At 36.4% G+C, this 576,716-nt stretch overlaps 3 protein-coding genes across 18 annotated transcripts in view; 2 read left to right on the top strand and 1 right to left on the bottom strand.

Annotated features, from left to right (window-relative positions):
• The window catches only part of Mctp1 (multiple C2 and transmembrane domain containing 1), a 539,183-nt gene extending 434,478 nt beyond the window's left edge, over window positions 1–104,705 (top strand). For 7 of the 11 annotated variants that reach the window (XM_063245354.1, XM_063245355.1, XM_063245356.1 and 4 more), the window contains 6 exons: window positions 21,543–21,662; window positions 39,080–39,133; window positions 95,509–95,618; window positions 99,289–99,398; window positions 101,608–101,705; window positions 102,735–104,705. In XM_063245354.1, coding sequence (XP_063101424.1) covers window positions 21,543–21,662; window positions 39,080–39,133; window positions 95,509–95,618; window positions 99,289–99,398; window positions 101,608–101,705; window positions 102,735–102,806 — 564 coding nt within the window. In that variant the 3' untranslated portion in view covers window positions 102,807–104,705. Of the gene's footprint in view, window positions 1–21,542; window positions 21,663–39,079; window positions 39,134–40,079; window positions 52,524–95,508; window positions 95,619–99,288; window positions 99,399–101,607; window positions 101,706–102,734 lie in introns of those variants that run through there. The other 4 variants (XM_063245361.1, XM_063245358.1, XM_063245362.1 and 1 more) reach the window with 2 other exon arrangements.
• A 9,451-nt stretch (window positions 104,706–114,156) lies between these two features.
• Window positions 114,157–181,494, bottom strand: Slf1 (SMC5-SMC6 complex localization factor 1). 4 transcript variants are annotated; one of them, XM_063245352.1, is made up of 22 exons: window positions 181,339–181,494; window positions 176,562–176,722; window positions 171,633–171,746; window positions 171,403–171,478; window positions 170,320–170,560; window positions 164,358–164,520; window positions 157,894–158,037; window positions 155,952–156,098; window positions 154,895–155,038; window positions 153,597–153,719; window positions 152,033–152,086; window positions 150,902–151,060; window positions 149,980–150,143; window positions 147,467–147,595; window positions 147,038–147,203; window positions 128,896–129,043; window positions 122,477–122,610; window positions 121,050–121,213; window positions 120,156–120,286; window positions 118,152–118,244; window positions 117,547–117,729; window positions 114,157–115,143 (listed from the first exon to the last, which is right to left on the bottom strand). In XM_063245352.1, exons 3-22 carry the CDS (start codon window positions 171,744–171,746, stop codon window positions 114,635–114,637), a joined length of 3,186 nt encoding a protein of 1,061 aa, XP_063101422.1. In that variant the 5' UTR covers window positions 176,562–176,722; window positions 181,339–181,494; the 3' UTR covers window positions 114,157–114,634. The 4 variants fall into 4 exon arrangements, with proteins under 4 accessions (XP_063101422.1, XP_003479502.2, XP_063101423.1 ...); XM_003479454.5 differs by lacking the exon at window positions 176,562–176,722; XM_063245353.1 differs by lacking the exons at window positions 176,562–176,722; window positions 181,339–181,494 and adding an exon at window positions 176,342–176,505.
• On the top strand, window positions 181,491–565,277 carry Kiaa0825 (KIAA0825 ortholog). Of its 3 annotated transcripts, XM_063245350.1 has the most exons (21): window positions 181,507–181,616; window positions 186,356–186,462; window positions 222,791–222,922; window positions 231,956–232,124; window positions 235,141–235,810; window positions 272,419–272,580; window positions 281,035–281,129; window positions 283,938–284,165; window positions 285,278–285,543; window positions 286,900–287,050; window positions 291,707–291,897; window positions 294,567–294,749; window positions 303,855–303,965; window positions 318,564–318,703; window positions 339,185–339,364; window positions 349,536–349,754; window positions 357,056–357,461; window positions 361,484–361,643; window positions 365,449–365,607; window positions 367,314–367,408; window positions 562,204–565,277. In XM_063245350.1, the coding sequence occupies exons 3-21, from the start codon at window positions 222,792–222,794 to the stop codon at window positions 562,319–562,321; spliced, it is 3,834 nt and encodes a 1,277-aa protein (XP_063101420.1). In that variant the 5' UTR covers window positions 181,507–181,616; window positions 186,356–186,462; window position 222,791; the 3' UTR covers window positions 562,322–565,277. The 3 variants fall into 3 exon arrangements, with proteins under 3 accessions (XP_023417174.2, XP_063101421.1, XP_063101420.1); XM_023561406.2 differs by lacking the exon at window positions 186,356–186,462 and having other exon boundaries at window positions 181,491–181,616; XM_063245351.1 differs by lacking the exons at window positions 186,356–186,462; window positions 349,536–349,754; window positions 357,056–357,461; ... (2 more) ...; window positions 367,314–367,408; window positions 562,204–565,277 and adding an exon at window positions 324,134–324,217 and having other exon boundaries at window positions 181,491–181,616; window positions 339,185–339,314.
• Window positions 565,278–576,716: the final 11,439 nt, after the last annotated feature.

The raw sequence follows: 576,716 nt of genomic DNA, 5'->3' as shown, positions 1-576,716 counted from the left end.
TTAATATTGAAAAATAAACATTCAATTCAAAAGTAAAAGCAAGGAAGTTGTTTCCGAATGCAGCAGGGGTTACTTTAAAAGTTTTGAGGCAGCTAGTTATAAACTGGACGTTGAAAGGTAACGTCCTCTGATGTGTACAAGCCCATGTAAATAGCTGTGTTTCCAGAGTGGTTTTCTTGACATGCACCTTCTCTGTCCCCATCATGGAAAGACCCTCAAAGGCTATGTTATCTTCTACTAATGTCAGGAAGGCGAAGAGTTGTGTTTTAAAATGCATTTGTTCGAATGCCCCGTTGATGTTTGTTTATGTCTATGGATGCTAGTAGGTTTATTTGGGATTTTAGAAAAGCAAGCTTTTCTGAGAAATGCATATGTATTTGGTAAGTGTTGTGATGACTGTGGCCTGTCCCACTAAGGGGTATGACACTCAGGTATTTGCATTGCGATTGGCAACACGGAGGAACAGACGCATGCAAAGGAGGGATTGGTTCAGGCCAGGAGATTTCTAAAAGCTGACGGTAAAGAGTTGGCATTGGGTTGGGGATAATACTGAGACCCGAAACTTTTTAAAGGTCATTTTAAAAAGGTTATTCTAGCCAATTGATGCGTGTGAGGCAGAGCGGGGACCCATCTCAATTCTGTCCCTTTTCTTTGCCATTATTTTTCATATATTTTGCCTCCCTAATTTGTCTTTCACCGATTTTTGCTTGTTTCCTTTCTTCATTTTCAACTTCTCTTTCCCATTTTACTTTTTTTCCTCAGCCAGATTTCCTTTTATTCTCACCCTACCATGTCCGTCTGTTCCCCCAACTGATCCTGATGTGAAGTTGAAGAGATCCATTCACAGAGTTCCAAGTTCTGGTTCTGGAATCAACCAGAAATCTGGCTCGGCTATACAGCAGACCTTTCCTAGCCTCTCTGAACACTGCTTTCTTCATCTATAAAATGGGGCTAGTATGGCCTAATTCTAATAACTATAATCCATAATATATATATATATATATATATATATATATCCATAGCCATTAGGTATACTTCTTCAAGCACGTTAAATGCTTACTAAGTATAGGCTTCTTATTGGATATCTGTGTTGGAAAAAACCATGAAAGTAATGAAAATGGACTGCAAAATTACAGGCAGTATGGCAAGTAAGTGAGTAAAGGGATCACACATTTAGAGAGTGGACTGGTAAATAAGATAATTGCAGTGGTAAAATGGAGCATACAATGCATAGCTTAAGCACTAGAAGAGGGTCAAAATGTGTGGTCTGGGTTTCCCAGAAAGCGAATGAGGGGAAACCCTCCCCATGACATGATTCACAATCTTCCTAATGTTTTTATATTAAGCCTGGGAGTTGCTCAGTATAAACCCAACTATTCCAATGCTGAGACTTAAGAAACTGGTGTTCGAGAGCCTCCATAAATTGACGCTGTATAATGCGCACAAGCTCTCCCGAGTTAAATGCAGTGCTGTGTTTCATAGCAGTATTTCTCCCGATTTTCCTCAGTAGAGGCTGCTGCTGCCGCACCAAAATACAGCTCAGTAAAAACAGAAGCTCTAACTCTTTACCCAGGGCATGGACTTTGGAGCCAGACAGACTTCCCTGTGAATTATGTAGAATGCCACTGGCTTGCAGAGTGGCCGGGGGCAAGTGATTTGATGATCCCAGGAGTGTTTCCTGATCTGGAAAACAGAGATATTAACTCCTTACCTTGCATGGTCCTTTCAAAGATTATTGCTAATGTGTGAAAAGCACCTCCGTCTGTGGGTACTAGGTGTGCGGCCACAAATAACCATTATTTTGAGAGGACATAGCCATGGGCTTAAGTATGTTGCTCTCAAATGGTTTGGCTAACTCTGAAAATAAAATTTAGATGCTTTAAAAAGGAATGTATGTCCTTCAGGCAACCTTCCATAAATACGATTTCTCTCGACTGATTTTTGATAGGCGCTGGGCAGCAAGCATTCAGCGTTATCCTCTTTTGACAAGTACTTGGAGTGCAAATATTCTGTTGCCAATTAGGGACAGACCATGCTTTCAGCCTCAGCTGAGATGGGAATATAGTTGACAACTCTTTTAAAAGTTGAGAAGCCTAACCAAAACATAAGTCTGCAAAATGCCACCTCGCCTCCACATGGACATGGGCTGAGAATGGGACCAAGATTCTTTTCTCACAAACCTCAAGATTCTATGCCAAAGAGCATGACTGTGATTATTTTAGCCTGCAAAAATGTTAACGAGGGTGTTATGAAACTCATACCAGCGTCGGCATGGAGAAAGGCCCCTGCGGGGCACCTTCGAACAGCTAACTTAAGTCTCCTGCAAGTTCCCCACCACAAAGTGCTGCCTAGAGGATGCCGTCCTGTTTGGAGAGGTGAGCTGTCAGCAAACTGGGCATTGCAGAGCATCTGCCGAAAGTAATTATTTGGGAATTTTTATTAATCATAAGATGATGTTTGATAAGTTTGAACTTATTTTGGGACAATATTCCTTGACACTACTACATTAGGAAATGGTGTGTTTGTCCGCCTTTTGCTCTGCACCTAGCTCAGTCAAAAGTGACAAGAAGTCATCAAGGTGTAAATCCAAAAGCAGAAAGTGTGCAATGTCATGAGGGAGGGAAGAACACATCTGTTTTCATCTCAGTGGGCAGTCTTGTCCGTGTAGACAACTGTCCCACACAACCCAATTATGGATGCCACACAGGGACGGGTTCTGTGGGACCAATAACCAGAAGACCTCATGCCACTTGTGTGTCATAAATTCTTGTCCATTATGAAAAGCCCCTAAATGAACTATCTTACTCCGTATTTTTAGTGGCTGTTTCTCTAAGCAGTGCGGCCATCAGTGGTAAAATGCTATTCCTGCAATCTATTTGCTCCTTATATAAAATTTTGGCAGGAAAAAGTTGACTTTTAGTGCAAGTTAGCTGAGAATATCTAATGGTGTGCAAAGGTCAATGATTTTAAGAAATAAACCACCTCCTCTTTTGGATGGGATGGCCACACTGGACTTACCTGCTCTTAGAATTGATGCAGTGACCACATCTAGAGGCCTTCAGTAAATCCAAAGGCAAGAAATCTTGCCTGAAGGTTTTGGTTTATTGCAACATTTCTAAACAACTGTACCTGTCAAAGAGAGCTCCTAGAAGCCAACCAGGAACACGGCAGTGTGAATTTGGAGTCGTTTTCCTTGCTTTATAAAAACAGGAAAAGAGGGGGCTGGGGATTTAGCTCAGCAGCATAAGCACCTGCCTTGCAAGCAGGCGGTCGTGAGTTCGATCCCCAGTACCGAAAAAAATGAAAAAAAACAAACAGGAAAAGAAACCCACCCAATCAAGATCTGAAAATCTGCATCTTCCCTTTGTTTACTAAATTTTAGGAACCTATGTCCCGATAATAATCCCTTGCCCTAAGACCTGAGCTCTATCAGACAAACCCAATTCCTTTCGGGTAAGGTACCTGAATTTTCAAACACAATGAAAGAAATTCTACTTGGGAAGCTCTCAGGTGTTCTCTCCCTCATTGAATTTGATCAGCTCATTTTGTACTGACCAATCCTAAGCAAACAGGTGCCAGGAAGGTAAACCCCAAACTTTCCAGAACATGGATGCGGTGAGAGGCAGTTTTAATTTACCTGGAGGTTATTGAGAAGCAAGAGGGAAAAAAGCCCTCTTTTCATAAAAGTTTCTCCCACGTCCTTGCAATATCTTCAGTCATGACCTGTGGAGAGAGAGGTGGTGCCATGGCAACCACAGGAAGGACCACACCATGGCCCTCTGCCTACTTGATTCATGTTCTGTTCTCTGAGAAGCCTCCAGGGAGCCTGGGAACCATGCCCGGCCTGTGGATGTTACAAGAGTGAGATCCTTAGGGGAATGCTCATGATCATCCCCGAAATTAGCTGGTCCCGAGAAGCTGAGGGGATCACTGAGAACAGAAGGTGAGGGGATCACTTCCAGGGCCCCACTGCCAGAGGTTCTAATTAAATAAGTCTAGTGCCAGGACTGGCAGGTGAATTCTGTATTTTTCAAAAGCTATAAAAATTACATTGAAATGCTAAAACTGTCTTTTTAAAAACTCTCTTTTGGATGCATATTTTGGAAGGACAAATGGTATTTTCAGAAACGTCTGCCTGCAGAGGATCCTCTGATTTAGTCTGAACTCAGGTTCTTGCCACTTGTCGGCTTGGTTTTCCTCTGTATTAGTATTGATCTTAGGCAAAAATGTCCCCTCTGAGAATCTCCCTTGCAAATTTACTTTCTTTTAGCTTTTGGTCAGAAAAGAGGAGATTCTCTTTTTCGCTATAGTAACATGAAAGAAGCATAGATGGTTGTCATTTTGTCTGATTGGCCCATCCTTGACCCAATTATTATTACAAGCAGTGGTAATTGATGCTTTTATTAACCAGGCCTACGTCCAGTCCAGTGGACAGAGGCCAGAAATGGAAACAGCTCTACCAGAAACCATCAGCTGAGAGACAGGAGGAATTCCCCTAAGCAAAGTGAGAGTGCTGAGTAAAGAAATGAGAGATGTCAACCAGAGCTTGATGGGAAATGGGCCAACAGTGCTTACTGAAGCCAGTAGTATTGTGTATTTCATCCAGCCATTAGATTAGGAAAGGCAATGCCATATATAAATAGTAAGTTGATTAATGGTTTTGATGGGGCATGAGGCTCCCCAGTACCATTAACTATCCTGTATTGGAGATCAAATTAGACTAGCAGTAACCTAGAACTGAAGTGTAAGACTAACAAAAGAAACAGTGAAAGCGGTAACCAAATATCCCTCCAGAACCAGTATCGTACCTTTTGGGGTACCCAGTGTGAGGAGAGTGAAAACTCTTACAACTGTCAAAAAGAGGATGGAGTTGAAATGTTATAATGTAGCAAGTTTCAGGTACTTCTGTGTAGTAGGCAGACATGTTTTGCTGTGCCAACCCAGTGTCTTGAAGGTGTGAGGAGAGGTTTTCAGTAAGGTATAAAATTTCTTTCTTATAGGTTTTCAATACTAGTTATAAAGAACATTTCTTATCTTTAAACTTTTATCTTTAACATAGATTTCAAAACTGGGAAGGAGAAATTTAGAGCAGATTGATGTGTCAGAGCCCTTAGCTCCTATCAAAAGAGAATCTTTTGCATTTAATAATCTTTAAAAATACTTTTCATATGATCAGGAAGAGAGACTACAAAAATTATTCCAAGTCCCATCAAAGCTTACCACCTTGGTTTTGGAATTAAGATGCTGAAGTAGAGATTTTAAATTGTTTCTACTGCAACATGTTGGAAAATGTTTGCTTTATGCTAAACTCAGTTTTCCTATCTGTAATGTAGGAATAAAAATATAATTAAAAAATAAAGGAGAATCAACTTAAGTTGCCACCATGGCATAAAAATACTTATTTATTATTACTTCTCCATGGTAGTCATTTTAATTAAGTTGATTTCAGTTCATCTTTATATTCAATCCTGTTAGTCTGCAAAATAATAAATATGTAATAATAAATTCCTTCAATATGTTAACAATACTATATTAATTTCACATAAAACTGTCTCCTTAGAAGTGAAGCAAGCTGTATGCTTAAGAACATTTAATAAATTTCACATTATAATTGAGTTGGTACATTCAAGAAAGAGGGGTCCATAAATAACAATGTTTCTAGACATATACCTCCTGTGAACTAAGTAAGTGAAAGTACAGGTAGATGTGGATATAGAAATGTATGTACACGTACCGCATGGATGTTATATCCAGGTGTACCCTTGGTAAATATACATACATTTTACCCTGAACGCTAACATGTTTCAGCTAATTTTGGCTCTCAGTATGGATGAAGTTTCTCTAAAGAAAACAAAATAAAACCAGCTTTCTGTTTTCACAAAGAAAGATTTAAAAGTATCATTCAGTCCCATTTATTTTACCTTTTGGTTACGTCCTTTTTTAAGCTTTCTCTCTCTCCATCTCTGTGCCACGTACCCTATTTGGCATAGACTGAACATAATCCGTTTGCTTCTGCTGTCACTTCCAAGATCCAGATCAAGGGAGTCTTTTCCCCTTAGTACATGTCTGCAGTATGCAATGGTTGTATCTGTTGTGCAGCATTGGTCCATGTACATAATACATCTTAATTATTTTTTCACCCCTTCCCCTCTCAGCTGCCTCTCTCTGTTTCTTGGTCCCCTTTCCTTTTTGCAAAAGATCTATCTGTCTGTTTCTTATTACCTATCTTTTGTTTTGCTCTTTACTTATGCTTTGTGTTTCCCTTATAAGAGAGACTGCGTGATATTTAAGCTTGTGTGTCTGACTGATTTTCACATTAACAGGATGGTCTTGGGCCAGTGTTCTTTGCTGGTATTTAAAAGCCATACACCTCTCAGTGCCTCCACAAGACAGAACTAAAGCTGGGAGGGAAGGAACGTATTGCTTCCCCTGTATTGCCCTGGTAAACATTGGCTCTGGAGCAGCTGCCGAGCTGATGTCTTTATTAGAGGGAGAAGCGTGATGAACACTTTGGACAGCAGGGTGGTCAAACATGTCTGGAAGCAAAGACAATGAAATAACCGCAGTGTGGCCCTGACAGTGAGCCGGGAAAGGAGCTAGCTTCTGCCCAGCACCATGAGCTTAGAGGACAAAGCCACACCTGTCTCCTTGGGACATAGAATGGCTCCGAGGAAGCTGACTGCAGCACAGGGAGCCAGTTTAGATTGCCGCTATTGATAGATAGCAAACATGGCTGCAAAGACAGCGGGAAGTCTGCCAGGGCTCACCTGCTTTTCCATGCTTGATATAATGTAGTTAACTTACAAGCACATGTATTAGGCTTTAACGTAAAAAACAAACAAACAATAAATGAAAGGAACTTTCATGGCCATTATAGGAAGATACAGGATTATCCCAGAGTTTTAGAAGTGCTCACATAAAAACAGTTGGAAGTGGTTTTCAGATTTATTTCATTCTCCCTGCTGTGTTCAACAGTTTTCATTTCTATTTTCTTGATGCAGCATCTGAGAAAAACAAACCCAACCAACTAAAGGGAGTTGCTGACTGTTGCTGGCCAGAAAAATAAAGTAAATCCCTCTGTAACCTGTTTTCCTGCTATCTTTGGGAGCCAGGAGTTTCATTTCTCGATAGGTGGTACCATTGGTAACTTGGTAATAGAGATCCCTGAGGAATGAGCATGGAATCCTTAAAGCTAGCCCAAATTAAAAGGTCCCCTGCACTCATCCCAATTGTCAAGTAAAACAAGTCATCATATTCATCAGGTAGTGATTTCTTTTTGGCAAGGATGATGATGGCTTTGTGTATTCTATTCCCTTCTCTTGTGCAAACATAGGCTTTCATTTTGGTTTATTTAACCTGTTTTCTCTCAGCATGTTGGTAAGATATCCTTTTACCCTTTCCCATTTCTTTCCATATCTCAAACTCTGTTTTCTTTAGTATTTTTTTCTTAACTTCTCAGCGATTTCTTATTCAAAGGGTGAGAATATTTCAAAGTTGGTCATATTTTATGGGAACTGAGAACTAATTTCGTAACCCTCTCACTCGAGGGTTATGCCTCTTTCCCTCGTCTGACTCTAGGACCTGGCTTTTCTGATTGTGATGAGCAGTGACTGCTGCAGGTATTTGCTTCGGTTACTTCTCTGTAGCTTTTGTGGACCTTCTCTGAACTCAGAAAGGAGCAGTTATCTGAAGACTTACCAGATGGAGGGTGTCGCCACCAGCGTCTTGCGGACTCTGCCAGCTGACATGGTCCCCTCACCAGCCAGGGCCTTCTCCTTGCTTCACTTTACTCTCAGCCAGTTGCTTTGAAATTTGACTCCACAAAAGCTTGCTACTTTTTCTTTTTCTTTTGACATATGACCTCCTTTCTTTTTTCTTTATTTGTCCATGTTTTTTGTACATAATATTTGCATTCTTTGTTTGGAGCTGGTCCCTGCATGTAACACAACTTAATTCCTTTTTTCATCCCCTTTCTCTGCCCTCCCTGCCCACCCCATTCATCACTTGATCCCCTTCCCCTTTGAGAAAGATCCCCCTAATTCCTAAACAGTTATACAGAAGTATAATTCCTATGTCATAAAATCCAGCTTACGTGTGTAGTTCACTGGCCTTTAGTAAAGTTACTGAGCTGTACAACTCTCATCTCAAAGAGTTACTCTTATCACAGTCACTCTTTGGTCCCACCCAGCCCCTGGAAATCACCAGTCTTTTCTATTGCTAGTGATTTGTCTTTTCTGCAAATTTTACATAAATGGAATCATACAATATGTCCTTTGCATGTGACTTCATTCACTCAGCATCAGTAGTTTGAGTCCATGTCAGAAAATATGTCAGTAGTGTCTTCTTTATGCTGATCCACATTATATTCCACCACATAGATGTTGATTATCCATTCACCAGTTGATAAATACTTGTGTTGTTTCCATTTGGAGAGTATCCATGAAAAATACTGCAGTAGACATTTGTATGGCTCAGCTTTCCTGTTGCTGGGACCACATACCTGAGCCCCACAATTTAAATGAAGAGGGGTTTATTTGGCTCATCATTTCAGAACTTTCTCATTGGCTGACTTTAAGGCAGGAACATCAAGGCAAACTGGTGTGGTGGAGCAGAACCACTTGGTTCATGGCTAGTGGGAAACAGAGCTGAGGGACAACACCAGAGAAAAAGGAGTTAGGAACCAGGCATGGCACCCACGGCCATGCCCACATTGCCCACCGAAATACACCCAGAAGTGGGCTTTACTGATCTCCCAGGTGGCTCTGAAACCAATCAAGTCAAAAACCAGCTTAACTGCCACAGAACTCCTGTGCAAGTCTTCATGGGGGCCTGTTTCATTTCCCTGGGCTGGATACTGAGGAATGCAATCGTGAGTTCATGTGGCAAGCTTACTCTATCTTTTAAGAAAGTACCAGAATGTTTTCCAGAGTGGCTGAGCTGTTTTCCTTCTGTACCAACAATGTCTGAGGGTTCTCATATCTTCATATCTTTATCAACATTTAGTCCTTTTATCTTCATGTATCCACTTAGTGGATAGCAGGTGGTGGTATCTCTTTGCAGGTTAGTTCACGTTTTTCTAGTGATGAAAAATGATGTCGAACATCTCGTGTGTGTTACTTATTCATATTTTTTTTTTGGTAAAATGTCTAAGTATTTTTGCCTTCTTTCACTTGCAAAAGCTTTTTTTTTAATGACATGGGCTTCTTTTAGAACTCTGGAATCCAGATAGACTTGGGTTTTCATCTTTATGTTATTAAGTTTTGAGTGTTCTTTATATACTCTAAGTACCAGACCTTCATCAGATATATAATTTGCAATTACTTTCTCCCAATATGTTTTATCTTTTCACTTTCTTAGTGGTGTTTTATGGAACACAAAAGTTTTTATCTTTAATGAAATCAACTCAAATATATATATATATATATATATATATATATATATATATATCGTGTGGGGAGAATGATATCAGTCTTATATCTAAGAATTCTTTGCCTACTCCAAGTTCAGACATATTTTTTCTACAGCTGTTATGGTTTTAGCTCTGAGTTCTATTTTGCATTAACTTTTGCATACAGTAATTTTATTACTTTTAAAGATAAATTAATTTATACTATACTGCTCATCCTAAGTGAATCTTTGAGACATCTAAGACATATAGAAAGGGATAACATTTTGGTTTACATAACCTAATCTCAAATTTTGCCACCTTTTGGCTAATATTTAAATTTTCTTTTTAAAATAACCGCCTATCATAGGCCACATTTTTCCTGGAGAAGACATTAAATTCCACAGGGATATAAAGCCCTCCTTTTGAATAATTTAAAAAATTGAGCAAAGTGATGTTTTGAGTCACTGTCCTGAGAATGACTATTCAAGCAGATCATCAACAATAAACTGACAATCACTGTGGGATAATAACATCAAAGACATTCCATCTGGATATTTGATAATATCCAGAGCATAATGTACTCTTTTGTTTAAATAAAATGCAATATATAGTTATTGATCATAGTAACACACTGATGGAAAAATCTGGAAATTTTTTTTTAAAAAATTAAACAAGCATAAATGTTTGTTAAGAATCACACAGAAGCACCACGTACATAGCTCCACAAAATATGTCCATCCCTGACAGTTCGTTTTTAGAAATGAGATGTTACAGGGAATCAAATACAACAAAAATGCCTAAAAGATAACACATCTGAGCATGCCCATGTCCATGAAGCGAAAGTTTTTTTGAAAATGACATGGCCTTCTTTTAGAACCCTGGAATCCTAAACTACAAGACACTTCAGGAACTATTTTGGCTGCAAATGATATGAGAGATTTTTCCTTTTCGTAATTTTTATTACAGTGGAAATGGTTTTTGTATTTCTAACAGTTTGACAAGAGCTAATTACAATGTGCTCATCTGTTTTGCGGACTAATTTGAGCCATCGGGCATCAACACCATAGACACGCAGCAGCATTGCAAATGATACGCATGCTTCCCTTGCTCCAAGAATTTGTACTTGCTATAAAAGAAAACAGATTTGGACAGCCCTGAAAAAGTTGGGTTTGGTTTGGTTTGAAGAAAACATTTCAGAATTACATTAGAGCTGGCCTACAAGGGAACTAAAAATACCTGCTCATCTCAGCGGTCTTGGCCGTGGGCCTTTCCTTTACTGTAAAAGTCAGGCTGTTTGAACAGTTGGAGTTCGGCTTGCTTGCTGTCTAAACTAGTGTTCTCTGATAACTTCTGTTACCACTGAAACACAAGCACTGTTGCATTTAAGAGAATGTTTAGAGGTGTGGAAAATAGCCAAGAGAAATGTATACTTAGTGTTCAAACCTTTAGGCTTCCCATGCAGTAACGAGACCGCTCAGATCTGTTAAGAAAGAGAAGAAAGACATTCATCAGTAAACATTACGCAGCAAGGGGAAAAGATGGGATGGAGTAAAGAAGGCTGTTAAAATCAGCCTAAGATGATTATTTGAATTGCAAAGAGAAATGTTCAGACATAGCTAGAGATGCTAAACATAACTCTTGAAGTTTTTCCAGAACAGAGGGATTGGGGGAATGAGACCAGTGAAGGAGAAAATTAGAAAATTATAAGAGAGAAAGGGAGACGAAGTTTCAGAAGCCGGGAAGATAGCTTAAATATATGATATTATTAGGTCTTAAATCTCTTTCGGAAGGCAAATTTTAACAACACGCTTTCTGACTTTGGCTCTGTGGTTTTAAGATTGAGATGAAGATGTTAAATCTGGACAAAAAATGATCAACACGACTGCAAGGTTATAACATGGAGGATTAAAAAGAAAGATCAGAAATCAGTAGGCCAGGAAAGAGATTCATGGTAAGCTGGATAAGTCTGAGTGCAATAATTTTAGTAGAATGATACAAGCATCTCAAAACTTGGCAATGTAACCGTCTGCATATCAGCTACTGTGCGAAAAAGAATCACCATAATTGATCATCTGCTTTTTAATAGGCATTGTTGTTCAGCAAATTAGAATTGAGAGTATAAAGACTGCAGGTCTATTTTTTAAAGTAACTTGAATCACAGACTTCAGTAACATGTGTTTGGCTTGTTAGCTGGGTCTCCTATTTTCTGGCACAGTTTACAGAACAGAGGGAGTTTCCCCCCATGAGCAACTGAACTACCAGCTGTTGCCCTAAATATTGTACCTGTGCAGGATGGAGATAGCTTTAAAGCCAACTTAGGGAAAATTTCACATTTTGTACATCAGCAGACATTGGTGTAAAAAGTTGTGTGTCTTGATGTAGCATTTACATAAACAAGAAGGGGAACTGACCAAGAACCTATTTCAAAACTAGTAATAGATTCATTTCTTTGAAAATTTAAAATGTGGCTATGTAGATCAAATCTTATAAATCATTATAGCACTCTAAAGCCCTAGAAAATATATAGAAATGCTACTTTTGTATGAAAATATCCCCAAACAAATGTTACATTTAATAGAATGTACAATACTTTGCTTGCTAATGGCCTTAAGAACTTGAAGATGGTAAGGATTATAAGAAACTTATTTAGAATATTTTGTGCATTACTTATTTCTAAGGAAGACAAATATTTATTTTAGTGTTGCTTTTCAATTTTAGGTTTTAGAACGGTTGTTACTTGGTATCAGCCATTTCCTCATGGGTCACTTAAAACAAATTTCTTTTCACTGTCCATGTTTGGTCATTTAAAAGCATACATTTATGATGACCAAGGATCTAAAAAAATGCCTGTGTATACAGCCTAATTTTGAATGATCTGAACTTCTGTGAATAAAGCTATTGAAATTAAAACATCATCTGTGTCTGATACAAGGATAGGCATCACACATCACTAAGGCTTAATTTCTAAGGGAACTCAGAGAATCAACAGTCTCTCAGTTCCGTTCTACACCCAAATTTTTACTAGCATTAAACTCCCAGCATTGCAGGGGTCTCTTATCAGTGATTCATGTGCGTTGCTTCAAGTTGGACATACTCTGGGCTTTCCATTTTGGAATTATCAGTGTTCTCAAAGCAAAGCCAGAGCCTTTCAGCTCTGACTTTGATAAATATGTTACAGTGTCAGTACAACTTGTAAGCTGAAGAGGAAAAAAAGATCTAAATAAATAAATAACTCAGCCCTCTGGCTGGCAGTTTCTATTGACATAATATCTCCATCAGGAAAAGCAGTACATGTAGTACATATTATGTTACAATTAGTTGATAGCAGAATCTCCATAGTGACTTTGGTCCAGTTCGTTGTGAGGATTCAGTCCTCTGTTCATGCTTGCATGGGTCATAGGTAACCCATCTTCAAATGAGTCCTATCTCGTTGTCACACTTGTTTCTTAATAGATGGAGTCAAGCTACGCTTTTCAAATAAGCATGGTGTCCTAAGGTTGTGGATTTTGAGTTTCATGTAGCAACTTTTAAAACCCAGTCTTCAATTTCACAAAATAAACAATTTGAATTTTTCAGTGTGCCTATGTATGTAATCTAAGTAAATTTGAACAAGCAATATTTTCCACACCACCAGTAAATAAATGAACCCAGCTAAAGTACATGGATTTCATTTAGAGTTTGTCAGTAAATCAACCAGTGTCTCTCTCTCTCTTCTCTCCCTATTTCCCCTCTCTTTTTTCCTCACAGTCATATGCCTCATTCCACCGGAATGGAGATAGATGGCTCTCCTGACATACTTTACCTATTAAATATTAGGAACCATTTGTAGATAATACACTTAGATTTTCCCCTCTAAACACATGAACACATACACATTCCAAAACACAACAGAGGTCTGGTTAGTTTGTTATCTGGTTGACGTTAGTCCAAAAAAAAAAAAAAAAAAAAAAAAAAGCAGTTCTCATTCTAATTAAGAGAAGCTACTCTTCAGATGTTTTTTTCAAGCTTGCAAAGGCCCCTTGTGTCATTGTGGTAAGGTCACAGGAAAAAAACCACAAGGTGGAGAGATCCAGCGGGTAGATCTAAGGTAGTCACTTATTCCCTGCTTCTGGTTATGGTACAGCACTGAACAAAACAAGGCGTGTTCTTCAATAGAACAACATAGCCCATTTTACATCCACCTTGGAAAGGCTATGGGGAATGCTAGGAATTACCCAGGCTCACTTCGCCATTCTTCTCCCCCTGGTAAATGAAGGTGGCGTAAGAAGCTTTAGTGGAACCCACCAGAAGTAAAGACCATAGAACAAATGGGACTCTATCAGCTATTTAAATGAAGGTGAAACCACCCCCTTCCCAGAAGGGGGTTTTAAAGACTCTGATGCTGGCTTCTTACTATACTCTTCCATCAAATTTTTAATCCAAGAATCTGGCCTCCCCAACAACTCTCATGATGACTTTAAAAAAAAAAGTTAAAAAATTGAGGTCTCTCTTTACATTGATTGCCTAGCGTTTTTGTTCAAGGCGCACCTTATTAGTAGAGGTAAAATAGTTTTTTTTTTTTTTAAGGTTTTATACTATAACCAGTTTTTATTCATTATTAAGCATCTGAAAGGTTTTATTTTTTAATCAGTGTCTAGTTACTTACAAGGCATATCCTGTGTGTTTATTATCTTTCTAATTTGAGGTCTTAGGAAATATTCTCATTCCAAATAATCCTCTCTATTAGGACCAGAAAAATCCTTCAGGTTTTATTCTTGTAGTGAATATGAACTTTTGACATTTCTGCTGCCCCTTTTTTAAAAAACCTCAAATAGTTTTTTTTTTTAATGAAACAAACAAAGCTACGAGGGGTGTAAAAATGGGTTAATGTTATGAAGGCCTGACTATAAATGTGTTAAGTTTCAGGAAAAAAATTGAAATTAGGAAGGAAAAGGACTTTCGAAAAGGACTGTGAAATAATTAATTGTTTTGTAAGAGATGGCCTTTCCGTGTAGGCAGAGATTTTTTTTTCTTCACTTCTTTCTGAAGAGACAGTCAAATAGAGAATCTCATCTCTTAATTAGAAAGAAAAATACTCATCAAATGCATCTCATCACTGGAGAGCTAATGATCCACAGCTGTTAGTCTGAAAGGGCAGGCTTTTTTCCTGAACAGTAGGAAGTGTTAATCATTTTGGATGAGATTTCTTTTTAAAATATACTGTAGTTTGCAAAAGAATAGGATATTCAATATCCCAACTTAAATGATTTTTTGAAGTGGGCTCCCCTAGGGATTCTGTCGTGTGTGGCACTGAATGATCATTGAATGCTGGCACCTTCCACCACACTTCAATGAAAGCATCAATTGAGAGGATGATGTGCATGGCCCCGTCCTGTGTGGAACTCTGAAACCCCTGGGCTCAAAGAAATATAAAATCGTGCATGTCTTAAAAAATGGGGTTGGAATACATTCTTAATATTTGAAATCATTCATTTGACTTTATGCAATTTGCCTTGTTTCATGTGAGTGGAAACTTTATCCCACCTTCTCTTAGCTTCTTAAGTAGAATAGTTTTTTGTTTGTTTAATCTTCATGTGAAAAAAGTAGGACCTTTTCTGTCTGTACAAATGTAATTAGTCCATTCAATTTCCAATCTCTGCCTTTATAACCACCTTACTAACCTTTTCTAAACATTTTGGATGGAAGAAAACCTTACTTAATGGAAACCTCGTGAATAGCCAACTTTTGATTATTTAGAGCCATGTGAGAGAGAGGGAAAAAAAGAAGCATGAATTTGGCTCCACGAACCTCATCTCCACCATTAGTTTCTGATCCCTTTGCCACACCAGACCTTTGCAGAACTCCGGGAAATGTCAATCCCTTATTTTGTACTGATGCAAAAGTGGTTATCTTGGACCAAAGGAAAGAAGAAATTAATACTCTGTAAATAATTGATACCTTCAAAGCATCAGAATTCAACAGAAAGTCCTTCATTTTAGAGTTGGTGTTGCTTTGAGGGAAAAGCACACTGGATGAGGAATCAGAAAACCTGGTTCTGTCTCTTTGCTTTTTTAAAATTTTTATTTAAAGGGGGTAAAATTAAACACAACAAAACAGTACAATATAGGACATAAGAAAGCAAGGTAAGAGATATATATTTCCAAGCTAGAGGACCTGAGATCTTCACTATCATATTGTCTCTTGTTTTCTTCCAAATAGTTGTCCATGTCTTTGCATACAGAGAATTCATACAAAACAACATAGCATAAAACTGATCCGAACAGAATGAGGAAGGCATTTTAGGTCTTCAAAACCAGACAATAGGGAAGTCACCAGGTTCTTTCTCTTTGAAGAGGGAGGTTCTTAAGCAACTCTCAAATTCCTGAGCTTTATTCTTCTCATTGTAAAATGAAATCTTCTAATGTTTAGTCTTTCCATTCATGACTTTGTCCCTGAAGTTCATTCTATGCGATGTGATAGAGGATACTTGTTAAGACAAATTATTTCCTTTCAGTAAGTTAAAAAAAATTAAAAAGCCCATTCTGAATAGTTATGATTACAATTTAGAGTGTCTTTAAAACCTGACTCAAGTAGATACTTACTTGTGCATTGTGACACTGATGCTAATCTAATACTATAGGCAAGGTAATAGTGATATAGATAAAAGCTGTTTGAATTTTAATATGACCAAGAATTATGGACAGGAATTTGTATTCACAAAACAACTAGTTAAGAACAAGCTTCTCTTTTATATCTAGGGTGTGAGGTTGTTAAAGTTGGTTTATACTTTGAAAACTAATTGCTTTAACTACCAAATTCATAAAATCTGCAGTGTACACTAAAGCCATTTACTAACAATGACTTTATGTAAAGATCTGGGTTTTTCTTGTTTTGATTATGAGTAAAAAATGTAACCACAACCCCTGTGTTTAACACAACTTCCTTGCAGCAAAAACATTTCTCTCCACTACAGATATCACATCTGACTTCTAGAACTGCTCAAAGAATTATTATCATATAACTTGCCTTAGAGCATTAGTTTATCTAAAGTCTGTGTAATTTTCTGAAAATAAACTTAAACAGGAAAATATTAAATTGATAATATTTGGACCAATGCAATAATTTGTGGTAAAGCATTCGCATACTTCATTTGCTCCTACAGCCACCTTATAATGTAATCCAATGTTATCTGTGCTGTACATAATAGATAATAAAATAAATAATTGACTTACCCAAGTCCTGTGTTAATCACATATTAGAAATAGACCAAAAACCAATTCTTGAGGTTGTTGATGCAGAATGTGTTTTGTCATACTACAGTGTTTCTGGGGAGAGAAGATAATATGTATCAGTTAGCTTTTGCTGTATAACAAACTGCTCCAGAGTCCATAGCTTGAAACACTTGGCATTTATATAGTGATGATTCTGTGGGTCAAATCTGGACCAGATTCACCTGGGCATTTCTTCTGTATCAGCCTGGTCCTGCTCATGCCAATACTTCTTCAGTTAGCATCTGATCAGTGTGTAGCTTTGCTTCTGATTGCTCCCCGGTATTCAGCTGAAGTGACAGAGGTAACTGTGTCACATGTTTTTATCATTTTTGCTACTCTTCTTTCCCAAAATCCCAGTGTCAGGGTAGAAGGGTATTACAAAAAGATTGAATACAAGGAGACATGAACCAATTAGAGCCATTACTGGACACATTTACCACACACTAAATATGTGCAGTGTGATCAAAATATATGGTGATGTTTAAATTTTCCATCCATTTTGCCAAACAGTGATAGTGGGATCTCATAGATACATAGTAGTCCAAAGCCAGGTGAAAAAATTTTTTTAACTTCTAGATAACAGATAAAACATTCAGTATCCCTTTCTCATAATGAAAGTTGTGTGTATTTAATACCATTTGACTAATGTTCCATGATGATTTTCTGCTATACCACTCTAATTGTAAATCATAACAGTCATCTAGTGATGTTTTGAAAAGAAAATCACCAAATGCTTGCATAGTGTAAGTCTCTAATATGCAGAGAAAACTAATATCGGACTTGTCTGGAAGGAAGGCTTGAATTCTATGATGGTAAAGTAGAGATAAGCCAAGCCTCCTTTTTACAAAGTGGGCTGTGGACACTGGGCAGTGGGAATATGGATGCAGGGAGAGAAGGGGAGAAGTGAGGAGACTGTGGTCAGCAGGAGGAAGGTTGATGGAGAAACAAAGAGGAGATGCAATGATTGTAAAGTTGAATGAAATTAAATACTGTATGAATCTGCAAGAGTTTTTATCACCTGGTGGAATATTGAAAACTTCTGGAAAATGTTTGGAAAATGGTCCTCTGTCCATGTTACAAACAGGAAAACAAAACAAAAACAAAAACAAAAACAAAAACAAAAGGTCAAGGAGGAGTATGGGTGAAGACACGTGCTACACATATTTTATGGTTTGTGTTTGTATTCTTTGAAAGTATTGATTCTTTTTTATTATTCTTTAACTTCTTTCTTCATCCCATTTTAGCCCATTCACTCTTTTCTCCCAAAGCTATGAAGAAGTCTAGTCAGGACCAAGGACAGATCCCGGGTCAGCTTGGGTTTTCTCCTCTGCTTTTATTCTCCTCTACCCTAATAAGACACTGAAGGCCTAATCTTTTGAATTATTTCAATTTCTTTTTTAGCAAAAGAGAGAAGATCAATGTTGGTACATGTAGGTCCCAAGGGGCGGGAAGAGGCTTCAGTGTAGAGAGCTCTTTGTATTAGAGGACTCTTAACAGCTAACAAGAATTGGAATTATCATTAATATTATATAGTGAATGATTGCTTTTTGTTTTCCTAGTGACTCCTAACAATGCAAATCCAGTCACTCACTATTGCATAGTACACTGCAAATGTTCCATAAGTGCATTTTAATTATTAATCTGTATTCATGTTGGTTTTTAATCTTTCATAAAATTAAATGATTTTGTATTTAGAATTTATTGAAAGCTCTCTTTATTTAAAAGATATTTTCAACAGTAGGAGCTCCTTCTTCAATTACTAAAATTCTTAAGGAACACACAGTAGAAAAGGCGACAATGTTCCATTGTCACAATACCTAAAACTAAGGTAATTTTTGTCTTCTATGTCTTCCCCCAACACATGTTCCAGTATTCATGAGGGTAGGACATGTGAACATACCACAGGCACTCATAGGCAGTGTTGTGTCACTTCTAAGTGCTGTACTTTAAGAAACCTATTGATATATTTATTTGGCTATGAGAAGATATCTACAACAGGAAAGTAGAAAGAAATGTATCTTCTTCCTAATTCCCTTTATAGCTGATGATGTTGAGCCAACAGGAGAAAAAAGGCATAATTGATGCTGTGGTTACTTGCAGGATTACCACCTAGAAAGGGCTTTCTATGTAATGTCAGGCCAATAACCAATACTACTTTATGGGCATTAATAAAATTGACTCCGTATAACACTAGGACTCTCACACTATGAGTAGAGACCAGAGGAGATAATTCATCTGTTCAACAGGTTAAAAATGACTTCATATGATCATATTAAGCAATAAAATAACCTTAGTCCCATCTATGAGGCCAGAACTTGCTGAATGGAGTGAATACCCTCAGAAAAGGCAAATATTTAAGAAGATCCATGAGGCAAGACTGTAATCAGAACCAAGATGCAAAATACTTTATGTAGCACAGACAGAATGGAAAGAGTCTTGTCTGGAAGAAGTGCTCAGGCAGACTTATCTGTGGAAGGCAGATGTTTGCTAGTAGCATGCCAGTTTGTAATTCTGAATGCATTTTTCTGAAATTAGTTGGCTCTATATAGCTGTTCTGCACTTTTACTAATACCAACAGTTAAATAGATGTCTTTTGAATGATTCAGGAACCCAGTACCCATTTCCTCTTTAATTCAGTAAAACTGAATATTTATTGTACCCTAAGCACTCTTTTAAGATCCCAAATGTAAAACAGTGAATAAAAAGAAAAGAATTCCCTACTCTTAAGGAGCTTACATCCTAGTGACTACCTAAACATTAAAAATAAATGTGAAAACCTTAATATGGACTCTAACCAAAACTAATTTTTCAATCTGGGAGTCTAGTTCAGTGTTAGAGTGCTTGCATAACACGTACAAGGTTCTAGGTTTCATCTTCTAGCACCAAAGCAAAACAAAACAAAACCAAAAAATGAAGAGGAATGAGAAATAAGTAACAAGAAAAAAAATAATTTTCCCTTTTACAAATGGTGTTAATGTCTATTAAGTGCACCTTAATTAATTTCCTGAAAAATAATTATCTTCATAAAATATATAACAACACCTGTCAATTATAGCTTTTATCATTTTATTTTTTTCAAAAATTAAATAGAGATATGTTTTTCTAGAAGACTTTCTACTTTTCTGGTGAAAGAAAACATAGAGCTAATGTTTCATGCATTGCAATATTTAGAATTTTGGTTATACAAGAACTTGTTCAATATGCAGAGAAATTACTTTAAGAATGTATTATCATCACATAATACTCTCCCAGATTCATTTGTTAGGTTACTGAGCCACCGTTTTGTTTTTTTGTTTTGTGTGTGTGTGTCCATTTGAGTTATGAATATCAAAGAATTCCATATTTAACATGAATAACCCCAGTGGTACAGTAATGTCAAAGGTCATTTGAAATTTGGAGAGGTGTTCCAGAAGCCGTCAGGTTTACTGATGTCTGTTTAGATGTGGAAACACGGAGGCAAATTGATATTCTAAGGCCCAGATCTTGAGTTCTCTGGCCTTCTGGCTAGGGGTCTCACTCACATTCTGTAGTTCAGTTATCTTTGCCATTTGAGTGGGCTGTGGCCTTGACTGAAGTTCTTTCAGGTGTTCCATGCTGTGCCTGACAGGAGTGTCCGTGGGGTGTCACCCCCAAGTCCCCTTACCTGCCAAACATCTGGAGCTGACAATACCCAAGCATCTGACTGAAATTCCTAGTTATACTACCATTCAGCTAACTCTTAGCTGGCAGATGGCTTTAGAATTTGACGACTCAGTTCATAATTAGTTAACTTTCTGAGTACCGATACCATTTACACTACAGTAGTTTTTATGTTTGTTTTTGTCAACTTACTGGATACCAAACAGGGCATCAAACCCTTAACACATTTTAACTGTTTAATTCCTAGAACTGTGAAGCAATACTTCCTTGGTTCCTTCTTCACAGAGGAAATAAACTAGACAGAGGAACGCATCAGTTGCTAAAGGTTATTCAGAGAGTTAGCATCAGTGTCAGGTGTGGAGTACAGATCTTGTATCCCACCTGATTTAACATTAACGTCAGTTGACAGGGAGAACCACATACCCTAAGAATTTAAAAATATGTTTAACTGTCCAAGAGTCTGGGCCCGGGATATAGAGAGTGAGCCATGCTTTCTATTCGAAGTCCTGTTAGTTTACAGTTCAAATGCTCTTAGAATGGCTCCATCTGTCACCCTGAGTTCCTAATCTAACATTTGTCTTACAACAAAAAATAGTTTATATGCATAGAGTTATAGGTGTTAAAAACTAATACAAATAAGTATATTAGAATTTCGTTTGATGGAATTATTCTTTATTTTCATGTAGTAGTCATTTGATTTCTGTAGTGATACTGAACACTAAGGCAAACTTTTTTACACTTGTTGGTAGTGGGGATTTTTTGTTTTTTGTTTTTCATAACATGAAACTTTCGCAGCTCTCTGTGTAGGCTCAGTATTTTCATCTGCTTGTTATACTGGTTATATTGTGTTATCCAAGTGAGATTTTAAAAGTCCCTGATGTTTAATAGTGACTCAGCTTTTGAAATTAAGACAGCTGGACTGGATTATTCTGACAATGTACTGAAGCTCGTTTTGCTGCCTTTAAAAAAATTATTTTGTCTAACCTTACTAGAGGAGAAAAATTAACATTGCCTCTTTGATAATGTAATGATATTAGTGTTTCCTTCTTAGAAATGAAACACAGTAAAAATCTTAACCTTGACTTTGCAGAAGTCAGTTGTACTTTTAGAAAAATACTCATCTTTGCACAGCTTGTTTTCAAGATAAATCTTGCCATCCTGAAGTGTTCAGTTTTTTTGGTTTCTAAAGTAGAGTATGAATAAGAGAGTCCCTCTAATGAAATTCAGAATTGACTCATCTTTTTCCTCTCTTCTCTTTCCTCCAGCTCTTTCTCTTTGTAGTGTGGAATTTTGAGCTCTACATGATACCCCTGGTTTTGTTGTTACTATTGACATGGAACTACTTCTTGATAATATCAGGGAAAGATAACAGGCAACGTGATACAGTAAGTCTCTACTTTCTTACTCGTGTTTTTGTTCTCAGTCTTAGCTCCACCGACAAGATCAGCATTGGATTTGGTTTTACAAACCAGAATTTCTTTCTATGAAGTACTCAAGTTTTGAAGAAAGTTTTATCAGATGAAAACTAACTCTTTGGTCCTAACTCAATAGAAAGTATTCATCTATTTCTAGTGTTACTCATCTTGATAGAAACTGAAGTAGGCAATGCACCACAGAATGGCTATGATTTTTAGTCATAAACGGTAGTTACTGGAAATTATTGTACCTTCTCCGTTTTTCTGTCTTGACGAATCCTGAATTACCAAATTATGTCACAAAATTCTTAATGATCAGATCAAATGAATATGCTTTACTTAAAACAGTTCTCTGTGCAGTCATTGAAAGGGAAGAAGGATTTATATTTGTTGGCTTGGAAAAGTGTGTTAAAGTACCTGAAGTCAATGGTATTCACTGCACAATAGCAAGTACCTTTCTTTCTGTGACAAGTCTATTTAAGTACCAGCTCAAAAATGAAGAACTTTCAAATCATTTAAAGAAAGTGGAACTAAATATATTTGCCATCTTTGACACTTTGGAAAGTCTTTAGAATATATGTGACAACCTTTGTGCTCTCTTGCACTCTGTCTCTTACCTTTCCTCCCTCCCTCTCTTTCTTTTAGACTAAGAAGCAGAAGCTAGTGATTTTGTTCTCCTAACAAGTTTTTAGTCCTGTAGAGTATTTCACTACTCTACAAATTTATTTGCAATATCTTTCCTGCATATAAATAAACAAGGAGGAAGGTCTCCAAATAGGACATTTGTAATTGGACAACTTGATAGATGGCCATGAAGAAATTAAAGGATTGTCAAACACAGGAATTGACTTGATAACTGCGTATTCATCAGCTGTGCAGTTTTTCATGTGGTTTATACACAGGAATTTTTGTCAACTATTGTAATGATGTATAGTGACATAGTACTAGTGAAAAAATGTTGCAGACTGCTTTATTGTAATAATAAGCATCAGAGCAGTTAAAAAGACATAACTGTGACACGAAAGTTCCTTTGAAGCAATGTATACTTCAAAGGGTAACATAAGTAAAATCTTATTTCTTCAACATAATTCCTCCTCATCAAAATACAATCAAATTTTGATTACACAGAACCACAAAGTATATGGTAAAGTTGCCAATAACACACCAGATTTATTTCCCTGTCGTTTTTCTGTATCCCTTACCAGAGGGTGTGTTTGAAGGAAGATACTTTTTATCTCTGTGTTTGCCACTGTCTCCGGCAAGTCTACAAATTAAAAGTGTCCAAAATAGTTTTTGTAAATAATGTCAAATGAAATTTGAAGATTGCTGATAGAGATTTTAATGGTTAGGCAGCATCAATAGACAAAAAGTTATTACTATCGGCAAGGATTTTTATAGATATATATTTGAATTGCACACTGAGAGGTAAGTCCCAGATGTTATAAAAGTTGGTGTCAGGGGGCCTAATAAGTACTTTGGTCAATTAATCCAGGATATTTTCTTTAAGAAAATAGGACTCTTTCAGACAATTGCTTTTTTGTCCTATTTATTTCAGAGAGATTGTCAAGAGAGAAAAATCTCTTATTTTTCATTCAGTTGCCTTGAGACGAATTTGCAAATAAGATTACTTGCAAATAGGAAAAAGTGGTAATTTAGTTTTAGTTTCTTAATCCTATGAGGGAGCTTATCTTCAATATTTAGTCATCGGTTTGAGAATTCTTAATAAAAAATTCTGAAACTGTAAACCGGTTGTTATCTTTTCCAGAACATACCTGTCTTGGCTGGAAAAGTCCATTTTACCAGGGGAAAATAATATATAATGTATCCTTGGAACTTAAAATTTTCTGACTTTTTATAAATGTGTAGAAAAATTACATAATACGGAATTAACATTGCATAACATGCCATTTTTCAACTGCCCTTTACGTTTTTACAAAATACAATTCCAAAATAGGCCTCTCCAGATCTTTCCCTCTTAGGCACACGTCTTCTAACAGACTTCCCCTTTTATCCCTGGCCCACACTGTGTCCCCCCAGCACAACCCACTGTGAAGCATTCTATAGTCTAACTCTTCAGAATGCCAACTGCATGCCATAACTCCCAGTAATTGCCTTTTATTTGCCCAAAACACACATATCCACATATTCTGTTCTTCCCAGGCACCAGAGCAGCAATCACAACGTTTCATTCAGCTTCTTATTCACTGGCTCAGTTGAGACCTTACGTAACTCTTAAATCCAATTTGTCTAATTATGTGTTTTCTGGCATACCCAGCTGTGCATTTGAACTGGTTGCTCCTTTTGAAAAGAGACCTGGATTATACTTTGCTGGTTGCAGATTATATATGTGTGTATGCAAATTAAGGGAAAGTGCTTGTAGGGGTTACTATGCTGTGGCTAAGTGACTTCTGCACAGTATATAGCCCTGGAGGAATAGTGTTTTGCCCAGTGCCCTTGATGCTATCTCCGAAACATTGCAGGATTTTTCAACATGTGTAAAAACTATTGGATCTTTGATGTGCATTAATCACATGGTTGCCTAATCCAAAAATCAGGAAATTTTCCATATTGGAAAGAGAAAGGCAGAGAGAGACAGACAGACAGACAGACAGACACAAGGACACACAGACACACAGAGACAGAGACAGAGACAGAGACAGAGACAGAGACAGAGAGACAGAGAGAGAGGGAGAGACAGAGAGAGAGATTTCTGTCATGAAAATGAAACTATACATTCAACTAAGAAAATTTAATTGCGATGAAACTATAAATGAAGAACAAATCAAAATGACCCTCAGCTTTACATAGAAAAAGAAAAGGAAATACTAGTTCCATGGCATAAGAAGTTGAATGAGAAAAAAAAAACAAACACTGTGAGACATGAACAAGGCATGAATGAGTGAAAATTCACCATATTGATGGACTGTTGGGATAAATACTGGGATAGCAAAGAGTGAATATTATTTATTAAGGGAAGGTTTTCCTGTTGTAGAACCTTAAGATTGCAGTAACTAAAATCTCCACCCTTCTCCTTCTATAGTGCCTGTTCTAGTTTAATTAGAAAAGTGAGATACAATCCTTGCTGAATAAGTTTTGCTACACTTAATGAGCTGAACTGTTAAGGACAGGCAAAGCAGGCAGCCATTCCCAAGGTTGGAGGTGTAATCTCAGAGGGTAACCACAGGAAAGGCATACTTAGAAATGGTATTTCACCTCACATTGTTTCCCAGTCCATCTTGTTAAAAATAAGCTATCCTAGGTCTGAATCTACCTAGACTGGGATCATGACATTAAAATTTCTAGCATGAGAACTGTTCGGCTTTTCCAGAGAAAACTGCTTAATACATGCTTCATTCAGAAATCTCCGTGGCATGAAAGGAATATAAAGATAAAAATGTCATCCTCCTCTTGATTTGAGCTGTCACTTCAAAAGCTGGAGAAAATTTCCCCTGCACTACCTATTAGGCTTGTACCAACCCACTAATTTATAAATACTGCACACAGAATTTTTGAAAGGGAAAAATAGTTGCCAGGAAATAGTCTTTACTTTTAGCTTAAAAATTACTGAACCCTCTTGGGTACCAAGTGAAGCACACTTTATTCACTGTGTCAATTAGTCCTGTCTGGAGAGAGAAGCCAAATTGTGCCAGCCTAGCCAATGGGTTGGTCCTCCTATAATAGGTGATGCCCCAGTCTCTTCATTTGAAGCGATGAATGTGAAGCAGTTGTGGCTATTTGTACTCCTTAAAAAGGGACTCTAATCTCAAGATGATGAAGGAAATGGGTTGCTCAAGAAACCAAGGGTCTCTCACACATCCCACAGGTATCATTTTTACTTTCTGTCCCAGGAAATCAGACAAGAGAGATTAAATAACTTTTGCACAGGCATATTCATCTCAGGATTTTGCTACTAACCTCCAATCAATTCTGTTTCCTCTTGGAATTATACTTTGGTATATCCCATGTCTCCCTGGTCAAGTGTCCCTCAAGAGTTACAGAAAAAACAAACAAACAAACAAAAAAAAAACCCAGTAGCACTAATTCTGCCTTCAAGCAGACATATTGATTGAAAACAATTCCCTAGCCCTTTATCTTTCTTACTGTTCATTCAGGCGAATGGAGTAAATGCTTATTAAGTAATTTCTACACATCAGATATCCCGCTAAGCCTTTTAGAGATGTCACATCTTTTTATTCTTTGCAATAACTACATCAAGTAAATGATTTTTAGTGGTGTTATCCCCACTTAACAAATGAGAACATTCAAAATGAAAGGCTAAATAATGAACTCCACAGAGTAAATGTGATGGAAACCCAGCTCTGTCCTTTTCCAGAACCTCTGGATATTTTTCTAGTAAAAACTTGGATACATCTTTCCCAAAGGGCCACTTTTTAAGTGTCCAGGGCTTTGCATAGCATCACAGAAGTCCCTGGATTCTTCCCTATAAGGTACCCAGGGACTTCTCAAGAAATGATGTTGGATGTCTGTCCTGGCCCATTCAATTCAAAGGCACCCACAACCAGAAAAACAACCTCCCCTTCACCCAGGTGAGCTTGGGAGGGTAAACTGATGCTCAGAATCCTTCTTGTAAGCTAGGAAAGTCTTCGAATTTTTTTTTTGACATACAGAAATTCTCTGTGCAGGTTTTTTAATTACACTTTAAAAGAACATTCATTCTTACTGTCATGATAAGCCTCCCACACAACAATCTCAGTTGCCTAATCAATGATGGCATTAAAAGACTGAGGAGTGGGACAGATCAATGAAATCATTCTGACTCATGATATGACTGTGACACAAATTGAGACAAAGCCTGCCTTGCTCAAATACTTTAGTAAATACTGAAATGTTTCACTAACTTCCCCGAAATGGTAACTCATTCACTTCTTTTCCCCTTAAGAATAATACTTCATCTTGTTTCTTGTTGGATCTGATTCAATTAGTTTCAAAGGAGCTACCTAGAAAAAACAGGTTTTATAAAGAAAAAAAAAATACTTTTGCTACCATAAATGCTGTTGGAAAAACTGGGCAGGTTCACCAAAGAAACATCTGGTGTTTGACCTGAATCTCTGTCAATAAAACACATTTATCATTTTTCAGCCAATGTTCTGAGTTCCAAAACAGTCCACAGTGGGATATTTAAATATGTGAGACAGTGAATAAGTGAATTATTCCTAACAGGATCTAAAGAGCTTGCAAAATCAAGCTGAGAGAGAAGAGGAATCCATAAGCAAAAGCATTCTGAATGCACAGTTAGAACCTCTCTGCTTCAGTGAGGATTTTGTCATTCACTGAAAGCAGCACAGACAAGTCTCCTGTGTTTGCATTTCAGTACCAAAAAAGACCACACGCTCATTGCTCTTCACAGAAGCGGCCCTGAGTCATACAGCCTGTAAATACATCTAAAAATAGATGATCACTCTTTTCTTTCTCGTGCTTATTTCAACAGAAATTTTCTCAGTTTTTTTCAGAAGGTCACCAGCTTGCAAAACTCTGGGAGGATCAAAGCCTTTGGTTCCCCCAACACAATCACTACATGAAGGAGCCAAACAACAGCCAATTAGGTGTCCGTTGAAAAGTTTATACCCCACGACCCCTCTCAAAGCTATTCTTAGCCTGCTTAGCCTGCTGACTGGCCACTCACCCTACAGAGAGTGTCCCCCACACTGGTGAGCATCACTCACCAGGGTCTGGACATGGACCGACTGGATTTCCAAATGTTCTCTACTCATTTCAAACCCTCCTCCAACCATCGCATGCTCTCATCTCCTCCTCCTTAGACGGTGACCAGATGACCTTCGATTTTGTAGATTTTTCTTACGCCCCAATGCTGAAACCCAATGATTTCATCCTAACTTAGGACTTCCAGATGTAACAAATAACAACACAGCTGACTAATTAAATTGGAGTTTCAGATAATGGGAGTGTCTTACATTAAGTAATACTTGCTATGTATTTGAAATTATGAATTAACCAGATGCCCTGTATTTATTTGTCAGCTTTATCCCAGTACCTCACAGTCTTACCTAGACCTGCAGGAAAGTGATCGATCCAGAATAAAATCCTACTTTCACAATTGTGGTGCTCGGATGGCTCTCTGATCTCAAGCATATCCGAGAAACCCCTTCATGAGCAGGTTCCATCATTAAACCACTACATGAGCTTAATCTCCTCTTTATTCCACAAAGATTGTTTGTGTGGTTTTTGTTTTTGGCTTTTGCATTTGTCTGTTTTTGTTTGTTTGAAAATGTATAACATTTTTTGGACAAAAGGTAGGAGTATGAGGCCAGAGCAGGGAGCCTCACAAATGACAAACCAGAACACACCCATAGTGCTTTGTGTATCTAATCCCAATGCAGAGCAAGAGATCTCGAAAACATCAGTTTTATTTTTTAAAATATTTGCGTGAGTAAATATTTTAGTTTGATCTTTCTTTCCAAATCCCAAAACTGTCTACTTTCTGTCAAGAAAATAATTTCCAGTCAAGAAAATAATCATTGAGTATTTTTAGGAATTAACAGTGCTGTTATTTAAGACAGTGATGAGACCTGAGGGAGAAACTAAATCAAATACCTGAATATAGTGAGTTCAGGGATAAAGGTCTGTATATGATATGCAGAACGTGCATGAAAAGATAAGTCTGGATATGTGTGTGCTGCACATACAAAGCCAAATATCTGTTGTTATAATGCCCACTTGCTCTTCTCCCTGTCCTCTTTCACTCAGTAACTTCCTGTTTACCTTTAATTCTTCTTGAATTTACAGGCTGTCCTTTTACCTTATTCTCAAACTGCAGCTACACTTAAAACAGGAATGATAAAACTGTAGGATGGTCGAAGATGAGCGTCACCTGTATGTGACATGTTGGTTCACATATAAAAAGATGTAAGAAAAATGCTTATATTTTTAAAAATCAACTTTCTGAAGATCAGTTCACTAGAAGGAACAATTTTTGCTTCAGATCTATTAAGACTTAAAAGACAGACTTAAAGTTCAAGGTAGTTGCCTCAGAAGATATTTATGGTTCCTGCTCTGTCTTAGCTGCCTACCATCAGACAGAAATCTTCCCACCTTTTTTGGGTTCTCCAGAGATTTCTGGGAGAATATAATGAGGAAACGAGGTTCCACTAGTTCATAGAGCGTTTCTTTCCTGAAATCCAACTCCTTTTCAACCAACGGAATCATTTTGACAACTTCTAAGGAAAGCTGGAGTTGTTCCCATAAACGACTGATTTTCTCTTAAGCTTCTATTAGCCCCTGGAACCACTGTCAGTGGAACACCAACTCCCCAAAACCTCCTCAAAGTGTCTCATGGATTCAGTGACTTCCCATCAGAATGATTCTCCTGGGTATCCAACTCAAGCCTCTAGCTGGCTATCTGCCAAGTGTCGTATCATCTTTGTTTTAAAAGTTCTGAACACTCCCACCCTGATTTTGTCATTACCATAATTGAGGAGTGATACTTAGGAGAAGAGAACAAAGGAGTGGTCACAAATTCAGTCTCGGGAAAGATGTGTTTTCCTATCTATTTCTAATGGCCTCGTGTTTGTTCATTTCTGAATGATGTTCATGTAGCTTCTGGTAGATAGTCAAACTGCTGCAAAAATTGTGGTGATGCAGTAGGATGAAGAACCAAAGATAACACAAGCTACAGCACCTGATAACTCATGGCCCAGGACTACTTTGTATTGTTAATCTTTATCACTGGGTGCTGAATGCTCTTGGCAGAGGTTTATGTTTTTGTAGAGACTTAATGTCTCTGGTTCAGAAACGTGCCAAAACATTGCAAGAGCCCTGTCTCAGTGACTAGAAATAGACTAAGACAGATTTGGGCAGAATGTCATGGTTTACATCTGGAGTCTCCCCCCCCACCAATCCCTCCTGTAGTCATAGGCAGGACCTTTGAACAATGATTGGATTACAGGGCCTTACAGCTGACTTGCTGTTAGAAGATGAGCCTGCTCAGAAGAGGTGGACCCTGTGGATGTGGCCAGGAAGGTTATATCTCCCTTTCTGCTCCTTCTTCACTCTTTGCTTTCTATGCCAATGCTACAGCAGCCTTCCTCTGCCCCACACCTCAACCATGCTGTCCTGCATTGAAGGCAACTGACAACAGACTGACTGTGAGCTAAAGTAGACATTTCCTTTAATTTGTGGGTACTAGGTCTTATCCACATTTGCAAACTGAAAATAGAAACCAAATGATATGAGCTGTAATTGAAAACTATAGAGAAGGTTTAAATGTTTTAAGTCATTACATTTTTTTAAAAACCACATTTCTATTAATCCCCTTTAATATACTCTCCCTTGCTTATCCCCTGTCCTTGCCGCTTTCTGAAGCAGTTCTGGAAGTCCTCTCTTGTGAGTGTCTTTAGTTGCACTGTGATGGTTGCTTTGATGTCCTGAGTGGATTCAAAATATTTAAGACAAATTTCTGTAACATAGAAATATTACAGTGTGCCTTAATTCATGGTTTTAACCAAATGTGGTACCATGAGACTTCTGGGTCTCCCTCAAAATAAAAATGACCATGAAAGGTAAATGTTTGAACTGATTTTGGAAATGGAAGCAGCAATGACAGTCAGTTAAAGACACGTATGAGAGAGGGTGTCCAAAGCTGCTTGAAGAAATGACCAGAAGTGTGCTTGGAGCAGGAAAGATTAATGGCCATGTATCTTTTACTATAATTTTTAAAATTTAAGCATTTGTTGTATTTTTCAGTAACACCTTGTATATCTTTATCTGCTTATAGAAAATGTTTACAAATCAGAACTATTATTGGGACTCCCATAGACGTAAAAAATTTATATATATTTTTTGTAAGCATTGCATGAGATACATTTATCAAGAGCACAGACTACAAGTCCCTTCTATTATCTTGTATGTAGAATTGGAACAGTACATTTCAAGGGGCAAACAAGAGATACTTTTGAGAGCATTACATGTCATTTGCTACTGAATTTATTTCATGATATGAGAAAAAATTGTTAATACACACCACCATTTAATTAAAAATATTTGGTTGTTCAGGTAGTGTTGTTTAAATAAGAGACATTCAATTCACCTATGCAAAATTCTCAATTGAGTTATATTTTCATGTTTTTGTTCCAGCAGAACAAAACAAAAACAAAGCAAAACTCCTTAAAAACAGATGTTACAATTGCATCTTTGCAGATAATAAACATTACGACCCCAAATGTTGAAATGCAAAAGACATGGCATTAAATTCCAAACCTCCTACTTGCTATCTACACAGATTTATTCATTTCCCTGAGCCTCAGTTTCCTCACCAACCCAATGGGAATAATAGTATTATTGCCATGGTAGGAATTCCTGTATCCATAATTCTTTTCAGTGTATATAGAAGGCCTACAAAAAATGTAAACCCACATTTTTATCTATAAACAAAGGCATATGAAGAAATGTGAATTAAAGCAATTGTCAACAGATTAAAGATTCTTAGAAACTAAATTTCATAGAAATACCATAAGTGTATGCCATTGTGCTGATTATATTCATAGATGGGTGAAAGAAACTTTTTTTCTGGGTTATTGTGAACACATCTGCACCAGGAAAGATGCTTGGAGACAAAGGCAGGCAGTACCACTAGCAAAGAACAGGGCATTTCACTAAGCCATTATCAAGCTTAGAAGCAAAAGTATTCTTTCCTGACTCCTCACTGTGTCGGGCAAGAAAAAGGGAAAGGTAAACCCACAGTAGCATACTAGGCCTGGAGACAGGGACTCATTTTAATAAATCAGAATGGAACATGAAAATGTCAACTTAATCAAGCATTTAAATTTTATTAATCAAGCCTAATTTTTATGAGTGCAAATAATCACTGAAGCTGGACAAATTTGTTCTCAATTGCATCAGAAACATAATTTTAATATTTAATGGACTGATGAATTTAAATGGAGAATTATCTTTATGAAACATGCTCTTCATAATTTGCCATTAAATGAGAAATAAAAAAAATCAACATAAATCTTACATAAAGGTTATTTAACTAAATGTTGGTACTATAAATATTATAAATGCATTATGTTCTAATTTAGTGATCATACAGTACACTACATAAAGCAGAAATGATAAGTGGACCAGGCAGGCTTTTGTGAGACTATTGAGAGAACTCTGTTATACTGCGGGCAACTCAGGATATAACCACTACGGGGGTTTGTGGGGTTCTGAACATCCTTTTTATCCAGGCTTTTCTGCCACAATTCACCATTCACCTCAGACATTCTTTCCAGTCCAAATGTAGGTCCAAGCTCTCTAGGGCTTTCTTTTGTGAAGAAAAAAAGATTAAAAAATGAATTTTTTTTCATGGCATATAGAAAAAGATATACGCAAAGAACTCAAGTACTGTGATTTTTTTATATACATACATTTCAAACAAGCTCCGTGTTTCAAGCTAAATTTTACGATGTAATGTTTTCAGGCCTCAAAATATTCTTAGAGGGAAAAGAAAAGAAAAAAACTCGAATTAAGGCAAATCACATCCATTCTATTCACCCTTTATTGACCTTAACATACTACTTAACATAGTGAGTTATTGTGGATTTTCATAGAAAGTGAATTAGACCTAACAGGTTAATATGGTCTTTTAAAAGCCTGCTAATACTAATCCCCATGAAAAAAATATTTGTTTTGTTTTCATATTCTTTGAAGACTTCTCATATTCCAACCATGTAGTATTTACTTATAATATGTATGCTAAACTATACATTTACTTGGGGGGAAAAAACACTTCTGACCCACTGCAGCTTTGAGCTCCTGGAGGCATCCTATGGGTCACAGTAAGGGACATTTCTGAGAGCTGGCTTGACCCTTCAAAGGCACACTCTTCCAAAGCAGCACAACTGCCTATTCCTGTGTTGCAGAAAATGTTAAATAATGCAGACCTTTCATTAGACTGCTTAAAGAGCAGTAGTTCCTGAGGTGTTTTCCAGAGTTTGAAACATTTCAACTTGTGCATTTTTTAGTTACAAAATTGCGATTCTGTAATGGAAATGTGTCTTTAAATATAGACGCTCAGGAAAATAATTTTCTTCTTGAATTTAACTCTGTTTACTAATGAACAAAAATACCTTGCTTTGAAAACATTAATTTTTGCAAGATACTTTAGTGATGAGACAATGTTACCTGCAAAACACATTAAACAAACTCAAAATTTTTACCTTTTGCATATTTCTTACCAACAGATAATATACGTTTAAGAAAGCATTATTTCGAAAGTGGGCTATAGGTTAATCGTTGAGAAGTGTTTTCCTGTTAACCTAATCAATATGAAATATCCTAAAGACATGAAGCTTAGAATTTTCCAGCAAGAAAAAAAATATATAAAAATATATATATACAATACATTGTAACGCCTTTAGATGGAGACATAGTTCAAATATACACTAGAATTCCATTCACAGTGCTTTGTGTAAGTATGAGAACATTTAAGAATACTGAGAAGGAAATATGAAAAGAAATTCATTTAAGACGCTTGTGCTGATTATAGAATTTGTTTGTTATTATTTAGCATTTCCTTAATGGAGGGGTTTTTCCTGTATATTAAGCTGGCACTTGTGGAAATCAAAGGTTATATACTCTTGGCCAGTAAACTAAATTTACTGTCCTGGCACCTTATAGCAAAGCATATTATACTACAAATAAGAATGCTGTTGATGATGCAGAATGCAGGCTGTAATCAGTGGCATGAATCAAAAGTCATCTGATACCCACATTAAAGCCACATTTCCTATTAAGAATCAGACTAAATTACAACATGGCACTTCCCAGAATGAGCAAGGAAATGCATTCTGCAAGAAGAAATAATTGTATTTGAGTGTCTCTGTAAAAATCAGGAAGTCTTTTAGCAATAAGTACTAATGCTTTTCTTTTTAGTCTGCCTTCTTTTGTATTGCAATATATTCAGCCTCACTGGCAAGCCTATCACACTAATTATTATTACATCTAGTGGTTCCGTTATCTTGATGATTACTGTAGCTGAAATACTTCAAGGTCAAATCCTTAATAGCGTGAATCGAACTAAGCAGCCATCATACACGCAGTTGCTTTTGAGTTATCCTAGATGAAACAGTATATTTCAGATCAATTTATGAGTCTTATTATTCTTACAAATGTAAATTAAATGTGCAGTTTCATTGTGCTGTTCATTTCACAAAAGTTTCCTTTCACAAATCCTATGAGAAGCAGGTGTTTTGTAAAAATGTCTGCACATGCACACCTATAATCTTATGACCACAACAGTCTTCAGCCCCAACTCCACCTCTAAGCAATCCAAAGTCATTTATGTGGCTATCGGCATCATCCCTCTCCATAGACATCCCACTTCATAATTTTATATTGTACTTATATGTATAATAAATCCACACTCAAAATTACATGCTCTTCTGGTTCAAGTAGACAGAGAGTACAAATGAGCTCCAGACCATGTCGAAAAATACCATTCCTCCCTAATTCTTTTATATCTCTAGGGTGGAAGTAGGCAGTTAGTTTGTAATGTGTAAAAACATAAGCATCTGTACACATTTGGATGTTCTATAAATATGAAATGAAATATGAGATTTCTTTTGTGACAGTTTTTTTTTCTTTAATATTTTAACATTGCCATTGCACATCTGGACAGTGATTTCTTCTTTAATTTCAACGTGCTGATTTTTTATAGACCGTGTTTGAGTAAAGCAATTTGAATTGTGCAACTGTTCATTCCAAGCAGAGCAAAACATCCATTTAATTCAAAGATTATTTTCAAGGAAAAAAGTAAATATACCAAAGAAATCACTTTCTGTCAGCCTTGGCTTCCCATTACTCAATACTTAACAAGGTTAATGTAACCGGGATTCTTCTGTTTCTTTCTTTTTTCTTAAAGAGATTTAAGTGAGTGGATGACATTACTCTCAGGAAAATCAGAATATGTCATGTTTTAAGAATTATTTGACTACCTCTTAACTCCCTCTCGTCATGTGAAGTTTAAATATGCACGTGATTCAGTATGAAAAAGCAACAATTAATATCCACTGTAGCATGATTATATTTAATAATGTTGTTTCCCTGAATCCACTCATTTTTCCACTATGTTGGCCTCCCTGTTATTGCATCTTTCTGGTCATCTCCCTTATGCATCTTTGTCTGCTAGAATAATTTCAAATATGCTATCATATTTTTATTTAGATGACTGTCATGGTTAATATTTTATATCTTTACAAATCATAAAGTGTTCTGTTGTGCTGAGTTACAATTAAAAGCATGCTAATATTAAAAGGACCCTCCTAAAACTATATAAGATAGTACTATGGGTGTAATTTGGCCTTATTTTGAAAATGTTTTTTTTTAATGTGTAACCATCTATAATGTTTTATATGTTAATGACAATGTTCAGCAAATATTGAATATGAAAAAAGAAATATTATGCTTTTAAAATAATGTTAACAGCTTATTCTTTGGCTGTAATATAGCTGGCACACACTGCATTTGGGGCTGTCTCTGTGTGTTTTTTAAAATGTCATCTTTATTAGTATTACATTCAAGGAATAGTACCACGAATCAGTTTCTTTCAAGACCTTCCTCCAGTGTGTGGCATATAAGTCTGTGACGAGCGACATTACAGAAGGTCATGTCACTTTTAACTGCTTGCATTACATCTTTCTGATTTCCCTGGTGCCCTTCCTTTGTTTGATTAATACTACTTGGTTTCAAGCAAGGTATCAGAAAGCATAATTTGGAAAGAGAATTCCAGAGCCAAGCTGAGATATTCCCCCTTAAGAAAAAAACAGAAGGAAAACCCCCCAACTTTGTAAATGTGTCCATTCTAACACATACAGTTTTTTCGTTACTCTTTTCATTTTTTCCATCCTGGAGGAAATCCTACGTGTGTGTATTATTAAATTATTGCTGACAAACGTTTGGGCAACCGGACTTTGAATCTTTAAAAAACAAAACTATGTAATGGTTGTTTGGCTTTATTTGAAGAGGAAAGATCTGGAATTTAAGAGTAGGACTCCTGTGTTTTATTTATTTTCCTTGGTTAAGTGTTAAACTCCAGCACTCTTTTTTACATAGCAGGTGTTACTCTGGGAAGGGTTGCAATTTTGTGTATTCATTAAAGGCACTTCGGTTGTATATACAGTTTGTTTTCAAAAGCAAGTTTGCAGTTTCTATATTCGTTGCATTTGGCTAAAGCTTACATCTTAAATTGAAGCTCAGCTTCTGAGATATTCTTGCCCCCTCAGCCAACCATTTCGCCGGACCATAAAGCAAAATGCTAGGGTGAGAGCATTGTTTCAATTTGGAATCTTTATCCACACCTCTATCTGCATCCCTGTAGATGTTGTTTAGTGTTGGCAAAAACATGAATCAAGTTTTATGGCATTAAGAACAAAGGGTATGGTGCCCAGAACGAAAAATAGACTTTAATTTCCAAGAATTAATGGCAAAAATATTGCATTGATTTTTTTAATTAATAACGAATGGTTTTGGAAAATTGTTTTGAAGCAGGAACTGTACTGGGTTCTTTACATACATAATTTCATTGGGTCCTTAACCAGCCCTGTGGGACAGGGGCTATTATCATCTTCATTTTTCCAAAGCACCTTAAGCTTCACCTGAACAAAATGTAATAAGGGGACACGTCCTGAAATGGCTTAAAGGCATCAATAGGAAACCATCTGTAGTATAAATCCTCACTTATGGATGTTTATGATATAGCATTAAAAAGACACTGAAGGAGAAAAAAGCTCTCACTAGAGCACTAACACACAACACAAAGGCCCCTCGCTAACACAACGCTTTTCTGCCAAATGGAAAAGCAAATGACTGTACTGGGTGGTTCTGGCTGCACATTTGTGGAGCAATTGTGCGTAGCCAATTACTCACTTGTGCAGGGTAAGAACAGTTTGAGTTTTGCAAATGAAGAGCCTAATTCTGTAGACTTCTTTGAGTCATACTTGAGTTTGAGAGTCATAGCTGATTTGAAAAATGTGTAAACTAAGCTAGTGGCTTTGAATTTTTAAAAATTAATTTGAAAGCTAGTGGAGAACCCCAAGTCTTCAAATAAAGTGTTCAAATATTTCCAGGCAAATATTTGGAAGCATTTGTAATATTTGACTTTGCTAATCCATATCACTGATTAGGTATATGTCTCTCCCAGTGAGTTAAGTCAAGCCTATAAGACAAAGGATAGATATTTTATCAATGAGTGTTTCAAAAATATGAAGGATTGAGTGTTCATGCATCTATGCACTCAGTGAAAAGTATTTCTTGAACATCTCTGATGTTCCTTCCAATCTAGATACAATTCTATACCATTCGTCCTCAGCGAACCAAAAGTGTAACTACTGCAGAGAGGAGGCATCTGATACATTTTTCATAACTAACCACAATATTGGAGTTTATTCACAGAGAGTAAAAGTAGAGTGTTCATTTCATTTTCCCAAAAATATCTGATAGGACCATACATGGGTAATTTTATCAAAATAAAATTTTTACTTCATTCAAATTTAAATTTTTAAAGATAAGTCTATTATAGATACAAAATAATTGATCTAAACATTATGAAGTTTAGGTGAGTTCTTTTGATGCAATCTAATGTGTTGAAATGTTGTGGCTGGCTCTTCCTTTGCATACTTCCATCAGCAAATTGCCCAATTTGGAAGAGCCTGTATATGTCACCTGAATTAAACATGGTCACTATTGTCTGCATACTTGTGATGTGAATACTGCAAATGCAAGAAAATTAAAAGTCAACACAAAGGCTTATCTGATAGTCCCTATTTATATCTATGTGTTATTTATCCTTGTATTCCCATATTACCTAGTTCTGTGTGCCTTGGACAAGGTGGTCAATAATAAATGCTTATGGGGTAGTTGAATATAGTTAGAGAGAATATCAAGAGTTCATCTTTCTCGTTGAGGTTGAATTACTTTGTATGTTTCCAAATTAGTGCGAGCTCTCAGCATGCATTAGAAAGAACATGTTGTACTACTGTGATTCTTTCAAAGTGCTTAATGTCCAAGTGAAAGACCACAGAGTCTTAGACTTTAATAGAATATGTAAATTAATTGTACATTAAGTTGAGAACAGTTTCATAGATTTTCAGGTGGTTTGCGTTACATTTTGGTTGATAAGATTTCAGATCATCTTTCAAATCACTTAATCCTTTTAAAATATTCAAGAAATGTATTGGAAACAACTAAGATGTATTGCCTCAGTTTATACAATTTCTTGCATAATACAGCCCTGGTTATTGAAGTTTCCACTCAGGCTATTCCTGTGGGTTAGGGTTAATCACATGAAAGAAGGCTTGGTGTCTCTAGCTTCTAAAATTATGAGATTTGAGAGAGAGGTTTTAAAGTATCTAATAACTATGATTCTAGTTATATTCAGACTGCATTAGAAAAAAGCACCATAAGAATTTAGAAATTAAGAAATATGCTGTGAACATAATAAATTTGGATTTCCTGAATAACAACCCCATATCACAGAAATTTTATACTTTTGTTTTTCTTGGAATGGTTGTATGTTTGTTTATGTGTGTGAAACTATTCAAAAATCCTCCTGAAATCAAGTCCAGTTCTTAATGCCTGCACTTCTACATTCATTGAGACACAGGGAAATTATTTGGCAAGTCAAAAATGAGTGTTCCATTGTACTGAGGTGGGTGAACTAGGAGACATTAAAAAAATACACATATAAATATCTACCTACATGAGTTATTCCTACATTTTATGCACATTTGTTATAGATTTTGTTTTAATGTCATGCTGATAATATAATCCTTGAATAAAATTATAGAGAATTAAAACAAGAGTTTTAGGCAACCCTCAAAATCAAGAAGTCATTCAGATAGTTGAATTGACTCCATAGATAAAAATTAAAATTTGAGCCACATTAAAAATTGTTAGTTTTATGCCATAGACCAGCAGCACGAATCAGTTATCAAGGGTTGTTTGTTTGTTTGTTTTTTAATCTTACAGTTTGGTGAAAAGTAAATTAGAAATAGCGGAGCTGATTTATGCCTAGTTATCTAGCTCTAAATTTAAAGGGCCTGATTAACACAGACAGCAGAATAGGTAGAAAGGAGGTTTCTTGATATAAAGCATCCCCCAAATCAATGTTAGTTTACCTTATGCATACTTCAAATTCTTTGTCACAAAACATTTCACATGAACAGGATTCCCCCATTTGGCTTCCGTCCCCTGCTTTTAATCAATTAAAGGCAGAGCGTTTTCCTAATCTCCGTCTCTAGATCAAATATTCCCTCACAGTGCATATGTTTCAAATGTTAATAAAGTTTTCATTTCCAAAAGGTTCAAAATGACAGAACACAATTCTCTCCTTTAAAGAGCACAAAAACGACTTCTGTTTCTGTCTGCAGGTAGTGGAGGACATGCTAGAGGACGAGGAAGAAGAAGATGACAAAGATGACAAGGTAATTATCTTTCCCAGCACTTGGTACCTGGGGATGGGAATGTAGACATGACACTGTTTTCACCGACAGTTAAAAAAGGAGTTGAAGTGTTTGAGTCCAGAAAATTGGACAGTGCTGTTTATCATCCTAACAATGCCACTGCATGTTGCAAAGAAGGAGAGAGGGCTATAAATCCTCTCCGCTTTTGTCCAGAGCTGGGTCAAATATTTTTCTGCCAAGAACAAAAAAAATAATAATAATAATTCAGCTTGTCTGGAACTTGATAGCTCTCGTGAAGATAATGGCAGTGACAACTGCTTTTGAAGGGCAAAAATTTGTCCTATCTGGAGTATTACAAATCAGTCTATGCTTTGAGGGGAGAAGGCAGTGAAAAAATAGCAGCCTGCATGAGTTGAACATGGATATTGTCACCTGCAATTTTTAAAGAATTTCTCAGCTACAGAAAGCACAAGTATGCAGAGCACAAGAGGACATTTAAACAGCCCTGGCACTCGCTGCCTTGGCCTAGGTTTGGAAGGACTCCGAAAGTCCACTCAGAGACACTCATTATTTCGGTTGCTGACCACAGTAAATAATAACAGCTTGTTTCTAGGATCATTTGGATTGGTTGTCTCTGAGGAGAGGGGACATCTAGAGGGAAGAATTAGGGCACTTTACTGCCACTGCCACAAATGACTGGATTTGGAGAAAAGCTTGCTATGCCAAGGAGGATGGCGATTCTGTTACATGTAGTCTCTGGGTTCTTTTAGACCTTAAACCTAAAAAAGTCCTAAGGTGAAGAGGAGACTGGGAAGACCACATCATTATTTGCACATTGTTTGGCATATGAAACCAGAGTTTGACTTTCACCAGAATCTGTCTGACTTCTGTTATAGTAAAGCAATGAAATTTTTGAAGAAAGGAGAAAATTGGTATTTTAATTTATGCCCTTGACCTTTGATTCCAGGAGAGATGTACAGATACATCCCGGTGTTGTGTTGGAAACAAGCATTAGAAATGTCAAAAAAATTCACAGTGATGAAGTAACCTCGCAAATGATTTTTCCCCGTGATATTCAGTGCTTGAAGAGAAGTGGAAACACACACTTTCTCTCCCTTCTAATACTATTTTGAACATTTTTGAATTGATGGAAATTCTAAGTGAAATTTTTCTTTTGTGTATCACTTAGTTATTAGTGACATCATCAAAGGACCAACAAAATTTCCTTCCTGCAAAAAGCACATATGTGCTTGTTTTTTAATGTTAAATAACATGAACACACACTTCTGGCAATAAATGATGTGATTGATTGTTAAGGTCAGTCGTAGAGCTGTAGAGAGCTTGTATTTTAACTCCACATGCCAGCTCTGAATCATCATTTCTCTGCGAATAAACACTGAGCAGCCATCCATTTATGGCCATTTTCCCTTGCTTGTTGCTGCTTTATTATTAAAGCCACCATAAAGATCCATTCTGGTAGCAGGCGTTTCCCCAGAAATGTTAATAAATGGAAGTCCTCAGCAAAGTCTAGTACTTCAATGTCTCTGCTTGAAGTCAGCCTGTGTTTTTTTTTTTTAACCAGTTTGTGAATATTCTATACCACTGGTCTCTCCTTTTAATGATCATGTTTTAATGGAGAAATTTTGGGCATGAGACACAAATAGACACACCTGGTTAAGTGACTCACCAAAACAGAGATGTCAAGTGGAACGTGCCAGAGTAAAAACAACACCAAATCTCTGGAGTAGCATCTATTGTAATCTAGTGTTTGGTTGCCTGAAACTGACACTCTGGTTCTAACACATTTTCAGATCTGGTTACCAAAGCTGATTGAAAGTGAGCACTTAAATTGCTGTGTGAATGCAACCATATTCTTCTGTACGAGATGCCGACAAACATGTAAAAAGATTATAAGCTGATTTTTTCATGACTCTAAACCTTTTATTTGAATTATATGTAAGATTTTTCTTTTTTTATTTACTCTTAATGCAATCGATAGCCTAAAAGTGATATTCAAATAATTAGTCTCCAAGGCAGTAATTTATGACAGACTTTTAAATTCTTGAGTAATAGAAGAGAGAATCTTAGAGTACAGTGGACATCTTGAAATGTGAAGTTTTTAGTATAAGACTTGGGACTCTGAAAGGATCCTGCGAGCTTCCATTTACCAGCTTGCATCTCAACTGGCTCTTACCGCAACGAATGCAGTAAGTTTTGGCTATCAGTGCGTCCAAATGGGAGAAGGGTAATTTCCTACTTGAAAAAATTCATCGGTTCCTCTATTTAAAGTTTGTGTATAGAGTTATGCGTAATGGAATTTCATGAGAAAACAAATGTGTTTTTGGCCATACGAGCAGGTACTGACCTCTAGCTCTCATTATTCCTCTGTTTGCTCATATGGTATAATTGTGGGGTCAGGTCAGTGGGTCCTCTTATAGGATAAAAGTAAAAAAGATTAATAAATGTGCCAAAGCCTCACTTTAATTGAACCTGAAGCATGTGTTGCAAGTATGTGAAATATGTCCCAGATGTTTCACCAGGGCTAGTGTCTTGGTTTTCCCTGATTACCACCAGGCAGCTATTAGTCCTGTAACCTTTGGACTTGAGGGTAAATGGGGTATTACATGGCACAGAATGAGAGCACCTGTTTTCCATTCAGCAAAGACCCCTGGCAGGCTTTGCCTAAGCCCATCCATGTGTTTTCACTTAGCAGATTGTTGGGCGATTATGAAAAGTGTCTTTCTTTAGAGCCAGCACTGATACTAGTCACTCACAATGAAAGGGCGAGTCATTGGCTACTTGACAAGGTCCGTGTGGACATGAACTGCAGTCCTTTATTTCGTTTGAGCTTGGAGTGTTTTTCCTCAGCACAATTATGTACATGGCGAAGACACAGGTAGAAGAAGTGGAAGCAGACGAGGATGATAATTACTCACATAATAACTTCGTAGAGCTTTTCTTCAGAGCTGGCTCTCACAACTTGGAAGACTTTGGTTAATGTTGGTTAAAGCTAAGTCATGATTTACCTGGAGCTCCTGATTTTCAAGCTTTTCTAGATTATAGCCTTTTAAGTTTTCCTTGAATTCTTTCTTCTTATTAAAGTAGTTCATCATTATTCAGGTGAGGTTTTGTGGCCAGTCTTATCCTTTATTCTAAAATATATTGTCTGCATTTGCTTAAATGCAAAATTAGTTGGTATTGCTCTTAATCTAATTCCATGGTTTGCACAGAGGCAGAAAGTATGAGTTTTAAATAGTGAGTTTTGATTATGAATCACTGAGTTGTTAATGTTTTCACTTATCTGCATTATGTAGTAGTGCTATGTTAAGCTATGCTGGAGATGACTTTTCTTCCTGAATTAAATGTTAGAAAGATATCATGTCATATTTCCAGTTCCCTTTGTAACAGAGCATTCTCTCAACTATCAACCACAAAATCACAATATGATCTGATTTTTGACCGGCCACCAAACCCTGCCTTTGTGGCTGACAGAATATCAAAGCAAATAAGGCTTAACTAAAGCAGCTAGGTAGATTCTCGACAAGCCATATAAGAGTGTTTTTGCCATGCTGTATATAATAATACAGTGGTTGATCTGCATAATCTCACCATCTAATTAATGAAGATCAGCCTTCCGTCTGCAGCTTAGAAAGTTTAGGCTTGCTTCCCATGGTGCACCCTACCCTTGTAATCAAATCCAGCTGCAATGTCAGGAAGCAGAAGGCAGAATGCAGGTTTCCCTAAGGAAAAGCATGAATTCAAATGCGTGGCATTCTAGTAATGTTTATTGATAAAAGATATTAAAATGCTTGGGCATTTATGCTTACATTGCTTCTCCTTTTTCTTCAACCATTATGTCAAGGTTACTGTATTTCAATATAACTAGATGCAGTGAATGAAACATATCTGGGTTACTTCAAAATATACAGATCATTTGCTTCAATTTTTGAAGTCTGTGTTTCCTGTTTGGTTCTCCACCCCAAACATGTATTTCTATAATGTATCTAAAATTCATAAACCTCTACATCTTAAATCAACTGTATGTGGTGGGTAGGATTGGGGTAAAGTGGCTAATTCCATGATAGGAGAGATTTCAACCTGACAAAATTACATTTTTCCAGTTACCTTCAATAACGGCATGGTGACAAAATAGCTTGAGGCTTTGAAAAAGGCAGGAAATGATAAGGAAGATTTTGTTTTTAGAAAATCCTTAATCACATTTAATTGGAATGTCATTGTGTTAGTGTGTTCATTTTCTATTGTGGCATAACAGATTACTATAAAGTTAGAAGTGTAAAACAACATTGATTTCTTTATAAGCCTTCAGTTCAGTAGGTCAGAAGTACAGACCAGCCAACTGGGTTCTCTAGTGAGGGTCTCATCCTTACAATTTCAGTTAGGCTGAGTTCTTATCTGGAAGCTGCAGAAAAAAAATCCATTTCCAAGCTCAGTCAAGTTATTAGTAGGGTGCAGCTTGTTGTAGGTAGAGGACCATTGTCCTTACATTTTTGTTGGCTTCCTGTTCCTAGTGACCACCTTCCTTGGGACCCTCCATCTTTAAACTCATCCGTGCAGAATCTCTCTTGGGTTGAAACTTCCATACTTCAAACCTCCTTTTTTCAAGAACAACCTAGCCATCTTTAAGAGCTCACTTGATTAGGCCAGAACCACCAAAGATAATCTCCCCCACTTAAAGGCAACTTTCCAGGAAAACATTAACCTAATTGTAGGAATGATCATATTCTTAAACCCATTGCCAAAGGGATGCTACATGATATATAGATTAAGAAGGGGAAGTCTTGATCCCTGTGTTCCACTTTTCATCACTGTGACAGAGTACTTGAAATAAATGACTTATTTATCTGAACATTATAGCTTTGGGGACCAAGGCTTCAATCCATGAACCTTTCAAGGACATTAAGAATTCAAACCCTAATACCATCTTTGAATTCTGCCTACCACAAGCATGTAGTCCTGGCCATGATCCAAAGTGAAAAATTAAACAATCTTTGTGTTCCTTGGGTGTATCTATTACTAAGTTGTGCCCTAACCATCCTACAAAAAAAGACAATATCTGCCTAAACTCCTGTTAAGGTTCACAGGAACACCACGTAGAAGAAATACACATTATATACTGTATTTTTTAAAGAAAAACAGCCATGGTAAAATATACCTCGCTTGTTATCTCATTCTGATCTGGATCAAAGGATGATTAGGCAGGCAGAGGGCCTGATGGACCATTTCTTTACTCTTGTTTTCTCCTTCTGGAGAAGAGCAAATAAGAATTAAAGTAGTAAAGAGTGGGGAAATATCCATTCCTCTCTGGGGGACCATTAGATGCTAAAACATACTGGGATGATGGCGCCTGACCTCAAATGCATAACACTTTTTACTTAATCTAGAACCATAGTGACATTAAAACTGGAAGATACCCAAGAAATAACCTAATTAAACCGCCTTGTTTTAAAATGAAGGAACAAGAGGCTGAGTGTGTAGCTCAGTGATGGGGAGCTTGGCTGGAACGTGCAGGGCCCTGGTTTCCCTCACCTGCATTGCAAAAATAAGAAATCGCCTCAGCATAGTCTTTAAGTATCTAAATAGTACAAGGAGAAAATATACTTTCCTTTCCAGATAAGAGCTGTTTGTTTTAGATATCCACTTCTTACTTTTCTGCATACCCAGCTTTTTCCCCACTTATACTATTTAAAGGGTTGCATGTGGTAGGTGGAATAAAATCAAACCTTCATCTTCTAATCCCTGGAACTCATGAATATGTCCCTCTCATGGCAAAGAGGAATTAAGATAGCAAATAGGATAAAGATTGTTAATCAGCTGACCTTCAAACAGAAAGATTATTCTGGATGATTTGCTTGGGCCCCATGTAATCACTAGTGTACTTAAAAATAGCAGAGGTCACCAGAGCGACCAACAGCTGGCAAACACTTGTACAGCCATAGCCAAGATTAGGGCTCAGGACCTTTGCAGCAAGCAGGAAGAGCTTCTGGAACAGCTGGACCACCTGAAGATGGAACTCTCCCAGCTGCATGTTGCCCATGAGACAGGTGGCATGGGATCTAAATCCTCCAACAGGCAAGCTGTCCACAATCCATTGCCTTTGTTCTGTCATTAACCAGCCTTGGAGAACCTCTGAATGTTTCACAAAGGCACGAAGTGTAAGCCCCTGGTCTGCAGCCAAAGAAAGCACATGCCGGCCTCACAGGCTGGGCAAGCACAAGGAGCTCAGGATATCAAGCGATAGCTGTGGAAGGAGCGGCTCTTCTCCACTGGGAAGGAGAGTGTTGAGGTCTGAGCACTGCAGCATCAATAAAGCATAAGTGGGCAGAGGGGTAGGAGGTAGCCACTGCCTTGCCTGGCTCTGAAGATGAAAAGAGGGATCTGTAACCCAAGAAAGCGTGGGCAGTCTCTAGAAGGCAAAAAGGCCAAGGAAAGGGATTCTTCTCTGGACTCCCTGGAAAGAAATCAGCGCATCCACATCTGGATTTTAGCCCAGTGACACTCATTTTGGACTTCTGAGCTACAGAACTTCAAGATGATAAATTTGTGCTAAGCTACTAAGTTTATGATACTTCACTACAGCAGCAGTAGTAAACTACTACAGCTACTTTCCAACTGCCTTTCCTATACTTCTCTGAAAATACTACCTTTCGAAGAACTAGATGTTGACTTCATGTTACCCTTCGACATAAATATAGTTATACAGTTCCTTGTTCAAATGGAAACTTAAAAACAGTATCCAAGAAAGCAAATACTTTCAGTCAAATTGCCTTAGTTTTTATTTTAGAAAAGCTCATCGGGAAATGAGGACGGAGTATTGGACATCTCAAGACAGCTACATACTTTCCTGTTTAGGAGCCTGTTTTATGAACTGCTGAATGGACCAACAAGCAATGGTTAATTTTATTTTCTCCAGCATCCAACATGTTCAATTCCTTAACATGTTTCACCCCACAACACTCCAGAGCAATTGAGTATAAACCATATCTAGATAACAAATCCCTCCAGAGTCTCAAAGGTATATACTTTCTCCCCAGAAGAACATATACAACCATAGACTTGCATGTCATTTTTTGGTTTTGGTTCCCAGAATTGAATTCAGGACCTGGAATTTGCCAGACAGGCGCCATGCTGCTGAGCTATAACCCTGGCCCCCAGCAAATCATTTTTTTGCATGCCATTATTTTTTTTTTGCCATGGAAAAGGGATTATAGGTACTCTAAGGTATCTTTATAAATCAGATTTCTATTAATAAACCACTTTTCTTGACATTAATGCCTATTTCCTCAAGCACTTGAGAGAAATGCAAGTTTTTCAAGTAAAAAATAATATTAAATTACATTTAAAAGTAAATTTCTACAAAAAAAAGTTGGTGTTTGCTTTTGGTAGCATGGGGGGACTTTTGATACCACAGTAGGGTTATTTTGACATCCTTATGGCTTTTCTGGTCTATGCCAATAAAAGCTAGAAACATTGACTTGGCAAAAGAAAATAAAAACAGGGCCTTCCTGGAAACTGTGAGGTCCTGAGTTCAATTCTTGATACCCGAGAGAGAGAGAGAGAGAGAGAGAGAGAGAGAGAGAGAGAGAGAAGAAAAAGAAAGAAAGAAAAGTAAAACAAAATAGGAGATGCTGTGGTTTTATTAGATACTTAGAAAAAATCAGAATTCCTGTAATTCTCCAAAATCTTTGTTTGACTTATTTGTCTCAATGGGATACTTTTTGTAAAGTTTGCATCATTACTGCATCATCATTTTTAAGAAACATTAAATATTTATGGTTCCTGTTAAGGTCACTGGAGGCAGATTTAACTTTTGAAGACTTAACCTTATGAATCCAATTATAGGTGGGTTTCTACCTGTTTAAAAAAAACAAACAAATCTACAGCCTTGCTATTCCTTGTTCAGCTTTGTAATACTTGTCCAGCCTTGAAATATCTAGGTATGTGAGCCAGGGATTTAGCTCAGCACCCTAAGCACCTGGCTGGCAAGCACAAGGTCGTGAGTTCGATCCCCAGTACACACACACAAAAAGAAATATCTAGGTATGTATCTGTTCCTTTTCAGAATGGTGGGTGGGCTAAGGGAATTGAAATTAGAAGATATGCCTGCATAACCTGTAGCTATACTTACAGAATATCCATCAATAAACCGAACTATGAATGGAACTCTTTCCAGTTGGGTTCTTCTCATAGTTGGATTTCCTTTGCTTAAAAAAAAAAAAAAAAAGTAAAACTTTCACTGGAAGGCCAGTCAAATGTTTTAAGACAAGTCCTCTGGAAAGCTAGTTAACTTCTGTAGTGCAGCAGTGAACTTCCTCTTTTACTTCCAATTCTTGACAAAAAAACTCTCGAAATAGCATTATGTCAGCCCTGGCTCTCAGGAGGTTGACAATGTACAGAGAAATAGACACGATTTTTTCAGGGTAGTTGGCAGAGCCGTTGACACCGGCTGACACCACTGCATGTTGAGATGAGATGACTGTTTCTTCACCAAAGCGGCAGAACCAGATGTGTTTCCAAGCATCACAGATGCTCCATCTGAGTCCAGAGTGCCAAGATTTTTATTCTGCCTGAAAGTTTATTTGGCAAAGAAATTCTTCACCATGTTAAAGATATTGACTCTGCAGATTCTGAGTTCTTGCTTGATTATAAGAACTCTTTAATAGGAGTTAGCTATGCAAATAGAAGTATCTATTTCTTTAAGTTACAGAGGAAGGGAAATATAAATAAATGTCATAGATGCTGTAGCATAGACAACATTTAATGAGGGCAAGACTTCAAAAAGTGTGTGGAATCAATACCTTTCCAGTGGTAGGTGGTTTTTGTGCTTTTAGTAGATGATAGGATTGACACATAAGAAAAGTTTCTGTGCAAGTCTTTGTTTGGGGAAAATCCAAGGCCAGGTAAACATTTAGTTTTTAAAAATCAGGATACTTGTTTATAAAGGTAAAGATTCAAATTTCTGATTTGCATAGTAGGTAGCCTAAGGTTCCCCTCAGTTAATTAACTTTATTAACCAGAATTCTGCTACACAAGAAATCAACAATTTTTATACTTTATCACACTCCATAATTAATATAAAACCAGTAGATATGGCAACTTCATGGTACTTTTTTTATTAGTATATGTTTGTAATACATATTAACCACACTCATTGAGGGGTTTGTACACACACATATTGCATCGTGGTTGTTTAATTTCTTTTTGTTTGAAAGTTTTGATTTACGCTAGACTCAAAGTAAACAAAGATATATGGCTTGTAATATGTGATGTATTTTAAAAATTTTCACCAAGAAACTTTTTGAGAAGTCCTAGTGTGGTAGTGATGAGGTTACCCATCTTCTTATCTCTAGTAGCAGCTGTGGACGATTGCATTGGGTTTAAAATGTAATTTCCTTCATAGAGATGTGCAGCATGGCCATGTGGCTACTTTGACACAAGCCACCTCCAAGCAGAAGGTTTAAGAGCCATTGTTGGCTCTACTCTCTCTCTTCTCCATTTGCAATGATCCCGGGACTATCCACATAGAGGCTATTTCTTTGATCTAAATTCTAGAATAAAAATGAGAGGAAGTCAGCCCTGTGGACACATAGTGCACGCAAAAAATAACAATTGATTTTCTAAGCTTCTGAAATTTTGAAACTTTGTTCCTGCAACTTGACTTAGTCTGGACTGATAGATCCAGCACCATAGCCCATACCAGGCTGTGAATCAGTGACTTTCTTTTATGATTTGACATGGAGTGTGGATTTTTTTCCAAGAATAATCAAGGCTACAGAAAAGAAGTTAGGAAATATTTTTCTTCCTTAGTTTACAGAGAGTTAACCTTCTCTCCCTAATCTTTGAAGCAATCTCAGATAAACATTGAACTATTTTTGCTATTGAGTTGAAATCTCATTGAAAAATGATACTTTCGTTCACTGTTACATATTGAGGGAATAGTCCTAAGGCAAACAAAGGTAATATGACATGCTACTAACCTTTCCTACTAGGTAATGAGGGGTCTTTTAGCTGATGGGGCCCTCAGTTATATAAAGTCATAATTATAATGAAGAAAATTTATAATAAAGTTATGAGCAATTTTGGTGAAAAATAGGGTTATCACTTTCTCAGAACTGTCAAAAAATATTCTACAAAGCAAGTGGCATTTAGATGGGTCTTGAAGTTTCAGTAAGAATGTACCAGGAAGTGTGATATACAAAATCCAGGACTGTATGCTATAATAGGAACATATGGTTCAGGAGGGAAAATGATGCTGGAAATGAAAATTTAAGATTATAAAGCTTTAGCCATACTTTAAGGAGTTTAAATTATATTCTCCCATACAAGTAATATCTGTCCAAAAAAACCTCATTATTTGAAAAGAGAACGTTTGGCATTAATGCAAACAAAATGAGAAGTAAATGAGAATTAAGTAGGATATTGCTGGGAGATAAAAAAAATAGTTCTAAAAAGAAATAAAGTCATCTTTTAACTTAAGCATTAATAGTGATAATAGAAAGAAACAACCCCAAAAGATGTTTTAATACCTGGTATAATAAGATTACTGAAAGCAAATTATGTTGAAGAGAGTAAAGCAAATTTTAGGATACAGATAATAGAAACATCTAGCTGATATATATTTGTTATACCTGTTTCATATTTCAAAGTACTTTCTCTTATTGCCTTTTAAAATATCCACAGTAACTCGGTATATTGGCAGTCTTTCCCATGCTGCAATATCAGGAAGGGTAATTTGGCTAGCAGGAAACTAGCTAAGACTAGAAACCAGCTACCAGGGATGATTTGTCTAACAGAGAAGCTAAGACTACGATTAGGTAGCTTCTTTGGTAGTGAAGAAATGGAGATCAGAAAACAAGTCATCTAAAATTTTCCTTCCAAGGCCTGTTGTGGTAGAGTCAGTCAACCCACCTAGAAGTGACCGCTGGGCCACTTGGTTGTCCATCCTGCTTAGCGCAGTGGGAGGAAGCAGCCTTCACACTTACCTTGCCCGTTGTGTCTAAGCATTGGGTCTTTACAGCACGTGGGAAAATGAAGGCAGCCAGTCCGTGCCCAGGGTGTTTTACCCGGTTAGCTCCAAGCTTCCACAAGGAAGCACAGGTCCAAGGCAGAAACAAGAAGAATAGATAAATGTTTCCTTGCCCCAAAAGTGGATTCAGAGGGAAAGATACATAGTAATCATGCTTATTTTGGCTTTGAGCTAGTTGTCATAAGGACAAAAGCAACTGGCAGAACGTAGGTCATTTGAGAAGCAGTTAATGCTGTCACTATTTTATAGACCAAGAGACTGAAAGCTCTGAAAGAGAAATCCCTCAGTAAAAGTCTTAAAAGGAGTGATACCATCTGCCATCACTTCTTTGGCACGACAAAACCTCAAAACTTATCAAAGTAATAATTACCTTCTCTTTTATTATGTACTGGGTTGTCTGGGCTCCTCTGGGTAGTTGTTGCCAAACTTCTTGTGGTTCTCATCTGATGCTAGGGGCTGCAGCCATCTGAAGGCTCAACTAGGCTTGACCAACGAGGTGGCTCAGCCTGTGGAATGGCAGTAGTTCTGGCTTCTCCTATCATGGCTGCTTGTTGCAGAGAGCGGGGATCCAAAGATGAGTATTTCAAGGGACTCAAGTGGAAGCTGCAGAGTGCCTTAGAATCTAGCTTTGAAAGTTGAAGAATGTCCCTTCTGTCACAGTCCATTAGCCAAGCAAAACACTAAGACTAGATTTAGGAACATGGAAATTCAATTCAGTTCTACTTCTTGAAAGGGAACACCAAGGTCATACTGCGTAAGAACCTCGGGAATGAGGGATATGGTATACCATCTTTGGAAAATAAAACTATCAGGCAAGAACAAACCAAACAAGGCAACTTCATATTAGATAGACAGATAGATAGATAGATAGATGTATATATGTATAAAATTGGTGTCTACTTCTCCCCTAAATTACAAAAGGACTACATAATTCTTTTTGTCTTTTTTTATACTTAAGAATTACGACTAAAAATTTCACTTTCTGTCTAAGCCCTCCTGCCATTTGTTGAGAATTAGGAAGAGATTACAAAGAATCCCTTCAAATAATTCCTGTGCAAATTTCCATGTGCTTTCATTGTCCTCCACTGACAAAAGAGGACAAACTGCCAGCCAGCTGCATTCTCACAGCCAGGTTTTGCCTACTGGCACTGGCTGCCAAAGGTAAAGAGCCTCAGGAGGAAAGGAGGTGCTAGATGCTTCTTGTTATAAAACATAGTAGTGGGGCTGGGGATTTGGCTCAGCGGCATAAGCGCTTGCCTTGCAAGCAGGCAGTCGTGAGTTCAATCCCTGGTACCGATAAAAAATGAAAAAGACCACAAAAATAAGTAAATAAATAAGACATACTAGTTTCTACTTTTTTAGAAAATATAATTTGAAATTGGCAATAGTTCATATCACTAATTTGTTCAAGGATGTTTCCTGTAGGATTTATTTATTTAGGTACTGGGGATCAAACTCATAACCTCGTACTTGCCAGGAAGGTGCTTATATCTCTCAGCTAAATCCCCAGCCCAAAAGTCAGGTGAATTTTTTTATGATTTTTTTCTTGGTACAGGGGATTCAACTCATGACTTTGAGCTTGCTAAGCAGGTACTTACACCATGGAGCTAATCGCTTGGCCCCTCCTATAGGATTTAAAAGATCACTGATATCTCTGAACATTTTGTTGTAGGATCTATAGTAGTTTAATCAAGACCCTTTTCCATTATTGCTGAAGCTGTTTCTCTGACATGGTGAGACAGTATTATGCGGATGTTAAAACCAATCTTCCACATGTTATGGGCATAAATGTTGCCTCTTGTTTCTGATATGTCAGCCAAGTATTCTGATCAGCAGTGATGTGAGAATGAGGACATCATCTGTATTCTCTTTGTGATTTCATACTTGAATATTTTGGGGACATCCAAGGTGATATGATAAGCGAATATACAGCTGGGGTAGTCTGATAATGTAAGATTTTATTGATTATCCAACAGAGTAACTACCCTGAGTATTACGTTTGCTGATCACAACCTTCAGTTCCTGTGATAGTTGAACAAGTTCTTTTTTTTTTCCATTGAGCAAACCTCAAAGTCACATGGTTTCTGAATCAAGGTCCTCAGATTTCATACTTTGGCAATTTCTTTCCCTTCTAATAGGATATATTAGAGAAAATGTGTCACCTTTTGCACCATGTAATACCAAATCAGATCAGAATTCATGCACAATTTTGTCAGTGAAAATCTAATAGTAAAACCTGGCTTATCTCTAGATAACACATGGAAAAATAAACTTCCACAACTGACAGATTTACTTGATTTTTTTCAGATAAGTTATTTGTAAGCAATTGAGCTAAAGAATGTAACTGGATTATTTTTCATACCACACACACACACACACACACACGCACACGCGCACACACACACACACATACACACACACACACACACACGCACACGCGCACACACACACACACATACACACACACACACACACACACACACACACACCTCAACAGTAAAATGGTTGCTAAGTATTCAATCTTTGTCATGCTGATTTTTTTCTTTTTCTCTTTGAAAAAGTTCTTTGATAATGAATGCAAGGAAAGAACAAAAATAAAAGACATTTTACATTAACTATATTTATTAGAACTAATGACTTCAGGAAAACAAAATTTACTTTAAAACACATGAAAATAACATTCGTTGATAGTTAATGGCAGTTAAGTAACACAGGTTATGTGGTAGCTTACCTGGGAATGATACTAGTCTGCCTAAAAAGCATTCATCTGTGTTTCTATTTTGTAATCAGGAAAAGTCAAAGCCCATCACTAATCTGAAATCTTCCTGAAACCTATTAAAATAATTTAAGATAAGTTGTACTGCAAATGTGCTTTTTAAGTGTTTTAGACTTAGGATGTCTTAGGGATGTTGTAACCCCTTTTAATGTTACTATTTATATATAACTACCATGTGTATAGTATTACACCTTTAATGCACTGTATTAGCTGTCACTTGAAATTAAGTGCAGGCATGTTCTTTTCTGGCCTTCAATTTCTCCTACATTAAACGTTTAAATAATGACACCAGTAGTAAAAGGGTCGGGAGCATTCCCAGTGGGAACCAGCTTCTGCATATGGTGGGGTTCTGTTCGCATTTCTGTGTGGAAGATATCATAAGATCAGAATCTCTGTGTTTACACACCTGGTATCCAGAACTCTATCTGATGTCTTTGCTTAGGGAATTAGTACAATCAAAGCTTATGGTAGGCATGTGTGATAGATAGGCCTTGTCTGTAGAGATCTGGCGATAATTCCATCAAAATTTGTCCCTCGTTGATCATATATCTATGCATTTTTATATCTTTGTGGTTTTTTTCAACAACCCTCTGCTTGCATCAGTGCCTTCATTAAAAGGTCAGATTTTGTGGATTTAAGAATTCACCTTGAAAATGTGCTATAAGTTGAACATATCAAACCTGGCTTTCCTGACTCATTACGAACTTCATAGCACTAAGAATAGGCAGATCCACAGCTAAAATATTTTATTGGCATCTATTTTAATTTATATGAGGAAAAGTGGATGCTTATTGATTTTAGGGTTTTTCCCTGGTTCTACCAGTCACGTTTGATTTTCATGATCTAATGATATTGTACAGACTTCTCTCCATGATGAATCATGCAAACATGCATCATTGAAATATTCAAAGCAATTAGTTTTAATGAAAGAAACTATATAGGTGAGAGTCATTTGGAGTAAAATCATTGTTGTGAAAACTAAAATCGTTTCATGAACAAAGAGCCACCTTCCTACAATCCAAATCATAGTGATATAACTTTCTGTGTGGTGCTGTGATTTTTTTCCTAACATCAGGTGGAAGAAATTATTCTGTTAGAGAACAGATTTTATTTTACAGTTGATCCATTATCACTGGCAAGTACTTTTATATTTAATTACATACCCACACAGAAACGAAAGTAGAAATATTCTAATTAAAAAGAAAGAATTTCTATTTTATAATTAACTAAAATTTCATTTCTTATCCTTAAATTAATAAATTCCTAATTTTCAATTAACCTTCTAATTATGCAGAAAGAAGATCTAGTATTTCTTTCAAAATGTAAGACATGTTCATTTCTTTATGTATTCATACATGTGTACACTTTATGTGTGCATAAATATTTGAGTGTCTGTGATAGATGTCACTTCTGTGTGTAATATACTGATACATTTTTAGAAAAGAATGTAGTAAGTTTTCTTCTTTACTCGTCATCAATCTCATACATCTATCACCTCCCTTGACTTGCTCTTTTCTCCCATCTCAACCTTTTGTTTTGTGGTTTCCATCTATTCCCCAAGTTCACTCACTGCAGACAGGAGGAGGTTGCCTTAGTCCTCCTGTTCCGTGCATGTATCCCAGTGTCTCTTTACTAGCCCCCTCTCTCTCCCTGTGCACTCGTGGCTTTTACAAAAATACTTTAACACTTCAATTTTCTGCCTTTGTCTCCACTGCCTGGATATCATTAAATTTTGTTCTTCCTTTTAATTTCTTTGTTTTAGTGAAAATGACATCATCTTCACAGAGAGAAGATAACATCAGCGTCTTGGTATTTATTCAGTTGCTGATAGGGGTGTGCACTTGCAAGTTGATGCTTCATGCTATTTGGGATATAAGGAGAAATGAGACCTCTTTATTTCCAGGGGATTAAAAATCTTTTGTTTTGTCTTTCATCCTAAATCTGTTATTTCTTTCCACCTCTTGGACAACAAAAATTGTTCCATCACAAGTTCAGAGTCAGTGTATTGCGACCTGAACTTGTGTTCTTTCGCTAACACTAGTTTCATTTCTGCTTTGCTCTATCAAAGTCTTCTGCACGCATCCTTTAAGATCCAGCTGAAATCCAGCCTCCATTACCCAAGCAAACTCACTAGCTGGTAAGGAGCTCCCCTTCAGAACACATAGTAAAACATTTATTCTACCTAGTTGGCATTCATCTTTTTCTCCACTTTCATTTTATGTGTGTGTATCTGTGTGTGTGTGTGTGTGTGTGTGTGTGTGTGTGTGTGTGTGTGTGTTTAATTATGTACAGGGCATTGTGATGAGCCCTTCACAAGTACTTTCTCACTTTCTTCTTCTTGACAACTCTATTAGGTAGGTCCTATCATTGACATTTTACAAATGAAAGCAAAGTAATTTGTCCAAAGTCACAAAGACTGAAATTCAAACCAAGTCCTATCTAGACTTCAAAGCCCATACTTTAAACCACTATGCCACATTGCTTTATGATTTTATGTATTATTTATTAACTTGTGAGCTTGTTTGGCTTTTATATCTCATAAATACAGGTAACCAGAGCTGAGTATCATAAATATATATATTATGCACAAGAATACACAAAAAGTAAGCATTTGGTTGACTAGTCAATGAATGAAAGTGTATGGATGAATGGAAAATAGCAATCAGACATCAGAACTGTCATTCAAATTAGCCATGTTGTACGCTGGCTATTACTTAGCAAAAGCAAATTGGCTGTCAAATGATCTCCATTTTGCCAATATCGTTCCATTCTCCGTGTGATATTTACACCTCCCATAAGTGTAATTGCATCTACCATTGCCAGTATGATAGAAAAAGAAATGTCTTATTCCTGCACAGATAATTCGTTCCTGTCTCTGCTCTCTAGTCTGAGCCCCAGGCCCAAGTGGTGCACCCATGACAGAGTCCTTGTGAAGCCCCATCGTCTGCTGTCAGTCTCTCTCCTTCTCATTCCCATAGCTATCACCCAATTTCAAATCACTCTGACCTCCAGTTAGCTAACCTCTCAGCCACTCTCAGCTACAACACACCTTCATTTTCATTTAATCATTCATTTATTTAATTTATTTTGATGGTACCTGAGATTGAACCCAGGTTCTTCATGCTGAGTTACAGCCCTAACCCTTTTTTAATTTTTATTTTTAATTTTTATTTTGAAATAGGGTCCTGCTAAGTAAATGCCCTGTACATAATTAAACACACACACACAGATACTTACTGGAACTTGAAATCCTCCTACCTCAGTCCTCTGTGCTAGGCATGGATGTGCACAACCATGCTTGCTAAATGCATCTTTCAAATGCTGCCAGTAATCACTAAAGATTTCTTGAAGCAACATAGCATGATAGTGAAGGTCAGTGGCTTTGGAACCAGGCTGTGGGTGATACTGAGCAAGAAACTTCACCTGTATCCCTGGGTTTCTAGTATGGTTTTTGTTTTGGTTTGGTTTTTGTTTGTGTTTGATTTTGTTTTGTCTTTTTGAGACAGGGTTTCACTCTGCAGTTCAGGCTGGCCTTGAACTCACTGTGTAGCACACGGTGGCCTCAAACTCACAGCGATCCTCTTGGCTCGCCCTCCTGAGTGCTATGATTATAGGTGTGCACCACAATGCCAGCCCTCCTCATCTGTAAACTGGGTTACTAGTAGTTCCTACCCCATAGGGTTATTATAAAAGTTCAATATATGTAACGAAGTCTGGCATGTAGTGAGAATTTCACAAGCATAATAATAGTAGTATCATTATTGTTGGAGTCATTATCATCCGCGGCATTATCAGCCATGGGAGTCCAGGGGCCTGTCATGTTATTAAATAGAATAAAACTTCTGAGTAGGAATAGATTGGAGGGAGGAAGAAAGTGAATTCTACTTCTAATTTTGAAATGTCATCACAGTATCACACTGGGCATTTTAGCAGGTGTTAGAATTAGAAATCTAGAGCTCAAAGAAGAGCTTATAGGTAGAGACTTAAGTGTGAGAATGAGCCATTAGAGAGAAGCTGTAGTTACAGAGGGAGAGGGTGTTGGGAGTGAAAGGAAGAAGGCAAGGAACAGTTCTGTGGAGAATGTTTCTCCACCGGGGATAAAGGGAGGACAAGGACAGAGCATGTGGCTGAAGAGGAATCCTCAGAGTGACAGAGGAGGATCCGTGTCACAGAAACCAGGCCTTCTGAGAAACACAGCCCTAGAGTTAAATATGGCACATGGTCCTGGAAGGCAGGCTGAGAGAGATCTAGCAATGTTGACTGTCAGATAGTGTTGGCTGTGGTGCTTCCATTCCCTGGAGCAGTGGAGAAGAAAGCAAAGGCACATCCAAGGGGGCTGCTAGGATATGTCTGTCCCGGTGACTTGACTCTGATGGCAACTAAAGGAGTTGGCAAGGCCTTGCGGTTTGGTTTACTCAGAGAGAGCCGAAACCATTTTAGAAGGAGCCACCGGGGAAGGAGGAATCCGGAGCTGGAAGAGTGGAGGGTGAAGGTCTCAGGAGCTGTGGAGCTGTAGAAGGAGGGATACGAGGTCCTGTCTCTGCAGGGACCCGCTGGGTGCAGAATGTGATGCTGAGGAAGCCCACGCAGCCTGAGCTACATCCGGAGAGACAAGTGGCCTCTGCTGTGGGTGTGTAGGTGGGGGTGTGCCAGTCTGGAGAGGAAGGAGACCCAGGGAGATGAGTGGTAACCACGCAGCACATGGTGAGTGAGCAAATCATCAAGTAACCTTGAAGGCCCAGTTGGGGCTGAGGGACAGAACTGGAGAGGCCAGCACCCCAAACAGCCATTTATGCAGCACAACATTGCAGAGTAATTCGTGTTGAAACAGGGTAATACAGAGAAATCAAGGACATGTACAGAAAAAAAACCTGCAGGTTGCAAGAGAAGGAGACAGAACATTCTATAAATGTCTATTAAGTCTATCTGGTTCGCAGCAGTTTATATCAATATTTCTCCATTGATCTTGTCCAGCTGATCTGTCCCGTGTTAAGGGTAGGTGCCGAATTCCCCAATTATTATTGTACTGGCATCTGTTTTGGCCTTTGCATTTTATATTGCCTTCTATACTTGGGTCCTCTGACATTGAGTACATATGTTTTATTTTTATAGGCTCCTGCCAAATCAATTCTGTTATCATCACATAAAGCTTTCCTTTGTCTCTTTTTACAGATTTTGACTAAAAGTCTACTTTATCTGATACAAATATAGCTCTTCCTGCACTCTTTTGGTTTCCATTTGCATGGAATGTTTTTTTTTTTTTTCCTTTGCCTCCGGTCTGTGTGTGTCCTTGGAGGTAAAGTGAGTCTCTTGTATATAGTTACTTATAATTCAAGCATGTAGTTGACCTGATGCCAAAATTGAGTGAATGAGCCTGGAGAATGGTGAGTTGTTGGACACAGGGAACCTCAAAATCTGTGTGATAGGATGCCTTCCCATCAAATGAAGATGTACATAGCAGAACAAGATAATTAGGCTGCTATGGACTTTTTAAATTCTGTGTATCTGTCTGTTTTTCTGTCCTTTCTTGTGAGGTTAGAGTATAAAATTCTGCCTGGATAATAAAAAGCTCTAGTCTTAGAGTTAATTGTACTCCGGCATGTCTGAAAGCATCAATCAAACTAGGAAGGAAAGCTGAATTTTGTCTCTCCATCTTCTTTTAACTTTTCACCTATGGCTTTAGATGAAGTCTGCTTTAAAAGAAAATGAGGGAGAAAAAGATGTCAAAGAGAGTTGCAAATTGCAAAATGACATCTGCCATGTGGTTTCTCTGTCACTCTCGCTAATATTGCTTAGCATTCTGAGTCTTAAAAATAACACTGTTATTGAGATTTAAAACTCTGTGGATGCAGAATACGTTTTTGAAAATAAGACTTTTTACTATGCATAGCCAATTATAGTCCACTGAGAAAATGATGTATTTTTTCAATACATTTTTATTATGTCCTTAACCGACGGACCTTCCCCGCTTCTTCATGAACATTCTACCCCCATCAGCTACTGTACATAATATGCTTTTTAGGAATCTACTTAAATTTGTATTTACCTGTGAGGCTGGATTGGCTCCAGAGAACACAGACCTTTTTTCCTTGAGTAAATTACACATATTTTAGAAAACTATCTAAAAATGTATTTATCTCATATGAAATTCTGGTCCCCAGGGTAATTAAGATCAGTTTTTAAAAGCATGACCAATACAGTTTAACTCTCACAGGTAAATAAGATATATTTTATAAATCATCCCAAAAAGGATTTCTTTCTTCAATTCCTCTCTTTCCCTTCTCCTGTAGCCATCACCAGGTCTCTTTTCTTGCACATTTAGTAATTATTTCAGTGTTTCCTGAGATATTGCTAATTTTTTCTGAAGGTTTGCACACCAATTACTGTACTATTTCATTTACAAACAACAAAACACAGAAGAGACATAGTTAACCCTACACATAATTTCTAGAAAAGAATTTATCTTATAACGATCCAGATACTTCTGCATATACATTCCATTGATCTTTCCATTTCGAGAAGGCAATTCTAATGCTGAGGATTTTGCAGAAATGAGAACAGAATTTTATTTGCTAAGGATATTTAATTGAGTGAACACTATATTTTGGAATTGTTCTAAAAATGTAAACAATACCTGAAAGTAGATATACAATAGCATCACTGTAATTATGTGCAAATGTAAAAAAATATCCCATTAAAACAGCAAAAAAGGCTGTTTCCTCAAAACAGAAGCTTTCTCTCTATTTTACACTTGTAAAACACCCTTTATACCCTGGTTTCTTTGCATACACTGAATAATGAAAGTGCACAATCTAGGCTTCCTTTGCTCTACTAGGATACTGCAGTATTTCCTCAGCAAGAAAGCAACAGAAAACTGCATGATGATAATTGTTAGTGGTTTGTGCACACTGCAGGAGGCTAGAACTAAAACTTGAGAAAAGGTGTTTCCTAGAAACTGGAAGATGAGTGTAGGGAATAGAATAATGCCTGGTTGGTTTCCCCTCACCTGTGCTTCTGAGGACCAATCCTTTACATTTCCTGAGAAGACTACCGCAAGTGCTGTGGATAATGTCTCTGCTGTGTGTTCTCTTCTAGTGCGAGGTCAAGGTTCCTACTGGTCGCCTCCCAGTCGGATGTAATTGGAACTGAGAGTTCATTCTGCTCTGCCCAAGATACAGCAAGCCTCTGAACCCAGTCCTCTGATTCAGGACTCATAAAACCCTTCCCATTAAAATATGTATAATGATTACTAAGCATTAAGACTGGAATGAGGCCTTTCTATTGGGTTAGAAATTTAATACTAGTCAGCGTTCCTGCCCATATTAGTGGTACATTCAGGTGACCAAATCCTGCTTTAAAGAGCAGAGTGCTAGTTTCTGCTTATATTTCCATTATAATCATTAATAATGCCCCACTGCACTCTCTGAAGTGTTGCAGTTTTTATGGCAAATGATATGACTTCTCTGCTCATATGAAGTCATTGGACTTAGTATATTTTGGGGGGACAGAGGGTTGGTTTGCTCTTTTATGTTTATGAAGAGGTATGTTTTAGGTTAAGATTGAGAAATTAAAAGCAAAAACTCTAGTTTTCAAAAATAATCTAGAAAAGATGTTTAAATGGAGATTCTTTATCTTATTCCTTCAGATTCTGTTTCAGGAAGGATGGCGTAAGACCCAGGAATTGTTATAACTGGCTGTGTTTCTGCAAATACAGCCTAGTGTCTGACCCTTAGCCTGAGAAGCCAGGTAGCTGTAAGGAGTGTGCATTCCGGGGTTCTCTGCTCAGCTGATGAGCTACAGTCCAGCAGGCTTGCACAGCTGCCTTCTCCCCGGTTAGCACAAAGTGCTCACCCTCTCTAACTGGTCATGGCTGGAGCTTGGGTGATCACCTGTGATGATCTTCAGTATCAGAAAAATTATCCACCAGCTCTCCTGCCACATAAACAGATCCTGCTTTAGCCAAGTGACTTCCTGGACTGATCTAAAGAAGCTATTTTGAATATTTTGCAAGAGGAGTTGTGAGTATAGATTGAAAAGTGATTATTTTATCTGGAAAGTTGACCCTAGTACAACAGCAACAAAAAGTCATTAAGAGATTCGCTCTCCTTGCTCTGCTCTGCCCTTAGCTTTGTGCACAGCCAAGGACATACACAGTTCAGCTGCAGCTCCGCGTTGCTGACACGCTCACAGTCGTCCTTTCACAGCTGTCAGTGCTCCGCGCACTTTGTGTGCGTTCCTTCAAGGCACTTGATCCTCGCAGGCCACCAGGCAGGAGAAGCAGGAATGAAAGGAAGCAAGGACTCTTGCCCCCATGAAGTTCAGGGCTATAGCCTTGCATGCGTTAGTGAACCATCATTTACATTCTCCAGGTCACTTCTATTTGTCTGTCAAGGGCACCTACCTGCCTTTGAGACATCTGAAATTACTTTCCCCCAGGTTTGTCCTCATTCCTGCCACCCCATCGCAACCCTTCTTCCGTATATGATCTTGCACGCCTGGACTCTATAGAAGGAAATTAAACTCTGATTTGGTACGCTAAATTACCTGAACTAAAAACTGTAATTTGCAATATTATTAAGTCATCACTGTCATGGATTTCAATTTCTTTCTGTTTAAACCCCTAACTCATAGCATCACTTCTGTTTGATTATTACTAAAAGGAGAAAAAGGAGAAGGAAAAGCCCTTGATTGCTCTACTGACTTATGATCCTATCTGTCAAGAAGCTAAAACATTATGTCTCTGAGTGGTGACTTCAGCTTGGCCAAAATGATTAAAAACTCTCTGTTGTTTGAAGATGCACACGCTCGTGTCTAAAGAGCACGAGAGAAGGATATAGGGATTCTGGGGTTCTCTGAATAGCTTGGGTCAGTTGCAAGAACCTGAAATTCCACTTTCTATTTCTAGAGAAAGTCTAACCAGGTTTCAGTCTTGGAGGCTGAAGTCTTCTTTCTGTGCTATTTCTGGGCTTCTTGGAAACATGCAGCCATTTGCTTTTAGCTCCTGTTTTCTGCCATATTTTCCATGGTTTTATTTTGAGTTAGGTATAACACCTTCTGTAAAAACAGTCCGGTTAAAATAGGTTAGGTCAGAATAGGTTAGGTTTTGCTGCAGTAATATTTCTAAAGTCTTAGAGGCTTAAAGCCACAGTACTTTTTTTTTAAACCACATGCTCATCAAAGGTACACAGGGGACTTTCTTCCATCTCTTCATGGACACTTGTCCTAGGCCCAAATAGTCTGCTATTTGGAATATTACCCATCATCAAGTCAGAAGGAGAAGTCATACTCCTAAAGCTGCCTCCTGGAAGAAACAAAGACCGCCTTTGCTGGCCTGTCATTAGCTGAAGCAGACCACTGTGAGGGCGTGGCAAACTGTGGTTTGCTCAGACCCAAAAAGATCACCAGAATATTTGTGCTTGTCCTCTATGATGACTAGTAGTTTGATGAGTCAAAAATGAGAAAGGGAGAGAGTAAGAATAAAGCTAAAGTTTCATTTTTCCAAAAATAAGTCATTCAAGCCACTATGATAATTCAGGGCTTCCTCCTGTACTCCAGTCACATTATACAAGCGAGGGGCATGCTCTGAAGAACAGCAGTGATGAGATCTGAGCATGGCTTCTTCAGCTGGTACCACTGTCTGTGGCAGCATAGGCGTGGACAGTAGCACCAAGTGGGAAATCCTCTGAAATATAGCAACAGTGGATGAGGAATATGCTGTTTCCTCTCTGTCTCTATTTCATTCAGCAATTCTCCCCTGAAGGATACAGATTTTTACCAAGTGGTTGTACAAATTAAGGTAATGGCTCATTCAGGCTCTGCAGTTAGGCTTCAGTTCAGACCCCAGCTCCATCTTTTACTGGCTAAATGGCCTTAGGTAAATGGTTTAATCTCTTTAGAGTCTTGGTTTCCTTAGCAGCACAATGGATCCAGTAACAATACTTAGCTCACGGTGTTGAAGAAATGAACTTGAAGCTCTTGACCCAAGGCTCCTTAGATATTATCCCTAGCAAGATATCACTGTCAATTTTTTTCATTTTAATACCAATACATGAAATACTTCTTAGATTTTTATTAGTAGTACGTGCTTGCAGTGCACAATGATTACATTTATTGTGAGGAATTGGTACATATACATAACACATCTCAATTCTTTCTTTATTTGTTAAATTTAAAGAAACTAGCTCTTATTCTAGCACTGGTATCAGTAGTTTAAATATGTTTCCATACTTTAGCAGAAAATTTCATGGCACAGTGCTGCATATATTGTTAAAGCCAGGAGGTTAGCACTGCAAATAAGACTTCTGTATACTCAGAGAAACTATTTTTTTCCTTTAGTCTCCTTGATGATCCATTAGACTAGCAAAAATTATATACAGTAGTTAAGAACGCTGAACTTCTTTCAAGGTTGATCTACATATTTAAATATAATAAAGACATGGAAAGTCAGAATCAAAACATGACCCGAGTCAAAATGTAAGTCAAGGACAGAAATGCTCGAGAGTCACAATTACAGTGAAGCATGGAAGATAACTCCTTCTTGACCTTCTAGAGTCAGCTCGTCTTGCAGCCTTCTCATCATGTTAGCACTAACGTGCAGGGTGACCAGTCTTGTGTGGTGTGTGCACGGTGTACTGTCAAGGTAACAAGATCTTGTCTTTACCCATGAGAGGAAAATAGATGTGCCTCTCTTATTTTCTGCTCAGTTTCAAGACCCAACAGAGAGCCAGAAGTGCAGCGTTATAGTACTTCTCACTCAAGAGGTTCTTCTCGAAGCGGGAGTCCTGAGGCAATTGGAGAGAAACTTACAGGGCTGATAACAGTGCTCAAGAAGTAAATGTGCAAGGGGTCGCTGACTATATTTTCTGTGACATTCCAGAGCTATTTGTAGAAGGAACGAATCTCATAGAATATCAGCTTTTCCCCACACATTTAGTTCTGTTTAAGATTTAAATTAATAATGCAGAGCTAGGTTTTTTATTTTTTTACAGGATGGAGCTAAGGTAGTCAAGGTGTCATGGAACACAAAATATAGACTATCTAACCATGTCAGAATGCACCCTGGTTAATGGGAAGCTATGCTAGAAATTTGGCAGGGAGCCATATGCATCCAGAAACATCCACACACCTCTGCCCTAAGAGTCCGCCAGTGGCTCCACAAGCACCAGACCCTCCACTCTTCAGTAATCACCAAGTCCTAATCCTATGTGCAGTGGTGATATGTGTCCTGTCTGCTCTGAGAAATGCTTTATCTGACAGATAAATATGGGAGCTAAATTTAAAAGTTCATTTTCAGATCCAGAAAATAGAATCAAATCTATGTCAAATTTTATAAATCGAATCATGTTGTTCAAAATGGTGTTTGTCAAGGGCATTAGATTGGCCTTATCATTTCAAAATCTTAATTATTACAGACAAATTATCCCAATTATATCTGTAATTAAGGGACATAAACAATCACCTATGTTCTAAATCTGACTCTGTTGAATTTCAGAGCAAGTGGCTTAACCTGTGTTAGCTGATTATCTAAAATGGGCAATGAACCAAACTCAGCCAGCTACACATTTTGTAAATAAAACATTGTTTGAATAAGTAAAGTTTCACTTTTTATCTATGACTGCTTTCAGTGGTGAAGTTCAATGGTTTCAACAAAACCTATACAGCCTATGAGGCCTAAAACATCTAGTTCCTAGCTCTGGACAGAAAAAGAAATTACTAACTCTTGAGTTAGAAGTTAAAAGTTACTAACCCTTAATTAGAAATCAGTGTTTCCTCATCTGCAAAATAGAAATAAAAATAACGCTTCGGTAGGTGTGATGATACACACACTTGTAATCCCAGCCCTCTGGAAGGCTGAAGCAGGAGGATCACAAGTACATGCCCAGCCTGGGGAACTTAGCAAGTTAGTGAGACACAAAATACAATTGTATAAAGTTCTGGGGACATAGCCCACTGTGAAGACCATGGGTACAATCCCCCATATCACAAATTATTATTATTGAATAATAATCTCAGAAGATTATAAGAATCAGATGATAGTTCTAAATTCTTACATTATGTTAGCCAATATATAATTATAAAACTGTTATTTAAATAATGAATTTAGTCACTATTAGAACTCAAGCAATCAGTTTCCCATTACAGAGGAATCTTGGTGCTTTGAAACTCGTCAGATTTGGTACTTGATGCATTTTGCCCTGAATATTTTGTCCTAGTACTTGTCTTTTGTTTGATACATGAGACACAAATTAAAACTTGTGAATATCAATGGCTTCATGACTCTCTACCTTTCCAGCCACTACAGTGCAATACTGTTATTTTGGTGACTATCACTCCTCCAACAATCAATTAACAACCAGTACTGGGGTACCACTGGAATTGGTGGCTTTGCTGGGAAGAAAAGATGACAGGTTCATAGTGTGACTTTTCTTCAACAAAAGGAGTAATAATACACAATATCTGCAGAAGCTATGCCAAAAGCAAAACCATATTTTCTGCCTAAAGGACCTGGCAACTCCAATGCCTAATTATCAACCTGATCCTTGAGCCAGGCTTTGAAAGCTGAGTCAGTCAGATAAACCAAGTGAAGAATTGAAGGGATTCAAATAGAGAGCAATACCCAAAAAGCACTGAAGTTCAGTGAGTGGAATTTGACCAGAGGAAAAATCTGGATCAAGAGTTGTGCATAACGAAGTTAGAGGTTGGTTGGAATCAAGTTGTGGAGTTTCGACCATGGCAAGTTTCTTGTGTGTATTGAGATCCACTAAATTTTTCTGCACCTGAAAGAATTAGTATTTCTAGAATAATTTATCTATTTTTATGCTACAGGATGCATTAGAGGACCAAGAAACAGGGAATTAACTTCATTTTATAGAGATGGATTTCAGTTTTGTCTGCAGTGTTACGGTTATAGCACCGTTGGGTGTATGTTGTTTATATTTACTTGTATTCTCCTTCCTGAAACTTTACTTAAGTTTACTTTACCCAGTGTGTTTAAAATGAATTAATAGCTAATGCATAAATTTAAAAATAGCTCATGGGACTTTTTTCTATAATTACTTAAAAAGCATCATTTTATATGCACTCTAAAATTTCTATAATTTCAAAATGTTCAACAATACTTATTGGATACCTACAGTGTGAAAAAAGGTAAAGGAAATATTCAAATATGATTTCTGTTTTCATCCTAGGAGAGAAAGTAGGTGACAGATGAGTTAATATGAGGCTCAGAGTAATCTGAGGATCCTAAATGAATGAAAGGCAGAAAGGACTTCAGATACATGTGTGATGCTGTTAATCGTCTAACCGGTGTCAGTGTGTTCTTTCTTGGGAGCACTGATTTTGTGTGCCTAAATATTCAGTGTGAGCACTGATTCTGGCATAAATGTTCATTTTCAAAGGTTTCATTGAGTCTGTGGATTACCATTGAATATAGTTCTGACCAAAAACTAGAAGAAATGTTTCAGAGGCTTCTAGGGAAGATTTTTACCCTCTAAAAGGGAAGAGATATTGCTGGCTCCATTCTTGCTCCTTGGACTTGCCCTGGTATGTGGATGTAATGCCCACAGCATGCGCAGCCATTTTGCCACCATCAGGCAGTAAACAATAGGATGATCAAGTGGAAAGGCAGAAGTAGCTTGAGGTCCAAATGACAGTATCAGTAATCTTCAACTTCTAAACTGCCTATTATATGCAGAACTATTACCTAAGCTACTGGCAGAGGAATGTGTTTATGTGCAACTAACCATTAAGATACAGTGACTAACATTGATCCTGTATTAATTCACCTCTAAAATAAACATTTAATTCTTCAACAACTATTTATTTCTTCAATATATTTATTTCTTCGGCAAGTATCTATTAACTACCTGCTATGTGCCAGGCATTGTGCTAAATTCTGGCAGTACAAATATAATGCTCTACCCTAATTTCTTTCTGCAAGAACACTTGATGCTTTTTAAATTAATTTTAAAATCTTAATTAATACATAATAATTGTAGTAGTTATGGGACATGGTGTGATATTTGAATACATGTATATAATATGTAATTATTGGATCAGAAGAGTTGTCTTATCCATTACCTCAAACACAGACCATTTCTTTTCTGAAAATCCTCTCTATTCTGAAACATATGATTATGGTGGACCTAACGTGGGAAGTAAGAATGGTGATGACTGTACCGAAAATATTCAGATGGACAACAACAGAATGACTTGTTCTCCCCTTTACATCTTTCACATCATCCCCTCTTCCTTCTATCCCCACATCCCTGCTCCCTAAGAAGACACCAGAGCAGGAACTCTGTGTGTATGTGTGTGTGTGTTCCTCATGCCTCATCCTCATTTCCTTAGAAGAGACATAAAGTGGCCAGTTTATCAGAGATCAAGAACGTCTGTGCAGCTCTTGGATTCCTCGTCATATCCTGTACCAAAGAGCACTGTCTGGGTTTGGCGTAGGTGTCACTCCCTGCCTAGGACATTATCCCACACCCGTCTGAGAAAAGGCTACTCAGTGTGTGTGTGTGCTTCTTACAACCAAAGGATGTGAGCAAGCCTCACATCCAACTCCCCATCCTGCTTTGGGACCTCACTATCCTTGGGCTGATGTAGTAAGCTAACTGTGGTGAGGAGGTGAGACAGAATGTTTTATGGGGTGTGGTCGAAGCACATCACAGGGGTGCTCCGGGGTCTTCCCTGTCTTTACTGTTCCTTGCCACATCAAAGATTGATTATCTAACAAGAAATAGCCTGTTCAACCTCTGCCTTTGGTAGTATGTTTTGGAAAGTGATCTAAACACAAATCAAGTGTTGCTATAAAATTTTTGGATGTATCAGATCAAGAATTACCTCTTGGAAAATCCCTGTGGTTACACAAAATACCAGTGGGCTAACACGCAGCAGGGAGGTGGCTGTTAGCAAATCCATGTGTGCCATTTGCACAGACTGTACTGGATAAAGTCAGCTCATTCTTTCACCAACACATGTGCAATTCGTCTCACCTTCCTTGTTTCTAATAATGCCATGATAAGTACCTGTCAATCTGAGTTGACAATTCAAAGCCCTGAGTCCTGGACTGAAGAGACAGAGTACTTACTTCACATGTGTGCAGCCTTCGGCCCAATCCTCAGTGCTACACACGAACACACACTTTGACACTCACACTCACAAACCTGGTTCTGCCAGTGGCCTGTGTTGCTTCTTTCCTCCTAATAGCTACTGATGCCACTTCTTGACTCGTCTTGTCTTAATCATTCTTACTACCACTGCCTGAAATCAGACACTCACTGCCTCTTGCTAGAGACCAGCGATGCTTACCAATTAATCTCTTCAATCTACTTCTCAACATCTCTGGCATATAAATTCCATGGGGGCAGTGACCTTGTTTGTCTGCCTGCATCCCCAAGACCAAATACAATGTTCCCTCTATCACCAGCTCTCAGTAAATATTCGTTAGATGAATGCATCAAAAAGAATGGCCCTTCCTTGCTGTTGTTGCTGTTCCTTGCTGGAACTTCCCGGCTTAAAAAAAGCCATTGTCTTCTCATTTCCCACGATATAAAGTCCAACCCCTCCTAGGCTGGCACTCAGGCAAGTTGAGAGCTTGGGTCACAGTCTGAAATTCTGATATTCAACCCTAATATGCTCTTTTATCTGCTGTCTGTTCCAGCCAAACAAAACTCTTTATTGTTCAAAACAGTGTCTTCTGTCTGTGCCTTTGCTCTTGTTCTGGAAAATTCTGAAAAACCCTACAGACCATCTGTGCAAAATCCTGCCTATGCCTGATGAAGCTTCCTCCTTGATTCATGAAGATTTTTCTAAAGATTATGAATGATAGAACTGTGGGGGGACCAGCGGCGGCTGAAAAGATAAGAAGTATGAAATATAAATGACCTTTATTTTGAGAATGTGGGGAGAGACACCCCCGACCCCCTGGGGCATGGCATCTCCACCCCACCCCGGGGTCGGCGATCTCTCTGTGGAACACGTGAAGTGGGGGCCTATAATGTAGCTTAGGTTAGGGGTGGTGCCTGAGGGGGCATTAAGGATGCACAGGTAGCCCATTGACACTAGTTTGGTGCCAGAGGTAGATTCCTAGGGGTGAGGGAGATAGAGCTCCTTGGCTTTACCCACCATAGTGGCCTGTCTGGGCCCAAACCCTTTCAATGAACACTTTAGTTGGGTGAGCTCAGTACTTACTAACTCATGTTTTCTCCTCACAAAAGACAGATCTATTTATCCCAGCTCAAAGATTATAAAACCAAAACCCCAGAGCCAGTCTGATGGTTTGGCTGAGTTGGCATGGCACAGGCAGAGCAGGGTTTGAACACGGTGCTCAAGTCCTTGTCTCTAACCTTGACCTCTATGATTCCATTTTCCACCAAAATTGCTCCTCAAAAATTTTGAAAATATAGAGAGGCTGTACACTGATAGCCAAGAAATTGAATTTAGCTCTGGATAGGATTTTAAAGTGATTTTCCAAAATCAGGAGACCTGAGCATGGTTTGAAAAATAGCAGAGTCTGGGTTTGCCCAAAGCCACGATGGGAGAAGTGAGTTTTGGAAGCCACCTCTCCTGGGAGCCTCTGTTCTCACCCAGCCTGGTCTGGATGTTTGTGCTTGTGCCCCTCAGAGCTCTTTGCTGGCAGCCTGTCATAAAGCATGCGTCACCTTGTCCTCTATCTCATCTCTCCGTCCTGGGCCCACAACCCTCTTCCTTCTGTATTTCTGTCCTCACTAACAGTGCTTCCTCTCTCCCTAGCATGAGATTGGTGCTGGATATTTTAGATTCACCATTACATTTTTATCGAATTGACTATAAGTAGGTTTCCAGCTTTGCTAGTTCATTCAACCCTTAGGACTTCTCCAAAGACAGCATTAGGATTAATAATTGTATGGCCAATTCCTAATTACTTCCATTTGTAGAAAAACAGGAGTGTCAAGCTAGTGAATTAATCTCTTAAATATTCTTTTGACATTGGCTGGTATTAATGTTTTCACTGTGTTTACAGTTGAGGCTTCTTGTTTGGTTTTGTTAGATGTGAAAAACTATTTCACTTTTCTTGTGAAGTCATCTTGCTTCTGCCATCTATTTGTCCTGCCTGGACAGTGTCGTGAGGAAGTGCTTACTGTCCTGGCCCCCTGTGAGTATTACTAACCTTTGTGCCTCTCCATTTGCTTTATGGATTTTAGATATTCAGAATGGTTTCAATGATTGAATCATTGCCTGAGGTAGATACACAATAAATAAAAAGTTGATCTCTATTATCATTACTTTTTGTCTGCCATGAAGGAACACTACTTTCTCAAGTTATAGTTTAATGTATTGTATGTTTCTCTTCAGTCAAAAACTTCATGTTAAACTATTAAACAGCAAAGAGATATTTGGCTGCCAACTTCCTGGCAAACCCCAGAGGCTTCAGAAGTTAACAGGCAGTAATTGGATTCATTAGCTCAGGACTCCCTTTTCTACTGGCTTCTCAGGGAAGTGTTAAAATCCCATAGGCTCACGAGTTTGAGCTAAGAGCGTTCAGCATCACAGTTCCTGGCTCAGCTGACTACTTGATCAAAACAAATGACAATCCTTGCACTCCATTCGCTTAATGTCACCAAGCCCAAAACAGAAAAATCAGTAAGAACCTTAAAAATGATAGGAAACCATACCTTCTATAGGATTTTTTTGCTGTTCGCTAACAGAAGTATTAGTGTTTTCTCCCTATAGCCTTCCACTTTCTAGAAGTTTCATCCTAATATTTTGTTGCCTTCGTGATAACGTAAGGTTTCATCTTAAATCTCACCGCTTATGCAATGTCATTTAAACATTCCAGAAGCAAGGGTTCACATTTATGAAGTGTCACAGTGCCCAAGCACAGTGATAGCGCTACAACTGATCCTACGGTGACCCTGAGACCCGTATATCACTATTAAGCTTGATCTTACAGAGGGGAAATTGGGGTTTAGAGAGGTTAAAGAATTCATGGAAAAGTCACAGCCAGGAAACTGCAGAGTGCAATTCGAATTGAAGACATGCAAGCAGCAGTCCCTTCTGCTATTTCAAAATTATGCTGTTATGGGTGGCTTCACAGAAATTCTCTGTCCAAACCTGCTAATGACTTTTGTAGAGGAGGTTCCCAATGAGTGCCCTGAGCCGCTATGATTTAGTTATCAGTAAAGCATCTGAGAGAAAGCAGCTAGACACAAGTTACATCCACTTGTGAGTAATTCACTGAGCAGCATTGGCGGAGCCTCCCAACTCTCAGGAGTGAGTCCTCAAGCAATTGAGTCTTTTTTGCCATCCGGAGTTGGTTTTGTTTTAGACTCCACCTTGAATTTAATACTGTGATTATGCATATAATAACAGAAGCACTGTTTTATTTATTTATAGCAACGGTAATTGAATGCTGGAACATAAAGTTAATGTTTTCTCCCACACTTTAGTCTAAGAAGGGCTGTGCAGCTAGGGATACATCTAACACTGTTCCACTGTCACTCATCTATTGTGATGGAGCTATCATCCATCTACCCAAATATCCATCTGTCTACCATCTACCCATCCATCCATCCATCACCCAGCCAGCCAGCCAGCCACCCAGCTAGCTGTCTGTCTTGTAGTGCTGGCAATTGAACCCTGGGCCTCACACACACTGAGCACCCACTCTACAGCACTGAGCTACACCTCCAGCCCCATCATTTCCTTTTTACCCTGAGATTTTTATGGATGAGGGTCACTGTGTGAATGTCTGGAGAAGTCAAGCATTGTCTGTGAAATATGTGTTTTGAGAACAGTGTTGTAAATAGGACTCTAATTAATGTACCCTTTAAGGTTCTCTCCTATTATACACAGCCCAAAGTCGAACAGTGACCATTTCACATTCCAGGGAAGAAGAAGATGGTGTTGTGCGGCCAAAGAGGCACCCTCAGTTGGCCCTGAAGGCTCTCGACAGCTTTCCCACCAGTTTCCTATCGCCTGGCTCCTTCTTGATATGCATTCTTGTGTTTCAGCCAGCACTTTGATTTCTCTTCTCACCCTCGTACAGTGATCTGTGTGTTCTGCACCCCCCTATCCTCTCAAGGGAGTCTTCATTGATTAATTCCCACCTCCTTTTGATGAAGGTGGGAAAAATCCCCTACAAATTAATAGAATTGTTAAGTATTGGAAGATGTGCTCATTGCATGGTTCATTTGACACCTCAAGGGCACAAAAGTGAAACATCTCATCGAAACCTCAGTCTCTACACTGCACACAGTGGATGCTCAAAAGCTTAGAAGGTGTGGGGTGACTGGCCGCGTAAACAGAGGCGGGTGTCTTGTACAGTGAGGCCCTGCGTGCCTTGCATAAAAATTGCTACAGTATCAGGAATAATGTGCCCATTCATTTTAAGAGTATGAAATCCAACAAACAGAATTTTTACCACTTACCATCACACCAGATTTATTCACACGGGGCTGCTTGTTCAGTGGGAAAACCTGACTCAGCAGGATTAAATTATTCCTTTAAGCCACTTAACTTGTAAATTTCCTTATTCAGTGGCTTAAACTTGACTTTAATATTGCATGCTCTCAAAACATTTGCATTTAATTGCGGCAGTAGTGTGTCTTCCTGTTGGCATCTGAAACATATTCATTATCAGTGTCAGGCTTATATTGAGAAGGTTTGGTTATTTATAGCTAAAAAATCAAATTTCGACAAAGATAACTGAAGGCATGTAAGTAGATTTTTCTACTTTTTTATTGTACGAACGCACTGCCTGTAGACACACAAATTCAAATACTTGGCAAATCATATTTTCAATGACTGTTTGTCTAGAGATAAATGGATATGTGTAGAGAAAGTTATTTTAAGATTGAGAAGTCAACATGAATTTTATTTTTGAAATATATATACATATATTTTGAATGTGTGTATGATTTAAGAAAATATTGTGTCTGGCAAAGTAATTGCTGTAGCATTTCCTGTGATGAAAATATTTGAGCTTCATAACAATTTTATTTAAAACTATTTAAACCACACTCCAAATTAATGAACATTAACATCTCATCTTATGTTTATATCAGAGGGGTTAAAGTTGAGGTTGGAGCTACCAATCAGCTGAGTGTGCATTCTTCGGATTATCCATTTCATTAAGATCAGCGAGTCTTCCTGTTAGAATGCCATGTCATCAGGGACACATGTGGAGAAGGAAGTTCGATACCTTTTGCTATGCCAGGGCATATTTAAATTAATTTAAGGATAAAGTATATTCCCTTAAAATTCTTGCAGTAGTTTTAATCAGAACTAGAAGCTTGCTGGCTGTTGCTGAATAAATGTTGATTTCATGAGTCCTGCTGATCAAATCACATTTTTGTCTCATGCATTTGCAAAACAGTAAAATTCTCTCTTCAAAGGTGGAAGTTTGCCTACTTGGGACTGATGTATTTTGAGGACTGATGTATTTTGGATAGTGACCTTTGAAAGGTATTCATTAATCACAACCACCCTGCAAATATGAAGTTAAATGAATAAATGAGGCAAGTCCTTGCCAAATTTTAACCTTAATTTCCACCTAAAATATATAATCAAAGAAGAACAGTCTTCTAGCCTGGATTACTGGGGAACATTACTCTAATTTTCTTCCTCACTGATTATGCAGATATTCCAGCATCCAACTACTACTGGTGTTGAAAAGATCACATGTGTTTCAGTGAGCAAAGGATGACAAGGTGATCAGAAGCCACACCTGTGAGACATCTGCGATTTACTAAAGATGGAAATAATGAAATGCTAGTAAGGATTGATGAGCGCAACCCACGAGTATATCTTGAGCTTTGTGTGCTTCCCTAAGCTGGGGGCAGTGAGCACAGAACAATCTCCATCCTCAAGAGCTCTCCCACAATTAGGAATCTCTTTCTCACCAGAGAACCCATCTACTAGTCTGTAGGTACATACCAGACACTAAGAAGAGAGCAGCAAGGTGAATCGGGTCAGTGTTAAGCTACAGTCAGCATCTTCAGAACCCTGAACAAGGGGAGAGAGATCAGCAGCAGCAGTCCAGGCAGACTTCTTTAAGCAATGGGCTCTAAGACTTGAAGAGTGGGTGGGACTCCCCCAGGTGGAGGAGAGGCGGGAAGGTGGAGTGCCTGCCTTGAGGACAGACAACTTGGGAAGTATGATGTGACCTGGGAATGGCCACGCTTGTTGAGCAAGGTTGAGTCAAGCACTTTGCATTGGGCCCTGGTGCTCCTACTAGATGTGTTGCAAGGAGATTTATTTTACATTTCTAAAGTATGGGATTGACATACATTGCAGCGTCTTCGAGGTGGTGGAAAATCCAGTCAGCAACACCAGGAGAGGATGGCAGTGATCTGATGTAAATAGAAGCGCAATAGGAACTGAAAAGGGAATTAAAAGTATTTATCCTGATAAAACCAGGGGCTAAAACTTCATCAATTGTCTACTAAATGAGTTAACTTTGAACACCCCCCCACCCCCCTCCCCACCCCCGTTCTCCATAAATTAAATCAGTAGGATTGACATGCAGGGTACCTGCAGTTTGCCACAGGTACCACTAGGTGGTGAACGTGCTTTGTTTGTGGTTTGAGATTAGCTGTGGCTTCCTTTCCAATGAATGGAATTTTAGTAATTTTGAGAATTCAGGTTCTAATTAAATTAAATTAGATTTTCTATTAGTGAAATAGAACTTTATAACTCACGTGACTGCTTATTAACATAGGTCACTGAGCTATTACTCAATGGTAGTTATTTCAAATGTAGAATTTGGGTACACAATTGGAGCCAGCTAAAAAAACAACTCCTATGGGACTTTCAATTTTATTACTTCCTATTCAGTGTTCACTCCGGAATGCTCTTATTTAGAATTCAGATAGAGATAAATATCTTTAGTAACAAATGACCAAACTATTTTTGCATTATAGATTATAGCTCTACTTATTAGTTGTTTTCCTCAATAGATTAGATAATTAGATACTACACTTACCTGAGTGCATCTACACCAGGAAACCCCGTGGCAGGATGTTATTTACATGATCGCCTTCAAAACGAATTTTACCTGACTATAAGCATCATGATGGCAGCGTCCATATCTTTTAGGCTTAGCCCTCTGTCCGGGTTCTTGCTGTGGCATAGAGCACAGGGCACAGAGCAGAGCCTGAGTCAGTTATTGAGTTTCCTCTGCCAGCCAAAAAATAACTGTGTCTTTTCCATGTGATCTCAGGAAATCAGGTGTGACTGTGCATTTTTACCAGTCAGGCAATCAGAGTTAACCTGGCTACTTTCTGAAACTGACTGAAATGTTTGTGCAAAGATTTGTTCTTCGTTGTCTTTCATTTAAAATATGTGTGATGGGGGACAGGATAGGAGGAGCCCTGGTACTTCAGTATTAATCATTCTAGATTAATTGAACAAGCTTATGATCTGAGTTATGCTAAATTCTGGGTTAGCCTATATTTCCATTGCTTACGTTTGTCTACATAAATATAGGCTGTATTTTATAATCAGATATTTGAACGTGAGACTGTGCTCCCATGGTGACAACATATTAGCAAATGTTAGTAGGAGTCAATGTAGTAGTAGTCATGGTAATTCATTGGGAATTTATTATATGTGACTTAATCTGTACAATAACTAAGTTTTGTAAATCATAAGCTGCTGAATATCAGGGTTGGAGGTTTAACCCTGGGATACAGTGGTTGCCTAGTGTTGGGTTCAATCCCTAGTACCCAAAGACAAAAAAGCCAAAGCTTAGATGTGGTAATTATGGTAGATAAAGGCACATAGTTAACAAGCTCCAAATCCAAAGGCAGTGAATTGAAACCAAAGACCAAACTATGTGCCTGCATAACCTGTGGGTGTCAGTAGAATGGGATGGGCCAGAACCCCCATGAAGCCAGATCAGACATTCTGCCGTGAGAAAGAAGCTTTACTGGGCGAAGGGTGGACTGCCTTGCCCCCGTTTGACTTGGGGAAAGGGGTTTTAAGGGTTGTTGGTGGGGGGCTCAGGTGCGAGCAACAGAGTGTGACACGGTCAGGCGTCATCAGGTACTCTCCTAGGCAGGGTTGACTTGTGGTTGGGACATTTCTGGGAAGTTTCTTTTCTTGCAGCCCAAGCGTGAACAGGTCTGGGGGCAGGCTGACCCTTTAGAGTACAATCCTGCTTGTTCTGCTGCTAAAGAGTGTTCAAAAAGATGTGAATGTCTGCATTTTAAAATTATAGTAAAAGGCACTTTGCCACTAATCTGTCTCAGAATAGCCCCGCTCACTTCGAATGCATATATCCCACCATTGTTTCGGAAGCAGCTCTGGAAGTTCTCGTCTGTGAGTGTCTTTACAAGGTGTGATGAAAACTACAGGGAATGCTGCTGCCAAGTGCCATCCAACGGAAAGGCAGGCTCCTCAAAACATCCTGGTGTCCTCATCCTTTAGGTCTGGCACCACGTGACTTGTGGCCCTTCCCCAAAGTTAAAATGACCATGAAAGATAGACATTTTGAATCGATTCAGAACATTGAAGCAGCCACAAGAATTCAGCTGAAGACATGAGAAAGGACTTTCAAAACTATTTCAAAAAGTGGCAAGAATGAAGCACAGAGGAATATTTCGACAGAGATTAATGGCACTGTGTCCTTTACTGTAATACATCTTTAAAAAAGATTTAAACATTTCTTCCCTGCTTGAAATTCCACTTGAATCAGTAAAATGAAAACATTTATTCAAGCATACATTGGGGTACAAAATAACATCAAAAATCGCTTTCAGTGTACCAGTTTGAGTGGAAATTGCCACTGAAACAAGAAAAATTCTACCTAGTCTACCAATAGTTTGGAAATTATTCATGATGTACCAACACTGAAATATTCAATGATTAGGCCATCTCTGCAGCCATAGTAAAACTACTCTCTTGCCTAATGTATATGATGCATTTAATTCTGTGAATTAAAATAAATGTGATTCAAAACAGTGTGAAAAGAAAATTGACCCTTTGGAGCTCCCCCCAGAAACTTGTTTGAGTCTCCAAATATTCTTGAAAATCCACGGAAGAGAGGAGGCACGCCTGTGACACAGCCTGGCAAAGAAATAGATACCTCCTTGTCTTCCCAGTGGGAGGGGAAACTGTACAATCTCTTTTGGAAGGCGCTTTGGCAGTAGATACCAAAATTACAAGAACACAAATCCTCTGGCCAAACAACTCCATTTCCAGAAGTTTATCCTACAGACACACGAACACATGTGTGAACTGTCACATCCACACAGTATTCTTCGCTGCTACTATTTGTAACAACAAAAATATTTATCAAACCTACACATTCATTAAGGGAAAACTGGTTAAATAAATCATAGTACATTCATAGCATGGACTATTACACAGCTATAAGAATGAGCGAGCTTTGAACTACTGATATAAACTAATTTCCAAGATACATAATTAACTAGGAAAATGGAGACGACGGCAGCGTTATAACATACTACTCTTTGTGTCCCCCAAAAAGAAAATAACACATATACACCATACTCATATGCAGCTCTATTTGCTTGGATATGCACAGAATAATCTCTAGAAAAATATATAAGAAACAGGTGACATTGGTTGTGTTTGAAGAGGAGAATAAATTGGCTTGGAACCAAGGAGTAAAAAGGAGGCTTTTCTGTCTCAGTCTAAATGTGCATTATTTGACTTTTAAAACCTTACTTTACTTTACTTTTAAAAAATTTTTAAAATGTGCACCATTCCATCCTGCATTTCAAATTCTGAGACTTTGGCTTGAGTATATTACAAAAGATACACCAAAAGCTTCTGTGCCAAGGTGGTCATAGCATTGTTACTTTAAAACGATGATGTGAGAGTTAGGAAGTCAAAAGCAACAAGTATGTATTTGTGCATATAGACTACACATCTCCCTTGTAAACACAGGCAATTTCTATGTTCGTGTCAGGGGATCTAAAGAAAATCTCACGTGTGTGTTGACTCTAGGGCATCTCTCCCTGTGCTTGACATGTAATTATAAGATTAATGATACAGAAAGATTAATAAACAGAAAGGTGGCACGAAGGATGTGTCCTAACTATTAACAAATATTAAGATTGCCAGAGATTGTAGCTTCTGTGTTTTTTAAGATTTCCTCAGTTTCCCACATTTTATGATTGGAATGAAAGCAAATTATTATTAAAAATAAGTTGTATCTTTCGTGCTACATCTGTAGAGGTAGGGACATATTTTAATGAGTTCCAGTGAGTGTTTCCATTTGAATCAGCAGTGCTCACAGAAATCCTGGAAAGGATGGCGCTGGTATGTAAGTGGCAGCTGGTACATTTAGTGAGCATTGGAGGTACATGAGGAGTAATTTGAATGTTGATTACAAAATCACACTACACTTAGGAGAAATCACAGAACTAGAATTACAGTTGTTTGAGTGAACAGAATCGTATAACAGTGAGATCTTTCTGGAACATTAGACCTGGTTTTTTTGTTTGTTTGTTTTCCAAAGTTTTTGACTACAGGTCTATGTAGGTTCTTTCTGGTTCTCGCTTAGCCCTGTACACATTTAGAGACCTTTTGAAGGTTCTGTTTCTCCATCTATGAAAGGTGGTTAATTGTACGACCTTTGCAAAGTTGCCCGTAGACATGCATTCCTAACCCAACTGGAGAGTCATGTAACGTATCTGGCTGAGAATATAGACGGCTCTCAGGATAGCTTTGTGAGTTTTCTGCTTCTCCCGTATCTATCATTGAAGAAAGAACTAAAAGTTGGCTTTAAAATGAGAAAAGTGCTTATTTTCTACTTGAACATTTTACTCAACCCTATTAATACTCTCCTAGGGTCTTTACTGATGTAGGAAGCATTGCTTGATGAACTATAACTATCTTAACCCACAGATGATTAAGATCTATACTATACTGTTATAAAACACATACACATCCGCTGGGTGGCCTGTAGAATTTTCTTCTAAACAAAGAAAATAAAAACACTCTGTATGTCATGTAACTATGATCAGGGACACTGGAGAATCTCTCCCTTCAGTATGGTTCTGGAAGTTTTCCTAAAACCAAATCTTTTGATGTCTATTTTCCTGCCCAGAAATTTCTAATCATTCATAATTCCTGGAAATAAGATAAAGCAGGACTTCCAATAGAAAATAGAAAATTTTTCATTCTACCTTGCTCTCTGACTTCAACTGGTTTTTTTAACTACTAATAACACAAAGTGATTTTTCAATGCATTCCGAATAACTTTGAACACCATTTAACACAACTAGCTTACTTAAATAGTGAAGTACATGAGAATGATCAAATTCATTACATTTGAAATAGATAGCATTGCTCAGTAAGTAACTATGTGAAATACATGTTTAAATATTATATGTGTAAAATTTGAACATATGAAACATTTTTGTAAGCCATACCTAGGAGATTTCACTCATTTTTTAAATGTTTTAATGTGTTTGGGGCTTCTACAACAGAATAACAGAAATTGATTTCTCATGGTTCTGGAGACTGGGAAGTCCAAAATCAAGGTGGCAGCAGGGTCAAGTGTCTCGTGAGGGCCATTTCTTGGTGCATAGATGGTTCTTTTTGCTGTGTTCACACATAGTGGAATGGGATGGCTGAGCTCTCTCTTTCGAACACTAATCCTATTCACGAGGGCTCCACTTTCATGACCTAATCTCTAACCAAAGACCCTACTTCCTGATCTCATCATGTTGCAAGTTCGATTCAATGTATATATATATATTGCTTTTCGTGAGATGGGGAAGTACCAACATTTAGTCTGTAGCATCATATTGGGATGATTTATTTTTTCCTGTTTTCTTCTTAGAAATGCTTTAAATTATCTTTATTCCTATTGGTACACATTTACAGTACCTAATGATTTAATTAATTTTTAAAACAACTTCTGTTAAATATCATAAGCCAACAGAGTACTAAGGAGAAATACACAAACCTTTAAATCAATGAGCTCTTTTATCCTGGCAGAATAAATCACTGCAATCAGAGATATTAAAGGACACGGTTTGCTGTCAAAGTTCTTCTTTTCTGTAATAATACCATCTTTTAGTATTTCTTACAAATCATATTCAAGTGTGACTGCTGTACCATACTAATGAAACTTACAGGGATATTTGCCACTGGGTGGTCCTTCTACAAAATGGTCTTAACAGGATTGATATTACCTAGTATCACTGCTTTTACACTAATGCCCCATCATTTCTGCTAAGTTAAAAGAATAAGTGTCAGTTTACTAAAGGATGCTCAAAGTAAGAAGAAATAAAAGTTATGATTTGGAAGGACAATTTTGACATTTGGACTAAGAAAATGAATAATAAAAATTTTAACATTAATTTATAACACTTTTTTCCCCCAGCTATCTGTCTGTCTGGAGAATGCTATGTCTATTTATATCTCTGCATAGCAGCAGTTTGGCTCAGATAAAATATCTAATTCATAATACTGGTAGATGTGCCAAAAAGTCACACAAACCAGAAGGTTCAAAATAATTTCTATCAACTCTGCACAGTGTGTTTGAGGAAGAGCAGATTGTTGTAACTTTCATGCTTACAATTAAGGAGCATTCATAAACAGAGGCATTTCAATGTTTGTGTATATCTGATAACATAGACACATCAAAAATCACATAGGAAAAGTCCATCTTTGTTGCAATTTCACCCTCCAGCACTTGATGATAATTACAGCAAAAGTAACAGTAATAACAACAAAATGATAATAAGTAAGATTTTTGGAAATTATGGTAAACCAGGCAATGGGCTAAGCATTTTACTAATTTGTGATGAATCTACCATATTAGATTCAAAACATTACTAAATTGCTCCAAGTATATAGTGGTCTATTTAGCACCACAAGAAAGTACTCTGCAAATATTTTTCTTTGTTTCCTGGAATATACACTCGAAAGAACTGTAAGATCACCCTTCTTGCAAAGATACTATTTTCCAGTGCTTCTGTGTGAAGACTTTCTCCTTAGACTTTTAACACAGGTACTTGATTTTGTTGGTCACATTCTGCAATTTGTGTTTGCTTCTTCGGCTAGAATTGCTAACGTTAGCTGTGAATTGGAAGTCAAACTAATTGTGATTTTTTTTTAATTGGTACCAGGGATTGAACTCATGACCACATGCTTGCAAGGCAGGCGCTTGTGTCACTGAGCTAAATCCCCAGCCCCTAGTTGTGATTTTTTTATTTTTATTTTTATTTTTATTTTATTTTATTTTTTTGTCTTTTTTGTTTTTATCGGTACCAGGGATCGAACTCATGACTGCCTGTTTGCAAGGCAGGCGCTTATGCAGCTGAGCTAAATCCCCAGCCCCTATTTTTTAAATCAGTGTTCCCAAATAGTGACCTATTTCAAATTTCCTACTGAAATATTTGGGAGTAAGGATTATCAGGGAAGGCGGGTTTCGCAAGTTACAGAGAACTGCTGGGGACCCTTTGTGAGATGGCTAGTGAGCTGTACCATCTAGAAGGCAGGGTTTGGGTCACCCTCTTACATACCTATCACTTGCACTATCCCCACCATTTTCTAACAGCACGAAAAACCACCGTCCTTATTTAATGCTAGTCTCCCACACGAACAAGACTGGCACAGAAGTTCTAATCAGTATAGTACTTGAAGGATGTTTGTTTATTTGAAGGGTCACGACAAGGACATGCTTTATTAAACACAGTGCAGTCAGTGTTGGGACCACAGCAACTTTTTTTCCACTTTATGACCAACTGGATAAAAGTGATTCCAGAAGTGAACAAAGAGTACAGCAAATACATTCCCAGATAGACAGTACAACAAATCATCAGTGACCTGTCCAGGTAGATGATTTATCCAGTTACTGAGCCACCCACTGTCTTTATTCTTCTTGGAAATCAGCAGAGCCAAAAATAAGAAGTAGACACTGGTGAGATAGGGCGGGGGAGCCTTAGTGAAGTAGATAAGCTTCATCCAAGATAAGGGTTTTTCATTTGTTTTTGTTTTTGTTTCCATATAGGAGCAAATTAATGGCTACTGAACACAACAGTTAGATTTTTTTAATGATACAGTGTGTGAAATCCCTTTAGCCTTATCAAAAGGGCTAAAGACTGGGTAGAACAGCTGGATGAAACTTACTTTTATTAAAGCAGTGGAAGAGACAGGCATACAAAGTCAACCAGAAACAGAGCAGAACAGTCCTAGCTTGACTTTTGGTGACCCTTCCTTTAGAACAGCCCTGCACAAACTTTACCATGCATATGAATCACCTCAGAATTTTGCTAAAGATCATGGAATTATAAACTTCTAGTATTGTCTGAAAATGAAACCACCTGAAGTCCACACATATGATCCAGCTTTCTCCCCATTTTTAGCAAGCCTTCACAGCAAAACTTTTTCAGAGGTTTCTACGGTGTGGCCAGGTTCAACCATGCTTCCTGCTCACCTCTCAAAGCTTCCATCACACCACTGAATGGAAGTGCTCTGGCCCTGGTCACAGTAAGCCATTTGCCACGTCTATGGGCACTCTGCTATTCTCTTCCCCGAATTCCCTGAAGAGTTTCAGAGGTTCCGCTGCCCTCCTTTTTGAAAAGCACCTTTCTTTGAGTTTGGTGGTGCCTCCTAATTTTGATTCTACCTAAGTCTTTTTTAGTCTCCTTCACTGGTTCCCACCATTCTTCTCAATAACGACCCCTTTTCTTGTCCCAAATACAACTCCTCCTCTTCCCCTTTACCCAAGAGTACTCATAAGACTTCTACACTTTCTCAACTCAGTCAGATCACGCTTGTTTACCTAGTTTCTCAAGCCGGAAATAGGGGTAATTCCTAGATTTGACATTTTCCCACCTTCTGGGCCCAGTCTAATAACATAATATTTACATTCAGAAGGTCCACCCTGGTCTAAGCTACCATCCCTTTGCAACTACTGTGATTGTCTCCTATTTTCCCTCTATAATACATTTGCTTAGGTGGTCTTTGAAAAATGCAAATTAGATCTCAGATTGTGTTATTCCCCTGGCTAAAATACTCCAGTGGGTTCCCATCAACCTCAGATGAATATCCTCCGGTGTCTTCCGGTTTACCAGGCTGACTTCCAGGATAACCTCCCGTGCCGCGCTCCCCTTCACCTGACTGCTCTGCTCAGCCGTCTGGCTTCCTCCAGCAAGTGGAGTGTGTCTGCCTTAGCACGGGTGTGTTACAGAACTGCATCCTCTGATCTCCTGGCTAATCCCTCTGGAAATTTGGGTCTTGTGTTGCTTACTGCCTGTTTGCGCCAAGTTGATCACCCTCACAACCCATCTTTCTCCTGCAAATCACATTTCTTTGGGGGATTTGGTCAGTGAGAGATAGTGGAAGAGTAGGAAGAGATGGAAGCAGAGAAGAACGTAAAAACAGGTCTACCCTCCCCTACATCTTTTCTTGCTTTTGGCAGGCATTTTCCAGCAGTAAGTGGGTACCTGGGTCTCCCTCTCTGTTTCAGCTCTCACCACACAGGTCTCTGTAATTTGCAATGCTGTCAAGCCCTGTGTGGCTCAGTGGTGGGTTCTGATGGTCCACCGTCTCCGCTGGCATCACCTCCTTCTGGCATTGGTTCCCTGTATTGCCAAAGTCTGCTACACTTGTTCCGGCACATACATCCATATCCAATCTTTTCATTGCACCTTTCATTTCTGATGTTTTCTTAGGGCTTGCAGTGGTTTTGTGATTAATATTGAATAACTGTTCATTGCATCAATTAATAAAAGATTTGGCTAAACCATACACTGATCAAAAGGAAAGGTGATGTGAATTAAGCAAATGATAACCAGGGTTCTAAACACAAGTTTCAGGAAAAAGACAGAGAAAAATTAGAAAAAGAAACGTGTTACTCTTTGGGAAGAAAAACAATCAGCTGATGGGAGAAACTAATATTTCCTAATATGCTAATTGCTTTATACACATGATTTAATTATTAACACTATGAAGTACACATTATCTTAATCTTATTACGGGGAAACAGAGTCTATGCAAGGTTACGGAATTCACCCTAGTCACATAGTTGACAAAATGAGGACAGGATTCAAGCTTAGGGCAGCCATGTCCATGATCAGTACAAGCCCATCCAAGTACATGCCCACCTCAATCCATGTTTATCCTACTTTTGTTCTAGATACAGAGGATTGTAAAGCAGGTACATAAACTATGAGTGATAAAGGACTTACTTGATCCTGTTCAATATCAATCAGCATTCACAGTGTGAGAATTTAAGCTACTTCTTCAAACCGATTCCCACCTTTGTCTTGTACCTTTTGCACTTTCTTTCTGGTCACTCCAGTACTAATTGAAGGACAGACCATCAGGGATGTACCTGAGTGAAGGAAACTGGGTCTTTGGTGTCTCCCTCCATGTTGACTCAGAATGCATCTGTGTTAGTGATTTAGTCCGCAGCAAGGAAAGAGTTTAGGGCACAGGCCTGCCCCATATATCAGCAGCGTCCCATAGAGCACTCAGTTGCTTGTTAGGTATGTGCCACATATGGCATCAATAGAGGAGGACAGCCTCGTTCCCTGCAGACTTATCACACACGGTATTTGTGTGGCCCTTGCTTCTGCTTTGTCCAGTTTCACTGAAGGACTCTGTTTTCCTCTTGTGCAGGACAACTGAGTTCTCAATCCTGTTCCTGATTTTCCATACTATGGTAAAGCCTGAAACTGGTGGGTGATTTTATGATGTTGCTGTTTATAGGGAAATGAGAGAGAAAAGCTCAGAAGGGTGGAGCAAATCATTTTTCCCTAATGTTAATCTCCCACATTTGGCAGATTCAAGTCAGACCATAAACAGGACTTCAACATTGCTTTTTCCCCAAATTGTTCTTAAGACTCCCCCCCAGCAAATATCATGTTCTCAGAATTCTGAAAACTTACAGCAAACAAACAAATCATGGAAATTAAAGAGCAATAAAACTGTTGTTGGCTTCACATAAAAAAAATTATACAGTATTTAAATGGCGATTATTTCCAGAAACTTGGCAATTGTAACCATACAGATGATGAAAGTGATTCCAGTGACAGTCCATCTTTGTGTAGAAAGGAAATACCAGTAAGTGTTTGAAAAATGGATTATTAAGGACCTGGGTTTGCTGAAGGTGGCTCATATGTTCTGTTTGCTAACACAGCATCTTGTTGGGGAGGGGAGGGTAATAAGTGCAGCTTTTTCCCTACCCAAGATTATTTTCACTGCAGATCTTGAGGGCAGGAAATAAAAAACAGCTAATGGTTCATGGGGCATGTGGAATTAGTTTAAGCAAAGCTGAACCCCGGTCCTGCTGACTGCCTCCTCTTTCCTGTGCTGTTTTGTCTGTGCCGGCCTGAGAATATGTCAACAAATCTCTTTTAAGCTCAGATGGGAGAAGGAATGGGATTCTCTCTCTTTCTGTAAGGGAATAATTTGCAACAGATGTGTTTTCTTAAGAAAGGTACAAGTTTGTCTTGTAAAGTATTTGTAAAGAAAAATAGCCCCCACATTTCATAAAGTAATTCTTCCTCAGTTTTGGAGATGCCACAGAAAATGTTGTTTTTATAATACTAATAGGATTGTTTTCTCTCTCACACAATTTAATTATAACTCAAGATTAGTTTGGGGAAAGAGTTAAGCTTAAATATCAAGCCACGTACTGAAAAAACACATCTGACATGACAGCGTTTTGACAGTGACTTGAAAGACGCCCAATTTGAATCTAAGACATTGGTTATAGGACCAGGGACTCCTTTTTAACCAGTAATGGCATTTTAGCTTCACTGAGCCTCAGTTTCCCTATTTATAACATGGGGAAACCACTTGCTCCTTCCATTTCAAGGGAAAATATAAACTAAAATGCTATATAAATCATAAATACTAGTAAGGTAAATAACTTCCCAGATTTCAGGAAAAAAATGTTGAGAGCCCCACACACCACGGATATGTCTTTTCTTTTTTCATATTAGAAAGAATATTTCTTTGATTGAACACTGTACTAATGAGCCAAGGATATAGCTCACTGGTCCAGTACCTGCTCGGCACACACAAGCCCCCGAGTTCAATCCCATGCACCACAGATAAACAAAAGCTACACCAGAGAGTAGATTGGCAACAGAGCCTACGCAGTGGAAGGTTAAACATCTCTGGCCCTGTTCCAGCCACGAGGCTGTTGCAGACCAAGTCACTGCCTGTGATGGGACCTTTTCCTTGCATAAGCACTGACAGATGCAGTCACATGATCCGTATGCATGCTAAACGGTGTGTGTGTGTTACATGAGTGTGACCAGCAGCCTGTGGAGGACACGGAACTCTCAGTAGGGGAGGAATATTGTGAACGGATGAACTTTCTACTCGGATGCATTTTTCAAAGCTGTTCCTCAGGTGAGAGCAAGTGCAGCTGGAGGTGTTAAAGCCGAGCTTAGAGAAGTGTGAAGTAGGGTTTCTGGCAAGGGGTCTTGGGTTTGCTCAAGTAGGAAATGAGATAAATTCCTGTCACCCTATTTGTAAGGATAAAATGATACATACATACGACAAGACACAGGCATAAAATAACCTTCCCAAATCTTATCATCTCTAAGAGAAAATTTTGTCATCTATTGAAATTTAGTAAAGATTAACATTTGAAAGTTTCACAGTATTTACTCTTTGCTTGTCGTAATATTTCCTTTTTAGCCTCTTTGTGTACCATTACCATCAACGGCTAAAAGTCACTGAGTTCTGTCTTTGTCATAGATGTTTGGGGAGACAGCTTTCAACAGGTTAAATTAATTTAAGTTTATAGCCCTAAAAAGAAACATTCTGTTATTCCCATTTTACAGATGAAGAAGTCAGATTGCTCAAAAAAGCTACCAAAATGACAGAGGTAACATTTAAACTATGCTTAACAACACAGAGCAATTCAGAAATCTAATCATCTTTAACCAAGACACTGTTCATCTAGAATATAAAGTACTGGAAGGGATCACGAGCGGCGGGAAGACAGAGGGAAGGGGGCTGTGTCGTGTGTGTGTGTGCCTACTTCCCATAAAGGCTGTAATCATTGCATGCGGCAAACACGGGCGAATAATTTTTAAAATAGAATTCTAAAATACCCGCAGCCTTTTTCAGCTCTAATTGCCCTCCTAGCTCTGCCTGTGAATTTCAGCCGTATGTAAATGTACGTATAAAAATGAAACAAACTGGAAGTGGTGGCACACCTGTCATCTCAGCACTGTGGCAGCCAAAGCAGGACAATCACGGTGAGCTCCTGGTCAGACTGGGCTACCTGTAGAGTTCAAGGCCAGCCTGGACTGCGTAGTGAGACCCTGTCTCAAAAAAACAAAGCAAACAAAACAGAAAATGAAACAAACTATTTCAAAGAGGTTTTGAAAAAATGCAAATGCCCAGGGACAGTGGCAGACTTACAGTCCCCAACTAGGGAGGCTAAAGCAGAAGGGTTCAAGTTCAAATCCCCTGTGCATGACTTAATAAGACCCTAATTTTCAAAAGGGCTGATGTTGTTCAGTGGGATCCAGCTCAGTAGTAGCCCTCCCCCACCCATTTACATAGTTTTCACTAGAAATTGAGATAAGGAAAACCTAGCCCAGCATTTCCTATTTGGATTCAAAAACAATCCCGATGTTCCTGTGACTAAAATCACAGAAAGAGAACAGCAGTTCCCACCACAGCAGTGTCCGCAAATGAGCTTCCAAAGACTCAGGGACAGAAGCTCCTGCTCCCCGCTTGCCGCCTTCTCAGTGAAATGTGGGAGCCAAGGGGATTTCAGGGCACACCTTAGTTAACTTTTCTTTTCCAGTTCGGTCCAAAGACTGGCAAGGACTTGGTCCAGGCCACTGTCCTCCCTGTGTTTTCACATTTTCGAAACCTTTCCCTCCTCTGTTCATTCAGACTTTTCAGAAAAACCTACAGAAGACACAGATTCTTATCTCAGCCCTCCTGGGAGAAAGTGGCCATGTTATTTTTCTCCCTGGTTATTTGGGAACAGCAGCCTCACGGTCGTGTTTGGCTTCTGTCCAGGGTGGCCCTGAGCAAGGCCTCCTGGGAGGGGGTGAAAGGCAGGATTTGTGGGGACAAGAGCTCCAGGCAGTAATCTCCAAGGTCCCTCTCTAGAAGGTGTACTTCCAGCTGGCTGGCAAAGACAGGAATCAAAGTCCTCACCTTTTAAGAACTTTCATGTATTTGGAGGGTGTTTAGAAGGGAGTTCGTACATCATCAGGACTAGGGGGATTTGTGATCCCTTAGGGCTGACGAGAGTAGGAAGCTGCGTTCCAGGGCGCCTCACCCGTTAGGTACGCACATCCCGGCCACCTCCGGTAAGGCCTTCCCAGGTACCAGAACATACTTTATGTACAGCCTTTCTTTCACAAATGGTAATTTTTGTTTAACTAGAGGTCAACATAGTTATGAAGCTTCATTTTTGCCTTGACATTTGTCATTTGGTTTCTGATCCAAGACTCTTCCTTTTTTCTCGTATTTGCCCCAATATTTGCTTTTCTTTCCTCCGTCCCTTTCTTGCTTTCCTTCCTCTGTCCCTTCCTTTCTTTTCCTCTCCCTCCTCTCTCTGTCTGTCTCTCTATCACTGTCACTGTCTCTGTCTCCTTCCCGCCCTCCATGTCTTAACTCTGTCTTTCATTATAATCATCCTGCATTCCAGCACCCCAGAGAGCTGACTGCCTTGCTTGCTTCTTTTTCTTTTCTTTCTTCTCTTTCTTTTTTCCCTTCCCTTCCTCTCAATACTGAGATGGAACCAGAACCTTCACCCTGAGCTACATTCCCAGCCCTTTGCTTGTTTGTTTTTTATTTTATTTTGAAACAGCACCTAACTAGGTCACCAAGTGGCCTAGGCTGGGCTCCAACTTGTAATCTTCCTGCCCAGCCTCCCAGAGTGCTAGGGTTACAGACATGCTCTGCCACAGTGGCTTTAGCTGATAATTTTTAACACTTGTTTTTGTAGTGTCTGACCTAGGAGATATTTCTGTCCAAATTCTTACTACTTTCCAGTCATCGTCAAAGTAACCCACAAATGTGTAACAATGCTTTTATAATCTGCATTGTAGAAAGTGAGCGCTGAAAAGTGTGGGGCAGTCTTGGAACAGAGGAGGTAAAAATGTTAAGACCAGGCAAATGTTCATGCTAGAGAAAAAGTAAACTCAAAACCTCTGCCATGTTAGATATCTCTGTAATATTGAATTTTTTTTTTTGTTTTGTTTTTTCCTTTTTATTGGTACCGGGGATCAAACTCAGGACTGCCTGCTTGCAAGGCAGGCACTTATGCCACTGAGCTAAATCCCCAGCCCCATCTCTGTAACATTGTAAAGATACTGCCGTCACTGACTAAAACAGTATCAGACAGGTTAACACCAAGTTGTCTGGAGCAAAGCTAACTATGAATTAAAGGTTTCACAGAGTTGAGAATCCCCTCTAAGGGTTCAAGTTTTTGTTTTTAATATGAGCTACAATGAATGAAATAATTTGAATCCTTTTATACTAGAGAGTTGTATTCATAATTTTACCACTACTGCTGCTGCTGTTACTAGTACACTACTACTACTACGAGACTTCTACTACTTACAAAAATGCCTAGTTCTGCCAGACATTGCAGTAGGTGCTTTGTGTATGTACGGTCTTCAAGCCATGCATTCCAGCTGAGGAGGCTAGGCAGTTGAGGCAGGAGAATTGCACATTTGAACTTAGCTTGTACAACTTGGTGAATTAGCGAGACACTGTCTCAGAATTAAAACCCAAAATGGACTTGGGGTTACAGTCAGAGTGAAGGCCCTGGGCTCACTCCCCAGTGTTAAAAAAGAGAAAAGGTATGTATTATCACGTTTAATGTGATTCTTCTTATAATCCCGACATATAGATATTTTAAGAATATGAGAAAAACAGACTTTTTTTACATGGTGTCCATGTATCCTTGTAACCGTAACTATCTCTCCAAATACTTCCCTGTCTCAGTGGAGGAATCCTGTTTTTAAGGCTAGTATCAGGAAAAGAGCCAGGCACCAAGTCAACTGGCTAAGATTTGATAGAGTAAGAACTAAGACACTTAGATGAGATTCAGTAGCCAAGGGATTCTGCGAGCTGCCAAGTTGCTCTCTGTGAGAATCTCAGTATTCTAGATTTCAAGCTGAAATGTAGTTTGCTATATCTGAAAAAGATTGACTGCCGGCTTCTCTTCTCTATGTGTCTATATCCACTCTGTCACATAGGTTAGAAGTACAGGAGTCACACTTTACCGAAAGGACTAAAAAAACTGACAGACCCAAACCACCTTTAGCATAAAAGAATCATAGTGATATAAACATATTCCAAGTACAGCTGTAGATTTCATTCTGTTTGAAGCTAAATGTGTCCACAGAATATAAATCCTAATTTGTCTAATTGTGCCTCCACAAATATCAAGTTTATCGATGAACTTTAGCCAGAAATTATACAGCGAGACTTTCACAGGACAAACAAAGTTATGATCAAGCCTAGCTCTTTGAGGTAGAAGGTATCTCAATGCTGGCTACTTCCTCCAGGGGGAAAAATGAGACCATATGTCCTGGTTTATTAGCACAGTTCCATTTAATCTTTGTTATCTGGGCATAAGATTTAGCAGCTCCTCCCTTTTGTTCTGAAGGTATTCTTTCAAACCTAGAGGGGAAAGAATTTTTAATAGTAATATTGGAGCTAACCTGTTGTATAAACCTGCTGACTGTGATCCCATAGAGCACAGGTGTTCAACAGATCTGCGTTCTGTGTCAGCAGGATTGACAGTGACCACTTTGGCAGGCTCCCTAAATGCACTAATGACTGAGGCAAGATGCAGCCCAGCATGAGTAACCAGCCCCAGAATACACATCCCTGGTGCCCACCACTTTGGCTCCTTGCTCCATTCAGAACAGAGTCAATGAAAAGGGGCATCTGTCATTTTGGCCCAGAAGGTAATGAACAGGATTCTTCAACTATGTGAGGTACTTCCATTGATGCGGTAGGTCTTCTGATTCTCCTAAATATCTCAGTGCTAGGAAGTAGTTGCTTCTTTGGAAGAATCTAGTTAACTACGTGCTATGATAGGTGGTATTAAAATAGCCAAGTATTAGAGAACCACTGTAATTTAAGGTTTGTAGTTACTGATACTTTTCAGACTATGTAAAATCTAGTGTTTTTTAAAAACTGCACAGAATCATTACAGATAGTTGTGTGATACAAGTCAGATGTTCTCAGATTTATAGCAATAGCTGTTTTTATGAGGAATGTTTTTACATCTTCAAAAGAAATCTTAATAATGCATTTTTAAGAAAACCAGTGTCACTACCAAACCTTTGGATGATTAACTGCCCTATGGTATTTCTTTCATACAAGCTGGTTTATAAAGGAAAGCAAATATGACAATAAAAGAAATGTACCAATTTATTCTTTACTAATAAAGTATTGAACATTAGGGGGAAAGTATGAAATATTGGAATGCAACACAGAGCAATTCCATTACCCATTGCAGTTTTGGGTCATATACTGTATATAAGAAGTAATTGCTTCATTGGTTGGAGACCACAGTGGAGGAATACAGCAGCTGATGAAAGAGATTTTAAAATAAAAATTTTACCCCAAAGCCTCTACTTTCTAAAACTTCGTCAACATTCTAGACAGACCACCTTATTTTATCCTCTGGATCAGGGATAAGGGAGTGACAGCGGGCTAGGAATGCAAGAGAAACAAAGACAATTTAAAGTAAGCTTGATTTTTACAGAATATTAACCAATTATCATTTATGAACCCTGATATTTTTAAGTACTTACTAAAAATTACCTGCGTAGATTTCTTAAATGACATTCTGTGAATGAAGTTCCCATATTTAATATTTATGTACCACACTGTTGACCTTAAAGCTGGTTGTTTACATTGTGTCCTTTTACCTTCAAATCAAGGATTTCATTTTTTACTGAAGATGTCAGCTGCATGATGAGCCTCAAGGTTAGCTAGAGCTGTCTACAAGTTCACAAATACTTTCAAATCTTTTTTTGTTCTTTATGCCACTGAGATTTTGGGGAAGATCTGAAACTTTCCTGGATCGAATTGAAAGAACAGATTATCATGGAGAGAACAGACTCAGAAGTTGGCCAGTTACATTCCCAGTCCAAGGTCTGTCAGTTTTTCCAAGCCTCAGTTTCTCCTCTTGTGTAGGGGAGAAAAAATTATAGGATGATCATGAGGATAAGATGGGCTATGTGAAAAGCACTTCATTTTTATTTCTATTTTACTTCTTTCTAAAACTTAAGATAGCTTATTAAAATGCACACAAGTGCTGGGTGTGGTGGTACGCACCTGTAAATCTGGCTCTCAGGAGGCTGAGGTACAAGGATTGCCATGAGTTCAAGGCGAGCCTGGGTTATATGGTGAGTTCAAGGTCAGCCCATCTTATCTCAAAGAAACTAAGCACATCTTATCACAAAAGAATTTAAATACATTAAGAAAAAATAGATTAAAAGTGCAACCATCATCAATAAGTTTTAACACACATTTCTTTTGTCCATCTTCCTTTAATAATAGGGGAAATTCCCCATATGACGAAAATATTTCTGACATATTAATTGCTGATATATTAATTGTTGATGTATTAATTCTGATATACTAATTCTAGAATATTACTTGGCATCTTACTGGATGGTGTGAAGAAGAACTTCCATTATCTGGATATTTTGATATATTCCTTTTTTTTTGTCAGTCTGGCCACTTAAAATGTTAGAATTATATTATATATCACATTTACTTTCCACTCTTTATCCCTATGGTTCATCAATACTTTTGTTGTCATTGCTCTCTAAATATTTTCTGATTTCATAATTGATCCAATTTAAGCATGTTAATATTTTATTATTATGAGAAAAACAGCAATGGAAGTTTTTCAGATGTTTATTGACTATAATTGGAATATTATCTCATTTGTCCTATTTGTGCAATCTTTTCCCCTTTATAAATTTTTTTCTGGTGTGGATTGAAGCCTGTGGGTCACACATGCTATACTCCCAGCCCCGGTCTTTAAAGTTGATGATGATGTTTGACAGAAAGTTTTTAATTTTATAACTATTGCTATCAAGCATTTCTTTTGTGATTTACTGCTTGAAAGTTTAGCAAGTTCTCTTTTGTCCAAGATTAGTAAATATCTTACCTTTATTGTCCTGTTATAATTTCTTTCTTTTTTCTTTTTCTTTCTTTCTTTCTTTCTTTCTCTTTCTTTCTTTCTCTCTCTCTCTCTCTCTCTCTCTCTCTCTCTCTCTCTCTCTCTCTCTCTCTTTCTTTCCTTTTTCTTTAGCTTTAAAAATTAACTTAGAATGAACAGGGCCTGAGCCATCATGATGATGTATCCTTTAGATAACTGCTTCTCGGTGCCTGCATCTCACTTTAGCAAAGTACCTGGCCCACCAAATGTCTTCTCAATGTTTCTTTCACAAAAATGTCTTGGACTGACTGAGAACGCAGCTCAGTGGTAGAGCACTTGCCTAGCATGACGGGCGTCTCAGCTTCAACTCCCAGCACTGAAAATAATACATTTATAAAAAATAACTTTGGTAGTAATTACTCATTTAATTTTTTCAGACAAATTATAGAAACACTTTATCAAATTCTCCCCATTTCAGTACACTAAGAATATTAAAATCTGATTGCATTATATTTGACCAAAAAATTTTTTAATAGTCAATACTGTGATATGTAAAAATGATCTCTATATTTTTATATAGATTGTTACACATTTCTTGTTAGGGTTATGCCTAAGTATTTTATATTCTGTTTTAGGGAAAGAAATATTTTCACATAATTTTGACCTAGGAAGATCTTATTGTTACTGGACTTGCACTGTATGACTAACATGCTTTGATGTAGTTCTTTTTCTTTTTCTCTTTGTGGTGCTGGGGTTTGAACCCCATGCCTGCCTCTGCTGAGCATATGCTTTACTACTGATCTACATCCTGAGCCTCCAGTTTGTTTTGTCATATACATATAAGTCATTTATAAGAATATTTCACCTCATAGTTGTAAATGAACTTAAGTGGTGCTTGACATGAGAATTAGAAGGGCCGTCAGACCCACTTGGTACTTACAAAAGGAAGTGGCTGGAGCCACTAGATATTCCTTTTTATTTCAAAGTGCAGAACTGCATAGGTGCAATTAAAACATTTTGTTTTATTAAATGGAGAAGAAAAGAAATTGATGCATGCGGGTCCACCAAGGCGAGGGTGACTTTGGAAGGTAGTTGGGAATGCTGTCTCCCACACTGTTATATATGTCTTCTGGACCTTATTGTCTGACAATCTGTTTTGGCGTAAGCAGGATGAATACCACATTTGATCTTAGCCAAAAGGCCGAGAAGTAATAAGCAAGATGAATAATGTAGACAGTGTCTCTTACGGGAATTAAATTTAAAATGGAAGTGTAAGTAACTGGTATCTACACTAAAGATCAAGTTATGAAATTGGCCTTCGTGCTCATGGTCCCTGTGTACCGTGTTGTCCTTGGAGGACGCACGCACACCTGTGATTCTCTTACCCTCTGTTTCCGTGTGGCAGGGTGCCAGCCCTGGCCAAGTGTTCCTGGTGTAAAGTGCTTTCAACTCTTCTGAAATGAAAGTCAGTATGTAAATGTGCAACATGACATTATTATTCTAGCTTCCTGGCTGCTTTCAGCAAGCACCGACTGCCACATGAGGTCTCAAGTGTTCTGGCATAATATGCAAGTGTTCAAAAGAAGTTAAAAGTAATGAAATTGGATCTACATTTCCATAATATTCAAGCTGGCATAGAGGAATAGAGTCATGGAATGAGGGTTGGATGGTCTCCACCAAACAGCCTAGATTTGTGCCTGTGATGCCAGGCTACTAAGCAGAATTTTCAATCGTGAAAGGCCACCACTATTTCTTTCCTCTGGATCTAAAATTACAAAATATGCACATTTGCCCTAGGCTCACACCACCCTGAGAGAGAGATTTATGCTCAATCCCTACCCATCCACCCACCCATTCCCTGGAGCACAGTATCTTGCTAGAATTCTGCATAAGATGCATTAAGTAAGAGAAGGGGGTCTTAGTTAGTGCCATGACTGATTGCATATGCTACTTTATAACATGGAAGAGTATTATTTTTAAGTGTGGGGGATCAAGCTTAGTGTGTGATCTAAAAAGTGTCCCCATAATTAATTTCAGTTGCCTTTGTCATTTTTTGCCATTTTCATTGCTCTCATGTCTTGTTGTTTGCACCTAAGCATTTTCTGCTGATGACATGGAGCCACCATCAGACTTAGGTCTGCGGGTGGTCAAGAAACGGTGTGCTAAATAGTCCTGGTAGGTCCTGGGTCAGATCCTTTCGCTCTCTCAAACCCAGCACCCCCACTCACAGTTTCTGGTCATCAGGGCTGAAGCAATAGAATTTGAGGCTGCTGCACTGCAGCCATTTTTATAAGTCACATAGTTCCATGATGCTGGATTTCTGCCCTCCTCAACCCATACTACCAGCTCTGTGTATAGGTACACAAGATAAGTGATTATTTGAAGCTGAAAATACAAAGGAGGACTAACCCAAAGAATTCAGGCACTAAAGAACATCTTTTACTCATACAGAATTTCCTCTTGTTGTTGCATTTCAGGACAGTGAAAAGAAGGGATTTATCAATAAAATCTATGCCATCCAGGAGGTATGTGTCAGTGTCCAGAACATCCTAGATGAAGTGGCTTCCTTTGGCGAAAGGATAAAGAAGTGAGTGACGGTGGCACGTGGGACCAGGCCTTCTGTGGGGCAGGGTGTCCATTTGTTTCTCAGAGGTGAAACGCCACATTCCGTCTGGCAGGGCAGAGTCTCTCTGGGTGATCTATTGCTCAGCCTCATCATTATTTACTTGGTTTCTGCCAGTCTTTGGTGTTATGAAAGTTCTGTCAATTTCTTCCCTGAAATTCAGAACATATTGGTTGGAAAGAAGTCATACTTGTAGCTTTGAAGAAATAACACCGTCCTAAATTTTAGCACATTTTTTTATAGTGAAAGACTTTGTTCTTAAATGGAATATGAAATCATAGAAAAAATTGAATCCAAACTACATGAAGATTTCAGGTAATCAAGACACCTGCGTTGTGTTATTGGACTCTTTATAATTCTCATGCAGTGGTTCTAAACATTTAAAAAAATTCTATTATGCAATAACATGCTACAAAAACTGTTTATGTTCTTTCAAATTCAATAGTTGATATCGTAGTTACCAATAATGTTTTGTAATTTAGAAACTCATAGATTATAATAAAGAAATTGAATCCCTTTTATACTTAACTTTTAAATAAACATAGCTTCAGTGAGACTTAATGTAAAATCAAGAAACTGACATTTCCATACTGTTTTATTTTGAATAATTGAGTTTACTAATGTATTTTCAAAACTATTTTATATGTATAAAAACAATGAGGTAGACTTACAGAAATTATGAGTTACAGACCTGTCCGATCCCATACTACTATATGATACTTGTCTTTTAAGCAACCGTTAATGATCTAGTCAAGAAAGGCTGCTGTGTCTCTGGATGAGATGTATTTTCCTAGTTTCATATATCTACTCACTGTTTATTATTCATAGCCAAAAGTGCTCTGCAAATTTAGATTCTTGGACATATATAGAATTTGAAAGGAGTAAATTATTTAAACGAAAGGTGTGAGTCATTCATCCGGTGCCTTTCATGTAGCAAGGGATAATGCATTTTATTTCGTATAATTTTTTGTTTAATATATTTCACATACAGATAGGTGCTGAGTTTTCACTTTTCTTGTATTAGACAGAATGGCCTCCCTCTCACACTTGAATGCCCCCAAGCAGCATTCAGTCTCAAGACTTCTAAAGACTCATACCCAAATCTTTTCTCTTTCCTTCTTCCTGTTACTTCTACCTCTGAGGATGTTCTCTTGTCCTGTATACCCTGTCAACTGGAGGCACAGTGTGAAGCCCTAAGTTTGGAGCATTTCCCTACATAGCATTGTCCTTTCTCTGGGGCTCACTGTGTGCTGATAGGTGACAAAAATCTCTCACTTATAGTGGAAGAATCAGGCCAGGCTAGTGAGTGTTTGAGGGAAGAGGCTTCTCTGTGATTCAGGTAGTGGGAGGTCTTCAAACAGATCTGCTGCAGAATATGATGGCCAAGGAAGAATATGACCAGATCACGGAGACGGACCGGCCTTGTTTCTACACAATCGTTGCAGAACTTTCTTGAATTGCAGCTCTTTTCAGAGAAGAGCATAGCTAGATTTAGATTCCAGAATGCAAAGTGTGGAATAGAAAAGGTAAGCTTTTCCTCCTAACATTAGCTCCACAGGAGAGGATTCTTTGCCATTTCTCCTTCCAATAGGAGTAAGCAGGACACAGGGAGCCCTTCAGCGGGGCTGCCCGGAGGAGGAAGGTTTTCCGAGTGCATTGCCAGTGCCCGCACACACCGAGTGCTGTGATGGATGGCTCTGAGTTGAGCCACAGGAGAGCAAGCAGACCCTCAACCTTCTGTTCACTCCACAAGCAGGCAGAGCAAGGGAAGCACAGGTGTCCACCTAGCAAGGGAAGCATGGTCTCCCACCTGCTGACAGTCACAGGGTGCTCACTGCCTGACCAGAGAGGAAAGAAACAAAAACACAAGGACGAAAAGCCAGACTCCGAGGGCTACTGAAAACAGGACAGATTGATCCAAGTTTGGATTGCTTACTAGAAAAATCAGTTTTAGGAAACAAGACACAAAAAGCAAGCTGCATGCCACAAAACTAAGGAACAATGCTAAAGCATTGTGCTAAAGTACTGTATAAGAAAAATACTTAGCCGTTGTACTTTATTGGATCAAAATTGCCCTGGGCAAACCCAGCTCCAAATAATTATAATGCCCATTAATCAGGAGAAATAAAGACACTAACATTTATCTATATCATGCATAATTTCATAGGTTTCTGAACTACCTTTGGAGCCCTTCTGATTGCCTGTACTTGACACTGCTGGGCTTCGTTAGCTCTAATAATAACGCCTTAATTCACACAAATACATTTATCATCATGAGTCTTCCTTCCTTGATACAATAAAAGCTATCCTTATATGAAAAGCAGAAAGTGGAGGGCTGGTGAGATTGACTCACCTATAATCCCATAACAGAATCAAATTAGACTGATTAATCTGACATCACATAACAGAGTCCAGGCTTTGAATGTGCATCTGCCAACTTCTTGACTCTTTTCATTCAAGGGTTATACTAAAAGGCCAGTCAACACTGTATATTAATTCTGCTTTGGTAGCTGAACATTGGGGACATTTCAGAGGATGCCCGTGGATGGTGGTGTATCAAACCCCAGAGGCTCCAGGCAATGTTTTAATTTACTACGCACTTTTTTCCCCCGTAAAAACTTCAGATTCATCACATGTCTTCAACACACAAAGCTTAAAAATGACTGTGCCTTCTGTTTTCCACCTCCCTATAGTGTCTTTTAAAAGTAGCGTACATGATTATTTGGCCTTTTTTTCTTCATTCTTTTTCCCCTTTGTCCCACAAAAATCCCTTCCCATTTCCATATTATCTTTTTTGACTTCCCCTCCTTCTGCCCATGGACCCTGTTTTTGTACTTGTGATTGTGCTGTGTCACTGTCAATGCTGCCTGGCCTCTCTGACCCAGTCCTTCCTATTCTGTCATCAGCAGGCTAGCAATCCTGTAGAGCCGCGTCACAGCTTTCTAGCTCACAGTCCCTTGCTAAGGTTTACCGCACAGCCCCAGTGCCTTCCATGTTCCCCCGTGCTAAGGGGCGGGGAGTAAAATATTGCTGACTCTCTCCATTGCACATGTGTTTTCGTGAAGAAGAGCAATGGTAACAGGTGAAGTTTTCCAGGGCTGTTTTCTTGATTTCCATTTAAAACGTATCTGGGTGGGAAGGGAGAGTTTCTGTACAGAATTCTAAAATTCAGGGCATTTACATAATTGTCAAAGAATTACATCTACAGACAATTAATGGAAGTGTTTTATTTCCATTGTGGGGAATACTGAGAGATGATAGCAGGAGGTTAGCCCCAGGTGCATTTTACTCTGTAAAGATTTAAAGAAAACAAGGCTCAGTAATAGTTTTTGCGTAGAAAAGTAAAAACTTTTTTACTATGTGGGTATTCACTGCTCCGGCAGTGGCATGGTTTTAAACTCTGACCTCAAGGGGGACAATTGGTGGGATTGGTAGCAATACTCTTTCCTGGGCCTTGTGTTCCTGGAGTTGAGATTATACTAACCTATGTCCTCTGATGGTCTCCAGCGACTTCTACTCGGGAAAGCAGAGCGACTGACTGGGTTCCAAGCTAGTCAGAATCACGCTGATTTTAATCTTCGCTTGAAAGGGGTGTGAAATGCTCAGATTGCTGATGTGTTAATTTTCCATTCAGTACTTTCAACTGGACTGTCCCGTTCCTAAGCTGGCTGGCCATTGTGGCCCTCTGTGTGTTCACAGTCATCCTATACTTCATTCCACTGAGATACATTGTCCTTGTCTGGGGTAAGTAAAGCCTTTTTTTTTTTTTTTAAACTGTCTTAGCTGCTAAGAATAAACTGTTTTTAAGGGATGAGTTATATTGTCAGTAGTTCCCTATATTTATGATCATATAGCCTCTGCATGATGAAAGGAGACAGGTCAGTTAAAAATCTCAACAATATAAAGATTTAGGTCTAGCCCCCAAATGCATTTTTCTTATCTGGCACCATAGGTTCCATCATACTATAAACATGTAGTTGTGCAGATTCTTCATATATCAAACTGTAGCTTTGTCTAGATATCGTTCTGATTTATTTACACCACTTATACGCCAACAGAGGCATTTCAACCCATATGGTGCATTTAGAACAATATGCTTTTTTTTGCTGTGGTACTTTATCTTGTGGAAGTGTATGTAAACATGATATTGCACGTGGTCGCCTATTTAAGAGGTCACCTTTAAGATTCAGGTTCGCTGGCACTTACAGGCTCCTCAGAAATCAAAAATCTTGCTTTGTGTGTACAGAGCAAGAATACTCCTACAAAAGTCTACCTAAAGGTGGTTTTTCAGCCCTAATTTGTAATACAATTTTTCTTCTTGCCAATAATTCCTATACACCCAGATGCTATTTAAAAAGTAATCCTTTTCAGCACGCTTTGCTTTTCTAGGTGACATTTTTGGTTTGGAAAGCCTCATTTTATCTTAAACATCTACTAACATATAAATATATAATACAAATCATAAACAAGACTGGGGAGAGGAATTTTCCACTTGTCTCTCCCCTGCAAACACATGCACCTAAGATGGCTAAACCTACACAAAATGCAAGCAACTGAAATGGGCCTTAACTTCAGAAAATACATTTGCACTGAAAGCAGAAAGATTAAAGAAAGTTATTTTAAATCTGTTTTTCCCCCAAGACTTTTTAAAAATATACAGGAATGAAGTGAGTGAAGTTCTTGTGTTTTTAAGCCCTCCAGGTTTAAGATTCCTATTTCCCCTCCTTCTTGGCCCATCTTGTCATCTTGAGTAGGTCCTCGTAGCTTTCATCATCACTTTCATTACCTTTAAGACCCCCAATGCAAAGGGACAAGTGATTTTTTCCCTTAACTAATTTCTATAATTTATAGAAGTTTAATTGACAGTACTTCCCCCATACAAAGGATGAAGCATTTGCCTCATATTCTTGCCTCTTCTGTGATATTTGAAGCAGATGCTGTTTTGCTGAAGGACGTAGGGGAGGGTATCACACAGGTGGATTATTAACTCGCACCTGTCCAGAGTCAACTTGCCTATCCAACACCATGCCATGGACGGCACCCCGCCCCCCAGTTTAGTTCCTCAGCTTCTTAGAGACTGGAGCCGTGGCAGACATCTGGCTACATAACCTGTGGTGGCCTCACTGTCTCTCTGTCTTAAAAGTAATTTTAGAGAATGTGTTTGGGCCTCTTATTCATCAAATGAAATAAAACAGGAACAGTATTGCTTTAGTGGCAGGTGATTGCTGAAATATTATCCTGAAATCTAAGACATAGGTCATACATGGGGAGAGAGAGACCAAAATCAAGATTCCAGAAGTTCATTCTTCGTGAACTCCATGAAGAAAAACCAAGATGCTCTAGTCAAGTTTGGGTAGGGCTCAGTTTTTAACAGTGCGCAATTGATTTTGTGTAATCTTTATTTTTCAAAAGGCTGGTGGCATTTCCGCCCCTTTCAGGTTTGAAAAAAGTCAAGGTCATGTGTCTTCTTAACATTTAGCTTGCTTAAGAGTGTCTTTTGAGGAAGAGGAAACCACTCAATCAGACTCCTTGCTTTGCCAATCTCAATCCTGAAATGTAGGAAGACAAGTTACATCACATTTAGAACACAGAAGCAACGCTTCTAAATACTTTTAACTCTAAGGGGGTCTGGGTAGGGGCAAGATGTTCTTCCTTCCTTTTGGGAAGCCTATTTTGTTTCCCAAATGAAAAGCCTTTCCTGCTGGAAGAGGTTAATAAAATGCCAAGAGAAAATATAAGGCAGCACCTGATCTGGGAGGAGGGAGTTAATGAAGAAATTGCAGTGGGGATGGGGGTGCTATATACCTGGGAGTATTGGCTCATTTAGTCAAGGTTGGGGCAGGGAGCAGACAAACCAGAGCTTCACATCACGCTAACACTTTTGCCAGGGATTTGTTTTCTATAACTTGAAATTTATGGAGATTTCAATAATGTTGACCCGTCACTTTTTTAGGCATCAATAAATTTACAAAAAAGCTTCGGAGTCCGTATGCAATTGATAACAATGAACTACTTGACTTCCTTTCCAGAGTTCCTTCAGATGTACAAGTGGTATGTAGATTTTTTATTATTATCATTGTTGTTAGTATATTATTGTTGGGATGTGCTGTGATGATGCTTTTAACTTTTGTTTCCACTTAATGTCAAATGTTTTGGAAGAGCCTAGTAAAGTTAGTAAAACCTGTGGCAGATTTTACCAGTCAAGAATGTAGCCAATTTGAGGTATTCCCCCAAGAAAATGCTTCCAAAAGAATTAAAGAGTGAATATAGGTTGTACAGAGCAGGGAGAGTCCTGCTCTAAGGTGAGCTAGAGCTTTGAGGGGACCTCATCATGATTTGAAGGGAGAAAATAAAGAATATTAGATGAAATCAAAATGTTTCAGTGGACATGTAAAGAGAAGAAAACTTCCCAGAAGATGCAAATGAGTTTTAAAACTTCAGATTTTAGAGCTGAAGGAAGAGGAAGAAGCTAACTACTTCTTTAAATCCTAAGCCCATCTCAAAAGTTCTTTGAAATCTTTGCAATTAAAGCCTTATTAAAGGCCGGTGATATAGCTCAATGGCATAAGCAACTGCCTGGCAAGCTCGAGGTTCTGAGATTGATTCCAGGTATACACACACACACACACACACACACACACGCCTATTTACCAATAATTTTAAAAGCTCCAAGGTGAGTTGTAACAGTACCTTTTTCCTTCATTTCAATTGAGCTTTTCATTTGATATAGGCATGAGCAGGATGGATGGAGGCTAAGATTGTATTCAATAAATAAACTACAAAGAAACATTAGCCAATCCTTCCAAACAGATTGAGGTGGTTCTTCTTATAATGTACTGTATGACAGTCAGTGAAGATCCCAGGCCAAAGTTCACATCAGGGTACCCTGAAGTTTCTGGCAAGGTTTCCCTTCTAACTGGCGCTCTGTCATTCCATTGTTTTCGGCATCCCAGCTGCAGATCCCAAATAGCCCCTAGAGCGACCACTTTCCCCCCTAGCACTGTCTCATTCCTCTGCTTTTCCTTCCCTTGCCAGAAAGTGGTCACTTGACCAGTCTTTCTCTGAACTCTGTTTAAACAGGTGCAATACCAAGAACTGAAACCAGATCCTTCTCACAGCCCATATAAAAGGAAGAAAAACAATCTTGGCTAGACAGCTCCCAGCACTGAGGAGACCAGCATCTGTTTGAGAAGATAAAAGAAAAAGACTTCAGCCTCCGCAGCATTTCCTTTCTTTTTGCTTTTTATTTATTTTGCCTTTTTATCATGATCGAGAGAATTTGTAAATAGTGTACAAAGGCATATGTCTTTGAAATATTCTTCTATTGTACAGACTCAACTTGATAAAGGTTTAGCTACTGCCGTGTGAAAGATCTGTTAGTGTGGAGAATCATATAACACTGAAAGAACAAATGTTAAGGGTTGTAGAGCTGGAGGACACACTTCTCTAATTGCAAGCGGAAGAACCAGAATATTAGATTAAATGTTCAAATGTGTTCTGATTAAATCTACATAAAAATGTAAATGTCAGTTTGATTTTAAAGTTTTTTTTAAATGTGACTATTTTTTATCTGAAAAGTGATCCATTACAGTTTTCTATGTTTTATACATTTCAAAAAGGAAAAAACAACACAAAACCTGAATAATGGAAAGGATGCATTTCCATTTAACATACATCCTGAAATTCACTCCTGTGCAAATTAATTAGGTATGATAGGCTGCCTTGAAGTACATTCATTCCTTCAAGAGAACCTGACATCTTGTATGGAAAGCTTACAAACCTTCTATCATTCCATCCAAAACCATAAAATCTCTGCAGGACTACACAACGTAAATGCTGCCAGGTTTATAAATTATTGCCTATCTGAATTTTTATATCTACCATGACTTTAATTTATACTGAATTAGAAAATTAGCAACCCAATTCAGTTACCAAAAATACTAGTAAAAGAAACACATTGCTTCTGATGTCAAATTATACCTTTGTGCATCTAAAAATATTTCATACTGAAGCGTTCTCACAGGAAAAAATCCTCTGCTTTCTCATTAGGTTACTGAAGTGCTTTTACACTTCACATACCATGATGTTTGTCATTAGTGTGAATTTTATGTAGAGGAGAATGCGGTGTGCTAAGTGATATGCCAGTGTTTTATTACATTCATTTATGAAAAAAAACTTGATAACATGAATGCATGAAAACCTGTTTTGTAAAATAAATCGTATATGGGGGTTGCCTTTACAAATGTTTCACTATTATAGAATCTGTACTTAAAAACTGCATTCCCATGACTCTTACAGCAGCTTTTGTACCGAAGCCCTTGGTATACTGAGGGGACGTACCTCTGATTTGGTCAGTGAGGATATCTTAATTCTGACTTGGTAGCGGGCTAACATGGGGGAAACTGTTGCAGACAATATTTTTTGCACTACTTTACAAATAAAATACTTGAGATGGGTAAGGGTGGGGATTATGCTGGAAAACACAGAGAAGATGAAAGCAAGAAATATATATTTCACTCTAAAGGAAGATTATTTAATCTCATCAAAGCTGATTTTTAAAGTATTTTTATTTTCAAGATATGTTGTTAAATACTATTTCTTATACTAGAACTATTTTGATCTGTTTATATACTATGCTTGAAAGAATGTCAATTAAATTCCCTTTCTACAGAAAGGCTTTGACCTCAATATACTCTGTTCAGTGCACCATGTTTAAGATGACAGGCTTATATCTGCATACCATCACTGTTTGTTGCTAAAACATATTACTTCATGAAGTTGATATTACTAGAGTTTACTGATGAGATAATTTGTTTGAAGTAACTTTCGATTATGCCTTGTGTGAGATTTATGTTCTGTGCCAACAATGCCTACTCAGATGTCTATAAGCTGATATTCTACAATCTCAGATGTATCTAGTGGGTAGTAACCATTATCAGATGACTACTTCTGTTTGCTTCATTGTACCGCTTCGGATGTTTCGTTAACGGTAATGTTGACTATACCTTCACTACATTAAATACAGAAGAAAATAACCTTTTCTACGTATAAGCAGTGCTACTTTTCTCCTTTGTTTTAGTTGCTAGGGTTGACAGACAAGTGATGAGGGACTGTGTGCATATTCTTATAAAGGACATTTCAAAACTCACATGTAAACAAACAGGGCTTTTCGTGAAATGTCGACTATTATATAAAACTTGATACCTTTGGAGTGGGTGGGTATCCAGTGAAGCTGAAAGACTAGTAAGATGTAGCTTGGGGCAAAAAAAGAATATGCAGGCTAATCATCATTGCTTTTGGAAAATACTATATTCACAGGCTGAAAAGTCTGTGTCTAGTAGACTTTATTTTTAAAAACTATTTCTTTCCTTTTCTCCCACAGATGTACTTTTGTCTTAGTAAGAGCAACCTAATTTGTCTTGGTTTTACAAACATTTTTGATGCTATCTCAAGATATCTTAAGAGACTGAATGCCAAACTAAAATCTATCTAGATTGCTAAATAGATACCGTGAACTACTGTTTTCTTATTTCTTAGTAAGTAAATTCATTGAAAGTCATTACCTATATTTACACTTCCAATTATTTACGTGTGGTAATTATTATTTTTGGTGGTTCTGGGGATTGAACCTTATGCATGCTAGTAGGCAAGCACTGTACCGTTGAGTTATGTGCCCAACTCTTTTTATGTATGTTTGGTTTGTTTGAGATAGGATCTTCTTAAATTGTCCATGCTGGCCTCAAACTTTCCGTCTTCCTGCCTCAGTCTCCTAAATTCCTGGAATTACAGGCACGTGCTGCTGCACCTAGCTAATTGTGATAATTCATAAGAAATACATTAGCTGTTTATATTTTCTTGCCCCCACCTTAAAAAAATAGCACTACTTGCTAATTTGAACATAGCGTTACTCAAATTGATAGACTCTAAAGGAATTCTAAATTATTTTTCAGCCTTTCTGTATACTACGAGGCGAGCTGGAATTCACAAGTGACTTTGCTCTGTGATATATTTATTACATACCTACTGTCAGACCCTATCACAGGCAATGTTCCTCCAATGATACTATGCTAAAGACAAAACTGCAGTTGTAGTGAAAGCCAAAGTTAACTGATACATTCTCAAAAGCAACTTACATGGGATCAAATTTGCATGTAAATGCAAAGAAACTATTTGTGGTGAGCTCTTTATCTGGGGATTCTAGAGGTTTCTCTTTCTCCCCACTTTCACCTCAATATCCAAAGATCTCCAATGCTGAAAGTTGTCTCCCTTTGTATTAACAAGTCTTAGAGGCTATAATTTCAGTTTGCACACTTGTTAGATGAGCCTAAATGTCTGTAATGCTTTTTAGAGTTTTGTTTCTGCTTAGCATTAAATAAATAAATAAAATAAAGTAGTGATGCTCCAGAACTAGAAGAGAGGCCACCAAGTGCACTTCTGGAAAAAGCTTCAGGTATTATTAAAGGGTGGCTAAGTCCTGGGGTTTTAAATGTCTAATGTGTAAAAAGGTCTGCTTACTGATTTCATTAGCTTTCCTAGCTTTCAGGCTTTTTTCTTTTAAACCACTCTGTTAAACATTAACTTAAAAAATTACATACTGGGTACTTAGTTAATAGTGTCATTCCTTTCACTTGTAAATCTTTCCCTCAAGATGATTGGTGTGTTTCATTGGAAGGGAACAAGTCCTTTTTTGTCAAAAGCATTGCCTCAGTTTCCACATTAATACAGTGGCAATTTGTATAGCAGTGGTCTTATCAGAAGACTTAGGCTAGCTCAATCTCTAAAGTTTGCAAAACATAAGGAAAAATAGGATCTCATTTTATAAGAACACTATGCAAATAAAAAACATTATGTGCCCAAACTAATCATCAAATGTGGAAATTAATGCAACAGACAGTTTGCTGGAATTTAATGGTTTTATCTGTGCTTTTCCAAGGGCATCTCGGTTAAGAACCAAACTTTAAAAGCACACAAAACTAAACAACCAAATAAGTAACTGGTTTCTACTTACTGACATCTTTCACATTCTAAACTTAAAGAAAAAAAAAAAAACAAAAGCATTGCATTGCATGCATAGTGTATAACATTTATATGATGGTTCTTTATGTCTGTAAATGTCACTAAAAAAGTTATGGTATTTTTAGTAACGTAACATACTGGCACTGGTGCTTTGCTCTAGTCAATTAATTGAGGTATTAGAGACCTTCACTTGTTTTTAGGAAAATAGAAATGCTTTAGGTAAGTAGCTATGCCAAAGTTTTATTCATATTTAGCAAAATTAAAATTGTATCATAAGCCTTCCTTACTGCAGATTCCTCTCCAGGTTACTGTCAAAAAGAGAGTGACCAACCTGAGTCACCAGGTGAACCTGAGAACCACCTTGTATTTCTGGAAGACTGGATCTGAGGCAATCCTGAGACCTGGCTGAGGCAAGCATTTAGAATCAGCTCAATATGGCCTGAATCAAGCTGAATAATTCTGCCAGGGATCACATGTTGACAGGTTCAGAGGAAATGCTAAACTCGTACAGAAAAAAAGCACACCTGCCCCAACCACGCTTAACAGCCTCTCACACTAGTGGAAATACTGTGACAACAGTCCAACATTGTTATAAGACAGCTGGATCAGAAAAGAAGGAAATGCCAGTATCTGTCCCCAGTTCAGAGATCCTCTGTAAAGCTATAAGGGAGCTGGATGCCATAAAATTACCTTCTTCATAAACTAGTCTTCCTTAAACAGTGGTGGTTATAACAAGTCAAAATCTGCAGGTATGAAGGGGCTGTGTTTGTGATTTGGTATCTTTGTTTAATAATAGCAGAGTCAGCTAACACTAATTTCTGTCCAAACCTATATAATGGTCCAATCAGTGGTCTACCTACCTCTTACCTTTGTCCTGAACTCTTAGTAATTTTAGTTTCTGTTAACAAATCTCACAAACCATAGCAGGGTCTCTGCAGCACCTGGAAACACACAAAAAAGTCAAGTGCTATCTGCACTTGAAGCAGATTTAAGTAGACCAATGAAGTGTCCATTTTATTTGCTTGGAATTCCTGTATACTTAATCCTCTAGAGTATACATGGAAAAAATGCAATTTCAGTAATAAACTTTTTATGGCAGGGAAGAAGTCATGAAATGTCTGACAGGAACTTAACCTGAAGGAAACACACGTCACCTGTGGGGTAGCTGGGTATATACTGCTCATTCTTATGCACAATGATGCTCATGAAAGAATGCACAAGTACTTGTCTTCCTGAAAAGCAGGTGAGAATCTTCGTTTCCAAAACAGAATGATACTCTCTGGTATACTATAGTTGTAACTCAGGTAGGCTGTGCGTGTAGAAATACAATTTTTAAAATATTGTGTTTTGAGTCACCGTCCTTAAAAGCATGACCTAGCCTAGGCCAGGAGGTACTGGCCTGTCATCCCAGCACTCTTGGGAAGCCCAGGCAGGGGGAGGACAGGTTTGAGTATAACCTAGGTAACTTAGCCATTTGAGAACCTGTGTCAAATGAAAAAAAGGGCTAGCGAAGCAGCTCAGTTAAAGGCCCTGGGTTCAATCCCCTGGCAACTCCAAATGAAAACATTGCTGAACGCAAGAGGCCCCTTTTCTGGTGTTCACACTAGAGGTGCAAATCGTATGCTGTGGAGAGCAGTGGCGAGACACTCAGAATTCTCACAACAGACGGCTGACAGTTTGGATCTGCATTCACGCTGTAAGTAAGTTACAAAGAGGATTTTGTTTCATATCAATGATAGAAGAAAAAACTCTTAGTAGAAAAAAAAATTCTTAGTAACACAGTAGTGAATGCCTTTAAGGCATTTAAGGTCCACATTTAATAAGTGTAGTTACACTTAAGCTTCCCAGTGTCTCCCTTCTTTTCTGTGTTCAGTCTGAAAAGATTCATTGGAGAACAAGGAATACTTCAGGTTCCATGAAAACTTCTTCAAATTAGAAAGTAAAAACGCTGCATCCTGACTCCGCGTGAAAGGTTTACTCTTTAACAAACACTAAGGAGTCACAATGGGGCTGCAAATGACTATGGAAACCCTGCAGGTTCACTCGGAAAGCAGGAGGCACAGGACAGGAAGGGTATGGTGGGATGGTGCCAACTGTATTTTTCATTATATCCAACTTTACCAAAAGTGGTGTATTTTCAAGCTGTACCGTCTTTTAAAAGTACAGTACAGGTTAGTTTAAGTAAGATAACTCTAGAAACATTTCAAGACTGATTCTTACTTAGATCAGGAGCATTACTTTTGAAATACATAGGTTCCTGGCCTTACAAAGATAAATCACATAAAACACACACACACACACACACACACACACACACACAAACACAAAAAAAACAAAACTTGGAGAAGTAAAAAACTCAAAAAATTTTGTCACAAATACAACCACTCTTAGCAATATATTAAAAAATTTCCCTATGTGATGTAGAGAAAATATATTTAATCACAATTTGTGTTTTTAACAAAGAACCAAAATTATCAAAAATGGGAACTTGTAATAAATTGCTTTCAGCCTTCAAGTCTCTTTCTTCCAATAACATGTCTGAGTATGGACTTAATATTTTGGGAGTTTGAAAGAACTAAAGTGATTGGAAACTAAGAAGGGATATCTAGATTTACATAACCCCAAGGAACTAAACAGTACACAGCAAAAAGCTTGTTTCTGATTTCTCCTATCACTCCTACAGGTATCAGTGACCTCCAATCTCAGCCTCCTGTGTGCTGTGATTTCAGGTGTGTGCCACTGTACAAGTTGTATTTCAATTGAATTTCAACAAAAAGGACATTCTACAAAATAATTATCCATACCCTGAACACTGTTCAAATTTTCAGAGACTTAGTTCATTTCTGATATTAGATGTCTGTTTTCTGATTTTGTGCTTTCATTAACTTCAATCAATCAATATATATATATTAAGTAATACCTAGAAATTTTTACTTTTTGGATTCCTTTAATCCAAACAATTCCTAACCATTTTTTCCTTAATTCCCTTGTCCAGATTTCATCTTTATAATTTTGTTTTCATAGAAACTCCTTTAAAATACTTTTTAAAATTTTATTGGATTCTACTTACTGTTCTGGAACTACATCTCTACAATGAAAGAGAAACAATGCAAAGTTAAAAATACATCATTAGGGCAAAATCAGATACCCAAGATGATTCTTTAAAAGAAAAACCTATTAGAAAAATTTATCAAGAGTCGTGACATAAAACACTGCTGACCTAACCCTGAAGTGGAGAAGTCACTGACAATAAACCAAGTTCTTTTATCTGTCACCACTGTAAGATTCATGATTTTTTTTTCAGCATGACTATTTCACTTGGGGACAGAAGAATGGAGAAGTAATGGCAATTTTTGTTCATCTACTATCAAGACAAATGGTAGTTTGATAGGTGTAAATTCAAAGCTGGATTCCAGATCTTTAGTTGTGTGCAACTTATCTTCTGGAAGTACTAAACATTTTCTTTAAAACCTTTGTTAGAAACTAAATCATATGTTCTAAAGTACTGACCCATTCTCAGTCATTACACATGTCATTACTCAGTCACTTAACTTAGATACTTCGAAGAAAGATTGATTAGACATATCAAATTTGGGTTTAATATTGTAAACAGATGCAGGGGTGAGAACATGAAAATAAATTTAAAGAAAATGTTTCAATTCTAATTGGGGATGACTATAGATGCTTGAGTAAGAATCTTTTTTAGGATTATGGTATGGGCAAGATATATCACGATATTTATAAACTATGTACTAATCATGTATTTCTTCTGTTAGGATTATTGTTTTTATAGCTGATTACTAGTCACTCTGCTGACTTAGTATAACAGTTGAATTTTAATTCAGCAATAGTTTTAAGTTCAGAAAAGAGTTCACTGTACTTGTTCTTAAAGGGAGGGAGGGGGGAATAAAGAAGGAAGCTAAGCCCCTGCCTGTGAGCCAGCCACATTGGGCCAGGAAGGAATCGTATTGTTTGTTTGACTTAGCAAACCTAAAACCGAGCAACTATTTAGAGGACAACAATATGCAACATAGTAACTATTGTGGATTTAAAAAAATAAATAAATGAAAGAGATAGAGGGGGTATATGTATCTTTAATACTAAAACGATAGTCTAAAAATTCACTCGTGTCTAGTGCTATTTCAAGCTTTTAAAAAATGTATTTACAAATCAAAACACTACACCAATACTAACAAACCTACAGTAATAAATTTAAACATAAAAAATATTGACAAGTTTGTAACATAAAAATACTCCCAAACAGCAGATGCTTCTGTGAAAAAAAGCTAATCATTTAGATGTGTTTGGTAAACCTAAACAAGTCTTTTTCAAACAACTTAACAGAATATTCCCCTCCAACAATTCACATAAATCTATGTGTCTTAAGAAACAAACACAGGCACAGGTCTACACTGCTTTGTGTTACCATAAACTGGGAAGTATGCATTAAATGTATTTCAAATTTTGTGTAAGACAGAAGTTTAAGAGGGCAAACTTAAAAACAAATATAATGCTCAATGATGTCAAAAATATGTTATGAAAAATATTTACTTCCTCTGAAAAGGTCTTTAAGTAAGATTTACAGTCCCTTGAAAGAAGAATACTTAAAACACAAGTAAAGCAGCCGGGCGTGGTGGCTCATGCCTGTAATCCCAGCACTCAGGAGGCTGAGGTCAGAGGATCCTAGGGAGTTCAAGACAGGCCTGGGCTACAAAGTGAGCTCAAGGCCAACCTGAACTGCACAGCAAGACCCCATCTCAAAAAAAGACAAAACAAACAAACAAACAAAAAACACATAAAGCAACATTACAATCCTTATTTTCTAGCCTAAAAACTTCTAATCTGTTATCAAAGCAAGTAATCAACAAAATATACCCTCTCCTCCAATTCATCTTAACATATAAGGTGGAGGTTTTGCTAATGTAATTTGATTTACCAGGAGCAACCCATGGTTCCATGTGTCCAGTTTTGACACCAGCAGGCCAGCCACGATTCCCAGGACACTATCACTGGCCTTTGTAACACAAGCTACATTTTCTATGAAAACAATTCTCATTCTGAATTTTAGAAGCTCCACCTCAGCACAAGATGCCACCAGCAATAGAAGTTCTGTGATTAATGCCTGAGGGGAAGAATGCCTCTTGTCACTCAAAGATGACCCTGTCCTCCTAAGGAGAAACAGTGACAGGTTCTCATCACTTACTGGAAAGGCACATAAAAGCATGAGGACCGCACTTTCCACCAATAATTTTTTTCTCATGTGAAGCTATTCATGTACTCTTTTTCAAAAGGGATGTTTTCTGGAGTTTATATGAAGTATCCAAGTATTAACGCATTTGTATTTGCCTAAGAAATGGTTCACTGTGTTGCAAAGCACATCCCAAATTTAATCTACAGGAAAATAACATTGCTAATATATCTATCAAGAGATTAAACTACTAGATTCTTGAATATTCACATTTAAAAACAAAAGCACACTGAGAATTTTAGAAACACACAAAACTGAAGTTTTTGAAAACAGCGCATAAAGAAGACAAGAACCATGCGCAATATCTGAGCTTGGTTTACCTCCCTGGACCTATGACCTTTCTTTGTAGGACGAGGCCCTGTCCAGTGTACTATCTGGGACAATGTCGATGTTCGAGAAACGTTAACTTCAAAACTGGTTAATTTCACATTTGACTTACATGAGAATAAATGTTTTTCTGCTCATTTTGGAGTTTGTGAAAGAAAAGAGACATGTTCTATATTGTAACATTAAGAACCCAAGAATCTCTAGTTATTAAACCCTAATCTCCTAAGGAACTGCCAATAAATTTGGAGTAATATATGAGTCTTAAAAGCTCAGACATCTCCGTCCAGGTTTTATTTATATTATTTGGATATTGTGATCAGGACTGCTAGGCTTTTTAAAACATTCCCACGGTACTACGATATCAAATCCTGCAGAGTAAAAAAAGAATAGCATGAGAAGTCTCTAACTGAAAAGCTAGGACCCAGAAAGACCTAGGATTTCTTTTTCCTCTACTTCTAAGGTAGATTTAAGGCAATTACTATATTTCCTTAAGAGTATACATAAAAAATAAAATTAGAATGTTGGAGTGTTTCTTTGCAGGCCTAAATGAATATGCATATATCTGAGGAAGAATTAAGCCACAAAACCTAGTAACCTGTTGGCCACGTTGGACTTTTAAAGGGGAAACTGCGATGCCTTTGTACAGGCAGAAACCCAAAGGGTGTCTGTGTGTTTCACAGTATACATCAGCACGACCTGTAGAGGTTGTCAGGTAGAATGGGTATAAAATATTAATGATAACTGCAACCAAAGTGTAGTGAACACCTAATTTAGATTACTTTTTCTTAATGATACAAAAGCTTAACTCATGAGGTTATTACTTAATTACCTGAGGACTATTACCAACTTAAGCAATTACCATCTTATATTTCATTTTAATGATGCATTATAACCAAACTAGGAACTATGAATGACTAAGGAATATTTTTAAGTGCCATATAGTGATAGGCTAAGTTAATCCCCTGATAACAAGAATACCTGGTCCTATTTCCATGACATGTTAGAAAAACCAAAACCGAAAGAATTTTCCTTGTATTTTACTTATACTAAGGCAGACAAAAATCTAAAAATGTGCCTGATGTCAAAGTCTATGTTCCTAAGATTATATTAATTTACCAAGCAAACAGTATCCCCAGGGCCTTCATGAAGTAAAAGAGCTACTTCTGGGAATAAAAATATTCTTATTCATTATCTCTTTGAACACTTTAAAGTCTCCCTGACACACAGGGTTTCTTTAAAACTTTGGCAGATTAATAAAAAGACTGGCATGATGTCATATTTGAAGGTTAAACAGAAACTAATATTCTTTATAGTGTAAGTTAAAAACTATTTTAAAATATAGGAAAACTTGATTTTTAAAATCAGAACTGATATGCTAGAATAGCAGTTTTCAATTTAGATTATAACCCCTATAATAAGATAGTGAGCACTTGTATCTCATTAAAGGATCTATTTCCAAGATAAAACTAATATATGTGCCTTTAGCAGATTAATTGCTATGAGATCATCACTTAGTTACATAAAAGCTAAATGGAAGTTTTAATGTTTCTTTTCCAGCTGTATCACTTATTCCCACTAGTGAAGCACCCCGATTTCAAAAGTGGCTATTATCCATGCCCTGTCTTTTTGTTTTACTATAAGTTGCTATTAGGAAAAAACTACCAATTGGAACATTTTCACTCTGAAAATCCATATTGCACATTCCGAGTTTTAGATAACCTGGCTTCTATTACTTAGATTCCATTTTTAATGTTAATATTTAATAAAACATTAGGCAGCAAAATGTTTTCACTTAATATTTGTTGCATGAAGTAATAATAAGTTTGGTACATGAACTGCTAAAGTAAAACAGATCGAGGGACTAAAATGTTAGACTTTGTATATTAACTGCATTAAAATACCAAAAGAATATTTATTATTTTAAATTTTAGAAATGTTTATTTTAGAAACACACAAAATTAAAACCATATTTTAGCTCATTAGCCTATATAGAGAAGAAACAGGGTATTACAGGTGTATAGATACACATTTTCTGAGTGTCTTTACCAGGATGTTAAGACCCAGGACACCTAGAAGTTTTTTACGTTTTGACTTTAAAAAACATTTAAATTAACTTTTTACATTACAATATAAATAAATAATGTCATTTCAAGGAAGAAAAGTAATAAAAGTGGTTTGTTAATAAAAGATTAATAAAATCAAATAAAACTATTTTTTAAAAAAACTTCTTAATCAAATTTTGTATCCTGGAAATAGAAGCTTATCCTTTATTTTGCAGAAATCTGGCAAGGGTCTTTAAAATTTAGCAAATCTGAATAGTCAGGTAATAAATAAATCAAATTAGTATTTGTCGGTAAACTCTGAAGTCTATACTTCAATCGGAACACATTTAGAAACTTGACTCATACTTTTTGGCACCATCGTGAAAATTCTGTGACCGACACATCACTTCCAAAGTCACCAGTAAGGCCTCAGTGTGCACTCCAGGACACAATTTCAAATTCTCAGGCAGTTCCTTCAAAACATTTGGGAGCTCCTGCAATGTCTTTATATTTCTATTATAAAGATCCAATAGCCAGTCAGTGCGATTACTGGTGGTTTCTTTATAACTTTTATAAGCCATAAATGGCTCCTTTGGATGAGTTAACCCTTTGAAAGCTAAGATGAACTCTGAAGACAAATCAAAAATTGAACAAAAATTTAGCAACATCCTACTAAGTAAAAATGAACCAAATTCAAGTCGCTGGTGGTAATAATGTTTCTCTGTTTGTGCATGAAAGTTCTCCACTGTATCTTCTATTTTTGTAATAGCAAACAGCTCCTCCTTGATTTGAGGTGACAACACGTAATCCAAGGGCAATTCCCCTTTAGAATTTCTCTGCTGTAAAAGCACTGGGCCTGAGAAACAGAAAAGGTACCATGTTAGGGGTACAACATTTTATTTTGGCAGTTTAACAGCTGTTTCCTTTCTCTTTTTCCCCAAAGAACTCAAGGCTCTGTTTATCAAAATGTATTAATTCATGTTGACATAATAATTAATGGTCAAACATATTTATTACCTAATTAAGGTACACTTAAACAAATTCTAGTCAATTCTCTTATAAAGCTTACCTAAAAGTGCACACTTCAAATAAACAATATAGAAAGTGTTTGTGAAGCTTTATGAACTATGGGGTCCCAGAAGAAACTAACTAAATACATTTATCTTCAAATCTGTATAATAGTTAGGGCTATCTTGTAGTACTACCAGGAGAAGAAGGTACTGTCCCCTTCCACTGCTGATAAGCAAGTCTGGCAGTATTGCAAGATTACAAACTTTGTACAGAAATAGAATATATTCTCTATTTCTCCTTTGTGTAATGTTTGATTTTAGTATTGGTAACTAATTCATAAAAAATGGTGAATTCTGGATCAAACACAGATCTTATCCAAGTTGAACCCATCTAACCACCTACTTAGTTCTGAATGCAAAGTCATCCTAGAGAGTACCCTAGGGAGTAGGTGTGAGAGGAACAAAAAGATGACACAGTATTCGGTCACACAGGAAAATACGGAAGTACTTTGTACCTCTGTCAAACAAATCTTGTAATTAGTCACGTACTCAGTCATAAAAATGTTACAAGGGATAAAAAGGTTTTAGTACTTGTGGACAATCAGAAAATCCTACCATGACACCATATTGTCAGAAAGACTACAAGGTAACTGCTAGAACACCTGTAAGGACGCTGATCATATGTGTAATGAACATGAGATTATGATTTATGGGAACAAGATTTTTAAGTCAACATTAGATTATTTTCCATGAATTTATATCCTTAAAAAGCTCAAAGTCATTACTGTTAAAAAATATACAGATATCTAAAATGATTTTAGCAGCATATACTCCTGATTATTACTCTCCAAGATGAGTGCCTGACAATAAATAGATAATTGTTATCACAATGATGTCTAATCACGTGACTGGTCCTCACCCAGAAAAGGGAAAACAAGTCTGCATGACTGCCAGAGGACCTTGATAATGCAACAGCACGTAGATTTGCTCCCCTAGGGCAAGGAACGCATCCATTTACTACTCTTCACTAGTAAAATCATGTTCATTGGTATAACTGTAAACTCTATTAAAGAGCTAGACTTAACACAAATCATGGCTTTCTATCACTTACACTATTTGAAGCAAAATCAAATCTTGGCTTAAGCCAACATCAGATATACAATTCAATAGAAGATACAGGAGTAGAAAAATAAAACATTTAGGTGGCAGAATATTATGTTAAAAAGGCAGAAGAACTGAAAAATATATTGATTATTATGAAGTGGTCCTAGTAAAACCAACAGGCCTTTAGGGGGCAGGAGAAGACTATAAATAACCCAACGGATTCTTAAGCTATCTTTACTATACAACCTTTCTTAGGTACAGATTCATATGTACAGCACAAACAACATCTAGTGAAAATATGCTTCTTATTTTTATGCAGAACTAGTTTAATTATAGGATAAAATCAAGTTAAATTCTGCAGAAATTAAAACAAAAGCGATAAGAAATTTACACAAATCTTTGTATTATAAGCCAGTCATGAGCTTTCCTTTGTTTTTCTTTTTAAAACACAAATCGGCTAGAAGATTTTGGTGTAAAATTTATAGTATTCAAGATACAAGAATGTCACTAAGAGGTAGGGGCTTGCTAAAAGCAAAGATCAAAACTCAATAGAAAAAGCAGATGAATATTCAGCTTAAGTTACCTTCTTTGCAGAATCCCTACATAAGCTGTTATCATTTTAGTTTTCCTATTCTACCTTAATTGACTGCAAAATACGAATGAAGAAAAATATTCTAATCTATCTTTTCCATAATCTGAAGAAATATCTCATAAAAATAATATTGAGTAAGCAGTTATATGTAGGAATTAAAGAATAAACAAAATCTAAATAATCACACTGAACATTTATATTCCTCTATGAATAAGCTTTCAGAAATGACTAGTTCAAAAAGATACTACATACATTAAGTAAAATGATTAATATTTAAAACAAAAGCATTCAATTAAAAACATACACTCAAACATGAACCTGACTAGGCTGAATAATATATACATGTGTGCAGACATACATATTATGAAAGGGCTTTATCACTACTAGTAAAGGGTGGTTACATTCTAGGAGACATTTTTCCATTACTTTTCATTATTACAAAATAAAAGCATCTTTCCTAACAGATTTTAAATATAAAATGCTATCTGTTTCTGACAGATTCATCAAAATCCTTGCTAATTTCTTGAGACTCGTTTAGCATAAATGCACTTACCCCCGTGCTGCAGCAGCAGCTTGCCAATTTCCACATGTCCGTTGGACAGTGCGTCATGCAAAGGAGTCACCCCGTCCACTTGAGTGAGCAGATCTACCTCTGGACAACGTTGCAAAATTTCCTGGACACACACTGTGTTGCCATAGTTACAGGCTTCATGCAAAGGCGTCCAGCCAGCATTGTCTAAATTAGAAATCAAGGCAAGTTTTAAAAGAGCAGAAGTAGGACTTTAGGTCACAAAGTACTGATATTCTCCTCCTCTCAACAGGATGACTTTGTAGGTACTTCATATTAAAAAAAAAAAAAAAAAATTTGATAAAATGCTCAAGGTACAATCACATCCTTATATTTAAGAAAAATACACTAAAATAATTAAAACCAATTTTAAAGTGATAATGCTGGGATATGACCAAACATAAGCAACAAAACATTTTTGTATCATTATCTATAAATCATTAGCACACTGATTTCTTGGTTTCTTTAATGGCAGTATTTTAGAAATAACCCAAGTAAATTTATTTAAACTATTTTTCTTCACATGACATAAAACTATTACACCACAAATATTAAGACACTGGATGAAGACAAAAAGATTTAGAACTTACCTTTAACATTGATGTCTATTCCTGGCACAGATAGAAGTAAAATCAATTTGTCCACTTTGTTGCTTATGCAAGCCCTGTGCAGGGCTGTTTCTCCTGCCATAAAAAATTGATAGGTTATTCCAGAGAAGACAAGATATCAACTAAGGAAAATAATCAAAGGGCATGAACTTGGAGATCTGGACTCAGGCCAGAAAATTATTTACTAAGTTTTCCTCTGGCTGGTTTGAACATTTCTTCCATTGAAAGGGGTGGGGGAAGAAGCAGCCCACCAATCCATAGAGCTTCTGTTCCATCGGCAACTCAGCAATGAGATTCCATAGCAAAAGGTTTAACACCGGCATTGTCTCACCCTAGTTCAAGGGTTAAAGCTTCAATCCTGCTATAAAATCCCCAAATGATCAGAGAACACCAAAAACACTGGGTTTTGCAGCAATAAAAGTTTAGAGTGCAATTGCCCTCTCTTAAATTTATTCATGAACCTGCGTTAAATATATGGCTCTTTTTTATACAGCATTTATAGCTTAATTCAAATGCATGTTTCTGGCTAAGCATGAGTGCCTCTACACACTCAAGTATAATTCAGAACTTCAAATCCATTAACAGATGGTTTGCTGCTTCTCAATAGGCTGTCTGGCTTGGCTACAGCAGCACAGAGAGGGAGAAATGGAGGCATCTTAATATAAACACCACACACACACACACACACACACACACACACACACGCGCGCGCGCGCACACACACACACAAACCCCTAGTACCATTTAAAGCTGAACAAGAGTAACAAATAGAATGGCAAAGTTTTTTGTAGGAAAGATGCAATTAGTAGCTACTGGCCAAAATTATCTATATCCATCTCTGTTATAACCAAGATCAGTCAAATATAAGTGATAATTTGATACAAGGGAAAAAAATTTAAAAACCTAAAAGTGACTGCTTGGGAAACAAAGTGAAATAGTGAATCATATTTATTCTTGCTATAAAATACTAAGCAGCTCATTTTTACAGTGTTCAGTTTTTATAGATTATCTCTGTAACTTCTACTAAAACATTTCTTTTTATATGCATAGAAAAGCTTTTCACGCCTTTCTCTATTTCACAGTCCCTTTCCTTTCTCCCAGTTCCTTCTACTGTTCAGCCTAAAGTCATTCATATTCATCTGACTTTCTGAAACAATAAAATAAAGAAAAAGGACACTGATTTGTGGTTAATATCTGAGTTCTCATCTAATATATTTATCATATTTTGAACCACATATGCAGTTATTGAGTTTGTGATAAACAATTTACGAACTTATGTAGAAACACTGTAAGAGGTTTAACTCCTTAATTCTATGGGTATCATGTTAATGTGTATATTAAAAACATTATAAACAAGAGACTCAGCCAAATATAGACTCTCTGAAAACAATCTATACTTGTGCATTAGGAGGCATCTAGGTAAAAGAGTTCCCAGAGTGAATTATTACGTTATTCTTGTTATTCCACCCTTTAGGTACTTAGGTTCCAGTACAGTTAGAACCAAAAGCCAAACACATTTCATAGTCTGGGCTCAGTGCCTAGAAGAAAAGAGCCCATATGCTTAACACAGCTATGTAACATAGCCTTCTCCTCACTCTTTGTTCACAAAATGTCTAGTACTGAAAGAAATGAAGACTGAATTATACTTTCAAATCAGAAGACACTGATCTTAACAGCACAGGTTGAGGTGGAATAGACAAGTAAGGCGGGCAAGTCTGGAATGAGCTCAGTAAGTGGAGCACACCGGATTTAGAATCTGCAAGGGCAGGGGGAGAAGGAGAGGGATGCTCTGTTACACTGGCTATTAAGTGATCACTTTCTTTGTATAAATGACAGTTGAAGAAAACAATACTCTTATCTAGGAAGGTATTTCTGGACTTAATCCAATATTTAAGTGCAAGCATTCATCAGGACAAGTGTGTGAAATTTGCAAGTACTGACTACAACCATGAAGAGTTCTTAGAGTAATTTAGATATTTGGAATACCTTTTAGGTTAGTTTTGTGAATATTCATCTTTTTAAGATTGGGGTAATTCTCCTTGGAGCATGGTGATTCTCCTTCTGACTTCTTTTTTAATCTTTTTAATGATGGAGAACATTTAGCAAGATTCAGCTCTCTGAAAGGCAAGAAAGATATAACGAAAGCTTGTTTTTCAGCAAGGCACGCCAGCATATATTAGTTCTTCTTTTTTTTTTAAAATCTAGTCTTGTTTTAATTTAAACTCTCTTACTCATTCAATCTTTATTTTTCCTAAATTTTAAAGTATATTTCAACTACAAGGAAAATATTTTCATGCATTATCTTTCATTTTAATAGCCTAATCCCCCATCTCCCCACTGAGAATCAGTTTATGAATATAAAATGATACGTAAAAAGGTGAACAAACACATCATACAGAGAAAAATAAAGCAAAGACTAAGTTTAGAATGGAGGCTTCTGTCTCCCATTCTTGTTTTCATATAGTGATCCTACTCTCTTCTCCCTCTCAAGAACATTTCAGGCTTTCTGAATCTTCTACAGCTCGCACGTAGGGGAAGATTCCTCACGTGGGGGAAGCTGGAATGAAGATTTAGACTATACTGCATGATCATGCATTCTGAAATCTCATTTTATTATAGAAAAGTACTAACTCAAATCCAAGACAAAACTTGTATAACCTAAGAATTTAATGAATAATTTTTTCAGAGAAGTGGTTATCAAGTATGTTCCTTGAGTTACAGAAAGAAAAGAATGTGGGTCATGTACTCTGACAGGTTTAAAACCGAGTTTTCCTCTAATCAACACAACTGAGACAGCTCCACAGGGAACCTAGAGCTTTGATGGGTGTCAGCAAGGGTGGTTCTGCAAACACAGCTCGGCCAGGTGGGGGCATCACTTACGGTAACCTGGGCGGCCCTTCCGCCTGCTTTTGCTTCGCACCATTCAGCATCAGTAAGGCTCTCTGACACTCCAGGCTAGATCGCTGTCCTGTTTTCTTTGGTAAATGTGCCTTCTCAGCTCTGTGCACAGTGGTTTTCCCCAAAGCTGGCAAGTAGCAATTTACCTGTTGCAAAATAGTGTTATATTGCTTTTTTAACTACGAAGACAGCAATCAAAAGAAATCACTTCATTCATTTAACCATTAAATTTGCTTGAATTTTTTTTTTCAAATTTCTCCACCGTGGTTGCCACCCAATATTGTTTGAACATGATAAAATACGATGAAAATTGCTATTCCTTGGCAGTAAAACGGTATCATGTACACAAGAAAAATACCTTCTCAAAACTAATTATTTCTTCTGAACTCAATAAGAAAGCTGTTTTTGTTTTGTTGTTTCGTTTTTCTAGCACTGGAGACTGAATCCAAGGCCTTCGCATTGAACTACATTTCTCAGGCCTTTTCATTTTTATTTTTGCCTAAGTTACACAGGCTTAGTACCAACTTGTGATGCTCCTGCCTCAAGCCCCCAGAGTGCTCCAAGTTTTCTATTTTTGATTTTGTGTAATTTTGACATTTGTCATTTCTATTTTCATAAATAATAATCTTAACAGAAAATAAATCTGGGATAAATAGAATAAAGAGCAAAAATGTCCTTAAAGGTAATAACTATTGCAAACACAATTTGCCTAATCTCACCAGTAAATTCTTTTCTTTCCTTTTCTCTCTCCCTCCATTTTTTCCTTTTTCAATACTGGGAATACAATTCAGGGCCTTCACTGTGAGCTGCCTTGTGGCCCTTTTTATATTTATAATTTTGAGACAGGGTTTTGCTAATCCACCAAGTTGCTTGGACTGGGTCTAAACTTGTGGTATGCCTGCCTCAGCCTCTCAGAGTGCTGAGACTTGCAGGCATGTGCCAGCATGCTGGATTAAACTTTTTCTCATTTGGTGGGGGAACTGCTGGAGATATCAGATCTTAATAGTACCAAAAAATGGCCGAGACAAAACTGGAAAACCATAGATCAAATGTAACTTCATGTATATATACCCAAGTCATACCACGTACATGTTTCCCTATTTAATCACCATTAAACAGCACACAGAATTCTTTTGGATCTAGTTTAAAATAATAATCTTTTATATTATGTCAAGTGATTAGAAAATAAAGATTCTTATGTCATTTTTGTTACCAACAGTTAATCTAAAAAACAACTAAAATGTCTATTCATTAATGTATTTTTGAGACAGAAAAATACCAGGTCTTTTATGGGTAGTTTTATGAATTATGCGCTACCTACTTATTAGAAATAACTAGGAATATTCTAAAACTGAATTCATGAACTCATATTTCAGAAATGCAAAGTGCTATTAGAGAGCAATGCTTACCATTTTCTGAAGAGAAAGCAGTTCGGAAGAAGTACTGAAGAAATACTTTTTAAAGACTGCTTCCGCAACAAACATTTGAAGCCAGGAGGAAGAAAAGGAGCAAATGAAAACCTCTAGTTCTTGTGAAGAAAAGTCTGCAGGAAAGCAAGAGAAGTAAATATGGTTATTGCTGCATCCTATACAATTTTTTTCTATAGACTATTTCCCAGTGGATTTCATTCCATTAACTGAGGATTCCTATATCCATATAATTTTAAACCACAAGAACATATGTGATTTTCCTATATCTTTTGAGAGACAAGTTTTTATGGAACATGTTCTTACATTTGAAAACAAATAATTACTTATTATTCCTTCAAATGAAGGTCTTAAAATTACATGTACATGGAGTAGGTAGACAATTATGAGTATCTCAAGAAACATGGGATTTTATCACTACACTTTATAATTGACATTAAGGGTCTGTTCTCACGATAGGCTTGCTCTTTTGGAAAATCAGTTTTTAAGTTTTTAAACACATGTTGTAAATACAAATGTACTCAATTCACAATAATGTGTCTTGAGCTGACGGGAGAGGACTTAGACCACTTCCTCTGATGAGACTCATGAACCATGTCATTCAAAAGAGAGGCACAAAGCAAAGAAGGCGGACATAAGACAAGATGATGTATAAGGATTTCATACGAAGTTCGTACTCACTAATACTCTGGAGTAATTTTTAATGATGACACTACCAAGATACTCAAATGTCTTCTGCCCCCAAACCACAAGTGCTCCAGTAAGATGGAAATGGATTAATATGCACAGGAATGGAAAGTGATAAAGTACTAGAGTGATTGTTTCTCAGGTAATCTCTTTAATGTTATGAATTCTCTATATAAGCAACACAATGGATAATACAATGGAATTGTAATTAAAGAATAAGACCAATTAATAAGATACTGAAAGAATTAAAAATAGTATATTATAAAGTTGTGGTATTATTTGATGAGATGGGCTAACTATAAACAGAACAAATAAGTCAAAATTAGCAAAATAAACATGATAAACAGCAGATGAAAAGAATTAAAATGACAAGCATTAAGTCACTATATTTTAAAAATGAGACTGAATGCTAATAAAGCTGATTGCGAGAATAAAATTTGACCTTTCTCCTCAGGAATGGAGTTCCTTTGGATGGAAGAGACTGCAGAGACCCAGTGCACGCCCTGCTTACACACTTGCACAAAAAGCTGACGCTCTGGTGGCCTTGTAGGCCTTGATCCATGACTGTGAGTTCTCAAGGAAGAGGGGAGGCTTTTGCTCCCAGGGAATGCCTGGTTGTCACACTGAAGTAGGGAATGCTATTAGGATTAGTTGACATCCCACAGTGTGCAGCACAGCTCCCAACAACAAATAGGTAGCCAGCCAAAATCTAATCAGTGTCTAGGCTGCGAAACTTTGCCTTAACTAAAGACACCTGCGGCTGGTGTCAGCCGAGGACTGCTGTGTGGGAGTCTTTAAACCTTTGACAAATGGCTCCAGGCAGAAGTTAACCAGATTCCTTGGACCCAAACAGAGGGCTGCTGACCTCACAATCCCTTTCCAAAGAGCCCCTTCAGAGGTACAGTTTTTAAGAGCTGGAAATGAGAAAGAGGTCATTTACAACCTATCACTACCCACTAAACCCTATCATCACAGTTTAATGAATTGACTTTTGTTTTAATTTTTGGTACCAGAGACTGAACTCACGACCTTGCACTTATCAGGCAAGCACTTGAGCCGCTGAGCTAAATCCCCAACCCATGAATTGACTTTTTAACATAGGCAGAAGCAAAGCAGAGATGGCATGTACTGCAGAATTTGCAGGAGATAATCGCACAATGGAACTTATCATAGATTACTCACCTAAGAAAAGGCCTAGAAATGCATACCAAAAATGGATCTACACATTACCAGGTAATGATAAATAAAAGATGGACACAAGAACATGCAACATTTGACCCTTCTGTAAGACTTTCAAGAACAGAGTCATTTTTCTAGCCCTCAGAAAATGTATGCCACTACAGAAAATACATTTAGTACTTGACAGATGAATGAATGAGTGGCAGATATCAGTAAGTCATTATAGAAAGCCAATCCAGGACAATCTTTTAGAAAGCTGCCAAGAGGCCCCACAGAAACCCGCTTCTTCCTTCCTTCCTTGCTTCTTTCTTTCCTTTCTTTCTTCCTTCTTTCCTCCTTCCTTTCTTCCTTTGAGCTTTGGTCCATGTCTTGTGACTGGAATACTGTCCCATGACTCTGCCAAACTTCTGCTTGCCCTGCATCCCATAACCACTCACTAGAAAGTCAGTTTCTAATCTCAGCACCTAGTTTTCTTGTGCAGAGTACTATGCTTCAAAGATGCATAATGATACATTAACTTAATTATAGACTGCCTCTCTCACTGAAAGTTCCAAAGGAGCAAACACTACGTTTCATGTTCTAACTTTACTACATATATGACGTATCTAAGCTGATGCGTAGAATGCCAGTATCAATTTGTTGGATGAATAATAAGAATACAAAGATTTTTACTGAGACAATCAGTAAAAATACAAAGATGTATATTTATGGAAGACATCTGAAGGATGGAAAGAGATTAAAATAGATGAAAAAGCAAAATTGAATAAAAGTTTAGAAAAAGTATCTGAGAAAGATAATGATATTATCTTAGGCCAAAGGAGTTTTATTAATGTTCTCAAGTTATAAAAAATGTAATAAATTTTAATGGTATGTTTTCTTTCCCACTGAAACAGCAGAAAAAATTAGTTGCCAAGGATTAGTAAACTACAGCTTGCTGCTTGTATGAACAAAGTTTTCCTGGCTCCCAGCCACGCTCATTTGTTTATGTACCACGCACGGCTGCTTTCTTATCACAACTGCAGAGGAGCTGGGAAAGCGAACACAGGGCTTCAGAGCCAGAAATGCTATCGATCTTGTACTTTACATTAAAAAAAAGTTGCTAACTAATAGTTTAAGACAATAATCAGGATTTCAATTAGGCATTAAAATAAATTTCAGACTGTATGGCTTTAAAGAAGCTTTTTCTGTCTCAAGTGTTTAGAAAGAAAAGAGCGTGGTGTCCATATGGAACTGGTGGATATAAGACTGGATGGAAAGAAGGAAGCATTTTGGTCAGGTGTAGAGGTGCAGCCTGTGATCCCAGCATCAAAAGGATTGCAAGTTCAAGCCCAAGCTGGGCAACTGAGCAACTTACTGAGATATTGTACCAAATGAAAAACAAAAGGGACTGGGGATATACCTCAGTGGTACTGCACCCCTGGGTTTGACCCCCATTATCACCCCTCTGAAAACAAAACAAAACAATGCAACACAACACATAACAAAAAGAAAAAACAAAAGGGCTTTAGTTGCCTTGTGAAATATACCTCACTTTTCAGAAAGCATTAGATTTAAATATGGATTTAAATATGAGCAGAGATCAGTACCTTCAACTGCAGGTAGAAAGAACAGAACAGCTAGACCACAAGACCTCTCCTAATGAATTAGAGAGAGCTCAGATAGCTAAAGAACTGTGCAGACACATGTTAAAAAGTGAAAAGAAAACCACATGTGGGAATATCCAGAGAAAAGAAAACAGATGTCATTAACGGTGGCTTTTCAATTTCTGTATAGGAATATAAATAAAAGGTCATTATTAGAAAAACTAGTTCATTTGCAGAGTAAGTATGGTATTCAACTAGAATAAACAAATTGCTTTTTTATTGTGCTTATCAGCTAGAAAAAAGGCACTGCTTTCTTAAGGTTAAAGTACTCACTTGACTTCTGTCTTTTGACCAGGTTAAACCAAGCTTTATTAATAGCAAAAAAACTAGTAAAATATTAATTTGAACCAGTTTTAAAATACTTGTTAGAAATTTTTAGATAGCCCAGCTATGGCTAATATGAAACCTAAGAACCAAATATGCATGTGTGTTTTGAGAAGAGTAAGGAAAGCCTTAAAACTATTCGAATAAGCTCAGCTCCAGTTTTAAATTAATACTTAAATAAGTATTAGTTATTAATACTTAAATTGGTGTGATCAAACCAGAGCCTTGCCATTGTGTTGACAGGATTGCAACGGTACCATTAAAGGTACGTTTTAGCTCAAAAGAATCAAAGGTTCACACTTCTGGGACTTACATTTTTCATGTGAAGCTGTGTATCGTGGCACATGCCTATCTATAATCCCAGCACCCTGGGAGGCTGAGGCAGGAGGATAATGGACCAAACTCAACACGGGCAGCTCACTGATATCCTTTCCCAGAATGACAATAATAATAATAATAATAATAATAATAATAATAATAGTAACAACAATAATAATAGGCTAGGGACGTAGCTCAGTGCAAAAGACACAGGGTTCAATCCCCAGTGGCACTAAAAACAAAATAAAATCAAAGTTGGCGTGTGAAAACTAAGCACAAAACTGATCACGGGGTCACAATGTCCTGCTTCAGAATAAAGGGAACTTCAGAACATGAGTACAGAAAGCACTGAGGCTGAGGCACAGTACACAGAACTCATCAGTAAGGCTCATTACTTCACGCCTATGGCTAATCTAGAAAGTAAATTACGTTTCTTTGAAGAACTGAAACTACACAATGGAAACAACCTATCACCTAATCCTGTCCTGGGTCCCCAAACTCAATGAGGTTCCATTATAAAATGAAAACAAGGAATTCTGCGAGCCAAATAAGTAATTCTTATTGTAGCAAACAATGACAGAATCTGGAGTTTGTGAAGAGGAGAAAAAAAAAAAAAGGAAAGAAAGAAAACCTGGTAGGAATGGTGGGAGAGAAATGATAAAGGTTCTAAAGGAAGATTGAATTTGAGCTAGGAAATGTTAAAAAGTCACTCAACAAAAGACAGCCAGGCCACAAAAGCAACAGCAATCACCTCCTCAGCTCAATGAACGAGAAAAAAGAAGAAAGGAGATAAAAATGCTTTAGATAAGAATCTCCCAACTTTGGTAGTATAAAACAGACCTCGCTTTGCAGAGGGCACCATCAAATAAATCCCAAAGCCAGTTACAACCTGGATTCCTATTCTGAAATCTGTCTTCAATGTATTCTTGTGATTGACAGCAAATTCAAGAATTTTTCTTTATCCAAAATGTACTGAAACACATGTGCAGGAAGACTGAATATCCTTCCACTTGGTAGTCTAAAATATTCACAATACATATAAACCTTCTTCTATATAGAAGGCCACAAAAAGCTTATCTGGTTTAAACATGTTCCTTTTAAGAATTGGGGGTTACAAAAACAAACAAACCAAAATATAAATAAAAAAGAAAGAGAGAAAGGAGACAGGAAGTCAACAGCTTCTAAAAGAGGAAATGTACTTAGGCTTATGGAAGCCTCTCTCAGTCAGGAGATGCGAAAGAACCAGGCAGGAGTTTTCATAAGGCTGAGGGCTGTAAAAGAGAGCTGTGTCATCACACAGCTTAAACAATAATCCTCTCAAGTTAGAAAATTTCAGAAATTAAAGTAGATGGAAGAGGAGAAAGAGTGAGACACTTAGGCATAAAAATTATTTCTGCTTGCTTGGTCCATGCACATTTGTTAGAGCCCCAGAATTTAGAAAAAACGAAAAATAGCAGGTTTTGTTTTTTATACTAACAAAAGTTATTCAGCAACAGGTACAGGAATGTCTGAGAGGTTTTAACAACAAATATGATTCAGTGAATTTTATTTCTTAATACCATTAAGTGTTCAAAAAAGGAAAAGATCTAGGAATTGTTCATACAGCACAAATAAGTCAGACAGATAATGCTTTCTACTCAATTTGAATGATACAAAGACAAGTACTGAAAATAGTCTTTAACATTTATGACTCTAAAAACCATACACACACAAAAAAATGAATCTATATCTCTTAAAAAATGAATCTACAGAATGGGAATAACTGATTTAAAATCTGTCTACTGTATAGGATAATTAGTTGTAATTTTTAGTTATAAGATTAAAACATTAATATTATATGCAACTATATAATAATTTGTTTCTAGGTAGTATTTTCCATACTACTATTTGATTTTCATAAAACCATCAAAATATTTTTGGAGAATGTATAATATATAAGGGAGGTAGACTTCTGTAATGAGTTCAGGAAAATAATACAAAACTGCATATATATAATATGAGCTCAACTACATGAAAATGCTTAGTGTTCACAAGTGAAATAACATTAGAAGTTAACAGTAGTGGGCATGTTATTGTTAATTTTTATTTTCCTTTATTATTGTCCATGAATGTGTATGTTTTTGTGTATGTATCTATATTATTTTAGGAAAAGCTTCTTATGGATATATGGTAAAGATTAGAGACTATTTTATGGAAACTTAAAACTAATTTCTTGAATGGGTCTAAAAAAACCATAACAGACACACTTACCGTCACATGAAAGGGAAATGTAACTTCCCAAGTCATCGGACAAGTGTCGCATCACGTTTCTACCCATCTTAAGACCAAGGAAGATCCAATAATCTACCGCTGCTCCAAGAATTCCAGTCAGTAAGTAAGCCAGTTCATGTTTGAAGACCTAACATTAAGATGGAAAAATATTGCTAAAATACATCAGAATATAGAATTTTTGTCTTTATTTTTTTTTTAATTTTTTTTTTTTGTCTTTTTCGTTTTTTATCGGTACCAGGGATCGAACTCACGACTGCCTGCTTGCAATGTCTTTATTTTTAACTCTGTTTTGAGAGACCATCCTTGGCTACTTACAAACACAGGGTATGCAAACGCTGAGATATTCTTAAGAATCCTACCAAATTAACTCCCTCCTTAACTCTATTAGGTCTATCCACCCATCCTTTCTCTCTCTCTCTCTCTCTCTCTCTCTCTCTCTCTCTCTCTCTCACTTCTTTCTACTCCCTCCCTCTTTTTCTTAGCCCTCTAGATATACATATATACATACACATACATATACTTATTCTCTACATATGCATATATATGTATGTATATATATGTGTGTATATTTGTGCACACACACATATATTATACATATATTAGAGATACACATTTATTTTGAGTATTCTTTATCTGCAAAGATTGGGATGAGAAGTTTCAGATTGCAGACTTTGTAATTACATAAATCCATACATGGATATGTATAGATACATCTACTATATAAAGTAGGTACATCAGGGATAGGGCCCAAGTTCAAACACAGAATTCATTTCTTGCTCCATATTTATGTTACACACATATCCTGAAGATAATTTTATATAATATTTTTAGTGTGCCTACCGTTTGACTGACCCATCATGTGATCAGATGTGGAATCTCCTAAAGTGGCATCATGTTAATAAATAAAATGTTTTGGATTTCATAGTATTTCAGATTACAGATATTCAACTCAGATACGACAAAGTAGTTAATGAAACAAAACTTCTAGGGACATATATGAACAGCTTACAACAAACTGGTAAAGTAATTTTATCCAACGCTGTCAAGTAATTTAGTTAAGTGATAATTCCATTAAAACAATGAGAAAATATCCAGCTTCTGTGATTTCTCTTAATAGGAATATGTAAGACTATGAAAGCAGACATTTGCTGGTTTTACCATTCAAGTACCGAATTTCCTCTTACGTTTCTCTCAAAGACATTTTCCAAAAAAGACTTGAAAAATATGATGAATAAAAGCATTAGCAAATTTACATAAAGAAACAGACTGATTCAAATTGTAATTATCAAATTATATTTTACACAATACATAACTGGGAGACGTGCAGAGGTCAGTTTGTGTGTGTGTGTACGTGTGCATGTGCGTATGGTAAGCCCTATGGCCATTTATTTTCTATTTCATATTAGTTGCATGGGCTAATAGGCTTCTATTTGATATATTCATATGTATATAAGATACATGGATGATTTCATCTTCCCATAATCCCCCAGGCATTTAGCCCCCTCCCCAATTTTCTTCTTCTCAAGTAGTACTAATCAGATTTTAAAGTATGATACTATTTTATATTATCATTTTTATAATAAATACTTAATTTCTATAAAATATAGCAAAGTTAAAAACTTTATTTCTAGTGTGTTTCACCCTATGTTTAAAAAGTATTTTTCTAAGTCACAAAATTCAGTATAAACTATGACATGTGAAACAAAAAGCCTACACATATTGAATTTTAAACATAAACACTGTTTCAAAATGTAGTTATAAACTAGTTGAAATTTCTATATTCTTAGTAATTTCTGTCTAGGTGTGCTGTACACATTTAAAAAAAATCATCCAACAGTTGGGTAGAGGTCACGTGAAAAGGTTTTCAGAGGTATCCATGTAGAGTTCTACCATGATACTACAGTATTCCTAATGTGGGATTAGCAGCACAGAAATTCCTAGTGTTCAAGAATCCTCAGTGAGTAATGGGTTTGTTTCTCCTGCCCTTCACAAAACAGTTTCTCACAGGTCCATTCAGTATCTTATTATGACATCATTTCTTCAGGAACAATTACACAAATGATTTCAATGGCAAGTGCTCTATTTCTGGTTTGTTGTGTGAACACAGGCAAACAGTTGAGCAGCACGTACATCAGCCTTGCTGAATAGTGTTTTTGGAAGGAAAACCTCAAGTGAGGCTCAGTAGAACGGGTGCAGGTCCTCTGGTGCCCTATTACACTATGAGGCAGCACACTACATTCCAGCAGGGCATACTAATCTCGAGGAAAGATTCTGAAGCGCAGGGCTGAGGGGATTCTAAACTTCATGCTTAACCTGTAAAGAAGCAAAGTCTTTTTTCTCTTCTGGTCTGGGGCCACAGCACAGAGCCTGATGCTACCTGGTCAGAATTGTGGGTGGGTGACAGCACCACTCCCTTCCTGCTGGGAGCCTGTGTAAGCACTCCTCGAGGACTAGGATGACAGGCATGTATCACGGTGCCTGGCATGCCTATATCTTCTTTACCATCCTAGTGAAGATCCTAACGAAGTTATGCTTATTTAAGTGTCACTAACCAAACATGCATATTACTGAATATCCGTAATAGTAAATTTCTATGTGAAAAGACTCTTTCAAATTGAGCTTTACATGGACTTAACATGGACTCACTATGACCCCAGGGCCAAGACACTATGCCCTCCCTGGATTGTTCACTGCACGTACACACTGGTAAAAGATTGCAGTATGGTGGATACATATGCTCATAAGTGGATTATAGGAAAAGCACAAATAAATTACCAAAGAAAAATGACTTTCTTGGAATACTGAAATGTTTGCTAAAGCTGAAAGAACATGAATATTCTAAAACTTAACAAAGAAATAAAGATAAAAATGATTTGCATATATGACATACATTTCCCTGAGAACTCCTTTTAATGCGTCAAACTCTACTACCAGACACTCTGTAGACATAGTTCACCATTATCTGTCAGTAATTTCCAGTTAATAAACTTGGAGCTCTTCCTAAAACAGTACTCTGCAATGCAGAACAAACAGCAACTCGTCCCTCTGACTCGCAGGTTAGGGATTTCCATAAAATGTCCACCACCGTACATGACAAACTATCCTGTTGGAAAGACGCACGCATAACTCACGCACTACGCTGTGTCTCTTCCTGTTTTAAACACTGGCATTCAGAACATGAGAAAGTGTGCTACTGCAAACACTTGGCCTCTAGTCAAGCCTGTACTTTTAACAAGCTGTGACACCTTGAATAAGTTACTTAAACTCTTCAGCCTCAATTTTCTTATCTTTAAATATAAACTACCTTCCATTCCTACCTATAATTGTAGGGTTATGCTTAAACAGCACTTAAAGACATCTCAAAGAAATGTGGGACTAACACCAAACGCTTACTAAAATTTGCACCTCCTCCATAACCTTGACACAGCCCACCTCTGCTCTTTGCCAAGGAAAGCCCAAAGCTTTCTCAGATTAATGACAATGAAATTCACTGCCATTGTGTCACTCTGTAATACTTGCTGATTGACATTATGACAAAACAATATTAGCATAAACTGAGGACTTCTGTTTAGCTAATGACTTAAATTGAATGCTTCAACTCAGCAAATCAAGAAACAAATGCTTTACAGTACGGAAAATGATGTCTGTGAACATGCATGGAATTCTTTAAACTGGAAACTGCCAAAAAAAGATTTAATTAAGTACAAGAATGAATTCTAACAGAAAGGTAATACAAAAAAAAAGCACTTTAAGTGAATTTAAGCAATTCAAATGTTAAATAAAATATTAATTTGCAAAATTTAAAACCAGTTTTCATATTACAACTGAGGCTACAATTTATTGCAGATTGCTTCTCAAATATGTTGCTCTTATCTATAAATTTGAACAAAAATTTTCAAGTTAAATATGTATAAATGTTACTATTATCAGTGTTTCTGCGGTTATCCTTTGATGATTCAGTAAAATTGTGAAAAAGTCAATTTTTTCATTATTTTTAGCTATAAGTGAGCAATTTCATTTATGAAATCATATGATGAAAAAGAAATACTCTATAATGAAGAAATATTTTCTACCTTAAATGATTCTATTGTATAAAAAGTAAGTAAGAAGCAGATGGTAATTTATAAAACTTCAGATGAGAAGTACTATACCCAAGTTGCAATGATATAGTTCTAGTTCAGATGAGTATTTCTATTTCTATACATTTGCACCATCATATTTCTTTTAAAATCAGGCACATGCAAAGGAAAGTGTCTACTCACCTGGGTAGTCACATAATAGGAGCACTTAATCATAAAGCAGTCTAACTATATCTAGGTGCAACCTCTGACATTTCTTAATGATAATTTTTAAAAACCAACAATAAATGATTCTGAACAGAAGGCTCGGGCATTCTGGTAATTTTTAGAAAACCAACATTATTGGATAAAATGTAAAAAATACTTGCCAAAAAAGAGACAAATGACTAGCAATTATGAGACCAAAGCTTAAGGAAGGTAAACGCCAAGGCAAGGTTGACAAAGCTAGAGGACTTTACCCTCAGGACTTTCTTCAAGTCAATAAAGACAGCTGAGAGAGATTACAAACACGCATTCATAAAAATAAACCAAGAAGCTGAGATATACAAGTGTGATTTGTGGAACTAGAAAAAAAAAAGCTTTTTTGTTTTGTTTTTAAAGTCATAGCTTAAGCAGTGGTGGCAAATCTAAGGCACATATGCCGCAGTGGATGTCTGTATCACTGGAAGCTGTAAAAGGTTTGCCATCATTGGCCAGTGGACCTACGTCTCCATAAGCCAAGAAGCTGAAAGGCTTCACCCTAAGAGTAAGAGTGACTCAAAGCGAAACCCTATTCTCTGTAGCCTCTGGCTTCCCTTGGACTATTTGGACCCCTCAGACACAGTGACTGGGCTATGTCAGTCCTTGACTGGTAGTGTACACAGGCATCCAGGGGAAGTAGACAGAAATTCTAACTAGAAGAGGACTCTTAGGTCCCTGCTACAGTTTCTACAAATAATCTTTCCAATGCAGTTTATAGACACAGCAAGTGGTAATGAGCCCAAAAGAAAACAAAAGATGTAAGATAAAATAGGAAACACAAGAGAAGGAAATACGAGGAACAACAATAGAAACAGACCTACCAAAACTTCAGACACTGAAATAACCAGATATAGACTGTAAAATAACAGTTACTGCCACTTTCAAAAACAAAGAAAATCCTGGTACTAGAAAATAAAAACAGGTCATAGCGGAACTATGAAAAATATGAAAGTTACAAATAAAGCTATCATGTTTTAACAACATATAGGCACAACTAAAGAGAGCCAATAAGTTAAAATAATAAAAAGACCTATCTAGAATACTGCAAGTACACACACACACACACACACACACACACACCAAACAAACAAAAAACCCAATCAAAATCAAACATATACACAACCAACAAAGGATATGAAGTGAAAATGTAATGTAAGTTTAATCTGAATTTAAATAGTAGATGAGAAACAATGATTTCAGGAAATATCTCTAACTTTTTTTGTTTGTTTGCTTGGTACCAAGGATCAAACTCATGACTTTGCACTTGCAAGGCAGGTGCTTATGCCACTGAGCTAAACCTCCAGCCCCTATTTCAGGAAACATCTGAAGACAAGCTACCTAAGAACTTATACAGAAGAGACTTCACAAATGTTCAACACCAGAACCCTCCACCCTAATTACTACATTTACTATCTTTAAATACTGTAAAATATTACTTAACTAACCGTTAGGACGATGAATCAAACATGAAAGAGAAGACAGCATTACTATGTATAAATCAGAAACTAAAAAAAATGAAGATATCCACAAACCAAATTAGGAGTTGATTAGTAGATGACAGAAAACATTGCAGATCACAGAGAAAACAGCTTTTGTTGCCGCATCATGCCAAAAAGAAACATTGTGTAAGTTCCTGAAAGAAGAATCACACAAAGCATATTAACTATGATTTATTAGAAAATGGAAAGGTATTTCTTGCTCTTGGATAGGAAAATTGTTATATACCCAAAACTGTTATACAGATTTGAAGCAATTCTAATCAAAATACTATTGGAATATCTCACAAAACTTAAGAAAACATTCCTAAAATTGATTTGGAAACAGGAGAAACCTAGAGTAGTAAAAGAAATTCTGGGTAACAAAGGCAAGGCAAGGAGCTTCATAATCCCTGATGTGAAATTATACTACAAAGCTACCATAGTAAAGTCAGCATGGCAGTAGAAAAACAAAAACAACAACAAAAAGACCTGAGGATTGGGAGCTGGGGGTTTAGCTCAGCGGCATAAGCACCTGCCTTGCAAGCAGAAGGTCGTGAGTTCGATCCCCGGTACTGATAAAAATGAAAAGGACAAAAAAAAAAAAAAAAAAGGCCTGAGGATCAGTGGAACAGATCTGAAGATACAGACACAACCACAAACACACTCAACTACCTTGTCTCTGACAAAGGGGCCAAACATTCACTAGAAAAAAACTGCTCTTTCATAAATGCTGCTGGAAAAACTGGCTCTCTGCATGCCAAAGACAGAACTGTGTCTATCACAATGTACTAAACTAAAGTCAAAATGGATCTATGACCTAACTAAATATTAAAACAGAAACACTAAATCTATTAGAACAGAAAGTAGGTAGAAATCTTGGAAGACATAGTGTAGGCAGTGTTCATGAACAAAACCCAGACTACCCAGGAAATAATTCAAATAATCAACAACTGCTTCTCATCTTATTGAAAACTTTTTGCACATCAAAAAAAATCACCAACAAAGTGAAAAGATAAACCAAATAGTGCAAAAAAATTTTAGCCAGTTGCCCCGAGATAAAAGACTTCTATCTAGAACAATAAAGTGGAAAAAATCAGCACCCCAAATTCAAAGATGCAATTCACAAATGGGCATCTGTGATGAATATGTACTTCTCGGATAAAAAAACACAAACGGCAAACAAGTATATGAAAAATGTTCAACGACATAGGTCATTCAAGAAATGCAAATTAAAACAACACTGAGATTCCATCTCACCCCAGAAACAGTGGCTATCATCAAGAAATCAACCAATAATAAGTCCTGGAGGGGATGTGGGGAAAAAGGAACCCTTCTCCACTGTTGGTGGGAATGCTGACTCACGCAACCACTGTGGAAATCAGTACGGAGATTCCTAAGAAAGCTAGAATTAGAGGTCCCATTCAACTGAGCTATTTCCCTTCTGGGTATCTTCCCAGAAGAATCAAAAACATCATACCACTGCAAGGTATGTGCAGCCATGTTTATAGCAGCACAACTTGTAATAGTTAAATTTGGAAACAACCCAAATACCTATCAACTGAGGAATTGTTAAAAAAGATGTGGTATTTGTATACAATGGAGTACTACTGAGACATAGAGGATCAACTTGAGACTTTTATAAGTAAATGGATGCAACTTGAGCCCATATTCATAAGTGAAATAAATCAGACTTTCATGTGTAAACATTGTACTGTCTCCCTGGTGTGAGAAACTGAAAGAGTGAGTAAGGTCTAAAATGTACAACAGATATTGTGAGACAGGAAGAAATTGTTCAAAGAGAAAGTGGATACTAGAACAGGGAAAGGATGGAAGGGAAAAGGGGGGAAAAGCGAGTCAGTTATATTATTAGTGTTTCTTAGTTCATTGGAAGAGAAAGTTTATGCTAATATCGATTGGAGAAAATTTTAATGCCCATATCTTGTACTCTAAATAACTACTTTAAAGATAACAATATGCAATATATTAACTTTTGTTATTCCCCTATTGTTATGTTATGAAATTGTGTCTTATTTTTTCTCCATAAAATTTTAGAAAAGTAACAAAGAAAAGCATAGCCAAACAAACAAAATTGACTCATAGTGACAAAAATCCATTCCACAATCTAAAAACATCCTTTTAAGATCTCTATTGGGTTAAACAGAAATTAAAATTTTCAGCAAAAAATACTTTAAAAAATAAGTGTACCCTCTAAGTACCAAATTTGTAGCATATTAGGTATCAGATAAAAGATAAAGTAAAAAAACTACACCATAAATTGGTATCATCCAAAAAAGTACTCCATAAAGCCTCAAAAGTGTATCATTTCAAAAAGAAAAAGGTGACAAATATTATTATGCACCCAAAACATGTCATAATGTGTTGCTATGTACTTGTAAATGTTTTCCTTCTTTATTTATTCATGTTTCTAGTGGTTTACTATAGAAAATATTCTGAAAATTTTTTTTCTTTTAGTTAATGGTATGTAATGGACATCATTCCTTGTCAATCTATCTGGACAGAATCCATCCTTTCATATCATAAAATACTCTTTGTATAGAATATCAGAGACCTGTAGATAATAATTTCTCTGTTAACTACAACTTAGGAAATTATGTTGTTACCATTTCGTATCATTAGGTACATGATACAGTACGTTCTTATACAATCATCTACACATGTACAAGTACAGGTATTACAACACATGCTGAGTATTAAATTTTGATAGTCTCTCCTATAGATCAGATTAAATTACTTTCCTTGCCCCCTAATCAACACTGCATGCTACAAATTACTTAAAGTTTTATAAGACCAGGCCCAAGAGGAGAAAAAGCCAATTTACCCTTGCAGTGAGTTGGCAGAAGCCATGCTGGGCCTTGGATGAGAACTGAGAAGCCAATTCACTGTTTCTGTGAGCCAGTGCAAGCAATGCTGGGCCCAAGAGGAAAAACAAGTCAATTGGCCTTCCCCATGTGTCAGCAGAAGCCATGCTGGGCCTGAGAAGAGAAATAAGCCAATCCCTTCTTCTTGTGAGTCAACCAATGATTAGGCTGGGAGATGAGAACACCAATCAATCATTCCTCACCTCCTCCATCCACCCTGTGAGCAACCAGCTGATTCAAAAACTGGCTGCATTGATAGCAACTGAGGTACAAAAACAACTCAATGCTAGTATTATATGATTGACTTTGCAACCTAAGGCTGGTAGTCAGAACATCTATTAAGAGGATAACAATATGCAATACAGCAAATATGGGGGGGGGGGTTCTTTCTGTCTTGTTTTTTAAGTCCAATATTGTTCTGTTTTGTTTTGTTCCATTTTATTGTTTTGTCTTATTCAATATTTTGTTTTGTTAGATTTTATTGTGTCTAATGGTATAGGCAGCAATTTTGAAGATAACAAGAGGCATTACGGTAGCCACTGTTTTCTATTGTCCTGTTTTGAAGTCCTGTATCACTTTCACTGTTTTGTTTTGATTAGCTTTATTCTGTATGGTTTTATTCTCTTTAAAAATATTTTTAATAATTCATTTAATGACACAGATGATGTCATAAAGCTCAGATCACAATGCCTCATTATGAGGTTTAAAAGATCTAATTTCTTTGCAAATTCGCAAAATGTATTTAACCTTGCTGATTTTTAGTTTTTTCTACCCGCAAAATAAAAGGTCAATAATGCTAACTCATAGAATATTGTAAAGAATAAGTGGGAAAACATAAAAAAGTATTTGAGAATAGCTAGGATACTAAATGCGTTCTCTCCTCTCTCTCTCTCTAAATATACGTTATAGATGTTTTAAAATTTCATATTCTCCAATTATGATTGCACATTTGGATCTCTTACTTATGAACAGCCTGCTAACAACCTGTGTTCTAAAAGGAAATTTTATAGTTGTGAATGCCTACAACCAAAAATTAGAGCCATCTCAAATAACTAAGGATGTGTCTCAAGGTCTTAGAACAACAAAACAAAAGAAAAAAGGAACCAAATTCAAAAGAAAAAATAAAAAAGATCGAAGTTAAAATGAATGAAAAAGACTAAAAAAAATACAAAGAATCAATGAAACAAAGAATTAGTTCTTTGAAAAGATAAACAAGATTGATAAACTCTATGCTAAACTAACCAAAGGAAAAAGAAGATTCAAGTCAATATAATTAGAGATTAAAAGGAAAATATTTATTTATTTATTTTTGGTACTGGGGATCGAACCCACGACCTTGCACTTGCCAGGCAGGGGCTTACACCACTAAGCTAAATCCCCGGCCTAAAAGGGAGATAATTAAAGGACATCACTAAAATCCAGAAGATTATAAGGGATTACTTTGAAAACCTTTCTTTCAATAAATTGGAGATCAACAAGAAATGCATGCAACTCACCAAAAGTGAACCTTTTAGACGCAAAATATCTAAAAGAATAAGTAATGACATTGAAATATTTAACAAAAAGTCTTCTAACAATGAAAAGCCCAGGATGAAACAGAAGTATTCACTGTTTAATTTTACTAGACCTTTAAGGAAGAACTAACACCAATGTTCTTGCTCTTTAATCTATTTCATGAAATAGATAAGGAAAGAAAAATTCTAAAACTATCCTATGAGATCAAGTCACCCTGACGCCAAAATCAGATTAAAAAACTCGGTTTCTCTCTCTCTCTCTCTCTCAAATATCCTTGAGAAATACAGACATAAAGCACAAAAATCCTTATTAAAATACTTGCAAATAGAATTCAGCAACACAGTAAAAAGGTCATATACCACAATCAAGGCAATTTCATTCCAGGGATATAAAAATGACTCATAATGCAAATCTCTCACTCACATGCAAATCAATAAACAAAAAATCCCACATAAATAGAATTATACAAATCACATGATCATTTCAAATGACAAAAGGTCTTAAAATCCAATAATGTGATCCATATATGTTTGTTTTCTCCTGATGAATGTATTTCTGTAAATCACCATACATTAATAAAAAAATTGAAAGAAGCAAAAACTTCAGTACCTTTTCATGACAAAGCCTTGAAGAAAGTAAAGGTTTATAACCGAAGATAATGAATGCCATGCCCTTCAAAAACAAAACAAAATGAAACAACTTCACAGCAAGTGAAAACTTCTGTGATAAGACTAAAGAAATCTTAAGTACCAAGTAAACAATCAGAAAATATTTAGAACAGTATCTTTGGAGTTCTTGGTTTGTTTTGTTTTTTAAGACAAAGCCTCATTGTGTAGTTTGGGCTGCCTTTGAACTCACTATGAAGCTAGGATAGCCTCCCAGTAGCAATGTTCCTCCTACCTTAGCCTCCTGAGTGCTGGGATTACAGGGCTATGTCACTGTGCACCACAAGAATGTCAACACAGAGATGATAAGAACAAGAACCACAAGGCAAGGGAAAGAATAAACATAACCTTGAGTCACTTGTATGAAAATGGATGCACCTTGAGATCGTATTAGTGGAATAAATCACATACACAAGCTTAAATATCACATGGTTTCTCTTACATGAGAAACCCAGATTATAAATAAAGAGCAAAATAAAAACAGATAATAGGAAGTAGAGACACAGATCTTACTCAAATGGGAAGGGATTCAACGGATGGAGGGATAGGGAAAGAAAGTGGATGAAAGAAGGAATAAAAATGTGTGCAACAATTCCACACAAGGAGTGTAGGTATTATGTGCTGTAAACATGGGCTAACAAAAATGTTTTTAAAAAATTAAAGAATAAACCTCACTGAGAAACAAAACAAATAAACAGAAGTGAACAAAAACTGGAAAAACGACAAATTGACAGGAATTAGTACATACTTCTCAACAGCATAAAAGGTCTTAACTTGCCAATAAAAGCTATAGATTGGAAGACTAGATCAAAATATAACACCCACCTATATGCTGTCTGCAAGCATCATGTCTTCTGCAAAAACACAGACTGAAAAGGAAAGGATGAAAAATGATACTCCAAGCAACCAGAGACTAATAGTAAGTGTGCAGGCCTAGCTACATTTACACTCAGCAAAGCTGAGTCAGAAGAGACAAAGGAAGTCACTCAGTAAAGGGTATAATTCGTCAAGAGTTAACAAATATATACGCACCCAAATTCATAAAACAAACACTATAAGATATAAAGGATGGACAGACACCAAGACAATTACAGTTGGGACTTACGTATCCCGTCTCACAATGGATCAAGCAGAAAAAAAAAAAAAAAAAACAAAGAACATCAGAGTTTTACTACACTACAGATCAAATAGATTTAACAGATATTTAGTGTTTCATCCAACAACAGAACACACACTACAGCAGCCAATGGAACTGTCACCAGAACAGGCTATGTTGAAAGACAAAAGCAAGTCTCAACAAATATAAAATAACTGAAATAAAGTCATGTATCTTATTAGATCACAATGGAATTAAACTAGAAATCAACAACACAAATCACAGATACTATTCAAGCAGAAGGAAGATCGAACAATAATGGTCAGGGAAGAAATCAGGAAAGAAATTTAAAAATTTGGATAATGAAATGATAATGGAAATACAACATATCAGAATCTGTGAGGCACAATGAAGCAATTCCAAATAAATAACACAGTGACACACCTTAAGTTTCTAGAAAAACAAGAACAAAACCCAAAAGCAATAGAAGAAAAGAAGTAATTCAGATCAGTGGAAATCAATGAAATTGAGATGAGAGAAATAATACAAGATCAATAAATCAAAGACAATCAAGATTGATAAACCCGTAGCCAAGCTCACCAAAACAAAGAGGGAAGGCCTACCTTAGTAAAATAAGAAGTGAAAAAGACACCATTGAAATCTAAAAGATTATCGGAAATTATTTTGAAAAATATTTTCCAATAAATTGGGAAATTCCACAATGAATTAATCCTAACATATGTGACCTATGAAAACTGAACCAGGAAGATATATAAAAAAAAAAAAACCTAAACAGGCCACTAATAAGCAATGAATTTGATACAGTAAAAAAACTCTACCAGCCAAGAAAAGTCCAGGACCCAAAGAATTTACTACTGATTTTACAGACTCACATCAGTGCTTCTTACACTTTTCTTGTAATTGAAAGAAAATAAGTGGTTCTAAATTCATTCTATGAACTAGCATTACCTTAATAACAAATCAAGATACTCAATGAAAAAAACTATAGACAAATATCCTTGATAAACATAAATGCAAATATCCTCCATGACATCCTTGCAAATAGGATACAACAACATATTGAAAAGATCATTCATCTTGTGCTAGTTGGTTTTAACCCAGGGATGCAAGGATGGTTCAACAGATTAATTATATTAATAAATGTAGTATACTACATACACAGAATCGAGCATGAAAATCACATGACTACCTCAAATGATGCAGGAAAAGCTGAATCCCAAATTCCCTCATAATAAAAACCCTAATGAAAATAGGCACAGAAAGACCTTACCTCCAACTAATAAAAATGATACATGACAAAAACACAGTAAATATCATACTGAATGGGAAAAATAACAACAAGACAAGGGTATCCACTCTGACCACTCCTGCCTGTACGATGTAATGCTTGTAAGTTTAGTCACAGCAATTAGGCAAGAGAAAGAAGTAAAACTGATTCAAGCAAGAAAGAATTTAAGTTACAGTTATTTTCAGAAAATGTGATTCTTTACATACAAGACACAAAAAACTCCATCAGAAAACTTTGATGAAGTTCAGCAAGTCTGCAAGACACAAAACCAGCATGTGAAGCAACAGTATTCCTGTACATCAATTGAGTCCACAGAGAAAGAAATCAGGAAAGCAAATGCATTTATAATAGCTTCAAAAAATTTAAATATCTAATCAACTAAGCTAAAGAAGAAAGACTTTTATAATGAAAATTACTACACACTGTAGAAATGGAAGACATTAAAAAATGAAAGGCGGGGCTGGGGATTTAGCTCAGCAGCATAAGCACCTGCCTTGCAAGTGCACAGTCATGAGTTCAATCCCTGGTACCGATTAAAAAAAAAATAAACAAGAAAGGCCTCCAATGGATTGGCAGAACTAATATTGTCAAGATGGTCATCATACCAAAAGTTATCTATATATGCAAGGCAATTTCTATTAAAGTACCAACAGTACTCTTCACTAACCAAGAACAAAGATCCTAAAATTCATATGGAATCCTAAAATAGCCAAAGCAACTCTGAACAAAAGGCATCACTGGAGGCATCACAATACTGAATTTCAAGTTAAACTACAAAGCCATAGTACTAAAAATAGCATAGTACTGTCACAAAAATAGACATGTAGACCAATGGAATACAAGACACAGAAACCAACCCATGTGTCTACAGATAACTGATTTTTGACAAACATATTTTGGAGAAAAAACTTCTTTAACAAACGGTGCTAGAAAACCAGCTATCCATCCATTTGCATAAAACAGAACTTAAATCCCCATTATTCTTTAGTAAATAAAAGCAAATCAAAATAGATCAAAGACCTAGATATAAAACGGAAATACCGAAAATATTAGAAGGTAACATGGGAAATATTTGGAGCTATATGGACAGGTCAAGACTTCCTGAGAAGAAATCGTGAGCATCAAAAAGACTATCAAGAAAACAAATGAGTCTATATCCAAACTGAAAAGCTGCTCATCGGCAAAGGAAATAATGAGACTAAAGAGACTACCTACAGAATGGGGTGAAACATCTTTTCCACCTAACTTCTCACAGAAATTAATGACTAAAATAAAGAACTCAAAACAAAATCAATCAAAACTGGGTAACAAAACTATTGTAGTTATTTCTCAAAAGAAAAAGTTCCAGGAGTTAAAAAAAACAAAAACAAAAACAAAAATAAAAAATGTTGTCTTTAGCCATGAGGAAAATGCAAATCAAAACTTGACTGAAATTCCATCACACCCAAGCTGGAAGTCTCATCAAAAACGAAAACAACAAATGCTGATGAGGATGCAGGGAAAAGGAAACTCCTACACTGCTGGTGGGAATGTACACTACAACAATAGCTGGAAATCAGTGCAGAGGGGCCTCAAAAAGCTAAGAGCAGAGGCTGGGGATTTAGCTCAGTGGCGTTATGTGCCTGCCCTGCAAGCACGAGGTCGAGTTCGATCCCCAGTACCAAAAAAAGAGAAAAGCTAAAAGCAGAAATACCATGTAAACAGCTACACCACTACTTAGTATTAAAAACAGTATATTATAGCAATAATGCATAACAATATTTACACGGTGCATCTCACAATATGTATGCTGTGAAAACCATACAAATGCCTGTCAAGTGGCACATGGGAAGAAAATGTGGCCTGTATGTACAAGGGGATACTACTCAGCCATAAAGAATGAAACCATGCCATTTGGAGGAAAAAGGGTGGGGAACAGACCATTGTGGTTAAGTGGAATGCACAGATTCACAAGTCCAATATGCTTGTTTTGTCTTGTATAAGGAAGCAAATAGAAAAAGAAAGCCAGGAAAATAAAAGGCAGACTCTAAGAGATAGAGAGCAGGATGTTTGGGTGAGGGGAGCACAGTATAGAGACTGAAAATGATCAAGATATGTTATATACAATTCCTGATTCCACAAAATAAACACATGTTCACTAAAAGAAAAAAGAATCAACAGCTTTTTTTTGTATGCCAACACAAGGTGAGAAAAAAAATCACAAAAACAAATCCATTTGCCACAACTTCAAAAACAGCAAAATCAAAAACCTCTACAATGGAAATTACAGTACAGAGGAGAAAGAAATTAAAGAGAACCCTAAAAGTTGAAAAAGACCAGCTTGTGCATGAAATGACAGAAACCATGTTTTAAAAGGACATACAACTGAAAGCAATCCAGATTCATTGCAATCTCCATCAAAATACCTGTGGCATTCTTTACAGAATCACAAAATACAATCCTAAAGAATTTTATGCATCATAAAAACCCAGAATAGCCTATGTTAATGCGAGCAAAAATATCAATGCTGGAGTAATATCAGCTATACCCAATTTCAAAATATCCCACAAAGCTATAGTAATACAAAAAACATGGTACTTGCAGACAAAGAGACATGCTAGTTAATGGAACAGACACACTAAGAAAAAATGCATGCAACTATAGCCAGTTGAGTTTTAACAAAGAAGCCAAAAACATAAAGAAAAGACAACCCCTTTAACAAAAGATGCTGGGGAAACTGGATATTCAAATGTAAAAGATTCAAAGTAGATCACTTTTTCTCACCCTATACATTGATCAATTCAAAATGGATCAAAGACCCAGATATAAGACTTGAAAAGTTGAAACCGTTAGAAAAAAATACAGAGGGAACACCTAAAGTGACAGGCACAGAGAGATTTGCAAAATAGGACGACAATAGGATAGGAAACAATAGCAGGAATCAACAAATGTGACTATATCAAATAAAAAAATTCTTGCACAGCAAAGGAATCAAGCATAAAGACAGTCCACAGAACTGGAGAACCTCTTTCTAGCTATTATTATAATAGAAAATTAATATCTAGAATATATAAAGAACTCAAAAATAAAAAAAAATAACCCAATCAACAAATGGGCACATTAAATACACATTTAATAAAAGTACAAACAGCAAGTAAGTCTATGCAAAAGTGTTCAATATATTTAGTCATTAAGGAAATGTAAATCACAAGTACACTGAGTCGTCTCAGAACTATTATCTTCAAGAATACAGAAAACAGTAAATGATAGCAAGGATACAGGGGAAAGCAAGTAAAGCCACTGTGAACCAACATGGCAGTCCTTAAAACACTAACAACAGAACCACCGTAGGATCCAAGCAATACCACTCTGTGGTATACGCCCAAAGGTGAGTTAAAGTCAGCACACTACAGGATACACTCTTGCATACCAGTGTTTCCTGTGACACAGTTCACAATAGCCAAGAGATGGCACCAGCCTAGGGGCCCATCAATGGATGAACAGGTACAGAAAACCTGGTATAATATATATACACAACAGTGTTACCTAACCGTAAAGAAAATGTGTTTTCAGCAAAGTAGACAGAACTAGAAATCATCATGTAAGCAAAATTAAGTTAAGCTCAGAAAAATAACTATCATTTGTTTTTGCTAATACGTGGAATCTAAAAAGATTAAAACTAAAGATGACATAAAATAGAAGAGACACTATTATTAGATAAAGGTACAAGGGGAGAGACAAAGGGTATAGGGGAGAAAAGCTGGGGTAATTATTATCAAAATATATGCATGTATAAAAGCAAAAGTATGTTAAAAAAAAACCCTAACCCATGTTCACTTTCCATTCGGTTTACTGTCTCATTTATGAGTAATATTTATGCACTATGAATATTAACCCTCGGTGTCTCACCTGTCACAATGTGTTTTCAGAGTCTACTTTTGTGGTTTGATGCAACTGTAAGACTGTACCATCTATCATGAACTCTTGGTTGCCTATTTGCTCTAGAGTATGTTTCTTCACATTCCTCGAGTTTATATAAAAATTCATTTACATTTAACTTGGAAACCCAGCTTAGCACCTTACATATTTTACTACATTCAAGTGTGATTATAATTATTATGTATTATAAAAACAAACCAATAAAAATATGTAATTTTTTTCAAATTATACTACAGATACACAAATATAAGCACTGTGTTAATTTTCTAATGATAGGCAAATCTCCTTATAGAGAACTATTTCAGGAAGTAACATGCAGAAACATAGTTGCTTTTTTAAATCCTAGTTCCTTGTAAGTTGAAATGTATATAAGTAAAACATTTAGAATGGTACTTAACTATAGATTTCATAGCAGTAACGATCAGGTAAGTGTTCTTAGGTGCTATCACCAAATGAGAGAAGAAACTGCCCTCTAAAGACTTTTCATTTTAAAACTAGATAAATTAAATAAAAAAACCAACGATACCTTTGGCTCCATTCTAACTTTTAAAGTGATACAAACAACAAAGTAAGAGGAAAAATTACAGTAATTCAAAGTCATCCCTTTGTACAGAGGACTGGTTTTGGGTGCCATTTCAAATACCAAAATTTACACATATCCAAACCTATGGATGCTCAAGCCTCTGACATAAAATGGCTTAGTACCGAAGATAAATTACATGCATCCTCTCTGGACTACTTGAAACACCTAAGATAATCTAAATGCTACATAAACAGTTGTGATACTGTATTTAGGGACCACAAACAAGAAAAAGAAGTCTGTTTACATGCAATACTGATATAACTACTACTGGTTAAATTCATGGATTTGGAACCTACAGATAAAGATTACTATCTGTAATTTTTCAAAGACTTACTCATTTGTAAATGAATTCCACTTACATCATTGGATTTGCATTTTTCCTTGTAAGAATATATAGTCCATTCCAAAAGCATATTTATTGGTTTGGTCAAAAGCTCAGAAATTTCATTTCCTGACCAAAAGATTTCAAGAACAATTGCCTTTCCTGTGGTTTTCAGACTCTGAGACTCTGAACAGTCATACAACCTAGTGAAAATATGAACAATAAACAAACAGTAAATCCATATATCTCATTAAAAAAAAACTAAACAAGCAATTTTTGAATCGAGGTCAAAATAATAAGATTATAAAAAAGGACAAAATATGAAAATTTACCTTAAAAATCAATAATGCACACAGTAATCTATGCAAGTTTAAAGCATAAGCAAATCTTATGACTTTTAAAAATATATATAAAAAGGATTATAATAGAAAGATAGGTATGTATGTTCCTTGCAATTAAAGCTTACTTTTGACTCAAATGCTGTACTTCACTTTCAACCAAATTGAAGAAAAATTTGAGGAGTGTAAGGTAGAGCACCTTGGAGTCGATGTTTTGTGAAATTTCATGACAAAAATTTTCATTGAAAAGACAGGACCTGCAAAATATGAAACCAACAAACTATAACACACAAGAAAAATCACTAGGTGATTTGTAAACAAAAAGTTCTTTTTTAAAAAATATTGTTAATGAGCTTTTCAACAAAATAGAAAGCAAGTTCAATAATAATCTTGCCCTTCTTTAAAGATTAAACCATGTTGATTATATAACAACAAAATTCTTAATAATACATGTGTAATTTCTCTATTTTTCCATGATATTTAAGAACAATCGGCATTATACTTTTGTATCTTTTATTATACCAATAAGAACCAAGACTTAGAAATTTTATCGTTTTGATCCAAATGACTAGTTGTGCCCTCAGTCTGCTAAAATCTGCTAAAAATATCTGCTAAAATCTTCTTTGTTCTTTACCATGATTTCTTTTCTTTACATTATTTAGTAAGGTAAAGTTATACAGGGCTCCAATTTTAGAGTTTTAAGAATTTGGTATTTTTTCTATCTTCTATCATAAACCTGTCCAACAGAAGTTTCTCTGATGATAAGTACATTTTGGTAGACACTTGAAATGTATTTTTTGTACGTGAGGACCTATATTTTAATTACTTCATCTTCATTAAATTTAAATAGTTATATGTCATTAGTGGCTACTAGGTTGGGTAACAACTCTATAGCACATTTTAAAATAGAACTTGATACTAATGAACTCTAAGACTTAGGGAGAGAATGGAAGTGACAATATGTATTATCATCTCCCAGCTTTCTCATGAACACATCAATAATGCATCTGTGCTTGTTTCTGAATGCCACACTCTCAGGGCAGTCTTCAGTAACTATTCAGCGTAACAATTTTCTTAATCCTTGAATTGGAATCCATAACGTCTCCTTCCTCACAGTTATCTAGGCATTTGACTATCACCAGAGATGGGTAACAGTTTCTTTCTCTTCTTTTTATAAGTGATGTACTGTGGAATATTTCAAATATACACAGTAGGAGAAAGATTAGTATCACTCACTTCATTTAGAGTCACTTCTTTCAGTGCCCTCTTATTTGCCACCCTCCAATAAACACAGAACTTGAAAATAAAACCTGGATATTTTTACTAACAAAAGCTGTCCAAATTTATCTTCTGCAGCATCAGTTAATTTACTCAAATCTTTACTAGACATGTACTATGTTCCAGGTATCATATGAGACACTGAGAACAGAGATGTGAAAAACTGCTCATCTGCTTTTAAGATAATAGCTACCAAATAGTTTATATGAGGACTAATAGGGGCTTTCAAATAAAGGCAACAGCAGTGAAGAAAGGAGAGGATCTGGAAATTCAGAATACATGAACTGTGTTTCTCTCATCCTCTAGCTAAATTGGGCTAATATGGCAGTATCATCTTTAAAGAGCAGAAACTAGTTTTATTTATATTTTTAACCCTAAAGTGAGATACAGTGCTTGGTTCCCCTTATGAGCTCACTAAACATTTGTTGAAGGAATAAATTCATGCTAGGTCACTGATTAGCCCACTTCAAATACATTCTAATGAAGCCAGTAGGTGAATTCTTGTTGATCTCCAAGAGCCAGCCCAGGATCTAACCTTTGCCTGCCAATCAAGCACACTATCTGTGTTATTACTCTGGACCTCTTAAAACTGAACACTTAGATGTAAACGAAGATCTTACCAGGCCAAAAAAAGTTAACAAATACATGACTGGAAAGGGGAATCAAATCAGAGTAGAAATGGGAAAATAATCAATTCTAATTAGGAGAATATGAGAGAATAAAGAGAACAGGAACGAATTTTAGTGACAATAACGTTTGGAAAACAAAGGCAGATTACATCCTGTGGAGAGGCTTGAAGTAAATGCTTACTTAGGAAACACTAAGTTCTGTTTCAGAATTCAAATTTATAGCTCAAAAAATATAGCAAAAACCCTGAAATAGAAATTGTATGTGATGACAAATATTTACATTTTGAACGACCAAAAAATTGATGATATGCATATTTGAAATTTTTCATTTTTTAAAAAAATGTAAATTTTAACTTTTTTTACAAATTGAAATGTGGCTAATGAGTCTACTTCTTATATTAGCTATAAGAAATAGACTGACAAACACAGTAAATGTAGACTTGTCCTTTTTAAAGGAGCTTTGCGGTAAATACAACATACAAGTATACTGCACACATCATTTTTCTAAAACAAGAAAAACACTTTTTTCATTAGGATCTAAAAAGGTAAACAGGAGAGCCAACTGTGTTAGTACACAGGTGTAGTTCCAGGTGTTCAGGAAGCTGACACAAGAGGATCATTCAAGTTCACAAGTTTGAGATGGGCCTGGGCCGCATAGTGAGTCCTTCTCAAACATAACAGAAACACAGTTTAACAAGACAAAAGTTAGCACCTTCACATGTGAAATCCCTTACCTGACAAGTGCTTCGAATAGAGACCAGGCTCCTTTCATACAAGTTGGACACTGAAACAACTCTAGGTAATATCTTGACATGGCTGGGGATTTCCAAGAAGGATGCAGACGAAGAAGAGCTGACAATATATCAAAGTACCGACCAGAAAATGTATCTATGTTATCCTATTATTTGGAAATAAACAAATAAAACTATTGCTAAAAGTAGTATCACCACCTAACTCAGTGTGTAAGTAGAATAACTCTCACTTAACTTTTTTGGCAAATACGTAAATTTGGACAAAGGCGATCAGATGATAATGTCATAATTAGCTAATAAAACAATAAAACTGAAAGAGAGGCACACTGTAAATATGGACCGCATTAAGTAGTGGTACTATTAGGACTAACTTAAGATGAAATGTTTTTCTTTTCATGATTATAGTTTCAAATGTCAACATAAAAAGGAAGGTAAAGTGAGAACTTCTCACCCAACACTCTTACTTAACTCCATTAGTTTACATAGTTTATGTCTGTCATTTTTTCAAATCAGCACTTGATGAAGAACACAAATACAAAGCTGCCTTTTAATAGCTGCTGCTAACATTTTATTAGGAAGTTCATAATCTCTCAATGTCACAAATAAAAATGATTACCATCAATGTACTAAAGGAGTTCGGGATCACTTTAATCTGATTTTTATGTTAGACATGTTACTGCCATGGGAGCAATCAATAATTACCTTTTTCTTCCCCAAGAGAAAATTATCTTGGAAATTCTCAGAGTAGTACAAAGATTTAGTTAAAAAAAAAAAGTGATAGCAAATGGATGCTACATTTCTTAATAAAAGGGGAAAAGAGAAAATAAACTATAAACACACAAAAAAGAAAATAGTAACCTTCTGGCACTCTGAAAGAGACTGCCAGACCTAAGTTTGCTCTCACCTGTAGAACGCTGTCTAGAAAAGCATGAAGAAGGCACACGGGAGGAATATAATATGCTTGCAATGAGGAAAGTTCTTCCATTGCTTCTTTAAAAAACTGTCCTTCTATAAGGCTTTCAATTAAATTTAATATACCTCTGGGAAATTCAGCACTTTTAACCTAAGGAAAAAAGATTGTTACTCAAAAGGTGAAATTTAGGGATCAAATCTTGAAGACAATTCTGGCCTTTATTCTCTGATAATGTTTTGTGGTTCAAAGAGGAAGATGTATATGGCTGTGTTGCACAACTAGAAGGCAAGGCAAAAATGTAAATTGTTGCATTTATTTTCTGTTGCTTTAAAAAGTAAGGGGATATACTACCCATAAAAGAGAATCTTTAAAAGGAATACCCAATGTTTGGCTGATCAATGAAACTTCACAGTTATAGCTACATTTCCTTCAAGTGCAAACTTAGATACTAAGATATCAAGCAGAGTCTTTGCAGAAATGATTGCTTTTAGAGAATCAGAAGGTCATTTTAAGGATATGCATCAAGAGAACTCTAATTGTTTTGCAAGATACAGTCCTTGTTTGGTCAAATATCTTACAAGGAACTACTTCAAGTAAGTTGAGAGTGAAAAATACTGAGGCAGACTACATGGAACCAATTTTAAGGAATGAATACAGATGCAAAGAAAATAATGTACTCTGGAAATATGTTACAGATTTAATCTGAAGCTGGATGTGGTGAAGCGCGCTGTACTGCAGGTACAGAGGAGGCGGAGGAAGGAGGATCGCTTGAGCCATGAGTTTGTGGACAGCCTGACCAATATAGGGACCCTCGTGCGCGTGCTCTCTCTTCTCTTTCTTCCTCTCTCTCTCTCCCTCTCTCTCACCACCACCATACAATACATATTTCATCAGTCATAAGTACAAGGTCAGCTTTCAATCCTAAAGATAACTTTTTACAACTGTATGAGAAAAATGTTTTTGAGCTTTGACAAAACAGTGTTTTTCTTCTTCATTTCAGATTAGAAAAACTACATTTGAAATCTGATGGCAGCTTTGCTTTGTAGGTAAAACAGTGCCTTAAAAATAAAAGTAACAAAAGACAAAACTCCCCGCTCCCATCACTTTGCTTGAAGCCCTTACCTCAACGTTGTACACTGGTTGTTTCTCTATTCTAATGCAGTTGTATCTGACAGCCTAAGAAACAGCAACCATACAATTAGAATTTCACATTTTAGGTTGAAAAACGCATTTCAGATTACAAAGGAGAAAATACTGGTCAAATATTCAATACCGGTTCAGGAACATACTGATATCTGTAATTCATTGATACACACATTTGCTCAAGTTAGCAACTGTCATAATAGCACTCTCGGGAGTACAAATGTTTCTCTACTTTCTCCCACTAGATTAAAAATGACCTAAACTAGGTATGATGGCACATACCTATAATCCTAATATTTGGGAGACTGAGGCAGGAGGATCACCACAAATTCAAGGCCAGCCTAAGCTATAAAGTGAGTTCAGGCCAATCTGGACTCTTACAGAGTGAGACTTGTCTCCCCTCTGCCCCCAAAATACCTTACAAGGTCCTCACTCTTTTTTTTTTTTGGTGCGCCAAGCAGGGACTAATGCCACAGAGCTAAAGCCCAGCCCTACTTGTTTTTTTTTTAAGGTCTTCACTCTTAAGAGGTCTATTATCTTAAGTGTTTTAAAAAGTAAAAGTAGAGGTGAAAGAATTTTTTTAATATAAAGGTTCATATGAAAAAAGCAGTCAGTCAGGCTTTCTGTAAATCACATATAAAATCTTCCTCCAGTGCTTTAAAATTCCCATAACTACATTTTAAAAAAAGATTACAAAGGAAAAAAGCTTTAAGAATTATAATACAGAGATAATATCTTGGTTCTAAAAAATTCTAGAAACACATAAAATAAACAATGCAATGGAAAAATGGGAAAATATGAATAGAAACTGGCAGAGGAAGAAATATACAAATAGCAAATGATCCGGGTATGGTGGCATCGGCCTGTAATCAATCCTGGCACTCAGGAGACTGAGGTAGGAGGATCCCTGTAAGTCTGATGTCAGCCTGGGCTCCATAGTGAGTTCAAGGCCAGGCTGAACCACACACTAAGACTCTTGTCTAAAAAAACCCAAAACACAAAGAGAAAAAAAAGGGGCAGGCAGGTGAAGGTATCAAATGTGCTCAAACTTGCTACTAACAGACCAATCAAAAATTAAAACAATGACAAATCTTTGAATTTTCTTCAGTGTTCAAAACTGGAAAGAGAAGTGTTCCCACTTTAATAGTAAGAAACAGCTGGATAACCAACTAAACCATAATATTGCTTAAACTTGTAAATGATCTAAAATCATAACATAACTAACTGGACCAATATATAAAGCTATCAGTCTACCAAGCATACAGTAAAGTTATGGTCGTATCTATACACAATAATTGACATCATTCAATGATGAAGCATGGCAGAGAATTCAACATATTTACTAAATGTCCAAAATATATTACTGTTCAAATTGTAATAGATTACTGAAGGAAATTATTCTGAAACATTTAGCATACTAATGAATCTATATATATAGATATTTATAGATATATATCATGTATCTATGTCTACATATATAAAATTATATTTCAATTACTAGAAAAAGATACAATATTGAAACTTTTAGCATGCCGCATTTTACCTGAGCTCTATATATGTGCTTCCTCAAGATATTTTTTATTTCAGTGACATCCATATCTGTCTTGATATCCTTGGGTTTTGATTCTTTGGCATAATCAGTGAAAACAGAATGGTTTGTTTCTTTCTGCATACAGGCAAAAGCACTTTAGACAATGCACTAAACACAGTATCAACACAAATGATATTACATAAGGCAGCATGAGAATACATTCATATGTTAACTCAGCAACGGTTTTCACAATTATATATCAAGACTATATAACTAAGGATTAAATTTAAAAGCAAATATCTCAATTTTGGAAAGTTTTATCTGATCCTGACACATGTGAATTCTTTAAGTACTGTACTTCTCATTGTAACCAGTTCTAAGTCTTTCCTGAAACCTCTCTGGTTTTCTTTGTTGTAATGTTCACATAAAATGCATTTGCCTATATGTAGACTTAGAATACCTAGGTATTTTATTTGTTTCAGATTTTGAAATATCCTATACAGACACAATGAGTTATTTTGGGGATACAATCTAAATCTAATAAAAAATTTACTTATGTTTTATATATATATATATATATTATATATATATTATATATATATTATATATATATATGAAGTATATATATGTAGATAGTTTTATACAATATTTTTACTATATTTTAAAATTTCATACAATATTTTGAAACACATGGCATGTGTTTTGATCGAACCCTCTCATACAAGGTCAAGTGTGGAATTTTCCACTGTGGCATCATGCCATACTTTACACAGCAGCGGTGAAGCTACAGTACATGTGCCATGGTAGGATATCTGTTATCACTGAAAGCTCTCAAAGGTTTGCCACCATTGCTACAGAGAATTAGGTCTTAAGAGCATCTCAGAGGTTGGATTTTTGGATTAGGAATGTCCAACCTATATAAATATGCTATAAATTGGAATGTAAAATACAGTTATACTCTAGATAATTTATCCAAGGAAAATCTATTTAAAAGACAAGTCATCTTATTTTAAGATTTTAAGATTTTAGCTCTTATTTTAGACTGTACCAGTCTAGGGAAGAGCAAGACAAATAACAAAAGGCACATTAGAATGTATTACCAGAACTACACGTATACATTTTTAAGGTGGTTTTCATCAAACTTCTTAGAGTATTTAAGTAAAAATACTTTCACCATGGACCTAATACACTAGATCAACTAAAGTAGTTTTTTTCGTAAGGCATACAGGTAATATTTAATAAAGCAAACCATTATGAAATCATATTGAGTAAAAAAACTTAAAATTTTACATCAGTTTACAAAGTTTTACCTGATCTGTGTAATACACACGCTTCCTTAAGGTACTTTTAATTTTATCACGTTTGATGTCTTTCCTGCAATCCATTTCTTTTTTGCGTTTTTTCCTCACAGCATAACTCCTTTGAATATCTTCGTAGTTGTTCTTAGTTTCCCTCTATATTTAGACCACAATTAAATATCAATATGAATTATATGTTACAAAATCCAAATAAACTCAAGAAGAACCACATTACAATATAGCTCTACATAACAGAAACATCTCATCTATTGTTATTGAAGTATGTATTCAGAAATCATCTGGGAAAACAGTGGGGAATCACTTCATAGCATTAGGCATGCAGTTCCTAGGACTCAGCAGTCCTATCCCCAGGAATGGACACTATACTAAAGAAAGTTCTAAACAGAGATTCACACAAGATAATGTTCACACGCTTTCACAGAAGTGTTCATAATCTGAAAATCAACCAATCAATTAACCATCTCACCCAACAAAAACAAACCTAAATGTTTATCAATAGTAAAATAAAGAATACTTCTGTGACGTATTCTAATAGTGAAACAAGTATCTACCAGCATGTCTATACAGAGCATAACTAAAATGCTCATTAATGGGTAAAACTAAACAAATGTGTTATTTGGGATTCTCCCAACTCTTAAAACTACAGTGAAGAGCCAATTTTGAAATATAGGATACTTCTAAGCAAAAGAAAGGAGGAGAAATGACACAGCAGGGGCTTAAAAAGTTGGTAATATACTTCTGTACCTAGTTGGTGGGTAATAAGTATTCATTTTCATATTCTTTTAAAAACTGTAGAGAGGGGGCTGGGGATTTAGCTCAGCAGCATAAGTGCCTGCCTTGCAAGCAGGCAGCTGTGAGTTCGATCCTTGGTACCGATAAAAAGGAAAAAGACAAAAAAAAAAAAAAAAAAAACACCTGTAGAGAAATGTTTTACAAACACTCCTGTAAAGATGTTTCAGAAGAAATTCCATGAATGATATCATATTTGGGAAATTCAGAGAGGAATCATAAAGTATAAATAAATTATGTTTTATTTGCAAAGTTTTACCTGATTTCCATACGAATGATTTCCTAAAGAGGTTCTCATTTTAATAAATTTCAAATCTTCACTAGTTTCCCTGAATTTTTCTCTTTTGTGATGCTCATTCACAATGGAACTAACAATAACATCTTCATTATGATGCTGCATTTCTTTCTGTGTGTTTATAGAATTACTTTAGTTAAAATCAGGACACAACCAATGCAAGTAACAACAGAAAAACTAAGGAAGGTAGATTCTGTAGAACATATATATAACAATATATAAAAAAAAGATTTCTATGAACTATGTCTTAGATAGAGCATAGATGTTTCAGTTCACTAAGTTTTATAGTACGTTTACACTTAGCTTATCTGCATGTTTAAATCAGCAAAAGTATTACAAACCATTTTGTTTGTCCATTATGCTAATAATTTTTTTAGAAATGAGAAAAATTTGTGTACATTTTCCTAGATATATTTTAATAATTTCCATATTTTTATAAAACTGTTTATTCTTTCTTCTCATATTTCCTCAAAACTAAATTTAAGAACTACAACATTTTCTGTTCCTTTTTCTATGTAAAAATCTTTTGTGCTGTGATTTTTTTTTTTTTTTTTTTTTTTTGTCTTTTTCCTTTTTATCAGTACCGGGTATCGAACTCACGACTGCCTGCTTGCAAGGCAGGCGCTTATGCTGCTGAGCTAAATCTCCAGCCCCTGTGCTGTGATTTATAGTGCACTTTTCAAAAGGCATCAACTCAAAAAGCCTCATAAGTCACTTTGAAGCACCCAAAAAAAAGCAAAAGCAAAAGTATTTTAAACTTGGAAAGATTTGGCTAATCTTGTCTGCAATAAAGAAGCTATGCAATTTAAAAAGTTCTATTTAGCCCTAAAATTTAAAAAAAAAAAAAAACAACATTTTTTGACAGGTACTGTGAACACTGAATTTATTTATTCATTTATTTAGAATTTCTTTCTAGTTACACAACATGCATTTGAGTATATCTAGTGATCATCACTGTTACAGTTGGGATCTAGAATGTCATACATTCAGAGCAGGGCTTGTGCAAGGCAATCGCATCCAGGGCTCAGGGCCCAAGGTGCGGACAGAAGTGAGGTCTATGAAGAAGCAGATCAATGGGGTGCAGCAGGAAGGGGACATTAGGGTTCTGGACTCTTCTGCTTCTGCTTCCTGACTGAGTTGGGATGAACAGCTTCCCTCCATGAGGTCATTTCTGCCTCAGGGCCAATCAACCTTGGGCTGAGTCCTCTGAGGAATGTCAACCAAAGTAAACCTTCCCCTTTAACCAGGGAAGTAAGGTGTTTGCCCCAGTGATGGGAAAATGACTAACACAATTACTAAGTTAACGAGAGAATTCAATAAATTAACCAGATAGTTTTATAAAACACGATATGAAACAAGATAATTGAGTTAGCTAGCACTTCTAGGATAAAACTAATAATGCCATTGTTTTCACTGTGAATGTCTAAAAAGTTATACTCAAGAGTCAGTTCAAAGTCCTATTTTTTGTTTTGTTTTGCATGTTAAACAAAATCTACTTGTTTTAAAAAATTACACCCAAATGCAGCTAAACGCTTGAATAGAGATGAATTATAAATATCTATAGTGCTAATAGGGAAGAAAAATGCTTCAGAAGACATACCAGTTACATTAAATAGAGAAGTTATAAGTAATTACCACATATGAAAACATACTACCAATTAGAAATCTTTTGCCTATATGCATTGTTTCAGCAGGAGTTCCAACTCTCTATGAACATAGAGAAATTCTCTAATATGTTCAAGTCATGGACTGAAAATCACAAAGTTCAAATACCGTCTTCAGATTCCAAGATTCATGATTATATCTGCCACATGCTCTCAACAATGGTATATGTACATGCATATAACATACATGCATGCACACACACAGAAGAAAAAGATAGATATTGTAGCCTAAGAAATTTTACCTGGGTCCTACATACAGTCTCTCTTAAGGCACTTTTTATTTCAAAATATCCCATATCTTTTCTGAAATCATTGTTTTTTTCTTGATTGCTTGGTTTACTTCCAATAGAACTGATCTGGGGATCTTCATCATTCTGAATTTCTTTCTACATGTACATAAAAATGGTTTAGGCAGTTAAGTAGTATAGTTTCAAACATTATATACTTATACACTCTATAAAAACAAAGGCTTGAAACACTGATAAAATCTTTCAAGAACAAAACAATTCGAGCAAAGGTTCTGAATATTAAGTGACTTCTTTATGTCTCATGAAAAGCTACCTTTTTTGGTCTAGGAACAATCAATTATCATTTTCATGAATCATCAATAACAAAATATTTTATCTAATCCTTCTCTAAAGTGAAAGTTGCAGTCTAGATTTAAAAATTGCCAGGATATGGATAGATAGTTTCTTGGACTTTTAGGTTTTTTTTTTTTTTTTTTTCTGGTAAGACTTCTTTCTGACAAGTATAAAAGAGACTGGCAAGACACACAGACAGACAGACACAGACAAAGTAATAGCTGAATCTACAGCTCTTATTTTACCAAAATAGCAATAAACAACAGTTACCTTCATCTAGCTGTATCTCAAATAAACTGTTCTTGCAAAAAAAAATTGAAAAGGAATGCACAAACTGCCTATTAATTATTTTAAAAATATACATGCACCTATACATATAGTTCTAGAAGTTTAGTGAGATAAAGAGTTGACCGTTAAGGTGAATTCAGACAGTTCCAAAATGTATTTCTGCAAGGGTATCCGGAGATTCGCTACAGTTAAGTACTCCAGAAAGAATGGAGAATCAAAGTCCTCCTGGAGTGCAACTGCCATAAAAGCTGAAATGAGGCAAGGTCAACAGTGTGACCTTTGGCTCCCTCTCACTTCTACTGGACTTCCTGTTTGGATACACGGGTCTTTACCAGGCTAATGTCATGCAACCACAGAATAATCTGAGGGCAGATGATTGAATTTCTTCTTTATCAATTCAGAAAAGTGAATGTGAAAGCTAAAAACAAGCACTTTTCCTCGCAAAGAAGAGTTACTCTGTACAAATAACCACTATTGTTCAAGACAATTAATGATGTGCAAAAAAAGTTTTGGGGTTTTAATTTTATGTGGTTGACAATAGGAGGAAAAATACAGGGCTAATAAACCTCCATAGATTTCAGCTACACATAATAAGAAAGAATAAACCATTATCATCAGTGACATTTATCAGTGATATTTATCCTTTGAACATGTTGTATTTTCACCTGTAAATTAGGATGTATGATACCAGTATCCTATCTAACTATTTTAATATCATAACCCAATATATACACTATGAAATCTGAAAAAAGATTTTAATAAAATTATTTTTATGCAACAATAAAGGGCTAATATGTATTTTTTTCTAAATCATCCATATTCTCTTCAATTGGCTACTCTTAGGAAGTGTGGAATCACTATAGTAATTATAAATATTTATTTTTTAAGACACCAAATAGCCAGCCTTTCTGGTAAACCATGTAAGCAGCATGGGTTCTAGGAAGAGAAAAGTTAGATAGCACTTCCCATGTGCATAACAGTGCGTGGGCTGAGAATCAATCCCCCTCCCGCCATAAAGCAAGTCGCGGGTTCGGAGGACAGGCTGAGTTGGTAGCAGCTAAGATACATAAAGCAACTGAAAGCCTGTATTTTTTGGTTGATTATGCAGGCCTGGAGTCAGCGGTCTGAGCATCTCTTGGGAGGATAAATATGCAATATAGCAAATATGGGGGATTCCCTTCCACCTTGTCTTTGAAACCCAATATTGTTCTTGCTGTTTTGCTTTGTTCTAATTGTTTTGCCTTATTCAATATTATGCTTTGATTGGTTTTATTTTGTTTTTAGTTTGATTTTACACAACCTGATGGAATGGACAATTTCTGTCAAGATAACAAGATACACTACAGTAGCTATTGCGGTTTTCCTAGTATCCTGCTTTGAGGTTCTGTACCAATTTTGCTGCTTTGTTTTGATTGGCTTTATTCTGTTTTGTTTTGTTGGATTTTACTATAAAAAATTTTTAAAATATAATAATATACTAAAACTAGATTGACAGATTAGTATATTAGAATATGCAACAATTTATTATACTAATGGATATGAAACTAAATAAGAGTAAGTGTAATCTGTCCTATTGATTACCATGTCAAGATAAGCTATAAGGCACCATCAAGGGCAGCTGTGTCTCTAAAATTGGTGTTATGTCCATATCTAGGTGTAAGTGAGATTTCGAGGCCAACAATATATGTTTCCCAACAGTAATGATTTTTTTCATGATGATGACAGGCACTGTATCTGGCATTTCTGAGGGAACTGTGAAAAAGCAGAGTCTGGGAAAAATACTGGCCTCGATTTTTCTGTGAGAGTTTGTTGCATCTCTTTTATCACTGCAGAGTGCGGCCAACGGGGCCCAGTCACGTTCCCACCATGAGGCAGAGAAATCTTCCTTGTTCTTAGGCTCCATTCAGCACCTGCCCAAGCCCAAGAAGGCTCCATTTCAGGCCCAGTTTTCTGTATAAATGCTACACAGAATGCTTCTGTGTAAATGATTTCACAGGGGTGGGAGGCCAAAAGAGGTTAAATGAAATGAATGTAACACAGTTTCCATGAGATTAGGTAACATGGCAACCTTGACCACTGAGGGAAAGTGACAGGGACCAAAGCCTGATTGTGTTAAAGAGTCAGCAGGATAGGAAGTGGGAAGGGCAGAAGAGAAGAGATTAACCAACACCATCTCCAAGTCTACCCTTCTCGTCCTGACAGTTATCCTTCCTCCACTGAAGATACTGCAAACTGGGAAAATGGATGCATTTTAAGCTTTCAAAGCATTGATAAATATACAAAAGATTACAGAGAATAAGATAGCTTAGGCCCACAATCATATCGTTAACCTTGTTTTTCTTTCAATTTGAATTCTCATTTTAAAAAAGAGTTATAGTTTAGTAAGTTCTACAGATCAGGATGTGGCTTGAAAAATACACAATTAATCTATAAAGCGTATCCTACAAAGAGGTAAGTTAACACTGCACTTTTGTGCAGTGTTCTTGAAAAGTGTACCAGTGTAGGATATTAAGGATATTTAAACAGAAATTTTCCTTTTATGAGATCTTTAAACTATAGCTACTGATAGGCACGTTAGGAGTTGATATCCTCAAGAAATATCCCCAAAGAAGATCATTTTTTCTTTTATATTTAAATATTTTTCCCCAAATCTTTTTCCCTCTTATTCACCTTCATGGCTCATATGACTATGAGGTTTAGCACAATTTATTTATAAAGAAACATTAAACAAATCTTTTCACAGGAAAATTGTTTTTATATTATTGGCTAAATGTAGACTGCAATCAAGGCAACACATTTTACATGATATGAGTTTTTTTTCCCTATCACTGGTACAATGGGGGAAAACATATATATATATATATTTTACTCTCATATACTTATGTGTAAAAAAATAAAATAAAAATTAAGAAACCAAAATTTAATAGGCTGTGAAATGCAATGTATTTACTCATCTCTCACAATAGCAACAAAACAAATTCTTTTCTTTCTCAGTCATTTCGGCACACTGGAAAAATGACAGTCATTTCCACAGAAAATGAAATACTTCCCATTAAAAAAGAGCTTATGGAAGACTTTTCTCCCCCTAGATTGGTGAAGACCTATGCTAACTATGTTGTAGAGGCGACTGTCCTAACCTGGGGGTGGAGCCTATGAAGCTTAAAGTGCCCAGTCTGAGTTTCCTTCCTATTCCCCTGAAACAGAATGGGTGCACATTCACCCCACCATGTATGTAGGCATGCACATCTCCCCTAAATTCCTTTTGTTTACTCTTCTCCTACTCTGGATTTTCTCTGATATTTATTTGAATGATTTGTATTAAATTCAAATGTATTTGATCATGAAGTACAACTTGTAAGATTTTATCTTATAATTTATAGATTACATAATTACATATTGTTAATACAAAGAACTACAAGTATAATGCCTGATACCAATATACGAAATGTGTAAAACAGTGAATCCATAAAGACAGAAAGTTGATTAAAGGTTTTCTGTGGCTACAGAAAGCAGTTTATTTTGAGGGTAATGACATTGTTCTGAACTTTACTGTGGTAATGGCTGAGAAACTGAATGAACTGAGAGCCACTAGATCACCTGTCTCTGGGAGGTGAATTGTGGGGTGTGTGAATTCTATCTCAATAAATTTGTTTTAAAAGCCAAAAAATTTTTTATTCATCATTTTAGATATTTCTCCGGTACCAACTATGTATGAAGAATTGCATTAGGTGTCTGTCTATATAAATGACACAGGAAAAAAGTACCATTCCGTTATATTTTTATACACTGCAGTGCCATTTATCTAAATACGGTTAAAAGCCTGCTTATTCAGCAACTTATCCTATTCGTGCTATTATCTATGAGTAGGCAGTGCCACTGTGGTAATGAGAATTAGCTTGACTTCTGCTTCAGATGTTTAAGTTATTTTCTTATCTTGGACCATGTTTAGAGATATGTGTCTGTCTCCAAGTCTTACCCCAATATCTAGTCCCAAGGCATCTGTCACACAATGTGAATAAAGTCATGAGACTGGATTAAGGGATAATAAGAACATGAAAAGCCAAAGATGTCAAGTAAAGAGCGAGGTTATCTCAGTGCTGCTTAGTTCTTAATTTGTACTTATACCCTGATTTTTTTTCTTTTAAACTGGAAATTGAACTTGGGACGTTGCACTTGCCAGGCAGGCACCATGCCACTGAGCTACAGTGCCCGCCCCATACCTTGATTTTTAAATTGTTTTTCAAAGTTTGATGATGAGCTATTTACTTGTGGTACTGTTCAAAGCATTATGAATTTTTTAACTACCTAAAAAAGAATGAATGAATATCAAGAAAACCTAAAAAGGATCAAAATAGGGAGAAAATGGATTAGGAAAGGGAAATCTGAAGAAAGAAGACTTAAAACTTAATGCTAGGCCTTAAAATTTCTGCTCATACTCACATAGTATATACAAAACGTACATAGGTTATATGCAAATATGACAGTTGTGGAATCTTGAGCAAGTTATTTAAGGTCAGTCTAAAATCACCACCATAAATGGAACCACAGTATCACATTAGAACGTTAGCCAATAATATTAAGAATATAAAACACATAGCACATGCTATTTCTTTATTTTGCATAGTTTTACTAATGCACAACTCACACTAACTTGAAATGAACAGTCCAATACATTTTTTCTCCATCACTACCCAGTGAGACATGTCAGAGTCTGATCTGTGGTCTCATTCATTCATTCACATATCTCCAGTGCACTGCATGCTGTACCAAACTGCCATGAGTCCTGGTACAGCAACAGTCTCCAAAAACACCTATTGGTAAGCTGAATGAAAATGGAGACTGTTTTGTTATAGTTTAGTGAGCAGAGAAAAGTAGACCAGGAAACAGGTTAAAAAATTGTCTTGTAAGAAATGGGAAGCCATGGTAGAGATTTAGGAAGCTAGGGCAACAGGAAGCCACTGATAGGTTTTAACATGGAAAGTGATAGGGACCGAAGTGTTTCATTAAGTGTGTTCTTAATGAATATTTTGGCCGTCCTTTTAATGAACTAGAATATAGTAGAAAAGGAGAAAGAGTAATTAGGAAATTAGTAAGAAGAAAACAGGAAGAGTAATTAGGAGTCTGTTCTAAGAGCACAAAAAAGATGATAAACTCAGTATGATGTTAGTACAGAGGAGAGAAATGGTTTGACTCAAGAAATAATTTGAGATGAGATCAGCAGAACTTAGCAGCTGATGGGATGAGTAAAGCAATATTTCACAGATAATTCCTAGGTCTCAGACACCAAGTATTAAAGTAGCAAAAGATGATGGCATTTATTAAGATGAGAAATACTGGAGATTTTTCCTAGATCAAGTTTGCTTTGGGACATACTGATGCTTCTCTTTTACCCTCAGTATCACTGTAAGGACTTCTAGTTACATATTTTCAAAGTTTAGAACACAATTTTCATATTAACAGTTAGCCCTCCACTGATTCAACCAATTCCAGTTACAAAACATAGGTAGGTCCAGGACATACGCATTCGTACACAACATGGACAGGCTTTTCTCTTTGTCTTTATTCCCTAAAGAATACCATAACCCCTATATACACATTTACATCCTGTTAGGTACTATAAATAGTCAGGATATGATTATGCAAAAATGTATGTTATCTGCAAATAGTATGCCATTTTCCAGAAGGGATCTGAGATCTAAGCATTTTGAATTTTGGTATCCAATAGAGGTCCTGCAACCAAGCTCCTGGGGCTATCAAATAATAATTGATTGTATTTCACTGTATTGGTTCTTTATACAATAAAGATTTTTTAAATGTCTACAATTTATTTTACTTACCTCTAAAAGAAAATCCCCTAGATACTGAATTGGGTAAAATGGAGCCTTAAAGTTATATTTTCCTTTTTCAGCATTGATTCTTGCATTACTGGCAATTATATGAGTTACTCCAGTTGGTGAACTTTTTGGTAAAATAACATTTGCCTTTCCAGCCTCCAAAACTCTAAATGAAAATGCATATGACAGAAAATATATTAGAAAAACTGAGTACATTCAGCCAAATTATTTACAATTACTTTCTAGGAGTGAGAGTGAAACTTTCTTAAAAGAACTAATACCTTTGGGCCACCAAGGATCACAGAGAGTAAATATTAACATAATTTTTTAGAATATAAGTCATTCTTGGCATATATTTTAGAAATCATACTACTCTTTCTACCTATCCATCTCTAGATATGGCAAAGGTTTTCACAAACCCAAAATATTACAGAGAGAGTCATAGCAATAAGTCAAAAGAACAGCAAAGGAAGTTTAAGGGAACATCTAGCAAGGAAGCCAATATAGACCCAAGAAAAATATTCTAGACCACGGCAACCGTTTGCCTTTCTGTCTCTAAAAAGTTAGCATTTTAAACTTGTTAGCTTTGATCTATATTAACAAGTCTACATTTAGACTCAGAAAACACAGACACACAGACATTCACGCTTCATGAAGCTCTGCTTCTGCTTAGCATTTAGAAAGCTATGTCACTGCTATCACCTAAGAGTTCAATTATCTACAAAATTTCTAACTTTCCTTGAGCCCATCAGAGAACTATGGTAGCAGACCAATCAAGTGAAAACTGATTCCAAAGAGGAATTAATTTCTTTGTGAAAAACACTAGATACCAAACTATTTTCTGTTAGGCAGGACAAAGGAAAGAAGCAGTTGTCAAAAAGTGCATTAAGAATGAGGTAAAATTTTACGAAATCTCAGGGCAGAGTATGTGACAGCTCAAGTTATGGGAGTCATGACACAGGAAAAGCCTGTCCTTACTTGCAAGCTCTCTGCCACAGGCCCCATTACATGGTCATGAAAAAGATAGGGGCAGCTCTGGGGAACTACCTGGCTGCCTAGCCCAGGAAAGGACTCACTGTTTTCAAATGACAAAAAGAAGTCATTGCCCTGGAGAAGGGACAAAAATGCCAGCTGGGCTTAAGGTCTTTCATCAATACATAGCAGAGCTCGACTACATGGAGACAGGACAGAAAGTCAGTCCTATCCCAAACCCAGCCCACAGATACAAGGCAGATCTGAGCTTCCAGGAGGGAGAAGGGCTGCAATGCAAATGCTGAGAAAACTCGATTCAGTAATAGAGCAGGTGAGACTGCTTGAGACTGAAGCCTCTGACAGAACTGAGGACACACCCCTCTTCCACATCCCACTCACATCCTTTTAAATCAAAAATTATTAAAAAAAAAAAAAAGCAAAGAAGGTCATTATATAATTCATCAAGAAAATATAGTAATTGTAAACATGTATGCACCCAACGTTACCAAAGGATCTAAAGGGACAGATTATAACATGCATTGGGCAGGAAATCCACATAGAAAGTTAAATAGAAAATACTGGACTTCACCTGTATTTTAGACCACATGGATCAAACAGACATGTGCAGAACATTCTCTCTGAGAATCACAAAATACTTACTTCAAGTGTACACAGACTATTCTCTACAACAGATCACATTAGATTACAACACAGATCTGAACGAATGTAAGGGGACTAAAGTCCTACCAACCATTTTTAGAAAATTAGACCAGTAATAAGAAAAAATCTTTAAAAATTCACAAATCAATAGAAATCAAGTAACACAGTCATGAACTACTAGTGGATCAAAGAAGAAATCAAAACGGAAATTAAAAAGAAGTCTTGAGGCAGGGCCAGGCATGCAATTCAATGACGGAAGATTGTGGGCATGTGTGAGGCCCTGGGGTTAATACCCAGCATTGCAAAAAACAAAACAAGTAATAATAGAAATACAATACACCAAAACTTATGAAATATAGTTTAAAAGGGGGGATTTTACAGCAATAAATGCCTCTGTCAAAAGCAAAAAGAAAAGCTTCAAATAAAATACTTAATGCTACATTTCAAGTTAGGAGAATAAAGGGAACAAATAGCAGAGCAAAAATAAAATGGGTACTAGAAAAAAAATTACTGAAACCATAAAACGGTTTTCTGAAAAGGTAATTAACAAATCATAAGAAAAAAACCAAATCAACTCAGAGATGAGAAAAAGATACTACAATTGATGCCTGATACCACAGATATACAGTAGATCTAATGAGACTATTATGAACAATTACACACCAGCAAGTTACCCACAGCAACTAGGAAAGAAACAAACAGCATGGGAATTTGAAATTTGTTCATGTTTGCAGATAACATGACCTTATATGGAAAACCCTATGGACTCCATCAAAAAGCTATTCAAATTATTTTAAAAACCCAGTGAAGCCAAAGAATACAACATTACAAGGTCAACATGAAAATCAGTAGTGTTTCTATATGCTAATAGCAAATAAGCTGAAAAAAGAAATTAAGAAAACAATCTCACTGACAAGAGGTATAAAAAATAAAATAAATGTAAACAAGGAGATTAGGGGTAGGGTGTCCATACTATTGCAAACTAAAATATTGATGAAAGCAATTAAAGAGGGTACAATGGATAGAAAGATGGCCTGTATTTCTAATTGGAAGAATACTGTTATAATGTCTATACTACCCAAATCAATATACAGATTAAATGAAATTCCGATCACAAAACCAATGAATAACAATCTTCATAGAATTAGAAAAAAAATTCTTCAATCTGTACAGAACCACAAAAAGATCACAGCCAAAATTATCTTGAGTAAAAACCATGAAAACACATACAGAGCAATGGAACACAACAGACAGCCCAGAAACAAGCAATGCATTTCTAGTCAATTCATTTTTGACAAAAGTGGAACAACAGGTCATCTTGATTGTCAATTTGACTGGTTCCAGACTCCTAGGACATTGGTTAAGGACAGTCCTGGGTGTGTCTGGTAGGTCACGAGGGTGTGACCATGGAGACTATCTCTGCTCCCTGGCCTCTTTCTCTCAGGCTCTATCTTTGTCCTCTGCTTTCCAAGAATTATGAAGTGAGTGGCTTTGCTATACCACGCGGTTCTGCATGATGCTTCTGCCTGAGAGCCAATTAACCATGATCCGGATAGTCCTTCACCTTTTAATTGTGGGTAACAGTTATTTTGATCCTGCAACAGAAAAGCTGACTAGTACAAGTGCCAAGAATAAATAGGAAGTGGGTAATTTCTTTAATAGTTGGTGTTGGAGAAACTGGCTATCTGCACACAGAAAAGTGAAATTAAACCCTCATTTCACACCAAATATAAAACTTAATTCAAAACCAATAAAAAAAAAACAATAAAAAAACTTTAAAAATTTTGAACTGAATCTATGAAAACTAGTAGAGGAAAACAGAAGAATGCTTCAAAATACTGATCTAGCCAACAGTTCTTTTGAGTATAACTTTGAAAGAGTAAGAAATGAAGGCAAAAATAGACACAAGATTCCATAAACTTAAAAAATCAACAAAATGAACAGGCAAGGAACAGAAGGTAAGGAAGCATCTGTGAAGAATACATGTAGTACACAGTATCTACATTTACAAGGAGATCAAACATCCTGCAGTGAAAAAACAAACGTTCCTATTTAAAAATGGACCAAGGAGCTGAACAGACATTTCTTTTTCTTTTCTCTTTTTGGAGTACTAGGGATCAAACCTAGGGTAGTATACATGCTACATAACCACTCTACCAATGATCTATGTTTCCAACCCCTGATACTTCTTAGCATGTGTACAAGTGGCTAACAGCTGTTCTAAAAAATTTCAACATCACAAAGCATCAGAGGAATGCAAATCAAAATCACCAGACATCACCTAACACCTGTCAGTAAAAGTAAATCCTGTATGTGAAAAGGAAGCTCTTGTACCACTAGAGTAAATATAGAGAACCTTCAAAATATTAAAAATAGATCTACTACGTGACCCAGCAATCTCATCACTAAGTATACATCTACAGACTATGAAATCATTATATTTAAAAGTTATTCGGTACTCCCATATTTATTACAGCACTATTACAGCACCAAGATACTGATGAATGGGGTAAAGAAAATGTGATAAATATTGTACACAATGGATACCAATCAGTCATACAAACAAATGAAATTCTGTCATTTGTAACAACATGGATAAAACTGGAGCATAAGTCTGGAACAGACAAATATTGTATGATCTCAGTTATATGCAGAATATAAAAGAATTGAGCTCCTAAGTAAAGTGTAATGGTGGCTGTCAGAAATTTGTGGGGTTAGGGAGATGCAGGGTGAAGAGTGGTGTGCAGATGTTAGTCAGATAATACATGATGACGGTTAGATTGTAAGAATAGTGTTTAGAGTGTCCCAAAGACAACGATGTAGAGATAGAAAGGGAGTAAACAAGCACCAGGCCAGGGTGATGGCAGACTACTGAGGTAAGGAATGTAGTAAAGAATAAATGACTACTAGTGGTGATGGAGTTTCTCTTTTATGTGTTGCCAATGCTTTAATATTAATTACGTTGATGGTTGCACAACTCTGTGATGATACTAAGAACTACTGCATTTTAAGCTTTTAATAGGTAAACTGCCTATATGAATTATATTTCAATAAAGCTTATTTTTAAAAATTAGGGATAGGAATCAATAAAATGACAAAAAAATTAATGAAATGAAAATAAGTAATATTTAAATTCTAACTGCTCTTTGGCAATATAAAAGAATACCATTAATTTTATATGGTGACCTATTATCTTGTGATCTTGCTAAATTTACTAATTTTATTGTTTTATTTTACTCTGTTTTATTTCATTTTGTGCTTACTGCACTGGCCAGTATATCCAGCAAAGTGCTGAACAGAAATGGTCTGAGTGAACACCCCTGCTAGGTATTTCCTAAGAGAAATGAAAGCATGACTATGAATACTATACCCCCACTCGGATGTTTAAAGCAACTTTGTTCACAGAAGCAAACAAACAAACAAACACAAAAGCTTTCCAATGCTCATAGTTAAATAAACAAACTGGGATATACCCAGCTAGTAGACTATTAAAGAGCAACAGAAAAGAATGATGACACATGCAATGATATAGAAGCCTCTCACAAATATGGTTATAGGGAAAATGAAGCTACATTACAGGAGTATATAATATGAAGCTCTAAAAATGACAGATTTAATCGATAAGGACAAGAGGGAAATCCGTAGTTGCCTGACATTGATGGTCCAGAATTAAAATGTACAGGACAGAAGTAAATATTACAATATTACAAGATGATGTGAATGTTATAGATCTGATACAGTTAGGTAACACAGTTACATAAATATTGCCAAATTCACTCAGATGTACACTTAAAATAGGTATACATTATTATCAGCAAAATTACAGTTCAACAAAGGAGACAGTTACACCTACTCCACCAAAAACACGGTGGCCACCTTAGGATACAGTTTACCTAGTAGGAAGGCTTTAAAAACATAAAGATAAATTACAGTGGAAATGAGAAATTCTAAAGACAGTAATAATATAAACCCAAATAAAGCCTCCTTGATAATGTAATACTGAATCAGCAAAAATCTAAAAGCACTTCCAAAATGAAAACATAAATCTCCCAGTTATTGTTTTCTTTTTATTTTACCTGAGTTGCCAAAAGAAAGAAAATGGAAACTACAACAGAGAACATGAGAATAACCTAAAACAGAGCGTCATGTAACAGACTGTTCTGAGACACAAACATTTACAGGTGCAGAATGGCTTACCCTGGAGATCGAAGAATAAATCACCTCAGTTCATTTTGACTAAACTTACAAATGCAAGTAAACACAAAAAGGTATTCATGCAAACCGAAATTGTTTTCTCATTAATGGGTTTATCTTTTACGAGATTTCATCCTACCTTACAAGAGAGTCACTTCGTTTATCAGCTCTAACAAGAAGGACAACTTTCCATCTGTGGAATGCTCCTGGAGCACCAGAGCGTTTCAGCTCCTCACGCCATCTTTTAGGTGCAGATTGCATTTGAGGTGAATAATGGGAGTCTTTTTCAATTTTATATCCCCATTCATAAGTTGTTTCATCAAGCCATCTGCCACTGTTGGCACTATGAATTATGTAGTCCTTAGTTAGTACCCATTTTCCTAGAAAGCAAATGAACTATCTGTCACAAAAGAATTTTGGCTCCTGTAATGATAATAAAGCAAATACCAAAAAAAGTAGATCTTTTCAACATGAGATTCTTACAGTACACACTGAATTGTGTTTGTTTTTCTAAAATTTTGAGAGGCCTATAAATAGCAATGAATACTATATAGATAGAACCCTTTCCATACAAATCATTAGAATTCTAAATGTAACTAAATGAAACAAATCTAAAGCTTTAAAATCCAAAACAAAAGGTATTACCTGAATTGTTATGACTAACATAAACATTCCTTCATCTATACTAAAAAGTTTTGCAATAATGTTTACACAACTTGATACACTTTGATACCCTTTTTTCTTTTTTTTGTTTTTAAATCAGTACCCGGGATCAAACTCACGACCATGTGCTTGCAAGGCAGATCCCCAGCCCCGATACACTTTTATTGAGGTTAGTTTTCAGGGCATATGATGACATTCTGTAGTTTTTTATCTGGGGGTCAATATTCATTTAACACCGAGAACAGGGTATGCTTTAATCTGTAGAGTTAAAAACTTACCAGTTTTTCCTTAAAAAAAAAAAAAAAACTTTAAAAAGTGTTTTTGGTAATCAGTAGACTAATGATATACCAAGACAAAAATAACTGAGAAAGTTACAGGAGTATTAATGGTGATGAAGTGAGAAAGGGAAAGACTAAATCTTAATTTGTGCTTACAGAATTTACCTCAGAATAAAGGAAAAGTATATCAAATGCTTTCAGAAAAGTATCAGGAAAAACACATTTATATTGAGACTAAGAAACACTGACACAAAAAGGTTCGAAAAAGGCAGTTTACTTACCTGCTGCACAAGCTGCTAAAAATTTTTCACTTTTACATAGGCGTTCAGCTATAAGATGTGTACAGTTTTTATATTTCTAGAAGGCAAAAGTCACATGAAAAACGTTACAAAACGTTTTCTTAATAATATAACTTTTTATTCTTACAATATCAAGAGCATTTTATCAATCTTGTTAGCATTTTAATCTTTTCAATTATACCTTGAACACTTTAATAAGTTTTTATACTTACTTCACTCTTAATAAATGTACAATCTAGCTTTAAAAGCAATTTGCCCAGAGCTTCCTTTTCTTCCATCTTAAATCCTGTCATCTGGATGACGTGCTTTGGGGCATTATCATTCATCTAAGATACACAGAGAAAACAATGTGTTAAACATACTATTCACAGGATTGACTCGTATTCCTCAACTACGAGTGCTAAAATAAAAACTAAAGCTACTGAACATATACTGAAATATATATGTAAGATTTACCTGTAAATACCAATGCAAAATTTACTTCCATACAATACAAACTCACTTTAAAAGTTATCTTTTCACATGATGACTTTAAACACAGTGACGTTTTTTCTGGTTTGAACACTGGAAGTTTGTATTACTATATTATTTGTTACTAAAACACATTGATGAATGAATACAATTCTTCAGAAAATGATAGACACCTGTATAAATATTAGCACAATATTATCTTCTCTTTTAACTGTTTTTTGCTTAACGCTTTTGAAATGAATATTTGTGCACAATGAAAACATCAAATTTTTCACTGATTTTTGAAGTTTATGGACAGATATTAATATGTACAAATTACTGGTGGAGTTCGTACAACCCATGATTCTATAACATCTATATCAAATAATTTGGTGCACACGGTGATCCCGGATTCTAGTCTCAATCTACATTTCTTAACTTTGCTATGTATTCTTTTTTCTTGAGACAGGAACTCACTATGTAGTTCAGTCTAGCCCTGAACTCAGTAATCCTTATGCCTCAGCCTCCTGAATGCTGGGATTATAGGCATGTTATCATCATGCCAGATAATAAATTTGCTTTGTTATAAATTCATATATGTTAAATTCATTACTTACAAAGAAGTCTAAGAGAGCACATGGTTTTTATTTAAGTTTATTTTCTTCTCTCTTTTTTTTTTATGCTATCAGGGCTCAAACTCACAACCTCACGCTTGCCAGGCAGGCGCTTATGCCACTGAGCTAAATACCCAGCTATTTCATAGGGATCTTAATCCATGTTTAAATGTAGTTTTTACAGTGGTACTTAACGTACAACATTTCTAATTATAATATAATTTTTTGTTTTTTTACCTGAAGCTCAAAACCTCTACATAGTGTGTTAAGAGAAGCTCTTGTTTCTCCTTACAGACAAGGAAGACAGGAATAAAAGAAGTCACAGTAATTTCCATTTCTTTTGCAGTTTCGTGCAATACCTGTAGATCTGCATTTAACTAATAACATAGGTAGAGGAACTGCCATTACTATTTTCAACATTCAAAGAAACATGGATTTCTTCCAAGACAATTAAGGGTAAACGTCAAGGGTTTGGTGTATAATACAGCGACAGGATTTCCTTAGTATCTCCAGCACCAAAAAATAAAATAAAAGCAAAGTAACTTTAGAAAGTCTATTTAAGCTCTCAGAACGAATGGCTTACAATGGGTAATGTGAAGAATGTATTTTCAAAGACATTAAAATCCACAGGTAGTGGCCCATCATGTCCACTGGTTCCATCTCTGTACCTTCAACCATGTATGAATGATATTGGCGGGGAGGGGGGGTGTGAAAACTGCATTTGTACTGAACTTTTTTCTTTCACACATCTACAATCCCAACACTCAGAGAGGCTGGAGGATCCCAAGTTTGAGCCCTGCTTGGGCAACTTAGTGACTTAGTGAGATCCTGTCTCAAAATAATAAATAAAAATAGGCCTGAGGGTACAGCCCTGGATTCAGTCCTTGATATTGGAAAACACAAACAAAAAAACTACATACCATTTATGCTGTGTTTAGTATTTTAAAACATTTAAAAATAGTTCAAAGTACACAGGAAGATGTAAGATAGGCTATACGCAATGCTGCATTTTAAATAAAGAACTTGAGCATCCACAGATTTTAAGACCCAAGGGGAACGTGGAACCAAATCGTACAGACACTGGTAGATGAGTGTAGGTACTTACATTAAAACACATGTGCACACATGCACATGCTTAAAGGCTAGAATTTTAGGGCAAAAGTTGAAAGAAAGTTTCACCATCGGTCTTTTAAACCACAACTCTGGGCAAGAAGGAAATCTGCATTCCTACGAGGAACTTGGAGATGAAGCACGCTTGGTTTCCCTCAAATTAACACCCTTTTTTATAGCGGAATTAAGGTGTATCCACCCTGTACTACCTGGATTGAGCCAGAGACTACAACAGAGAAGACACCTAAGCTACTCCTCAAAGTCATCTTCAAATCAACTTTTATTTGGTAAAAAGGCTGGTATTTTGGTCTCAATATGTGATTTTTCTCAACTGGTTCCAAAAGGGAAAAAAATAGTTACTAACCCTTTAAAATCTTTAAATTCAAATATAGAACATAAAAAAATCTTTAAGGATAGGACTTTCCCATGAAATAAATGTTTTTTCAAAAGCTTGCAGGTTTAGGTGCTGAAGATACAGCTCAGTGGCACAAGCAACTGTCTGGCAAGCGCAAGGTCATGAGTGACTCCAGGTACCCTTCCCCCCACACACAAAAAAAAGAAAATAAAAAGAAAGCTTGCAGGATTTGGTTGATTTGGTACAAAAAGCACTCAGTAGGCTTGGTGCTTTATGAAAGAATGAATCACAAACGTGAAATACTACTAGTAGATACAAGCAGCTTTGTGCATAAAGAACTTTTTTACATTAGCTAACCAATATTTTTAATCATTTACATCTTATGTAATAAGTCAGGTGAAAATACTCATTATTTTAGCCTAGCAATACATAAAAACTTGACAAAGAATTTACTCTACTGAAAGAAATAATAATACATCTGATTCAGAACACACAAACACAATAAAGTCACAGGGATTACACAGCATGTTCCTAACAAGGAGGAAATGCTGCTTTCATTAATTCTACAGAATTAGTTAAGTAAAACCTTTGGGAAATTTTCTTTAAAAATGGTAAGTCCTTTCAAAAACACTAGACAAGTGAAATTCTATGTATCTGTGAACACCATCTTGATATTATGCAGTAACTGTTTCTCTATTTCTCAAAGGCCATTGTTATCAAAGGAAACAAGAATTTCAAACCTGATATATACTTTCCTGCTCCTTGTATTTTATTTATGTAGGTGATAGTTCACAAAGTAATTTAGCAGGTTGTTTCAGGAAATGCTGCCAAAGAAGGACGTCTGAGTGGCTTTAAAAACCTGAAATTTTCCCTGTCTGGCTAAAGTATTGATGCAGTAACACTACTGTTAGACAATCAAAATATAAAGAAAGCAATAAAAAAAAAACCCTGCTGTGTCATTATCAACCTAAACTTTACTTAAACTTTGTCCCTTAAATTATTATGCTTCCTGAGAATCAACTATTATACAGAAATACAAGGAAAAAAATCTATCATATTGTATTCTTTTCAAATCATGTTAACAATAGCTATTTTAGGATTTGAATGCTTACTATTAACAAAGTAACATTTTAACATGTTTTCTGAGACAGCTTCTTGATGTGTTTTACAGGCTGGATTTGAACTCACTAGATTCTCTTGCCTCAGCCTCCTGAGTGCTGGAATTACACGGGGTGCCACCACGCCCAGTAATATATTTTGATTTGACATATAAATTATCAAATTATCAGTATAAGAAGCAGTTTTCAATTTAAACCATATTGTCTTTATAGTGAAAGTTATCATGGAAATAATCCCCTCTGTAATTGCTGTCAGCATAAGACCTCACAATAAAATGGAAAACAGAACCAACCTTATACAAAAAGGAGAAATCAGGAAGCCTTTTTAAAGCAGTTTCTTTTCTTTGGTAATGTTTAAATATGAAACTGAAACTAATGCAGAGGAAAGGGAAGTAAGAAACACAACTCAGAAAAACAAGCCAGCCTCATCCAAATTTAATACAAATATGGGTAAGTTTTAAAACAGATCAGAATACAGGATATTTATTCACAGTTCATCAGGAAAACAATGGGCTATTACTTAACCTTTCACAGAACTGTGTATCCTGCTGTTGGCACAAAACAGCTGTTTTTTAAAAAACATTCTATTAAACTAATCGAACAGGCATTCTATAATAAAATTACCTACTTGAAGCAACAGAGTTTATATTGCAAGTAGGAACATTGAATATCACATCATATGATAAACCAATGACTCAGATCACAAATCCAATCCATATAGTTACATGAGGGAAGTGATAATTCTGTGTAGAAAAAGACACAGACAGTACATGGAAAGGTTTATTTATATTTATAAAATTACTGGTTTGACAGTTGTTCCTGACTCTGCAAGTTAAGGGCATAATAAACGACAGCTTGACATGCCAATGAACTCACACACAACACTGTAAACATCTCCTTACCACACATCAATAAGCTGGCTAATCAAAAATCCTTAAAAGCTGCATGTAGGTTCTAGGGTATGCAGGATGCAGAGCAAACTTCTAGAAAGTTTTTTTAATAGAAAAAGGAAGGTAAATATACCAGAATATAATTGTACCGGTGGGAGACTAAAACTTTCTAGATCTTATTTGGGGACAGAGGATCTTTGAAGCAGCCACACAGACATTATTAACCTAACACCAAAAAAAGGGGAATGAAAAGGGAAAGCATCTGTTTTTGACTGTTAAATGCTTTTATCATTTGTCAAAAAATTTATTGTATGCAGCATTCCTAGAATGCTCTATTACATTAATATTTTTAAACTTTACAATAATTTTTTAAAATGTACTTACCTTAGACTACATAACACACATAGCTAAGGAGATAGTGACTGTGACCAGAACTGGCCTTTATGCAGAACAAGCAGCTGTCTCTGTGGTGTGGACTTTCCCAAAATAATCTCCACATGGACCTACCCCGATGCCTGAAATTCTTTGGCAGTTGGTGCCAGCCAGAAATGCAAAGAAACCTAGAGCGCACACTATCATAATTATGAACATTTTTATTACTTACTTCTTTTCAAGGTCTTTGAATTCTTTATAATACATAGTTGGGGGCATGTCTGAAGACTACTGTGATATCAGAGCATGCTGAAAAGGAACTCAGGGCCAAACAGAGGAAGGAACACAGACAAGGACGTAAAAGTCTTGCACAGGAAGCAGGAAGAGCAGAGCCTAGGGTGAAAAGAGGGAAGTGCTGCAGAAAGAGAGGCAGGGATGCCTACAGACGTTTCTGTAGGAAAGTATGGATGACTCTTTCCTATTTGGCATTCTTTTATTACCAAATATATAAAAAGAACTCTGAAGCTAGGTGTGGTAGGGTACATACCTGTAACTCAGCATACCTGTAACCCCAGAGGCAGGAGGATTGCAAGTTAAGGGCTAACATGGACTACAGAGCAAGCCTGCCTCAAAAAACAAACAAACAAGGGAACTTTAAAAACATAAAGCTTCTTATTTTGTCTTTTAATTTCCTTCCTTCCTCCTTCCTCTATTCCTCTTTTTGGGGGGAAACAGTACTGGGGATTGACCCAGGGCACTTTAGACTAAGCTACACTTCTAGTGCCTTTTTATTTTATTTTTGACACAAGATCTTGCTAAATTGTTGCACTGACTGCACTGGGTGTGGCAGGCCCACCAGAGGATTGTTGCTAACAGCATAAAAAAAAAAAACTGGAAGGAAAGATAGTGCCTGATGATCCTCCTGGAGAAGTCTGTCATGCTAATTTTGCTCATATTAACTCAGACTGTTCTCATAATCGGAGGAGCTTGGGTTCTCCTTGTCACTGAGGATGGCTGCAGTTCTCTTCACATGAGCTCTCATCCTTATCCTGAGTGTCACTTCCTGCTCCAGTGCAGCCTGCTGGCACAGATCCTTTATCCTGCTGGCAAAGACTTTCTGGCTTCCACCCCTGACCTTTGGGCCTTCCCTGTGCAGATCCTTGATAAAGACTTGCATGAGGATTTGTTGCCGGCTCTAGGCTCCCAGTTGCAGTTGTAGAGCACACTGCCATGGGCTCTAGGTTTCAGCAGGACTTGCACATTTCCATGGGACCCAGGCCTTTGGCTGGATTTTTTGGGGGGTCTCTAGTCTGTAGACACATCTCCCGCATTCTTCTGCATTTGACTTCTTGGGTGAATATTATAAAATAATCCTATAAACTATGTGTCCTGTGTTAAATCTATTCCCTTGCAAAAACCCTGACTACAACAATCATCAAGTTTTACATACAACAGAATTTACATAAAGTTATAACTGTTATGGAAAATTATACTATGAGCATGTTCCCATGCCACTCAATGGTTATTCATGGTTTACAGCAACATGATGAAAACTGAGGTGGTCTCTTGTTTTTCATTGTTTTGGAGGGAGAGCTTTTTTGAGTCAGAGTCTTACTATGTAGTTCAGAGTGGCCTTGTACTCACTATGTAGCTCAGAAAGGTCTCTAACTCACATCAATCCTCTTGCCTCAGCCTACCCAGTGCAGGGATTATAGGTGTAAGCCACTACTTCAATTTGCACTATTATAGTACAGTTTTGATTTTTAAACCTGCTCCAGCAATAAAAGAAGATCACTTGAAACTTCCCTCTTCTGTAAAAGTATATACCAAGTCTTGAATGCAATCAACATTGTTGCTTTGAATTCAAGAGCTTGATAATTATTTTCACAGTTCACCCAAATTTAACTGGAAAAGTAAAATACCCGCTAAAATTGAAAAACAGTGTTAGAACTGTTTTAACCAGTACAGTACTGCAAAAGGTAGAAACGTGTCATAGAGCTCCCACTGGTTGAGTAGTTTGATTCTGAATGCTATACCTGCAGCTAGATTTTAGGAATTCTGGCGCCTCTTGGCCTAGGAGTCAAATCAGTCCTTGATTTAATTTCACTCAGGTGGTCTTTGAGATGCTTAAAAAAAGATGTGGTGTCTACTTCTTGCTCCATTCTTTAAAGATACCAAATAAATGCATAAATTATTTGATAGAGTTCTCCAGCAATGAGACTTGAGAGATTGTCTCACCTCAAGACCATTAAGAGCCAGGAGCAGCCATCAGTCCTTTCGTGGCAAATTCAGGAAGAAAATGGAGGACTGGCAGCAAATGGACTGTAGTAGGGAAGAAATGAGGGATTCAGGGAACATAAGGGGATAGCCTGGCCATCTGACACTGTATGGGGAACAGGCTGAGCTGAGTGGGAAGACATTTTTTTTTTCCTTTCTTTTTTTTGGGGGGGGGGTGGGGTTTGTGGGGGGGGAGACAGAATCTTGCTTTATAGTTCAGTCTAGACTTGAACTTGCATCGATCCTCCTGCCTCAGCCTCCTAACTGCTGAGATTATAGGTGAATATCACCATGCCCAGCTGAAAAGCTTAAAGGAAGCAACTGCATAGGAAATAACAGCTTCTGGGGAAAGAGTGGCTGAAAACCAGATATTATATTAGTCACTAAATCTTTTTTGGTACCCTAGGGACTTTGGACCACCTAACAGAAACAGCACAAATCTAAGGCTTATTAAATTCTTAGAAGCTGGGTTTAATTTTGATTGATGAGCTACTGTAGTCTACACATTTCGCATACTGTAATATATCAGTGCATTGCCCTCTTCACAATGTAAGTGCTATTTATTCTAACACAGATGCCAACACCGAGAAATACGAAGAATAAAAAAACTAACTAATGGATACATATTGTAACTAGCAAAACAGTGAAACCAAAATTCAAAGATAAGCCTGTTTCTGCAAAAATGATGCACCTTTTCTACAATACCAACCTGACTTAAATTTCAGGATTTAGTCTAATATGCCTAGCCATACTGTAACTGTCAAAGCATTCTACTTCCAGCTAGTAGAAGAAGGTACACTGCACCCAAGGGAATCCACTACAAAAGTGAAAACACGTTTAGATCAGCAAAATTTAAAAAACACTTTAAACAATATAAATTATTTTCAAACAGCTATCAGTGTCTAAATTTTCAATACATTTCTAAGAACAATCTAAAAGGGATCATATTATTTTTCTCATGGAAAACAAAGACTACTAATATTTTCCTCTCAAAACAGATTTCAGATCAATTAATTATTGGAGTAAAGCATATAGCTTTTTTTCTTCCATATGAAAAAATATGAAAATAGAATGTTTTTAATTTCACAGTAATTTTGCTAGAAAGTAAAAGCTAAAAATTCCAGGGGTGTTTTGCCTTAAGCAGTGCTATGTTCCTATAAGGTGTGAAACAGCACCTAAGACATTTACAAGTGTATTTTCCATGAGCATAAAGAGTCAATTAGAAGAGTTACAGTATAAATAATGTGACACTTTGGTTTACTTTTTGTGAAAGAGGTTTCATTCAGTTTCCACAGAATTTATTTTATTTAAAACAATTTAAAGTGAAACGATTCTCTTGGACTATAATCAAGATACATATAATAAAGAAAATGTTGTATAATTAATAAAGACATACAATTGCTTTACTAAGAAAGTGTTTGGGGCATCGGAGAAACCTATGGATACCTGGAATAAAATCTTCAGCGTTCTTAAGTATGATTATGAAAAGTAGCTATATTTTGACTCCCTCTTTAAAGACTCACATTCTCTATGCTTTCTGCTTTAGGGCAGCAAGAAAATTTTAAGTTATATAACTGAACTTTACTGAAGTCATAATGCATTAAGAAAATATTTACTTAGGAAACAAATCTAATGAAAGTTTGTACCTTACTGAAGGCTGTCTGTACAGTACAATGTACAAGTTACTGAATTGGCTCAATAAAACTAATACCTTACTTACAAATAATCAAATTTCCTCCTCCTATACAAACTACGGATCGAACACCTGTAATATAGATTAGACAAACTTTCCAGGAACATGAACATCTTGCACATCAGCATATTTCCAGGAACTCAGGCCCAACAGATTAATATTAACCAAAACGTCTACAAGGTGCAACGTCAGTCATATATACACCCAGGTTAAATTTTCGTTCCCAATGTGTCAAGAGAAAAATTTTTGAAGGGGACTGTCAATCATATGTCAAAAAACAAGAGAAAGAAAAATAAAGAAACAAAGAGAAAAAAGAAAGCGAGGTTGGAGCGTACAAAAGGAAGCAGCCTAAACTTCAGGGTCAAATACCGAGAGAGAAAGCGTATTAAGGAAAATCAGTTTTTTATCAATATTTTGTCAGAGGCTTTGAAAGTGAAAGAAATCTCCAAATAAGCACTCAACCCTGTCCTCCTAGCCTTCAGGCAGCAGAGATCTAATCTCCAGGGACACAGTCTCTGCCTTCAGGGAACATTTATGCATGCAAGTTTGTATTTAAAGAAAGGCCTCTAGTGGCTCTAGAGATATGCTCATTGCCATTTTTTTTTAACCAAAAAATTTACTGGAGCAAAACAGAACGATATGATGTTCTTCGTCCCAGGAAGGCAGGCACGGGGGATCCCCAACGCCTTCCCTGACGCTCACTCCAGGACAGCGGCAGGAACACAGGGAGGAGGGCAAGGCGTCCAAGCCGCTTCCATGGAAACCAGGGACGCTGGCTGCCCGGCGCCCTCCTGGTGGGCCCGGGCTGTGGCACCGCTGGTTGGAAGCGGGGAGGAGGCTCGGCGCCAGCTCTGCGATCACATCCCACCAGCGCACAGCGAGCCAGGAAGGTGGGAAGGGAGGCGGCTGGAGAAAGCGCGACAACCAGGTGTCCCCGCCGTCCGCCCCAGTCCCTTCCAATTCGGGGAGGACAGAAACTCGGTGGCCCAGCCTGGGGAAAAAAGATCCCCATATGGTCGTCCGAGCTGAGGTTCTTTACCTTCCCGGCCAAAGATCTGTGTTGCTTCCCTAGGGTGGCAGCAGCGGCTGCGACGGGAGCGACGACTGTCGCAGCAACCCTCGCCGATTCCCTAATCCGGGCTCTGGGAAATAATTTCCCGCCGCGCGCTCGACAGTCCCGGAAGCAGTTGAACCACTTCCGGGTGGTTGTCAGTGACGCTCTGAGGCTGTCGCCAGGGTGTCCTGAAAAGGCGCCGGGCTTGACCCTGGCCCGGCAGGTCTGGCTCCTGCTGGACCTGCGCCGGAGGTGGGAGACGGGTAAGTGGTTTTCCTGGGTTGACTCCAGGGTCCTGTATTTCCGGCCAGATGAGGTCCGGTGCCGCGAGAACTGAGCCGGCAAGGGTTGAACCAGTTGTCCCCACTCAGGCCCGTGACTCTTGACCCTTCTTGTGGCTCTGGAAGGCTCTCGGATTTCGACTCACCGGCTTCTCCACTGGCAGTATGTGCTAACTTGAAACTCGATCTTGGGTACCAGGGCGAGGTCGAAGACACGACGTACTGTCACTGGGTTTGTGCCAAGTCTGCCAATGATCAAAGAGCCTTCCATTAGCGAGGTTTGGTCACCTTCTAGTCTCAAGAGCTGCTTTCCCATCCTTTTTCCGAGCTCTGTTTGCGTAGTTTTGGAGGGCCATGCTGGGCGGCAGCTGTCTGCTGAAGAGGACTTTCACCAACATTGGGTAGGGTGTAGGGAGGTCCTTCCTCGGCTGGAATTAATTAAACGTTTCCTCTGCAGTCTAAATTAAGTGAGACGAGTGGGTCTTTTTTTTCGTGGCTGCGATGAACTAATGAGGTATGATAACCTTGTAACTTCATGCTTAGGATTGAGATGCACGTTTTACCATCTGCAAGTACTTTCACGAAGGAAGAGTGCACTTTGGTCCAGGTTTCTCAGTAATAAAAGATTCAGAATTTTGGTTGGAGGTTTAAGGTAACCAGGATAGTTGCGAATTGAAATCGCTTCCAACAAAGGGATAAGGTGAAGAAAGGGCTCATTTATTCAGAGTCGAAACATGTGAGGTAGTAACCTCTGGTTCTTGGGCAATGCAGCTCCTCCTGAAAGCATTTCATACCACCTTGTGTTTCATTCACTAACCGCCTTCCCCCGCATAAAAGGCAATTGATTTGTTTGCTTAGAACAGCCTATTCCAAAAAAAAGAGATGTTGGTGCTTTTCTAACATAAAGTAAAATGCAACAGGTTCAATTCAAGGCTCCTGAGGCATCAGACATGTTTCTTACTACCTTTTGAGAGTAGTATGGCCATACTTCGAACAACACATTGGTCTTTCTAAAGTCCTGGTTGGTTAAATAACAAAGTTTTATAGTATTCTATCCAAATATTGCCATTTTCAGTCATATGTTTTTTGCTTTATTTCTCCATTTGGAAATTCTTCTAGGGAGATTGTTATATAGATTACTTCTATATAACAATTTTAGACAGAGATTTTATTTTGATCCCTGTTCCTTATTTGTGATTTCTCCAGATTAATCAAATCGACCACTTATTTACCACAGTTGTCTACTATCAGCCATTTACATTCATTTTATTTAGTTCTTGATTTAAAAAGAAAATAAAGAAAGTTGTAAATTTTGTGGTCATTTTATATTGAAACTTGGAGATTGTAATTTCTCACACATTATGCAAGTTAGAGGTTACTATTTGAATCCAGCCTACTTGACTGTAACTATTGGCTCTTTTTACAACAATCTATACTTCTTCTCATAAATAAACCTTATAGAATCATTCTTTTTACTCTCAGGCAAAATTGGATAAATAGTGTCACATTTAGAAGACAATATAAAGCAAAACAAAGATATAAGAATTTGAGGAATGTGTTTGTTCATCACTGTTTGTGTCTAGATGTACCCCCAAAGCCTCCTGCAGTCATGGGGGGCAGACTTTGGAGGTGGGAGAATCTAGAGTTTGTGATTGATTCATGGTCCACTGCTGGGATTAAGAATGTCACCACTATACCCATTTTAGAGTGGGTAGCCTGCATATATTATGAGTGACAGAAAGGGGCTTGTCCCTTCCTTCCTTTGCTTGCTTTTGCTCTTTGCTCCCATGAACTGTTGAGCTCTGCCGTGTGTCACCATGCCTTGGAGCCAGCCAGTTATGGACTGAAACCTGTATAAACTATGAGCTAAAAAAACCTTTCCCTCTTTAACTTTGATGTCTGGTATTTTGTCTCAGCAATGAGAGCAGAGTAACTGAGACAGTCATCACAGGAAATATTTACATGCAAATAGTGTAATTTCTTTTCTTCATTTACTATTGGCCATATCATACTACCTTAAGTACCTGTAGTGTATGTGGGAATAAAACTAGGGAGCAAGAGATGTGGAAAGTGGCAACATATTAGTGACTCTTAGTGTCCAGAATGTCAGCTGTCTTCAAGAACAGCTTTTCACTAATACATTTCTGTGTATGTGTGCATGGTGTGTATGTGGAGAGAGTGAATAAGCACCAATTCATGTTTTGGAAGGCATTATTTACTAATTATTGGTAGAACTGTTCTGCTTTACTGTAGCTTGCAGACAGATGATAATTATTATATATTTTATTTTTTATTTTTGAGTACCAGGGATCAAACTCACAACCTCACACTTGTCAGGCAGGTGCTTGTGCCACTAAGCTAAATCCCTGGCTCTATTATACATTTTAAAGTACCATGTTAATCCTGTCTAATTTTAGTGAGTTTACCAAAATCTAATCCAAACAACCAATATTAGAAATGACATAGAACTTAAAGAATACTCTGTTCTCCAAAAAGACACAACTATACATGTACAATTAATCTCCAATACTGACATGCTCTGATTACACTCCATTGATTTAACTTTGTACTTGCTTTTGCATGTCCCATAGAAAGATCTCAGAGATATTTTGCTTTCTGTCCACTTTTAGGACTTGTGAAGGTTTCAGTTATATCTGTTTTTCAGCATCTAGTACTGGTATATAGTAAGGGCTCAATAAACATTTGTTGAATTGATGTTACTTGTGTACCAAAAAGTGTTTGTACATATATTATTTTAAAAAGACTTAGCACATAAATAAGTGGACACTTACCTATTATTACTTACGTTGAGCCTTCAATGTAATGTCCACTCCACACTCATCCACAAGAAAAGGGTAGTATCCTGCATAGAAGTCTGGACTAAGACAGGAGATGAGAGAATATCTAGTATTTACTGATTGCTTACTCTCTAAGATGCAGTGTAATATGTAGTTTTCACAACACTATGAGGTATTATTATCTTCCTTTTAAAAGTTGGAAAAAGTAAGGCAAAGATTAAGCTTTATAATTTGGCTTAGTTTACTCAATCATTAAGTAGCAAACTGTGATTTGAACAATTGCATGTCACTTCAAAGGCCTTATCTTAATGATATTACTATCCTCCAGTTGGATTTCACTCTTAGCTTAGCTACTAAATGTGTGTGAAAGACAATGTATTTCTCTTCTATAACTTAAGAGATCAAATTAGATAATCTTTAAAGTCCCTTCCATCTCTAAAATTCTTTGCTTTTTTGTTTTCTCCTAGGTATTATGTAGCAGACTGAGTGTCCTAGAAAACCTTCAAGTAGAACTTTCATGTGTTTGTGTCTTCTTCATTGGTCAACACAAAATCATGTTTTTGTAATAGAAAGAAAAGACCAGAGTTGTACCAAATCTCATTTTTCACTTTTACCAGCATCTGACACTAAGTCACAGAACCTTTTTGAGATTGTTTTCATATATAAAATGCATACACAGGACTGTATGAGACTTACGTGCGTTGATTTGTATAACACAGTTGTCTTTAAGTAAATATAGACTCTTCTTAATGTTGTGGGAATAAAAGATTGGTGGATAGAAAAACGCTTAATGAATTAAACAAGGGCAAAAAATCTTTTCATTTATAGTCTACTAAGATAAAAAGTACACAAGTCAATTATTTAAGGGGCTATTTATAAACATTGTTGATCACAAAATGTAAAAGAAAACAGAAAAGTTTTGCTTCTGGGCAGGCAGATGAGGAAGTGAAGAAGGCATGTTGTGTGTTGGCCTTCAAGGATGGTGAAGATTTTGATAAGGTATCTCAAAAGAGAATTAGTCATCTTGCCACTAATTATGTCAAATGGGGAGGCTGATAACAAAGCTAGGCTAAGACAAGCTGTATTTAACAGTGTGTTGAAATGTTAGACTTTCTCAGTGAACAGGATGGGGTGTAGGCAGAATTGGAGTTTGTTTTCTTTGTGTTGGAAAAAATACCCATTTGTTACAGATATAAGAATATACAGATAATCAAAAAAGAAAATGAAATGAAAATTGCTTTAATCTTACCACTGAGGAATAATTATTCATCATATTTCTCTGCATGCTGATAGACTTGTTTGTATCTTCTTAAATAAAAATATTCTAATACTTTACCTCTTATCTTGTGACCTGCTTTTTTTTCCTATAAATTGTTCCATATTTATTGATAGACTTGCTTCTACAAAATATTTTCAGGATTTATGTACTGTTTAGTTTTATGAATGTGTTACAACTTTCCAATTGACATTCTGGTGTTAAAATAATGGTGCCCAAAAAGCTGTTATAAAACAGTTTGATATATATATATATATATATATATTTCTGTGTTATAGGAGAATTGATAATGTATGGGTCATACACTTGCAGTACTTGTGATGTGCAGTGACACATTTTTAAAATTTTTAACAAGCATATTTACAGTTGATTCAAAACGCAGAAGATAGGAAGGAGACAGTAGCCCCTCTCCCCCTTTTGCCTTCTTGGATCCTTTGTGCAAACAGCACCTGGTATGGAATAGTAAGAGGCTAGCCTTTCTGGAAGGCATCCTTTCCTCTCCAGTGACAGGCGTGCTGGGCATGTAGGTAGGCACCCAGAGTATAAGCTAGATTTCAGCCCTTCTTACTGCCTGCTCTGGGTATTTGTAAGCATGGCAAAACTTACATGACCCATGAGGTAGCCCATCCATCCTGCTTTCTTTCCAGAGGCATCTGGTCTGACCGGTTTCTTCTGAATCCTTACAAGTGTGAGTTGCTTTCATCATATCTTGGCTCCAGATAAGCATCTTTTCACCCCATCCCCATGGAGTCAGGTAGGAATGTATGTGGGTATGTTCAGGTATGTAGGAGCTTGGAAAATTACTGTGATTTTTATGGAGCACTGGATCAAGAAAAGAGTGAATCAAACAAGACTATGGAGTGCTCAGTGAACACTCGATCACACATGAGAGTTCACAAATAATGTTGGCAGAGATGTTCTCTCTCATTTACTTTCTAAAAGGCAACAAAGCCAAATATAGATTTTATCCAGATTTTATTTTATCCAGAGGCTTAAAAAAAAACACTTTAGTGCACTGCTGGAAACATCTATTGCATATAGAAAGATTTAGTAAATACTAATAGGAGAGAAAGAAATTGTCATTTTGATAAATTAGTACAGTATAATGTAAACAGCTGAATTCATGGGGAGGACTGAGTAAAAGGTCAAATTTATGAATTGATTTAATTATGATTTTGAAGAAGTCACTAAATTCTCAAAGTGGCTGCATGATTTTATTAGAATTAAGTGTGATGATGTGTAAATGTATACATACACAGTTTATTCAGAAACCATTTTCCTTTTTTTTTAATATAGCTATTTTAAAATAAAAACATATCTGCAACTCTGAAGCCAGCAGACTTGGATTTAAATCCTAACTCTCACTAGTTGCATGGTAGCTAGAAAGTTTCTTTTCTGCCGTTTTCTTGTTTGTAAAATGGGAATGAGAGGTTTTGTGAAGATTATATGAGTACACAGAATGAGTTTAATATCGGGGCTGATGCTATAAGAATTTGGTTGCTGAAATTCCCATAGAAACAGATGCCAATAGGGATTTTATGTGGAAGATATTTTTAGAAAAACTAAAGACAAAAGAGCAGGACCAGGAGTAAGAGGGAAGTACCCTCAGGGCTCAATATAGGTTTGACAACCTATGAAGAAAAGGAGGGAGGAAACAGTAGAGTAAATGATAGAGTAGTACTGGACTCCTGTTCAAACAAGTCTTCAAGTATGCTGCTGGTGAAACTTTGAATCAAAGATGTCAAAGAAATCCTAGGTCACCGCAGTATTTGATGTTAGCTATTGGTGAAAATAGTCAACAGGGTTATATGCAGAAATTTACAAGTGTGCTTGAAATTGAGTATCAATTGGAATTTTACTGCCTATGGCCAGCTCCTCTCATCCTCATGTGTAGTATAATCCCTGCTGCCAGGCACTGATATTAACATTTGAGGTATATGGTGTTTTGTTTCACTGGGGACAAGGTCTTGGTATGTAGTTCAGGCTGGCCTTGAACTCATGACAATCCTCCTGCTTCAGCCTCCTGAGTACTAGGACTATAAGTGTGTATCATCATACCCTGCTGAGGCATATGTTTTTCTTTTTTAAAATTTTATTTAAAGAAAGACTAAACAAAACAGAAAATGGGTAGAAATAATACATACGTCCAAAGGAAAAATAAACAGTAAGAAATCACTAGTTAATGTTTATATATTGTCCTCTTACAAATAGTTGTTCAAGATACAAAAGTGGAACATATAAAGTAGGAATTCAAACAGCGAGACTGCAAACAGTTCTGTTCAATTATCCAACAAAAACTTAGTATTAAGGTTGTCAATCCTATACACTTAAACATACATGCAGTTATCCATATCTTCAGTTATGTTGAGATTGAACAAACCCAAGCAGGCTAATTTCACTTTGAACACAGAATAATACTATTGCTGGGTGTCACATTATGACACTCCAGGATCAGCACTGGGTACTTTGTGTCTCTTTTTCTTCAAAGTATTTGTTCATTTCATCATGTGTCATAAGATCAGTTCTCTTAAACCATTTATAGATTCTACACATGCATTAGTCTTAACATTATTTCTATCCTTTCTATCTTAGAGGGAGAAACAAGACAAAGCAAGACAAAACATATATAAACACATGAAACTAAAAAGACATAAAAGACCATTGTACAAGGAGTTCTACCATAGTTCCTGTGTTGTCTCTTGCTATCTTCAATAGAATTGGCTATATCATCATAGTATAATTGAATATATCAGTACATAATAGTATTAACAAAAACACAACTTTGTATATAGTATAAAACTTCAAAAACAGGTAGTTATCAAACCAGAATGTGTATTGTAGAGTCTTGTCATCTTCAGTGTAGTTGCCTATACTCTCAGACTTGATACTATCAATCATACCAGTTTTAAATAAAATCTTTCAATACCAAACAGCAATCAAACAAACCAGATTTAACTAAGATCACTCATGATAAAACAGTGTAAGTCATACAGGGCTCCAAATTAAGTTAATAGGAAATTAAAGATGACTAATGTGCTATATCCTGATGTTTTCGGGATAACTGTCTGTGCCCTCAAATCTAATGCAAGTAGACAAACTGGGACAGAATAAAATCTATCTAAGCAAAGTGGTGTGAGTAATGTGGGTTTTAAATCCTAATACACTATTAACAATATCTTCTGCCATCTTTTTAAAGACTCTCCCTCCCCTTTCACTTCCCCAGGGTACACTGTGCATTTTTGGGTCTCACCAAGGCCCTTGGTTGTAAATGGGGGGGGGGGCAACCTGCTATTTACCTCAGTGGTTCCAAATCTTGTCTCCTGGACTTGATCTCTAATTGTATTCCTTTACCTATTAAAGCCTGTCTTTCCAACCTATCCACAAATACTGGTCTAGTTGCCCCTATTACTCTGGTTCTCTGTCACATAAAGCATTGTTTTCTCCTATTTGATTTTCAGTCCATGTACTCTTTTTCATATTAATTGTATTTCCTATAAATAGCATCTCAGTGGACCCTACCTCCTGATCTACTCCACGTGTGGTTCTTTTTTTTAAATTTAGTTTATCAAGGCCATCTATATTAAAGATTATAACCAACCTTCTCTGCCTCATTTCTGTTATGCTCTTTTTTTGCCACTAGTTGTCTGCTTATCTTCTTCATTCTGTTTTCTGCTCCATTCATTGAGGCCTCTCTCCCACTGTTCCTGAAATCCTAGTACTTTTCTCTCTCTCTAGAATGCCCTGCAGTATTCTCTATAGAGTTGGATTGGTGGTTGCAAATTTCCCAAGTTCCTCTTTGTCTTGGAAGCATTTTGTTTCTCCATTAATTTCTAGAGACAGTTTAGCAGAGTATATCAATCTGGGCTGGAGGTTATTTTCTTTCAGGGCTTGGAATATTTTGCTCTAGGCTCTTCTTGACTTGATGTTCTGTGTCGAGAAGTCTGCCATTATTCTGATGGGCCTTCCTTTATAGATGATCTGTTCCTTGTCTCTAACAGCTTTTAATATTCTGTTCTCATATTGAATTTCTGGGATCTTGATTATTATATGCCTGGGTGTAACTCTGTTTTGCTTGTAGGTGGCTGGAGTTCTGTATGCCTCATACATTTGAATATTATTTCCTTTTCATATGTTTGGGAAGTTTTCCTTAATTATTTCTCTGAATAGCCTTTGTAGTTCCTTTGTTTGACCCCTGCTTATTCATTCACATTCTTCATTCTCAAGTTATACATCCTCTTGTCATCGTCTAGCCTTTGTATTGTTACTGCATGTTTCCTTGTTATTTTTAAAAAGTTTTTCATTTCATAATTCCACATTGCAAACCTGTCCTCCAGTTTGGACAATCAATCCTTAGTTTCTTTCAAGCAGATTTGCCATCTTTCCATAGAGTTTTTAATTTCCTGGTAATCTCTTTGAATCTGCTTCATGTATTCTATATTTTGTTTATATTCTTCATCAAATGGTTCTCTCCTTTGTTTGAGTTCCTCCCTTCTTCCGTCTGTGTCTTCTTGAGGGGTACTTAGCATCTCTTTTATTAATCTGTTTTATATCTTGCTTTACTTGGTTAAATATTTCACTTTTGAAATCATCTAGGAGGTCCTGAAGGTATCTCTTTATGTCCACTGGTGCTGTGTCTGATATTGCTTGTTCGCTGTTCTCATTCTCCTTTGTATTTACCCATCCTGGATCAATGTTCTCAGCGTTGGGATCTGGGGATTTTTTCTTGTTGCTTCCTCTTCCCATCTTTTTTATTTCTTCCAGGAGGCCCCAGTTTCTTTCTTTGTTGATTGCAGTTCTTCTGAAGCACGCTGGCTAGGTGACCCTTCCCACTGCAGTGTGCTAGTGAGTTGCAAACAGGGACAGTATATGCTGGCCCCTCCCCTCCAGGTCAGTCAACCTGCTGGGGCCTTCACTGTGTTAGTGTGTGCTGCTGACATAGGGAATTGATTTCGGATAACCTATTGGGTCTCAGCCAGGTCACATGACCCAGGCTAAGCTCAATTCCCCAATCCCATTTGGGAAGGGAACAACTGACTGAAGTCACTGCTACCCCTTCTACTTGCCAGTCCTGCCCAGTCCCAGAATGTTGTCTGCCGGAGCCCCCTTTCTGTGGAATGGTTCCACTCCTGTCACTCACACAGGTGGATGCAGGCTCTCCCACCTGCTCAGCTCTCCGTTCAGCTTGTCAACCGACCTCAGCGTGACTGTTCCTCCAGTGAGTCAAAGTGGCAGGACCTCTGATGGCTCGACAAGTTGCCCGCTGCGGCGGGAGCACTGAACCTTTAGGTCTTCCAATAATAGCACAGGGACTGTATGTTTGATTGGTTCTTCTCACCTGAGTTTCTTCTTGGGATGAGAGAATTCATCTTCCTCTGTTTGGGGCTTCCCATGCTGTATTATGTTGAATTCTAAGTTGACTGTCTCAGGGAGCCTCTGTATCCAACTGTTATCTGTCCACCGTCTTTGCTGGAATTGAGGCATATGTTTTTAAAGTAACTTATATTTTAGAAGAATTTTGTTATAAGAACAGTTAAGGAATCAAAAGGTATTTCCAAATAAGAATTAAAATTGCAACGCAACTGATTTTAACATTAGGAGTTAAACATGGGCTGCAGCTTAAATTTTAGAACTTAACCCAAACATAAAACATCAGTCTTAGATAATTGAATAGTGTTAATATTCATAACTTAAGTATTAGCTAAAATATAAGTATCCATTTGTTTATCAAAACTAACTGTGACTAAAAGGATCAAAATTATTAGTTTCACACATCATGCATTTTGTTTTTACTTTATTTTTATCTTTTTAAAAACATTTTTATTAGTACATGTTTGGAGTATATACCCTTAAGGTATATGTACAATTCTTTAAAATTCCTCTTCCTTCCGTCTATAGATACCTTCCCATTTGCAAAGATCTGTCTTCCTGTTTCCTGTCATCTTTTATTTTGTTTTTTTTTAAATTATTTGTACTTTGAATTTCTTGTTGAAGAAAAGTTGTGCAGTATGTATACTTGAGTGTCTGATTTATTTCACTTACAAGGCCTCAAAGTACATCCATTTTCCTATAAAATACTCAGATTTATCCTTATGACAGAGTGGTTCTCCAGTATGTATAAATATCACACTTTCTTTTTTCCTTTTTTAATTTTTTTGCCACTTTCTCTTTACCCATTCATCTGTTGATAAATATACACCACTGCCATGATTTAGCTATATAAGTTATGCTTTTTTTTTTGATAGACAACTATAGAGGCCTATCAATGCATTGCTTTTTACAGCAAATTATGACCCATCAACTGGTTTGGTGAGTCGTAGCTGGCATTCTTGTTTTAGATAAGTGTATTTTTCAGGATACAAAATGTATTTTTTACTGGCAACCACAGTCACAACTGAAATTAGGGGATTTAGACAAGCTTCTTTATCTTACAGGTGAAAATGAAGACTAAAAAGGTGATTTAACTTGCACAGTTACTCAGGACGTGTGACTTGAACCAGAAGCCAGATCTTAAGAATCTAAATTTAGAACTCTTTATTTTATATCATGTTTCTCTGAAAAATTTTCTCTTTGCTCTCCTCTGGGCTCCCAGTTGGTCAATGTGATACTTCTTCTCTGTCAGTTGCATTATTTGTCTGCTAAGTTTTCCTGAAAAGATTGCCACAGATTTCTCTGGCTGGCCATTGGGTGTGGGGGAGCCAGCCAGCTGCTCCTGGTGAGTAGCCCAGCCACTTGACCAGCATTTATGGTACATCCTCCAGCAGCCACAGCTGATACAGTAGTTTCAGTCTAGAGTTTACCTAAACTGAGGAGTGACAGGTGCTGTTTTTGAGGAGCATTGTACTGAATGGTTCTCAATTTCTATTAATTACTAGATATCTAGTAAATTCTAGTTATTACTTAGCGCTTCATTGTGTCATGGCATTCTTTATCCATCTCCTGTCTCTTTCTGTCACTCTCTCTCAGTCTTATCTCTCCAGCTCTAGTCTAGCTCTAGTCTAGCTCTAGTCTAGCTCTAGCTCTAGCTCTAGCTCTGTCTGTGTGGCGTTTTTAAGATAGGTTCTCCTATATAATTTAACCTGGCCTTGAATTATCCGGCTGGCATCAAACTCACAGTAATCCACCTGCCTCAGCCTCCCTGGTGCTGGGATTACTGCTGTGTGCCACTGTACATGATTTCCTTACTTTATAAAACTTTACCCTACTATTTTTTTCACTTTCAAGAATGCAAGTATCTAATCACTAACACATTCCTTTATATTTTTTTTAAATATGCAGTTCTCTCCTTCCCTAGCATGTATTCATACCTACCCTCAGAAATGTCCAGAGGCAATACAGTTTCTCAAAAATGAGCTAGCCTGACCTCTGCTACTCACAGCTTTGCATGAGACAAGGTTTGGGGCTGGTTGTATGCAGAGCCCTCTTAGACTCCATTTCTGTGTTGCTATCTTTAACTCGGTATCTTTAGGGGCTGCCTGTGTTCCTTCTTATAACTGACTTGACTTATCATTGTTTCTCATTTATCTAACTCAGAAATTCTCAAAATTTGGTTTCGGGAGGTCTTCATTCTCTTAAAAATTACAGAGCTCCTCAAAGAGTTTTTATTTCTGTAAATATATATAGTTGCACTTATTGTATTATGAAGTAAAATTAAGTATTTAAACTTTGTTGACAATAACCCTTACATGTTCATGTAAACAAAATTTTAAAACCATACGTTATTTCCAAAACAAAAATTTTACTGAAATAGTAGCTTTTAAAAGTATATATATAGTTTGCAGATGTCTGGCATAAAAGAAGTGAGCTGAATTCCAGATCTCATTTGCATTCAATGTATCGTCATATGTTGTTTTGCTAGAAGTAAACAAAATATAACCTTACACTGAGATAATGTTGGAAAAGAAAGAAATATTTTAATGGCCTTTTTAGATAATTGTGGGTATTCTTCTTTGATCTTGTATTAAAATTTAAGAAATGGTACTTGCCTAAAGTTTAACTGCAGTGTAGGATATATAGCCACATTGGTTTACTTTTTCTACTTCGTTGTTTTGAAATCCTTGGTCTGCCTTGTACTTTGAATGTATCTTTTACAAACATATGATTGTATTACTGACCTTTTGGAAAGTAATAATAGGAATTGAATCATTCCAAATGTTAATTCACCTTATTATATTGCATATGTGTATTATGTAGTATTTTAAAAACCATTTGTTAATAATCATGAATGTCATCAGAAAGATTCTGATAAGATGGAGCCTATCATCTGATAACACATGTTTCCTAGAATTCTAATTTGTTTGCTTGAACTCATGGTATTCTTCCTACTTCAGCTGCCTAAGTGTTGAGATTTCAGGCATGCACCACTAGAGAGATCCTTTTCTCATCCTCACCATGGTCCGGGAAGTTTTTATTTGTAATCCCATAGAAACATTATTGGAATCCTGGTGAATTAATTCCAATCTACTATCTGCAGTGCAACCCACTGTAAGAATAAAGACACTAAGACATATTTATAGTTAAGGGCAGCCAAGAGGTCCTAAGTCTGGTCCTGATGAGGATTCACAAAATAAAGGCCTCAACCTAGGACCTAACCCAGATTTTATTTAACTCATGAAGACGGGAGCAGCTAAAGGATGGTAAGAATTACGTAAGTATTGTGAGTTAGGCTAGCTAGGAGGCCAGAAAGCACCTCTGCAATATGCAGAGAGAAGGATATGCAGAAAGACCAATTTGCATAACACAACTGAGGCAGCATTACGGTTTAGAAGGCTGGTGCTTCAGTTCTGATGTGCAACCCTTTTCTGCCCTGGGAAGTCTTAGCCTCTTATCTCAAGGCTCAACTCAGTTGACAACCCTGAATCTGTGTGGCTCTGCCATCCTTCGGGTCTCACCTTACCTGTTATTCACACTGACATTGACCTGTCTGTGAGAAGCTGTTTTTTTCTGGCTGCTTTTAACACTTTGTCTTTCAGTAGTTTGGTTATATCCTGATGTGGATCTCTTTATGTTTATCTGTGTTGAGTTTCTTCAATGTGTATACCAATGTTTATCATCAAATTTGGTGTGTTTTTATCTCTTACTTTTTATTCTTCTACTCTTTTATCTTTGTGCTCTTATCCTGTTATATGTTTTGTTACAGTTTTGGTTATGGATAACATATTCATCCATTTTAAATTACTAATTTTTTCTTCAGTCTTCAGTAGACTGTCAAGCTCCTACAGGGAATTTTTTTTCCCTACAATTTCCTTTGAGATTTAAATTTTTTTCTTTATTGAGAATCTCTATAATTCGTTCAATCTTCTTCTTTATATGAGGTCATCTTCAGTTCTTGGTACAGGTTATTTTTTCTTTTTTGAGACAATATTTCACTCTGCAGTTCAGGTTAGCCTTGAACTCATTTAGTAGCCCAGGCTGGCCCTGAACTTGCAGCAGTCTTATTGCCTCAGCTTCCTGAGTGCTAGAATTATGGGGATGTGTCATTATACTGGCTTAGGACACATTTTTAATACCTCTTTAAGGTCTTCAGTATCTCTTTAAATTCTAGTATCTATGAATACTCAAAATCTCTATAACCTGCTTTTCCTATTTCTTTGCATGTCTCATAATTTCTTATTGAAAGTAAACAATGTAGGTTATATATTGTAGCAACTCTGGATTCTACCCTCCATCAAGGTTTTTGTTGTTATTGCTTATTGATTTGTTTTCTGGAGTGATTTCTGTGAGGTAAATTGATGAAATTTATCTCCTCTATAATGTAGGGCCACCAATACATATTTTTTTAATTCTTTAGTTTTACATTTGAGTTTCTAGGGCTTCTTATGTAATTTAATGGTGCTTTGCTCAATTTTCCTATTGCTGGGACACAATACCAAGTACCGACAATTTAAAGGAAGAGAGGTTTAATTTACCTTTCAGGTTTCAAGGGATTCAATCCATGGTCTTTAGGACCCAAAGCAAGAACACAGTGATAGTAGAGTGATGCTGCTTAATTCATGATGGCTAGGAAGCAGAGCAGGGCAGCAGCACCAGAGAAAAAGGAACGAGGGGCGGGACATAGACCCCAAGACCATGCCTTCATGACCGAACCTGGCACAATAAGTGAGTTCCACCACCCTGCTTCTGGATCCCAAAACTCGTCAAGTGGACATAATCAAGCTTAGTCATCACAAATGAAGAGATATGGTTGGGCAGTAGTTGTCCTTGAACATGCGGTTTTAAGTCAGTAAGTCTTGTCTGTACTCATGAATCTCTATAGTGATAGGAAGAATGCATTTCAACTTCATGCAGCCTTCATGTGTGGCCCAGTCTTTATTTTCTGCTGGACCTTTTGGGTATCCTGTGTGAATGCTCTCACTCAGCCTCAGTGTTGGCCAGGCCTGTGCAATTAGCTTTGTACTTCCGTGTTTCTCCATGGTGCGTGCCCTCAGTCTCCACCAAGAATATGCTGGTCTTGATTTTGACTGTGACCGTGGGCTTGTACTGCCGTGGACTCACTTCCAAGACCATTATTTCCATTAACAACAGTGCTGGGTGTGGTATCACCCAACATTCCCATCCAGGGGATCCCATTTTGACCTTTGCAGAGAAGTTTCTGTTCATCTTGCTTTCCCTAAATTGGAAGATCTTGTCTACTGAGACTGAAGAAAATTACCTGTTGCTTGACTTTCTTACCTGCAATGGTTTTCAATATGATTTGTCCCCACCAAAATTCACGGAGGCATTTTGTCTGCAGTGTAGCAGTGTTCAGAGTCTGAGGGGCAGGGCCCTCAAATTAATTAATGCCTTCTTGTCCTTCCTCGATGGGGTCCTCCCCAGAAGCTGAGCAGATTGCGACACCATGCCTACTGTTCTTATCCTTCAGAACTGAGGAACAAAATAGACATTTTTCTTTATAAATTACCACTGGAGTATTCTTTTTTTTTGGACCTGGGGATCGAACTCATGACCTTGCGCTTGCCAAGCAGGCACTTATGTCACTGAGCTAAATCCCTAGCCCCTGATTATTCTTTTAACAACTTTAAAGCAGACAAGGATGGGAACCAAAAAATGTGTACCTATAATCTTAAATGACTGCAGTGTAATATGTACACACTATCTTGAATACTGCTTGTTATTGTTCCCCCTTCCCCTGCTTTTCTGAGATGAGTACTGGGCATCAAACTCAGGGCCTTGATTTGACCAGTGCAATTTCAATCAAATTCTTAACTGCTGTTCTTTTGGTGGAGCAAGGAAAATACTTGACAAAACACTACCATTATATGGGAAGGCAAGAGGTCAATAGCAATGGTGTATGTATAGGGAAAGATGCATAGAATGGGGGAGACTTTTAGTGGAAGTGTAGTCCATGAACCCAGCATTGGTGGCATTACCTAGGAGCTCATTAGAATACAGACTCTCAGGCTCATCCCTCGATAAGCGTAACCAGAAGCTGTTTTTAACAAGATTCTCAGTCATCTTGAGTATCTTCAACAGATACAAAGATATTTTAAAATATAAATATTAAAGAATATATTTAAATAATTTTAATATTTTAAACAATAACAAGCAGTATTCAAGATAGTGTGTACATATTACACTGCAGTCATTTAAGATTATAGGTACACATTTTTTGGTTCCCATCCTTGTCTGCTTTAAAGTTGTTAAAAGAATAATCAGGGGCTAGGGATTTAGCTCAGTGGCATAAGTGCCTGCTTGGCAAGCGCAAGGTCATGAGTTCGATCCCCAGGTCCAAAAAAAAAAAGAATACTCCAGTGGTAATTTATAAAGAAAAATGTCTATTTTGGTCCTCAGTTCTGAAGGATAAGAACAGTAGGCATGGTGTCGCAATCTGCTCAGCTTCTGGGGAGGACCCCATCGAGGAAGGACAGAATCTGGGAATGCGTTTCAAACAAGATCACCCAGAAGAGTGGGGGAAAGATGGTTTTTGTAAAGTCTGGGGCAACTAGTAACTAAACAAGAGAAGGGACTGAATTGCAGAGTGTTGCTTGTTTCACGCAATACAACGCTGCTTTACTTTCTTGGAACTACATTTTTGTGCAAAATGATCAGTTTTAGAGAAATTAAAGGAACGTTTTGAGCATGCCTTTTCTTGGGTACCACCTTTATTCATGTGACTACAGTCTGTGGGCCAGCTCCCCGGCACCCCCTCTTCAGAGTGTCTTCATGTTTTCCCAGCATTTCTTCTTTCTGGTCAAGCTTTATGTCACAATTTAATAATAAAATTCCCACTACTAGTGTAGACAGCTGATGCTGCGAATGTGTTCCTCTCTCCCCATGGTAGTGCAAAGGCTTATTCCAATTATTTTATAGATTGGGGGGAAGCTGAGTTACTAAAGCTGTTCACTGACAGCTCAGAAGGTAATAATTTTCTACCTGCTTAAGATAAAAAGACTCTCTCGTTCTAGGTCTTCTGAAATACTATTTTTCTTCATAATATTTTTCTTCATATTTTGAATAATTTGTAATCTGCCTATTCATCTTCCCTGAAGGCTTCTGTAATTCTGTTCCTTCGGCCTCTAAGATAATGCAGTTAGCACTTTCCGTTAAGAAGTTAGTGTGCCAGCCAGCTGTCAGCCTTGTGATATACCTGATCTCTGATGTCAGGGGAAGCACAATTCAATTTTAAATCAAGTTTTCAGCATGACAGTGCAGCAAGGTTGCCAGCAATACCCCTTTATATCCCTTTCTTTGAAATCCCAGATCTACACAGACGGTATGCTTTTATTTTTAAATCTTTGTGTAAGATGAAATCTCTACTAACAGACTTTACTTTTCTTTAGTTTCAAAAATAAATCAATAAATTGAGTGAAATAATTCTGTATTTCTATTGCCCTTTCTCATTTCTAGAAAATAAAATCCCAGTGCTTCTTTAACTTGTGACTTGTCTAAACATGTTGAAAGCATTGACTAAGGCATAACACTCCATCTCTGAAAGGGAACTCTGACAAGTTCAGTCAAAAAGGAAAACAGGAATAATTTATAAAAGGCACTGCAGATAATGATGCCAGCCAGTTATTTTAAAATGCATCCATCTCACCTTTTAATGAATTAGATTTGTCAACAGCAAATGTTTTATGCACCACTTCTAATGAAAGTGGCACCCTAGGAATGCGATGCTTTGAGGTTGGCTTCTTCAAAGCTTTATAGTATCTTCAATTCAAAGATATTTTTTAAATAATAGATATTATAAAGTATATTTAAATAATATTAAGGTTGTGACACAAACACCAAATGACAAAATTCAGGAGTTTCAAAGCACAGGCTGACACACCATCACTATTTCACATAGGAACTGTTTTTTAAATTAGGGAGGTAACAGACTGATTTGGGAATTTTGTGTCAGGTTAACTTAAAATTCTCTTGCTGTTGTGGTTGGTGTCACAACCTTAATGTCAATTTTTCAAATAGGTTTCTACATTTCCTTTGGTCCAGGGTCATTAAAAACTGCATATGATGAATCTAAGAGGCATAAATGGGTCACACCGGAGTGGAGTTTCTTGCTTCTCTCAAGTTGAGAGACAGCTAATACCTGCCTTGGAAGTGGAAAAAGTTAGCTCAGGCATTTTCAGTAAATTTTTGTGTTTCAGGTATTTGACTCCAAAAAATATGAACCCAAATAACAACACTTGATACTGTTATGATTCTGTTCACATTCTGTTCTTCTTGTACTTTCATCCTAATGATTTGATCTCGTTCATTATTGCCTTAAAGATCTTAAGACAGTCCCCACAAATGATTTTTTTTTTACTGCAATACAAGTTTTATTTCATTTGAAGTATCCTTATTTGAGTACAGGTAAATTTTGCCTCATAAACTTGCAAATGTAGTCCTTCCAATGAAGCATTTTTATGTGCATTTTTTCTTGTGAAATATATTTTTTAAATCCTTGTCTTAGGAAGTAAAATCTAGTGAGTGTAAAGTTTAAAGAAATTCTAGTACCACAGCAGTCAAGCTATTCCAATTTGCAGGGAAAGAGGAAAGGAGAAAAGATGAGGGAATCGTGTAGTCACCCATAGTCCTCCCACTTTTCTTAACTTTTTGATTTTTGAAACAGAGTCACTGTATATACTCAGGCTGACCTCAAACTGTAGATCCTCCTGCTTTAGCTTCCTAAGTGCTGTGAATACAGGCATGCACCATAATGCTTGACTTTTCCTTGATTCTTACCAGTAATGATGTTAAAAGAGCAATCTGCATTACTTATATTGAATCTAGGTTTTATGTAGAAAAATAAAGGTACTAGAATCTATTCCACAATTTTTAATCACACTATTAGAAATCTCAAAAATGAAAAAATAGTATTATTTATTTCCTTTTCTTTCTGACTCCTTACACCCACCAACTAAAACACTCATACCTCTCGTCTCTTCTTTGATTAACCACTGGTTCTACTCTTTGCAAATTTTATCAGTGCTGAGGGAATATAATCTTTATTTTCTACTTTACTCTTTCTATTTCTTATTTTTAATCACAGTTGAATTTGATAAATTTCATGGTTTTCATTTAAAAGTTACTGTGAAATTTTGGTTTTGGTTCCAACTTTTCTTTTTCTACCCACTCGTTCCTATAGTTCCTCCCATATAATATCATTCCTAAATCAGCACAATTCTAATAGAAATATTCTTGCTGAGCCTTGGATTTCAACAGCAAGAGGTAATCATGCTGTATTTTGTTATGGTTCTAAAATGTGAACAGGAAGGATTTGCTTAAATGCTTCAAACTCAAACTATAGCAGTGTTCTTCCTTGAACAAATTTTTAAAATCATTATTATTGTTCATAGTAGCCTTACTTCTGATATGTATTTCATGAAAAATGAAAAATTTAAGCAAAAATGGCTATTTCTAAATTTAGAGGAAGCTATTCACATAAATGAATTGGAACTCAGTGTGTACCTGCAGTATAAAAAAGTCTTCTGGCATAAAAACAAAAAATATCTTAAACTAAGCCAGCCTCATGCAAATTCATTTAGAGCCATTTCAGATTTATGTATTTAATAAAGTTGAATAGTGGATCTAATTTATGTATTTAATGTCCTTCAATGTACAGTGATGTTCTAGTGACTGCTTGGAAAAGAATGATGACATTTTATTTAGTGTTTTTACTGTATCAGTCAGTTCTATAAATGGCTTTCTAATGGGCTACAATACATGTTTTTAATATTGTTCAGTGATATTGAGAGAGAACGTTTATTGAGTTTTTTCTGTATGACAGGGACTGTTGTAAGTACTATGTATGGATTATTCTATATAATCCTAGTAATGATCCTTTAGTGATCTCTCTGTTTTATAGATGTAGCTGATGTGTATGAAGATATTATACACCTACTAAGTAATAGAGCGGGGGTTCCAGTTACCCATGTTGTGATTCCACCTCTAACCATTTGCGACTTAAAATGTGAGTCCTGGACCAGCCGTGTCATCAGTACTTGGGAGCTTGTTAGAAATGCAGAATCTCAGACCTGCCAGATTTCTGCATTTTTAACAAACAATTACCAGTGCATTAAAATTTGAGCATAGTCCTATTCAATCCTGCCCTGATATTTAGAATTAAGCACATTTTAAAATAAGTCTCTTTTTTATGTGTGATAATGAATTCAACTTTCATGACTAATTTGGGGATTCCTGTTTCATCTCAAGTACAGTATGTTGAGCTCCACTAGCTAAGCAGGGATGAAGTAGACCCAAGTTATCTTGAAAGCAGTTTTGTGAAAAGCAGAATAAAGTAGCACAGAATAAAGTAGCACAGCAAGCCTTTTTCCTACAGGGACTTAGTGTAACCCTCTTTAAACGTAGACTCTGGAGAAAGCAGTCTGCATGTAAGTGTCACCTATTTCTAGCTTTGGCGATCTCAGGAAAGGTACATCTATACCTCCTCACTTTCTCATCTGGGAATTGAAGTCTAATGTGATGTTTTACAGGATTCTGGGGATTAATGACTTAATGATTATAAAGGATTCACTTCTTGTGAAAGAAGTAAATAGTTGTTAACTGCTGTTATTCTTTTGCAGATCTTGTTTTGTTTTGTTTTTTGGGGGCATCAAACTCACAACCTCATTCTTGCCAGGCAGGCACTTATGCTGCTGAGCTTATTCCCAGCCCAGCTACTGTTATTCTTAGCTATGATTCCTGTGTTTGAATGATTCACATTCAGACTTCTTGGTTATGTCTTTGTAATAAGTTGACAATACGTTTTGTTAACAGTGCTTTCCATATAAAGAAATACAGTTGGCATCCAAATCACCAACTTTATATTTTCTGGTAAGCTGTCGTTCCTGTGGCACTTTCTGCCTGTCCTGATAAATAGTTTTTGATTAGGGTGCTTAACTAGTTAAGTCTCTTGCATTTAAAGTTAAAAGGAAACGTGCTAACAACATACTGTAACTTTATATATATTTCCCTCTAAATTGAGTGAGGATAATGAAATGTGAGTGCATTTGGCCAACCGCTGTGTAAGTCAGAGGGAAAAAAAGATGGATGAAGAATATTTGTGGCAAGGCTGAATGCTCCAAAACTACTTTGTTTCCATCTGGATAAGCATAAATCCAGAATCAGCCCAGTAGTCCTCAGGGGAATGGTAGTTTGCATACAAGTGTTCCCTCAATGATTTTTCAGAAGTATACTTAATATGTGAAAATGAGAGTGCGTGCTTTTGGAATATAAAGTGCTGTGATAAAAATGCTAGACAAAAGTTTGTCAGTTTGAGTACCATTTCCAGTGAGTTTAATTTACGAGATCTCAGATAGTCCCAGTATTTCAAGCTGAAATAACCCATCTCAAATTAGTTTGGGATTTAGCTTTGAGAGGCATTGAAGTAGAGAAAAGTCAGATCTTTTTAAAATTTTATTTGTTTGTTTTGTAGTATGAGGGATTAACCCCAGAGCCTTTACACTGAGCTATTTTCCAACCCCCCCCCCTTTTTTTTTTTCATTTTGAACCAGAATCTTGCTAAATTGCCCAGGCATGACTCAAAATTATAATCCTCCTGCCTCAGCCTCCCAAAGTACTGGGATTTCATGTTTGTACAACCACACCCTAAAACCTTGCCCTCTTTGATACTGTTTTTCTTCCTCCAACCTCTGACCCTATCTTATTTGTTGTGGCCGTTTCCCCAGCCTCTGTTTGTGGTCCTCAAACTAGTCCTTAATTTTATGCTTTTCATTTTTTACCCTTTTTCCACGAACATCTCTTCTGGATTTATCATTCATATCTTTACATATAATTCTACAAAATGATCACAAAGTTCTCTTGAAAATGATATCATGGCAACTGTTAAGGGTAATGCTTTGTGAAAATTTATATATATATATATATATATATATATATATATATTATATATTTATAAACAGAAAGAGAGAGAGAGAGGCAGACAGATACAGAGAGACACACAATATATTAGATTGCTCTGCATTTTTAAACCTCTGGGTTCTAGTTCAAAAAGTTTGAACGATATTGTCTCCTAAACTGTAGTCTCATATATCTTCATACTTCTATTCTGAATATTTAATTGGAATTATGCACTCAGAATCATCATTCAGTGTTCTAAATTTTCCATGCTTTCTTATCATCATTTTTCACTGAAAATTTTAAAGCACTTCCATTCTGTTTCTAGAGCAGAATTGCCTTTGCAATAATAGTTGAGACCCTCTCTCTGTCTCATCTCTCTACCCTTACCATAACCTTGGGCCCCACCTGGGAAAAAACTATGTCTGTGCAACCCCATACCCACTCCTCACCCTGCCTAGCTGAAGGCCAGTGTTTATGGTATCTGTGACCACTTTGAGCAAATCTGTGACAGCTTTGGTACCACCCTACCCCAATGTGTTCTTCTTCAGTCTACTGACTTCTGTCATTATGTCTTTTCACTACAGATTTGTGTTGCTTGAGAAGAACCATATTCTAGCTTTAATCCTTGCTAGTTTCTAATGACACAATTCATGAGCTTTCTACCTCTTAACATAACTTTATTTTCAAATTGTCCTATTACTTTGACCAGGAAATAGGTTTCTCTGATGAACTGGGTCGCAAGCTCAAGCTTATTGATGCCTGGAACATGTAACAGCTACTTTTCTCTCAGTTGTAATTGTCTGCCTCATCCATTGGCTGCAAACTATCTATTCATTACCGGGAAATCTTTTTCTCATGACCACATCCTTTTCCTGTCCATAATAAGTTTCATTAGCACTAATTCACTGTCTTCCTGATTGGTTTTCCTATCTTCATCTCTCACCTCTCACCAACAATATCAACATCTGTTTTATATATATTTGTAAAACATCAGTCATTTACTGCCATAGAAGAAAACTTCCTATGACTTTCTGATAAATATATGATATGGGTATCCATGATATGTATGATATATTTGATGTGACATGATGTGATAAATGATTTTGTATATATATGATAATACTATAATATGCTATAATGTGATATCTAATTATACCAATATATACAATAATGTCCAAAAGCCTTAAAATTTCTGGCTATCACATACTTATTCAATTTATGTTTCACTATTTTTCATCTGTGAATTTTCAGTTCTTGCTTCCCAAAATGGTTTATGTATGTTCCAAGGATGTTTTCATCACTTGTAATCAGCAGACTCCTATCTGATGGTGGGCTGTGCATCCTGATCAAGTAACCATGATTGGGGCTTTGGAGTATAACCTCAATACAGGGAAAGAGGGGAGGTTTTATATTGTTAATAAGTCATACAAGCTTTAGTGTGATACAGCAAGGAAGTGAGTGGAATAACTTGTTTTATACTTTTCAAATGACTACCTGGGTGTTCTTGTGTCCTCCCTTTGTTAGTTAGCTAATGAAAAATTAGAGATGGCTTTGTAGTATTAAACTTCATTGTGCTTGTGATTGGCTTGGGCACCACCCGAGGATTAGTAAAGCATGGTTCTGGGTATGTCTTGGTAATTCTTAGATGTGTGGCCTTGGATATTATATCTCGTCTCTGGCCCTTTCCTCACCAATACTGTTCTGCTCTGCTTCCAGGCAGGCCACCATGAAGTAAGTGTCTTTACTCCACTGGTCTTAGGACATTTCTTCTTTGGAGCCAGCTGACTATCAACTGAATGCACTGCAGCTGAGCCAAATTAAAACTCTCCATTAATTTGTAGGCAATCTCAGGTATTGTGTGTGTCTCTGGAACAGAAAAGCTGACTAACCTAGGAAATGGGGAGAAGTGGCATGGTTAATGTCACTGTGCTGGACTCTGTGGTTGAGACGTCTTTGGGACTAGTTTATGTGAGGAATTTGGAAAAATTTGGAGAAGTAGACTGGAGACACCCTAAAATATAATAAGCAGTGTTTGATGGGCGATTCTGGTTAGAGCTCAGAAACAGAATGCTGATAGGAATGTGGGCAGCAAAGGTGTAGTTCATGGGGTTCAGGTTGTGGACAAAGGCCCTGTTACAAACTGGGCCAGGGACTATACATGTTTCATTCTGGCAAAAACAAAATTTGTCTATATTTTATCCATGTCTTAAGACTTTCTGTAAGGCTAAATTTAAAGGAGAAGATGAGAAGAAAATTTCAAGTCAGCCCAATATTCAGGCTGTGACATAGGTACTGCTGGTTGTTTATAGTGAAGTTTAGGGACAATAAAACAAAGCAGAAAATTTAGAAAAAAAACTTTAATTTTGGCTCAGAAGAGACCATGTGTAAAATAGGAGTCAAAGAGAGGTAACTCTTTGGTGAAGAAATTATTACATTCTCATTTGTATGCAGGAGAGTCGTAATATGTTAGATGAAATTATTAACATTTTACTGTTAGGAAAATGTATTTAAATAAAAAGGTGTGTTTGAATGTGAAGTTGATATGAAGTAGAATATGATCAAGCTTTCACTGTGTCAACGTGCTTGGCTTGGAAGCTGCTAAGGAGATTAGTAAAGCATGCCCCCGTGTATATCCAGGTGAGCCTTGAAAGTATGATTCTGGGTACTAAATCTGGCCCCTGACCTCTTACTTTCTGGCAGTTGAACTTTGCTTTGCATTTTGGCTGCCCTGAACTAAGCCTCTTTTCTCAGGCACTCCCTTCATCATGGTGTTTTTGCCTTGCAGTCATTCAACCATGGACTGAATCCCCTAACCCATGAGACGGATTAAATCTGTCTTCCTTTAAAATGTGAGTGTAAAGTTACTGTGTTTCAGCTACAGCAAAGGTGACTAATACAGGTGTACTTATCTATAATAAGAATTAAGTGTCTCCAGCTCTGGGGCCTATGAGGCTATGGATTTTGGAAAATCGTTGGTTTCCTTCTTTTAGTTATCTTCCATTTTCTTGGAGGCATGACTTCTTTATGCTACTCAGGAATCATAGATCATTTGTTACACATACCATCCAGTTGATTCTACATTAGATAATGCCCTATATTTCTTATATTTTTAAAAATTTGTTTTCACTTCTCAGATATCAAAGGTAAAATGTACCCATTACATTAAGTTCAAACAAAATTATGAGATTTATTATAAAGAGTAAAAATTCTATTTTTCTTGTCTAATGTTGGTTCTACCACCCAAAGATTAATACTGCTAATAGTTTGGTAAATTTGTCTGTTTGTTTTTTGAAAAATAGTATATAATATCATGCTATTATATACATAGAGAGAGAGAGAGAGCATGGTTATATATATATATATATATATATATATATATATATATATTTCTAAAACTTACTGCCTTTGTTTATTTGTTTTGTAATACTCAGGGTCAGACTCAGGCCCTCATGCCTGCAGGCAAGCACTTTACCACAGAGATGTATCCCCATCCTTAAAACTTATTTTTTAAATTAAATGGTATATTATACCGGAAATCATTCTAAGTCATACCTTGGAGTCTTATTTTTCTTGTTGCTGGAACGAAATACTCAGCACTCACAAGTTAAAGAAGGAAAGATTTATTTTAGCTCACAATGCACAAAAGTTTCATTCCATAGTAAGCTAGGTCCAAGGCAGGGCTGCATGGAAAAGGGCCATGGCAGAGGAGAAGCAGCCCATGGTGTGGCATGTGGGAGGCAGTGAAAGCAAGCCTCTTTCCCTCTTACTCCATTCAGGCTATAAGCCCATTGGTTGGTGCCACTCATACCCAGGTTACCCTATGTCTTGGCTTCTTTTCTCTCATTGCTGAGACAAAATACCTGATGCTCAAAATTAAGGAAAGAAAGGTTTATTTAGCTCACAGTGTTTGGATGTTTCCATCCATACTTTGCAGGCTCCAAGGCAGAGTGGTACATGGCAGAGGGCAACAGTTCCTGGCAGTGGAAAACAGCAAAAGCATCAAGAGCCAAAGGGAAAAAGCATGTGCAGAGAAAACTCTTTCTGTCCCTTATATTGTATGTGGGCTACACCCACAATCCAGCATTGGACAGTGAATCATTCTTAAACTCTAGAAGCCTGACCCCATGACTGCATGAGGCTTTGAGGAGGTATCCAGACACAAACCACAACACTCTTCCTATCAGCTACACCCAAACGATGCTAAAGCCTTCAGCAAAGTAATGCAGTTATCATGCATCCTTAACCTGTATTCATATCTCTAGATCCAGCCACCTCTGAAAAGCCCCACCTATGAGGGGGGACATCTACACACAAGCTATAACATGTTGATAGTGAGCTAGATTATTATTTTAATGGCTTCTGGATTTTTCATTTTCAAATGAATTAGTATTTGATAGTTGCGTAAGAATAAGCCAGACTAGATTTAGATAGACATATACTTTGTATTTCTAAATCCTGACATGGTCTCACATGTGAGAAACCAATACTGGGTTACCACAGTTCACAGATTTAATTCTTTCCATGATTCTGGCTATGGAAAGAATTGATTTTGCCAACTGAGGTACCACTAGACAGTGAAAAAAACTCTCACTTTAATGTACAGTTAAATTGGTGATAACCGCATTCTTATTTCCACATCTCTTCCAGAAGTGCAGTAAGGTAACATGTTTTTCAAGGACAGCAGGTAAGGTGCCCTTGGATATGAGAAGTCAGGTAGGCCAGGGCTTTAGCTGTGGCCTTTAGTGGCATAAATGCCTGTCTAGGAAGTGCAAGGTTGTAAGTTCGATCCCTGGCACAAAAAAAAGTCAAGTACAGCTAACTTCTTCCTTTCCTCAGTGATTATAGCTTCAGATATATTTGATGTCACCATCCCTGCCAGCCACTTAATGTGGCAGCCAGCTGAGCTGGGCTGAAGCTGTGGGCAGTGGATCGTATAACATTTTCTAGCCTTTGCTTCGTCTTGCTATTCATTGAATATAGTCCCAACTTTATCACTACATGCATTTTATAATGTATTATATGATACAAAACTACAACTACTTATCTAACTGTGTAATGCACTTTTACTTTTGGCAATAATGATAACAAAACAAAAAGGTAACACACATTTAATAGCACTAAATTTCTTTTTCATATAATTCAGTATATCGGTACATTTTAGATGGACATAGTGATCATATTCATCGTAGGGAATTTGTATCTGTACATGAGATATGATTTACTGAAAATCATTAATATGTACACCACACAGTCTGTAATGATACAACAGACTTCATGAGCACAAGACTGAAGAAACATCACCAGCTACTGCATAGGCTTATTGTTCCTAAAAATGCTACCTTTTAGTACTTAGCTGCATCAGGTGCATTTGTGTACCAATGAGTGAAACATGAGTTTTCACTTAGATAGATTGTTCTAAATGAACTTCTTTCATTTTCAGTTTTTAGTTTTCTTATATATCTATGAAAAGAGAAAAACAATTCGACTTCAATAGAAGAATCTCATCATTTAAATTATCCCAGTTCAGCATCAGTATGAGTGGACAGTCTTAGTGTTTTGTTATCTTGTCAGGAACACTAGCTTTGTTTTAATTAATAGAACTCTATTCTAGACACTTGATTTTGAAGTCAAATCAATCCAAAGCAATTTAAAAGGGATCTCTTTGTATTTAATTTTTAACTTTCTCAGAAAAGTTTTAACTACTGTATATTTTTACATATTAGCCATTACTTTTCAAAATTAGATCAAGGATGTATTTTGTATCTTTAGACTTTAGTAATTAAAACACCTAAATTAAGTAGTTCTCCCCCTATAATCAGTACCTACACACTATCTCTTATAAGTTCATTTGAACACTTGGCTTTGATATACAATTCATCTTTTAGTAGATAAATGCTGGGTTCTTTCATCACAATTACAGTCATTGGTCTGATAAGCCTGTGAGTCAATCTACACAAAACAAGAAGCTCATATCAAACTCCTGGCAGGTTTAGTTAAAATTAAAATGCATGCTCAACTGTAGAGATTGTCAAGTGTGGAAATAATATTTGTCCAGCTGGACAGCTTTCTTTTGTAGTTGCTAAATGAAAGTTGAGATTCTGTCTGCTCCTTGAAAGCTTCTGTGTCATGAAGGTAATTTGGACTGTTTGTGGTTTGACAGGGATTATTAAAATCAGATGAAATGAAGGGAAGCAAGTGTGAGGAAGCAAAATTGACACTGACACTCTCTATTATTTGCAGCTTGGATCATGATGACTATGTTGATATGATAGATTCACTGTTGAGATATGTTAAGTAGCAAATAAAGTAAAAAGCAAGCACAGTGATGGATTTTTAGATTTAACATGAAGAAATTCAATATTTATTTTCACTGATGCTTTTTAAATAGATTTTCAAGTCATTTCCTATGAATTTGTTTGAACCATCGACAAATTAGCTTTCTGTTGAACTATAAAATTAAACAATATACAGCCAAGGCTATATGACAGATGATTAAATATTAAAGAAATAGATCACGTGATTACAGTCACAGGATTAGAAAAGCATCCTTAAGATTATTTTTGTCTAATTCCCCTCTTGTAGATAGAAAATAGAGTTTTAAGGCATCAAATTTAAATTTTATTGGTAACTTAAATGTATACTGATTTTTCACTCCAGGTATAGTATCTTCTCTTTAAATTTTTAAAAAATGCTTTAAGTTGTTTTTAGAATATCGTTTAAAATTACTTAAGCCACATTATGGATAACTTTTTTCTGTTTAAAGATAGTAAGTAATGTTGTATTATATGTTGTCATTAAATATTATTATCTACATAATGAAGTATATAACTTCCATGAATTTAATTTTATACCAGAAACATCTTTTGTAACTAGGAGGAATTATAGCTAGGAGGCTGTTTCAAGATGTCAATCAATTGTAGAAAACTATAATTAAATTTGAAAAACTACATACATAAAACAAGGTAAAGAGCCGGGAGCTGTGCTATACTCTCATTGCTATTTAAGGAGAGCAGTAAAAGGACCAGATTTAGTTTGTAAAATGAGAAGTTCAGGTGCCCTGTGCAAAGCAGATACCAACCTAGTGTGCTACAATTAAATTACTTGATTCCTGACAAAGACTGCCTGGAGTTGACACAGATCCCACACTGCCCTTTTTTCAGAGGCCAACCACAGGTGGTTCCCAAGATGGCCCACACTTCCCAGCCAAGTTCAAATTCAAGAGTCATTACAGGTCCTCTCTCAAGTTGAATAATTCATTAGAAAGACTCAAAGAACTCAGGAAAGCCCTGTACTTACACTACACTCAGCAGAAAGGATAACAACTCAAACAACCAGATTAACGAGATGCTTAAACAAAATAAGGGTGGCTGTGGCATCGTTTCCACGTGTTCTCAGAGGGTACCAGCCTTTTAAGACATGGATGTGTTTCACAAGTCAGAATCTCTCTGGACCTCTTTTATTGAGGTCATGATTGATTGAATAATTAGCCATGGTGACTGGACTCAGTTTCCCACCCTCTTCCTGCTTGGATTAGAGGAGCGGAGCGTCTGGGGAGCAAGGGAGGGACCTGAAAGTTCCAACTCACTATTCCAGTGTTTGTTACCACTGAACTTTACCCATCCTAAACACATCCAGAGGCTACCAAGAGTCACCTCATTAGCATAAATTCAGGCATGAATAACAAAAGGTATTTCTATCACTTAGGATATTCCAAAAGTTTTTGGGGGTATGTTCCAGAAGGAGGCAAACAAGTAAAAAGTCAAATATATATTTCTCTTACGCTGAGATGTGAGTCTTAGAAGCCAGATAGGAGGTTTCTCCATCTTTTTCATTAAAACATAATGTTCACATTTGGGACCCTGGGACATTTGGGACACTGGTAATAGACAGAGGGAAACATAACATTTGAGAACATTTGGTGGCCATTTAAGATATTTGGGAGAGAAAGGGCCAAAGAATTAAATGATCATTTCAGGCAACAGTTAGTAAATTTTCTATTGTAAAGGACCAGATAGTAAATATTTGGAGATTGTGAACCACATACAGCCTGTAAAATATATACAATCCTTTAGAAATATAAAAGCATTCTTAGCTTCCAGGTGATACAAAAACAGGCCATGCCATAGGTTGCTGGCACCTTATTTAAGATACAAGAATAAAGGGTAACGAGATTACGTTGATCTGAACCTGTAAGGTAGAAAAAAGAAGCCATTAGGAGGAAAAGATTCTTGTATTAAGTTGTAGACATGTGTAATTGTCTATTGATTGCTTGGAAATATGTGCTGGGATTTTGGAAGAAAGACTAGAAGTAGAGACATAGATTTTGGATTTTCAACATAGTAATGGTAGATGAAAGCAGTTCCTCAGTTAAAGCAATGTACAGTGAGTGAGGACTACAAATTCCAGCAGAAATGAATAAGAAGAGAAGAAAGTACCATAGAGAGGGAATAAGGTAGTCTGTGAACCCTGCACAATGAAAGCCAGTAGAGAGAGATTTCTGTGCTCAAGTCTGAACAACAGCAAACCCACTGAATAAAATACAATTTTAAAACTGGAAGAAAAAACTACTATCATAAAATCACACAAAATCAGCAAGAATTGACATGAAGAATGTTTAGTAAGAGTATTTAAAATGAGGAACAAACATGGTGTGAGATGAGTCATATCCAGGACTTCTAACGAACAAGATTAATAGTAGAAAAATACACTAATTCATGTAATATAAGTTTATATGGGAGGCTGGAGAAATAAAGACACAAGGAAGCTTGTGTATTTTTATGGGCAGCCATGAAGACGTATATTTAGAGGGCAAAAGAATATGATAAACTGGGTGAACATAGCAAGACCTGTTTGTTCAGCTCTTCTGTGTCTCTAAGTCGTCAGAGATCAGCGCTTTCCTTGGGGTACAGAGAGGCATTTGCAGTTATGGCCCACTGCAGAGCAGGAGCACAGGATGAAGGTGTGGGAGGAAGGCCTTTCTGCTTCAGCTGTTCTCTCAGGCGCTAATGGCATATTTAGGGTAATGTGCTCCTAAGCTTATCACAGATCTAGAGAAAATATCCACAGTGAATATCTATGCTTAGTGGTGGAGATGAGAGGAAGTAATCAAGATGACTTCAACTTTAATAAAAACCACTCTGGTTAATGTAAGCAAAAACAATAACAAAAAATCAGAGTGGCTATCTGGCAGTGGAGCAGGGAAAGGATTTGTGTGTATCTCACAGAACTGAAAGAAGATTACATAAGTGGGCATTCAGAAGCCAGGAACTGTGCAGCTCCAGGGGCCTTGGCCAACAAAATCCATGTGCCTCCTCTTGGGAGGCTAGAATTACCTTCACTGGTTTATCACCAATGAGTCCCTGACCTTGCCTTGATTCTCAGCTTCACGTTCATTTAGTTATGTGTTTGATGGTTCAACTGTGAGGCGATTAGTATGACGAGGAGAGCTAGGCTCGTAACACAGAAGTGAACCCACATTTTATATCCACGTGCTACGTATCAGCTAAAAAAAGGAATGAGCCAACCAGCTACCCAAAGTGGTGTCTCCCCACAGCTATGAACAGCTTAGGAAGTTTGTCAAGAGATGGGTGAGTTCCAAGGAAGGAGTAGCTATCAGTTCCATATTGTGAAAAGAGACTAAGAATGATAGGAAGTGAAAAGCACTCAGCCAGTTTCATTGTAAGGGTTGAGCCAGAAGGCACTCTAGTCCAAGGGAGAGGGTGGTGCAAACACAGAATTGAAAAATACAGACTCCTGTTTGCAGAAAGTATGAAGTGAGGAAGAGGGTCCCAGAGAGGGTTTTGTTGATTTCTGAAAAGAACTTTGAATATGTTTATAATCAGTTAACAGAGACATGATATTGTCATACCTCTTGGAGCAAAACCCTGAAAATCATAAAAAGGCAGATTTTTTAAAAAAATAAAATTGTTAATCTAATTAACAATATTACCAATATTTTAATATACCATAATAAATGGCCAGCTACTTAATACTATTGACAACATTTTTTTTATTGACAACATTTTAAGAGAAATTCTTAAATTCTTGCGACATACTTTGAGAGCTTTAAATCCTTTAGAAGTCCCTCATTTTAAATATAAAGTGTCCTAAATTCAAATCATTACCTAATAATTAAAAGAAAAATTGTACCTGACATCTCATAAGCTATGTTTACTGTACCCAGTTGATACATAATACAACTGTTTTTTTAAAGTGCTCTATTACTATTTTTTACTATTTTTTCTAAATTAATAAGCCTTTACTATATTTGAAAATGCATTATTCATTAACCCTATGACTTGCAGCATTATTTATTTCTAATCTCAAAACATACAATAAATTTTATAACTTTAAAATCATCTGAAATGTATGACTGCCAAGTTATAAAAGAATGATAAAATTAAAATTCATTTTTACTTTATCTTGGCTTCATTTCTATTAAAACTAGAGTTGGCTAGGGTTGTGTACTGAAAATTATAAAGAGTTATTAAAATGAAAATATTTTTGAGAAAGAGCAGTGCATCAAAAAATAAAGCAATGTCAGACTTGGTGAGTAAATCATATGACAATTAATTCTGTTTGCTTGTCAAGCTGCAATACTGTATTCTGACTGATCCTGTCAATTTCTACTTCATACATGCACATATAAATCATTAACTGAAGAGTATTTTATGTTTTAAAAGTGACTTTTAGTAGCTGTAGTATGTTAATATGAGTACTTACCAGATATATATGGATATTTTAAATCACCTAATTATAGAACTCAGAACTTTCATAATTATTAGCAGAGAGCACAGCAGTCTATGAAAAGAAATCTAATATATGGATTAAAGTTGGAAAAATAAATAGAATAAGAAGTTGTTTCCTACCAAAAGACTTCAATAAATAAGCACTAGCAACTACTTAACAAATTGTGATCCATTTGAATATTTTTCATTCTTTTGGGGAGGTTAAAACATTAAAATTTTAACTCCCAGCAATTAAGAGAAAGGTATTTCTGAGAACTTTATAATATCGCAGAGGAACATATAACTATGAGAAGATTTATTTTGTAAATATATAGGCTTTACAATAAAGGACATGTATAATGGTTCTAGAAAAAGCTATCAAATGTGTGTGACAGAAAACAAATCACATTTTAGTGGTAAAATAGTTTTTTAAAATGTGAATTTATACTGAGAGATACTTTATAACATTGTGATTAAGCACAATTTTGAAGTAGTCTAAATTCTAGCTCTGCCGCTTCCTATCTAAGTGATACTGAGCAAGCAATGAACCTTTTTCCTGTCTGTAGCCAGGGGTGTGGCTGGGGGGCTGCAGTGGGAGACCAGGGGAGGGAAGGAGAGGGATGACAGAAAAGAAATGAAAGAAATAGGGGAAGAAGGTGATAAACCTTTATAGCCTCAGTTACTACATCATCCATATAGAGAATATAATAGTATCTATCCCTAGGACATTGTTAAGAATTAAACAGGTTCATCTTCGTAAAGTACTTAGAACAACACCTGACTCACATAAGTGGTAGGCTGATTTAGCTATTAATATCATTAATGTTATTATTTAGCCATCATCACTTTATTTCTCAAAGAATGAGTTCACTGAACTATTTAAAATGTTTAAGAAGTGAGCTAAATAATGTCAGAAGTCATAGGTTAATGAGTCAGAAGAACTAGCTGGTCTAGTTTTAAAAGTGACAGCCTAGTAACACTTTATTTTTACTTTGCTGTTTTATCAAACCGACTGTACCAGCAATGTGATGGTTTGTGTCTAAATGTCTGCCCAAAGCCTCATGCAGTCACAGGGCTTTTTCAGAGGTGGCTGAAGTATGTGATTTACTAAATCAGTCCACTGACTGATTTGGCACCATTATAACCCTGGTAATTTGGAAAAGATAAAAGGGACAGAAAGAGGTGTGTCTCCCCCCTTGTTGCTTTTGGTGTCTTCTGCTGCCATGAACTGTTGCCCTCTGCCATGTGCCACCTAGCCTTGGAGCCAGCCAGTTATGCACTGAAACCTCTACAAATTGTGAGTTAGATAAATCTTTCCTCTTTTAACTTAAGAGTGTTGGATATTTTGTCTCAGCACTAAGAGAAAAGTAAGTAAGACAAGCAATACAAGGAGTAATACAAAAGATATAAAGAATATAAGGAATGATAACAGATTGAAGTCACAATGCCCTGTTCAGCTCTGATTCCCCTCTTCTTTGTGGAGGAGTGTCAACTCAGTTGGCCTAAGACACCTCTTACTGATTAGAGTCTGCCAAGTCACAGGAATTTGGACATGTCAGTTAGCTACTTCTTAAAATGTTTTAGGAACCTGAGTGGGTGGTGTGGGTCACAGTTGTACAAGGGATCTCCTCATTGCTGTAAAAGAATATCTTTCCACCTCACATTTCCTCTTTTCTCATATTCTTTCTTGCTAAGATATAGATTCTAATTTATCTTTCCATATGTCAGGACTGAGGAAAGAAAAAGAGAAGACTTAAAAATGGATCTCTAGCAAGGGAGGACAGTGCACATCTGTAATCCCAACTTCTCAAGCGGCTAAAGCATGTAGATCACAAGTTTGAGATCACCCTGGGCAACGTAGTGAGACACTGTGTCAAAAACTTGCTGCAGGTGGGCAGAATGGTGGATGCCTAGAGGCCCACTAGCTATTTTGGAAACCAAGGCAGGAGGATAATTTAACCCTACAGGATTGAGACCAATCTGGGTAATATAATGAAACCTTGTCTCCAAAACAATGAAAGAACAAATAAAAAGATCTAAACATGCAAGAGAAAAAAAAAAGATAGTTTTAATAATGACCAAAATATATCTATCTATTCAAAGAGCTGATTTGGGGCATTCAGAAACATGTCCTTCTACTATTCCTTTTAGAACACAATAAATTTATACTTAGAGCCTAATAAATCGATCCATCTAATTCTATATATGAGAAATGTGAGCTCTTTCTTTCTCAAGAGACTGAATTCCGTATCCCAGGTCCCTAAGAGTTTAGCAGCAATAAGATCAGGACTTATATCTGCTGATTCTTGATTTGTGACATACAACGTTTAAAAATTCTTAAATTGCATATGGATTTTGTTATTATTTTTAATTAGTCAGAATACTCCCTTCCCTTATAATGCTCCTTCACAGTGTTTTTTGTGCATTAGACACAGATTTCTGACTGGTAAAACTTTACCCCAGCCTGAGCTAACCGGTCAAGTCAGTTTCATTGTGTCCAAAGATGAGCAGGCATGTGAGCCTCCTCACTGGGCTTTTCCTGGAGAAGGAACTACATGATCCTAATGTTCCTCCTTTCTTTGCTTGATTTCACTATGGATTTCTTTCCACTGGTTTGTTTTTCTTTCTTCTTTGAATTTTTCAAAGCTTCTGTTGGCTCACCAGAAGAATGGCACTCTGGAGTTTTGCTAAAGAAATAAAAAGGAAGTGAAATAAGGACTCTTACTGTTAGTTGGGTTTAAACAAAGAAAATAGATCATAGGACTAGAGAGGTATTATAAAATATGTTAAAGTGAGATTCCAGAATGACTTTTGTGGGCTTTGGGGTCACATACCTGTATATTTTGTATTGTTTTATAATATTTTCTGGCGGTGTTTATGTTTTTTTTTTTTTTTTTTTATAGTCACTGTTCTTGGGAAGTTGCAACTCAAGTGTTACAATTTGCTTAGGGCTGAAAGTTGATTTGCAGATTTTTGCTTAGATATAATTCTTTAAACTATAGCTTTTTAATCATTTAAAATGTAATAATTAATATGAGATTGACTGTTACTACTTGTTGGAAACATTAAGTGCTGCTTTTTAACTTTATATAAAAATGATGAGAAAATGTACAAATGAAAATTTTAAAGCCATATTGTGGAATGGCAACTCCAAAGTTATAGTTTCAAAAGTTATAGTTCCCATTTTTGGTCAATCATTGATTAGAGGTTTCATGCCTTTCACATCAAATTATTATTGTCATTCAAATAACAAGTTAATTGTTATAAGTACAGGAACAGAAACAGAATATAAAAGCCTTGTCTTAACCTGTAGCCTTATATCCTCTTGTTTTCTCCTGAAGTTTTAAAGGTAGTTTTACCTTTCTGATATACTACTGAAATGTTTGCCCAACTACATAGGACCTCTAGTAGTTTACTTTTCTGTTTTGAGGTCAGACTTATCTTTTACTTAGAAAACAGTATTGCTTAGTGTATGTATGAGGATTCACTGCCATGGGAATGCAGAAACTATCATGTCCAAACCTCAGCATCACTGACCATGCTCCACCCTCCCTCCTGCTGTGACCCATGCTGCTCTCAAATTGCCCAGGGCGAGGACCATGAAGGGTGGCAAGAAGGTGAAGAAATGAAAGACCCAGAAAGCTGGGATCAGGGGGAGCCCTCTGTCCAGATGAGAGGAAAGGAACTGCTCAACCACTGTAGAGAGTTGTTTATTTATACATTTAGCAGTTTAATGTCACACAGAACCCCATTCCCTAGGAACCCATTGCTTGGATCCTCTGGAGCTTGGTGTTTTCTGAACTGGAGCAGTTTGTTCATGTGGTTCGTTTTTTGCAGACACTGTTGATTTTCCAACCAGGCCTCTCAAGTGTGATCAGTCTCCAGCTTCAGCCACTCCTTCCACCCTCCTTTATTTCTCATTTTACATCCTCATTTACTGTGGCTAAATTTTTTACCCTATTAATTCTTTTTGACCATTTTCCCCTCATCCTACCACAATCATGTTAAACTTGCTGCCTCAGCTGACTTTCGTCCTTAATCCCCTCTACACGGTATTGTAGGTGTAGAGGTCTCACGGACCCAGACAGATCACAGGAAAGCTCTGAACCATCATCATGATGCCTTATCATTTTATCACGTGACTTTCTGTGATGTAGTCTTTGTATTTGTCGATTATTTTCCACATTGAGGTTAAATAGCAAAAAAAAACAAAATCACATAACTGTATAGATACGAAATCCATCAAAATCACATTTGCCGACCTCCTCTGAATGTTCAACAATGTACTGGTTCATTATTTTACTGCTGAACTGATTGCAATGAAAAATGTATGCACATATTCAATATAAAAACAGTACAAAAGGCCAGGGATTTAGCTCAACACCCTAAGTACCTGCCTGGAAAACATGAGGTCATGAGTTCGATCCCCGGTACAAAAACAATACAAAATAACTGATTTTCTTTCAACCATACAAATGACATGAAATCATGTAAAAAACTTAGTAAAATGGTTATAGTACCTAAGATGTCCTTTGAGAGTGTACAGTGGCCACTCTGTGGTGTGACAAATGATGCTTACAACCCATTTTAAAAATGGTAAGTGTGGGCTGGACGGATTCTCATTGTGATATTCCAAGAAGTGCAGTGAGTCTCAGAGCAGACCCGGGCAGAGCATTGCTGGGAACCTAGACCAGTACCCAGGAAGCCCAGGGTCCAGCCCCACTAGCTAACCTCTGTTAGCTTCTGTTACATGGGGTAATTAAAATTTAACCAAATCTTTATTTATTATCTGTTATTTCATATGGAGACTCAACATGTGTGTCACGGAGCAAGGATAGGATCACAGGTTGCTGTGAGGTCACAGCCAGTGTTTCCTCACCATTGTGTGGTGCTAACCCTGTTATTTTCCTTTCCTTTCCTTTCCTTTCCTTTCCTTTCCTTTCCTTTCCTTTCCTTTCCTTTCCTTTCCTTTCCTTTCCTTTCCTTTCCTTCCTTCCTTCCTTCCTTCCTTCCTTCCTTCCTTCCTTCTTCCTTTCATTCCTTCCTTCCTCCCTTCCTGTTTTAGTTACCTTTCTCATTTCTTGGACAAAGTACCCTACATGCACAAGGTATACTGTAATCCCAAATATTGAATTCAGTCATCCAAGTATTGTAATCCTCATTTTAGTTTTCCTCACAATCCAAAAAGTTGTATTTGTAATCCCATTGAGACATCATTGGAATCTCAGCAAGTTAATTTCAATCTACTACCACCAATGCAACTCACAGCAAGAGGAAAGACACCAAGACATGTTCCAAATTAAGGGCAGCCAAGGGGTCCTAAGCCCAATCCCCATGAGGATGTGTGGACAAAGGCCTTGGTATTAGGCCTCTCCCAGAATTTATTATTTTGTGAAGAAGGGAGTGGCTTAGAGATGAGTGACAGTGAGGATAGTGGGAATTATATGAGTAACTTGAGCTGGCTAGCTAGGTGGAGAGAAAGGAATCTCCCCACCTGGCTGTAAATTGCAGAGATGAAGATATGCAGAAGGATCAATTCACATAATCTAATTAAGGTAGCAGCTGAATTGTTTTGGGAGGCTGTTACTTTGGTTTCTGATATGTAAACTCTTGTGCCCTGGGGAGTCATAGCCTCTTTACCTCGAGGCTCCTACCCAGTTGATGCTCCCAGAGCTGTTAGCTCTAACATCTCGCTGTGCTCATATCCCTTATGGGAGAGCACTGTGAGAGGAAACAGGACTGACTGTTGGCTTTAGAGATTATAACCACTACCTCAGCTAGCTACTTGCAATGCTTAGAGCCAACTGAAGAGAGAAGGAAATACCATAGCCAGTTCTCTACATATTATATAATGAAATAAGTCTCCAAATAATCAAAGCTGCAGTAATCGTTTTGCATTCAACGGGAGTCACTGGAGTTGTCTCCCACAAGTTAAGGATTTATTTTGGCACATAGCTTGTAGAGGCTTCCGTCTATAGTTGGTTCACTCCAATGCAGTGTAGCACAGCACAGGCAAATCACAGAGAAGAAACAACAGTCCGTGGTGTGGCAGGCAGAAGACAGCAAAGCAGCAGAGCAGAAGTGGAAGAACTGCCACCTCTCACTTTATACTCCATCCAGGATATAAGGCTACTGATGCTGTCACCCTCAGCCAGGGTGGGGCTGCATTAACTATACCTAGGGCTGGGCTAACCCAGTCTGTAATTCCAGTATCACACACTCTGTAACAGCGATAGCAAAACTTTTAAAGCTTTCAATGATAACAGTGTGCTATATCATGCCGTGCTTTCACCACTTCTGCCCTAGATCTAGTCTGCTCCAAAAGGCCCCACCTATAAACACATGAGGCTTTGGGTGGATATCCAGATACAAGCTGTAAGCCCTCTTTCCTCCTTCCTTCTCTCCTTGTACTCCAAGGATTGTGAGAAAACTGTAGACACAATTAGAATAGGCTACTACTTTATTTCATTATTTTACTGAGTAAAGTGAATTTTCAGATAGAATGTTATATTTGAAATATACTAAGCAAGATATGATGTATAGGAATTCTATGTGAAGTGAATGAAAATTATGAAACATTCTTATGAAATGAATTTAGCTCCTAATTTGTTATTGTGTATTTCCTATAGTATGTTGTCTTAGAGCTAGAGCCTTTTAAAAATGGCAGTGAAGATGATTAATTGCCAAACTTTCTCCTAAAATATGAAATGACTAGAGTGCTAATGTTTAAAGTACTAATGTTGTCAGGTAGCTTATTCTAAAAGCGGCTCACCAGTTCAGTGTTACTGGATTCTGGCTTGCTTACCCCTCTGTGAGGAACTGGATTCCAGGTTCTTCTGCCCTTAATGAAGAGTTGAGTGAAATTAGCAAAAAGCAGTGACAAAATTTATTGACAAAAGTGAAGAGTAAAGTAGAAATTGACTTTTCAGAGTGAGTTTGGGTGGAGTAAAAGAGAAAAGAAACAAGATAAAAGAACACCCTAGAGAAAGCAGGATGGACCTTAGTGAGGAAAGCCACAATAGCAAGGTCTTCTTGGTATCTGTATCTTTCTATAGGGATGCAATCTCAAGGAAACCTAAGGTAACTTCTACATCTGGGTCTTGGAGGCAGTGCTGGGATCCCATTCCTCAGGCCGAGCTCAGGTCGAGACCATGCTGGTGAAAACCTGCTGGAGCTCTCGCCAGAAGTCCATGTGCAGAGCTTTGGGAACTGTTCTGTGTGAATGTTCTGAGATCTTGTTACTCAAGAGTCACACCTACCTCCCCAGCCACTTTGCCACACCCTAATCTCCTAGCTCAGTAATAACTAAGCATTAAAAGTCTGTGGAGATCAGTATTCTTTAAAATTTATTTAGATAATTATGAATGTAGTAGACATTTTTGTTTTTGAGACAGCACCACGCTATGTAGTTTAGCTGGCCTGGAACTCACTCTGTATAACCCCTGGCTTGCTTCAAACTTGCTGCAATCCTCTTGCTCAGACTCCTGCATGATGAGATTATAGGCATGTGCCTCCACACCCAATTTATAATATACATTTTTGACCATGTATATTTTGAGAGGAATTAAAAAAGAAAGGTGTTATATTTTCCTTCAATAGACTTAAACAATTTGCTGAAACATTAATATCCAGGACCCAGTGTCTTGAATAAGTAAGGAGGTTCTTTTATTACATGCCTATTATATAGTACTTGTATTTTCATGTTCTATCTCAGTATAATCACTAATACAAGAATGTGCTGACTTTTAGCACTAGGTTTAGAATGAATTCCCTTAAAAAATACAAACAGAAAAACGAATCAAGCCAAGCACACACCTGTGATCACTGCAGTTAGGAGGCAGAGGCAAGCAATTGTAAGTTTGAGGCCAGCTAAGGATACATATTGGGATCAAGACCTGCCTGAATTTCATATCAAAATCTTGTCTCAAAAACCAAACAAGAACAAAAACATTACCCACAATATAGCAATGAAATGTGCATGAAAACCATATCAGTAGTTTCTTATTCATTCATTCATTCATTCACCTGGGCAGACAGAGGCTCCTAACTACCACAGGGGCTTCCTCTTTTGCATATATTAGTGTCTTGGTTGTTCCTTGGTATTGCAGATTAAATCCAGGGTCCTTTTACCCCTGAGCTACATCCTCAGACTTCCCACCCCACCCTGCCACACCAGCACTCTTTTAAAATCTTTTTATTTTGAGAGAGTATCTTGCTAAGTTGCTTGAGTGGGACTTGATTGCCATTTTAATGTCTAAAATTTCCCGTAATATTTAATGACATATTACCAAAAACTTTAAACAACCTCTTCATCTCCTTAACACATTCTTAATTATTAAACCAATTTAATCATTAATTTCTGTGTAATGTCTTGCTTTAAGCTAAAAATTGCCACTTTCACTGTCAGAGTTTCTACTGTTATCTTTTGGAAGTTTGGTTGTTTAGGGTTTTTTTTAGAATAGAAAGCCTTTAACTGTAATGAAAGTTGAATATGTGCAATGGAAAGGAAAGAACAGAGCAGAACTGAGGTGTGGAGTCCAGGCTGGAACCCTTACCCTCTACTTACAAACTGCTTGCAAAAACTGAATGCTGAATTCACAGGTCCTAAGGCACTAACTTTTTAGAATTTTGTTGTGTCACATATTCTGCAGTGTTCCTATGTTACCCTAGGGAAAAAAAATATATATGTAGTTCAGCTTCACGTAGAAGAGAAAAGCAAGACATCTTAGATATAAGATAGACACGTTGTCACTATTTCATGGGCTCTCTTGTAGGATAAATCTTGGCCAAACTTGTCTAATTGGGTCTTATGATTTCATATTATTTAATGTTGCATTTAACTTGTGGACATTAGCCTTTCAAAATATTAAAGTGTGAATACGAAGTTACTCACCATGAATTGAGAAAACAAAACACTCTACCTAGCTTGATAATACCTTAATTCCTTCCACTGCCGTATCTCCTTGTGTCTGTAAAGAAATCAGTATATTTAATTTAGTAGCAGAACTTGGGAGGGTTTTTCCCCGGCATTTTAGAATAACTGACATGTTTTGTTATTTATTCTTGGTTCCTCAGAATGGATTGTGTTGATGAATATTCCCACACTACTTTTGACCTACAATGTTTGTTAAATTCATTTCCCGGAGACTCTGAGTGTAAGCAGATCTTCAGCGACATTGATGAACAGCTTGAACAAAATGCTACCAGGTAAATATTGTCAAATTTTAAAAAACAAGTTATTTTCACATTTTATTTACATAAAGTTCACGTAGTCTGGTTTTAATGTTTCCTGCTCTTAGATAATTTTAGGTTTTAAGTCTCATTAACTTTACTGAAAAGTATTGGTTAGATTCTGTTTCTTAGAATTCGACTCTTGTTTTCATCTGATTAGTACTTTAATAAGATGAAAAAATATAGGCATTGTCATCTAACAGGCAAATTAGTTTATTAGATTGCTATAAATGGTTTCTTGGAGTTTTATATTTCCCACTAATACATGTTCTAAGATAGGAAGGACTTTGTCTTTATATGTATTCATATATGCTATGATAAGGTAATTCACTTATTTGAATTCTTTTGGCCAAATGTTCTAGTTCATCAGTCGTGGATTACAAATTTGCAAGTCACAGTAGAAATATCTATTGTGCAATGACAAATAGCCTTTCCTGTTTTAACATTTAACATATAGTTCAATTGGTTCGAAGAAAGTGAATGAAGGAAGTGAAATGTTCCTGTGGTATTTTTCCTCCTGCTTTCCTGAGACAATTCTTCATCATCATACCATCAAACATAAATGAATTCACAAGTAAGCCTATTCTTGAGGACTTATACTAAAAAAACAAAATGTCCTCCTTCCACAGAAATCCTCTCCATGAAATACGTAGAGAAAGACAACACTTTTTTGTTGATTAAGCACTAAACCAAAATATGAAGTGCATCACAGACAACTCAGTAAGAGAATTACCAACACGGAAAGGATATATGTATGTATATAAAATAATGTGTATATATATATATATATCACATATATCTATATGTCTATATATATGACTTTCGCTAATATATATGTCCAAATATATATATATATATATATATCCTCACATATATATATATATCTTCACCTATATATATCATATATATATATATATATATATCTTCACTATATATCAAAATTGATGCAGTCCATTTCATATGTGTTAACAAGATGAGCAATCACTAATCCTCACGTAGGAAGACTTGAGAACACATATGTAGTTGTGTTATATCATACGTAGTTTATCCTAACTTTACCATAGCAGTTGCAGAAGCCACCTGTATTAGTAGAATTTATTCTGCAGTGAAGAAAACTTCTTGTGTCTTTCTGACAGAGGTAGTTTTTTGAAGTAAGCAAGTTGCCCAGTAGATAGGCTTTTAATTCTCCCACAAAACTAGGAGTGGGGGAACCATTTCCCTTGATATTTGGGATCCAACGACTTATTTCTCAGGTTTCTGAGAAGAACACTAATGGGTTATAAAGCTGACAAAAGTCATATTTAGTCTTTCAAGGGATACATGTCAAAAAGGTGAAAAGTACTTACAGTTACATTTTCTAAGGCTAATGATATAAGGAAAAGTTGAGGGAAAAATTTTCCCTTAATTTCAACTTATTTTTAATTTGTGTTTGTCATACATACATGCATGCATACTATACATATATTTAAAGACAGCATCTATATATAACTTAACCATACTGATGAGAATGTATATTTGGTATTATGTATAACCAAATAAAACCTTAGTGTCACTGTATACTTATGTAATTTTTATTTTATTTATAAAATGACACATGATATGATAGTTTTTTTTTTTTTTTTTTTTTTTTTTTTTTTTTTAACTTTTTTTTATCGGTACCAGGGATCGAACTCACGACCGCCTGCTTGCAAGGCAGGTGCTTATGCCGCTGAGCTAAATCCCCAGCCCCGATATGATAGTTTTTAATGTAATAGAATCTGCAAGTGAGAACAGTATTTGCTTAAATAGATTAACAGTTTGTTTATCTAGATGATATATTTTTTTAAAAAGTGATGATCTCTTTTTTTAAAATTGGAAGTCTTTTTGTTTTGTTTTTTTTTTTAAATTGGTAATGGTTTTTAGGAGATAAACTTCTCCCTTTACAATGGTATTTAGGCTCCATCAAAACAAAGCAAGTTACTCTACTGATACAGTTCTATATATTGCTTTGTTTTTATTTGCTGCACCATCTGTACATAATTTCCTGCCCTACTTGGTCAATAAAAAAATCACATTTAAAAATAAAACAGTGATTAAAATATTGTATTTTACATTCATCAATTGTTATTTGGATTGAAACTTAGGTGTTAATATTAAAAAGAAAATATAGTACAGAATATAAGTATATAATTTAAAATTAAAAACTATTTTATTGCCCATATATTAAAATGAACCTAGAGCAGAACCACCTCAAGTGACTATTGATCTTCTCGAGGGATAAAATAAGGGAGTAGCAGTATGGGCTATGTGCTACATTTAGAACCAAGTCTATTTTTCATCAAATTCAATTATGTTTTTATTAGACTCTAGAGAATAAACATAGTAGTATAGGGTGTATATATTTTTAAAAATAAAATACTGAATAATAACTATGATTCAAAAGACTATAAATCATTTATGCACTCATTTATTGCCTTCTAACAGAATAGCTTTTAGAAAATTGTATGTCATGACAAATCAGTTATGCCACACTTACACTGCAGTCGTTGAATTACCCATGGCATTTTTGTATTCTAACAGTTCTATTTATCTCCCAATGGTGTACATTGAATAAGTAATGAACGCTGGTATGATATGGATTTTCCTCAGTACTTTAAGAGAAAAAACATTAGCAATTCATTTTTAAATATAGTACTCTTTTCTTACTCTTGAATTTTTAAAGCTGTATTTCTTACAGTGACCCTGACATCTCAAGTGTGAATTCCTTCCCTTTTCTTAATAGCATCAAATTTTATGAGCCACGGGATCCCTCACCTCCCCAAAGCAGTGATTCCCCAGAATGGACTGGTGTGCCAGGGGTCACAGAACCTTCACCTGCCCTTCAGGAGAGGCAGTCTTTCTTTCAGACCATTTTCACTTTTACATCCTGGTTTCCATTCAAGTCCGAGCTGGGCCACTCGACTTTCTGATGAAGGAAATGAGTGCCAATGAATCACTTACTCTGAACACATATCAAAATTGATAACAAGAGGGTAAATAACCTGCCGTAGAGGAACACTACCAATATTGTACCCACGGATATAGTTAGTTATCTAACTGAAAACTGCACAAGTCCTGAAATACATTTTGACTTGACCAGTTATTAGTTTAATAAGATCTTAAGTTCTCTTGGGTTCACAGTATAATGTGATTTTTGTTCTCTATGTTGAGTGCAATGGATATGTTGCTTTTATTTTTTCTGGTACTGGGGACTGTGGTACCCAGAGCCTTGCATTAATCTATATCATCAGCTCTTTATTTTTTATTTTGAAACAGGGTCTTGTTAAATTGCCAAGTTGCCCAGGCTGGGCTTAGATTTGCTATCCAGCATCTCAAAGTGATAGAATTACAGGTGTGCATTTCCATGCCCACTGTTTTTTTTTTTTTTTTTTTTTTTAAGTTTATTTTACTCTTTTCTAATTATAAGCAATCTCTCTATATCTCAGGGAGCCTATTTTGCTGATATGATGTAAGATATATACTTTTCTTTCTTCTTTAATCTAAAGTAAAATCAAGAAGTACTACCAGGGAAGGTACCGTTTGTCTTCATGCAGATGATGGAGGAGGAGGGATTTTGTGAGAGAATACTGGATAATTGTTTTCTACAAATTTAATTATACTTATTAATGGGAGGATACGTATCCTATGGATGGTACTTACTTTCCACATAGTGCTTATATATTTTGAGATTCTATATGGAAAAAATTTAGTTTTCCATATGATGCCTTAAAAGTCTGGAAGAAATAACAAAGGAGATCTGTGAATAACCTGGAAACTGTGAGCTCCTCATGGCAGAGCCACACATCTACTAATGGGCACATATATTAAGACATTTTGTAGCATGGTATATAATATTAAATTAAATTCATTTTGAAATCTGTCGTATACAATACATTTATTTTTGGCAGTATTTTCACACTTAGAGAATACTGCTTTCCCCAACTCCTTGCATTTGTATTTTGGAGGTTTCTGTATTTTCTTCTCCATCTGAGAGAACCCCGAACTCTTCTTCTGTCCTACTGAACAAGGCTAGGCTACATGGACAGAAAACAGAAAGGGGCCACTTCCCTCACATCTCCTGGAAGCCACAGTAAGACCTGAGTGCGCTTTCTGGGCTCCTCTGCCGGGGCCTTGTCGCACATGCTCGTTCTCAGGCTCACAGCCTCCTGGGCTCAGCATGCGGTGGTGCCCACCTAAACTTTCCCGTTCCTTCATCATCGTGAAGTCTGGGGCTGCTTTCGGTGGAGATCAGTGAGCAGAGAGAAAGCCAGCGTCTGTCTCTCTCACGGCAGTCTGAAGCCCCCTTTCTCCTCAGCACTTTCCATCATCAACTACATGATTGTGAAGGTCTGTGGTGATCCTTGGGCCTTTCTTCTTTATCCTGCTGAGTTTTCAGTTCTTCTCTTAAGCCTCTGCCTTAGGATTTGAGATCAGTAAGGTTATCCTGTTTTTAATTTTTATTTTTAATAGGTCATGTTTGCCTGACATGATGATTACATTCATCGTGGAGAGTTAGTACATGTATATGACACATCTTATTTCTTTGTGTTTCCTGTTCTCTTCTCCTTTCCCTTTGTCTCTTGTCCCCTCCCTGTTTCCTGTTATTTATCTTTTATTTTGCTCTTTAATTTATTTATACTTTGGGTTTCTCATATAAAAAAAAATCATGCAGTTTTTAAGCTTTACATCTGATTTCTTTCTCAAAGTGCATCCATTTTCCTACAAATGACTCAAATGTGTCCTCTTTATACCAGGGTTCTTTCAAGCAATATGTACATTTTAGGTGTTGGACAATTTATTAATGTATACATTTATTTTTATGTATGTTAGCATTACTTATTCTGTACCAAGCAGGTATAAGGTAATAAAGAATTGTTGTTTGAAGATACCCTTAACAGTAGTATCACAAACCTCTTTCCATGAGAAATAAGGAAAAGGAAGTGCATGTGTGTGTTTTGAAATTGTTGTAATACCTGAAGTATGAATAAGATTGCTATACTGAAACTTCAGGCCGTATGCGGAGCTTGAGCCAATGATAGTTGAATCACTGTTCCTCAGAGATGACTGTAGGTGGTGGACCAGTGAGAAGTAAGCTTTCACTTTTGAGGTAAAAACTTGTGGGTCCATCAAAGGCCTGGCCCAGCTTTGAAGGCAAGAAAAAGTGTGGCCATACAATAAATGGATGTTTTTATTATTCAGGTAAATATAATTTTAAGTGAGACAGCTCTGAGGTGAGATGATCAGTACCACATTCTGAGAGGTCAGTTGTAGGGTGAATTTGAAGCACAGTGAGTCTATTGATTCTCTGAAAGTGTCACTGTCCCTGCATATAGTCTCTTCTCCCAGGAGAGGCCATTTCTACGCTTCCCACAGGTGCATTTAGAGGCTCCCTCCCGAATACTTCCTTCGCGTGCTGTGTACCCCTCTTATCAAGTGGTCCTGTATGGAAATGTTTATTTACATTTCTCTCTCACTAGACAGAATTCCTTCAGGGATGGGGTGATGTCTTATTCATGCTTAGATCCCTACTAGTAGGTATCACAGTGCCTGCCACATACTTAGCATTCAGCTAATGCTTATCAAATATAATGCCTCATTCTGGAAGCAGTTTTTGGAGTCCAAGAATGATGTTGAATGAGAAAATTGCCATTGAGACTTTTTAAAAATCACACTTCATCTTGCATTTTTAAAATGGTTTATAAATTGACTTACACAGAGCCTGTCAGTAATGTCCCACTCACACACATCACTGACTTGGATAATTCAGAGTCATTATAATTAAAGCATTTGTGGGTAGAAATTTATTAAGGAATGTGGAGGGTTATGAAGAAGCATAGAGTACTATGATAAATATGCTCTCAACATTCAGTTTAAGGAATAAAACATTACCAGTCCTGATAAAGCTCCCTACATCGCTCTCCTCAACCTCACCTCCTTCGATGCACACCTCCCTACAGGAGAGGGATATTGGATCACGCGTTTCCCCACACTTTTGCTACCTGTCTTGATGATCTTGAGCCATCTGTGGCATTATGTAGACTATTCACAGATTATTATATGAATAGTATCGTTTGTATATATTCATGTGGGTTTCATTTTTCCTCAGCACTGTGCTAATTAGATTCTCCATGCTGATAAGTGTTTCTACATTATGCTTCTATTGCACTGAATGAACTATTAACCATTTAGTCATCCTTGCATTGCTGGACATTAAAACAATTTCCAGGGGTTTTAATGTTACAAATAAAGCTAAGGAGATGCTTTTAAAAGTCCTGCTAGGGCTGGGGATATAGCAGAGCACCTGCCTGGCAAGCACAAGGCCCCACATTCAATTTCTGATTAAAAAAAAAAAAGCCTTACTAAAACCAGAGTTAGTAAATTTGAGAGTTTAAACTATTTAGGAAAGAAAGTTTGCTACCATTTTTAGACTCTTTAAATTTTGCTCTAAAGTGTGAGATCTCACAGTAAATATGGTAATTATTTTGTTTAATTAGCTAGATTATTTTTTCATGACTGACCTTGTTTCTAAAGAAAACCTGACAGAAGAAAATGCTTAAAACAAAATAAAGACAGGCACTGTGGAATTTCAGAAAGCCTGGATTAAGAGCTTGTGTCATATAAGCCTAGAAATATAGAGACTTCCTCCAATCCCAGATTACCATCCCTAATAACAGTAAATATTTTAAAATATTTGAAATGTACTTGAAAATAATAGTACCCTTTAAATATTGAAAGGTAACCTTTACTTTTAACCTCAATTAGAGAAGATAAGTTGTCCACCTTAACTTTTAAAAATACTCCTGTGGTGTAACAATTGGACAGGAAATTAATAGCATTCAGAGGATTAAGTTTGTAGAATAAAATATATAGATACTGGTGGATGACAGGTTGACAAGATACTCACGTAAAAACAAAATCAAGTGCCAGCAATGGGTTCTTGTATTTCAAATTTCTGACGAAATGTTTTTAAAAACAAGCTGAGGTGTCTTAGGTTATAGCAATAAGGAAAGTCCCTTGAAATACAACTGCTTAATCCTTTTATCAGCAGTTGGACAACTTACTGAAATATGGAGCTCTCTGAAGGCTTTATCCTATTTATAAACTGCAGCTTCTAGTCTCTGCCCTGATTCAGATGTTGGTGATTAGCCAAAAAGCTGAGTCCTGACTGAAAGAGATTTAGGTAGGCTGGCTACCCAGCCTTTCCAGTTCGCGTTGCTGTGCTCTGCTAGGTTTCACTGAATGAGAAACTTGAGGATGGTGTAGTGAACACCTTTGCCAAGGAGTCCCCAGAGGCCAGGGCAGTGTCCTGTGTCTCAGTCCACAGGGGGCTTAGGGAAGTTAGGGAAGCTGGGCAGACTCAGAGCTGGTGTTCCTGAATACGCCTGTCCCGGCGGAAAATTCAGAGGCCTGTGGCCAGAGGAGGTATTATTTTTTCTTTTAAATTCTTTGTGTTCATGAAAAGACTCTTCGATTCTCTGAATGTATTTTTTGAAGGTCATTTAATTTGAACTCTTTCATGCTTAGAAGTCTCCCAAAAAGCTTTCCTCTAACTGTATACGGGTGTGTTTTATAGGCAACCCACACTTGAGGACCTATGCAGTGTTTTTGTATAACATCGATTTTAGTAAAGAGAGCGCGGTTTCCACATGGTTGTATCATACGGAACCTATAATTAATAGCAGTTATAGTTTCAAAACAGTCACTTTCCCTTCTTGTAACAGATCTCCCTTGGAACCTTAGGAGACAATAGCAGAACTGTCAGTTCTGGGTGAGGAGGGGAATCGCTCCAGAGGCAGGTGTGGTGTTGCAGTCTCTGTAGTATGGTGTGCTGCCATCAGGTGGTGGTGTTAAGTCACATCTGCGGGGCCCGCAGCTGGCACTCTGCCAAGGTCAGGACTTTACCCCCTCAGAGACTGGAAATCATAAATGCACAGGATTACACATGCAAATTGAAATGGCAGATTGTATCTTGTGTTACCAGAACTAAGAATTCTTTGAATGGATTTTTAAAAACAGAAACCTAAGATTCACCTGAATATTTTTTTGCTTCTGCTTTTATAATCATTTCATCTTATTCTTTATAAACATTTAGGAAATACAGAAACCTGAAATAAAAAACCATTTAATTGCATCACCCAAATATAATTGTTGTTAACCTTTTGCTTCACTTCTTTCCAGGTTTCTTTTCTTTGTCTTTTTTTTTTTTTTTTCTTTAACATGAATTTTTAGTGTATGTTTCTTTTTTGGAATGGAGTTTGATGACAACAAGAGACATTTAACTGTAATATCATTCTACATTCTTTATACAGCCTTTAAAATCAAAATTACAAGCTCTTTGTAACTGCTTCGAACCTTCTGTTTTGTTTGGTTTTTGCTGGTTAGCGGGGATTGAGTACAGAACCTTCATTGGCGTACATTCCCAGCCCATTTCAAATTTTTTTCTTTTGGGACAGAGTCTTCTTAAAGTCAGTAAAGTTTCCTAGGGAGAGTGTGGACTTGGGATGCTCCTGACTCAGCTCTCAAAGTGCTGGGATTTTAGGAGTACAGCACCGTGCCTGGCTGACTTCTTCATAGTCCTTTAAATTTTCCATAATATATATTACCATTCATCTGTTAGCAGATGATGTTGTTGCTGACTTACATTGTCATTGGGACTTTTTTCTTTCTGCTTTTTTTATCCACTGCCTGTTGTTTGGTATTTAACACAAAATAATTCTAAGTCATCTCTAAGTAACTATAATTTGATAATTCTATATATTTTATAACTTCTGTGTCACATTTTTGTACTAGAAAATGTAAACTCTCAGTTGCCAACTGGGAATGAAAATGCATAGTCCCTTGTTACTGTTTTCATATCATGTGAACACTTTATAAATTTCATAAATGGTACACAATCAGGTACCCAATATAGACAGGTCAGGTCCTGTGTTGTTAGAAGATAGAACCATTGTCTACTTCCTACCAGAATAACTGTATCTTATCTTTTCATAGCATCGAGCATTGCATTAAGGAAATACAGAGGGAAGTTAACAAACAGTGTCCAGATGTGCGGCTGCAAACTGCGGCGGACTGCTTTGAGTGGCTGACGCGCTGTGGATACAGTGCCTCCAAGACCCCTTCCGTTCCCCATGGAGACTTGATAAAATTCCTCAAAACAATGGTAAAAATAATTTTTTTGGTTTTATAATGGAATTGGGGAGGTGAACAGGAACTATAGTTCGCTCAGTTTATACATGTGTTTATTCAAGAGATGATCCTGGCCTGCCATAGAGGTGGACAGATTTGTTTTGTTTTGTTTTTGTAGCCCCAATAGAATCCAGTGAGCTATTTTTAAATTGTTTTTGCTGTGATTTTTTTAACTATGATTTTTATTAATAGAATGAAATTTTATATAATTAGAGGGTAAATATTATAATTCCTTGGGGGATTTTGATGCAATGTGAAGCATATCAGTACACAAAATGCATTAATGTATACAGACGTTATCTTCCAGAGAAGTTTATATTTTTATATGTAAAATGTTCCTTCACCACTACCAAGCTGCTCTATACTCAGTATTAAACTTAATAAGATTCTCACCAATGTTATCTATTAAATCTGTTTTATTTCTGATTCTTTGCATTTCCAACTTGCGGTTGTATCCAGTTCTTTTAAATCAAGGCAGCAATTTAGACAAGCTCACTTAATTAATGGAGAATTATATTGGTCTGCCTTTGATACTGACCACCTCCTAGATTAGAAGAGTTTCTGAACTCTCCAACAGGAACAGTTATTTTATTACACCTACGCTTACAATAGTGGCTAGCTGACAAAAACACATTCCCAGAGAAAGAGCACAATTGTTAGACAGCACTATTTCTGTAGTCATGGTTTTAATTTAATTTAGGGGGAGAAAGGCACTGTTTTTGTCTAAACATCAAACACTGACTAAGGCAGATGTGGAAAATATCTTGAGGTTGTAGATGGCTTAGGAGGACAGGATCAGATGAAAACCGTTTTTTGGCTGTTGTTATTATTACAGATGTTGCTTTAATGTTTACAAAGTAATAAAAGGAAGAGAAAGGAAGGCCTTGTGTCCTGAAGCCTTAATCTTTCAAGAAAATTCTTCCTCTCACCCATTATCTCTGGAAGGTAGAGCCTTGAAGAATAAATATGGATATAGTTATTCTTTTAATTTCTATTAAGAGCCATGTGTATTGAATTTCATTAATATTGATGTAATAATGCTTTCTCATTTAATTAAAAGCAAAAGCTTTTAATTATCTTTTAATCTGTCACACATAAGTCATTCTCTATTCACTGCAGGGCAAAGGCCGCCTTAGTTTTGTTCAAACTCATTATACTGATATGCTTGTGCCAGACCTAGGTTTTTCTTTTCTTTCTTTCTTACATTTTTTTTTTACATAATGGATCATGTTATTTTGAGAAAGGAATCACATTATTAAAATAGGCCAGGTTTAAAGTGGTCTTAATATCAAGTTTCTACGTGCTAAAAGTGTCAGTCTTATTGGCATTTTTCAAGTATATGTTTCTTCACAGAAAATTTTTATTAACTATCTAGCTAAGAAACAGAGATTTTCATGGTAGCAATTACACTGAAGTTATTGTCAAAATTCAAGTAATCACACAGAGCACATGCTTTAAACTTCTATAATCAAGTCGTCTTTGACCAAATACTGACCAACTCAAACCCATGGCTGAGGCACTAATATGATCATGTTCCTTAATGCTGAAGTGACAGGGTCTTGTGTCTAAAGACATTTGTTTCCCAGAGGTATAAAAAGAACTAAGTATCAAGAGAGGATAGAGGAAACAGCTACCGAAAGTTTCCCACGTCCTGTGGTTCTCTTGAGTATAGTAGACAGAATGCAGGTGAAAAGTGAACCCAGGGATCTATTCTTGATTCTGGGGCTTATCACATGTGATGTTTGGAAAGTCACTTAAGCATCTATATTATTATCTTTATCTGTAAAATGCATTTTTAAAATGTCTATGCCACAGTTTTCATATGAATAAACCAGAGAATATGTGTGGCAATGCCTTTTATATAATAGCATATGTAAATATTGAATGTAGTTAGTACAGGCAGAACTTTAAAGTTGGCATTGCAGTACTTAGCATGACTGAAAGCAAATTCCAGGAATTTGTCAAGAAGTTGTGCATAATTCTGAATTATACATTATAGTTCTGGTATCTTCATTAATAAGAAATTTTAAAGTGAACCCAAGTTTTATGTGCCACTTCAGTCTTGCTTCCTATTGTAATCAGCTTGTTTCTTCCTAGAGAATAGAAACTAATTTCACTATTAGCTGAAATATGCATAATTGGCAAAGTCAGCATGTAAGGAGAATGCAGGCGTGAGTGTGTGTGTGTGTGATTGAAAACCCAAGAAGGCAAAAATTTTTGTCCCTTTATTACTGATAATTATATACACCATTGTTTTCTATCAGCACAGAAAGTATAAAAGAATAATTTCATATCATCTTTTTGGGAGCAATTCTGAGAATATCTGTATCCCATTTGAATTATCATTTCTTAAGAGAGAACTGAAATATTCTCAGATTAATTTTCAAAGTAAGATCTTTGTTAACATGGTTCTCAGGAATTTAAGTGCAAGCTGAAATCATTCACTGTATTAAATTTTATTTCTCAGGATGGTAACTATTAGTAACCTCTAGGCACATACTATTTTTAAAGATTTCCACTCTATTCTGGATTGAGTTTAAGCACTGTATGTTCATTTGGGGTTTTATAATGATAAGTACACTCATTGAGGCATGAAAATTATCTACCAAGAATTAATTAGGGGCATGATCTTGAATTTATTTTGTCTTAGGAGCACATTGCAATCAATACTTCACTATAGATTTTTATTTAGAATTTTTTAGCCTCAGTTTTCATACAGTTCAGGCTGTATCAGGGGTGTAACAATAAAAGCTAAAAACTATATCTAGAACTGTATTGATAGTCGGCAAGCTGGGCTTTAAATTTAACGATAAATTTAACATTCATAACTGTGAATTAATTAAATTCAAAAGGCAAAGAATATCTTGAACATCAGAGTATTGATTCTAAAGTGATATAAATTATTATATAATTGTATATGTCTTCAGAGTCATTTTTCTAGTTATATTTAGATTTAATACTTTTCTATTGTGATCATTTACTTTCACCAGCAAGATTTGTTGAAGAATGAACAAAATCAAGAAGAAATAATACTGGATTTGCTCTGGGACCTGTCCTGCCAGAATAGTATTTCACTACCATCAATTTTAAGTGAAGCGCCTTTTCATCTTCTGTCTAGGACTTCTCTGCATTCTGTTGAAGATCATTCCTCTATGGATGCAAAGTCCAGGTGGGATGATATAAGACTGCATCTTCGACGCTTCATAGTGAACAGATTACAAAGCCATAATGAAGTAAACAGTTCACAGCAAAAAATTGTATTGAAAAATGAGTGCCTGCAACAACTTTTGTTTCTCTATTCAGAATCAGAAGTTGTGATCAAGTACCAAAGCATACAGAATAAACTGCTGACTAAACTTCTGCAGAACAGATTTCCTTCCTACAGCAGAGATTTGAATTTGGATGTAATAGCTCACGGATACCCAAGTACAATGCTTAAGTTATGTTCAATGATAAAGGAGGATTTTAGCATACTATGTGAAATCTTAGCTCCATCCTCAACAGTGAAATTCATTAAAGAGACATACTTGGATACAATCACAGAAGAAATGGGACAATTTCTTAAAAGCTTTTGTGAGCTGCAGTTCAAAGAAAATGCTGTTCGTGTGGTTAAAACAAGCAAGAGCTCCAGCAAGCATAGAAGAACTGTGCATGCCTTGGGTTAGTGACATTTAAATTTTCTGTTTGGTTTAACTTAAACTTTTTGATATCTTTAATGGGAGGGATTGTTTATTTATTTGGTTTTTGGTTTTTCTTTTGGTTAACACTCATTGCAAACTTGGAAATAAATCAGAAAATAAATAATGAAATTTTGCAGCATACATTTATCTTTTATGCATTGCTTTTTATGTAAGTATAATCAAAGAAGTGTTTTTTTAGTTGTTGTTGTTGTTTTGCTTTTTATGCAGACTGAACTCATGACCTTGCGCTTTCTCAGCAGGTGCTTGTGCTGCCGAGCTAAATTCCCAGCCCCTAAGTGTTTTCTTTTCGTTAAATTGTTAATGATATAGAAAATGTAAGCAAAAAATTTAGCAAATAAGTGTTTATTTTCTCTTGATTGCATATGACAAATTATCAAGTATTAGGTGAAACTGTATATGTGGATATACAGTTATATGTATAACATAAAAGCTTAATTTTTAATTTATTATATCATCTAAAGCAAAAGCATTATTAAATAAAGAAGAGTCCCTTAAAATTTGTTGAAATTTATATGAACTAAAATTAGAGATATAAAACTTATTAATATTTTAGTCAGGCAATATGAGAGAAATTATGAAATATTAATTCCAAAATTTTATATTTTAATTTCTTAGGAATATATAGATAATTTTAAAGATTTCTTTAATTTTTCTATGTGAATGTAGACAATTAAAAGGTGATTTGGAAATTCCTAATTTTATTTAAAAAATTTTAAAGAGGAAAGAAATTATTATATATAATAAACTTTTTGGTCATGGTTTAAGTTTTCCATCAGTGGATAACAAATGAGGTAAAATATGATTATTTTAAAGTTATTAATCATGAACCCCAGAAATATATTTTCAACTAGATTTATAATCTACATTATTTAAGTATTTGAAAATTATCACTTGGTAAGTTAGGGATTTTTCTATGTATAAGCTTTTTTATTATTTCCATATCTCAATATATTTTTACTTATCTTCACTATTTAAGCACCAGAAGATCAAATTAACATTGACATAGGAACTTTTAAGTACAGTAATATTTTTTCTTGAAATTTCCACTTTCCTCTGGAAGCTGAATGACATTTGCAGAACAGAGATACAGCAAAGTGGATCATAGAAAAATACAAAACTGGTTAGTTTACTGCAATTTTGCTCAAATTAGATTTTTCATTTTCATTGTTAGCATAAATTTTTTGTATTTCACAAGTGCACTTATTTTCCACAATTTCGGTATTCTCTAACAAAAATTTCCACCTTACTTATAAACTATTTCCATTGTAAATATTTTACGTATGCTAAATATAGCATATAACCAAAGAAAAGATCCATATGGCTGAAAACATGTGTAAATTGGTATGCGATCTTAGGACAGATCCTGAGATATTTTCCTGTTTGTGACAGAGAAGTCCATGTGTCCTGTCTACTTTAACGCTAAACTGGAAATATTTTCCACAGTTTGATGGCATTATCTTTTTTAAGCTCTATTATTTGAACTTTAGTATAAATCACTTGTTAAATGAGCACTTTCCATAGGCAAAGATTGTGCTGGGGACAGCACATCCCTTATCAGACCAGTTTTCTGAATGAGAGAAAAAAAGCTTAGAACGATTAACTTGTCCTGGATCATGTTGTATGAAGTGAGATTTCATAAGCAGAATCAAGATTCAAATATAGTTCTTTGTGTCTCCGGCACCTGTATTCTCAACCCCTGTGCTGTTGTACATCATTTCAAAGTGTAGATTAAATATTTTGTCACCCATGGAAGAAATTTCAAACAGCAGTATTCAGGTGAGCTGTCCAAAAATCAATTCATTCAGCTTTATTTTCCAGTGACTGTCATTTAGTAACTATTACATTTAAGGTTCTAAGCTAGACACAGAATTAGGAAGAAAACTACATGAGACACCACCGCTGCATGAGAAATGCCAAACAGAAGAGATTGGTCATGTTTTTCACTAATATTTTATCCAGTTAATATTTTATCCAGTTACCAAGTTTTGTTTATTAGAGAAATGCAGTTTTGAAATGAGCAATAATAATTGATATTCCTCCTTGAATGAAACTAGAGTGCTTTCAATGGAATATATTATATTATCTTTAATATATACCAATAACTTTATGCTCACCCAGGCTTTGATATTTTGGGTAAAATGTACAGAAAGGATGTGTCTTACATAACAACTGACTGCTGACATTTATTCATTCAGAAAGTGAGGTGCAGTATCATGCTTAGTTCCTCTAACCACCCAACAAGGTAGATACCATTATTATCTTCATGATACAGTGAGGAAGCTAAGGCATAGAGGTTTTAACTAAGTTGTTCAAGTCCAGAGAGTGAAGTCAGGATTCAAATTCATGTCTGCCTGACTCTAGAGCCCTTGCTCTCTAACTATACCCTGCTGACTCAAACTCAGGAGGGGAATAGTGTAGCCCACTTAGTCACCCTCTTCTGAGTCCTCTGTATACTTCTAATGTTAGTCTCACTCTTCTCCAACCTACCCTCACTCTTCATGTTTGAAGACTATACAATCCCAACTTTAAAGTATTTTTGTTTATAGAGTAATTCGTTTGTAGTGATTTATTAATGCATTAAACAGAATTTGTCTGCTTGCTATCTTCCCAGCAAGCTACTGTCCTACTGTGTCCTTGATGAAGTAGCACAATTGGAATCTGCTGAATCTTAAATTTCCTCTGATTTTGTATTTAGACTGAAGGCTGCTCTTTCTTGAATGATCCATAAATAATTTATCGATGTTCCTTGAGTATATAAATGATTATTGCTTGTTATGTATAAGATTTTGTAAGACTTTATATATGAGTTCATTTAACCTTCTGAATACTTTGCTTATACTTTTTGTATGGGAAAACTGAGACTCAAACAAGTAAATATTTCCTAAGGTCCCACAGCTAATAAGCCAAAGAGAGGGGCTTCCTCTGTTCGCAGTTGTTTGGGATATTATCTTTTATTTCCCATCCAGTGTTAAGGATTAAATTCAGAGCCTTACACATGCTAGACAAGTGCTCTACTGCTAAGCTACGTCTTTAGCCTTGGGATATTATCTTTATATGTCAGAAAACTGTGTGTCAAAAACACTGCAAGACATGGGATAATTAGCTTAAAAATAATTTACAAAATACTGTTCTTTTTTGACATAGGAATATGTCCTATACTGTTTGTAGTACTCCTTAAATGTCTTCTCCTTTTTTATTGACAGTGATTCATAACTGGCATACAATTAGCTTGTGCTGGTTACCTAAGGAACTAACTTAATGTGGTTTTTGTGCTATGCTATGCCATGCCATGGCATGCCATGCTATGATGTGCTGTCCGATCCCACCCGCCCCACCCTACTCAACTGGCCTGCCTTACCCTGCCCTGGCAGCTGGACCTTCTGGAGTTAGCTTTCACCTGGAAACCCAAAGTGACTTCTGGCTGCAACTCACTTCAGGCTCTCCTGGACATATTTAAAATATGCTAACAATCTCCTTAGGCATTTTCTTGTAATAAGGTACTAGGCAGATACTTCAATTTCTTTACACAAAAGCTGATCCCAGACCTTAAATTCCTCCATCTTTTTTGTCTTTTATATTCATATGGCTTTGAATGTTGTATTTCTTAGAAAGCATGTGCTGTTTTAATTTATAATACACTCAGAAATGTGTGACTGACAATTTTCTTGTTATTTGAAGTTAATGATGAAATACTGCTTATATAAATGTTACTGAATCTTTATGATTCGGTGATCTTTCTTAGAAGAGAGCAATATTGTTTTTATAGTTATTCTTATAAAGTTTCACAAATGATTAAAGAACAATGTCTTAATAAATCTCATATTAATCTATAATTTTATAATTTGTTTTCTAATTTTTTCAGGGCAAATTGTTGATTTCTTAAAATTTTATGATATATTCAGATTTTGGGGTTTTTTACTTATAAGGCTTTCAAGTCACGATAATCATCTTTCACAGAGCTAGAGATTTGTAAAGCATTTTCATTGTACTCTGATTTGATTTTATCTCTTTCAGATCCATATTCACATATACACAAGTCTCATCTCTATTTGTGGAGAACCATGCTAGTCTTATAGTATCTTTCTATGGCGACATTTGGAATGATTAAGTGGTTAATTCATTTTTACCTGAAAATCATATTTCCTCTGGATTTAAGTAAATGCTACTTTTCTCAATGTTGGATAAAAACTGAATTGTGTATGTGTGTATAGTAAGTTTCAGTTTAAAAAATCTTGTATATTGTTATGTAAGGTGCAGTTAGGGAGACTGCAGTTCAAAGATAAATTTCATGATCCCTGGTATATCTTACTCCTAGTTCTTCTTGAAGTTATTGTGATCTTCAACAGGAAAGACCTTAGAGAGTATGATCCATCACTTTGATTCTGTGGAAGTTTTCTAAGTGTCTCCAGTAGGAGAGAGAACTCAGTAACCTATATCTTTCACAGTCCTAAGCTCTCTCATTTACTAAGAAGGGTTCGGGAAGAACCCCTCAGAAACAAAGTGCTTCAGGGTTAAAAAAAAAAGGCCCTACAGGTAGAATTCTTAAACAGACACAACGTGCAATTGGAAAGGAGCCCAATCAAAAGCCTAGTTTCCAACTGGCCGTGACCATTTAAGTGATGACATCAGCAAGAGTAACTTTGTCTTGAGGCAAGCATACAAAACTCTACCGGAAGAAGCATTAGTGTGGGTACTGTGTCAGAGAAGGGTGAGCTTCCTACAAGGATATTTCTTCTCTTCACTCTGTTGTGCCTCATTTCTTCTGGAAGCAGCAGAAAAGAATCCACAGGAATTCTCATGACAATTATGCTTGTTATATTTTAATCTTGCACTAGTAGAATATAAAATTTAAAATAACAAGAAACAGTAAATGGAGTAAAAAAATAAGAGAAACTATGATTTATTCAGTTATCATTCATTCCTTGTTTGTTACTATTTTTTGTTTGTTTGTTTAGGGCAGGCTTGCCTTGAGCTCACAGCAGCAATCCTCCTGCCTCAGCCTATGGAATGCTAGGATTACAGATATGCACTACCATGAACAGCTAATCATCAGTCCCTTTAAAATAATAATGTAGTTTCAGGTTCGGAGTGGTTTTGCTTGTTCTGTTGATTGTGAGTCATGTTCTGGTCTTGATTGCCTCATTGCCTTAGCCTCTTGCTTTGTGACCTTAGGGAAGTCCTTTAACCTAATATCTAAGGATCCTTTTAAGTCTAGACTTCTCACTCATATGACCACACCAAAGTTTAGCTCTGTAATTCGGCATTTGAAATGGCAAAAAAAGTGGCTTTGTATGCCTCTGTAGAAGGTACAAAAGCCTTCCTTTAGATCTCTGTCTGTGTGTTTCCCTCTCCTGAGTGAAACTTAGAAATAATATGAAACTGCTCATTTCCTGTGGTTGCACATTTTGTAAGGATTAGAGAGTAGGGAGGCGGTAGGTGAATAAGCAAAAGCAGGAAGTGGAATTTGTCCTTCCAACTTACGTCTGATACTATTCTTAATAATTCTTTGTGGGGTGTTTTTTTTTTCCCTTCTTTGATCTTACAAGTAAGTTTTTTTTTTGTTTTCAGTTTTTGATTTTTATTCTTATAAAAGCATTTTTGAACAGATAATTAAAATTAAGATCACAGCAAATTAGAAATGCAGTTATTCTGGATTGTCGATGCAAAGAAATCCATGTCTATTCTGGGCATATATTGAAATCAGGCAAGGTAAGGATTTAGCAGTGATGTGTGTTTCTGCTCAGGGAAGATCCAGCTCATTTCTCCAATGCCAGAGACAGCAGGCACACAGTGCTTTTGTTTCAAAAAGCATCTATCTCTACGTCCATACCACTCCCTCAATATGCAAGTGCAAAGTGAAAGCCTCAACATCATTAGGGTTTGTAAAGCAGCTGATTCTGTCCTACCAGTCTGTAGGTAAGAATATCACTGATGTAGCATATTTATTAGCATGTAAAGAAAGTCAAAAGTAAGATTTGGGGCTTGATAGGATTGACCATAAAGACTTTCCGGCCTGTCAGTTCTGTGTTCACATGGCACAAGCTCAGTGCTTTCTGTGTTCTCTGATTGTCGAGGATGGCTTTGCCTTCAGCAGGGAGGGGAGAACCCATTTAACCCTTTCCCAGGTGAACATTCACCATTCAGTCTGATTTCCGCCTGTACAGTTGATCTCACCATGGTAATGTCCACAAAGTGACCTACAAGGTTAAGAATAAAAATTAGAACTGTTTATTTCAGCTCCTTTAAAGGGGAGAATAAGGCAAAAAAATCATCATGGAAGTTAGGATAGGGTTTTCTGTGTTTAGTGCTATTCCCAACCATTCTGATTCTTCACGTTTGATAAGGCACAGACAGCTTAGAATTTGTTTTGCAGAAAACATTTAAATAGAGTGCATAGTTTTCAAGGAAATGCTACTCAGAACAAAACTTCAACTTTTTAAAATTACTGTTTTCCCATTGATCATTTCTATTTTCCTTAACATCAGTTTATGGGTACATATATAAAACCACTAATACAGTGGATACTGTATGTTAAGTGTTTTAGTTCGCAACGAACCATGCTAAATATTTCATATACCAGAATACCACTTGACTCTTGCAACATTTCTGAAAAGTTGGATCTGATCCCTACCTTTTGGGTATAGAAACATTTGGATTTGCAGCTTGTTGAACATTCTACAACTAAGTATTACGTTGCTTCATACTCAAACCCATAATGACAAAGCCTGTCCTCTTAACTTGTCTTGCTGAGTGAATAGATTTATAAAACAAAGAAAAGCCTTTTAGAATTTGAAAATTAATTCCCACAGTAGCCACTTTTGTGATCTTAATTTTTGTATGCTATTCTTTTTAGAACTGTAACATACGTATCTTTCTCTGTATAAAATTAAGCTACCTTGAATTTTGGAACTGCTATGCTAACATGATAGGAAGCCACATCATTGGATTTTGTATCTGAAAAAAGATTTGGGGGAAAAATGCAAGGCTTTGCATGTTGATACATAAAAAGGGAAATAATAAAACATTTTTTATAATAATAAAACAAATTTTTAATGGACAATTAAAAAGTATCTCCATGGAGAATCTCATTTGATTCCTAGAGATAAGAGTAAGCTGGTTACATTCAAGCTTTAAACCACAAGTAGCTAAAAGTAATTAGGTCACTAAAGTAATTGAACCAATTGTTTCCAAGTTTGAGACCCTTTTTATCATTAATTAATAACAATACCATTAGCTACCACCATGCTTTTAAAATACTTCCACATTTGTAGTTTACTGATTTCACTTACTTTTGCTGCAGCACCACCTAGAAACCACTGGACTGCATTTCTAGCCCTTCCTTTATGGGTGAACAAAAGAAACCATTTAGTTAGCAAATCAGCTTTGCAATGGAATTAACAGCAAAGGAGAAACTTCTTCCCATATTCTCAATGCCCTCTAAGAAAACAAACAAAAGCTTGAATACGAGCACTTTTTCCCCTAAGTACTCATGTTTAGATGCTTCCTACTAAAGCGTGTGTCCTTTCTGAAAATTATCTATATCCTTACAAACCATGAGGAAAATGAATGTGTATGAGTGTGAGAGCAGGGTGTGTGTCACTTGCTTGGGGAGGTGTGCAGTAACATACAAATTTGTGCATAACTTTACCTAAAACATTACTTTCTGCTGAGGGGACTCTATTCTTTGACCCAACAAAATGTTCTAAGGCCCCTCATACATTGTTTTAAAGATAAAAAAGCAACAAAAATGAGAAGTAGATTTAGTGAGAGAGAAAGGTAGATGTAATTAGTTTTAGTAATATTTTTCCTTGCCTGTAACAAGAATTAGCAAACATTAAATCGTACTCAGTTGTCTGTCTGATTCCTGCCTCCTTGGAACACCTGTGTGTTCTTCAAAAGCGTAGAAAGGCTGTTTCACTTGCTGTGTCCTCTGAATGTGATGTTCAGATGTTAAGAATGGAAGAGAAAACTGCTCTCTGTTTTCATTTCTTCCAAGGGGTCACTGCTCAGTTTGAGATTTATATGGCTTATTAACCTTTTAATGCCATTTTTTGAAAGTGAGAAGTGGTTAAAATACTGAGAGTTTTGTTTGTATTTCTTTTGGTGCTGGGCTTTGCACCCAAGGCCTTGCAAGTGCTAAGCCTGTGCTCTTCCACGGACACGCCTGTAACCCCTAAGTACTCAGGCTTTAAGAACTTCATTGTTAGACTTCAAAAAAAAAACATCTCTTTAAAAAAACTCTTAAGTGACATTTGAAGAACAGGATGAATGTGATGGAAAAAAGCCATTGCAAAGAATTTCGAAATAAAATTATTTTCAAAGTGGACAAATATATTTTTACAACTATTCTATATCAAGCAAGGGATGTGGACACATGTACATGGAGTTATTGCTAGCCAGAAATTGATGTTCCCTGAGGAATAAATTTCTAAGTCATCATGCAACCTTCCTAAAAGTTTGCTGGCTTCTGCTCTATCCTGATAAAAGTATCTATTTAATCTACATTTTAATTTATGAACATAATAATGTAATGTTTAATGTGATTATTTATTTAAAAATGTTCAGAAGTCATGAATTCCTAAAGTTTTATTTAATATATGTTCATTTTCCCAATGAGCTATTATAAGTGTTAAATGTTTAATGGCTATGTTTCTTCTCAGGTTCTTGGAAAATGTGATATGTGACCATTGCTGGTTGTGTTATTCATCAGTTATTAGTATTCAATATTTTTTCTTTTGAGGAGAACGACTCATTCTGTAGTTTAGGCTGGTCTTAAATTCATTATGTAGCCCAAGGTGGCCTTGAATTCAAAGCAGTCTTCCTGCCTCTGCCTTCTGAGAGCTGGAATTACAGGGTTATTTTACTGTGCCTGAATAGTACCGAGTGTTTTTTAAAAATAAATTCGAGTTTAAGCAAAAATGTAGTGCTTGCTTCAGCATCACATATACTAAGAAGAAAAATGAGACACATTGATAAGATTCCTTTTAAAATGAATTTTTTAAACCTGGAGACTGAGAATTTTTGTGATTATCTTCATCTTGTAACAGTCTTTTTTTATGAAAATCAGTATGAAAAATGTGTACTACAATATCACATTTTCATTTTAATTATTTCTATATAAGTATGAACGTCTTTGACCATTGGTTTTATGTCTATGAAGTCCAGTACTTGATATAAAAAATCTGCCTCAAAAAGTAGTTGGTGTTCGGGGATGTAGCTCAGGGGCAAAGCGCCTGCCTGGCAAGCACAAGGTCCTGAATCCAATTCCCGGTACCAAAAACAAAAACGTAGTTGTCATTTAGCATCTCTCCTTGCTTGTTTAACCGAGGTGATGTCTCAGCAGAGCCAGGCTGCTATAACCAGAATACCGCGAACTCTGGGGCTTAAGACAACAAGCGTTCATTTTCTCAGCGTAGAGTCTGGCAACTCTGATCAGGGCTCAGCAGATCTGCCTTCTGGTGGGATTCACTTTCTGGCTCACAGCTGGAAACCCGCATGTCTCCTGTCAGAGGGGCAGGGGTGCTCTCTGGGTTCTCTTTCACAGGGACACTAATGGTATTCATAAGTGCCCTATCCTGGTGACCGAATTAGCACTCCTTGAGGCCCTACTTTCCAATGTTGTGACTTGGGGAGTCAAGTAAGACTTCCCAATTCAATTTTTTTTTTTTTTTTTTTTTTTTAAGAGCTGGTGTTTTTTGAGTATGGATTGATTTCTGTGTAAAACTTTTTCTTTCTTTTTTGTAACAGAGAGATACTGCGAATTGAACTGAGACTATTTGTTGCATCCTTAGCCCATTTTAAATTTTGAGTCAGATTTTAGTTAAATCGTTAAGTTGCCTGGCCTAGGCTAGAACTTGGGCTCCTCCTGCCTCAGTGTCCCAGAGTGCTGGGATTACAGGCACGCATCATCATGCCCAGCTTCTGTGTAGACTTCATCAAGGAGAAAGTATGTAGCCTTGAGAGTTAAACGACTTGATCCTTTACCTACCAAAAGTGAAAATGAGAAAATGAAATTTAGCTTTGGGTAAAATGTTCAAAAGTCATTATGGATTTTCAGTCAGAAATTCTTTTCTTCTCTTATTCATAAAATTGAATGTCTATATTTTTGCTTCTACATATATTTTTATTTGCTTCTAGTCTTATCAAGATATTCATAAGAATTTTTTAAGCGAGAACCTAAAATTATGCATATAAGGAAATTAAGTTATTTAAATTGGGTTAGAGTGTTTAGGCATAATCAAAAGCAAAACCTATCAATGTTTCTTGTTGCAACTTCTATTCAACATTGAATAATTACAAATAGCCTTTGTCTATTATTTAGAAAAACATAGTTTACCCTATTACTAGTTTAATCTCTTTCATAACAGAACAATAGAAGTGCCCAAGATAGCAAGTAAATTAAGTCAGACATGAGGATCTAACATGCCTTTTAGAATTAAATAGCATGCCAATGAAGTTTTGGTAGTTACTATTTTACAACATATCCTAGCTGATTTTAGAAAAAATGATATTAGATTGTTCTACAAAGTAGAAATTATTTTACTTTTGAATTCAGTGTTAGAATTTCTATCATCAAATGGCACACTGCAGGAAGCAGCCTTGTTTGTAAAATAATCAATTCTCAAAAAAAGAGAAATTTCTTCCAAATTTTCTGATGGTCATTGTCACAGAAAACTACATTGTAAAATCATTTTACATTGCTACTTTTTTTTCTAAAATTGTACTGAAATCAATTACAATCCACATCGATAATACTCTTGTTGCTGCAGTAAAACACTAACTCTTCAGTTGTTCTAAGAAGGTATATTTTAATGGACATTTTTCTTATGGTTGATCTTAGTTATGATTACAAAAGCTATGAAGTTTAAAGTTATGGGACTAGTTAGTGGAGCCTCAACTTTGAAAAAAGAAATAGGAATATGTCACAATCATGCCCCTTTAAGACTTAACGGCTAAAATCTAATGTGAAATCGGGGTGTAAACCTGAGAAAAGCTCTTGCTGGAACTTAAGGACAAGACATCACTGCACAGATTTGGTTGGAGCTTCCCTTCCAGGGAGTCTCTGTAAAGAGGGCTATGTTCTCTTTATGAGCTTGAACAGTTGGCCTTCACATCTGGATTTTGGGAGACACAGATTCACACTAAGCTTTGTATATATATGGGTGAGCCATCATCTCAGATGCCTTGTTTCTGTGACTTAGAGACAGGAAAAGGTAAGCTTAAGTCCTTATAGTTTTAGAAAAAGAACCTGTAGAGATTTAAGTTACAGAAAAACACATCTACCTTGGCATTTATGTTTGTGTCTAAAACAGAGTTACTAAAAAAAACAGAGTCACTATATGTGAAATTCAGTGGAGATCGTTCATCTACGAACCACTGTGTTTGTTTTTTTATCATTTTGTTGAATTTTAGTCATAAGCGAACCACTGTGTTTGTTTTTTATCATTTTGTTGAATTTTAGTCATAAGCCGAGGCTTCTGGGACACAGAATGTGTACCAGAAAACGGGTAAGTGTTTAAAACCATAAAACATACCTTGGAGTGTGTACCCTTGTGGTTTTCTCTGCTGCCCTGAGACTTCTGTGGGTTCTGTCATTTTCAGTCAACAACGAACACATGTGATCAGGGTATCTGATAAACTTGTCAATGCCTCCTTAAAGCAGGATTCTCCAACCTATTCAGTTCAGGACCCCCACCCCCAACCGCTTCATTTCAAGCATCATCTTGAAAAGACAGCACTATGTCGCAGGCAGCTGTGTGTAGCCAGCTCAGTCTACAACTAATTTGTGCAGGAAAAAATTAAATCAGGAGCTAAATTATTTCATGATTGCTCATTCCCAACAGAGTTGGGCATCATTCTGAAGAAAATATCAAATAATTGGTTTCAGGCCGTGTCAGACACATGCAATTCCCTTCTCTAATGGCTGAGTGTGGTAGCACCAGGCCTCAGGGGTCAGCAAGGAACTGGAAATAGCTTAGTGCCAGGCACGGCAATAGAGAGCAGGAGCACATAGGAAATGAAGTGGCAATAAGTGCAATCCATAGGGGAAATGTGCTTCACTTGGAGTTTAATATATCGGTTCAGAATCTGGCAGGGAGCCATGCAACAATTGTTTACCTTTTTGTCAGCATCTACATCTGTTCTGTTTTGTAAACAGCACTTAACTCTCAGTCGGTAAATGCTGGAATCAATAACAACTGTTAAGGGATTTCCTTACCCCCCACGCCTCTTTTTTTTTTTTCATATTCTACCACAAATGCACACTACAAACAATGTTTGCTTTAGATTAACAAGGAGCAGACATTAACAAGGTCAAAGGGATTTGGTTGGGGACATTTTATAGCTTCTTGGGTCTACAGTAATTATAACTGTATGATCTGAATGTATTTTGTAACCTATCCAAATTAAACTGTTAAAAAAATGCTAACACACAGTAATGAAGATGATTTTTATAATTATCTTAAGTACTGTGTATAGAAAACTGCTGGCACTGTTTGTAATAATTTAGTTCTGTGCAATATTGTGTATTACAGCTGCTATACAGAAATATTAAGTTGCCTTTTGCAGCTTTAGAGAATGAGTGATTATTTGCAGCAGTAATACTTATTTAAAACCTGCTTTTTATGAAAAAATGCACTATATTGATACATAAAAATGGGTATTTGTGTGACTGGTGCCTATAAAACTAAGCATTTCATCAGTAAATGCAAAAGGAAGAATAGCATTACTTGTAAGTCCATTGTCTGCAGGAGCAACCAAGGAGGTGAATGCTGTCATAAAATGCAAGATTGTTGTAATAACTATGCCGTCACTTAAAAGTGATCAGAGGAACATGTTACTGATGACAGAATTTATGCAAGCATTTCTTCATGCTGTATTTTGGAATTTTAGTTCTTAAAATTTTCACCCTCACAATTGCTAAGTTGTCTTGGCTTTACTGAACCACCTCCTATCCAATTTAACACAAACCTAACTCTGATTTTTGTTTTGTCCTTTTTCATTTGCATGATAAGCATTAAATTTAGGGTTTTCCTTCATTTTTCTCAAATGTGTGACTTGTCAACCCTTTATTGGTTTACCATAAATAAAATTTGGAACTTTTTTCATTGGGTCTCTGAATGAAGCTTTAGATTCTCTCTTTTTAAAACAATTTATGTCTAAGGATTTGTTGTAAATTTTTCAGTTTTTTAAATTTGGTGATTGAACCCAAAGCCTTGCCCCTGCTAGGCAAATGCTCTAACACTGAGCTATATCCTCCACGTTTTATTAAATGTTCTAACAATTATTTTCTGTTTTATTTACTTAAATTATTTTGTTCATTTTATATATATATATATATATGCTATCATTTTTGTAAAATAAATATAATTAGAAATAATAATTTTGGTGATTTTTTCTCTTCTTGAGACTGCAGAGTACTTTGGCTTCATTTTTGACTACACAATTGAAATTTATTTGGCATTCTGTCACTGTGTGTGTTTGAATTACTGTATGATAATATGCATGCAACCACAAATTCTACTTATACTGTATTCATTGTTATCATCCAGAAGGTCTAGATTTTGAGTCTTTTCATCACAATGCATTTTACATAAATATGTGCTTAATTTTAAAATTGTGCTGGCTTTACCAAATGAATTGTAAAGATTTTCAGGTTTAGAAGCTAGGCAAGTTCCGCCCTTCACATGTACGTTTATCCAAAGATGGAGGATCCACTTTATTACCAATTTCCATGATGACATTTGCATGACTCAGGAAAAATGAAAAGACATTTAACACTTTACATGTCTCATGTGTAAATATGAAGAAAAAAGGTTATTTTAATAGATTTTTCCCTTCCAGAATAGAGTCTACTATCAAAAGCAATGGACAAAACCAGAAGTCAACTTTCCCCTTTTGTAATTTGTTCTATTACCAAGGGGGAAATGTCCTCATAATATCAAATATCTTTCTACAAATTACAAAAGAAAAAGAATTTACCCTGCAAAGCCTATGTTTTGCCTACTTAACATCTATTTGTAGGAATGAGAATCTCATCTTTGTCCTCTCATATTAAATATTTTAAATGAAACCTGAATCATTTAGTATCCAATTTTAAAACTTTTAGGATTGAAATTTTTATACCACAGGTCAAAATGTTCAAACTTTTATTGTTCTTGAAACAAAGTGGCTATCCTGCATTTATATTAGCATTTAAATTAACTCTCTGTAACAGGGCTTGAAAAATTGGAGTGGTCAACCATGTGTATCCTGATGGACTTTGTAAGGTATTCATGATGGGGATAAGTATTGTCTATGGATCATTAGCCAATTTTAAAAACTTGATTATTAAAAGTAGCCCTTTGTTGTATTAAGGGAAGGTAATAATCATTACTCCCCAAGCAAAGGGACTGTTAAGTGCTAATTAGCAGGTTATGAAGTGTGCAATAGTAGGTAGAGCATAAGGAGTATTTTCTACCAACAACAAATGCTACCTGGGGACCATAGAATCAACAAAGTGGTTGGTGATTACTAAGAGTAATTTTCACCCCCTCCCCAGTAATATTAAACATTACAAGGTTGAATTGCTCAGTATCACAGCAAAAGTTTCTGTGTTGGAATCTTAACTTGCAAACATATTAGAGTTTTCTGGAAAACTATTATTCTTTACAATATATCCTATGCATGTAGCATTTTTGCCATTATTTTGATGTTTTCCTTTGAGAACTTCAAGTCTTTATTAAACTTTAGTCTTCTTTCCTTGTATTTTCTCATTTTTCCCTGTTTTCTGGTTAGGTTTGTTGCAGCACTGGGAGGTTGAACCTAAGGCCTTCACACTGAGCTGTATCACCCAGCTGTTGTTTACTTTGAAAAGAAGACATAAGTGGTCATCCTTATACCAGTTTTAAGAATAATTTGAGTAATTCATTTTCATTTTCACAGTCATCAAACAAAGAGTTATCTATGTTTTCACAACTTGAAAAATCTAATCTTTATTGCTAATAATTATAGCTTTTATGCTCTTATTTATGTACATTTTATGCTCTTAGTTATTTATGCAGTAATTTTGATCATGGAAATAGGACTTTAGTAAGTTAGTATCTCCATGAAATAAAATGTTGTATATAGATTGACTTCTTAAAATATCACACAGGCATAATCTTATTTATCAAATTTGATTTGCAATGAATGAGATTTTTAATAAAGCAGCTTCTGTTAATAATGATTTATCTAGAAGGAAAAGACTTACACTTTTTAAGCAACACCTAGGGTTTACACATACTAACATCAAATCTAGCTTTCATACTGGATCACTCACAAAAACAAATTTAGTGATCTAATATCGATTTAGGATCACTCACACTATTTTGTGATGAAAACACGGGAGCACAGCTACATCCCCAACTTATCATAAACTCTTTGGAGCCTTCTAGCCTCCAACTGAATTGCAAGCATGTAGGTCCCTTTCATCTTGGCAAAACTAGAAATCTTGCTCAACAAACAGCTATACATCTATAAATGGGTGCCATTTTTCTCCCTGTCATTGAAGATTGAACATAAGGCCTTCTCACTGTGATACATCCTTAGCCCTTGTTAATTAAATTAATTAATTAGTTAATTTATTTATTGAGATAGGATCTCACTAAGTTGTCCAGACTGAGCATGAATTTGCAATCTTTCTGCCTCAGCCTCCAGGAATGCTAGAATTACAGAGGTATACAACCAAGCCAAATTTAAATGACCGCTTTCTGACCCTCTCACTTCCTGTAACTGAGAGAGGACTCAGCTGGTGACTAAAGAGAGGGGATTTACAGTGTACAATGCAGTTTGTTGTCCACTGTCTCTTCACCCTTCTGGGACAAGACCTATAAGACAATCTTAAGCCTTATATATAATTCCCCTTTATTGCTTCCATTATTTACCTCTTTTTTGTTACAACCAAAAATATAATTCTATCAAAAATGATTTATTTAAGGCAGGGTCTGTGTGTACTCCTGGATAACCAGCCCATGGGCTTGCCACATAATCAATGTGTGCTCTACACTGGGCTACACTCAGATTTACTTAAGATGTTTAAGGCCTTTGATAATGTTCTGTTTACATGCTTTGTTAAAGGTACAGTGAATTATAAGCTAATTTAATCAGGTCCTTTCTCCAGGAGATCCCTCCCTTTGTATTTCAGGTACATACCTGTGACCATTTTCCTCGACACACAGGCTGGCATAGGTATCTTCAGCTTCGTGTTCTTGTAGTGCCCTGCCACTAAGCAAAAGGAGAGAGAGTTGATAAGTGTAGCTCAGTGGTACAGTGGTTACCTAGTATCTGTGAGGCCCTGGGTTTGCACCCCCGGACCGCAAAAAAGTAAAGAAGTCTGGTTCTGGGTACCCTGCTCAGCTTTCAAGAAGATATTAAAGCTTGGAAAATGCACAGTAGGGTTTTCCTCCTTTGGTAGAGAGCCATTATTTACTTACCAAGTACAGCACTTTCTTTCCTTCTGAATCCTTAGGAGAACTGAGAGATGTTCTTGAATTGTTCTTTAAGGATAAATAAGAGGGAAAGGAGATTACTCCAGGCAGGAGCAGATGCTTAGATGCTGGAGTGATGGCTTCAAATGATGGAGAAGGAACATAAATGCTATGGGAAGAGCTGGAGCAGAGGGAGGAAGGACATTGAGCCCGGAGAAGAATTGTAAATCCATAAATCCACAGAGAAAGACGCAGCCTGATCTGTAGTGTGGGATCTCATCAGAGGCCTTCCCAATCACAGAAAAAAACAACTCATAAGCTCGTAAGACACAGAATGGGACCAGAAAGGAGACGGCTCCACTTCCAAAGTGTGTACCAGCAGCCTTTCTGGAGCCCTGACTTGTGTCTGCTGGTTTGAGAGGTAATATAAATTGGTAAAAATAAGAGCTTTGTGAACATTTTAGATATCTGTCCTCAGTTTTAGCAAGGGAAAGAGATGATTTTATATCAAGATTAAGTTGTTCTAGAAATGTTAGAATATATTCATTCGTCAGCTAGGAGATAATGTAAAGAGGACTGAGATTTATATTGTGGGAGTGGAGTGAGAAGAGTGAGAAATGCAGGTTGCTTTTATCATTAAATACGTCAAGTTATAGTAAGTTATAAATTTCATACACTTCATGAAGCCAAAATTTCTTTTTGGGCACACTTACAGATTTCAGCAGGGTAGATACTTAAAATCTGAAATAAAGTAAAAATAAAATTATCCATTGCTAAAACTACATTTTAAGGAATGTTTTTGCTGCTTTAACTAAATTATTAGAATAATCAATTTTCATTATAAAGGTGATGATATTAAGTACATATAAAGGGAAAAATCAGTCTTCATTTTCTCTCCCTTCCAGTCCAAACTCCCAGGGTGCCTGCTTTTGCTCGTACATTGTTGAGTAAAAATGTTCTTCTGCACATGAGTTGTTGGTAGGAAAATGGGTATACCTTGAAATCATAATGTTATGTGAATTAAATCAGACCCACAGATTATATATCAAATAATTTCTCTTATATGAGAAATTCAAATTTTAAATACAGGGAAAAATAAAAGGTAATAGAAAATAGGGAAGTAGATCTCAAATTATTTTATCATTATTCAATCATTTTTTGGCAAACTATTGATAGGCATTAAGATTTTCCTACTTCTCCTGAAATAAAATGAAAATTTTATTTCTGGAAGTGGTATTTCTGGGTAAAGGAAGAAGCTTAAGTTAACTTTTAAGAACACATTCATAAATGACAAGTCAATATAATACTATATATAATGTCTGTATGTTTTAAATAAAGATAACAGTACTTAGTTAAAAAAACAAAATAATTTATCTACAAAACAAATACACCTCCCATCTTAACTACAAGTGCACAAATTCATTAGACAAGAATATATTCATTGTGATTTGTAAAGTGAGCGTTGAAATCCCTGTGCCTGCCTGCCTCCTTCTGGATCAGCAAGGCTATTGCTATCTTGCCAGCTGCCTGGGCCACAAAGAAGGGCTAGCAAGGGAAGGTAGTGAGAGGTAGGGGCACCAGCTACTCAACCAGCTCCTAAAATTCTGGGAGCTTTGGACACTGCGGACTTCCAGCTTTGCCACTTAGCAGCAGTGAGCCGGAGGATAGATAGATTACCTTTCTTCCGAGTGTCCCATCATTTAATCTAGAAGATAGAAATAACAACAGAACTTTCCTCATAGTATTTAAGTATTAATATAAATCTTGTACATAGTAGCTGGCATAAACTGCTTCAATATTATCAAAGCATATGCATATTTTAAAATATGTACTCCATACACATCTGGATGCATATATGGTATGGTATTAACAAGGTGAATTGCTGTCATATAATAATAGGATATTTCTAAACACCAATATATGGCTAGAGGCTGAATATTTCTGTTTAAAATCAATTACACAATCACCACTTCATTTTATCTTTAAAGTACTTTATGTAGTATTTCCTGGAATTTAAAAATAAACTCTAGTAATGGAATAAGATTAAATTAAAAGCAATAAGTGTATCCAGAGATCCCCTTTGCTTATCCTTATGACTCTGACCCCTGCTATGTGTCAATGATTTGCCAGATCTAGTTCAACACCCATTTCACCTCCTAGCCTCACCCTTCAAGAGCTAAAAATCCTGCTCATTTGCTCTGTTGGACGGTCCACAGGCGCCCCAAACACAACAGGCATGGCCAGAATGTCTCGCCACCCCCCACCCCACCCCGCTTCTTTTCCTCAGTCTACCTTAATGGCATATTAATTGCTTGGCACAATTATTGCTCACTCTTCTCCTTCTGCCCTACTTCCTACCATCAAAACAATCACCTGGATTTGTCATTCTGCCTCCCCATCTAAATATTTCCAAATCTATTTGCTTCTCTGCATTTCTGCCACTGAGGATGAATTTCAGTCTTCTTACTTAGACTAGTAAAATCATTTTGTTTTGCTTTTTAATCGGATTCCTTCCTTGTAGTTTTGTTTTCCTCTAAGACGTCTGCCAAGCACATCTTCCTGCCCCAGCTGAAAACCTGTCACACCTTCTCATCTCCGCCATGACAGGGCCCCAGCGCAGGCATTAGAAAGCAAGCCAGCCTTCCTCGTCCCGGTCGTCCCGGGGCCTGCCTTCCTCAGCCTCATCCTATGCATCTCTTTAATTCATATTTTTTCACTCCAGAACGACACTGAGCAGACAGCAAGCCCTGCTGGTGATGTGATTTGTGCTATCTCTTTCTCTTCCTCCCCTTCTTTGCCTAATTCTCATTGATCCTTTGTGACTGCTCATGTGTCATTTCTTCTAGGAAGTTTTCTGTGAGCCAGAGCCCTTAATCTGTACTCCCCCTGCACCTCCATATGCCTCTCCCAAGGCTCTGAGAGTATTCTATTAAAATATCTAATTAGGGGCCTGCCTTCCCATATGGACTCTAAGCACCTCAAGGGCAAGAATTATTTATTTTCTCCAGCACCCAATCGACTGCCTAACACATACCAGGAGTTCAATGAATATTTTTTTAATAGAACCATTTTCTTAAAATAAATCAGAATCTTGAGATATTATAGTCTATATTGATAGTCAACTAATCAACTTATTAATTGAGCCCCTACTATTTAAAAAATATTATGGCAAGATTAATGAGATTTTTCCCCTAAAAAAGACCCTTGCCTCCTATGTAGATCAAGATGTAAAATATAAATATATGAAAAGCTGTTAGAAGTTATGCAGATAAGCAGTTAGAACATTCGGGGGAGAATGTGCATCTACCAGGCAGGGATACACCCAACTTCTGGCCAGGGTGATCAAGATGGAACAAAACCATATTGGTTGCAGGATGAGCAGGATGTAGAGAAGCCGAAAGCAGGCAGAGATAAACCACAGTGCTCATTTCCTGGAGTTTTCTTCAGGGAGAAGCTTTAGCTCTGAAATAGAATTCCAAAGTGAGAGCTGCTTGCAGAATGGAAGATTTATTTGGAAAACACAAAGCAGAAAGAAAAAAGAAGGCTCATTCCCAGGTTTTCTGGCTTCTCCCATGTTATCACCCAAGCCTGAGAGTTCACCTAATGCCATACTCTGTAGCCTAATTCCCCCACTACCACCCCCTCCCTGCTACCCTGGACCAACTGATATTTCATGTGAGAAAACTACTTTCCCATAGGTCATTTTCCTCCTTAAGTTGGAAATCAATTTAAAGCCTGATTTTGTGTGGTGTCTTCAAGTGCCTTCAAAGCTAGCAAGTGAAAAAGACTAACCCACAAAGCAACATGGGAAAAACTTGAGTTTGGCAGCAAGAAGAACTCCATGGGCAGAAGGAAAGGAAAAGGCTTTCCTTTCAGTGCAGAGAGCACCAGCAGTAGAGCTTACTGTGGCTTGTTGGGGACAATGAAGAGAATGGTGACTGATACGCAGGATTATTTAACAAATAGTTGATGAAGGCATTAGCCAGAAAGCTAACCCTCAAGTGACACTTTTGTTCCTCCTTGTCTCAGATTTTTATGCAGAGAGAGAGAGAGAGAGAGAGAAAACGCATTTATTAAAAGAAGAATGCAGTTAAACTTCTGGAAGGGTAGGACTTCTAGAGACCTGAGCAGCAGGAACTTTGCTTTCGTACCTGTACTTCGTCTTCTCGTGTCTCGATTTCTCCCCATGTGATGACTTTTTTCTCAGAGAGTTTCTCCACTGCATTTCCTGCTCACATCCTGACAACTTCTTGCAGCTGGAGTTCTGAGAGTCTTAGCAAAGGCTTCCAGTTGACTGAGGGACAAGATTCTTGTTAGAAGGAAAGTGTCCACTAGGCAGAAAACCTAAGCTGCCGAATAAAGGAACAACTGAATGAATGATGTAATACCAGCTCAGGAATAGTTCACGGAGCCTCTAGGTGCTTGAATTGCATATGGCATTGGTAACTTTTGAACAGAAAAGTAACTTGAAGGAAGTGTTTAATAAGTAGAATTTGTCCGTTGACGTGTATGATTACCTGAATGGGAAGAAGGATATAAAGGAACTGCCTAGAAGAGCAATCCCTGCCTTTGCCCCAAAAATCCAAGTATAAACTTTTTGAGAATTTTGAGAGGCAAAGCCATACAAGTGAGCAGATGATGCCTTGGTGGCAATACCAAGAAGTACTACAGAACTAATAGAGCAGCTGCTTTCAGAGTGTGTCCCCAGGACTCTGCAGCAGCATCACCTGCACAAAGTTAGAAATAGAAACTTGGAGCTCCACCCCACTCCTGACAATCTGTGTGAGCAAACTCTCCAGGGAATTCTGATGCAACCTGGATTGGACTGACACCAATGTGTCAGATTTATTGAGAACCTAGAATGTGCGGCCACTTGCCCACCATTCAGATCTTGGCTGTTAATTGAGCGCTTTGTGGCCTTGCACAATTATGTCACCTCTTCATGCCTTTGAGGGAAATGCTAGAATTAGCGCTTCCCTCATGAAGCTTAGAGAATTAGTGTAAATTTGTTTGTAGGTACTTAAAATAGTACTTGCCACGTACTTTTCTGTTATCAGTGGAGCTTGGTATTAGAAAGGTATTTGTATCAATAATTACATTGAAATTACATTGAAACACACATCAGACCTTATGGACTAACAGATGCTCATATTATCCTAAAATAGATCTTACTGATTCAAATTGCTCATTGAAATCAAATCCGCCCCCCCCCCCAATTTGTTCCTCAGTTAAAATGTCTTTGCTAGTTTTCTCACAGGGTGCATTCACATTGTAATTCAGCGATGAGTAATTTGCTTTCTCTGAGCCTTAATGTTCTTGCTTGAGTGGTGGGGAAGATTGCAAATAACGCAGGTGTAATTTTGTTGCTCTATAGTCTATGTCCAGTGAATGTTAACTCTCAGTTATTCTCCTGACCTTTTCAAAATTTTACCTCTTTGTGTGTTGGTTGATTTACGACTGTCTTTTGCATTCTTCCTGTTAGTGTCGGCAGAGGTTGGTAAACAATGTCTGCAACATTGTTTTGCAGGCCATGATATCTCCTTTTCCACTGCTAGACTCTGTCTTTATAGTATAACCGAGGCACACATAACATGCAAACAGTCACATGGCTCTATTCCAGTGAAACTTCATGGACACTGAAGCTTGGACTTCAAAGAATTTTCACATTGAAAAAGTAGTTTTCTTCTTTTGATTTCCCCCCTAGTTTTTACAAACAGAAAAGCTCTGCTTGTCCCATGAGCTAGAATGCACTGACCTCTGCTTGAGGGACTGGGCTCCCTGGGCTTTTACTCTTCCTTCCTTTCCATCTGTTCTTGCTTTTCTTTCTTCCTCATCAAAATCAAGTGAGAGTGAGCATGGTGGCACACACCTCTAACCCCAGCATTTGAGAGGCTGAGGCAGGAAGATTGTCATAGTTCAAAGCCAGCCTGGGGTACAAGAGTGAGCTCAATGCCAGCCTGGGTTATAGAGCGAGACCCTGTCTCAAAAATCACACACACACACACACACACACAGAGTCAAGTGAATCCAATAACTGATTAAATCATATGCTCAAAAAATAAATACTATGTCGCTTAATTTTGCATGTATTTTGTATTTGCTTTTTCAATGAAAGAAAAATGTTTTCATGAAACAAACCATCTAGGACAGAGCCCAGAATCCTATTTTGATATAAATGTCATCCTACTTATATCAAAATAAGATGACAATCAGCTAATGTTTTCTTCAATTAGTTTTCTTTCCATGGACTTCTTTCTTCTCCCCTGAACTGAAATAGTTGGAGAGATAAATTCACTCTTCAGACACGAATGGCCATAGGAGCTGATGATGACAGGTCTGAGGCATGGTCCTTGTGAGCCTCCAGGTCTCTCTAGAGCCCTCTTCTGTCATCACACAAGATGCGTGTCACGGGGTTCCTTGCAGATGCACTGCAGGCAAATCTTTGTCAAATTAGCAAGTGAAGCCCACTTAAGGGTGCTGTCTGTAGATCACAGGCCTTCTGAGGAAGATGGTGTAAAAGATGCTTTCTGCCTCCAAGGTGCTTCAAAGTCATATTTTAAGTTTGAAGGAAATGTGTCTTTAGCTCTATGGTGATGTAACTATCACTAGGTAAAAAAGGCAGCCAAAAAGAAAAGATTAGGCATAAAATTTACTAGACAAAGTGACATTCCCCTGGGAAGTCTCTTACCTGGAAGGCTTGTGCCTTACTGTGATAGAATCATGAGCTCTTGAGCACAGCTTTTCAGGTGGGTACAAGGGATTTCTACTATCACTATGACTATTTCTTTTCATAGTAATTTTAACGTACGTTCATAGCCATTATGATTTTCTACCTGATAAAGAAGTGTGACCAGAATCTTGTATTTTTTAGTATAAAAAGGAAAAATTGTTCTATCTTCTTTAAAAGGTTATGATTCAATTAGAAAATATATAGGAAGCACACTCAGCAGGTGTCTTAACTTAAATCTGTCTTTTTGATGATCGTATTCTTTTTATTCCTGTGCTAAATTTTTAAAATTAATTTTTTACATTTTATATTAAGAGCTGATAATGTAACTTCTCTGTCATGGCATATTCCTTTAAAAATGAAATATCAACTCTCTGATACAACCTAAGGCTATTGTAAAAATGAATTGTTAACTCACTTTAGTTTTTTTCTGTAGGTTAATTTTTAGACGTGATAAGAGAAAGTAACACATATGATAAGAAATACAATTAACTGAACACTAGCAAAATTTGAGGCTCAGAAAGGAATATTAGGAAGATATTTCTTTAATAATGTGCAATTAGATACAGTACTTAAAATCTAAAACTCATTTCATTACAGCAGAGGTATTTGATTATTAAGCTATTCCCTGAAAGGGTCAGTGTATGTGTTTACCACTGAAAGTTCAGCCAGCATAAAACAAAAGTCAACTGAGAAACATTGCCCTGGGTACAGTTCCTGAGTTTGCCTAAATTCAGATGTAAGCCATTCTTTGATTAGCATCTTCGGCTAACAGTGACCACAGGAGTCAGGTGTCAGATATTCCCTCTCATGTTCTCCATCAAAAAAGAAAGACAGAAAGACGAAATACAGAAGAGGGACAAGAGTATCATACCATTGGCAAACGAACAAAAAGTCAAGTCTCTTGCTAATGTAATACTGACATCTTTTGCAAGAGAAGATGGAATGAAGTGTGAGAGAATTTCGTTATCATTTAGCCATGAGTTTAGGTGACAGTCAGAGGAGCCACTGTTGGCCTGGGAGCCATAAAAGGGTAATAATAGAAGCAGTTTCTTTTCAGTTTTTCTCACTGACCCAGAAGAATAGATTCAGGGAACTCTATCTCCATCCTTTCCAGCCACTTAAGTTTCTCTTTGTGAACAGGGCTTATTGCTGTTCCCTCCCAAGGAAGCGGCGGACACGTTGGGGGCTTTGTGTAGGTCAGAAGCATTTATTCCAAACCCAGTGATTCTCTCTGTCCATTCTACTGTCTCTTTTTAAATTACAGTTATCAATCCTGTAGGTAGGCACAAAGTTTAGTGTAATAACTATCTTGACCCAAAACAATCAAAGAGATCAGGTCTAGACGATGCAGATATAGTATATATTAGTAATTGAGTCGTTTCTTGACATTTCATTTTCATATACTACTATGATATCAGTTGACACTTTACATTAATCTGTATGATTGTCTAAGTTCCTGAAAGGCTGAGGCCATTAGTACAATCCTAACACCTTACTGAGAGCCTGTGATCACACACACAAACACACACACACACACACACACACACACACACACTCACTCACACAGCTAAAACTAGTGTTCTAAAGAATCAGTACGGTAGAGGTGCAGTGTAAGGGCTCAGAATAGGGCCACTGTTTAATTTTATGAATGTCAATCTTAGCTGTGGAATCCACTAAAAAACTGTCCATAGTGAAATAGATATTAATATGGAATTTTTGGTTATTTCTCTTTCAAACCATATCCTGTTCATATGAAATTAATATGAAACTGTTATTGGTATAGTAATCAATGTGAAATTAGTGTGTCAATATACCATAGTTATATAAATAAATATGAAGTGTTTTATTAAAGAATCTCATTGATGAAACTATTAATGAAATATCAATATTAGTACTTTATTAAAGAAACTCTTTCATGGTGGAGAAAGAAGTCAAATAAAACATGTTGAGTGAAATGGGTTTTGTCTCTGAGAGGCACTGGTACTTTTCATTTTGAAATCATTCTTTTGAATACAGCCTCTGATGGATATGAGAGTACAGTAATGGGGAGAAGATCTCAGCCTGTAAGGAGCTTAACATTTCAGGAGATAAACGTCCACTTTATTGCATGGCATAGCAAGTGGACATACCTAAAATGAATGTGCTAGCTGAAGCAGAAGGGAGCACCCTCCAACAGGAGCCCACCCTCCCCTCACAGCCAGGCTCCTCAGACAAGAGGGCAGCAATGTCTACAAGCGCAGAGCCCTTCCTGGCTGCCAGGTGCTCTTCTCCTGTGGGAACTCATGACTGAGGCACGAAGAGACTCAGTAACTTGTCCAGGCACACAGACAGTAGAGAGCAGTGTGTTCATTGAACCCACGATCCCTGGCTCATAGGTTCCAGGCCTTATCTTCTCCAGCTAGGTCTTCTTGTGCACTAGGTGACACAATTATAAAGAGCAATGCATCACATAACTTGGAAACCAGAAGTACGGGATGGTGGTGGTGGTGGTGGTGGAGGTGGGTATTTCAATTTCTGGAAGTTAAATGATTCCGGTGGATCGGGAGAACATGGCGGACAGACAACAGCAACTTCTGAACGCTCTCTAAAGGCTCGGCTCAGAGGCCAGGAATGATGCGGACTAAGGAGATACGAACCAGTAGAGATATGCTCTGCTGACTCAGGAACAAACTGGGCTGAGAGAATCCAACTTGGAATACAGTCCTGGCGCTAAAATAGGAACAGAAAAATCTCGGTGTGGAGGCTCGACTCCGCGCCATTGGAAACCGCGGTTTGGATTTCCCACCGCTCGACGGCCGGCTACCTCCACAGCAGCTCGGCAAGGAGAGACGCGACCGCCGAGCTCTGGGAACGGGAGTCCCCGAACGGAGTCCCCACACCATCGGAAACCGCAGTTTAGACTTCCCGCCGCCAGGCGCCCAGCTACCTCCATAGGGGCTCGGCAAGGAGAGACACGCAGAGGCTTGGGAACGGGAATCTGCGAACGGAGTCGGAAACACGACGGCCAGGGAGGAAGGCTGACTGGTGGCGAGGTGAGCGAGGAACTGACTCCCTACCGCAGTTTGACTCCAGTGGAGGTTTTTCTGGGCGCGGGCAGTCCTGTAAGAGCAGGGCGCGGTGGCAACTGCAGCCGCACATTTCCCTCTCGGACGGGATTGGTGAAAGGTGCCTGGCCGGAGGGACACTGCTCGCGGACCCCCTAGGCTGGCCTAACCCAGATCCCAGAGCCTGACGGTGGCCCGGAGGAGCGACCGACTCCCGCGTAGGCTGCCTCCTCCGCAACTCCCTGGGGCGCAGCGGTGAGCGGGAACAACTAGCCAGCGCAATTTGATCAAGCTGTGGCTGGCAAGCAGGGAAGCCGGGCCTCCTGTGTAAGATTACATTTTATAAGGAACAGAAAATATGGGGAAGGGAAGCAACAAAAAAGGCTCCTCGACCCCCAATCCTGAGAATCAGGCAATTGTGGACACTGCACCATTATACATTAAGCGCCATTTAGAGAGCCTCATAGACCAATTCAGGAATGAAGTTATCAATGACCTGAAGCTAGAAGTATGCAGAATAGTTAGAGAAATGCTAAGCACCACCCAGGAAAAAGCGGATGGTGGAATGGAAGAACAGAAAAAGAGGGGAGAATTGCTTGATGGAGAAAACAGAGAAAGCATTGAGTATGTGAAGCAGGTGCAAAGGGACTATCAAGAAATTAAGAAGTCTACCCAAGACTGGCATAACAGCTTGAAAGAAACTAAGGACAGACTATCTGAATTGGAGGGCAGACTTGAAACATGGGAGAATGAAATGAAAAACTTCTTAAAAATAACAAAGAAACACACAGCAATAATACAAAGACAAGAAGATGATAAGAGGAGCCATAACTTAAGGATTAAGAACATAAAAGAAGAAGTAGGGACACAAACAAGTGAACTACAAAAGCTACTCACAGAAATAATCCAGGAGAATTTTCCTAATTTAGCAAAAGGTAAAGATACTCAAATTTATGAGGCATACAGGACCCCAGCTACCTACAACCCTAACAGAGAAACACCCAGGCATATAATAATAAAAATTCCAGAAATTCAATACAAGAACAGAATATTAAAAGCTGTAAGAGACAAGAAACAGATCACTTACAAGGGAAGACCCATCAGAATTACAGCAGATTTCTCTTCACAAACCATCAAATCACGAAGAGCATGGGGAGAAATAATTCAAGCTTTGAAAGATAATAATCTACAGCCAAGATTGAGATATCCTGCACAACTGTCCCTGGAAATTGATGGAAACACGAGGTGCTTCCAGGATAAAGAGGAACTGGGGGAATTTGCAACCACCAATTCAACCCTACAGAAAGTATTGCAGGATATTCTAAAAAAAGAAAAATACAAAGAACCCAGAAATAGGGGCGGGGAGGCCACAACGAATGGAGCAGAGAACAAAATGAAGAAGACAAACTGATAGCTACTGACAGAAAAAGAGCTCAACAGAAATGAGACAGAAGATTGGATGATAGGAACAGCTTTTTTGTGGAGAAAATGACATCTTAATAGGTAATACTGATTTAGTACCATCTTGTTTTGAAGTCTCATCTAGCTTTTGTTCTTCTGTCTCCAATGGTCTAAACAGGTTGTATCTTATTGGATTTTGTTATGTACGATAGTATAAGAAAAAAACCTTTTAAAGACAAGGAGATTATACAGAGACCATTGTTCATTTTCTGTTAGTCGATTCTAAATACTCTATAATGCTGTCATTCTCTTAAATGGATTTACATTGTTTTGATATACTTAATGCTACAGTATATGAAGTTGTACTCAAGGACTTCAGGGAGGGAGTCAATATGGTAACTATTTTTGGGTCAGGATTAGCTGGTGGTGAAACACTATTCTGCTTAAATGGTTATGTTTTGATCTGCCCTGTTTTGCTGTTATGCCCTCCTTTTTCTCAATCTCCACTCCATTATTTACTTTTTTATTTTTATCCATTTAATTAAAGGGAAAAATATAGCAGGATATAATATAGTAACCCACTTTGACTTTCTATTATCTCGATTTGAAGCCCTGTATTACTCTCACCATCTTGTTTTTGACTGAGGTTCCTATATTCTGTTTTGCTGGATAGTATCAGGTTCGAAAGTTTAGGCATCAGCTGAGAAGATAATGAGATTCATTATAACGCCCATTCTCGTTGACTTTTATCTACTTTTGAAGACCTACAATATCTCCAATGTTTTGGTTTTGTCGGTTTTATTCTTTACGGTTTTGTTCAATTGTATTACAACTAATGATATAGGCAATTCTATTAGAAATAGCGGAAGGCATTATGGTAACCATTGTTGATCACCTTGTATTATGTTCTTATATTATCTATTATGTCCACCCTTTTGACTTGACCAATTCTGTTCTGTTATGTCACATTTGGTTTTACTCTCTTCCAAAAAAGCAACAAGAACCGTGGGAGCAATGAAACCCAAAATGTGTAATAGTCACTGTACAAAAGAGAGGAAAAGAAAGTGCTCTAAACTATATAACTGCATGTATATTTAAATGTATAAGATAGAAAATGATATCACAGAGTTTTATTGGATCATTGAACAGAACTGTTTGCAGTATCATTGTTGGAATGTCCACTCTACAAGCTTTAATTTTGTGACTTAAACAACTATTTCTAAGATGGCAATATGTAATCCATTAACTAGTGATTTCCTACTGCGCATTTTTTTATTCTGTAAATCTGTATAACTTGTACCCCTTCACTGTTTTTTTTTCCTTTCTTTTCTTTTCTCCTTAAATAAAAATTAAAAAAAAAATGATTCCTGGATTCAGGACGATTTTTAATATCTATGAGGCCCAGCCCTCCCAGTTTTGTAGCTCTTGCATCACTCTAAGGGATCACCACGGGGGTCTTGACCTTCCCCGATGGAGCATCTAACCTTTGCCATATCCAGCTTGCATGGTTCCCTTTCACTCCCCTTCCTAGGTACTCACTTCATCCTTGAGTCCTTTCTTCAGTCTCTCATTCATCACTCTGAGTTTTACCCTGTCTTAGTTTAGGTGGTACACAGAGAAACTTTCTAAAACCTAAGTTGGAAATATATATATATATATATATATATATATATATATATATATATGTGTGTATATATATATATTTACTTTAAAAAGATTAAAAGAAAACAATAAAAGCAAAACAACAAAAAAGATAGGATTCAAAACCAGATGATATTAACAATGGTCTCTATGTTGCTTTTGAAATAGTTGCTCAGATATAAGCTCTCACAGTTTCTTTTCATGAACTAATAGAGTTAGTATAATTACCTTAGTTATCATGTGTGTATATATATATAATTTTCCTTTCCTTTTTTTCTCTTTTTCCCTATCCCAGTTGTTCTTTCCTTTTGAGCAGTCCCTTTCCCTTTCACAGTATCTATTGTGCCTTTTGAATCTTGTTTACTCCTTCAGTTTCTTACCCAGGGAAAACAATGTGATCTTTATACATGTGAGTCTGATTTACTTCACTTATGATAGTTTTTAGTTGCATCCATTTATCTTTCTTTATAGCTGAGTAATATGCCATTGTAATAAAATAGTTGGAAATATTCTTTACCTTACTTTTACCCCAAATGCTTTCCTAATCATATACATTTGCAAATAAGTAAGTTACAGATATAATCCTGGTGGAAAGGGGATACAACAGTATGATTTTCTTCTTAGGGCTGAGGCAAAAGCATTTCCTTTCAGTCTTGGGTGATTTTCTGGATATGTATTAGGCTTACAAGACAGAGAAGAGCTTTTTTATAAACTTGGGGTGTTTGTCTCCTGCTTCTCCCCTGCCGTGGCTCATTGGAACCTGGAATTCCAGGGAGCACACGCTCCTGCAGGCCTCTGGTGTCCTCTGGTTGAGTGCCAAGTCCCACCTGCTCTCGGGAAGTGACTTGAGTACTGAGAAAGGTACTGCTTATTTTTGTTCCTATGCAATCCTTGCCAACTTCATATTCTAACACTGTTTAAAAGTTTTCTTTACTGGAACAAATATATTCCATTTGGATTATGTCATGAATTTCATTCAGACTAATAAGCCTTACCATAGTGGTTGTGTCACCTCTTTTTACATCACTTGTCTAGTGGCACTGAAAATGGATCCATTTACACTCAATAACAGGGTGGCTAATGTTCACCTTTCTTGGGAAAACTGAAATGTGTGCCTTTTATCCTATTATACTGATCCACTGGCTTCAGATTATCTGATTTTGTAGCTTCTCATTTTCTGCCGTATCTTGATGCTATTATTAACAAGAATTCTGTTGCTAATGGTCTTGGAAAATAATATGTATGCTTTCAGCTACTGCCTGTATTTTTATGGTCTGTCCTATTTAGCTGGAGTTTGATATTTGTTCCAAATGATGCTAGATTTCAGATCAAATGTGAAAAGTCCTAATATTTCTCTAGATTTGTTTTCAATGTCCTAAATTTTACAAGAATACAAGGAGGCTGATATTTTACCTGTCAGTCACTACAAGAAAAACATTTAAAAATGTGTAATCTATAATGTATACTATTTTTCTTAAAGTTTTATTATTTATTTGTTTGTTTATTTCTTTTTGTGGTATTGGGGATTGGAGCCAGGGCCATTTCACTGAACTACAACAATAATCCTTCTCCTCTTTTAAATTCTTCAGATAAGGTGCTACTAATGCCTTAAATTGCCCAAGATTCAATCTTGTGATCCTACTTGAAACTTTCCCCTATATTTTTATGTATGATGTTTACACATGTATATACACATCTACCTAAAAATACATGTGTACAAATATCTACAGATTCATAAATGTATGTGGACCAGGAAAGAGGGAAACAGTGTTTTAAAAAAAATTTAGACAAGAGTTCTGAGAATAATTGTCTACTTTTTTCATGGTGAAGATTTTTTTTCTGAATTGTACTTTTATTTTTTAAATTCATGAAAATCATATTTTAGGATGAATTGTGTCAATATGTTTCCTATCAGAATCCTAGTGCATTATGTTTTTTATCCATTTGTACACATTTTCTGTTTTAGAAGTAATTTTCAGTTTTATTTTGTCAAATACTATATAGCTGCTTATACTATATATTTGCAAATTTATATCTATAAACATTAAAGTTTTGAAGAATACACTTTCAGATTAGGTATAAAATCTTTGCATCAAACCTAGCTATTCTAGGACCAAACCTACCTATTCTAGGACCCATGAGATTTCATTCATTTTCTTTTTATTTTTGTTTTTGTTCTGAGTGCCTACTTTGTGTAAGAGATCATGCTAGTTCTGAGATGCTAGAAATTTGGATAAACTGAACAGAACTTCTGGTCTCGTGGGAATCATTTTATGTTGTGATGAATGTATGTAAAGAAATTATTCTTAACAGCTGTTTTTCCTTTGTCTAGGAGAAATGTATAGGATATGCTTTTAAAACTTTCCTACAGGTGTTTGATATTTCTTGCAGAGATAAGAAAGTTATACATTTTTGACTATGAAAAAAGGCAAGTTTTGTTTTGTTAAAATCATTGGTGCTTTACACAGTAACGTCTATTTGATTGACTTTCTAATATCAAAATCTGGGTTTTCTATTGTCTGCAGAATGATTTTCAACTATAAGGACTTTTTTTAGCTAGAGCTCATATACCACTGAGCAGTGGTCTCAAATTCCAGTGTGCACACACCTCACTTGGGGCACTTGCTCAAAAAGAATTCTAATGGGGCTCTTTGCATAGAGATGCAAGGTCACCAGAGCTGGAGATGACCCTGGGATGTACTTTTAGTAATACAGAAAATTCGGGGCTGTGTTACCATTTGAAAGTCATAGCTAAGCTTCATTTGGTTTGGTTCAGCTCTCAAACTGTGACTATCTGGAGATTTTTCAGCAAGAGTCAGAGTGAGTCAGGGGAATTTTATTAATCTCTCAAAGGAGTCTACAAAAAGACCATGACATTAGAAGCAGAAATACACAAATAGGACAAGCTATTGGTAAAAGCAGCTACACAGGGCTGGGGGTTTAGCTCAGCAGCATAAGCACCCGCCTTGCAAGCAGGCGGTTGTGAGTTCGATCCCCGGTACCGATAATAATGAAAAAAGACCAAAAAAAAAAGCAAAAAAGCAGCTATACAACCAATAAGAAAAACTCACAACAAAGGTCTAACAATGGAAGAAAAATTACAGAACAGATGTAAATATTTGTACCACATAGCAGGTCATCTTAGAATCCGTCAGTCCACTGTTTTTGAGAAAAATCTTTGACTTGAATAGATGTGTTGGTAAAACTGGTGTCTGTTGGTCAAAAATGATTGAGAAACATTGTTTTTATGTGTTTTGTTTATATGTTTTTACTTTATTATAGAAGCAAACAGAAACTTTAACATGTTGTTTTGATTGTGGATCATTAAGGAGACTTTTATATGTAGTAATACACTAGATTATTTGAACCATTAAATCATTTTCAAATGATTCTGTCTTTGTGATGTGCCCTTTAACAGAAGGACAAACAGCCCCTTAGGGCAGGACAGAAGTAACTTTCATCAAAATCATGCCATCAAGAGAAATTTAAATTTCATGGACTTATTTTTATTACCAGTTCATTGTATGTTATATAAAGTCTTCCTCTAAAATGAAAATTTACTTTTCTTTGTTTATAATATTAGGGGTAAAATTTATATATTTTAAGAACCAGAGCTCATTGTACGTAAAGCAACACTCTTTATTTCAGATATTTCACAGCAGTAGAAGTCCAAACATAGTTCCCTATGTAAGAACATCTATGTTAAAACCTTCTTGGAACAAACATAGTTCCATGGTGATGTAAAAATAATTTGATTAGTAAGTAAATAAAGACCAGATTGAGTTGGAGAAAGAAGGCTCTTAGACTGGTCATATCCAGATGAAGTTTTCTGGAGAGGTGCCTTGGAAGAGAGGCGTAAACAGAAATAATATTAAAAAAAAGAAGGAACGAGATTAATTTAATGAAGGAAAACATAAAGGGAATTTCTGCTGGGAGAAATTCTTTCCTAATTTGGTTAGCAGTGAAGAGTCTAAGGGACAGAAAAATAGATATGATTTGGCTGTTATAAATCATGAGCTAAGGTACGATGATTAGGACTGCAGTCCTGTGAGATCCTGAGGAGAAAATAAGTCAAATAAGTTTGGGAAATGCTATTTCATCCTTTGTGTTTAATTTTGCTTTAATTGGCCTTTCATGAAATGATTGTATCACAGAATTATTTTGCCCAGAAATTAAGAACTCTCACAACACCCCTTGGGAGAACACTGAGCTAATAGTGATAGGAAATAAGGACTACTAATTAATGGGCCTCCACCATAATCATTGCTTCTTTGGGACAGAAATGATTAGATTTAGGTCATACATATTATTCTGTCCTCTTTCATTATTAAGTGATAAAGATTTATTGAATTAAAATGGATTTGCCTTTCAATATTGTCATATGTCTGGAATACAAAGTATTTCTCAGTCTAGGTCATCGAGGTAAGATCTCTTCGTGTATAGGCCTGAACCCTACAGATTATAGCAATGTCTCCTAAAGATTTTTGTAGTAGAGATTCTTTTCTCACAGTATAAACATTTACAAATATGTGCAATTTATAATTGAGCCAAATGAATAGTTTTTTAAAGCTATGTTTAGTTTTTACTTGAACTATTGAATATTCTTCCTTGATGATTAGGAAGAACTCTTAAAGACATTGAAAATTTGTTTTAAAACTGTGTTATATACAAAAACAACTTTAAGATTTAGAAGGTTAAACTAGTCCCTTGTCTCTGTAACTGAAGCTAAAGGGAAATCAAACAGGCCAGATAACAAGCAATAACTAAACAAAACATGATACACTTATTCTCTTTTCTTTTTGTGTTTTTTACCATGATTTTTCTAGCAAAATCTTGGTTATGTATATCACCTCCATATCGTATATACTCTAACATCTTTATAGAAGAATGGTAGGTATAAAAGCACTATTTAGAAGGAAGTTCTAATGTATATGGGACTGAGGTAAATGTAAAGATAAAATAGAAGTTTTGTAGGTATTTGTGTGTTTCTTACCAAGATCTCTTTTCTCCTTGAGAATAGGACTGAATCTCACGCTAAAGTTGATACATGTCTTTCTCACGTTTTCAACAAAGATACCATGACATTTTTATCTTCCATGACTATCATATGGATACATGTTTAACTTCAACATTTTAAAGTTTCACTGCAGTGAAGTGGATTGTCTAGAAAATTGTAGCAACTCTGGAACTATCCTTCTACGATGTGGTGAAAATAATTTTCCCCCAGTGGAATTATCAGGCCCCTATACAGTTTCTAAATAGCACTTACCGCTTTCCCTCCACAGGCAGAATATACTTACTTTATAACTTACAAACTGCCCAGTTTGTAACTACCTCACAAGACAGTTTTTAAATACATGTTTTAAGTGTCATTGCTAAAGAAAATTTTCTTTTAACCCTTGGAAACATGATCAAAATGATCACTTTTTGATGTCAAGCTATAACAAAATCAAATAAAAGTTAAGGATATGTAATAAACTATTCTCTGTACTCTTAAAGGCTTAAGTGTTTTGTATCATAATAAAATAGTAATGTGATTTGATTAGTAGCAGAATTATAAGGGGAAAAATCAATCTTTATGTTGTATTGTTCTTATGTAAGCAATAGATATAATCACTTAGCAGTTATGTTTAAATGTGATTTCATATTATGTCATCTACATCTTTGTCAACTGCTAAGTTAACTTGGTTCTTTTTAATGATGTACAAATAGCATCATTATTATCTGGATTTTTATTTTAAAGAAAAATTTAAAAACAATGAAAATGGTACAGAATTTCAAAATAAGATGATAGGAAATTAGCAATAGTTATTATATATTTTTGTCTTCAAAATAGTCACTCAGATTACCACCTGTAGGCATGCAAAATTGATCACACAATATAAGCACCAACTGTTCCTTTCAGTGAACTAATAGTGTGAGTAGTACAATTAGCTTAGCTATCTTGTGTGTGTGTATATCTATCTATCTATCTATCTATCTATCTATCTATCTAATTTTGTTTTTCCCTTCCTTCTTTTCCCCTTTCCCTCATCCCAGTTGTTATTTCTTTTTGAGCAGTTTCTCTCCCTTTCACAATATCTATTATACCTTTTGAATCTTATTTACCCTTTCAGCTTGTTGCACTGGGGAGACAATGCAAAGTTTACACATACAAGTCTGATTTGTTTCACTTATGAGCGTGGTGCCTACTTGCATCCATTTACCTATAAAAAGCTTGATTTTATCTTTCTTTAAACTGAGTAGTACTCCACTGTATAAAAGCATCACATCTTTTTTATCCATTTCTCAGATGATGGGCATTTGGATTGTTTCCAAGATTTAGCTATTACAAATTGTGCTGCTATAAACATGGGTGTACATAATATTGCTGTGGTATGATGTTTTCAATTCTTCTGCAAAAATACCCAGAAAGGGAATACCTGGATCAAATGAAAACTCAATCCTAGTTTTTTGAGGAATCTGCCTTTAATATTTCATTTTAATTTCAGGCTTCCAAAAATCTACCAGAATAATACAAAGAGTCTACAAATTTCTTTCATACAGATTCCCCAAATGTTAATATTTTATTTTACCACAATTCTACATTGCTGTTTTTTTTCTTCTCAGTGCTTTTTTCCCTGAACTGTGTGTAGATGGCAGAAATTTATTCTTATATGCTACAATATGTATTTCTTAAAAACAAGAGCTTTTTTTTTTTCAAAACCAAAGCACAGTTAGGTAAATCAGGAAATTAACAATCAATAGCTATAATAGCATCAGTTGTAGATGTTGCTCAGATTTTACTGTTACCTCAATAATTTTATTTATAGAAAAATAAAGTGCTGATATTGTTTTGATTTATGTTACCATATCCTTTCAGATTCTGTTAGGCTACAATATCTCCTAGTCTCAATGCTTCCTGACATGACAATTTTCGAATAGTACATACCAATTATTTTTGCAGAATGTCCCTCATCTTAAATTTGTCTGACATTTTTCTCATGATCAGATTTAAATTATGATAAACTGAACTTAAAAACAAAAATAGAATGGCTTAAGATGTGGCTTTACAACAACAAATCATATTCCTGTTTATAGCTCTGAAAATTAATCTGTTTGTCATATTTGTATCTACAGCTTCCAAGAAAGAGTAAAAATTCACCTAGAAAATTTCATATGTGATTTTAATGAGCAAATTTGTTTCAATAATGGAGCACCTTGTTAATTATGATGACTCATGGAATCACATAGAGGGTTCTAATATTTACTGAGAAAAGAAACAAAAACAGTATTGGTCCAACAGTACTGATTTTTCTTTTCACAGTTACGCCTGAATTCCCACAGAACGGAAGAAACTTTTCCCTATCCTTAGATGAACTCAGATTCTTATCACAGCTTGTAAAATCCTTTTTGGACCTAGAAAACAACGTTCAAGAATTATTTGAAGCAATGTTTTTATCAATTAAGACATCCAGGGATACTTCAGGTAATATGTTTGGTTTTTAAATTTGTAAATCTGTAATCTCTCTCTGGTTCTACTTCCTGTCATTTGAATCTAAGCCATTATTTGAAAAAAAAATATATGGTAAAATTCTTTGGATAAATGTTTCTTACAGTGCACACTATGGATTTTATTTTTATTTTTTAATTTTGTTTAGAGAAAAGAGCAAAACAGAAAAAAGGGTAGAAAAATACAGAATTTCAAAAACTACTATTTTTTGATTAGTCATTTTTATTTTTTGAGCTAGGCAGATTACTTAATTCTAACTGACAAAGCATTATAAGTACATTTAGGGTAATTGTCTTTAGCTGAAATTTGATAATTTTTTTCACAGAAAAACAACTTATGAAAGATTAAGCAGACTAGATGACCTAGTATTTCTTCAGCTGCTGGTTGCACTTAGCTGAGCGTGAGGAAATTTTTTAGCCTCCTTTGGCTTGGGTTTTCCTGTCTTGAATGTAAGCATGGAAGATTATACTAATTTTTTTCTATTTCCTTTTATGATTAGATGCTTCAGTTTCCAATATGGTCTGTAGTGTTAGGGGCATTAAATAACTTATTGTAAATAAAGTACGTACAGAGCTATCTAACATATCATAAATAATAAACATGAGTTGTTAAAATAGCAATTATAATTATGTAATATACTTTTAAAAATATAATGTACTATTTTAAGTTTGGTCTTACAAAGTCTCTTAAGGAAACTATGTTTTAAAAAATTCAAAGGCATAATAATTCTGTGCCCTCTGTTCTCACAGCTGTATTTATAAAGATGTTCATTTTTGTCAGATTGGAATGTATAGTGCAGCATTTTATGTGATAGTGCTATAATACCATTTTAAGGAGAAGGACTGCATTGGCAAAACGAAGTGAGGCAAGGCGAGATTAGCACAGAAAACAAAATTTTCAACTCTAAATCCCAATTTCTTAGTAAAAATTACAAGAGTAAACCTATTGAGTGAAATAAATGTATTCATTTACTTTGCTTTCTGTAAATAACACTAGAAACGTTATAGATTTGGAGTTTGTTTTATATTAACATAGGTTTCTGACTTTCCATAGGTTAAGTTTAGGCAGCACCATTACAAAGCAAATAATGTAAATCATTGCATTACTGCATTTTCCATCAGTGTAATAAAATACCTAATGCTGGATAATTTGGAAAGAAAAGAGGTTAATTGAGCTTGCAGTTTGTGAGACTGAAAGCCCAAAATGTTAGGCACTGACCGTGGCAAGGGAACTTCCCTGCCTGAGCTGCTTTATGGAAAACAGCATCCAGTGGCAACTGCACGGCAGATATGAAGCCAGAGAGAGAAGGTGCAATCTTGCTCTGTATGTAGCAACTCTCTCACAAAAATTAAAGTCTTAATTACTGTAATCCCTTTGAAGGTGGTGCTCCTAATGGCCTCCCAGTAGACTCCGCCTCCTACAGATCCTACCGTCTCAATCTTACCACACTGAGGACCAGCTTTTAACACATAAACCCTTATGGGATACACTTAACCCGTATCCAGACCATACTGATCACTTTTCCAAATTTGGAGCTCACTTGCAGAAAATTGGAAGTGAACTACAGATTTTGTGAAGCTAACAAAAGATAAAAATATAAGAAAGAAAATATGAATATTAATGGAAAGTCAAAATGAAAAAGGAGATTTAGTTATGAGACAATGTGAGCCCTCATGGGTCTTCTACAAAGAGATCTGAATAGAGCACTATGACATTGTAATTATTGATTGACATGCAGTGCCTCAAGCAACTGACACTGGTGGTGGAGCTCAACCATCATGTCTGCTTACGATTAGGCATCTCTCCACTCCCTCTCTACTAGATCTTTTCTGAATCGTGAATCAAGAAACAAAATGAACTGCAAACATCTAGGGTCCCTACCTATTTGGAATCTTGTTATTGTCCTGGTCCAGACTCTTGAGGTTTGTGTGAGAACTTTATTCATCTTAAGGGCAGCATAACTTTGAAATTAAAACTGTGTTAGAGGAGTAATGAGCAAAGATAAGGAAATGGCCAAGAACTGAAGAAAAGATTTAACATGCTTATTTCAGGAAATTTTTTTTAAAAGCTTGTTCAGCCCCATTAGATTGGGATCAAGTGATGTGAAGACTTGCAAGTGCTCTATATTTGAGAGATGCAGTTACCATCCTTGAATAAAATCAACCAAGCAAATGTATAATTATGCCACAATATACTTTCTTTAAATTTGTCATCATAAAAGCAGTATGGCAGATAAAAGCAACTTCAATATCATGTTAATAATAGTGTATTGTGTGAACACATTATAGATTATCTAATTTTGAACAACAGATAGCAGAAATGTCCAAGGACTAGAACACCTCCTTGTGGTATATATATTCTTCATTGCTAAAATTTTTGTTGGTAAGAAAGGTTGATATAATCTGACACAACTTCATGCAATGACTCTGAAAAGGATGGTCTTGAGGAAAATTATCAAAAAAAGGAAAAAATAACCTTGAATCTTTCAGTGTATCCAAGTTAATAAATTTTAATCAAAAGCATTACTTTCTTAAATGAGGAAGAATAATATTTCTTGAAACTGATGATTAAAGAAACTAAATATATCTTAGATTAATATTGGATATTCCTGGTAGTTAATGTCTGGCTGAAAAATCTTTTATGTGAGAGGATGAGAAAGGCAAAAGAGAGAGAAAGAGAGTACAAGTTATTTGGTCTCTTTTGTGTTTGTTTTGATTGGATTATATTTTGTTAACTTGGAAAAGTTCTCTGCTATTTCTTTGTAGCCCAAGTAATCTGATGAAAATGAAAGTCCCCCCCCCCCACCGTTGGTGTTTTTAACAAACCCAGGTGTGTAATATCACACACAGAAAATGAAAGATGATTAACCAAATATTTTACTTCCCATTTCAATGTTTACTATTATATTGTAGACTTTAGCCGAATTGGCAGTTTTCTTAGCAATTTGGATGCAATGAAGAGCTTTTATAGAGACAAAAGAAATCTTTTCTGAAAAGAAGATATTTAGTCATTATGTTTATTTGTTTTTGTTTGGTAATGATTTGATGGTTTTCTTATTTCATCATTTCAGAAAATGATAGGGTATCATTTAAGTGTATGGATGCCTTATTGTATTTCTTTTAGATGATGGGATTTTATGGACTGGATTTGGGTTTTTAATGGTACATTTCTAAGGCTCCTTCAGAATAAAGCCATTCTTTGGGCAGTTCCTCACTTTTTCCAAAGGTGGCATCTGAGATTTATCTAAACCAGGAGGCTTCTTGGCCTTCATTTTTCTTTAGCCCCAGCAATGACAAAGCGCAATGGCTGCTTCAATTGGATGTAAGAAGAACACTTAGGGTTTGTCTCAGAAGAATCAAAGATTTCAGATCTTCTGAAAGATTGTTTGTACTCTTAGGGGGTCTTAAGAGGGGTCAAATGGCTTCTAAGAGTTCCTTAGCTAGATGGTTAAGGGATTGTATTAGGGAGGCGTATGTAGTTAAGGTAAAGAGGCTCCTAGGGTTTGTAAAGCTCATTACTCTAGGACTTTCACTGTTTCTTGGGCAGAGAGGTCGAAGGCTTCCACATTGGAAATTTGCAAGGTGGCCACCTGGGCTTCTCTTCATACTTTTTCATAGTATTATCTCTTGGATGTAGTCTCTTCTACAGATTCAAGCTTTTGGTGGGAGGTTGCTTGTGAGCCAGCAAAGAACAGTGAGGAAGAAAAGAAAGACTTGTACTTCCCACTTAGAGCTGCCAACAAGGCCAGTTGCTTTGTAGTGCACACAATGGGAACCTACGAAGACCAATTTGGGTGTGAAAGTGGATGTGGCGGGAAGTACTGTCGACCTCCACTCTCCATGAAAGAAAGCGGCAGTGTGGAAACTAACCTGAAGTGCAAAATCAACCACAGAGAACTCTGTAGGGGAAGCCGTTGAGCAGCTGGCATTCCTGTGACCCTCTGCACTCTTCCGAGGTTCTTCATCTAGGCATGCTCTTAGAGACACTAGCGTTGATCACGTGCAAATACTATGTTACAGTCACGAGCCAAAAATGGACTACCTTCTCCAGACAATAAGTTTTCCAATGTGTATTAAATATTACAGTGGTTCCTCAAGTGTTCACAGAGTTCATAAAATGTTACATTGTCAAATTTTGAAATAGACCTTTTGAATCTCCAAAATATGTAAAAAAATGTCATAATGTACCAAAACCACTAGGTACTCTGTGTGGATTCAATATTACTAATTCTGCCTAAAAATGATCATTTCTACTTTCCTGTATAAATTTAAGCATTTAAAAATATATTAAAATTTTCTGAAGGATTTTTATTTTAAAGGTTACCATAATTGCTTGGTAACTCATTTTTTGTCTCACTTTGGAGTTGCACACAACCAGAAGAAGTCTTGGAAAGCTTATCTTTTTTTTTCTTACTCTGAAAATAGGCAGATGGTTTATATAAACATCTGAGCACATTACATTTAGTGAATAAACATAATGTATTTGGGAGTGAAATGATAAATACAAGATAATTAACTTTTCTTCCTATGACTTGGACTGTAACATGGCAGCAGATAGTTATTTCCAGAAACAGATCTACAAAAGCTTATATTTCAAACTAGTCTTATTCCCCACCAGGCTAAATACTTCTTTAATTAGCTGGTTTATGAGGTATCTGAAGTAGAATAATATTAAGGATCCAATTCTCATCATGTCATTAACAACTTGATCTTTATTATTTTTCTTCTTTAAAATTGCTTTTGAATAGTACTAGATACACATTATAAAATTTTGAACAGGACAAAAGAATATGATGCAATTATGTCTTTTCCCATCTCATGTGTCTAGCTTCCACTTCTAGAAACAGCTACTATATATTCTCATGTTAAAATAACACAAAATCTTCTGATACTCGCCGAGTCTTCTTATTAAAAATTCAGAAAATATATGTAGAGAAAGCTAATTTTTCCTAACAGCTGAACATGATTGCATATATCAGTTTCGCAAGCTATTAATTAATGAATGTTTAGAACTTCTTTGCTCTTCATTTGCTACCACAAATAATGCTAGGCCAAATTTCCTTAACCTATTCCTTACATGTGCACAACTATCTGTATATTTGGAAGGTAAATTTCAAAAGTATAATTGTCAATTTAAAATGTACAGTCCAAAAGATGATGACAAGGTAAGCCACAGACTAAAAAAAAAAAAAAAATCAAACTGCATATCTGATAAAGATTTGTACCCAAAATAAACAAAGAACTCTAAAGATTTAGCATGAAAACAAAGGATTCAATTTAAATAAGCCATGCACCTAATACCTTTAGAGACACCTCATTAAAGAACATATTCAGATAGCAAGTAAGTATATGAAATGATACTGCACATTACTTATCATTAGAGAAATTCAAACTAAAACAAGACACACCTATGAGAAGGGCTAAAATCCAGAATATTAATAGTGGCAGTTTTTGGCAAGGATGGGGAGCAACAGCAATTCTCATTCTTTGCTACTAGAAATGCAAAATGGTGCAGTCTCTTTAGAAGACAGTTTGGGAGTATTTTACAAAGCTGAATGTAGTGTTACCTGATAATCTAACAATTGCATTGCTAGGTATTTACCCAAAAGAGTTGCAAGCTCATCCACACAAAACCTGCTTGTGAATGTTGATAGCAACTTCTTTCAAAGTTACGAGAATTTGGAAGTAACAAAGATGTTTTTTAGTAGGTGAATGAATAAATAAACTGTGGTATGTCAATACAAGGGAATATTATTCATCAATAAAAAGAAATGAGAGGCCAAGCCATGAAAAAACATGGAAGAACCTAAGTTATAAATTGCTAAGTGAAGGAAATCAATCTGAAAGAGCAACATCTTATGTAGTTCCAACTAGAAGACATTATGGTAAAGGCAAAACTGTAAAGACTTTTGAAAGATCTACTCTGCCAAGCATAGAGATTAAGAAAGGATAGATACATACCTACGTAGTGCTGAAGGGATTTTTCAAAGCATTGAGGCTACTATATGTGTTAAAGCAATGTTGGACACATAGCAGCATGTGTTTGACAAAATTCATAGAATTTCCCAACAGAAAGTGTAAATCCTAATTTAAATTGTGAACCTTAGTTAATAATAGTGTTTTAATTTTCATTTATCACATCAGCTGAGGCATAAATAATAGTGGAAACTGAGGATGGGGAAAGAACACATGAGCTCTGTGCTTTCTGCTCAATTTTCATGTAAATCTAAAACCTCTCTACAAATGAAGTCTATTATTTTATTGAAATGAACATTTTGAGAAGATTGCCAAGTGAGTTTATTACATTGATTTTCACTCTTAATGGTATTTTTTGGTGGAAAATTATTTTATGGCTTCTTCTGTTTGTGTTCTGGAAAACCTTTCTATATTAGTCTTTTGAAAAAAAAATCCATGTTTTCCTTCCTAAGAAGGAAATGGTTAATTTTCTTTTATTTAAAAAATCCATGGTTAGTCTAAATTTTAGGTCAGTGTTAGAATTGAATCTTATTCTTAACCCCATCCCATTAAAAAGACATTATAATGTACAAAATATAGGAAATGCATTTTAGAATAAGTATTGTAATACTATTTGATTCTAAAACCTCAAAGTTGTGATTTGACTTGAAAATAAAGCAGAAGTTTTAAATCGCAGTTCCACTGTGCAGTTATGTTACATATTTTTTGTTACTTCAAGCAAATTCACCAAAGTATTCAAAATTCTAAAACAATGAAGAAATTTGATATTTGAGCAAAACTTTTCCTTAGAATAAACTTTGGAAAAGTTTCTTGAAGATAGTTATTGACTGAGACAAAATACTGGGACAATGAATTTAGGAGGAAAGATTTATTTTGGCTCATGGCTTTAGAGATTTTAGTCCCTTGGCCCTGTTGACTTTGGGCTTGTGGCAGTCCAGTACCTTACAGGACTGAGCACCTGGTCTAGGAGGCATCTACATCATGGCAATTGAGAAACAAACAGCCAGGAAGGGGCAAGGGTCCCAATATCCACCTCAACTACACCCCCCCCCCAAATTATGTAGCTTTCTCCAACCAAGTGCTGCCTCCTGAAAGTTTTATCAGTTCCAAAGAGCACTTGGGAGGCACTTATCCGAGCATAGAGAGGGGTTCTTGACTAACAACTGGAATATTTACCTTTAGTATACCCTATGCACATGAATGTTGAAAGAAACCTTAACAGAATATCAAAGTAGCTTTTATTTCTAAGTAGTTCTTAAAAATTATTCACCATAGAACTATATTTAACATCATAGAACTATATTTAAAGGAAGAAAAAACCATATTGCTCTACCAGATGACTCTATTGGTTGGAAATGTTACTGATAAAATGATAAAGTTTTGAAATTTATTTTGTTTCAGGAAAAATAAATTAATTTTTAAACATCCTGGCAAATTAAAAACAAACAATAGAACAATCAGATCATAGTGTATCATTTATCCTTATATACTAAGTCAAAGAAAAATATTAAATGCTAAATTATTGTATCAGAGCATTATTAGTATAACTTTAGAGGAAAAATAGAAAGATTTACTTTTTATTCATTTCTTTTTTGTAGACTTGGGGTTTTTTTTCCCCACTAGGAAATTATTTCTTAAATTGAGAAAATAGTTCCATTTTAGGAGCTAGGGACTGTAAAACATCTTTCTCTATGTTTGTTAATTTCAGATTAATTATTGACATGGTTATTAAAACTATATTTTTCTAAAATACTGATATTTTTCCATGTACTTTTGTTTCTTGTAGCAAGAAAGGAAGTGTTAACTTGTTAAGAAACTGCACCAATTTTTATATGTACTAATTTAAAACTTAACTTTTGAAATGAGCAAAAATTTATTTTGTACTCTTAGTTCATCTTACAACTGTCAACCTGAGAATGAAGTAATGATAAAAGACCTTTGCAGATTGTTTTTTCATACACAGCAACTATAAAATAACTCTATGTAACCTTCATCAAATAGTACAGTATATGGGAAAAACTATATACCTTGAGCTTTTCATTATTATAAAGGTATTATTACCCTACTTTCCCCCCCCCCACAATGAGGAAGATTCTCAATGAGCTATATCCCCATCTGTTTGTTTATTTTTTTACTTATTTATTGAGATGGGTCTTACTAAATTACTACATTGCCCAGCCAGGGCTACTTTCAATTCTCCTGTGTCAGCCACCCACATGCTGGGGTTGCCCATCACACTGAGCTACACGCTATATCTTGTTGTATATATTTCCTACATATTGATGGGTGTATATGCATGTGTGTGTGTGTGTGTGTGTGTGTGTGTGTGTGTATTTAAGTGTATGTATATGTTCTAGGTAGAGCTTTTGTGCATAATTAGTTTTAATATGAATTTGTTCACCACAGCTAGCATGTTCATTTTTAAAAAATACATATTTTTTTTCTGTGCTGTTAGGAATTTTGGAGAAATCCAATAAGGAAATTATGACAGAAAAGCCTAGACCAAATGAACCTAGTATTTCTTCAGAGCAATTGCTACCAGTAAAAGAGGTAAGAAATTTTATTCATAAATAATAGCACCATCATGTCTTTGAATCCATTATGAAAAATGTTTTAAGTTTTCCTCTTTGCCCCCCAAGTTTTTCTGTTTATGAATTGGCTTATCAGTTTTTGACAAAAATCAGTTTAGTGATACGAGGGTTCTCCTGCAGTCTGTTCTGGGAAAGTACAGAAATCAAGGGGTGTTTGTTCCTATCCTCAGTCAAGGTCTGCACTTTGAGAATGTGAGCTGTAGACCATTACTGAAAAATGAGATAACGGAAGTAAAGAAGAGTAGAGAATAATTGTCTGAACCAGCCTTTATTTTTGTGTACCCAGCCTGTGCTTGCTTAGCGATGCATTACCAGTCTCCTGCTGCTCTGTTTCTATACTGTAGAGAGTCATGTCTCCTCGGCACTGTTGCTGTTTCGGTTCTGGGAAGTCCTGGTTAATTAAATGCATGATGGAAGATTGCAGTGCAGGAGTTGCAGAGAAACAAGAATATTTCTTCCACTGTCCCCCTCAGGGACAATCTCTGGCAGTGGCTGAGGCTTATTTATCTCCTCCATGGTCTCTCTGAGTCCTCTGCACTCCCTGCATGATTCCAGTAGCTCCTGGCTGGTCTCGCGTTGGCTTTAGCTTCCACTGGTAGCCCAGGTTCTAGTCTCTCATGGCTTATTACTTTCTCTGCTCCTCTGGCTATATGGGTGGCTGTAGTTTTCTTTTCCATTAATGCTTCACAGTCTATGTATGGTTTCTCAAATGTTCCATCACCTATGTAGCCAAAACCCTACGTTAAATTCTTTCTTTTGAAATACCTTGAGTGGTTTCTGTTTTCTTAAGGGTTCTTGACTGATACAAATATTTTAAAATGCAAACAAATACATAGATTTACCAGAACTTTAACCTAGGTAGCAATAACAGTAATGAGGAAAATTCAGAATTATACAATGTGTATTAACCAAATATCAAAAGCAATACTAAGAAATTATTATTATGTAATAATAGAGATTCAACAAATTTATACTTTGTACACAAAAGATAAAGTCATAAAAATTGCTGTTTTTTTCTTGGATCGACCATTAGATGCTCTTTATTTTAACTGGAATATGTATAATGCCTAATATTGACTGGGAAGTGCACAAGTAAGCAATTTTTTATGAAAAATTAGACTTTTAGAAGAAAGTTTCAGTAAACATTTCCAATTTTCCATTTAAATGCAACTATTAATGTGTGGAAATGTATTATAATTGCATGTAGATTATTATGGGCAAAAATAATCATCACTGTACCAAAATAAAGAAACAAAGTTTCACTGCCACCACTACAATTGATGACGATTTAAGCAGAAAAGATTCTCTTGCATGATAGTAATAAATAGATATGTCCCTGATGAAGAAACAAAAAATCAGTGCTTTTGTTTGTTTTCATTTTCATGGAACAGCATTCCTCTGTACATTTATATGATAAGTGCAACCAAAAGAATTCCTGTCATGGCACAGAGCTATCTTCATTCCACTCTGAAAGTTCCACTTATCAGAAAGGAGAGTCTGTACACTTAGTAGATTCCATTATTGGTTAATTTTATGCAAATGTAAAACAAAAAGATGTATTTCAGGCCCATGATGTTAAAGGTTCAAATAGGCTTTAAACAGGCAAGTTCAGGCACACTGTATTATGACTATAATGAGAATAACAGCAACTTTTTCTGATTATAGAGTCATGACTTCATACAATGTTAGCTCTAAGAAATGAATCACCTTTATTATTTTGTACAGTATATATAAAAAGCTTTAAATTAATGCTGAGCAGAATATGCATATAAAAAATTAGGCTAATGATCGTAATTTCAATAATTTTATTCTAAAAGGGAGCTGTAGAAATCATTCAATTCTTCTCCTTTTTAAAAATTAAAATCCTAGGATCAAGGAAAATAAGCAATTCAGTCTTCTGAATTTACAGTTGTGAAATGTTACCATCAATAAAGTTACATTAAAATAGATACAGTATACTCCTTAGCATAGGATCTGCATAGTATTCATAAGTTTTTGGTACTTTCAAGAGTATTAGGGGACTTAGGGAAAATAAACATTCATAAATTTTATTGCCATATGAGACATAGACAAAGGAAAAAAGAAAAAAAAAAGACAAAAAACATGACAACCCCTCCACGCCTTCTACTCCTCCCACACACAGAGCAATGCAGACTGTTTTATTCATTTCTTGGAAGAAATGTAGCAGTGCCTGCCACGTCATGGGTGGAGATGCTAAATAAAATTCTAAGCAAGTAAAAATCCAGAAAGGTACAGAGGTGTGTTTTCTGTGAGAAATTTATTTTTCATTGCTATTTTTGGCCTGTCTGGATTTTGAGATTAAAAATGAAATCAAAGGTTGAATATTAAATGGTGTCATGTTGCAATATTTGTTAACAATAAACTATAAAAATCTAATTTAGACTTTATTAAATATATTGAGTTTAAAGGTTGCTTTCTGTGATAAACTGTAAGTGTACCTTTTGGCTCTCATAAATATGGTTTTATTGAACCATATTTAAGAGATTAAATTTTTGAAAAAAATTTTTGATTAAATCTACTGATGAATTAAAATGAAATGTCAGTATATTACTGTGTATAAAGAATGCACATGTTTTGTATATTGCTTTATTCACTAGGTAATATTTTTGAGGCTATAAGAATAGTTTTTACAGTGTATCAGAGAACACCTATATTCAGTGTGTTGAATGAAAGCAGTAATTTTGAATCTATAGAAACATTTGTTAAGTTAGGATCAATATGACTTCAAATAAATTTGTTATTTCAGGCTACTTTATTAGATTTTGGCTGGAGAAATGCATTTAAAGAGGTGTCTCTTCCCATGGCACACTGCATAAACACTACAGTTGAAGATATTTCCTCAAAAATTCTGGAAGAGGAGCAGAGTGAAAGGTCTTCATCTGTGAGCTATGTTATGAACCTTGTAAATGTCCAACAAGTCTGGAAGGACAATCATGTGTTTCCTGAGGAAGAACAACCAAAGAAAATAGCAAAGGCAAGTACCAACTGAAATCCTTTCAAATTGCTGCTGTGTAGAATGGGATTTCTTTTCTTGTTTCTTTTCTAAATCTAAGTCCTTGACAGAGGAACCTGCAGATCAAATTGTGGAGTCTCTTGGCAAATACCTGATCCAGTACAATTATATTCTCTGCTGTGCATGGGTTACTGCTACCAAAAAGGGTTTATACCTCTTGCTCACTTTTTGGGTAGTCTGAAGCAATGGAAAAGGACCTCTGGGACTGAAAAGGAGATGGAAAACAGCCTGTTTTGATTTTAGCTTTGAATGACTCTAGGAGAAATGTAGAGGTTGAAGATGACAATTGTCTTTTCTTGGTTATAGTAATTAAAATATCTTTATTTATACCTAAATGGACCTTCCATGTCACTAGCATCAGTCTGAATATGTTTACCCGTGTTTTGATAGTCACAAAAATACTGAGCAAATAAGAAGTAGGCAAGTGTTGCTAAATATAGTCACTCAGCACCAAGTCCCTCCTGACTTGAGGTGCTAGAACATTTCCTAGGGAGCTACACTGGCTTCCCTTTCCCGCCCATCCCACTCAGCACCGTTAGAGAAGGCAGATCCACAGTAAAAAGTGAAAAGCCAGGCTCTTCCCTTCTGAAAGCTGCTGACTCTTTATCAACATGAAAACGCCATAAGATTATTTCTGCTGCTTCTTATTTATTTAAATTAAACTGGTATTTATAGGTAGTATTTGACATAAAAATTCAATGAAAATTTAGCGAAAGAAGATTAGGATAATTTAAAAAACAATGTAAACAATATCAAGGACATATTTTCTGAGATCTGTTAACTACCTAAAAAGGGGTATTTGTCAAATGAAGTGGTTTCTGAGTTTTCTATAATGTCTGCCTGGTAAGTATAAAGTTTGAAGGTTATATATAGAGAAGCATCAGTTTGGTATTTCCTTATTTGACATGAAACACTTAACTTTCTGCAACTGAGAAATTGATTATTACATAGCTGCGTCACTGTATTTATGTTTGATGCCAAATTCATTATTTAGGAATTTGGCTCTATTGTACATAAATTACATGGTGCTGTCAGAATACAAATAACTCAGTGCCACATTTATTTCTCCCTAGTTTTGTTCTGACATCATGGAAAAACTTGACACAATGCTTCCACTGGCTCTGGCATGCAGAGATGGTTCTTTTCAGGAAATTAGAGCAAACTTGGTGGAGGCCTGTTGTAAAGTGGCAACAGCTGTCCTGGAAAGACTGCAAGAGAGAAGCAAGGAGGTTCCTTCCAGAGCACCCCTGAAAAACCTACTCACAGTCCTCTCCACCGCGGTGTATGTCTTCCAACACTTCACTCAGTATGATAATTTGATGAAAGAAACTACTCAGAAGTGAGTGTTATTTAAATTGATACTCATGCTTAAAGAAACATGTAATCTTCAGATATTGCCAGAGTGAAATTTTGATGATAATATTTGAGCAGGAGAGAATAATAATTAGCATGGCAAATTATTTTCATTTGTCTTGACTAGAAAATGTCAAAAAGGTGGAACCCGGGGCATACTAAACTATATACATAGACAGTAAAAAAGGATATCTATATGAAGGCACATTCAAAAAAGCAGCTATTTTCTGTGTTTCTTATCATGTGATTAAGTGTAGCTCTTTCACATGATACTGACCACACTGAAGAAAAAAAAAAAGAAAAAAAAGAAAAGAAACTTTTTGGACATACGCATTGGTGAAATATTTACTTCTCTCTTCTGTTTCTAAGCCAACAAGCTGTTAGGAACCGCCACGGAGGGAATAAATGTTTTTTCCTCTATTTTAATGACTAGGGTAAACATATTGCAGGACTCTATTTAGTAACTGACTATCTGTAATGTTTGAAGAGGAAGCATCTACCTATCTTGACTCTCATATACAGCAGTTTAAAATTACAATATGTTTTGTGTAGAGAGATAAAATTTACCATAATTACTATCATCACACTCTCCAGAAGGGCATGTGACCCTTTGTGAAGGGAACATGTGGATCAAGAAGTCCAGTGTGACCCCCAAGAATTTATTCTATATTCTTTATTCAGCTTTCAGCGCATCTTAGTTAAGAAAGAAAATAGTGCACTATAAATAGCTGAAGATAAAAATAATTTTGGCTTGTTGTGGGAACTAGCTATGATATTTCTTTAATTCTCATAAGTAATTAGATGTTGTGATTCATACTTGAATTTATAAACAAAATGTGTCAGAAATCACTTTATTTTTGTGGGATCTTTAAAAACAGTTTATGAGATAATTGGCATCTACAAAATTACAATTCTTTAAATAAAAAGACTGCATGTGGCATGTGTGATTGCTTTATAAAAGTTAGTTCTGACAAGTGTATGTTGTTCTCTGGTAATCACGATAACCTAATGCCTAAATAATGCACCCATCTCTAATAATAGGCTTGCAAAAAAATACTTTGAGCTTTGAATGATGTATCGACAATGCAGTTTGTCTCAAGTTGAAGTGCATATTTGTAGAACAGCAGATGTACGTTTTCAAAGGGCTTGCAAAACAAAGACCAGGGTTTTTTTTTCCTCTCCCCCTTTCTTTTTAGAAAGTGAATGTGGATGCGGGTTTCAGCATTAGGAGGAAATGAATGATTGATATCTAATAATCAAAACCATTTGTAGTCCTGGAGATTGTTACCTCCTACTGCACAGGCCTTAAATCTCTGTCTCTTTGATCATTCCCTCCGAGCAGACCCCTATTCCTGGTGCCTGTCCAACGGTATCAGGAATTCATCAACACGCTACAGTTTCAAGTTACGGACTACTGCATCAGAGTTTGTGCTACAAGCATTTTACAGGATGCTGAGAGCCACCACTGGGATGACTACAAAGCTTTTTATGAGGTGTGAAGTTAAGTTTACTACCCCTCCTTTTTACACAAATATGTTTTACTGTCTACCTGCTTTTGGGCTAATTAAAAACATGAGATTGGCGTTACTCACATACGAAGGCTGTTAGGATAATATTTTTTAAATATTGAATTCGTGCATAGAGAAAACAGTTTTTAAAAACCTGAAATAAATTAGACATCAGAACTCTCCTTCTGCTTAAAAGTAAAAATAACTTAATTGAGCTGCAATGTTACTGTACTGTATAAATTGGAGTATAATGAGATAGAATGAAAAAGCTAAGAGATAATACCAAAACCCCTTGTTTTCCAAAGGTGTCAGTTATGGCTATCCTTGCAGGGTTTTTTTGCCTTGTATATTTCCTTCTGTGTTTGATAAGTAGTTTTTGTTAAGTGGCTTTATTTTTTATTCTGATTTTTTCTCTTTTCATTCTCATGAGTATGCTTTAAGCCAACCTCATCTGATCATTTATAGCTTACCTATTTTCATTTAGCCCATGATTTGAAATCCCACATTTCTCCAAGTTAAATCCCAGTGAGGCCCCATACACTTGAATTGTGGATAAATTAAAACGATTCACCATCAAGCTTTATGAATGCCTCCATCTTTGAATTCTATAGATGTTACCTACAGAGCACAACGCTTGAAATTCCTCAAAGCTGATTCCATTGAAAAAGTGAAACGTCTGTAATATCTTAATAAAAGACAATGGAGAGGTTTTTAATTCCACAGCCACTCCTAACTTCCTTAGCTCTTCTGTTTCACCTTTTCATCTGAATCAAAGTTTATGATTTTTGTTTCTCTGGATCATTTGAACCACAATGGAGTCTTAGTAACAGAGCAGGGTTTTATTCGGTAGTTGCTCCTGTCACCTTCCTGGAGTGAAGATCCCCATGGCTCTATTTATGCCTGGGTTATCATAATAAATGTTGCTACAACACAGAGGAGAAGCTAATAAGAAGATCTTTTAGAGCGCCTTTCAGTTTTTCTGAGGCCATTTCATCTCTCCTTTAGAGGCTCTTCCCAGATAGCTTTGCTTTTTGCAAGAGCATCCATACAGGGCTTTCCAAACTTGACACACTTCAAACAGTAGTGGCAGCAGTGAGCAGACTGAGAAAGAAAGTGGTGTGGTACAGCTGGGAGCCTGAGATAAGAATGAAAGTGTTGGTCTTCCCCTCTCCTGGCAGCATCCTTATTTGCCTTGAGGAATAAAAAGGTTGAAAATGAATCCATCTCATGTTTCAAACTATTTCAATATGTCAGGTTACTAATGAGCAATTTTGTATGATGTTTTCAGTGAAGAACAGGTATCATCTCTATATGTTCAATAGAAGGATATTTTGTTTCCTCTTATGCAAATTGGAAACTAGAATAGTTGTATAGTATAAATAATAAGTGGATGTATTAAGAACCTGTTATCGAAGTTACCAAGTATTTAGAAGAAAAAAACCCACCAAATTACCATGTAAATGCAACACACAGCTCTTAAATCTTATGACAAGGCTTTGGCTGTAAAGACAGAAATAACAAGGTAGTTACCCTGTGATTACACGATACTGTAGCTTCCATATACTTACGTGGTCAGTAGTTACAATTTAATTGCAGAGTTAGTGATTATTATTTATGCTTAGCAAAATAAAGTGATACTGCTTTTCTATTTACCAAAAATAAGATCCTTCTAAAAATAGCACAGATTTCACACCATTTGACACATGGTGTACCTGCTATGGTTTTAGCTTGCTTTCTGCACCCTTTCTGCTCCTCTCCCTGTTCTGCTCCTCTCACCTGAGCTGTGGAAGAGAAGTACTGTGTTTTCAGTCGCCTGTTAGGAGAGGGAAGGAGATGCTCTCTACTTGGCTGCAGGCAAAGGATAGGATAGAGATCTCAGGAGAGCGTATCACCATGTGCAGAGCACAGTAGAGCAAGAGTAAAAGAATTTAACAGACACAGGACGATATTTGCTCATGTTTTGTGTTAGCAACTAAGCCCCAGGTACATCATTTCCATTTTCTAAACTGTCAGGTTTAAGAGTAAAGAGGTGAGTGTCTCCCTTACAAGGTGCTGGCCACAAGGGACAACGGGTGTTCAGATTACGTGTTTAAAATTAAACTCAGTAAAGTTGATATTGCTCAATTTTAGAAACTTGTGTTTTCCAATAGTGACAAAATAAAGAATTGTCTGTTCAATGATAATATCGAGTGGCTTATATAACAAAGCCCAGCTGCTTGTTTCCTGATATGTAATCTAAATAAAAGCCCACATCTATTTACATTACAGTGGGTCTGCAAAAATAACAGATGTTTACTAGCAGAATACTTTTGAAATGACAACAAATAAGGAAACAGGTCAGAAAAAAATGGATGAATTGCATTTAGTTTAATGAAAACCCATGCACACATGGAAGTTGTATGCATTTTGAAGAGAACTATTGAATAAAGACCATTTTGGAATATTCTTAAGGAAATATGAAATTTATATTTTAAAAACTCTTAAAAGGAGTATTTTTTTTTACTTTTAGGAGATTAAATCTGTATTCATAATGCTATATTTAGTTTCCCATTTATGACTTAAAGTTAAATATTCAAGAAATTTGGGTTTCATATTTCAATGATTATGGTATGATAAATCCTGTTGATCCCATTACGATAAGCTCCTGTTCATTGTCAAGGGGAAAGTTAGGATGAATCTTTCATACTACACACCACATGGATTCTTTTCTACACAACATACAAAGTAGGAGGGACTCAGGAATCAACCTTTAAACCCCATCCTTAATTCAAAAAGGGTTCTTTATCACAGAATTCATGCCACAAAGAAAGCACAAGAAGCTGTAGTGTTGTTGCTTTAGTATGATCATGTTTTCCTAACCAGTCTAGATGCACATCTAGCTAGGAAGTCAGAAGCCAGTACTCAAAGTCTCCTTTGATTGGAACTTGACTCTGACGTTTGTTGCCACATTTCTTGTGCAAGGAAACAATTCTTTTTCTTGCATTCTGTTTTTGCTTTATTTGAAATTTGGTTGGGTAAAGTAAAAGCACACATTTCACATGTTAAAATTTCCAAATAAAATTTACTGCAATGCTTGTAGCATTTAATTTATGCTGTAAGACAGATTCCACAGGGAACTATATAAAACCCTTGAGGAAAAACTTCTGTGGTTTAAGGTGGGACTGATTTCTTTTGTTCTTTTGAAAGAAAATGAGAGATGATATCTGGGCAAAATAAAGGCAAGGAACAACAATTCTCCTCATTTATCAGTGCCATTTAAAAGTAGATAGATAATATCTATAAATTATTATTACAGTGACTACAAATTATTTCAGTAATCAAAGAAACTGCCAGAAGAACAGCACATGGTGAAAATACTTAAATCTGCATAAGAAATCACCAACTTTTGTTATGAGAGAAGAGCAGATGATTTTTAGATGACATTTATTTGGACCTGTGAATAGTGAAGGGAGCAACAATTTTATGTCAAAGTGAATTGCTACTCTTAGAGATAAAGAAGGACATCTCACTATTTTAATTTTTGATATATTAACATAATAGGGATAATGTTTGAAGAATGCATTCTACTCTTCTGTTTCAAATAAGTTTTTGATCTGGTCTGAAGAAAATAAGGTCAAACAGCTAGTGAACCTCCCATGAGCATGTTACTTAATTAATACTCAAAAATCTTGGGGTCTACCTTTCAGTTTCTGCCTGTTTCCCTTGGCACGGGCCACTTAGGAGTCCCCCTCTGCAGTCAGGGAGAGTTAGTACACTGAAGAGTTTGTAGAGGGATGCATAACAGAGAATGTTGCTCCGTAAAGATGCCAAGAAATGATGGGAATATGTGCTTCAGCTTTTCAAAATCATGTAAAATCAGACTCCTCCTACTATGTGTTGTTGGCTACAGTACTGTTACTGAAATGCCACAGGAGAAAGAGTCTAAGATAATAATCTTCAATAGTTACACTTCACTCTTTTATTTCATGAATATTAATAAGCTATGGATTGCATTTTATATTTATTTATTTTTGTCTTTTTGAGACAGGGTCTCTCTATACAGTTCAGGCTGGCCTTGAGCTCACTTTGTAGCCCAGGCTGGTCTTGAATTTGCAACAATCCTCCTGCCTCAGCCTCCCAAGTGCTGAGATTACAGGAGTACGCCACCACGCCTGGCATTATTTTTTCATAATGTGAAATCTGAAAGATTTATACAGTTATTCAGTGATGATAATAGTCTTAAAGATTTATACAGTTTAGCATTGATGCTAAAATTATGCCTTTTAAACAAACGTATACAGATTTTAACTTTATAAGAATCAGTTTATTATCTTAAACCAGCTAGCACAACTTGCTTAGCAGCTAAAAATCTCATTGCTTAAAAATAAAGTTTCAACACTAGGCCAGGTAAGTCAAGGATATGCTAAGTTAAATTCTTGTGGTCTGAATTTGCATTAGAATATCTGGTCTCATGATTGAAATAAAACATATGTTCCTCTGTCGATGAGGGTGTTTAACATCTTGTCAAAAATCTTTCTTGGTCATCTAGTGTGTCAGACTCTCCAGCTTTTTCCTTTCAGCCTGAACTAATTAGGTTCATAGGAAGTGAACTGACATTTTAGAAGATGTGATTCTATTGTTTAATGTGTGTTGTTTTGCCAGGGGGAGAGGTGCTCCTTCTCACTCCAGATGTGGCATTATTTCTACTGGGCTCTTCGTCACGATCTTTGGACCATTCTTCCCCCTACGTTAGCCCAGGAGATCCTAGCAGACATGCTGGAAAGATCCTTGGGTTTACTGGCTTCCAGATATGCTCAGGCCCATCCAAGTTATAAAAGAACTTCACAGATAAGGTAATTGAAGTTCTGAAAGCCATTTCTTTTCATGAAAACCTTTTCATCAGTTGATATAAAGGAGAATGTGATTCTGAATCTCACACCACAAGTCCTTGTGTAGATAACATATTTCTAACATCTGAAAGGAAACCGTGTTCAATTCTCTTGGGGTATTTAAGTGGAAATGTAGACCTTGAATCAAAATAACTTGGCTCTGTCTTTCTTCTTAAAATTGTGTATAGGCCTCATTCATGGCTAAGACCATATTGAAGATCTCTTGTAATCTAGGACACATGGACACAAAGGTTAATAAGATTAAGAAAGAAAATTAAGGTCTTGAAATGAAGAAAAAAAGCAACCATCCTGTGATTGAGCAGTTAATTTGACTTTGAGTTTCTAAGCCACCAAGGGATTTTAGTTTATTTTTCTTTTAAGGTTTTAAATATAGTAGTTTGTCTTCATTAAGGAGACTACTTTGTCTAATCATTTTTCTTCTTAATATAGTCTAATTCTTTTTTTCTTTTCCTTTATTTGTTTTCCATTCCCTTCCACTCTGTATTAATAAAGGCTGTTTCAGCAGCATGTGAAATAACAGAAATTAAAGAGCAAAAGTCACTGGGTTACTGGGTTTTAAATCAAAGGCTGAATTATACTGCAATTCTATGGGTTATTTAGCAGTGAATATTGTATTAAATAGCCTTACATGACAACAGTGATTTCTACGAAGAAAATACTTGCTTTAAATAATGCTTCCTCTAGGGTGATTAAGACCAGTCTTTGAGGTTTAAAATTTTTTTTCAGATGTATTTTAGGAGGAATCTACAGCGAAGAGCCCCTACCTTTTTTTTTCTTTTTTCTTTTTTCTTTTTTTTTTTTTTTTTTTTTCGTTCCTCAAGAAGAATCATTTCCTGATCATGTTCTTATAAAGTACTACAATTTGAAGGGCATTTAGGTCCTGGTACAGTGTTTCATAAATATGGTATTTTGCACAGGCTGTTTTGAATTACTACCCAAGCTATCTAAAAAAAAAAAAAAAAAAAAAAAAGAACTGAAGAATAGATGGAAAATTCCTTTTGAGAAAAAAGAACCCTTCATTCTTTTTCTTATGCAGTGCAAGTATGAGGTGGTAAGTCATTATGAGATTATTTGTGAAATCAGATTTACTGTCAGCTCATAAAGAAGATAGTATATTTAATTAATTAACTATGCTGTGGAGACTTTTGCCTTTTATTTTCTAGATGGTTACATAAAAATGCCAGAAAAACTAGAATTATTGCTTCTAGTTTTCATAAGCAAAATCTGTAAATATTTTAATTTGAGTGTTTAATCCTAAATTATCAGTGTAGCAATCAGATTGTGTGTGTGTGTGTGTGTGTGTGTGTGTGCGCGTGTGGGTGTTGGATTAATTTGGCAATTAGAGAAAATAAATAAGAGCTACTATTAAACCTTCCTAAAGGTAATTATTGATGCTTTTAGTATTTCAATAGTCACTGCATGTCATGTAACCCAAAACATGTATATATATATATATGTGTGTGTGTGTGTGTGTATGTGTGTGTAATATATTATTAATATATAACAATTCATTATGTATACTAAATTTGAGGCCTAAATGCCATTTTTTTCTTACCACTTTAAAATTTCCATTTTCTGTTTCTTCATCCCTGAATTTAAAAGAACAAAAGAAAGTAAACTGAGGTCTGCTCAATTTAGTCATATACAAAGAAAAAATCTTTAAATATAAATTTGAGTTCTTATTAAAATCCAGGAAAGAGGGGAAGAGGGCCAGAGAGTAAGTATGGTTAACTTGCACAGGATGTGGTTGGATAGGAAGAATAAGTACAATGTTTTATAGCATTTTGAGATAATTATGGTTGATGACAATTAGTTGATTATTTCAAAATAGCCAGTAGGATTTTGAATATTCGCAAAAGAAAGAAAGAAAGAATATATTATATTTCTAAAGTGATAGTATGCCAATTCACTAACTGACATTATCCACTATATTCATGTATTGTCACACTGTATCCCATAAATAAGTATAATTACTACATGTCAATTAAAAATAAAAATATATTTTAAAAATTATTAAAGCTTCTCAAAGGTGGAAACAAAAAGAAATAACTTTATGACTAAAATAACACAGAAAGTTTTCCATAACTGATAAAATATTGGGAATTCTGAAGTTATAAAATCTCTGTTTGTACTGTTCCTTTTTACCACTCTCTACTGGCCCAACACATTACCCTGCATGATAACTTGCTTTTGCAAGAGGCTGAGGAGAATTGTTCTGCTACCACATTTTCACCTACCACATATGTGTTGACAACAGCAAATTTTTCTTTGTATCTAGCTCTATTTTGCTCAATACAATTTCAAGGACAGTCTCTTGAATTTCTGGAGAAGAATCCTGATAATGCAAAGTAAATGTTTTTTAAAAAGCATTCCTTGAACACAGATACTTTTATAGACCTCACTATCTCTAAAGATGATGGTACTATGGGTAATTTAACACTCGGAAACTCAGAAGATATCTTTGATACTTTATTTTTTGATCTCTAAAACTCTGACATCTAACCAAATCTTTTCCACTCTTACATAGGCTTAGCATAAGAGTAATGGATGAAAATATATATGCAAAGTAGAAAGATTATGCTGTTTAACATGATTCTTTTTCTTCTTAATAGACTTGATGTCACAACAATTTTGATATGCACTGAGAACATGTTATGGTCCGTTTGTACATCTGTACAGAGACTACTGAGGCCTCAAGAGTATAAGGATAATAAAATCTTTAAAATTCATATCCATTGTAACAATCTGCTTACAACATTAGCCATTTTGACCTCACCATTAAAAGAATTATATAAGTAAGTATCAAATATGTATTATTTTCAGCTATGTTAATATGTAACATAATGTGTTTAACAAAGGTCTTTTCATGTCATTTATCAAATTGTGTTAAGTAGCAAGTAAATTTTTGCAAAACCCTTTGTGATATATTGTATGCATTGGTATATTTTGTAAGATGGCATCAACCAACAGAGATTCTTTATTCTCAAAGCAGTTTAGTCACCATGAATGTTGCATCTCTACTCACCAATCCCATTCAGTTGGTAGGGTTTACTTTTGAAAAAGGTGATCAAACTACCTTTGTGAGTTGCTTATCTTACTTATTGCTTGATACTATATAAAAATCACATGTAGTTGCTTTTTGCTCTTTCAAAAATATGTTTCAGTTTTTAACTCTATATAATTTGCTCTTATAAAAAATAAACTTTAAAAAATTGCTAAAATTTGCACAACTCTAAGAGACCTAATAGCTTCACACTTTCAATGATATCTGCTGTAGATTTGTGCTTTTAGTAGTAGAATTTAATGTCTTAACTAGTAGCAGAAAGTGGAAATAGAAATAAGTAATTGCATTAAAAGAGGTTAACATTTTACTTAGATAAACAAGACTCAGAAATTAAAATTTTTGAATAATTTTGATTTCAGGTTAATCTGACTCACATTTGTAATGTTATAGAAGAGACTGGAATGGCTATTAGAATTTAAGTATTGATATTTTAAAATCCTCCTCAAATGCTATTGATTTCACATTAAAGAGTAAATAATTGTATGTTTTTAGTTTCTTAACAAAAATTTCACATAATATTTCTACTTAGGCTAGTGAGTGAAATATTGCTTTCTGTAACTTTTTGATAAAGATGGTATATATACCATGCTTTTCTTTTTTTATTTTATGATTTTCAATAAATTTCAAGACATTTGTCTTGTATATCCTAAGAGTAACTAATAACTTTAGTTTGAATTTCCCAATAGTTTTCACCTGCTTTTTGACTTTCAACAAACTCGTTGTTTATAGAATATTGCTTCTACCAACTCAAGTGGAGAACGAATTTAAAAAATGGAAAATTCTTTCAACAAGGGAAAGAAATAATGAGATAAATCTCCATAAGGTTAAAATTATATATATAATGGTTCATAATCATAAAATGCTTAAGTATGAATCCCATAATAAATCCTGGTGAACTAAACTGCTTTACCATAAACGAAAAAATTACTATGCTCTCAGTTCACTGAGTCATTTCATCTAAGAGGAAGGCCCTATGAAAATCAGGAACAAAGTTGACAAATTTCATGGCTTGGTCATGGTGAGCAGTATTGAATTTCATGGTTTGTCACAGATGAATTGAAAAATGTTAACCCCCCAATGCATTTGTAAAACAAATAAATTATTATCAAAGATTGCATACTTTAATAATTATTGTGTCACATACATTCATTATTGTTAACCTATGGCCTTTTGAATCATTTTTTACAATTGTGAAAATACTCAAATCTTTGTGATTTGTATATTAGATATTGCACTGAAACCTGATTCAGCAAATTTAAATTGCTAATTTCAACCAGGATTACAGAACATTTTACACCAAGCACTGTTTGGATTTTCTCAATATAAAACATAGATAGCTATATTGCTTTCTAGTATGAATAAAGATCTAGCTATATTTCCACTTCTTTTAAGTAATTCTCAATTCAAAAATTCACGTTTTATTTTTATGTTGATTTAAATTTTGTTTACTAGAATACAAATCTTACCGTAGAGATAGATTTTTGGCTTTTGCTGCCAGAAGAAATTTACAAGGCAGCATATTCTTTGCCAGCTAGGGAAAAACATATGTATTTTGCAAGAACCCTATTGCCTCACTGCATTTCTGTTCACAGCTGAAATATTAAGTTGTCATTAAAGTTTTTTTAAACATTGTCTGTCTCATTTTAAAAATTAAACCCTGTACTTTGAGGAATTGGTGAAAAGTAACAATCAGTTGTTGATAGTATCGAATTTTTATAAACTTTACCTACCATTAGTCATTCGCTATGACGTGCCTTTTTTCAAAGGAGACTGTCTTTATTTCAAGTAGCTCTGACAGAAAAACTGCAAGTGTCTTCCTTGCTTAGCTTGGTGTAGGACCACTAAGTCCCAGGGCAGAAACACATAAGTTTAAAATCTCTTCAGGAAGAATAAAACCTGTTTGCGAACATGTGTGTGTACATTTTTTAAGTTGCCTTTGTAGATTTCTGTTCAAATGTTGTGTGAGAAATACCTCAGATTTGTCCTGCAGGAAAAGAGACCTACTGAACACAAAATATTCACCATGTGTTTTCCCAAGTGCTGCTCATTTGTGGTTCTTGTGTGAGAGCAGCTAAGCCATACGTTTGGAAGCATATTCACATGGCCACTCACACGCATCCCGTGCGGCGGTGGCCTGTGCTGCATAGACGCATAGGTGACTTATTTGTGTTTGAATATAGCAAGTTAAAAATTGTTAGAGGCCTTTAGTTTGGGTCACTGTTACACACGTCCCATGGAAAGGTTCAATTTCCAGTACCTTTCCTGCCCCCAAAATTCACTTCTAAATTTTCAGTAAATAGAATTTGATTTTAATGCAATGAGCATTGTTGGGACTCTGTAGGAATGTAAGAGTAACAAGATGTGACACCTGAAGTCATTCAGGAAAGTCTGATGAAATGTTTAATGTCTATAATCAAATAATAGAGTCGCACCTTTCCTAAATGTTTCGATGTATCGTATGAAAATTCCTTAAAGTAGGAATTTTTTGAAAGTTGAGTGCGTCAACATTTAATGGCATGGAAAAGCAAGATTACAGCACTCGTGCTGATACACCGGCCAGGCTGAGGTCCTCGGCGATCGGCCAGACAAAGGGTTGGCTCCAGACCAGGAACAGCAGACCCATCCCATACCCCCTAGGTGTTCCTCTCAAGTTTTATGAACCCCTAAATTCCTAGAGATTCCCATGCTGTGCCTGTCACTTTGTTTCAAAATAAGATTAAATCTTTCGTGGTTATATTCTTAGCCTATTTAGTTTTTTCTTTTTTCCTTAGCTATTGTATTATCTCTCAGAACACAGATATTTTGGAGTAAATTTTTCCATACATCAAGAATGACTGACACCATTTGGGAAATAGTTAAGCAATTCCTCATAATATTAATATTGAATGTGCTTGTGAAAAATTTTAAGCATACGGTCTTATGACCTAGGAATAAAAACATGTGTCCATGCAAAGATTCACGCAGCAATGTTCATAGCAGCATCTTTCACAATAGCACAAAGTTGTGTAACCCAAATTCAATGAACTGGGGAGTAGTTAAACAAAAGATAGCCAATGTATACAGTGGAATATTATGCAGCAATAAAAAGTCATATAGTGAGTTCTAATATACAGTTAGAATGAATGTCAAAAACATTATGTCAAGTGAAATATAATACAACATAAAATATGTAACAAGACACTTTTCATTACTTTTATAAGAAATATCCTGAGTATGTAAATTCTTAGAGACAGGAAGTAGACTGGTGGTTGCCAGAGGTTGAAGAGAGAAGAAAAAGCTCAGCGGCATAAGTGCTTGCCTTGCAAATGTGTGATTGTGAGTTTGATCCCTAGTACCGATAAAAAAGAAAAAGACAAAAAAAAAAAAAAAAAAAGAAATGTTCTAAAATTAGATAATAAAGTAGGTCACACAATTCTGTGAAACGTTTCAGTTGTATAATTCTGATGTGTATGATGAATGATATGTCAGTGAAACTTTAAAACAAATATAGGTTGAATGGGAATAAAAATATTTAAATATAAAAAGAACTGGGCATGGTGGCAGTGCGTGCCTGGATCTTGGCACTCTGGAAAGCTGAGGTAGGAGGATCACAAGTTCAAGTCCAGCATGGGTGACCTATGACTTAGACTCTCTCTGAATCTCTTTCTCTTTATATGTAATACAAAATAGATAAAAGTATGTAACATAAATATAGTATATTTGCATTTAGTTATAACATAGTCTCACTATCCAGGGCAGGCTGTCCTTGAACTCCCTATGTAGCCCAGGCTGGTCTTGAACTTGCAAGGATCTTCCTGCCCCATCCTCCCGAGTTCTGGGATTACAGTTGTGTGCCACCATCCCCAGCTATTTGTACACATTTGTGTATATTTAGGGAAGCAATCTCCATGTGCTGAGGGGTCCTGAGTGTGAAGGTGCTCAGTGCAATCCCCAGTCCTAAATAAATAACTTCACTTTCTTATCTCAGCCATTTTGTTAGGTGAGGAATATCCTTTGTGTGCCTCCCTCTACTCATTTCTAAAGGGAAATATCTTTTAAAACACAGAAAATCAAACAGGTTTATGTGTGAGCCTAGCAAGGTCAAACGCTGCAAAAGGATATGCTGTTGATTTGGGGGCTGGCCTGCACCCTGGGTCTTGGGGGTTTCCCGAGACTCGGCCTTGTTTTCTCGTCCGCCTGCTTCCCGCTCTCTGCCTGCCCTTCGCTGTGTGCTCTTCCTGGTGGTCCTGCCTTCGTCTTCCTTTCTGGCAACATCTTCTCTTCTTTCATCCTTTTGTCCCCTCACCATGTATTTGCTATAGTCACCAGGAATGAGGCATTGTGCCAGGCATTTTCTATCTTAAAAGCATCCTTTTCTCATCTCAGAGAGGCATTTTCACTATGAGAAATTCAAGCCAGAAGGCAGAGGGAATGTAGCGAACCATAGTTTACTTAGTGTTTTTACCTTGATCTCTCTCACTTAATGGCATTTGAGCAGCATTTGGCCCTAGAGGTAGCACTGTTTTCTTTTTAAAGCGAAGCAATGACTTTAAAATTCTCTTTAAATCTTGAAGTGGTTCGAATGTGGTAATTTCTACATATTCACAATTGCTCAGGATTTGCGAGGCCATCAGAGAGGCTCACCTGTCTGTGTTCAGTTCTCCCATGAGTTCAAGTCCTACCTCAGTAGTACCATTTCAAACCGATTCTTCTGCAGCACTTTTGGTCTTCTGTTGGTATTTTTATTTATTGAACGCTTTCACTGGCCCAGTCCCCCTGTGGGTTGTGTGATGGTTACCTCCTGCCTCGTGAGGCCTCCACCTGCATAGAACTCATGCACTTGGGCTACCTTTATTCCTTAGGGCAGGTTTATGCCATTCGCATCATATTCTGAGGTCAGATCCTGCTACAAGAGCAGCCAAAATCAGAGTCGTGCAAGGAAAGCATACATCGAGCTATGTCTTTTTAGCTTTGAGTTATTCTCACTTTTTATGTGTCCTGGATTTATTTCCCACCAGTGGTTGGTCCAGGAAGCCAGTCTTTCTGTGTGGTAGGAAGCAGGGTGTAGCATACTTGCAGCTAAGAGAACCAAAAGAAACTGAACCCAGGAGCGAGTGCTGGAGGGCTAGGTAGGGTAGGGTCAGCCCAAAGGCAGCATAATGTGAGCGAGAGGGATGGTGCTTGGTTTATTGATGTTGGAGGAAAGACAAAAGCAAGGACCTTCCCCAAAGTCAATTTTCCCCCTATCAAAGATACTTGTATAGTCTGTGAATTTGAAAGTGATCAGAAATGTATTTGCCTTCCACATGTGGACACTTATTTTTAAAGTATTTAAATTTGCAATATCAGAATCCTTTTATAATTTTGCAGAAAATATATATAAAATATAATGCATTATATTTTATTCTCCACTATGAATTACTCAGAGCATTGCTATTCTTTTTAAACTGTATCCTGAAACATCATTAGAGGTTATCTAATAGCAAGCTCATAATTTCATTCCTCCACTGAGGCTTGTGGGCCAATTTCGCCCTGTTATACTCTCCAGAATAATGAAACTAATTTGGGATCTTGCTGTGGAATTAAAAGCTCTTACAGATCCCACCCCCTCTGAGACCATAAACATCTGTCATAACATGTCTTATAGCCAAATAACCTTTCTATTTACCAGTGTGCCTGAGGAACTGACAGGGAGTGAAAGGTCCTTGCAGCCATGTCCTGGTAAACACCATGTTGCCAGCAGTTTAGCTGAAGAAATTTTGGCACCTCTCACCCTGGCACTATTGTTAGACCCTCATTACTTTTGCTACTATAAGGATAAAACTATAACTAGGCAACAGTGCAGACAAGTGGGAGTTTGTGCCTGTTTTGAGATAGTCATAGACCTCCTTAAGATCTATTTGCACTTGTCATCATAGTGACTGTTTTTCTAGGCTGTACCTTTATTGTATAAGTGGCACTTTGTTAATTCTTTTATATGCTTTATTTAACGGACTTGAAGTGACCCATCCATCCCCATTTTATAAATGAGAAGACTGAGGCTAAGTAAATTGCCCGATTGCACCACATATCTAATAAAAAGCACACCCAGGACACAAACTCAGGCTATCTGGCTCCATCGCTCCTATCTATGCCTGCAGACTGCTTTTAAAGAACCTTCAGTGACCCCACCCTAAGGGCATGGAGCAGACAGAGGCGAAAATCAAATGTGAGAGGCCTGGAGATGGAGTTAAAGTCTATGAAGGAACAAGGCCAGAAGTCCAGGGAAGTGGTAAGGAGGGATCTGTTTAAAGGGCAGCCAGGGAGAACTTGTTAGAAGGTGATTCTGAGCGGGGCAGTCGAAGGAGCTGGCTGACCCCGCCTGAGGGGGCATCCCAGATAAGAAGGTCTTGGTTCTGGGAGAAATAAGGTGGTCGAAGAAAACTGGGAAAATGCAGATCTTTGCGGAAAGCTCAGAGAAATAGAGGGGAAGCAGGCATTGGCTATGGTCCTTTGTGTCACTGTCCATGTCTCCCAGTGCCGTCACTCCTTTGCAACTGCCTGCCCCTGCAGACCTTGCCACGCCTCCTGCAGCTCCTCCTAGCTCCGTCCTGCCTCCCCAGGGCCTTGCTGTGCATGTCTTCCCTGCGCCCTCACTTTGCTGGACCCTCGGCCCAGACCCTGTCACTGTTGGGAGTAGGCTTAGAAATGCTTTGCACCCCTTGACAGCCCTGCTTTTTGTCTGCTTTCTGGGCTGCTTCTCTTTTCACTCTTCTCCACTTTGCTCAACCCCCTACAGTGCCCCATTGGCCTTGGCTCTGTATTTTCCAAAGAAAATCCAGACTCTCGTGAATGTAGTTGAATGTCTCACATCCGTTCTTAATAATTACTTAAGCCTCTTCACTTCCAGATGCTTTGGCTGATCTCTAACTGATGCGTCCTTTTTCTGAACTAAGGCAGATCTTTTCACCTGAACACTTGATAACATTTACCTCCTACTCCTACTCGTTGACGTTGGTCTTTTAGATGTTCAGTCACGCATTGGATCCTGCCCCACGTGTCTCTTGCATGAAAATATTCCTCCTTTATCCTTGTTTCCACCTAAAACAGGTCACAAACATTGTCTCCACATTATGCCTGCCAATCACCTCGTGCTCTGCAAATGGACTTCTGCCCTGCTGCCGTAACAGAGAGGTGAAGTCACCCCTAAATACCAGTGGCTAACTCCAGGGCATTATCTCTGATATTCTTTCTTTGGGTGAACTCCTTCATTCCCATGGCTTTACCATTTTGCTGATGACTTCTATATGGATGTTTTCAAAATAGATGCTTCTGGTAAATGCTAGGTCAGTAATTCTCAATTCCTGTTGTGTGCCTCTTTGGATGTGTTTAAAACGCCTTTCACTTCCACAGTACATCTAAAATTAAGAAAAGTACCATTAATCCTGGCTGCCGCCTTTCCTTGAGTTTCCCCTTTTATCTCACCCTCATGTCATCTTCTACCCTGTATCATTAAGGCATGAATATTATTAATTTTATTAATTTAACATTTGTTTGTATTTGTCCCTTACTATTTCCTCCTCCCTAATCCACCTCTGGTCTAGGCTCTTAGCACTTCTGACCCGTGTAGGATGATACCATCTTCATTACCCGCGGTCCCCTGCATCTCTAGTCCACTCTCTGCACTCATTCTGAAGTGAATTTTCTCAGGTGTGCAGCCACTTGTATCATGCTGGGGCTGAAACCCCTCAGTGTTCCCTGTGGTACTCCCAAGCCCAGGCCCCCGCAGGTGTCTGTCTCATCTCCCTCCCTCCCTCTCTAGGTCATGCCGGAGATTGCATCAGATGGAGACCTTACAATCTGACTTTGAAAACAACTTAAGGAATTTTGTTCTGATCTGTAATTTACTGAGAAAAAAATAACTTTCAAGGAGAGGATGATATATTAAAAGTGTAAAAAATTTCCCAGTAAATGTGATATGTATGTGTGCAAATTCCTCAGGATGAATAAAATTATTATGTATGGTAAACATATACTGATAACAATTAGAAATAATAAATGTAAATGACCCTAAACATAAATATAAAAATTTAAGCATATTTACCTAGAAGACTAGCCAAATTTTCTATTAAAGGTTTTATGTAAAATATGCATTATTATTATTGTCAAGATTTATAGTCAAATTTGAGCCAATCTAGAAAAAAGTTTCAATTACCTCTAAAATATAGCTGCATACCAGGTATTGTAGCCAAAATATTCTAGTTTTTAAATCACAGTAATCATTTTACAATTAAATTCTTCTTGCAAGCCCTTTCTAGGCACTGAATACAAAATTAATTCTAAACTCTCATTTATTATTAAGCATTTGTAAATCACTCTTACAGGTTAAATAGAGATATTTCAAATTAAACATTTTCATATTAATGAAGCAAATATGACAAAATTTTAGCCTTTATTGGAAGCAGGATGTGGTAGGATGCAAGAATGGTACTTGTGAAAGACATAGGTGGTATTTACTGTGTTTTCCTGTGCATTTATCTTTGAGAAATTTTCTAAAGTGAGTTTAAACAAACTCTTAAATAATGATGGTACTGTTACACCTCCCCATGTGTAAGGACTGTTATGTGCAGGAGTCATAAAAATCCAAAGTCTCATTTCCACGTGTCTCATAGCTCTATTGACTTGTCTACCTGTCCTCTGAGTCACCTGTTAAATTAATCCCAAGAGGATGACGTGAGTACATTATCTACATTAGCGCCATGCTATTTTTCAATAAAAGTAGTTTACTGAATACTACGCAGAAATCAAAAGTGATTTCAGTGGTCTTGCCAATCAGCATTTCACGTATATTTTAAAATAATTGCTTGTATTTCCCCAGGACTTTTCAGCATGGCATGGATGAGTCTGTTTCAGATCGCTTAAAGTCATTTTTCAACCAACCATTGCACTGGGTTTCTTGCATATCACAGTTCTACCCCTCGTTACTCAGGTAAGAACCTCTAGATGACACAGTATCTGTACTTCTATTATTTCACATTAGCATTTAATAGAAATTCATGAATATAAATGAATCTTATAGAGGAACACATAGTATTTCACAATATGCTGTTAAGGGTATGATCTCTTTCTCAATTTTAGTTCAAGAATCCTATGGGGTGAAAGCTTCATAATCTTTCTACTAATGTATGGGTTTAGTGGTATAACAGAAAATAGTGAATTTTTTTGGAATATAGTTCAATAGTTGTGTGCTTCACTATTTAAACATTCATCCTTTTTGATCTATGGCTGAGGATTTATACTTCCCAACTAATTATCAGGTATAGACATCAAAACCGGATAATCCATGCAATGTAGAGCGCTAGGTACAAGTTGAGAGAGGAGTAACTTTTATGATCATGAACAGAATCTTTCACTTTTATTATTTAATTAACAGCATTTAAAACCAAGAAAAATAATTTAAAGTGTGAAATGTGCTTCCAGAGTAATCTGATGACATTTTGTGGCATTATGTAGAATGGCAGTTTGATTCTTTCTGGAATATATCATTGGAAAATGCCTTTCCTTTGTATCTGAGAACAAAAATATCATGTATAGCTAAAGGAGATATTGCTCATCCTCATGCATTCTTGATTCATCTTGGCAATATATTATCAGTGTTACCATTTCAACATCTAAATTGACTGCCTATTTTTTGAGGCACAAGAGTCCCACTCATAAACAAAGGCTATGAAAGCCTCACTGATAAAGTCTCTATAAGAAACATACTGCTTGCATGTATGTGTTTCCATGTAGGTCGTGGAGGATTCAAGACTAATGATACTGAGATTCTGCCTTCAAGGACGTCAACGTACACTTATTATACTTCACTGACATGTAAAACGATGTCAACACTTGATGAAATTTTTATGATTGATTCCCAGAAATACAGTTCCCTCCTTACTCTCTTCTCAATAACCTGTCACCTTGCATGCAAATATTCTTTTATGTCAAAAGGAATAGTCAGTTCTTTCATACTCATTGCAAAAGCAACATATTAAACAACTGGGTCTTTTACAGCATGATTTAGGCAAGCAACTTTTAGATTGATGTGTTCTTATCATCACATTTTAAAATCTATTTTATTTTTTAAGCAGAAAAAAGTAAGAAACAACAGTAAAACTGTTTCAAGACAGGTTAGTAGGAGAGTAACAACAATCGACACATTGCATAATGTTATATTCACAGTAATTGTTTGGAATACAAAAGATAGGCATTACTAGCATACAACTTTCCCCTTAATGAACCAAGAGTAACCAGCTATATAACTATCTTAACTATTTTATATATATATATGTATATATATATGTATATATATACATATATGTGTGTGTGCATATATATATATATATATGTTTTTCCTTTTCCTTCATTTTCTTTCCCCTTTCTCCCAACACAATTTTTCTTTTCTTCTGAAGAGTTTCTTCTCAATCCACAATATGTACTGTACATTTTGGATCTTGTTTACTCTTTCAGATTCTCACACTAGTGAGACAATACAATGGTTACACATGTGGGTCTGGTTTATTTCACTTAAACGTATGGTCTCAGGTTACATCCATTTACCTATAAAAGTATCAAGCTTATCTTTTTAACATTGCATTATATTATCCATTCCTCAGTTGATGGGCATTGGGGTTGTTTCCAAGGTTTAGCTATTACAAATTGTGCTGCTATCAACATGAATACACATATATCTCTAAGGCATGATATTTTTAATATTTCTGGGAAGAAATATTACTCAGAAAGGGAATAGTTGGGTCAAACGGAACCTCTAATCCTAGTTTTTAAAGAAATCCTCACACTGATTTCCACAGTGAGTGTACCAATCTGCACATCTACTAACAGTAGAGAAGGGTCCCTTTTTCCCCACAGCCCTGCCAGTATTTGTTATTGGTTGATTTCTTAATGCTAGTGATTCTTTCTGGGGCAAGATGCAATCTCAATGTTGTTTTAATTTGCATCTCTCAAATGACCAGTGATGTTGAACATTTTTTCATATATTTAGTTGTCATCTGTATTTCTGCCTCTGAGAAGTGTGTATTCATCTCATATATTGCTGCTTTGATTTTATATCTGGAACCACTGACATTATCTCCCTTTAAGATAGCTTTAGAACATTTCCACTTCCAGGCTTGCTCAATTCAGCCCAGTTAGAGGCCTAGGAAATCAGCATGAAAGCGGGTTTATCTTTTAAATACCTAATCCTTGTATGTAAATTATCTTTATTTCTATGCTGAAAGCAAATGTAAATGCAACATGATCTTTCTTTCTTCTTCTTGTCAGTGAACCTACTCCACTATTATCTTAACAGGAAGATTAGAATATGCATGGAGATGCCATCCAGATTACTGTAAAAATAGAATTTGATGCAAACTTTCTGGAGAGCAATTTAGTAACATGTATCAAAAATTTTAAAATAGTTTTTTAACTTTAGCCAACAATTCCATTTTTAGAAATCAACCATAAGGAGTTAATCAGGGATGCTGACAAAGTTTAATATGTAAATATGTCCATCAAAGCATTTATAAAAGAAAAAATGGAACTAAATGTTCAACAGTATCTTACTATACAATGACTGGTTGTGTCGTAACTGATGGACACGGTGCTGAGAGCTTTCACACACTGTATTTATGACCATCTGTGAGGTTCTACGAGGTAAAATACTCGTACACATCTTTTGTGGAGAGAAAGGTGATGTGTAAATAGAAACTTTCTCAAGAGAACAAAGCCAGAAGTCAGCTCCCTAACCTGTGTCCGTTCCATGGTAAAGTTCAAACTCTTAACAACTGAACCACCACTTTACAAAGAGAAAATCATTCAGGTTTGTTGAATAATCATACTTCTCCGTAAGTAAGATTGTTGGTTTTTTTCATTATGGTTCAATTTTGCATGGATATTAGCATGCCAGCTTATCTAAAGGGAGGAAGATCAGTTCAGCAGATTCCCCAAACTTATTGGATGCTAGAATCCTTGTTACCCCAGAGGAGGAACAGTTACTGGAAGCTGGGCCACTATGAAGTAGTGTGATCTAGGATATACTATCACTTAAAGAGTGTTAGAAAATTATGTAGAAAAACAGACATTAGATCCCCGGTACGGATAAAAATGAAAAAGAAAAAAAAAAAAACAGACATTATAAGGATACACACTGGAAAGTTTAGTTTTTATCTCCGGGCAGTAAATGTATGAGATTAATTTTAATTTTTAGCTGCCTTTTCCAAATTTCTTATAGTGAGTATAATTTAATTTTGTTAAGATAAAAACAAATTTAAAGAAAGTTAAAAGGAAGTCTACACTCTTTGTTTGTTCTTTGTACACATTGGTTGAAGCCGCCATCTCTCCCCAGATGATTTCTAGCTCTGAATGCTTCCCTGTAAACTAATACTTTCTGTTCAGTAGCTTGTATTTCCTGAGTGATCCACTGTAGTAGTGAAAATCCAACATTACGTGGATCCTTTCCTTCTCTCTTGTGTTGTTTCCCATGCACAGGGCCTTTCCTGTTAGGCTTGTGATTGTTCTTAAATGCTTACAAGCTCAAATCTGAGCATTTTGCTTCCTATTTGGGCTGTTTACTGTGTCTAGTTGATTCTTCCTCCAAAATCCTCTTAGAAGCCCGCTCTCTCCCCAGCCCATTATAATGACCTTGCTATTATTTTTGTTTTGCTATTAGGTTCGTTTTGCTATTATTTAACAAGTTTAAAATACTGTGTACATTATGTCCCTCTGTCCCCACAAGCCTAGTGCAGTTTCTTTTGCTTGTTTCTTGGAGCACTTTGCGATCTGCTCCAGTTGTGACTGTCTCCTCACAAGTCCCATAGACAATCTTTCTGTACTTAACTTTTATCTGTTGCTCATTGCCAGCATCAAGTCTTTATGTGTGTACTCCCATCTCCTGGAATACCTTTGCTTCTAAGTTCTCCATGTGAGGTTTGATTTGGCCACCCTATTCTGTTACACTCGCTGACAATTTTCTCTGCTAGGACCATGTAGTCTGTTCAGGAGGACGTGATCTATGTGATACATAAGTCGATGTGCTCAGAAAAGTGATTCCATCAGAGGATCCCAGGACAGCAATTTAAAAAGGACTTAAGTCAGTGATTGGCTTTTGCCAGATATAGAAATATGGATTCCTGGACCACCATTATATGACTTTAAAGAATCTCTTATCTTTCCATCCATTTTTTAAAAAGTATATCAGTTTTCTCTGTATATTTTACCCCTAATTATCCTTCAAAAGTCCGTTTGCCCTTATGACTAAAATGAACCTTCAGAGAAGAACATGGATTGGATGATAAAGGGGTCAAAATCTACTGGATTTCTTTTTGGAAAGAGAAAAGCTGAGAGGAGAGATGATTGAAATAGTTAATATCACAAAGGTTCTTAGCAGTCATCTATTTATTTAGACCTACATATCGTTTCTGAAATAATTTCATTTTTAGGAACACTCAATAAAGATAATTTAGGTGAGAAGAAAGAAAAAGAGCAAGGAGAAGGATATGAAATTAATACTTAAAATAAGATTTCAAATGCATAAATAGCTGTATGAATCATAAATTTGTCTAGATAGAAGAACTAGGAAGTATACAAAGAGATAGAAAAACAAAGTTTTTCTTGTTTTCTTTTTCAACATGAGGGATGTAGTTTAGAAGATGTTGCCTTAGAGAAAGTAAATGTGTTTTCATGGCAGTAAGTAAAATATACTACATTTATTGTTCCTAGCAGTGATAAAAGCTAACAATCTGAGTGGATTTAGAAAGAGTAATTGGTTTCAGACTAGATTAAACTAAAGCATGTGGAGAATATTTCAGTCTCTAGATTTATATTATGATACCATACTGTACTTCCACATAAATGTTCAAAAAAGAATACTATTTTGGTTTCTATAGCATGTTACATTTATAATGCTTCTTATTGTTTTTCCCAACTTTCCTCTTCATGTGGTTCTCTAAAAGTTTTCAAGTATTTTTCAAGTCTTCATTTGTCAAATCAACACTAAATACTGAATCCAAGCAGCGTAATCAGCTTGAATGAACAAGTTGCATTACCCTGCTTGTTTTCTTTCATGAGTACAACAGGATGTTTTGATTGTGTCCAGTACATTTCTGAGCTATAGATGTGTGTATAGCTACTCTTTCATTTTACGCTTTTATTTAATGTAATACTGTTTGGGACTTAGGTATTTTTTTCTTCCCTAAATATGTTAAGTAACATTTGGCTTCGGTGAATAGTGTGTTTGGTGGCCCTTTATCTGCTCCTTAAGATGTATTCGTTCATTTCTTCAGTAATGGGTTTTTCAGACTTTCTCCTTATAAGGCATTGTGCTAGAGGTATTAATGTTGGGGGAAGATGCTGGTCATGAAGTCATGCTGGTCATGAGGACTATTCACCTTTCTTTGAACTGTTAGGTGTTGCTGATGGCCACAATGTTAATGACCTACTTAACAGTATACTACACCTATGTTCATTTCCTCTATCTTGATTTGTTTCTCCTAAGATCCTCTTCCAATTTTTTTCTTTCTGCTTTCTCTCACCCAAAATTATTTTTATAATCTAAAATTTACCATGTCATGCTTTGGCTTAAAACACTCCCATAAGGATTGTCTTTAAATAATATTTTTTTAAATCTGGCATAGCCTATCGTATCTAGATAGACATGTCTCTTATTCAACTCTCCAAACTCCCCTGATATCCACTGCTTTCTACACATTGGCCTTTTTCTATTTAATTAACATGGAATGCTCCCCTCTGCTGCAAGATCTTTGCACATGCATTTCCCTTACCCCAAAATATCTTTATCACCTCACTGATGTCAACTTCTCTTCATATTTCAGTTTAAATATGACTGCAGAGAAGCTTTTCATCAACCCCAAGGACTAGTTTACTTCTTTTTGCTGCATGCACTAAAAGAAATTTTTGCTTTTCTTTCACTGACCTTTCTTTTCTTTTTCTTTCTTTCTTTCTTTCTCTTTCTTTCTTTCTTTCTTTCTTTCTTTCTTTCTTTCTTTCTTTCTTTCTTTCTTTCTCTCTTTCTTTCTTGTCTTTTTGTGCCTTACTGTGCAGTTCAGGCTGGCCTTGAGCTCACTTTGTAGCCTAGAGAGGTTGGTCTTGAACTCGCAAGGATCCTCCTGCCTCAGTCTCCCGAGTGCTGGGATTACAGGCATGCACCATCACACCTGGCTTTTCCTTCATTGACTTTTCATAATTTCAATTTTATCTTGAAATTGGAAAGGTTATTTAACTTGGAAAGATTATTTAAACTATGTTTGTATCCTCCATGATGTTCTATAGGAATTTCATAGTCTGTTTTCCATTTACTCTTGTGTCTCCATGGTCACGTAAAAGTGAGCTGTAAATAGTAGTTGGGCAGATGAGGGAAGGAATGAGCAAGTGAATTTAGAGTGGTAATGCATTGGATAAGTGTTGTGTTAACGGATCTAAGCTTTTGATCTGAGTCATAAAGCTCAGGCATGAGAGGCAGAATCTTGATGAGGAGAACATTTAGAGACAAGGACAGAAGAAGCTGATCTCCCAGGGGCTACGAGAAGCTGGGACACAGGTCTGAAGTCAAAGCTCAGAAATTTTCTACTCTGGTGGGATGTCTGCTGAGGTAGAGCCAACAGCTAGGGGAAAAGTAACGTGAGCCAGCTACACCAAAGTCCTTCAGGGGCTGCTCCAGTGTTCATAGACAAGCAGCTGGATCTCTGAACAACAACAACAACAACAACAACAACAAAAAAAAAATTCAGAGGGAAAATCAGTGTCTGTGGAGTAGTTATTAAAAAGAAAGAGCCATATCAGCTCAGCTAGTTACTTTATGTACTTAGATATCTTATTGTTTCCATCTTTCTCCTTCTATAATAAAGCTATGTAAATAATTCTATAGAAAGCAATGTGATAACAAAAATAATGATAAATTTTCACAGTTGATAGGTGTGATTTGTGTACTTACTTAGTTATGAGATCGCAGAAAGTTAATCTACATGAGCGTCAGTTTCAGTTTAGATTTTGTGGAAGACACAGACATAAATACAATACGATCTTATTGATCTACTTGAAAAGAGCATGCTGTACCAATGTGTATTGACACCATCTGAAACATCTTCCCTTAACTTCTGAGATAATCTCATGAGTGGTTATGAGGAGTAAATGTGTTTGAGTGTCTGTAACCAATCACTCATAACTGATGGGCTGGTGAAGAATTACGCGTGTCAGAAAGTGGCAGATTTTTATCAATTATCTAAACCTGTGAAAAGGACCTACTATGAGTGTGATAAGGTGGAAAACATATTGAACTGCTTTCTCACTAGGTCTCTGCACTTTTCAGAAGTGTGTCTCCTGGGGAGACCTTTCTTGAACTCCGTATCACAGGGTGTCATTTGGTGGATGGGACTGATAATAGTCAAGGGCTCAGAGAGATAACTCCCGCTCTTCCGGAGAGCTGGCTGAGTGATTCAGTAGTGTCTAGTACCTTAGCAACTCAGGTGCTGGATTAACACTTTGGAGAGAGCCACAAACTGTTGGTTAAAATATTATATTATATTTATATTAAATTTAGATTAGGATATATTTTTAGAAATGGGATATATTAACTTGTGTAGCATTGAAATGTGGGTGGGTGAATTGTGTATATTACATCTGGGTGATATTTTTAGAAAATGAGTCCCACGGAAAAGGGTTAATTTACCAAAATCAGGAATCAGTACAAGGATTCCTAGATTGAGCACCTGTGCTCTAAGTTGCATAATGTGTAGTATAGGTATAACTAACCTTGCAGAAATAAGACTTTCTCAACTACTTTAACAGAATAAAAATCAAGGCAAGTTGTATATTAAAGCCTGCAGGTGATGCTCACTTAATTTTATTTATTAAATGACCTGTAAATTCTGTATATAGATCATAGACACTTGCCTATACCCATTATAGAGATTAAAATATATGCAAATATTTTAAATGCTAGAACTCCATTTAATTTCTACACTTTTGTTTAAAGTAATGCAGCAAATATTTTGAATCCCCTCTTAACTTTTTTTCAAGTACTGAAATTATTTTCTTAGAGACAGAACGACAAACTTGCTTTAAATATTTGTATTTTCTTAGAAAAAATGAAGAATAAGTTTATGGAAAAGCTTGTTCATTTGTACGGTAATATTGGAATTTCTGCTTTTGTTTTCCCACACTAGGGTTTTACCCTCAATTTCTCCTTAGTTATATCATTATATTTGTTTTCTGAACCATGTAACGTGGTGCAATATACCAGCGTCTCTGGTAGGCATTGCACCCCATAACCAGGCTAGGATTGTCTGACCAATATCGTTCCATATATACCTTGTATAACATGAGTTCAGTTTGTCAATCAACCCTGTCTTTATTAACTTGATTTTAGATCAAAAGCATGGTATCTTCAGTCACAAGGTTGAATAGAGCCAAACATCCTCAATATGAGAAAATACAATTTATCTACCAAATTACTATCAGATCAAGTAGGAAAGAAAACATGGAGTAAAGGAATGAACTTTGATTTTGAAGTCACAAAGACTTGTACTCATAGTCCAACAGCTACATTTGTTAGATAAATGGCCTAGATTAGTTTCTGAATATTTTTGAAACAAAGATTTAAGTGGTATAAACAGCAGATATCTTTACACATGTCTCAGTTTGGGTTTTTTTAAGAAACACACCCTGAGACAAAGATTCACCTGAATGTAGTTTTTTTTTTTTTTTTTTTTTTTTTTTTTTTTTTTTTTTTTTTTTTTTTTCCTACGTGGAGGGAATAATGGAAAGGGAGCCGGTAAGTAACAAATCAACTATCAAGGGAGTGACCAGAATTTGAATATTCTGGGAGCTTCTGAGAACCACTGTAAAACACAGGGGAGCAAGGATCCCGAGGTATTTATAGAGCTCCCACCAGTCATTGATTGAGGGTTGCTTCGTGGGTTTTAATACCTTAGCTCAAACAGCCTGTCTTGTGGAAAGGTAGAGAAATTCAGCCTCCAAGCATCATTTGTCCTTTAGTCAAGCCAGTGTGAACTGGGAGGTAAGGGCAAGGATGGTGTGGGCATTGACAGTATCTGTGGTGATGCCCCCTTCACCGGCTGAGATGTGCCCATTCCCCACATGAAGCTCTCACTGACTCCTGAGGTGACGGCTGGCTATAACTGCAGCAATGTATGTGCACAATGTTTATAGCAACACTACTTGTAGTAGCTAAATTGAAAACAACTCAAATGCTTGTCACCCAAGGAATGCATAAAAAAGATGTGGTATTTTTATAAAATAGAGTATTTCTGAGCTATAAAGAAGGATCAGATCAAGGCTTTAAAGGTAAATAGATGTAACTTGAGACCATACTCAGAAAGGAAATAAACTAGACTTGTATATATAAACGTCTTATTGTCTCCCTAGAAACTGAAAGAGTAAATAAGACTCAAAATTTATGATAGATATTGTGAAATGGGAAGATACTGTTCAAAAGGAAAGGGACCTAGGGTAGGGAAAAGGAGTGAAGGAAGAGAAAAGGGAAAAAATATATATATATATACACACACAAGATAGTTAAGACTGTTGTACTATTGATTTATATTAATTCATTGAAAAGAAAGATTTGTGCTTATATTATTTGATCAAGTTTTTATGCCTACATCTTATAATCTGAGCACCTATTTTGAAGATAATAATACGCAACGTTAACCATTGTTACTCTCCTGTTGTTTTGAAATTTTGTATCATTGTTTTTATTGTTTTTTTCTTTTTAAAATAGAAAGAAAGGAAGGAAGGAAGGAAGGAAGGAAGGAAGGAAGGAAGGAAGGAAGGAAGGAAGGAAAGAAGAAGGAAGGAAGGAAGGAAGGAAGGAAGGAAGGAAGGAAGGAAGAAGGAAGGAAGTAAGTTAGTTTACTTACATAAGGGTTAGTGGGCCAAACCAGAGTATTCCCTCCTGCAGTTATTTCTGAGTATCTAAGTAATATTTGTCATTATATTCTTCTACCACCTAGATGATCTTCCGCTCACTGTTGACCATCCTATCTGCTGGCTTATGTTTTTGCCCTGTGGAGTCACTCAGGCCTTCCTCTTCAAGGAGCTGAATCTATGGTCACCATTCCCTCACCAGACTGTCATTGCTGCACCCTCTTGCTGATGGCTGTGATCCATTGTCAGAGCATCAACACATGCCCTGACAAACCCCCGAGTAACAGATACTACTCCCTGTTCACCTGATGTAACAGCCACTCCACCTCATGATGATTAGGGTTACTCACCTTTGCCAATGCAGCCAAACATGACCCAAGGACAACTGTAATTTTAGTTTCCATAGGATCCCAAATTGTCCCCTTGTAGAGGTGCGAATATTCCACTTACCATGGAAACAAGGACTTCCACTTTTCAGAGTCTGTAGGGTTATTGGGATAGCAAGACAAGCTTCTCAAGCCGATCATCAGGAGCTTGTGTGAGAACACTCCTCCTACTTGCGTGCCTTGGTTCCCAGACACATGTGGTTTATCTATTGGGACCAAAAATTTGATCTTGGCTCAAAGTAATTATCAAATTTTGAAGGTTGGTTCCCTAGCACCGCTGGATATTAACCCCAATGCTCTATGCATCTGGTAGCTTCTGCATGATACACATATGCTAGGATGAATGAATCCCATCCCATATGACCCCAGAGCAGCAGCCCCATTCAGATCACATCCTGAAACTCCTGCAGAGCCTTCTCATGGCCTGAACTTTTACAATTGAGTCAGAAGTTGGGACACTGTGCACTGTGAGAGCCAAGACTTCTTTTTTAATTTTCTACTGAAGATGAATGCTTACCCCCAAACTGCAGAAACTATAATGAGCTACTTAATGAATTTTTATAAACACAGCTACACACAGCTTTCTCATGATGATTCATTCTATTACAATCACTTGTTAGTTTCATAAGCAAATAATGGTTGCTCTGCATTACATCTTTGATTTCAAATTTCTTTAAGCTAATTCATGTCCCAGAAATTCAGCATATATTAGAGTATAATGTTAATATGATCCAGCCAAAAATTTGTTTTGCCTTCTGATTCAAAATATGCGAATTCTGTTGGACTTAAAAATTTCAGCCCCTTCTCTGTATTACAATGGACTTCAATATGTACATATGTGATACCTACATATACATTATAAATATAATATATATAAAATTTCCCTTTCTGTCATTTTTGAGCCTAATCTCACATTCACAGCTCCACAGCTCAGAGGATGAGGGAACATATGCTTCTCCATATGCCCAACACAGATTCCTCAATGCATTTATTACCCAGCGCTCAGTGATTGAGGAATGTTTGTACTATTTTATTTTTCCTCATAGTGAGTCATTCTACTGTACATTTCAAAATTGTGATAAGTTGAAAGATCCAAGAATTGAGGTACATTTCAACAAATAGTTTCCCATCTGCTAAATGAGAGATTTTATTTATAACCAGGTATCCAGATAAAGTGGAATGGAGTGACATTCAAATGATTATGTTTTATTATATAACTAAAGGGCTGGGTAAACCACTAGCCAGCTCCAGTACATTCCCCACTTTGCATACAGCTCAGAGAGCTCCTCTCTTACACTCTGTGACAGGTGCAAAATCCTCACCCCTGAACCCCAGTGCCCTCCAGAGCCTGAGTTATGACTTCTGACTTTCTCTCCCAGATCTCTCCCTGTACATTCCAGTCAAACCATCCTTCAGTTGTTCCCTTACATCAGCACTCAATTTGAACATAATATGCAGATAGGAAATATTCTAACAGCAAGTCAGTTTTAATAGGCCGGATACCAACTGACTGATTTTCATCTGCTACACACCATGAGGTCTTTGAGAAGTCAGCACTTGGGGTTTAGGATGGAAGCAAGGATGGTCTTTTAACTTTTTGGTACTATATTTGAAACTCCTGCAAAAGCTCCCACGATCTGGGGGAGTAATTACCCTGGGATGCTCAGAAATAGTGGGTTGATTCCGCCAACCCAAACCTTAAGTGCGTCTCCTCTTCTCTCTTCACCCCCCACCTGGGCAGTAGTTTCCCTACCTGACACTGCTCATCAAGTACTCAAGCAGTTATCCTGATTCTTTGTTCTCAGATCTTCACATGAGAAGTTAGAATTGGTCCAAGGTTCAAGCACAGGATGAGGGATTTTGTGCATCATAAGGTTTTGCAATATTTTTAACGCTAAGCCAAGTGGAAAACATTTCTTCATTTTTTTCCCTTTTATGGAAAAAAGCTACAACAGAATTTCATAACACAATAATAGGATAATAACAAGCATTAATCATTGCATATTTCATCTTCAGAGTAGTTACTCAGGGTACTAGATATTGGAAAAAATTCTCCAATTGATATTAACAATAAGCTTCCTTTTCAAAGACTAAGAGACACTAATTATAGCTAATGTTCATTTTTCTCCCTTTCCCCTTCCCTTCTTTCCCTTTACCTCCTTCTTCATTTTATATGTTTGAATCCTCTCATATAATAAAACTTAACCTTTCAGCATTGCTTCTTTTTAAAAGAGTAAGTCTACCCATTTATGACTAAGCAAGTCAGTCAGCTAATAGTCATGCTTTAAATGTGTTTAATTCAGTGGTAGAAGCTTTAGGAGAGGTCCTCAAATCGGGTGGAGAGATAAAGCTTTGATGAAGTTGTAAAAAGCTGAAATGTTTGTGCTTACCACAAGTGCTGTAATTCAGAATAAAGGCCACTATCTCTCAGGGAAAGTGGAAATTTCGCTTCCAGCCCAAGATTGGATAGGATTAATGTAAAAGTTCACAGGCTTCACTGGGTAAATGGTGTGCTAGTTAGACCAGTCTGCTGTAACAAATGTATCATAAGCTAATGGTTTGAAGAAGAGGTAATATTTGTGGGTGAGGGGATACTGGGAGTTGAACTCAGGACCTTGCACTTGCCAAGCAGGCACTGTGTCGCTGAGTTATGTCTCAAGTCCCTAACTGGTTCGAAAAAGAGACATTTCTTTCTTACAATTCTGAAAGCCTGACAGTCTAACATGTGGGCTATCAACATAGTCTAGGTCTGGTGAGGGCCTTCTTGCAAGTTGCCAATAGGCAACTTTTTTATCTTTGTGGTAGAAAAAGGGTAAGCTAGCTCTCTGGCCTGTTCCAGTAAGGGCACTAATCCCCTTGGCAGGGTTCCACCCTCATCGCACAGTTACCTCCCAACCACCTCCAAACACCATCAGGTTGAGATTATTTTTTAACATGAATTTGGTGTCTGTTGTAGATAGCAGCCAAGGCTGAGCTTGGTACAAAGGCACAGAAACAAAAAAGTGCTAACTAGTTCTGTTTATGGTATGTGTTTTCTAGAAAGCACCACCCACACCAGTGGGTCCTAAAGTTTAGCATGCAGAGGGCCTGTTAAAACACATTTCTGGATCCTATTTCCATGATTCAATGGGATGAGGCATGAGAGTATGCATTTCTAGCAAGTTCTCAGGGGATACTGATGCTCCTGGTCTGGGTTAATCTCTGAAAACCAGAGGTTTAGACCATGTTGGCAACTGGAAGACTCATTACTTAGCTGTATTCCCCGAAGACAGTGCTGCAAATGGACTCAGTCAGTGACAGCCTTTGCTCTGATCTCAACACGCAGTTTCCCATTCACACGTCTCAGTCACATCTTCCCATTCCAGAGCCACTCTAGTCCCACGATCCTTGTCGCTGTGATCACCACTGAGTTAGTGGCTGACCATTGCCTGCTCTGTTGTTGTTGCAAATTAATTTCTCATCTTGTGATCTTTCAACAATGTAAACATTGAGATGTTAAAAAGAAAAAGTAAATAATTTTATCAGTTTGTAATTCCTACTTTACTTTCTCGTTTCCTGCCAATACATTGGTAAGTGACAGTGGTAATATGGGAGTATTTGATTTCTGTTTTCTGTTCAGCGCTGATGATAATTTTATAAGAAGCTTATTTATCTTGAAATTGTTTTTTCTTGATAAGGTAATTGCCCAGATAGGCATCAGTATGACTATTAGTAGAAGTTCTGATGACTGCATGTCCAATTAAGGCATTACCTATTAAATACTTAGATTACAATTGACTCTTGGCAGAAATTTTGAATTCCTTTAGTTTGACCATTCATCACTGTACATGGGAAATTATGAAGTATTCAAAGCCCACTGAAACTTTTTTCCATGAACAGCAAAGAGAGTCAATAGCATATAGTAGGCACTCATGCTTTTGATAAATGAACAAATAAACGTATTTGAAATAAATTCATAAATGATTTTTCTTTTCTTCATGAAACTGAAATAGACATAGTTCTGTGAAATATAGGCATGGTTATTTTGTATCAGTTTTAAATTTGGCAGGCTACCAAATGCTAATTTGCTTTTAGCTAGTAGAGATTAAATGTAATTCCTTCCCTGAGCAACCCTAAAGTAAGTAAGCATGAAAGCATTTTCAGAGTAATCTGGGAGGAACTGACATTTAACAGAGTTAGCATTACATCTGTACTTTAAGGCTATTAATTTCATAGATAAATTAACTTCATTACTCCATCTTTATCTTGCATTTTGAAAGGGCTCCATCCGCTGGAGGACTGAAAGCCGAGGGTCAGTTGAAACTGCTCTTATCCCAGCCAGGCTGTAACTGGAATCTCCTTCTGGAAACCCTACTGTGTAATGACGGACTTATACCAAGGATCTTGTTGAAGAGCTCAAGTGAGTATTTGTAATTAGAAGGATGTCCTCAGGAAACCTAGTCATTGCTCCAGTCCAGTGAAGCTTGTTTCCTACTCAAATGTTGGCAGAAGGATGTAAACCAACTGCATGTATCAACAATCCATGCGATTAGCAGCAGGCAAGTTATTGCATTGCTTTACCAATCTATCTGAAATAATTTTTTTTAGAGACGTCAAGTAAGGGGAAACTGTACTTTTGTATAACACTGTTGTGTCACATCCACCATTATACTGAAATGTATCAATATTCAAGGTTTTCAATTCCTAAGAAAATTAGAAAAATGGCAGTCGCATGTCTAAAACACAAGCCTGAATTAGAGAGTAAAATGATAGAAAAAGACTGGATTGCAGCAACACTAGAAATAGTGGTGTGCATCTTAAAGTGAGCTTGTGCAACTTTTAAATGAGCAAATTATGATTCTTTCTGGGCACAGAGAAGTTATGAATGAAAACAGGAATAATAGAAGACATAATTATTAGGCTTTCTTTCCCTGTAAGTGCCATTTCCAAACAGAGTAACGAATGTTATGCCAGTACATTATACTCACCGCTGTCCTCCTTCACCCAGCAAGAATCACCTAACCATTTTGCCACTACCATGTGCACATCTCCTGTTCTGTGACACACCTGAATCCATATTTGTTTTGTCAATCAGTAGCTTCACTTTGGTTTTCCTGTATCAAAATCATTTCCTCTAGGTCCTCATCACTTGGTGGACCAAATTCATGTTCTTTAGCCATCCAGTATGATCCCACAGTAGATTACTAACTTGGGCCCTTGGCATATCCCTCCCTCACACCCTCTCTCCCCTTTTCCAGTCCTTGTCACCTGTCCCCCATGCAAGGCTCCCCCAACATCTCAGTCTTTGCTACTGAAAAGACAGTCCTCGGACAGCTTGGCCTCCACCTGTCTGCAGAGGCAATCTGTGTTCCAGATCACCAGGGCTGTTTCATGCGATTTCTTCCTGCCCTGAACTTCCCAGGGCCCTGTACTTCATTGCACTTAGCAAGGTCTACCATTTGTTGTTGTTTTTTTCTCTTTGTCATATCTGCATATAAACAAGACGTATGTCCTTAAGTCCTTCCAGCCTGTTGATACTCAAAACGAAGCTCACAGCATTCCCTTGTCCCAGGTGCTCCAGTCATTGCTGATAACCCATGGTTTCTCATTCCTCCTGAGGACCAATTTCCCATATTCTTCTTTCTTATACACTTTCTGTTTGTTTTTCTGAGCCACTTAGGCACGGAGTCTCTTGTCAATATTATGTCTTCCCTGGTGCTCTAAAAACCGTGAACCCATGTGGTGTCAGAGGTCACCCAAGCTCCCCAACCCTCCTTGTACTATTTGGACCTCAAATTGCATACAGTTCACCTGAACTCAGTATCTCTGGCTTCGGGTTGTAACTATATCCTCTTACCTAGAAACTGGAGCTAAGCAAACTATTTCCTCATTTGGGGTACTTATCAGGTAGCAGGCACTTTACATTTATGATCTAATTAGCTTCTTCATATATTTTATAAGTTTCATGAATGTTTTTTCTTCATGTTAAAAATAAAGACATGGAGGCAAGAGGTTTAGCTCAGTGGCACAAGCACCTACCTGGAAAGCACAAGGTCATGAGTTTGATCCCTGGTACCAAAAAAATAATAGAAAAATAAAGACACTGGAGTTTAAGATAAATACAGTTGGCCTTCTGTATCTGCAGATTGCACATCCATGAATTCAATGAACCACAAATGGAATATTTGAGGGAAAGTTTTTCATGTACAGACTTTCTCTCTTGCCATTATTCTTTAAGCAATAAGTACAGTAACTGCATAGCATTTACATTGTTATTGGTGTTGTAATCTAGAGATGATTTAATGCATATAGAAATATGTGAACAGGCTATATGCAAACTCTACACCATTTTATATAAGGACATAAGCAGCTATAGATTTTACTCTCTGAACTTTCAGGGAAGATGACTGCATAACATGGATAGTATCTGACATGACTGAGGGACTTATTCTGATATAAGCATTAAAACTCACGGTGTAGTCCCATAAGAGAAATCGTTTACTATTGATAGAGTTATGTACAACAGAATGGAAAGTCAATCAAGATCTACTCTTTTGACTAGACTGATAAAACCACTAAGTACAAGAAGAACAATTATTGTCATAAATATTGAACTATGTTTTGTTACAAATGAATCCTTATCAGAAGTATGATGTACACCTTCTGGTATGCATAATATGACGCTGCTTTGAAGGAATTTACAGTCATCAAGGGTGCCATAGGGTAAGGCTTCAATCTGGTTCCTTAGGAATACAGCAGTGAATTTAGCTAACCTGCTAACCATCATTTGTTACAAAGGCTATTTGGTTCTGTGGTTGCTCTGGTCTTTTTCTGTATTGAATTTTACTAGTTATTTCAACTACCATGATGATGAAGTGACAGAATTTGCTAATCAATTGATTAGCAAATGATTAAGTTCCAGTAGAATTCTTGTCACTTTAAGTTAAAAACAATATACTCAGTGAATCTTATCAAGTATACCTAAATGGAAATCACTGTGTACAAAAAAATAAATTTGTAATACTTTTGCAGAAATTTTATTTTCATTTCATTAAAAAGTCTCACAGTACTTTTAGAATACCACTTAGTAATTTAAAAGTTTAATCATATATTTAGGAGAGCAAAATTAGAATGAAACATTCCAAATTAGAAATCTTAAACAACATAATAATAAGCTTTTTATGAAGGAATTTTTCTTTATAAAGAATGCATTTTTAAGCAATTGATAGAATTTAATTTTGTGTTATTGTCTGAGGAATAAGAGTACAGAGATAATAAATATGTATCTTCTCATAGATTTTTAAACAGAGTTCAATGAGCAATTATTTAATTGTTTAGCATACGTTTTTCTTAATAAGTGGCTATATAATAAAAGTTGAAAACTATCTCATAAGTAAAGTGATATCTCTAGCCTTTGGTTTTGCTCTGTGAAAATGATTTATGAAATTGTTTTTATCTCTTTTAAAAGAATAAATAGAATACATAAGGGAAAGGTCATCTTTCCTGAGCATCAGAAAAATAGCAAACTTAAATTACAAATGGCAAAATTTTAATTTATATTATATTCATCATAGGATGCAAGTTTCTATGATATTGGTTCATGCTTTTCCAGGGTACCAATTCCTGTTTTGTAAAAATATGTAGCATTTTGAGAGCATGATTAAATTGCTAAACTTGATAAAAATTAAACTGATTGTAATGGTTTCAGTGGCAGGTGGCTTTAACATTTTTCAGGTTCAGTTCAGTTGACATGTGAAGATAAAGTTTGTTGGTTTTAACTCAAGCAGTCTTGACTCCAAAGGGAAAACAACTCATAACTGCAAAGATTTATAGATGACTTTTAAATTGTAAGAGGTGGTTTTCAGTACTGATTTTAAGGATTCAGGAGAATCATTTTATTAATTACCTTGCTGAGTTCCCTAGCCACACAGGTTTCTTACACATGGCGTCAAAGGAATAGATATTTGGCGATTTCCCGATTGCCTGCAGGTGACCTTTCCTGCTTGTGATATTTGAATGAAGTGTGACTAACTTGCTTTGCCTATTGCCTGACAATAACTCCCAGTGAAACACCTTAGCTTCTAGTGATATTCAGCTATAATATAACAACAGCAAACCAGCAGATACATAATAATTAACATGTTCCAGGCATTGTTTTTAAATGGTTTCAATGTGTTCACTCACACTAAATCCCTGCACAGTTTTGTGTGATCAGTACAGCTATCATCTTCACTGGACAGATGAGGGAACTGAGACATAGTGAAATCCAAGTCACACACCTAGTTAGTGGCAAGGCAACACTAGGTCCAGGCAGTGGCTTCCACGTCTTTCCACCCTTGCCTCACATGGCCACCACACACACATAGAATGGTCACCAAGGGTCAGTACTGCACAATGCAGGGAGCGATACAGAACCTCAGCAGTGGATACTTCGGGAGGAGCATTTTGTGTGATTGAACCTTGTTAAAGTACTTAATGATAAACAAGAAATAGATGGAGAGAAAATTCTAACTAAAGGCCTGCTATCACTACCAAGTGACAGTTGACTTAAGATGAATGAGTCAGTTTCCTGATGAATGGATCACATTTTCCCAATCTTTTAGGTAACATGAGGCATTTTATGGTAGAATAGTGTTTTCTTGTAGCATGTATGTTTCAAAGTATCACTTCATGACTGCTTTAAAAGAGGTGACCTACAGTAGAATTATGCTTCTTTTTGGTACTCTTAGCTCATCTAACACTGGTACCATGCCCTGCTTTTGTAGTAACATCTGTATTATAGGACTCTGACTTGTTTGATCTTGTTTATTCACTGGACAGTAGAGCCATGTTTGTATATTTTGGCCCTAGTTGTTTTCAACTAAGAATCCTGTCCAAGAATGATGTTGTAGTATCCTATAGGCATCCGTGGGCTCCATAAAAGATTACAGTCTCAGCCACAGCCATCATTAAGGGTCCTTGAAGTCTCTATGGGGGTGGCACGCTATGGGGGTGGTAGTGGTGGCACACTGGGGTGAACAAGTGGTGGAGTATGACCATGTCCAATAAGGCTTCTTGTAAATTGCAGATACATGTACCCCAGGTGTCTGGCTGAAGCTGCAGATTCTAGTTCAGAATGGGCTGAGGCTTGAGATCCTGTATTACCTGTTTGCTGCTGTGGATCTTTGGACAGTTTCCTTGAGTAGCAAGGATACTGAACAAAGTGGCTAAAGTAGGCAAGAGAACTTGAGTATATAACAGTTTGTCCTTGTTTTATAGGCTTAAAAGGAGATATGATCTAAGAATATCGGTAACGTGTGTCATCAGGAAGCCCACAGCAATCAGCAAGAATAATCTTATTCAAATACAGATCTGATTATGTCACTTCCCACTAAAAACCTCAGTGGAAGCTCACTGCCTGTAGATAAGGACCCTAATCCTCAAGTAAACAGTAGTTCCCCATGCTTTAAGTCACTTTCCTCAATGCTAGAACCAAGTCCCTCAACTCTACTAGGTAAAGGAAGAGAGTTATGTGAATAATTGAAAGTTTGTAGATACATGGCAACTCCTTACTATTAGCCTTTTATGTAACAAAGTGAAATTTTCTTAGACTGATTTTCAACTCAGATTTCAGTTTTATTTTTGCCACTTTTCATGATGAACTAGGTTGAGACATACAAATTTATTGTTTCCTTGAAATTATTTCATGGGATGTTCCATCCCTTATTTACTTATTTATTTATTTGAGTGTCATCAGTCTGATATTGCGGGGTGTGAGGCTTTGTTTCATTTATGTGTATTGTTGCTTTTTCTATTGTTGCATTTTTTTTATCTATAGAAATTGAGCCTTTCATACATTCCCTTTTGATAGGAGATGTTGCTAGTGGCTGGTTAATGCAGTATCCCTGAGCCCAAGTCACACTCTCCTGACAACACTTCAGCCAAACTCCTCTTGGTGAGTCAGAAGGAGAATGGAATTAACAACCTTCTTGTAGAAAGTAAAAATTTAGAAGCCTTGGAAAGCAAAGTAATTGTGTGCCATGCAGGTATTAAGCTTTGTGAGCAATAAATATGGTCTCTTTGTGAGTAGCTCACTGAGCTCCTTGCACGATGTTAGCCTTCTTTGGGAGCACTAAGTTCAAATTTTAAAATAGTATTTGTAATGAAAGGGGCCCTTTACTGTTACTGAAACTAGGATTTGTTTTCACATCTTATACATGATTTTATTATACTGTATGAAATATTGACAGAGAAGAAAGTAGATAAAATGTAAAGTAGCAGCCTGACTATTGCTTTATCAGTGGTAAAAACTGGGCCAGGGAATATAACTTTAAATGTGTGGCCTGCCTGAATTAAAATGATCTGTGTCTCTCTAATCCCACTCCCTATACCACCAAAAGGGCTAAAAACTTCATCACTATGTTGCCTCAGCAAAGGCCAACTTAAACAGGTTGAGATCAGGACAGAATGCAAACACCTGCAGTCAGGCAGACTCCAAAGGAGGATGAAACTGGCCAATCCAGTGGTGCCGGGTTCATCTCCTGAAACCCAGCACTCAAACAACAAATCACTGCTTATTCCTCAGGAAGGGAGAGTGAGGAATGAGCAGAGGTCTGTAGTGTGACTCAAGTTACTAAGGAGAACAAAAAAGAGGGTCCAGATCTGGGTTAGATGTTATTCTAATTAGAAAATTGCCTCTTGGGCAAAATTGATTGAAGGAGGCAAAGTGGATGATATTTGTTTGAACAATACATGTTTGAGGAAGAGCTTAAAACTCATTGATTCTTGTCTTTTACCCTACTAAACACGCCATAAAGATGCTTCTCGAGGATTTTATATTACAAAAACAGTATCTGGTATAGAAGGCAGAGGAAAAAAGAAGGAAAAGGGCTAGAACTAAATTTGAAGCAGAAAAAAAAGGTAATGTACGGAAAGAAACATAAAGGCTTTCTTCACACACTGCACGGTTTATGGCTCAGTCATCTGTATTAAATGACAAGTTGTCAAGAAATAGGGATACAAATTTGTATGATGTAAATTTTACACTATGAAGAACTCTTCAGAAATAAGGGATTCTCCCTAACCCCCCCAAAAACAAGGAAACCTGTGTGTTTTATGCATAAGTTTGATGAAGAGTGGACAGTTGTACAGAAGTATGATTGGAAAAAAAAAGGGTGTGAACTAATGGCTATGTCCTAGTGGAAATTTAGCAAGGTTTGTTTGATCCGGGTTTTCTCTGTGCCTTCAGGGATTAGAACTTTTCTCCTGGTACAATTTTCTTTCTATGCTGAGACAAAATACCTGACACTCATAATTAAAGAGGGAAAGGCTTGTTTAGCTCACAGTTTATAAAAGTTTCAGTACATACTTAGTCGGCTTCCAGGCAGGGTATTGTGTCAGAGGGGCAACTGTTAATGGTGGCAGGAAACAGCAAAAGCAACAAGAGCAAAATGGGGGAACAGGCTCTTTATGCCTTTTTATCTTATTCAAACTTCTGGGATTAGGGTGGTACCATTCTAATCAGTGGACTGATCCAGCAATCATTCATTAAGCCCAGGGCTCTTAATCAGCACTGCCCTCCAAGAAAATCACACACTGGAGATTCAGCTACCTCTGAAAAATATCTATCTGAAACTACATGAGACTTTAGGGGCACATGTAGACCAAAACCAGAATGTTAATTCTACTCTTGGCCCACTGAAGACTCATGCATATCCCCTTTTGCAAAAGGCACTTAGGTCACCTCCAAGAGTTGCTAAAGTCCTAACAGTTTCAGCATTGCTGAAAAGGCCAAGTCCCAAGTATCCTCTGGATTATAAGGCAAACACAGCTATGAGCCCCTGTACAAATGAAAAGAAAGTTAAACACTTCCAATATGGCATAGGGTAAACATTTCTGTTCCAAAATTCATGAACTGGGGATACAAGTGAATGGGATGAAAACAAGTCCAAAATGCAGCAGGATAAACATTAAGTCTTGAAGTTTCATGTGAAGCATCCGAGGAAGTCTGTGGCAAACTATGAACGCCAAAGGGCTTGGGTGGCTCCACTCTTATGGTACTTCCAGTGGTTGTAGTTCTCATGGCTTCTCTCTTAGGCCTGCTTTTCTCCCCCTTGCAGCTTGCCTTAGATGATCCACATTCCTGGCTTTTCCAAACTTCTAGGGTCTCCACTGCACCTTTGGCTTCACATTTACAGGTTCACCCACTGCCCTCTCAAGGACACACTGCATGGGCTCCCAAGTCTTTTTTTTGAAATCTGAGTAGAAGCCTTCTTAGTCCCACAATTCTTATATTCTGCATGCCCCTGTATTCAATGCCATGTAGATGATGCGAAGGTCTGCTGCCAGCTGTAGGAATAACCAGGTTTTCTTCTCCCTTAGTTGTAGGGGTCAAGTACCTTAGATCATTGAGCACTCTAAATCTAATTCTAAAGAACAAATTCTTGATGCAGCTGCCAATCTTGAACATGGTGTTTTGTAGTTTTGAGGCTGCAAAAGGTGGGTTTCCTGCAGCTTCTTGTGATGCCCTCAGACTACCTTTTCTATTCTCTTGTTCCTTCTTAACAATCAAGATCTCCTGTGCTGTTTCTTTGTAGTCCACAGCTTTACTGGAGACTACTTTCTGACCAAACTCACAATGTTTTAAATAATGCTTCTGGGCCCTCTGCTCTTGATTCTCAACATAAATCTGGCTAAAACTCCCAAGAGTAGCCGTGTCGCCACCTCAATATTTAACCTTGAAATTTCTTCTGCCAGGTTAATTAGTCCACTGCCTTTAATTTCAGTCTCAGACAGAGTCTTTGGACATGAGCAAGATGAGGTTTCTGTCAAAACATAACATATGTCATCTGGAGTCCAGTAGCTAATGCAGTCCTTATTCTCAGAGAAATCTCCTGAGCCTGTACTTTATCCGTAGGATTTCTGTCAGCCTTCTTGTCTTTGGAGCTCTGACTAGAATCTTCCATACAGAACAGTCCAAGGTATTATAGCTGTGCTCTTTTGGCATCTCCAAACCTTTACAATCTCTCCCCACAAGCCATTTTCAAAGGCCCCTGAACCACATAGACAGGTACAGTCACATTAACAGTCCCACTGCTGATACCAAATTCTGTTTTAGTTACTTTTCTCTTGTTGTTGAGACAAACTATCCAATACCCAAAGTTAAAGAGGAAAAAATTTATTAGGTCACAGTTTGTAGAAGTTTCAGTCTGTACTTACCTGGCTCCCAGGCAGGGTGCTGTGGCAGAGGGGCAACTGTTAATGGTGGCAGAGACAGCAAAAACAACAAGAGCAAAATGGGGGAGACAACCATCTTTCTGCCCCTTTTATCTTATCCAAACTGCTGGAATTAGGGCAATGCCAATCCAATCACTGGACTGGTCCTGCAGTCACTCACCCTTGATTCCAGCACCCTAATCCCAGCATTGCACTATAAATCAATCACAAATTCTAAAGTCAGTTACCTCTGAAAAAGGCCCACTAATACTACATGAGGCTTTGGAGGGACATCTAGACCAAAACCATAACATAAGAAGACTTGTGTATTTGATGCCTAGATTTGATGAAGAGTGAACAGTTGTATAGAAACCTAGTGGAAATTTAGCAAGGCCTGTTTGATTAGGGTTCCCTTTGTGCCTTCAGGGATTAGAACTTCTTTACTGGCACATGGAGGGAACCTGAAGTGAGGTATTTTTGCCCTTCTTTAGAGAAAAGTCACATAATTCTGTATGGCCTGATTCAGGTGAAAGTAGCCAAGAGGAGGCCAGAGACACCTTCTCATCTATCTCATTTTCTTAGATGGCAAAGTGCCATGTTTTGGTGGGTCCTGAACCTGATCAGGCCTAATTTGTGAAGCAGGTTAAAATAATATAACTAGAAATGCAGCTTCTTAAAAAGAAAAAGGGACTATCAGAATGAAAGATAGCTCTAGAATATCCCAATAGTCCAGAAAATTAAAAGCTATACCAAAATACCATAGATGAGCCCTTGACAATGGTGTTTGTTTTTCCCGGGTTTCTGGGGCATAGAATTTAAAAACATCTAGAATCTCCTGAGATCACTCTCCAGCCAGACCTTACTAGATGACAAATGAGGTTCCAAACAGAAATTAATTTGAATATTTGAGGTAAAAAGAAATAACGAGCCTATCAAAGTGGATAGTTATGGAGAATTTTAAAAAACGCCAGAGTAGTTTAGGTTTAACACACTTTCTAGAGAGAATTTTGATTAAAAGAAGAGATAAAGAAAATCTAAACCATACATACAGTGCTGGAAACAGAGAACAAAGGACATCATAGGAGGAAAATGGCAAGATCAGAGCCACAATTGGCTCATTTGGAACCTTCTTCATTAAAGGGGTCTTTGAGTTTTTAGGACAAGAGAATTGCTTAGCTGGAGTAAATCCTTGAAGCAAGAAGAAGGCAAACTCATGGTTCCAGGAGAGCCACCAGGGCTCAAATGTCCCCACTCTCATTTTTGTAAATACCCTTTTCTCCAGCATCGTCCTGCACTTCACTTTCACATTGTCTATGCTAATTCTGTGCTGTAAGAGCAGACCAAATGCTTCTCAAAATGTAATGTACGGATCTTTTATCTGGTTCTTTGTGGAAAACATTTGCCAGATCAAGTTTTAGATGATAGCAAGGAAGAGCTTACCAGAAGAGATATGTCACAAAGTCACCCTGAAACCAGAGAGCATGGCCAGGAGGAAGTCAAGAGAAAAGAGAGCTTCAAAGGGGTTGGTGAAGGGCTTGCTTTGGCAGCACATACACTTTTTAAAGTCAGTGAGAAGAATTCTGTGAGTATGTAGAAGGTGAAGCTTGGAGCATAAAAAGGCTTTGAATGTTATGATCAGAATGTAATTCTACATCAATCAAAATATAACCAAAAATACTCAAGAGATCTATTTCTGTCTTCCTCATTTCCTTCTTTTTACTTTCTTCTTTAGTTTTATAGTATTAACCAGGTAGCACTATTCTAGCACTATCTTCTGTTAGCAGATACTGAAAGATAATTGATAGGCATAAAAAATGTACATCATAATCCAGGCACAGGGGCAAGCGCCTATATTCCTGGCACTGTGGGAGTCTGAGTTGGGAGGATCACAAGTTTGAGCCCAGCCTGGGCAATTTAACAACTTAATTGAGACTGTGTCAGACATAAGTAAATAAACAAATAAGTAGGGCTGGGAATGCAAAAGAATGTGGCTCAGTAATAAGGCCGTGGGTTCAAATCTCCAGTACTACAAAAAAATTTAAAAGCCATATAATAAAATATTGCTTAGAGATATAATCAAATAAAATATGTAAACACATAGAATGCCATGTAAAGTTACAATTATCACATTAAAAGCATAACACAATACATTACCACATACCAAATATCTGGTCTGGTACAAGTGCTTTGCATTCAAAGGTTTCCAAGCACACTTTGAGAAATCTGAGATTATATTGCCATGCAAGCAGCATAGATCGACTCTTACTATTTCTGTAAAATTGGCACAAGTTACTTAATGTCTCTCCATTTTACTTATCTCCAAAATTGGGAATAGGTTACATAGGGCATTTCAAGAATGAAATGAGATGCAAAGCAGCTTATGGAACATTAAGCATACCTTAAATACTTTGTGAATTAAGCTTCATTTTAATGGACATGATCTAAATATCAACTCATGAATTCAGTTGTACAAGAAATATCAAAATGTGTGGTCTTCAATTCTGGGGATCCTGAATCCTGTGCTCCTCAGCACATAACCCTACACATCCTAGGGAGCCCCACTGTTAACCTCTGGGTGCCACAGAGGCCTCTGGGGTGCTTATTGACCATGGTCCCCTTATCACCTAGCTGACTGCAGTGGTACTCTTTATGCTGCCTTTGGGTCCCTGCAAGGGCTGCTGTCATTTTGGCTCGAAACTTTTGATGAAACCAGGAGCCCGTGTCAGGGAATTCCCTTCTTGCCTCAACCTGACTCGGCTTCTCCATGCAGCCAGTGAGAAGGCAGGTGCTCTTCCTCGCCCACCTATGTGTTTCTCTCCCCAGCCTACCACCTCTTCTATTGGAGCCATGCAATTCTCACTGCCAGGACACGTAGGACTCCCCTGGGAATCACACAGTAGTGCCAGTGTTTTGCTTTTTATGGACTACCAGAATGGTTGTTTTATGTAGTTCAAGCAAATAACTATTCAATAGATTGAGCTTCTCTTCTTTCTCAAGTCTAGGAAGGCAAATGACTTTAGTCTATTTGTGCTTTGCAAGTAGCAGAAATCCCTGAGGCAAGTAAGCAAAAATAGACTCTTAGTCTAAGGCAAAGAAAGATAGAGGGAGAAAAAGAAAATAGAAGTGCATCGAGGTCATTTGACATATTAATGGAGTAGGAGATGTTACAATATTTATTATTTCATTAAGCTTTTCCTCCTCTCCACCTTTTGCCTATGTGTATTGTCATTGTGTGATCCTACCTGCCTTGGATTATTCATGTTCTGCCAGTTGTCTGGTTCATCTCCCTCCTGTCTCACGGGAAGTCTCTCCTCAGCCACACTTCCAGCAGCTGCCTATCTTCTTACCATGGCACTAACTCCATCTTCCTGCAAAGTACTCTCATTTCAACCTTGTTGTGCTGCTAAACTGCTTCTCAAAGTCTTGGCTGACACATAGTCTTCCCTGAGAAAAATATAGAGTATCGTTCTCTGCATTTCTATAGCTTCTTATACTTGAGCACTTAGATTAAGTGATAAATTAGTTCATCAACCAGACTAAGACACTGTGATGGTTTGGGTGAAGTGCCAACTTGATTGATTTTGAAATACAACAGGGGGATTGGTGGAGCACAGTGTTGGGTGTGTCCAGATGGGCCATGGAGGTGTGACCTTGAGTGCTATGTGTGGTCCTTGGCTTCTTCCTCTTGGGTGCTGTTCCCTGCTCTACTTTTTGGCCACCAAGAGCTAAGGAAGCTAAGCATCTTTGTCTGCCACAGCCTTTCTCAGGATGTCCCTGCTTTGGAGCCTGCTGAACATGGATTGAATCTCCCAAAACCATGAGCCAAATTAAATCCCTCTTCATTTAAATTTGAGGTTTTGCACATTATGTTCAGCACTAAGAAAGTCAATATAGATACTTTTAGGAGTGAAAAAAGATGCTACTAGTTCCTATGCCAGGACAACAGACATAAGACAGTACTACTCTAGAAAGCCAGGATGAATGGTCACTTATTCTTGCATTGCTGTAATGACTGTTTCCTTACCACACTTCCCCCAGCAAAACATACACATTTACAGTCAGTGAATCCCAGGAAGGTGAAGACTGTAGCATGTGGTATAATCTTTGATACCTAGTAAGAAGTCAATCAGTTAATTAAGAGGTTAAAGCATGGGAATTTTATTAGAGGAGAATTTCCTAGAGACATTTTTTTGTTGTTGTTGCATAGGCAAGAGAAAGAGACAGAGGCAGTGACAGAGACAGAGAGAGAGGAGAACACATTTGAAAGAAACAGCAAATAAACACTTTCAGATGAAATAGAGGTTTGGGGACTAGAGCATAATTTCAAAAATTTTGTGGAAATTCTTGATGATTAGGCTAAGAAATTTTTAGCAAAGTGAAGTCATGGACAGGCTTACACATAAGGATGACAAAGGTAACTGACTATTGCATGTAATATGAACTGGAGAGAGGAGAAGTTAGAATTGCAGAGGACATTTAGATAAAAAAGATGGAATTATGGGCTCCTGTCTTAGAAACATTTGTTATTTAATGTTTTAAACTTGATCATAGATTACAACTCCAAAATGCAAATGAGAAAAATCCAAATTAGCTTGGTTTAAGCAAAAAGAGAAATTTATAACTGAAATCAATAGACAGTACTGGGATCCTCATGTAGTGTCACCTCGTCAGGAATCGTCTCTCCTGCTCTTGTTTCTGTTTCTTACTGTATCAGATCTATTTTTAGTCAAATTCATTCCAAAATGGCATTAGCAATTTCCAGCCCACTTCCTACCAGCTCTGCAAACCCTAGTAAAGGAAAACACTGCTCTACCAATTATCCCAGCAAACGTCCTGAAGAAGTTTCTCATTGGTTATCTACCCACCCTGGAACAGATCATGTTGTTGGGAGGTGTCAGTCTGATACATGTTATATCATCCCTTGGTTTCATGCACAGTTTTCTTTGTCTAAACTAAAGAAACTGGAAGAAGCAGTATAGGACAGAACAAGAAAGAGTAGCCAGGAGGGAGGTACACAGGGCAGGAGATAACTAGCTAAAGAAAAATAACTTGTTTGAAATAGCTATTGGGGAGCAAAACTGATAAATGCTTTCTTGTAAAAAATGTGTAGTGCCAGTTTTAATTTTTAGGTAATCATGAGCTCCTCTATGTCATTAAAGTCAAATTCCAGAGATAAAATTATTGAGAGGAAACAACGCTGATGAGTTTCCAAATGAACAAGAATAATGAACTCATTCTAAGATTCTAGGTTATACAAGATATTTAAAATGCATAAAATGAACTGATATTGTCATTAATTCAATAAATATTTTGCTTATTATGATAATGTTCATTATTCAAATAAAATAGCAATGATTATTTTACCTTTCAATCTATCTCGCAGATTTATAGTGTATGAACTTCTGAAATTGATTTTTAAAGAAGCCACCATGGAGCCAGAGAAAGGTTGAATGAGTATTAAAATAGCCCTAGTTTTGTGAAATGCCTTATATAGTTTTATCAAGAAACTAATTGGAAGAGAAATTTATTTATTCTACAATGATAGAGTCATGGGTTTGAGAAACAGTCATAAATTTGTTTGCAGAATTAACAGCATAATTACAAGAATACTGAAAATGTGACTTTTTTCATAACACTATTTTAGTTTTCAGAACTATTTTAAAAATAATTTCTACAATGAATGTTTATAGTTTTTAAAAACAAAACTATGATACAAACAAATAGTTTTTCTTAAGAGGAGAAAGAATTCTGACATGCAGAAAAACATTTTGAAGCAATGTTATTGTGGTCTTTCTCACATTTTTTATTTTACTCATAAATATTCCTGTGTATCTCAGCAACAATAATAAGTTAAATGGACAATTAATCTGTAAATGTGATATTTCTCTTATTATGGGTATTAGTTACTTTTCTGTTGATGTTGCAGCAAATACTTTACACTCAAAATTAAAGGGAAGGATTATTTAGCTCACAGTTTGTGGAGGTTTCAGTCCATAATTGATTGGCTCCAATGCAGGGTGGCACATGCAGAGCTGCAACAATTCATGGTAGCAGAAGACAGCAAAAGCAACAAGAGAGCAGGGGGACAGAGAGAGAGGGGAAGAGAGAGAGAGAGAGAGAGAGAGAGAGAGAGAGAGAGAGAGAGAGAGAGACTCTGTCTCTCATATTGTATCCAGTCTATCAGGATTAGGACAGTGTCAACCCAATCAGTGAACTGATCCAGCAGTCACCTCCTTAATTTCACCACCCTTAATCTCAGCATTGCACTGTAAATAAATCATAGTCTCTAAATTCTGCCATTTCTGAAAAAAGTCTATGACTGCATGAGGCTTTGAGGGAAGATCTAGACACAAACCATAGCAATCCACCCCTAGCCCTCAAAAGATTCATGCACATCGCTTTATGCAAAAGGCATTTAGTTCACCTGCATGAATTGCCAGAGTCCAAATAGTATTAGCATTGCTGAAAAGGCCAAGTCCCAAGTATCCTCTGAGTTCTAACGCAAACTCTTAGCTCTGAGCCCCTGTACAAATGAAAGTTAAACGCTTCCAAAGTTCAATGATACAAGGTAATATTTCCATTCCAAAAGTTGCAAATGGGGATGCAAAGGAATGAGACCAAATCAAGTCCCAAATCCAGCAGGACAAACATTAAATCCTGTAGTTCCATATACAGCATCTGAGGAAGTCTATGGCAAGCTTTGAACTCCAAAGAGTTTGGGTGGCTCCATTCTTATGGTTATAGCTCTCATGGCTTCTCTCTTGGGGCCATTCTAATCCCTCTTGGCAGTTTTCTTCAGACAATCTGTGTTTGGCTTCTCCAAACTTCTGGGGTCTGCATTGCACCTTTGCTTTCACATTCATAGCTTCACACACTGCCTTCTCAGGGGCACACTGTCTGGCCTCTCAGGATTTTTTTCTGATACTATGGTGGAAGCTTTCCTGACCTCACAACTCTTGCATTCTGCATGTGCCTAAAATCAGTGCCATGTGGATGATATGAAGGTCTGCTGCCAGCTGGAGCAATAGCCAGGCTTCCTTCTCTCTTCGCCGTAGGAGTCAAGTGTCTGAATCACTGAGCACTCTGAATTCCCCTCTGAGGGACAAATTCTCTGTACCACTGCCATTCTGAAATATAGTGCTCTGAGGCTTTCTTCCCAAAGAAGAAGTTCTGCAAAGGGTAAAGTCCTGCTGCTTCTTGTGATGCCTTTAGGCAATCTTTTCTTCAATCCCATTTATTGTCAAGATCTCCTCTGCTCTATCTCTGCAGTCCAGTTTTACTAGAACTTACTTTCTGACAAAATTTACAATGTTTTGAATCACGATGCTGGGTTTGATATTGATTCTCAACATAGATCTGACTAAATGTTCCCAACAGTAGCCATGCCACTGCCTGGATGTTTCATGTTTGAAATTTCTTCTGCCAGGTTAATTAGTCTGCTACTCATAATCTGAGTGTCAGTCATAGTTTCTGGGCATCTGTAATACTTTCATTCTCTTGAATGGTTTTATACTATTTTGTTATGTTTGATACTATCGTATATGAAGTTATGCTCAACTATTTCAAAGAGAAAGACATTATGGTAGTTACTGTTAATTATGGGCTGTCTTGTGGTGAAATCCTGTGTTGCTTACATTGTTCTGATCTGATCTGTTTTTTTTATGTCCTCTTTTGTCAAAATAAAAATAAATCTCTTTAAAATAAAAAATAAAAATAAATTTTAAAAAAAAAGTTTCTGGGCATGAGAAAAATGCAGACAAACTTTCTGCCAAGCCATAACACATATCATTGGAGTCCAACAACCAATGCAGCCCTTCTTCCCAGCAGAAATCTTCCAAGCCTGTCTTTACTGAAAGAATTTCTATCAGCCTTCTAGTCTTCTGAGCTGGCCAGAATCTCTTACACAGACCACCCTAAGGTGTTAGAGCTCTCTTTTTAGAGTTGGCATCTCTGAAGCTTTTCAGTCTCTTCCCACAAGATATTACAAAGGCTTCAGAATGACATGATTGAGTATAGTAACATTAACAACCCCCACTGTTGATACCAAATTCTGTTTTAGTTGCTTTTCTCTTATTGTTGAGACAAAAATACCCAACATCCAAAGTGAAAGAGGGAAAGGTTTATTTATCTCACAGTGTAAACTGTGAACCTCTATAAAGAGGTTTAACCCAAAGCAGGGTGGCATATGGCAGAGGACCAACATTTTATCTCAGTAAAAGATAGCAAAAGCAACCAGAGAGAAGAGAGAGACAAAGCTTCTTTCTGTCCCTTATATATATATTTTTTAATTTTATTTAAGGAGAAAAGAAAAAAAAAGCAGGGAAAGGGTACAAGTTATACAGATTTACAGAAAAAAAATGAACAGTAGGAAATCACTAGTTAATGGATTACATATTGTCATCTTAGAAATAATTGTTCAAGTCACAAAATTAAAGCTTGTAAAGTGGACATTCCATCAATGATACTGCAAATAGTTCTGTTCATTGATCCAATAAAACTCTGTGATATCATTTTCTATCTTATACATTTAAATATACATGCAGTTATATAGTTTGGAGCACTTTCTTTTCCTCTCTTTTGTACCATGACTATTACTCATTTTGGGTTTCATTGCTCCCACGGTTCTTATTACTTTTTTGGAAGAGAGTAAAACCAAATGTGACATAACAGAACAGAATCGGTCAAGTCAAAAGGGTGGACATAATAGATAATGTAAAAACATAATACAAGGTGATCAACAATGGTTACCATAATGCCTCCCGCTATCTCTAATAGAATTGCCTATATCGTTAGTTATAATACAATTGAACAAAACAGTAAAGAATAAAACCGACAAAACCAAAACATTGGAGACATTGTAGGTCTTCAAAAGTAGATAAAAGTCAACAAGAATGGGCGTCATAATGAATCTCATTATCTTCACAGCTGATGCCTAAACTTTCGAACCTGATACTATCCAGCAAAACAGAATAGGGGAACATCAGTTAAAAACCAGATGGTGAGAGTAATACAGGGCTTTAAATCAAGGTAATAAAAAGTCAAAGTGGGTTACTATAATATATCCTGCTATTTTTTTCCTTTAATTAAAAGGATAAAGATAAAAAAGTAAATAATGGAGTGGAGATTGAGATAAAAGAGGGCATAACAACGAAACAGCGCAGATCAAAACATAACCATTTAAGCAGAGTAGTGTTTCACCACCAGATAATCCTAACCTAAAAGTAGTTACCATATTGTCTCTTTCTTTGAAATCCTTGAGTACAACTTCGTATACTGTAGCATTAAGTATATCAAAACAATGTAAAACCATTCAAGAGAATGACAGCATTACAGAGTATTTAGAATCGACTAACAGAAAATGAACAATGGTTTCTGTATAATCTCCTTGTCTTTAAAAGGTTTTTGCTTATACTGTCGTACATAATAAAATCCAATAAGATACAGCCTATTTAGACCATTGGAGACAGGACAAAAGCTAGATGAGACTTCAAAACAAGATGATACTAAATCAGTATTACCTATTAAGATGTCATTTTCTCCAAAATAGCTGTTCCTATCATCCAATCTTCTCTGCCTCATTTCTGTTGAGCTCTTTTTCTGTCAGTAGCTGTCAGTTTGTCTTCTTCTTTTTGTTCTCTGCTCCATTCGTTGTGGCCTCTCTGCCATTATTTCTGGATTCTTTGTATTTTTCTTTTTTTAGAATATCCTGCAATACTCTCTGTAGAGTTGAATTGGTGGTTGCAAATTCCCCCAGTTCCTCTTTATCCTGGAAGCACCTTGTTTTTCCATCAATTTCCAGGGACAGTTGTGCAGGATATCTCAATCTTGGCTGGAGATTATTATCTTTCAAAGCTTGAATTATTTCCCCCCATGCTCTTCGTGATTTGATGGTTTGTGCAGAGAAATCTGCTGTAATTCTGATGGGTGTTCCCTTGTAAGTGGTCTGTTTCTTGTCTCTGACAGCTTTTAATATTCTGTTCTTGTATTGAATTTCTGGAATTTTGATTATTATATGCCTGGGTGTAGCTCTGTTTGGGTTGTAGGTAGCTGGGGTCCTGTATGCCTCATACATCTGAGTATCTTTACCTTTTGCTAAATTAGGAAAATTCTCCTGGATTATTTCTGTGAGTAGCTTTTGTAGTTCACTTGTTTGTGTCCCTACTTCTTCTTTTATGTTCTTAATCCTTAAGTTATGGATCCTCTTATCATCTTCTTGTCTTTGTATTATTGCTGTTTGTTTCTTTGTTATTTTTAAGAAGTTTTTCATTTCATTCTCCCATATTACAAGTCTGCCCTCCAGTTTAGATAGTCTGTCCTTAGTTTCTTTCAAGCTGTTATGCCAGTCTTCGATAGACTTCTTAGTATCTTGGTAGTCCCTTTGAACCTGCTTCACGTATTCTATGCTTTCTCTGTTTTCTCCATCAAACAATTCTCCCCTTTTTTTCTGTTCTTCCATTCCACCACCTGTTTTTTCTTGGGTGGTACTTAGCATTTCTCTAACTATTCTGCATACTTCTAGTTTCAGGTCGTTGATAACCTCATTCCTGAATTGGTCTATGAGGCTCTCTATATGGCGCCTTATGTGTATTGGTGCGGTGTCTGCTATTGCCTGTTTCTCAGAATTGGGGGCCAAGGAGCCTTTCTTGTTGCTGCCTCTTCCCATGCTGCCTCTTCTTCTCTGTTCCTTATATATGCAAGCTTATATAAGAGGCCCAGCTTCTCTCCCAGTCAGCCACAGCCTGATCGAATTGCGCCAGTTAGGTGTTCCCGCTCACCGCTGCGCACCAGGGAGTTACGGACCAGGCAGCCTACGCGTCTCCCCTCCCGGCCACCATCAGGCTCTGGGATCTGGGTTGGGACAGCCTACCAGGTCCGCCAGCAGCGTCACACAGGCCAGGCACTTCACCAATCCAGCCCGAGAGGGGGATGTGTGGCTGGAGTCGCCACTGTGCCCTGCTCACGCAGGACTGCTCGGGCCCAGAAAGTCCTCTGCTGGAGTCAAACTGTGGTAGAGTGTCAGTTTCTCTCACTCACCTCACCACAAGTCAGTGCACGCCTCCCTGCCGTTCGCAGATTGCCGTTCTCAGAGCTTCTGCGCGTCTCTCCCCTTGCCGAGCCACTGTAGAGGCAGCCAGCCGCCGCGCGGTGGGAAACCCAAATCGCGGCTTACAATGGCGCGGGGTCCAGCCTCCACACCGAGGCTTTTCTGCTCCTGTTTTAGCACCAGGACTGCATTCCAAGTTGGTTTCTCTCAGCCCAGTTCGTTCCTGAGTCAGCAGAGCATATCTCCACCTGCTTATGTCTCCTTAGTCCGCACCATTCCTGGCTTCTGAGCCGAGTCTTTCAGAGAGCCTCCGGTAGTTGCTGTTATCTGTCCGCCATGTTCTCCCGGAAGTTCCTGTCCCTTATATTGTATCCAGTCTATCAGGATTAGGGTGGTGCCAATCCAATCAGTAGACTGATCCTGCAATCACCCACCTTTAATCCCAGCACTCTTAATCTCAGCACTGCGTATAAATCAGTCTTAAACTCTAGATTCAACTATCTCTGAAAAAACTGTATGACGCAGCATGAGGGTTTAAGGGGACATCTAGACACAAACCATAACATTATGCAAACATTAGTCTAATACAATTCACAGCATTATGCTAGGGTAAGTGATTAGAATTCAAACATATTCACTAATGCCTATTTTATTATTTTTAAGAACATACGTTTCATGAAGAAGTTTCTGACACAGAAAACAATCTGAGCCAAGGATTCAGCTTGGTGGAAGCCATCTTTAATGTACTGTACCACTGTAATTATTCTCCACAAATATTTGGAAATGTTTTTGTGAGTTATATGGAAGAAGAACGATTATGGGACTTCTTATATAACATTCCAGGTATGTGAAATTTGCTATTTGTAAATGAAATGCTTTATAAATACTTAAAATATCTTTAAAGATATTTTAAAACTTTCACTGATACTGGGTTTCTGCATCTGTTTTTTGTAAAATTTCCTCTTATATCTTTTAATTACAAAGATTTCTGTTGTAACCATCAACCATTAGTTTCTGTCAAACTAATATTTTTGGATGAATTATACTTGCAGGAAGTTGAATAGAAAAAATGTGTGATGAAGTCTTAGGTAGTGTTCTATCACAAAGATTTAACTTTTGCATTAGATTACATTTTTTTAACTTATAAGATGTTACCAAGATATGAAAAATCTTTTGTGATTCTGTACCACATTTTTTTAAACAAACTGATGAAACAAACTGTTGGTCATTTTCCCCTGATATATACTGCATTTATTATCCTGGTAATGGTACCTTTTTTATTCAAGACAAGCATGTTATATGGTTCCTTTAGTGGCAGTATGTTTTCTCCATCTATATGGTTCTTCAGCTTTCAGCTAGAGACAATGTGAAGGACAGAGCAGGTTGTACATCAGAATAGGAGGTACTGATGTGATACCCTATCTTCAGGCCAGGCAAAAGTTTTCACAGTATAATCCCACAATATCTCCATATTTAATATCTTTTGGAAACCAAGGATGATAATCTAGGTGGATATTATTATCATTATCCCATTAGTCCATTAGTCATTTGCATCATTTATGTCTGGCTTGCAACTATAAGATTTCTTATATACACTCTGCTTTGGACCAGAATTTTTGTAAAATATTTCCTAGGTTCTCTGTAGAAGATCTATCTGGCAAAGAATCATCTTCATTTCTCCTAGACTTTGTGAGTATCCTCCATATAATACTTGAATACTATTTTAGTTATTTTAAAGTCATTATGTTTCATCTTCCCTTGGTCATTATCCCTGAAAATAGCAATAGATAACTCTTTGTAATGGTTTCAAAAAATCTGAATCTATCACTTACAGATCTTGTAATAGTGATCTCCTTTAAATTTTTTATCTCTTAGTTTCCAGGCATTACTTCACTACTTTCTGTTTACCCGAGGAAGGGAAGATTTCTACTTTGGAAGGCTCAATTAGAAGCTTGGGCTTCTGATGTGGTCTTTATTGAACGGAAAGAAAGCCAGTCATAAAGCCAGTCTTAAAACCAATCTTGAATGCCCTAAGCTCTGTTCAATTTTTTTAATGAGGAAAGTAATAAGAATGTATTGTTTTACCAGATTATAAAGATTTAGTGACCCGCATACTTCAACCTCTGTATCTTTCAGCTATTAAGTTCCTGGACCACTTTTGACACTCAGTACAAAACTACCTAAAATGACCTAGAATGTATGAGTGGACTTCAGGTTATGAAAAGTGAGAATAAAACTCTACTTGCTCCTAACTTGTTTCTCTTTCTTTGTGCACTAAGTAAGACTCCTCCAGGAAGCCAGATGGATCTGTAGACATAGGTTTTACCCATATTCATATAGTCTGGATTGTATGGAACCCAAAGGGGCAGAACTTCACGTTGGTGAAGCTCCCTTGGCCTTTACACAAGTCGTTTCTCCATAAACATTAATATGAGATATACCATGTTCGGTGAATATTCTCTGGCACCTGAGACCTGCGGTGGCCATGAGGGATTGTATCTTTGTCTTTTCTCTGCCGAAAGTTTCAAAAGTTTTCCTTTTCTTCTGTTACCAATCATGGTTATTTTAAAGAGCACTAATAAGATAATACAATGTGCTAACTCATAGCAAATCAATCCTTCTATTATGACTTCTGTTTCATTTGAAACTAAAAGACTTTAAAATGAAATACATCTGAGATGCATAATTATAATCTCACAATATTTGATTTTAACACTCATAGAGCCATGCTTTGGTAAGTGTAATTGACCTACCTAGAAACTGTAACATGTTGCTTAAAAACATCACTGGTGTATTTTCCTCCATCTGAAACTCGGTCAAAGATTTTACCATAGCTTAACCACAGAACATCATAGTCTTATCATTTTAAAATGAAAAGGCTAAGACAAAGTAGCCAGTATCCTCATCTTATTGCAGAGTAAACAAAGGCAGGAGACATTAACATAATCCACCTATAAATTTGGACAGAATCAGAGCAAGAAACCAGACCACTTAGCTCATAGGCTATGTTATTTTTAATGTTTTTTTTTAACTAGGCTAAATATTTTAAGCCATTTGTTTTATGAATATGAGTTCAGTAATGAAGTATACAACCTGACTGTGTAACTAAAAATCTAACACATTAGCTGTTTAGAATGAACATGAACTAGGGAAGGAAAGCAAAATTATTCCTTCTATTATGACTATATATACCTATATATATCTTCTATTGTGACTATGTATATATATATACATATATATATATCCTATTTTAAAAGAAAATAAAAGACAAATACAAAAATCCAATTGTTAAGAACCTAATGTGGACCTTGAAAAGCCAATGCAATTTATAAAAATTAGATTTGGCGGCAGTCATTGCAGAAGTAGGCTCTCAAAGTTGAGGAAACATTCTTCAGTTGGGCAAATGAAAAATATCGAAGCAGAGTGACTCATTTAGGTTTTATAGCAATGCCCAAACAGGCTTGTAAATGAGGAAAATATTGACAAAGTGGCCTGTCTGATATTATTGTAATATACTCAAGTATTATTTGCTTGGCTCCTCACTATGACATTGGCTTTACTTCAATTTTCTGGGTCAATTTTTTTAGCTCTCTCATTGCCTTTGGGAAGAAGGATTTCAATGACTTAGCTAAATTTAACAATTAAACTTTGAGATCGAAAGTTTTACTTTTTTCCTCTATTCATTTTCCTCAGCCTGATAAAAACTTTTACTAAACACTTTTCAGAATGCATGTATATGTCAAATTTTTTTTTGGTTAAAATTATAATGTTTCCTTTTTAATAGGTGCAGGGATTTTCTCTGTTACCTATATACATACCTGTACCAGAGTGTGGGTAGGTATAACATGTAAATTTTCAGAAACTGGAAGATCATTTTTGTTCTACACTCTTAAGACTTCTATTTGGCCATCCATCCAATGCTTGCATTTGTAACCTGTTTCTGAAATTCTCTATTAGATATAATTTACATACCATAAAGTTTACCCATTTCCAGTGAAAAATCCAATACATCTGACCTATGTATAAACCTGTGTGACAATGCTTCAATGAGGTTCAAACATTCCCATCACCTCAAAAGGTCCTTACATCCCACTTTGTACTCAATTCTCCTTTCAACTCCCAATCTCGAAAGATACAAATTATGTTTTATACCATGGTAGGTTATTTTTTTAAGCTACCCTAGAATCTTATATAAGTAGAAATCTATATTTCTTTTGTGTCAAACTTCTTTTTTTTTATATTATGATTTATTAATTGTTCATTTTTTCCCAGTGCTGACTAGTATCACTTAGTAGTGTTCTCTGTTTTATCCATTCATCATTTCTAACCTGCTTTACAAAATAATTGTTATTTTTATATCACCATGAATAATGTATAAGATTCTGTTTGATCCATATCCTTGTCAATACTAAGAACTGTAATTTTGATTTTGGTCCATCTAATGTATATCTAGTGATAGTTTTAATTCATATTCCTTTGATGATTAATGAAAACAAATACTTCTTCATGTGCTTAATGGCCATTTAAAAGTATTCTTTAGTAGGGTATCTGTTCAAAACATTCTCATTATTAATTGAGTTGTTTATCTCATTGAGTTGTAAAAAATTGTTTACATTCTGCACGTAAGTTCTTTTTCAGATACATGCATCAATAAAGTTTTGCCCAGTCCATGGCTTATCTTTTCATTTTCTCAGGAAGGTCTTTGCAAGAGAGATGTTTAGTGTACCCTTACTTTCCTACTTATTATCTGGCCCATCACTTTCTAGCTGATTCATCAATTTCCTTGCCTTACAAAGAAAAAAGGAGAGCCACGCCCTCCCCAGATTTCAGTTTGTTATTTCTATCATTGAAACTTTTGGAGAATCAAAGAAACTTTATATTTCTCTTGAAAATTATGTTTACATATTTTCAGAGGGCTTTTTGCTACTCTTGGCTGCCTAATTACTCCTAACTCATCAGTAAACTTTATTTCCAACAGCTGCTGATTAATCAATGAATTAACAGCATTATTTTCATACTAAAACTTTTGCTTGGCTATGCGTTTTTATTTTGGTGGTGGTGGTGGTGGTGGTGGTGGTGTGTGCGTGTGTGTGTGTGTGTGTGTGTGTGTGTGTGTGTGTTTTACTGAAACTGAACCCAGGGTCTCTGTACTGAACTGCATCTGCAACTCCCCACACCTTTGTTTGAAACATGCTCTGGTTAAGTCACTGAGTTACCCAGAATGAGTTCCAACTTGTGATTTTCTTGTTTCAGCTTCCTCAAATGCTGACTGTAGCCATATGTTACCATGCTTAGATTCCTTCCTTTTACAATGTCAGGTTAGTTTATTCTGTGTCAAATTGCCTAAAATATCTTTCTTAAAAATAGCCTGAAAAACTACCACTAAATTACTTTTTTTCTACACATTCAAAACTGTAGCAATTTTAAAATAAAAGCAATAAAGTTTTTTTGTGCCTTGCCTGATCTATTATTATCAAATTTTAAGATTATATTGATGAAAAGTTGGTAATTAGTGGCTCAAGCAAAATGTGTCGATGCATGCACTGTTTGGTTTCTCTCATTCTTAGAAATGCTGCTGCAGACAGAGGCTAATTTTCGATTTAAAACCATCATTCTGCCTCTCTCTAAGGACTTCTGATTACTGTGCTGTGAAAGAAAGCAGCAGAATCACTGCTTTCATTGATCTTTTTATGCACTTGGTCTGAAATATTGGTTATTTTCCTTTTAGGGTTTTAAATAGAGACATAGAAGGTAAAAACTAAAAAAGACCACAAATACCATCCTGTCCCCCTCCTCCTGCACTCTCTCTTCTGGCTGTATAGATCAGGGCAGGAGGGCTCCTCCTCTGGTTGCCTTATTTTTAATTGATTTGAAATATTGGTAAAGGAGAAGATGAAGCATAGATGCTTTTTATTTATTTATTTTTATTAATTTTAAAATTTTTATTAGTACATGTTGGGGGCAAAGCTCTCAGTACCTGGGTGTCCAGGACAAGGGCACTGCTTCTCATGAGTTTGGCAGAAGAAGTGTGCACAGCTCAGGGAGCTGACCCACAAAGCGATTTGACCTTCCCCTGTGATAATGTACAACGTCCCATCTGGTTCTCCACGTAACCACCAAGGTGATGCTTTGTTGAAGATTAGGTGTCTTCCTGTTCTGGATCTTACCCTCTCCTTAAATTCTCTGTAAACGTCAGCCTTCTGCAGACTGTGTAAGTAAATGTGCTGCAGGTGTCCCACTGGGAGATGGGCTCCTCCAGACCACACCGCAGCTTTCTGCACTTTGACTCTTGTGTTTTTTTTTTTTTAATTGGGAAGTGTCTGATGGATTACACTATCATACAACAAAATTATATTAAGTATGTATTTTTAGCAAGTAATTTCCTTTAAAATTTTTTATTATAAAACAAAAAAATACAAAAAACTAAGTTTCAAAACAACATAATAGGAAATTAACAATGGTTAATATATTGCATATTGTTATCTTCAAAATAGTTGCTCAGATTATAAGATTTAGGCATGAAAAAATAATCAAACAATGAAAGCACAAAGTTTTTTTATAAACTAACAGATTAGTAATATAATTATCTTGTATATAGACAGACAGACAGACAGACAGAGAGATCGGTGTTTAATCTTTTCCTTTCTTATTTCCTTTCTCTCACTCCAGTTGTTCTTTCCTTTGGAGAACTTTCCTACCCTTTCATTTTCACAATATCTATTGTACATTTGGATCCTATTTACTTTTTCAGTTTTTTTGTTAGGGAGACAATATGATGTTTATACATGCAAGCCTCATTTATTTCACTTATGAGTATGGTCTTGAGTTGCATCCATTTACTTACAAAAGCCTTAAGTTTATCCTCCTATCCTCCTCAGCTCTAAGCTGAGTAGTACTCCATTATATAAAAATGTCACATCTTTTTTGTTCAGTTGATGGGTATTTAGATTATTTCCAAGATTTGGTGATAATGATTTGTGCTGCTGTAAATCTGGTTGCACACATATTGCTGTGATATGATGTTTTCAGTTCTTCTGGGAAAACAGCCAGAAAGGAAATAGCTATATAGAATGGGGCCTCCAATTCTGGTTTTTTGAGGAATCTCTACATTCATTTCCACAGTGGTTGTATCACTCTACACTCCTACCAACAGTGGAGAGCAGTTCCATTTTCCCCATCGCCCCATCAGCATTTGCTATCGGATGATTTCTTGATGATAGCCATTCTTTCTGATGTAAGATGGAGTCTTAGTGTTGTTTTAATTTGAATTGCTCAAATTATCAATGATTTTTTTCAGGTATTTGTCTGCCATTTGTATTTCTTTATCTGAGAAGTGTGTATTCATCTCAGATGCCCATTTTGGATTGGGTCATTGAATTTTGGGAAGTCTGATTTTTTGAATTCTCAGTATGTTCTGGATAAAAGTCCTTTGACTGAGAGACAGTTAGCTATTTTTTTCCCCAATTCTGTGGATTGTCTTTTCACTCTGTTGGTGATTTCTTTGGTGTGCAAAATTTTTTTAACAAGGTGAGATCCCAGTTGATTCTTTGAAATACTGTTGTGCAGTTTGGATTTTGTTCATAAACTCTCTGCCTAACCCCATGTCTTGAGGGTTTCAACCTAGCTTTTCATCCAGTAGATTTAGTGTTTGTTTTAATATTTTTATCTCTGATCCATTTTGACTTTAGTTTAGTGCATGGTAATAGATATGTGTCTAATTTTAGTTTTCAGCATGTAGAAAGCCAGTTTTTCCTTCCTTCCAGTGAACATATTTGGCCCCTTTTTTCAAAGATAGCTGAGTATCTTTATAGTTGTGTCTGCATCTTCTAATCTATTCCACTGAGACTTAGGTCTGGGTTTTATTTGTGTGCCAGTACCATGTTGATTTTATTACAGTAGCTTTGTTGTATAATTTCAAGTCAGGGATTGCGATAACTCCTACATTGCCTTTGTTGTCCAGGACTGCCTTTGTTATTCTAGATCTCTTCTGTTTCCAAATGAATTTTAGAAATATTTTTTTTAGTTCTGTAATGTATTCTTATACTATTTTGGTTGGGATTGCGTTAAATCTGTATAATAGTTTTAGAAGTATGGTCATGTTCACAATGTTGGTTCTTTCTATCCATGAGCAAAGGATATCTATCCATCTTCTGATATCCTCTTCAATCTCCTTTTTCAAAGTACTTTAATTTTCAATATATAGATCTTTTCCATTCTTTGTTAGATTGATTCCTATATATTTCATTTTTGGCATGTTATTGTGAAAGGTTTTTCCCTAACTTTTCTCTCAGTGAGTTTGAGTACAGGAATGCTATAGATTTTTGAGTGTCAACTCTTTATGTAGCTATACTGCTGAATTTGCTTATTAACTCTAACAGCCTTTTGGTGGAGATTTTGGGGTCTTCTAGGAAGAGTATCATGTCATGTGCAAATAATGATAGTTGAACTTCTTTCTTTTATTTCTCTGTCTTGTCTAATTGCTCTGGCTAACACTCCTATATTGAATAGGAGTGGTGTTAGTGGACATTCTTCTCTTGCTCTGGATTTTAGAGAGAAAGCGTTTAGTTTCTGACTGTTTAGTATGACACTGGCTGTTGCTTCTTTTCTGCTCTTCCTCATTCTCCATTGTCCTTTCTCCAGAGTTTCAAGAGCCGCACTGGACTCAGCAAATACATGTTTGCTGCACATGCAGTTTACAATCATCTTGGCGAGTGGGTATATGTATGTGAAACAGCTTTATTCTTTTTAAAATCTCTTTCCTTCCCTCCCTTCTCCTCTAGTTGTCTTTCCCATTTTTGTTCCTCTTGATATTATTAGTCTGAGCTCATGTTTGTGGCATATACTGTTTACATTCATTGAGGTAATTAGGCTCCTGTATATGGCTTATCCTCGTCCCTTACTTTCCCTCCTCCTCTCCCTCACCTTTGGTCTTTTGGACCCCATCCCATTTGCAAGAGAGCCATCCCTTGTCTCCTTCTATTCATCCTTTGTTATTCTCTTTGTTTATACTTTGCCTTGCTCAAATGGGAGACACTATATAGCATTTAAGCTTGTGTGTCTGGTTTTTTTTCACTCAACATTATAAAATCCAGGTGCATTCATTTTGCTACAAATGCCTCAAACTTGTCCTCTTTTTTAAATTACATGATTGAATCTGAATTTTGTTTCTTCACTTGCGTTTCAGTTACTTTATGTGAAACCTGAAATTTTCTATGACAAGATATCAGTAATAAAAATATTATCCTTTTGACTTATACTTTCTCTCGCTTCTCTCCTTATGCTGATAATCAAGGATTAGCATTGTGGGCTTATAACAGTTGGTTTGGGGCTATTACTGTGTTTTTTCTGTGCTGTGTGTCTTTCAGTCTAGTTAGCCACTCTAACGTGTGACTGGGTATAACTCTGCCAGTGCTTCACCACTTGTACTCTCTCTTACCTTTTGTCTATCCCTCTTCTTTCCATTTCTCCTTTTCTTCATCTTGACCGGAATGTCTCCCTACTGCAGACATCTATAGATATTGCTTAATCCTCCCTATAATATAAACTCCTCAAGATGAATTAGGACCTCATATCAAGTAAATTATTGGCCAACTCACTCTGTAACATTGTAATTTTTCCAAAAGCCTCTTATCTTGGATATTAATAAGAAGTGACATGTACATAGTTCCTGTGCCAGTTACTGTTCAAAATAGTTAATTTTCACAAATTAGTTTATTTAATTTTCAAATAATCTTTGAGGTAAAATTATTTGCTCTATCATTTTCAATACCTGTACTTATTTTAAAGAAAAAAATGTCTTTTTACAAAAGAAAGCAGAAGTAGGTAGTTGGCTTTCTCAAATTTTGAGGTAATAAATTTTATTTAATCCTTAGCTGCAAAGGGTTTAGTCAAGATGAATAGTAATTATTCATATAAGAAGAAGGGCATCTACTAGCACCCCTTAATGAGTTCAAGTTTTGATATATCATAAAAAACATGGACAGTTCTGTCCTACACCATTTCTATGAAGCGTATGATATTGCCTACTTCATGGTGATGCTATGTTCGAAAATTAAGCTCTCAACATTTGATGTTACCAAGGACATATTTCTCCATCATGATTTTAACAATGCACCATTATTAAGGAAATGAGTCATTTGAGAAATGTTACTTGGGAACATGAGGTGCAGAAAAGCACACAATTTTTTTCTGCATTGATTCCAGTGATGGTTTCACAACTTTCTAGTCGTATTAAATGTCAAGTAAGTAGCCAAAATTTTATTGCATGTATCATGCAAATCATGTATATTCATTGTGAATAATACATACAAAGGTGGCTGGAAGGCAGGATAAAAAGGAAGGAAGGAAGGAAAAGAAGGGAGAAAAAGCAAAAGAGGGAAAAAGAAAAATACTACCTCGAACCCCATTATTGATAAATCACCATTGACATTAGACAGTACATCTTTTAACTATTTTATGTGTTTAGATATATAATTTTTAAAATAAAAATAGCATGGCAAAGTCTTTTATAACACATCTTTATTTTTTAACTACACAATATTTGGCTTTGTTGTACAGTTAATATGTCAAAGCTATTTAAATAAATCACGTGTTGAATATTTAGATAATTGTAACCTTTTATGTATCATTTACATATTCTTATTTCATTAGTATTAAGTCTTATAAAAGGGTTTGTCTCAACAGGTAAGTAAAATGTTAAAGCTTTTGATATTTTTGCCAAGTTGCCATCTAAGAAGGTCATGCAATTTATATTCCACCAGCAGAACTGAAAACTCTCAGCAAATATTGCTATTTACCATTATATTAGTAGTCATTTCTTAATTTTGGGGAAGAAGGAACTTGTTTAAATGCTTTATGAGCTGATTATTGATTATATGAATTCTGGGGTTAGAATAAGCTTTCCTTCCTTATGTCTGAAATCCATTTTGGTGAAACAAAATCCCCAATTAAGTAAGACATGCCTGATCACCAGGTTTTGCTAACTATAATATGCCACCTGATTTTAAATTCTCAGTGTGTATGGAGTCCAAGCTGGAGGTCATCCGATGCTTGCAACTGGCACTGACTGATGCCATCAAGGGTATCATACAGCCCATAATGTCTTTGATGAGCTGCAAAAGAACCTGGGAAACAAACCTGAACAACCACAGTGTTCCCAATCACTTGCTTGAGAGCATCCCAAAAGAATGGAATTATATTCCAAAAGAATCGAAAAAGAAAGAATCAGGCAAAGGTAAGTATGTTTGTTTTTCTTAAGGAAAATTTATCCTGAAGAAGCAATTCTCTAGTATATTCAATTAAGTAATAGTCTAAAAACTATATGGTTCATAAACAATACTAACCTTCCTTCCAATAAACATTTGGGACTCTTAATTTTTAAAATTATGAACCACACTAACAAGAAGAAAACTACCAATGAAAATGGCTTAAATGGTCATTTCTTTAACAAGCAATTCAGGATTTTCTGTGATATTTTCTTTTTGTGTTAGTATGCACACAGTTTTCTGATCTGATTTTAATTAATCTCCTTTAAATCTATTGTATAATCTAAGATATGTACTCTCAAGAGGATTTGTATGACATCAGTTTATTAATTATTCTTTCCTTTACAATTTTCCTCTGAAACTTTATGTATTACTTCCTTTTCTCCTGTTAACACACCAAGATATATAGATTTAGGTTTAAAAAATAGCATTCAATAGTAATGTGGTAACTGCAGTACTTTCCTGACAGGCTGTTTCATTCTACATTTAGTGTATTGCTTTTCCAGAGCAATGTATATACCAAATACACCCAGGAATCATTTCTCATATATATCATTCATCTATTTTACTAATCAAGTTTTCTCTTCTTAAATGGTCAATTTCTGCTTATATATTTTCATTTCCCCAGAATTTTCACAAAACTCCTTCAGATGTATACAACATGTCTGTATCTGTGAATCCTCTTTTGGGTTTCTAAAATAACACTTTCCCTCTACATATTTATCTTTTAAAGAGGATTTTTTAAATAAATTCTAAGGAAACTTTTGATAATGAATTAATCCAGCAAAACCCAGAAAAAGCAGTTGAAGGGGCTAGTCTTTCTTTTCATTCTTTCTACATAGACGCTAAATAATGTGGCTCTTGTCCAATGACCTTACATTACAAATTGAAATCCTGTGACCTTTCATAGTACTGCTTTCGTTCTGTCCAAGCCCTATTAAACTGCCTTTGAATCTAGTAAAGCTATTTAATTGAAACTGGAAAATGTTGCCTTCTCGTTACTTAAGTTCTTTTTCTGAGAGTTGTTGTCATCTCTCCTTCATTCTAGTTTTTGGATATTTCATACATTTCAAGCGATTCAGAAGATGTTAACACATCATAGCATACTAGTAGGGTTATTTTGCTTGAACATTTCAAGTTATTCTCCCATTCATAAATAATTTTGGTTTCCCTGAAGCATTTTGGAATTCTTCCATACCATTTCAAAGAGTCTCTGGTTCCAAAAATGGTTACTTGATAGATACAAGTTCTGGAGTTTTCACTATTAAGTACTATTTTTCATAAAGTTGTGGCAAGAATTACAATACACAGACAGCCAAGAAGAGGTGTCAGATCACATAAATATATACAGGAAAATGACTTTATGAACCATTTAGTACATTCTAAATACAGGTGATAACAGGTGAATTTCACTGTTCTTCATTTCTGCTCTCTGAAATGCTATAGGAACTTCTAGATTGGCACTTCCTAATCTTTATTTTCTTGTCTTATCTGCACTTTTGCTTTCTGTCATTCCAGTTACCTGCTCTCAACCATGGCCCAAAACTGTTAGTATTTGTTTGACTTGCAACAGAGAGAATTCATAGTTATCTACTTTTATTATAATGTATAGTTGTGTTATATTTTATTATTAATCTGTTACTCTAACTAATTTATAAAATTAAAAAAATATATGAAAATACCCACAGATAAAAGGTTTGGGACTATCTGTGGTTTCAAGAATGCACTGTAGGTCTTGGAAAATCTCATCTGGAAAAGGAGAAACTACTGTAAAAGACTGATAATAATTATATGCCAGACATTAAGTCATCTATTCCTTCAACAGATATTTAGTAGTGAGTGACTACTATATACCAGACACTGTATTTAAGGTCAGATCTAATATGCTTGGATATATATATATATATATATATATATATATATAGAGAGAGAGAGAGAGAGAGAGAGAGAGAGAGAGAGTAAGATCCTGATGCTTGGAAATTGGTATAACTATTTCAACATGGGTATAAGCATCTCAGGGGATGCGCAATACTTGGTGTTTGGGAAGAAATTCAATAAAGTCTCATATGGAGACTGCCACTGGAACTTTCCCTTGGCCTGTATGTGAACTAAGTATGTGTGGGAGAAAAATACATAAAGAAGCTCCGAGAAAGTTCAGCACAGTGATGCATGCATGTATCAGGCTGAGATAGGAGGATCACTACAAATTTAAGGCCAAGCTGAGCTACCCAATGGGTCAAAGTTCAGCCTAAGGAGCACAATGTTATCCTGTCTCAAAAAAATAAAGAAAAACAAAGCAAAGTGAAAAAGCCTAAAAAGAAGGCACCACAGTACAACTCAACTCAGCTCAACTGTGGTTCAATACTAGAAAGCAGCAGAGACTGCACCATGACAAAGAAAAACATTTCACGTTTCTATTACTTGTATAAGTTATTTCTCAGCCTTATCAGAAGGTAAAACAATGATCTGATCAGATTTGCCAAAAATCTGGAAAAACTATTTGGAATATGGCCTCTCATACGTGACAGTGTAATACGAATCTCTCCCAAGTGAGCTTTAAGCTATAGATACCAGCCACAGATAGTTGGAAATCATCTTGATTAGCAAAAGGTTTGAAAGCTAAGCTAAAACATGAAGACAAACCTTGATCACTCTTCATTGGTGTTTTAAGCAAAGTGATACATAATGATGTTCTTTGCAAATTTTGCCTGAACAATGATAAATGTTTAAAGTCCCCCCTACTCCCTTTCAGGGAGTTCTAACTTTCTGAGAGGTGAAAATATCCACTGCCTTAAGGGAATATTTGGCCTTGACATGCTACAAAGGACAGAAAGTGGAAAACATGGTGTCAAGCATTTCTTCATTAGCAAATACTATTACACAGAAGACACGGAAGATTTAAAGAAATACACATCACCATGGATTACACGGGGTAGGAATTTTACCGTAGAGTAGAATGAAAATTCAGTTGGCTCTAAAATTACCCAGTTGCTCCATTACGTGTGTGCACACAAAGACCTAGTTTTATTTTGTTTCTTTGACAATTAAATGAAAGACATACCTAGAATGCTATTTTCTCAACAGTAAATTATTTTTCTAAGGAAAAGAACCTTTGATGCGAGCATTGCTGGAGTATTTGCCTTAACTGAAACAACGGATGCCAGAGAGCTGAAACATGAGAAAAACATGCCTATGCCATCATTCACGTGCAGACTGTTGAGGAGGAAATTGAGAGCAGAAATGCACAAAGTGCTACAGGAAGTCATTAAAACAAAGCTTACTGTACAAAAATGAGGCATAGGCGCTTCATAAAGACCAGTATCAGCTACAAAAAGTGCACTGCAGCCGTGCACTTAAGAACTCAGTTGTAGAATTTAAAAACATGTTTTAAAGTATTCCAACGTAAAGCTTCATTGATCCTTCAGTTTTTTCTGAACTGTACTGAACTATGGACAGAACTATGAAACTGAAATATTTTTCATTTTTTTTGCAAGAAAAACTAATTAGCATCACAGTTAATGGATACTTACTAGTCTAATTTAACAAAAGCTTTGTCTGTTCAGTAGATAAGTCTGAAAAAACAAATGGCATGATTTTGTAAGCACAGCTAGTAATACGTTATTCCATTCATGTGGATCTATATGTTTATGTGATGGCTTTTTCACCAGTGAGAACCCTTAAAATATGGTACTGAAACAATCTGAACTTGAATCTGACCTTTGTGAAGTGTTAAACCTAGATTTTAAACAAAATAAAGCTAATTGAATTGTATATGTTCCTCCATTTGCTGTATATTCCCTTTTGTATATTTTATATTTTACAAGTGCAATGTTATAACAGGGCATGTGTAGGGAAGAACTGATAAATACGTAAGTTATACCTACATATTGTATTCATGCTAACACACATACTGTTTCACATTTTATCAGCCTTGAAACTGGGGTGGTGTGTATTATGTATAGGTGACTTAGACAGTCAACTTATTTAAATAAAGACAAGAAAATAAGCATGTGGCAGTGGTAAAGGATCTCTCCCGGGTGTGCTGTTGACATCCTCATAGCTTCACAGCCCTTGTGATTAGTAGAACAGATTTATTCATTTGTCATCAGCCTGAAGGTCCTGGTTGGAATTTGCCTTAAGCTTTAATGAAGTAGTTGGGGATTTGAGTACCTGATGTCCTCAGAGTTTATAAAATATCAGCAGAAGTTCAGGTGTAAAGAGAATTGGTAATCTTTTGCTGATATCTACTTAGATGGTCAAATGTTTGCTTAGTATCTGTGCTTAAACTCTCTCTAGAATAGACAGAATATAAGATACAATCTTTCAAGTCAAATACCTGACAAGAGAACCAGGAGTATGAGATATAAACACAAAAAGAACAAGATATTTAAAATAATTTAAGCACACAAACAAAAGGCACTGCATGAATTTGCTTTATCTATATTTTTAAAATATTAACCTAAATATTTACTTGAATAAAAGGAAAAAATTTTTCAGGGAACTGTTTTTTTAACCAGGTCCTGAATTAGGTGCTTTTGTGTATGTGCAGATACTGCTGGCATCTGTGGATACTCAAGGGGATTTTTTACTCATGCTCTTGAGGAACTTTCAGTCTAGTTATAAGAACAACTCACAAAAACATAAATGACAACATGAAATAAATAATACAAGTGATAATACAAAAGATGACCCAAAATGTCCCATTATGCACCCGATTACCAATGTGGTTATTTGGATAATACATTCAAATAAATTCCTAAGAGGGGATAGGAGTCTGAAGAATTAAAGAATATAGATGAGCTATTAAGACAGAGGACATCCCACTGAAAGTAATGAGATATTCAAAAACTTAATAGCAGACATGCTTAAAAGCATGTCAAAGTCTCAAAGAGAAGGCTCACAGAAACAGACTGCGGCTGGCTGTGGAGAATTTTGAAAGAGAGATCCTGGAGGCTCATCTCTTGATGGAAAACAGCTGAAACAATTGTATCTGAGAAGTGAGAAAATGAAATTGACAGACTAGTATATTCATTTGTTCTTACAGTTCAGGGGAGGAGCGAGACACAACCTGGAGCATGGAGATAAATTAGGAGAACACTTTGGTTGTCCAGGTACCATATATAATTAGGGCTTGAACTTGATCAGGAGCCTCGGTTGGTTCTCAGCAGAAAACAGTGTGTCAAATATGAGGGAACAGGTAGATTTATCAATGCTGATCATAAGTGGTCGATTATGAAGGATAGTATGACATTTAATAGGAAGGAAGGAAGGAAGGAAGGAAGGAAGGAAGGAAGGAAGGAAGGAAGAGAGAAAAAAGGAAGAAGAGAGTGAGGAAGAAAAAGAGAGATAGAGACAGAGAGAGAGAGAGAGAGAGAGAGAGAGAGAGAGAGAGAGAGACTTAGAGAGACAGAGACAGACAGACAGCGAGAACTGTGAGTACCAGCTAATTTAGAAGGTAAACAATGAATTTGGCTATACTGAGTTAATGATGACTGCTGTAAGAAGTGGAATGGGAAACCAAGTTGGATTTGTAGTGTTGCATCAGTCAGAGGACTGGGGGCCTGGGGGCCTCTCATGAAGGGGCCCTCTGCTTCGCAGTGCAGAGCTACAATGAGGCTGACTCAGAACTGAGAGTTTCTCTGGTGCAGAATGAAAAGTTCAGATAATAACAGTGAAGTAAAGCAGAAGTTTTATGGGTAATATTGGGGGGGGTGAATATTCCACAGGGCAAGGGAGCTGTATGGAAGAGAAAATCTCAAGGTGAACTTCTCAGTCTGATGTCTTTGCCTTGTCCATGTTTTCAGGGATCAGCTGATTTTCTCAAAATAATTATTGTGATGCTTGGTACAAGCAGGGTCTTAGCCCGTGTTTTGGGGATGAGCCAAGGTTCACATCAACAACAGAGACATATCTTAATCTATGTAGTTTCTAGGATGAGCCAAGGTTCACAGGAGCTAGGGCATAAGTAAAAAGTATGCACAGGTCCTACAAACTCAGCCCTCTCTGGTACATCATGTCATGAGGAAGCATGTGGTTATCACAATTATGCTTGCCATGCAGGTTATGCTCTGTGCTGCCCACTCCTCCCTAACCATTAACCCCACAGGAAGGTCAAGAGGAAGGATCCTAGAATAATCTAGAAGATTGTTTCTCAGTCAGGAATGATTTTGCATCACAGATATGTGACAATGCCTGCAGACATTTTTGGTTGTCACATCTTAGTGGGGGTGGGGCTACCAGTATGTAGTGAGTGGAGACCAGAGCCACTGCTAAATATCTCTCAGTGCACAAGACAACAAAGAATTGTCCCATGCAAAATGGCAATAGTACCCAAAACAAGAAATGCTAATCTAGAAAATGAGAACCGATATACCCTGCAGATAAACAGCACTAAGCTAGGAAATGCATATAGAATCATCAGTGGAAGAGCCAAGGACTTTTTCAGCAGACACCCATATCGAGGAGGTGTTAGTAGAAAGTGAACACAGTTGGGGACACAAGAAAAGGAAAGAGAAGTATTGTTAGAGGTAAACTCGAACTAGTTTATTGACTCATTTATTTAACAAATATTTATTGAACAACTCTTACATATGAGGTACTGTATGTTGGAGACAGCAATGTCCTTTGTGGAGCTTGTAATCTAATAGCAGGTGACAGATACTGAACAGGCAAAGGAGATAATTCTTAGTCAGATGATGATGAGTTGGGCAACAAAATGGCGGTCCACATTAGACAGGAACTGGGACTGGGATGGGGATGGGAAGTCATGAAGGGAATGCTTTGATGATATGGTGAAGCAAGCTTCTCTCAGGTGGTGACATTTAGGCTATGAATGAAAGGAAGAGGAGCCAATCCCAATAAGAAACTGATTCTGTCATGAATTCTAAGGATGGAGAGAAAAGATTTAAAGGGGCCTCAGAAGTATCAAAGGCTACCCAGAGGTCCAGCAGAAATCCCTTTGCATTTGCTAATGAGAGGGGCGACTGGGCCCTTCAAAGATGAAGTCTTAAAAGGTAGAAATATAAATTATAACACTGAATTCCCCAGTCTTCACTTGTGGAAGCAGAAAAATAATCAAGTATGGGATTTGGGGAATTTAGGGTAATACTGCACGAAACCCTGGCAGAGCTCTGTCAGAAGATGTCAAAGCACTTGCTTTTCTCAATAATTTTCTCCATGAAAATTAGACATCCCCACACAACACAAAAGTGTGCACGGGTGGAATGCAAATTCTAATATTAATCATACCTTTTCTGTCTTTCTTCCCCAGGCTTTGCCCAGCTTGCTGCTCAGGCAGTATCTATTGTAATCAGCAAGTTACCTACGGTGATTGCATGTTTGCCTCCCCCAATTAAATACTTCTTTTTTCTGTCTGAGAGAAAAATGTCAGAAAACTTTGTTGCACTGAAGAAAGCTGGCCTGCTTGTCTGGAACTTGATTGTAATTATATGTCGGATATTTGAGGATGGAAACACCGTGGAGCTTTTAACAGGTGCCTCCCTTGACAGACAGAAGAAGGAGCAGCTCAGCTTCATTTGTGCATGTTTGGAAAGCATCATGGGACAGCAGAGTAGCCCTAATCAAGTGACCCGAAAGGTCTTACAGAGCATTGAGCAGCAAAAGCCCAACTGGATTGAACGCCAATTGTTGAAAGCAAAGAAGTTGAGCGCTGACTGGTAAAGTGATGTTTTCTTAAACCGAATTTCATCAAATGCTTTCACAATAACAAAACCACCAATACACAACAAAAATCAAAATATTGTCAGATGGGCAGCAGTGGCCACTTGGCTAAAGTCATGGGAAGCTTAATGAATATAGAAAGAGATAAGTATCCCATTAACACAGGCCTGTTAGATGTTCCTTGTTTTCTTAAAATTTGAACCCCGCTGATACACAGGAACTCTATACCTGTGTAGTCACCATCTTAAGGTTTCTGATTAAAAGGGTGGTAGTTAAACCCAAGAGAATTTAGTTTCACTCCTTCTCAATGTGCAAACAGGTATCTAGTGAATAGCCTGGAGCATTTTGTAAATGGAGTGGGCAAGGAGATTAAATTAAGAAAGAATTAATGGATATAAAAGGCTTTTTATTGCCTTCTGTGTACCTGATTGTCAACTGAAAATACACATTTTTCATCTAGTAATGTAAGAATCCCAGAGGGCAACTGGGGCATATCACACTCAAGCTATAAACATACCCAGCTGTTTCGGTATGAAAATGTCAGACTTCTCACAGTTTTGTCATCGAGATCTAAGTGATTTGTGGTATCACAAAGATTTTTAAGGGTCTCTCATGAATTTAAATATGTACATAGAGATCACCTGACTTTAAAATTAGTCTGCAGGTATAGAGTTACATGCTATTGATAAAGAAATTTTGATTCAGCTGGAGTACAGATCACCAAGTCAGCCTGTTTTTAAATACCTCCCACCTACTGTCCTCCATGCTTTTAAAGTACATCGTATGGCTAGCAGATGCTAGTATAACTTTCTTCCTGAAACAACTAAAAGGCATTTGAAACATGGTTACTCTTACTAGTAAATGGCATTGGTAAAGGGCTCAGCCTTTAGAGTCAGAAGGGCGAATACAAGTTCTTGCAAATACATCACCATCTTGTACAAGTTATTTAATCCCTCAAAGCCTTAGTTTCAACACTGATACAAAACTGATGGAATCATATAGAAAAATTAAGCAACATTCATGAAGTTCTTTGCATCAGTCCTTTGAGCCAGATAAGCACTTCTTATTTATAAATAATTAGAGACCTTATACTCACTAGTTAATATTATAACTTAGATTCTTTACTTGTCTGTGTTAATCTATAGGGCTGTGTATTCATCCACATGACGGAAGCAGGTAATCATGATTTTCTTGATCTTGAGATACTGACTTCAAGAACAGCAGTCAGACAGATGCTTACTAACATCGACAGTGACCTTACTCTTTATATTTGCATTCAACACCAATTTACAGGTTTTACTCTAATGACTAAAAGATTAAGGCCAAATGTCATTATGCATGGCAGTGGTTATAAAAGAAAAAATAAACTTTGACAATAATAGATTTAATTATAGTTACACAGTTAAATTAATACTTTATATACTATACTGTACTATACTATACTATACTGCACTATACTAGACTTTAGAATTAGGAGCTCTATGTCACATAAGAGATATTTAAAGCAGTGTCTAAGTAATATAACTCAGGACCCATGCAGGAATCAATGAGTTAAAGTTTTCTTTAGAAGCTGATTATAAATTTTATAAACAACACCACATCTAGTATCTCCTATAGTAGGAAGTTGCCTAGCTAATATTTGGCTGTTTCACTTTGAGTCAAAAAATCACTCAGCTCTCTTTACAACATGTGCCAAAAACAAAGAACTGGTTATTTTCTTTTTATAGTCACGGCCTTCAAAGATTCTGAGTGATTAGTTAGCATGACGTTATGTCTTTCTCGGTTTCTCAGATGACAATATGATACTAAAAATGCAGGCTTAAAGTTATTTATTACATGAATTTGAAAAAGTTAAATTCGATCTCACCTTAATAACAGTCCCTTCCAGTCTAGGCACTCTAAGAGTGCTTCTTCTTAACTTTGGTTTCAAATTGATTATCTGATACACACATAAAATTCTACATCTAAGTATTTCTCATGGATTAATAACTAATTCATAGCTCTACAGTATAAGGCAAATGTATTTCAAATTATAATGTCTTTATTAGATAGATGATTGCTTAGGCTTTACCACAGATTTTTAAAAAAAGATAATGTTATATCTGCATTTATACCAATGTAGTTTTTCTGTTAAGATAAAGCAAATCTTAATTCCTCAAGATTATTTTGGAACTGCATGGCACCCTTCAGCTAAATTTCTTTCCCTTGCAGGCAGATTTGTTTGATTTCATGGAAATGGTGAAAGTAACTGCAGTCGGTTGCAAAGGTGGCAGCTGTAAACATTGCTCGTCCCGCATCCTGCCCTGCAAACATTACTATTCATTAAAATAACCTTCACTTTGTAGTAACTCACAAGCTGTAAACAGTCGACTTAGATTCTGGAGAACATGCAGCCCAAAAAGTAAAGAAATGTCTGTCTTTGCAGAGTAATTTGTCGAGTTGAAGATTATTGTTTTTCATCATGGTGACCCTGACGTGGCTGGTTGGGTGCATATACAGATTAAGATTAATGCAGTTATTCCTTGGCTAAGGTCTGCCTCTTTCAGGGCACATTCTCCCTAATGACATGATTGATAGGCAGTCCCAAATCCAGAGAGGAACTCATTAATCATGGCATTGACTGAATCCAATCATTTGCTTCACCTGCACAGTGATGGACAGGAAAGGATACAATTCAGGGGCTGACACCGAGATACTCCTTTGTCAGAGAGCCTCAACTTTTTCAATGTCAGCCTCTACAAAGCCTGACAAGACATTTTGCTTGCAACCTGTACACAGTCTCAAAAAGATCTATGTAAACTTCTCTTCTTGTAACAAGACCTTCTTTTATGAAAAGATTTACTCTAGCTAATGGATATATCTAGAAGTAGGATTTGCTTTCTTATTATTAGTTTTAGCAGGGCTTATATGAGCTTCATTTTTTTTTTTTTTTTTGAGAAAGATTTGAAGCTACATGTGGAAGCAATATCCAAGTTAATGTCCAGCAGCTGGGTATCATTTGGTTCAGTCTTCAGGTCAATGGCACTGACTTTTAGCAGAACTAATTTTATAATCATGGTAAAATCTCAGTAATGAACTGCAGTATACAGCTGATTACACCACAGTAAATTTCACTTCATCTGGGAAACAGTGGAAAACCATGATTGTAAAGCTTAACATGATCCAATAGCAAGCATGACCAGAAAATCAGTGTGGAGTATATATGGTATCCACAAATGTTAAACTTTTTTTTTTTACAATGGTATAGTCTGAGATGTTTAAAAGTTTTTAAGTCACCCATTATTAGCATGTAAAAAGTGTTCAAAACCAACAATAGGAATATGGATGTTTTGAAAAAAAAATATTTCAGGACTGTGTCTTTAGGATTCTTGGCCCCTTTTCTCAAACAATAACTGAGTAGTGACTTTTGCTAAGTATCTGTTACAGAAAAAAAGAAGAGGCACCTCTTTTTTTTTTAAAGGCAACAAGTATCTAAGGACAGTTTAAAATACCCGGTGGTTAAGACACTACTACACAGCACACAGGCTATGTTTAGCATCATAGGTTCCCCCTTTTGTTACTTTAATTAGTCTTTAATATGTTCTAAGACAGGTGTAAAGAGAAATCTACAAAAGACAGGATACCAAAGCTATTTCTGGCACCAAAGATACTTTATCCTCAAAGAGAAATCACAAATTATTTCTCACATGATCTTAAAAAGAAATGTTTTGTTTTCACCACATCATTGTACAATTTCAACAGTTGCAGTAAGGGGAAAATGTTTTATAGATAAGAGTATAAATGCAATAAAGAAATGTTTTAAAAGAAATGATTCTATTTTTTAAAAATGCTTTCAGGAGCTTAATTCTAAGGTGGTATTGTTTCTATAAGCAAGAGGAACTGGGGAAAGCTTACCTATTAGAGTGCAGTCTGTATGGATGTTTTGAAAATGAGATTTACATCGACTTTCCACACTCAGTCTCTCTGATTATTTTACAGTTCTTCCCCACTGATATGTGTGTGCTTTATTTGTACTTAGCACATTTATGGCAATGGAGAAAAGCACAATCTTAGAAGAAGGAGATACTGTTCTTGAACTGACTGAGCAGAAAATCAACACGATGGTCCTGGATCTCTGCCACAAACCAGGTGGCAGTGAGTACCTGAGGCAAATTTATCACATCATGCAGCTCAATGAGGTAGGGAAACGGTCTTTTTACCGAGCAATTAGGTGTGTACTGGCCTGAGGCAGCGTCTGCTGGCAGCTAAGGGTTAGTCAAGGAGGTGATAATACTTCTTAAAAGTCAATACCAAACTCAATATCGCATTATTAATAGAATCTATTCAGCCCCGGCTGTTCTGCATTTGTGTAGAAAAAGCTTCACTGAAACAATGTAGGTTTTATTTGTATGATTTAAACAATAACATGGCTCATAAATTTAGTTCAGTTCTGTCTGTGGAAAATAGACATGTAGTTTGGGAATTGTGTGTTTGTGACTGTTAAGCTGATGTTAAAGTCTGGTATTGTGGAAACGAAGAATTTTCCAAAGAGTCAGAGCTATTTTCCTGAAGACGTTATTCTTGTCTTGGTAAAGTTGGAGATTCCTTTTGTAATGAAAAAAGTCACAAGAATATTGAACCACATTGGAGATCAGTCAGATTAACTGAGGGAAATTCATTAATGCACAGACACTGGTGAAAGCCAATGTTATGCATTTCCATCTCTCTGCTCTGTTTAGCCTCTGACCCTGCACAGTTTGGGCTTTTCTAGCAAAAAAATGTAAACAAGCAGGTTATCTCAGCTATTTACTTAAACTAATATATACTTGTTAACTTAGGTTTTCATTTTGATAACACATATCTGAATTAGAATGTTTCATCGCTAACTAGGTTTATGTTTGAAAACACATAAAATCATATTTTTTGGAATGATAAAAATTGTATAATATGAGTAAAATGAATATAGTGTTTTGTCAAGGATGCAGGGTTTAAAAACCATACATTTCCAAAAAGTGAATTAAAATCTATGACACCATTTTACAACTCAGTTATATGAATGTTCTTTCTACTGTTACTGGTCTGAGAGTTATTTAAAATAAATCTTGATTCCTGGATTTCACAGCATTACACAACAGTCAATAAATATGTGACATTACATTGTATTCAGTGATAAACTCATGTGAGAAATGATCCTGTCTCTAAAGCACCAGAGCTCAATGTATGATTGCTACAGAGGGACTTGTCCTATCACCCTTGTCAATGATCCCACGTAGCCTGTGTGGGATCTCTCTTTGGAGAACCAAGGAACTCTTGGCCTTGGCCAAGTGGAGTCATGTTTCTCAGTGGTATGTCCACTTGGCCACCTGGTTGTGCTGGTGTTATTATGGTGACTACTAAGGAATAGAAGTTGCAGGATGATTATCCTCAGGCCTTCATAAAATGAGGTCACAACACTTCTGAAGCTATTAATAGCTTTTGTAGACTGACCAGTTTTACCAATAAACAAAATCATCAAAGATTAAGTTGCATGTCGATTGGCCATCAGTCCTCCAGTACATTTCCCCCCTGTAGAGCTCCTGTAACTCTGAGGCAGTGGTTGTGAACAAGAATGCTGTGGTATCTTCACCAGGATGCCATCAAAGTATGATCAATTAAGCTCCAAGTTATGATTCTTTTCTGTCACACTTGAATATGTTCACTATTATGGTAGTGTCTATTAGATGGGCTTTGAGCTAAATATCTACCCATTTATTCTACTGAATGAGGCATGTACAGTATGGTTAGAAGGATAATATGCTGGGTGACACAAAGCAAAGGAAGCAGCAGGCTTTTACTTAGACTCAGAAACACAGGTGATAAACTCAAACAATGAGAAGGTGACCAAGAGACCAGTCGGGTATTACAGCTGCTTTTATGTATGAGGCATCAGTATGCCATGGGTTCAGTTGACCATGATGTTTGCTCATTGGAGAAGTAGTACCCCACCTTGCACATGTGCTGTGATGTATTAGTCAAAAATGTAACATAAATTTAGAAGTATTTGTGGGTACAAGCCTACATGAGGAAGAATGGATGTGTCACTGATGGAGACAGAAATTGTGAGGCAATACTGGCTTAAAGATTTGTCTTGAGTGAATAAAAACTCTGAACAAAAAAGTTTTTGTTTGTTTTTAAGAATTACTAATGATTCTCACCATAGCAAAGAGATTAACAAAGGAGAAAATATTATTCCGTTTGCAGTTTGCAACAAAACATTTTTTAAATTGTGGAAATAACAAAGGTCCAAATATACTTATGTAAGAAGAAATGAGTCTAAAAAATTACTGGCCAGAACGAGGAGATTTTTTTTTTCAGTGAAGAGAGTATCTTATTTTATTTTATTTATTTTTTGTATTTTTCCTTTTTATCAGTACCAGGGATCGAACTCACAACTGCCTGCTTGCAAGGCAGGCGCTTATGCTGCTGAGCTAAATCCCCAGCCCCTGAGTATTTTATTTTTAAGTGCTTTATAAATCATGATGAAGAAATATTTTGTTTCGGTTTAATAATCCAAATCTAGGAGTAAAATTCTTTTCTGGTGGCTTTAACATTATCTAATAATATTTAGGAGGAGTTTACATGCGTCACTCTACCAGACATTATAAAATTAGTATTTCCAGCCAATGAACAAATTTAAGAAATGACTATTACTGTTAACACTAGTAGTGGTTTCTTTCTATATTTATGGTTTTAGCATCTGAGATTTGCCTTCCACAATGGCCACACATTCATATGGTTATAGGGCACAGGAAAAAGAACTGAGGCCAGACCTGTGGCTTCTCGTGTTATCCTACCACTCACCACTTGTGACGTCAGGCTTGTTTCCTGACCTTTCATAGTCAACCAATGTGTACAGCATTGGGCTAGAGTTTCTCCAACTTTTATATGCCCTCTGCTCTCCTGGGAATCCCTGTGAACATGCAAATTCTGGCTGAAAGGGGCTGGAACTATTTTCCTAATGAGAATCTGACTCTGAAGGTCTGGAACTTACTTTGGGTAGCAGGGATTTTAAGTGATCTCTGAAGTCCTATTCAGCCCTGATATTCTGAACTTTGTCCAGACCCTAGTCTTGAAGGAGAAAATTTGTTTTGTGACAAATTAAAAAGCAGAGCATCTCCTTTTGCTTATTTAATGACTTATTTATGAATAGTGGGCATTTGTGAGTTGATGGTAGATACAGTCACTGTAATGTGTTGTCTTCCAAAGAGTACCATAAAATAGATTAAAATTTTGGAGCTAGGGATTTAGCTCAGTGGCATAAGCACCTGCCTTACAAACAGGTGGTCGTTAGTTTGATCCCTGGTTCTGATAAAAATAAATTTTAAAAAATAGGTTACAATTTCAACTCTGTTTATTTGTGGGTTGGAGATGAGGTGTGATGCAACAGGTTGTCCTTTATTCTCTAAGGATTACACTTGGGAGGATTAGAATTACATATTTTGAGTTTCTACTGAACTTTGATATTTTTCAGTTCACAGTGTGGAAATAGAGTTTAGGAGCTTGCATTATAATTAATTTTACCTCAAATGAGACTACTTTTACTAAAATATCATAATACTTAGTGTTGTGCTGATCCTGAAGTATGGAGAAACTGCACTTAATAAATGGATGAGAAATCTTGTACTGTGGATAATTATATACCTAAGTTTGAGTAAACAGACATAGGAACACATGAACCAATAATAAGACAATACCTGTTAATAAGATTCTGACTTGTAGCTTTCAGTCATTACAGGAAAGTGGGTTAAGTGGTCTTTGAATCCCGAGTACATGTTAAGAAAACTTGTTTTTGATGAGTTTATAACAGTGGTGTTTGGTCCTCTGCTATGGATCTTTTGAAACTGTATTCTTCCCGGGGCAACTAATACAAATGTGCTAAGGAGATCAATTTTGGATATTGATCAGGTTATTGTTAAAGAGAATATATGCTCGTCACCATCAGGACTTGTACTTTTTTCCCTGAAGGAATATTTAAAAGAACAGCTGTTTTCTATGAGTGGTGCACAGGAAAAGCCCTTACACATCCGACCTTTAAAGATGACCGTGAGGAGTGTGGAAGATCAGCCTTCTGCCTTTAACCCTTTCCAGGTGTATAAGGAGTTTAGAGAAAACATGCTAGATCAGGTATGTAGAAATTAAATGGTAAATTTAATTTTAATGTGTGAATTTTCAACCTTAGTAAGAAAAATGCTTCGTATTTTTGAATATTTGCTCATAATTTTGGTGGAGGATACAGGGAAACAAAAATTCTTGTTCTTATTGATGTGGTTTGCACAGACCTTTATTTTACCTTCTTTTTGTTTGTCAAATTGATTCATGTGTTTGGCTAATGAAATTTAACTTTGATCAGTTCAGTTCACTGTGGGCAGAGGCTGGGTGTACAAGGGGCCCAAAGAACCTGAGAATTTTGTGGCATTCTTTCTCTCTGTTGTCATTCCTTATTTTTCAGTACATTAACTAAAACACATTGCAATCTTTATTGATGCATCAGGTAAATTAGAATATAGTTTAAGGTAAATTATAAATAGAATTTGAGCTTCTATTTTAAGTGAGAAAGGATAAATTTGTTATTTATGAGCCTAGACACCTTCCCAAATTTAAAATGAATATGCTAGTTCCCTTAAAGCCAGGATACTTGAAATAAAGGCAATATGATAAATGATATACATTTTAAAATGTCAAATTATATCACCTTTTAAACTGCATATTTCAGTAATTACATTAAAAAGATCATCTTTCTACCCAAGTATTTTAAATCTGCAGTTGCTTTCACTTTGTGCATTCTTTTATTGGCTCTTCCCAGAAACCTCTTGACAGACAGTTTGAATTAGCAGGGCAGAAGAGAAGAATTGCTTGACCTCGAGCACTGATGAAAATAAGAATTAAAACAATGGCCTAATTTGGCATGCAGATAATATTTTTACCATGCCTGTTACAGCTTTCGTCCACATTCATCAATACGGTAGTAGAATAAGACCTTCAATACTGACAAGGCAGGGCAGAATTCTCCTGCTCTATGACAGGATTGTAGTGCTCGATTAATCAGCAGGTGACAGCAGATAGCTCTTGTTGGATTTTAAACATCAACCTACACTCTTATTATCTAAACTATTTAGTTTTAAGGCACAAACACATCATTTTTAAAAACCATAGATAAATTAGGGTTTATTGGCGGCTTTCCTACATTGTACATTAGATTCCTCTAAGCCATAAATAATTATTATAGTTGTTAAATTATCCTTACTTCATTCAAATAAGTGACATGTTTTATTGAGTTCTGAATTATGAGATTTTTTTCACAGTAATTTTTCTCCTATAATGAGAAAAAAGAATCATTTTGTTTATATTTGCAGGCCCTTATAATCTCCTTTTAAAACATGTGTCTAAGATTATCACACTAATTAAGCTGTGTCTTACAACTTCAGTTGTAACATTTCCAAGTTGGTTTTTTCCATAAACTTTGGGTGGTTAGAAAACCCTGTAGGTTGATGTGTGAAAAAGTTGCCAAATATTGGGTTTTGTTTTTTGAAGAGTCACTTCTCTGAGGAACTTGTTGGGCAAATACCATGAACACTTGGAAGAATAACGACTCAAGGAATTGATTTATATTTTTATAAGTAATGACTACATCCCCAAATGGATTTATAAATTAATTGCTGTCTTATTGGAATAAAAACCTTCTTCTGTGGACATGATTGATGTTATCTGTCTAAGTCCTTGTTCTGGACCCCCCCCCTTCTTAGTGAGTCTATCACAGCTGGAGCTTTAATTTACCAATCATATTAACTCTGATTAATAACTAACAATAGTGTCTTCTCATTTATCAACAGTCAGCCATCATGAAATGGAACTGGAATTGGTCAAAGTTGCTGCCAAATTATCTGAGACTGGATAGGATGACCTTCAATGTACTGCTCAAAAACAGGTAATAAGATTGAGCATCTTTGTGCTCTAGCGTGTGTGTGTGTGTGTGTGTGTGTGTGTGTGTGTGTGTCTGTGCATGTATGTGATTTTCGGAAAAAGAGAAAATACATTTTATTAGCAGAGTGATATCTTATTTTCCTTTTCTACAGTCTCACAAATTAAAAAAAAAAGCTAAAATTAGGAGCAAGCTTCTTAAATTCTTTTTCCCACAGTGAATATTTGCACAATATGGCTCATGGGTAAAATTAGCTTCTTTTAATCTCAATTTTTAATATTTTTTGTGCATTTAATTGTTCAGTGTTGTAAACACCAAGAGTAATTGACTTGAATATCATCGGAGTATACCTTTGTTTACAACAATTTAAAGAGTGCACACAAAATGCCAAACAAAATCAACTAGTCTAGTCAGAGGAAATGTAAGTGAAGCTGTCATGGTTGGCTTTGTTACTTTTCAGCCGTCATCCTGGCACTGTGCTGCTGTACTGTCACTTGCATGCTACTTTCCACACATACAAACACCAGTGCAATGCAACAAGATAGTAAGGGGATCACAGCTTGGGAACCCAGACTTGTAATTTACTTTGCACCAAAGTACACATATTTTGTTTCTATCTTGGATCAATTAACATGTGTTTGTATGACTTTAGGTATTCAGTGACCCCTATAAGTACAAATTTTCAAAAGGGAATTTAGCAAATGTTACATTTCCAAGTATGTGTGCATGTGTGTGTTTTTTTTATTTGTGTGTGTATATATATTTTATTTCTTTTATTGTTCATAGATCATCCATTTGTTGGTACATAAGTATTGAAATTATATTCTATATGATATTTTTGATATATCTTCATTTTTTTTTCAAATATAGAGTATCAGTTTTTTTTTCCTGAAAGAAAGTTCACATCCTAGTAGAATTATCAAATTCCCCTTAAGAAATCTGGGTGTTTATAAGAAAATAGCCTATGAGAGAAAAAGCACAGTATTTCCCAGGTAGAGGGCTTTTTAAAAAGGTGGCTTTGTTGCCAATAAAAACTATAAACAAGTGGCCAAAATGGTACTGTTAATATTTCAACACTGAATTAAGCTCATTCATCTGTCCTGACAAAGTGGAACAATCCAGTCTTCCTCATGAAAGACAAAGTCTTACTCCTAGCAAACCACCTGGTAGCAGAGATGCTCTGCGCATCTGTGTACATCTGAGGCGATTCTATCGTGTTCCAAAGCTGTTAGCAGAGGTCAGAGGTGGGTTTGATGGAAAGGCCATCTGATGCAACACAGTATTAAATATTGTCTGGAAACAAACTCATAAAAATAAGTATTTTTCCTTGCTATTTGGAAATTTTTGAGTTTATGTAGAATATTATATTCTACTCTGTGACTTTCCCTGTCTAATCTACTAAATGGTACTCTAAGCATGTCCTTCAAAACTTACTGCATTTGGATTGTACAAATTCACTTCTAAGGGAACATGTGCTTTAACCAGATTTGCATTATGTTATTTTTGTTTAATGGCTTCAGGTATACTTCAATTAGGTCCCCAGCTATTAACGTTATTTCCTGAGATACTGCAGTAGTGAGTGGTAGGAAAATGTGCTACAAATTTAGCAGAAATAACAGGTCAAAACAGTTCTCTTAGAAAGGGGTCATGAATTTTTAATAAAAACAGCTAGAGTCTCATCTTCATAACAACCTTAGAGTTTTGAAGAATGGTATGAAAAGCATTCTGGTGCAAACTAACACTCACCACCAGCTACAATGAACCCAGCTGAGCTGCCTTAGCAGGATGAAAGACACCTGATTGTTTTTTATCACTTTCCCATTTATCTTAAGAATGTTGTTTATGAGTTTTGATTAATATTGAACTGTAAGAAAATGCTCTGGATTATTTTTTTCTCTAAGATACTCTCTTGTTTGGACTTATCTGCAAATGCTCATTTTTAAGAAACTAGTCCATTCAGTTTTTGACAACATGGTTATCTGAAAAATGCATATTTGAAAATGAGACCATAGAACACTGCGCTTTTAGAATGAAAGTTGCATATCTACAAAGTGATACTTCTTACTTACAGCCGTGGTCTTTGTGGTTAGGCAAAGCTGAAGGAAAGACAAAAAGCAGCTCCTCTGCATACATTCTTCCTGCCAAACTCGTCAGTTCACTTGTTCTCTTTGGGCTATATTTCTTGGTAATACATTTGTACTAATATGCCCTATATTGTGGTTAGATGTGTGAATGAGACCATGAATGTTGTGTGATGATATAATGTTACAAAGGCCTCAAACTAAGTTTATGTAGACTTAGGCCTCAAACCGTAGTGAAGCTCATGCCAAGCATTGAGTCAGACACTAGGCAGCAGCCTTAGTAGCCTGGAACACTGTGAGAAAATGAGCAAAGAGGACTTCAGCAGGCCAAGCAGGCCAGTCAGGAGATAAAGCCTGCTGAGAGGAACAGCTGAGAGACAGCTCAGAAACATGGAAAGAGGACATTCGTGGTGTCAGCCACATTTGTATCTGAAGCAGGACTGGCCTTGGTTCCACAAACTGGTTGGGTACTGACTCCAAAGGCTGAGCAATTTCTGAAGTGGTTGTCTGAGTCCCTGGCAGGGACACAGCCTCTGCTTGCTGTCTGGCCTCAGCTCAAACACCTTCCTTTCATGCGTGATGCTCTAAGGGCCAAATTTCTTCACATTCTCTCTGGATTCTTTAGGTTCTTTCCCACTTCAGCATCTTGGTTCTTGAAGTTCCTTCAGCTCTTCATGTGGCCCATACCACACTGTTCATGTAGGGTAAAAATTGCCTCCTGAAAGTGATCTTTTCTTGTCATCATCTAACGTGACTCTCCGGTCACTGTAGCATTCTACTCTAGTATGTGATTTCTGAGGTGAGGTATTACGATCTAAACTTTGATTCCTGTTTATTGTTTTAATCTTGCCCCATGTGGTAGAATATAAACTCGGTGAGATTTGTACTTTGCCTTCTATTTTACTGCATCTTTGATATCTAGAACAGCATTGCGCACATGGTAAGCTCATTGGATTAGTTAATGAATAAATGAAAAATAAGCATTTAAAAAGAAAGTTGGCCCTGAAAGATGAGCATGGACAGAGTAGGTGTTCTTTAAATATGGTGTCTGATTACCAGTACTATAGGTGCAAGAGTTATATTCTGGAAGATCACAAGTAAAAAATTACCTAAATGCATACTTATTCTCTACATTTTCAAAATTTGGATGAAAATCATGACAAATTCTTTATGTTTAAGATTCTTGTGATGATGATGGTGGTGGTGGTGATGACGATGATATAAAATTGGTTCATGTTAGAGCAGGAAACTGATCTGTACTTTTAACTCATTGATCCATTTGATCCATTCAAATCATAACCTTGTTGACAACAAAGTCTGTGTTTTATCCTGTGATTTGTAAATCTTTTGACATTTGGGCAATGAGGTCTGCATCTGTTAAATGAGGCTAAAAATGGAAAATTTTAAAAAGTTAGAAGAGTTACCTGACAAAAATATCCAACCAAACTTTTGTAAAGTAGTTATGAGTGATATTGGAAGTATTTGAAGAACAACAGTACCTACTATCTCAGAAAAGAGATGTTGAATATATATTAATGATATATGTATCAGCTTCAGAAGTTTGCTATTGTGGAAAATAAAGAGTCCTTAGAGGTCCAGAAAAGCCACATATGTATCAATTGAACACTTTAACCTGTAATACTCCATGAGAATGAGTACAGTAATTGTGCATTGATCCTTTGGAATAATAAAGGTACTTTTCACAGTTTCTTACTATTTATTTCTTGCTTTCATTCTTGCCCACTTTAAAATAAATCCAGAGGAGTGAATGAGATGGTAATTACCTTTTCAGGAGAATGAACCAAAAGGAACAGTCTATTCCTTCATTCGTGGCGGATCTCCAGATTGCCATTTTGATATTGTTTTCTTTGTCACTGGAACAAATTTATGCCTCTCCTTTTCTCTTCACCTTATTTATTCCAGACTAATTCCCAGGAATTGTGGTGTTGAAAATAATCTCTGAATACAGTGGAGTGCTATGCTGTTTTAACCATCTAAATATACTGCATATGAGTTTGGCTCCAAGTTGAGCAAACACAATTAAATATGATGGCAGGAACAGCAGAAGGGGTGGTGGTGGCAGATTTCTGGCTATCACTTTGGGACCTTTCCAGGTGGACAATAACCATGCGTCTGAGAGGAAACAGAGATTAGGGAACATGCTGGAAAAGAGCTGTTGATCTGTGTATTGTTTGCTTTTAATAATAATTACTAAAACACCTTTATCCTATATCAGGTTATAGTGTGGGCCCTGTGGTGTGTAGAGAGTAGAAAATATTGTGTCTGGCCTCAGACTGCACATGCTGCACTCTCAAGTGACCGTTTTCAGGCACTGCTACCATTAGCATGATGTTTATAGTTGTTCACTGCAGTAAATTCCTGGTACAGCAGACTGCCTGGTATAGAGAGCTGGGTTTACGAAAAAGGGGAAGCTGATTTTACGAGTACACACCTCTGAGCCATTACATACATTACTGATGCCATGACATTCAAATAGGGGGGTGTTTCCTGCTCCATTTCTCTAGAGAACCCCTTTCTTCCCACCTGCATCAAGGTTCTTCAGGTGAGGGCTGCCCCCCCCCACTACCGTCTTGCAGCAGCACAGTGTTTGCATAAAGGTAGCCTAATAGGCTGTTAGTGTGTATAAATTCAACCCTCAATCTTTTGAATTCTAGAGCTAAGGATTTTGATATATAAACTAAGCAAACTCATAAACATGTATTGTTTCATCTTTTTGATGGGAAACGTGGTTGTATCTGTCATCCTGTATGGCATACAAAACCTTCTCACACAAATCTTTTTGTTTGGCCTTCACTGGAATCAAATAATGAGAAACAGGTATAAGCAAAGTTGCAAAACATTAAATCGCACATCAAAGGTCACAGTATTCAAAATGACTCTGTATCTGGTACTTGACTTGGCATGTTAGTCAGGATTCCTGTTCCTGGACATAATAGCTAACATCCACAATTTAAAGGAGGAGAGTTTATTTTGGCTTATGCTTTTTAAAAGGGGGTTCAGTCCATGGTTGGCTAACTCCAAGGCAGAAATGGCATGGTGAAGGGCGTGGCAGAGAATGGCTGCTCATCTCATGAGAAGCCAGGTAGCAGAGAGATGGAGTGGAGAGCTGGGGTTAGGAATATCTCCTTTCCAGGTCACCTCCAGTGACCAACTTCAAACCAGGCCCCCCTCTTAATAGCACATTCAGCTATGAACTCATCCACGATGAAAGCACAGAGAAGTATAATTAGCAGGGACCTGACCAAGATCACCAGTTGCCTGTGTGAGAGGTACACTAAAAGGATGAAATAAGAAACGGAGACAAATTTAGTAATGCATGATGGGGGTCAATGCCTCAAGGTGGGCAAAGACCAAGGAACTCCAAGCCAGTCCCCCCCCCTTTTTTTTTTTGGATGTATGTAATGAGTGTATACAATGGTAGGAAGGGCTAGAAGATTTAGAGATCAATAACTCAGCAAGCTGTGGATAATCCTGGGATATCTCAGGAGGGTGGAGATAATCTTATGCTAAGAAGGATCTTGCTCTGGAGTCTTCTTTTTAAATTTACTAGTTTTAGTTTAGTTTTAGTGGGTGGAAGAGGATGGCCCATCCAAAAATAGTTACTTGGAAGTCTCAAAAGGGTGATAATATAATCCTAAGCCTCCATTTATCCCTTAGGGAAGCATGCAAAATTAGCCATTGTGAATTTGTGGCCCCTAACATATAATCCCTTATGATTCAGTCATCTTCCACATACGTGTGACTCTGGGGCACAGGTTTAGATATGAACCGTAACACTTCATCAGTATTTTACGAGCTCTACTGTGTGTATCTTCATCATAATAATACTGATGATAGTGAAAGTAACTCAGAGCATTTACCACATAACTAGTGTAATTTAAATGCTTTATATATACATCTTTAACTAAAACTCCTACAGCAACTTTAAAAAGCAGTGTATATTGTCATGGTTTCCCTAATAAAGAAACTGAGACCCAGAACTCTAATTAATTGTGGTCAGATTCTGACTCAAGTCCAAATCCTTAACATTTCTGTCTAGTGTTTCTGTATAGTTTTGCTGACTTTACTCATTCAACATTTTGGAGCATTTATATGCTAAAGGTACTTATTTAGATAAAGTAACCATTTACTAGGGTATTTTAAATACAGTTATGTACTGTATGCAGGCATTTCTGTCTACTTGGGGTTGCAGATATGATGGTGCACCCATGAAATTATATCAGCTAATGACCCTGTAACCACCTTACTTTGTGTAAGTGCACTCTGTGACCTACATCTGATGACAAAATAGTCTAACATGTTTCTCATAGTGTGTCCTTGTCATCAAATAATGCAGGACTGTACTTCAGAGTCCTTCAGCGCCATTTTACAAAAGTTCTAATCCATTTTAAATAATTACTTTTATTACTTCTTTTCTTAATACTTATGTCCCGCTCAGTAAATTAGTTGTCCTACCTCCTTTACTAGGAAGATTCAAATTATCTAATGTGCATCTTTCAAACCTCAGCTTCATTTCTGTTATCACCAATCCATTGGAGAAAATGAGGATCTTCTAGTGAAAATTCAACAGGTAATTTGGCTGTTTAGCTGGAGGTTCTGAGATGTAGTCTGGGCTTTAGCCTGCAGACTTGAGGGAATCATCAAAGCCTTGAAAGAAATGGAACAACAGGAACAGCTATCTACTTTAGGATTTACTAGATCTGTAGTGGAGGGACTGAGACTGGATTAGACTGGGGAAGAGATTATACATCATGTGAATTGTAAGGAAGTTAGATACTCAAGAGATCTAGGACCGGGGATTTAGCTCAGCAGTGTAAGCACCTGCCTGTGTAGCATAAGGTAGAGAGTTCAATCCCTGGGACCTAAATAAATAATCTATTTTTAATTTATATAAAAGTAGGTATGATACTTCCTCTTTGAAAACAGTGTGGACTGGATATTTTTAAGATCGAGAGGAGCTGTGTTACCTGTTTTTCAGAGTGACTGTTCCACTTCCTACCCTCCAAGAAGCAGATGCCAAGATGGTAATGGAGGTGGGAGGAGTTTGTAGGTGGAGAAATGCACAGAGCTAGGCAGGGAAGAACTTCAGAACAATTTCCTCATCCAACATCTATGAAGGGAAATGACAATGGAGGACTACATAGGAAAAGTCTCAGAAAACAGAGTAGTCCTAAGAAAATTTTGACAAGACTAAGGGAGATTCTTTGAGATACAGTCACTCACTAGACTCCTATGTCCTGCAAGAATGGACCAGTGATACCTTCAGTATGCCCAGACGCTGGCTGAGAGCAGCTCGAGAGAGACATGGTCTAAGCTCACCTGCCCTGGTGAATGCAGAGAAAGGAGAGCTGGGGAGCAGCCTTAAGCGGTGGTTTTCTATTGCTACCAAGATGTAACCAAAAAAAGCGTGATTCCTTATATAGAGATACATGAGAGCCTTTTATATAAGTTTACAGGGAAGCATTTGAAATAAAGGTCTCAGTGACTAGTGAAAAAATAGGCATCCTAAATAAATGTTAAAAGCTATAGACAGAACTGCAGAATTGGCAACATTTTGATGAAAAGAAGGTATAATAATTTTCTCAAAAGCAGCCATGGGAGAGTTTCTTGCTTGTCAAATTGAACCCAAATTCACTTTGTAACAATTTTTCTTCTACCTAATTATGCATTCACATGCTGGCACTTTTGGATTCTTGCAATGGATCAAAAGCTATTTTAAAACTTGCTTGTATAGAACACATTCTTTATTATTTTTTTCAGCGACTATTCTTTAAGTCTTTACCCTGTCAAATGCTGTTCAGACCTCACAGCCACTGTGATATTTTTCTACGAGAAGTTTTAGGATAGTTCTGCTAGGAGTAGCTGTCATAGGCCTATTGATTCTGTTTGACTGAAAACAAAGAATATACTGACTGCTTTAAGGCTTATTAGTCATCATTGAATATCTGTTTATGCTCTTATACCTACTAAGATGAGAAAATGATTCCTTTGAAGTTATTTGTACAATTAAATATTGTATTAACAAATCTGAACAACTAAAATTATATATAAAATATATGTAATGTTATATATAAAATAATATTAATGTTTAATATTTGTAAATTAATATTTGCAATTTATCATAGTACTTTTGTGACATGCTGCACATCCAGGGGATCAAGTGTCAGTAGTACTTTCTTAGGCTACAAGTGAAACTCTCACCTTGATGTACGTTAGGGATGCAGCTTTCTATCTGATCTCTCTTTTTACATAATAAAAAATATCTTAAAAATCAAAAAAGTTATAGTATGCATAATATTTATAACAACACAACTTTGAAATTTACTTTGTAATAAAATATAAATAACTCATGTGTATATTATTACAAATGATACAAGATGATAAGATGCAAAATATAAAAGGTATTTCCCTGGCTCCCCAACACAAGTTCCACTCCTACTGTCAGAGTTCTGAAGCATTTCTATTTTTTTTTATTCACTTATTTTTGGTTTGTAAATCTGAGGAATATATATGCTGCAATACCATCTTTTAAAATTCATTGATTCAAAATTATATTATTGACTCCTTGCAGTGAATAAAACCTTCAGAACATAACTCATTACCTACTCCTTTCCTCTTCAAGTTTTGTTAATTTTATTTCTTTTATTTGCCACCTTTTTATCCTGTATTATAATTGTGGCAATATAATACATCCCTCTTGGAGACAGAATTATGCATCATTTCCTGACCAGAACTAAGGTTCTTCTCCACCAAGGGGTAAAGTGAAGGCTACCAATGAAAGGCTGATAGAGCTCGAGTAGAACTGGCTGTTTGGAAGTGAGTGGCTTCCTGATACCTGCAAATGACAGTTCCATGTGAATGGCTCTCTTAGCATTGTCTAGGTTCCTCCACTCTGGGCTCTTGACTGTCATCCCTCAACTCAACTCTCCAAGGCTGTTTTGGGTCCTCTACTGAGCCCCTTTCCAATCATTTGGTTCTCAAAACCCTCTGGGTTTCTTAAGTCTGTGAGCATTTAGAAGCCAAGTGACCCATGGGGATGCCCAGCCTGAGTCACCTTGTGCCATTCATTTGCCTTTTTGTTGACCAAATGCGTCAGCAGCAGAAGACCTCAGGCTCCTCTCCTGGTGACTTCCAGGTACAGCACACTAGTGCAAGAATGTGCTGTTCAGTTCTTGCTTTTGGGCTCCAGCTTAAATATATTGTTTTGGAATGACTTCCTTTTGTTTATGGAACTTCTGAGTTAAGGAAAGGATCCCCAAGAAACAGGCCTTATTAATTGATTTATTAAAAACTTTATTAAGCTATTTAAATTCACACACAAGCTCACTTAAGATGAACAATGCAAACATCATATACAATAAAAGTTACTAATGTCTTGTTCTTTTTCATCATCTATCTTATAATCTCTCTCACCAGAGGTAACAAATTTGTCCTTTTTTATATTTATTTACTTATTTTTTGGTACAGGTAATTGAACTCCTGGCTTTATACTTGCCAAGCAGGTGCCTATGCCACTGAGCTATATCCCTGGCTTTTTTTAAACTTACCCTTTTAAAAAATTTTCATTTAAACCTTACCATATACTTTGAGCATTATTATTCTAGTGAGTTTTAAATCAAGATAAGTTAAGTGATTTAGCAAAATAGATTATAAATAGAATAGTTTTCTCTACATTGAATTTTCTAGAGCTACAAAGAGAAAAGAGGTTTAGCTATTTATCTGAAAATTTGTGGACCTATCTCTTTTCGTCGAATAATTATTCTGGGTTAATGTGTTAAACACAGCAACAGTGAGAAGCAAAACTTTGGCCTGGGCTGGGAAGACTTAAAAATCAGTTACCTTATGCAAGCTCTGCTGTTTCCCCATCTCTTGTCCAGAAGTTTCTTTTCTTTAGCATTATGACTTTGCCATATTTGTTACCTGGCTCAGCCCAAAGCCAGTGATGAACATACATTTCACCAAGTCAGATCTTAAAGGACTTGAACATAGTTAGCAACACTTGGAAATAGATAACTTTGTATTAAAAAAGTCCAGACCTTTGTTACTTTATAAATAGAATGTAGCTTCTACGAGATGAAAGAATAGTATTACACACTTCTCAAAATAGGCTGCATTGATGCTAAGAAAACATCCACCCCATTATTCAGTCCAGCGCCACTTTGAGTAAGCAGATACATGTGTAACTGTTCATTCTTCCATCCATCAGACATTCACTGGGCACAGCAGGTGAAGAGATAAACCAGACACAAAACCTGCTGTCAGTGAGCTTAGGATCTAGTAGAAGAGATAAACAAAGATCTTTAGATACAGCTATACTAGAGATCCATGCAAGCTACTCTAGAACCACAGTGGGAGATGAGAGGAAAGAAAGCTAACTCAAATGGAGTTACCCCTTCTCCAAGGGCTAATACTTGACACATCAGACAGATAGCCCAAGTGAGAGGTAGTCCAGGAAGGAGTGTTCAATACAGATAGTAACACAGCATGCCAAAGAGAACACTACAGTTTTGTTCCCAGCCTTTTAGGAGCTGGAGTCTTGAAAAAAGAGGTTACATCAGTGAGGTGAATGTGCTTCAAAGGTTACTGGAGCCCCAGCCTGTTCCTCTCTTTTTTGCCTCTGGGCTGCCATGAGGTAAACATTTTTTACTCCACCATGCACTGCCTGCCATGATATTCTACTTTGCTATAGCCCAGAAGTAACAGGATCTACTGATCTTCGACTGGACCTCTGAGAATGTGAGCCAAAACAAGCCTTTATGAATTGATTAACTCAAGTATTTTTCCACAGTGATACAAAGCTTAGTAATACAGGCAGTAGTTATATCCAGGCTATTTGGGTTAGCATATTGTTTGTTTGTTTGAGTGTACCTTTAACGTTTAATCAGTTCTATTTGCAACACAGGCACCATGAGGTAAAAGAATGTCAGGTTGCTTCAGATGAAGTCAGCAACTATATTGAATGAGGAAATGGACAGGAGAGAAGCAGTACCTGTCCTAAATAGGTCAGTAGCTGGAGCATGTTAAAAGACCTATGGATTCTTTCTCCCCAATCCTTGGCCTCATCCAACTCCGAAGGTTCTGAGACATGTGTAAGCAATTGCAGGACCTGTGTAATTCATAGATCGAATGGCCTTGTTACCTGTCCCTAAAATTCTATTTGCCTTGTTTTTTATAGCTTTGATGGGATGTTCCTTCATGAGGACACACTTTGTATGTGATTGATGGCTCTTCAGACAAGATGCACTAGTTTATTAGGAGCCGCGTTCTAATACGATTTGTCTTGCTCACAATCACTCTGCATTCTTACACCCAGTTCTGGAGTTGCACAGTTTGTTCTGTAGTGCTCAGGTTTGTCATTGCATGATATTGGTTACCTGGCAGCAGTTACAGAGCCCGAGTGAGGGAGTAATGCTTCCAATTCAGTGCGCTTAGGTTTGATGCTCTCAATTGGCTGGTCTGAGATGGCTTCCAACTAAATTTATAGACCTCAGGGGGGATCTGAAGGAGAACCTAAGTGAAATTGTTTCTTAATTAATTGTTCATTTTTTATCCTTTAGCCCATATTCTAACAAGGATTTAGGACTGAAATTGAATTTCAGTGAAAGTACATGCATATAGATGCTTCTTCATAACAACTCTGAGAATGTGGATTGTATGTGTGATTTTAATGCACTCGTTGGAAATAATGTTATTTTCCACAAAGTAAAAGCATTCGTAATTTTGCTACAAGGAAGAATATTTGCTTCCTCTCACACATTTTATTTAATAATTTTACTTCTTTAAAAGCAAAACAGCATACAATTTGAAATGAAATTTCCCCAAAGTGTTCAGTTTGCTAATATGTTTTTCGTTTTCTTCATTATGCTATAGTGGAATGTTGCCATACTTTGAAATGTGCAATTCATCTCCCAGGAGGCAGCAGATGGTGTGACGAAGCTGTCTTTTGGTACAGGATTTATCCTGTGGGATGGTATCTAAGACTATGAGAAGGGATCCCTGCCCTCAAGGAGCACTGACTGTCATGCTCACTGCGTCATTACCACTTTATCTAACTGTGATTATTTCTAAATAGGCCCCCCCAAAAAAACCCTACAAAAATGAAAAGGTTTTGGCACCCTCTGAAAGCCTCTTTCTTTTTTCTTAGTTCACATAAGAAAATACTTTATTTGCAAACTATTTGTGTGTCTCTCTGCCTTTCATTATTGCAACAAAATAGCTGACATAACCAACCTAAAAAGAGAAGGTTTGATTTTGGCTCATGGTTTTGGACCCCACTGCTTTTGGTCTTGTGGCATCAGTACATTATAGTAGGAGCACGTGCAATAGGAAATGCATTCCTGGCTTAGAGCAAAGACAAAAAGGAAGTAATCAGAGCCTTATAGTCTAGTTGAGGATTCAGCCCCAGTGATCTGAAAGCTCCCATTAGGCCCCACCTCCTAAAAGTTCCACAATGGGTGGGGGAACCAAGCCTTTAATTATGGGCTTAGGGTGACTTTCTAGATCCAAGCTATAGGAGGTTATTTATATTTGTAAATGTTTTGTTATCAAATGCTTCATCGCTCAAAGACTTGCTGACCTCCTGGGAAGCACATAATTTTGTTGGGATTTCTACCTAAGTCTATGACCTGATCTTCAGCTTTGAAAGTCTGTCAGTTTACTGGTTTCATATAGTAATATTAACTCATAGTTAAGAAACTCATGCAACACTGTTACAAACCCGGAATTCTGTTTTCTAATTTTCAATGAAAAATATCATGTCAGGCGGATCAAGTCCTTCTCTCCCTTGAATCAGACACCTGAAGTTAAGTTATAAACCAAACTTCAGTTGGTTAGCAAGAATAGACCATCCCTCTATGGGCTGTGCCTTCCCTTAGAACTCGATCCACATGTGGCCCTTGTGCTGAATTAGGCTAACAATGTCTGACTCTCTAGATATTATTTTAGTCTCTTGCAAGCCACTCTGTTATACCAGCTCTTTAAATGCCAAATAGAAAATAGCTTTATCTTGAGGAAAAACTCAGGGAGGGTATGATTTTTCTATGGTACTGTGTTCAATTAGCAACACCTCCCCTAGGTAGAGAATGGTGACTTAGATGACACACAACACCCTGGTTTAAATCCCACCTTTTATAAATGGAAGCTAATAAGTATTCTGAGTAATGTTTAAGAAGAACATTTGATACCTTGAGAAATTCTTGGCAATTATGCTTTGCAAGCGGGAAGAAATCTTAATTTTCTTATTTTATTATTTAGAAACATTTGTGTTGAGGGATATACTGAAGTCAGATTAAGTAGCTAGCTAAACAAGGGATCAAGCCCAGGACTTTTGGCTTGTGATTCAACTTATAAACTATAACAATAAAGCTAAGAATACCAAAGACTGATTATTTGATTTTCCAATTTAGTATGAGACAACAACTTTCACTTACAGAATTCAGTTATTAGTTTAGGCTAGCAAAATAAGTATGACAATGGTATGTAAATAATGGCATATTAGAATAATTTGGGAAGAGTGTTTTTTTTAAAAAAAAACTATGCCCAAGCCTCTCCTGACCAATTAAGTCAGAATCTCTGATAGTGCAACAATCAGTATCTCTTTAGAATTTCTCATGAGATTCAAATATGCAGCCAGGGTTAAATTATACGTTTTTGAAAATTCATTGAAATGATCAAATACTTTGTTAATGCTTAAGTAACCATTGCTGATATTGCTCAGTTGATGTCTTGAAAGAATCAGTATTTTTATATGCCAAAATCAATCCAAATCTTTCCTAATAATAGAATTACAAGGTAAGAATAATAGATTATGACATATATTTCTAATAATTCTTAGTACAGACATCACATAGGAGGACTGTGATACTAATGACAATTTTTAGATTATGCCATAATGAAAGAGAGTATTTATTTTAGTAATGTTGCTAGAATGTATACACATAGTGCACTCTATGCAGAGAAATTTCAATTTCTGATAAGTAGAAACATGGTAGTAGGAACACAAATAACTGCATCAGAATATCATGCATGCATTCTTCCAACTCAGTAAGAATAATGTTGCCATAATGTAAACAGTAATAGAAAAGACGTGTTAATATCATGGGTCAGAAATGAAAATTGTTAGAAAGGAAATTCTGGATGATTTTCTATTCATTTATTGACATTATTTAGAGTGTTATGATTCCTTTTAATACATAACTATGCCTAGACTTTTGTGCTATATTCAGTATGTAGCTAGTGGAAGGAAATACTCGTCCAAAATCTAGAATAAGTAATAACAAGCATGTACCTCTAACATGAATTTTCATATTGATGTAAGTAGTATTGATGTTTCAGAAATTTATAATGCTTCAAAAATGATGCTGTACTATAGGATCCTGACACGAAAGAGATTTCTCTCTTCTGTATGTCTTGAATCTCCAAGCACTTTCCAAACACTGAGCTACATTTTAGCATTAGACCTCTGGTTGTCCTGGCTTTTGGTTTTCTATCTGTCCCCACCCCACCTTCTGCTGTAGATCTTACTTTATTTTAAGAGGCTAGGAGGAAATACGATCGTGTTTTAAGAGGCTTTTCAGTTTCCAGAGTAATACTGGGGACAAGCAGTTTGCCACGATTTCCTCCTGCTCAAGATAAAGTTCTCAGAAAGCCAGCTCTGCTCCACGTGGGTCAGTCAAAAGCCAAAGACTTCAAAGAGGCTGAGAAGCTCAACAATCACATTAATCATCTGTAAATAATTAAAGCTAAGTGACTATCTCATCATGAACTACAGTCTCCTTAGTGCTTTTGAAAATAGATATTGCATACAGTCAAGGAGCTGGCACTATATAAGTCCTCCTATAGCACAGGGAATTGAGAATTACTATGCTAGAAGTTGATACTGTGAAATATGTCATTGAGGAAACCTTTTTTGTTACTTTCTGAATTGGCAGGTTGTGACAAAACTACACTCGTGTTACTTGAATACATCTTTTGTCTAGTTTTATATGCTTTTTGACTTGTCTAGAAAATGACATACTGAGGTTTTCATTAGCTTTAACCAGGTGTGATTCTCATATGGAAGATACCCTGGCAGGAATGCAGTTTGAGGCCAATAAACCAGTGAAGCTCAGAAAGGCCACAGCCCTTCTTCAGATGGTAGCAATGAGCTGAAAGACTCATTAATCAACCACAGAGCCACAGATGTGATGGCTTGCCTACAAACTGCCAGCAGACTGTGAAAGTCACATCCAACAGGCTAAATTGTCAAACCGGTCCCATCCATAAACATTTTAACAGTGAATCCCAACTCTTTTGTTTCTGAGATGTGATTTTGAAATATTAAATTTCCTACAAATCTTCCTTGAAATGTTGTTCATTCTGCTGCAACTCTGAAATTCAAATTCCTTGAAAAAGAATCAGATTTGGCATTGTTTTCTTCTATAAAATTATTAGTGATTTTATGTCTTTTATTATTTTTTCCTAGTGCTTGTTTCTTAATACTTATTTTAGTAATGATTATTATCCTAATGCTTTATCTTAAAATTCATGCTTTTGTACTATGTGAAAGGTTAGAGGATAGAATTTGCCTGTATGAAAGCTTTATCAGTAAACAAAGTTCATTCCACTTTTAATATGGGTAAGCGTGACCTGCACCTTTCAGGATTTTATTCACAAAAAAGTGCATAGATATGCTTTAGTGGAAGCATTGTAATGGAAGACTATATTGGAAGTCATTTCAATGGAAGGACTAGATCCTGTAAACTACTTTTTAAAAAACCTGAAAGAAATTCTCTTATTTTACTATATGGCTTTTTGTGTCTCTTTCTTTTGAACTGTCAAAGAAATCAAAATTTTGTTCAGTCTTAGTTTAGTTAACAAAAATTTGGCATATCCCTAAAGAAGCTGAATTAAACTGTTATGTTTGACATGCAGCTTTTTCAGGAGTCTCACAGCATTACTCACAGACTTACAGTCAGTAATTTTTTTGTGTGTGTCAGGGTCTCCCTGTATAGCCCAGGCACACCTCGAACTCCTAGTGATCTATTAGGCTTCTATGAGCTTCCTGAGTGCTAGGATTTCAGGTGTGCACCACCACTCCTGGCAGTAACTTTTAAAGTAAATGTGTAGCCTACTTTTTACAGAGAGCCTCAGTAAAATTCAGATCTACTGCTTTAACTCCTACAGTAATTTGTAGTTTCATAGTTTTGCTTTCGACAGAAATGAAAGCTAATATCTAATACTACTTCATATTCTAAGACGCACTTTGTGAAGATTTAAAGTTTTTCCATGGTCTCATTTTTTAAAAAATATTTTAATATGAAACATGAACATTCTTCAAGATATCACATCTTTACAATTATACATCTTTTTTTTTTTTTTTGTCCCAGGAATTGAACTCACAACCTTGAACTTGCCAGACAGGCACTTACACTGCTGAGCTAAATCCCCAGCCCTAGGAAATAGATTTTAAAGCTGAGTAATAATTGAATGTTTTCTTATAGTACAATCTAATTATAAAATAGGCTGAATGAAGTTAATCATTTTTCCTTTCTTTTTGTTGCTGTTTCTATGCCCTGGCAAAGTATGAATAAATATTTAGACTACATAGACGGCAATGTAAGAAAAAGTGAGACATCAGAACTCATACCTTTAAAGGAGTGATCACATCTTACCAATTTATGTTTGCCAAAATACTTCTAGGTTACATTTAACCTATAAATCCATAAAATACTATTATCTAACTTGACTTTACACTGATGTGAGAGGACTACTTTAAAAGAACAAAAGGATGGAAAGATTTTTACAACTAGTAACTAGTAAAACATTAATTTGTGACCCATATTATGGTAAACAAATAAAACTGAACAAATTGTTATTCTGGCATCTCATGGAAACCCAATGTATACACATGAGAAAACTCTCAATTATTTCTTTGACTGGTTTGGAAGTAGTTGGAAGATCAACAGCAATATAGGAGTATAGCAGAAAAAGAGGAAGAAGACTAGGAACTGTGTGCTGAGCATTTTCCTCATTTCTAAAAATTATTATCTCATTTTCAGTCCTTAACTAAATAAGTTTGATGGGGAAAGCGAGTAATACCTTGTGAAAGATTAAAAAGTAAATAATAAGATTATGGTAAAGGTTAAAATTCTAATTAAAATGGGTTTGAAAGTTTGATTTACATATAGTACTCTTTCATATTACCCTCAAAAGATTTGTTTCAAAGATTCTTGTAAGTTTGCTATCTACATGCATCGATGTATGCTTCTAACAACTATTCTTATTGGCAAAGTCTAGAAGAAAGCTGCCATATCATGGTCTCATTTTTAAATGAATGTATAATTAAATTACCTTTATTTTAATGGAAATATGTGTGAAAAAATGTAATTAAAGTCAACAAATTGAGTGTGGTGGCACAACCTGTAATCCCAGCACTCGCACTCCAGAGGCTGAGTTAGGAATATCTCAGTGAATTTGAGGCCCACCTGGGCTACACAGTGAGTTCAAGGTCAACCTGAACTTCCTTGTGAAACCTTGTCTAAAAATATGACCAACCCCCCCCCCCCAGAATCATCAAAAGATATGCCTTGAAATAAATTAGTGGCACTATTTTTGCCCAACATTGTTTTTTTTTATTATTGCATATTTGCAGTACATAGTGATTACATGTATCATATGGAGTTGGTACATGTGTGAAGCACATCTTAATTCTTTTTATTCCTTTCTCTTCCCTTCCTTTCCTACTCCTTCCAACTCTTGATCACCTCCAAGTTAACATTTAATTTAGTAATCATATACCTTTCAAAAATAATATGAAAATATCCCATTTGTCATAATAAAAATGCTAAGACTTACATTTAAATATATCCAGGCTCCTACCAGTAAAGTGTCAATGAAATTAAAAACAAAAAGACATAATTCTTTTTACTGGGGAAATCATGGGTAATTTCACAGCAGATTTGGATAAAACTAGAAGCAGTTGTCTGATATACACTTTTATTTCTGTAAAAGATATGTAGAAAAATCAAAGATTGTCTCATTGACTTTTGTATACAATAGCAAGGTGGGTGGCATCATAATCCCTGACTTGAAATTAGCTATTGTAATAAAATCAGCATGGTACTGGCAAAAAATAGTCCTGAAAATCACTGCAAGAGAAGATACAGATACAACTGCAAACACACTGAGCCATCTTATTTTTGACAAAGGGGCCAAATATATTCACTGAAAGAAAGACAGCCTCTTTAATAAATGGTACTGGAAAAACTGGCTTTCTACATGCCAAATACTAAAACTAGTCCCATTTCTATCACCATGCACTAAACTAAAGTCAAAATGGATCAAAGATCTAAATCTACTGGAAGACAAAGTAAGTAGAAATCTTGAAGATATAGGGGTAGGTAAGTAGAGAGTCCATGAAAAAAAACAAACTTCACAGGAAATACTTCAAAGAATTAACAACTGGCATGTCATCTTATTAAAAGTATTTGCACATCCAAATAAATTACCAACAAAGTGAAAAGGAAACCACTTAGACAAAGGACTTACATCTAAAACCTATACAGAACTAAAAAGAATCAGGACCCCCAAAATGAGCATCTAAGATGTATACACTCATCAGATAAAGTATTACAAGTAGAAAACCAATAAATGTTCAAAATCATTGATCATTCTAAAAATGTAAATTAAAACCACGCTGAGATTCCTTCTCACACCAGAAAGGATGACATCAAAAAATCATCGGATAAAAAAATGCAGGTGGGGCTGTGGGGATAAAGGATCCCCTTTGTTGATGGGAGTGTAGACTAGTGCAGCCATTATGGAAATCAGTGTGGAGACTCCTCAGAAATCTAGGATTAACAGGTCCCATTCAACCCAACTATTCCCCTTCCGGGTATTTTTCCAGAAAAATTGAAAACATCATACAATAATGATATAATGTGCACGTGTATATTGTAGCAGCACAATTTGTAATAGCTTAATCTTGGAAACAACCCAGCAAAAGAGGAATGGATAAAAAGAAGTGGTATTTTTATATAATGGAGACTACTCAGCTGTAAAGAATGATAAACTCAAGGCTTTTATAAGTAAGTGGATGCAACTAGAGGCTATACTCATGAGTGAAATAAATCAGACTCACATGTGTAAACACAGTATTATCTCCTTTATATAAGAAACTGAAAGAGTAAATAAGATCCAAAAGGTATAACAGGTATTGTGAAAGTGAGTGGGAAGAAACTGCTCAAAAGGAAAGAACTGGGATGGGGGAATGGAGAAAAGTAGGAAGGGGGGAAAATATATTTATATATGGTATATTATGCATATACAAGATAGCATTATATATATATAATACACATACACAAGATAGAGCTAAGATAATTGTACTACTCATTCTAATTCTATTAGTTCATGGATAGGAACAGTTAGTGCTTACATTGTTTGATCAATTTTGCGTGACTATCTGGAAATCTGAACATCTATTTTGAAGATAACAATGTGCAATATGATAGCCATTGTTAATTTCCTATCCTCTTGATTTTTTAAAATTTTATTTTTAAGAGGATAAAATAGAATAAAACCAATCAAAACAAACCAGTGTAAGAGATACAGGACTTCAAAACATTATGAAATCAACAATAAATGTCCCTTGACATCTTCAAAACAGCTACAGATAACTTTGGATATAGTAAAAATTAAACAGAACAGGATAGAACAGAAACAATAAAAACAAAACAATGAATGCAATAAAGGACTTCAAAAGAAGCCCATAGTAAACCCAAAATTGCTATCATAATATATCTCGCTATCTTTGAAATATCTACTCTTGCTATTGGATTTAACATAATCAAACAAAATAAAAAAGAATAAAACCCAACCCAACAAAACAATGGAAATGATATAGGACTTCAAAACAAGACCACAGGGAATCAACAATAGCCACAGCCCTCAGAGGAGTTCCCCACTAAATACCACACTTATATACCTCTGGCCTCTGAACCTGTGATCAGAACACTGGCTCTAGCCCTGCAATGTTAATGAAACAGCAACCCGCCACAGGCATCCAACTGCATTTCACCTTGATAGCTATCATCACAGCCTGTGTTTCTCAGATAAGCTAGTGAGGGCTTATCCGGGGTGGAGGGATAGTGGTACTTTTTGTCTGCATGCCTGAAGGGCTGGGATCTGTCTGTTTCCACTCTAGTGGAGGCCTCTGCATGGCTCTGGTTCCCAGACTGGGCTCTATCATCTTGTTTGATATTGTGTATCATTTTTATTGTTTTTTTAATGCTCTTTAAAATTAAAAAAAATTTAAATTAAAAAATTAAAAAGAGAATCTTTAAAATGTCAAAGTCCATTTTTTACAAGGTAAATGTTCTCTGTCTTGGGGTTCTTTTGGGTATTTTTTGTTTTGTTTGTTTTTTTATTTTTGGTACCAGGGATCAAACTCATGACCGTCTGCTTGCCAGGCAGGAACTTCTACTGCTGAGCTAAATCACCAGCCTTCTCTTTCATTTTAATCAGTGCCTCTTTAAAATATTTGACCAATTATTTTTTCATAACTTTATTGTCTTTTTATACTTTTGAATGTAGTATTTGACATAACTTTTTTTTTTTTTTTTTGTCTTTTTCCTTTTTATCGGTACCAGGGATTGAACTCACGACTGCCTGCTTGCAAGGCAGGTGCTTATGCCGCTGAGCTAAATCCCCAGCCCCTGACATAACTTTAGACCCTGATAGCAAAGTTATAAGTTCAATTAGTTTGTTGTTTAATTTGGTCAATTAAAATGGGAGAATCAATCATAGTTTCTCTCAAAAAAAATCAGGGACAGTTTGAACTCGATATATATTCTGGATCTGGTTCCCATGCAAGAGTGTTCTCAGTTGTCCAATGATCCAATGCTAACAGATTTTAAAATGAAGAAATTGTGTCCTAAGGAAAAGAACGTCGACCCTTAGCATGTTTGGAGCACTGCTTCCTTCCCACTTACGATGTGTTTTAATATGAAGTTTTCATTATTAAAATTGTTCTACACAGCACTTGCCGTATCACTAATTACGAAAGTAAGAAAGTAAATTCCACATGAGAAATTTTCAGTGCCGCATGTTTTGTGACACTGGGTCCTGCTCAAGCTCGAGGCTTGCAGTTGGTCCCCACGCCCTGCCTTTCTCTCTGGAGATTGCTAGCATGATGTAAATTGAGTGGCATGTTGTAGACGGTTCACTTTCTGAAAACATGCACGTATTAAAGGTCTGTGAAGTGTAACAGACAATGGCACAAAACATACATGTGACACCTGATACATACCACAAAGCAGACATTCATTTAGCCATCACTGATAAGCTTCACCCTGGACTATTGCCAGCATCCTTGAAGATCTTCCCCTTTCTGCAAACCAAACACCAGTACCATGCTTCCTCTTCTCCCGTAAGATTGCCGTTATCTTTACTTCCAACACTGAAGTCTATATTTTCTTATTGTGGTAAAATATCCATGATATAAACTTTATCTGTCACCATTTTAAATGTACAGTTCAGGGGCATTAAGTATATTCACATTTCTGCCCAATCACTACCACTGTCTGTTTCCTGGATATTTCATCTTCCCAAACTGAAAGCCTATGCCCACTGAACAATAACTTCCCATTCTGCTCTTCTCCTAGACCCTAACAATCACTCTTCGACTTTAGATTGCCGTGAGTCTGATTACCCTAGGGACCTCTCATAAGTGGAAGCCTACAACATTTTTCTATCTGCAACTAGCTTATTTCACTTAGCATAATATCTGCAGGGTACCTCAGTGTTGTTGCGCATGTCAGGGTTTCTTTTCTTTTTAAGACCTAATAATTTTCAACTGTATCCGTGTACCACATTTTGCTTATCCTGTATCTCTCACTGTATGGATACAGATATCAAGTTGTATAATTTGAGTTTCCTCTACCTTTCAGATTATCAATAACTGCCATGCACATGCATGTAAAACACCTATTTAAGATCCTCTTCTATAAACTCTGGAGAGGAATTGCTAAATCATATGCTTAGTATTTTGAGGAACTGCCATATTGTCTTCCACAACAGGCACATTATTTGACATTCCCATCAGCAATACAGAAATACGAGTATTTCCTCATGTGCTTGCACCAACTGCTGTCTCCTGTAGGGGACCTTCTGTTTCCTTCCTTCTTTCTTTCTCTTTCTTTCTTTCTTTCTTTCTTGCTTGTTCCCTTCCTTTCTTTCTTCATCCTTTCTTCCTTCCTCCTTCCCTTCCCTTCCTTCCTTTGCTATTTTTCCCTTCCTCCCTTCCTTCCTTTCCTTCTCTCTCTCCTTCTATTTTTGTAGATCGATTTTTAAAAAACTACATAAATAAAATCATACATATTCTGGATTTTTTGAGTTGAATGCAGCTGTAGATGAAACTTTATATGGTATAGTGTTCCATGGTATGACTGTATCAAGTGTATTATCCATGTCATTGGTGGTGAACACTGGGTTGTTTCTGGTTCTTTCTTATTTTGAATAATGCTGTTGGTAACATTCTTGTACATAAATATTGGGGTATGTCTGGAAAATTATCTTGTCTGTACCTGGAAGCAGATCTCCTGTGTCCTGGAGTATGCATATATTCCACTTTAGATTGTGCCAAGCTGTTTCCATGGCTTACATTTCTGTCAGAAACATAGAGAAACTCTCATTGCACTGTGTGTCCTCACTGATACAAGCGTGGTTTTCACCATTCTGACATGCACGGTTACTGACGCTGTTGAATCCTTTGTCATGTTAGGCATTAGGATAGTATCTTTGGTGAAAGGCCTTTAAGAGGGATGAAGAAAACCTTTATTACAAATGTCTTCTCTTATCTCTTGGCCTCTCTCCATCTCTCTCTCTGTCTCTGTCTCTGTCTCTCTTTCTTTCTCTCTCGCTTTTGATACTAGGATTTGAATTCAGGACTTTGCACTTGGCGTGAAGAGGCTGTGACACTGAGCTATATCCCCAAGACATTTTTTCTCTTTTTAAATGGTGTCTTTTAGTTAGTAGATGTGTTTAACATTCATGTAGTAAGATTTGTAAAAAAAAGTAAATTCCTTTCTGTATAGTGGCTCTTCTGCCCCTTTAAATAAATTTTTTGCTACTTCAAAGTTATAAAAATATTTAAAATCTGCTGTCATATTCAAAGGGGAAGGCTTTTGAGAATGATTGTTACATTATATTTATATAAGAATCTGAAGATAATTTATGTTGCTGCAATATTAGATCTTCTAAGCCATGGAGCTATCATATTCCTCTATAGGCCTTTAAGTTTTCTTATTGTTGTATTGTTTTTTAGTATAGATATTTTGCTTGTCTTGTAGTATTAGAATTTACTTTAAATGTTTTATATATTTACTATAAATTTATAAATTGTATACAAGTTTTAGTTTTCTCTTTGCTGGCATAAAAAAATAAAGATTGTTAATAATGAATCCAGTGATTTGGTAGACTCACATGTTCTAATTTAGTCCGAAAAAGTTTTGACATTTTCTATTAAAATAATTGTACAATTGAAGATAATTTCTTAATTTCTATTTTTAATTATGAAAGCCTTTCAAAGTTATATTTTTTTACTCTATTGCCTTGGTTAAGATCTTCAATATAATACTGAGTTGACATGATTATAGTTAAGCATCCAACCACTACTCCTAATTTTATAAGTAAAAGCCTACCTGAAATTCTATAGGTAATGAAACATAAGAATACATTTTTGAACAAATGGCTCCTTGTACTGTCCACTTCTTGAGAATTGTATGGTATAGAGAGAGATTAAATGTTTCCTACAACTACTCTCAATTTGTAATTTTTCTTTTTCTTTTTTTTTTGTCTTTTTCCTTTTTATCGGTATCAAGGATTGAACTCACGACTGCCTGCTTACAAGGCAGGTGCTTATGCCGCTGAGCTAAATCCTCAGCCCTAATTTGTACTTTTTCTTTGAGTTCTTAAAATTCTTATGTTAGGCTTTCCATCATTGAGTCTTCTGAAAATCAAAATTCTTAAACTTGAGTCTTGGAATTGAGTCCTTTCAGACTTCTCATCTGATATTCTGATCTTGACCCCAACTTCAACATGTGACACTGTTTCTGTCATTTTAAAACTGATTTAAAATATGGCTTGGTATGCCTTCTGTAGTAATTTCATAAGTTCTTATTGACATTTAGAGTGTTCATGAACAAGAAAGGTACGCTTGGTTGTTACACTGTATGTAATCACTCATAAGGTGTATCTCTGTCACTCAGTTTGTTCTTAAGCTGAGAGGAAGGGAGTATTTATTTTAGTGTAATGTATATGTCAGGATAATATATACATAGTTGGTCACGCAAATATCCCATTGTTCCAGATTATTAAAACAAATGAAACTACCGTCTTGGTTTTATATAGAAGTGGAAATAACTTAGCAAGATAAAATTCTTTCATTGCACTGCACTGGGTACTTTTCATTACTCTTTTTACATATTTCCTAAGACTTTTCTCTCTTAAGTAATATTTTGATACTATTTTATAAAGAATTAACCTAAAGATACCTGCAAGAAAATGCTAACACCTTTTCATTTCCACTCTTCCATTAATGACCAATGAGTCTTTCTTTTTTTGTCTTTTTCATTTTTTTATCGGTACCGGGGATCGAACTCACGAGTGCCTGCTTGCAAGGCAGGCACTTATGCCGCTGAGCTAAATCCCCAGCCCCGGCCAATGAGTCTTTCAATGAGTAATATCTATAATCTCAGCTCTCCTATAGCCTTCAAGGCTGTGACACGTAATTACTACTGTGATTCATACTTGTTGGGATTGATAGATGGACTCCATAATGACGATGGTGATGCTAGATCATGCTTGAGGAGCTCGACTTGATGGTGACACAGGCAGAGCCGATTTACAACTATGAATAAATTTTGCTGTTCCAATTTACCCAAAAAAATGCTGGTTTTATCAGGCTGTTTGCAAGATGGAGAAATTTAGCAAGTTCTTACACAGAAACTTTAAACAAACCCCATTTACAATTAAAATATGGAGCTTCTGCTGCAGATTTTTCTATAAATCTACTACTTTAATACTTAAAATAGTATGTTCTGTTTTATTGTATACAGATGTTACATTTTCCCTTGAATATTTTTTACCTTTTCGAGGCTAATATCACTAACACAAGGAAACACCTTTGGAAAAAAATATCACACTAAAAATATCAGGGATCCCTTCCATGGATTTATACTTGGAAAGAAAGCATAAATTTTCCCCTACCTAATATATCTCACACTTCTCACAATATGAGGTTATACAATTCACTGATAAATAATTCCACACTTAATTTTACCAACTAAAAATTTTTGTTACTCACTCCCGCCACACACACTATTAAAGCAACTACATTAAGGAGTGTAACTGATGTTTGTACTCCATACTGCAAGGTAAGCAAGTATCCTTCCTGTGACTTTTAAGTAGCCAAAGGTCAATAACATATATGTGTCCTGATGTTTTCACATACTGTCAGAGTAATTAATACACTACATTGCTACAGTGCCACACTAGTCTTCGTAACATAATCATTCAGACTGTTTTATTCTCTCCTGTAATGTACTTAATATGACACAAGGAAAGTATATCCAAGGGCCTTGAATTTTGAAAAATATGTATAAATAATTGTACGAACATTTTATAGATAGGTCAAAATGTATCTTAATAAGTAACTGAATAACCATTGAAGGGTAGAATATATCAGATATTAATACCATATGCTAATTCAACCCAACATCTTATATATAATATCAAAGAAAACCTGTATGGTAATTTTCAGTGCACATAGTCAAACTCCTTTGTATTCTTTAAAAATGCATTTTTGAAGAGAAATGCTTTCCTTAATGCATAACTGGAGAAAGTAACCTGGTATTATCAGAATTCACTGCTAAAAAAGGAATTTTATGAAAAGTTGCTTTCTAAATTTTATAAAGTTTGGTTCAGTAATTCCAAAAAATGATTGACATACTTTTTAAAGAATAGTACCAATTTTCTGCTACTATTTTGTACCACTACACTAAATGAGATTCAATATATTCCCTTGATTTTATAAAGTTTACATTGGGACACAAAAATCTTGTGCTAAACAACTGTTGAGCTATATAATTTTAACTGTATATGAAAAATTAAATTGAGAGTACTTCAGTGGCATTAGAAGCTATGCCTTTGTGACACTCATCTCCCTAGTCCCTGGTGAGGCATCAGGCTGGATGGTGATGGAGAAGAAATACATATTGAATAAATATATGATAGGAAGCATTTGGAATAAAACTACATTCATGCTATCAGAAATAAGACTTAAAATATTCAAAGGATTCCCTTTTGAGTTGTTCAAAATAGTGTTTATTCCTTTAGAATTTTAAGAGAATATTAGCTAGGCATTGTGGTGCATGCTTATAATCCTAGACATGGGAGGCTGAGGCAGGAGGTTCATTGCAAATTGGGGACCAGCTTGGGCTACAAATTGAGCTCAATGCCAGCCTGAAATGCATAGCAAGACTGTGTCTTAAAACAAAAAAAAAGAAAGAAAAACAAAAAAGAATATAACCCCCAAGTCAATGAGAAGAGACTGCTATCTTATTTTTATTTGACAAATAATAACTTTGTATATTTTGGGGAACAACTGCAGGTATAACTTTTATCCATGTAGCTGTTATAGAAAGATCTAACATACCCATTACTTGATCAGTTTATCAAATTGTCCAAAGGACTTGAAATTGATATGTGCAAGAATTACCTGCACACTCCGTTCTTTTTAGCATTGTTGTTAGTAGCCAATATATGGAAGCAAATGACTAAAGAACAGTACTGCTTGGGATGGAGGCCAGAGACTGCCTTTTGCTTCTTCCTCTTGTCATCTTCCTGATTTCTTCCAGAAAAGTGGGTAGTGGGGTCCCCAGCACTTCCTGTATTGGTTATAATTACTCTGAAGTGTGTTGGCTAGGTATTTCTGCTGTTTGCTGCTTTCTCCAGTCTGCTGGTGGCTACTGGAGTGTAAGCAGGGGCAGGGTAGGCTGGCCCTTCCCTTCTGAGCTGGTTAATCACAGGGAGTCTTCACCACATTAGTGTGCACAGGGCGGGGCGGATAGTGTTGGTTAGGGATAGCTTTAGGGAAACCTCAGCAGTAGCTATTGGATGCACAGAGGGGCGGGACTCAGTCCAAGCGATTTCCACCAGTCTGCTTGAGCTAGGAGTGGCTGGATGAAGCCAGCTGCAGTTCTGTGTCCAGGCTTATCCTGCCCAACTCCAAAATGGTGCCTGGCCAACCTCCCACTCCCATGGAAGAAGTGAATCCCACACTCTCACCTCCAGCCAGTGCAGTTCTCTGGTCTGCTGCTCCCCTCCGCCACTGCATCTCCCCACCAAGGCCTTCAGCCATGCTAGACACTAGCTTCACTGTGCCCTGCATCTCTGGGTTCCAACAGCACTTCTGGTGCAGTGGTTCTGGCTCTGGTGAAAGCACTACCAGCTACCACCTTCTTCTGTTTAAGTTTTTCTTTCTTTCTTTTTTTTTTTTATTCTCTCAGGGGGCTTCAGTTCTCACCTTAGATTCTTGCTGGGCTGAGGGGACCCTCTTCTTTCCTGCTTGTCTTCTCCAGAATGCAGTATTCCAGCATCTGGACTGTTCCTCTCAGAGAGGCTCTTTAGTCTCCTGCTTACTGTTTTGCCATCTTCCCAGACCTAAGAGTGTTATTTCAATTTACATTTATTATAATTATTTTTGTTAGATTTATATCTGTCATTTTCATACTTTATATGATTTTATTAGTGTATATTAGTAATACAGAACAGTGATATTTATGTTAATAAATATACATATAATATATTTCAAATATTTTCACCCCCATAAACATTTCTTGGTTTGTTCCCCCTACCCCTAATCTTTTTCATTATCTTTAATAGTCTGCCTTCAACTTTCCTGACATCTCTTTCTCTTTTCTAGATTATTTATATGATAGAAAATATGCCATGTAACTTTCTTTATCTGTCTTATTTCACTTAGTGTATTGATCTCCAGTTCCCTATGACTTCCTGCAAATAATAGGATTTTTTCCTTGTGACCAAATAGTATTCCACTGAATAGTATATACTACATTTGCTTTGTCCATTCATCTGTTGATGGGCATCTGAGATGTTTTCATGGCTTAGCTATTGTGAATTTCACTGCAGTGAACAAAGGTCTGAAGGTATCATTATAATATGCTATCCTGAAATATTTTAAGAATATACCAAAGAATAAAATAGCTGGATCAATTGGTAATCTATCTTTAGTCTTTTGAGAATCTCCATACTGATTTCCATAGTGATTATACCAGTTTGCTTTTCTATCTGCAATATACAAGGCTTTCTTTTCCCCATGTCCTCTCCAACATTTACTGTTTTTGTATTCTTGTTATAGGTACTCTGAATGGGATAAGATATAATTTCAATGTAGTTTTATTTGTATTTCTTTAATCATTAAGGATATTAAACATTTTTTCATATATTTATTGGCCATTTGTACTTCTTTTGAGAAGTATATATTTAATTATTTGCCCATTAAGTTATTTGTATTGGGGAGTTAATTTTTATGTTCTTTATATATTCTAGGTATGAATTCTCTGTTAAAAGAGTAGCTGGCAAAGACTTCTCTTTCACTCAATGGACTCTCTATTCTATTGATTGTTTCATTTGCTATGCAGAAGGTTGTTAATTTCATGTAATTCTATTTGTTGATTTTTGTACACTTATTTATGAACCCTTTGCCTTTACCTATGACTTGAAGTGTATAGATTTCCTTCTAGCAGTTTGAAATATTTGATCTTATACTTGATTGTTTGATTCAGTTTAAATTGATTTTAGTACTGGGTGAGAGGTGTCTAGTTGCAATCTTCCCATGTAATTATTCAGCTTTCCTAGCCTCATGTTTAAAGAGGGTGTCTTTTCTTCAGTATATACTTTTGGTCCCTTTGCCAAGAATTCAAGTGTAGGGGTTTGTTTCTGTCTTCTGTTCTATTCCACTGATCCACATATCTGTTTTTGTGCCAGTACCATGCTCTTTTTGTTACTGTGGCTTTGTAGTACAATTTAAAATTAGGTAATGTGGTTCTTCCTTCAGCATTCCTCCTTATTCTTGGTTTAGCTTTGGCTATTCTGAGATATTTGTACTTTCATATGAATTTTAGAATTTTTTTCCTTGGGTCTGTGAAAAATGTTGTTGGTGGTTTGGTAGAGACCACATTGAACCTGTGATTGCTTTTGAAATATGACTAAGAACAAGAAAAGTGTCCCCATTTTCTAATGTCTTCTTTAATTTCTTCAGTGTTTCATAATTTTCATTATAAAGGTTTTGCACCTCCTTAATTATGTTGATTCCTAAGGTTTTTTTAATTGATTGTGAAATTATTTTCCTGATTTCCTTCTTGATGATTTCATGATTGGTGCATAGGAAAGTTACCAATTTTTGTGTGTTCATTTTGTATATTGTATTTTGCTTACTTTATCAGACCTAATAGTCTTATGTTGGAATTTCTAAAATCTTTTATTTAAAGAATATTTCCATCTGCAATAGTGGTAACTTGACTTCTTTTTCTATTTGTATATCCTTTATTTCTTCAAACTCCTCAATGCTTATGAGTTTTAAATTTGATCTTTTAATGCTGTTCTGAAGCTCTTGAATATTCAGTTAATACCTTTTTATTCTTTTTTTTCTTTATTACTACCTGAATGTTGTAGCATATCCACATTACCTTTAAGTGCTATAATTTTCTTCTGTTTCATCTATCCTACTGCTTATACTTTCAGATAGGTTTTTAGCTGACTAATTGCAGTTTCTTTTTTCCAAGATTTCTCTTTGGTTCTTATTCACAACTATTATCTTTTTTTTTTTTTAAATATCCTGTATTGTCTTTCTTTATTCATTCAACTGTTTATTTGTATGTTCTTTGATACCATTGATCATTTTAAATGTATGTTACATCTGTTTGTCTGGAATTTCATCCACTTCATTATGTATGGGGTCAGTTTTGAGAAAGTTGTGGATTTTTGGAAACAACTTGGTTCTTGTTTTTTTTTTTTTTTCTCCTGATTTTTGTGTTTTTGTGCTGATCTTTGCAAATCCGTTGGGATGAATGAATAGCTTCCCTTTGTGATGTAGTCTGTACTGTGGCTATATCCCAAAGTGAAATCATCCTCTCACACTACTCAAAGGGCTAGGTTTAAAGCTTACCACTCCTATGAGAGAGATATTAACACTAGTACATCAACATAACCAATCATACAAATATATAATTTAAAACTTTTAAAAGATTGTTATTGTTTCAACAGCCAAATAAAAGAAAGGGAGAGTAAAAATATGGAATAGATTAGAAAAAATGATCATTAATAATATTCAGCTTATTTCTAATCATATACTTTATTAGCCACAAAAATTCCTTATATATAAGGAAAAAGGAAAAGAAGGAAGAGATAAAAGGCAGGAAAAGATTTGAGAAGACAAGAGAAAAATGAGAGAAAAAAAGTTATAAATGGGAAAATGAGAGAAGAGATAGGTCAATTTAAATCTAATTAATGAACCAACAAAAAAATCAAAATTAGAAAACTCTGTGAAACAATTCTTGAGTGAGAAAATTGACAAAATAAGATATAACACTACAGGCAAAACCAATAAGTACTCCCGCCTCAAAAAAAACAAACAAAACAATACAAAAAGCAAACCAGGACCAATTTTCCTCCTTAGGGAGGAATTTATAAAGGAGGTATTCATATGGAGGCTTTTATTTCCTTGAAAATTCTGTTATTGGATGCTGCCTGACTTTAGAGGGTTTTGAAAATCTTTTTTCATCGGGAATTCTCCTTTTTGGTCCCTTTTAACAAGGACAAAATAATGGAGTCTGCAGACTAAGCTCTACTCCTCCTTGGACACAAATGATGGCTAGGAAGTTGTTGGTTGCAAGACTGGGTTCATGCCTGATACTGCAGGGTTTTGGTTTTGTTTTGTTTTTATGTATCTATCAATGAGGGTACTGAAAGGATCTGGGTTGCCTGCCAAGTCTCTTGTTTTCCTGGTCTATGAACTGATCGGGATTATACGCCTCGTATCTGGAGATCAGTAGTCCATGACTTTGAAGGCATAACTAGCAAGTGTCTCTGCTGCAGTGTTTACTGCAACTGCTTCTGAGCTGGGCAGAGGCTACCAGGCACACAGGGCCTCTACTGGGAAGAAACGCTGTGGGCACCCAGCTTTCCACCAGTTTCAGTCCCCTATCACCCTCTGCTTCCTGCAAAGCTTTATGCAGCCAGACCCTTTTAGTCACAGTATTTGAGTCATCATTTTTTGTTTGTTTCCTTGGTGTTTCTTTCTGTCTGATTGAATGTGCTCCCCACTGTCACAATTTTTTATTTCTGGGCTACTGTATGGAGTCAGGTTTCCCACAGGTGATCAACTGGTGCTTCCTCTTTCCCCATGATCTTAACTACTGTGTCACAGTCACCATTTTCCTGGGCTCAACATGTCCCTTACCAAGAGTGCCTTTTGCCTTACTGGAGCAAAGTGGCTGTTGTTGTCTTGGAGACATAAAGAATGTGGGAGCTTCTATTCTGCTCAGCCTTCCAAAACAATGGGAGCTTACGATGGTCCACATCCTCGCACTAAGTCCCTCCAGTCACTTGGCAGGACTCTGCTCACTCTTCTGCTCAAGTTGCCTTTCTGTCTAGTTCCAGTCTGTGTTCTTAAGTGTACGCTGAGATTTTATCTTTCAGCTCCACCAGACTGGAGTTTTCTTTCCCACACTGAGTTGCCCTGCTTTCAGAACTGCTATGGACTATTCCTGTTATTTCACTTATTATCCTAAATCCCAGCATTTCTGGAATTTCACTCGGTCACCTGCTCACCTAAATTATATTTCAGCAATTTCCTGTGGTCCTCCTACCTCTTCTGGAGCCCATGACTGGTAATTTGGATGAATATCCTGGAGCAGTTCCTGAGTACTGCTTGTGTCTCATCCACCATCTTTATCATGTAATGTTGAATGAATATAATGTTTATCTCAGTTCTTTCATCATTTATATCTTTAAATAGACTTAATTCAATAAGGCTGTGAACTTACATATGCATGATAAGGAAATTTATATACCCACCAGATCTTCCTTTTTCTCATTTTTTATCTAAAGTTTTTTAATAATATTATTGATACATTGAACTAGTTTTGAAAGTTTATGGTCTACTCATGAACCATAACTTATATAGTTCTTTCAATGTTCAGTTATATTTAAATGTATTCAATTCTTATTGTCACCCGTTTACCATGGTTTCTCCATTTATCTCAGCTTTAGTAGTTTATTCAAGACAAGTTCATAACAGTTGCCCTCCTTGAATATTTTATATTTAAATTTTTTCACTGTCGCATTTATACTTGAATGACAACTTGAATAGGCATATAGTTTTGATGAATGCCTTGATTCCTAGAAAACTTACTGGCTATAGATTTCTTGTTTCTCTAGATATCTCTAGAGTCAGACAATTCTTCTTTCTTAATTAACTGATGTTTAACTGAAAGGTCGAAGAATTATTTTGTCATCTTTGAAGATTAGTTCTCTAACCAGCATTTAGTTTGCTTTTTATCATTTTCTATGAATTTTGTGAAGAAAATATGCTTTAGTAATTTTCCTATTGCTGAGATACAATATCTATCACCTGCAACTTTATTTTGGCCTACAGTTCCAGAATGTGGTTAACTGGCTGAAAAGCAGAAATGGCTCGCATAAAGGTTAAATGAGGAGGTAGGTGCTCACCCTATCATAAGCAGGAAGTAGAGAGCAAGAAGGAGAGAGTTAGAGAGGGAGACATACCTTTCCAGGGAATGCTTCCATTGAACCCACTCTAACCAGGCCCAATCTCCCATCGGCAAGTCAGCCATGAATTCATCTGGGGGCTAATTCACTTATAATTATAGTGCCCACAAATCCAGCCACATTCCAAACACATTAGATAAAATTTCGGGAAATATTTTGGATCTAAACCATAGTATTCCACTCCTGATCCCCAAAAGGCTCATGGTGACATCATTAAGCAAATTACATTTAGTCTATCTCAAAGTGGCACCAAAGTCTAAACAGTTCCAGAAAGTCCAAGTCCAAAGTCTCCTCTAAGACTCAAGGCAAATGTCTTAGTTACTTTCTACTCATCACTGAGACAAAATACCTGATGCCCAAAGTTGGAAAAGGAAAGGTTTATTTCTTATAGTTTTTGGAGGTTTCAGTCCATACTCAGTTGGCTCCAAGGCAGGTGGCATAGCCACAGTTCATGGCAGTTGCATCCTGCCATTACATTGTATGCTGGCTCCATCCCTCCGTGGGTATAGCACTGACACCAACAGTACAAACACTATATAATGAACCAATCACAAATGCACAGTGCAAATGCGCGAGGCCTGGGAGCCACCAACATAAACCATGACAGCAAACTTTTAGCCATGAGCCCCAGACTAAATAGAAAAGAAAGCTCAATATTTCTAATGTGCAATAGCATAGGATAAACATTTGCATTCTGAAAAGGAGAAATATGTTGAGAAAAATGAATAGTACCAAAGCAAAACCAAAATTCAGCAAAGCAAACATTAAATCCTGTGGTTAAATGTCCAGCAGCCAGGGCAAGTTATGACAAGATGATAGCTACAAAGAACATGAATGACCCTATGCCAACGGCATTGCTAGTTTCAGCCTTCATGGCCTCTTTCTTGGGGTGACTGTGCTCATTGCCTTCAGCTTTTCTCAGTAGACATTCCACACTTCTAGCATCTCTAGCTTCCTAAGTTCTCCAGTGCATTTTTGGCTTCACACTCTTAACAGCTTTCTACATTGCCCTCCAAGGAGCACACTGTCTGGCCCCCATACCTTTCTTTAAAACCTGGGTAGCTCTCAGATTCCACAACAATTGTATTTTACATGGCTGTAAAACCAGCACCATATTGTTGATGCCAAGGTCTGCCATCACTCAAGCACTAGCCAGTCCCCCTTCGGCCATGACTCTAGAGGCTTCTGAGTGCCTGGAAGGCTGACCACAATGAAATAAATCCCAGGGAACCAGTTTTCCTAAGTGGCCCTTCTTGAGCAAGACATTCTGGAATTCTCCTTTCAAATCAGAGATTTAATTTTGTACTGCTAAGACTATGTAGGATGGGACCTTGCTGATGCCTCAGACAGCCTCATTAAAAATACTTAGCTTCTTTTTAATGTTATACTTTTCAAGAATCATATCACAGCTTTTCCAGTGCTTTCTTTCAAATGAAACTACAAATTTTTGAAATTACTCTGCAAGCACTGCTATTAATCTTGTTTTTTCACAAAATCTCAGAACATGGGCTAAATTAAGATAAATTTTCAACTGGATTGTAACACGCTTGGTTTATCCTCTGACTATAATGGAGAGATTCTTCCCAACTGAAACCTCCAAAGCCCTTACTGGCTATAATCCTATCACCATTTTGATCTTTTGGTCTCTGACTAGTAGTGCCCATCTGACTCCTTGCAACATTCTAGAGAGTCTTTATCCAGCATCTTCAAACCTTTCCAAACTCTTTCTGTGAATCCCTCCCAGAGTCTTTTAGAACATGTGGTTGCATATAGTCAAAGCCATGAACTCACTCCTGACACCAAAATCTATCTTAATCAGTTCTGGGACACAATACTCCAAACCTAAAACCTAAAGGAAGAAAACCTTAATTTGGCTCACAGCTTTAGTCCATGTTGGCTGGCTCCAAGGCAGAAAAAGGGTGTCAGAGTAACATGGTGGAGGAGAAGGGGCTCAACTTATAGTAAGCAGGAAGCAGAGAGAATGGGTAGGCACTTCCAAGTAAGGGCCTCAGTGACTTGTTCCTAATCAGGGTTGTCCTGCTAACAGCAAGTCAGCTATGAACTCATGATTGGGATAATCCAGTACTGGTAATGAGTACAGAGCCCCTTGGGATTCATCTACCTTCCAAAAACATGATGTCTATGGAAGACATTTTAAATCAAAAGTATAACCAAAAATAGTATATATTTTCAATCTACCTTATTCCAGGCCTACGTTATTTCCAGAAATTTTACTTAAATTATGGCATTAAATCTTTCCTATTATATCTGTTTGGTTCATTTATTTAAGATCTCCAATTATGCTCATGTTGGATCCTTTTCAGTGTCTTCCACATATATAACATATTCTGGTTTTGGTTGTTCATTTTATTTTATTTTCTCAATTTTACAAATCCATGTTTGTTCTCCTTTTTTAGTGTTTTTAACATGACCTTCAGAAAATGTAATGACTTTAATGAATACTTAAGTAATGCAGAAATTTTTCTATTTCTTTTTGTTGGGAACTGAGAGCAGGATGCATTTTGACAATGCTTGGTTTAGACACAACATTGCATGTTTCTTGTAATTCCCTGTAAATTTGATTCTGAAAGTCTGACCCTCCAAAAAAAAAAACACTTGTTTTAGAATTATAACTTCATTTCTTCATATCTACATATATAGACCTATTTAAAACATTTTTAATTTAATAGCTAATTATGGATAGGAGGTTCATGTATTTGGCATTATCCTTAATCAACATTATTTCTTCAGCATTTGAAAAGGATTAAAATGTATATTATCATAAAGGTACATATGAGTCACTTTTTTATTTTTATTATACTAAAAATGTTTGGGGCAATAGAATGGCATTTAACTAAACACCATTATTTTCCTCAATATATCCTATTGTAATGTGTACTTTAATATATATAAAACCATTCTTTATAATACAAAATACTGGAAAATAATATACTGAGGATGAATAGTTTTACTTTATCCATTTTAGTATTTCTTTTTAAAAATAATATACATTGAAATTTCTTCTACCATACTATTTATTCAAGATCATTTTAAACCATGACAAGAAGATATAATATCAATCTCTATTCATTTTATTATTTTATATGATGTTATATTATTTAAATGGAGAAAGTGGAATGATTTTAAAAGATGTGTCTATGTTCATTCCAAATTTTACTTTACAAATACTATCAAATAAATTTATCACCACCCTTAGAAAAATACATAGCTAGTGGTAGATAGATGAGAACTTTGTAATTTACACAAAATTGTTAGAATTGCAAATAAATTATAATTCATTTATTCAGGGTTAATTTTATATGTTAATTATATATGAAATAAGTTACTATGATGCATAAAATACCTTTGAATACAACTACAAATGTATGGTTAAATACAGTAAATATTGATTCTGTGTCACAGTTTATGGGTCTACCTACAGTGACTGCCTGTAAACTGTTGATTACATGAAAAAATCAGAAACAAAATGCACATTAAATCTTTATTATAAAAATCAAACTTAAACAACAAATGTCCTTCTCTCTAGAAAACTTGAAACTATAATTATAGCCCAAATAATATAGATCTTCAGGCAAATATTTGAAAAGATGATTAGAAATAAGAGCCAACACATGATATTTATAGTTGGTCTTACTGCTGTCAAGTGTGCTACTTCACCAAGACTCGAAGTAAATGAAAGATCAACCATATAGCACATGTAATTTTCTCCTACTGAGTAAAGAATTAATGCAGTCATGATTTCTCAATGTGGACAACAAATATGCCTGTTGAGAGAGTAATGAAAAGATGGAAATGAGTTTTTATTCTCTTTTTCTCATACTAAATTGTCTATAGGACAAGAATAAAAGCCAAACAACAGTTTTTCCTTCTGCATAAAATAATATTCAGGTTCTATGCTTTCCTGGGAAATATAAATAGAGACAGAAGAACAAGTTTCATTTCTACCAGATTAGTAATCTGAGAAGCAACCAAAGAAGGCACAGAGACATACACCCTGTCATTCTGCCACCTCTCACCCCTTCTTAACATTTGCTAAGTATCAACTTACAAAAAAACAGAGCTCTTAGATCATTTAAAGCAAACTTGCTGGAAATCCCTGTGTGGTGTTCCTTAAATGTGAGTACTATAGGTTTCCTCAAACACTGGTGTTCAGCTTCTACGTGGAGCACTTAGCATATTTCTTTTCTGTCTATGGTTTTAAATGTGTGGGAACATGTGATTGGGGTCCTTTTATATTCAAAATGGGTCAGCTTCTGTCTAGAAAGTGTCTTATTGTCATGATGTCACCACATCTCAAGATTTGTGACCTTTTGCACCATATGGATTCATGGTAGTCCACATCTTAGTTTACAGGCCAGAGTGCTTTTGTGCCCCCACTAGGGGGTATCAAAGGCTTTTGGACTGAAATTTCAAGTACTGATAGATTTGGAAAAGCAAAAAAATAATTTTTATATATCCTAAGGACCGCCAGATGTCGCAAAGGCATCATTGATGAAGCGGGTTTTATCCAAAATGTGGCACTTACATAAGGAGTACCAGTATTGTGTTTGAGACTTGCAGAGGCCATAACAGGTCAGTGAAATGTCCTTCAAACATCTGATTTTTACATTCAAGCATGGGCCAAGATGAAAAGATAACCACGTATCTGACATTGACGTTACTACCATTTAGACAACCGATTCAATTGCCTTAGTCAATGGGATCAATCAGGCCTTTATTACTTTGAAAAACCACAGAAACTATATAGTTTTGCTTTTGCTTTAAAAATGATGGTTTGGAGCTACATCCAACCATTCTCCTTTAACTATAACATGAGGTGCTTTCATAGAAGCACTTGAAAACTTTCGCAACTCTCCCTACCCCCTAAGTGTAAAGCATTTTATGAGATGTACAAAATTATAATAATGAAAGAAATGGTGCTGAGTGAATTTCTGCTGAGCCAAACTGTATGCATAAATTGGCAGTTTAACAAGTAAAACTTGGAAGCAAGCATTTGATGATTGATTTTTTATTGAGACAGAACAAGCATGATAGTGGGTAAAGTGATTTTCCTTATTGAGAGAAAATATAGTGTTTTTCAACATGTCTCTAGAATGAATGGAAGCCTTGTCAGAAAAGCGGAGCAACACATAATATCTTTTAAAAGGTGAATTAACATAAGTATATCACTTATTTTATGGATCAAATTTTATACTTGTCAGTTTTATTCATAATGCCATAAAGTTTATATCCTAAAGGTAGTATTATTACCTTTGTTATGTCCTTAAAAACTCTGATATTAACTGCTTTGTAAGTAGATTATAAAATACATTCATATACTCAATGCAGTAATAAAAATTAAGGCCAAAATATGTATTCATATGTAGATCATAGGCAACTCCCTTGTAATTTTAAATACTTGAAATACATTATTCAACAAGTAACCTGACATATATTTGTTTGTAATGGGCTCTGCCGGAGGATACAAGAACTGTCATGATAAAAATAAGAAACATGTATCATTGTAATTTAATTATAATTCATCCAAAAATCCTTCTATTGCATGGGTTTCGGGGAGATGTGCAATCTTTCTCCTAGAAATAAGAGTATACCAAAGTTAACTGAGATTTGCTATTAGAATTTTTATATATATAGCTTTCTATTTCATACAGACATACATCATCATACATGCATACATGCTGAACATTAGATTTATATGTATTTCTTCTTCACTTTTTATAGTTACAACCTCAGGGAAATTGAAATGATGTATATGAATTTGTTTATAGAAAATTCTCTTCAAGTTTGTAAATGTATCTTTTTTTCAATTGTGTTTTCTAGCTATCATTTGTAATTCTACTTAGCTGTAGTTATATTATTCCCATTTGGAGCAAAACATGCAGCAACATAAGGAGGATATACGCATGCTGTTTTCCTGGATTTAATTAGTAGGCAACCTATGAATCGGTTGTTCCTATTACATTTCAGTATGTATATCAAGAGTCCATGGTCTATGTGAAAGATTATCTGTATTTTATTCTAAGACTTTATGTATATTTAACCTTTAATTTGACTAGCAGGTTGTATGATTTACATAAAAAATAGATCAGCTTTGAATTCACGGAATGTTATTGGTATTACATAATCAATCATCTCTAAATGTTAATGATGTTAAAGAGCAGTGAGAGCATATGTCTTATATTTGCAGTCCTGTGGATTTATGAAATTATTTGGATGTCTAAGTGCATTAGATCATAGCATTTCTCTGTAGTTAAGGGCTGAGGATTTTTTAATGGTACATATCATTCTAGTATAGTTGAAGAATCAGCCAAATATAAGTACTTTTTTTCTGTCATAAATTGCATAATAGGCACATGATGACTAGAACATTCTTATGAAGAAGGTATAGGTAGATCACACAATGCAGTGCTAAAAATGCTATGACTATCTCATTCTTTTTTTGCTATCATTTAATAAAATATGACTTTCACTGGTGTTATCCTAATTACATCATAGTCACGACTCCTCAATGAAATAAAAAGTCAATGTATGAATGACAGTAGTAAAGGAAAAAAATAGGATTTCAAATGGTAAAAGCCTGCTCTGGTAACAAAGACCGAATCAATCTGGGTTGTGTAGCAGCTTGATCATATCTTCAAAACAAAGATAGTAACAAAGAATATTTATTTGTTGCTGTGCTATTGTAGGATTTATTTTTAAACTCAAATCCCAATTATCAAGAAACTGCATCCTCTTTATCTCGCAGAAGGGCATACTGAATCATAGCATATTTGGTTATTGGAACTATAATATTGTTACCTTGCTTGAAACACATGGTCTCTCTTGATATACAAGAAAAAACTGAATCCATTTCAATAAATTAATAGGGATGAGAATCCCAATCCATCCTTCTTTTCAGAGGTTCACATACATTGTAATGAAATGCATTAGGAGTTTTCTTCACTTGAAATCCAAATGAGACCCATTTTGGCTCACACCCTTGACAGTCTCTTTTATGAGCCTTGCTGTCTCCTGTTCTTGTGTGGGCCTAGTAAAATGCTTCCTTTGTAAGAGACAATATAATGCCACGAAAGACGAAGGTGTCAAAACACAAAGTTAGAAGCAATCTAATCAATGCCTTCTGATTTAGCCTTTGAAGGCTCTCTTCATTAAAACTCTTTACTGGTGAGGCTTATCTGGAGGTAGAGCTGTTACTTAATATTTTTCAGTGTCATTCTTTGGACAGTCATTTGTACCTTTTAAATGTATTTTCAGTATTCATTGTTTAGTAAATTGGATGTCTTGTTAGCATGGTGGTGGTATGAATGACTGGCATCAAAATGATTGAAGGTAATAGTGTATAAATTCCTGGCAGATTTTTTCCTATCTTTTAATCCGCATTTTTCGCTCCAACCAAAATTTTATTTTCTTTCTTAGTATCAGGTGTATGTCATTAGATGTTTTCCAAAAACAGACATTTAGACATTTTTTTCCCATATCCAAGAGTCTGATTGGGAATCTAAGAGTAACTCAAATCAATTAAATTTTCTGTTTAAAAGGAATTTCTTGCGATTGTCATCATTTTACTAACTACACTTTTTCAAGTTAATTTTCTTTTCATCTGGAGCTTTTGAGAAAAACAATGTGAATCTCTTTAAAATGATGGGAAAAATCCAAAATGTGCCCTCTTTCCTGAGTTTCTGCATCTCACTGAGCAGATTATGAATATAGGCACATAATACCCGACTGTTTCCACATAAGATTCTGAACTTAGCAAACATTTCACATGAAATATTCCTTGGAAGGATATTATTTTCTTAAATGTGAATGGAATTATGTAAAATGTTTTTGAATCTTCAGCTTTCTATTCTTGTCACCCAGTGATTTGTTCAAATTTAATAAAAGGAAAAGTTATATTTTTTGTATTTTTCTTTTATACATGGACCATATGGCATAAAAATGTATAAAAGAATATTTTGTTAATGATGTGTGTATCTATATTGAGACTTGTATTTTACATACACAATTGTGCTGGAAAGCCATATATATATATGACCAGTAAATAGGCTTTAGTTTAGTTGTTTGTTTATTCACAGAACATGTAATCTTTCCTGTAAACAGTTTTAACAAGTACATATGCTTTCGGGTTGTCATGTTCAAGTGTACCATTTTAAAAACCGGATAAATCAGTGTTTTAATGTATTTTAATATGTGCAATTTAAAGCAAAAAAAAAAATTCGCTAGATGTCCTTGCTCTCCTTTTCTATCCCAATCTATGATTATCAGTAAAAAATAAATAATTTACAAAAAGAGGAAATTAGAAAGGGATAAACATCACAGAATTTATGCAAAAGGTATCTTGGAAATGGGAAAAAATTCAAGCAACTTTGACCTGATTTTTAAACGACTACTGCGGTGACTACAGCTGCCGTGCTTAGTAATTATTTGTGATAGGTTGTTTTTGAGTCCCACATGTATAAGAGCTGCAGGCCCCGCTACTTCATTTGCTGGCACACAAACAGATCCTTCCAGGTGCTGAAAATTAAATTTTAATATATTATTTAAATATTAAGAGAATTACAGTTTCAGTAATTTTACTGCTACAGCTGGAGTGTAAAGCATGCCTGTAGAATGGAGAGCATCAGAAAATCTAACATGTAGAAATTCATACTGATTTTTTTAATGATTAGCTTATATATATTCAATGGATGATGGCCCTTTTGGCAACAACATGTATATACTTTTAAATATGTTATATATATAGATATATATTTATAGTTATATATATTTATATCTATATATATACACACACATATAGGTATATATATGGATATATATGTGTATATATATATATATATATATATACCTTTGTTTTCATTTCTACACATTTGGGTGTCCTGTACAATACTGTGTTATTGGTCTTTTTAGATTATCTACCTAAAAAAATGCCAATGACACAGACATAAATGTAAGATATTGAAAAGTCTGTGAATAAAAAATCAGTGCCTATTATAAGCTTAGCACATGCATAATATTCTATGCTGAAATGAGTTGTAAATTCTGAATTTAAAAAATCACTTTGGTTTTTACTTTGCAATAAGAGTACTCTCTAAATTGTTGAAAATTAGGGAAAATGTTAAAAAATTTTATTCTCAAGGATCCTAGAAGAAGGATTCACAAATAACATGCTTCTGGAAATTTTTGTGTTGTCTTTGACCTGTTCAAATAATGTAAAACTCATTAAAATCATATGTGTGCAGGAAGGTACTTAAATTAATTTGGAATTCAGAGTAGGAAATAAGCTTAAAATGATATTTTGTAAGTTACAACCATTGATTATAAAAACTTTTGATAAAATGCTGCTTTTCTCAAAAGTGCATGTGATGTATGACTCAGTGGCCCATTAGTTTACATATTATGGAACAGAACTACTCCTTTAAAATCTCAGGTCTACTATCTTCCAGCTGTATGAAGTTGGATAGAAAACTTTGCAATGCCTCAGTTTTTTGATCTCTGAAATGGACCTGCTTTTTAAGGTTGTCTCAAGAATTTGATGAATTTATCAAATAATAGTGTCTGGCACAAAGTAAGCACTCTGTAGTGATCAGGTATTGTGCCAGTGGTATTCATGTATTTTAAAATATATTTTTGATGGTAGCCATTAACTTCAGTATATGATCTAAATAACTTCAGCAACTCTTAAAAAGCTTTAGCATTTATTCAAAGATACTTTTCTTAAAGAGCCAATTACTTTGAGGCACTTAACCTATTAAAATAAATAAACTCCTTACCCCAAAATCACCACTTTAGATCATAGTAGTAGACCATTTATAGTTTGGTTCATAACTCCAGATATAGTGTGAAAAACTGTGACACAAACTGTCAAATAGTAAAATATTTAACAAAATTCACTAGAAGAGTTACATAATTACTTCTTAAATCATAGAACATATTTTAAAATATGAGAGTAAAGAATTTGTCAGCCTTTTCATTTTCTCCTCTCTTAAAGTATAATTCTGGAAGTACTTACTTTGATGTCTTCCTGTTTTGTTAAAAAATCTAACTGGTTTTAAAAATCGCTATAAGAAAAAATCAGGCAAATTTTAATTTGGATGATGGATTAAATGCTATATAAGACTTTTGCCTTTTGAAAACGGGATTATTTTATATATAGTGTGAAGAAACGATATTTTTCCATTGAGAAACATAAAACTTCTAGTGTATCAAAGTGAGCAATTAAAATACATAACCCGAGTGCATTCCATTTTAGACTGAGGGGGAGAAGATGTAGAATAAGTTGAATAAAATTCTTATCTTCCTAAAATGTACATTCTCAGAAGAAAGTTGGAAATAAACTGATGAATAAGAGTATTAACACAATTCCGAGAAGTAATAAAGGACTGAAGCAAAGTAGAGGTGTAGGTTATGGGGGTGACTTTTTAGTGTAAAGTCATGAGGGAAGGCGTTTGCAAGAAAGTGCTATTTGTGTGCCCTGTGGAAAGAAGCCATGAAAATTTTCTGGGGCCAGCATATCAGCACACACATAATAGATATTCAGAGACAACAACAAGCATCCTGTGGTTCAGAAAGAACAGGAGTAGGAAGACTGGAGCTGAATGAATGAGGAGAGAGGAAGGAAAGGTGACCAGGGACCAGAACACTTAGTACGATTTGGATTTTTTGGGACAGCAGATCTTTGGACTGTGCTGCGTTTGAGGGCGTGCCATTGGAAATAGCCCTTTGAAACGCTGTGTGACTGCTGTGTGACGAACAGACCATAAGCTCAGAGAGAGAGAGGAAATGTGTCTAGAGACTGCAGCCCTCATAGCTGGAATCAGGTCCTGCAGGTGGTAGGAAGTGGGTGGGCTTTGGTATCTTCCTTAAAGCTACCATGTGGAACATGCAGCATCACTGATGGACTGCGTATGACCTGTGAGAGACGCAAGTGAAACAAGTTTCCCCGGCTATTGGCTTGAGCAGACTGAGTGAATGAAGGCATGGTTTATTGAGATGAGGAAATCCAAGAGAGGACTGAGTTTTGAGGGGTAAATATCAAGGATTATCTTTTGGAGTTAGTGCAGTTGACATGATTTTAAGGCATCTGGAAGGAACAAGGAGTGGACATATTACTGTGGAACCCTGAGGAGGGACTGGGTTGGAGTTGGCATAGCAGTAATCAGTGTAAGGATGTGTATTTGTGGAGCTGATTGGAATCATCTGGGGTTGAAATCTGAGACCGAGAGAGTCTAATATTTGGAAGGTGAGAGGAGGAGGATCCCTTTAAAGGACTAAGAAAGAGTGACCAGTATAGGAGAAAACTCAGAGTGCCCAAGCACTGCTATCCATGGCCCATGAGTATTTCTCACTTCTGTCCCTTACATAGAGGTATTCACAGCTAGTCATGGCTTGAAGTGTCCTTGTCCTTTCTATAAACCATATCTGGGTTTATTTGATTTCCATTTTCTCCCATCAGTATTAATCCTGGTGATTCTGTTATAAAAGCATCCTCTTTGTCCTCCGGTTGCTCATTATGCTTATTCCTTTGCCCTGGGTAGATTTAGGGCTGAACCAGATGAGTTATGTGGGGGCAGGAATGGCTAAGATCAGGAAGGCAGCATCCCTCTTAAGTCTCTCCTCTTTTTACTTTTACGGTGATGTCAACATCACCAATCCTTCCCCAGCTTCTCAACCACTTACCACGTTCCGTAAGTTTTAGCCTGCTTAGTTTTTTTGTTTTTTTGTTTTTTTGGGTTTTTTTTTTTTTTTGTCTTTTTCCTTTTTATCCATACCGGGGATCGAACTCATGACTGCCTGCTTTCAAGGCAGGCGCTTATGCCGCTGAGCTAAACCCTATATTTCATGTTATTTTGGCTAATAATTATTGACTTTGTTTTATGTTCTAAAAATTAACATATATTGTCTTGTAATCATTCTTTTTTTCTCTTTCTGAACTTTTGAGTCTAGTTTTTCCAAATGAAATTTGCATCTGCTTTCTGCTCTCTCAGAGCTCAAATCACTGCTATGCCCACCTTTCCCAGTTCTGTAATAATCGTACAAAGGTATGGAGTCCCTAGTCTGGGTTCAGGAAGGGTAGGGTGCATATTTGTTAAAAGAAGTTCTTTTCCGTGTGTGGTTACTAATCACTAAGGTATCTTATCAATCAAGTGAATTTTTTCTCAGGTATCCTGACCATACCACAGTGTATTAAATTTGTTTCTGGGATAAATTATTTCTCAAATTCCTAATAAGAACTTTAGTAATAAATTTTCAGGATATAATTCATTTGCAGTTGAAGAACTATTTTGCATATTTATAATCCTCTTTCCTAACTTTGTATCTACCATATTTAGAGATATACCTACATATATTTGTATATAATCTAGAGTAAATTAATAATGACTCTATATTTAAATTCATTGAATTATGTACACTAGAAATGTTGTATCACATTAGATTTTCTATACTTCTCTTAAATACTTTTCATTGTAATTCACTGGTTTACAATAAAATATAACATTTAATTTTTGCCTTTGACTAATTTCCTCAATAATCTCTCTTATTTTGTAAATCACTGAATTCAACGTTATACTCCATTGCAGAAATAATGTTATGTAGGAATTAGACATTCAGTTTGTTAAATGAAAGACTTTTCATAAAGAAGAATGTGTTCTTTTTCCAAACCAATGTTTCTAATTTTTAACATAAGATGGAATATTACAAGACTAAACCAGTCATGATTATAAATATGAAAGTGTTTATGAGAGCTGTCATTTATATAGCAAAAATCCACACTTGGTTGTAATTTTTAAACTATAGAGAATATAGGTTTAAGTGCAATCTCTATTTTTAAAGTGCATTTGTATTTGTTATCTCATCTCTGCACAATAGCCCTAGGAAGAGGACTGATATTATGATCCCTGTTTTAAGGATTAAGACATTATGGCTCGGGAGGTCACTCCAGGTCGGGGTGTTAGTGAGAAATGTCTGACCTTGTCATTCTTATTCCGAATCTAGGTCTCTTTCCACTGCCCTATGTTGCCTTATGTTCTCTGCGGTAAATTGTCTTTGAGTTACATCCCTGGAGTTGTGGGATGCAGCACAGGCCTCAGTAACAACGTGTGTTTGGCTTTCATTTTGGCTTTCTGGACGCTTTATGGAGCGGATTTAAGCCTTGAGCGCCAAAGTCAATGAGCCACTCTGTATTTGCTGTAGATCTGCACTGTGCCGAGCAAGAAAAGAAGCTGGCACTATCGTACTTTGTATTTCCAAAATATTTTACACACTTACAGGCGGGTCTTTCATTTTCAACCCAACATGACAATATGGCACTCCCCTGAGCAATGATTACAATTTCTGGATAGTTAGTCACATCAGGAAGCCAGTGGGTCAGCCCTCCGAAGACAGAGGCTGTAAGAGCTGAGGCTTCCAGGTGCCTCGAGGTTTGACAGGGGGGAGGAACTATCCGAGTTCACTTTCTCTTCTCGCTGTTCTAAGATGTGACTGTTGATAACTGAACGATAAAATAGTACATATTTTCATCTCTTACTATCTACATTAGGCATAGGAAAAAGCAAAATAAAATCCTTCCTGTTTCTTCTTTCTTTGTCTTACCATGTATCATCAACTATCATAAGGTGGAGGATAAATGAAATATGGCCCTTTCAAAAGTGACTGTTAATAGAAAGAGGCCTGAGAGAGAGAGACCAATCATTGACTTTAAGGTGCTGTTTGCTACACATATACTAAAAGTGTCACTTTCAATAAATGTTTTAGCTTTTGTGCAATACACATTTTTTTAAAAATGATGGAAGACACTTTTTAAAAATTGCTTTTTGTCACTCTGAAAGACAGCGAAGAAGACATACTGCCCCACGTCAGAGGAACCAATCAAGTCTCCCTGAGGAAGGTGTCTCTTGTCTTCTTCAGTCACAGTGGCTGTTTCTGTGACTCTCCAAACACCAGATGCACGAGGAGGCCGCCCGCCTACGGGCGTGCACTCGCCTCCCAGAGGCAGCTCCAGGGGTCTACACTGCAGATTCACACTGAGGGAGACGTGGGTTCCTGTCTCCAGTGTGAGTTTTCTTTTTATGAATTAGTTTTAAAGTAGAATGAAGGGAGGAAATGGTTGCTTACTGAAGAATCTGAGATGTTCTCAGCCAGTCACCTGCAGTGCTTCATATAAATTAGATTTTAGTTTTTGTGTTTTTCTTCTTTTTAGAAAATAGTGCACTTCTGTTTTTGAAGAAAAAGTAATGCACCAGGTGGTTTAGTAGCTTAACCTAGAATAAAGTTGAAATAATCATATTTTACACCATAGTTACAAACTTATTATGTAAAAGTAATTCTAAAAGTATAGAGATGTAAAACTTTTAGTATCTTAGTTTTCCCTTTTTGCCATCTTTCCACTTCAACACAAACTTTTTATTTAACACAGAAAGACATGTATCATAGACATTCTGCCATTTGGATTTAATTTATCCCCATCTTCCACTAATCTGTATGTTGACATTGTAAGAATTAAGATCAATTTCCTTTAGACAAACTCAAAATACATACGGACTTGCTTGATTTTATTACATTGGCTATTTTCACTCAAAATTAAAGAAAGCACCAATGCCAGTTAGTATCAGAAAGCTAATACTATGTTTTGACATATAACACAGTAACAGATACAAAACCCTATAAAAGGCAAAAACAAAATATTTAAAGAAAAATTTAATTTTTTAATAACCTCATTCATAATGTGATTACGCATTATGCTTGGACCTTGAAGCTCTTAAACTGTACGGTGATTCGTATTGTCCCTAAGCCCCACATGGTAGGATTGGTGGAAACAGTAATTAACACAACCAGAATTGTACAGTCATGAATAAATTAACTTTTAAATTATAGCTAAAATTTATATTATATATTGATGTATATTCTGGTATTTTTCTTTTATTCCAGTTAACATAGTGAAAATTTTAAAATCCCGGCATCGTAAGATGATAGTCATCTATAAAACTTATGTTCTCATTCATTCCTTTTTCTCATGCTCCATAATTAAAAATGGCTATGGGCATTTTTTCATCCACTGAGATTTACCAACTGCTATAGCACTCAACATTTATACAAGGGTTTCTACACCTGCTTTTTCTTTTAAATGAAATAATCAAGTATCAGAGCAGCTTGAAATGTTTGCTTAAAAAAAAAAAAAAACTAAGTTTTCCTCTAGGCCTCTGGTTTTTAGCAGATAGAAAGCACTATCATTAGCCCACCATCCGTTTTAATTTGAAATCCTAAGAACAAAAGTCATTAATAAGTCCTTTGTCATGGATTTTAAAAAAGAAGACGCCTTTTTAGTATTTGTGTGTCATCATGCCAGGCCTAGAAAATTAGGCTAATTTATTATTTAAAACACTGGTGGGATTCCTAATTGCATTCATCATTAGATATGACACGTTTAGAACTGAGAACTATATCCAGTGAGAATTTTCCAGTTTGAATTTTGAAATAAAAATATTTTTCAAGAGATCCCTAGCTATTGCCTGTTACCATGGCAACAGTCCTATTTGTCTGAGAGCTCTGTCCGCTGCCAATGAGAGAGAGAGCAACGTCAACTAAACATACGAATACATCAAAGACAAATTCATATGCTCAATCTGATCAGCTCAATTAATGTAAGAACAGAAGCTGAAGGGGGTTAAAAGAGGGCACCCATTCAGGAGAGATGAAGCCCCTTTTAGCAGAATATACACGCCGGCCTTTTGGGGGAGGAATTTAGCACACTGTCAAAAACATTATCAGAAAAAGAAAGTAGTAGGCCTCCTACACCTAACAGATATGAAGCTGTCAGACAAAGAATAGCACTATTCATTAAATGACACTTATTTTCTCCCACTTTACGAGAATATAGCGAACAAAACAAGCAGGGGAGCAGCTGAGAAAGACACTTTTTTCTTTTGCTAGTGATGACAGACATGCAGCAATTATGGTGATAACTAAGGAATACTAAACAAGAAGCCAGCCTCCATTCTGTTTCTCACCTTAAATTTTATGTTACTAAATTTGCATGCAACTCCTGTTTTGTTTTATTATTTATGTCTGAGGGAAATTAGATGCCTTTGTTTTTTATATAGTACCTCAACTTGGGTATAGCGTACCTCTCAACGGAATGCCCACACTTTTCTTATTAAATGCCCACCCTGAGTTGAAATGCTTTTGAAGACATTGACAAAGCACAACAAAACTGTTCTTATCCATGTGAGGTATATATTGAAGCTGGGAACTTGGTTCATTAGTGTAAAAGGAGAATGTATATATACATACATATATATGTTTATATACACATACACATGTGCATGCATATATATATATATATATCTTATATATATTTGCTTTGAAGACATAGAGCTAAAAGTTGTATTAATTGCCACCTTTGCATTCATGCTTCCATTTACATGGTGAAATGTACTACAATATAAGTCTATCTGTGTTTAACAGGTCCATTTTTTTGTTGTTGTTTTTTTGGTTTTTGTTTTTCCTTCACAGAAGTTGTAGGTAGTCGGTAGTAGAAAAAACAGGTTTGAAACAGGTGCAGGCAAGTAAGAGTTCCCCTGAGATTGCTGCCTTTTAAGAATCTATGCTTAAACCATGATGATCTGATTTAAGGCCCATTATCAATAGTCTGCTACTTATATCTGCATGATCATGGGCTGATTGATACTGACTTTGTAGCCATGTGCTCCATAATGCGCTGTCAGGAAATGCTGACAGATGCAATGAAGAACAATAAATGTGGGGCAGCTGTAATGTAAAGGTCCAGCGAGGCTGTATGAAAACTGATAGCTAGGATATTGGCTCCTGTGTTACCATATACACCAGTCCCTTTGAGAGTTTAGCTGGTGAGTGAATTAAAATGGTCTCTTGATACCTAGAAGGGGAAGAAAAAAATCTTCATTTAAGAAACTTGCCGACTTTGCCAAAACATTGCTTTATAAGAACAGAGCCAAGATTAAAAAAAATTTTTTCTCATACTGAAAAATCTAGGCATGTCTGACACATCTGAGAAGTATTTCTTAAAAACCACAAAAAAGTGTACTGTATCTAGTGTTTATGATACTTAATCCATTTGTATAAAAATACTAAAGGAGGCATTTTATTAGAATCATCTTTTAAATATATGGCATTTGATGCTATTTTTTTAAAAAGAACTCTTGATCTTCAGCTTGGTGCATGAATATAACTAGCATTTGCCAATGTAGGTTTTTAAGAAATGACTAGGATGAAGTCAGTTTATGCACATCAACCACGTGAGTTCCTCTCTTCTCTCTGGATTTAAAAATGTAGCTCTGAAAGAGTTAGCTTGGACTGTAGTTTTAATACCTTACTCTGTGTCTTTGCTTACATATTCCTCATAGATGCTTTGTGTATTATTAAGCATTACTTGATAATTGTTAGTATTTAGTGAGGTAACCAGCATTTTAAGACTGAAGTCTCAAAGTTGAATCTCAAAACATTTTTAAAATCATACGTTCTAAAAGTAAAATCATTATTTATGTAATATCTTTGAAAAAAACATAATAATTTGATACCTGACCTTATCTTTTCCTTCCTTTCGTTTTTGGAAATTGTAGAACAAAATGAATACCGAACATATTTTCAGTGTGGAATCCCTGTGGTGTTCATGCACTTTGGTGTGAATTAAGGTCAAAGCTGCCTTGATAATTTTGATTTGTATCCTTCAGGAAAGACATTAAAGGGCATCTTTATTTAAAAAATAATCTAAAACTTGAGGGGGCAATCTGGAGAATTTACTTTGATGTAAAGAAGAGTTAATGAAAATAATTTGGTCAGGTAAATTTAGTTTTTCTAAATTTTCAAAACTTTCTATGGTAGCAACCTACTATATTAAAAATGGCATTCAAAAATGAATTTTTAGATTAAAACAAATTATAATGAGATTCAAAAGATGTTATGTTCTGAGAGTCCTCAAAGAGTATTCTGAACAGACCATTGACAAAATATGTCTACAACTGTAATTGTGCACATTCAGGAGAATGACTTTTATACCATATTATTGACATCATAGATTGAGTTATCATTACTGTCTGATATGCAAAGGCCTGGTTTTTAGAAGTCTTCTGTGAATCCTCTTTAGCACACAAAATATTGACACAATAGACAATAATGGCTCCTCTGGAACCATTAGGGCCCAACATGTCAGGGCCTGCTGAGGCATTTCCTACCAGGCAGCAGCAGACCCTTGACATGACAGATCATAACAAGTCCGAAGTAGTAATGATCGTTTCTGAGATTACACCATACTTGGGAATTTCATAATTTAAAATTTGCTAAAATTAGAACATATTACTTCCATTGTGAATTTAAACCATGCATGTATTATATTTTTTCACAAGCAGACCTTTGGTGCACATATAGGCATCCTCTGTGTATATTATAAACTTGAATAAAGAACCCGATTATATGCAGTTATTTACACTCTACCCTGCCTAGGAATTTAAGAAGTCCATACTGATTGTTATGAATATTCATAAAAAGCAATTCATCCTCAGCCCTCTACCTTTTATGCCAAGAGTCAGCCTGGAGCAAATTTTTATGTCCACGATATAGACCTTTGAAAGTAGATGTGCCTCATGGAGAGAGTGACGCTGACTCTGACAGGCAGGAGCTCTGGTGGGCACCCACCTAATTAGGTCTTTTGTGTGGTCTGGTTGGCTGAGGCAGAACTGGAGGATTTTACCAACACAGTCTTCTAAAAAGAAACCTCCTTCTCCTCAAAATTCCAGTTGTTTACCAAGTACAGCAATAAAAATAAAATCTGCAAAGGAAAATTCCCTGGTACTTTGTGATGATTTGTATTATCTGCAGTCGAAAAGATAAAGTAAGTGAGCAATGTTGGACTGACTTGGGAGGAAAGCACCATGCTTTTTCTTTGCATGTGAATAGTTTTTATTGTGTTGAGATTAGAGACAAATAGAAATTATATTGTACAATGTGGCAAGCCATCAGCTTTTCATAAAAAGAAATTTCATGTACAGTAAAAAGCTTTTGATCTTGGAGACTATCTAAAAAGCTTTCTTTTAAAATAAAAGTTCAGTTCTGGGTGGTGTTAGTTTGTTATTTAGTGTAAGTGACTGTTCTGTGTATAGAAATTATGTCAGGTAGTTTTACTATTTGCACAGTAGTATGAACGTTAAAAGATGTATTTTAAATTTTTATTTCAATACTTTAAATTAAACTTACTGTTTAATGCTTTACAATCAATATAAATTCTAACCAGATCACATGTATAAAAAATTAGTTTTCTAACTTTTTATTAGTGACAGATTCTTTTCCCATGATCTTTTATTTTTAGGCTCCCATCAACAGCAGAAGCTCCAAAAAAATTTAAAAACTAAAACAAAGAATGAAAAAAACCTCAAAACAGAGCAGAATAACTACTTTGAACTCACAAACACATTCTGAGGCAGAAAATCCTTTTTGCGCTTGTGGTGAGCACTCTTGGAGAACTGGAGGAACCAATGCACTTTCTGTGAAGGGAAAGCTGCCATGGTATAAACCCTCTGCACACTGGAGGTCACCCTTGCTATTTACAAATTTTCTACAATTTTGCAAAACAAAAGTAGCCCCTGCATACTTTCAATATGCTCTACAGTGTTCACGATATTTTGGTATAAACACACGAATGTTATATGCCTTCCATGTATAGTTAGTCATGTTAAGTGCAATTAAGGAACCCATTATGAAAATCCTATGGTTGTCTGATTTTTCTGATGAAATAAGCAAATGACAAGGAGCTTCTCCAAACAAACCTAGAAGCTTTCATTATATATTACATGTAATGAGTTTTGAAAATCCTTCCAAACTGTTACAACAGAGCTCTACATAGCTACAGTACACTTCATATGTATTGCTCATCCAGTATGTTGGCAGATATAATTTTACCACCTCATTTCTGAGTCAACAATGCTAGCACTTCCTAGTTGTAGCTAAAATTATTTCTGTAGTAATTTATTTCTACATAATTTATTATTATATGCTAAGTGGCTGACCATGTACTGTTTCTCTTACATTATTTTAGTGAAATATAATGATATGATGTTACTAAGAATGAAAAGTGTTATTTTAAAAATCTATTTATTAACATGGGCATCAATGGAAACAATATTATTAATTTCATTAATGAAGACACTGACCGTTGCAAGGGTTTCAAGGACAAAACATATACCCAAGAATTAAAACACTGAGCCTACATCCTGAGACCATTCAAAATAAGAACCAAAGAGAGACAGACTGATGAGAAGCATCTGATTCTGTTTCAGTAAAAATATCCAAAAAATGTGAAAATTGGAGATTTACCTTCTTGGAGCTATAGCAAGCAATGTGAAAACCGTCAGATATATCTCTTCAGCAGAAAAAGAGAATAAAATGAAATATAGAGAAAAAAATATCTCATTTATTTCCAAAAGATGGACAAATACCATGATTTTTTCCCTCATGCATATTGTGTTATATACCTAGCCAATTTTCTTTCTTACAGTTTATTGTATAGCACTTTCAAATCTTTCATTAGAAAATTCTATATCCAATTTCATCAGTGTTTAGCATGATATGCCAATTATCTGGCACAGGGGTCAGAGGTCATAAATGAGTTAACATGTGGGAAGATGGCTTTAGCAGATTCACACAAGGTAACAAGATCAGGAGAGCAGAGGGCATGGCACCGCATTCCCTAGTTAAACAGAAGCCTAAAGGTATACAGGAATATTTGTCCACTAACGGAGCAACTCAGGGCCTCTCTGCTCTCTGTGCTGCGTGAGACTCTACTCTCTTGTCTATCTCTGTTTAGGGTTCATTGAAGGGAATCAATGAGCCATAGCACAGCATCCAGATGGCTGCTTTTACAAAGAGAATCTCCTTTTCTCACCTTTCTTTCTGAGACATTGCTGGTGTTAGAGCCTCTGCCTGAAATCCCGCTTTTCAATTAGTGGTTCTGCCTAGTCAAAGGCTCGATGCAGAGTGTCCCTATGAAGGCTTTCCCAAACACTCTTGCACCTGTGAGTTTCTCTCTTTCCCAAACAGTACACTACAGAGGGCACCATCCTTTTTGGGTTTCCTGTGTGCATCTTGGAGCTTTTAACTAGACACTGTGTGCTTGTTGATCTCATCAGCTACTGAGTGTGTGCATCCAGTGCAGCAAGTACTGTCTATTTTATCCTATAATCCTCGCTGCCCGCAGCAGAGCACTGGACACCGAACAGCTGCAAGTAATCTCTCCCTCCTCTGATTCTCGTCCACACTGCTTTCGCACCGCTTTTGTGACCCTTATCACTTCATACATTATTTTGCAGCTATTTGAGAATGTGTTTTATCTCCTCTGCTAAGAAGAATATTCCCTAGGAGCAGAACTATGTCATATGCATCTTCATATCCCACACTATCATCAGCACAACAGCCAGAGTTTACAATACATTTCAATTAAAATACCTAACAACTTAACTAACACTTCCTCACTTACTGAGTACTTTGGTACAGAGGACTTTGCTAATTGCCAAGGATAGTATAATACAGTGTATTATTGTTCATACCATGGAGGAGGCTCAGTACAGTAAAACAGAGAAATGAATATGAATAATACCAGAACATGAATGGAGCACAGTGAATAGAGACAGCACTGAGTCCTGGCTGAGAACAGAAATAGCCAGTTTCCAACTTCCAATTGGGCATTTGGCAAAATGGTATGTGCTGCCTTTAAAGCTAATTTCAACGGCATAGCATATGGCAAAGAGTCCTCGCTCAGCAGATAGGACAAGAGCCTGAATGGGAAGGATTTTCATTCAGTCTCATCTCATCCAAAGGAGCAAAGATGAAAGGTTTCTTATGCCTGAGTGTCAGAAAAGATCTCAGGTGAAGTGGAAGAAGACACTGCACAAATCCAGCTCACATTTGTTTGCTGGATGAATGAATGAGTAAATGCAGGTACTCGCTGTGATATTTATTGACTAAACAAATCAAGTAATGAACAATTCCATCCTAAAATACAAGCATTCTTTGTAGTCAGCAGTGAACTTTGTACTTCTTATGCAGAATATCTTATTTCTAGATTCTTTATATCCACATTTCTCTATATGGATACATGTACCATTCTGCTATAAATAGGATCATAATAAATTTCATTTAATTTTGGAATTTTAGTATTTTACTTTTATTTTCAGTCCAGTAACTGTCTGCCTAATCTTGTAAACTAATACTGATTCAAAGTTCCCTGACAGAAGAAACTGCATCAGACCATTAAAGTTTAAGATCTAATCTAAATTTGCTTTAGATAGGAAAAGAATTTTCAAATGTGACAGACATAAAATACTATGTTAGGCTCTGAGAAGCCATGGGGTGACTGCTTTTGTAGAACTAGAGGTCACAGTGTCCTGCCTTTAGCAGAAACCCTAATAAATGTTTGCTGAATTTAAATTCATTTTTCCATGAGTAACACCTGAATGTGTCTGTGTTGCAGTGGTGCTGAGAGATTTAGTATTTAAAAATCTTTTAAAATTTCCATTCTCTCTTCCCCCCAAATGATTCAACCCTTGCTTATCTGCAGTGATGAAGACTCAAGCCCTTTGATGCTATAGGTCTCTTGGTCTAGCAGCAGAAATTTTATTTTTAGAAGCTTACTATAGAAGTGATTTTAGAATACAATGACTGTTCCCTAGATGTATGACAGGAAACACAAGAGTTAAAAGGGATGGTGAACAGAAATGCCCCTGATTTCTATTTTACCATCTGCTATGGTTTGGATGCAGTTGGGGTTTGTCCCCTCAGGCCTCATGGATTAGAAACTTGGTGCTCAGTAACGTAATGTGGGAGAGTAGAAGCTCTAAGAGGTAGGACTTAGTGTGAGGTAATTGTGCCCTTGGAAGGGCTTAGCACAGTTCTTGTGGGAGCCATTCAGTTCCAACTTGATTAGAGTACTGTGTTATCCGCTCCATAGATAGTTTGGATGCATACTGAAGTTTGAAAACTCTTATTGCAATTTACCCTTTCTATTGTACTTTCTTAGCTTATTATTAAGGCAATTAACCACATAATCAAACTAAGGAAAGGACAAATGGCCACAACATCCATATTTAAAGATTGACACCAGTATTACATGTCATGTCATACATTGATGCCAGTGTATGACATCTTTGATAATTTCTCTTTAATGTCTCTATATATTTTCTCAAGGTGATTCACTGGAGACTACTGTGAAGGAAATACTAAGTATAAGTAACTTTACCAAGTTTAACTGAGAGCTTGGTAAATAGAATCTAGTCACAGATTGACTTATGTGATCAGACTTTCTATCATCTTCTGATGATATTTCATACTCCTCAAACATTCTGATGGAATATTTTCATCACGTTAAAAAATTATGTTATTTATATACAATACTGAAATTTTTCTGACAGTTCATTACACTAAATTATTTTTTCAATTTTTTAGTGATAACAGCATATCAAAACTAGACATTCTATCATATAAAGGGCAAGCTCTCTATGATTAATAAGATCCTTATGTGTATGTTTTGAATTAGGATTTTATGTTATAACAGTTGTATTTTACATTATACTTATTGGTATGGACAACTTTAAAAAGTAAGAAAACACAAATATAGTTTTTATTTTGGAGAATTACTGAGGCCATGAGTTTTCTAGAAAATAAGCTCTCAAATTGCCTTCACATTCCCCTTGTTTATCTCTACATAAAATCCATTCATGCAGCCACAGAGCTAGTAGAGGTTTATTCTTCAAATTATTACACATGACTCTCTTTCTTCATTCATGATTTTAAGTTTTGTGCTTTAGGTGTTTTCTTGAGCACTATGATCCTGAGACTGTTGGAAAGTGGAGGATGGTTCATGCAAAGGGTACCTGCGTACATTTTCCCAGTTGGCAGGAAGTACATGAACAGGTTTAAATATAATATAACAATTTCATTATGAGAAGTTTGCTGTTACTTATTATGAATGATAGTGACTGCAAATTAGACATCAGCTCTGATTCAGGCTCCATCTGGGTCTCTTGATATCTTCAGATCCTTCTATTTGGATCTTACATAGTCACCTTTTGCATTCACAGATTAGTTACTGAGTCCCACCAATGATAGTCATGAAAACAAATTTTAATTGAGTTTGGCATGTCAAAACCCTTTCTTGGGTTTTATGTTTGATGTTCCATGCCACACTGTCAATGAATAAAAACTGTCTCCTTGCATATTTATTACACATTCTCAGTTAGTGAGATTTTGTTACACAAGCAGTTGCCTTATTATTTTTTACACCTGCACTTTGATATCACAGTGGTTCATTGTCAATCGATGTAATGTATCAGAAGTGGCACAGCTAATGAGCACACAGTTGCCTTTAGTTCATTTTACATAGTGAAAGCCTACTGGGGAATAGGCTGTAAAAATTGGGGGAGGGTTTCTGACATTTTATAAATGTCATATGTCAATCCTACATTGTGCTAGCTGTGAAACTCTGCATTCTGATGGTATCATAGTCATGATAGGCCATTTTCACTAGCAGGCAATGAGATTTTTTTTATTATTATAGCAGCATTAAAGAAAGGGGGTGTATGTGTCAAATAGAAAGAAAGAGAGTGAGAGATTTGTTTCACAAGTTAATGCTAAGCCTTTGGCTTCTGTACCCAAATTAGGAAAGAAGATCATTATTCATTATTTTATTAATGCCAGTAAGTAGAGACAAATTTTTGTGTAAACTATTAGAATTATGACCTGGAAATTCAGTGGCAAATAGTGGATAGGATGTTTTCAGTTGTGAGATCTTAAATTTTTTAACACTAATTTAATATTCAAATACACTTTTTTCACAGTTTCTTTGGAGGCCAAGTGCGTGTGTGTGCGTGTGCGTGTGCGTGTGTGTGTGTGTGTGTGTCTGTGTGTGTGTGTGTGTGTGTGTGTGTGTGTGTGTGTGTGTGTGTTTACTGTTGTCAGAGAGATCTCCAGATGGCTCCCTTTGACTTTGTTCTGACTAATGGGAAAATAAAGAGAGGGAAACAAAAAAGAGAATGTGTGAAGACTGAAGCTATGAGACTATGGTAAAGAGAAAATAATAAAAGCACAGTTAAATGAGATCCCACAGAGCTACAAACAGTTGTACTGGAAACTTTTTTGGAGCAGGTCATCATCTTCCAGGGCTGTCTCTTCCTTAGATAGCACAGGCCCCAAGCTCCCACCCCCTCACTTGCCAGCCTAGAAGCATAAGCAACACTCCTGCAGTTACTGCAGGCAGTAACACCTGGTCAGCATGAGCGAACCTTGACTCACAACAATCCCTGCTTGCAGGGAGACAGGCAGTGTTTTTCTGTTCCAAAGAATGACTTGTGTTTGTTTCCTGTATCTAAGTAGCAGAGCCAGAAAAGTATCATAATTTTTATCATTTGCAGCCCAGCTCTTCTTCCATTACACCAAGTATTTGCCCCATAAATATAGTGATTTTTTTTCTCCATGCTACAAATTTCTCTATAAATTTAACAGTCCAAAATGGGAAGCAAAGTTGAGTTTTATTGGATACTTTCTATGCCAAAAAAAGGTGGATCATCTGGGCCCTATTTCCTGGCCATGATCTAATTATGAGTATTGTGTTCAGTGATTATCATTCAAAAATGATGGTAAAATTCAATTCCTTCTAAAATTGTGATTTTAGCTACACTCTGTATGATGAATTTTTTTGTGGCCAGGCCTCACTGTGGTGATGGGATGACTCTACCCCTTGTGAACTGCTCCCCCTCCCCCATTTTGACAGGGACAAGTTTGATATGGGTTCAAGAGCACCTCACCATGGACACATTGCCACAGCTTTCCTGTCTCTGCTAGGGTCCCTGCACTGCTCTGACCAGTGCCATTAGAGAAAACTCAGTGGCAAGATGAGCTGCATAAGCTGTTTTAGTTCTGGTAGCTCTGTAGCCTGCAAACTTGAATATGACACATAACAACACCTTCTTCATAAATACGTTCTTCCAAATTTTAAAACTCTTCCTTCCCAACATAAATAACCATTCGTGAAATTATTACTGGAAAAGCCATTTTGGGGGAAATTCTAGAATTATGTTTACTAATAAAAACACCTGTATTATAGCTAGAAACATTTCAGTCTATTTTTTATGGAAGGATTTTTTTTTTAATTTCTGTTGCAATTGAAAGACATTCCTACAGTATGAACCAAGGGCATTGGCAGAGCAAGTCTCTTTTTTAGAGAAATCCTGGTTTAAGATGCTTTTTTTTTACATTTTAAATTTAGGAATGTTTGTTATTTTTGAGGGATTATTAGAAAAACATTTTAAATTATAACAAGTAAATTTACAACATTTTATTGCAAGCAAAAAACTTTTAAAAATTATTAAAACTTTAATAGAAATTCTAAGCATCTAGAGATTTTATGTGATGAGTTAGGCCTCTATTGTTTTTCCTATTTTTGTTATCCAGTTGTCTCCCTAGGAAATAAGTGTATACACAGTTACATGTCTGTGGAACTTGTAATTTTAACTTTGTTTAGCACTGAAATGCTTCATGTGAGTGTCTTCTTTTCAAAAGTAAGAGTAATATTAGTTTCACTTGTAAATGTGTTTGTAACCTCACAGGGCTTGTTGCTGTCCGATCATCTGTAAATAATTGTAAGTTATATCTTTCATTTCCTTCAAATGAAGGAAGCAAAGATTTAAAAATATCTTTTTCCTATGAAAGCTGAAAGTAAGAACTTTGTTTTTTGGCATTATTGTTATAAATAATCTGCCTAAACTATTAACCGTAAATACATTGTTAGAGACATACCAAGAATAGACAACCCATTACATTTTCTTTGTTTAAAACTATCCAGATTGTTGTTGGGTAAGACAATTTATTCATACAATCATATGAAAATCATATTTAATAAAGAACAATCCAAGGCAAGGAGAAAAAAATGTCTTTATCCATAAGCAACCAGATGAGAAATGGATTTTTATTCAGTCAGATCCTTTTAGTCAATGAAACAGCATTTTCATGCAGATTGCACTCAAGTGATAATTAATATAGTCTAATTCAGGACATGATGCCTGAATTGATATACTGTCATCGATACCCCATGTTAAAATCAAACCTTGACAGGGGTTTAACACCCTGGAACAGGTCATCATACGATAATGCTCTTTGCCTTTCAGTATTTGTCTTCAACCAAGCAAAGTATTACGAGATGGGGTAAGGAGGAAAAAAGGAAATAATTACAAATGAAGAGTGACGCGGACTGTGAATAGAACATATGTTAGGCTAGGCAGAGGCATCAGTGAATTATATCATTTCATGATGAAGCGGCACTGGGGCTGAACGGGCCTATTTTAAACCTTGATGTATTTTATCTCTACTGTATTTGGACTGTCATCTTTGGAGAAAGACTTGGTATAATTGAGAGTCAACTCCAATCTGCATGACTCCAGCCTGAAGTGGGGCTGGGTGAGCAATGCTTTGGAGGCCAGGAAAGTTTCTAATCAGCTCAAATGAACAATCACCTTTTGTGCACTGCAGCCACAAACTCATCCCGGGAGTACATTCCAGAGTTCGCGGCTTCCAAATGTCATCCATGTTACGAAGTTTGGGAAGTTTTCTGGTAATTACGATACAAACAGAATCTAGCTCATTTTGAAGCTTATTTCAGGGGAATAGAATCAGAACTTGCTTTATATTAGACTTTTCCTTGGGAGAACTTATTAGATGCAATCCGCACAATTTGTTCATAATGTGTTTTCATTATGATTAATTTTATTTGGCTATTTCACAAAAATCCTTGTCATTTTGTATATGTTAGGCTGAATACCCTTTAACATCCCCTTCTATGACCCCTCATTTCTTGAATTTATCTTGATAACTTCTGCCAGAAGAAAACACTCCCTTCTCTGAATGCTTTAAGTGCTTCACCCCCACCATATTCCACATTTCACAGCGCTCTCACTTCAGAGCAGATGTGTGTGGATTTTATCGCCTCATCAACTACACTTCACAGCACGCATCTACCAGTACTAAGCGCACTACCTTGTCTAACAGGTGATCAGTAAAGTTTGTTAGTAATGTAAATAGTTTGGGTCCATGACTGTATATAATAATACCCTTCCCAACCAGCTGAATAACATTATTTCATTTCAAAAAAACATTGAATGTGTTCTGGCACTAACGTGGAGGCTCAGAAGCTATGGATAAATCACCATATGATTTCTCTACACAATTTACACTCTTTTGCTTCCTACCCATCGATTCTCTTTCTGATGCACTGGGAATATGGTGGGAAGCATCATTAGTTCAATGTCAGAGTCTAAGGGAGTGGCTTGAAAGCAGAATAAGTGTTGCAAAATTGTTAGTCCTAAAGGTGGTCTGAAAAACGCTAGTTTTCCTTGCAGGTGTCACCAAGCCACATTGCCAGTGTAGTTCCTGTCATTCACCTATCCATCATTTATGAAGCGAAACCTGTCCGGGTGGAAGACCAGTAACCATCTGCTCATCCCACAGCAGCGAGCTGTACTGATTCAGTCCATCAGTGTGGGGTGCCTTGATGGCCCCCTTTTTATTTTCCTGCACTGCTCCCTTCTCTTTTCCCCCTCCCTTGAAAATGGGCTACCTGCCAGTTCATGTGACCACCAGTTTCAGAAAGGTTGCTCCTTTACCTTAAAATCTTAGCAAATTCAAAAGGTTTTGTGAAATACATAGTCTTAACGCTGCTTCATCCTTTGTACTACTAATTGGACTTCATCTTTTGTACTATTAAATGCAAATTGGTGTTCCTATTTTTTCACATTTTGAAGGGTTCTATATAAAGTCTAATATGCTTAATCATCTTACTGCTTCCTATTGCAGAGCACAGTGGCTAACAAGTATATGTTTTTGTTCATGGCCTCCAAAATACAACTGAAATATATCAATTACTATCTGTTCTTGACAACTTTTCAAAGACCTTATGTTTAACTTCCTTTAAATTTGATATTTAGTGCATTTACTTCAAATAAGTTAATGTACATTGGTAAAGGTAGTTGACTAAAATAAAATTGTAATTTAAAAAGCACGTGTAACACTGGAACCTTTTATCAATTTTTAGGGAATGCCTTATAAAGTGAATGACTAGATTTTGTTGTCATTCCACCATGATTTAAACCAGTTAGGTATATGTATCTTTACAAAACAATTAAATTTTGATCTCTGTTAAGGATGACAGAGATTATACAACTTTAGTGTATGGTATTTTTAAAATATTAACAATTAAATTATTTTGAAGTATTAATATCTTCAAGATCCAATATATGTATTCTGGTTAAATATTTTATAAGAGGGATTATATATGCTAAATCATGGCATCATTTTGTCACATTTTTAGTAAAATGTTATATAGTCTCAGGGGAATATATATATGTATATATGTATATATATACATATATATATTTGAGTTAATATATATGTTAACACAATTATTTGCTTTTAAACAATTTTATGTTTCTCAATTGTCTATAAAATTTAAAAAGTTTTTATCTTTAGGGCATAGCCTCTTTTCTAGATGAGAAACAGATGCAAATAGTAAGTTTTATCAAGACAAGCTGAAATGGTTAATGGCTCTAAGGGGAATTCATGAATGCTGACACCCTGTTCCTTATTCTAATACATTTCAAAAATAAATTATCTCCTTTTACTTAAGCTCCCAAAAGTCATTCAAACTTTTATAATTATTATTACCCCCATCTCCGCTTTCAGAATTAAACTTTTAGGTGTTAAAATAAAATTCATATTAGGAATTCCAAATTAAGGAGAATAGACTTGGCTTAGCAATATAATAGTTATGAATTTGAGTAATGCTATATTTAAACCTGAAACAAGAAGGGTTTCTATGTGTCTACATTATAATATCAGGTTGAATCCATAGTCTTAGCCTGTGCTCAATCCTTAAGAAGTTTTACAGTGTGCTGTAGTTGGCATGAAATTCAATGTATTAAGTAGGGAGGAAAAAAAGAAACAGAAGTGCGCTTAAACCTGAATGGAAACAAATTAAAATAAAGCCTTACCCTCTGTGATTATGTGCAATATGCTAAAGAAGTTGTGAGGTATGCCACTGTGTATATTCTTCTGACCAAGAACTGACGGATGGATAAACTCAAAGAACAAATACATGGGATGGACTGGGCAGCCGGGGAGGAGCGGTGTGAGTGGAGGACTGCATCTCTGTGTTGTGCATAACGCATACCTTTCAGAACCTACTGCTCGCCCTTACTGCTTGCTGATGAGAGGGGAAAGCTTGGGGCATGCTAAGAGTTCCTCTCTGGTGAAATACTTTTACAGCTTCACAGCTATTTTGCCACATGATTCTCCAGCTGCTTAAATGCAAGGTGAACATATTCAAAGGAATTCCACCGCGAATACTTTTTGGAAACAGGCAGATTGTTAGTTCAAAAACTAAAATGCTCAAAGGAATATGATTTTGGCATCTCTGTAGATTCAGATCCTTCCTAAATTTCCTTGAATGAGCAAGGAACAGAAATATAGATGACTGAGACGTGAGAGCAGAGGGGGAAAAAATAAAAAGCAGTAGCAAAGCGAATCAAACAAACAATTGGAACTTCAAAAATAAAATACAAATGTTCCCCCATGGTGGTTCAAACTAGTGCTTTCTATTCCAAAACACACAGTGTTTAAGTCCCAAATAAGCATTGCCTTCAGATTCTAAGCATTCTGAACCTTGGCTTCCTTTAGCTACGGCAACATGAAGAGAGATCGGCAATTCTACAGTCATCTGTACTGTACATTTTTGAAAATCATAGCCATGCTATGTAAGAAAGAAAAAGCCCGTGGTATCAGTAAAGTGCATAAGGCTCCAATGTAAGCAGCATACCATATCATACACATTTAAAAACTGGAGGGCTGCATTCATTAAAACTGTCACCCTATACATAAATTCATTGTCATCAGTAATCATGAAGTAAAACTAATAATGATAAGGATGATGCCTTGGGGCAATGATATTGAAAGTTCTTTTATTGATCTTTGATCATATAATCAAGTCAATGGAAATCATAAATAATAAACATTTCTGCACCAGAAAAGGGAACAACGTAATTAATATTTTTAGTAATATTTTTGTGTGTTTGAACATAAATAAAGCCTACAAGAGGTCATCAGTAGAAACTGAAGTGATGCAAGTTGTGTCATCTTTACCTTGCTGTTGATTGCACTGATATGTTGCATCTACTGCACAGGTCTGTGTCACAGGACAGGCTCTAGGGACACCAACTACACCTGAAGCCCGCTGAACACACCGGAGTAGTTACAGATTTACTTTGGAACTTTGTTCTAAATGATCACATACAGTTGAGTTTCCATTTGTCTGCACTCACCACCTAACATTAAGTTCTCTGAACTAGCTGCCATATAGAATAATATGCTTTTAAAAGAATAAATAATACAAATGTGTTATTTTGGCGCTTTGAAGGAGAAGGAAAGCTGATGGTGATAAGATATATATATATATATATATATATATATATACATATATATGATATTGTTTGGAATTGCTGATGTACAGTAATAGGAAAAATGCAAGAGTTTTTTGTGGGTGATAGGTATTATTACATTAAATTCTCTGCCAACAGTGTATCCTCTTACAGGCTGACCCTGAGGCAGACTGCTCCCATCTTCCTAACCTTGATATGCCATTGCTCTGATTTGATTTCAGTCTGCAAAATGATGATGTCAAATAAGACAGTAGTCTCTCTCTCACTGTAATGTTAAGTCTCAAGACTGTGAATGAATAATGAATATAACAAACTGTCTTTTTGAATGTTCTTTTAGCCAATAATTATACTGCATTGGTTATTTCATTTCTTCATGTTACATCTAACATGATTCATGTTAACCCTACACATGCACATTTGAAAAGGCAGTTTTCCCCCTCTCTTTAAAGCATGTTTATTTTATTATTTTTCCCTAAAACTGTGTTGACATACTAGAATTGTGTAAGAAATAAAGAAAACTCTTCTGTCTTCTGTAATACTGTTATTTAGCAAATAATCCAAAGCATCTGAAAAGAGTCATAGAAAATCGCTTTGCTACAAGTAATCCTGTACTCTGCCAATGATCTTTTCCAACACATCATTGTGCAAAAAGGTGCAGACAAGGGTGAAGGAATGGAAGTGCGGGCTTGAAATTCCACATGCAACAGTGCCAGGGTCCTGGAATCAACAAGTCAGGACAGGGGAGAGGGTCAGTGCACAATGCCCTCCATTGCAGTCCAAGTATCAAGAGTGATTTGTGTGCCAGTGTGGTTCACATTTGATGTAGGTTTCTAAGGCAGAGACCTGAATGCAATTTTAAGAAGTGGATGTTAGAAAATTATAATTATTCTTATATTTAAATAATCTCTGGTGACTGTCAGAATAGCCCAGGTTCCACAACTCTTGACAAGCAGAGAACCTGTGTAGCAGCTTTTGCAGGATTGGCACGTTTTTCGACTTGGCAAACAGGGTGTTTAGCTGTTTTTATGAAAGTTTCCATTATTTTTACAAAAGCTGCTACAAAATTTAAGGGTTTTTTTCTCACATTTCAAATGTATGTGTACTTGTTTATGGACAGATAAAACCCATGAAAAATAGGAAAGCATTCCAGTTTTCCTGTTAAATTTCTACCCTACAAAGTGCAAAATCTCTACCAAAAAAGACTTGCAATTAGAGCTGTAGATAAATGTGTGCATTCAAATTAGCTGGCCTGACCACCGATTTTTTTTCCCCTAAAAATTTCTCCCAATATTCGTGTCTTTTGGCCCCTGTTCCATTCACTGTAGCCTCCTTGTGAGTGAACTGAATCTCTTTTAGAAATTGAAACTGATCAGTTTTATTTTATAATTTTTCCTTAAAAATAGTCCTAGTTTTAATTTAATGTCTTTGTGTTTAACTGTAAAGTGAATACAAATCAGAGAAAAGGAAAATATCTGGGTTAATACTGCATGCATATCCCTGAGATATAGCCTCTGTCCCTCAGGCTCATTGCTTCATTTTCTGCTTCCAGCTAGAGTTTCCCCGATTTCTGTCATTTAGGTAGTTCCTTCCAGACGCCTAGGGTGAAAGTGGGGTCAGGTGACACAAAGGCCTTTCACCGTGTTCTCCAGAAGATAACTTTCACAAGGAGGCAGAAGGAACAGAAGCGCCTGTGTCACCTATGGCTTCCTCCTCGTGGTCTTGAGAACCAACACTTTGGAACCCTTGGGAGGCCACATTCTCTGAAGTCCCTCAACATGGAGAATCCTTCCAGGACATCTGGTGGGTTCCCAGAGCACTGGCTCCAGGAGCAGCACCATGCCAGCTTTGGTTACTGTTTGGCCTCATGACACAGTCTGGCACCACCAGTGAGATACTTTTAAATTTTGTCATTTACCAATGACTTTTAAATTTTTAAATTTAGCACACATTTCTGAAAACTTGATGAATGAGAAACCAACACTTCACCAATTCCTCTATTAAGATGTTCAGAGAGAAATTGTTCTTAATATAACAATTTTCTCCAGCTCCTAAATGTATTTTTAAGAAGCAAAGAGCCTTGCTTTAGTTCATCATTTCTCAGGTGCTTGCAATTTTAATTAAGCAAAATGGAAAACCTTCCTATGAATACGTAGTAATTTTCTTAAAAATTCTGGATTAATAAATAAGATATCTCAGTTTCTCAGAAGAATTACTCTTGTTTTCTAAACAGAAGGAAGATATAGTTGCTGAATTAGTTGCCTATTTTTATAAATGGTAATTAGTAAAGTGATAAAATCCGGCAAGTGGGGATTCAGAAAAGAATGCTGGCTTACTTTTAGCATCTAGTAAAGGACTGACTGTCTTCGGAAGATGACATAGACCTTAGTCTGGATAGATCTGAAAAACTGCTATGTATTAAATTTCTAGCTATGAATCATTAGTTATCATTCTAAAGACTGATCCAAATAACACACATAGCTAGAGGTGATGTCAATAGATATGATTTAATAAAACCCACCATTTATTCACCCAGCACTGGTATAGGCTTTATATCATTTCATATTTATGGAGATTATTTAGGGTATAAGTATTATTATTTCAATTTAATATACAAGGACACTGAGGCCCAGGTAAAATAAATTATTTTCTAAGGCATACAGGTTAGTGAAAATGGAAGATGTACCACCTTTCTTTCTAGACCAATGCAAACTTTGTTCTGGACATGGGAGGAGTGCAGTGAAGTGTTGAATTAGCTTGTGGGCTGAAGCAGTCAGAGTCCAGAATAATGCTATAAAAAAAGAAGCAGAATATTGTAAAGGGGTGAATTCTTGAAGACAGCCATAGATAATACCACACCATTAGCATCCATATTTAGAGACAGAATTTCACCCTAACACTTTCTAACTCAAAAGCTTCTGTTATTCTCTTGGTGACTTGTGACTAGTACATGTAACCCAGATGTGAATAGGATAAGACAGCCTACACTACAAAGGAAAAAACTGACACACAAATATCCTAATCCTTTTGGTATTGGGTCACTGTAGTATGGGTAGAATTACCATGGACCAACGTAGCATGGCAATCAGTGAAGGCTAATGAGAGGCTTTATCTGAATTGAATTCTGAGTAACAAATAACTACACACACACACACACACACACACACACACACAAGTTCATGAACCTTGATATGCCACTTTGTTTAAGTCGGCAAATCAGAAAGAAATGTAAGAAACAGACGAATGTTGTTAGCACCCAATATTTTGCTTGGTTTGACTTTGTAGCCGTGTTGACACTGTATTTGATCTACCCTTGTCCTGAACAACATGCTGACTTCTTGATTAGAGGTTTCTATTTTGTTATCAGTGCATTAGGCAATGTGCCACTCAGGTAGCAGAACTTGATTATAGTTTTCATCTTTGCTTTCTGAATTGCTGTGGGTTTTCTCTGGTGTTGGCTGCTATCTGACCTTTGCAGTCTTTGATTTAGAAAAGTTTCCTTGGGAACTAGCAGGATGGACTCATCCCACCCCCCAACCTTCACCCCCCTCCCCCCGCCCAGTCCCAGTTTCTGGTTTATTCTTCCTGGTCATGGCTGCGTGTGCTGTATTTAAGGGGGCTAAGCCTATGATTACAGGGTTGTTTTATCAGAGAGCTTTGAGGAGTGAATCAAAAATGATACCTTCAGTGTTGGCATTACCAGTCATTATCTATTGGACTTCTCAATCTCCATAACCATTTCAACCCTATTACACCTGGACAATGACAAAGAAGTCTAAATCTGCAGATGAAATTTACTTAAATCCTTTCACAAGATCAACATATAGACCATGGCTGACTTCCTTGCTGACAACTTAAAACTATATTATCTATTCAAGAAAGTTCAATCGCTTCTATCTTTCTAATAAGGCATTTCACTACATAAAACTCATGCTCAAAATGAGTCATGTCGTTTTCTTTGTTTAGAGACATTATCAGGTAAAAATGAAATTGGACAAGATCTCTTCAGCTGGAAGAAATCCCATTAAGAAATTGAGGATAAGGTAAAGATCTAAAAGACATAAAAAAACAGAACATGTTTTAAAATAACTGTATTTTGAGGTATTTATTTGTCCATGTGGCAATGTTTCCTAAACACCTAATGCATATTTGACATAACCGAAGGCATTTAAAAGACATCAGTGAAAAACAAATTCCTTGCCTTTATTACATTTATATTCTACAATTACCTCTTCTAGAGAAGTCAATAATTATTTCAGTACCCAGGAGGAGTTATAAGTTCATGTAAATTGCTTTTGTTTGTTTCATCAACTTGATACTCTTATACAAGGGAAGATCAAAATAAACAGTGATTGTTTAAATTTTAAAAATTACAGTGAAAGATACATTGCCATTAGTCCTCCTCAGAATCTTCCCACTCTCTTTGAGGACACTTATCCTGTCTCTCTTACCACTTCCTGACGCAGTTCTGAAAGTCTCCTTTCCTGAATGTCGTTATGAGGCACGATCCAAAATATGGTGAATTCTGCTTAAAGTGCCCTCCAGCAGCAAGGCAGGCTCCTGAGAACACTGCGGTGTGTTCTCCTCCATTTTTTCCACTAGACATGACATGTATGACTTGTGGCTCTTCTACAAATTAAATATGATCTTGAAAAATTAACATTTTTAATCAGTTTAGAACATCAGAGCTGCCACGACAGTGTAACTAAAGATACTCATGGAAAACTTCCAGAATTACTTTAGAAAGTATAAAGAATGATGGAATGCATGTGTTCAAAGCATGGGGGGATATTTTGGAATGATTGGTGGCAATGTATCCTTTACTGTAATAACTTTTAAAATTTAAATATTCATCATGTTTTTCTATCACCTTATATAATACCTATAATTGTTTTTCTTCCGTATTTATCCATTCATTTAACAAATATATATTAAATCTCCACTGAAAGGGTGCAGAGCTTTCCTGAGGGGGCTCAGTTCAGATTTGGGCAAATGCCTGCATAGAAACTAGTACACGTGTATAGTAAAAGTGACAATGTTTCTGGGGAAAGACAGAGAAGTCAATGGGAAGATCATATCATCTAAGGAACTGCTTCAGATGAGGAACCATTATTGACAGGAATAAAATTGTCTGTGTATGAATCTATCAAACAAAAAAAAAGAGCAAAGGGTAAAGGAAAAAAGTGAGATATATTTAAAGAACAGCAAAATAGCCCAACTTGATGGGTGCATAATGGTACTGGAAATTCGTATCAAATCCAGATTAAGGAAAGAATTTAATGAAAGGTTCCTAGTTTGTACTTATGCAGTAGAAATGAGAGGAGAGATGTCCCTGGTGAAGTTTTGCTACAGCAATGACACTAAATACATTGTGCCTAAAAGAAGAAGCTAGAATCCTGGTCTGCAGGATGATTGTTGCAGGCTGAAATCATGCTGTGACCATCAGAATGGAAAGCTTATGGGTGGCCACTTTTGTGCTTGGTATCTTAAGGCATAATTAAATATTATTTGAATCTATTTACAGTGTGGTGACATAGCTGTAGATATCCGGGGACTTTATCAATAATGCCAACCCCTTCTATACCCGTGGAACATAATCCTGTCAAAGTGACACTTTAGTAAAGAAAAGGCAGTTATAATTAGATATTGAGAAAATATATCAACTGTAGAAAATTTGAGAAGGTAAAAGGTCTGAGAAGAAAAAATATCAGGAAAGTGGCTGGTTTTTCATGTCACATTTTTTTATTGTGGTAGGCCATAGATCTCACAGGTATAATTTTATATAAATTTTTATACCAGGTCATTTGGAAGGGAATTTTTAAATGGCATCTTTTTTTGTGTGTCAATTTCAAGTGAATGATTGTACATCAGTCACCTCTGAAATCAATAAATGATCACTTATTTGTATTCAGGGTATATTTGAAAAAGCTTACTGGATTCCTTATTTCAAAATACAGCAATGTTAGATTCTATCAACAATTAGAAAATCTGTAGATTATTCCTGTGGTGTCAGTTTAAGCCTTCAGCAATCATGTTTGTGTTCAACTTGTAACTACTCTCAGAAATGCTGAGACACCTTTAGCCTGAAAAGTCTTAAGCTGCACCTGAGGTTATTTTTTAGTTTGGAAGTAACTGGTTCTAAAAATACCAATAAAGATGACTAATATCTCCTTAGCAAGACAGTTCAGTAAGTTATTAGGAATAACAAATGGACTGAAAAATTTTAAAGTTAAACCTTATTTCCTAATTTGTTGATTACTGCCGAAATATTGCCATACCCACATTGAATTTCTTTGAAGAACAAGTTGGGAATTTCTGAAAGTATTTAAAGATTTTGGTAATTTTTAGTGACCTTATTAGTGATATGACATGGACGTGATCTTAATGAAAATATAGTTTTCATAATTATTCCTTAAGTATCTGTTTTGTTCTTGCAATAAGTTAATGATAGATCATTTATCATGAGACAGAAAACAGCCCCTACCCTGAATGCAGAGACCTTTAATTTTCATTTTCAGATTTACCATTGATTAATTGTGACCATGAACAAGTCACTTAAGCCCCCACATACCTCAATTTCTCTGTCTGCTAAAAGGCAATAATATCTACAACAAGATATTTTCAGAGTACTTTGGAGTCATTGGCATGAAGAAACTGAATAAATCAAAAGTGTTATTATTATTATTACTCATCCAAAATGCAACAAAATATTTTAAAGTTGTAAACCATTCAGCTCAGATTTAAAGAAAAGTCTCTGAATTTAGAATTCTTACCTGGTCCTGCCTTTTAGTCTTTAGTGTTTACATAATTTCCTTTAAGCTTCAATCCTCTAAAGGTAATTATTGTATTCTTCTGCTTTGAGAATAGTTTTATTTTATAGTGTTCCTTAGCTTCTATTTTAGGCACTTTCTTCCTTGCTTTACACGCCTTCTCTCCACCTCCAGAATTTTTACACATAGTACCTCTTTTATACTTCACACTATTTTATATTTTAAGTTGAAAATATTCTCCTTTTTTGATTAATAGACAAATGTGTTCCTTGAGATCAACTCTCCACACATTTGAAGATTAAAGTCAAAGTGATTTGCCAGTCACTGGCAAACATGTCTTTCAGTAGAGAGGCCAGTGCATTTTGTTAAGCAGCTCCGAAAGGCAATTTGTGTTGAGAATGGTACTGAAAAATCTAAAGTGTAGAATTGAAATCATTAGAATAACTGTGGATTTTGATAATTTATGTGAATAAAATTAGCTGTACATGATTTCCTAGCTAATCATTTTCTTTCCTATAATAAAAGTGAGTTGTGGTGCTCCCTTACTCACCGAAAAATTCACAATTCCTTTATCTCTTTTCAGACAAAATTTTTATATAATGCAACACACAAATTTTAAATGTGTTACTGAAGAATTTGGTAAATGTAGCTCAAATTCTCTAAAACACAGGAAATAACCATCATTCTGGAAAGTTTCCTCATGTCCATTTCCAGCATGAAATTTATACATTAATGGATTTGTCTCTGAGCTTGCTGTTCTTCCCCATCCATTAGTTTAGTTGGCTGCTTTTTGAGTCTATCCAGAATGATTCTTAATATTACGGCTTTATTGTATATCCTAGTATGTGACGAGCGAGTGCTTTCTTTTTAGGTGGAGTTATATGCACGAGACTGTATTCTTCCATCTAAATTTTAAAGTATTAAAAGACTTTAAAAAATCCAATTGGAATTTTGTTTGGAAAACTGTAAGTTTTATCTCACACTGTCATATATTGCCTGGTGAACAAAACATGATAATAATTTTAAATAGAAACAAAATATTTTATTTCTAAAATTCTATGACTCTATTTTTTCTTTCCTGTGCTGGGAATCAAACTCAGGACCTTGAACTTGCTAGTCGGGTGCTGTGCCACTGAGCTGTAGCCCCAGCCCCTATGACTTTAAAATAAGGGAAGGATATGGTTCTTTAATTGCATCATAGATGTACAGTCTATGGAGATCGTCTTCTAAAACAAGACATAAAAATATTTAGGTAGCAGCTTCCTAGCATTCTGGAGGCCAGGTGACAGAAGGAAGAGGAAGCAGAATGAAATGGAATGGGATCATCAGGGCAGAGTTTTTAGAGATACACTTGAAAGGTCAGATTTGGAGGGTAGGGAGAAAATGGAGCAAAATAAGGGAGGAGTCATTTTGAAGGTAGCAATATAGCAAATTACAGACAGGCTTCTAAAAATCACCTGCTACAAGTCACATAGAAAAGGGAGAAAAAAGATTTGAGCTACTTGAGATAGTGGCCTCAGTCAGGGCCTATGATAACACTACCCACCCACTACGACTACTGAAGGACAGTTCTTAATGTTTGCAGACACATTTGGTTGCTACAGCTGAAGGAGGAGAGGTTGGTACTTGCATCTACTGTGTAAGGCCAGGGATGTTGCCAAACATTTTACAGGACAGCCCCGACTACTCAGAATTTCCCAGTCCACAATGTTGGTAGTGCTGAGGTTGAGAAACCCTGGTGTTATATAACTTTCAAGCCTGTTCACACATCAAAATCACCCGGGAAGATTGAAAAGCTACCACACCTGGGCCTCACTCCAGAGATTTTCACTTTATTGGTTGAGTGTCTTGGGTATCATTCATTTTAAAAGCTATTCTGGTCCTCTGCTATGTATGTGTCATTAACAGAGACAATTTTAAAAGCTGTTCAGGTCCTCTTTTATAGTTGAGAGGGAGAGAAAAATCAGACAAGGATTCTTTTTCTCTTTGCATTTTTTTCATTCATATCACTTTCTTGTTCATATGTCTATACTTCAAATGCCACAAAATGCAAGAAAATTCTTTGGGGCACGGTGTGTGTTGTATGTGTAAAGTCATTTGAATCTATAGGATAGACTTAAGATTATATATAAATTATCATATTTACCCCTTTTCTCAACCAAAAAGACCCTATGTTCTGTTAAAACTGCCTCACAATAAAAGGTGTATAATTCAACCCAGCCAGAGCAATTTAGTGACTTCAAGAGACCATGTCTTAAAATTAAAAAAGAAAAAATGCTGGGTAGGTAGCTCAGTATGAAGTCCCTGGGTTCAATTCCTATACCACAACACACAAAAATATATAAATAAAAGTTTAAATTTCATGTTATGCCTATTTTAAGTCTATGTGCAAGTCTACTAGAGCAAAAAGATGATCATTTCTGATTAACTTCTCTGTGGAGATATTTAGAAGTAGAGTATGAACATGAACTAAACTGTCAATGATTTTATCAAGTCTTGCAGCTATTTCACATGATTTGGACAATGTCTTCTTCCTCAAAATACTAACACAGTTTGGTTTCTCATGTCCAGGAGTCATGTTGTTGATTTGGAAATAGACTTCTTTTTCCAAACTCCAAATCTATGGAGCAGCTGGTGGTGTTTAGTGACCGTCTGCACCAGCAGTCTCATCTTCTTAGCATTTAAAATTAATTTTTCTCATCTTGGCACAGGAAGAGTGCAAGTGCGCCCCTTACCTCATTACCTGCAATGCTACAGTGGCACCAGCGGTGTGGGGGGTGCAGAAGCAGCTTTTTGAGCATTAACAGTCATAGCCTGAGAAGCAGCACAGGAAGCATCATGCCAGGAGAGATGCGACCACCCTGCACTGGGGATTCCAATCATCCTATAACATGAATATAACATCAAGGAGTCTGGCTGAAGATCCTCTCTCCCCCAGGGGTACATCTCTGCATGCAAAAGATGACTGTGTTATGCCAAACACTCATAATACATGAATATTGAATTGATCCTCATTTTAAAAAAAACTGGAACACTAGAGTCAATAATCTGGTCATCCCAAAAGATTTACTCTTCTTGTGTCTATGTGTCATTAACAGAGACTACAACAAAAATGCTAATATTTTACCATAGGAAAATACATCCCATTTCAGATACAGTGGAGTGCATTTTGGCCTAGGAATAGAGAAACCTAAGGTTTGATTCTGGATCTACAGGGTATGCTGTTTATTATTCTCTATTTATGATCACCAGGCATTAATCATCGCTCACCAGGAATCCAGTAGAAAAATGCCCCCAACTGGTCTTCCAAACTCCAGTTTCATTCTTTTTAAATCCATCTATCACTCTGCTGCCAGCATGAACTTTCTAAAATATAAAACTAATCCTGTCACTCTCCTGGCCACCAAGAGTATCTGTACAGACTGAGTTTTTTGTACAGTTTCATTCCCGGGGTATTCATTGATGACACATTTCAACTTTCCCTGGTTTGTACTCACACTTTAAGATGCATTTCAGATGATCCCCTCATCCAGTGTCCATCTGATTTTAGGAGCCCCCTCTTTAGACTGCGTGCATATAAAATGCAAAATCTAGTCCTCCTGTGAAGATAATGATACAGTCTTTGAAGGAGGGCATCTAACCCTAATGGCCTGCCCTTGATACCTACCTAACATGATGCCTATTCAAAGTGTAGGCATTCAGAAGGGAACTGTATTGAAAAGAAAGAGGAGAGAAATGGGGCAAAGAAATGGTGAGGAGAGAAAAGGAAGAGAAGGTCAAAGGTGGAGCATGGAGAAATAAATGGATAGAACAGAGTAGAAAAAGATTGGGAAGGAAGGTGGAATGATGGATGATATAGTTCTTCTATCGGTTTCTAAAATCTAACCAATGGAAATATGCTTGTGATCTGTACCATTAGGATAGCCCATGTAACCTGTGTTGATCCCAAATTTTTCTCTTTTGTTTTGCTCTCTATTTTGATCTTTTTTAAAAATTTTATTTAAAGAGAAAAAAAGCAAAACAGAAAAAGAGTAGAAATAATACATAATAATTTTTTAAAAATAAACAGTAAGAAATCACTGGTTGATAAATTATGTATTGTTCTCTTAGAAATAGTTGTTCAAGTTACAAAATTAATTGCTCTCTATTTTGGTCACAGTCAAACTTACATTATCTTTTGGATTTGAATGGATTCTCTAGCAATGAATCTCTTATAAAGGGGCAAAATCAAACCCATGAATTAGACTTCCAAACCTAAGTTTTACTTTCTCTCACAAAACTTCACTGATTTTATTTTAAGCTTCTTGTAGTCCATGCTAGTCTCTTGATAGGTTCTGAGCAGCTTATTTAAATATTACATCTTACATAATGTCTAAATAGAATTAATTCAATTTGGTAAATTTTTAAGTTTGTTACTAATTCACACTTTATGATCTTTTATTATTTAAATCACTAAATCTGCCATTTAAGTAACTTAGTCATACATGCAAAATCCTGACAGGACAAGATTTTATATTTTATTTTGATAAAAATAAAGGGATCTTATTAAAAATAGCATTCATTTATGTTATTTGTCCATTTTGTTTCCGTTTTAAGAAAACAAAGCAAAATCTGTAATGTGTCTAATGACTGCCCATTCAGAGACACATATAGGAACAAAATTGAAAATAGAGGAAATTATTCAGATAATTGAAGACAAGATAGAATTGTTATTCAATTTTGTGTATATACTTTTATAGATAAAGAAAGTACATCTTAATTTCTTTTACTGTCAAAAATCTGATCTAAGAAGTAGTGACCACTCAAGATAAAACAAGTTGCCTTATTTTCTACACTATAGTAAATGCTGATAGAGCACTAAAGTTGGGTTCCCTGATTTCAAGATAAAACTCAATTAAAAACTCCAAATTAGTGCTAACATTTTTTTTAAATCCTTTGTAGCATCCCACAGTGTCATAGACATTATCTTTTCTGTGTCTGTTAATAATATAGCAAATTATTAATGGAACTTGGTGTTTCTAAACTACAAATTTTATGTCTCACTTTCCATAGGAAATATTTATAACAAAATGAGCAAATAATAAAATGATGCAACCAGAAATACCAATATATGTATACTTATCTTCAGTGTACATTGAGGATTTTAGAACATGGTAACTCATAAACTAATTTTTTTTTTTTTACAATTTCAGTTCTTCACTTTTGTATATTTGGACTGTCCCATCAATGTGTCTCATTGTCTTTCTGTCACTAAACTTTAACCTTTATTAAATTATTGATAATTTTTTGATTCCTGCTTCATATTCATTAATGTTAGAGACTCCGTGTCAATTCACTGTCTCAGAAGGTTAGATTATGAGATAATTTGAAGATAATTGTTGCCCCTATATATATTTATCAGATAGTCTTTGAGTGTCAAATACTCATATCATGATTATAAAACGATATTATAGCATAACAGAATTAGAAAATTTTTTTAGTTTTTCCAGAACCAAAATTCCTAATTCAGTTACCTTATGTTTTTAACAATTAAAATATTGAAGTTCACTATTCCAGGAAACCTTCAATTTTGTTTGGCAAAATTGATCTTTCCTAGTAAAAAATCATAACTATTCTGAATTAGCACATAATTTAAATTAAGACAAAATTTAAAATGTCAAGTTTTTAGACAAGTATATGAAAAAGGGACAAAATAATAAATAAAAAATATGAGAAACAGAAAAGAAGGCCATCCCCAAAATACCTATATACCAGTATTACAAAAAAAAAAAACTTGTATAGATTATTGGTTTATATAGAATCTTTCTGTTTCATCTTACAACATTGAATTATTGTTTTAAATATGAACATCACACTACTTTTAACACATTCTTTCCTATCAAATTTACATATTTCTATTTCTGCTTGTATTTATCTTCTTTATCATAGCAGTGGGTCTCCAACTTACAAATGAATTGAGAAATTTTTGGAGGTTTACTGTTTAGGAGTTAAGATGACTTTTAAAAGTATATTATTTGAATGTTTCTGGTTTTATTTATTATAACATCAATATACTAATATCATGGTAAATTATTCTCCTTCGAACTCATAAAGCATGACCTGGCCCATATTTGATAAAACTACTATACTAGCATTCTAAGGGGAAAACAACCACAACATTTATGATATTCTGAATTCCAAAGTCAGCAGGGAATCTCCCGCTTAGGAACACAGCCATCACAATGCTGCAAAAAGCTTTGCTTTTATTGCTATTCTGTTTCTTGAACAAACAGAAACTATACTTCCCTACGTTCAGCCTCTGCTTTAGTTTACTGTTTACTCCTTTGGTCAGTGTCTCTGTTTTCTCTGTTGTCTTCCTTAGGGTTTTATATAATTATGGCTAAGCCCCCAGTAGCCCTAGTCTTTGGTCCAGGATGGACCCAAACAGCAGGATTAGAGCCAAACAAGCCTGCTGGGGTTTCTGAGAGAGTGACAGTGCACAGAACTCATCTTTCCAACTCAGGTTGTGAACATTTGAGAAAAAGGATCAAATGTGGCTGAAAATCCCACTTTGGCTTTATGAGGACAAAAGTGAGGGATGTCGGTTGCTGAACTCCACTTTTCCACCAAGTCCCTGGCAGCTCACAGAAGGTAGGATGGAGTTGGCATAGGTACCAGAGGTTTAAATCATCCCTCCTTCTGCTGACCAAAGTAAAGAGACAAAGGGAAGCCAAGAGTATGTTTGCAGAAAGAATTCCTGTTCTTGGAAAGCATGAGATGAGAAAACTAGGATTTCTAACTTCTCAGAAGAGAAAACCCAAGTAGGCCCTCTGATGGCAGAGCCTACCTATTCCTCTCTTTCCATTTTTTACAACAGCAATGATCTGTCTACATCAGGACATTCTTCACTAAGCCCATTCTTCACCCCCGTCTATCCAGCCCCTTCCTGTACATGTCAGTAGGAATCAGTTGCCCTTTATCTTCCTGTGAGTGAGATTCCAAGCATGTGTGGATTTAGGAAAACTCAAGGCTGCCTGCCATTTGGTCTCTGTACTTGGGACAGCCTGCCATCCACTCCATATTCCACACTGCAATTCAGACACAGATCTGATAAGGTGTTCTGTGCCAGGAGTTCTCAGAGATTCCTCATTCTACACAGGATCAAATCCCGGAGTTCAAAGGCACCCTTCGGTCCATCTGAACCTACATGAAGTTTTTCCTTCATGTCTGCAGACTGTGGACTCTATTCTTAAACTAGAAAATGAAATGTATGACCCCATCCATGGAATGGTTTTCTCTGTCCTCTCACCCCCACCCCTTGCTATTTATCTGTTCAGACCTTGACTCCATGATTCAGGGCCTTTTATCAGAGGTAAATCTCTTAGCCATCCTCCAGAGCATGACCAAATGTCTTTTTTCCTAGAAATGTGTTATATTTTTTTGTGATTATTCTTCACTTCTCCAGAAAAGGGACCATTATGTCTATATTACTAAATAAATTTATTTTAATGATTCATTCACTTACTAACAGTAATGATCACAGTGACATTTTCTAAAAACACTATATAGACAGTTCCTCAAACCAGTCATTGTCAAGTGAGAACAGTCTCACCTATTAATAGGGTCCATCTTTAAAAAAAAAAACTCCTAATCTAACACTATAAGTGGTAGAACAAAATTTTTTATTGAGGCTTGTCAATCTGCAGTCTCTGCTACATCTCTGGCTTCCTTGCACAACTAATGTGGCCTTTTCCATCTTCCATATGGAAAGATCATTCCTTTGTGCCAATTCCACGTTCTCAGGAAAGAAGTCTGAATTAGTGAAAGAAAGGAAAAGAAAGGGCGAGAAGCGGAAGGAAGCAAACAGAAAAGAAGGGAAGAGGAGAAGAGGAATGGAGGTAAAATGGGGAAGGGAGAGAAAGAGGACGGGGAGGGGAGGAAGGCAGACAAACAAGAAGAGAGGAAAAGAGAAGGAGAGTGAGGATGGGGGAGCAAAGAAAAGAAACCCAACCTGGGCAGTTGAGAAGCCCACCAGGTAAATATTAAAGGAAACAGCTATGAAGTTAAATGCAACTTTAAAACAATAAATAACAGAAGGCAGGATATTGAGCAATGTTTGCCACGCCTATAACCACTCACACTCTTAGTTCAATTTTCTTTCCTAGTTTATGTTCTTTCATTAGACTCTGGGTTAGGCTTCTATACATTACCACACACTTAATAAAGATATTTCATTTTTCCTGGTGTACTTCCAGAGACCTAGCATGCAGTGAAGGTTTTATAGTCCTGAGCAGAGCAGCAGATGTCATTCCATTTGCCTAAGTCCTGCTGACATTTGGAGATGTGGATTAATTGAGCTACAGAATGAAATTTAATTAAAATTAAATACAGACTTGGCCATTGTATCTGTTCATTTCCTGCACTCTAGTGTGTATGTATTTGCAGGCAGCACCACAGTTAATTTGTTTAATCAGGGTGCTCTGTGGGGGAAGCTGCACTTTGTTTTACACTGAAAGACTGAGGGCGTGGTGGATGCCAGGTTGTATTTCACGGCACACAATGCAAGCTGTGTAAATGATGCTACTGATGAGCCTCAGAGGGCTACCTGGGGGAACAAGGTGGCCCCATATGAACTGGTAAAGGAGCAAGTTGTAGTTGTCATAGACAATGTTTAGTGATGTCTTCCAAATTGACATTACACGACCACAGGAATCTCATCTATTACCCGTTAACATGTTGTCACAGTATTTGTTCATTCAGATATCCAGTCATTCACATATCCACCTTTCAGTCCAGATCTTCTGGTTACTATGTGTGTGTGCTAGGCCTCGAATTTTACAGATACACCACTGTGAATAGTGATCATCTCCTGTCTAATAACAACTCCAACTGGGCACTGATGTTGCTTCTTGAAAATGCATTTTTTAAACAAGAGAATATAGTATTTTTAAAACTCATCTCCAAAATAAGGAGAAACTGTGTTCATATTGTAATGAGATTGTTCCAGGCAAGTAGGATAGTTCCCACCCTTCTTTCAATGAGATCCTTTCAAAGATCACCTCCTGGGCAGGAGGCTTTCCTAATTCTTGTAGAGGGAAATGAACTCTGTTAAAAACAACTTTCCAGTGTACACAGTACCTTTCTCTGTGTTTTGTCAGTCTATCTTCCTATCCCTCTTTCTGGATTTTTAGTTGTTTGCCAGTATCTTTTTAATCTGGAAATATGCTTAGGCCAGAATGTGCTCAAGATTTTTACCTGAATCAAATGCATTATCAAACATGTATTTTCCTGGATAGTAGACATTTGTTGTTTGGCAGTCTAGTATCAAAGCTTCCTTTTCTGAGGCAACTGTTCTGCACCCCTGCATTGGGGAATTCCTCCTCCCACACCTGTGGGCCTCAGGTCAGTCAGTGAGCTGGAGACTGAACCACCTGCCTAGTTTCTTGGATTGGTTCAGAAGGGGTCACATAACCCAAGCCATTCAATAAGGCATTGATTTCCTTTCTTTCTCCATGGAAGGATGCAGCCTGTGAGTTTCCATCCTCGATGACGGGAGAATTGTCTGAAAATAAAGTACCATCCAAAGGAAATGCTATTAGAAAATGATCCTGGTACTTTCCTTTGCCCTCTATTGTCTCAGTAGGTGAGCTTAAATTTGTTCTGATTGTCTTTCTGGCTGAAGATGCAAAAGAATAGTATCTGACCAGCCTGATGGCAACAGGCATAATGTAAGTTCTTCAGCAACAGGGATTTGCCTCTGGCCTGCCAGGTTACTATCTAGTCCTTTGGCTAAACATAAGAACAAAGATAAAGTCAGATCGTTACATGATAGTGCCACGAATAACATTTTGTCTTTTTTTGTAAACCTGGTTAAACTGATGTTTGTCTCACACACTGTCTTGTTACTGCTTTCTTTTTCACTGGCATTCCTATGACTGAAAGGATCCTAAAAGGTCACCCAACAATTTCTAAGGGTGTGTGAGCCAGAGGGTCCAACAATCTTGGACTATGATACAGCCTCATATCAAAAAACATCCTAAAAAAGAAACATCACGATCCCATTCTGTTATTCATGACAGTGTTAACTGTCTTACCACTTGGAAATTGTTCAGTATTTTCTCTACATATTACAAGTAGAATGTGGGTTCTTGTAAATTCTATAGTGGGATTTTTCTCAGTTAAGCTATCTTGCTTCTAACTATGGACTCAAACTGGCTCAAAAAATGGGCACATTGTCTTAATTACTTTTCCCATTGCTGAGACAAAACACCTGACACCTAAAGGTAAAAGGGGAAAGGATAAGTTGGCTTAACATTTCGTAGAGGTTTCAGTCCATAATCAGTTGGCTCCAAGGTAGGTGACACATGGGAGAGGGGCAGCAGTTCATTGTGGCCTGCAGGTAACAAAACAAGAAGAAAGGGAGAAATGAGCCTCTTTCTGTTCCTTGTAGTATTGGCAGGCTACCTGCCCTAGGACGAGTATAGCACTCACACCCTTAACCGTTAGCCAGAACTAATCAAACCAATCAGCAGAACAATTTACAAAGACACATCCCTAAACCCAGCATCACACACTCTGGTGTCAGCCACTTCTGAGAAGGCCCCATCTAAGACTGCACAAGGCTTTGGCAAGACATCTGGATACAAACCAGGGCGCACACCATGTTTTTTCTGCCCTGTATTTTCTATTCTATTCAATGGCACCTGTTTTATATGAATAATAGTCTCTTAACCTTGAAGTTTTGGCGTAGTAAACCTAACATGCTTTTTTAGCTTGGATCATTCTTTTGTGAATTTTATACTGCTCTTATCCAACTCTCTTTTCTTAGACATAAGGATATTGATAAGAAGGTCAAATTATAATTAACTTTTGGTCTTTTTTTTTTTTTACCTTCTAGCACAATTGCATTGTTTTTGAACATTAGAATATGGGGGAGCAGAAATTTTTTTAATTTGATAAATTTTATTGGTAAATTTAGATATAATGGTCATATTTATCATAGGGAATTTGTACCTGTATATATTTCGATTCCTTTTTTTCTCAATCCCCTTCTCCCTCCCTAATTCCTCCTTCCTTTCAAACAATTTCCTCCTATTCCACAATATCTATTGCACATTTTGGTCCTTATCTATTCTTTCAGATTCTTAGGCCAGAGACAATATGATATTTATGCATGTGCATTGGAATTTATTTTACTTAAGAGTATGGTCTCAAGGTGTATCTATTTACCTAGAAATGTCTCAAGTTTGTGCTTCTTTATGGCTGAGTAGTATTCCATTGTATTAAAAATGGTTTCTATCCATTCCTCAGTTGATGCCATTTTTGGTTGTTTCCAAGATTTAGATTTATAAACTATACTGCTATAAATATGGGTATGCATGTATTGCTGTAGGATGACATTTTTAATTCTTTGGGGGAGGTACCCAGAAGGGGAATAGCTGGATCAAATGGGACACTTGATTCTTATTCTTTGAAGAATCTTCACATTGATTTCCACAGTGGTTGTACCAGTCTACACTCACACCAACAGTGGAGAAAGGTCCTTTTTCCTCTCAGCACTTCCAGCATTTTTTATTCCCTGATTTCTTGATTATAGCCACTCTTTCCGGAGGAAGATGAAATCTCAGTGTTTTAATTTGCATATCAAATTTCCCAGTGATATTTAACATTTTCTTATATATTTCTTTGCCATTTATAGTTTTTCATCTGAGAATTGTGTATTCCATCTCATACGCCTATTTTTGGGTTGGGTCTTTAAATTTACGGGGTATGACTTTTTGAGTTTTTCATATATTCTAGATAGCAATAATTTGTCTGAGAAACAGCTGGCAATTTTTTTCCCATTCTGTGGATTGTCTCTTTACTCTATTGGTGATTTCTCATACTGTACAAAACTTTAACAAGATGAGATCCGAGTTGTTGATCCTTTGTATTATTTCCTTTATGACTAGGTTTTTTTCATGAAATCTTTGCCTACACTTGTGACTTCAAGAGTACTGCCCAAGATAGTAAGACTTCAAGAGTACTGCCTAAGATAGTAAACATGCCTGTAACTGCGGCCTGTAACTCGGGAGGCTGATGCAGGAGGATTGTTGCTGATTTGAGACCAACCTGAGTTACAAAGTGAGCTCAAGACCACCCTGAACTGCACAGTGAAATCCTGTCTCAAAAAGGCAAAAGGACAAAAAAAAGTTGTAGTTTTAATATTTAGATCTTTGATCCATTTTGATTATAGTTTAGCACATGATGTTAGACATGGGTCTAGTGTTAGTCTTTGGCAAGCAGAAACCAGTTTTTCCAGCACCATTTGTTGAAGAGGCTCTCTTTATTCTAGTGAATGTGTTTGGCCCTTCTGTGAAATATAAAATGGCCGACTGTTTTTGGAGTTGTGTCTGCATCTTCTAATCTGCTCCACTGATCCTCAAGTCTGTTTCGGTTTTTTGCTATATCATTTTGTTTTTATCACAGTAGATCTGTAAGGGATTGTGATGCTCCTTCTCTTATTTTTCTTGCTGAGAATTGTTTTTGTATTTCAGTCTCTTTTGGTTCCCAGTTGTCTTAGTTACTTCTCTCTCTCCTTGTTGAGACAAAATACCTGATGCCCAAAGTTAGGGAAGGGAAGGTTTATTTCTTAAGGGTTAGAGGTTCCAGTCTATACTCGGTCAGCTTCAAGGCAAAATGACATGGCTAAGGGGCAGCAGTTCATGGCTGCCCCTGTAACAAAACACAAACTGGGCAAGAGAGAGAAGATACACCTTCTTTCTGTGGTTACACTGTAGACTGGCTCCACCCTAGGGCAGATGTGGCACTCATACCACCAGTTCGAGTGCTAGACATTAAACCAATCACAAATGCTAGATTTGGCCATGTCTATGATTGCAGGAGGCTTGGGAGAGGGGCATCTGAACACAAACCATAACACCAATGAATTTTAACAAGGTTTTCTATAGTTCTGTGAAGTATGCTAGTGGTATTTTGATTGTGATTGCATTAAATCTGTAAAATAGCTTTGGGAGTAGGGCAATTTTCACACTGTTGGTCCTTCCTATCCTTGAGCAAGGGATATCTTTCTATTTCTGATGTCCTCTATGATCTCCTTTATAAGAATAATGTAATTTTCAATGTATAGAGCTTTTACTTCTTTTCTTAGATTGATTCCTATATATTTCATTTATGGGGTTGCAATTGTGGAAGATGTGGTTTCTCTCATTTCTCTCTGTGAGTTTGTTGTTCATGTATAGGAATGATATTCATTTTTGAGGGTTGATTTTGTGTCTGGCTACAGTATTGAATGTGGTTATGAAATCTAGAGGCCTTTTGTGAAGTTTTTGGGGTCTTTTATGTAGCATATCATCGGCAAATAATGACAATTTAACTTCTTCCTTTCCTATCCTTATTCCTTTTATTTCTCTCTCTTGTTTAATTGCTCACTAATGTTTCCAGAACTAGATTGTCTTGTTCCAGATTTCAAAGTGAAAGCTTTCAGTTTTTGTCCATTTAGTGTGATGTTGGTTGTTGGTTTGTCATACATGGACTTTATCAGATAGACAATGTATTCCAATTTTCTGTAGGTTTTTTTTATCATTAATGAGTATTGGCCTTTGTCAGATATTTTTTCTGCATCTATTGAGATGATCATGTGATTTTTGTCTTTGACTGTTGATATGGTGTGTTGCATTTATTGGTTTATGTATATTGAACCATCCCTGCATCTCTGGTCATGTTGTATAATCTTTTTAATTATTTGCTATACTCTGTATGTCAGTGTCTTATTGGAGATTTTTTATACATATTTATTAGGGAGATTGACCTGTAGTTTTCTTTTTTGGTTGGATATTTTTCTGGTTTTGGTTTCAGGGTAAGGTTTACTTCCAGGAATGATTTGGAAGTATTGCTTCCCTTACAATTTCATTAAAAAGTCTTAGCATTAGAGGTGTTAGATCTTAATTTCTTGTTGAATTCAACAGTGAATCAAGACCTGAGCTTTTCTTTATGGGTAAGTTTTTAATTATTTTTTTAATTTTATTGATTGGCATTGGGTTATTTACAATTTTTATGTATTCTTTCAGTTTTGGCAGTTCATATGTTTCTAGAAATCTGTCCATTTCTGTGTTTTTTTATTTTAAAGAGAATAAAACAGAATAAAACCAAAACAAACCATTGTAAAAGATACGCACTTCAACACATTACAAAATCAACAATAGTTACCATAATGTCTTTTGATGTCTTCACAATAGCTGCAGATAACTTTGGACATGGCAAAAATCAAATAGAGAGGAATAGAATAGATACAATAAAAACAAAACAATGAATGCAATAAAGGACTTCAAAGCAAGCCTATAGTAAATCCAAAATTGCTACCATCATATATGTTGTTATCTTTTAGATAGCTGCTCCTGCCATCAGATTTGACAATCAAACAAAACAAAAGAAAAGAAAACTCAACCCAATGAAACAATGGAAATTATATATGATTTCCAAAACAAGACCATAGGGAATCAACAATAGCTGCAACCCTCAGAAGGTGATCCCCCTACATGTCACACTGCATACCTTTATCCTCTGTGATCAGACCACTGGTCATAGACCTGCAATGTTAGTGAAACACCAAAGCACTACTGGCATCCAATTACTTTTCACATCCACAGCTATCATCATGACATGTGCTTCTCTAGAGAGTCATTTACAAGAGTCAGAGGATATTTCTTATTTACCACACTGTGCATTGAAAGGGGTTAGGGTCTGACTGTTTTAGACCAGTGGCAGCCCATGCATAGTGCTAGCTCCCAGATTGGGCTTGATTGCTGGTGTGGCTTTGTTCTCTCTACCTCTGGTCTGCAAATGGCTGACTCACAGGGAAAAGCTACGGTCTGTCTGTTCCAGTTCATTGGTGACCCACTCATGGTACTGGTTTCCCCTATTTCTGTGTGTTCCATCTTATTAGAGTGAAGTTTCTTGAAGTGAGTATTGATGGTCTTCTGGATTTCTATGAGTTCGTTGTGATTTTACCATTTTCTTTCCTAATTGTATGAATCTGAGTCTTTTCTTTACACTTTTTGATGAGGTTGGCTCAGAGATTATCAACTTTATTTAATCTTTCAAAGAACATGTCTTCAATTCATTGATTCTTTGTAGTTTTCTTAATCTCAATTGCATTAATTTCTGCTGTGATCTTTATAATTTTCTCCCTGATAGGAGCTTTTGTTTTGTTTTGTTCTTTCTCTAGGAGTTTGAAGTTCAGTGTTGAGTTGTTTATTTGAGCTTGTTCTGTTTTTCTGATGTGAGAATTCATCGCTATAAATTTCCCTCTTATGACTGCTTTCATTTTATCCCATAAATTCTGGCATGTTGTATTGGTATTTTTATTTGTAGACGCTGTTCAATTTCTTCTTGAACTTTCTCTATGTCCCATTGGTTGTTTAGGAGGGTGCTGTTTATTTTCATGTGTTTATGTAGTTTTTGTCATCTCTTTTGCCATTGATTCCCATAATATGCATATAAATTTGAATTATTCTGCACTTAATTATGATCTAGGGTCTAGTATGTGGTCTATTTTGGAGACTGTCCCATATGCATCTGAGAAGAATTCTTATTCTGATTTTGTAGTTTGGAACACATTACTGACATCTACAAAGTCCATTTGTCCACAGGTTTGGTTTAGTTCTGATTTTTTTTTTGTTGATTTTTGTCTACTTTATTTATTTATGAGAGTAGGATATTAAAGGCCCCCATTACCATTGTGTTAGTGCTTATGTGATTTTTCATATACATTAATGTATGTTTTATGTAGTTGGATGTACTGGAATTTGGTGCCTATATATTTACTAATGTTATTTCTTCTTTCTGGGATTTTCCCTTAACAAGGATATAGTGACCTTCTTTTTGTCTTCTGGTCAGTCTTGGCTTGAAGTTCACATTGTATTGCAGTCAAAAATTGCAAGGAAAACAAGACAATACAGGGCACATAATTTATAGTATTATTTATAATGGAAACCCAAGGAGTCAAATACAAAGAAGGTGCAGGAAATCTGTTCACACACTAAAGACCTTAAGAATCTAGCCAAGGGCCTGGCTCCCATGGCAAAATCCTACATGAGTTCAGCTAAGAACCTAGAGCCCATGACAATGTCTCCCATCTGTCCAACCTGAGGCCTAAAGCCCAATGACTCATACAAGTTTATTTCACAGATCTGTGCTAGGATCTATTCCATCAGTGGAAACTATAAAGTATATGTCAGCAGTGTGAAGGAGCTGTGCCAACAGGTTGAAGGCTCTGCACTGGAGTCAAGAAGCAATACTCAATATAAGAACCAAGTTTCCCCCAAAAAGTACCACAGCCATCCTCAGCAACAATGAGGCCCCAAGTTTCGCTGATGATAACAGCTGAGTTTATAACAGAAACCAATGTGACAAATTCTCCTGGAGATTTTCCCCTCTGGAACTAGGAGGCACACATCTTCCCCTCCAGAACCAGGAAGCAATGCTCAAAGTAATGACCAAAGCTCCAAAGTGAACTGCAACTATTCTCAGTAACAAGGAGGGTTGGTCAACTCAGGTCCCAACTCGGGACACTGCAGCTCCAGTGATAACAACTAAGTTCCTATCAGGGAACCTGACATGACAAGCTCTACCAGGAGAACAAGCAGCTCCAAACAACAACACTTAAGAGAACACAATGCATAGAAGAACCAACAATGCTGCTGTTCCCCTTCAAGTTTGCTTTTTATTCTGGTAACAGTCCTCAGGTGGGCCATTTGCACTCAGCACAACACTGATTCATTGTTTGAGTTGACCATCAGTTTTTGACCCCTTACACATTGTCTGCAAATAGAATAGCTACTCCTGGTTTTTCTTCTGTGTTCCTGCAGCATAGAATATTGTTTACTATTTTGGTTTTCAGTCAGTGAATTTTTTTTGAGTTAAATGTGTTCATTGTCTATAGCATATCTGGATCTTATTTCTTCATCCATTCTGCCAGTTTCTTGATTGGTGAACTGAAACCATTCACATTATTGATTATAATTGATATGTATTGGCTTATCCTTCTCATACTAGTTTCCTGTTGTTGGTTCCCATTCTTTCCCTTCTGATTAATTGCCTGATGACTTCCTTATATTGTTTTCTTCTAATTGTGATATTGGTTTTCTCTTTATAAAATGTCTTTCAGAGCCTTTGGAAAGCTTGTTTGGTGGTCAAGAATTATGTCAGTTATTCTTTATCATAGAAGTACCTTATTTCTTCACTGATTTTGCTAGATAGTTTTTCAGGGTACTTCAGTGTGGGGTCTAAGGTTTAAATACCTCCCTCTAATCTTTACTTGCTTTGAGGGTTTGTCTTGAGAAATCTGCTGTGATTCTCATGGGCTTTCCTTTGTGGGTGGTTTGTTTGTTTTCTCCAACTGCTTTTAATACTCTGTTCTTGTGATGCACTTCCAGAATCTTGATTGATATATACCTTGCTGTAGATTTCTTTTGGTCATGGATATTTGGAGTTCTATATGCTTCATTTATTTATATGTCAACCTCTTTGTCCATATTGGGAAAGTTTTCTGCCATTACTTCTGTGAAGAGGTTTTTCTTGACATTTGTGCTATATTTAGCTTTCTCATTAACTCCAATCTAATTAACTCCAATATGCTGTTCTTTGCTTCACCTTGTAGCTGCTGGTTTGATTTTTCATGGCCAGTTAGTATTTTTAAGATATATTTTTTGTTGTTGTTTTGTGTCAAGGACTGAAATCAGGATGTTGTGCTTGCCAAACAGGCATTTGTGCCACTGAGCTAATTCCCTGGCCCTGATATCTTTCTTTTTGTAGTCACTAGTTGCAATCCTGTCTTTTAGATGTGGCATTCTATCCTTGCCTTTGTTCAGTACTTTCACTAGAATTTTCAGTCTCCTAGATTTCTGTTTAGATCTGTTTTGTGGATTCCATTTCTTTTCTACTTGAGCATTCATGGTTTCCACTGTTTTCTTAAGTACCTTCATTTTAAAAATCTGTGTCTGTTCTAATGTCTTGAATTTTGATCAATTCTTTCTTTTACTTGAGAGATTATTTTTCTGTAATCCCACCCATTTGTTTCATCACTTCTGCTGCTATCATTTCAGAATGTTACCGTGAGTGACTTCTGATGTCCTCTATCTCACTGCACTCTGGACTTGTCCTGGGTGCTTTGCTTCTATATCTTGCCACTTTCTATTTTCTGTTTTTATTTTGTTTTGTTTGCTGTGTTGATCAAGTAGTTTTCTTATACTAGCTTTGTTACTGGTATCAAGCCTTCCCTAGGAAGTGATTATTCCTCAGAGATGTTTTCTAGGTGTAGGTGGTTTGTGTCTGTCCCAAGAACCACTTTTTAAGGATGAAAATTTATTGTCTCAGCAACATGTTTTTTGATAATGGACTATGGTGATGCTTATGATCCTAGATAATGACATACAAGTGTTGTCATATAAAGGACAAAAACTGAGTATAGCAGGCATGACATTCTGGCTAAAGTAATGTAGTTAGCAGTAAGAACAGTATCAAGCACAGCCTAGCTACTGATAATCTGTGGTAGCAATTAACCTGATACCTTTAAACATAACAGCAAGTAGTACAGTTACACAACAAAATCCAACATACACTAGGAATTTATATGCAATGATTTTTCCCTTAGTAGACTGAATTTTTTCCATATTGGGGGACATTTATGAGGGATGGGGAAAAATAGAGAAGAATGAGGACAAACAGCAGAAGCAAGAGTACGGGGGGAGGACGATAATTCAGGTTTTGGAAAGAACACAGGAAAGCAAGAATGAAAAAAAAAAAAGAATAATAAAGTGAACCAGAAGGAGAAGGGTCAATAGTTACTCACGTGAGAATATCATATAATCAGGAGAGACAGTTAAGAAAGAAAGAAGATGAACGGAAGGAAACAAAAAGAAAAGTAATCAGCCTAAAGTACTGAAAAAAGGAAAAGGAAAAAATCCGACCTGATAGAAAAAGGAGAGCCCATCAAACAAAGGAAAAGAAAAACGATAAAATTCCTCTGGTATGTAATTCAGCACTAATATCTGAATCGAATTCCAAAAATGTGTTATAGAATGCTACCAAGTTTGCAGTCGAGTTTGTGCAGGGTCTGAGGATGACTTTGGCCTCTGGATGTGGAGCTGGGACTGGTTTTAAGCTGACAGTGTTGTGGCTGCCCACTGCTCTGTGCTGTGACTGTCCCTCCTGTACACTCCAGTTGCTGTGTGCCCTTCGGAAAGCCACGGGTTTGTTCCATACCCATGTTCAGCTGGCTCCGTCCAGACCTTGCACGGCTTCCTCTGTTCCACACCAGGGACTCCTCTTACACAGTGGCCATTGGGTGGGAGGGGTGCCCCTGGTCCTGCTGCAGGCTGGGTGGGAGGGGTGCCCCTGGTCCTGCTGCAGGCTGAGGCTGCTTGCCTGCTTTTGCTGCTAGGTGGAAGCTACTCTGTTGGCCTCACAAGAGGAGGATGTTTCCAGTCCTTTGTGTTTAGGGTAAGACTGACTTTTGGTACTAACAGAGTGGAATTCAGGTGGCTCCAGCTCCTAACTCTTAGCAGAATTCCCCTTAGGCTGTTCCCACCTGCCGGCAGCCCACTGTGACTGGATGGCTCTTCCTTCCTTCCACTTTGGGCTGGTTGCAGTGGGAAGACTTGCAGTGGGAAGACCGTTCTGCTACTGAAGCTCTCCAAAGCCTTTTGAAATAAGATGGTGACCCCACCCTCTCACTTCTGTTCTACCTGTCTGTGTGCCAGAGCACAGTCCACTTTCATTCCATTCACAACAGTGGCTCATATTCTCACCACTGCCTCAGACTTTGCCCCGCTGCTGGCTGGCCCCGTCTGTGGCACACACACACTGGCTGTTGGCTCAGAGCAGACATTTAAACTGCAGTCACTTATAAGAAATTTGCTGCACTGTAGAACATATAGAAACCTAAGAAGAACTTAGGACTTTTTTAAAAGACATTTTAAATATCCTGTTTGCAGAATACTATTCTGAAATTGTCCCAGTGTTACATTTGGCTTGATTAATATAAGCAGAAAGTAATAAAAGTCTATCCTTACCCATACACAAAGACATATATAATAATATTTAATTTTCTTTGTTTCTAAAAACATGCAAGTAACTTCAATGTTTATTTCTAATAAACTTCAGAGTTTATTTCTAATTTAATATTTGTAACAGGCCTATGAGATAAATACTATTATCTCCATTTTACCAATGTATAAACTGAGGCAACAAGAGGCTAAAAAATTTGCCTAGCTTTAGGTCATATGGTAAATCCAGATTTGAACCCAAATAGCAAAACTATAGGGCCTCACTGCTTTGTGAGAATATTAATCAGAGAATATTAATCAGAGAATATTAATAAAACAAACAACTTGCATCCTGAATGTATTTGGAGGAGGCAGTGAATATCGAGTATCCATTCTGAGCTAGTAACTTCACAGGGTGCTGGTGATACTGTAGCAAGGAAGGCAGAAAAGAGTCTCTCCTCAGTGAACCAAGCAGTGCATGAAGTCTCCATGGCCTCTGTGATTGGTTCAGAAGTGAGCGTGTGATTCAGGCCATGTGTAAGAAATGTACATTTTTTGAAATAAATACCATGCTATTGTTTGAATGTAAGTTCTAGAATGTAGTAGGGTTTGTCATATTGTTTCTAAATCAGAGATTTCTTTTTAGCTGATTGATCTAATTGATTACTAGATTAGAAAAAGGAACGTCATTTATATACTTCTTTGATTTGTTGATCATTTCTGGACATGGTTGTATGACAAATGTGGTCGAAAAGAAAAGGTGTCTATTATATCTGTACTTATCTCTTAGTGAAGGGACTAACTCAAATTAATGAACCAGTTATTCTTTAAGGAAATAGACATGTCTACTTCACTTTAAGATGCCCAGGCAATCACCTATCATATATTACCTTGTATGTGATAAGAGATAGACAAATATTTGTTAGATAAACAAAGAGATGAATACAGATGTGACCGCAGAATGATGACAGTTTTGCTAATTTTATACTTCATTTATTCAATGCTGTGTATTGAGATTGCGCTGTGGCTCTGGAGGAGTGAGTGGCCTTCAGTAGGTTTACACCAGAGATGGAAAAATCAAGTTTGCACGAGAATAACTGGAATGTTAGGCTTTAAAAATCTTATTCCATAAGAGGCACAAATACAATATGAGTGGAAACTCCTTGAGAAAAGAATGCTTACTGTGAAATTGGGCACCATTTCTGGATCAGGCTGCTGGTATCCACCTGTGCAGGTGTGACTGAGCAATTAGGCAGATCACGACCAACTATGCTTCGCCCTGGAATACATTATGAACATTCTCCTTTCATTTGGGACTGCAGCTGCTGCTGCCTCTTAGTCTCATTTGGCCCAGTGCCTTTGCTCTGAAAGAGCTACCCTGTTTCTATTTGTAGCATAGCAGACTAATCTGTCTGCTGCTGTGGTTTCTCAGCAGTCAACAACTTTGCCACATTTTTCTGAAATTTGAAATTCAGTGCAAGCGTTGCTGCATTCTCTCTGCTAGTGGTTGCCTCCCTTTCTTCCCCAGACAGCAGCTGCCTGAGTGTTCTGCTGCCACGATTGCCCACACCCGTCCCACCCAGAGGAGGTGTGTGTGACAGTGCAGTCAGTGATAGTGAACTGGCTACTTTCCAGCATTGTGCCAGACTCGCAGAAAACACGCCTCGATGGTTGTTCTCGTAATTCGTTTTCTGGAGCCTGTTAATGAGGAGTCAAAGAGTTGTCCTTAAAGATTTTGCCTGAGATTCAGAACTACAGTAAGTTGAGGGAGACATCCACTCCATGAGTCCTCTTTAATTTGAAATGTTAAAAGAATAATTATGCTTCTACTTAAAACTGAGCTTTAGTTGATTGTTTCTGATAGGACATCTGCAGCTCTCTGAATAATATTTAATCCTTGCACATTTTTCCATGCCATGGTGGGGATGGTTAATAGTCCAATGTTTGAAGCAGAATGAATACGAAAGTGAACCTCCATGTAACTAGCTTGATATCATCCCAGCCTTTTCCTCCTTCTTATTGCTTCACTGATTCACTAACTCCCCAATATCATTGAGCATCTTCTACAGTAGTTCTCAAATCTTTGATCTCAGAGCTCTTAAATTCTTAAAAATTATTGAGGAAGGAGCTGGGGGTTTAACTCAGCAGCATAAGCACCTGCCTTGCAAGCAGGCAGTCGTGAGTTCGATCCCCGGTACCGATAAAAAAAAATTATTGAGGAACTCCAAAGAACTTTCATTTGCATGTATTCTTTCTATAAATATTTAACGTATTGTAAATTGTCTTAGTTACTTTCTCATTGCCAATACAAAATATCCAACACTGACAATTTAAAGTAGGGAAGGCTTATTTTGGCTTATAGTTTGTAGAAGTTTCAGTCCAGAGTCTGCTACTCTAAGGCAGGGCAACATGGCAGAGGGGAAACAGCCCATGGCATAGCAAGCAGGGAATATCAAAGGAAGAGGGATGTATATCCTTCCAGGCCATCCCAACAGTGACCCAACTCATCCCACCAGGCTTTACCACACAACATTCACAAACAGCTATAAACCCACCAGTGGTCTAATCCAGTGATCACACCCACACTCCAATCACCTTCAAAAATCCCCACCATGCTGACATGAGGTATGGCGAAGACATCTAGACATAAGCCATAACAGAAATTAAAGCTGAAATAGATGTTGTGATAATGAAAGGGAAAGAAAATACTCTAAAGCATATAATTCTATGTATGTTTAAGTGTGCAAGATAGACAACCATACTACTAAGTTTTTGTTAGTTCGTCAAACAGAATGGCTTGTACTGTCATTGTTTGATTGTCCACTTTTTATGCTTTGACTTTGTGACTTGCGCAGCTACTTCTAAGATAACAACATGTGATTTATCAACTAGTGATTTCTTACTGTTTGATTTTGAAATTCTGTATTATTTCTATTCTTTTTGTTTTGTTTTTTTCTCTAAATAAAAAAGAAATTACAACTGAGATGCTTTAAAAGTATTTAATTTGTTTGACAATAGCAATATAATGATTACATAATAAAACAAATATTGTATTTGTTTTATTATTAATGTATTTCATAAAAATGAAATAACTATATTTTCCACACACCTCCAAAAAGTAATAATGAGTGTCATTGCTTTATATTTTTGCAAACATCTTTGTGTCTAACTTGATACGCCCAGATTCTTTTCTCTACTTCTACACTGGATCTGCATTGATACATTGTTTTGATTGAAGTATGTGAAGAAAATCTGACTTTACTCATATGTGTAATTAGAAAAGAAAGAAAGAGTTTTTATTACCATTTCTAGTACTTTTGGATATTATTTTTAATAGTGCACCAATTTTCAACACTGGTAGTTTCTTAAAGTTTAGTTGCAGTGTAAGATCTGAAACCATATATTACATTTTGGGTCTTTTATCATGTAAGATTTTAAATGTTACATAGCATTTGGTTTGGAAACTACTGACTACTGATCTTCAAATATTGATATTTTTATTATACAGTATCAAAATATGCCTGTGCTCTCAGAAAAAGTTGAATATTAAGAAGCTGTCAAGTTTATGGAAGTACATATAAATTTCCCAAAATTCTGATATTGCTTGGAAGGTTGAATTTTATCACTGGCAGGAAACAATGTCAATAGTGTTCCTTAAAATGTCAGTCATGCTTAGTTTCATTTTGAAAATGTGCCCATCAAATACCTGTCAGTTGCAGTTATTTTTCCATGGAAAGCTGATATTCCATGATGAAAGTAGCCAGTCTAACTTGCACCTCAACATGAGTGCTTTTTAATAGGCAGTCGTACTTGAGGATTTTACCAATGAGTTTTATGTGTTTTCTCATTTCATAACACAATGTTAGAAAGGATGGCTGTGCAAGAATTATGATTCAGTAGAAATCTTTTTTCTTCTTCTTTTTTTCCTGCTTCATCTAGGGCATTCCTAAGTCACAATGGTGTTTAAAAAATATATAAAACCATGAGGCAATCAGTATAAGTCTGGTACCACTCCCTTGACTTGTATAAGGACTAGTGGTTTTATTTACCATTGCTTTTGCAAATCTCAACAAAATGAAAAAGGCAAATAACATTTTGGCATTATCATTTGAATTGTTTTCATTTACTGGACACAGGAACCACATAGGTACTGTCTATGTAGAATTGTGCCAGTGATAACTCTACGCCAAAAAAAGAAATGAAAAGAAAGCACACTTTGTGACATAGTAATCTGCCTTCAAAAAGTTAGAAGCAGGTTGAAATACATGGCATTACCATTTTAAAAGCCTATTTGAATATTGGCAATTTCACAGGGTTGAACCAATGAAACAAAATGTGTGTGCAGTTATGTGTACATGTATAGACAATAAATCATGTCATACAGATTGTGTAGATTTAAGAGGATACAAATTTAGTCCACAACTTGCACAAAATATTAGAAGGGTTTCTAAGCTGGGCTTAGAAATATGCTTGGAAACTTTATACTGGCAAAAGACACAGAAACCTTTCCAAAGAGAGAAAATAGTCAGAGAAAAGTTCAGAAATGGATATAAATGCCAATAAAAATATTTATGACCTACATAAGGCAAAAATCCTGTTTCTGAGGTTTGAGAGATAAAGGAAAAATGATATTGGGAGAGGAATAGACAATTTAAAGAAGTTCTTTCATTTTCAGTCTCATAAACTATGGTACAGAAGACAGGGCTTACAAGTTTTTCTACTGTTCCAGTCAACACACATGTATTAAAGGTTTTGTATGTGTCAAACACTGCTGGAGGAATGAAAGAACTCATAGATAAGCCATTGAACTAGCTTAGTAGTGCTTATCCTCAAAAAGCTGGTCATAACATATTTTTATGTGTGTGTTTAATGCTGTATCAGAATACAGGTAAGCAATCTAATTCAGCTTGGGAGCAAAGAGGAAAGATTGCATGTCAGAGATGACTTGTGAGGGTGAATGAAAGGAGTAACAGGAACTGGCCAGATGGGAAGTGAGGAAGGCATATGCCAGGCTGAGGAAATTGCATTGGCAGAGACACAGAGATGTGCAAAAAAGCTTGGCACTGTTTGAAAATAGAGAGTGGTTCACTGGGGTGAAAAGGTAGGCATAGGGAAAGTGTGGCTGGAGATAAGGTGGTTCCCAACATTTGGAATCAAGTAACAGTGCCCCTATACCCAATATTTTGGTAATTCTTTAGGATGGTCTTATTACAAGGCCATCCTCCCACATCAGAAGATTGCTTGGAGTTAGGCAATACTTCAGACCTGAAAAACAGGCGTTGTAAAACTGGACTTCCCCAGCCAGAGATGCTGAGACTAGAGTCTGTGCAGTACAGCTGACATGAAAAGAAAGTAAACACTTTGGCAACATTTGCAGCACTAGAAAAGTATGTTAAGCGAGTGTGTATTATGGGAGGGGACAAGAAAAGATCACTTTTGTAATTTGATCCTCTGAGAGCAAGGAAATGGTATGGAAAAATGAGATACTGGACATGTTGAGTTTTCTTCTGGAAACGTAGTGAGAATTTAAAGACTAAAGCATAAAGTTGGAAGTCACTATTGTATAAGTAGTTTTTTTTTTAACATGGTAGAAATGATCACCAATTGAGAAAGCACATGAAATGGAAAGAAAAGGCAGTGCCATGGTACAGAAATCTGATTCTGGTTAAATTGAGGGAAAAAATCGATATTAAGTGAAAAAAGAATAAAGAAATCAAGTACTTGTCCAGGAAAGAAGTGCCAGGGCTTGTCCAAGAGATGACAGTCATGGAAGTGGAATGAGAGGGATCATATATGACAGACTACTGAGTAGAAAGAATCTTAGAGTAACAGGCTATTAATGTTGCTACTAATATATGAGAAATAAAGGTCCTCTCTATGCTATTTTTTGGATGAGTAATTTCTACTCATTGGATATTTTGTTTTTATATTTCTTTCAAGATTTCAGAAGGGCTTAGTGCCCTGGATCTCTCCATGCATGACAAATCCTATGAAAACTGGACAATTTGAGGCACAAAGTACAACTGAGCGATAAGGTTTCTATCCTAATGTTTAGAAAGGACAATGAGAGACTTCTCTGTGTTAGCATCTGAGGGTCCACTTTGAAGTGTAGCAATACCTGACTTGGTTGGAAATGGTGCTCTCATAAAATTATATGACAAAACAAGCAATTTTAATTAATGTTTATCTTCCATTTGCTATTCCTGCTTCCTAGAGTCTCCTGCATTCTCACATTTTTGCCCTCAGTTAGAAAGCCCTTTATTCCCATTGCTATAAATCTTCTTCAGTACATAGTGTTAAAATCTCACATTCACCGTTGCTCATATGCATCCCTTCCAAGTTTGTTTATTCTTATATTCCATGTCTTTAGGCACTGACAAACTTTCAAATGTTCATGTGCTATTATTTGCATGCTTTTAGTTATTTTGAGCTGTTATGTAAGTTTTAGCAATCTCAAATGTCCACATTCAGCTCATTCTACCTTTTACTTCCCAAGTATCTATTATAACTTAGACGCATGGTAGCTGCTTAATAACCCTTAAATTAATACGATATATATATGCATATATATACATATTATATATATACATATATATATATATATAATTTACTTGAGTTTTACATTCCTATGCATATATTTATGCAAAGGCTATTAGGTCCTACTTACTGGTCTTAATCACTTTCCTGACACTAGGACAAAATATCCATTAAACACAACTCAAAGGAGAAAAGCTATAACTTGACTCAGGATTTGGAAGTTTCTATCATAGTCAGCTAGCTCCAAGGCAGAAATAGCATGGTGGAAGGGAGTGGTAGGAGAAGACTGTTCAGCTGATGGAAACCAAGAACCAAACAGGTTAACCCCCACTGTCCATGCCTCCAACAAGGTGTCACTACCTATCAGTATGTGAACTAAATAAAGGATAGATCCACTAATGAGTATAGTCCTCCATGGTCCAAGCAACTTTCAAACATGTGAGAAAAACATTTTAGATCTAATCCATAGCATTCCACCCTGGCCCCCCTAAATGCTCATGTCTATCTCATTATGAAAAATGCATTTAGTCCATCTCCAAGAGTTGCAAATGTCTTAACAGTTCCAGCTCTGCTGAAAAGTTCAAGTTCAAAGTCTCCTTTGAGACTCAAAGCAAACTCTTAGCTTTGAACCTCTATGAAAACCAAAAAGAAAATTAAATACTGCCAGTATAAAATCACACATAGTAAATTTCCATCCAAAATAGAAAGGGAGAGAGAAAGAGAGAGAGAGAGAGAAAGAGAGAGAGAGAGAGAGAGAGAGAGAGGAGATAAAGAGAGAAACAGAGAGAGAGAGAAAGAGAGAGAGAGAGAGAGAGAGAGAGAGAGAGGAGATAAAGAGAGAAACAGAGACAGAGAGACAGAGACAGAGACAGCGACAGAGACAAGGGGTATAGAAATGAAAAGGCCCAAAGTCACATTTAAATCCAGTAGGCAAACATTAAATCCTGGGGAAGTGTGTGGTGAGATATGAACTCCTAAGGGCTCTCTGGTGACCCCACATCTGTGCAGTTGCTGTTTAAAACCACATATTCTTTCTTTTGGTTTGGGTTTGCTCACTGTCTGCAATTTTTTTCCACAGATATTTCATATTGCTGGCAGCTCCAACTTCTTGCGGCTGCCACTGGGCCTATGGCTTCACTCTCACAGCTTCATACATTGGCCCCAAAGGAGCATATTTCTTGCCCTTCCAGACTTTCCTCAGCAATGTTGGGGGAAGCCTCTATTACCCCATAACTCTTTTATTTTGTATGCCAGGATAAGTGGTACCATGTGGATAATATCAAGGTCTACCAACAGCTTTAACAGTAGCCTGGTTCCCTTGGACTGTTGCTACCAAGGCCTCAGAGTGCCTGCCTGGCTGAACTCTATGATAACTATTTTAGGTGTCCCTGATTAAGCAGCACACCCTGGGTCTGCCTTCTCAAAGAAAATTATTTCAAAGGAGTTTGCCTTTTTACACCCTGTGCTTGTGATGGGTGAGATCTAAGTACTTCCTAAAATGCCTTCAAGGCATCTAAAACAAACCAAACTTATGAGGATATGTTTTCAGTACATAGTGATTATACTCACTGTGGGAGTTAGTACACATACATGTTAATTCTTTTTGTTTCCCCTTCCTCCTCTTCTCCCTCTCTGTTTCTAGATTCATTTTCTATTTGCAAAAGATCTAATTACTATTATCTATCCTTTATTTTTCCTTTTAAATTATTTATACCTCACATTTCTCATATAAGTAAACCATGGATATTTAAACTTGTATGTCTGATTTATGCAATGAGAGGTTAAAACCAAGCAGGAGTAGCTATTCTATTTTCAGACAAAGCAGGTTTCAAAAAGAAGGTCACTGCATATTAGTTAAGAGGACGATTCAACAAGTAGAGATGATGATTGTAAGTATACATGTTCCACATAGCAGTAAATTCAACAAAGAAATATCATAGTTAAACCACACCTTGGAACAAATGGATTTAATAGGTATCTACAGTGTCTTCTACAACAGAATACAAATTCTCAGCAACATAGAACTTTCTCAAAAAAAGACCATATGTTAGCCTGTAAAACTTGATTAAATAAATTCAATAGAATTGAAATTAGGTATGTAGCTGGACATGGTAGTACAAGCTTATAATCTTAGAAATGGGAGAAGCTGGGGCAGGAGGATCACCAGTTTGAAATCTGTCTGGGAATCTTAATGAAATCTAATCTCAAGGGAAAAGAAGGGCTAGGGATATAGCTTAGTGACAGAGCATCCCTCTATTCAATCCTCAATACAGAAAGAAAGAAAGAAAGAAAGAAAGAAAGAAAGAAAGAAAGAAGAAAGAAAGAAAAAGAAAATATTACATGTATATTAGCAGATCATAATGCACTAAAACTAGAAATCAGTGGCAAAAGAAACCACAGAAATTTTTGCAAACACCTAGAGATTAAATAACACACTCTTGAATAATTAGTAAGTCCCCAAAGAAGTCAATAAAGAGATTTATCAGTTCATGCAATCAAATAATACTGACAGTACAACATACCAAAACTTACAGGACACAAGGAAAACAGTCCAAAGAAGGAAATATTGCTATGAGTGCTTATAGTAGAAAAACAGATCAAATTCAAATAATCTAATGATGTACCTCAAGGTCCTAGAGAAACAAGAAAAGCCTAAATTAAAAGCTAGAACAGGAAGGAAATTCTAAAGATGAGAACAGAAAATAATAAAATTGAGAATAAAAACATGATAGAAAGAATAAAAAAATCAGAGCTTGTTCTTCAAAAAAAAATAAATGAAATTGACAAATCTAGCCTAATTTATATGTAACAATTCCCCACAATCAATGCAGTCATTATGTATTTTAAATATATGCTGATAAAAAAAACCACTTATATCAAAGTAATTAGAAATAATAAAAGTGAAATAACAGTGGTTGCCACCAAAATCCAGAACATCATTAGTAACTAGTTTCAAAACCCACACTCCAAAGAGCTCTAACGGATATAACAGCAAGTGTGTTTAGGGGTGTTAAATAGCTGACTATATTAATGTTTTTGGATCATTGAACCCAGCTGTTTGCAGTCTCTAGGTTTGAATGTCCACTTTGTATTCTTTGATACTGTGATTTGAGCAACTATTTCCAAGATGATAATATGTAATCTATTAACAGGTGATTTCTTACTGTTATTTTTTTTTTCTTTGTAGTTCTGTATTATGTGTACCCTTACACCGCTTTGTTTTGTTTTGTGTTTTTCTCTTTTTCCTCTTAAATAAAATTTAAAAAAAAAGAAAACCCATCCTCCAATAAATTGGAAAATCTAAAAGAAATTGATAGATTTCTAGACACAAATGAATTACCAACACTGAACCAGGAAGATATAAAAACCCTGAACATTTCAACCACAAATAATGAAATTGAGACAGTAATGAAAAACCTACCAACTAAGAAAAATCCAGGACATAATGGATTCACTGCCAAATTCAACAAGAACTTCAGTGAAGATCTAATGCTAACAAGATCCTTCAGTGAAATCAAAAGGGAAGGAGTTTCTCCTAACTGGTTCCTAGATGCAGTTTTCATATTGTCCTGAGGCAAAGTACTTGCCTTGCTTTTAATGCAAATATTTTCAGCAGTCACACTTTCTTTGGCTTCAGCTTTTCAAGCACTTCCTTTCTAGTGAAACTGCAAAATTTTAACATTTTTTGCTTCCCTTTTTCATTTCTGCTTCTCAGTATGGGTCAGTCTAGCAGCAGCCAGCAGTATCCACACCACAGTCTAATGTTGAACTGCCTTGAAATATTCTGTGCCACATTAATTAGTTCACTGGTCTTAATCTCAGTCTTCTGTGGGTCACGGTGTAACAAACAATACCTTTAGCCCAGTTTTTGATAGATCCCTCATTCCCAATGGAAACTTCAGGATCTTTTGTTGTTCACATTCTCATCAGAATTCTGGTCCTCTGAGCTCTGACCAGCTCTGCCCACTAAGCTCTATAGCTTTCTAAGGCTTCTCTAGCTGGCATCTCCAAACACTTTTAATTCCTCTCACAAACGAGTTTCAAAGGCTTCTGACCCACATGCCAGCTATAGTAACAGTAATGACCCCACTCCTGGTACCAGTTTTACATATTAGACACTTTTCCATCACTGGAGCAAAATGCCCAGTACTCAAAACTGTAATGAGGTTTAATTTGTCTCAGAATTTTGGTGTTTCAGATCATGGTTGTCTGGCTCCAAGGCAGAAGCAAGGTGGAAATGCATAGTGGAGGAAAGCTGCTCACCTCCTTGCAGTCAGGAAGCACAAAAAGAGAAAGAAAGGAGGAGCCAGAGACAAGAATATACTTTTCCAGGTTATACCCCAGTGATCCCACCAACCAGGCCCCACCTCCTAGCAGCACATGAATTACTACTGAACAAGTTAATGAGTGAATCCACTGTGAGTATAGTATTCAGTGATCTACCTAAGCATTCCCAATGAACAAGATTGGGGAGGACATTTTAGATATGCACCATAACACTACCACATGCCTGCCATTATGTTATTACAATTATTATGGGACTGTAGTGCCTCTTTTCATAGAACTTGTAGTCTAATAGTAGGTAAGATTTACAATTAAACATTAAATGTGATAAGTAGTCCATTTTATAAAAATGGATATGAACTTCAGAGACACCTTCTTGGTGTAAGAAGGTATCAAGCTGAGGCCAGATCCACAGCCAGGCAAAAGTTATGAGCGTAGAAAGAATTATTTCAAATGGCTTTGAGAAAATGAGGCAGTTTATGGTGACCAGAGACAGTGTTCAAGAGAAGGTTCAAGTTTCACCCTGATGCTAGGATGTCGCCTTAATATACCATAAGTTTTGTTAAGAAACATGAATATTATTCTACTTCTAGTTAGAAGCTATGAAAATTCTTTCAAACAGGAATAACAAGGCAGTGTTTGTAATTTTATAGTTGCCTTTGTACTTATTGAAATAGTAATACATGACATGGTACAACAGGGATCCCCAAAAGTGATCCCTGTGAACATTTTTATTGATTTTTCATAGAATTCCTATATATGCATGTACATTCTTTTTTTTTACATAAAAGGAATTTATTTTTCCTTATCTTTTCTTTTTTAAGCTGGGGATCAAACTCATGACCTTGCACCTGTCAAGCAGGCACTTGTGCCACTGAGCTAAATCCCCAGCCCTAAGAAATTATTTTTGAAACTAACCTATGATTTACTTTTTTCATACAGCTTACTGGAGATCAACATTATTCTTTTTAACTTTTCTTAATATTGTAGAATATGTATTTCCACAAATTATTTAATCAAAAATCAATTGATCAATATTCAAATGATCTTCCATCTTTTACTTACTACAAAATTTGCTGCAATAAACATTTGTTTACTGATTTTGATATAGATATGCTAATGTTAGTTGATTTTTTACATATTGCTATCTCAGAAGTAGTTGTTTAATGTTTTTTTTGAAACTCTGTATCATTTCTACCCTTTTTCTGTTTTGCTTTTTTAACAACAAAAAACAGATATGCTAATGTTTTTTAGAATATTACTCTAGAAGTAGGAAAATTTGATTAAGATAACTATTATTTAAATTTTAAATGGATAAAATTGTTTAAATTTTAACAGCTATTTATTCTAAATTTTCCTTCAAAAAGATTATACTAATGTTCAAGACCATGTATTGTATGTGATAGGGTTTATTTATGCACATACGCACACACACCTCCGGCTTCTAAATCCCACAATCTGAAAGGTGAAAAATATCTAATTTTAGTTTGTATTTCCTTTATGAGTAAAGCAATTCCTTTTATATTCTTAAAATCCACTTTTTAAATGTAAGTTTTTTGCATAAGTCCCCTGTCCATATTTCTTTTAAGTATTGCTTTGTGAAAGTTCTTTATGAATTAACATTAAACTTTTGTTATATGTATTGCTAATTTTTTTACCTTTGTGATTTACATTTATTTGGGCACATTTTTCCAAGAGTTATAAAAATAACTTTATGTATTTATATTTAATATTTCATCATTTTTAGAAAATAATTTGGGAGAATCTTTCCTTTTGAAAAATGGAGAGTGTATTATACTACAATGAGAAAAAATGGAAGGTTATCACAATAATTCTACAGAGAAATGATAGTGGCTTGAATTAGGACAGTGGTAACGGGAATATAGAGAAGTGGGGAAGTTTGTGAAGGAAGAGGCAGAAGTATCTGACCTTGGAGATGGATTACAGGTAGGAAAAGAAGACATATACTTCAGAGATGGTAGATGGTTTCTAACTTGGAAAACTTAAGCAGGTTAGTTCACTAAGATAGACTACACTTGAAAACAATATCTTCTGTTTAGGGGAGAAAGAAGATGTCAAATTCAGAATCAAGGATGCTACATTTAAAATGTCCACGGAATGTCTAACAATAGATATTCAGGAGGCAGATGGTTAGATGGATTTGAATTTGAGTAAAGATAGGTTTGAGTGATCACCAACACAGATGCTAACTGAAGCCATGGAACAGAGGAAACCAGGCAGAATGCAGAGAGCCGGCCATGTGACAGTGCTGAGGTACAGTATTGTTACACCCTGGAGACCAAGAAATGGAGGAAAAACTGGAAAAGTCATTGTCTTTGGAATGAAGGCAAGAGAGTATGTAGGATATTTAGACTAATTCAGTAGTGTCAGAGTTAAGTTTATGTAAACCCTGTGTACAAACCACTAACTGAAACCCATTTGGATAAATATGTACATAAATGTCTAAACAAAGGGGAATAGAGATGAATATAGAGGAAAGCAAAATCATAGGGTAGTAATATTAATTGTTAATGCAGAGAGAATGTGGATAATTGATGGAAAATGCCTTTTTTAAGTCATTCATTTGAACTATTAATTTGTAACTATCCCATTTATGTTGCATAGAATTCTGTTTTAAAGATAGCCATTATTTATCCATCCTAAGTTTTTATTTCTCAATCTAACAACATCAAATTATATATAAACTTAACCTTCCCAACTCAACTGAGTGCTTTCATTCATTCTTGCAGATAAAGTGAAATATCTCAGATAAGATTTATACTTGGCATTTCTGAAAGATCACAGTTCTATCCTTACGAATGAAATGTTTCATGTTACTTTTAAACTGATGTGCTATTATCAAGCATTCTACTGGGTAAAATTTTAACATGGAATAGAAAAAAGTGGGTCATAATTAAAACAAAAATGCCACATTTTAGTTAATTTGAAAATGTAAAGTTGAACTTGAGATGTCTTGCTTTTGATTTTTGCTGCTGGTTTCTTTTGTGAAACTGCCACTAGCAACTCCTTTTACTTTTGGGAATTCCACTGGCTTAACACTGCTGAGTTCTGTTGCCTCTCATTGGTGTGGTGCTAATGTGTACCACACGCTTCTTCATTGAAAGAGACAGATCCCAGTAAGAATCAGACACCAAATTAACTCTGTCTTTCTGATTCTGTACTCTATTTCTGTAAATAAGAAATGATGTTCTGATATTGGATATACCCTGAATTCAGAAACTTATAATTTAAAATTAAGGACCCCCCAGAACTATTTTTGGAGAGACATCTAAACCTGGACAATTCCCTCCTATTACAAAGACTGACAGTCCTTCTGAACTGTAACGAGGAGATTTGATATAAGGCTGTTCTTACCAGAACTTGTTTTATATAAGAACATACTTAAAAAGCTAATTTCTTTTCTCCTTTTTGCACTGCAATCCACAAAGTGTGACTAATAATAGATTTAAATTTGCTAAGTGCATTCACTCCTTTGTGCCATCATAAAGAGAATCTATTACTGTAAAATTGAGGCTTAGTTCCAAATTGCGCCATTATGAAGTTTTCTTCCAGCAATGTTTTGTCTCTAATACACTTCCCTCATTGTAATTCTATTGCAAACCTGATGTCTAGCATCAAGTCTCACAATAATTATTTTAAATTGCTACTAGGAACAGTAGTCCTGGTGGGATATATTACTACCATTCTAACAAGATGAATTTCAATGCACTTGTAACCATATTATAGTATATTATGAAGGAAAGAAAATCTTTTGAGTTTTATATCCATGCACATACATATAACACCAAAAAATAATTCTTATAAACTTCTGTGTATTGACTTCTGCTTAAACTAATTGTAAGTCACAAGGACAAATTGGGATATCTAACAACACTAATAGAATTAAATACAAGTTGAGTGACTTGAAATGAATAATTATAACAATAATAACAATATTACTATTTAGAATAATTATGCACAGTAATATATTTATGATAGATCTTAAAGATAATATAAATCAGATTAGCATTGAAGAAAGACACCAGAAAACTATTAAAAACAATGTTTTCATAAAACTTTATTCTTAATTCAATCTTTTCCAAGGTTTGGGGATAATTTAAAATAAATTATCAAAAAAAAAAAAAAAGAAAAGAAAAGACTGTGCTGGGCATGGCACAGATACCTGTGTTCCCAGATCCTTGGGAGGTTGAGGCAGGGTTATCATGATTGGAAGGCCAGCCTAGAAAATTTAGTGAGACTCTGTTTTGAGATTTTTGGGGGGTGTTTGGTTTTGTTTTTTGTTTGGCATGGATGACTGAACTCAGGGCCTTTGGGCTGAGCTGTTTCCAGGTCCTCCTCTTTTTATTTTAATTTTGAAAGATGATTTTGCTAAATCACTAAATACCCAGGCTAAGCTAATTTGCAATCTTTCTGCCTCAGCCTCCAAGAACACTGGGGTTACTGGTATACACCATCAAAGCAGACTATACATTTTTAAAAATGGATGGTGGGGTGCAGTTCAGTATAACAGGGAACCTACCTAGTAGTGTGAATCCCTGGGTTTTATCCACAGTACAGCAAGGAGAAAGAGAGAGTGACAGAGAAAGAGAGAAAGAGAGAGAAGTTTAAATATCATTTATTATATAAAGGCCATCTTCAGAAAACTAACACATTGAGTCAACCGTATTCTAACATTTTACAGATGGGACTATTACTAGGTATTGATGTAGCAAGCACTTGAAACCAGTTAAGTCCCCCTGAAACTCTGGTGGCTGATAGTGTTATATAGTATATTGTGTGTTTCATAAGTCATTTTACATTCTTATTGGGGCATTCTAAAATTCACTTTTTAAAAAAGTTATCTACAGGCTTACAAATAAATTGAGAAAATGATCATTTTAGGCTTACTAGAAGTATGAATCTTGAGTTCGGGGCATAATGGTATTCTTATAGAGAAATGGTAAAGCCAACCTTCCCTGTTATAGATAAAATGATTATAAAATGATGATCTGAGATCAAAAGCTATTTCAAAATTAATAATTTAAATAAGTTAGCACATAAGATGTAGATGAAATTTCAAGTAAGAGTTCTGTATCTGCAGAAATTTTCTTTAAAAAATGTTCACATATGCCCCAATGAAAATCACTTAGCTACCTAAGGAAAGTGAAAGTTACTCCCTGGAGTTGAACAAATGGGAAAAGTTAATATGCATACTTCACAAAAAAGAGCAGTTGGAGTTACATTAACAATTTAGCATTTTTTAAAAACAGAATCTTTAAAATTTTATTGTGTTAAAACTAGTTACAAAATCTTGCTTAAAACCTACATTCATGACAAACAGGTACAAAATGGTTTCTATAATCAATCTTTATAACTCACAAAAGTTCCATTCACTATCATTGGGTAGTCCAACTAGCCCTCTGAAGTACAAACACTGAAATCTCAATGGTAGGAAAGCCAAAGGTTACTCTTGGCCTAAAAGTCAAAGTCCGTGTGATTAGCAGAGGTAAGAAAAGAAGATTAATCGAACAAATATTGTAACACACAATAGTACCTTAGAAATGACTCATTTGAACAATTAAGTCCTATGCACAAGTTAGGGATTTAGTGATTCAGTAGCAGGCCATTTAAAAATAAATCACATTAGCTAAGTCAGAATCAACCTAACTGCTTTTTAACTAGTGAGTGGATAAAAAAAAATGTGGCACATACACATGGTAGAATACTATTCAGTCATAAAGAGGATATACTGTCATTAGAGACAACACAGATGAACCTAGAAGAATAGGTTAAGCAAAATAAGCTATACAAAAAAATACTGCTTATTCTCTTTCATAGTGTGGAATGTAACAAAACAAAATTGATCTGACAATAGAATAGTGAACAGTAGAGATTTAATAGGTTATGGCTTTTAGTAGGGGAAGAAGATACATAATGTAAATTCTGTGCTTGTTTCTGCCTTTAATGAAGACATTAAGGACTTGCATTATTACTATAATGATTTTCACCTGAAACGTTGTTAGGCCTGTACCTCAAATACTTTTAAAAGTTTTAAATCAGGTGGTATCACGGAATATACAGGATTCGAGGTAAATGACAAACTAAACAAAATCAGAAAACAGGCAAAAAGTGCTGCTTAGCAATAAAAATTAAGTCATGCCTTCCCTTCATGTCTCCTTCCCACTGTTTCCTACTTTTCTGTGAAACAGAGAAATCTCATCCATTTCCGTAGTGATAGTTCTCCCAGAATCTGTCATTGTATGAGCAGGAGCTGACTCATTTGTCTTTACAGCCCCAGGACAGAACTTGAAAACTTTCCAAAGGTAGATTCTCACATTCTGGATGGTTTTATTTCTTATACACTCTTGAACCACATAGGCAAATTTAAGGATAAATCATTTAAAGATATGCAAGTAGAAACTGAATCAAGTAAATAAAGCTAAGAACTGAGCAACTCTTGCTCTCCTCTCTCTTCTCAGCTTGTATTAGTCAGTGCACATTAGATAAACAGGTTAATATACATACAAATTTATCAGGATTTACAAGGTAGGGTTACAATGCTGCCCAGAGTCAGGTGTGAAAGTGCAAAATAGCTGTCTGCAGGCTGGAGAGCTGGAGAATTCTGTCAAAGTTAGAAAGCCTGGAGGTCACTGTAGAGTCCTGTGGGAATTTATGTCAGGAGGACAAAGAGTCTGGCGTGGAAGACTGAAGGGTTGGTGCTAGAAGACAGGAGATGATGTCCTAGATAAAGAAGACCACTAGTGATAGGATTATTTCCAAAAGATGAAAAATATTTCCAAAAGATGAGAAGTATAAATCAAAAAGCGGCCTTTATTCTAAGAACACGGAGAGAGATGACCGGCACACCCCACCGCTGGCGTCTGGTGATCTCTCTGGAGGACACGTGGCGTGGGGGTATGTAAGTAGCCTTGGTTTGGGGTGGAACCTAAGGCGGGCATTAGGGATGCACAGGTAGCCCATTGGTCCTAGGTTTCGCGCCATAGGTAAATTCCCAGGGGCGGGAAGATGGTGTCACAGGTAAATTCCTAGGGGCGGAGGAGATAGGAGCTTCCGGCTTCCGGTTGAGGCTTTCCTAGCTACAGTGTCCTGTCTGGGCCAAAATCCTTTCAACTAGAGCACCTCAGAAGAGACAGAAGCTGATCCATATGCCTTTTCCCCTGTATTCCACTCAGATTGGCTCTTCTGTCTTCAGTAAATCTATGTAGTCACACCCAGCTTTATGTTATCCAGTTGAGTGCTTCCAATGCAAGTTGGTGCAACTATCACACAGCTGATCCCAAATATTTTACTGTGGATATTTCACATTTCCAAGGACATTCCTGCCTCAGGGGCATGTTATCTTGATGTGGATCATCAAAGTGATTTCAGGAATTCTAGTGTATTTTAAAGCAAACCAGTACCTTACCCGCTAGACCTGGTAAACACTAATAAATATTTGATCCATAACATTCATCAGATTACACTAAAAACCTAAATAAATGTTCTGTGGAAAACAAAGTACTTGAGTGATACAAGAACAAAATTTTTCAAACCAAACATTATTCAAACAAAAGCAGCAAAGATCAGCAGGTGTTTTAAATGAGAAAATGAAGATTCTGTCTCACTTAATATCACTGGGGTGTGGAGAGGGTGGAGCTGGCCTTGGGGCTTAGATTGGTTTGAGTAATAGCTACAGGTGTCCCTGAAACTTTGCCTTGGGCTCTCTTTTCCTTGTTTCAAAGCCTCTTCATAATAGCATGGGAAGTCAGTGGCCTCAGAACAAATGATCCTGGCTCAAAACTCCAGGACTTTTCCTCTTGCTGGTTTTGGCCTGGGCTCCGGGCCCCACAGGAATTGATAGCATGGAGGATCACTGCCAGAACCTGGTGGTACTCCACATACTTTTCCTGAACCAGAGCTATTATGATGAACTTCCTGACACCCCCAAGGATGAAGTCCATGCTCCTATCAGTGACCCTAAAGTGATCAGAAATTCCCAGACATCTTTCTTAACAAGAGAGTAGCCATGCAAGAAGATGTTGCTGAGGAGAGAGAGGAGAAACCTAGTTTTGAGAAAGCCACTGACTGGTTTATCACTGGAGAGACCTAATATGGTGGTCAGTGTGCAGGAATTACCATAATCTGGCTTGACTTCCTTCAACTCCAGGACGAAGACCAGCTCCATGCACCCAGAGGCTATCTTGAGGATCTCAGGGAATTGCTCTCTGAAAATCTTTCATGGACAATCCTTAGCATTTCCGCCTTCAGGATGTGCTCTTTCATTTTATATTTGTACATCAGATACTGCATCACCATTTCTGCCTTCCTCCCCAGAATTCTTTAAGTGAGCTCTCAGTGGAGTGTGAGCCTTTGAGTCGTTTCCCTTTCTAGCTCTCTTCTCTTGGGCCTTGGCCCCATCTTTTGTATAAAACAGCAGAAACAGCAGCAGTGCTGGTGGGTGGTGTTCCTGGAGACTTCTGCGAAAGGCAGATAGCATCTCCAGCAACGGAGAAGAGCAGAAAGGGAGTCTGTTTCCCGTGCTGCAGTGGCCTGAGTATCTTGGCGAGCTGGGGCCAGTCCTCAGGCCTGGCTGCGTTTCTGCAGAGCGCAGAGCTTACTGGTCTGTCCCCAGTCATGATGGCTATGGTGTAGGACAGCAGGCATGACTGTGACTAGGATGACAGGTGACTTGTTTACCTGACTCCAGACAAATCCCTGGAAATTCCCTTGAGTCAACAAGAGGCCAGACCCCACTTGCCGCAGCTCACACCCAGCTCCACAATTGAGCATGCAATAACGGAATGAACTATATTACTCACCAGCCAGCATGGAGCTACTGTGTAATGCAAGTTTACACAAAAATGGTGGAATGAGCACCTATTTATAATAAAAGTGATCCATTCTTAGGCATTAGCAACCACCCTACAGTATGATTGTTGCACATAGAAAAATCTAGAATTATATTAGTCTATTGGTTCTTTACCTTTGAGAAACCTGAGAAAATTGTCTTTTTACTACTGCATCATTTGTACAAGTTTTGGTACCATTTCATAGCTTAGTTGCAATCTCTGTTTGGTAATCTAGACCTTAAATCACATATTACTGATTGTGTAATACTAGGGTATTTGGGAAAAAGCAGTATTTTTTGTTTCATTATATTTACATGTAGTTCTATATTTATATATACTCCTATATATAAGCTTATATAATTTAAAATATACCATTAATATTGTGTGGGGGAGGAACAGAACCCAAAGCAAGAATAGCTACTGTGAACAATGTTTTTGACCTTACATCTCTTCTCCCAAGTGCCCAAATATAATTGCCTTGATATATTGGCAAATGCCTCCATAGAACTAAGTGTAAGGTTTCACCTCCCACTTTCAGGTTGGGAGAAAAAATAGTCCAAGTTAATAGAAAAATGATTAGAAACAGAAGGTGTCCTGGCTCATGATTCTGTTAATCAAAAAAATTTCATAAACCTTAACCTTTTATAATTTTCCTCTAATACTTTCCCCCTTTGAATTAAAAGCTTTTTTGTGAGGTCCAAACAGAACCAATTGTCCAGAAGAGCATATTAAATTAATGTTTCCCCAAGAGTATGACTTGAAAAAATGTTTATCTATGCCATTTGAAATCAGCACTGATTTTAAAGGTAATAATGAAAGATGTTATTTTTAACATCATACATATGCTCCCACTTATTACATTTCTTGGCAATAGAATTTTGAATTAACTCCTTGAATGCTGTGCTGTGCACTATCAAGAAATCATTTCATGATTAGAAATATGTTTTCCTAGCCTTTAAAATTGATTATAAGAAGTTGTTTAATATATTGAAGATCTTCAGAAGGGAAAAAAAAAACTATGTACAATCTAATCCCAAAACAAAATCTTAAGAGACTGCATATCACATTCTTTCAGATTTCTTGTTTATATGCTCACGACTCTCAATAGTCACTCATTGACTCTGTATTCTCAGATCCCTTCTCTAGCAAATATGTTTACAGAGATCTGTGACATTTAAGAATCTGTAATTTTTAAATCACCTTAGATATGTGGAGAAACATTTGACAACTCAATTTTTTTCTCATAAGCAACTCAGGGAAAATGGGAGTAAAAGATACATTTCAAAACTTGGGTCAAGTTTAATTTGTGCGAGTTCAGTGAGTTGATGGCACAAATCTAAACACTCGATTTTCTACCATCTCATTCTCTGTGTATGTATCTGCGTGTGTGTGTTCAAACTATTTTGCCTCAAATAGGTTTCCTTTTTAAAATACAGGTTAACTGTGTAGAACCTGCATCTTCAGTAATGTGCTTGGTTGACAGTCAATGAAGACAATGTCTTTGACATCTCCTAAAAGCTCTTAATAAGGAAACCGTAAACCTAGAAAGGATCTCAAAAGTTGTAGACTAGCACATTATTTCCTAGAAAACTACAGTGTATCTAATGTTTCTTAACAAGAGAATTTACTTTTACTGTAAATCTCAAGGAAAGGTAAATCTTTAACTGCCCCTGTTAATCTCTGCTGGTGTTCATATGACAAAACTATAATTAGCATAAACTTTTGGTTCTCATGTATGTCCATTTTTCCTTTTCCAAAAGAAATATACCATTTTTAGGGGGCTGGGGGTTTAGTTCAGCGGCATAAGCGCCTGCCTTGCAAGCAGGCAGTTGTGAGTTCGATCCCCGGTACTGATAAAAAGGAAAAAGACAAAAAAAAAAAAAAAAAAAAAAAAAAAAAAAAAAAAAAAAAAGAAAGAAAGAAAGAAAGAAAGGAAAGAAATATACTATTTTTTAAATTTATTGGAGGAATCAAAACTCCATAAAGCAATCAAATTGAAAAAAATAGATCTTTTATTGTTATAAAGAATCAAATATTAACTTCTTGTAAGTAAACATAAGAAGATTTGGTGTAATAATTCTTATCCCTGTTTTGAAAAGCAATCATTTTTAACTCCTAAGAGTTCTCTGACCAGAAGCATGTGACATGTGTGCACAATTTGTACGTACTGCCAGGAAGTTCATGGACCCTAGAACCTCCTGCATTAATTAGCATTCATCTGATGGGCAGAATTCATTTCTGAAATACTCATGCTCAGTGCATTGTTCTGTATGTTGAAGAATGCAAATTATCACCAAAACTCAGATAATATAATGTATACATTCATTAGTATTATTTTAAAAATCAAAAGATAAAAATTATCCATGTTGCTCAATAATTATACTGTAAATCTATATAGAATGAAAGCAGGTGCTATATTTCATCTGAGAACAAGCTACATGATTATAACTTGAGCTTTTAACAAGGTTGAGCAATAAATTTACATGCTCTGCTAATCTTTCACAAAGCATTCGTTTATAACAAAAATAGTAATTATTCTTAAGTATTGTAGGAGTTAGTGATAAGACCTACCCTAGACTTCAGAGCGCTATTTTTTGAAGCATCCCAGAAGTTTAATGGTAGACATCAATAGGATGGATATGACTGTATTGGAATGAAAAACTTGTGATAACCAATTTCAGGAGAACATGTATATTAGACTTTGAATTTGTTACCTAGGTTGCTGTTTCCTTTCTGAAACAAACTGGTGTTTAGATCTGTCTCCAAAAATGATCTTCATTTTACAAAGCTCCCAATATTTCTCGACTTCACCCCTAACTAAGATAGTCAAATTCCACTCAATTACTTGAAGGAGAAAATTCTTCACGTGTATACTCTTAACTCACAAAACTGTCATATTTATGAAAAGTTCTAGGTAAAATACTTTTATCATAAATAAGATTATTTCAGGCATGATGAAAGCAAATACCCTAAACATATCTTATGAATAATAATTTTCCAAACTGAGAAAGTATTTTTCTTATCTCACTCCCAATATCATGTATTTTTCTTCTGAGCAACTCCTTTTCACCCCGCACTCTTTCCCCAGTGATAAGTGGTACTGGGTTGTGCAGTGATGTCCCTACCTTCCGTACCTGCACCAAGCTGTGTCATCTGTCCCACTCTTGCATCTCTTCTTTGCAAGAATTTCCCTAAGTGCATCATCTCTATGGATCCTCTCTGTGTTTGGACTTCCCAGTGTGTTTTGGTTGCTCACATAAGTCTTTCTCATATTCTGTATCACACTAGAATTGCAAATAGCAAAATTCTACTCCTGCCTAACATCATACAGCTTATCTCATAGGCTGTGTAGCCATTTCCATGGGGAAATGAAGGTTTATATTCTACTGTGCGTCCCCAATCAAAAACCATTGTCATCAATGAATATGTGTTTATATCTACTATGAATTCAGAGAGATAGAAACATGGTCCTTATGCCTACTGTCTAGTTTGGGAGTTAGGGCATACAGAACAAAGTGATTAATAACAATGTGAGACAGCGCAGACTAAGTATTACATGACATTCTCTAATTTATCTGTTTAGCAAATCCAAATTTCCATACATTTGTGTTGCTTAAAGGGAGATACATCTTTAATCCTTGACTCTCCATCCCTTTTCACTAAGCTGTGTCTGCTAGCATAATGGAAAATAATGTGATAATATGGTGACATATTACTGTGACTCTAGGCTGTTTCCATAGAGGCAGAGCAGTCTCATGGGGACCGCAATGGAATGAGATACAGAAGACAGGGATTCTAGTCTGAGAAGTGCCCCTGACTTTCTATGTGACCTCGGACAAGTGACTTAACCTCTCATTTTTGAGCTTTTTCTTCTGTAAAATAAGCTTAATTAAACTTGCCAACACGGTGGAGATATGAAGTCTAGCTAATTAAATCCCATTAAAGAATTGTAAGATATATGCATTGGCTTTACAGTCATAAACAATAAGCAAAAATAAAAAGGTCTTACTAAAAAACACTGATTTTTGCTGCACAATGCTTACAAAAGATGAAACTGATGCCCCTGCTTCTTCACTGTAGTGATGAATTTTCCATAATACAGCCATCCTGTCTGTTGTATTGTAATTATTTTGGTGACCATTAACACATCAGACAGCCTGGTAGGATGTAGTATTTGCTAGTGACCAAGGAACTGGCCCCCTGTGCCAGAATTTAAATAATGACCTATATCACACTAGCACTATCTGCCAATCAGCCGAACTAATTGATATCCCTTTAATAGTTATACAATAGAATGCAATTTGGCTTATTTTGCTCCAAACATTTTTATAGATTTCATCCAATAACCATTAAAAAATTCATTTGAATGGGCACACACCTGTAATTCCAGCTACTTGTAAGACTGAAGCAGGAGGGTTTGAGGCCAAGCTGGGCAGCATAGCAAGGCTGTGTGACAAGACAAAGATTGAAAGGGCTAAGGCTATATAGCTCAGTGTTAGAACATTCTGGAGTTCAGTCCCCAGTACCACACACACACACACACACACACACACACACACACACACACACAGATTAGTTTGAATAATTAGTGCTAAAGACAAGAAGTCAGACATAATTAGATGGCACTAACCTCCTAGCAAATGACTCTTGCTGTCCCCAACAGGGCTGCAAGTCCTCATCAGGCTGTCGGTTGCCCTAAGGAAGCAAAGTTTCACAATGGTGAGGCTGGCAGACCCAGGGCCCTCCTGACAGACAAGAAAGGGTTTCAACCCATCTTTTGCTCACCGAAAGTCTATGACAAGAATTAGAAATTATTCAGGGAAATATTCTGGGATTCTAGAAATTATTCTGGGATTCCTGCGGAGGTTAATAAAATCACACTGAAGATACATTGTGCTACAGAAAACAGTCCTAAGTACTAAATAAAAATGTCTTAATATTGAGTCATAATTTTTCCTCTTGGGGTTGATTATATCTTCCAGCCTAGAACACAAAGCAGGCTTAATAATGAGCACCTGATGTTAGGGGGACCATTTCAGTCATTCTTAGTTCATTGAACTTTGAGGGAAGGTAAATGTGCATGCTATTTCATGGAATAAAACAAAAAATATACATGATGTTGAAATATTCCCCTTCTAGAACTAGGAGAATAATAGAACCCCGCAGTGCTAACAAAATAGCTTGTAAATCTTGGGGCATTTACTTTAAAGTGGGATGAATGGTCTATTTGGCCCAAACTAGGTAAACTTGAATTCTATAGAGGTAAAATACTGGGAATTAGCTCCATGATGTATTAACCCAAATAATCACGTTCCTGACGTAAAAAAAAATAAGATGGAAATTAAACATCTAGTTATGAATATTGCGTCTGCACAATGTGCTGCATGCACCGCATGTGTTAGAATTTCTTCTCAGTTCTTTTTTTAATCTTTTATTCATAGCATTGCAGGTGATGAAAAATTTATGCCTTGAGTCTGGCATTGAAATTAAATGCAAAATGAAAACAGAAGCAGTTTATACTGACAGCTTAAATATCTTTATCTAGCATAAGGTTGCACTATAAAAATCACGGGGTGACTTTTCAAATCTCCCACATGTAAAAATAAAAAAAAAAACAAGAGTTGTACAATAATGAATAAAGTTATATATCTAAGTATCAACAGAAAAAGTTGTATTTTATTGGCCCTTGTTAATTTCATTTCACTCTATTTGCTGTTTTTGTTTAATGGGTACAGACGGATGGATGTAAGCTTTAAAAAAAACTGCACAACTTAACCGTTGATACTAATTCCTCAGAGTGGCAGGAAATAATTGATTTTTTCAATATGTTTAATGAGTGTGATTTCCCTGGTAGGTTTATGTCTTAAGCTGAATAGAAAACATTAATCTGTACCTAAGGTAGTTATGCTGCTGCAAAGGTTAATTATTCAGGTGAATCAATTTGTTCATCACTATATTAATATGAGTGATGCTTTAGAAGAGTGACAATAATTACAGTCGCATCCACAGGAATGTGAGTTTTCAAGTATACTTCCTTTCTTGGAAGAGTTGCCAGTAATTTCATACACATTATTTTATGAGTCACAACTCTATTCAACAAATGAGGTTCTGTCTGAATGGCTCCTGTTTTCTAAAGATGGGGACCCTTTTGTCCTAGGCATTTCTCTACATGCTGTGTGACATTAAAATGTTTGCTGTGGCTTTTGTTGGTGAACTATTGCTGGATCTCAGATAGGGAGCTCAGAAAGTAAATTAATTGAAGAAAATAATTGCCTCTTAGTTGTGTGACTAATACACACAAAATACATTCTATGTGTTTTATATGTTTAAGAATTCAAAAAATAAGTATAGAATTATTTAGCATTTAAAGAAGTAAAGCATGAAATTTAGAACAGTCTGCACTTATGTAAAGCATCAATACTAAAACAACCACTTAGATTTCCATATTTAGAAGACTTCAGCCTGCAGTTTAAAGTATTTTACACTCAGCCTCTGATTTGTAGCTCTCTCCTGGCTGTTTTATGTAAACACACTGGGTATAATTATACAGATAATTTTATACAATATTAATTGTGCTAAGAGTGCTGTGAAAGTGTGTTTAATTCAGTAATTCATTTACATTTTAATGATTTTAATAGTACAGAATTACCGAATCAAATTGAAATATCTCTGACCATTATACTTTGTTGTGTGGAGTTCAATGCTATGTAGTCCTTTATTATTCAGAATATGTCACATCTTATCAATGGCAACCAAAAGTGTTCTTAAAACATATTAAAATTTTTAAAAATATTTTTGATGCATTATAAACACAACATTAAAGATAGTTAAAGAATTATACCCAGCAGCTGTGAAATATCAAGTACTAGGCTTTAAAATGTATTTAATATCTATTTGCAGCACATGAATTATTGAGCTGACCTGCACTTTTGAAACACGTTGCTATTCAGTATTACCTATTTTTGAAGGAATCTCATACAAAAAAAGAAATGAATTTAATTTATTTGTCTTTATGTAGGTAGAATAATTCACGGTGTTATTAAGGGAAGCACGTGAATTTCCTAACTTTTCCTTGTATAGCATCCGAAGCTGCTCTCCAAATCAACAAATTTCAGAATCACGATCCTTTCTTATTTCTTTCATCATGGAGACATTTAATATCATCAGGAATAAATCTAAATTGTTTGCTTCTTTCCCCCTAATTCGTGAAGCATTGTAAAAGTCTAGAGAGGTTTGAAGTGACAGGATTACAAGCAGTCTTTTGCATACATGGCCTTTAGGGATGAGCGGCTACCTTGCATCTAATAAACAAGAAAGTGAATTCGTTGAATAATGAATTAAGTGGCATAAGTTGTGATAACAAGGAGCAAATGTAACTTCAGACGAATAGTATTTGCTTTGTGTGGGGTTATCTGAGAGGGCTGATGCTCCGCCAAGGGAGACTGGAAAAGCTCATTATATTAAGATGTTCTTTTACAGAACAGTCTAAAATGATCTTGCAGTTTTTCCCCCCTGTTTGCAGAAGTCCTTTGTGTGCTTCTATCAAATCAACCATCCCCACCAGGGGGATAACTAGGATTCTTTCAGACTGTTGAGTGTTGTTTAAAATGAAAATTCCTAGTGAGTTTTGGATGGGTCACCCAACAATTAGATAGAGATGTCTAATTGGTTCACCCATATCAGGGTCAGCAGCTGGTTACAGAATGAAAGGTTGTGGTGCCCTATGCACAGTTCTGAACCAAATTAAATTATTAATCTACCCCTTGCTTCGATGTAGCTTCACGGGGATTCCTAACCTGCCATGCCGAATAAAACAGAACGACTGCTTTACATTTTCATTATGGGGAATTATATTTTAAATTGCAAATGCCCTTCCATTTAGCTTGCGTTGCATATCTCATTGGATATGTATGGATGTCTTTAACAGCCAGTGCGTATAACTTGTTTTCTTAATTTCTAATTGTAGCTGGAAACTAGAAAACCAACAAAAGAGATGATTTGCATGCAGTACCACCTCTCTATCCAGAACCAGTTGAACCAGGAAAAGTAGAGCCAAGTCTTAGGGGGACACAATCTTTGGCTCTTAAATTCAGAAGATAAGATTAAATACATGTGTGTAGGAGACGTTCTAATTTAACGTGAGCTTCAAATGGATTCTGTCAAGGTTTTTTTCATGCTCCTACTTTCTGCAAGGGTTCTAAGTCCTAGGTTTTTGGGTTTTATTTTTATTATGTAACTATTTTAAAGTGAATAGTAACTTTGTAGGAAATCAGAGTGCGTTTAATTTTCTTATAGTGCTTCATACTATCTTAACAATGGTCTTCATGACAATATTCCATTACCAATAGTAGACATTGTTGCAATACAAAACATGTACCATAGTTTATGAAATGTTTTCTACAAGTGTTTTAATATATGCTTAACTTGCACTTTCTAAAACTAAAGTTGTGAGAGCCACAGCAAAATTTCCTCTAAAAGCTGGTTGATCCTTAGAAGGTAGTATTCTTTCTAAAGATAAATCACTTGGTAAATGGCAACTGAGTGAGGGTTCCATTTTTGATATATTGCATTAGATAAAGTTTTGAATTTCATTCACTGGCTGTTTCTTGTGTTTGAATGCATGTGTGATGCTTTTGCTGAGTCTCACTGTTAGAATAACAATGTGGAGAACAGGGAAGACTTTTTTATATAAAAAAAGGGTTGGAAATAACCTAGTTTCTCCACTTATTCATCAAAAATGTTTCCACTGAAAATCTCCTACATATTACCAAGTACCTTAGTAGTCATCTTTACCAGAGGAAGTCAACAAGAGGAAAGCCCTTCTATTGCAGAGATATTTCAGTAGAGAAGAGCTAGGCAATAAATAAGTCTATAAAAAATTAGTAAGAAATCAACAGAGCAAAATGTGGGGAAAAGTAAAATAACGTGATGTCATGGTGACAACAATAAACCTTCTTTAGGCAAGAGTGTCAGACATGGCCTGTAGGAAAAGGAAGCACATGGACAATGACCTTAGCCATGAGAAGAGCATTCTGAGCCAAGGGAATAGCAGGTGCAAAAGCCCTGGGGTGGGAATGAAGTTGGCATATATGAGAAACAGAAAGAAATAGAACTGGCTTTGTGTAACATGAGTGATTTCAGAAGGACCCCCGTTTATTTATATTTTATTGCTTATTTTGTATTCGCACATGTTTGCAGTATATAATGTTTACATTTGTCTTGTGGAGATGGTACACCTTATAATACATCCTCATTTCTTTTCTCATTCCCTCTTCCTCCCCTTCCTCTCCCCTCCTTTTATCTCTTGATCTGCTTCCCATCTGAGAAAGCTCTATCTCCCTACTTCCTATTTTCTATTTTTAAATTTTATTCTTTTTTTATAATTTGAATTTCTCATATAGGAGAAAACATACAAGATTTAAGCATGTGTGTCTGATTTATTTCACTTGACATTATGGTCTCAAGGTGTGGAAGAACTCTAGTTTAATATTCAACTATCATCACCTTGAAATTCTTAAGTTTTTAAACAAAAGCCCTTGCTTTGGTCCTGAAAATTAGGTAGTCATTCCTATAAAGGAGGCAAATATTACACCAGTGTAGTGGGGCAAAAAAGGAGGATTTGAAAGAAAGCATAAAAACAAGACTAGTCCATGACATTTCTGGACATATGTGGCTATTTTTCTATAGATAGCCAGATCTTCACAGGTGATAAATTCCTCAAGGGTAATGTTGGTCTCTTCTGTGTACTGTGCATTATCAGGCATCATATGACGAGATATTTCATAAACACTAAGTAAAGCTAAAAGGAATTTGCCTTCTATTCTAACCTATTCTAACCTAATAGGGTTTCCTTGGGGGAAAGATATAAGACATTGAGTATTCAGATTTTAATTCTTGCTTTCTTCCTACAGCTGTATTGTGGTATTAAATTCGCATGACCACTTAACAATTAGGTCCAATGATAGGAAGTCGCCTATATTCAACCATTTTTTTATGTTACATTTGGCAATTTCAGAAGTTATAGTGGGTTGAAATCACAGGTTTATTTAAGGATATGAAGTAGAAATCCTACAAGCATCTTTGCAAGCCTGGCAGGATTTACTTCACAGGGAGATAAAACATAGTGCAGGGTTGCTCATTAGAGCATCGCAGGGCACCGTGCTGTCAAGTTGGCGCTGATGGATCTCCTTAGAGGCAAATCCTCACTGCAGGAAGACCTTCCTGACAGTCAGCAAGCACTCTTCACCAGCACCCCAGCAAAGGAGACTAAGGACTGAAACCCACTGTGCATGATATTGTCCGTTAATAGCAAGTGATGAACCACTGGCCGCTTATATGAGAGTCCAACTCCACCTTATTCGTTGCTCAGACTTGCAACAGGTTCCAGGGCTCTCGTCTTGAGGCTATTGTTCATTGTGATTTTTCTTCTAAGAAAATTTATTTTCATTGTTTGAGTACTGTGATAGTTTGCCTAACCACTATCAAAGAATTACAGGGTTTTGTGCAAATCAGACCACAATTTCCCAACTTCACAACTTCCAGTCAGGATAAAGAGGTGATTTTATGATTCAAAACAAATTTTGACTCTCTCTCCCACCCCCGATCTGTATGTGGGGATTTTGTTATCTGTTTCTTAAACTTGCTTTGGAAAGGTTGTTTCTCTAAGTGATCATTGCCAAGTTGCTTCTGACCTGGTGCCCATCTGCATTTCAGTGATGCTCCAAAATCCATCAGTTCATCTGCATTTCAGCAACGCCCCCAAAATCCATCAGTTTATTATTCTTCCATTGCCATTTCTTTCATTTTTACTTTCTTTACTTTCCTAAGATTTTCCACACTTTAATGCTCACACATATGGGTAAAATTTTGAAACTTTAGTGGGATTATGAATTACATTAATTCATAAAAGAAATAAAATACTCTTAAAGGTTTTATTCTTCCCTCAGAACACTGTAAAGTGCGTCCGTATTCCCCTTTTTATGTTCCCCATGCACCTCTAAAGGCTTCTACATAAATATGACTGTACATTATCCACTCAACTCAGGTAGCCAAGGTGTGAGTTTGGCCTTTTTGCATGCTCATGCTACAAGGAAAAGTGCAAAAAACTGTTTATTTTAATGTGTGTTTTCCTCCTGAACTTTATACTAGCATTTCAAATGTTCCTTAAGTGAATGAATTTATTGAATGATCTCAAGGAATCTACAGTCTTACAAGAAAATTAGACAATGGCAGTTTAAGATGCTGTGCCATTAAGGAAAGGCTGGGATGTACAAATGTCCATTCCTGGGCAGCCAGGAAAGCTTTCCTACCATTTTACAGTTAGAATTACGCTGTTTTAGAGCCTGCAGTGCCTCATTGCTCCTGGGACTATGCAAACCTCAACCAAAGGTTGAGCTGCCTGCTGATGGAGGAGCATCGTGGGGTCTTCTAACCTTCTTCTGATTTCTTCTAAGGGCCTATCTGTACTCCAGCTACCAATGGCCTTTTAAATGCCTTCATGTTTCTTATCATCCCAACATAGTGTCTTCTATGATTGATCATATGCAGCACATAAACTTGGGAAAGTTGTCACATCCAGAGACAAAGTACCCTTAACCCAAAGGAAGGACTCTAATGGAGGGACTGTTTATGGCTATCGCAGATGAATGGCAAGAACTGTTTTGAGTCAAAAGCCAGGAAGGATCCCACTAAGGCAGCCGCATGCCTTTTGCCACCACTTTCCACCTCGGCAGCTAATTTTCTTACTTATCCTCATTATAAAAATGGGGATTGTAAAGGTGGGGATAATGGGGAAGACAAGGACAAAATATAAGGGGGAAATGAAAAAACACACAGGAGGAAGTGGACAGATTCCTCCCACTTTTCTTCCAAACTGCATTTTTTTCATTTCTTAGAATAAATAGCATCTTTCTTTCACAGCCAGCCTTAGCTAGTTGAGGCAACATGATGCTAAAACTGAATAATAGACTTTCTAAAATGCAGATAGACATTTTAGGTTGAGACTGGACCTCCGAGGCTCACTGTGGTTCAGATATAAACATATCAGTACCCACCCACAGAATGGGTGTGAGGATTATGTGAGACCACCAGAATCTGCGTGCATGTGTGTACATGTGTGTGCATATGTACATCACTGTTATCAGTATACAGTAATAATCATAATGGCAAAGTTCTACTACAGTAGTCTCTGAGCAAAGGTGGCAATTATTGTGCAACTTAGCAAGATACTAAGTATGGAATAATATTCATCTTTGAGAGGATTCCTATGGAGTTGTATTTTCTTATTTATTTGATTATTTATGACATCCCAGCTGATCCGGCCCTTCCCCAAGCACCTATATACCCTATCCGAAATAGGTGTGGAAAATTTAAAAAGCAGAGGAAAAATGTGGGGAAGACTTGGTCTACTCTAATAAGCTTGTCAGTACTAACACTCTGGGACGATAGATATATTATATAATAACTTCCTTCACAACTTGCAGCACAAACCATTGCTCTGGGAATCCCATTCTAAACTGAGACACTTCCTGCACAGCTTAGAGACCAGGTCCTGTCCACTTTACCACTTTGAAAAATATTTTGCTTTACATTTTCTGGCCAGAAGGAAAGAAAGTAGGTCACTGTTATTATGATATTCTCATATTTTATTGTCTCATCAAAACAATGAAATGCTCCTGAAGATTGTTCCCAGGGTCTGCTTTTTTTGACAGATGTCAGGAAGCTTCATTGTTGAACTGAAGTATCATTCTTGTGATATTATTCACTCAGCATCACTATAGTTTAGGCTTTTCATGTTGAAGGTGTATTATGAATCTGTGTTGTGCAGAGTTAGGGTCACATTTAAACCTTTTTGAAGGCCAGGGTAACAGTGAAAGTTACTGAGTTGGAGCCTCTCAAAGAAGTAAAATACTTCCCACCTCCCAGAGATCAGTAGGAAGAATTGTGTCTTCTCAAGTGTTGTAGTCAGGGGTTGTGCAGAGAACAACTAGAATTAGGACATGGAGTTTATAATATTATTTTTATAATGGTCACTGGGAGTTAACACAAGAAAATGCAGGAAATCTATCTGCAATACCAAAGACATAGAATATTTAGTCAAGGGCCTAAATCCGAAAGCAATGTCCCACATGAGTTCTGAGAAAAACCCAGAGCTCATGACAATGCCTCCCACGAGTCCAACTGGAAGTCCAAAGCCCACAAGAAGGACTCACGCCAATCTCTTATGGATTTGTTCTGGGAAGGCCCAAAGGTCAGTGATGGAAGCCAGAAAGTCCATGCCAGCAGGGTTAAGGAGCTGTGCTGGTGGGATGAGGGTTCTATGCTAGAGGCGAGAAGACATACAACAAGACCAGAGCTTTCCTGAAAGGCACCACAGCCATCCTCAGTGAACTGGAGGCCCTGAGCTCCTCCAACAACAAGCACAGTTGGGTACATGCCAGGAAGCTAGTGTGACAAGTTCATCCTGGAGACCAAGCAGCACACGTCTTCCCCTCTGGAGCCAGGAAGCAATGCTCAATGTGAGGACCAGAGCTTCTTCAGGAGAATCTAACCCCCCAAACAGCAACTGGTAGGAGAACCCACAATGCCTCCATGCAACAATGCGTTAACACCTCAACACTTCAACCACCTCCTCCTCCTTCTCCACCTATCTGCTAGCAACTTTCCTCAGGTGAAGCATCTTTGCTGAGCGCCATCCTGATGTAAGCCAGCTGGCACTAAGTTGACCACCAGTTCTTAATCCATGAACATCAAGTTACACTCAAAGTTCATCCTTGAGGATAGAAACTGTCTCCACTACCATGCAGGACAGACTGTAATTTCAGTCATACCATTTAAGGTTTGAATTTCTTCTGTCTTTGTATTCTGCTCACAAGGTGACTTAAACCCTGCATGCTGACTATGAATCAAGAGGTAAGACCATTCTCTGGGAAGATTTGTCAGTCAACAGCCTAGAACTTGATCGACTCAAACAGACAGAACCTAGAAAATAGATATTTTATCAAAATTTCTCTGCTCAGAAAGTCAGCTTGAAAGCAGGCTTTAGTTGTAAACTAATTTCTTGACTAAAGTTTTAGTCACCAGAACAACCACTTTCTGAGGGAAGTCTTAAAAAGTTGGAGAAAATCTCTGCAAAGACTCATTTTGGCATGATAATTTCAAGGAAAAAGTGACATTAGATTGCAAAAGCCTTCCTATCTTAGAATGTTTCTAGAATTCAGAATTGGAAGGCAAGCTATGAGCATGGTCATTCCACAGATCTGAATTTTATTCTTCTCCAAAAGACTTTTAAGTCTTTGGTTTTCAATTTCCTTAAAGAGGAAGAAGAAGGAGAAGAAGGAGGAGAACAAGGAGGAAAAGAGAAAGAGGAGAAATAGAGGAAGAGGAGGAGGAGGAGGAAGAAGAAGACAGCAATGTTTCTTTTATCCCAATATTAATCAGCTCCAAACAAATACCCACTTTTGGATTCTAAGCTTTTGTGCCATTGAGTTCTTAAATATTAAGATTAGTTAGTACATTATACTAGTCTTTAAAGACTATTTTATGAGGGATGTTGAATGAAAGGATAAGTACCCAATAGAAATACAAATCTATAGAGTAGTCATGTTTTATTGGTCTATAATCACAATAGACTACAATTGTTAGTAAAATGGCTTCATATTAATTAGAAGTAAAGGTATCTACTGTTTACTCCTATTATATGCCCAGGTCTTTATGTAACTTATCTCACACAATCCACATACCTGTTTTGTAAGCTGGTTATAACTTTGTACCTGAACAAAACTAAGAGTGAGAGGAATGACTCGCCCACAACATCATATAGATAATAAGTGGCAAAGCTAAGATTGAAATCCAAAACTTCAAGCCCATACTTCTTCCATACAACATAGTGCTACCTCAATCAGGTAAAGCTAGCTGTAAAATAAAGATGCCATTTATGCTAAGAAATGAGTATAATTTGGAAAGAAGAAAAAGTTCTTGCTGGTGCATAAAAATAGAATTGACCTGTTGCAAAGATCTTAATTTACATAAGACTTTCTATGACTGGTTGAGTTAAAAGTAAGTGAACCCCAGAAGCCTGACACGAGCCAGAACTTGGTGAGAGGACTTGTAAGAAAAAGAAGCAGGCAAGGGAAATTAACTAGAGTTTCTTTTGTATTAGTGAAAAAAATGCTAGGTGGGAAGCAGAAAGACGATGAATGGTTCAGGAGACCTGGACACACAGTTTTTCTTGATCAAGTCCAGAGACTTTGCCTAAGACTGAAACTAAGGGCAGTGGACTAATTCATCTGGCAGAAGAAATTTCAAGGGAGTTGAATGTTGAGATGGTGGCATGGCTATTGTTGAGGGCTTTTAGTCAGATTTATGTTGCAAAACAAGAGCAAAGAGCCCAGCAGGATGATTCAGAATGTTGTGAGTTTGAACAAAAAGGAAGCTCCAGTAAAGCTGTGGATTATAAAGATGAAGCTGAGACCTTGATTGCTGACATGAACAGGAAAAAAAAAAAAAAAAAAGATGGCCCAGGGGCACCACGGGAAGCTGCAGGTCCCATCTTTATAGCCTCAAAACTGCAAAAGAGGCTTTGCTCGGAAGGGAAAGCTGCAGAGCATCATGTTCCAGAATGCAGCATAGGCCACATGAGGTTCCAAAACAACAGCAGCCACTCCAGGTTCCAGAATGGCAGTGGCAGAGAGAATTTCTTCATCAGAATCAGGTTCAGAGTGCCCAGCAATCCAGGCATTCAACCCCTACAGCCAACAGGGAGGAAAACCTGGCTACTGCTCCAGCTGGCAGGAGATCTTGGCAGCATTCACATGGTACTGGTTTTAGGTGCATGGAGACCGCACAAGTTCTGCAGTTAAAAAGTCTTTAACCCCAATTTCAGAAGGCTTGAGAGGCCTGGCAGTGTGCCCCTGAGAGGGCAGTGTGTGAAGCTGTGAGTGTGAAGCCAGAGGTGCAATGGAGAACCCAGACATTTGGAAAAGCCAGGATGTGGATCATTTAAGGAAGCTGCAAGAAGAAAGCAAAGCCAGCCCAAGAGAGAAGCTGTGGGAGCTACAACCTCCAGAAGTGCTGTGGGGATGGAGTCACTCAAAACTTTTGGAGCTCACAACCAGATTGCTTCAGATGCTGAGCATGGAACTTTAGGAGTTAATGTTTGCCCTGCTGGGTTTTGGACTTTCTTTGGTCCCATTCTTTTGTATCCCCCTGTTTGTACCCTTTAGAATGGTAATGTTGATCTTGTGGCACTATATATTGGAAGTGTTTAACTTTATTTTCTTTTGCACAGAGGGTTATAAAGTAAGTTTGCCTTAGATCTCAGAGGAGACTTGGGACTTGAACTTTTTAGCAATGCTAAAACTGTTAGGACTTGGGCAACTCTTGGAGATGGACTAAGTGTCTTTTGTGTAAAGGATGTACATGAGTTTTTAGGGTCCAGGGGTAGAATGTTGTGGTTTGTTTAATTGTCTCCCCAAAGCCTCATGCAGTTGTGAAGGTGACTGAGTCTAGTGTTTGTGACTGGTGAGGTATCATAGCACTGGGATTGGTGGTGTGAGCGCTGCACTTGCTCGGGAGCAGGTAGCTGTCATACAGTATAGGGGAGTGTTGGAAGTGTGCTTTCCCCTTTTTTGCCCTTTTGGCTCTCGTTGCTTACCACCACCATGAACGAGTGGCTCTTAGTCATGCCACCCCACCTTGGTGCCAGCTGAGTATGAATTGAAACTTCCAAACACTGTAAGATAAATCAGTCTTTCCCTTCTTCGGTTTGGGAGTTAGGTATTTTGTCTCCATAATGAAGAAAAGTAACCAAGACATGGGGAAAGAAAATGATCAGGAAGCACTCAAGAAGCTGCACAGTGGGGTTGATGACATAGTAGTAAACGGTGATGGTAGAACCTCTGTTTGGGAAGTTTTATTCAGCCTGGAAGATGTCAGGTGGACTGTGGTTGGAAGAGGTGTTATTCAGGAAAGCCTTTTAGAAGGACTGCCAGTAATTCAGGGAATTATGAATTCATTTTCATGACCGTTACCACCTAGAAATAAATCAAGAAGCACCTTAGTACCTTCTAAGTGTAACAAGAAGCTATATTTGTAGGGTCCTGCTATGAGCCAGGTACTCTACTAAGCATTTACTTTCAGCTAATGTATATGACTGCTTATGAGGTATAGAGATGTTTAATTGCCTAAGCTAGCAAGTGGTGAGGGCCAGGACATGAAGTCAGGCAATGCAGTTTCAGGGTTCTCAGTCAGGGCCACCGGGGCCACCAACTAGGATGATGCAGTTTTAAGACCCTCCAAAACACCAAACTCAATTTTAATTCTGTTCAGCTTAAAGATGTTAAAACAGGTATTTCTAAGAGTCCAAGAAGTACAATAGTATAACAAGAAAGAACCTGAAAATAAGTGTGCTAGTATTTTTCTACGTATCTCATACGCATCAATTCTTTTAATGCTCACATCCTAGGAAGTAATAATGCTTTAGAAGTATTATTTAGAAGAGAAATAGAAGCTTCTTTGACTACAATCACCAGGAGGTAACCAGCAAAGACAATATTTTCAGCATGTTAAAGTAAGAAACCAGAGGTTCATGAGAGAATAAGAAAGAGTTACAAAGAACTATCATGTGGACTGAGATTTAAATAATGGGTAAGATGGTGGAGAGCATTTATGAATGTGAACTGGAGGTCTAGAGAGGGATGGATGTTAGAGTAGAGGCAGAGGAGCCATTCATGACAGGCACTGCAAGCATCAAGGAGTCAATCAAGTGATGAATGCATGAATATTTGAATGGGTCAGGGCAAGTGTATGAAGATAACAGAATTGAAAGGAGAAGAGCAAAAGAAATATTATACCATCTCTATGGGTTTTAACAGCTGATTGAAATTTTAGAAAAGGGGGAAACAATGCAAGACAATATTTAGACTTGGACATATTTGGTCTGAAATGGTAACCATATATTTTAAAACATTGCTCAAGGATGGAACACGTGTAAATATTGCACTGTCTCCCTGGTGTGAGAAACCAAAAGAGTAAATAAGGACCAAAATGTACGATAGTTAATATGAAATAGGAAGAAATTGTTCAAGAGGAAAGAGGAACTAGATGGGGGGAGATAGGAAGGAAGGGAAGAGGAAAAAAAGATAAAAGAAGGATAAAATGGAAACAAAGCTTTGTAAGTAAAGAGGGGAAAGGGGATGAAAGTGAGGACAAGGGACCAGGAAAAAAAAGAATCGAGATATATCATACACAGGTACAAGTTTCCTATGATGAATATGGTCATCATATATATATATATATATATATATATATATATATATATATAGTATCAGTAAATAATCTAGAAAAATGCAAAATGGCATGTGCAGTCATCATACATACCTGTTGATTAGTTTTCAGTGTTGCAAAGAATTAAATTTCTGACTTTAAATAAACTAAAAGTACAAGTGAGATATTTTCTTCGAAGGGAACAAAGGAAAGAGAGAGAGAGACAGAGAGAAAGAGCAGGTAAATTAATCTATTGACTGGTAACAAAGACATTGCTTTATTTCCAAAGAAGATTCAGTTTTCACACATTTTAAATAGCTGTCTTCTATGTGACTGCCAAGCGAATGAGGTTTAGCAAAGGTGAGTTGTGACCAGGCCAATTAGTGCCTTTCTTTTTATGCTGAAGTTCTGGGAAGCTGATTTACATTGAGAGGAATTTTGAGATAATGTTCTGGGAATATGTGATGGAAATTTCCAGTCTGTCTCAGTCTTTTAAGAGACTAGTGGAAATTGTACCTGAAATTTAATTATTGGCATGACCTCTTTAGATGTCCTCAGATGGAGAAAGGCCTTTTGGGTTTTGGTTTTCAATGCTTAAAATTCTTTACATAATCTACTGGAAAAAGAAAAGGAAAAGATGATTCATTGGAAAGCAATCTGTCATTCGTCATCAAATGAAGGCTACTCTCCTCCAATTATTGACCACCTCAGAGCCTAAGTAAGATAGGTGTCTGCAGCAGGCAGAACAAGAGATGTCTGGGGAAACCTGAACAAGTGGGAACTCTTGGCAAAGACAAGCTATCTGCTGATACAGATTGAGAAGCTTTGATCCTATCATGATGTGAAGGCTTCAGATGTTAATGATGACTATGTAAAACAGTCCAGTATGGAAGCGTTTAAGATAAAATTCTTGTAAATTTTTGGCAAGCAACCTAAAACTTGTTTCAGTCTGTGGCTGCAATTTGTGTGCCAAATTGAAGGCACTTTGCTGGCTCCTGTTTTACAGAAGGGCCAAATGAAATAGATGGGAAATATGTACTTTGAACAGCCCGGCAGAGTCTCAGGAAGTTTGCCAAACAAGATTTCCAAATAAAATGTTTGGGAAAAGAAAACAGGGGTTGACTTTGCAGGTGCTGGATGGGTTCCACCAGCCATCTGTGGAGAGAGTTACTCGGTGTTACATCAGCTGGGAGCTAAGAAGTGGGACAAACTATTCCCAACAACTTCATTGTTAAGTGGCTCCATTTATTTACCTGGTAACTCTTGACCTACTGTGACGAAGTATCTGAGTATATCGGCTTTTCTCATTAGCAACGATAATGATGACCAAAATTATTGTAACATAAAGGAATGCAGTCAATCGAACTATTACCTCAGTGCTAGTGCAGTAGCAGTTGAGGAAAGCAGATTAATTTACTTACGGTGAGCTAAGTGCATTCTTGGCTCGAAAAAGGGAATCATTGGCTCACTTAAGCCAAAGATCCCATTTTTGACAGCAAATGTCACTGCCTGGATTTCCCTTTGACAGTCTGGCAACCCCACACCCCTGTTATAGTATCCATTTATTTGTCTTATTTTCAGCCAGATTAATCCATTCTGTTTTGACAAGAAGACTGATGGGTAATTGATAACTGTGATAGACACAAACAGAAGAGTTGGATGCTGAATAATTCAGCACTTTTCAGTATCAATAAGAGAACAGGTTGAAGAATTTGTGTCTCTATTTACACTTAAACTAAACTAAGTCAGCCCAGACATTTATGCTGCCAGTCTATCAGAAAACCAAACAGTGTACATTCGGTTTCCACCCGACAAAATGTTTTATAAGCTTGTAACAATATGTGTGAAGCTGCCAGAATAATAAATAGGTACAGCAGCCCATGCATGCTAATGTTATGTTGTAAGCAGTTTTGTTGACAAGTGCTAATACTTCTTTCATACTATCATCAAAAGCAGCTAATACAACAGCCATTATTTGCTGGCTTTCCAAGCAAGACATGATGGATTGTGACCTTAATATGGGTTAGCCGAGTTTTGAAAGTTAAACAACTTGCAATAAATCATAGAATTATTACAATGCAGTTTAATTGGTTAAGGACTGTTTATTTCCTAAACAGGGTGAAAAATTTCTGTTTCGGCACTTTTAATTTGCAAAGTGCATTTTCATTATGAATGGCAGTTTAATATTCGGCTCTTTTGTCATGCAAAATATGCAACACACAGGCAATCTATTAATTGGACAAAAATGCATTGCAAGCGTAAATTATCCTTTATATCATCACTTGTGAGCTTTTACATCTATTAAGTGTGTTAAATGGAACATAGTTAAAGACTACAACTTGCAGCTACTTCTGAAATTTAAGTCCAACCTCACGGTGATTTTAATGACCTTAATTTTTGGCAAAATTAAGTAATTAAATCACAGTAAATAGAAAGGGCAATGTAAAGAATTACTGCTTCTTTAAGGCATAAATGCATATGTTTTATTGATTGAGTAGTTCCAGGAAACAGCCAGTTGCACTGTTTCATGTTGATACATCTTGAGAAATGGAGTCCAGCCTCATGCATCTGTATTCCCCTCCCTTTTTTTCCTAGTTGTTAATTTTTATTAATACATGTTTGCATTACACTGTGATTTCATTGCTTGTGGGGAGTTGGTTTATATATAACACAGCTCAATTCTTTTTTTATCCTCTCCTTTCCACGCCTATCCTTAGTCCTCTTCCCATTTAAAAAATATCTCTCTACTTCCTATTATTTATTTTTTTATTTAGTTCTCTGTGTATATTTTGTCTTTTCAAATTCTACAGCAAAAATTTCCGTTGGCAAATGTGTAGAAACGGGTGAGTCAGCCTGTAGCAAAATAAGACTGCAGCATAGCTCAGCACAGCTAAACCCCCTCTTTGATATGCTTTGGTTCAATGTGTGCCCTTGCATGGGGGCCACGCAGAGCAAAATCCTTCACAGGAGGAATGCTGATATGACAGATGTCTGACTGAAGAATGCCTGATCTCTTAATTTGCTCCTGTAAGACTGTCTTAAAATGTGTGCAACTTGTTCACTTATATACAGCACTCTACCCATTTCCCATGTTTATTGTCGTGGGAATAGACCTTTAAAATTTAGGGCTCCCACTGACTTCAAGCAGTTCCCATGGACTGGCCCAGAGGAAGCAGGAATACTTTTTTAAAAAATTTTATTTAAGGAGAAAAGAAAAAAAAAAAAACAGTGAAAGGGTACAAGTTATACAGATTTACAGAAAAAAAACAAACAAACAGTAGAAAATCACTAGTTAATGGATTACATATTGCCATCTTAGAAATAATTGTTCAAGTCACAAAATTAAAGCTTGTAGAGTGGACATTCCAACAATGATACTGCAAACAGTTCTGTTCAATGATCCAATAAAACTCTGTGATATCATTTTCTATCTTATACACTTAAATATACATGCAGTTATATAGTTTAGAGCACTTTCTTTTCCTCTCTTTTGTACAATGACTATTACACATTTTGGGTTTCATTGCTCCCACGGTTTTTATTGCTTTTTTAGAAGAGAGTAAAACCAAATGTGACATAACAGAACAGAATCGGTCAAGTCAAAACTTGACAAACAGCTCCACAGTCTGTAATAACAACTGAAATGTGGTAGTATGTTTCAGATAGGCATTCCATTCATCTTTCCTGGAGTTACAATAGTGTTAATTCTCTTCAGTTTGTATTCCGTTATTTTAAAAGAAAGATAAAAGAACAATTTATCATTCTTAAAAAGAATGCAAAATAAACTGAGTAAAACTTAAATGATAAAAAGATAGAAATCAAAATTTGTGCAACTGGGGGAAAATTGTTCATCTTTGTTTATGTTACACGGTAGCACAATCACACTGACGTGTTTCAGCCTAAAATAAAAAAGAAAGAAAAGGCAAATCTAATCTTAGAATTTTCATCTTGCAGTGATGTTGATTATTTTTCCTACAATTTAAATGTTGTGTTTATCTAATCTGTACAGCTCCCCTCTGTGTGTATGACAGGGACAGAGTGGGGAAAGAGAGGAAAGGAAAGGGGGAGAGAGAAAGAGAGAGAGCAAAAGAGAAAGAAAAACAGACAAAGAAAGAAAGAGAAAGAGGCAAGGGGATGGAAAGGAGAGAAAGAAATGAGGGAAGAGAGGAAGATATGGCAATTGTTGCCGTATTGTCGATTGTACTTTTACAAGTAATTCATGGCAAAAGCTAAAGTAACAACGTACTGCCCAATAAGTAACAGGTAATTTTAAGTCAGTTACCATCAACCATCACAAAGTGCCTTAAACTTGATGATTTTAACTCGGAGAGGACAGTACTAGGGATTGAACTGAGGTCTTTCATGCTGAGCTACATCCTTAGCCCTTTTTTTATTTTTGAAACAGTCTTGCTAAGTCACTAGGCTGTGACTGTATTTTCTGAATTTTATTTAAAAAAAAATCAGAGACATAGTCATCATTTGGAAAATATACTGAATAGAACCAAAACTCTTTATTGAAGGCAATAGTAAGTTGAATTAGTTGCACTAATTCCCGGGGCACTTTTAAAGTCACACATTAATAGAATAACTCTGTGTCCTCTATAAAGATTAGACTCTTTCCTAAAAGCTCAGGCATATAAAACTCAAAGTGCAGTGGCTACAGAACAAATTATTTTGTTCATATCATTGTTAGCTATCCCTCAATTAACTTTTGCCCCATACTTTATTATGGTAAATTTCAAATACACAGAAAAGTTTTCAAATAAGTGGTACAATAAGTACCCAAATACCTGCCACCTTGATTCTACCATTTTGCTACCCTTACCTTTTTACAAATCTATCCATTTTACCTGTCAATCTTATTCTCCAAGGTGTTTCAAAGTCAATGGCAGCCTTAAGTTTACTTTTCCAATTTACTTAGTTTTGATAAGAAATCCATGGGCAATGACATGCACAATTCTTAAGGAACTCTATCTCTTAGTGAGCTCCAGCCATGTTCATGACTGTTGTATGGATTACAGAATGGAGTTCAATGAACAGAGAAGGTTTGATGGCCCTGCTTTCAAACTACTCACTGTTGCTGGGATGAACTAATCCACAGGACCATACCATACTCGGCACACTTAGCCTCTGTAGGTCTCCAGTTCACTGGGAAAAGGAGTTTGCATCACTGGGCTCCATCGACAATTACTATGGCACTTATTGTGTCCCTGTTACTTGCAAGTCCTTGTGCAAAGTGCAGTGGGCATCACCATGAGTCTTAAGTTATACAGTCCAAGATTTGAAGCCCATAAAAAGCAGGCTGGCTAAAATATCTGCTACATATCCAAAGTGGAATAATACAAGATGGACTACAAAGAGAGGAAGTGAGTTAGAGTAACGGTCAATGGAGTTTAGAAGCAAGTGATGAGCACCGTAGAGCAGTCAGGGAAGGATGCCTCAACTCCACCCCCGCCCTCACCTTGCTCACTTTCTCTGTTGCTTTAGGTACACTAAGCTTCCACTCTCACCACAGACTTGGTGTTTATCCTTCCCTTTGTCTGCTTTGCAATGTATGAGGCCTCCAGAGTCTTAGATGATAGAGATGTGGATATCGCCTCCTTTAGACTGTGCTTCTTTGACTCTTTTCTACACTTTATAACAAAAAATACTTCACAGTATCTCTTAGTTGTTCCTAAATAGAAAATACTACTCCATGTTTATGATACACTTTCTTTTTAGTTTATTCATGACATCAAGAACATGTTGACAAATTAACTTCTGCAAGATTTTTTATTGCATCTGTTTATGAAAGTACTCAGGACCCCCTCTGCCCCTCTTAGACAGAAGCTTTTTTTTCTCTTAATACATATTTCCTACTCTTAACCTCTGTCAAAAAAAAGCAAGAGAAAGTACAACTATAAATTCTAATTTAATCCTTCAGTACCTTAAATACTATAATTTAGAATTTTGTCTATATATGATTTTGCTTATATAATAATCTGAGATGGATATATATATATATATATATATATATATATATAGAGAGAGAGAGAGAGAGAGAGAGTGAGAGTAAGGGGGGGAGACAGAAAGAAACCAAGTAGAGAGATAAACTCCCCAAGCCTCCCTAACCAAAGCACAGTGATTACTGAAATCCTCGTATTCCACTACCTTCTCTCCAGTATTTACCCCTGCTGGGATCACTCACCCACAATCCATTCAGTGTTTCATTGGCCATATTACTATCACGAAAAATTATATTTAACCTTGGGACAATGTGAAGTACAAAAACTTCAAAAAGAGTAGATCTTTCAAAAATGTTACCAGCATGCTAACATCTTCATAAAAATTAAGGATCCATTCAGTGTCAAATTGACTAATGCTTGGAGATGCTTAATACCAAAGATTAAAAATTTAAATACCAAGCTTGTACTTTCATAGGTGTGACTTACTCCTTTGCAAAAGACCTTTCAATCTCAAATTTCTGTTCTGTTCATCATTCAAAAATATTTTTAAATGATGCCTTACAGCTATTTTAGAGTTGTAACCAAATTTCTCTTAGAGAACCATGTCAATATGAGTTATAGTGCATGCTAGTTACATACTGTAGAAATAAGCTTAAACTGCTAAGGACATTTGATCTTTCTGAAGCTGCTCTTAGATGCTATGCAAAAGAATAATTATAACATGCTCACTTGTAGAATCCCTATTCTTACATTCCTTAATCTCCCTCTTCTGTGGCTTTAGGCAGAATTCTGCCATTTATCAAAATCACTTCTGTATCCAGAATTCTGCTCTTCACCATTAAAATCTATAATTTTGAAAGTTAAAGTAATACAAATTCCTATGATGAATTTGAATCCAACAAAATTTAACTAACTACTTATTAATATATTTTTAAAAAATAATCTATCACTCTTTGGTTCCTAGCTGCTTTATATAGAATAAATACATTAAAATATGGGAGAAATCCTATACTTTTTGTATTACATAGAAATCACCTGTCTAGAGACTGAAAATTTCTTTCACTCCAACTATGAAATATTTCACAAGTTTTTAGTAAATTGCAATTCAATTGCTTTTTATCCCCCAAGGATGGAAAAAGTGGACTTTCTTTTCTTGCCAGACAAATAAATATCCTGAAAAGGTAAAAATATCAATTACAAGAGTGTCTACCTTAAAAAGTCACATTCATTTTGTTTGTTATTGAGAGTTATTAAAAGGCTTCCAGGCATGCATATAAAACCTGAAAAATAACACTTGAATCTATCATATTAAATTAAAATCCCCCCATAAAAAAGTAAACCTGAGTAGTTTATCAGTTAGGGAATGCCACGCTACTCCAGAAGTCAATACAAATAAGACTTTATTAAAACATAACTAAAATGAAGTTCCACAAGAACCCTCAGTGGGAATTGTTCTGCCTCAGACTCGAATGTGGTGAGTAAAAATTTATCAGCTGACCTTAATTTCCTTAAAGTAACAAAAGGAGAAAAGAAAAACGAATTTCATGGCCAACAACTGGAAATGCACTTAAGAAAGAAAATATGGCCTCATAAAGGTGTATGTGAAATAACTTCACCCTAAGTTAGGCAGGTTTCTGCTTCCAAGTGGATGATTCATACTCTCATATTTGTCCCTGAACTAAATATCTTGGATCATTTCTCCAATACAATGTGCCCTTAAGTAAATGCCTGCAATTCTACATAGCTGCCACAAGTTGGCAGTCTCGCTCATCACCTTCTGCTTTTAGTAATTCTGTAATAGTCATTAAATGTTCTTCACATGATAATTCTATAATTAGTCCCCAAACCAACTCACATATTCACTTCCAAAAGATGTACTCAGAGTTTGACAATCATGCTGAAGTAAAGAGAAGATGGGCTTCAGATAGACACCCTTCCCAACATATTGGCTGTCAATTTCACCTGATAAATGGGTGCTATCATATTGCATCTAAAAGCCGATGTTCTTTGTTATCATTTTAAATGACTGCAGAACATTTGGTGGAATGGATGCCCCAAGACATGTTATTTGAATTATCTCCAATCGGACATTTACTGAATCTCTTAATAGTTTTTCAAAATAATGTCATGACAAAATTTCTTAAACTCTTTGAACATCCACCAAGATAATGGCTAGAATAGTAATATTTCAAGTACATAAATGAAAAGTACAAACTAAAAACCAGCAACAGTTTTCAAAGAGTTGCATAACAAATCCATTTTTCACATGTGTAGATAATATGTATGCCAGTATTACTGCTAGCCTTTCTGCTTGGCTGCTTAGTTATGCAACTAATGAGCCACACGAAGAAAAGTAGTACAGATGCTTTTCTGAAAGCTGTCTGATTACCTTTTAAAATAAACTATCCTTTTAATAAACAGTATGCAGTGTTTGATACTCTCCCAAATGTGGGGATATTTTGGAAACGTAATATAAGATTCTGTTTTGATGGTGACAGGTGTTTGAGGACACAACACTATGCTGTCCATGTAAACTCATTCTGGAATTTACCTGAGAAATGAACCTACACGGAGCAATTTTATTCAGCACCAAGATGTACCTTGAGGCTCTACCAAGGCACATATGGCACAGAGTAATGTTATGACTTTTTTTGTAAGTTAAAGAAGAAAATGATTCCCTGTTTTAAATAACATTTATGCAGTCTTCTCTAGTAGCACCAGTTACTACAACATTCTGTGTGGAAAAAAAAAATTGAGAATTTGTCATGGAAAATCTTGCCAAGAGGTGAAGGGGGAAGCTTGCTCTCTTCTTATAGGGAGACAGTCACAACTTTTCACTGGCCCATTTTGTATCTCATGATTACTTCCCTCTCTGTATCTGTGGCTCTCTGTCACCAGTATCTAGTCTGAGGCTGCAACAATCTACCTTGGTTAGACTTGCATGTAACTGATGGTGTTAACTCCCTGTTTGTCCTTTCTATGTTTCCCTGACCTCAGTAAGCTTACACAGCTTTAAAACAAACACCTGAGACTACCCATGTGTTTGCCCTTATTTAAATAATCTTTAAATTTCATTAAGAACTGTTTCTTAAATATGGCACACTGCTATATGGGGAAGATTCTCCTAACATAATACAAAAATGACAATAAAAATACTCTTTGAAAGTATAGCCCCTAAGAGAGAAGACAAATTTTGAGAAACAGAAACAATTTGGAAAATATAAAATAAAAGAAAGAGTGGAGATTATAGCTCCAGGACCTGCAAAAAGGAACTGTGAAGATGGGAAGTGGGGATTTACCTGAGAGAACCCAAGACACACAAAGGATACAGAAGCATCAGCTGTTTGGGAGACAGAATAGTGGGAAGTTGAGGCTTCTCAGTCCTTAGTTTGCTCCTCCTCGGGATACAGAGGGTTTATTCTCTAAAACTACTTCAATCAATAACACTTCAGATTGAGTGATGTACGGAACTGGGAACAAAACAGGAAATGAATGCCCACTCCTGCTGTCCTCAGAGTGACAGCTTCTTACCATTTACCTTCCAAGTGGCCAGCTCCTTTCTGGAGAAACTAATCAATCCTAGATACTGAAATTTCAAAGTCCTCCAACAAAACTGCCTCTTGGAGAGAACCTCTCACTTGGCAGTCTGCTCTCTCCCCATATAAATACATACTGTCTGAAAGGTGTTTTGGATTGAAGTGTGGTTACATAGCCAAGAATCACTTAGATAGCCTAGACTTTTGAGGCAAATCTCTCTCATAAATGAAAGAAATCAAAATAGAAAAACAGAAAAAAAGCCCATAGTAATTAGAGATATATACATTATCTGTAATGAGCTAAAAGATCTAATTACCCAGAGATGCATCAATACTAAGTGATAGAAGAAACCTTTGGAGAAATGATAATAAATGTTTTCAGAGAATTATAAGCAGACACTGGGTTCAAATAAAAGTAACAGGGCACTACACAGAATTACTTATTAGAAAACAAGAAATTTTAAAAACCTTTAGACTTAGAATGATGGAAACCTGGAAAACAGGAGAAAATATAAGATACTCTAAAATAAATTCAAGATGTGCTTTCAACACCAATCTAACAAGATCACCCTCCCCAATAAAAGAACTTAAAAAACTGTTAGAGAGATAATTATCAAAGAATAGCAAAACCATTATCCTCCTTATCATCATCCTTGAATTGAAGGGCAGATTCCACATTAAAAGGATTTACCAAGTTCTCAGCACAACACCAGACAAAAGACCCATACCCGCATACATCAGTGTGAGTTCTTGTGACTTTCCAGAAATGATGAGGAAATCTTAAAATTCACAAAAGAGGAAAAGTAAATGATGGAGAGAGAACTAGGACTGAAAATATCATTGATCACCTCGAAAGCAATACTGGAACTGAGAAGCAAAGCTTCAGAATTCAGAGGGCATAAGAAAGACATTTTCACACGTGCAGGATGTCAAATATGCCCTCCTATATACCCTTTTAAAAGGACGCCCTGGAGTATATCCACTGGGAAAATAATGCATTGAAAAAGAAGGAAAAATGGGAGATAGGAGACAGGAGAGCTAACATAGCAGCAAAACAAAACAAAGCCCTGGGGTGAGGACTTGGGCTATAGGCCCAGCAAGTCAGGAGGTGACAGGAGGTGACAGGAAGTCTCTAAGGACCAAAGATCAGAGCTGTGGATGGTTTCAAGCATGCAGACCTTAGTTCTCTCACCCTTGGAGTGGCAGAATGGGCCTGGCTTGATCAGGGCCATAGGCCAGCAGTCTCGGGTCTTGGCACACTCCACCCATTTCCTAAAAAGAACTGTACAATGTTATTTTCTGTGTGTTCCAGAGAAAAATATTAAAGAGCATTCTGATGCACTTTTTGTGTATTCTAATTATAGTAGACTTTTAACAGAGCTTTTGAGAGCATCAGGAAAAGCCACAGGTGTTGTTAGGGCAGACAGTGCACAGATACCTGAAAATCCTTCACAATCCAGTTCCCTTTGAGTTCTAGAGAGTAGAGGGTGGGAAGCTCAAGTGCTCATTTTTCCAAACTCCAAGATTCTAGATGTGGTCCTGTGACGTTGCTGTGGCCAGTGAGACCTATGTTGAGCTACTGGATAGAATTCTGGGGAGCATCTACTCATCGTCATGAGAACAAGGCGCATACCTAAGATGGAGGAGCAGGAGGTGAAAGAGCCCTGGATGATACAGAGGCATTTAAACCTTATGCTTATAAGTACTTGCACTTTATCAAGGAGTCTGTGTTAGTAAGCATTCCCATTGCTTGGACCCTCAAGTCAAAGGAGGAGGTGTTTATTTGGTTTACAGTTTCAGAGGATTCATTCCATACTAAGCTAGCTCTAAGACAAGACCATCATGGTGGAAAGAGCAAGGTAGAACAAAACTGCTTAGTTCCTGGTGGCCAGAAAGCAGAGCAGAGGAACAGAGCTAGGCAATAAGGGGGGACGGCCAGATAAAACCTCAGTGTCACACCTGCATGACCCACACAGGCATCTGGAGATGAGGGCTTTACTAAACCCCCTAGGTAGTTCTCAAGCCAATTAAGTTGGCAATCCATCTTAACCATCACCAAGCCCTATATCTAAGACTGACAAATATAGGAATAGCAACATTACATGGTGATTGAGAAATGCGGAGATAAATACTGGAAGAAACAGACCTTTGTGCTTAGTGATGGCCTCTGGCAAAATGGGAAAGTGTAGGAAAATTATGTTTTCTAATCTGCTTTATTTAGCTTTTTAAAGTAGATCGTGTATTACTTAGCTAAAATTTAGTATTAATTCAGGTACAAAAAAAGCACGATAGGATAATACAGTCTGATAACAAAGGATCAAAAATAGCCAATGGAATTTGTATTTGGGTTAGATTAAGCTAGTCTACAGAAAACAAAGAAAATGAAAAAAAAAAAACCTTTCCAAATTGAAGTGGCTTAAAAATAATTTTTAAAAATAGAACTAAAAGTAAAATTTTATTCCTGGAACAGACTAAGACACCTCGTTTTTTCCCCTCTGGTTTCTGTCAAGGACCTTCTGGAAACCTAGATGTCTAAGAGAACAGTTTTTAAGTTAATTTTGTTATAAACCTGAGTTATATTCCCACACGGAGAACTTCTTAGTTCAGGCTTCTACACGAATACTTACACACTGGGTAACTTAAACAGCAAACATCCGTGACTCACAGTTCTGGGGCTGTGAAATCCAAGACCACCAGGTCAGCAGATCAGGTGTAGTGTGAGGGCATACTTTATGCGTTGCAAGTGGCCTTCCTGTATCGCATGATAGATAGCAGAGCAGAGAGAGTGTCCTTTGGTGCCTCTTGTTTTTAAGGCACTGTTCCTTTCACAAGATCTCCATCCTTAAGATAAAGTTCCCCCAAAATGACACATCTCCTAACGATCACATTAAGGTTCAGGATAGAAATCATATGAATTTGAGACAGGACACAAGCATCTATTTTTAACAGAGGCGGGACAAAGAAAGTTGAAAGGTTTCAGTTAAGGATGAAGAACAAAGCAATGAATGGTCAGTCCTGGTCACAGTGTTCATTAATTAGCTGTTACCTGATACTCACAACTCAAGGAGGAGGCAGCTTAGCTTGGTTCACAGTTTCAGTTCATATTTTCTGCAAGGCAGCAGCATCATGGCAGATGGTCATGGTGGAGCAAAACTGTTCAGTTGATGGCATTCAGGAAGCAGAGAGCAAGGGAAGAGCTAGAGTGGAAGGAGTTGAGGGTGAAATGTCATCAAATGTAGTCTTCAAGGTTGTGTCCACATGAGCCACTTCCTGCAGCTAGGGAGGAGGGCCTCCCAAGGGCCCATTTGCTATGATCTCATATCTCACTGATGGGGTTGGAGCCCTCACAATCCAATTACATCTCCAAGAGTCCACAATCAGTCAAGTTGACAATAAAATTATTAACTACCACAGAGTGGAAGCAGTGAACTGGGGATTTAGCTCAGCAGATATAAGCACCTGCCTGGCAAGCATGAGGTCATCAGTTCAGTTCCAGGTACAAAGGAAAAAAAGAGAGAAAAAGTGGAAGCAGTTTGCTTCCCTTCAGCAGTAATTTCAGCATTTCCCAGATGTCTCATTTTTGCCTTGTCTTCTGAATCCCAGAAGTAGCTGCCATTTCTAATGCTATTTTTCTTACTCTTATATTTATGAGTCTATAACTTAAATCTCTTCTGTTATTTGAATGTAAGAGAACTTTTTTTGTCATTCAGTATTTCAACTTCTTTCACTTAAAAAGATTCTATAACTTTAGGGCTTTGCACACTGAAGGTGCTCAGTACGTGTATGTAAAGAAATGTGGCCACGCAGAGCAAATGTACTTTAAGCTATGATGCAAAGCAACTGGAGGAAGAGGAACATCTTGTCTTCTCAGGGCTGTCATATAATAATCAGAGTAGAAAAAAGTGGAGGAATGAAGAAGGCAAAAATGTGATCCTGGCTTAGGAAGAGAGGATGGTGCAAGTTTCTATACACAGATAAAATGGAAAAGAGCTGCCTCTGGAGGAGAGGGAGTGGAAATAAACAATTTCCAGAAAGTAACATTGAGCCATCGGCAGAACCCAAATGAGAGCATACAAAGTGACACAGTCCATTCAGAGTATTATATCTGACACTTGGGGTCCCACCCTAGCACACTCACTGCTGGGCTTTAACCACTGTTAAATCAGATTGCTCAGTAACTGTTCTTTAAGAAGATGGCAGATTACTTACTCCAGTATAACCAATAAAACTGAGCCTTAGTAATTATCAACAACACATCCGGTCATCATGTCATGGGTGAGTTTGTCCTTCTCTGATCCTAATTAATTGCAGTAGGGAGTCATGGAACATTTACTGGTGAAGGAAAAAAATGTACTGATATTTTAAAAAAAATTTTAAATGTATTCTCTTCTGGCAGAAATTTGCATCTTGGTAATGTTTTATTTGGATCCTTTTTAATGTCATGACAAGAAGTGAATTCGATTTTTGAAAAGGAATCATTTTGAATAATTAACCATGAATAATTCTAATTAGAAGAAAATAATTATAGGTTGGACATAAGCTTTTTTGAATGTAAAATATGGAAAAACACTACTGAAAAAATAATGCCACCTGATAGATGTTAAGAGGATGTAAAAGAGGGCTTTTCTTTGAATTAATCTTCAACTAAAGTATTTTAAATGCCTGCCATTAGAAAAATTCACATTGCTACAAGACAAAAATTGTTAGTAAGCATATGTTGTTGGTTAGAGACTCTAGTGTAATAATTAAAGACACATCTTTAGTGTTTCCTGGAAGAGAAAGTGTAGTTTCTCTCGTTTCTTTCGTAGTAGCACTTTCTGGATCAGAACGCCCTTAGGTAGATTCAGCATATTTGCGCACCAAAGGAATGCTTAGAAGACTGTATGTAGATGAACATACTCATTTCACTCATTTTGAAAATGTTTGTCAGATGAGGCCTAGGGTGTAGCTCAGTGGCAGACCCTGGGTTTGATCCTGGTGCTGAAAGAAAACATATCTGTAAAATGTTTGGCACGACAGAACAGCACTTGTGGATCCTGACTCCTATAGGGATGGCTCTGAGGCAAAATGGTGAGCTAAAGACAGGTGCCATTTGTGACCCGTTTCTGTTCCCTAAAGACCATTGGAAGGAACCAGGTGTGAGCCCCAGGAGATATGTGTTCACTTATGGCATCCTAGATCACTAACTAGCCCCTGATTTGAACAAGTATCAGGGTGCCCCTTTAGGTGACTTGCTAGTATTAGTACTATTCATCTCACAGGACTGTGATGTGGTAAAAATGAAACGTAGAATTAACTTTTCAAAGTCAAAAATGACGACAAAACCATCAAGTTTTGTTTGGGCAATTTGGAGGATTTTGGCAGGCAGGGAGGAAATAGAAAGATGCAGGTCAAAGGTTACACAGTTACAGAAATATAGGATAAGTGAGCCCAGCGATCTAATGTATAACATGAAGTTGATAGTTAAGAATATTGTATTGTAGTTAGGCTATTTGGCTGAAAGCAAAGGCTGTTCTACACACCAAAGGCCACCTGTATGACACAGAGGATACATGGGTTTGTTTGGCTGTAGCAGTCACTTCTCTGTGCATATCAATACATCGTGTTGCATATCTTACACACACACAATAAAATGCAGTTTTAATATATTTGAGTTTTTACAAATAAATATACTGACAATATTAGAAATGAAAAGTACCTGGTGTATGGTTGAACAAAGCATCACTTATATAATATCACATAGAAAAAGTGATGGCTTATTGCATAGAAACATTCATTTGTGATCACTGGGAACTAATTACACAAGGTGGTATCTCTGTAAAGAAATTCATAATGACATTCTTATCATCAGTCACAAATGGTCATTTGTTATATTCCATTGTGATTTTCCCAGGTAGGTTCCAATGTAAAGACTACAATTGCTACTTATCCCTGGTCTTTTTAGATATCATTCTTCTGCATGATTTATAAAGTTGTTTATCTTGATTATTCAAAATAATAAATGAGACTAAGACTTCTATGTAGGATAAATAAATGTCCCACCTGCTTAAAAAATGGAGTAGCCCTTCATATTTTGTGTCATCTCTCCCTTTTTGTTTTTTCTCCTTATCTAAAATAGTGAAATATTACCTTTATTGAATCAAAATTAAAACGTATGCTAGTTGTCAAAATGTCCTTTAAACTTCCACTGGCTATGGGCGTGAATTCTTGAACCTGGCTAGCTAAACAAATTAGCTTTTCAGTGTGGCACCAGTGGATTTCTGTAGAATCTGTCTAGGTAGTAATAGGTGATTTTCAAGGTTCTCTTTGACCCTAAGATGTTTTATTTAGGTAATCCTGTGGCTTGAGAGAAAAAGGAAGGGAGATTACTAAATTGAAGTGATAAAGTATGATCATAAAACATAGTTATACACTTTACAGATTTGCCTAGAGCTAGAAGGCAAGGTGTAGGAAAGAAAAATGGAGACTGACACAGTAACCAGCGAGGAATGGGCATCCACACATGGAGCTAAGCCTTGCACTGGTCCTTCCTGAACAGGGAAAGTGAATTTCACCAAAAAAGACAAAGAACCTCAGGGAGGACATTCAGGACAGAAACCCATATATTTATTCCTTGGTAATAGAAACTCAAAACAAACAAAAATAAGGTATGGATGCCTAATTGTCTTAACTGGATTTTCCATAACCTTGAAATCTTGAAAGTTCACCCAGCCAAGTAACTGACTGGAAAGTAAGCAGAGCTGTAGTGATTCCCATTCTTCATCCCACTGAGACTTCCTGCTGATTTTCAAAGCAATCCTTCCTTCTGACCTCTTGGAGCAAGTTCCTATTAGGACAGTGGCCAAGGAGGACCAATCTGGCATTTGCTGTGGCTGAGGGCCTCAATGCACATACCCATGTCTGTTTTCACAGAAGGGATTCTTGTAAATCTAGCTTGCTGGAACTTGTCATCTCTAAGGAGACCACAGGAAAATGTCCAATGAACTTACAGTCTGTAACAGTTTTCTGGATTGGAGAAGAAAGGAATTTCAAGTGGTGACTCTTGGAGGAGTCTAAATGCTAAGCTCTGAATTCTGACTTCTAAATTCTGAATTCCTTCAGGCTCCACCACGGGAGTCACAATTATCCCATACCTGGTAGTCTGTGAAGGAAGAAGCATTTTCAGCATCCTCTCATGATGGAATTGAAGCTCAACACTTACTCAACTCTTAGGACAGAGAAAACAATAATAATTCTAATAACCAGGCTTGAGTTTTTATTATACAATTAGTGTAACAATTTTTTTGTTTTTGAATTAGTACATGTTTGTTATACATAATACTTACATTCCTTGTGGGAAGTTGGTACATGTACATGACATAATTTAATTCCTTTTTCATCTACTTTTCCTTACTTCCCTCCCACACCCATCCATTTTTGATCCCTTTCCTTTTATTTTTTTGGACATGTGTGTAACACATAAAATTTTAAAGGTTATACAAAACATAAACTACTGAAGATCTAAATTTTAGATCAGCCCAATGTATACATGTTTCCAAGACTACTTTAATGTTTTAAATGAATTAATATTAATAATTGTCATTTTCATTTTAAAACAGGACAAATAACTTTAGTGTAGTTTATCCTCTTAAACTGGCTTACCAGATACACAAAGTGTAAAAAAGAACCAGATCAAATTGTTTATTAGAAATTCTTAATAAAATCAATTAACATTAATAAGATGTTTGTTAGTTTTCTCATATAAGATACATGGTGACCATCAGATATATTCATATAGCTTATGTTTCTTTAAACAAAACTTTTTCTAAAACAAAATCTAGTCAACATACTTCATAATCTTGCTGATATATCACTATACAGTAAAAATTGTTTTGTCTTAGGTTAATTGCATTCAATTAGTGAGTTGTTCATCAAATATGCCCATGAGGATCATGGATACGTAAATAATGCATGTGACATTAGGGTCTCATTCATTCTTCAGTTTTGTGGCAACTGTGGGTTACTGTGGAACCTCAGTTTCCGTGGCTTCTCATTGTAGAACTATTCTCAGCTACCACGGAAGCAAAAAATATGAAATCAGACATCACTGAGACTGTACATTTGAAAGAGCAAAGCCTTGTATTCTCTTTTCTAAATGTCTCATTACTCAACTCATATGTATACATACGGTAAAAGAGGTAGGAAAAGTTCTTTGAAATATTCGTATTTTCCTCTTACGTCAACATGGATATGTCATAATATTTTTTGTTTTATGGGACTCATCCTAGTTGATGCAGAATTTTAAAGTGAAGATAATCACAATAATTAAGGAGAAAACGTGTAAATGAGAGCTGATTCAAGTTATTTAATTAACATAGACTCATGGAAATTTGGCAACTGGAGGATTAAAATATGGATTTTAATTTAATTTGTTTCTCTCCTTTTCAGTTCTCCTAAACTGTCACCAAATAAACGGCAATAACAGGAATTAGAAATGTACAGAAAAATCATCAAGCTAGTACTGTTCATTTGGAGTCTGTCTGGCCTAATTCTCCCATGTAAGGAAGGTTTTAGAAATAACTTTTGTGAATCTTTTCTATGTACAAGAAGCAAGAAAGTGAGGAGATGGAGAGAGATAGCTCTCCTCCTCAAAGACAGACTGACGCTGATCTGCTCACAACAGACAAAAGCCTCTAGTGCGAGAGCAAGCTGGCAGGTCTGGGCCACAGTCTCCCGGCACCAAGAAGCCACTGTCCCTATGACCTCAGATTATTCACTCTATATTCCTCTTAACCAATGGTAAAAGTCAAGCAAGAAAGCCAAGATGGCAGTAGCTGAACATAACTCCCACTTCAGCTAAATGGATCCAGCCTCCACTATTTCTCCTGGCATGTCTTTAACAAGTGTTTCTATTCACACAGTTACCCCACACTCACTATCCTGTAAAGATCTATATTCAGATTTCAGCCTAAATCTCTTTAATTTTCTTCTCCAGTGACCTTCCTCATTGCTTTTACCACACCCTCAGCCTGCTCTCTACAGTTGGTGAGAATGCATACCTTAGTACAAATGAACCCGCTGTTCTGTGAATCTCAGCTGACAGAATAAAGTTTATGTAAGGTTGGAATAGCACAGCCTCTTTCAGATGGCATGGAACAGTTTCTCACCTCCCAAATACCAACATGGGCCATAAGACACCTCTGACATTGAATCAAAGCACCAAGAGTTCATCTAGGTGAAAGTGTCCAGTGGCCAGTGTGGATCTAGTGCTTACCCAGGAGGACAAGGACATGAGAGTTCTCAGAGATGCCACGGGGGTTTCAGGATAGGAGGGGAGGAGCTGGCCATGGAAGGCTTTATACAGCCAAGAGATAAGGACCAAGAAGGACAAACAAGATTCTGCTGGAGTTTATCAGATAGAGTGGAGGACAACCAGGAGAGAGGAGGGGAGGGAGCAAGGGTCAGTGAGAAGCAGCTTTCATCCGCTCAAATCCCAGATAGGTCGAGATGGACTAGTTCTAAAAGTAAGCCAAATAGATTCCTATGACCACCAGGAAATGCGTTCAGCTCACTGTCTTCAAGAAGCTTGTTGGAAAAGAAAAGAGCCTGAAAGGAAGTAGCAAGGGAACAGACAGAGACTCAGTAACTAGGAAGACAAAAGCAAATGGGTTTTAGGAAGATTAATCAGGGGGAAATGGGGTGGGAATAGAGGAAATCAAGTAGGCTACTTAGGCAAATGAGGCTACAGTAATAAAAATAGAAGGCCTTTAACTCCTGGATCTTTCTTTCCATCTTATCTCAAATTTAGCTTAAACAAAAATGTTTTTCCACATTGTCAGTTTTTCACCATATCAATTTTTATGAATACTTAACTCTTCACAGCCTCCAGACTCGGCCTTGGGGATTAGATTTTAGCCAAATCTTCTTTGTTCTTTATTATTTATTAAAATGAAGGGCTGAGGAGCTTGGCGGCGTAAGTGCCTCCCTAGCAAGCATGAGGTTGTGAGTTTGATCTCCAGTGTCCAAAAAATAATAAAATAAAATGACTTATTAGACAAAACTTTGGGGACGTAGCTCAGTAGTGAGCTTGCCTAGCATGTGGAGTTCCAGAGGCTCATTCCAAGCACGGGGTCTTCTTTGTTCTATGCCACCTTCAGAGTCCTTTGTCCCATCCCACACCGCTGGCCTTTCCGTGGTCCTGTTCGGTTGCTTGTGTTGGTGTCTCCACAGGCTGATGTATTTATGCCAGAAGAGCGCCGCTGCTTCGTGCCCACTTGGTCCCCTTGGTGTACTGCTTTCTTTGGCTTCTGTCCTCCTTGGTAATCAACTCAGACATCTTTTCTACTCCAGCCTTCCCTCTTGCTGATTGCTACCTTTCATCCTTCTTTTCCGTTCTCTCGTTATCATTGCACCTTGCTTTCTGTTTCCTGAACACTTGTCACCTGCTGTTTTCTTGCAACTTTGGGAGCCAACAATTCATTTCTAATTCTCTTGGTTTTTAAAATTATCCAGATATCATATTTTCTTAATGAATAGAAATTGGGTGGAAAGTTGATGTTAGTTTACCATTTTGATTTAGATTACCCTCTTCTTGAACAAATGTTGTGCTTCATATATATGATCCAAAATGTTTCAGTGCTCTTTCTTCATCAAAACTCAGGCTGTGTCCTCTTATAAACATAGAGAACGTATTCTCTCTCTCTCTGTCTCTGTCTCTCTCTCTCTCTCTCTCTCTCTCTCTCTCTCTCTCTCTCTCTTTGTGTGTGTGTGTTTAAGAAAGAAAGAAAGCTTGATTTGAAGGCTGTCCTAAAAATTTAGTACCTGGTAACAAGTACTTAAATACATACTACTTACTATCTTGCAACAGAACTGAGGGACTTTAATTCCTAGAAAGCTACAATAATTCTGTAAGTCAGTTGGCGCAATTAAGACATCATCAAATGTTCTGTTTGCAGAGCAGAGTAGGAAAAATTAAGGTTTGCTTCAGGCCAGAGTAAAGATGCCCAGGACCAGGGGAGTTTCTGAGAAAGCAAGTCCCAAGGCCACTAGAATGAAAGGCTTGGAGCAACTAAATTCAGCAGGAAGTCTCCAGGCAGCTGATTAAGGGAAGGGGAGGATGACATTGACATAAAAAAAAGATTCTTAAATGAGGCAAGGATGAAATGAGAAGCAACTTCTCTGATATTAGGTAAGTAGCTCAGTAATGAGTCTCTGATTATCTTTCTTCTGAAGGTTTTATATCCATTTTTTTCCAAATAAATATTTCCCGGATTACTTGATAAGTGAAAAGAAAGATCAGACCTTCAAATAAATTATCTGTTCTGGGTATCACACTAGTGAAATGGCTGGAGAAAATTATAGAAGTCATTGCTTCACGTATTTATGTATATACCCATTCATTTGTTGAAAAACTTTAATTGAAAGTGTAACATATAATAGGTACTTTGGCACTTTGGAGTAAATGGTGAACAAGTCACTGTTTGAATCATCCTGAAGCCTGAAGTAGGGTGCACAGACAATGGCATAGTGTAACACGTAAGTACAGCTGCTCCCTGAAACATCGGAAGGGCACTCAACTCAGATTACCAGCAATGGCAAAGTCTTCCCAGCCGGAATGGCATTTAGTATTAAAATGAGAGGAACTGGCCAGGCAAATGTAGAATGAAATGGCCCAGAAACAAAGGCAAAAAAGGAAGCAATACCTCAATCCAGAAAGCAGCACCATCAAGGTGATAAAGAGCACTGTACTTTTATTGATGGCAGGAAGGCAAAGTCAGAGGTTTATAATGAAAGTCAAATATGACTCTAGGTTCTATCCGAATGCCTTTTGTACACTGTTCAAAGAATTTATAATTTAAAAATAAATAAATAAATAAATAAATAAAAGAATTTATAATTGTCCTGAGGACCACTGGACCAACTGACAAATTCTAGATGGGGAAATAACTTGGCCAGATTTGCTTTTGGAGAGCTGGTTCTGAGAAGTGGAAATGAAATTTGAGGGGTGGTGATGGTCAGAGACTGGATATCTATCTATTTGGAAGCAGCTCTAATCAGAGGTAGTGATGAACTACATCACATTACCAACAGCAGGAGTTAATTCTGAAATTATTCAGTAAATAAAATCAACAGAACTTGGGCTGGGTATTTAGCTCAGCGACATAAGCGACTGCCTTGCAAGCAGGCATCCATGAGTTCGATCTCTGGTACTGATAAAAAGGAAAAAGAAAAAAAAAAAAACAGAACTTGGTAGTTTATCAGACCAAAACAGAAAGGAAACCTGGCCACTGGTTTAATAATATCTTTTACTGAGGTACAAAGCACCTGAGACAGTTCAAAGGGACTGTCAATTTGATTGGCTTGGGAGTGCCCTGGGTATTAGTTCTGGGTATGTCTTCTGGGTATGTCTGAGTGGAAAATGGAGGTGTGACCGTAGTCGCCATACCTGGTCCCTCTGGAACTGTTCCTATGGTCTGTTTCCTGTTGGCATGAGGTGAGTGGCCCCTCTGCCACGATGTTCCTGGTGTATCCCCTGAGAAACGTACCTACGTTAAATCTCTCCTCCCTCAAGGTGTGGGAGTCAGGCATTGTGCCCCAGCAGTGGAAAGCTGAGCAATGCAACACAAGAGGAAAAGTCTTTGAGGGAGAGATCCTGTGACATACCCAGGAGTCAACAGATGTGGATTAAAGTCTGTCATCTTTGGTCAAGACTGCCTCAATTTCCTTATCTAGGGAGTGAGGATCTTAGTACCTGCTTTGTAGAGCTATCTATACAAGTGAGATGATACACATAGTGTATTTTATATATAATAACCAGGGCCTCAGAAATACACTAAATATTATTATTACTGTATCATTGATATTATTTAAAATGTTATTGAGGTAGTAGTTCTCCACTGTGTTTTTACATATCTTGTATAGCCTTTGCCGGAGAGTATCTTTTCAAGGATGTTTGCATAGGAAACAGTCTTGTAAGATAATGCAAGGTAGAAAATAAATTTGTTTCTCTGCTTAGGGTAATAGAGATAATCACTTAATTGAAGGCGAGCTGCCCAGGAAGAGCAGGGTTCTTTCTTGAGTGATGGAGAGCCTTCTTTGCCTTCCTAAACAGCTCCTAATCCCTGGACTGCTGGGATCAAGTACCCCACTATTAGACAGCATTTCCAATATTTGAGGTTCCTTGGGTGTTGACACTGCATCTGCAGCATCTCACTGAGCCACTATTCCCTGCCCGCATGGGACTTAGGCTGGGGAGGATAATGAATGTGAACTTGAGGCTCCTGTCACCCACAGTAGTTAAGGTCTTTGCTTCTGTCCTGTGACCAAGTGTCTTCTGCCAGTGTTTGAGTCTGGTGGGATACCTCACTAGTTTGCAAGCCTCATGCAATCTCAGGCCCTTCACTTTTCTTAATAAAGTTACGTGTTAAATGTAGACAGTGTGAAGCCTCAATACAGTTGTTTTTAAAGTGTGTGTACAGTGTGAAGCCTCAATACAGTTGTTTTTAAAGACACTGTTTCCCAATCTTGACAATGGACACTTTTCATAATTCTGATTATGAGCTATATATAAACAGGAGTTCATGACATGAAGGTTTTCATTTCACTTTGCAGAAGTTTTTGCTTATGTGATGAGAAAAATTTTGAGAAACACTTGATTTTTTTTCTTTTATTTTTTGGTATCAAGGATCAAACTCATGATCTCGCACCTTGCACTTGCCAGACAGGTGCTTGTGCTGCTCAGCTAAACCCCCAGTGGTTCTTTTGTGTTTAAAACTTTTCCTCTTTCAGGCATAAATCCAGAGGGCCTGATGTGTCTTATAATAGCTAGTAATTTTGAGGTGTCACAAGAATACATTGAAATCATACAGAATATTTTTAATATTAATGATCATTGAATGGGAGAGGAAGCCATTGTCTAGCAAATGTCATCTATGTTTTAATGGAAATAAAAATGTATGTTGATTCATGTACTGGGGAATCTCTCACCTAACATCCCTGTAATTTCTGAGATATGGGTGCATAATTTCAAAAGGGAATCAATTTTTATTGTTTCTGTGTGCAGAAGACATCTAGTTACATTTCAGAATGTAGTTAAGATATGTTTTGTAAGGAAATGTAATTCAGCAGTTAAAGAAGATAATGAACATAAACTTGGATCAAACATGAGCAGGTGACATCCAGTATCGAATAGTGTTTGCAAACTAGAAATAAAAAGGGACAAAATGCAAAGATGATGAGGGAAAAATGAGTTGCAGGTAGAATTCAGATAGACCAAATGTAAAAAAAAAGATGGATTTTACTTTATAGTCTAAGGAAAGAAGGAGATAATGGGGGGGGGAGTACAAGATCTCATATGGTTTAACAGAGGAAGCTAGAAATAAAATAGAAAATGAAGAAAAATAAGGACTCAGTAGGCAAGACTTCCTAGAACAAGGAGCACTAACCATGTTGTCTTGGTTACTTTTCTCTTGTTGCTAGGACAAAATATCTAACACCCAAAATGAAGGAGGGAAACGTTAATTTAGCTCACTGTTTGTGGAGGTTTCAGTCCAAAATCGTCTGGGTCCAAAGCAGGTGGCATGGCACTGGAGCAACACTTCAAGGCATCAGCCAGCAAAAGCAGCCACAATACCAATACCTCTCTTTTATTATACACAGGTCACCCTACCCTCTCCAGGGCAGTTGTAGCACTCACAAAATCTCGGTGCCCTCCTCTTACACAGGCTGAGGATATTTACAAAGTAAAGAGCCTGGCTCCCTGATGAGTGTCTTAGTTAAACTTCTAAATTTCTCAAATTGACACAATCTATCATCCATAACACACCAGAATGTGTTAGCCATAATGACATAACAAATTAACTCAAAGGCCAAAGATATGACATGGGGACCTAAGAACTTCATGCTTCCAACACCACAAGGCAGTAATTCATACTATGACAAAGGTAAAACCCGAACAATATTAAATGAGCATTGAAATTGCACTAATAGTATTTCTAAGTGGTATATTGTCCGTAGTTTAGTTTCATTCTTAGAAAACCTCTGTACCAAAGAACAGAAGCAAAGTGGAAAATAAACCACCAAGAAGGGCAGAGAGAGTGAAAGCCAGGAATACAGATTTTGATTTTCTTGACAGTATTTTTTCCTCTCTTCTTCCTGGGTGATAGTACTCAAGATGGAGTAATAATAAAATGGTATAACTTGGACACATGGCCAGAACCTAAAACACTATCATATTTAAAATAATGAAGATATCAGGCTTTCTTTGATTTGTGCCCTGTATCTCTGTGTTTATTATTCAGTTAGATAAAGCCTCTTGTCATTATTTTCCAAGCAAAGCCGCTAATGGGGAAGCTCACATCCACACCTTAGATTTAATTTTTAAATACTGTTGTCTCTTTGATCTACTGCATCTCTGAATTTAATTACGAGGTCTCACTCAATGCCATGCCCTTGTGTCTACTGCTCTGTTTGCTCTTTATGTGCTTTGTGAAAAAGGAAGAAAGAAAAAAGAATACCCTATTGCTTTTTAAAGCAAGCTCACTTTTCATTAGTTCATTGAAAGGTGTCACCTTCCACTTCTTGTTGTTCCTTGGGTCTTTTGATTCTTTGTCTCTTGAGCAGACACAATTGGCACCTCTACATTCTGCAAATACAGCTTGCAGAGCAGGTATATAATTTTCGCAAGTGCCAGACATAAGAATGATTCTAAGGCCATTTGATAAGTTCCTTGTTACATCTCCTCATTTGCTTCCTTCCCAAAGAGGTTTTTGATTTTTGCCCGGAACATGCTTATCAGCTCAAAGCTACGCAGCATCATTATGTTATGAAGATTTTCTTCGGCAGCAGCAAGTGCACTAACCTGGAATGAAGCGGTTGCTAATCATGTCGCACTAAGCAAATAAAAGTCAGAGCCGACCTAATCTTGCTTGCCTAATATCAGTTTCTGCAGACTTCAAGTGTAATGTTCTAATCACTGGCGCAAAACAGCCAATTAATTTGCTTTCCCTACGTGTTTTTACTGGCCAAGATGCGTAGGGGAGCAGTGCGTTCGGTCATAATCATGCTCCACAGCGATGGGAAATGTTCCCTTTGAGCTTCCAATCATTAGGCCAGCTGAAGTGAAGACAAGCCCATTGACAAGTGAGAATGGCAATAATTTATTTTCTATTGATGGGTTGTGACAAATCATGTCGAAGCAGTGGCTGCATACTGTGGGGCTGCGCTAAGGAAGACTGTGATGGGCAAAGATGAAACCCTTCACAGCTCATTTAGTCCAAATGTAGCCACCTGGGTGGTGAATCGGTTCAACATACCAGCCCAGGCATTCCAGCACAAAATTAGATCGCTAACAGGCAGGCCATATAGGGGTTCCTAGAAGGCATTAATCAACAGGGTTGAGCTGTCAAAAATGCAGAGTCTGAAATTAAGAAACACCAAAAGGAGGAAAATATGGCAACGCTGTCAGAAAAATCAAGAATGTGATTCCTACTGCAGGATTCCAGCCACCATTAAAAAGGCTTAGAAGAAAAATGAATTATAAAGGGGTAAAGAGGGACATTGCCCCTACTAAAATGCTTCCTAAGATTTTTATAGATGTTAATTAGTGAAAGCAGCATGAAGATTTGTGTAAGCATGTGCAGTCTTTTTTAACTCAACACTGACAGGTCAGATTAAATACAAGTCCTGCCCACCCCACAGCATAGTTCATCTCTTATTTAAATTTCCCTTCTCTCCAGACCCACTGAAGTGCAGAGCATTTGATGTCTCAGCTGCCTCTGAATACTGGTACTTCAAACTCTGCAGAATTCTTGGGCTTGTACAGCTTATTTCCTGAACACTATTTTTGGTAAAATGGAGATTTCTAGAATCAGGCAGTCTGCGCTATGTATACGTGAACATTTGTGTGCATGTGTGTTCCTGGGATTAAATTTTATCAGTGTGGTTTTCTTCTGAAGGCTCATTATCAGTTTTCATGTTAGAAAAGCATTTAATGCCATAAACAATTCCAAACAGTCAGATTTACTGAAACTAGGCAAATTTTCACTGAGCAAAACATGCAAAGATTTTGTTACATAAAAGTATAGTCTAGGCCCTGAAGAATTTCTTTTCCAGTATCCACTGGGGTGCTTGTCAAAGTGAGCCCGAAGGGTAAGGATATTCATTCAAAATTCAAATGTACAGACCCACATCACTTTTGCCTTGGACAATCTCTAGGCTAGTCTGGGAACTTGAGTTTTAACAGAATGTAAGTATATATAGTGAAACCTGAAGACTTTTTTTCTTTTCTTTTCTTATTTACAGAAAAAAAGGATAGAAATAATTCAGAATTTCAAACAATAACAGCAAGAAATGAATAGTCAAAAAAACTATAAGAAATCACTAGTTTATAAATTACATATTGTTGTCTTAGAAGAAGTTGTTCAAAGTTATAAAATTAAAACATAAAAAATGGACAGGCAATCAAACAATGAAGACTATTTTTTCTTAAAGCAATTAGCTCCAGTCCATCTTCAAGTTCAAAAACTCGCTTCCTTCCAGGACTGTTAACATGCCTCCCCCTTGGACAAGCTGTGCCCCATTAGTTTACAAACACTCTAACCCACTCACAGTTCCAGGCCTTTGATCATGCTGTGCCCTTCATCTCCAACGCCTGCCAATCCAGGCCTCTGTGATGCTCACTCCTATGTGAAAAGTTCTCCATGACTCTCAGCTGGATATAAAGCTTCTGACCTCTGTACCATCCTCTGCTTTGGTTGTACTTTTCACGGCATTGCAACCTTTGCCTTTCCTTGCCATTACCTGTCTGCCTGCTTGATCTTCCGGTTGCCAGGTGATTTCCTCTTTAACCCCATGTCCTCTATGCCTGCTAATACCTCACTGTGTACGACTCATTGCCTTGCCTAGCTGCACAGCCTTTGCAGCGTTTGAACTACTAAATAATAGATGTAAGTTCATTCACACAAAACTTCATAGTTTCAAGCCATTCATAAAGGTAAGCACATAGAATTCTCATTATATATTAAAAGTAACCTCAGCATGGATGAAAATATATGTGGTCTGTTATTTTGTTTGTCTGGTTTTATTTATCTGTAGTTTGTCTGTGAAATGTTTTGCCTTATATTTTCTAAATTAGCCTTCGTGTTATTTTCCCTGAAAGAATAATTATTGCTATCTTAAGTCCGTGGCTGAAACAGATACATAAAATGAATTAATTATGCGAAAAATAAAGTACATTGTAGTCTACTACTACAGACCATTAATTCGTAACTAATTCAGATATCCATGATAAAGGAAAAACTAGTGACTAAGTCTTTTAAAATTTTTGATACGATATATAATGATTAAACCAACAGTCAAAGGCTGTGACTGTGTCTAATTTAAGACTAATACCATAAGTCATAACATAGCCAGAAGCCAGGGAGTTTGGCTTTTTCATGACCTAAGATTTTTGTCTGGTTTAATTGTAAGGCAAAAAAAAATGTGAGAAAGATTACAAAAAGAAATGGACAAATGCTATCAGCTTTATCATTCTTAAAAGTTATATTTCTACTCAGTCCATATCATAATTGTTTTAAAATTCCCTTTTTACCTGTAATACTGCATTGTGCTTAGACACGAAAGAACCAAGGGAAAGAGCATTTGCAGTGTACTTGGAAACGTAATAATTCAAACCATTTTGAGTCAAACCTGACCTAGTCAGAAGACTGGTCATCTGTCTCAGTCTTCAATTACAATCAGTCTTGAGGAGCTGGAACTGAGATGCCTCCTACTTCATTGAGTTCCAGAGATAATTTGGGTAGGCTAGAACCAGGGTAAAGACGTGTGAAGACGTCCTGAGGGTTTGGGAAAGTGGTCTTTGAAAAATCAGATAGTGTGTAAACTCTTTTCTTTCATATCACCAGTTGCTTAGGACCGTTAGGTGTGGAAACTGCTTTTGGGTGCCACACATTGCACAAATGTTTCTATCACAGTTTAGTAGTCACTTCAGTTGTTTTGCTGTGATGCAGTGGAGAATTATAATGGAACAGAGCTCCGTTCTGTATGATAGTATCAAGTTTGAGGGTATAGGCAACTACTTTGAAGGCAATAAGATTCACTATGATGCCCACTCTGGTTTGACTATTATCTTCTTTGGAAGTCCTGTAATGTTTACAAGGTTTAGGTTTTATTGGTCTTGTTCTCTACTGTTTTGTTCAACTTTATAATAAGTTGTCTAATGAGATAGACAATTCTTTTTAAGGAAGCAAGAGGCACTATGGTAACCATTGTTGATAACCTTGTACTCTGTTTTTACATCATGTGCTATGTCTATCCTTGGTTTTGACTGACAGCTTTGTTTTGCCATATTTGACTTTATTCTCTTCCAAAACAAAAAAGTAATAAGAACTAAGGAGTAATAAAACCCAAAATGTGTAAATTTTGTTGTAAAAAAGAGAGGAAAAAAAGTGCTCTAAAGGATACAACTGCAAGTGTGTTTAGGGGTGTTAAATAGATGACCATATTAATATTTTTGGTTGGATCATTGAACACAACTGTTTGTAGTCTCACTGTTTGAATGTCCACTTTGTATGCTTTGATCCTATGACTTGAGCAACTATCTCTAAGATGATAATGTATAATCTACTAACTGGTGATTTCTTACTGTTTTTTTGTTTTTGTTTTTTGTAGTTCTGTATTACTTGTACCCTTACACCGCTTTGTTTTGTTTTGTTTTTTTCTCTTTTTCCTTTTAAAATAAAATTTTAAAAACATAATGGAACAGAGCATGATACTGTATTTTAACTTGTGCTAGATTTCTTGGTAACAAGCACCTAAGGAGCCTCAAGGTATAACTAAAGCCTAATTAGAGTAAAATCCCATCACTGGCTCAATTGTTGAACTGCAGAGTAAAAACTCAAAAATAATTCCTGATAGAACAACACAGTATCATTTCAAAATAAATAACTAAAAAATGATACTGTGTTTGAAATATGCTCTCTACTTCTCCAAACGAAACAATCAAATAAACAAACAGACAGATAATGGTTTGTGATATTTTTCAATAGAACTGATTGGATCCTTGACTGATTTCTTCATTCCATAATGTAGCATCCCTAAAACTGTTTTAGTAAACGTTACACGGCACACAAGGATGCAAAGAGCAAAATCTTGGCCCTTAAGAGTTGTAGAGTGATGAGGCTTTATAGAGAAGAATAAAAGTAGTGTGGTAGATAAGCACTAAGAAAGAGAAAGAGATAAAAAGAAACCCTGTGGGAGTTTTGGGAAACCTTTGAAGTGTGAGAAATATTTGAACACTAATGGTTCTTAACACTGACCTGATGCAGTTCATGATACAAGAACCCAAAGAACTCTTTAAAGAAAATTGTAAGAGCAAACATTCAAGAAGGCTTCTTTGATAGAGACACAAAGCACAAGTAAACAAAACCCAATCTGTCCTTTAGAAAGAATTCCTGGCTTCCCTATCAGCAAAAAGAAATCAGTTCTGACCAACCCATATACCTGAAGGAAAAGTGAGGCAGAATCAACAGGCGGATGAATACACAAGGGACACAGGAAGTGTTCAGGAAAATGTTCTCCAGTGTCTCAAAGAATGACAGACAGCAGGGTCTCTAGTGAGCAGTCAAGAATTCAACAAAGTGACCAGTGCGAGAATAGACAGAAGCTGGCGACCAACCTGGAAGACTCAGCTTAGAAATGATGGAGAAACTGGAATTCATGAAAAACCCCTCGGGTGATTAACAATTAGAACATACAGGTCCTGAAAATAAAATTATGGAAGTTATAATTGAGAAAGAGATAGGGAAAATAAATTTCACAAATCAAATTATGAAAGTATAGAGAAGAAAACAGATATGGCACACAGATAAAGGGGACCCAACCGTTTTGAGATTTCTGTTTTGGCAAGAAAATGGCACAATAAATAGAACAGGAAAATCTAATATACAAGAAAACTTTCCTGAAGAAAGAATATTTGCTCTCATATTGAAGGTGCCCTTTTGTATTTAAGAACAAAAATTACTATAAAGCACCAAAATACATGCTAATATAATTTCTCATCTTTAAAAATTACATCTGAGAAAGCAAGTCCTCTAAAACAGGGCTGATCAGGTGTGTTGAAGCTTTTTCCATCGATGTAACACTTAATGCCAGAGAGCAGTGCATCCGTGACTCCTGGGTTCCCACGACAAGAAAATATGATCCAAAATGTACAGACAACAGCATCCAGTAGGCAAGAGCTTAAGGATTGTAGCATCTATGGTAATTATTAATAGCACAATCAAATTAAAGTAGTATGTACAACTGTGTGAGGTTGGAAATGGAAATCAAGGCTAGGTGTTATAAATCTTCAGAGTTTAAAAATAATCACTTGATGTGTGTACACACATACTCACATCAGCGGTTGAAGGACGGAGAAACAGGACAGTAAGAGACTACACGGTGTAGGCCTAACCCTCGCCATCGGCCCCCACTGGGTCACTCCAAATTTTCTCACAGTACATGGCTTCTTCTATTTGAAGGGATTTTTTTAAATGAAAAAATAAAAATGGTGGCATTGAATTTCAAGATAAAATAATAGGAGATAACCACTGGTTAATAGAGTGCATATTGTTATCTTCAAAAGTAATGGCTCTGATTATGAGATATAGGCATGAAAAAATGATCAAAAATTGAACAAAGAAAGCACACAGTTCTTTTGATTAACTAACAGATTGGTAGTATAGTTATACATCTTGTACACACACACACATATGCAAACACCACACACACACACACATATATATATATATATATATATATAGCATGTGTGTGTATAATCTTTTCTTTTTTTCCTCCTTCCCCTATCCCAGTTGTTCTTTCCTTTTGAGCAATTTCTTTCACTTTCACAATATCTAGTGTACATTTTGCATCTTATTGGCTCTTTCAGTTTTTTTAAACTAGGGAGACAATATACACATGTGAGTCTCATTTATCTCACTTATGAGCATGGTCTCAAATTGCATCCATTTACCTATAAAAGCCTCAATTTTATCCTTCTTTATAGCTGAGTAATACTCCATTGTATAAAAATGTCACTTTTTTATTCATCCCTTGGTTGATGGACATTTGAGTCGTTTTCAAGATTTAACTATTACAAATTATGCTGCTATAAACGTGGGTGCACTTATATCACTGTGGCATGGTGTTTTCAGTTCTTCTGGGGAAATATCCAGAACAGGAATAGCTGGATTAAATGAGACTGCCAATCCTTTTTTTTTTTTTTTTTTTAGGAATCTTCACACTGATTCCCACAGTGGTTGTACCAGTCTACACTCCCACCAACAGGGGAGAAGTGTTCATTTTCCCCACAACCCTGCCACCATTTGTCATTGGTTAATTTCTTGATGGCAGCCATTCTGGAGTGAGATGGAATCTCAGTGTTGTTTTAATTTGCATTTCTCAAATGACCAGTGATGTTGAGCATTTCTTCTTATATTTATTTGCCATTTGTATTTTTTCATCTGAGAAGTGCATATTCATCTCAGATGCTCATTTTTTTATTGATTCTTTCAATTTAAGGGGCCGATATTTTTCAGTTCTTTGTATGTCCTAGACATAAGTCTTTTGTCTAAGGGACAGCTAGCTAAAAATTTTTCCCATTCTGTGGGTATTTGAAGGAATTTTAGGAATTCTAGCAACACACAGTAAAGAAATATTTCTCTGAAGCCCAAATTTTCTTTCATTTAATTTCCTTGGGAAAACTTTTCTTCTTTCTTCTTTAGTTGCTTGATTTTTTCCCCACTTTTATTATGATGTTTGTAAGACAAAATGAGTATATTCATCATGAGAAACTGATATATATATACATACATATATATCTTAATTCTTTTTCTTTCCCCTTTTCTTTCACTTTCCTACACCCCTGATCCCTTTCCCATCTCCAAAAGCAACTTTTAAAATTCGATTTATTATTTGTTAGAACCAGAATTTATGAAATTATCTTATTTTTAAACAATGCTTTCATGTTTTTGTTTTTGAATGGCACAGAAGCTGGGAATACGTTCAACAAATCCTGAGGTTATTTCTGGGTAGTCAGGCTTTGAGTGATGTCTAGTTGCTCTCTGTGAACCAGGATATGTGAATAGTTTTATGAATGAATAATTTCAGATGCCTAAGAGATAATACTGTCATGTAAATATTTTTCCTTTTCATTTCTTTCTGAAAAAAATTTCTTCCAGAAAAATAAAGAAATGCAAAAGCATTCAATAGGCTTATATGGGACGCTCAGAGTGGCACAATATCAATCTTTAGAAAGATTACAAACGAAGTTAACGAAGTTATTTTTGCATGAAGTGGTTATAATTTACCTTGATAATCTTCAATTTTTGCATTTGTTCAAATGGGATGAGTTACAAATAAACTGATTTTTTTTTGAATGCCAGGAATCAAACTCATGACCTCATACTTTCCAGGCTGTGCGCTGACCTATATCCCTGGCTCAAACTGTTTAGATGGCTCATATTCCTCAATCAAATACAGCCCACAGCTCTCCTTACCCAAGTAATGGTTTATATTTGAGAATTATTTGAGATATAATACAATGTATTTAAAAGTCAATTTAACCTGGATTTGACTTCTAAAAGAGTAAAGTGTCCATTTAAGCTATTATACTGTAAGAATATATTTTGTTGTATATCTCAAATCACTATTTTGGTTTAAAGAAAATCCTTAACTGAACTGGCAATTATCAAAAAAGTACAAAATTGGTCATAGTTGCATAAACTGTAGGGTTCCAATTTATGGCCTGTATTTTATAAAATAACTTATCGTTACCCTAATGATTTCTTTAAATTGAATCAGTTGTTCACAGATTTAGCTTTTATCCAAATGTTTGCTTATAATCACCAAATTTGATTCTCTCCTCTAAATATACTGTCACATTTGGGATTCTGTTTGCATAGCTGTGGTGGGATTAATTTTACTTTTTATTATGATTTTCATGATAAAAGCTGAAATTTTTAAGATTATGATATCATTTCAAGGTTGTCAAAGCTTTCAGCTTGACATATTATTTTTCAGAGTTTCTCTAAGAAGATAGAATGATAGGTGAAATCTGCAGTCACCGAGGTCTATTATCATACAGTGTGTGAGAAAGATGAGGTGCTACATTTAATACAATGAGTAAGTCACAGTATCTGTACAATTCAGATGCTGCTTAATGCGTGTTTGCTAAACAAGTAGCCTCTCATTTTATTATGTTTACTTGTTTTGAGGTCTGATCAGCTTTTTCTTTCCTTTCAGAATAAAATTTAAACATTTAATAATCTACCTGCTAAACATCTTTAGCTAGCAGACATCTTCCCTTGATTGTAGGTTGGAAGTGCTTTCCTGAAATCATGATTTCGTTTCTTAAAATTAACCATGGTATAATCACAAAGCTGATCATTCGCAGTGAGGGCTATTAACACTTTTTCAATGCCTAGTAACTAACTTCTCGCTGTCGTTGGGTTTGCAACTTTTAGTTTTGTGTATCATTTTGTCCTCTAAAGTAAAATGACAGAGTGAGCACGTTGCATAAAAACCAGGATCATCACTCTTTCACTGCCTATCACCCTGTTTATGCTTAACCAAGCATTTATTTATTAGTTCTTAATGGTAGGGGCTACAAGGTTACTACACCTGAGAGAAAAATCTGTTAGACAGGCTTTCTAATTAATCACAGGGAGGGTTCAGAAAGGTCTAGCTATTTCTGTAAATTGAAGCATTTATCTGCTCTAGTGCAAGTGTTGATCGTGGAAACAGCGAGTAGTGATTTACTTCTCTAAGTCTCCGCAGTCCCATCAGGAATAATTAGGCTTTCACATGTCTCTCTGTGTGTCCACATGGGTGCCATCATTAAAAGTAGGGCCTTTGTCTGCCGAGCACAGATATGGGGACAGTTCAAAGAGAACAAGAGTGTGCGGCTAGTATCTTAGGAATGATAGTAAAATTGTAAGAAAGACCTGTGACACTAGCTTTGTGACAGACAGACAGTACTAGTGTACCCTGTTACTCAGGGTTACCATTTCTAGAACCATCTGAGCTGGTTAAGTCAGCTGGGATATGTGCCAGGGTGCTTGATTTCACTGTGCTAACAAACAGGACTTGCAGAGCCATGTACCAAAGCTTCAGGTGGAATCGTAACTTCATTTATAGTGCCAGGGCACTTTCCCCATTAGCCCTGCGTCACTGGGTGTATGGGGAATATAGAAAAGGCACCAACTGTAGCAGTATTTGCAAGGTTATTCAAGAACTCATTCTCTGTCCCCTGTCCCTGGCATCTGCTTTGATCTGTTACCTGATGTAGCCAGAAGCAGAAAGCACTGCAGATCTTACACACTCCTCTCACCTCTAGCCATGTTGTAGGCATGGACAAGAGTCACTTGCTCAACCACACTGCTCATATAGTTGATCTTCTAGACACAGCAATCTTGATTTCTTAGATCCAGAAATGTAAACAATGTTCCCAGCTGCATCCCTTCTTTTCCGTTGTCCTCAAATGCAGCATAGCAGGCCTAGATATCTGATCTTCCACACAATCCTTGAGAGATTTTTCTTCTTTCTCTCTATCAGCCTCTTTTCTATATTCCTTTCACTCATATCTCAGTTGCAGAATGTACATCAAACAGTGCCTGCCGGTCAGGTGCTGCACAGCCACGCAGGTGCGAGCCCACTCCTGGGAAAGCCAGAACAAGGTTGCAGTTCCCAAGGGCTTACTTCATATTATGAATGGAAAGCGTCTTTCAAGAGGCCCTGCTTCCCATTTGTGTATCAGCCCAGGAGAATGTGGGTCACCTTCAACGCCTCAAGCACCCACTCCCATCTCTCCAGCCAAAGCTGTTTCATTTTTGTATTTGACATATTCTGCATCCTCAAAACATTTTCGTATAGTTGCTTCTATAGTTTAATAAGAAGCACTTTCTCTAAAAATCTGAATAAATTAATCACTTAAGGTCCTGACATAAAAGCTCCCATCCTGCGTATCTAGAGAAATAGCAGCTTTAAGGAGCAAAGAGAATGTGCTAAGCGAGGGCTGGAGGAGGAGAGAACAAGTCAAGAAGAGGCGTTTATATAATGGAAGGCAAAAACTGAGAAATGGGAGTTTCTAGTTACGCTGGTATACAATTTTTTTTCCTGTGACTTGGTTAGGGCTTGTTTTGTTGTAGAAAAAGTAAGGAAGAATGGTAGAATGAGAGAAATAACTCCATCTGGTCTGTAGGTTTGTGGCCATGAGTTGTAGTGTTGGGCTCTATTTTATTTGTACTTTTCTCATTCATCCTCGGCTATTTCCTATTTCCTTTTGCCTTGTCCCATAACCACAGAATGGGTAATGAATGGTAATGACCCCAGAAATTTTGGCAGTAGAAAATAAAGCAGCAGTGTAGTGAAATGGATCTCTAGAAATACAACTGTAGGCAAAAGACGACTAAACTGATTTTAATATTTAAATACCAGGGGTGATTTTGGCTATTAACTTAGTTGGCTTACCCCCAAAACAGACCCTGCTGTGAGGAGACCTCAAGAGCTATAGTAATCAGAGAAAACTGAAAATTTACTAAAGGAGGACTTAGATTAGGAGAGTGGATAGATTAAAATCTTAATAAAGGAAAGAACAGAGCCAGCAGGAAGAAAGGAGTGATAACCAGGGAGGAGGAGGTGAGACTCAGCCCTTGAGTCCTGCTGGTGCATCTGATGGAGATAAGAGAGGAAAGCCTGGGCTGGCCTAGGGCCAGAGAAGTGACTCCATTTTAGATTTCCAAAGTTTAAGGTAGCAAGAAGGCAGCCGAGCACACCTCACACACCTGGGGATGAGGTCAAGCATTCTGAAGAGGTCACAGGCTTGACAGTCATCAGCCTCAGGGCGACAGTTAAATCCACAGAACTCTCACTAAGAGATAGAGAAGGTGATGCCAAGTACCATACTTAACTAGAGAAGATGCTATTAGGTATAGAGAGGGAAGCAGAGAGGTTCAGTGAAAAACGAAGGCATTAGGGGAAATGCTGGGATCATGGTGTGGAAGCCAATCAAAGAATTTCCTTCTGAGGAGGAAGGGCGGGGAAGAGAGGGAGAGGGGGAGGAGGAAGGGAGGGAGAGGGAGAAGGAAAGAGAGAGGGGGAGGGGAACGGGAGAGGGAAGGGGAGGGGAGGGGAGGGGAAGAGGGAGGGAGAGAGAATCTCTGTAAGCAACTGCCTCCAGCCTTAGGAAAATGAAGCCAGGATATCAAAACTGAGCCCTACAAAGAAAACCATGTCAGGGGAGGGAATGTGGCTACCACTTCTGCCTTTCCATTGGTCTGACCTACAGAGGTAGTCAGCATTCTGCTCCTCTTTCTCTTGCCTCCACATACCACCCCAATCTCAAATAAAACTTCTAGGCCCTCTAGTGCCTAACAAGGCAAACAATGTCCTTCAATAGATTCTGTTAGAAGAATCAAGGCAGGAGCTGGAGATACAGCTCAGCAGCACAAGTGCCTGCCTGGCACATGTGAGGTCATGAGTTCAAAACCCAAAAGAAAGAAGAATCAAGACAGACCACATCTTAAAAAGCAACGGAAGAAAATAAACAGGAGATGATACACAGAGTGGGTCCCACAACTAGACCACTTTCCCTGGAACCCAGCATCTCCCATCTACTAGCTGCATGGCCTCTGCAAATGAATCGGCCTCTCTTTATCCATTTGCTATCTTGAAGGTGGAAATAATAACAGTATATATCCATATCTCAGGTTGTTAATATAACCAGAGGAATTAACATACCTGAGGCTCAGATGGGTGCCTGGCATATTTTAAATGCAATGTAAGTATTTGGTATTAAATAGACAGAGAGTGCAAAAACTTGAAAAAGCAGTCTACCATACATGATGCCTAAGAGAATAGACATTAGATCCAAAATTCCCGAGTTCGGATCCCAGCTCTGCCATTTGCTAGCTGTGTAGCCTTGAACAAATTATTTAATCCCTTATGATCTCAGTTTCTTCAGCTATAAAAATGTGAAAAATATGAACTATTCATAATCGTGAGAATTAAGAGAGTTGATACAATAGCCAGCATTGTGGCACACAGATGTAATCTCACCATTCTGGAAGGCTGAGTCAGGAAGATCACAGACTCAAACCCCATCTAGGCAATTCAGTGAGTGCTATCTCAAAATAAAAATAATGAAATTGAACATATAGTTCAGAGCAAATGCGCTGACTTCACCATGGGGATGGGGTGTGGGGGCATACAAAGTGTTAAGTAAGTATTCCTTGAGCCAGAGTCACTATTTTTTAAATTTTATTAGTATACATTTGGAGTGAGTAATGATTGCATTCATGATGGGTAGTTGGTACATGTATATGACGCGTCTTAACATCTTTTACATCCCTTTTCCTTCCCCTCCCTCTATCTCTTTACTTCCTTTTTGCAAAACATCTACCTCCTATTCCTATTATGTATCTTTTATTTTGTTTTTTAATTTAATTATACTTTGGGTTTCCCTTAAAAGAGAAATCATGTGATATTTAAACTTGTGTGTCTGGTTTATTGCACATAACATTAAAAGTGAGTCCACTTTCCTACAGATGACTCAGATTTGTCTTTATGGAGCAGTAGTGCTCCATTGTGTGTAAATGCCACATTTTCTTATCCATTCCTCTATTGATGGACACATAGACCACTTCCAAGGGTTGGTTATTATGAGTTGTAAGGCTGTAAATCATTATGCACATGTCACTGTAATAAGATGTCTTTAACTCTCTTAGCCATGTGCTGTCTCTTAGCCTTGTAGCATTCTGATTGCCAGGGATCATAGGTGCTGCTCACTGCACACCTGCTAGGAGAGAAGAGAGGCCTTCCAAGGAAGCCTCAAGGTAGGACAGCTCTTCCTCACCTTCCCAGTCAGGCACAGGAGTGGTGAGCCATCCTTCCTCCCACCACCTAAAGCTGCTCATATTTCCCTTGGAGGCCTACTCTTTTCTGAAATGATTGCCTGTGCCAACTCCAGTCTTGGTGTGAACCACAAGCCAGCAGATCTTTCTCTTACGCTAGAAACTATTTTAATGTAATCAAGTGGACTTAGTAGTCATGTAACATAATTCAACCACAAAAGAAGTGATGTTAAAAGTATCAGGTAGAGAAGAGAAAAATAAAAGGAACTTTGCTCTGCAAATTCAAGGATTATAACTCTAAAAATCCCTTTCCTGCAGGAAGAGAAAGCAGATTCCATGTCTTAAAAGTCCAGAGAAGGGTTTTATTGGCGATCCAGGGGTTTTTGAGTTGGGGAGATTACCCTTGGAGTGAAGTAAAATTTGCAGTGGCTGGATCCAATATGCACCTTTCTCCCACCCAGAATCACCATTTCTTCACTGATGTTTGTGGGATGGATGGCATGAGCGCCAGCCTGGTTTCCCTTGCCATGACAAACAACCTGTCATGAGCATAGACAGGGGTAGTTTCAGAAAAGTTCTCATCTGTTTAAAGAACAGACCCCACACCCCACTCACCTGCCTGCTTCAGCTTCCAGATTCCTTACAGGGAGCAGGCATCCATATGAGAAAGATACTTTAATCATTTCCACAAAATAACAATCTATAAAACATAAATAGTACATTTCTTTTACCGTAAAAGAAAATTAGATTATCATAAACAGTTGCTATAAATCATGTGTGATATGTCTGAACTTTTTATGTGCCATAAGAACTAATCACTTGGCTATCAGGACACTGGGGAAATTACAGTAAATTATGTTTTGTAGGATATGTACCACATGAATGAAGCCAAGAATGTTATAGAAGTGACCTTCACTTCATGTGATGTCATAGAAAGAAATAGTGCCGCCCTAACAACTTCCTAGGTTCATTAGTTTCAGCGAACACAAGAGGCAGCGATGTCACTGAGCTTTTTGATTTTCTTTCCCGTGGGAAGTTGGGCTAATAAAAATGAAAAACATTTCAAGTAGCTAAGCAAGAAGGAAGAGTTGCATAGAGTTGGAAGAGCTGCTTTAGCAAGATCCCCTCAGAAGCCCCGTTCTCTTTCCTGTGAGCCATAGGTCTTGTTCTTTTCTTGTGCGTCTTTTGCCATCCTAGATGTGGGAATCTTTGAAATGGCCATTGTTTCCATAACCTGCTCTGAAGATGGACTTGTAAGTTTGCTGATGGACACAAATCCATTTGATCTGATGGGGAGCTCTGCAGATAGGGAGACATTTATCTGTATCAAATGTGCAGCTTTGTTTGGGAGGGCCACTTGGAGCCCAGTGGGAGAGGAGGCAGATTCTGCAGTCATGCTGATTTCTGATGAATGGGTCCCCTGGTGTCAAAGGAGGCTGCAGCACTCCACTGGCATCTGGGGTACAGAAGGCTAATTCTTCTGAATAGAGCCATTGATGATTCCATTTGGGGGAAACTTAATCATAGAGTAATTAGGCTTTAATTCTTACAAAAACTTACAATTAATTGGATCTTTCATACAACTTTTTTGTTTGATTTAAAGTACCATGTAGGTTAGTTATAGAAACTTAATTTAAATATGGATTTAATTAGGATTGTTTTATGATTTTAATGAGTCTTAAAAGTCTTTTGATGAGCAGACTGTATAATTATGGCATTTTAAATGATTGGGTAAATGCATACTTTTATAATTTACCTTTCAGGAAACTGTATTTTTATAGGGGCTTTTCTGTTTTGTTTTGTTTTGCACCATGAATTGTTTCATTTTGTGCTGTTTTTGTGAAGATGGGTGGTTAGCCCTCCCCTAATCACCCCAGTGTTTTCTTGAATTTAAACTTCTGTGGGATCAAAGCATCAGGCAGGAGCCCAATACTAAAATTAAATTTAATCACAGAAATATTTTCGTTTTTGTTACAAAGAAGTTTGAATCACCACTAAAACTTTTTATTGGAAATTCAATTTTCCTGCATAACTAGATAGAAACAACTTTCCTGAAGACAAGCCCTTTTTCTATAGGAAAAAAAATGTGATTTTAGGCAAATGGCTTGAATTTTTTAAAATGAAATTCAGTATTAAGTTGTCAAATTTTTAATGCATTGTCAAAATAACCAGAAGTGAGTGCTTTTAATAAACATGAAAAATTAAAAATTTGAAAAGAAAGAAAAAACATTACATGCTCTTTTCCCTTTAAATATGTCACATTCCTTCCCCTACTAAATCAAAAACTAGCATTTGGTGTTTTTCTGTTGAATTTTTAAAAAGAGTACACAGGTAAGTAATATTATGACATATGTTTTTATTTTCCACTTTTTAAAAATACTATTATATTCTACCCTCTTATGTTCTATCCTTCGCTTTGCTGTTTAGGTCAAATTATTTACATGTGCCTGAAAAATCAATCAATGCCTTCATCATATCAAAAGAGAATACAAGAAAAACCATATGGTCATTGACATAAATGTAGAAAAACACTTGACAAACTGATGCCAGAATAAAAACTGAGCAAACTAGGAATAAAAAGGAACCTACTCAACTTGATTAAGGACACTTATAAAAAGAACCTGCAGTCAATATCATATTGAAAAGTCAGGAAGGAGGCCAGGACGTCCTCCCTCACCCCTCTTACTTAACATTATACTGAACATCAAAGTCAGTACAACTGAAAAAGAAAAGAGATAAAGGACATGCAACTGGAAAAGGGACACATACAACTGTCTCTTTTTTTGCAGATAATTGTCTAGGTTTTCTACCTAAAGAATCCTCAAAATAACTTGAATATAATGAACAACCTGGCAGGCTATCAGTGGTAGTGCACATTTTAGCTGCTAGGGAGGCTGAGGCAGGGGGACTGCAAGTTTGTGGTTTGTTTGAACAACTTAGTGAGATCTTGTTTCAAAATTTAAAAAACTAAAAGTAAAAATGCATTAGGGGTGTGTTTTGGTGGTAGAGCACTTGCCTACCATTGTTCAGTTCCCAGTGTTTAGTGGACTCCTCTGGCCGGTGGTACTAATTTCACAATTGTTCTGCCAACCTGGCTTTCAAGTGGCTGATAAAGCTGGTTTTCTTTACAATATGCCTTTATACCCTCTAATTCATTTTTCAAATTTCTCTTTTCTTCTTCCTACTCCATAACACCCTATGCAACCCCACCAGTCTTACTCCTTATTACAAACTTGAATGTTTATTTCAACAGCCTGCCTGTTGTCAAGCTCTCCTGATTCTGGCCCGGCCCACTATTTTACTGCCGCACTAAACTTCATTCAATATCGCTTTCAAATTTTCCTCTTCTGCTCAAGAAACTGCAGTAGCTAGACCTGATGACACAAGACTATTATCCTAGAACTCTGGAAGGCTATGGCAGGAAGATTATAATTTAGCAACTTAGTGAGTTCCTGTCTCAAAAAAGAGAAAAACGTGTGGGGTGGTGGTAGAATGTAGCTCAATATGAAGGCCCTGGGTTCAGTTCCCAGCATACAGACACACACACACACACCCCAAAAAAAAAACCTACCTTGCAGTGATTTCTGGTTATTATAGTACATCAAATCCAAACTACTCTCCCAGGTTTTATGTCTCTCCATAAGTGGCTGTACTGTATTCATTATTCTGTACACTTTGGCCCCTCTCTGCCTCTGGAACTTATAGTCTTTAATGTTTATTGTTATTAGTACGTTTGCAGTATATGATGATTGCATTCCTCATGAGGAGTTGTCCATGTGCATAACACAGCTTATTTAGAATTTCATCCCATCCCCTCCCTGCAACCTCCGTATCTTGGTCCTCTTCCCCTTACAAAAGATCTCTCTGTCTGCCTGTCTGTCTGTCTGTTTCTTTCTCTCTCTTTGTCTCTGCCTCCCATTATCTGTCTTTTATTTTGCTCTTTAACTCATGTATGCTAAAGGTTCCTACCCTCAGTCTTGTCCGAGTTGACTCTCAGGCATCTCTGCACCCAATCTAAAGCCATCCCTCAAGTCCCACTTCCTATGCAAAGCTCTCTTTTCGCAGTGCCTGTCCTCACCACGCTCTATGCTTTCTCAGTTTCTGGAGAATGTAGGTTGCTCTGCTTCTAATAGCTCTCTCACTTACCCACTTTAGCTCCATCTCTGAGCTGAATTATATAATTCCGAAAGACAGAGACTAAATCTTCTGTTGATTTGTTTTCCCATAAAGCCAAATACAACGCAGAGAACACAGTATTTAGTATTCCTCCCTTTAAAGATTATTTTATATGTTTTTTTCTGATTTAATTTGTATCCTTCAAAAACCCTAATTAAGCACCCTACAGATTGATTTATTTTTTTGTCATACAGCCCTTCTTACATCAATATTTCTGTCATTTGTTGTCCTGAAAAATCTGGTCTTCTTCTTCCAAATGGAAATACTATTTGTTGCTTTATTATTCACTAAATACTGATATTGACACACAAGTAAGGAAAGGAAACCATAAAACCAAAATATATGAATCCTCTATGTAACATATAAACTCTATAACCAATTCTAATCATTAAAGCTTATAGACTTAAAAAAAAATCGAACTAAGCATTTGGGCAAATAAAACAGACTCCTAACTCCTTAAACACGATTCTCAAATACACAGAACTCTTAAAACAAAATCTTACGTTATACTTTTCATTTATCCCACCTTAATTAAATGTTTATGTTTTGCTGCAGATATGTTAATGTGGTTGATTATAAAGTGCTGCCCTTAATCACTCCATAAACAAAGTATGCATTGCATTGCCTTTTTACAATCCCAAAAGTCTGAATTCTACCACTGATCTCAATAGTTTCAGGTAAGGATGACATAAAACATTTAGACCACTAGATGAAGAGGGACCCAATGAGAGACTCAGAAGTGTCATACTCACACACATGTCTGGCCCCATGAAGTTAGAGGGTACCAGTTGCAAGCACATGTGTATATTCAGGCTGTGACTCAGAGGTCCCCTATTGTTTAGGATTTTCATGGAGGATTTTTGTGCCATTTAGAGTTTTTATGAAGGTTCCTTATTTAGGCACAGTTGATTAAAACACTGACCATTCATCACTGACATGTTTTCTAGCCCCTCTCTCTTTCTCATAGCTCAGAGATGAAACTGAAGGTCCCAACATTGTAATGATATCTTGGTCCTTCTAAAAACTAGCCCCATCCTGAACTTACCCAGGGAGTGGCCAGTCGTCTCATTAGCATGCAAAAAGTCACTCAGCTTTGGAGATTCCGAGGGTCTTCATTTCACTTTTGTCAGCATTTGCACTGAGTCTAAGCACCAAAACAATTTATTATTCCTATTACTCAGAAAATTACAATGATTTTAGTTCATTAAAAAGAAAGTGTGTAGGTTATTTGGTAATAACCTTTTTAGTTTTGTCTTAGTGTTAGTTACTTTTCTCTCATTGCTGAGACAAAATACCCAACACCCAAAATGAAAGAAGGAAAGATTTAGCATAGTTCTAGAGGTTTCTGTCCATAATCAGATGGCTCCAAGGCAGGGTGATATGGCACCAGGGCAACACTTCAAAGCAGCAGCCTGTAAAAGCAGCCAGAGCAAACAGAGGGGCAAGAGCAAGCCTCTTTTCCTCCTAAAATTGTACACAGGCCACGCCTCCAGGGCAGGTGTATCACTCACCCCACCTCTGTGCCCTCTTCTTGCAAAGGAAAAGGAAATTTACAAAGTAAGGATCCTGGCTCCCTGCTGAGTCTCTGAGCTAAACTTCTAACCTTCTCAAATTGACACAATGTATCAACCATAGCAGTCTCCTACTGAGTGACTTCTTTGAAGGTAAAGATACCAAGAGTAGTTACTACTGTTATTTTCTTATTACTTGGTTATGGAAACTTGTTATATTTTTCATAAAATTAAAAGACTTTAGGAGATGTGGACCAAGAACCTGAATGGAAGCCAAATGTGTCCATATTTCTTATCATGTCATAGTATCCACAATTTTTTTTCTAAAGGAGCCAACTTTGTAGCCTGAACTTGGGCCAGAAAAAGTAATAATAAAACCTTCAAACTGTGCTCCTCCCTCTTTTATACCCAGAACACTGGGCCCAAGCACTGTAGGAGACAAGTTACAGGATAAGCTGTGACTATTGAGAACCTGCTCTAAAGACAAGGCTGTGCTTCCTGCCTGTTCGTTCATTCATTCATTCATTCATTCATTCCCCAAATATGCGTGGAGCTGTACTACCATGTGTTTGACCAGCTTCTGAAATTATTAAAATAATAAATCTAAAGGGAGGAGACAACGCTTGTTTAAGAAATAATTCCAAATAATCTCTCAAGGTCTGCAAGCTTACATAGTGTGAAGTAAGTAAGCACATGCATCTACATTATGATAAAGCGGGACGGGACAGCTTCCCGGGGAAGCAAAGAAGGCGAAGAGAGACCGAATGTACAGAGAAACTCTGCAGAAGAGAAGACATTCAAGCTACATCTTGAAAGATGAATAGTTCCCAGGGAATGGCCTGCTCTTCCCTGGCATGAATAGCTGAAGAGTGAATGTGACCCAGCAGGATCTGTAGCGGGGAGGGACAGTCCTACTGGAGGTTAGGAGGGCAGAAGCACGTAGCACAGGAGCCTGGATATGTGAGCTGGGATCAAGTCATAGGGTTGTACTTGTTAGGGAGGAATTTAAACCTTCTGTTATCAGCGGGTACAAGGAGAAAGTTGAGCATGGAGACAAGGCAGTTCCCTGCAGCTGGTGTCCAGAAGGCACAGGGATGAGAGGAGCCAAGTGAAACATAAGCTACACCAAGGATCCTTTGAATCAACTGAAAACCGTTAAAACCAGTTAGAATTTTTCCATCTTCAGCCATTGTTAAAGCATAAAGCATGAAATCAAATCGATGCTTCGAAATTTCACGAAGTGTTTTACTCTTGTCCGTGGGTTGGGTGCTTACAATATGTTCATCTCTGTTCTCTTCATCTTTTTCTCATAGCTGCTGCCTGGCTGGATGTGCCATGGCATGTCTTGCAGCAGTAATATATTAGGTTAATAAAGCAATTATTTAATTGACTCTAATTTCACTGGCATTCCTGTTAGCTAAAGGAAAGTGGTTAAATCACTGTTTACATTTGTAAAGCCAATATTATGGTTTAAATTATGGCCTTTGGATGAATTTGAAAATTTAAGCCTGATAATCCTTAAAGCAATATTTACAGAGGATTCTTTGTACAGAATAAAGGGAATGGAAAAGGAGTGCATTAACTCAGAGGGGCTTTTAAATATTCATTTTGCAATCAGCTTTTCTGCTTTCCTGGCCACTACCTAACTTCATAAATTTTACTGTGGAGAAAACCAAATCTCTTGCTTTAATTTTCCTGTGAAAAATAAGCTATTATTTCATATTCTCATTTCTGAGTTTGGTGCCTAGAAGTTCCAAATGCAATAATCACAATGCAAATATTTTTCCCAAATAGAATTCATGCCAAAATTCAACAATTAAATATTTTGGATATATAGCTTTTGATTTAAAACGCTCTCTACTGATAGTCCTTCCTGAACTTTTCTAACTACTCAGTAAGACTGAGATTGATTTTTTAATACCTCACAACTCTGAAAACGACATATAGAGAAACTGTCAATGATTTTGTGGGAAGCACAAGATGATGGAAGTGCTTTAGATAGGGCTCTCTGATTTTGAAAATGAATGGCATAAAAACCCAAGTCATGTCTGTGAAAATATGCTGTAGTCGAAGTAAAGGAAAATCATTTAAAAATGGTACTGAAAGATACACACTATGGGGATCAGATATGACTATCAAGCTATATCAGAATACGTGATACTGAAAAGAATAAAATTAGTACTGTGCAAGACTTCATTCATTTCGAGAAATGAAAAGGATCTGGAAATTTAAATCTCTAAATTTAAAGCATCCAGCCAGCTGAAAAATAAAAGAGGACAAATTTCAGGACAAATTAACCTTCTCTGCAGCATAAAGTGCCATAAGATCATGAAGCAATTACCAATGGTTAGCACCATCCTCTCTTCTGTGACTGACAGAAAATTGGCAAAAAGAGTACATAGAATTCCACATATCTGCAGTTTCCTGATGTTAACATTTCACACAACCAAAGAGCATTTACCAAAACTAAGAGACTCACCTTGGCGGTCAACAAGACTATTCCCTAAATTACAGCACTTTTTTTCAGAATTTATCATTAATTTTCTCACGAGGGCGCTTTTGTCATTCAGGATCTCATATCCCCTTCAGTTCTCTCCCATCTGTGATAATTCCTGAGACTTGTTTTTCATGACCTTAACATTTTTAAAGGGTACTGGTCACCACTTTCATACAATGCGTCACGCGCTGGTTTCGTCTGGTTTTTCCATGGTTAAATTAAGGTTGTGCGTCCTCAGTGGGCAGGAAAGAGTAGAGGTGATGAGCCCTTGACAGTGCTTTCCGTGATGTCAGGACGTTTTATCACTGGTGTTGTTCCCCTTGCTCACTTGGTTAAATTGGTATTTGCTCGGACTCCCACTGTTTAATTACTGTTTTTCTTTTATAATTACTAAGTGTTTGGAGACTGGTACTTTGACGTTATGCAGACATCTTATTTTTGTATAAAGGTTCAACCCCTGAACTTTGCATACATTGTGTGGCGACAGTTGCTTCTGTGGTCTCTTAATAATCTTTGTTTCCTTCACCCCTTCATATTTAAGACTTGTCATATAAGAGAAATTGCCATTTGTCACTCATGAATTCATTTATTTCTACTAGTGTGGATTCACAAGTATTTTATTTTGTTACTTGGTTACTATCAGTGCTGTCATTATGTTGTTACATTATTCTGTTACATTATTTTGTTGCTTATTCTAAATCTAGCAACTGATCACTTTTCCATGGTGATTCTTATGCCCTTCTCATGTGCTCCTGTTTGCTTTGTTGTGTTGTGTTGTGGTTTTTTTCACTTTCCTACTAATAGACATTCCAAGCTTATATGATATTTTCTGTGGTCTAGCCCTAGAATCAACTCCTTTTCCAAAGAGCCCAGTTTCTTTTATTAGGGAAGGTAGTATTGAAGCCAAGATACAGGAGCTGACTGTGCTCCTCACTACTGTTACAGATTTCAGTCCCTTTCAGTGGCTTGAGAAAAGAAATAGATGTGTGACTGCTGACTGATTTACACACATCTGTCAAAACCCAGACAGGGTTTGTACATGGTTCTGTTGGTCTTTAGCCTTACAGTATCCAGTCAAAATACATCTTTCCAGAGTTTCTTAGGTCAGGAATTTTCTCCCTCTCCCCTTTGGGGTAACTCTGTGACTCACTTGTTGGATTCTCCTGGCATAGGTTGCATTTGCAGCCCTCCATCCTGAATGATTTTGTTTTGTCCTTTTGTGTAAAAGTTACTCTTCCTGTGTAGTTTGATGTGTTCAACAAATACATGCAGTCATGTGTCTACCACTACATTTCATTGAAGAACAACGTTACCATCCCACCAAACATGAGTTAGGCTTCTGTGGTCAGTCTCTCCTTCTACCCTTAAGTCCCTAGCAACCTGTGATGCACTTTATTCCATGTACTTTTGTTTTTTTTAAGAATCTTTTAAAATAGAATCCCACAGCGTGTGACTCTATTGATTAGTGACTTCATTCACTTAGGAAAATGCTTAAAATTCATTCAGGTGGTTGTGTAAATTGACAATGTATTTATTTATAAGGCTAAGTCAAAATATTTTATTATATGGAACAATTTAAAGCTATCTAGGATGCTTACAATATTTGGTTTTCGTGAATAATTATTTTTTATTAAATACAGAATTCTACATAAAACAATCTCCATTTCCTTTAGCTAGCTAGCAAGGAACAGGATAACTGGATAATATAATATTTAGCTTTTTAATAAATAAATAAACTTTACAAAGTGGTTGTATCACTTTACCTTACCATCTGTGTATATAACATTTCAAGGAGAAAATTGGTGACCTATGGATTTTTCCCCTTATAGATGTTTGTATGTGATGTCAGGAGAAATTTTGTTATTCAGGATTTCAAAAACGATAGGATCAAATACTCACTTTGGAGAAAGTTCAAGTGGTACTTTAGAAAAGTGGGATATCGGGGCTGGGGATTTAGCTCAGCGGCATAAGCGCCTACCTTGCAAGCAGCCAGTCATGAGTTCGATCCCTGGTACCAATAAAAACGAAAAAGACCAAAAAAAAAAAAAAAAAAAAAAAAAAAAAAAAAAGATAAGTGGGATATCAAAATTAAGACCTGAAAAATGCATTTCAAATACTACAGAAAAAATGAAAAAAAATTTTTTTCTTATAAAAAATACCTATAAGTTTGCATCATGTACTATTAACAGTAAAATAAGTACTCTCATTAAAATCAAAGTGGGACAAAATTCCTATCTCCTTATTTAACATTATTCTAAAATTGCTGCTTAGTACAATGAGATAAAACTCAGAAACAAGAAACTGGTGAATAAGAAATCTAAGAAACATTATTAATTATAGAGAATATTTCTTTGAAAACTCAAAAATGCCAAGTAGAATTCTCTTAAGCAGAAATCAGTAAGGTTGTGAAATAGAGGAAAAAATATTGAAAAAAGAGCAGTATCTCAATTAGAAACAGAAGAGACAGTGGGAAAATTCTATGAATAATTATCAGTGCATATACCATAAAATTTCTAAGAATAACTAACCCAAACATGCAGAATCCGTCTACAGAAAACTATAAATTTTTTTTAAATGTAGAAGACCTGGAAATTGACTTTAGCATACTGCTATCTATTAAGTCATTCACTTGACTACTTGCCCAAGAGTTTTCACTAATGTAAGTTCCTAAGTGAAGTGGCAATCACTATTGTACTTACTGTCTTATTTTACACAGCACAGTATTTTGTCACTTACGTATTCAAGACGTCTCACATAGCCTATAAAGTTCATCCACTGAGTAACTTCACAGTTTTTGAAAGAAATGTAGACCAGTCCACTCCCACTGCCTAACAAATTGCAATACCCACCCACTGACCACAGGAAAAGTCATGGCTCATAGCTTAAAGCATAGATACCATAGTTCTACACTGTGACTTTCCTTTTCCAGTGACAGAGTTAATAGACTCATCACACCAGGAATGAGAGAACTTAGAAGAATTTAAAGGATTTTGGATATGAAATGTTTTCACTTCCTTGAAAACATTAGCCATACTTCACCATTACAATAGTTAGACCTTTGTAGCAATATCGTGATCATAGAAAATGAATGGAAAGAGATTGAAAACTCTAGTCAATAAAAAATAAAAACTTAGAGAAGAGATCCATAGGCTCTAAGAGCAGGTTTATGTGAACTATTTGTATGCCATCTGAATCTTTTATGCAGAATCTTTCTGTCATGGCTATTCATAGTATTCCGTTATTTGAAAGTTTTAGCTTAGGTTAACTTTTTTCTCATAAAATTTGTGGTAAGTAATTGAACTACCAAGTTGAAGACAACACATTTTCTTGCTTTGTCTTATCATTTTCCAATGTTTTATTATCTGTGGGTATATGCATGTATGTGTGTATGATTCATGTATTTACTGAGGACAGGGAGATTGTGTAGTTAATTTCCTGTGGCAGGGGTAATGTCATAATTATTGACACAAGTAATCTGGGTTCTGTAGAGGTAAATTAGAGTTTTGGAAAATGGATTTAGATATGCAGTATCTCTCAGCACCAGTGTGTCTGTTTATGATGTATAAAACAATGTAAAGAAGATAATCTTCAAGCTCAGTACTTTTTGATGGTCAAATGTTTATTTCACTGGGTCATTAATGTGCTAGATTCCCAAAGTATTAGTTGGACAGAGTTCATTTTGTAGATAGTGTTAAAGAAGAATTGATCTGCGAGAGGCTTTTTACATTTTTTAATGATAATTATGAATTGTTAGTTAAGATCCTCTCGAGTATATCCTGTTGTTTATAAATGAAAGCTCTGGCAAAATCTGTATTTTTAATGATTGAATTTTCAATGAAATTAGGCATATTAAATATCAACAGACATTATCATTTCTGTTCTATATTGCTGGACCAATAAAAGCTTTTAGCAACAAAGAAAATTTAATAAATTTGATATGGAAATCAGAATTGTAATATAGTAGCAGGAATTCATGACATACATTTAGACATTAGTGAGGTTAATTTTGATTGTCAACTGTTTGTAATTGAATTAGACTTGCTGCATTTTGATCTAATATATAAGATGTAACAAATAAGACAGGGGCAAGATCAAAAAAACTGAAGTATTTTTGCTTAGTAAATATTATAGTATCGATTGTTTATTGTTTAATGCTTCCTAGACATTTCCCTAAAACATGAATTATTCAAACTTAAATTTACATAGTTAAATATAGAAAGAAGGGCTGGGGGTATAGCTCAGTGGTGAAGCACATGTTTAGCATGCTTAAGGCCCTGATTTATATATAAATCAGTCAACTGAAATATATTTGAAGTTAGAATTTAAATTAGGGAGAAAAATTCAGAAGATAAATAAAGGCAATGATATGGATCTACGACAGTAAGGAGAAAGCTTTTCAAATAATAAGACCTTCTTTAAAGACACTAAGTAAAAGTTGTGTTGGGTTATCCTCTTGGGAGTCATGGAATATACTTCACTGTTTCTGATGCCAAAAAAGCTCTGGAGCTGTCAGTTAGAATTTTCTGCTCATGGAAATAATTGTGGGGAACCCATTGCAAAAATAAAGCAAAATCACACCTTAAACTGTGATGACAGATATTAAAATGCCTATGAGCATTTGAGGGGAAAACAGGATCACAGACAGATATCTGGAAGCAATGAGATAAGAGTTTATTCTCTGGAGAATTACAGGATTTTAGGGTATGAGAGATAATAGATAAGATCATTGGGAAGATGTGATAGAAGGTCAGTGTCTAATTAGATTGACAACCTATGGAAGACTTTGCTCAGAGAAAATACCAGTAATCTGAGATGAGCCAATATTTAGTGTTTGCAGCTATTCAAGGAAGAATGCTGCTGGAAAATGCCTCATAAGTAAGGACTATAAACATGGCAGCTTTTTGGATCAAATTTGTTTTATCTTTTAATAAAGGTAAATACCACACCAATGATATGTTAATCCACAATATGACAGTAAAATGAGAAGAGGTCATTCAGGGTGGTAGCTACTGGAGTTAGCCTATGTATAAATTCTGTTTAGGAAGGAAGATGTTTAAATTTTAAAAATCCATAGTATAAAGAGTACTCCTGTTGTCTTCCAGTTTTGATGTTCATTCAACTCAGAGTGAAATCAAAGGAAATAAATGCATAGGATTGGTAATTGGATGTATTAATAATAAAATTGGATAAATGAACAAAGGAAAGAATTTTTTAATGTAAAAAGAATACAGTTTTCAGATGTGTTTGACCTCTCAAGGCAAGATGATGTTGATAGTTTTTCTAGCAATACTCACATTTGAAATAGTATCACGTTCATTTTTTAGCTAGTACTCAAACAAGTTCATATTCTATACAAACAGGGGAAATGCAATTCATAATTGACAAGGTATAAATTTTTTATACGTTAAGCCATGAGGCTGCCACATCAACAAATGTAATTCCTTAGCAAATATGCCTTATGTTTATATTTATGAAATGCACACAATTGACACAGAATCCAAAAGAGAATAAGTAATCATTTCAAATATATAAGGATATGTATATATATATTTCAAATAAATAAGGATATGTATATATAACATATATGCATATATATATTTACATATATATATATATATATATATATATATATATATTACTTTGATTTGCAAACTCCATTCTGGGAAACATTTATTAAATTAGAAACAAGAAAGGAATGCAAGCAAAATGTCCTTAGAATTTCAGTTTGTCTTGAACTTGATAAGTATTTTCATGGTCTGAAATGTTAGTCTTACTTTGTTTTGTTTATTTTGTTAATGGATACCTAGCTACTCTCAAATTGATGGTTTTAAATTATAAAAACTTAAAGGCTTCAGATGAAAACCAGCAGATTGTGATAGGTCACAGAGATGTATGTAAGCATCTCCAGGAAGTTTCTGTGTTGCTCACTCTGCTCTGAAATTTGTCCGACTCATTCGGTCACTTCTTTTTCTTCCAAGGGTGGTGGGTCATATTTTCCAAAGATGCTCATGTGTCCCACATACTATTCTAGAACTTTATAACACTCTCATCAAAAGAAAAAGACTAATTTTCTTCCCTTTGAATCCTAGAGTTTGTGACTCCTTTGTAAGCAATAGAAATAAGGTCACATGACTATCAAGGCCAGGCCATCAAAGCAATGCAGAATCTAACGGGAGATGTTGAAACCCTGAGTTCTTCCACAAGAAATTCTAACCCAGACATTGCCATGCTATGATGAAGCCCAAGTCACATAGAAAACCAAATGTAGTTGTTTCTGATGACTATTTCAGTTGAGGATCCTTCAGATAACCAATATAATCCATTAATTATGTTAATAAAGATGCTTCAGATGATTGTCCCTTAATCTTTGAGTTTTTCTGGTTGAGGCCCACCATAATCTTTTCATTCAGTTTACTGGTCAATAACAGAAATACTGACAAACGTTTTAAGAACCTGGCATGACATTTCCTTTCCTTTACTAACTTCCAATGGCATTTGCCCTAGTAACTGAAAGGGCATGATGTAAAAATTGCTAATTGTTTCACATTTGTTAAATCTATTTTCAAAAGTTAAAATAGCTATCTCTATAAATTATTTCAGAATTTAATTTTGTTACTAAAACCAATTTTATATTTAGAATTAAAGTATTTTGAGGAACAATCATGCATACTAACTATGGTGTCTCTTGTGTGCAGAGCACAATGCCAAGAGTTTTTCTGAAATCAGCTTAGTTTTCACAATGACCTAGCAAAGTAGACATTATTTATTTGCAATATTTCCATTAATTTTAATAACATAGTTTTAGATAAGCTCTTCATCTGATGGACTATGTATTCCTAAATGTTATTTTTATTCAGATTTTCATTCCCAGAAGTGGTTAGTACATGGTTGGCCTTACGCCAGTGGTGCCAAAACTACTGCTTTACACAGGCTACTAAAAGCAGCTTAAAGTTTTGATAACTTTAGAACCATAAATTTTAATCCTTTACTTCATCATGCAAAGGAGATTGTTGTTTCTGTAATTTTTGGAACAATAATAGTACTGCCAGACAAGGTTTAAGTATCTTTAAACACAACAGTTAAATGTATAGACTAGATACCAAGTGTTATGGTGTGCACTAGACATCCACCAAAAACCTCCTGTGGTCCTAGGTGGGGCTTTTCAGAGGTGCCTGGACCTAGGGTATGTGAATTTGGATTAAAGATGTGATACTGGATTAAGGTTGTGTGGTACTAAATAAGTCCACTGGTTGGAATTACATAGTTCCGGATATGGATACTAGAAGACTCACATTGGTTATGTGTGGCACCAATCAATAGGCTGATAGCCAGGATGGAATATAAAATGGGAGAGGGAAAGCAGACTTGCTGCTTGCTGCCTTCTGCCTGCCATGCCATGAACCATTTCTCCTTTGTGATGCCCCTCTGCCAGGCTGTCCTGCCTTGGGGCCAGCAGACCATGAACTGAAACCTCTACAAACTGTGAGCCAAATAAACCTTCTGTCTTTAACTTTGGATGGTCAGTATTTTATATCAGCAACAAGAAAAGTAACTAAGACACCAATATCCATAGAGCACAGTCCTTGCAGATTTCCCAAAATATCAAGTATAAAAGGAAAAAAAAAACATTTTCTCTTCTGATGTATTAAAGTATACATTACTTGGGAAAATCAGCAGTAAGGTTCTAGCACTATATAGTAGTCCTGTTTCTACTCTTAGTAAAGGACAATTTTCTCTATCAGCACTAAATACTGGCTAAATAGTGTGACCTTAGCCTTTTACCCCAACTTCTATAATTTAAAAAAATCTACTGGTAGAAGTGAAGTCTCTACAGAAATGTGAATGATGTAGTAATAATGGAAAATTCAAATTTTATTACTATTGATAGATATGCTTCCGTATATGTTTTTCTTACGCCATAATTATTTAAAATGTTACTATTAGCATTCCTGATCATCCCATTTGTTGGTATGTATTTCTCCAACTTAAATATATAGAACAAATCAAATTAATTAAATTGCTGGGACAGTTGAGCTGTGCTTCAGATTGTCTCTGAAGGCTATAAATTCAAATTAAGGTTTTTGCTACTTATTCTTAAGCTTGGGAAGATTCTCTTTTGTTTATTAGTAATAGCTGAGGCAATCGACCACCATGCAAAAGAGCATTCATTTGAATTCTTGCAGAAATGGTTAGATAAGCTACTTACAATCATATAAGAAAGTCTTAGATGAGACAAGCAAATAAACTGTTAATTCATCATGGCAAGTGTGGATATTTTATATTGTTAAGTATGGATTTTCACAAATAAACTATATTTCTATATATATTTAAATACACACTTGTATATATTTATATTTATTACATTATTCTCATGTATTTCTATATATTTTATTATATATATATATATATATATATATATATATATATATATATATAAAACATTGGGTTCCAGAGGTTCTGAGTTGTATGCCACATTAACAAATTGTGATATATTTTATGAGATAAACAAACAAACCTTATTTTCTAGATATTAAAATGTTTAATTAGGTCAAAGTAACTCATGGAGTATTAGAATAACTCTGTATACTTGAAGAAATGCCTGTGTTTTGTAACTTCCAAAGGCAAAGATGTATCTACCATTCATAGTACTCCATAAAAATGTAATATCCTTTACATTCCATGAAAATCTCCATATTATTAAAAAAAGAAAATTCCCATCTATCATTAAGTTGGAAAATAAAATGCTACAAGTAAATTGTATTCGTATCTTTCATCTGACATTATTTTGGTGGATGTGATTCCTTAATATTTTCCTTTTTCCTACTGAAATTCCTCTCTAAATTAATGCTTCCTAAGTAGCTTGAAGAATTACCTAAATTGAGTTACAAATAGGTTTGTAAAGATTTCTGATCTAATCAATTACTTAATTGATATTATTGTCATTCACCCATTCCTAACAGCCCTTATTAAAATATATGTGAGGCCTTGTTACCAAGGGTGACAGGGCTCTTATAATCTAACTCCTATGTAGATTCAATAAGAAGTTCAAAGGGAAACAAACTGAAAATACTAAAAATTACGACCCTTAGGGAAAGTTGAAATGATTCTCTTTTAGTAAAAATAAGGCCAGGAAAACATCAACAGTTTTGTTGCATATAATGAATAATACTAATTTCTTCCTTTCCATCTAAATGTGTGCCAAAAGGGATAGGCTGAAACTATGAACATTTCTTAAAACTTGGTAAACATAGTTGTAGATTTTTCTCATCTGGAGAATATATGAGAAAGAAGGTAGTTCTTATCTGTTAGGTATGGTATTTCAAAGGCATCTCTCTATCAGAAGAAACTAACTTTTATCTTGCGGTTCTCTGTGATAAATAAAATGGAATTACTAAAAAAAAGTAGCATTATCTAAATTCCAGTTGATTATTCTGATTTATAATAGATTTGCCATTTGTGGATTACAATGTAATTATTCTCAAACATAGGATAACTTTTTGTCTGTTCTCTCCCTACAGTTTGACCTCTGAGACTAAGTGCTATTCAGAGGCACCTTCTTACAGAAATGTCGTTCAATAATAACATCCAAGTCTATAGTTTGCTATCTCACCATCATTTAATAATCACTCTACAAAAATATCAGAATGCTTTCATTAATGCTGTCCCCTTTCCAGTGAATAAAGGAAGACATAAATTATTCCCTATAGCTATCTAAGGAAGAAACACCTAAATTATACCTTTTCTGTCAATTACTGAAATGAAGTCTGAGGAAATGGAGCTACCACCGTTATTAGCAATGGCATTTCATACCTGAACTGAAATACTGTACAAAACCGTATGGGATTTTGAAAGTGGATTTACATTATTCAGTTCAGCCCTAATAAACTCTTTATCCAAATAAGCTTCCTGAAGACAAGATGATACCCAGGCCTAATCATGGATTTAGTACATGTTCATTAAATATTTAGTGGACAAATAGATGAAGTGACAGCATACAATGAAACTCTATTCTAAATGTGGCTCATTGTGATAGTATATATTAATTAGACCACAAACCAAGGCAGATATTTCAAAACATAAGTTAGATGTACTGCAGTCCAATACAGTGGTTACCCAATAAAGTCCTTTAAGCTGTATCTGATAGGAAGGGTCCACTGTGACTAATTTTCTTACCATTAACATTCACTAGGAAAGAATTTTCTGAAGTGCATGTTCATTTTGATCAGTCTTGTACTTCTTGTCAGTCTAAAGCCTATCTTAAGAACCGAGATAGGCTAAAACAACTGTCTGGGCCATGAAAAAGAAATTTAAATTTTAGTTGGTGTGTTATATATTCTGATGCTTTAAATATTGAGAACATATTAGTTATCCTCAATTATATTTTACAAAAGAAAAATGTGAATGGTACGTTTTACTTATGACCAGAATAAGAGGGCTTTGCCGCTGTGTGGTATTTATAGGAATTAACTGCAGTGACCTCCCCTTTACATCACAGCTCCTCATGAGAACTAAAATGATAGCACCCCCTTGCTGCCTCCCTGTTGTGTACTTTTGTGAGCTTCTAAACTGAAGGGGAAGGAAAGCCATCGGCAGGCAGAAATCCAAATGGGATGTTGTTATGAAGTCCAGACTACAGAAAAAACTTTATAGAAAAGCAGAGTAAGCAAAAGGTCACTGGGATCAATCTTGGTGTCCTATCACCAGATATTAGGTATTTAAATATTTGGTGATCAATAAAGATCTTATTCCGGCACAATACTTTGGCTTAAATTAACCAAAACTGTGTATTAAAAACTTTTTACACTGGCCAAAACTACTAGTGTCATGTGTCAAATGGCATTAAATTATGTCTTGTGACTGTCTTATATTCTTTATATCACCATCTCATTCTTTAGAAGGAGATGGGTATGATTAGTAAACAAAACCTAAGAAGTTGTGTTTTAGTATGATCCTTGACTTTTTAACTTTAAGAAATAAGTAAAGATCTCGAAATCAAAGAAGGGAACACTAATTTGAATGCTCTAGGAGCTGTCATTGTATTGCTCTTGTATACAATTATTAATTAAATAACACCTATTGGAGTTACCAGATTATTATCCCTTGTGACACTAAAGGCTGAAGATTATTTCTTTAATACATCTAAGAATAACCTAGTAATGATTGAATGTCAAACACATTCCAATGGACATTTTGTGAGGGCTTGGAAGTATGCAGAGTATAATATACAAAGCACCATGTTATTTATTATTTGAGTCAGACTTAGATGAATATTTGACATTTGGAATGGGGGAGGACTAGAGGAGAAGAGGACAGCACAGGTTTGTATTTTCTTTGCTTGTGTGCAGAGAGATAGCATAATTTGGCTCGGTTATTTTGGAAAATAAATTCATGGAAAGTTTCTCTGAATCATTAGACAAGTAAAATTATTACTCTGTGATCATTAAAAGTATAACAAAAGATTTTCTGAATTTGATTCATTCAGATACCTGTCCCTGGAAAACTCTTCCATGGACTTATAATCATCCCATTCCAGATGTCCTGTGTAGTAACATTTCCATCACTTATGTCTCTCAGAGTGATAAGTAACCTATAGGTCCTTTAAAAGTATCAGATCAAGAGGGATATAAATGCAGAATAGGATGAATGAGTGATTGTATGCAGATCAAGCCATTTTGCTGTCATCTGGAGGCTGAATTGAGAATAGAAAGACCTACCCCCATGAAATATTTCTAGACTTATTTGAAAGCTGAATTAAGTGGCCAAGCTTGGGTGGACAATGTAACTGGAGAAGCAGCATATAAAACATTCTCATCCTGCCACAGCTGTTGAAAGCAAATGATGGCAAAGATGATCTGACTATAAAGGTCAACTTCTGTGTGTTTTCTCTTTCATTTGATGTGCTATGGAAGAAAAGTATTCATCTTTGATAAACATGTTCAAAAATATTTCTGAGAAGTATTTCAGAAAAATAAATTTATTCCTTCCATATTTGAAGAAAAATAAGTGCATTATATGTATTAAAATATTTGAAATAAAACGTATAGAGAAGGAAGTCACTAAACTACAACTATACATGAAAAGACACTACATGTGGAAAGTAAAACATGATGTAACAAATAAATCAAGAAAGTGATGTAAAGGATATAACAAATACATACATGGCTAGTTAACACAAACAGTATTGACTTTAGCCAATTTAGGACTTTAGGGAGAAGGGAGATCACATCCGGATTAGATAGGCAGGAAAGCATGAATGAAAGAAGTGGGCTGTGGATGGAGTCTGAGGAAGAATGTATAGTTGAGAAGTGTATAGAAAGGCTTTTCAAAGAGGGTAGGGTAGCAAAAGCAGAAATGCAAGCATGGAAAAATGAAAAACAGAAGTAATGGGAAAATAATTTTTTCCCTGTTAGAAGAAGTAGTATTAGTTAAAAAAAATATTAAACTAGAAGCAGCAGAAATCTTTACCTGTCCCACTAGGATGGTCATTGCTGGTTTGGTGTGGCAGCACTTTGGCATTAGCTCTAAAAACTAGAAGAGTTGCTGTATTTAGGCCTGGGAATCATGAGCATCTGAACTGTGGACTGGTGGCAGTGGGTGGTACAATGAGTGTAATAGTGATCACAAAGCAAATTGTCCCTGACCTGGGATCGAATGTGTGGACAAGCACGGGAGTAGAGACATACTTTGTGAAATTTATTCAGACCGTGTGTTGTTGTTGAGGGGACATGGTCATGAGAAGGCGGAATAAAAGATTAGTAGATTGGTGGAATTAGAGTAGAGTTGAAAATGACCATCTAGAAGCTGAATTTAAAGAGCTTGAGCAAAACTCAAATCTAAAGATAATTCATTAAAACTTGGAACACCGATTAATGACAGATATAGAGACAATAGCTGAATATGTGGGAATAGATGTGGGGATTCCAAAGGAGAAGAAAAGATGGTCACAACCTGACCCTGAGAAAAACTCACATGTGCATAACAGCAGGAAAAAGAAAACAGATATCATTTTCTCCCTTCTTCAAGATCACTCTGATGCCAGCCTGCATTGTGCTGTGGAGAGGAACAGATAAGGGCAAAAACAATTTTTTAAAAACAAAGAATAAAATCCACAATGACTTCACTCTTTAGTACTCTGCTACCAACTGGTAGGACAATTTGAAATCATTAATTTGGCCAGATGATTAATGTTGTTTTACAGTACAATTAACTGATAAACAATTATAAAAGACTTTATAAATATAAATAGGGACATAAATGTTTCAAGTAGCATAAAATCAGGAAACTTATTTCAAGGCACATTTTCATATTCAAGTATTTTTATTGGCATTTCAGAAGAAATGCCAATGATATGATCAGATGCTACTTGTACAGACTGTGTTTAGAAAATATAACAAAGGAATTAGAGAAAAACAAAACAATCTTGGCCTCGCTAGGTTGATCCGTGTGGATTAGTACAAAACATATCTTTCATGATAGATGAGGGACTGCAACATGAAACCAGACATTTGTAACTGAATGCTGCCTGGACCCTTTGTAATACTTACTAATTTCATTTTTATCTACGTAAAAGAGAGAATCTATCAAATAAAACATTGTAAAGGACATAGAGAAGGAAAAGGATTTGAAAGTAGGGCCTCTAAGGAAACCACTAGACAGGAACAGAGTCTAATAAAATGAGAGTAAAACTTTATGAAATCTATGAAACACTTGGCATTCATAGCTTACCCCCTCTGCGTAAGAGTACACTGAGATGTGCACTATACTGCTAGTATCTTCATTTTACAAATGAGAAAACTGATGCACAGTTTCCAAACACAAAACTGATTAAGAAACTTGTCCAATACCATGCACGTAGTAAATGGCATTTAGGATGCAAACCTAACCAATATGGCTCCTCTACTATCTGCTGGGAGAAATCTGGGAAAGGTTTTATGGCCCAAATAAAATGAGGTAGATGCTGCCTTCCTTCTTTTCTCTGCCTCAGAACAAGGATGTGACGGCTGAAGCTGCAGCAAGCACTTTGGGACCATGATGTAATGAGCAAGATAATCACAGCTAACACCTCCAGCCCACTGTTTCTGAGCTACTTAACCAGTGCTAGCCATCATGCACTTCTGAATTGCTTGTTATGTGAGAAAAATAGTACTCCTCCTTTTTATACCAACAGGGTCATTTTTTCCTACTTTCAAACTCATCAAATATATAACCTTGCTAATAAGTTATCAGTCACTGAGTGTTTGAGATGACCCAGGCATTATTTTATGCTTAATGTATATTTAATCATTTTATTCTCATTACAACTCTGTAAATGTAAATCAGGCATTGGTTTTTTTCTCATTTCCTAGATAAGGAAACTGAGGCACAACTTTATCCAGCATTCTGAGACCAACAGATGATATGGGATTCAACTCTAATGGTATCCTGAAGTCCCAGCTTCAGCAAATAGTATTCTAGGCACTGAGACACTAAAATCATTTCAATTAAAATCAGGAATTAAACAGAGATTCCTACTCCATCAATATTATTATTATTGCTATTCAGTATTAGCTACTCTAGAGCATATGTTTCTCCTCAGGAACACTCTTTGGAAAAACAACTCTTCCTTTTGTGGGTTCTTGCATATAAAGATATTTGAAATTTCTGTTCCCTAGGTCCTAGTAGAAAGGACTCTCTGGCTGTAGTGTCAGTCAAATCTGCCCTCCACATTTTCCCCTAGGGAAATAGCCTGACTTCATAAGAACTGCACTCACATCAGTGGTAGAAGTCTTATCTAGCTTGCACCAAGCCTATTCAGCACTTTAAAAAAATAAAATAAAATAGCAAGCTACTTCTAGAATCAGTTGGCAAACTTTCTGTCTCTATAAAATAAAAATAGTAAATATTTTAGGCTTTGTGAACATAGAGATTTGTTCATTCTCAAACACAGCTACTACACTCTGACATTATCGATTGAAATCGGTCATAGATTATCCATAAACAAGTGGTCTTGTTTCCACTGGAACTATTCTGACCCTATTTACAGATGAGCACTCTGAAACACAGAGAAGTAAACTCGCCTGAGGTGATTTAACCTGTAGGTGGTAGATTTGGAGTGGATCCATAGGTGGAATGATTCCGGAGATTATCCTCTTATTCAGTACATTTATGATTTCTCAGATTTTAGATGGTTTTCTCCCAGTCAAAGGCAGATTAAATGCCTTAGAGAATTTCTCACATTCCAGACTCTGGTCCTCTTTATCTGTCTTGTGTTGGTTGCTTCTTCTTACCCTTTTTCTTATTGTAGACTTTGCCCCTTTGACAGCCTGGACCAACACTACCAAGGAATGCTTCATGCTGACGCTCATCCCCAAGCATAAAGACACCTCCTGGTTGATTCTAACACACCACCATTTATAAAGCTCCACCCAATTAAGATTTTATAAAGTTGACCACTAGGACAGTTCTTCAATGTCTTGGTTACTTTTCTCCCATTGCTGAGACTAAATACCCAACACCCAAAGTTAATAAATGAAAGATTTATTTCACATACAGTTTGTAGAGGTTTCAGTTCATAATCCAAGCTGGCTCCAAGGCAGGCTGGCATGGCAGAGGGGCAATAGTTCCTTGCACGGGGAAGACAGCAAAAGCAACAATAGCAAAAGGTGGAGGGGGCAAGTAAGCCTCTTTTCCTCCCTTATATGGTATGCAGGCTACCTACCCCAAACTCTGCTGCCTTTGAAAAGCATCCCTCATCACTACTATCACCACATGAGGTTTTGGGGAGACATCCAGACACAAACCTTAACATTTGGTGGTCTGCAACTATTTTTATTCTGTGCTCCAGTCAGTCTCATTGGAAGGATCATAAATCAACTGTTGTTTATTGAAGTGGACAAAAATAGAAAGTTGGTAGTCCACAGTCTGATATATGGGAGAACTCTATCTTTACAGATAATGTTAATAGAACATTTTCAGTAGCAAGCAGATACCATCAGTCCAGGTGTGAACATGTGTGCAAATACAGGAAATGCAAGGCTAAGGATATCCAAGTCAAAACCTTGGTGCTAATGAGCAGAGTTTGGCTGCTGACACAGAATATCTCAATCTGGGTATTTGGATAAGAAAGACTGATAATCGAGGGTAGATCAAGGCCCTAAATTTGCTCTCCCAGGAGCCACAGAGATGAAGCTTGTTCCAGAAGATGGTGAGGATTATGACACAGTGAGGATTTTACTGCTCCATAGTAGCTAAGACAAAAATGGTCACTGGCACAAAGGTTGAGGCTTGGTTTGCTGTTCTTTTACCATAGTAGGCAGCTGGAGGAATTTAGCAGTAGTGCAAGAGACAGCCTACCAAAATCAAGAAAATGTAGTGCTTTTTAAGGAGAACAAAAATAGGCTGGTTTGTATATTATTTAGTTTCTGTAGGGAGATGCTTTCACCACAGATGTTAAGTATATCAGGGAAAAGCACATATATCAATCAATTATGTTTAACAAGTTGGTAGATTATTTTCTCTGCTAGTAGTTTTAACAAAAAGAATTGACTTGTTTTTATATTTTGTTCACAATTAAAAGTTAAATTTTTCTTAAGAATTTATGACTGCAAAATTAAGAATGCTTGTGATAAAAAGATTCATTTCAAATCTCTGATGCTTTCATTCAATAAAAGTAAAATTGTTAGAGAATACATAGTTATAATGTTACTTTTTCAGCCATTTTTGTTATCACTTTATATCCTCTCATGAAATGATTTCTTCTTAATAAGCACAAAGCAAATATGAGAAGGCTGGGATAGGTAAATAACTTTGCTTAATATCATTAGCTACTAACAGCTCAATTACACTGTGAAGTGCCTATAATTGTCATGAAGATTCCAAATCCTTATCATGATTCTATTATGTATACAATTCCTTTAAATTACATTAATTATACAGATTTTTAATGAAGCAGAGAGATTGCATTCTACTTTCACAAGTAGAGAAAATAATCAAAATATTTATGTGTATATTATATATTTTGTTCTGTTGATATTCATGGAATAATTCATTTATGCAGGCAATATTAGTACCTTTGCATGGGTGGGAGAGAAAAGGCAAACAATTTTTCTTTTTTGGGTTTCATGTACAGATAGATTCTTTTTCCTTTTTAGTTTTTAATTTTGGCAGTGGAATTGAACCTAGAACCTTTGTACTTAACAACATCCTCAGACATTTCCTTATTTTTTACCTTGAAACAGTGTCATGCTGAGTTACCCAGTCTAGACTAGCGTTTGTGATCCTCCTGCCTTAGCTTCTGGGGTGCTGGGATTACAGGTGTACACCACAACACCCAGTTTAGATAGTTCTTTCAGTTACTATCTAACATAATTTGGTAGTGTTTTCCAAAAAATGAAATATTAGCTTTTTAACAGTATTGATTAACACCTGTAAAATGGCTTTAAAGCCAAGTCCCGAATCCAGAGTTCATATCCAAAGATGCTTGGGTAAGTGATTGGAACACTTTGTGCCTCAGTCAACTATTCTATAGACTTGGAGTAGTCATACTTGGTAGTGAGAATTTAGAGTCAGGTGTTGACACAACACCTACTCCATCATTACTGCTATGTAAATATTTCCATTATTTATTTTTTTATTTGGAACTTCAGTCTGACATGCACAATAGTAATGTTTAAGTTAACTTATATAAATTTGTGAGAGGTTATTTTTCTCATTAAAATTCCAATAGATCAGTACAAATTAACCTTGTGAGCTAAACTGTAAACCCCCAGAAACTGATTTTGAAAATTTTCCATGTGATGTGGCTTTGAACAACGTGATACTGGAAACTATCTTTATCTTTCAGCAGTTTTTAAAACCTCTATGACCAGTGACCCAACTCCAACCATAGGAAACATATAGAGAAACTAACAAGGGAAGAAATAACAGTGTTAGAAGCTGGAACACAGAAAGTTCCCAGGCAGAGAGTGAAGATATGTAAAATAAAGCAAGTGTAATATCATAAATAAGCGTCCTCCTTTCCCTGGACCGCTCCTCCCCCTTCTCTTTCATATCATCCACCGCCCAGAGTGTACCCAAGCTTCCTAAACCTCAAACTCCAACGAGGAAACCTGTGTCAGAACAAGCTTCCTGCCAAGAGGTTTCTATGGAAAATGCTGTTACCCTGCTTCTTTTCCCTTCTCCATCAAAACCAGAAAGTCCCACCCAAAACGTATGCTTTCTTCATGTATGACAGGAAATCTGATCATAGAAAAGATGGCCCCGGAAGATCTTCAGTGAGCAGCTGTTGCTTATTAGAGGTTCTGCCCTACTGAAGTCTGTATAGCATAAAGTCTTTTAGATGTATCAGCATTGATTTTAAAATGCTTTTGGGACAGCACTTCATCAGCAGATTACTAAAGGTTGATAGAAAGAAGAGTTGGGAAAGCAACATATGCCAACGATTCCGTTTGGAATGCTGAGTTCCGTGTGTTGTGGCAAGACCTGGGGAAGGGCAACAAAAGAGAGAGAAAGCAGGGGAAGGAAGGATTCTACTTGGGTTATTATAATAATACTTACTTTGCAAGATACATGCATATATGAATTCTAGATTCTAACATTTCTATATCTCCTAATCAACCAAAATTAGAGTGTCTTTAATCTCCTTTTTAAAAGTAAATATTCTATGGAATCTTGCTAATCACTTGCTGCTTTTCTTCTGTGATTTAACCCAATTACTCCAAATCTGAACTTATTTCTAGAAATAGACTAACCTGCCGTGAAGGAGTAGCTAGTTTAGTGTGATGATCTTGCTGCCAATGTCTTCCTGGCAAACCTCCTGCAACTTCCTGGCAAGCCTGCCTCTTTTGAACATTTTAAAATCAATGAAACAGAGAGACCTGATTTAAAACTGTGCTAGAGTGGACTCTGGAGTTGGCCTGTATTTTCCTTTTCCATTCTCTGACCCACTCTGCAGAATCAGTGCCTAGGACTGTGTCACCCAAGAGGCAATCGTTACAGAAGAAACAAGGAGAAACTTCAATAATGCTTCAGGGAGGCAGTGACTACTAACTGTAGTCTGTAAGTTGCCAAAAAATTTACTATGATGTGATTTTTCTTTTAGGTGGGAAATGAGAAAAGATGAAACACTAGAAGAGGAAGAAAAAGCGATGCTGGAACATTTAAAACGAGTGTGCACCATACAGAACTCTTCTGCTTCAGATAACACAGAGGAACAGTAATCTGAAGAAAACAGCAACAGCTTTATTTTAGGAAACAATCACATGTAATGTAGTAGGATTTTTACTATAGTTGGAATGAACCTCAGATGTGCCGTGAGGCATGAAACCAACGACTGAATAATCTCTGTATCAGAAAGAAATACAGCACATAAAGAATAAGGTGCTCCATATTTTTTTATTTTAAAAATAATTTCAAATGTTTTCCTTTCCCCAGCTCTCTCTTTATATGATAAAACTGCTGCCATCTCGTGTTCCCTTTGAATTATGTTTTCCTCTTTTCAGCCTCAAAGTATCTATGACAACAGGCAAAATGTTTGGAAACCTTTTCTCTAAGGATTTCTTAATGCAACATTCGGATGTTAAGTTGAATGGAGTCACAGAGTCCACTGAGAGTCCTCTGAGATTTTTAATTTAATATAATAGCTATACTCCAAGCCCAGGTGTTAATTGTCTGTAATGCCCACTACTAAATCAGTCCATGCCAGTATAACCTCTTCTTTATCCCATTTATCTTAAACACAGCCACAAAAAGGGTTCTTTCAAATCATTAACTTTGTCGTATCTCTGCTTGTGATAGTTTTCAGTTCTGCTGCTAAATCTAATTAAAACTTATACAAACAAACCTTCAAATGATTCAAGAGCAGGCAAATGCTTACTACTATTTTCCTAACCAGAAACTGGCTTTCTCCCAAAATTTTGCTCAGGGGTCATTCCAGAAGTCTCTGCCCCACATTATCTCCATTATCCATAATGTCTGTTACCTTGCTTATTTTTCAATACATCAGTGTATTCACATGAACCTGCGCAAAGGAAACAAAACTTGTTCTGTTTTACTTGACACCTTCTCTGCTAAGTAAAATTATAGCTATTTATCATTCTTCCTATCAGTTCCTGATATTATATTACAACAATCTTGAAGGGCCTTAAGTATAATGTGGTCTACCCTTATAGAAGGTGTAATTAAATACATTGAATGTTCAAATTTCAAAACATTTGTTACAGTAAAGAGGCACTGTCATTTTTCCTCCTCAAAATACTCGTCCTTGCTTTAGAACTATGTATCTTCTTGTTCTTGCTACTTTCTGAAGCAGTTCTGGAGATACTCTTTCTTAAATATATTTTATTGTTTTAGGATGGCTGTGTCCATGTCTTGAGTCAATTCAAAACGTTTACCTTTTATCTTCATTTTGACTCTTCATTTTGACTCTTCATTTTGAACCAGAAGTTGGGTGGTGACAGATTTGATGAATAAGGTGAATAAGGATATGCTGTGATACTTTTGGCAGAGACTGCCATAAATATTTGACTAATGATGCATGATCATAAAATCATGGTGAATATTTAAATTTTAAAAATTATTACAGTAAAAGATCCATTGCTATTTCTGTAGTGTTTTTTGAGATGTAAACATTGTATCTTTTATTCACTCTTTGTGACTGCCTTTATGTCTACTACTCTGTGACTCATAGAGTGGGCAAGGAGTAAACACAACTGATTAAGTGGCTGCCAATGAAAGACAATAAAGACAACAAGACAGTTGAACAGTCTGCAGGTGATCTGGGGAAAGCCTTATGTCATAGGCTATTTTAGATCATGACATCAAACACCATGGTTCCTGATGTTCTTAAATGTAGAATAAACTGTCCATGCACCCACATTTTGTGATTTTTATAAAATATGTGTAGGCTACATGATTTCCAAAGGAAAGTACTCATGCATTTTTCAAATGGTAAAAGTTTGCAGTGCAGAGGAGGGCACCTTAGAAAATGTCTTGCATTTCTTTTTTAAATAAAACCCCATAAATGGCCATGTACCAGCTGCCTGCCAGCTAACACATTTTATTTTTAAAGAATGTTATTTAGTTGGCCAGTATAATCATGAGCCAAGTGTTTTCAGATATGGTTGAAATAATTTCCAAAAATTCTATGCAGACCATTTAAATTTTTATAAAAACTGGAGGTTTTATCTGATTTTATGTTTCATGTTACCTTCAGCTAATTGGTAGTCTATGGTTTGGAAGACGAGACATTACAATGGAAAGTCAAAATGTTAATAAATCAGTCTAAGGAACCAAAGGAAACAACCTCATAAAGTTACAGGATTTCACATTTGGCTTATCTTTTTAATGTATCTAAAGGTCATCTTGTAAAGTTATTTTTGTTTTTCTTTTCCTTTTCCTTTGTTACTGAGGATTGGACCTGAGGGTGCTCTATCACTGAGCTAAGTCCTCAAGTCATTTTTTTCTTTTTCTTCCTTCTGTTGTTTGTTTTGACAAGATCACTGTAAGTTTCTGAGGTGAAACTAACTTGCAGTTCTCCTGCCTCAGTCCTCCAAGTGCTGTGATTACAGGCATGTACTTTTCTTTTTTAATCTGTGTGTTTCCATTCTGTTCCTTGGATGGGATGTCATTCCTTGAGGTGGGGTGTGTTTTATGATTCCATTGGAAAGGAGAGAAATATAAGAAGAGGAGGATGAAGTGATTTCAGAAGAAAAATAAAAGAGAAGGGAAATTTGCAATTGAACTCAGTTTTTTAACTGAGTTCAGTGAAATTAGTTTTTTAACTGAGTTCAGTGAAATCAGTGTTCAGTGAAATCACTGTAGACCTAAGTAGCACAAAGTTTACAATTGGGAACGTGAAATAAGAAGTCATTGATTTATCGTGTCATTTTGACATTATAAGGTTTAAAGAGTAAGTAGTATTTCAAGATAGTGGTCTTTCTCACATTTATTTTACATTTGTATAAATTAACAACAGGAACGAAATCTAACAGTTTGTAATTCCCATATGTTTATTACAAAAATATTACCTTCTCATAAAATATTATCTTCATTCTGTGTTTTGTGTAACTATTTTTATGTAATTTTAAACAGATGTCTATTCATTATTGGTTTAACAGTTACTGTATGGAAATTGTATGAATTAATTTTTAATAAATTATGGTGAAATGTATTTCAGATTTTACTTTAAAATCATTCCCCCTTGCTTCCTTTCTCCTTTCTCCAACTCTAGTTCAAATTTCCTTTTGAAAAATTTCTTCCAATTTCAAAATATTTATTGTACATTTTGGTCCTTATTTTCTCTTTTCAATTTCTCACATCAGGAAGGTAATGTGATGTTTACATGTGAGTCTGATTTATTGCACTTAAGAGTATGGTTTCAATGTAAGTCGATTTACTTAGAAATGCCAATGTATCTTTCTTTGTGGTGGAGTAGTATTCCATTATACACACACACACATATATATACATATACATATATATATATATATATATATATATATATATATATATATTTAAACCCACATCTTCCTTATTTATTCATCAGTTGATGGGCATTTGGGTTGTGTCCAAGATTTAGCCATTACAAACTGTGCTGCTATAAACATGGATGTGCATATATTGCTGTGGTATGATGTTTTAATTCTTCCAGGAAGATATCCAGAAGCAGAATAGTTGCTTCAAATGAAACCTTTAATTTTAGATCTTTTTTGAGAAATCTCCACACTGATTTCCACAGTGGTTTCACAGTCTACATTCCCACCAACAATGGAGAAGAGTTTCTTTTCCTCCACAGCTTCACTAGCATCTGTTATTGGTTGATTTCTTGATGATAACCATTCTTTCTGGAGTGAGATGGAATTTCAGCATTGTTTTAATTTGTATCTTTCTAGTAACCAGTGATGTTGAGCATTTTTCATATATCTATTTGCTAATTGTATTTCTTCATCTGAAAAGGATGTGGAATCACCTCTTATTAAAATGTTTCTGCACGTCAAAAGAAATCTCCAGCATAGTGAAAAGAAAACCCACAAACTGGGAAAAAATCTTAATGAACTGTCCCTCAGAAAAAGGACTTCTGTCTAAAACATATAAAGAATTAAAAAAAATCAGACCCCCAAAATTCAAAGAGCCGATCCAAAAATGGGCATCTGAGATGAATACACAATTCTCAGATGAAGAAATACAAATGGCAAATAAATACATGAAAAAATGTTCATCATCATTACTCATTAGAGAAAAGCAAATTAAAACAACAATGAAATTCCATCTCACTCCTGAAAGAATGGCCAAGATCAAGAAAACCACCAACAACAAATGCTGGAGAGGCTGTGGGGGAAAAAGGAACTCTCCTGCACTGCTGGTGGGAGTGTAGACTGGTGCAACCATTGTGGAGGTCAGTCTGGAGATTTCTCAAAAAGCTGGGATTGGAAGTCCCATTTGTTCCAGCTATTCCACTCCTAGGCATATTCCCAGAAGAACTGAAAGCATCATACCACAGTGACATATGCGCACCCATGTTTATAGCAGCACAATGTGTAATAGCCAGATCTTGGAAACAACCTAAATGTCCATCAACTGAGGAATGGATAAAAAAGTTGTGGTATTTTTATACAACGGAGAACTACTCAGCTATAAAGAATGATCATATTGAGTTATTTATAAATAAATGGGCGCAGCTTAAGACCATACTCATAAGTGAAATAAATCAAATTCACATGTATAAATACTGAATAGTTTCCCTAGTATAAGAAATGATAAGAGTACATAAAAGTATGTGGTAATCATGATTCTCCATTATATTACTTTGAAGCCTTATAATGTTTTCATTCATTAATTTGAATGATTTTTATTCTGGGTTGTTTGATTTTATTGTCTGTGATGGTATGAACAGCTATTTTAAAGAAAACAAGCTAGTACTGTTTTAATATCATCTTGTTTTGAAGCCCCATCAAGCTTTTGTTCTTCTATCTCCATCAGTCTTATCATGTTGTATCTTATTGGCTTTTATTATATGTGATAGTACAAACAAAAATTTTTATAGACAAGGAGATAATATAGAAACCATTGTTCATTTTCTGTTAGTTGGTTCTAAATACCCTGTAATAATTTCATTCTCCTGAATGATTTTACACTGTCTTGATATGTTTGATGCTATAGTATATGAAGTTATACTCAAATATTTCAAGGAAAGAGACACTATGGTAACTACCCATATGTTGGGTTACCTTGTGGTAAAACACTATGTTGCTTAAATTGTGCTGTTCTGACCTGTGTTATGTCCTCTTTTATCTCAATCCCACTTTTAAAAATTTATTTATTTATATTTTTTTAATTAAGGGAAAAATGAATTTTAAAAATAACAAGATATATTATAGTAACCATTTGGATTTCTTTTTAACCTGATTTGAAGCCCTGTATTGCTCTCACCATCTTGTTTTGATTGATTTTACTCTATTCTGTTTTACTTGATAGTATCAAGTTTGAGGGTATAGGCAACTACTTTGAAGACAATAAGATTCACTATGATGCCCATTCTGGTTTGACTAATATCTTCTTTTGAAGTCCTGTAATGTCTCCAATGTTTTGGTTTTATTGGTTTTGTTTTATACTGTTTTGTTCAATTTTATTATACCTGATGATATGGGCAGTTCTTTTGAAGATAGCAAGAGGCATCATGGTAACCATTGTTGATCACCTTGTATTCTGTTTTTACATCATGTATTATGTCCATCCTTTTGATTTGACTGACTCTGTTTTGTTTTGTCACATTTGATTTTATTCTCTTCCAAAAAAAGAAATAAGAACTGTGGGAGTAATAAAACCCAAAATGTGTAGTTGTTATTGTAAAAAAGAGAGGAAAAGAAAGTGCTCTAAAGGATATAACTGTGTGTAGATTTAAGTGTGTAAGATAGATAACCATATTACTAAGTTTTTGATGGATCATTGAACAGAACTATGTTGCAGTCTCACTGTTTGAATGTCCACTTCGTATGTTTTAATTTTGTCACTTGAACAACTATTTCTAAGATGACAATATGTAATCTATTAATAGTGATTTCTTACTGTTTATTTTTTGAAATTCTGTATTACTTGTACCCTTTTTCTGTTTTTTTTTTTCTTTAAGTAAAAAAAAAAAGTGTGTGATAATCTCAGAAGCCCATTTTTGGATTGGGTCTTTGATTTGGGGACCTTGAACTTTTTCAAATTTTATATGTCCTAGATGTAAATCCTTTGTCAAAGGAACAACTGGTTATAACTTTTCCCACTCTGTGGATAGTCTTTTCACTCTATTTACAATTCCTTTTGTTGTGCAAGATCTTTTAAATCAGGTGATATCACATTTATTGATTCTTTGGAATATTTTCCATGCAGTCTGGTTTTTGTTTGTGAAAGCCTCGCCTACATATATGTCAAAATTTACCTATTCTCTCAGCAGATTTAGCATTTCTGTTTTATTATTTAGATATTTGATATACTTCTGTTTTAGTTTAGTACATGGTGATAGATGTGGTGAGCCAGTTTTTCCAGAACAAATTATTATTATTAAAGTGACTATCTTTCTTCCAGTGAATATGTTTGGTCCCTTTGTCAAAGATAAGGTGACATAGTGTGCTTGAGGTTGCTTCTGCATCTTCTAATGTGTTCTGCTGATCTTCTGGTCTGTTTTCTTTGTAGAATAATTTCAAGCCATGAATTGTAATGCTCCCTTCCTTACCTTTGTAGCTGAGATTTTTTTTTTTTGCTATTTTAGGTCATTTCTGGTTCCAAACAAATTCTAGGAATGTTTTCTGTAGTTCTGTGAGGTATGCCCATGCCCTGATGAATTCGCTATTGAATTGTACAAGAAACTTAAAGGTACACTAAATCTCTATTCTTTATAAATTACTGAGTTTCATTTATTTTGTTACAGCAACAGAAAACAAGTACCCCATAGTTCCTACTGATACTGTGTTTACCCTGGCTTCTCCTAGTAAACTATGGGTCTCTGTATCTGTCTACAGTTCTCTTCAGGCCCAGATTTGTTGAATTTCATTTTTTTGTTTTTTCTTGTTGTGATGATGAGTGGTGACCTTCTGAGCTCTAAGCTTTTTTAAATGTTGGTCTGGGAAGCTCTAAATCACTTTAAAATGTCCTCTTTCATATACAAGTGACCTACCCCAATATATCTGGAAAGAAAGGTTAGGGTCTGTTTTGTCTTAGACTCCCATTTGAAAATATTTTTATTAGCATGTATTTTCACTGCATAATATTTCCCCTCTGTGTGGAAATGGTACATATACATAACGCATCTTAATTTATTTTTAAATCCCTTCTCCCTCTTTCCCTTTCTCTCCATCTTATTATCCCCTTCACATTTGAGACAGAGCTTCCTATTTCCTATTATCTATCTTTTAGGTACATATACCAGGAGATCAGCACTTTATTTACAACTTTCATTTCTCACATAAGAGAAAATATGAGGTATTTAAGCATGTATGCTTGATTTATTTCATTTAATATTACTGTGTCAAGGAACATACATTTTCCTATTAATGACTCAAGTTAATCTTTCTTTATGACAGAGTTACACTTCATTGTGTGTAAATATCACATTTTTTTAGGTATTCACTTGTTGATGGACCTATGTGTTACTTCCATCATCTAGTTATAATTAATTGTGCTACTAAAACAGGGGTATGCATGCATCACTGTAATATGATGTCTTTGAGTTTTATCAGGAAGATACCTAGATGGTGAATAACTGAGTCAAATGGAATTTCTAGTTTTATTTTGTTGCTGAATCGCCATGATGATTTCCAAGGTGAATGTATTAGTTTACATTCCCACTAACAATTAAAAGAATTCCTTTTCTTCCTGAAGCCTCATGAACATTTGCTATTATTTGATTTCTTGATCATGGCTGTTCTTTCTAGAGTAAGACAGAATCTCAGTGTTTTAATTTGCATTTCTCTAGAGTCCAGCAATGTCAAAAGTTTCTCATTCATTTATTGGCCATTTGTACTCTTTCTGTGACAGGTCTATTCATTTCAGTTCCCCATATTTTGATTGGGTCTTTTATTTTAAAGGGTCTGATTTTTTAGTTTTTAATATATTGTAGATATGAGTCCTCTGACAAGAATTTTTGCTCATTCTCTATTTTCATTCTATTCGTGTGTTTTTTTGCTGTGCAGAAGCTTTTTAATTTGAAATGATCTCATTTGTTGACTTTCAGGATTATTTCCTGTGGAATTAGGGTTCTGTTTATTTTTTTAATTTTATTTAAAAGGAAAAAGAGAAAAACACAAAACAAAACAAAGCGGTGTAAGGGTACAAGTAATACAGAACTACAAAAAAAAAAAAAAACAGTAAGAAATCACCAGTTAATAGATTACATATTATCATCTTAGAGATAGTTGCTCAAATCACAGTATCAAAGAATACAAAGTGGACATTCAAACAGAGAGACTTGCAAACAGCTGTGTTCAATGATCCAACCAAAAACATTAATATGGTCAGCTATTTAGCACCCCTAAACACACTTGCTGTTGTATCCTTTAGAGCTATTTTTTCCCTCTCTTTGTTACAACAAAATTTACACATTTTGGGTTTTATTACTCCTTAGTTCTTATTACTTTTTTTGAGGGGGGAGAGAATAAAGTCAAATATGGCAAAACAAAGCTGTCAGTCAAAACCAAGGATAGACATAGCACATGATGTAAAACAGAGTACAAGGTTATCAACAATGGTTATCAACGATGTCTCTTGTTTCCTTAAAAGGAATTGTCTATCTCATTAGATATTATAAAGTTGAACAAAACAGTAGAGAACAAGACCAATAAAACTTAAGCATTGTAAACATTACAGGACTTCCAAAGGAGACAATAGTCAAACCAGAATGGGCATCTTAGTGAATCTTATTGCCTTCAAAGTAGACGCCTATACCCTCAAAATTGATACTATCATACAGAATGGAACAGAGTCTAATCAGTCAAAACAAGATCATGGGAGTATTACAGGACTTCAAAACAAGTTAATAGGAAATCAAAAAAAGTTACTATTATATATCCTGCTAATTTAAAAAATTTTTCCCCTTAGTTAAAACAAACATAAGAAATAACTAAATATTTTTTTTAAAGAATAAGGGAGAGATTGAGATAAAACAGAACATAACACTATAACAATACAGGTCAAAGCATGACTGTTTCAGCAACCTAGTGCTTCACCACCAAATAACCCGACTTAATAGTAGTTACCATAGTGTCTGTCTTTTTCCTTGAAATATTTGAATAAAACTTCATATACTATAGCTTCAAATATTTCCATATCAAGAAGCCCAGAATAAAGCCTTTCCAATTAATAAATGAAAACTTTATAAGGCTTCAAGGCCACCTAATGGGGAATCATCATTACCACATATTTTTATATATTTGAATCATTACTTACATTAGGGAAACCGGTATTCACACATGCGAGATTGATTTATTTCACTTATGAGTATGGTCTCAAGCTGCGCCCATTTATTGATAAATATCTCAATGTGATCCTTCTTTATAGCTGAATAATAATCCATTGTATAGAAATACCACAACTTTTTTATCCATTCCTCAGTTGATGTACACTTGGGTTGTTTCCAAGATCTGGCGATTACAAATTGTGCTGCTATAAACATAGGTGCACATATATCACTGTGGTATGATGCTTTCAGTTCTTCTGGGAATATGCCTAGAAGTGGAATAGCTAGAATAAATGGGACTTCCAATCCCAGCTTTTTGAGAAATCTCCAGACTGACCTCCACAAAGGCTGCACCAGTCTACACTCCCACCAACAGTGTAGGAGAGCTCCCTTTTCCCCACAGCCTCTCCAGCATTTGTTGTTGGTAGTTTTCTTGATCCTGGCCATTCTTTCAGGAGTGAGATGGTATCTCAGTGTGGTTTTAATTTGCATTTCACTAATGACCAATGATGATGAACATTTTTTCATGTATTTATTTGCCATTTGCATTTCTTCATCTGAGAAGTGCGTATTCATCTCAGATGCCCATTTTTGGATTGGATCTTTGAATTTTGGGGGTCTGAGTTTTTTTAAATTCTTTATATGTTTTAGACAAGAGTCCCTTGTCTGAGAGAGAGTTCACTAAAATCTTTTCCCAGTTTGTGAGTTTTCTTTTCACTATACTGGAGATTTCTTTTGACATGCAGAAACTTTTTAATAAGAAGTGGTCCCAGTTATTGATTCTGGGAAGTATTTCCTATGCAGTTTGAGTCCTGTTTGTGAATTCTGTACCTACTCCTATGTCTTCAAGGTTTCTACCCAATTTGTCTTCCAATAGATTTAGTGTTTCTGTTTTAATATTCAGATCTTTGACCCATTTAGATTTTAATTTAGTACATGGTGATAGACATGGGTCTAGCTTTAGTTTTCGGCAAATGGAGAGCCAGTTTTTCCAGCACCATTTATTAAAGAGACTGTCATTCTTCCAGTGAACCTGCTTGGTCCTTTATCAAACATAAGGTGGTTCAGTGCGTTTGTAGTTGTGGTTGTATCTTCTACTCTATTCCACTGATCTTCGGCTCTGTTTTGATTCCAATACCATGTTGATTTTACTACTGTTGCTTTGTAGTATAACTTCAAGTCAGGGATTGTGATGCCTCCTGCTTTGTCTTTGCTGCTTAGAATTCCCTTTGCGATTCTAGGTCTCTTCTGGTTCCAGATGAAATTTAGGAGTGATTTCTCTAGATCTATAAGGTATGCTGACGGTATTTTTATTGGGATTGCATTGAATCTGTATAACAGTTTTGGGAGAATGGCCATTTTCACAATGTTTGTTCTTCCTATCCATGAGCAAGGGATGTCTTTCCATTTTCTGAGATCATCTTCAATTTCTTTTTTCAGTGTATTATAATTTTCACTGTATAAGTCTTTCACTTCTTTCATAAGAGTAATTCCTAAATATTTCATTTTTTTGCTTGCTAATGTGAAGAGTGCAGTTTCTCTTATTTCCTTTTGTGTGATTTTGTTGTTCGTGTATAGGAATGCTATTGATTTCTGAGTATTGATTTTGTATCCAGCCACATTACTGAATTTATTTTTGTATCTAAGAGTCTTTCAAAGGAGTTTAGGGGGTCTTCTATGTAGAGTATCATGTCATCTGCAAACAATGATAATTTAACTTCTTCTTTTCCTATCTTTACCCCTTTTATTTCTCTCTTTTGCCTAATTGCTCTGGCTAGTACTTCCAGTACTATATTAAATAGGAGTAGTGATAAAGGACATCCTTGTCTTGTGCCTGATTTTAAAGTAAAGGCTTTCAATTTTTGGCCATTTAGTATGATGCTGGCTGTTGGTTTGTCATAAATGGCCTTTATTATATTGAGGTAAAGACCATCTATTCCAATTTTCTGTAAAGTTCTTATCATGAATAAATGTTGGACCTTATCGAAGGCTTTTTCTGCATCTATAGAAATGATCATGTGATTCTTATTTTTGGCTTTATTGATATGGTGGATTACATTTATTGATTTACGTATGTTGAACCATCCTTGCATTCCTGGGATGAATCCCACTTGGTCATGGTGTATAATCTTCTTGATGATTTGCTGCATCCTATTTGCCAATATTTTGTTGAGGATTTTTGCATCTGTGTTCATTAGGGAGATCAGTCTATAGTTCTCTTTTTTAGTTGGGTCTTTCTCAGGTTTTGGTAGTAGAGTAATATTTGCTTCCAGGAATGACTTAGGAAGGATTGCTTTCCTTTCAATTTCATTGAATAGTTTGAGGAGTGTTGGCATTAGGTCTTCTTTGTATTTCTTGTAGAATTCTGCAGTGAATCCATCTGGGCCTGGGCTCTTCTTGGTGGGTAAGGACTTAATTACATTTTCAATTTCATTAACAGAGATTGGGTTATTCAACAGTTTTACATCCTCTTGATCTAGCTTTGGTACTTCATATGTTTCTAAGAATCTGTCTATTTCTTCTGTGTTATCAAACTTTTGAGAGTAGAGGTTCTCGAAATAGGTGTTGATGAACTTCTGTATTTCTATTGGGTCTGTAGTGATTTCACCTTTTTCATTTCTTATTGCATGAATTTGAGCTTTTTCTTTCCTTTCTTAAATAAGGTTGGCTAGGGGCTTATCGATTTTATTTATTCTTTCAAAGAACCAACTCTTTGATTCATTGATTCTTTGGATTGTTTTCTTAGTCTCTATTGCATTGATTTCCGCTCTGATTTTTATAATTTCCTCTCTTCTTTTGGCTTTGGGCTTGACTTGTTCTTCTTTTTTCTAGCTGTTTGAGATGTAGCATCAAGTTATTTATTTGTATTCATTCTGTTTTCCTGATGTGGGAACTCAGTGCAATAAATTTTCCTCTGAGGACGGCTTTCATTGCATCCCACAAATTCCCGTAAGTTGTATCTGCATTTTCATTTTCTTTTAGGTATTGTTTAATTTCTTCTTTAATTTCTTCTGTGACCCACTGATTACTCAAGAGTGTGTTATTCAGTTTCCATGTGTTTGCAGGATTTTTGCAGTATCTTTTATCATTAATTTCTAATTTCAGAGCGCTATGATCCAATAACATGCAAGGGATGATTTCAACTCTTTTGCATTTGTTTAAATATGTTCTGTGAGCTAATATATGGTCTATTTTAGAGAATGATCCATGGACTGCTGAGAAGAATGTGTATTCTGATGTTGTTGGATGGAACATTCTGTATATGTCTATCAAACCCATTTGTTCGCAGGTGTGATTCAGTTCTGTTATTTCTTTGCTCATTTTCTGTCTGGTTGATCTGTCCCTTGGTGCCAATGGCATATTAAGGTCTCCTGTAACAATTGTGTTACTGATAATTTGAGTTTTCATTTCAGTTAATAGTTGTTTTATATAACTGCGTGCTCTGGAGTTTGGTGTGTATATATTTAAGATAGTTGTCTCTTCCTCTTGGAGTTTTCCCCTTACCGAGTATGTAGTGACCTTCTTTGTCCTTTATGGTCATTGTTGGTTTAAAGTTCACATTGTCTGCAAACAGAATGGCTAATCCTGCCTTTTTTTGGATTCCTGCTGCATGAAGTATTGTTTTCCATCCTTTGACTTTCAGTCTTTGAGTATCCTTCTGGGTTAGATGGGTTTCCTGTAAACAGCATATGGTTGGATTTTGTTTGTTGATCCATTCTGCTAGTCTGTTTCTTTTGATTGGTGCATTGAGACCATTTACATTAATGGTTATTACTGTTAAATGCTGGTTTATTGTTGGTATGTTATCTCTCTGCTGTTGCATCTTTATCTTTCTGTTCTGATTAATTATTTGCTTTGCTTAGTGGTTTTTTCCTTTGTGTATCTAAACTGTCTTTCAATAGTTTTTGGAGGGTTGGTTTGGTGTTCATGAAGTTCTTCAGCTGTTCTTTGTCATGGAAGTATCGTATTTCACCATCAATTTTGAATGATAGTTTTTCAGGATATATCAGTCTTGGTTGGAAATCATTTTGCTTTAGGATCTGGAATACTTCACTCCATGCTCTTCTTGACTTTATCGTTTGTGCTGAGAAGTCTGCTGTGATTCTGATAGGTTTTCCTTTATAAGTGATTTGTCTTTTCTCTCTGACAGCTTTTAATAATCTATTTTTGTGTTGGATTTCTGGGATGGTGATTATTATATGTCTGGGTGTAGTTTTATTTTGGTTATGACTATTTGGAGTTCTATATGCTTCACTCATTCTGATGTCGGTTTCTGATCTCATGCTTGGGAAATTTTCAGCTATTACTTCTCTAAATATCCTCTTGACATCCTTTATGTTGTCTCCTTCTGTTTCATCAATCCCTATCATTCTTATGTTGTTTTTCTTTGCATCATCTTGCAGTTGTTGAATTGTTATTTCCTGATTCCTTGTTATTTTTAAAAGATCTTTCCTTTCCTGTTCATTAGCTGCAATCCTGTCTTCAAGGTCTGAAATTCTATCTTCACTTTGATTGAGGTGGTTTTTACAGCTTTCAGTGGAGTTTTTGATTTCCTATATATCTCTGTGCATCTGCTTTATGTATTGTTTGTTTCTTATATTGCTCATCTAGGGATTCTATCTTTTTGTTTAGTTCCTCCAATTTTTTAATCTGTGTTTTCTTTAGATATATTCAGAATCTCTTTCATTTCTTTTATCATTTCTTCTTTTACCTGGGAGATTATTTCGAGTTTGAATTTCTTTAAAGCTTCCTGGAGTTGCTTGTTAATTTCAGTAGCTATTGTGTCCGATATTTGAGGTGAATGGCATATATTTTCTTCTATATACATTGCTCCCAGGGTTTCTTGAGATGGGCTAGAGGTTTGAGGCTGTAATTTGGTCTTTCGTTTTGTCATTTTCCTATATTTCTGTGTTTCAAGTGTTATTTGAAAGCTTCCTCAGGATCTGTTGGAAATCTCCTTCTATGTTTGCAGCTACTGAGACTCTGGCACCATGCTACCCCAAGCCACTGGGCCTGCAGAACCAATGGCCCTCCTCTGTCTGCTCAGAACTCCGCAGTTCCAGAGAAGCTGGTCCTTAGGGACACTGTGCGCCCACCTGCCCCTTGGAAGCTCCACAGTTCTCCAATCACAGCCAGGATGTGGAGGCAGATGTAGAAGCCTCAAACCCACCTCTCTACTT

Source organism: Cavia porcellus, unplaced genomic scaffold (assembly GCF_034190915.1).
Source record: "Cavia porcellus strain 051 isolate PalLab524CR breed Dunkin Hartley unplaced genomic scaffold, mCavPor4.1 scaffold_2, whole genome shotgun sequence".
Classification (NCBI taxonomy): domain Eukaryota; kingdom Metazoa; phylum Chordata; class Mammalia; order Rodentia; family Caviidae; genus Cavia; species Cavia porcellus.
The sequence above is the reverse complement of the archived record's forward strand: the minus strand, read 5'-3'. Positions and strand labels throughout refer to the sequence as shown.

Coding starts and splice junctions, on each gene's coding strand:
- Slf1 (XM_063245352.1), bottom strand. CDS start 171,746: ATGAATGATAATGCCCCAAAGCACGTCATCCAGATGACAGGATTTAAG. Junction 156,099..157,893: donor AGACTGTATGTAGGACCCAG/GTAAAATTTCTT, acceptor ATAAACACACAG/AAAGAAATGCAGCATCATAA. Junction 129,044..147,037: donor AAAAATGCAAATCCAATGAT/GTAAGTGGAATT, acceptor TCTTAATGTTAG/GTCTTCAAACATGAACTGGC.
- Kiaa0825 (XM_023561406.2), top strand. CDS start 222,792: ATGGATTGTGTTGATGAATATTCCCACACTACTTTTGACCTACAATGT. Junction 294,750..303,854: donor CCATTAAAAGAATTATATAA/GTAAGTATCAAA, acceptor GTATTTCCCCAG/GACTTTTCAGCATGGCATGG. Junction 318,704..339,184: donor GATCTTGTTGAAGAGCTCAA/GTGAGTATTTGT, acceptor ATTATTTTTAAG/AACATACGTTTCATGAAGAA.